At 34.9% G+C, this 538,125-nt stretch overlaps 5 protein-coding genes and 3 long non-coding RNA genes across 12 annotated transcripts; 4 read left to right on the forward strand and 4 right to left on the reverse strand.

The window, feature by feature from the left end:
* Nucleotides 1-34,931: 34,931 nt before the first annotated feature.
* LOC149785120 (uncharacterized) lies at nucleotides 34,932-313,988 on the reverse strand. Of its 2 annotated transcripts, none has more exons than XM_089978887.1 (60): nucleotides 313,843-313,988; nucleotides 267,053-267,214; nucleotides 263,650-263,794; nucleotides 258,708-258,773; nucleotides 257,211-257,285; nucleotides 255,756-255,818; nucleotides 255,011-255,088; nucleotides 252,207-252,275; nucleotides 244,997-245,068; nucleotides 241,881-241,961; nucleotides 234,847-234,918; nucleotides 232,873-232,944; nucleotides 231,282-231,434; nucleotides 229,532-229,609; nucleotides 227,102-227,236; nucleotides 223,703-223,852; nucleotides 222,251-222,400; nucleotides 215,382-215,447; nucleotides 210,131-210,274; nucleotides 192,955-193,098; nucleotides 180,142-180,285; nucleotides 178,169-178,447; nucleotides 174,050-174,259; nucleotides 172,283-172,426; nucleotides 169,181-169,390; nucleotides 163,817-164,007; nucleotides 162,605-162,722; nucleotides 160,515-160,723; nucleotides 155,301-155,565; nucleotides 153,651-153,740; nucleotides 149,891-150,066; nucleotides 141,463-141,557; nucleotides 126,011-126,326; nucleotides 123,216-123,335; nucleotides 120,928-121,121; nucleotides 118,730-118,899; nucleotides 116,424-116,677; nucleotides 110,955-111,071; nucleotides 105,472-105,680; nucleotides 103,261-103,420; nucleotides 101,996-102,165; nucleotides 99,345-99,507; nucleotides 93,444-93,751; nucleotides 79,903-80,160; nucleotides 72,398-72,547; nucleotides 68,782-68,886; nucleotides 68,532-68,639; nucleotides 67,525-67,684; nucleotides 64,958-65,141; nucleotides 61,489-61,574; nucleotides 59,835-59,930; nucleotides 56,118-56,348; nucleotides 54,705-54,895; nucleotides 50,999-51,171; nucleotides 47,547-47,771; nucleotides 46,085-46,287; nucleotides 43,075-43,145; nucleotides 39,868-39,948; nucleotides 38,801-38,995; nucleotides 34,932-37,074 (listed from the first exon to the last, which is right to left on the reverse strand). In XM_089978887.1, exons 2-60 carry the CDS (start codon nucleotides 267,189-267,191, stop codon nucleotides 37,024-37,026), a joined length of 8,832 nt encoding a protein of 2,943 aa, XP_089835013.1. In that variant the 5' UTR covers nucleotides 267,192-267,214; nucleotides 313,843-313,988; the 3' UTR covers nucleotides 34,932-37,023. The 2 variants fall into 2 exon arrangements, with proteins under 2 accessions (XP_089835013.1, XP_089835012.1); XM_089978886.1 differs by having other exon boundaries at nucleotides 141,463-141,560.
* Nucleotides 86,942-87,938, reverse strand: LOC149785121 (uncharacterized). Its single transcript, XR_016425367.1, has 2 exons — nucleotides 87,804-87,938; nucleotides 86,942-87,027 (listed from the first exon to the last, which is right to left on the reverse strand). It is a non-coding gene; the product is annotated as an uncharacterized LOC149785121 (long non-coding RNA).
* LOC149785122 (uncharacterized) lies at nucleotides 88,309-91,678 on the forward strand. 3 transcript variants are annotated; one of them, XM_089978889.1, is made up of 3 exons: nucleotides 88,309-88,573; nucleotides 89,262-89,353; nucleotides 91,480-91,678. In XM_089978889.1, the coding sequence occupies exons 1-2, from the start codon at nucleotides 88,384-88,386 to the stop codon at nucleotides 89,312-89,314; spliced, it is 243 nt and encodes an 80-aa protein (XP_089835015.1). In that variant the 5' UTR covers nucleotides 88,309-88,383; the 3' UTR covers nucleotides 89,315-89,353; nucleotides 91,480-91,678. The 3 variants fall into 3 exon arrangements, with proteins under 3 accessions (XP_089835015.1, XP_089835014.1, XP_089835016.1); XM_089978890.1 differs by lacking the exon at nucleotides 89,262-89,353 and adding an exon at nucleotides 89,042-89,096 and having other exon boundaries at nucleotides 88,453-88,573; XM_089978888.1 differs by lacking the exon at nucleotides 89,262-89,353.
* An 18,876-nt stretch (nucleotides 313,989-332,864) lies between the features above and the next one.
* Nucleotides 332,865-375,020, reverse strand: LOC149785123 (uncharacterized). Of its 2 annotated transcripts, none has more exons than XM_089978892.1 (12): nucleotides 374,932-375,020; nucleotides 371,289-372,456; nucleotides 368,065-368,121; nucleotides 365,138-365,381; nucleotides 362,866-362,984; nucleotides 361,213-361,419; nucleotides 356,025-356,149; nucleotides 353,007-353,101; nucleotides 346,044-346,098; nucleotides 339,908-340,087; nucleotides 336,645-336,726; nucleotides 332,865-334,131 (listed from the first exon to the last, which is right to left on the reverse strand). In XM_089978892.1, exons 2-12 carry the CDS (start codon nucleotides 372,416-372,418, stop codon nucleotides 333,498-333,500), a joined length of 2,928 nt encoding a protein of 975 aa, XP_089835018.1. In that variant the 5' UTR covers nucleotides 372,419-372,456; nucleotides 374,932-375,020; the 3' UTR covers nucleotides 332,865-333,497. The 2 variants fall into 2 exon arrangements, with proteins under 2 accessions (XP_089835018.1, XP_089835017.1); XM_089978891.1 differs by having other exon boundaries at nucleotides 374,873-375,009.
* A 16,596-nt stretch (nucleotides 375,021-391,616) lies between these two features.
* LOC149785124 (peroxisomal membrane protein 4-like) lies at nucleotides 391,617-416,797 on the forward strand. Its single transcript, XM_089978893.1, has 4 exons — nucleotides 391,617-391,731; nucleotides 398,032-398,094; nucleotides 406,639-406,837; nucleotides 408,414-416,797. The coding sequence occupies exons 1-4, from the start codon at nucleotides 391,619-391,621 to the stop codon at nucleotides 408,660-408,662; spliced, it is 624 nt and encodes a 207-aa protein (XP_089835019.1). The 5' UTR covers nucleotides 391,617-391,618; the 3' UTR covers nucleotides 408,663-416,797.
* A 7,609-nt stretch (nucleotides 416,798-424,406) lies between these two features.
* LOC149785125 (uncharacterized) lies at nucleotides 424,407-435,526 on the forward strand. Its single transcript, XR_016413483.1, has 3 exons — nucleotides 424,407-424,593; nucleotides 434,658-434,738; nucleotides 435,281-435,526. It is a non-coding gene; the product is annotated as an uncharacterized LOC149785125 (long non-coding RNA).
* A 37,149-nt stretch (nucleotides 435,527-472,675) lies between these two features.
* Nucleotides 472,676-490,803, forward strand: LOC149785126 (CCR4-NOT transcription complex subunit 1-like). Its single transcript, XM_089931275.1, has 16 exons — nucleotides 472,676-472,750; nucleotides 475,199-475,366; nucleotides 476,441-476,586; nucleotides 477,486-477,693; nucleotides 478,088-478,155; nucleotides 479,081-479,315; nucleotides 479,519-479,755; nucleotides 480,436-480,599; nucleotides 481,567-481,684; nucleotides 482,373-482,474; nucleotides 483,363-483,617; nucleotides 484,636-484,707; nucleotides 485,578-485,761; nucleotides 486,673-486,805; nucleotides 488,489-488,620; nucleotides 490,713-490,803. The coding sequence occupies exons 1-16, from the start codon at nucleotides 472,676-472,678 to the stop codon at nucleotides 490,801-490,803; spliced, it is 2,388 nt and encodes a 795-aa protein (XP_089787401.1).
* Nucleotides 490,804-512,965: 22,162 nt separating this feature from the next.
* LOC149785127 (uncharacterized) lies at nucleotides 512,966-514,666 on the reverse strand. The gene is made up of 3 exons (XR_016413484.1): nucleotides 514,537-514,666; nucleotides 513,666-513,760; nucleotides 512,966-513,051 (listed from the first exon to the last, which is right to left on the reverse strand). It is a non-coding gene; the product is annotated as an uncharacterized LOC149785127 (long non-coding RNA).
* Between the last annotated feature and the right edge of the window lie 23,459 nt (nucleotides 514,667-538,125).

Below are 538,125 nucleotides of genomic sequence, written 5' to 3' on the forward strand. Positions count from 1 at the left end.
TATGTATGTGATCTAATACAATATGACTGTGACAACGTTCCTACAAGACTACTACCACCAACTTTTTATAAAGTCAACCTTTCCAGAATGGAAACCTATATCGCTAATCTAATTTTTTTAAAAGTCATCTGGTTGACAATTTTGCATAAAACTTTTAAGACCATAAACCGTACCCAGTGCCATCTTATAATAAATCAAATAATCCAAATAATGTACATTCCGCCTACACATGCCAATAGTTGTAGGCAATTTTTCATCAATTGGGGCTCTCAAGGAACTTCATTAATTTCTATACTGTATATGTATATAAAGTCTTTTTGTTTAGCACCAAAGCAACACACAACTAAATTTTTAGAAATTTGCATGTATGGCGATTTGGACAAAAGCTGGTAATCCTCTGCATGATTTTTAAAAATGTCTTTCTTCCAACAAGCCCCACTCCATAATCTTTCATGTGATCCTTTCAAATGGGAGAAAAATAACCCCGGAATAAGCAAGGGCTCTCATGCCTACTGTCATTGTTTGAAAATTCCCAGCTTCTTGGACGTTTCCGAGACCAACGGTATATATTATCCTTGCCAATACCCGCGAAAGTGACATTAAAATCATATAATAAAAGTATTTAAATTGCCTCAGCATTAAACAACCTGCTTATTGCTGTGCCAATAAACATCAAACCAAATTGCTGCGCTCACTTAACTTGCTATAGTTGTGTACACTTGCGCAAATTATAGTTTTACATTTGCTCCAGTAATGAAATTTACCGTTTATACATGCGACGTGTAACGGGCATTTACTGAAGTGTTTTTTGTTGTGGTGGTTGTTGTTGTTGTTTTCTAAAATTACTGAAAATCTTATTTTTAAAAACAAGACCGTGTCAGGGGTTTTGGAGTCAAAATCGTGTATTTAGCACGACACGCAATTTTATGGTAGATGAGTACCTTGAAATTTAAAAAAAAAAAATCCGCATTTCATCAGCGCGATCGAAGTGTTCTCATGTAAATTATATTTTTTAGACAAGCACGACAGGCACCTCACTTAGAATACACGAGGGTCCCGATCTGAAACTGGAAGAGCCTCAGGCATCGAGCTATCGGATTTTTCTGTTAGCACTGGTAATAATGTTCGAGCAAAAAAGTTGTCTTATATGCTTACCCATGAAGCCGTGTATTAGAACATAACATTGTCATGGTCTTGACCCATTTTAGTATAAAGCTTGCATGTGGGGTTTATAGTGAAGCGTAAGCAGTTTAGTGGAGACGGATGCAGTGTTGAGTACAATGGCGACAAGAACTAGTAACCCTTGCAAATCACTCGTCCAAGGGCCTAGTGCTTAGGAACGTTTTTCCTGGGCCCTGCAGTATTTAAAAAGATGTAATGTCGCATTACTATTTAAATACCCGAAGATGATACCCAGCATGGCAAACACTAATTTATTTATATACTAGAGCAAACATTGTAATTAGTTACGTATAGACTAAAACCAAATAATAATTTTGGAGGCACTGTTCATAAATGGAACAGTGCCTCCAACATGTTTGTAAATTCTAATGAATTCCGTTTTGATGAAGTAATGAGAAAGTACGTATTCTTAATGATGGCAATAATATGTAATAGTAAGAGCTGTATATTGAAATCTCTTTGGAACTATGACATTAATTTAAATTCTCATATTATTAGTAGATGGAACAAATTACTCTTTAAATACACCACCTAATTTCATTATTAACAATGCATGGCACAGTTAATTGTTGTAGATGTATCTGCAAACATCTGATATACATGTTCTACTATGTTTACAATATTTTTACCTTATATCTAAATTTTAATTTAGATGTATGGACTATGTAGTCTGAAATAAAGAATTCTTATCTTATCTTATTTGTGGATATATAAAGATCATCCCCATGTGCCTGCTTTAAGAGTATATCAGTCATGAAGAATACGGGATCACATTTCCCCACTATTGGGAATACTGTTACATAAACAGATAAAGATGCAATCGCAGACCATACTCTCGATTTGCCAAATTTATCAAACGTCCGTGATCGAGTCACCGATAGCCTAAGTCGCTCACACAAATCTGTCCAAGCGTGGCGTCGTGCGTGCCAGCAGATGGTTGATTCGCCTGGATACACTAAATTAACGAAATGCTCAAAATGTTCAACTCTAGACTTCGAAGATTTTGTTTTAATATCCAACTATAATAGTCGCAATTATCGAGTTGTTAGATATGGGTTCATACATTTTTTTAAAAAAAAAAAAATCTTATTTATCACATAGTCGGTATACTTTACCGTGTGTGCAGTTTATTAAGTTTGATATGACATCATATTAACATATCACTTTATGCGATTATGACTGATCCAAATATGTCTATGAAATTATTCTGCAATATTCTATTTACTTATTGGCTGCGATCGTGGGATTTTATAAAAACCGCCTTCTGGAGCTTCTTGTTTTTTACTATTACTATCAACGGGGCCCCGAGTGGCCGAGTGGTCTAAAGCGCTCTCCGTTACGGATCACTGCCATCTCACCTCTGTTTGCGTGGGTTCGAGTCTAGGATTCGGCTAACGTGTGTATGTGAGAAAGCTTGCCAGTAGCTTCTCGTGGGTCGGTGGTTCTTCTCGGGGTTTTCCCGGATTCTTCCTCCACCATTAATACTGGCCGCCATGCATAGCCTATCGTGTGCTGAAATATGGCGTTAAACCCCACAACAACAACAACATTACTATCAACATTATGGCGACCATTTTTCAAATGGATTGCCCAATGAGCATTGGGAAAAAAGGTCACATCTATCAGAATATGATCAATTTACGTCACAGGAACTCGTTATAAATAAAACTAAGTGTATCACTCAGTGGATAGTGGGCTAGGAGGGTGGGTGGGATACCTTTAACATGGAATCCACCCTATGACAAGCGTGGTTTAAATCTTAATTTATAAAAGTAAGCTCACCGTTGTTTACAAAAGACTGTGCACAAAAACCAGTGTCACCACAAACGGTAAAATAACTCCAATGAGCTAATGTTTCTTATTATGTGATGTAATAAATTTGTCTTTGTCTACTACTGTTCCAAATCAAATAATGCAAATATCCGATCACAAAGACATTACAGTAAATCCGTAGTTTTTGCATCAAGTAATCATCCCTTCATACGAATATCCAACAAATGGAACGCTTAGTTGTGAAACAAACTGATACAGTTTATGTGGAAACATTGTAAACATCCTCATCGGGCCGTCTATGTGACATGAGACAAAAATTTCCATTTGTGATCCAGTGTTGAAAAATTATGCCCGTGTCAAATATTCTATTGATTTGGAAGGACGGATGCTTTTTGAATTATAATTAGCATATAAAAATACTTTTAAATGTTACTGGTTGTAGAAATGCTCATTATTAATTCAACTAGTGTCTGGGACATTTTTTAAAGCTCAACAATTGAAAGGGGCAGTGCCTAAAGCAGAACAAACACGATTCTTTATTTTTCTTTCTCTCTAAACTATTTCCATTAAAATAAAATAAAAGCTATGTGATAAACATGATTTCAAATGGGTAATGATTCAATACCTGTTTTTTTGTTTTTTTTTTAGCTTTAGAGAGGCTTGGATCAACGAAAGTGTAGGAGATGAACGAATATGTATTAAATTGTTCAGCAAAGATGTATCAATATTGACAGGCAAACCTGGAATGCAAAAAATTATGAAGTGGATAGATTAAGAGGCCACTAATTTATTATGTTAGACTTAGCAGGTAACGATAACATGGATATTTTAGAAAACCAGAGCATAGTAGCTTACTAGCAAGTTTATAGGCAGTTTTCCGAATGGTAGGGTCAATATGGGTAAATACGACCACACTCCATACCACAACAGAGTATCTGTTTTGTACAAGTTTTTGTGAGTGTACAGCTTTTGTACTCCGTCGTAAATTTACCTAAATATCTTTCTGTAAACACTTCAAAAGATAAGTTTTTATCTACACTGCAAAACAGAAATAAACGTACTCTGACCTCAATATGGTCATTTTTAATACACGCACTTACGCATAGAAAGGTACTCCGTGATTAGGTTGTTTAAAGAAATGACTAATAATAATGACAAGAATAATAATAATAATAATAACTGGATTTAAAGAGGGTAACACAATTAGCTGAAGAACTAATCTACCTTGAGGCCCTCATACAAAGGAACTTATTTAATTACATATGGACACTTATACATTCACGTGCATCCCTACACATAGTAGCATGTAGATATACTGACAACGACTTTTACTTTCTTTCCTTTCAGAAGATGGACACTCGCCCATACACATGGAACCCAAATAGTCAATGTACATGCAATTAGTGACAAATAGATGAGTAGTATATATAATGATGCCCAGAGGCATTCATGAATATAAATACAGTAGTTTTCATTCTCATTTTAACTACATCTCTGAAGCGACAGGATATCTTTGGTTTGGAAGAATGAATTAGATTGGTCATTTCTAATCTCAACTGGACTACTATTACAGAGGAAGGTTCCAGAGTATTGACAACTTTTTCTGCATAATTCTTTCTTTTTTCTTTTGGTTTGGGAATTTTATACTGTTTGGTAGACATGGATCGCGGGTGGAGAGCCTTAACAGGTGGCCTATACTGGAATAGTGACTGTAAATATTCAGGAGCACTATTATGGGATATCCTCCTCAATGAGATGAATTATCTCATCTGAATTCGGTCGTTAAAATGTAATAATTTTAACTTACCAGCTAATTCTCTCTGCTTTCAGTTTGGATTGCTATTAGCCCAGATGCTCTTTTATGAAGATGTGCTAGCTTTGTTATGTTTTTTTTTCTCATTTCAATTACCCCATACTGTATTACAGCAATCTAAATAGGGTTGTATGTAACTGTCATAAAATAGTTTTCTGTGCCTTTCTGGGAGAAAATGTATTATCCTACTGAGAAGCCATGAACTTGAATTAACGTTTTTACTGATATGTTTGATATGTTCAATCCATGGTAGATTATCTTTTACCAAAACACCAAGTAGTCTATCATGACAGACCATTTGAAAATTTTATATCATTCCATGTCACACATAGTTCATCACTATCAAGATTTTTTTGTTGTTGTCGTGTTGAGATATATAATATTTTAGTTTTATCCGTATCTGCTACCATGCCATTGCATGTGCACCAGTTATCACATTTTTTAGGGCTTCACGTAAGGAAATTTCCAGTTCATGTTTTTTGTTTCTTATGTCTGATAATGTTGTGTCATCATCATAAAGATCTGCAGTTGAAATTAAGTACCACAGTAAAAGTTGCAAATCATTAATAAATATAAATAGTAATGAACCTAGAATTGAGCCTTGTGGTACTCCATATTTAATTGTTCCAGGTTCAGACATACCATTATTTATATAAACATGTTGTGTTCTCTCACTTAAGTATGCAGTAAACCATCCAGTTGTGCTTTCATCACATTGGTAAATTTTCAGTTTCTTCAAAAGGATTTCATCATCCACCATGTCAAAAGCTTTCCTGAAATCTACTAACACAGATCCTATTATTCTACCTTGATCAAGTGACTGAAACCATTTATTAGTTAGGGAGATCAAGGTAGTCTCACAGGAATGTTTCTGTCTAAAGCCTGATTGATTAGGATGTAACAGCAAGTGCTTGGTTAAATATGACATGAACATGTTTTTAAATCAATTTCGACAAGTTTAGTTGTATTGGGATTGGCCGGCAGTTATCAGCATCATCCTTAGAACCCAATTTGTGAATAGGCATTACTTTTGCAGTTTTTCCATATTTCGGGGACAGATGAAGTTGCAATGCTTACATTGATTATGAATGTTATGCTATCTCAAATAGCTGAGGCAGCTGTTTTAATGAGTCGTAGACCAAATCTGATCAAGTGGTTCTGCTTTCTTGGTATTAAGTTCAATGATACATTTTTTTAACAAACCTTTTTGATATTGGATGGATAGAGAAACAGACCTCCCTTATGCATAAATTTTTCAGTTCATTAAAGTTGTTTTCTATCACTGGTTCCTTTAATTTTGTGTTAATGTTGGGGAAAAAAATCATTGAAAAGATTTGCAATATCATTGTTATCAGTGACACTGGTGTTGTTTTCCAGAAATGAGTGAATTTTATTTGTCTGTTCTTTCTGTGTTCCCCCTGCGAGTTTATTGGAAACTTTCCAGATAGAATTTGTGTTGCTCTATTTGTTTTCAAGCATTGTTTGATAATAAGTTACTTTTAGCTTTTTTAGTCATACCTGTTATTTTATTTCTCCATTCTTTATATTGTGCATCGTTTCAAAAAGCCTTCAATTGGTCTCACGTTTTCATGGCATCTTTAATTTCAGTAGAAAGCTAAATAGGTTGGATTTCATACTTTACTCGATGTACTCTCAGTGGTGCATGTTAAGAGACTACATCCATAAATCTGTCCACACCCTCAGAATTTCATCTATGTCATCAGAATTTTAGGATTATATTCCATGGAACTTTATTTAGGGCATCTTGCAATTGTTTGTCATTTAAAAAAATGAACGATTAGTAACTAATAGTTTTGTGTGCATTTTTCCTATTTGTCTTACATTTTACCTTTCAGAAAAGTAGGGTAGTGATCACTAAGACCAACATTCGCAACATTACCATGTGTTACACTGTTTATTTGGTTGGTATAAATGTAGGCAACAAGAGTGCTTGATATTTATGTAACCCTTGTGAAGTCATTTACCAGCTGGACAAGGCCTAATGGTTCAATAAATTCCACCCAGTTGTTCCTTATTTGAGTAATAAGAGAGTCCTTATTTACTTCGCCCAGTATATATGTTTCTTTCTCCTGTGCAAGAATATTTTCTATTTGTTTCAAAAAGTTATCATTCCAAATTGCGATGGAGAAAGGTGTCCTGTAAATGAAACCAACTGCATTAATTTGAGAAATTTCCATCCAAATACTCTCAATTTCTCGTGATTCAAAGTCGGGTTGCCTTTCTGCATTTTCATCTTCCCTGATGTGTACAAAAAGACCTCTCCTTATTGTATTATCTGTCCTTGCGTAATGGTTTATTGCAGCCTTGACAGTGACAGATTATCTTTGTGGTTAGCATTTAATTTAATTTACTATTGGTTAATCTGCCCTGCAAAGTAGAAGTAAATGTAAATTTTATTCTACGATCTTAAACATAGAAAGGAAACACCAAGACTCTTGCAATGTATACCCTGAATACTACTACTACTACTACTACTACTAATAATAATAATAATGATATAGGTCGTTATGTATTTCACTCACATGTGTAATATTTGTTAATCTTCATTTATTATGTAATTTCGGACAGTGATCTTCATATCCTCAATAAATACAATTTTATAACATTAAATAATGAATTATTAATAGCCAAAAGTCGGATATAATATTTGAAACAATTAAAGTTCAACAACCGAGCTAATTTTAAGAAGTTATTTTGTCATGGCTTATTTGGTCTGTGCGTTGTTTGGTCGAGTCTGTTTCGATGGATTACCATTTTCTTTGCTTTGATTGGTGCATTACATGCGTTGCTTTCACGTGCAGTCCTTATTTGTAGCATCGACCTACATAAGATCATTTAATAATGAAAGTCAAACTCAAGTTGTCAGTAAAATATTTTGCGACCTCATCTAAATGAGTTGAATTACAAATCTTTCCAAAGTTTTCTCACTTTATAAAATCATTTACTTGATTACATTTTATTTTCAGTCAAAGCTAAATGCAGTTAAAATCGTTATGGTTCTGGGCAAACACTATTGTCTTATTGTTCTGCCACACTTTAATAAAAGACAATATATTAAGCAGGTTTGTGGCAGTCATTCATTTCATCATCATGCGGCAAGGGGAGGAAACTATGGCTGGATGGGGCTACTTTCTTTGCAGGCGAGACCAAATATTTCCAGAATACTTTCAACCAGGGCCGGCCGAAGGCCGATTGGACCGATTTGGCCAAATCTGGATGGGCGCTCACATGGGCCCCGTGCGTTAGTAATTTTTTGAGAGAAAGTAATTTTAAAGCGATGGAAGAAAATTGTAAATTCATTATCATATAAACTTGTTTGAGAGTTTATTTCCAAATGCCTTACTCACAGGGGGCCCCGCGCGTAAATCCAGGGGGCCTCGCCAAAATGATCCAAATCGGGCCACGCGTTTGCTAGGGCCAGTACCGATTTCTACAAAATCGTTGTCTAATCTTTTTACAGATTATGTTTCTATTCTTATGTTACAAGCAACTTCCAATACAATAATAATGCTTCGTCGAAGGGAGCTTCCTTCGATGTACAAAACTATTAATACAATAATCAACAGCGGTAAACAATATACACTTTGACTGAAAGACCAAATCTTCCTCTACAGATAGAAACTTTGAGGTATTATTAATCGAGTTATACGTGCCGATGAAGTGTAAAACTTGAGCATTTTAAAATTGATTTTAAAATTGGCTAATATCCTTTTATATGACATGATTGGTCCAAAGGTTTGGTAGAATCAAGCAATGACACTTTCTAAGCAGAACATAATATCTCCCGTGACACACAGTAATTAATATATTAACACGAAAAGTTATAAAGCAAATGTATTTAACATATATTTATCTGAATCATCTGTAGACGACACTGTCTCTTCCTGACATCACCGAAATGATGTGGAAGATGACTTTAAAATCTAGACATTTGCAATGCGGGGTGAGTGGGGGGTGGGGTGCTCATGATGAGTTATATCTAGGCAACCTAAGGAATGCGCTCCAACATTATTGCGACATTTATCGGAAGTGTTTAACAGTTCTATCCAAAAATCATAATTGTATAAAGCGTAGAAACAAGCAATGTTATCCCTATTAACAAAAATGGGGAAACAATATTGTTTCTAATCTGTGTAGGTAAAATATTTAAAACTGTATCTACTAACACCTGTTTAACTATTTGACATTCAGTAACCGAATTAATTACTTGAGATCTGGTTTCACCTCCATCGATTCAGTGGTTGTACATTTGCGTGACATTTATTTTGTGAATAGGGATAACATTGCCTGTTTCCACGCTTTATACAATTATGATTTTTGGATCGAATTGTTAAACACTTCCGATAAATGTCGCAATAATGCTTGTGGGGCAACACAGTCTGGAATGAACAAAATGGAAAGATTTCAACAAGACCCCGTAGAAAGAGAATGAAGACATTTGTTAAGGATGCAAATGCTTATACTCCTGGATGCCAGCGGGTTTTTATTCCACGAAGTGTCAAGCATGTAAGTAATAGACAACTTGGTGACAAATTTCACCTCCAAACGCCTTTCGCCATGACTAATTTTTATCAAAAATCATTCATACCAAGTCTCTTATTGACTGCAGTCTTCTCCCTTTTGGAGAACAAGAACAAACCGACACTGTATTCGCTGGAGTTAAACATAAACTAGAATGTAGAGCAAAATTCCAGAATGTCAAGGTTAATGATCTGCACTACGATATGATCACTACGATTACATTCAAGATTTTGAAAAAGTTTTAGTTCATTCAAAAGACAACTTTTTCAGAATAATTAGTTACTAAACAACAGTCGCTCAAGCGGTGACCTAAAAACCGTAAGACATTTTCTTTTAAATTTTACCAAATATATTATTTTCGGGAATCGTACAAAACATGCATTGTCCCAAAACATATACATATCTTCTATAATGCTCGGTAAACCTTTACACTCGCATGAGGGAAACGAGAAGGTGTTTACTTACCCGGCATGACCCCTTGTGTGTATGTTTTATGGGTGAGTGTGGAATGGGGTGGAGGTGGTGTGCATCTTGTATACTAGCATGTAAAACACGATTTTGTTATCAATACTCGTTAATTACTATCATGTACTAATACAATACTGTATGCACACTTTTAATTTAATATTTCGTTAGCTAGTATCAAATTTTAATTCATCATTGTTTTGTATATTTCACCGCAAATTGATAGATGGTCGTAGTGTCGTAATTCAGCATGCAGACAGTGATCTAGAATGACGTTCTGGTTGTTAATGGATGGCTCTCACAGGGAACTTCTGAAGATGGTTGTATTAAATCCATTCATAACCATTCTAGGTGAATATTGTCTCAGACTGTCATTTAAAATCAGCTCACTTCCACACATATTAATCCTGCCATTTTAAAGGTGTTTTTTTTTTTCTAACCTATTTTAAGTCCTCCAGTGTTTCGTAAATTATGTAGACTGGGATCATACTCTGATACAAATAATCTTAAAGACTTCTTAAAATAATTGCAAGTACTCTCTAATTGTTAAACCCAAGATCATAGAAAGGAGATCCTTAAATATTTTCCCCTGTGATGAGATCTGGATGATTTTAAGGTACCCATACTAGTGTTTTTTTTTTTCTTCTTCACATTAAAGACTTAATAAGCAATGAAGAAAAGTGCATTATTACAAGAATAAAGAATCAAAATAAGATAATTCAAGTCACATCCATGCAGTCCATTTCCAGCCGTTTGGATGAAGTGATGATATTCTGTAATCGCGAAAACATGCCTGTAGCAGAAGTCATAATGAACAGAAAATTGGTGCCATTTGTTCAGGGCAAGAGCAATGTGCCAGATGTATAATGTGTTCATCTAGCTTTAAGGATTAATTTCGATGTACACTCGAATGCAAATCATTATTTCTCATTATAAGAAGAAATTATACCAGTATGTTTGCATGCAATTACCCATTACATACTAATTATAAATGTATTGGATAAAATGTTGATTTTGTTTTAGTCAAACGTCTTAGTAACAATGACATATATTATGATTTTCAGTGAACATTACACGAATTCCACCAGTTTAAACAAAATTTCTTCTACTCTACGCCTTTATGACTCAGTAATAATAATAGTAAGAAGAAGAATAAGAACAATACAAAATTAAACGAGAATTACCAAGTCCAAGTTTGTTCATTTCATTGAACCTATAACATTCTGTAGGGACCACACGGGATGAAGCATAGGTCACGTGACTGGTCAATCTTTGGTGATGTTACAAGATTAAACATGAGAGACAGAGAGGGTGTGTGTGCCTGTGATCCTGAGGGGTGTTAGTTAGGCTATTATTATTAACAGACTTCAATTTGATAAGTATCGTTTAAGTTTCCAATTTCATTGAACATTTCGTACCCAAAGTGACCACACAATATTTTTAGAGTATATCGTCTGACAGAAGCATAGTAGGATAAAAAGGCGAATTAATGGGTACATTGGTCGCTTGTGATATGTCACGAAAGATTTAAACATTTTCTTCTATTGTACTCTTCTGTGATTCAACAACAACAACAACAATATATAATAATAATAATAAATAACAGACTAATTGATTCTCTGTGGACTGTGATTCCGAAACCTCGTGTCACATGGGGTCAAAAAGATTTAAAATCAGGGCGGGAATAATGTTATGATGGAAATATATGTATTACATATTAGAATGGAGTGCCGAAAGGGCCTTTAAAATACGAGTGTCCAAGGCTATTGCCTTATTAGCCAATAGGTTTATTCAGCCCTGATTAAACCGTAAAATTTTTATATTAGGTACAACAAACTACATCAACTGCAATAGACAGGTTTTAGTGGAGACTGGAAAAAATAAGATAACAGCAAGTTGGTAGCAAAACAATGAAATATATCTTGTATTTTAGGAATCACAAATAGGACTCAGTTTTCTCCAAATATCCAGTATTCGATTATCACTTAATTTAGGTCTGCAATCAATTCTAATCAATTCCTGAATCATCTATCATTTTCAAACACTAATGTGACGCGAGTTAAAATTAGTAGTTAACAATTTTATCACTATATTTAATCACGATTTTTGTTCTGTCTACAATGTGGGTCGTTTGTTGTGGAGTATTACGGGTATACAGTCCAGTATGGGTGACACGTAACAGCGGGTCATTTAAGTTCAGTCACTGACAGTTTGCATGACGAATACAGGTATAAGGCGTTAATACTTGATGTCTGGTAACTTAGAGTTCTTTTTAAGTATTTCTTGGGGGCACCTCATTGATTGTATAATTACGCACTTGAGGGTCTACAAGTGACATTTTATGATCTGTACATCCTGGTGTGGAGAGAGAGAGAGAGAGAGAGAGAGAGAGAGAGAGCATAGGAAGAAGAAAAATTAAATTTGTCTCATATGGAAATACGCGTCTAAATAACACACATAAGAGCAGATATACTTTCTAAATGGAAAAGGAAAATTGTTCCAAAAGTGATATCGCACTGTGGCGATAGAGTTGTATTTTCATTGTGTTGATATAATTTTTCTCCCACTGATATATTTCCACACCTTACAATGAAATATATAATAAAAGAGAGTTATCCACATTCCAACACACTTCGGAAAATTCTGATTGAAAAATAGCGCAAAATATGACTGTAAAGTACTTTGTTCATAAACAAAGGTTAAATACAAAAATTGATCGTTTAACTGTATCCTGTAATTGATTGTATGCAGCAGTAATAATACAATGTATACACCTGGCAATGAAATGTATAATAAAAGACAGTTATCCACATTCTAACACATGTCGAAAAAATATGTTTTGAAAAATAGCATAAAATATGACTACGTTACAACGTGCTTTGTTTCTAAACAAAGGTCAAATACAAAATAAATTTGATCGTTTAACTGTACCCTATTATTGATTTTCTGCTGCAGTAATAATATAAAAGAAGTGTGTAAAATGTCATGGGAAGGGTCTTTTCATGATCTATACATTCGTTGTATTCAGTGATTCTTATAAATGCTTACTGTGCTTGTTGTGAATGCTTTAGCATACCTTCCTGTTTGATGTTAAGAGTATATGTAAAAGACGCTGCAAAATTGTTTGGTGTCAATTGTTATGCTTTTTTTTTTTGTTTTTTTTTTTTTTGTTTTATTTTGGTTTGGGCTGTGGTATGTTAAATAGACCCCACGCGCTCTACTGTATGTCGTAAAAGGCAGATAATGGAGGAGAGAATCACGAAAGCTCAGCAGTTAGTACCGGAAGAGTTTCAAACCCTGACATCATACTATTACCAGTGGGTGTGTCCATGAGCAAAGCACTTTACTCCACTTGCCTCGGTACTCAGGGGGCAGTTTTTATGCACACATTTAATTTTGCATAACTTGCCTAATATAAAAATTACTAAAAAAAATCAAATGAATGAGTGAGGTCAAAAAGGTCCATAATTTTGGATAGGTATAAACAAAGCAACTCATAAGAATATCATTCACTTGATATCACAAGTCAATGAAAATTCATAGAATAAAAGGTTGATGCACCCCACCCCCAAATTTATACATGCATTTTTCATTACCGAAGGCCATTTTTGAGAACACGGGGTGCTCATAGCGCAAACATAATCCATTTCCCTGGGTGATAATTTTGTAAAGCATTATGTACCTAATAGTTTTATGCTATTCAAAACAGGTGTCATCCAATCAGCTTTTGAGATATTCTACTCACCTTGAACCAACGTGTCTAAGTAGCAATATAGTTGAGGGTACAACTTTCATACATTCCAATACATACGGAGATTTACATCCTAGAAACTTGCAGTATTGTAATATTTTAACTTTTGCAACATCTGATTATCCACTAAAAAATCAACATAGCTACATAACGATGAAAATAAAATAAATTTTCCTCCTTGTTTCCGAGTATGTACTGGTGACAGTTCTTTTCCTAGTCGCTGATGAAATAAAATTGCAAAAGCTAATCTTACCTTAAAATTACTTTCTTTTCACTAAATCAACGAATCGAAGCAATTATTCTTGATCCAGAGCAAATAATAATCACATGGAAGGTATTAACACATATAATCCTTAAAAGTATTGTGCTGAAACAAAATGTCTATGTTCCCATCAAATGAAAACAAAATAAAATTCACCGTAAAATTTGACTTCCTGGTGAAGAAAAAGAAAAATGATCCACTTCGATCAGAAAAAATTTATGAAGGAGGATCTAGTTACTAACCCAGTCTGCATTCAGACAGATTTGAGCTACTTTCGAATGACTAACAGTGGGCAGCAACGTTATCAACACCTGTAATGTTTGGCAACGATTACAGTCTATAGTGTTGATAAGAACTGCAGGCTTTCAAGCAGTAGGCATGATATTGTTTGCAAAATATAGGTCACAAATCACCTTAAATCATAAATCACCAATAATATTTGCTTTTTATATATTAATTCCAACTATAATCCATCACGTTGAGCAAAAGCACGATACTTTAACAAGTGGCAAACCGCGAGTAAAAATATATACGATTTTGTGCCAGAAGACGAAATATATCAAATAATATTGCTCGTCAAGTTAGGCATTGAAAATAAAACACATCATTTAAAATATGTTACATACGTCATCAAAACGACGTTTCTTACGTCAATTTAAAGAGTTACTGATTGCAATTTGCTAACATTATTATGTAGACTTGATATTTATATACTAAGGCTGCTGTATTGTGCCAACATGCCACTATTACAACATAGATACACTAATTTGTCATCATATGTACATAATCATGTCAACACATTGCCATCGGTAACTTGTTCTGTTGACATAACAGACGTTTTCTCACCCATGCGACAGAGAAATCTGCATCTTTTGCTAACTATACCTTTCTTATTTCAGTCTTGTTGTCTCACTCAGGTCGTCCCAGTAATGGTGTCCACGCGATAGGAACTACTTTTAAATAGAAGAAACTGTTGTTGGGATTCTCTCAAACTTTGATAACACACCATACAAAACATTTTGAGAGAGACGGACAAATAGAAGCACACGAAGTCGAGCTATATGGTATTATGCTAGAAACTGAAGTTCGTTCCACAAAGCATGGTGAATTTTATCCTATCTGTAAGTCAGTAAATTTCAGGTCAGCGTCATTAACTGTAACTAAAAGTACCTACTTAGTTTTAAATACTTCTGATGATGTTTATATAAAGCGAGAGGCAATGTGGTTTGAGTCTTCAAGATATGTTGCAAAAGTGCAGGCTATTTAAACTTAATTTGGAAAAATAAAATAGGTGAGAAAATGAATTTATGTCGGTGTTTGTATCAAGATAAATAAATTCCAGTTGCGGGGTCACAATATTTGTCTCTGAAAGCCTCTTGGCGGAGACAAATAATGTAACCCTGCGAGTGGGATTTCTTTGGCTCGGTGCGAACCCCAACAGAGATTCTCTTAGTCTTGATCAGGTATGTTGTAAACTTATGAAGATGACAGCTGTATACTTGCATAGACCATGAAATCCAAACAGATAACGGCGTATTTGACACGGTTGACAAGACCGCAAAGAATTCAGAAGACATACCATTGTTTACTTGTTGACAGTGGAGTGTTCAACATCTATTGCAAAAATAATTGATATGCCTAAATGACAAGGAAGTTTCCGTTTATTGCTCCAGGTAACCAAATGTTAGTTATCTTGCCAACATAATACTTCCTGCACTATGTTTATTTAAAGATCACGTGGCTTGCTGGCAGATTTCGTATTTGTACATGTACTAAAAAGGATATATTCTTTTCAATAGTGAGAAACTAGGAACTAAAAATATGAAAAAATACTTCATGAATACTTTCTACTTATAACTTGCCAGGTTTACAAATAAATGTACATGTGTGACTTGCGAGACAAGGAGAATCCTCTATTAAATATAGTCTACGAAGGCTATGGACAAGATGGAAATCCTGTGTTAAATATCCATGGGTTTAACATTATGGATCCTTTTGGCGGAAAATGAAACATTCTAACATTTATTGGTGATATCATATGCAAAAGAAAAAAGAGAAAATGTCCATATCGGTCTCTATGGGGCATAAGTGGAACTTAACATGAAGATTGCACACTGGAATCATATAGGAATTTTACATTGAGAGGGCGTACTAGTCTCCAACGGGAATTAACATCACGCCGGAGGTTTAACCAACGTGCGGCACTCTGGCCTCTAAGGGGAATTTACATGGGAATGTCTCTCAGGCCTCTAATGTGAAGTTGACTTGAAGATGTCACCTGGGTGACATAAATATAAATTGGTGGTCTACTAGAAATAGCAAATGATGTACCAATTTTGGGATTGGGGGAAGTCAAGGAATATTTTTAAAAAAGTTGAAGGTCTAACGGGAAAAGTAATGTTAAAACTGCACTTATTGACCAATACCTAGTGACCACTGTTCATTACACCCACCCGTTTTATTCAATATTCCTACATTTACTAGCCCACACGCTGTTTTAACTGACCAGCACAAATAGCATCTCATCAAGATAGGGCAGGATTTATAATAAAAGTGTACAAAAGTAGAATTTAAATGCCTTATAATAAAAACATTAACTTCCCGATCCCCCTGCCTCTATATTATCTAGTTATAAACAAAGTTACCCACCCACAGTCCCTTCACTTAGCATTCCTTTGCAGAGTCAAATCCAACACCCTTATACCACCTTCATAATCGCGATAATTTTACCACTGGAGTGACAGAAGAAAAAAGCAAGAAAGCACACGCATACACACAGACATAGCCTTCGTAATACACAAACATATCCCTTATAAATCCCGTAACAACGCGAAATAGTGTTTAGAATTTTCTGCTAACCCAGATTAAAATTATTTCACCAATTGTCGCTTGATAAACATATTGTCCGACATTTCGTTACAGAAATATCGAGTGTCAAGTTGACCTCGGTTTGTTAATGCTATGTTGGTCGCATTGATTTAAGACAATGAGTGAACATGTGGATGTAGTTTTTAAATTTTTGTAATACCAATGATGGATTTAACCAGTTCACTGGCAGTCAGATTGCAAATATTTTAATTATGTCTACTATTCAGCACGCCTGTGAAAGTGACCATCACTCAGTTATCTACTATCCAACTTTCAGTTATCTGCAACATACCGTTTGGAGTGACCGTCATCCAGTAATCTACTATCCAACACCTAGTTATCTACTGCCACCAATCACCTGTTGGTCTACTATGCCACACTGACTTATCTACTATCGAATACATGCTTATAAACTATCCTCCACCCTACTGTCTACTATTCGTCACGCCTTTGGAAGCGACCATCACTCAGTTATCTACTATCCAACGCCCATTTATCTACTGTCAATCATCTGTTGATCTACTATGCCACACACATATCTACTATCAAATACAAAATTATCAATTATCCTCCATCCTATTGTCTACTATTCAGCACGCCTTTGGAAGTGACAATCACTCAGTTATCTACTATCCAACATCCATGTTATTTGCAACATACTATTTGGAGTGACCATCACCCAGTTACCTACTGTCCAATACCCGACATACTGTTCTTCAACGCGCCTTTTCGAATGACCAATACCCACTTATCTAATAACTACACAGAATTGAAATCCCTTATAAACAAAACTAGCTTCTATATCCTCCTATAAGTTTTCTAATAACCTCTTATAATCAATACCAAATATGTTTTTTTTATCTCTTATCGATGCTAAGAAAAGAAAATCAAGACACAGAGACTGTCACGTTTGTTGTGTGTGCTATATTCTCATGAAAGGATTCGCAATGAAATGTCAAGATACTTTGCTTTTTCTTCTTCTTTTACTGTCATTCTCGATGGATTTTCTTCAATGGAACTGGTTCCTTTGCTGTTTCTTCTCTTTGTCATGTTTTAAATTTCTCTGCTGAACTGGGTTCATCTGTTTCTTCTTCTGCCTCTACTCATTATATTTCCTTGTTTTTCTCTTGTTTTATCTTGTGGGACGCTCTGTATACCAACGTCCTTTTCTTTGACAATGATAACATGTATCTTTATGTATGTATCTCTCTTGTCTCCTGTCTTTGACGTTCATTTTCTTTGATGTTGTGGACATTCTGGAGCTCAATGTCCTTTATCCTGACAGACATAACAGGTGTGTCCACCCTTTTATTTTGAGAATAGTATTCAGGATATTTTCCTGAAGTTATATTTAAAGCTGATTATTTAGTGACTTTTCTGTTACCGTACAGGGCTGGATTGGGAGTGGGGGGCGGGCGGGACGGGGTTTCAGTAGCACGTTCCGTAGTGAAATAGCTGATTTTCATTCTTGCAGTGCCACACAGTTTAGCGAAGAAAATCCTGACTTTTCAGATGGTGGTATAAAATGTAGTGAAAAACTGACTTTTCCAATGTAGTAATACAAAATGTAATGAGTGGGTATTGGTCACTCCAAAAAGCGTGTTAAATATTAAATGTGTAGTATTGGATAGTATTTAACTGGGTGATGGTCACACGAGAAGGCGTCTTTGATAACATATAAATGTGTACTGGTAACGCTAAAGAACATATTGATGGTATGGTGAGGTAATAGGTGGCTGCTGATCAATGCTGGATGAACTAAACAGGTTCTTTGGTCAATTTGAACGTAGAGATGATAAAATTGATGATATAGATGAGTTCATTGAGTCACAAAAGGACGTTTCATCTAAGCAAACGACTAAACGTGATATCTTTAATATTCATAACAAGCGTGAGACATGCAGACTTGAAAACAACATTCTGATTATCTAAACGTTTATTTAGGATAAATGTTCTTAAGAATGTGCAAATCGAATAGTTCAGATTATAAGCCGCATTCTCTAGGGTCTATAAGTACATCACAGAAAAATATATTAACACCAAGGCCTATCCCCTCTATCGCAGAAACGTCCCATTTTACAAGTCAGTTCAAACACTAAATTTGAGACAAAATGCAACCAAAGAAGGCGGGTTTGGCAGAAAAGCAAGAGCTTCAGAGCCTTATTGGCAAGACAACGAAGCCTTTTCTCCGTAAACGAAACGTTCTGTCACACCCCATCAGCTTTGCGATTTCCCCGTTTTACTTTTTGAGAAAATGTTTGGCTTTATAGTGCAAGTCATGCGGGTCATGTAAATAGCTGGGCTTCCTCAAACAAAGAGCATGGAAGTGACAGGGCATACAAAATATGTCATCCAGAGCTGGTAACATCAATGACAATAAATATACTTAACTTTTTCATATTGAATTTCTTCACAGTGTTCTTCCACAGCTATATCTTCTAATTAGAATTACATAGGTTCCAAAAAATGATCAACAGCGTGAAAATGTAAGTGTAAGCTACATTTAAAACACAGATCAGAATCCAAACGAGAATTTACTGCATTCCAAAACAAAATGAATTTTAATATGGAGGCGTAGTATTAAATTTTTGTTTGACCCTAAAGAGGCCAACACATATTAAACCCACAGAAAGTTAAGTTTGTGTATGATTGTTAGCACTACTTCCCTTTTCGCTTCGTTCACTCCAAGATTGATAATATATAAGTAGTGCTTATATGCCCAACCATTCTAATGTCCTTGCACTTTCCGTGTAGCATAAAAGGGATTATAAAGGTGTTAGGAAAGGCATTTTTGATCAAAAGGGAATGATAGAAAAGTTAAAAGGGGTGGAATCGAAAGGTGTGTGCCGTATATGAACTTCTCATAAAAAAAATCGAAAGACGTTCGAGCTTCAATCATCAGACACTATTGTAATTCAATTTAAACTTCATACATTTGGATTTGTGATAGAAATTTAATGATTACATGGATGTAATTCACAATACTGTAATTTTATTTAATGACTACATGGATTTAATTCACAATACTGTAACTTATTTTTAAATTTTCACTTTGCATTGCAGGGATAAAAATTACTTGTTGATTTTTACAAAACGTGTTGGTTTTCGCTCTTTTCTTTTACTTAGTTTAAGATCATAGATTCGTAACAATTCATTTATTCATGTATTAAGTTAGAGGATCTTTTTAAGATTTTCATTTAGAAAGAAGAAAAATGGTGTTAACTGTTTTTTAAAAATGTTCTTTATTATTTGTTGTTTTACTTTTGTACTTTTGTTCATTCTCTCTCTCTCTCTCTCTCTCTCTCTCTCTCTCTCGCTTTATTTAGACTAGGTCAGTCTGTGTACAATTTTAATCAAACAGAAAATACAAATTATCGTAACACTAAAACAATAGTCACATTTTCAATCATTGTTCTAAATCTAGAACGATCAATAAAGTATTAAGCGAACCGAAGTTAGCTTGACACTGGCATTTTTTGTATGTAACCTCTGCCAATATTCTTATCAAGCGACAATCTACATGATTTTATTAAAATAATTAATATCTATGCTAACAAAAATTGTAAGCTCTACATGGACTTACGGGATTAATAAGGGATATGGTCGTGTATTAGAAGGCTATGCTTATGCATGTACGTATACTTTCCTGCCTTTTTTTTTGTTTTCCTCCACTGGTGCAATTATAGGGTATATGAGGGTGGTATGGGGTGAATGTTGTGTTTAAAAATGAGTGTTTACTTTGTTTATAATGGGAATAAAAGGAAGTAAAGGGATAGGGAAGTACAGTTTTGTTTATAAGGAATTTAAATTCCACTTTTCATACCCCTTTTATACAAATCCTTACCCTGAGAGTAAATATTAGTGCTGGTCTCTCACAACAGCGTATGGTTTAGTAGACGTAAGAGTATTAGAGTGTGTGTGTGTGTGTGTGAGAGAGAGAGGGGGCGGGATAGTGAATATTATGTTACTGGGTAGTGGTCAGAGTAGTTTTAACATCACATTTCTCAGAACGCGTTATACTTGTATATATTCCATTGTCCCCTCCCCCACATTGCCAAAAGAGGCAATATGGGTTCATAACGCTAATTCACCTTTACTTCACAGATGGTCTTAAAAGCAACACTATTGGGTCATAAAGCTAAATTCCCACAGACCCCAAAGTACCCGAAGTGACGTTAAATTCTCATTTAATTCCAGACTGCTATTCACATGCTAAAATTCCCGTTGGAGGCCAGAGTACTACACGTTTGTTAAACCTACAGCGTAATATTAGTCCATATAGACCTATACTATTATGAGTTTACATTTCCCGAAAAAAGAACAATCATATTAAACCTATGGACATTTTCCCGTTAGAGTCCGAATAACCTGACCATGTTAAATTCCTGACAGAATCCAGAGAACTCTCACCATGTTAAATTCCCTTTGTGCCCCCCTGACAGGCTTATACGTGTTCAATATGTATTCATTTTTAACAAGATTTCTCATTAGAGGACAAACAGACCCATACTATTACATTATTGCTTTTGCAGCCAAACAGATCCGTAATGTTACAATATTACATTTCCAGCTAAACAGATCCATACTGTTACAATGTTTCATTTTTCGCAAAACAGACCCTTTGTGTTAAACTTATGGCCATATTTTCCATCCTGTCCGTATAATCTTTAATAACAAAGATTCCCGTTAGAGGTGAAAAGTGGCCTTACTTTACTGATTACATGTTTTTTCAAAACCATACAAGAATCTTTATTACAGTTGAGTCAGTATATTCGTTATATATACATTTTGAAAAACAGGGACAGTCATAAGTTATTTGGAATGCGGGGCCTTTCTTCAGAACCAAGAGCATATGTCCAATGGTGTTACATGTCCTGGGTCCCCCCTCCTCCATTATTCCGTAAAAATTGGTCCCAAAGAAAGATAAAGTGATCGTTTTGGAGTCAACCAATTTTAAGTTTGACTTTATGTTAGAACTCCATGGAGTTCTAATTGAAGTTAATTTACAGTGTCGATTTGTGCAGAAAATGTGTAAAGATGGAGACGGGTGGGTGCGCGAACACTGACAGGTTTGCATAGACGATAGGGGTGTAAATTAGAATGGACCCATTAATATGAGGAAGTTTTCTATGTATGAAATTAAATATACATTGAAATATTTGCTGCAATAATTGATATTGGACTGCTGCATTCGATAGTATGGAAATATTATTACATTTGATGCTTCTGTTGATACTTCTGCATATTCGAGGATATTGGTACATCAACACACTAGGGACCTCAATTTCATTCTGAGCACTATTATTTTGGACTTGTGATACGATCCAGCTATAAGTTATCTCCTATCCAATACCCACATATGTACCATCAAACACCCACACCATGCTATCAACATTTCTTTGTTATTTACTATATAAGATTTAGTTATCTGTTATCCACTACCGAGTCTCCCTACAACACTTAACTATCGACTTTCTCGTCCGCAAAGACGACGGTAGATGTGCTCATCCTGGGTGATTATCTTTGTAATTGGTTGGAGTTATTCTTTAGGTCTGAGATGGATCATAGACTCAATCTGTCTTTCAACATGGTGGAAGTTTGTCACATTTATATGAAAGGGATCGAAGGGGTACAGTTGACAAGATTTAGAGAAATAAAAGTACACATAAAAGGCTCTGACACTGTAATTCGGCTCCTTGGGTATAACGATGTAAATCCGGACATATCGCCAAAGATAATCATGCATAAGATGGTTGCTTTGCTCCACGGTTGCACTGGAAATACCGTGTTCAATACATTGTTATTTGTCGTTGTCAGCTCATGTGTAGATTCCCAACAACTTTATACCAACAACGCGAATAAATAATTGTTTTCGATAGAAGCAACCGATATAACCAACAAAGAAATGTACTGTCACTAGGAAAGAAAGTGAAGGTCATCTTTAATTCAGAAGTTTTATCAGAATTTTATATTTTGGTACCATAATAATAAATTTAGCTTTGATAAGCCTCATGTCATGGACAAATTTGGTTCAGCCAGCATTCATAAATCACTTCGTCTTATCTACCCTTTTGGTGGTTGAAAACGGTCCAGGTTTTGTGCCTGTTTTATTTTTCAGTTTCATTTGCATCAGAGGGAGATATTAGACCAGGTCTGTTACTTGCGCTTCTTTTTATTCAAAACATCCTGCTGTTGTGGAATTACTGCGTCAGGTCGTTTATCGGATGCTCCTTTTTTTAAACCACCTGCTCCTAGTTATCAGTCCGGTATACATAACATGGAGTCCCTGCAAATGTATTATATTTTTCTACCATTGCATTAAGTTTCTCATATCAGCATGTCCCTATTCTTACTTATTATACACAAGTAGTCTTTTATTCGTTTGGTTGCTGCAGTATGTCTTACTATACTTTATTCTCTGTCCACCATAGGATATGATGGGCAAGGTTTCATGCGTGTCCCTTTTCATCAGTATTGTACTTTAAGTTATCGGCTCAATATGGGACGTAACGGATGTCCCGTGTCTGCCCTCTCTTTGTCATGGTGATGTTACTCAGCATCTGCCTTTTTGCTGTGAAACAATCGGTCAGATATAGCATAGCTGTCCGTTTAATATAAGGTTTACAATGTATGCTTTCCGTATACTTGCATATTAGTTAAGAATAATATTACAAACAAACAAAAACACAAAACAACAATAACAACAAACAAACAACAAGAAGAAAAAACATTGACAAAATACTTTCATCACACACATATTTGACCCATGCATACTTCATTTTGTATTCACTTTTAGACAGAGTTCTAATATAACTGCTAATATATCTTTCAAAGAATATGCACAGGATTAATAAGGGATATGGGTGTGTATTAGAAGGATATGTTTGTGCATCCCAGTATGCTTTCCTACTTTTCTCCTATTTAACTCATTTGTTGAAGTTATAAGGATTATGAGGCTGGTATGCGGGTTTTAGATTTATTTAAAATTTAGTGGTAAGGCAAAGTTTTGTTTCTCGTTGTTTATAAGGGGATAATAGAAAGGTAAGGTTATAGGGAATTTAATTTTTATTCAGGGGCCTGCTTGAATCACAGCTATTCTGCATGGCTATTCTGCAAATACCAACATAACTATTTCAATTATTTGGAAGCTCATCCCTATGTGATGTGCAAGATGCCGGTTAGTCAACTTATAAATTATTTCCTACATAAGCCCCTTAAATAGTTGAGACCGTGCAACAGGCAGTCATTTCGTGGTGGCTACAAATCCACTCAGTTCTATTGACCAGCTTTAATTTCATAACCACGCAATCCCGCAAGGAAATCTGGTCCAGTGTAAATGAAAAGCATCCTACTCCTGTTCAAGCAGAAAGGTTCGAATATTGGTTCAGAGGTTTTAACTTTTCTGAATTACAGCTTTCATTGAGGGATTTACGTTTGGATTCAATATGGAGCACGAGGGTTCTCTATCACCCGTTCAAACTCAAAATCTCAAATCAACCATACAAAAACCTGAGGTAGCTCATAAAGAAATCCACAAAGAACTTTCTGCTCATAGATTTGCAGATCCTTTCAAGAGTCTCTTCGATCGCTGTTTTAAAAATTCTCCTCTGGGCCGAGTCGAAAACAAAAACGCCTTATACTTTCCGAAAGGTCCACCACGGACCATATCTTAGAGGATCTTCTGTAAATTACAGTATACCTAAAGAGATCTAATTCAGCTCAATGTCAAACTGTGGAACATGATAAAACGATTGTTATCGTTAAAACAGACATGTCTAGTGTCTGTAGAATTCTACTGATCTCCTCCGCTCAGTTCCATATGGTTGGCTTTACTTTGGATATCATGTACTATTATCATAAATGTCTGTATGAGCTTAACTTCAGCTATCAATTTTTGATGATGTTATCAATGCAGTACACTCAGAAATTTTTGTATTCTCCATATGGTGCATGTTCCGGATTATTTTATGATTACTTTGTGCCGATACTGGTATTTCCATGCTATGAGGAAATAAAGAAAAGGAAAAAGCAGACCACTCTTCCAGGTTAGGTAATGGCCTTATGAGGTAATGATATGAAATGAAAAAGATGAAGTCCCTAAGACAAACTGCAGAATTGATACAGCCTGCTAATACTCTGCCTTCGAAAGCCTACAACGACACTACACAATCTTCAATCCATAACTGATTGACTGAATTTTGCATGTGCATTTAGTGATCCTGGCAAAACTTTCTTGAGAAGATTGATTGATCTGACAGTGGGCGTGTCAGATCCATATCACTTCATATGCATTACAGAGGAGGTATGGGCTGGTCTTGAATTTTGGTGCACATTCCTGAAAGACTTCAATAGAAGATATTTATTACTCCCAGATCGCTGACAAAACTCATATGCCATTCATTTGCACACTACTGAGTCGTGCACAGTTGCCTTGGAGGTGTGCTGGGAAGGAAATGATTATGTATAGTACATGGAATAAGTAATGGCGAGACCAAGCTGTCATCCTCCTTGAACAATATCCATGGCTTTAGGCAATCAAAGGTTGGGCTCATCAACTTGCAAACAATTAACTTTATTTTCACATAGACAACAAGGCTTTGGTTGATATTCTTTAAAACCAAACCTCAAACAAACTCTGCCATTATGTTTTTGGTTAGAAATCTGGTTCTTGCATACCTCAATATAACATACTATTTCAAGCCTGTCACAACTCGAGAAATAAAACTGTTCTTGCTAACGCTCCTTCTCGCTTCCAGGTACACAAATTTCAGACTTTGCACACCCATATCCACGGAACCAGTGCCTATACCAAAACTCCAAACTTATCCATTAACTGACACACTTGATACTCCCCTTGATACCATACTGACACCAATGTATATGGCGCCCGGAATCTGATGCTTTCAAAACGAATATCATATAGCCTTTCTTTCAATTTCAATTGAAGACCTATGATTCAACAATGATTCAGTAATGTGGTCATTTACATAATCTTTGTTGTGAGAAACAAAATCACAATCATTTTAAGATATTGTGAAGTGTCGAATTTTGAATTACAGAAAATTATAAGGTTGAATGCATTGAGCATTAAAATCTTATCGCATTTAAGCCAGAAAAGTCTTTGTGCAGAGTCACTTCGACATTTCTTCGTTAATTTTCCCCCATTGACACACCTGTTAAATTCAATTGATATAATCTAACTTGAATTGGAATTGCCATTATAAATTTGTTCTGATTAAATTTGTTATTTTGTCAAAAGGGGGCTCGTAATGTTTTATTTCTATACTATCGAGGGAGGTCATCCTCTAGATAACGCCAGCCAAATCCAATTAACCACCCCTCTTACTAAGAGGGCGACGTTTCAATGTGGGGTCTATCGTCCGGGATTATTTTGAATGGTGTGACTGACAGAGGCTGAGTAGGATATTGGATAGAAATTAGAGTACCATAGCGGTGATAAAGATGGTTATTGGATAAGCAAGAAATTACGAGAGTGAATCGAATCAATATGTATGCATTCTGTAGTTAGTGCATGCCATTGTATGATATTTCTTTAATGTATGTTATGACATTGTAAGAAATTAAGATTCCGTACCTGAATTGTTATGATAGCGTGGTCTTTGTCTGAATTAAAGTAATTCAGAAAGAAATATTGCCTTTAGTTACTCTTGCGAGAAGAGATAACTAAGGAAGTCCCAAGGGATCAATTGCACATTGCTGGTGTGAGCAAGCTGAATTTAGAGGGAAATTCAGAATTTGGTACTGCCAAACGCTGTTAAGTTACATTAGAGTAATTTAAGTAAGTCCGTAGGTTAAGACTTTATTGGATTACACTATGAGTAAGTATTATGAAGGAAGCTGTTTCTTGTAAAGCAGTAAGAGTTAGTAGATACTTAAGATAAGTAAATTGGTTGGTGATACAGTTGAGTATACTAGAATGGCAACTGATAGGCAGTTGGTCAGAGAGTTTAAATCTCTTGGTAGAGATGAATTAGGTTATGAAGGGACACAATTAGCGGAATTTGTAGAGAGGAGTCTCAAAGAATACAGAGAACAACAGGCGGCAGAAAAGGAAAGAATCAGACAAGCCGAGGTGAGAGAAAGAATCGAGTTAGCCAGATTGCAGGCCGAAGAAAGAGCCGGGGGAGAGAACATACTTTAGCCATGGAGAGACTAAGGATCAAAGTGGAATCTAGAAGGGGTGAAGAACTGAATGAACATTCAGGACCCACAAGCAAAAGATCGTCCAGATAACAATGCCGATGTTTAACGACAGAGACGAAATTATCAGTAACTTTTTAACTCTGTTTGAGAAGTTAGCTTAATCCATCATATACCCAACGACCAATATTTCTGCATTTTTGCAAGGAGCTGCCAAGGATGCCTATCATAATATGGCATCGACTGAAGTAGATGATTATGACGCTCTCAAGAAAGCACTGTTAAAGCACTACGAGCTGTCGGATGAAAGTTTTCGCAAACTTTTCAGAGATTCGTCTAAGCGAACAACGGACACGCACAATTTCATACTCTCGTACGCGTGCTCTTCGATAAATGGATTAAAATGACAGGCACCGCGCTCACTTATGAAGGTATACGGGAAGAGATCTTGAAAGAACATGTCCTCAGTACGTATCGGAAAGACCTGATCGTATTCTTAGCGGAGCGTGATTTTGCTACCCTGGAAGATATCAGTGTGATGGCGGAGCGATATGAGAGTGCACACTCCCGTCCAACCACCTGGGGTGGCAGGGATCGACCCAGCGCCACTGACCTTAGAAGAGCTAACGGGTTGACACCTCATAAGCGGAATGGACAAAATGATAGGAAGCCAGGGGCTGACAATCCCAGCCGTGATCAGTTCCGTGGCACAGGAAAGACCCAAGGGGTAGATAAGGGTATCCCTACTAAGAAAGCTGGAGTGGTATGCTACGGTTGCAACAAACCTGGCCATATTCTCAAAAACTGCAGGACATATCATCCCAAGATAAATGCAGCGACATCAGGCACAGGTAGAGGGTGTAAATTAATAGAATGGTCTAATACAGCAACAGCTACGGTAAATGGAGAGAAGACTACCGTGTTGTATGACACCGGATGTAGTTATCCAACCTTGGTGGGTAGCAAATTTGTCAAATCTGCAGATTATACAGGTGAGACAGTGGACATCCAATTTGCTAATAGGACTAAAGATTCTCTCCCAGTTGTCTACATCGACCTTGATTCACCGTATGTGAAAGGATGAATTCAAGCAGCGTGCTTGTCCGGATTGTCGCACGACGTAATTCTAGGATGTATGTATGTGTTGCCACAGCCTAATCCTATGACGTGTACACCTGTACACTTGGGGTCCATAGAGACGAGGTTTATGAAGCGAATGTCTGGATCGAAGCCGCTGAACACCTCGACTTCGCCCATAGACAATTTGCTACCTGGTGAATTAAGGAGACTTCAAGAGGAAGATTCTACCCTTAACAAGATACGCGGATATGCAAAGGAGGCATCCGTGCGGAACTTGCCAGACGGTGAGGTAGAGTTCGTGCTGAAACGGGGTATCTTGTATCGATACACCCAGAAGGTATCCGAGAGGTATAAGCAAGTGATTGTACCTCGATCCAAGAGAGAATAAGTGCTTAGGCTAGCACACGAGAGTCTACTTGGTCGTCACATGGGCGTGGCAAAGATGAGAGATAGGTTAGTGAGGGAGTTCTACTGGCCAGGTGTGTATGGGGATGTAAGGAGGTTTTGTCTGTCGTGTGACAAGTGTCGGCGGGTAGCACCTAAGACCTCACATCGCCCAGTGCCACTAGGAACCGCCCCTCTGATTGATGAACCTTTCTCGAGGGTGGCGATGGACTTGATAGGTCCGATAAAGCCTGCGTCGGAAAGTTGTAATCGTTATGTGTTAAAGATTGTCGATTATGCTACCCGATACCCAGAGGCCGCTGCGTTGAAGAACATTGATTCAGTTACAGTGGCTGAGGATTTGTTAGGAGTTTGTTCCAGAGTTGGGGTACCTGAAGAGATACTAACCGACCAAGGGACGCAGTTTGTTAGCCAGGTGATGAAAGAAGTGAACCGGTTACTTTCCATTAGGCACCTGACTACTACCCCGTATCACCCGCAGTGCAATGGTCAATGGGACGTTGAAGCAAGCTCTGAAGAAGTTGTGCGAAGGTCGACCCAAGGACTGGGATCAATACCTTGCCGCGATACTTCTCGCGTACCGCGAAGTACTCCAAGGTAGTCTTGGTTTATCATCTTTCGAACTAGTTTATGGGAGGAGAGTGAGAGGACCCATGGCTGTATTGAAACAGTTGTGGACGGATGAAAAGGCATCCGAGGTAGTAGGAACAACGTGTCAGTACGTTGTTGATCTCCGTAACAAACTGGAGAAAGTTTGCAACTTGGCCCAGACGAATCTCTGTGACGCACGGGGACGTCAAGCCAAGTACTACAACAAGAAGGCGAAGGAACTGAAGTTTGAAGTGGGTGACAAGGTGTTGTTGTTGTTACCATTGCAGCACAACAAACTCCAAGTATCCTGGAGGGGACTGTTCTTTGTAACGGAAAAGAAGGGTGGACAGAACTACCGTGTCCGGGTAGGAGATAAAGAGAAGTTGTACCACGTTAACCTTCTTAAACGCTATCGTGAAAGGGAGACACCCACTAGTTCGTGGTCGCTACAGCTGTGACTGAAGAACCCGACGACAACGGAGGAGTGGCGGAAGTACTTCCTAGATGTCCTTTGACGAGGGTTGAAACCTACAGCAACGTTGTCTTTGACGTAACATTAACGTCAGAACAACGTGAGGATGTGGAGGAGATACTCCAAGACTACTCAAGTGTCTTGACAGAAAGACCAGGCATGACGGATTTGGAAGAGCTCAGTTTGAAGCTGCTGAATGAAACGCCTGTGAAACTGAAACCCTATTCACTACCTCATGCGAAGTTAGAAACTGTACGGGACGAAATTAGAACTATGCTTGACTTAGGGGTCATTGAACCAGCCGAATATGCATATAGTTCACCGGTAGTTTTGGTCCAGAAGAAGGATGGTGATCACCGCTTTTGTGTCGACTCTTGAAAATTAAACAGGATCACAGAATTTCAAGTCGAAATGTTACCGGATCCTGAGTCCATATTTGCCGGAATAACCAACACCAAATATGTCTCTAAAATAGACTTGTCCAAGGGATACTGGCAAATTCCAGTTCGTAACTTGCCTTTGCAACACCAGATGGGACATACCAATGGGATAGTCATGCCGTTCGGGGTCCAAAATGCACCCAGCAATGGTTCATAAGGTGCTTTGGTTAATGACCAAAGAACACAGGAAAGATTCCATCTGGGTATAAGGGAGCGAGAGACAGGTCCCTTAAGCTCCAAAAACTTTATAACATCGGCAATATGCGGATCTGAACCGATGTCTGTGCCGTGCAAGAATTATAGCGTGTTGGAGATTGCAGCTCTATAGCCTTTGACAGAGGAAACTGAACATCTTTTGGTCTCAAAGAGGAACAAAGGTAAATCAGCAATGGACGTTACAGAAGGGCAGATTGGATCAACGTGTTTCTTACTGCACCAATCACAGAAGATTCTCCACCTGGTATTATCAACTTTGGATGTAGAAGCTCTCTTGGCTTGAATGATGCAGCCGGTGACTGTTCGAAAACTTGTTCTGGCAGAGAGATCGTTTGAGATGAGCCAGGAATGAAGGTGGAAAATGTCTGGGATGTTGTGGAGAAGGGATCCCCGGTGTTGTGACCTCCTGTGTGGTAGAGACCTGGGTCAATCTATGAAGAGGTCTGAGATCGATGAACCATGGTTGTTGGGGCCACCGTGGGGCAATGAGAATGATCCGAGCAGTGTAAGTTCTGACTCTCTGCAGAACTTGTGCTAGCAGTTACAAAGGTGAGAAGGCATAAGCGAATAGGCAATCCCACTGGAAGCTGAATGCATCGACTGCACACGCTTCCTGATACGGGACAGGAGACACGTAAAAAGGAAGTTTGTTGTTAAGCTTGTTCGCAAACAGGTCCACTAGAGGTCATCCTCAAAGGGAAAACAGGGACTCTGCTACTGAGTGGTAAAGAGACCATTCTGTGAAGAAATCTCGGTCTGTTCTGGACAGGCTGTCCGCTAATACGTTCATCTTGACTGGAATGTTGCGAACTCAGATTTGACATTCTCTGATGCTGCCCAGAGGAAAAGGTTCCAGACCTTCGTGACGATGTAGGTAGGCTACGACACATGTTTAGTATGAGGAGACCATGACACATCAGCCCCTATTAGGTCGATGCACACTTGCAATGCTAGAAATACTGCTTTCATTTATAGGTTGTTGATGTGGAGGGACAATTCATCCCGAGTACAGGAACAGTGTAGAATTATGCCCTCCGGCACTAAATGGGCTCCCCAGCTTGAATCTGACGCATCTACGAACAGATAGGAATGGAGACCGGGTGCATGTATGTTAACCCCCATCAGGTATCTGTCTCAATTCATCCACCAAAGCAAATGGTGGTGAAAAACTGGTCATAGAGGGATCGGGGTTGATAGAGAATCTCTGTGAGGATTCCACCTTCCCAGAAGAAGGAACTGTAGAGGACACATGCGAAGATGTCCTAAAGGAACCAGTTCGGCAGAGGCATTCAAGGTTCCAAATGGGGACAGAAAAAGGCAAGTAGATACAACGGTTTTCGTTCGTTGCGTCGATTTACTCGATCTAAGGGAACCAGGACCAAGTTTTGATTTGTGAGGAAGTTCATCCCCCACCCCCAACCCCCCGTAAACAATGTCCTGTGATGGAAAGAATTCCGACTTTCTGAGGTTGGGTAGGAGACCCACTTGAGTTATAGTGGACCAAGAGTGGAAAAGATCCTGATGAATGGACTGACCATGAAAATGGTGAATCAGCCAGTAGTTGAAACACTGGAGAATCAATGATCCCTGTATTCGAATGTAGGCCACTACTACTCCCATATCCCGGATGAAAAGACTGGGTCCAGAAGAGATTCCAAACGGCAGAACCCGAAACTGAAAACCTTCCTGTTCAAAGAAAAACAAAGATAATTGCGGTGCGGAGGAAAAATGGAGACGTGTAAATAGGCATCCTGAAAGTTTATAGAGACTGCCCAATCAGACGTACGAAGAGTGTTCTGGATTTAGGAGGTTGTCACCATCTTGAAGGTTTCCTCCAGCAGAAACTGGTTTAGCGGGGAGAGATCAATAAGGATTCAAAATTTGCTGCTTTTCTTGGTGACCAGGGAGAATCAGGAGTAGAAGGCGGGAGAGTGGTTGTTTAAAACCCTCTAGATTGTCCCTTTCTGCAAAAGGGTGTGCACCTCTTCTCTTAATTCCACCAGATTGGAATGGGGAAAGAAAATGGGGGTACTTGATAGTAGGGGTTGTTCCCGAACTGAAGTCGACCACCTCTTCTTCATCATCCACCTGAGATGAGGGACTGGACCTGAGAGAAGGTGTCATTGTCAAAGTCTGTCTCAAATTCGTTGGAGTCCACAAGGATAGAGAGAGCATCATCATCCTCATAGTCAAGGACACTCTGAGATGGAGAGTGGTTGGTGTCCCTTGATGGAGAGGCATAGGAGTACTATGTGGCTCAGCCCATGGTTGATCAGGAGGCACAGAGGGGAGAGGAGAACATCTAACTACCCTCGATGATGTAACACCTGTTGCCTTCCAAAAGGAAACCACTTGGTGAAGTGATGATGGGACACGAGCTGCAGCATCACTTCGATTGGTATGGCAAAGTCCAGTAATCCATTGGATAGAATGGATCAAGGTCCACGAGGTGGTAAGCCCCACATCCCATAAGGGTTCATATGTATAATTTGGTAGGAGGGACCGAAACAGTCCCTATCCCTAGCCTCAATCCTGTGTATGGATTATAAATCCTGCACAGGGTGGGATGGTGGAGGGGGGCAAGGGGGAAGCTCGGTCCTGGCCCTGTCATTGTACCACGAGGTCAATGAGTGATAGATGGAGAAGATCTCATTTTCACTCTGTGCATCATGGGTGCGATGTACTGTTGTTTCCCAAATGGAAGAGGCCAACACGCTGCCAGAGACACAATATGTATTGCGGTGCTCAAACTCTAAGATGGGAAGGAGCAACCCTCTATCGTGGTGCTCAACCTATCTAAATGAGGGTGCTCAACCTCCTTCAAGGAGGATGCAACCTGCTGTCTTGGTTCTCAGCCTCCTTAAAGGGAGGACGCAATCTGCTATTGCAGTGCTCTACTTCCCTAATGAGAGGGCGCAATCTGTGCTCTCCCTCCCCAACAGGAAGGGGCAACCTGCTACCAGAAGCATGAATGCTGGTAGGGACGCAAGAACTTTGTCATCTCCTTACAGGGGGAAGCTGAATGGCTTCTCAAACACTGAGACCCTCCTTCTAGAGGAGTTTCAACAGCCTCCAAAAATGTTTGTCCCAAAATGCGAGATCTGGATGAAAAGCCCCCAAAAATCGAATGAAGAAGAGGGGGATGTTCCTCGTTTTTTCTTTTTTTAAAATTAGGGGTGTGGTCCCTTGTTGCGAAACTCAACTTAGCACATGAATAAACAAAGGATGGAAATTATTGTTGATGTAGTTCCTTATTTATTTAAAGAAATAAGATATTCCAGTTCTGATGATCTGTTTATTGAGTTAACTTGCACAGATTACCAATTAGGCAGAGAAGGCGCCAGCCTAGGGGCCCTGCGACAATGGATCAAAATAATATTGATAAAACATATTAAGATATAATTGCTGGGGGGGGGACATTTTGACTGCCTAAGGGCCTACACAGGGTTTAATCCAACAATGAACATGCAAATACATGGATGTCAATGCGAGTGCTGTATGAAGTTATAACTACTTTATCGAGCTGAAAATAAAAATGGAGGAAACTATGTCCTCAACATTGGAGCGGGGCCTGTTATTGTTCCAAGAACAAAGGGAGTGACCCATACCATTCAGTTCATATTTTAAGTAAAAGTGTCTATCACTATGGGTAGAACACGAGGTAGCTTCCGAATTCCCACAAAGAATGAAGTTCTAAGTGGGAAAAAAAGGCTACAATACGGTTTTAGAAATGAACGGACAGTAGTAACGCTGAGAATAATTAAACACAGTAGAGAAAGACTGCTAACTGCAGTATATTAGTTGTCCACAGGCACAATTTCTCAGTCACTACAGCTTCAGATGTCTATACAGCATGGCATCTGTGAAAATAATGACATATAGGTACATCTACCTTCTGCGCAGCTCCCATGAGGGAGGGATCAGCAGCACTTGGTAGTGGATAAAGCTTTTCCAACATAAGGGAAGCACAGTCTTCTTCTCTGTAAAGTAGACATGTTTATAGATCGAGGGGATGTCATTCATCAGACCCATATACCCCAAATAGAGACTCCCAAACGAGGTCTTTATTGCGCGATAAAAATTGGCTGTTGACTAGTCACCAGTCACTGGATACCATGTACCAGTCTTGGGTCACAGAGTACAACATAATGCATCAAGTACTGATCACTGAGTGTGAGTCACTGCATAATGGTCAGAAACCTCCAACCCTCTCTGCTCTATATTACCACTCCATCCCTATGGAAAACAGATATAGGGAATAGAGATTGGTGGAGGCTGTTGCCATGTCATCAAGAAACATGCTCCTATGTCCATGGTACCCTCTGCCAAGCTTTTTTAAGGGATACCACTTTGGGAACATCAAAGATTTTTCTGGAGCACAACAAAACTTTTGAGGGATGCCCAGCCTAATTCAGAGATGCCATACTCAACATTGATTCTATCGGTCTTTGATACCTCCTATACACCTTAACCACAATTGCAGATTTTTTGTCTCTTTATTTTCCAGGAAAAAGATTGATCAGTATTACCAAGGCTATAGGACAACCCTCCAAGTTCTCTATGGGTTCCACCTATGGGCCAGACCCTCATCTCAGAACTGATCAAATACTTTGAGCTTCAAGGCCTGCTGAAACCATATCTTTTTCTCTCTCAAGGGTATCTCTCATATTTCAGCAGCCACCATCTCAGAGTTAAGACCCCCTTTCCTGCTAAGTGTATATACTCTATATTACAATTCTTGTGTGTGTAATCAGTCCCAATCCTTTTTATTAATTGCACCAATATTCTTCAGACAATGGCATGAGATGAGCATGTGTATTTTTCCACAGCTGTGTCCCTTTTTGGTGAAGCATTTGCCCCTTATGTGATTTTGGTGGTATCCTATTGGATACCATATGTGATAATTCCTATTGGTGCAACTGGACCAACATCTGTTTTATTAATTACCATGAAACATTCCAGATATTGTCAATATGAGGAGAACAAGGTATTTACTATATATGATAATTCTTGTTCAACTAGTCACAAAGCTGTTGATAAATTGATCTTAAACTTGGAATATATTACAGGTATAAAATATCTGTTGTTGTTACATGCAGATGATTTTCAAATTGTTATATCCATTTTAATTTTTTTTTGTCCATAATTGTACATACATATATTTATACATACATTATGCCAGCATTAATGCTCTAATGGTAGCGCTCATTCAAGTAGGTAGGGGTGGGATAAGGTGCAAGTGGCAGGGCATCCATATCTTATGGACACATTTCTAGTTGCCTGTTAATTTATTAGCAAGTTTCTATTCAATAACAGTAAAAAAAATATTATGACAGCAAAAGTTATTTCTATGGAATAAGGACTCGTTTAAAAAGTACAAATATATTTTCATAAAGTTATAGTTACCAAGAGAATATTAAAAAATATATACAATTTTGAACAATGTACTAAATATATCTAACAATAATTATATAAAAAGTTTATTTCTTATTAAAAACATTTTTTCAGCAGCCAATGTCCTTATAAGTGAATGAATCACAGTAGTATTGTATCACAGATGTAATAAATAGCTAAGTAAAACTATGAAGTCTTGCCTTTGAATGTACACTTAAAAACAGTCCTTGTTTGACTTGAAAATGTACAATTGTAACATGTGCCTATAATTGGATAGTTATCTATGTACAGGAACTATTATTGAAAAAATAATTTTAGAAAAGTGCCTATGATTACAGAGAAGCAGAAGTAATCTTCCTTGTCACTCAACATGTACATGACAAAGTAGGTAAAAGACAGGGTTACATTATGATGAAAATAAACTTGAATTATTTCATATGGATTACCAAACCTGCACAGGGTGAATTAAATTTAAGAAGGATTATCTACTGTTTAGCTTGTGAATGTTAAGCAATGTTTAAATCATCTATAGAATCTAAAGTTTGTGTCCTGGTATGTTAGGATTTCCTGTCTTGCTGGGACTACAATGTAACGCCATCCACAAATCTAAAATTCATATCCTGGTATGTTAAGATTTCCTGTCTTGCTGGGACTACAATGTAACGCCATCCACAAATCTAAAATTCATATCCTGGTATGTTAAGATTTCCTGTCTTTATGGTGTTACAAAATAATGCTGTATTCTAAGAATTCTTACACTCTTGATAGTTGCTGAGTTATAAAGATCCTGTTGCTTCATGACTTGTTTGTCAATATCTCTTAAAAAATTGACATCATTGTTTAATACATGTAGTGATAAACATTCAATGGATTATGAATTACATACTGCATTTTATGCTTCTCCACCAATGTGAAATGGACATGTAGTGTTACTCTTGTCCATCTGTCTGTCCATCCAGTTGAGTCTTTAGGTCAGTGTAGAGAGGCACTGGTGTCCCATTGCTACCCAACAAAATCTGAGTTTTATGTTCAATACATACATTGATGTTCCAAGGATAAACTGTCACCTATATATGTTGGCATTCCATACATTGCCACCTAACAAAGTCTGTGTTTAATATTCAATATATATGTTGGCACTCCATGAATACATTGCCTCCTAACAAAGTTTGTATTTTATATTCAGTTCATACCTTGGTATTCCAATGATACATCACTACCTAGCAAAGCCTGTGTTTTATGCTCAGTACATGAACTGGTGTTCCAGGGATACATTGCTGCCTAGAAAGGTCTGTGTTTTATGTTCAGTACATACAAAGGTTGTCCATGAGTACATTGCCACCTTACAAAGTCTGTGTTTAATGTTTAATATATACATTAGCATTCCATGAATACATAGCTGCCTAACAAAGTCTGTGTTTTATCTTCAATATATACATCTGAGGAAGAGACAATTTAATGTAGTAAGAAAACTTCCGTGCATCAAGAGTGTGATACATCTTTTTTTTCTTAAATCATGCTGCTGTTCTTTTGACCCATTATGAAGAATTGGCCAGGCCAGAGTACCTTTTCATGCAGAGTTATTGTAAAAACTAGCTCAAGGAGAGATCATTTGTTGGTTGGATATTTATTCTTGAACTGGTTGTAGCTTTGGTAACTCTGAAAACAATAATAGAAAAACAGAATTAGTCAAGCTGACCCTTACATATTTTAAAACATTTACCATTTATGAAGTTTTGTATATCATTTTTCATTAGAGCACCCACTGTATGCTGCAAGCAATGGAACTTGCTAATGTCTCTTGTTTGTCACTAGATGGTGTGAAATTATGTTCTACAGGATTTTTAGACTGGTTCTCTATTACAGGAGGCTCATAAGCCCAGTTTCTGAAACAGATAACCAAAAGGTTGATAGTATACTTATGCCACCTTGAGCAGTAATGTGTGGGCAAGCTCCAACCTTGATATAGATACTCATTTAAGCACCCGCAACACACTTAACTTGCTTTTATCTCTCTCTTTCTCTCTCTCTCTCTCTCTTTCTCACTGAGTCAAGAAACTGTACACTGGAACTGTGATAGCAGGATCAGACCTGAGTTGATTGAGACTTTTATTTTCATTACTGGAATGAAGATACACACATGACACCTTGATTATTTATTTTCTTTGACAATTCAGTATCTTATCTGACCATCCTTAATGCAGATAGTGAAGTTTCAATGTTAAGAATTTGTGTTATCAATTTCTTCACATGTACTTGTCTAAATTTTATCCATAACCATAACTAATTTAAAAATCTGATAATTCCAAATGATAAACAAAGTAAAAACACCATACTTCTGTTTCACTTTTCACTCTGCGTCATGAATGTATGACATTAAAAAACAAGAGGGTCAAGTGGGTCTAAGATCGCTCACCTATTGACATCTATCTGATAAAAAATTCAAGATTGGACAAGATATCTGGGTCATTAGGATGCTTCCAAGAGAAAGTTCCAATGATTTCAGCTGCATATACTATGATGCCAGGATACTTTCTATCCAATTTGGTTGAAGTTAGTTAAGTGGTTTTTAATATGAAGTCATGTATAAGTTTTCTATTTTTAGTAATAGCAGCCATAGTGTATGCAACATGGTACCATATTAGTATGGAAAGTCCATTAAGCATGAAAGGTACAGAGAATGCCAGTGTTAGGGCCACTCAGGTCACATTCAGGTTCAAAACTACAAATCAATGAATGAATTGAGTAAGTTCTGTGCACATTTTATTACATTTCCGTTATTGAAATTGGTAGGGGGTAAAACAAACAAGGAGGTATAGTCAGACTATAGGTTGAATTATTTTAATCACTTTTTGAGAAGATATTATTTAAAATTTGTGATTTTGTATATTTATTTGATGGCAGATAGCTACCATTTGTTCGTACTTGAAAGCAGTTCATGCAGGGTGCTTTCTGTCAACTTTGATCACATTCTGCTGAGCAGTTTTTGAAAAGTCTTTTAACATTTGATTTTCTTGTTTTAGTAACAGCAGCCATATTTAATGGCAAAGCAGCAAAATCTGTATGAATCTGAAAGCACTTCATGCTTTTTGTTGAGTGGTTTTTGATGAGTGGTTTTGATGAGAAGTTGAAAGGTTGTTAGCTAATTTTGGCAATGATGGTTATATTTGATGGTACATCTATATATTTGTAACAACTTGATAAGAGACTGCTGCTTGTGAAATTTTGCTGAATTCTGTTGAGCAATTTTAGGAAAGATGAAACTATTGGTGGATGACACACAATGCATGCATGCATGATGGACAAAGGACCATAATGTTCACTTACCCTTACAGCCAAAAAAACTAAAAAAAGTTACAAATAAAAATTAAGCGCTAAATTTTACCACAACAAAAGTTGCTCCATTGATTTGTCCACCTATGTTCAGTATCCCAGAATTGGATAGAGTAGTGGCCCCTGCTGATTCTTCCATCTTAAAGTCAACATTTGCATATCCTTTCAGAATAGGTCGTTTCAAGGCAGGCAGCTGAAGATCATCATCAATTTCGCTGTCTGGAACTGGAGCACTGTATATTCTTAGCTAGAATTGAATACAAGAATCAAATTCAGATAAATAGTATTGTTTATACATCCAAACACACCATTGCCATCTTTCTACTTTACAAATAGTCCTGTAGTAAATACCTTTCCCTTTAAAGTCACTAGCAGAAAATGTCCAGCCAAATTTAACTATATAGTGGATAACCTATCAGCAGGTCCGCCAAAATTTGCCATATTAAACAAGGCATACTGAAGAAAAGTCAGTGCACAACTTAATAATACAGTCAAGAGGAAATTATTTCCACTCTTTATGTTTATGTATGTTTTATAGTATTTTCTTGAAATTTAAGGAATTAATTTCAGTGGCATGCATCATAAATGTTCAGTAGTACAAGTTACCTGTCAGACAACTAAAATATAGCTGTTGATTATGATTTGTCTGCCATAAGGAAGAGTTGTTGTTGTTGTGGGCTCCCATAAGGTGGACCATATCATGATATGATGTTGTCCCTCCATCTATGTTTCATTCCCTATTTCATTTCTACACAATAATGTGAGTTCTCAGCCATGACCAAACTATGTAGGTAATCTGCATTTTGGGCAATCAAGAAACTTATTATTTTGGGGTCAAAAGGTCAAAAGTCAAGGTTACATAAATGAAAAAAGGGAAACTGTTTCCACACAATAACTTGTCCTGTACATAAGGTACCCAGAATAAGCTTTATAAATGACTTCCATTTGATATAGGAAAGATACCTACTGATATGAGGTGGGGTGGGATGGGGTGGGGTGAAAAGGCCAAGGCCACAGAGATTCCAAGAAGAAGAAATGGCTTGAGCACGATTATTTTCTCACTATAAGAGAACCATCTGATTCAGTTTGCTGGTTCCAAAGTTGTAAATTTATTCTTACCTCATCCATTGTCCCTCTAAAAAAACTGCTGTTGTCCCTCCCAAGATAAAGTATGGTATCACTGGTTTTGGTTACGGCTGTCTGGAAATATAAAAATGATAGTCACAATGATGCACTTGTGCAAACATGAACCTTCTGAAACTTAAAAAGAATCTTATACACTGACACCTGATATGTTCCATGCAGAAAAGGACATTATTTTTTTTTTAAATCATAAAATTAAATCATACATATTAATAAGGTGATCTCTTATTCAATTGACTGAGCTTGTTAACATTCAGACTGTCACACTGCACATCTGATTTTGATGAAACTTGGAATGTATGCTTATATCATTAGGAGATTCATGCACACTAATCAGGTGATTTTGCATTTAGTTGGCTGAACTTGTTACGTATCAGGAAAACATATTTTGGATCTGATCAAACTTGAAATATGGGTTTATATCATGGATTCGACAATAAGCAAGATCCATGCATACAAATGCCATGATATTGTATCTGACTGACTGACCTGTTACTGCTCTAGTAGCCATATTTTTTTAACCATTTTTGATCAAACTTGGAATATATACTTATATCATCAAGATCTTGGACTCTCAATATTGGGCAAGATCAATGCATATTTATGAGGTCTTGCGTATGACTGGTTGAACTTATTACCTACCACTGTAGAAGTCATAATTCTAATCCAAATTTTTGATCAAAATTGGAAAATGGCTTATATCATCCAGATCTTGGACAATTTCAAAAGTAAGCAGGATCCAATTACAGTGGTCCCCCTTTTGAACTGCCCTTCCTGACCAGCGGCTACCCGCTCCTTACGGCCACAATCCGTTGGCACCAACGAGTTTGTGTTCAAAAGTACCCCTTGCGAAAGGCCACCCGGCTAACGTGACCAGCGGCCAGCACATTAGTGCAATAATATAAAATTTACCCCTCACAAGCGGCTGCATTTTATTTGAATATGTATCCAGAACCAGTATTTTATTCATAACATGTGTTAAGTAATCCGATTTCTGTTTCCCGATGTCAGGTTTTCGTTACTGAAAGAAGTGTTGAGTAAAGTACATGTACCACTAAGGTTAATATTATATCATTTATGCCTCATGAGAAGCCACATTTATTCCATAAAGCCGAGAAAGACTCAAATTTTAATCCATACAAAAGGGTAAGTACATGTAATCCAATTAGCCTTACTGCTGTGTTATCATAAGATGTCCAGTTTAGTCACACTTTGATAATTGTTAAGATTACAATTATTGAACGGTAGTAACAGCTGAGAAGTGGCAGCATCAATGTACAATACACAAGTCTGCAGGAAAATGGTTTGATAGTCTTTATGGCTTCCCTTAGTAAGATGTTGAGCTTGTTCACTTTGATAATCAGTGGCTATTACTACTGACAATAATTGTCAAAATTACAAATCCTAACGGCCGCAAGGTCAAATCTGCGTGACGTTAATGGTACATATTGAAGCCGTTTTGGCTTCTCTCACTTAGTGTCAAGAAATGTATAAAAAAAATAGGGTACCAGACTGTGACTAACGAATCACATGACAAGATCACTTCCTTTAAAAACACACGGCAATTTCTTTAGATGCATACAAAATTGTTTTATCAGTATTGTAGTTGGCAACATGAATAACTTACTGCAAAAAGATCAACATGACATCGAAGAAAAGAAAACTTCTCAGTTTAGAAGAGAAAGTGAAATTAATTCACCTGACTGAAAGGGGGGGGGTCGAGGATCCTTGCAGAAAACTGATGTAGGAAAGACTCAAATGAACAATATCGTGAAAGATAATGAAACAATTCTGCAGAAGTGGGAAGGTGAAATGGACGGAGAAAGGAAGATTGTTTGAGCCAGGAGACGTTTGTTTCCTGATTTGAATGACAAGAAAAAGCAACAGTTTTGTCAGTTGAATTGGGATATGACGACTTTACCGCAAGTAACGGATGGTTGCACAGATTTCAAGTGCGACACAATATTAAGTGTTCTGTCCTTAGTGGAGAATCAGCTGATGTTAATAATGAAGTTGTCGAAGATTGGAACAAAAGACTAAATGATATATACAGGGGATATGACAGCAAGGATATTTTTAATTGTGACGAGACTGGTTTGTGTTTTAGACTGTTACCAACAAAGTGACAGATGTGATCTGTAACATAATTATAAAGACAGTTTTAAAACTATATCAATGGTTATTCATAGCATTTTTTTGAAAATGATGACACAGTTTGTTTTACATTTATTTCACAACATGCATGTGATTTTTTAATGAAAATATTAAATGTTTTAGAATTAAATGTACTTATGACTTTCTTCATATGTAATTACTATTCACATTTGTCATCCCCCTCTAGAAAGGCCACCCTAATTATAAGGCCACTTCCCTGCTGCATTAGGGGTGGCCTTATAAGAGGGGGACTACTGTATATTAATTGGGTAATCTTGCATTTAATTGGCTGATCTTGTTACCCTTTTTGAAGCAATATTTTTGATCTGTTAGTTTATTAATTATTATCAGATCTGGATAACTTCAGTTATGAGCAAGAGACTTTGCATGGTAATTACACCCATATTTGTAGAAAGAATTTATTCTAGATAGAGTAAAACAGGAAAAATTAGTATTGTAGAAAACACAGAAGATAGTTTATACAGGATGTTTTTACAATACAGATAAGCCTACTTAAAGAATTGGTCAATGGTTATATAAAGCAGGTGAGCAATAAGTCCCACTTGGTCCTCTTGTTTAATGGTGGCATCATTTTATCAAACAAGATCATGGGTCAAATAAAACAAAGCCTCTTAAATATAATTTATAAAATGAAAATATAAGTATTAGATCTAAAATAATTTATTACACCATCAAACATTAAATAGACAAGAAAGTATTAATACATGTTGATAGTGGGCAGAAGCAATGTTACTATATGATTAGTGATTTGACAGACTGAAATATATTTAATGGCAGACTATTGAAATATAGAATTTATTTAAGTTTTATGCAAAAATTCAAACATATGATAACAAATTGTACAAAATGTTGAAATGCAAACAGTAAAATCTCTTGAATGGATTTTTGAATTAATAGCAGTAAAAACATGAAAAGAAGATTATGATCATGTTTCAGCTGGTAAAATATTTACATGAAATTCTGTTAACATACCACCTGTATATTGAAGGGTGTGGGGGTTAGACTTACCCAGTCAATGCTGGGGACACTTGAGGTGAATCCAGTTTTTATGCCATCAACAAACAATGTTAAAGTTTGATCTGTGGAAGATAAAATTGTATATGTGTTACTATCACATAAAAGATAATAAAGGCTCCGTAGAAAAGATTTGCTTTTTTAAACATGAAAACATATGTATATCCCACCCACCCACTGACATCCAATGATTAATATAATTCTGTAATATTGGTACTTGACAGAAAAGAATGGAAAAATTTAGCGAAATGATTAAAATAAAATTTTGTTAGAAATGTAACATAGAAAGTTTCTGATTTTTAAGATCTCGAATTTAGATTAAAACAGAGTGGTTAATTTAGATAACATATAGAAAGCTTCAGCTTTGCAAAACTTAAGATAAGTTTTATATTTGTCCAAAAAAGTGGACAGGAGGCTGAAATAAAATAAAAATAGATCTGTGTTTATATAAACACTGCAAACAAAACAAGTCCGTGTCAAATGATTAAAAAATGTAGAAAAACTGCAATAAAAGAATGAAAATCTAACCAAGTCATTTTCATGTGCCTACAATGATGGGTACCAAATTTTATTGGTCTACCTTAAATCAGTTTTGTGTGTGTGTGTGTGTGTGTGATTGTTTTGGTAGCCATTCTACTGTGTATCTTGCTCTTATGATTTGTAATGTTTTAATGTAGACTAACAAAGTTTTGTAAAAAGAAAAACTAAAAAACAAAAAAACAGTCATGGCCTGGAAAAGTAAAGTCACAATTATGTATAAAAAAATAAATAATTGTTGCTCTGACCTGGAAATCTAAAAAGGATACATATGAATATAAACATGTTTACCAAACTTCAGTTGCCATTTCTTATCATGAAATGCAACTGAATATTAAAAGTATCACAAACAAAAACAGTTTAAAACTGCAAAACGTGTCAACTAACAGAACAAGCTGACATTAGTGAAGAAAAGAATTCATTTCTTGAAATTGCACGTTGTTTAAATCAATTTTTCCATCCCCCACCAAATAGTGGTTTTATGATGCCTTATCCACATTTAATCCTATTATCTTCCACCTCAATGAAACGTGTGTGTGTGTGTGTGTGTGTGTGTGCATGTGTGTGTGTGTGTGTGTGTGATTGTTTTGGCTGCGACTGTATTGTGTATTTTATGATTTGTAATGTTTTAAGTATATCCTTATTGTAACTTGTTCTTTCAATTGGCTTATTTGCGTACATGTCATTCTTAAAGTCTCCAGTTCAAACTTTTAATTGTAAATTTTAATTTTTGTTCAGTGTTTCACTTTGCTGGAATCTGTTAAATTTGCAAGGATTGGAACTGAATAATTGACTTGATTTATCATATCTATGATACAAAATATTTGGTTTTCTTCTTTCTGATAAACCTTGTAAGCGTAGCTGAAAGAGAAATCAAAGAAACCAAGGAGGCATATAAATTTTGTGTCACATGTGACCCTCTCCATCCAGGACATTCTGCATTTTGATTGTAAACCTAATGAAATATTATAACATATATTAAACCCTCCCCCAGTCAATATAGAATTAGTTCAGGTTACAAGGTGGAGTCCATATTGCCTAATGAAAACCTCTGTTGTCATATAATCATAAACATGAAACATTATGCCAAATACAATCAATCAAATATCATACCAAAAATATGATCACCCTCTTTAAATTTGTGTAAATGAAGTTCAGGTTACCAGGTGCACTGAGTGAGGGATGGACACACAAAAATACTGACAAATGAATGGGGTGTATTGCAGATGAATGGACATAGCAAACACAAGATATTCATTAACATGCATTGATAATCATTACTGAGCTGTGGAAAATACACAAAGTATTATCAAACATTGGTAAGAATATTACATTTCCCAATTTGTTATTAAGTTTCTTCATTGCTTGGTTCAGTATTTGATATAGATTTCAACTTTAATAAAAAATTTACAAATTATGTCATTAATAGTTACCCTGTTAAAATACATGTACTGAAACAATGGTCACGACTCAGAGAAAATAAGTACAAATATTTCAATCAATCAAACTTTATACACAAGTCATCAGTATATTAGGTTCCTATAAATACATACAGAATACAATTAAAATGTTTAGGTACTATTAATAATGTGTTATGAATTGCTGATGGTTCAAACAAGATATATGGTACCCCATTTGGCACCCCATGCATCATATGATGCAAACTAAATGTTATGAATTGTTGATAGATTGTATTAGGCACATGATAACCCAATTTGATTCCCCTTGCATGGGTGAGACTTACAAAGCAGTACAATTGCACACATGAAGACAATATAAAAAAGAACGTATTTGAAAACCTACATTATCTAGAATTTATTCTTTGTTTTATAGTTGTCATTTAAAATGTCTTTAGCCATAAATAAAAATTCACACATGTAAAATTGTTTTTAAAACTTATAAGTCAAGCAAGTATGTTGACTGAGAGATCTGAGGACCAATCTTGTGTTTACTCTGCACTTTGCTTTTCTTTGAACTGATTCCTGCTGCCATTTTCTTTCAAAAGTTCTAAACACTGCATACCTACCTGTTTTACACTTTGTATTAGTAGTTTTGCTTTATTTATTTAGTGGAAAGAATATTACAATCACACTATAAGAAGTTGGCATCACAAGGACTGGGAAATAAGAATATTTTCATGCTAAATGATTATAAATATGTTTTTGTATCAACATTCCAATTCTATTTAACAGGCCAAAATTCATCACCTTTTCCACCTAGTGAAAACAGTATTCAAATATTTGTTTTCAAAAGGCCAAAAACATGAGTGGTGTGCCTCCCAAAGCATTGAAAATTTATAATACATTTTCAACTTAAATGCTTCAAAATTCCATATTAAATTTCCTCTATTTTCAATTAGAGTTTAACATTATTTTCAATGACATTTACGTATTTTTGGCCATAGACTAACTTGCAAAATTTACCCCAAACAGCAAAAAGTTTTGTTTTTTATATCAGCTGTACTTACATTCCAGACTGTATTTGAGAGTCACAGCATAATATGTATCTGCAGACAAAGCTGAGGTTGTTGTCACATTGGCATCACCATAGCGGCCAACAAATACCTTATTCTCAATGGTAAGACAAATTTTTCCACTGAATGTGCAGAGAATGGGATAAGGACCAGTAGTGAATCCAGAGTCTAGACTGATCCACACCTCAACAGTAAAGCTAAAATTGAAAAAAGGAATGAAATGAATGCTGATTTGGTTATCTTCATGATTCTTTGTTGTCCAATTCAGAAAAAATTAATTCTGTACTTGTAACACTAGTGTAAAATTGTGGGGCTCTAGTCTGTGGAGATCTGCTAAAATATTCTGTGAGATGGAGTCATTTTTTCTGTGAGGTTTATTTTCTTTCATGTCCCATGATATAAATGCAGCACAATTGTCAGTACAATTCACTAATCTTATGCGTGTACACTTGATATCGACCCAATAGATTCTTGTTTAGTTTATCCACATGTTACTTTAAAAGAGAATCTTATGTCATTGATGATACTGATGTAATGATAACGCTGATGATGGTAATGATGTAATGATAATGCAGATGATGATACTGATGTAATGATAATGCAGATGATGATACTGATGTAATGATAATGCAGATGATGGTACTGATGTAATGATAATGCAGATGATGGTACTGATGTAATGATAATGCAGATGATTGTACTGATGTAATGATAATGCAGATGATGGTACTGATGTAATGATAATGCAGATGATGATACTGATGTAATGATAATGCAGATGATGGTACTGATGTAATGATAATGCAGATGATGATACTGATGTAATGATAATGCAGATGATTGTACTGATGTAATGATAATGCAGATGATGGTACTGATGTAATGATAATGCTGATGATGATACTGATGTAATGATAATGTAGATGATGATACTAATGTAATGATAATGCAGATGATGGTACTGATGTAATGATAATGCAGATGATGGTACTGATGTAATGATAATGTAGATGATGATACTGATGTAATAATAATGCAGATGATGGCACTGATGTAATGATAATGCAGATGATGGTACTGATGTAATGATACTGTAGATGATGATACTGATGTAATGATAATGCAGATGATGATACTGATGTAATGATAATGCAGATGATGATACTGATGTAATGATAATGCAGATGATGGTACTGATGTAATGATAATGCAGATGATGATACTGATGTAACAATAATGCAGATGATGGTACTGATGTAATGATAATGCAGAAGATGATACTGATGTAATGATAATGCAGATGACGATACTGATGTAATGATAATGTAGATGATGATGATGATGCCTTACCTAAAAGTTTTAATGACCCCCCCATAAAGGATATGTTGAAAAGGAATAAATGAGGTAAAATTCTTTTAAAACAAACTATGATTGATTTAAAAGTAAAACTATGTACCTTGCATTCATTTTGAGTGTTGTCACATTGGGAAGCAAAACATAGTCATTTTTTCCATCAAAGTATAGTCCTTTGTTTGCATCATCCAAACATCTGACCTTTAGATCTGACCAAATTATGCTCAAAGCTCCATGCTGGATAACACCAAGACGTCCCCCTGTAATGGTAGAGTCAAAGACAGCACCAGAATCTACAAGTTGGGTATCACCCTTATATGTGATCAACCTGTAAATGCAGAGTAAAAAATTAGCCTGGAAATGCTTGTGTCCACCATTGATACACATTATGTATCAAGCAAAATTGTTGATGAAAGAATCATGCACAGTTTAGGAGAATTTTTTAAAAATTTCACTTAGAGTTAAATAGTCTGATATTGAGGTCAGAGGTAAGCAGCTTGATATTGAGGACAGAGGTAAGCAGCCTGATATTGAGGTCAGAGGTAAGCAGCTTGATACTGAGGTCAGAGGTAAGCAGCTTGATATTGAGGTCATTGGTAAGTAGCCTGATACTGAGGACAGAGGTAAGCAGCCTGCTACTGAGGACAGAAGTAAGTAGCCTGATACTGAGGACAGAAGTAAGCAGCCTGATACTGAGGACAGAAGTAAGTAGCCTGATATTGAAGTCAGAGGTAAGTAGCCTGATATTGAGGACAGAGGTAAGCAGCCTGCTACTGAGGACAGAAGTAAGTAGCCTGATACTGAGGACAGAAGTAAGCAGCCTGATACTGAGGACAGAAGTAAGTAGCCTGATATTGAAGTCAGAGGTAAGTAGCCTGATATTGAGGACAGAGGTAAGCAGCCTGCTACTGAGGACAGAAGTAAGTAACCTGATACTGAGGACAGAAGAAAGCAGCCTGATACTGAGGACAGAAGTAAGTAGCCTGATACTGAGTACATAAGTAAGCAGCCTGATACTGATGACAGAAGTAAGTAGCCTGATACTGAGGACAGAAGTAAGCAGCCTGATACTGAGGACAGAAGTAAGTAGCCTGATACTGAGGACAGAAGTAAGCAGCCTGATACTGAGGACAGAAGTAAGTAACCTGATACTGGGACAGAAGTAAGTAGCCTGATACTGAGGACAGAAGTAAGTAGCCTGATGGTGAGGTCAGAGGTAAGCAGCCTGATAGTGATTACAGAGGTAAGGAGCCTGATACTGAGGACAGAGATAAGTAGCCAGATAGTGACCACAAAAGAAAGATTCTGAGACCTTATGATTCCATTATTGATTGGTGTTTAACAGCACATCAAAACATTAAGAATCATATCACCAAGATAAATGGAAACAGGGACATACCTTGGTGGCCAACTTGGCCTGATCTTGATAGGATTCAAAACCTCTACTTTTCTAATAGTGCACCCAGCATGCTAACCCGTGGGCCACCAAAGTTTAACTGGCTAAGATTTACGTTTTGTTGTCTATAATGAACTGTTTTAAAATGATAAATTCTTTTTTGCCAAATAAGAGAAACATGTTGAGAGAATAAAACATGACATTCTACATCAAATCTGTAAAATCGTAATTTTACTTAATTATATATCAGCCATTTCCATTGAACTTTACAAAAGTAGAAACTTAGAATGTGTAATCAACACAGTTAAAGCCTCTGATAAATGAAGTTACCGTATTTCATGTAATTTTTTTGGTACACTAAAAAATATTTATTAATTTCAGTGTACGAAAAATTATGTGTAAAATAAATAATTATGATTTTGTGGTACTGACCAGGTACGAAAAATAAATGGATCATACCCAAACAAGTTCTATGGAATACATGCTACTCAACATCCTAATGGTAAAAACGTACAAAATAAATGTATATTTTCTGTCTCATTCTGCTCTCAGCTGAGGAATCCAATTAGAATAAAAATCTAAGTACTCAAAAAGATTTTTGTCTTGTTTTTAGTGAACGAGAGAGAGAGAGGGCATAATGTCTCAGTGTGCTAGCTCATCTGCTTTAGAGCATACTTCTTTGTAGCTGTTATGTTGTGTAATGTTGTCAAAATGATTCAGATGGCCTGAACATGTATGGGTATTATTTATTGGTAAAATGTATGCATCGATACGAGTCCACATTGTCAAGAAACTAAGTGCAACTTTTATTCTTACAGCAACAACAACCTCATTTTCAAATTACAATAAAAATATAAAGAACTTAAAAACATGTTTTAGTTAATGTACATGAACACACATGTGTGTGTGTGAGAGAGAGAGAGATGAAACAAGTGAACAAGACTTTATTTATTCAGGGCAGTTTTTATTTGTAGCTTTTGCAAAAGAGAAAAAAGACTATTTCCAGTTACCTGACAATAATCCTCAATGTATTAGGACACAACTATACTTCAATATCAATAAACACCTCCAAATCAACAATTCATTCTTGTTTTAATTACGGTATACATTGTTACAATAACCACATGGCTATGCAGTGCTATTTACACGCTAATTAAATATGCTTAAAGCTTTGGTTATTCCAGTTGAAAGCATATATAGGGCAAGATTCAACAGAAATGGTCAAATCAGCAATGCTGATAGTTGGGAAATTATGCTCTCTTTAGGGAAATAAAATCTGTCAATGTGCTATCGAGGCCATTGCCCATACAGCAGATGTTGTAAAGACCAGAGATCACACATATTACTTGTTATTCAAACTTGTCAATAAAGATAACAATAGACGGGTATATCATAGAGTAGATTCGTAACAAAATGCTAATTATATCCAAGTCAAAACAGTACAAGCACTTAAAAGATTGTATACATACAACTCAATTTAATGGAGTCTGTGACTTTCAAATTGATGATACAAAATGACAAGATTTTTATAATTTATTTTTATATGACTAATGAAACAGTAAGACTAGTTCATCATTGGCCTGTGGTCTTCACTTTAGCATGTGCTCAGATATAATTTTTGTTGGATAAGAAAACATCACAGGGCTTCTGAACTAAATTTAAAACATACATGGTGTTTTGTTACGGTGATGGGCTTAATAAAGAGAACTAATTAATGATAATTAAGGATTATGTTCTGTAAAGGCTTTTGTCCAGTTGTTAATAAACCCCAGTAGATATTGTAATGACAACAAGATAGCTTATGCATCAATCATTGTATCTTCTCAGCAACAATTCATTATTAATTTTTGTAAAAACAAATTGGCTATATGGTATCTTTGATCTTTTTTGCAAATGTAAATCTTCTTAGTAGAAATTTTTGGTCCAAAAATTTAATAGATTTTTCGAAAATTACAAAGTGATGTGTACAAAAAAATATGATACATTTAATTAATTATTAGTTGATAACTGGATTGTGTACAACAAATTAAAGGGTATGAAAAAATACATAAAATATGGTAAATGACTTGTCGGGCTGACCACATTTTCATTGACATAGAATAGTTTCTAATAGTGGCCATCCTGATAGTCCATGTCATTGACCTAACTGTACTACCCACCTTATGTATCCTATTGATGGCTGATGGGTGAGGTGCCACCTGTAAGTTGTTTGAGGCTCCCAGCCCTGCATGTCTGGGTCTTGCCACAAATATTTGACCTGGCTGATTGTTTCATAACTGTGCCACAGAGCTTGTGACATGGCAGCTCCAGGGCCTGTATTAGAGTCAACAACCTGTTCGAAATAAAAAAATTATGTTCAATGAAAAGAAATCTCTTCACCATTTATAACTATAATAATTCAGTGACAGTACTTTAAGATGGCAGTGCTATTTTTGTGTTAAAATTTTTTTACAAGTGTCCAGTTCTGGCTTATAACTAGTATTGTGGACTTGTGCCACAGCTTTTGTTGCAATTCACAACCTCTATTGACTTTCATGTAACAATTACACTAGTGATGTGATCTATTATTTATTGTCATAAGCATGGCTGATTACCTGCACCATGGTCTGGTTCCAAATATCATTATTAGACTCGGCAACTTGTATCATGTAATTTTACAAGTAATGATCAAATAGTCCTATTGTATTCAGATGTTATATAGTGCATGTGCAGCACATCACACTTTCTGCAATTTTGGGAGGTAATAGATTATAGGTGCCATATGTACAAAATTGTAAAACTCTTTGTTTCTTACATAATACAGTATGATCATCCATGTTCCTCTTCAAATATAGCGTCACCAAATAATGCAGACTTCAAATATCTGAGGCCCAAACAATAGTTCACCACTCCCTGAATAACAGAATCCCCCCCATCCATGCTGCTGCACTTCACGAAGCCAAAGTCCGTTAACCACAACTTCTGAAATTTAGTTTTTAATGGGATTTGCTCATTTGACAGATGGTTCATCCTTCCATGTATCACTGTTTTGTTTCAACATTTTGCCTTCAGCAATGAATTACACTTCGACACTGTTTCAAACCTTATCATTCCAACAATCCAAATAATCATATTTTGTATTTTATGTATGCATACATCTGATTGTACTGGTGGTAGGCCAAAACTAGTTTTAAGGGCCACCTATTGCACATACCATTTTATAGTTGAAATCTACCACTTTAAAAATTTTAAAGAATTTTTAAAAAAATATAATAAACAAAACCCATGGTATTTTACATGTTCTATCAACCCATCAGAGGAACTAGCCAGAACCAGTCTACTTGAGACTGAAAACACTCAACCAGTACAATGACCAGGGAGATGATGTGTGGCAGAGCATTAGGATTAGAATGTTTAAAGAACAACTGACATGTGTACACAACAAGCAATTCGTTGATTACCTTACTGTTGGAAGCAATAAAGGAATAAAAAGAGGTCATTATGACTTTTGAGCCTTTGATGAAAATCAGCTGACCTTTAGCAGATGGGAGATAGGATGGACAGACTGACCATAAAAATATGATTTTAGCAGGCACGTAAAAGTATTTTATTTTTTTGTCAAGTTTATTTGATACTGAGTTGTTCAAGTTGTTTCAAGAGGACAGCTCTTACATACTTGGTTCAATTTCATGACAAAATGCATGTTTTCTCTCAATGCTAATAAATATGTAGCTTAAAAGTATTACAAATTCAACATTGCATGGATATCAGTTTAAGTGTGTGCAAGTGGGTAGCATGTCCTGACTTTACATGTGTTTCAAAGGTATGCATCATTTGTATTTTATTAACTATTTGATGTTTTTATGCACAAAAATTAAGTTCAATCCCTTGATAAAAATATGTTAACAATATATTACAAGATAATTAATTTTAAAGTTGGTATAAATTATTCATAAAAGCATAAATACATCATGTAATTTTTCACTGTTTATTTCAAGTCTAAATCAATCATTGTTATTTTTTTTGTTTTTGTTTTTTTTACAGTGGTGAAACTTGCCAACAGATTTTTGGAGCTAAGCCATTAAAAGAAACTAGCCATTGAGAATGAGGCTCAGGAATATGTCTTAAGTCCTTGGGATGAGAATAGCTTGGAGGAGTATTGGAGAGCAGTCAGCAACATTACAGACTCAGCAATAGGAAAAATGAAGTTAGAACTTCAAAGGCTGAGCGTAATTGACCTGTCATTACAATGTTCTAATACTGATACAGAAAGGACATTCTCCATTCTTTGCTAAATACACAGCAATCCAGGTGTAAATCTGGACCGGAGAACTATTGAGAGCCTGTTAAGTATGAAGCTTAAAAATCACTGAATGTCATCAATTGTCATCAGACAGTAATCTTGTAAAGGAAACTGAAAATGCTATTTGATGTTATTAAAAGAAAAACTTTACATTAAGATAAAAAACTTTTCCTTTTTCTTTAATTGACAATAGACTGGTTCATATTAATTATTATTCTAACAATGCCATCAGTATAAAGAGAATATATAGTATGGCAAAAAATGCTTTGTTATTTTTCAATCTCCTTGAAAAATGTAGAATTTATACTGATAAAAAATCTACTGGTCTGGAAGCCAATCTACGGATCAAAAAAGTATACCTCCTGGTCTGAAATCCTGGTTCTGTCACATGTATGTGTATGGAGCGAAATCAGACTTAAAAGGAACTTTGCTGTTGATCATGAACTAGCCAGTAAGCTTTAATAAAGATGACTTCAACATTATCATTCAAAGCAATGAAGTGTAATAACTTTTGTTCTTCAATGCCCATCTTTAATTTACTTAACTTCACATGAATTGTTTTGTTCAATTTGTGTACTTTACCTATACAAATTAGCCTAATGGACACTCCCACAACAATACATATGCAAATTAGCCTAATGGACACTCCCACAACAATACCTATTCAAATTAGCCTAATGGTCACTCCCACAACAATACCTATGCAAATTAGCCTAATGGTCACTCCCACAACAATACCTATGCAAATTAGCCTAATGGTCACTCCCACAACAATACCTATGCAAATTAGCCTAATGGGCACTCCCACAACAATATCTATGCAAATTAGCCTAATGGGGACTCCCACAACATTACTAAAAAGACTAAGAAACACAAAATAACCTTAATTATTGTCAGCCAAATCTGTGCAATGGCAACTGTTTATCTCTGACCATCTATACCTTAAAGCAACCTCTGTGACAATTAACAGTATAAACTGCTCAATGGTCATAGTTTCATACATCGAGATCTTCCATAAATTAAATGAAAATCATGTTTTAGTAATCATGGCTGTGTTGGCATGTTTGGGAGTCCAATATCATATTTTCTGTGCAACACGTGATCTGGCAGGTACAATATGTAAGATATGGAAGGGAGGTACCTCCTACTTGGCTATTGTGTGCACATGCAAGTACTGCATGTCAATTTGATTACAGTATATTAATTAATAAACTTGACACTTCCAGGCCTAAAGCCATATATCTGAAAACTGTGAGATTTGTCTGTTTAAGAAAACATAATTTACAATTCTTAAGTCTACCTTACTATCCTGAGCCAATGACTGTGCCACAATCTATGTGTCTACCTGATTACTTGCAAGTTATCAAGAAAAACATGTACTGCAGTCCCACAGTATAGAGTGACATGGGTATGGTCCTGGTACCAATTATACAATTTCTATAGAGTATACTTCAAAATAAGGTGACCTTTCCTAAACCACAGTACACTTTCATGGCTTTATGGAACAGAACAGCAATCTAGTTAGGGACCACCATAATTCTTGCCGTTTACTACTTAGCATTATGCATCTAAGATGGAATTACCTTTATCTGTATTCCTTTGATTCCTGTCATGTATGTTGAGTTTCCAAAGTTGCGGTTTGTCCTTTTCCACATGGCTACATAGAACTTCCTATTGTTGACATAGCCAAACACAAAACCAATATAATCCTCTGCTGCAGCACTGGACACATACCATGTTCCACTGTATTCTACCGCTCCATAGCTCTGATTACCTGTTAAAAAAGGATAAATAGTCATGTCAAATATTCCTATGGGGAATCGATTTCATCATAGCCATTCTTTAAATCCAATTGAGGCAGATGAAGGATAGTAATATAGGTCCCCAAAATTGGACATGCTTAATACAGATAAAGGATGCTCAAACTCTGGTATAGAGTAAAACCTGTCTTGACAGACTGCCACTTCAACTAACAAAAACCAGTCTCTCAAGACAGGTGGTCTCTAATAACAAGTTTTAGCAAAATACCAATTTCAGGAAAATGCCCCCAATCACTTTACTTGCACTGTATTCTTTATTCATAGTTCTTCTTAAAATATTGTATACATTCATCTGACGATTTTTATATAGCAACATATAGATATACTTCTATCATAAAACATTTACATTTATATTTGAAAGTTACTGAGGTACATGTATCTGCATACGAATTGTAAAATTTACTAAATTAATTTATATTTATCCTGTACATAAGTTATATTCACTTCCTTCAATTATGTTAATTCTTTCCTCCAGTGTCTTCCTATCTGTATGACCAATATAATTTATTAAGTAACCTGTAGCAGCCTCCTTTTGATTTTTTTGTTTGTTTGGAACAGTTGATACTTTTGAAGTGGTTGTGGTTACAAAGAATTAAATAAAGATCAGTGGCATTTGTCTGTTTTTGTGATCTAGCCATTCATAGCAGTGTTATTTAGAAAAATCAGCACTTTGCCTGCAGAGCTTTCAAAGTGGTTATGTTTACAGAATATTAAGTCAAGGTCAGTGGTTCTTTTTGTCTGTTTGTGTGATGCAGTCAATAATAGCATTACCAAAATAAATAAATTGCCTAAAAATTATGGTTGCTGGTCACATTCTGAAGGTGGTTGCTCATGACAGTGCATTTATATAATTGATCCATGAATTATGACTGGGGTCTCAATTAAAACGTGTTTGCTCATAGTAGAGGTTAACTGAGGTTGTATTGTATCTGTACTTTCTCATTTAAGAATTTCATAACATTACGAATTCCACAGTGGCTCAGTGGTTACCATGCCAGACACAAAACTGAAAAGTTGCAGGTTCAAATCCTACCATCATGCCAGCTTGGATCAGCTACTGTGGTGTGTCATTGGGCAAAGCAGTATACTCCAGTTGCCTCAGGACTAAATAACCTACCTGTATTGATGGGTTATAATGAATGAAACAAACCAAAATACACAAATTTTAGCATTTACCAATAAGCATGGTGGGCATTTCTGTTGCCTTTGTCTGCTGGACCTCAGTTCCATTGGAAACCACCTTCCAAACAGGAGAGTTGGAGGTGCTCAAGGTTGGGTCAAGGTTAACAGTGAAATACTTGGAGAAAGAGGTTGTTGAGATACTGGGATTATGTGGACAGGTGTCTACAGTATCCTGAACGCCATCATTATCCATGTCTGAGACACAAGCATCTCCAATACCATCATCTGTAATAAAGGAAAAACTAGATGCATACAGGTTAGCATTGCATAAATAATAGCAACTATATGATATGATACATACCATACTTTTATTGTGATAGTACTATACAGTATAATACCATATATCTCCCATGATAACACTATACAGAATAATACCATACATCTCCCATGACAGTACTATACAGTATAATACCATATATTGCCCATGACAGTACTATACAGTATAATACCATACATCTTCCATGACAATACTGTACAGTATAATACCATACATCTCCCATGATAGCATAATACCATACATCTTCCATGACAGTACTATACAGTATAATACCATACATCGCCCATGACAGTATAATACCATACATCTCCCATGACAGTACTATACAGTATAATACCATACTTTTATTGTGATAGTACTATACAGTATAATGCCATATATCTCCCATGACAGTACTATACAGTATAATACCATACATCTTCCATGACAGTACTGTACAGTATAATACCATACATCTCCCATGACAGTACTATACAGTATAATACCATACATCTCCCATGGCAGTACTATACAGTATAATACCATACATCTCCCATGATAGCATAATACCATACATCTTCCATGACAGTACTGTACAGTATAATACCATACATCTCCCATGACAGTACTATACAGTATAATACCATACATCTCCCATGACAGTACTATACAGCATAATACCATACATCTTCCATGACAGTACTATACAGTATAATACCATACATCTCCCATGATAACACTATACAGAATAATACCATACATCTCCCATGACAGTACTATACAGAATAATACCATACATCTCCCATGACAGTACTATACAGTATAATACCATACATCTTCCATGACAGTACTATACAGTATAATACCATACATCTTCCATGACAGTACTGTACAGTATAATACCATACATCTCCCATGACAGTACTATACAGTATAATACCATACATCTCCCATGACAGTACTATACAGTATAATACCATACATCTTCCATGACAGTACTGTACAGTATAATACCATACATCTCCCATGACAGTACTATACAGTATAATACCATACATCTTCCATGAAAATACTATACAGTATAATACCATACATCTTCCATGACAGTACTATACAGTATAATACCATACATCTCCCATGACAGTACTATACAGTATAATACCATACTTTTATTGTGATAGTACTATACAGTATAATACCATATATCTCCCATGATAACACTATACAGAATAATACCATACTTTTATTGTGATAGTACTATACAGTATAATACCATACTTTTATTGTGATAGTACTATACAGTATAATACCATACTTTTATTGTGATAGTACTATACAGTATAATACCATATATCTCCCATGATAACACTATACAGAATAATACCATACTTTTATTGTGATAGTACTATACAGTATAATACCATACTTTTATTGTGATAGTACTATACAGTATAATACCATACATCTCCCATGACAGTACTATACAGAATAATACCATACATTTATTGTGATAGTACTATACAGTATAATACCATACATCTCCCATGACAGTACTATACAGTATAATACCATACATCTTCCATGACAGTACTGTACAGTATAATACCATACATCTCCCATGACAGTACTATACAGTATAATACCATACATCTTCCATGACAGTACTATACAGTATAATACCATACTTTTATTGTGATAGTACTATACAGTATAATACCATATATCTCCCATGATAACACTATACAGAATAATACCATACATCTCCCATGACAGTACTGTACAGTATAATACCATACATCTCCCATGACAGTACTATACAGTATAATACCATACATCTTCCATGAAAATACTATACAGTATAATACCATACACCTCCCATGACAGTACTATACAGTATAATACCATACATCTCCCATGACAGTATAATACCATACATCTCCCATGACAGCAATATACAGTATAATACACAGCAATGCTGGTGAAGATTTCTGTGAGAACCTAGTTGAATTGCACTGTATTTATCATGTTAATTAGTCTTTTGTATCAAATCATCTATAATTAGGAGTACATTAAAAAGACATGCAAATCTCACCTTTGTAATAGCTAAAGGTCATGGTCTTGTGTCATGTCAAATAAATTCAATTGAATATTTAAACAGTATAAATACATGTAAAGTATATAACATTAATTAGTGGTTTATCATAGTCAATAGCAAATGTGATAGATGATAACAGACAAACCATGTGAAAGGTGTACTATATGCTTGAAAAACCTAGTTTCACATAAAAGGGTTGCTTATGGAGAACTGAGTTCCCAAGTTTTGTAGTGAACTTAGAATTCCTGAATTGGCACTAAGAGGTTTGCTCAAGGATTAGCAGAAATTTTGCTATAACATTCAATGAAATAACAAAGTCAGGTTTTTACTGATATAACAAGTTTTTAAAAATTAAGTTTCAATGTTTTGTTTCTTTAAATAAATTCAAATCTTTTGTGAAATGAAAAAAAAATCTTGTTTTATTCTGAATCCAGAGTAACATTTGAATTAATTCACATTCACAAACATAAGGCAGTTATGTGATACACAACATTTTTGTAGGTACAGATGTGATGTATGTTGAAAGCACTTGGGGTAATGTCTTTGAACAATCTTTCAGCGACTGACTAAACTAAAACTAAGTTATAATTTATACAGAAAAACAAAGAACTTATTAGAAAAGCTATTTATTGACAATTATTACCAATGTGATTAATAAATGAATATTCAACCTGGTAACCTGACCCCCCCCCCTTTCACACTATGGATGTCAAGCTCTTACATTTTTCAAAGGTTCCTCAGTATCTTGCACCCTCACTTATGCCACAATCCATGATTTTGGACCCTGCTGTGTGCAAGCTTAGTTGAGGGAGAGCTGTACTGAAAAGATTTTGTGTCACTAGATAAACACAATAATTATCTACCATTCAGGTTTATGGTTTGAATACATCTTACGAACAAAAGTGAACATACACATGCGTGCATACACGCACACACAAAGACACTCACTCTCTCCAATGGTTCACAATCTCACAACTTTGGAAAGGGGTGGGGGCATAGGTCACATTTCTTATGATCTTCATATTCACAACAGAGATGTGTTGCTATATGTGTCACAATAACAAGATCAGTGCAACAAATTTTTTGTGACATCATTGATATTGTGTTGGACACTATGGAAAAGTGTTGCTATGTGGCACAAGAACAAGATGAGTGCAACAAACTTTTTGTGACATCACTGACATTGTGGTGACACTATGGAGATGTGTTGCTATGTGGCACAAAGCATTCTTAGCCTCTGCCAAGGAATTCACACTACATTGCTAATTTAATATGGGTAATTGAAGAGAAAGTTATAAAAATTGTCATTGAACAACATTCTAGACCATTTATATTTAAGCATCTATCTTTGTATACTTACTATTGCTGTCCTTTTGGTCAGCATTACTTCTGTATTGACAGTTGTCATTTGCATTGATCACTCCATCTCCATCCCGGTCATTGTCACATAGGTCACCTGTAAATTACATGAATATGATAAAATTTATGATTTATACAAATATAGTAACTGAAATAAAATAACTTTTTATAAAACTGAACGAATATTTACTGCAAATCAGAATAAAATAAGAGTGTTAAGTCATGAACAATTACATCACTAATACATTCATGAAGCTCTATTCTATAAATGACACACATGGAACCCAAAAAGTTTTTAGTATATACTTATCTAATTTTTAGCAAACAAAATTGACCATGCTGAAAATCCACTGTACTGTTCTTCCCCTCACCAATATGATATTTATTTATACATAATGAGCTGGAAAATACTACTTCTTAGTTTAATATATTACCTCATCATATAATATATTACCTCATCATATAATATATTACCTCATAATATAATATATTACTTCATAACATAATATATGACTTCATAACATAATATATTACTTCATAATATACCTATATGCCCCTAAAATCAATAGATTTCTTTCTCACCCCAGGTGCAAGCTATCCACAAAGTTTTGTCCAGGCATGTGATAATGTTATTATGTAGAAAACATGTCATTTTTCAGTCACAGTGACCTTGACCATTGACCTCTCAACACAAAGTTTTTTTTCCCCTATCCCAAAGTGTAAACCATTCAGAGAATTTGGTAACTGTAGATGGCAGAAAACTCAAGTTATATTTCCAAAACATCTTCCTTCCTTATGTCACAGTGACCTTGATCTTTGACTTTTTGACTACAGTATTAATAGTTTTTGTCCTTATCCAGAGAGCAAGAAATCCACAAAATTTGGAAAGTGTAGTTGGTGCAGAACTTGAGTTATTGTTCAGAAGCATTTTCTTCTTTATGTCATAGGGTCATTGACCTTTGATATTTTACCTTTTGACACCTATGTCAAAAGACTTCTTTCTTCCTGCAAATGCAAGCTATCCACAAAATTCTGTAAAAGTATGGAGGAGAACTCTAGGTGATTGTGTGGACAGTGACCTTTAACTTCATAATTGATAGGATTCTTTTCTATCTAAAGGGCAAGCCAGTCACGAGGTTTGCTAACTAGGACTGGTGAAAAAAATCAAATTATTATGCAGAAATGATTTTTCCTTTTTTCAGTCAGTGACCATGACATTTCACTGTGAAACTGATAGAGCTCTTCTCACCCAAAAGTGCAGGAGATCCACAAAGTTTGGTGATGGTAGATGGTGGATAACTATAGTTATTGTGTAGAAAGCATTTTCTTCTTTCAGTCAGTGACTGTGACCTTAGATCCTGGAATCAATAAGGTTCTTTATTACCCATATGCAAGCCATAGACAAAATCTGGTTAAATGTAGATGGTACACAAATTGAGGTGTTGTGAAGAAATTAAACTGGTTATAGATGGATAGATGAATGGATGGATGGACATATATGCTCCACCTTTTGGCAGGCACATGCAATTCAAATATTTGAAAACAGCTCCAATTACAATCATCCAAGACAAACAAACTGGTACCAGTCTGATTATACACAAATTATGTATCAAAGAACTCATAAAATATTACTGATAATAGGTACTGTTACTCACCCACACCATCGAAGTCAATATCAGACTGGTCTGCATTGGCCACTTCTTGGCAGTTGTCCAGAAAATTCAGGATGCTGTCGCCATCTCTGAAATGGGAGGAAATGATATGCATAGAATGTTTGAAGATTAAAAATTAATCCTTTCCAACAAAAACTGATGAACTATTCTGAAAATTTGTAAATAGTTAACTCCAATGGCCTTGGCTTATTTGCATAATGCCTTTGCCAGGAAAATTATAGAAATAATCAACCTCTGCACATGAGTGGGAATGGTTTAAAACTAAGAGAAATAACTCTTACCAGTAAAGATTATACAATGTAGTTACAGTTATGTCCAGTTAAAACATTATTTCACAACTGCCAAGAGGTTGTTATCAGAAAATATGGTGATGATGTCATGCTTTACATCTGAGTGTTGTACACAAGATGGATAACATGTTGATACAGGTCATGTTGTTGTTGTTGTTGTAGGGTTTAAGGCCATTTTTTAGCACATGATAGGCTATGCATGGCGGCCAGTATTAATGGTGGAGGAAGAACCTGGGAAAACCCCGGAAAGAACCACCGACCCACAAAAAGCTACTGGTTAGCTTTCTTATATGCCCACATTAGTCAAATCTGAGACTCGAACCCACGCAGACAGAGGTGAGATGGCAGTGATCAGTAACAGAGAGTGCTTTAGACCACTCGGCCACTCGGGGCCCTGATAGAGGTCATTAAGAATCAGTTAAATTAACATATGATAAAGATAAGACAGTGGTTTTTATAGTACAGTGTGAAGAAAAGTGGTAGTTCAACCACTTGTTACTATTTTTTTTCTTTTTATTACTTTTAAAATAAAACAAGCAAAGAAAATTAGTATTAATTTCAGCCCGGGAACAAAACAAGTGACAGAGAGGGCAGATAAATTTCAGAATCTTTTTATCCAAACAGTTGGGATAGATAAAAAGAAATTTTACAAATAAATAGGAAATGAAAGTTATACCTTTCTAAACTATTCTACACATTGAAATTAACAACCAATGCATGATATAAATAACTTAACCAAGTGCACTTAACCACTTTTGTGTTCAGATACTCCATTATAAGGAAAGATATTTTTTTTCCTTTAAATTGTGGGTAGTTATATCATGGTATTAACATGGTATTATAATTTAATTAACATAACATATAAATATGGCATTAACATGGTATTAGAATTTAACTGATACAACATATAAATATGGCATTAACATGGTATTAGAATTTAACTGACACAACATATAAATATGGCATTAACATGGTATTAGAATTTAACTGACACAACATATAAATATGGCATTAACATGGTATTAGAATTTAACTGACACAACATATAAATATGGCATTAACATGGTATTAGAATTTAACTGACACAACATATAAATATGGCATTAACATGGTATTAGAATTTAATTAACATAACATATAAACATGGCATTAACATGGTATTAGAATTTAATTAACATAACATATAAACATGGCATTAACATGGTATTAGAATTTAACTGACACAACATATAAATATGGCATTAACATGGTATTAGAATTTAACTGACACAACATATAAATATGGCATTAACATGGTATTAGAATTTAACTGACACAACATATAAATATGGCATTAACATGGTATTAGAATTTAACTGACACAACATATAAATATGGCATTAACATGGTATTATAATTTAATTAACATAACATATAAACATGGCATTAACATGGTATTAGAATTTAACTGACACAACATATAAATATGGCATTAACATGGTATTAGAATTTAACTGACACAACATATAAATATGGCATTAACATGGTATTAGAATTTAATTGACACAACATATAAATATGGCATTAACATGGTATTAGAATTTAACTGACACAACATATAAATATAGTATTAACATGGTATTATAATTTAACTGACACAACATATAAATATGGCATTAACATGGTATTAGAATTTAATTAACACAACATATAAATATGGCATTAACATGGTATTAGAATTTAATTAACACAACATATAAATATGGTATTAACATGGTATTAGAATTTAATTAACACATCATATAAACATTAGGCTAATGAAAAGGTCAACAGAATTGAAATTCCCTTTCCCATTGTGGATGTAGATAAAATTACCTCCCACTTTTCCTTCATTTAAAAAATATTTTATTTTGGCAGCTGTAGTAATAAACTCTGGCTCAACTAATAATTTTGTACAGTTTGTCATTCTTGTCTACTAACATTTTTGTACAGTTTGTCATTCTTGTCTACTAATACTTTTGTACAGTTTGTCATTCTTGTCTACTAATACTTTTGTACAGTTTGTTATTCTTGTCTACTAACACTTTTGTACAGTTTGTCATTCTTGTCTACTAATAGTTTTGTATAGTTTGTCATTCTTGTATACTAACACTTTTGTACAGTTTCTGTCATTGTTCTCTTTTAATAGCAAACATTTGTTTGACTAACTTTATGCACAGCACTCTAATCTGATTTTTTCTTCCGTCACTATATTTTGTATTGCAGTGTTCAGCTATGAAGTTTGACATCACATCATATCTCCTCATAAAAGCCCTAAATTAAACCTAATTGGATTATGGGATATGAGACAGTGACAGAGTATGTTATGTTTTAAATGTTTATTGAATGATATACAACACTCCCTCAATAAAAGTCCATTCATTATAACACAGTTCCTGTTATAAGGTGAGTATGATCATAGATCCCATTTCATTAAGTGGTATTAACATTATATGAATCATGTAGTTCATTTTAAGACAGACTAATTATAAGGCAGTATACACTGGCTCTCAGTGACAGTATTATAATGAGGGAGTAATGTATACTCTGGCTCTCAATGACAGTATTATAATGAGGGAGTACTGTATCATGTACTTCATTAGAAGGTGGTATCAATATAAGGCAGTATACCTGGTTCCCATGGACAGGGTTATAATGAAAGAGTATTTCTTATGTACATCATAATAAAACAGCCATAGTAAAAAGTGGTATACTCCATGGCTCCCCTGGACAGCATTATAATGAGGGAATACAGTATCATGAACTTAAATATATGACATTCTCACAATAAGACAGCATACACCATGGCTCCCATGGATGGTGTTGACTGTAATGATCCACATATCATTTTATGCATGGAATTCATTTCATATCAAACTCTGTATTCCAAATATTTGTAATACAGGTAAATTTTATGCGTATAATTGACAGATTATCCAACTTAAGGATTTTCTTATGGAAACTTGACATGTGAACTGTTTAATACATTTAGATGGGGTTAAATTATAATCAGCAGATGTTAAACTTTAATCACAATATTCTTTATTCAAGTGCCTGAAGAAGCTAATCTGAAAATTTACCTGATCACCTAAAGAAGTTTTTACAGAAGACACTAAAAAAAGTAATTTGTGTCAGTCACTCACTTGTCCTTGTTTAGGCCTCCAACAGTGTCACAAGCATCCCCAACCAGATTCTGGTCTGTGTCTATTTGAAGAACATTGCTTACACTCACACAGTTGTCACAGGCATCTCCAACTGTATCACCATCTCTGTCTGCCTGCCCAGAGTTAGACACCAGGGGGCAGTTGTCACTTCCATCTAATATACCTAAATATGAAAAACATACTTTGTTCATATTATGGCTGTTTGATTACACTGTTTTAAATTTGACCAACATGCTAAGAGATGTGATGGCTATTTGATTACACTGCTTTAAATTTGACCAATACTGCCAAGAGATGTGATGGCTATTTAATTACACTGCTTTAATTATGACCAATACTGCCAAGAGATGTGATGGCCATTTGATTACATAGCTTTTAATTTGACCAACATGCCAAGTGATGCACATTGGTTACAGACGTCTTACCCATTATCTCCATCAGTGTCTTCTGTCCAAAGTTTGTATTGGGGTCTAAATTTTTAACTGGCATCTGCAATATTTGAATATCAAACTCAATGCCCACACAAATATAGTATAATACAGTGGCAAATATCAAACACAATGCCCATACAAATATAGTATGGTACAGGGCCAAATATCAAACTCAATGCCCATACAAATACAGTATGGTACAGGGCCAAATATCAAACTCAATGCCCATACAAATATAGTATGATACAGGGGCAAATATCAAACACAATGCCCATACAAATATAGTATGGTACAGGGCCAAATATCAAACTCAATGCCCATACAAATACAGTATGATACAGGGGTGAATATCAAACTCAATACCACCACAAATATATTACAATAGGGAAAATATTTAAAAGCTGGCCATTACCTAATTAAACATTGAGTGAAAAGGTGATGACTGATCTTGCACTGGGTCATTTTGGTATCCAGCATACCAAATTTAACATGAAATTCATCAAGTCCTATAAAACATATTTTAAAATATAAGAAATTTAGATATACAAGACACACACAGGCAGACAGACAGAAGGATGGATATATATAGGTAAAACTATATGCCCTTTCTACAGAACATAGCAGAGGAACAATAATTTATTTGGTGAGATATGGGTCTTCTTATTTAATAAATCTACATGTTTACTTCATAGAGGTCTTCATTATAGTATATTTAAACTGATATCACATTCAAAATGGCTACAATTACCTTGTGTTCATCCTGTTTCAATTTTTACAATGTATAAACAATGTTGGGATAGTTTTTATGTGCAGTATGTAGTAGTTGGACTCAATAGGACAATTCTCTTACCTAGTAGCATGTAGGAGAGATATCACATATATTAGTAAGCAGGACAGTTTTCATGTGGAGTAATCAGCAGAACAGATATCACATTTAATAGTCAGAAGGACTAATATCAAATGTAGTAGTCGGTGGGATAGTTTTTATGTATAGTAGTCAGAAGAACAGATATCACATGTAGTAGTCAGCAGAATGGATATCACATGCAGTAATCAGCAGGACAGCTTTCATGTGTAGCAGTCAGCAGAACAGATATCACATGTTGCAGTCAGCAGGACAGATATCACATGTGGTAGTCAGCAGGACCATTTTCATGTGTAGTAGTCAGAAAAACAGATATCACATATAGTGGTCAGCAAGACAGATTACAGATGAAGTAGTCAGCAGGACAGTTCTTCCATATGATAGTATTCTACCCAAACATACCATCAACAGCTATGACATATACTGCCGACCAGTCATACCATTGACAGCTATGTAATATGCAGCCTTTACAGTCACACTATCAACAGCTATGTCATATACAGCCTTTCCAGTCATACCATCTAGAAGCTATGTAATATATACAGCCTTTCCAGCCATACCATTGACAGCTGTCATATACAGCCTTTCTAGTCATACCATTAACAGTTATGTCATATACAGCCTTTCCAGTCATAGCATAAACAGCTATGTCATATGCAGCCTTTCCAGCCATACATCAACAGCTATGTCATATACAGCCTTTCCAGTCATACCATTAACAGCTATGTCATATGTAGCCTTTCCAGTCATAGCATCAACAGCTATCTCATAAAATGTCTTTGCAGCAACCCTTTGTGAAAAAGGAGGGATAAAGTGGGGCTCCTATATGAAAAACATTAGGGGAAAGGTTGGGAAAATAGTGATATTTTAAAATGAAGAAATACATGTAGTATGAAATTTATGAAAATGGATCAAAATTATACTTTTGCTTATATATTAGCTGTTTATTTAGTCCAGGTTGTCTTTATTTTCTTAAACACTCAGCTCCATATCACAAGACAATATCTGAGTTCACTTCATTACAGCCATTCTTGCAGTATGTAATCAGTTGTAAAATAAAATCGAAAAAAGTACGTAAAGATAAACCATTTTGGAAAAAGAATAGAATAATAGTCTGAAGGAAAAATTAGGACAAGCTAGGACCACTAGAAGGATTGTAACCCCCCCACATTTTCTATCAGTATTCATTTGATCAGAGTTATGTCACATGGGACAGTTGTCAAACATTATCTGTTGCTCTTTACACTTACCATCACCATCTTTATCTGAGTCACACACATTCCCTATCCCATCTCCATCAGTGTCCAGTTGGTCAGAGTTTGAGACACTGGGGCAGTTGTCACACACATTCCCTATCCCATCACCATCAGAGTCTGTCTGATTGAAGTTGAATACAAAAGGACAATTGTCCTGAAAAAAAGAAAACAACAAAATAATAATAAGAGAATATTAATGGTTTTTAGTTTCATGAGTTAAAGTTGGCATGATTCAAAATGGGACTGTTTTGCTTCAGAAATGTTCTTAAATCAACCTGCATAAACCTAAGAATAAGCACTTTGAATACACAACCTGTGCAATTTTTAAAGTGCAGTGCTCATTAGAGGCAGTCTGCATGTTGCTCATGGATTTTAAATCTGACCGAAGGAGAAAATAAAGCAAACAATAAACCCTTTTCAAAAGTTTTTCTTCAAAGTCTCATTATCCACAATATAAAATAAAGTATAAACAGGTCCATTTCTTTTTTTAAAATGGGGTTGGTCATGTTTTTCATATTTTGTTAATTATAACCGGAGTCTCACATGTTGTAAGTGGCACTGAATGTTTCATCTTGGAATGATAGTACGATTTTATTATCATGTAGTACATAATTCACTTGAATACTTGGAATCAGTCGAATGACTGACTCGGTTCCAGCATAATGACTTATGTTATTTGAAAATTCAGAAACAATAAAAGAAAATATAGGACTTACACACAGAGTTTGTTCTTGTAACACTTTGAGTATTTAAAGACTGACAGTATTTAAGTACTTTGATAGAGTACTCCCACAATTAATACAGTCCACGGGAACCAATGAATAATCTTCCACAGTGTAGGTCCCCCTACCAAAGGAGCACTGTATTAAGTGACTTTTTCTACTATTACATATCGTTGGAATGTTTTTAGACAGTACAATGATTTGTTACAACTTATACAATTTAACAAGATTATAAATCAAAGAAAGAAACTAATAAAGCATGATCTGATGATAACTCACAGAAGTGTCCTTTATTCCATCATTGTCATCATCATCATCACAGCTATCACCCATATTGTCAATATCGTTGTCCTCCTGGCCACTATTTGGAACAGAAACACAGTTGTCCTGTAAACATACAGGAGATTCTTGAAATTAGTTTCATAAAGACAGATTCATTGTCATCAAAATAAAGGAACACAATCAAAGTCTACAGTTATATGAATATGTGTGCAATTTATGTGGGTGCATGTGTGTGATTTATACTGACCCTGGCACATCTTTTATCTGTACAAGTCAGGGCTGAGTCTGGGAAGCCATCTTGATCAGTGTCTAAACCACAAACCTTCCCATCTCCTGCATAGCCATCCATACACTGAAATTTAAGAAAGGACACTTTGCATAAATTCAATGACCACTGAAAATGTAACAGTGAAATGAAATCCTCATATTCTTAAAAAGAACAAACAGTGACTATATATATATATATATATATATAACAAATTCCCACACTCCTGTGACCCAACTACTCCAGTAGATAGCTTTGTTTATTGGAATTTCCAATGGACTGCTAGTAAGTCTTGTTCCAGAAAATGTGTGAACTACACCAGTACCGTAGTTAGCTTTGTTTATTGAAATTTCCAGTGGACTGCTAGTTTCTCTTGTTCCAGAAAATGTGTGAACTACACCAGTAGTCTAAGAATTGTTTATTGGAATTTACAATAAACTGGGGGGCTCCGAGTGGCCAAGTGGTTTAAAGCGCTCTCCGTTACGGATCACTGCCATCTCACCTCTGCCTGCATGGGTTCGAGTCTCGGATTCAGCCAATGTCGGTATGTGAGAAAGCTTGCCAGTAGCTTCTCGTGGGTCGGTGGTTCTTTCTGGGTTTTCCCGGGTTCTTCCTCCACCATTAATACTGGCCGCCATGTATAGCCTATCGTGTGCTGAAAAATGGCGTTAAACACTACAACAACAACAACAACAACAACAATAAACTGGTTAGTCAGTCTTGTTCCTGAACATGTGTGAACTATAAAGGGGCTCATTTCAAAGTTTCACATTTTATACCTCTCTTAAATACAGGTCTTATTCAAAAACTTAAAAGTCAGAGAAAAAAAAAACATTTATAAGTAAGGGGAAAATGTTTTAAATATGTGAGGAATTTAATGATGACATAATGGCACAGCCTGAAAACATTATGCATGATTTTAGTGCATTCAATTTATTATTCAACATGATTATTTAGAAATGAGAATAAATCCATCCTAGTAAAGACCATGTGACTTGTTTGTGTGATATATTTGTGATATACCTATTTCATGTGCCTTTGAAGGACATACTGCAATTACAAGACAGTGTGATTTGTTCCTCAAATATTTGCACATAAATTTTGCGAAGAAAAAAAATTCAAATGAAGTGTGAGACCATCAGATGATTTAAGTGTACATGAATACAATTGTAGCCTTGGAGGTTAGCCTGCAAAGGACTGGCATCCAACAAGGGACATTGTACTGCTTGTACCTTGATGTCAGAATAAACCAGAACAGGCCTAAAGTCTCATTATCTGTCTCTTGGCTTGGAAAATATCCTCAGCTTTATAACAAAATAACTCTCAGATTCAAATTTACAAAAACATCATTAACCAAACTGTATTGCTAATAATAACAATAATAATAATAATAATAATAATAATAATAATAATAATAATAATAATAATAATAATAATAAAAATAATAATAATAATAATAATAACAATAACAATATTAATAAAAATGACTAGGATTATTGCAATAAGAGAATCACAAAGGATGCTGCTAACAATAATGTGCTCAGCAATGCCTTCATATATTAGGAAACTAAGAAGAATCGGTATTTAGGGTCCATAACTGCTCTAAATGATAATGTGGAATGCTGGAATTCTTTCAAGATATCATCAAGGTAAAGATCCTGGTTGAAATCCAACAATCCTTGTTAAAGTGGTGCAACCAAAGTCTGAAGGACAGGCAAGCAGGGCCATAACTCTTCTAAATGATAATGTGGCATGCTGTAAATAACATTAATTTCAAAGTCTCATCAACATAAATCTGCATAATAAATCTGATTCAAATTGAACAATCCTTGGTAAGGTAAAACTGTCGAAAAGCAAGTCCACAACTCTAAATATAATTGGGCAGCACCTAAAATAAAACTTATTCAAGGTCTCATCAACACAAAGCCACACAAGGGCCATAACTCCTGTAAATGAAGTTGGGCAAGAATTAAAATCAAACCCATTCAATGTCTCATCAACATAAAGCCACACAAGGGCCATAACTCCTGTAAATGAAGTTGGGCAAGAATTAAAATCAAACTCATTCAATGTCTCATCAACATAAAACCACACAGGGGCCACAACTCCTGTTAATGAAATTGAGCAAAAATTAAAATCAAACTTATTCAATGTCTCATCAACATAAAACCACACCACAACTCCTGTTAATGAAATTGGGCGGACTTAAAAAAAACAAACTCATTCAATGTCTCATCTACATAAAGCCACACACCAAATTTGGTTGAAGTCCAACAAACCTTGATAAAGGTATGCTGAAGAAAACAAAAGTCAGGAGGTTGGGGAATATGAGTGAATAACTCCTGTAAATGACGTCACAGAAGTCTGGAAATTAAATTCATTTAAGGTCTCATAATTACTGAGCTACAAAAGAAATTTGGATGACATCCCAACACAAATGGTAAGGTGAAGCTGCAGAAATCCAACATGCGATCAGGGGCTATTATAAACTTCTCTAAATGATTAAATTGTTTAAAGTTGATGGTTTCATCTCTATAAAGTTGTATGAAAAATTTGTTTAAAATGTAATAACTCCCAGTAAAGTTATCTTATGGAAATCAAATTGCTAATAGATGGACAGAAGGATAGATGGACAACATAGTTTTACTATAGGGATCAGCTTACTTTGTAGAGTGGATCAATCATAATAATAATAATAATAGTGATAATAATAATAAATAAACAAATAAATAATGATAATAATAAAATGTGTATTGACATTTCCATCTAAAAAATGATATTTTTAATTTCAATGAAGAACTGATATTTTTACATTGTGACTATCTACTATTGGTTTTTCTCAGCCCAAAATGCATATTGTACATGCAGATTTATGCAGACTTTTTCATATTATTATAATACTTCAGGTGTTTATTTTTTTACAATAATTACAATCCATTTATCTGACAGAAGTGAGTAATGTTTAAAACCTAATTTAACATTATAAACAATACATGAAAATACTACGATCTTGATCCCCAAATTATTATTATGCTGTAAACACTGATCAAAATTGCTGAAGAGGTCAAATTGAATGGAATAAGGCAAATTCAGGCAAAAATTAGTTAATTTTTTCTGACGAATACATTGAGTATGGTCATCAGGAAAACATTACCACCCCTCTCAAAAGGTGTGGGGTGTTGTGGGAGCTATAAGAATACCTTCAGTATTTACCTCAATTTCGAAGCAGTGTCATGGCTTTTAATCAAATTCTAACATAACAATTATGACACTATCCATTTAAAGTCTCAATGAGGGATTGACAAGAATATGACCATGAAAAGTAGATGACCATTGAGATCAGGTGACCATATAATACAGGTGACTATTATGGCAGGTTTAAATGTAATAATAATAATAATAATAATAATAAGTTATTTTTGTTGTTCTTCTTCATTATTTTCTTCTTCTTCATATCGATTACTTACTATTATTATTATCAAAAATTGTACTGAATCAAAAGTTGCCCAAATTTGAGTGTACCGGTAATTAATTTTGAAACAGAGACCAATACTTAATGAAAAGTCATAAATTAAATAACACAAATGAATATTCTTACCTCACAAGTAAAAACCCCTGGTGCAACATACACACATTTAGAACCAACTTTGCAGTCGTGTGCCCCAGATACACAGAAGTCTGCCAGGTAACACCCCACAAGTGCATTCCCCATGTAACCTTCTTTGCAGTAACTGCAGTAGTAGCTGCCCTGGAGAGTAAAAAATAATTATGATACACTTTAATTTAACCTGAGACCATATTAAATGTAAATGTAATTCTAACTCTAGTGCTGACACTCTAGTGGCCAAAAAGAATTCCAGATCCCAAGATAAGTCCATTTCTTTGAAGGGGCATACACTCTTCTAGTCTTGCATACCTTCAGTGCAGTGGTTCTTAATGAGTCATGATCCAAAACTGGGTCACCATTCTGTTTTGAGTAGGTCACTAAGATCAACTATTATAAATTGACATTTCCTCCCAAAGTGGTTTTCTAGCATTAGATGGATGGTGAGGCTAACACCACAAACCTAATCTGGGTCACCATGCAAAAGGTCAAGAACCATTGCTTTAGCACTGCATTTATCTCTAGTGCCAACAACAGCCCTCCAAAGGGACTGATGCACTACTGATCAAAACAAATTCAAGTAAGTCCAAGGTAAGTCCATTTCTTCTTTTAAATTTCTGAGTATTGAAACCATCTATGATATTCGTCAGAAACTCCAACATACCAAATTTGGTAACAAAACTAGTTTTTTATGTTAAGCTAGCATGTTCCTTATATGCCTCTAAATGCAATACAAAATTATTTGCCATGATTTTTGACCTTGAATCTGACATTAGGGATAGAAGATCAAAACACTTGTCCTGAACAATATTGATAGGTTACTGCATTTGTATGGGAAAAAATGAGTTTTCGGATGGATACTGCATGAACTTGTGAGTGCAGTATATCCTTCCGACAAAACGAGTTCATATTTTCCCATACAAATGCAGTAACCTTTTTATTATATGCTCATATTTTTATTCTACCTAAGGTTTAATTATATAAACAAAATACACTACAAGAAACAACGTAAATAGATTAATGCCATATTCCAAACTAAATTCACAAGCGCAGATTTGACATTACAAAATGACATCATTATTAATGCAGACATAGCTCCGCCCAGATAAATTTGAACTTAGTTGTGCGGTCGACATAACTTTCGAAAGAAAATGGCGTGTCTAGTTAAAATTAAAATTTGCAGTCATATTGTGAATGAATGTGCACTGCAACGACTTTTCCATTTGATCTGGAGTGAATATATTTTGGTATTTTGTTTCGATTCGACGAAAGTTTGTGATTTTGGACTGGATTTATCTGTGCAAATTATACATGAAATACATCGAATTGAAGTGGCGCAGGAGATGCATGTTTACATCTGCAAATGTGTTTCTGTTTCTGTCATTGAATGTTTGAAATCATAACGTGGGGAAAATATGAAGTCTTTCAATTGCAATTATCAAAAAGATGCTATGGAATTTAATGTGTATTTCATTTTGAGTGCAGTAAGGAGGATGCAATTGCACTTATCGAAATTACAGCACAATTTCGAAATGTGTAATCCAGATTGAAAACCTATGACACGGCTCATGTAATTCAGATTTGCGGAATTAAGAAAAAACATTTTGAGGAAATTCAGGATGTAAAACTGTAAGTATATTTTATTTTGCCATTCTTATCACCAGATAAAGAAGACAGTATATGCCTTGTTATTTGTAAGGACATAATCGTCCATCTTTTATATAATGTAGCTAGCCTAAATCCGTAACATTGTATCAATGCGGAATGTGCCAAAACAGCTGGGGTTTTTTTGCAGTCCACAAAACATGTTTTAGTTCTTTCAGAAACAAATTTAAATAACCATAACATAAAGAGCCTCTTACGTGAGTGTATATGATTTGTTTACAAATCAAAAGCTCTGGTGTCTGCATCATTGTTTGTTTACAATAGAAAGTAGTTCCTTTATTCATGTGAATGCTATATGTGTATTGTCGCGTGCGTTCAGTATCGGGGAATATTGAATGATTCTGAAAATGTAAAGTTAACGGGGGAAAAAATGAGCACATGATACTAAGATATAACCACATGCTAAGCATGGTTAAATCTGTAAGTAATATGAGTACAAATAAACAAGTTATTCAAGTATTATCATTCGATGTCTCCTTCAGGACCACAAACTGGATTAAATAATAAAAATTCACTCAATAACAATAACAAGATTTGGCAGAAATGTTGGAAGTCAGACTGATACCATTTTAATTAAGTACCATGTAGACATCATACGTCTTTGTAGTGAAAATGAAATACATAATTATTTGCAATGACCTATGACCTTAAAACTGATATAGAAGATCAACAAACTTGCCTTAGAAAGAAAGAAAGAAATCACATGCTAAGTATGGATAAATCTATTAGGAATATATTTTTGAAGAAAAAAGAATATAGAAGATCAACAAACTTGCCTTAGAAAGAAAGAAAAAAATCACATGCTAAGTATGGATAAGGAATATATTTTTGAAGAAAAAAGAATATAGAAGATCAACAAACTTGCCTTAGAAAGAAAGAAAAAAATCACATGCTAAGTATGGATAAGGAATATATTTTTGAAGAAAAAAGAATATAGAAGATCAACAAACTTGCCTTAGAAAGAAAGAAAAAAATCACATGCTAAGTATGGATAAATCTATTAGGAATATATTTTTGAAGAAAAAAGAAACAAAGTTAATGAAGTGACATCATTCAAGGTCTTCTGCAGATACAAATACAAAGTGCATTAAATGATAACAATTCAGTCTGTAGCAATAACAAGATTTGGTAAAAATGTTGGAGGTCAGATTGGCACTATTTTCATTTAGTGTGTGTGTGTGATTAGGATTTTTAATTTCAGTCATATTGCTATGATGTCTGCAGTGTGGCAGTTTATAGTGATGTCTAACACTGGGACATGTAGCATGATGTCCCACCCAGTCACATTATCCTGACACCAGGCCAACCAGTCCTAACACAAACCTCTTAATGCTGAGTGCCTTAAGCGAGGCAACTGTTAGTATCACTTTTGTAAGTCTTTGGTATGACTCAGCCGGGCATCAAACCCACGACCTCCCACTTCTGAGGTGGACGCTCTAACCACTATGCCACCGGAGCAGTTCATTTTCATTTAGTAACATCACAAGTCTTTTAGTGCAAAGTCTCCATGTATAAATGACCATCAATTCAAATGGAGTTATGATAACAAGATTTTCATCATGACTGCAGTGGCTGCCATATTGGATGTCTGTGGCTCACCAGCATTCCTCAAAAATCCCACTCGCAATTTGCGAGTGGAAAAATGTCATTTGCAACCTAAGAATATAACAAGTAGGCTATCATGTGGCAATATTTTTCACAAAAAATCTTGATTTTCTATCTACTTTATAAAAAAACACTTATTTACTGGCAATCAATTTGACTAGTGATTTTCTGTTTAGATGCAAGTCCTGAATGCTGAGAACAAAGAATTAGAATAACAATAATGTACTTATATGTCTTGAATGCATGCCATGAGTGGGTGAGAGGCATATTTGCCGCATACATATCCACCCCTTTTGGCGTATTACCAACAGCACATCTGTACCAAAGTAACTATGCAATATTCAGATCAGTTTGGATTCAGGAGAGTCAACTGCATCAGCAGCAAGCACCCTGTCCCACTCAGACATCATTTGGGTATCATGTCCTCTGTGTTAGTTTCAGCATGCTTTGTTTTAAGTTCATTCTTTTCTATTTTGTGTTCACGTTGTCTTTTATTCATCCCACACTTTGCTGGGTATCCTATGTTTGGATTATTAATTATTATTTACAGTGAAATTCAGTATAGCTATTTAAAAAGAATTCTAAATAAATGGTACTTCACGGCTCCAAGCAAACGTCACATGGGCAGACATAAGTACAAGCTTGCAGTGGCTGATTTATAGGTTAGGTAATATGTGTTTATAAAAACTGCAATTATTATGTTAAAAAAAGAAGTAATAAAACCAAAGTATTTATTATTATTAAAACAAAGACAAATGTGTAATGTCAGTTTTTATATATTACTAGAACCTATTATATATTCAATGTTGACAGTTGTCGTCATCCTCCCCCCATCCCCGTCCCCCCATTTTTGTCATTCTTTGGCTAGCAAGTTGTCATCACAAATTGCAAGTTACTTATGGCTACAATTTTTGAGGTTTGCTTTGCTCACCAGTTTAATTCACAACCAATGAGACATCATAAGAAGTCTTTTAGTTAAAACTCTATTTCATTTAGACCATCTATTCAGGAAGAGTAGCAATAACAGGAATTGAAATACAGCTGCCTTGTGATCATAGTGGAAATTAGAATGGCACTATTTTCATTTCAGACCAGCTAGACATCATATGACTTCTTTCAGTGGAAACGCCATGTTGATATGACCATCTGTTTAGGAGCAATAGCAATAACAAGGTATTCAAGGTGATTACTGTGATGGTCATGTTGGATGTCCAAAGCAAGCCCAACAGACATGATTTTCATTTAGGACCAATTAGACATTAAATTTAGTCATTTAGAAAAAGCAAATCATGCTCACAATCCATTCAGAGGAAGAGATCAGATTTTCAAAATGGCTTCCATGGTGGCCATATTATACATCAGATTGGTGCCATTTTCATTAAGAATCAGCTAGACATAATACAAATTCCCTTAGTGAAAAGGTGAAAAGCCCATGTATATATGAAAATCTGTTCAAAATAAGTATGAATAACACATCTTCAGGACAGGCTCTGTGCCAGCCGTACTGGATGTTTTAAGGACACCATTTTCATTTTAAGCCAGCCAGATATCACTACATGTCTTTTATCGAAAAACACCATGTTGATATCACCATCTCTTATGGAGGATTGTCAAGAAAAAGATTTTCAAGTTTTTAGCAAAAATGCCACATCAATATGAAGATCTATTCCGGAGGAGTAGTTCCACAATTTTCCACATGGCCACCATGGTGGATATATTGGATGTCTGAGAGGCACCATTTTCATTTAGGACCAAGAAGGGATCAAAATGAGTCTTTCAGGGAAAACCCCATGTTGATACATTTGTTCAGAAGAAGTACTGATAAGACCGATTTGGAGGCCATATTAGATTTCAGAATGGTAGCATTTTCATTAAGGACTAGCTAGACATCTTAAGAAAGTCTTTAAGTGAAAACCTCATGTCAAAATACCATCCATTAAGAAGAAGAATGAATAACAAGATTTTCAAGCTGCCCACCATGGCAGCCATATTGGATGTCAGATTGGTACCTTTTTCATTTAGAACCACCTAGACATCATAAAGCATCTTTACGTGAAAACCCCATAGTGATGTGCCATTTGTTTAGGATTAGCAGTGATAAACAAGATTTCCAATATGGCCCCAGTGGCATCCATCCATTACCAAGATTTCCAATATGACTGCAATGGTGGCCATATTGGCAATGTTATGATAAAGAAACTAAAGCTTGAAAGGAGAGGCAACTAGGCACCACAGCTCTAACAATGGATGAAAATGACTACCAATTATTAATTTTATGGGAGATCTCTTCTGTCAATTAATCTCATGGGAGATCATGGCTAAATACAAGAGACCCTCTATTTGTCAAGACCATCTTTATTTAGGAAGTTATAACGAACCCAAATGGACCTGATATCATTCAACTGGCTAGCAGTCAACCATTTCACTAAGCAACCTATTGTAGTATTGAAAGAATCCTATAGAAACTGTTTGCAACATTTAATATCATGTCAATTTTACATAGTTTACAATAGTCTGATAAAAAAAATTCTCTCAAGACAAAGGTATAATTAATATGCACAGTCTGCTGCTTATAATCAAATTCATCCAAGATCCTGATATAAACCTAGTAAGTTGTACTGAAATAGCTTGATGAATCAAATCTCATTAATATTTATTTCCTGTTATAGTACCTGTATAAGACATTATCAACATAAGTTCATCAACCAAGTTGGAGCAAAATCTGATAAAAATTCAGTCTCCATAGTAACATAGTCAGCCAATCAGATACAAATGTATCACATAAATATGCTTGGATCTTTCTCATAATCAAACTCATCCAGCATTTTGTTGTAAGTCTATTTTTTAAAGTTTTATCAAAATCTGTTCTGATATTTAGTTGCTAGAGTACTGACAAGTTAAGAAACCAAACTTAAGAAAGATAGACAATTAGTAGCCATAACACAAAATGATGACATAGAATGCTGACAATCAAACAAGGTGAGAACATTTAATCATGAAGTTGCATAAAAGACTTGGTTATCATCTCTGCTAAAGTTGCAGAAATCAAGGAAAATAAAGGATGGCAAAGGACAATAAAAATGAAACTGAGGACTTCATAATATAAGTTGTATATCAAGTTTAGTTTGAATATAATCATCCAAAGCAGAGTAAAATAGCAGGAACCAAAGTTTAAAAATGTTGTACAATCTAATAACCTAATTTAATATTGTATAAATATGCGGCTGTATACTCATTTTAGTTGAAACCCTATAATCTTTATGGCATTGCTATTTATGTTTAATTTCTACTGTGTGCTTGACTTTTGTCCATGATTTTCATTCAAGACCTTTGTCATGTTGGTAATGGTACACAAAATGTCTATTAGAATTTGAGTTCAAGGTCTAACCTTGTTTATGAGTTGGTAGATCTTCCATTTATATATATATATATATATATATATATATATATATATATATATATATATATATATATATATATATATATATATATATATATATATATGGGTTTGATAAACAAGCTATTCATTACTATTTTAAGATCGGTCTGTGGAATCATTTAAAGACATGTTGATATATAATTTGAGAGGAATTATTTATTTAAATTATTAACTGGAATTACTAAGTACTCACTGACTTTATATTAATACATTGATTTGGAATTATTGAGAACTCATTCAAAGACATGTTCGGGGTTGCATCATTGTGGTACATCAGAACATTAAAGGCTATTGGAATTCACTTGTGACATTCTACACTTTTGGACTTGTGATAGAATATTTAGTCTAATTTGGGATTTTAAATCACAATACTGTAAGTGTCTCTTTTCACTTTGTAACTTAGAGAAATAAATTGTTAGTTGATTTTACTAAACTTGTTGGTTTTGCTTCTTTCTGTTACATAGTTTTATACCTAGAGTTATAAGTATGCTGTACAAATCAAAGTCTAACAAAAACTACACAAAAAGATGAAACAGAACGTTAAACAATGGAACTCATCTGGAGTTTTTGTTAATATAAAGCTAAAAACCAAATCAGTTTGAAATCCAATCATTCCTGGCAGGGTTTTCTTGCAGAAACCATATTGCTGACAAATGAAAGAACTGACAGCTGGACAGACACTCAGACAATGCAATAAATATATGATCAGGAAATGACTTTGTTGAAAATTGGACCCAATTTATTAATTGTTCTATAGATTTCTTTCCTGACATAAAAGTATTGTACTTACAATAGTGTTGACACAATTCATGTTGATGTTACATCCTCCATTGTTTGTGGCACATTCATCGATATCGTTACACACCTGTACCTGGATGGGGGCAAGCACATCATTGCCAAGGAGAAACACACGTCGTGTTACATTTTGAGCAAGGGCATCCTCATATGTCCCAGTGTACCCCTCAGGACATGCTAGACACTGGTACCCTGGGACAGTGTTTATACAGGCAGATACATTCCAACATGGAGAAAACCCAGACAGGTTGCACTGAAAAAATAATGATGAATTTTAGTTTTGCATCTTGTATAGAAACTAATCATTATGGTTTAGCTGTCTAAAGGTGGCTGTTTTCACATCATCTGCATATAAATACAGACCTGGGTTTTCCCAATACAACCTGGTAAAAACAAGAGGCCTAAACAGTCTAAAGACTATTATCCTACTTACATAGTAGGGTCAAACAGGCTTAAGACTACTCACGGGCTTACATAGTAGGGCCCTGGCACTTTATCGAGAGTTTTAGACTAAATGCTCAGCTTGAACTATGTATGTTATGATCTGTCCTTGTTGACAATGAATCAAAGATGAGGGAAGAGTGAAAAACAGGATTTCATGTTTTGCTACAAAGGGTGGGTCACCATGAACTTTGACCTGTAAGGTCTTCCTTCTGAATAGTGATCGAGAATGACCTTATTGTATCCCTACTGAACCTGATTGCCTGAAGGTATTGGAGAGAGTTACAACCATGAACAATCCTGGAGTAAGAGCTCAGTGGGGTGTGTGAAAAGGAACACAACTTCTCTTTTTGTGAGAAGAGTTTATATTATAGAGAAAGTTATAGGTCCCTGGGGCAGGGTGTCTCATATACCATCGTGAAAAATGAAGACTTACTCCTATTAAGGTATCAGACAGAGAAAAATGGGCATGGCATCATTTTTTGTGAGGTTGTTGCTGTAAGGAGTAGCTGGGTTGAAACCAGACATTCTCTCATCATGTCCTGCATTGCTGATCTGGTATGAGGTTTTTCCTTTTCATCCTGTTTTCTGGCCTCCTCAGTATATCCATTAAATAAGCAATGGTAAGACAGAGGATGTAATCTAAGGATGACCTTTCAATGACCTTTGAGCAGCACAGATGTGAATAGGAATGCATCTCATTCCAGCAGGAAAGTTGGCACTAAGCAACCTACTTGTGTTGCTGTTCTATTAAGGTGGTGCTCTACAGTTTCGCATTTTGCATAGGGTTAGAATTTTAAAGACAAAGAATTTCCCCGGGTTTCTTCATTGGTTATACTTTCTATTTAAAAAAGACCTTGTATATCCTAGGTATTTTTCAAAGAACCTTTAATTCCCTTTATTTTGGTGTATGATTGATGGGTGTAATTTGGGTTACTGAGTATACAGCTTGGCCTTACTTTAGATGTGCACCTCTCAAAAGGCTGAAAGCTCTGCTTGGTCATTTTTACTTCATGGACTTCAGAAATAAATTGTAAAAAAATATAGCCCACAGCTTTTTTAAAAAATATTTTGCATATTTTGGTAATTCATTCATTGCACTTTCAGAAGCAGGTATTGTCTAGTCAGGCAAAATTCATTTTCCCTATCTTAGTAACTCCTAAAGATAGTGTACTCAAGACTAATTAAGGCTGATTGTTTTTAGCACAAGCGAGCAGTCATTTTAGTTAGCTGTGTGCTTAGATCATGTACAATTTCCACAAGTACAATATCCAAAGAAATTTCAGTCACATTACTAGTACATGAAAGTAACACAGAGGTATACCAACCTTCTCTCCAATGCACACAGTGCAAATGTAACCAACTTTACCTTACTCCCACCACTCTCTCAGAAGTTCATACTATCTGTAGGGTGCCCCCAAAACACTAAACTAAACAAAGAAACCACATACCCCAACCAACCAAAAACAACCTACAAGCTGAATGCAGCTATGTCATTAGAAAGTGAGTGTTATTGTCTTACTGAGTACACAAACCATTATGTGGCTGACTCCAAGGCAATGATGAAGTCTTGGCTATGACATTAGAAAGTGAGTGTTATTGTCTTACTGAGTACACAAACCATTATGTGGCTGACTCCAAGGCACTGCAGTGGTCTTGGCTATGACCAGATCGCTGAAATATTCCATCAAGATCAAGCAGAGCAATATCACAATATTACATACAGGTTATTGCTTCCAATCTATGCACAAAGAGAAAGGTTTTAACATTAAAATCCATAATGTCTCTGTCAACAGCTAGTATGTTATTATAAAAGACAAGAATTTGTGTTGTAAAAATTGGGTTAAGGTCATGTTGATGCTTTGATCTTGACCTTCAAAGCAGTGCAGAAGTCAATGACAATCCAGAGGATTATTTCACTCAAAACGTGGAAGTCTGGATCTTCCCCCGACAATATGAGATTTATAAAGATAGAAGGTGCTAAGTGAATGCGTGTCTTCCAGCTTGCATTAGTGGGGCCAGAAGGAAACCTTCTATGAAGGGAGTGATGACTGGACTGAAATGGCATGGTTTCTGGCATTATTTCAAAAAGCTGAAAAAGCTGGTGTTCTTCAGATGTTCACTTGAATGTTACTAAAAGGTACTGGGTGTCTTGGAATAGGGAATCACCATAACCTGTACTATGCTTGGTGATGGACCTGCTCAGCACCAGTCAGCAATGCTACCATGAGACCATGTGTGTGAGATTTTAATTTTTGATGCAGCTTTTAAAAAAATTCAGTCACATCGCTACAATGTCTGCAGTGACCCACTACAGCTGAGGTGGATACTCTAACCACTAGGCCACTGGAGTGGTCAGTTATGTCAGGTATTCAAGTTAATGAGTGAAATACCATAGTTAATACCAGGATCTACATGAGGTGCTGGAATATCCAGGAATGGTTTCAGTAGACTGTCTTACAAAGTCTTTCCCAACTTGATGTCAAGTGATATGTCTCTTGAAGTGGAACTGGATATACCAGGAAATAGAGCACTGTACCCAGTCCCAAAAGTCAAAGAAATAGGTCAAGACTTTGCTAGATCTGGTGCCAGTTGGTGTCTGCTGTTGAAGTACAATACTAGCTAACCTGGGAAAGATCATGGTAGCCAATATCAAGGATTGTCTGTTTTGATGATATGTCTACCAATGGTCCAGATTCTCCACCATACCATGTTGTTACTGGTAAAGCAGTACTGAGAAGATCATTTCTCTGTGGTGACCAGGGTGGTGGCAGGGCTGGCACTGTTTGAGAAGTTGTGGTCACCTGAATTGCTGAATTCTAAATGGGTGAACTTTTCACCTTGAAAAAATCCTGACAAAAGCTGTCAGTGGAGACGGCATCTGCATCTTTGATAATGTGCTTCTTAGCTCACTAATTTGCCTGAGTTTGGTGTTTGGCAGCGATGGCATACATCATCAGACCAGCATAAGAACACATTGCATGCATGACTTAAATTGCACTCCATGAAATTTACATGGGCAGGATGATTCATCTTCAGCCATCTAGAACTATTTGCACCCCATGCACTTAACCCACTGTGTTGACACCTGTAAATAGAGATAGCAGAACCAATGGCATACATAGATGAAACCAATCAAGCATCACGTTGAACTAACTGTGATGGGGATGGTATAAATAAAGGAAAATGTCTGGAAAAATTACATTTTTCACCATATAACATGTAATAGAAAATAGTTAGTTTACCGAATTCATCAACAAGATTGTGTGCTGAATTGAAATAAAAGTACTGTAAAAAACAGGGCAGTAAATTTAGGTGGGACTGACAAGCTGTCCATATGATGAAGGATGGAAGGGATGGCACTGTCTGAGAAGCTTGCATTGATTGCCAAATTTGTTCTGAATGGAGCAAGCTTTCTGCCTTCAGGGTATCAGACAAAACATGTCAATGGAGATGTCAATGGCAGCAATGCTGATGACGTCTGCATCCCTGATAGCATGCTTATAGGCTGACTCATTAGCCCATGATATGTGCTGGGTAATGATGGCCTGTACAAACAAACATTGCATGCATGGCCTAAATTGCACCCTATGCAATTTATATGGGCAGGATGATTTATTTTCAGCCACCTAAAACTGTTTGCACTCCATGCATATAATCCTTCCCATGTGTTGACACCCATAAATAGAGAAAACAGAACAAAGGCATACAAAGGTGAAACCAGTCAAATGTTGTGTTGAAGTTACTATGAAGGGGACAATATGAATAAAGAAAAATACCCAGGAAAATGACATTCTTGGTCTTGCAACATGAAATAACAGATAATTGTTTGACAGAATTCATAAATAAGATTGCATACTGAATTACTGAAAGTACCAAAAAGAGGCAGGCAATTAAGATGGTGCTAACAAGCTTATCATATAACAACCCGGCCGTACTTTTTCCATTGTATACTCTGGAAAAGGCTGGAATACGATGGAAAAACATGGAAAACCCTGGAAAACGATGGAAAAATGAAATATTCTGCAGAATTTAGCATGGAAACCCTAGACATTGTGCATGGAAAATGCTGGACATGCCTGGAAAATGCTGGACATTTTGAACTTTGAAATTTTTTAGCATGGAAAACCCTGGAAAACGATGGACATTTTGGACTTTGATTTTTTTCAACATGGAAAACCCTGGAAAAGCATGGACAGTTTAGACTTAGAATTTTTTGGATAAATTTCAGCATGGAAAACCCTGGAAAAGAACTTAGTCAATTTTCAAGATTGGTACTAAGAATTATTTTTAATTACCTAAAGAAAGAGCAATCATGACTAAGCTGCGCTGTAACACAGATTTTTGAACTTGAAATTAAACTATTATTTCAAATCTATGATAAATATATACTGAGAAATAGAGGACACAAGTCAAATAAACAAACTAAACCATACACACACACACACTTGACCCCTGCTTTAAAAAGACAAACCACAAGTGTTGAAGTAGTACATCATTTATTTTATGTACCACATATGTAATTAAATGTTCATTATCAAAAGAACATCACTATACAAAAATGTTGGTGTAACACAAACTATATATGTACGAAAAGATATCCTGAAAAATTAGTTAAATCCTGACCAGAAAATATCTGGTGCATATAAAATCATAAATATGTCCAAATCTGTTCACCACTTGAGCTTGACACTACAGTGTATAAGTATGAAATTCTGCTGTGCAATGGTGAGAGCCATTTTAGTCCTATTCATGATGATTGGGGAGAACAGTACCATAAATGGCATTTCCAATTTCAACAACAATAATAGGTTCTCGAAGACACTCGATCCTATTTTTGATGATGAAAGGAAGTCTTCTTTTTTGTCAGAGCCAACTTCATTCCAAAGAGATGTTTGCTCATACTTATTAGTTGCACCTGTACAGCCCCCAGTTTCACATATTTCATCAATTTTTTGCAATCTCACAATAAAAATTGTATTTGAGATACTCCTTACTGAATTCACATTTTTTCCTTCAAATCTTTGACAATTGTCAATCCTGTGTTTGCTGAAGGAAGATGCAAATGAATTAAGTCCAAAAAGTCACATATTTAGCATTTGACAAATTATGTCTTGTTGGCAAAGCCCCAAGGGCAATAACATGTTCAGACTTTGTGATTTCACTACAATATATATCTTGTTATGGGGCTATGACATAAAGTGGGGGATCTGTGACATAGGATGGGTAAGACTGAGTTGCTTCATTCACCTGATGATACTGTTCATCATCTGAACTTGATTAAAACTCTATACTTTCTTCTGAGTCAGATGAAAAACTCATGTCACTGTCACCATACCTAGTTGGTTCATCTGTTGATATTCTCATTATATTTGAAAAGTTAGTATTACTTGCACTCATACAGTCACCAATTTCATAATCTCCAAGACCAACAGAACTGGATTCACCTAGATCAACACTGTAATGAGAAATACAAATTTTAGTGAACATTTATAATTAATATTAAAATCTTAACATTCAAACATTATTGTTTTGTTGTGGGAATTGAATATGTACAGTTAATATTACACTGTTACAGTAGTTTAGTTCGACAAATCCAATGTTAATGCATGCATCATTTAAACATGGGTAATGCAAACATGATACACAATGAATGCATGTAAATGATAAGTAATTGATACACAATAATATACTCAGTCATACAAAGTACATGTGATACAACATACACTTCATAAATTTATGTGATGTTTTCAGAAATACAACTCAAGTTTCATAACATTTTAGGGCGTTATAAGAAAAATGAAAGTAAAAATCATATTTAACATTTTAAATAATTAAAAACTGAAGTATTATTAAATCACAATGCATAACAATAAATTATTATATCTTGTTCTGCAAGAATCAATACTGATCAGATATTTCCTGGAATTTCTGTAATTGGCTGATTTGGTTGTATATGGTGTACATTGTGCATATATTGTGTATGGTGTGTTGGATAACCCATATAGAGTGAATGTTCTGTTCAAACACGTACATTGAATATTCTGTCTGTAAATACTGAATGATTTCACCATGTACTCAGATTTTGTTGAACTCTGAAAATTCCACTTAGTGTTGTTTAGTGAAATTTGTTTATTCCTTAAATTATTGATATGGTAATAAAACTGTGTTTGAGATATGAGCCATGTTAAGCTGTGAATGTACTAGGTAAGAACAAATGTATAAAGAATAATGCTTATCTTCACAAAAATAAACAATGTTGTGAGAGACAGCTGCAGATATTATTTTAAATGTGAAAAAAACTCTATGCTACTCCTGGAATTACCATTGTTTTCTCTTCCTCCAGGGGCCCCGAGTGGCCGAGTGGTCTAAAGCGCTCTTCGTTACGGATCACTGCCATCTCACCTCTGTCTGCGGCGGTTCGAGTCTAAGATTCAGCCAATTGGGCATGTGAGAAAGCTTGCCAGTAGCTTCTCGTGGGTCGGTGGTTCTTTCCGGGGTTTTCCGGGTTCTTCCTCCACCATTAATACTGGCCGCCATGTATAGCCTATCGTGCTGAAAAATGGCGTTAAACCCCACAACAACAACAACAACTTCCTCCAGTACATGGTGCTTTTAGGAATGAACTTTGTGGAATTAACTTCATACTGCTTATGTATTTTTTCCTGAACACCAGTACCTGTAATACACAAACAACATTAAAACATTTACAGACTGTACAGTCAGACTGATTAAAACATTAATATATCGTTCAAAAATCATCTTCATGGTAAAACTTGGGTAAATTTTAATCTTGCTAAGATTAATGTGAAATTTTTCAAAATTTCTTTTTCCAGGACTTAAGTTATAATTTTACTTATATATGAAGCACTCTGAAAATTTAGCAGTAACCTAAAGACCTTTTTGGACTTAGATCTACAAATACTCAAGAAATTCACAACTTTATCATAATACCAGAGCAGTCCCTGTTTGGGCTTACATGTATCACTGGAGTTAACATTTCCAAGACTGACAATTACAAGGTTATGGCTGTTAAAATAAAATTGCACAAATTACGTTGCTTTGAAAGTTATATATATACTGAAAAACAAAAATACCTACTCTAATTTTAAAACTGGTGCAAGAGGAAACTTGTTTTGACCTTGTATATCTTTTCACATTTATTGAAATTAAATCAGTCAATTCTTTTATCAACTATTTTGTATTACAATTATATAAAGAATTTCAACTGTGCAGCTTTGAACACATTTGTCAATTTATACCGATACCAGGACTAAATAATTAGTGCCAAAAGCCGGTGCTAATCAATGACTATGCTTGCATCACGTGGGCTTCTATACTTGCGTACAATTTAATTACCAGTCATACATATATAGTGCTGGGAGGTTAATGATATAGTCAGTTTATACTTGGGCAAACGAGATAAAGTCGAGACTCCATTTATTTCATACTCACCTATAATATTTGGGTGTCCAATTTGTGTTGTCCTTCCATTTGTGTTCCACACCTCGACACGTTATTGCCTCTTGGTCGTAAAATTTGTCTTCTAAAACCACTTTACTGTAAACCGATCCATTCCCCAACATATCCAAATCACGGCACTGGTATCCGATGTATACATATTAACTCTTTAGACAAATCATAAATCAAAAGAGAACAAAATTTATGATTTTTCTGTCAAGTATTCGCCTTCATGTATTGGAGTCACGTTTTGTCACGCAGAAATAGCCGAGGTTGTTCCGTATGATGATGGCTGATGAAGCTGACTATGATGGGATATAAAATTATGAACTTATTTTTTTTTTAACCAATTACTACATTGAAAAAGCCAGCATATTTCGATTTCATGCGTTAGAACAAAATATTCTGCAAAAAGAAGAAGAAGAAAAAAGGAGAAAAAAAAACCGTTTCTGTAAATTTTGATTCTAAATTTGGCACCATAAAAGATTTTGGATAACCAGTCTAGAATTTGGGTGCAATTTTCAATTAGAGTGTCATTGAAATTGTACAATATAAAATATCCCAGGATTTTAAGATGACCACTGAACCCAAAATATCCCTGGTTGTATGGGTGAATGATCGTCACATTCAGGGAGGCATAATCTGTATGGCTGATTTTCACTCGCCACGAAAAGAAATGAAGGAATATCACACGGGAGAGAAAGTGATGGCAGTTTGTCGTGGATTCAAGGGATATCATGAGTGTACTATTGCGAAAATTGCAGGTAAGTCATTTCTCAGTCCAAATGTAGCAAAATTATTTGCACGGCCGCGAAGTACCTTAGCTGCGAAAGACTTCGCATGACGTAAATTTACGGAAAGCTATTATGAAATATATCCAATGGAACAATTTCTTTTTTTAATGCTGTTTGAAGACATAAATTAAACATCAAACCTGTAAGGGTACTGAAAGGTATGTGTTATGTTTTAAGCTTTGTTTACATAATTGGCAATATTTTTTACTTATCCCTAATGCACAATGACCTGTCATCTCATGGCTGTCTTTCTAAAAGTTGGTACATGCCGGCCTTGTGAATATATATTTCCAAATTGTAAATTTCACTTTAAATTTTATTCACCCATGATATTATTAATGATCTGACTGGTATTTGTATCTTTTACCTTTACGTTATTATTTTCCAGACATTGTACTATTTGTACCAATAAGTTATATTTGTTTTAATTAATTTCAGACTGTGACTCGGAAATATACCAGTAGATCTCTTTTCCAATTAATCTTCGATTCAGGTTATGGCTTGTTTTTGTATATCCAATTTATATACAGCTATTTCAGTAATATTTAATAGTAACTTATTGCATAATTAATAAGAATGTACAGCTGTAAACTGTTGCAAATGATTATCAATTTTCCTTACCAAAAATACTTGTTTAGTTTGTGTTCTTTAATTTCAGAAATAAAGTTGCAATGCACAGTTATGCAAACTTTATGGCAACAGCTTCATTGAAATTCTTCGATCTTTTAATCTGAATCAAGCAAGTGAGAGGTAATACTACATTTGTTTCAAATTCAAATGTCTAGAACATTAGCTGTAACCTGGAGTTGTGTATGTAGATAAGTAAATATATCAGAAACTTAGTGCATATGAATCATCATGGTGAAAATTTGGATAAAATTTTTTTTTGCACCCAGCATGAGGCAGAAATATGCAAAATTTAGGATTTTAACCAAGCTGCTAAATAAATATTCAGAATGCTGTACAGTTCTGGTGAATATATTGGCAAGACGCTAACTGGGGCAAGAGCCAATAATAAGTACACACAAGGCCACCTCTCCAAGACCAGTCCAGAATTCAAATAATTTATGGTATATTTTAAATTATTAACCATGCGTTTTAAACTTTGTTAACCTATGACAAAATATATGCCAAATTGTAACAAATTTTTTGTATGAAGTAAGGCTGGATCATTATTGTGAAATCTAAACATATACACAACTACTACTTGAAACATTATAGTGTAGACAGGCAATATTCAAATGGACAATTTAAATATTTTTTTTTTTTTTTTTTTTTTTATTAACCCCGTAATAGGTTGACCAATGGGTCGGGGAACCATCCCAGGGTCACCTTACAATCAAACATTTCTGGTTATCAGATAATCTAGGGATAATAAATATAATCAACAGAGAAAGTAAAAAAGAAAACACACATTATAGTGTAGACAGGCAATATTCAAATGGACAATTTAAATATACTTTCAGTTTAAATTGGTATAATCACAACTGCATGTATATGGTAGCCAGTTTGTGTGTGCATGATTCAGATGTTTAGTAACGTAGCTTTAACAAATATTTAGTCACATCGCTGTAACGATGTCTGCAGTGTGGCAATTTATAGTGATGTCTAGCACTGGGATATCATGCCACAGACATGTAGCATAATGTCTCCTACCCAGTCACATTATCTTGACACCAGGTTGACCAGTCCTAACACTAACCTCTTAACCATTTACCTTATATTACAAAGTGCAGCATGCAATAAATAGAGCACCTGTTACCTATTCGACTCCATACGCACAGGCCTGCCTGTTAACTGTTAAGCAATGTAGTGTATGTTATGTTTAACAGCAATTGTAACCATTTTACATTTTTGGTACACATCTATTAGGTGTGGAAAAATGTAATATTAAAGTCTGATTGTTATAGCTAAGTAATTATTTTTCACTGAATTTTTTTTATGTGCTTCAAAATCTTGAGAGGACTCACTCACCGTCATGTCAGTGAGGCCGTGTGACCAATCGTAGCTGCCATTTCTCGTACTTGAAATTTACAATTTCATCTGCATCTACATCACTAAGTCATCTGAATTTGATAATTTATAAAAACTAATTGCTGCCTACATCAATATCAGAGCCTTTACCTAAGTTAGTGAATCTTTCGTAGTTGTGATTCTAATCGTGAAACCTTCTTAAGTACTGAATGAAATCTGCGACCCCTATTTTGGAGAGTGGAGATTATGACCCAGTTACTTTAAATAGCAGATATCAACCAGGGCATAAACAGTGACCACATGATCTGATGTAATTGTCATTCACCGAAATGAATGTAGTATCTAATAGGGGGTTTTCCCCGAAGATGGCGCTATGAAAACCGGCTTAAAATGGCTGATGTTTACAGCAGGCGTCAAAAGGAGTAGAGGCGTCAAAAGACGCAAGCATGAGGTAAAGGGTTAATGCCGAGAACCAAGCGAGGCAGCTAATAGTACCATTTTTTTTATAAGTCTTTGGCATGACTCTGTTAAGAGTTCAAACCTGTGACCTCTCACACGCAGCAGGCGCTCTAACTACTTAGACTTAGGCCACATGAGCAGTTAGGTAGCCAGTTTAATTTGTGATGGAAACCACAGGTTTTTAAGCCTATTTAGTTAGTCATCAAGCCAAGTGCCTCATTACAATTACCAACCTCGGGGATTGTAAAAGTACTGTAATTGCATGAAATGTTTCAGGCATAACTCTCTCTCTCATTCTCACTCCCCCCCCCTCCTTCTATAAATATATATATATATATATATATACATATATATATATATATATATATATATATATATATATATATATGGGATTGAAATCTGGCTTGATTCTATTTATTAATATACAATGATTTGTATTTCAGAAATCATCAAGAAGTATAACATTGGGGAAGTGATGGTGAGGCAGAAGCTTTGTGATTTGGTTAAACCATCAAGAGTACCATCACTTCAACAGACTCCAGTGGTGACAGCAGAAAAATAAGAAATGTGGTGAATGAACTATGAAACAACACTTGGAAAAAATATTTTAAATTTTTAAATTAAAATTGAGATAGAAATTAATGTGAATTTCTGTTATTTTGTTGTTAAGATTGCTTCCGAATAAATTCAATGTATAACTAGAGTAAGAGAACATATTTTTAGAAACTTGGATGATGTAAGGAGCCAGTAATCTGGATTTTATGACACACCAGTAGAAGTGTAGCGACATTTATGACAACTTAAGCCATGTTATCTACTGAATACTAGTGCACAACCTATTAAGCTACCAGTGACAAGTATAGTTTTTAATTTTTGTTTCCTTGTTCAAAAGTTACTAAACACCTCAGTCCATACAAGGAGTTGGTTGGGGTAATTTGGATCATGTTCTTCTTGAAATTATCATCAATTAAAGTTGCATCAATCTCATTTTCATAAAATATTTCAACAATTTTCAGCTAAATTTTAGTGTTGTCCAGGGTTTTCCAGCCTACCCTGGATAAGGCTGGAATATTATTTCAAATGCTCCAACATTTTCCATGCTAGAATTGTCCAGGGTTTTCCATCATTTTTCATGCTAGAATTGTCCAGGGTTTTCCAGCCTACCCTGGACATAGGCTGGAATATTAGTCCAAATACTCCAGCATTTTCCATGCTAGAATTTTCCAGCATTTTCCATGCTAGAACTTTCCAGTGTTTCCCAGCCTACCCTGGACATGGGCTGGAATATTAGTCCAAATACTCCAGCATTTTCCATGCTAGAATTTTCCAGCATTTTCCATGCTAGAATTGTCCAGGGTTTTCCAGCCTACCCTGGACATGGGCTGGAATATTAGTCCAAATACTCCAGCATTTTCCATGCTAGAATTTTCCAGCATTTTCCATCGTTTTTCATGGAATATGATGGAAAATCTACAGCCGGGAAAGTCAGACAAATGAATTGCACACTATTTGATGAAAATGATGTCAGCTTTGCCAATTTTCAGACCTTAGTTTGAGCCCTGCACTTTGATTCAAAATCTTATCAATTAACTTTTAAAATCCCACTTCAACTATATTTAGTATCCTGCACATTTGATATCAAATTCTGCATCATCAATATCCATAAAGCTTATATCAGCTTCCTGAATGATTTCCAAAAACTGGCACTGTCATTACATTTGTATCATTCTACTCTGTGTTTTATAACAAAATGTCCCATCTGATGGTGCTGACAAGTTTATCATATGATGAGGTTAGCCAAATGAATTGCAAAATATTTGTCTTCAATTAAAATAATGTCAGCTCTGCCAATTTTCAGACCTTAGTTTGAGCCCTGCACTTTGATTCAAAATCTTATCAATTAACTTTCAAAATCCCACTTCAACTATATTTAATATCCTGCACATTTGATATCAAATTCTGCATCATCAATATCCATAAAGCTTATATCAGCTTCCTGAATGATTTCCAAAAACTGGCACTGTCATTACATTTGTATCATTCTACTCTGTGTTTTATAACAAAATGTCCCATCTGATGGTGCTGACAAGTTTATCATATGATGAGGTTAGACAAATGAATTGCAAAATATTTGTCTTCAATTAAAATGTCAGCTCTGCCAAGTTTTAGAGCTTAGTTTGAGCCCTGCACTCTGCTTTAAAATCTTATCAATTAACTTTAAAAATCCCACTTTAACTATATTTAGTATCATTTTCATCAAATTCTGCATAATCAATATCTATACAGCTTATATCATCTTCCAAACATGGCAGCTATCATGTCTGCATCATTCTACTCTGTGTTATATAACAAAATGTCCCATCAATTGTGTCTAGCTCTACTGCATAATACGGCAACAAAATCTTACCTCATCTATATCCACACAATTAACACCATTTCCTATGTATCCACTGGGACAGTCACCACATCCATGCCCACCACTTCCTGTGTTATAACAAACTGTCCCAGGAAAACACTTGTTCCCAGCCATGCATGGACAGTCTAATACACTGACACAGTCGATACAAGCTGTCCCACCAATGGAATAAGTATCATCTGCGCAGGGTTCACAACGATCTTTCTTCTCAGAGGAATAATATCCGGCAGGACAATTCTTACAACTGCTCTGCCCAGTCTCATCCTGGTAGGTGCCCGGTGGACAGGTTAAGCAAAACTCTGTAAGAAATAATTCGTTACTATGATAATATACACATATAGTTAGAAGATAGTTGCTGAGTGCTAAACACCTTTTGAATGTGATTCCTACATAATTTTAGCAATAAATCTCCAATACTTTTATAGTAAAAATGAACAAAAATTTTTTTTACATAACAATATGCACTTTGGACCTTAAAGAGACACTACAATTTTCGAAAATAGGTTTACTGTACTCAGGTGTTAATGGAAGGGCAGAGGTAGGATCAACATATTGTCAAGTATAATACACAGTATATCTTCACATATCATAAGAAGGACCAAACTGAGTCTTGTATTTATAATAACAGACAACGTGTCAGTATATAAAGTCACATCTCTCATATCTTTATAACCATGAAGTGGTATCTTAGTAAATGAATAAATGTGGCAATAATTAAAGCCACCAGGTGAGGGCCTCAAGGCAAATTAGTTCTTCAGCTAACTGTGTTACCCTCTTTAAATAAAGTCATTATTATTATTATTATTATTATTATTATTATTATTATTATTATCATTATTATTATTATTATTATTATTTTTACACATTTCAATCACAAGTGCATCTTCAAATTACAAAATTTTCACAAAATGTAGTGTTTTTTTTGTGGGGGTGGGGAGAAACTAATTTTCATGTTGTAATAGTTACCTGTTGCTACTGCATAACCAAACATTTTCCAGGAGGAAATACCTGATCAAATCATGAAAATATAATTCTCCCATTAGGATGAACCAGACACTTCTAGAACAATGGATCACCCCTGCAGGAAAACCCCACACATAATGGGCATGCATACTGGCACTCTTCATTATTTTGATGGAGTGGCCTAACAGTGGCCATGTTATGCTGAATTTAATAAAATAAATATCATACTTGGTGTTTTTCTTTATGTTCCATTTTGCATTATATAAATAACATGCATTAACGGCTGATAATTATATCAACCTCAATTTGGTGTTGAGTCATTGGTTATATTTTGTCTTCTTATATGATGAAATGCAGGACCAGTAGGTTACGGATATGACCAGTAACATCTCCAGTTTGCAGGAATTTTTGTCAAGTTTCAAACATTGTTTCTTCAGGCAGAAATCTGTTTAGGGAGAAAAGGTCAATAATTAGATGAGACTTCTTGAGAAGCAGGTAAATACAGAGTAGAAGGCTTGAGATTGGGTTTTAACACCCTCTCTACTGCTTCCTTCTGAAAATGAGAATAAACCTCTTCCTTTAAGTAGTCACCAGATTTAACTGGTGGAAGCAAATGGAGGACTGTACTAGAGGAAGGTGATCTTCAAACTGAAGCTGGTATCCATCTCTAAGGACCCAACCATCAACTGTTATGCCTTATTAAATCTGTGAAACAGGTTTAGCCTTGTGCCAATGGGAACCAAAAGAAAAAATATGGTCTGCAGGAGAGGAAGCTAGTCCCTAGGGCTGTCCACCCTTGTCCTTAGGAAAGGGGGATCAGTCTGTGAACTTCTTCCCTGGACCTTTGTGGGATGCTCTTCTAGGGTCCACCTGCTGAGGAGAAGCTATGAACTGGGGGTTTCAGTTTGACTGGAGCTGAGTGGCTTTAAAGAATTTTGCCAATGGGCACTGAGGACAGTCAGGATAATTTTGCTTACTGGCTGGTTTCAAGGAGCCAGAAGTGGATGCAAGGGATTGGTGTTGATGGTCTCTTGGATCCTATGTAACCACATAGGGGAGGCACCCTCCAAAGAGTCTCAGTCTCCAGTCTCCAGGATGAGAAGGGCAGCTCTCATTAGGTTCTTAATGTGGTCTGATAAAATCTTAGAAGTATCCAGAGCAACATCCTTGTGGAGGTAGAAAAATTCCACTGATAAAACCAAGGACAAAAACAATGTATGTATAGAAGTCTGAGCCAACAAAAAGTGGAGAGCCATTGACAACAGTGATTCCTCCTGCAGCTGGGTGAATGAGGTTTCTGAAAAGAGGACATCATGCAAGGCTATGGTTTCTAGAGACCTGACCTTTTGTTATAAGGATTCCAGTTGTTTCATTGGAAAGTGAGACCAGGTCCCTGAAGAACTAGCCACTTGAGGCACTTCAGTATCAAAAGTGTGAGGTTTAGAGAGCAGGCAGGGGTTGGAACCTTGTAGCTAGAAGCAACTACTAAGGGTTGCAGTGTTGGGGTGGGGTACAGACCACACCCTATGTTTAAGCAAAAGCTTGGTCCTTTCAAAACCTCTGAGAGTTCCTTGATCATAACTTAGCAAGGAAGAGATCTGGTTGAGAGTTTGCCCCAGAAAGTTTTTTTCCAAACTGCAAAGAATTTTGGAGTCATAAGAACCTGAAGGTTTGGAACATGTTATGGTAAACATCTTTTACTACATTAACAAATGACGAGGATTCCTCCTCATCTGCCTCATTAACCAAAGGATGAAAAAGGGTGCAGGACACAAATGGAGGGGTGCCACATTGGCATACTCTTTGTCAAACTTGTTGGCTTCAACTAGGACAGAAAGGAAATCTTTGTACTGCACTCTCTCCTGGGAGGCAGAATATGACCCAATGCATCTCTGTTTTGGGGGAGACTTAGGGGGGAAGAGAAACTTGAACTGGTAGCTCCTACTGCACAGTTAATGGACTGTTTATAGGTCCACCCTTTTAGACCCAACCAAATAAGATGATGTACATCCACAGCCAGGAGGCTGCGCAATGGAAAAGGGCCTAATACTTCCTAATATCCCATAGAGATTTAGTGAAATAAAAAGGAAAGGAGGAGATGCTGACCTGATCCCCATCCCTAATCTAGCATCTATAAGCTGGTTTCCATTCCACTGCTCGATGAAATATTAGTCTGGAGAGGTAGAAGACTTGGCCCAATCCCTATTTCTGTACCATAGAGGCTCCAAAGACCCGTTTGGTGCCCATTATCCTGTATCCAGTACCCTCTGTTCAGGACCAGATGCCCAGTCACCAGGCAAGGATTCAACTTCCAGCTATAGGATAAGTTAATCCCCAGATCTGACAGACTTCAATCTATGCATTCCTCTTGTCAGGGGGCTCAATCACATCACTGACAATGGGCTTTTGGGACTGAAAGGGTGCTGCTCCCCCTTTTGAGGGGGTGCAACACATAATCAGCCTTTATCATGCTGTGGGTCAGTAGAGGGTGCTGCTCTCCTACATGAGGGGGGCTGACTTGTTCTCTGCCCTTTCCCACCAGCCCTAAAAGTATCTGGAGATTTGGGCAGTCCTCCTTTGAGACCTGAAGGACTCAGAAAAAGAGAACCCAGAAAACTCTGATGAAGATGAAAATACCTTCTTCCTCACTTGCTAGGTTCTGTCCACTCACCAAAGGATTCCATGTCTTGTCAGACTAAATGCTGCAAAATAGACAAAGATCTGCCTTCTTACTGTGTGTGCAGGACAAACAAGTGGGGGTATCACGGGGGGATTTCCTGGAGCCACACCTGCCCACAGCTTGCTGTCCCAGTCATTGTTCTTGAAATAAAGATGCTGAAAAGACTTGTTATACAGAGAAAAAAATTCTTCATAGGTATGTATAAACCAGATAGAGCATAAACAAAGTCTAAGATAATATAATTTATTAGCAAAAGGCTTCAGTACAGAAAAAGTGATAAAACAAGTAAAGCAAATACCATCACTACCAAATCAGCAAAAGAGACCAGTAGCTTAAAATTGGTAATAATACAGAGTAATTTAAGGAAAGCTATCCAATGCTAAAATGTAACAAGAGCCTGTGTTCAATAGCTGAGCACAATAAATGAAGTGAAGCTGTGGTGCTGCTAAGTATAAAATTGTCACAATTCATGATGCAGGTAAAGAGGGTTAAAACGATTGTCAGGCAGACTGCAGATTGCAAGGATAGGAACCCTTTGCTGTATTGAAATTATTTTTCAAATAAAAATACAACCAAATTGAAAAAACTAATACCCTGAAAAGGGGTAAAAAGGACATTGAAATGCCAATACATAACTGCTTGTAGAGAACAAATATACAAAACACTCTCAAGAGAGCTTAAATAAACAGTGATAAAAGTTGATCAGGGTATAATACTAATGTTTAAGAAGAATATAGTACACAAGACAATTAATAATTTGCTTGATGATTCATGAAGTGGCAGCTTCTTTACATAAGCGATGTTGAAAATTACAACATGGCAGCAACAAAAATAATGAAAACCACCAGCACACAAGCCCAATATGTATGGGGTGCTCCTGCAGTGGTCATCTAGTGTTGTAGAAGCTTCTGGTTCACCCCAATGGGAAGACAACATTTTTGTCAGTTGATCAGTATTTTCCTCCTGGAAAATTGTTAACCATGCAAATAACAGCAGGTACAGATACTGAAACAACATTAAAATAGATGAAAAATTTGTTAGTCTCAATAAAGAATTTTCTATTTTATCTAAACAACCAATGTCTTTAAAGCCTTACATTCTATGTACCATCTAGAAACTAGTATATGGAAGACAACGATTTGCAGCTAATAATGGTATCTGCAAGGAAATGTATTTAAATTTTCCTTTGACACATGAAGGTTAACATGAAGGTAAACTAATTAACTACTGGCTTCCTATATGCACTGCATGATGTGAAAGAGATAAAATGATTCAGGAGCAGAAATTATTCGTTCATTTTTTAAAGTATGTCAGGAAATATTTCATCAGCTAGAATTCCACAGTCATAACTTTAGAATAGCCATTATTAATTCCATCAGTCATTCTTGCCATCTGAGGATTTCTGAAAATTCTTTTGTTTTTCTAGGCCTTGAAAAGCTGAAAGTTAGTTTAAGATTTTTGAGGATTTTCATAACATTCAAATGATTGACATACATAAATCAGTCCATCAAACAATGAATGAAACTGTTTGCTATGAAATCAGCAAATCAACAGATAAAATAAATGAACAAATAGAATAACAAAAGACTCCTTTGTTGAGTATGCCTTTAAGTTAGTAAAAACACTGAGCCTAAGTTAAAAAAATTTAATGTAGGGTGTTGAAGGACATAACAAGGATGCCATAGTGATATCAAGCTTCTGCCAGGGCTCAGGCTCAACATAAAATAAGAGACCATAAAATTCAAATAGTAATTCTCTATTAAAGCGTATTTCATGTAACCTTCCATACCCTAAATGATCCCATGAGATGACACACGGGTCATGTGACTGGAAAGTATGCAAGTCAAAAGTGATAGTAAGTTTTAGCTGCTAACAAAATTTCTGTAATTTTTCCATGAGTTCAGGTTTAAGGTTTTTACTCATGATTTTGTAGACTCTTGTAAAAGACAATCAGGCTCGGATTAGTAGTTTCCTTTATATCATACCAAGTTTACAGTGATTTCTTCCTATATCAAGCTTCTGCTATGGCAGGTTTAACAATAAATCAGAGACCAGAATTACAGATAATAATTCTCTATCATAATGCATTATGGGTAAAGGTTTTCTCCTTGACCAAGAAAATTTGTCCAAGTATACTATATAAATGGTCTGCTTTCAACTGTCAAGCAGTCTGATAGAAATAAGGTGCAATATTTCAGTGTTTTTTTAAATACAGATGAATGATGAGTAAAAAGGTTGCTCCTATATACCTTCATTCCCAGTAGAGTATGTTCCAGTACCACACATGTACCTTTTCCCATCTCTACAGGCATACCCTGACTCACAAGGGAGGCAACTACCAGGGCAGTAGGTGTCATTACATGTTATGTAGTGGTTATCTTCACATATGCTAGCATTGCCATTCTTACATCGCTGAAAAACAATGCAAATCTCCATCATGTTCAAATAAACCAGAACAACGTAAATCACCATTATAATGACATATCAATCTAATCAGCGTAAACTATACTGTATTTATTCAATGATAAACCCTTGGTGGATGATAATTACCCAGCCCCACACCCCAAATTTTGTCAAATATTTACTAAAGTCATCTTTATGTGTTAATAAGTACATTTCTACCTTTTGAAAATTTGATTACGTAGGCCTTCTGTGTTCATCATGGAAGAAATACTGTGGAAATTTTCTTTGTGTGATAGTGTCCCAGTGGTAGCACTCAGTAGACTGAATTGCATCCAAAAGAGTTTGAAGTTAGGTCCCAAGCTGGCCACTGCTGTTGTGCCCTTAATGAAGCAACTCTTAACTCTTTACCTTCTGCTAACGCATATATGCAACCATAAAAATAGCCTTGTAACCCCAGAGATGCATTTACAAGCTGCTAATAATACTCTCTCAGTCCTGGCTGGCTCATACATGTGTTTCCGGCCAAGGGTTGGGAAACCCCAGATACACATATACACATTTTATATTAAAGCTTTGTACTGGATGAAATTACAAACATCCGTTCTCTTTTATAATATTTAGCCAATGAAAATAGTCCATACATAAAATGATGAACGTATTCTATTGGTAGTTTTACAGCATATAAGTGGGAAATTCTATTGAAAACGAGGTCAGTGGTGACAGTAAAACAAAATGTCAACATTCATGTATTCCGATGACGATTCTGATGGAAGTTTTGAAGGATTTGAAAGTGATGATATTGATTTTATTAAGATTCAAGATGAAGGATTGGACATTAGTATAAGTCCTGTGTTGACACCTGACATTTCAGGTTAATCTGAATCCGAGGATGAAACACGAGACAATCAAATCTGGTCAGAACACATGAGACCAGTAAATGTGGATGACTTTACAGCAGTTTCAGGGCCAACATTTATTTTAGAAGAAAATGGAAGGGAGATAGCTTTCTTTTTACATGCTTCAGGCAATATCATAAAAAATTACCAAATCTGCAATAAAATAGTGGACACATTGGTGTGCAAAATAGTGGTGAGAAAAGTAATCTAATATACATTTTAAACACATATATTGAGATATATTTTTTTATTATAAATATGTCAATATAAACATTGATTCATGTGGATTATATGTACTTGTTGGTGGAAATGAGTGTCACAAAACATTGATAAGTGTTTAAAATTTTATTTTTCATTAAATTACATAGTTTGCATGGGACAAAATTGATACAGAAAATGTAGACAGCATGTAAATAACTCAAGAAGTTCTCACTCAGGCAGCTATTATGATGCTCTGGGGTTCAGCCTACAAACAGCCTATTCACTCTGTAAGCACTGTACTCACCCAATCGTCAAGAAAGGTGCAAATAATCAAATCTGTTTGTATGGTCACCTTTATACATCAATCACTTTGTCTCAATGAGCATTTTAATTTTGGCAAGTTTTCTATATAAATGTCATGTATACAATGGTCACCTGCTTTTGGTGGTCAGTAGCCAGGAGTTTTCTTACCAAATATTAGTTTCTCACTGCTTTAGGTGGTCAGTGCAGTGACCACTCAGTGTATGCAAATTAAACTTTTGCTTCATGAGGAAGGCATTGTATAAATAAAGGCATGTCAAGTGAATCATTCTCTATTTATCATAAGTCTATCACATCGGCTGACTGTCTTTTCATCTCTGAGTTAAGCCAGTGGTTAATCCAGATAATGTTTGAAGTATGAACAACTGTTCTGAAGCATAATCACAGAGGTTGGCCAAATAAAAGTTAGTCTCCTGTTGCAGTCATAAGTAAGCTGTCAATAAGTAGTGAACTTTAGCGTTTTGTGATAGTGCACAAAACAAAGGTCTCTGATTTTGTTTTTAGTCAGTGGTGATTTAATTTACAGGATGGATTGAAGAGTGTACAGTAATAGTGTGTGGAACACAAGCTTGATAAAGAACAAGATATACAAGTGTTTTATGACTTTCTTGAATATAAGTGCACAACAACAAAATCTTTTGATCATGACAAAAACAACAACAACAACAACAATAATAATAATAATAAACAAAAACATAAACAGAAAATGGTATCTGGTGCATGGTATTTCTTCAAAAAAGGTGAACTTGCATACATTGGTCACCTATGTACAAAGGCCATTTTGTCCTTTTCCCATTGATGACCACAAGTTACAGGTTTAGCTGCACACTACAACTGCTCTAAAAAAATGTTCTGTTGGATAGCATTCAAATGTGCTGTTGTCTTGAGGATGTATACACTTCATGTGGTTTATTAAACAGACTTTTTTTGACAAGGGAAATATACATGGGGCCAGTATAACCGAATAATCCAGGTATATACTCAGCTGAGCAATTTGCTCATTGCAACACAGGGAGGTTATTCACCACCCTGCATGAAGAGAAAAAGCACTTGGAAGTTTTACTGAGCATTGTACTTACCCATCCCTCTGGACATGGTGAACACTTGGAGGCTGCACCAAATGAGTGTTCTGTGGGACTGCGTCCACAGGTACTGTTCTCCTGGGGAGGGTCACATCGGCCACAGGGTTTCATTGACCCATCCCCCTCACAGTAATATGTTGTGTAACATCTCACACAGCTAGTGTCATCTGTGAATAGCCAGTTATTGTATTTAACAGATTGTCCCTACCTTGATGATTTCATTTGGTCCAGCTTACTAAATTTCTTTAAAGTGACCCCCTTGTTAATTTTAAATCCTTAGGAATACAGTGAACAGTCTTGAAAGACCACCCCTTCTACCCAAAAACTATGGTCTCTCAGGACAGGTGGTCACTCATGACAGGTCATAATGATATATAATCAATAAATATTTACATTTCAAATCTGGTCTCTAAAGAAAGGTGATCTCTCATAGCAGCAGTCTTTTAGGACAGTGAAACTTCTCTAAACTGGACATATATATATACACACGCACAGTATTCCCTGAATCATGCAAGTCATAACTGTGGACCACCTTATTGGTGAGTTGGTGAGTTTGCCTTTATATTAAGGTATATTATACATACTATTAATTTTAAATAATGAAATGGGAACCATGATTATACCTGTTTATAAAAAGAAATACCTTATAATGAGGTAATTTACACATAATAATGCTATTAAATAATTAAATGGAATTCACAACTATATATGCCTTATAAAAGGGATTATCTTATATTGAGGTATTTTACACATAAAATTATTATTAAATAATTAAATAGAATCCATTATCATAACTCCCTTATATTGAGGTATTGTATAAATATTGATACAATTAAATAATGAAGTGGAATCCATAACTATACCTGCAATATAAAAGGGACTGCCTTATACTGAGATACATTATAGTGAGGGAGTACTGTATTTTGGACAGTCTGTAGATGATGCCAAATTACAGAGGAGCAATTAATGAATGTTCAATGTAGCATGAGAAATCTTTATAGCATCATAATGTAATTTTCCCACATGCTCAAAGGACCAATTAATACCTTTTTTTTTTATAGAAAAAAAAATTGGTCTACCACACAAATCATCAAGTGTCATAAATTTTATCAATGAAAATGGTGGATATTTGTTCAAACTACACTATTTACATTGGTAAACCTATTTTCTATTAATTGTACATGTAGTTTAGCATGGTAATCAATGCACAGACAATAAGAAAGACCTAAAGGAAAATCTTAATTAAGAACAAAGGTACTTACAGAACAACTGTTTAGCTTGAGTACATCCAGAGAACTCCAGTCTCAATGAAATGTTGGATCCATACCATGTCCAGGGGTTGATGCGAATGTATTGAGCTAGAACTGGTGGGTCAAGGTCAACTGTTACCACAGAAATGCTGTCAGTGTTAGCCAGAAAGATCTAAAAGTTTATAAGAAAAATGTACATTTCATAACGAAATGTTAGGATTATCAAACTATATTTCTTTTTCTACTTAACAACAAACTTCATTGCATCCCACTTATCTTTCAACAGTTACAATTTATGATTCCAAACACTTAGGGGCCATCCATTTAGTACGTATGCATGGAGGGGGGGTAACCCAAATGCATATGCTTGTGTAGGAGGGCGGCAACTGATAATGTACGTATGAATAGGAAATTATGGTGGGGGGGGGAAATCTCAAATAATTTGTCTACATTGGCCTTCAAATGAGCCACAGTTACACAGCTTATTTCTTTGATGCAGCCAGACATTCAATGTTGGTGGACTATCTGTTTTATTAAACACGCTAATATTATTAATCCTTAATTGTTTCTGCGTGGATTAAATATAGGCTGTTCTATAGAATTCGGGAGGGGGGTGCGTCAAGCGTATGTATGCAGGTGGGGGTGTGTGTAAAAGGGAAGGTATGTGTATGTGGGCAGGGGTAAAGCTTTGCCATATTTTTGCATATGTACTAAATGGATGGTCCCTTACTGTCTAATAAAATGCTAACAGGCTTAAGGTTTTAGACTGGTTAACATTTTTCATTATATATCAGATCAGTAAGCTTCCCTAACCCTTTTGCCTAGAAAACTGTGTACATTGATGACTAACTAGAAATAAACTGCAGTGTAAAAAGATGACCATTTATGTTCCATGAATATTTTAATTTTATTTTGTTTTTAATCTGATCTGAATGTGTTTTTACTTAATCAGGGCAATCAATGAAAGTCAATATTTATGACACTTTTCGAACTGCCTTAAGAAAAATTTGTTTCTTCCTTTCTGGAAATTAAAGAAAATGCCTGTAATAAATTGTCTTTTGAGTAGATGTATAGAAATATTTCACGAGTGAAGTGGATACACTGCATTGTCACAAGTTTACAGCCTGGCTAGGTAACAGACACTGTATCCTATTTTCAACTGTCACTTAATTTCAATTTATAATCAGCACTAATCTATACCTGATTTACCAATCATTTTCAAACCTGACTGTAATGCAATATTTAATCATGAGGGTTTTATTTCTCCAAAAAATGTGTACTGCTTATCATTGAGTATACAGGTATACAAGAAGCTAAGGGTGAAACAGCAATAGGTCATGTAAATTCAGTACCTGACAATTTCCATGATTCTTGTAGAAAACTAATTATAAAAAAGTTAATAGGCGAGGTCTACTGTCTGCTGCCTGGAGTTAAGTTTTAAGCATTTCTTCATGGCACCTCACTGACTACGTAAATGTACACTAGAGGGTCTATAGTCAACACTTTTTAAGATCTTTAGTTGTTGTTGTTGTTGTTGTAGGGTTTAACGTCATTTTTCAGCACACGATAGGCTATACATGGCGGCCAGTATTAATGGTGGAGGAAGAACCCGGGAAAACCACAGAAAGAACCACCAACCCTCGAGAAGCTACTGGCAAGCTTTCTCACATACCCACATTGGCCGAATCCGAGACTTGAACCTACGCAGACAGAGGTGAGATGGCAGTGATCCGTAATGAAGAGCGCTTTAGACCACTCGGCCACTTAAGATCTTTAGTAATAGTCATCCTGATGTTGAGGGAGGGAGATCAGTGAAGGGAGGGAGATCAGTGAAGGGAGGGAGAGAGACAAAAGGAGCATAAAAAGAGGAAATGGGCTTAAATATGGAAATATTGGTCTGAATAAAACACATAAAGGCAGATATACTTCCTAAATATACTAAAAAAAGTCATTCCAAAAGTGATATCATTACTGTGATGATAAAAGTGATATCACCACTGTGGCAGTGAAAGTGATATTGCCATTGTGGTGGTAAAATTTTTCTCCCCTAGATATATTTCAATATCTCACTATGCAATGCATAATAAAAACAAATATTTGTTGATTCTGAGAGGGAGTCAGTTTTCTCACTTATTTAAAATATTAGTGTCTGAATCAGGAAGTCTTTTTATGATCAGGAGAGTATCATATGTATAAAAGTCACTAACTTATGACAATCCATACCGATTCTCCAGTGCCATTGACATAGAGGGCGAAGTTGGTTTCATCGATACTGTAGAATACTCTGAAAGAGGTGACCCATTCATTGGTATCCTCTCTACCTTGGATGTGAACTTTTGTGTATTTATACGGGGCTTCCATATTGACCTGGAAATACTGGTTCTGGTCAACAATTCCTGCCACCCACCCACCTGTTGTTCCACTATAACTATCTGAGAAAAAAAGATGTCAAAGAATGATTATATACATGGTACAGTTATGTGTACCATTGACTGCACCTAAAAAAAGCTCTCTATTACTGCAATACTGTTCATGGAATGCAAATATTTCTAATGAAAATAAGCCAACAAAAGATAACTGAACTGACCCTACAAACACACACACATAGATTCACTCTAAAATTATCTTACTGTTTGGTGCATGTCCATTAAATTGCAGTCTACAAATGTCTAGGGTTAATGAAGGATCTTAAAGATAAATGAAAATATTATTTCTTTCAATATTTTATCGAGCTGGTAAAAAGGAGTCAAGGGTACTGTAACAGACAGTATACAGCCTATTTCAGATTTAAATGTTTTGGGAAGAGTTTGTTATTACTGTGATTGATGTTGTTGTTGTTATAGGATTTAATGCCATTTTTCAGCACAAGATAGGCTATACATGGCAGCCAGTATAAATGGTGGAGGAAAAACCCATGAAAACCCCAGAAAGAACCACCGACCCATCAGAAGCTACCGCCATGCTTTCTCACGTACCCATACTGGCCGAATTTGAGACTCAAACCCACACAGACAGAGGTGAGATGGCAGTGATGCATAATGGTGAGTGCTTTAGACCACTCAGCCACTTGGGTCCCCTGTGATTGATGATGTACTGGAAATATTTAGCAAAGTTTTTGAACAAATTTGGAAAGGCTGAAATGAATTGGCTGAAGATTCAGTTGCCATTTAAAATACATAGTACACTGCATCATTTATGATGGTGTCTAGCATACATATGAGAATTCGAAGGTTGCTGATAGCTGTGTCATTCTTGTAAAGAATATAAGGAATCATTTCATAATAAGCCTAAAGGAAATTAAAATACTGAATATTGTTCACTTTATTTCTTTTCAATCTATAATTTTGCTCTTTTTTTTAAAGATCACTTCTTGGCAGGTTCCACACTATTTTCTACCTCCCTCATTTGTTTTCAAAAACTCACTGATGCAAAGCCTTAAAATTAAATAGAACATTTCAGTTCATTTGAAATACATTTGAAGGTTTATCAGGTACAGTGTTTTGCAAGGCAAGTAAAACTGAAAGTATAGGTTGTGATGTGGATTTGATGTGATTAAACATATATCATATTTGATATCCCCAGCAATAATTTCCTTTCATGGTGAGGGTAAATACTTTGCTGTTCATAAATTAATTCTTTATATACAAATTTAAAAAGTTTAAAAACAAATCGTTAAAATGTTGGTTCAGAATTTTATTTTTTAGTAGAGACCTTACTCAGAATGATTGCCTACAAATTGTTATTATAACTGTTGTAATTATGTCACTGAAGTAACACTTAAACAAAAATGTACTAACACTAATGTACCAAATATGAAATTTCCCCCAATTCAAATTTCAAAGTAATCCGACATTTTTTCGCTAAATTCAATGATCATACAAAATAAAACTGGACTACAAGTAATCAGCACATTTTTTAATAACTGACCCTGTGTGAATCAAGGCAAAATTAATTTAACAAGTACTGGTGCATATTATATCTACATAAAAGTCTACATTAATACAAGCCATTTTACACTTGAGCAACCATTCTTCTGAAACTTTTAATATATTTAGAAGAAAACATTTCTTATTGGTTGAAGCAAAAAACACCCAAACAATCAATTAGTGTTTAATGCAATATTCAGCACATAATAAATTTTACATATATGGCCAGATACATACATGATGAGAACCGCTGACCTACAGTAGGCCACTGACTGAGGCTTACACCTGTTCTGCCATTGGTTATAGGTATCTGTGAAGGTGAGCTAGGGATAGTGCAATAATTTGAAAATACTAGATGAATGCATACATGATACCATTTGTATTCTGCAAAGTAATTTACATTAGGCAAAAATTCACCAATTGCAATTACTTATTCAGCATCAAGTGTCTTAACTGGCACACAATTAAGTGTGTATCAATAAAGTGTTTCAGTGTTGAACTTCGTAAGGAATTGTCTTCTTTATTTTTAGGCCAGATTTTTGATGAATTAATAACAGGAAAACAATCAAGAAAAATTGTGGAAGAAAATTCTAGTGCCAAAAGTGAACAATAAAATTAGAACAATTAGAAATGGAAAAGATAAGCATAAGTGAAAAAAGTTAGAATGTAAGAGAGAAACTGAAAATAAGATGAATAAATGTCCATTTTTTATATCAATAATGTACTGTTTGTAGTTTTTTTTGTGTGCAAAAAATCTCAGTGAAATTTTAAAAACTTTTGGCAAAATCTCTGAAATTTCAGTGAAATATCACTCAGATTTGGTGAAATACCCAAAATCTTGGTAAAATAAGACATTTACTGTATGTATTCGCACAAACTGAACAGGTATAAGTACTAAAAAGTGCATGACCTGCGTATAAGCTGACCCACAACTTCGAGACATCACAAGATGCATGCGGTAAGTTCTAAATGCATTTACTTAGGCAAATTTATAGTAACAAAAAGTACACGTATACTTATATCAGGCTTGGCATGTATAATTATTAAAAAGAAATGGTATAAACTTGTTTGAAAAGTAATTTTTTTAAATTTTTTGTTTTCTTATTGTTTCTGCCTAATTTATATTTGTGTATAATTTGATCAAACAATGACAAGAACTGAGCAATCGTGAGTTGCTGTAACATTACCTCTCCCTTTTGACTCAATTATTGTTTGTTTATGCATTATTGCATAGGACATTTTATATGAGTGCACCAGTAATTACGTTTTTTATTTTGCCTTGAAAATGTAAATACCTAACTCAATTAAAATTTGATCCCAATATGACAACACAATGAACAACAATACGTTTTGACTCAACACTCGCATTTAGGCTACTGAACTTATTTACATAATGGCACCACCACATGTACATTGTAGGTTTGAACATGCGCTGAATGAAGTACATTCCATTGAATGAAGTACATCCATTGGAGTTGAATCATGGGCACCACTGCACTAAACTTTAATGATATCTCCCAATACAATAATGAAGTTTCAGAAATAATCCTTCAAAAATTATGCTAATACCGTAAAAGCTGAGTTGTAGTTTGCTTTGATGTAAGCAACCTTACACCATACCTGTCAACTCTCATGCCAGGAGAAGAAAAAAAAATCCAGAATTATGGGGTCACTCCATGCCTACCTCCTGATTTCATAATATCTCTTGATTTTTGCAGAGAACTCCCAATTATTACATTATGTCTTTGATTTTCATGTCTCCTATAAAAGAAAAGTCCTACATAAATAGATATATTGTATGCACTCCATGGAAGCCATGTTCTGTTGTATCACCTGTGAATATTGTCATGATGAAATAATTACTTTACTAGAAAGAATTCGCTTCTTCACTAAATAGGATGTTAAGTTTAAACATTTTTCATGTAAATTTTTTTTTTTCATCTACAACGATAAAAAAATTAGAAAATCAACCAGAACAAAAAATAAACAACAATAAAATTATCGGCAATTAATTTCAATCCCAAGAATGATCACCGTGAATGCTGTAGCTCCATGTGCTGTGGCTCCATTCCCACCAAAGAAACTTACACGAGTGAGCACCTGGCATTTTTATACTGTATATACGAACATTAATTACCATCATTAAATTAAAAGAAGGAATGAAAATACATACCATGCATTATGTGTCCTCAAAAATCTAATTCAGAATACATATGTTTTATAGTAAACAATACTAAATGCCTTATGAGTTGACAATAAGGAAATAAGGTTGGATATACAATGAGAGGAAATTAGTTGCCACATGTATGGTATCTTAAGGCTGCCTATTTAGGTACCTTTACTTCAACAAAATTGGTAATCCTTTATTTGCCAATCAATTGCTGGTACTTGCATAAAACATGGTTTCTTTGAATAATGACAAAGGGCCAGTCGTTTTCACAAAATAGTTGCATTGATAAGGATTAACTTTTAATTAGTCATGCTGGCATTCTTGCTTGTTTATTTAAGATTAACATTAGCTATTGTGCAGTTTGGCCACAGCTGACCAGTATATGAAAATAGGGCACGTCATGGGGGAAAATAACACGTGTCATAGGGAGAAACCACATGTCCTTTGCGAATTCGCCCATATTAGACCCAAAAGATCGATCAATATTAGTGAAAACAAGGCTTTAAAAATGACATGAAAAACCTACTGATTTTAGGTCCCAATCTCTCTAAAAAAAATTCTTTAGTCTCGCTACTTGGCTTTTGAAAAGTTGACAGATATGCCGTACACCCAGTTTTACAAAACTATGGTAATCATGTTAATTTTATGGAATGAAAGGCAATTACACATCAATGTACTGGTATAGTTCTCAGTCAAAATTCTCTTTTTACACAAGCCAGTTTTGGGGTTTTAATAATTAACTGGCCTGTTTTGCTGTTGGAAAACAAAAGACAAATCCACCAACTAACAACAAAGGAGATGCTGAAATATCAAGCTTTAAATTGTGTGGAAAGTTATGATGTTGTTCAGCCAAAACACAAAACATAGATTGATGATGATCTTAGTTGATCTATAATGAGAATTTTAGCCTTTATTATTACCACTCTTCGTGAACATGTAAGTTATGCTGGTTATGTGCCTTGTACAATTAAACATGTGTACCTTTTCATAAATATTACCTCAGTTTGTAGGATCGCTTATATCATTGAAAATGAGTAACTCATGAGTGCGTGTTTCAATGTAAATGGAACAGCTATTAAGGACTAGCTGAAATGTTATCTGGAAGAATGCAATTTGGTTGAAACAATGAATAAAGCAAAATCTGCATCTAATATATTTGGGAATAAATAAGGATTTAAGTGATGCTATGCACGCTTTACACTGTGTAAGTATTGTACATTATAGTTCAGCCTGGCCTCCGGGTAAACTCAACCGGCCCACGAAATATGAAGTCTGTTTTTACTTTTATTTAATTTTGTGTTGGAGAAATCAGAAATTATGCACATGCAAAATAATAACAAAATCAATCATAGTACTTGATAACAGTTTAATAAGTGTCGGGTCACTGAAAATGATTTTGTTTACATGCATATATCATAGGACACAGAAAAAATTATTTTTTCGTGTCCCAAGATTTACAGCCAATCCCCCTTCTTCCAGGCCATTATTTTTTCCTAAATTATTCGGCTTATATGCAAATATATAAGGTAAGTGAATCTCACTGAAATTTCAGTCACAATTTCACTAGACCATAGTCTCTGCTTCATATCATGATTTTTGTCCATCATTACCTGCAGTGGAATTTAAGCGCCCTCTCTCTGGTCCAGAAACATCTGAGAATGATGATGAAGCACTGAGAAGTTCGTCCCTCACTATTCCACTGGTAAGTCCTATTGAGTCAGAACATTCTGAAAACAAGAAGAAAATACAAAATATTTTCAGGACCAAATCTTGGTGCTCCTTGTTAAACAAGAGTAGTATATATTACAACAACAATAAAATGAACTGGATGATATAATATGCTACTGGAAGTTAAGCAATGATTGATGGTTTTTCAAGGAGTACCACAAAATTTATGCAAAATTAGTCTGAAGTTGTATTTATCATAAGGCATCATTTTGCATTACTTGATAATGTTGCACTGTGACATTTCTATATACACAATAATTATTGTATATAATGACTCTAATAATAATGTTATGTAACAAAATGATGACTAATTTCACTGCAGAGTTGGTCTCCAAGACGGACATATTGAATTCATTCAAACATCTGATTCTTACAAAGTTGTGCAATACATCCTTTCTCTTGTGTCAAACTGAGCTGAACATTTAAAACTTGTAAAGTGTCAAATCTGACTGGGTCTGTAAAAATTATGTCAGCATATTCCGCTGAGCAAAGAAGTATAGTAGCTTAAATCTCTCAAGGAACAAAAAGGATAATTCATCTCTTCAATGTCACTATTAATTATTCCATGAATTATCCCATGAATTGAACAGGAAACTGAAGTAAAACATAACTGGAAGTAATAATAGTAGTTGTAATAATAGTAATACAGTGTGACCTGCTATAGCATGCTCTGTTATAACATGAATTCGGATATAACACAGATGTGGTGTGGCTCCCGAAATTTCATATACATGTATTTTCTCATACATAAAAAAAATCTTTCTTAAAAGTATGAAGAAAGCATAAAAAGTTTATTATCATCTTGGAGAAGAGATTGCATATGAATAAAACATTACCATCGTAGCATGGCTCCTGAAATTTTATATGTATTTTTTTCATACACAAAAATATAGTTGTTTCTGCTTTCTTCCCAAAAAATAATATTTAAAAAGTTTATTTAGGGATCATGCAGGGCTTCACTAATGTCACAAATTACAATTATTTGTCCTTATTGGCAGCAAAATATACCATCTGGCGATGCTATTTTTGTTGGTGACATTGTTGGCTGGTTAAACTTGTATATACAACCATTGGTTTGGAGTGGATAAATTCAGAGGCCTCATGAAAGGAAGCCATAAAGTTGATATGAAATGCACTGAAATTTATCTACTGTTACATAAACAAATTCTTTGTCCATACTGACAAACCATCTAAACAATGCACTGTTATATCATAATACACTTATGCTGACATTTAGCATGAGTACTGTATGCTGTGGGATATCCGTTTTTTTTTGTTGTTGACATTTATGGTGGCAGAGATCAAATGCATGAGGCATTATCTCATAATCTATCTTTCGTTGGATTTTCAGCCACTCAATGGTAATTAATATATTTACATAGACTGACATTTGTCTGTTGATGGTAAGTAAAATTCCTCTTCTTTTCACTCAGAAATAAATCCTACAGAACACTCACATTTGCTGAATCCCTGTCTTTAGACCAGAACACGTGTCTCTATCATCCACTGACCCTTTTTTAAATTTCTGATGCATGCATGGAAGGAAGCATCACTCTACTACCACAAATGTAAAAAAAATTTAAAAACAAAAACAAAAACAAAACCCAAACAAGGTCTTATTTGTTGGTCTATTCAATAGGCAGGAAGGAACAATGACTACAATTGACCAAATGATGGCCAATTCCTTTTTAAAAAATCTAACCAGATAAAATAGTTTGCTGAAATTTCAAAGAAAACAGATTACCTTTAAAGCATACTAAGCAAATGGAAATAAAAATCAGTCTCAATCATGCAATACAATTATTTGATGTTGCCGCCACAATAAGAAACGGGACTTTGTTTGGTTCTCCAAAGCTGTCCTTTAGCGGTGACTTCAAAAATTAACACATGCACCGTTCATCAAAGAAAGCCAACTAAAATCTTCATAAAAACAAAGAACCTTTCTTCAAATGAAGTCAGTAGCAAACTTTAAAAAAAACCAATGGAATCTGATGCATTGTTTCATTTTCCACTGTGACTGGAATACATTTACTGTGCTGTAAAAGTTTCCTTTTGCAGGAAAAAAGTTAATGCTTATGAACGCTACCAACGGCAGCTTAAAATGCAAACAAACTTTTACTGAATTGGGAGGTACTGAAAAGTAAATGTGCTTTGTCATTCATTACGTGATTGTGCTATTTTTCCCCAATGAATTCAGACCTACATGACCTATGACAAAATTATTGAATATTTTAAAAATCTGTGTGTGTGCATATTTTCAATGGAATTACTTGTATTTTGGATTCAATGTAGGTGATCAGATTCGCGGGTGAGTGCACGGTGTTGATACTTTATTGATGCTATACATGAGACATGTATATGTAAACAGTATACACATATATGTACCAATGCATGGTTCTCTGAAAAAAGTAAAATCTGCTATATGCCTTCTCTGTTTTCACTACAGGTGTATTTCTCATTAAATATGCATCGATTTAAGTTGGTAACTGTGCCAATGAAGCACTTATTTTTGTGCCTGCATTTATTACCTAACCCTCTCCCCCCTGCAAATTTTTTGGGGTACATGCATCATTTTCTTCAGCTAGCTGACCTGGTTACTTATAACACAGTTTGGTCTATAACATGGTCAGGTTCTATGGCTCCCAAGTAGTAATAATAATAACTTTATTTAAAGTTGAAGCTCATTGGTCAACTGACCAATCTTCCATTAGGCCTTCTACAATTACATTTAAGTGTGTATATATATATATATATATATATATATATATATATATATATATATATATATATATATATATATATATATATATATATATATATATATATATAATGCACAACTTTTACAAGATAAGGTGTCTTTAGACAGCAAATGCTATTAAAACTAGATAACTGATCTACTGCGACAATAAAATATGTAGAAGGCTTTAAGGGTGAGTTCATATAGGATTCATACAAATAGTAGTACCAAACATGCATAAAACGTTATAGGTGAGTACACAATAACAATGTTGCAAAAAGTAGTAGTACTGAATTAAACAAAATAATACAAATGATTGTTTCTGTAGATGTTGACTAAGTATGCCTGCTCTTTTATCTATGATGTGTATGCATGGACTTTTTAATACATCTCACTTCTTATCTGTTATGTGTTTAGGCTCTTACAAAATGTAACAAGAAAAAAGTGAAGACAACAAGCTTTGTAAAATTTAATGAAAATTTATTCCCCTTGAAAAACAAGGTAAAAATGAGAAAAAGAATTTACAGTTTTATGAATCAAATCCAAAAATAATACAAGAATTAAAAAATAGAAGTCATAGTAATAAAAAGTCCTAATGAAACTGAATTTGAGTCCCGATGAAATCCAAAATGGAAGGTGATGATGTATGCTATGGTCAGCATCATACTGATGTGTCAACAGTTCTTTGTTGAATTACAGAAAATAATATTCCAGTTTTTTTTTAAATTCTGTATAAATTTCCTCATCCAAGAATTAATTTAGAGCACTAGTATTTGCAGGGACAAAATAATCTTGAAATCCAAAATATTTGAAGAAATTTAATAATCAACCCCAAACTGGTCACAACATAAAACACTTGGACACCTCCAGTGGTAAGGCAAGAATTGAATGAAGAGTCTTTCTCAAAACTTCAGTAATAAATCTAACTACACAACAAAACAGATGCCTGGATGTGGGTCAATCCTCTGGAAAATTCAGAGTTTGTAACAATTGATACATTTTATTTGACACGTAGGCCAGATATGACCTTGATTTAAATCAATGGTTCTTACTCTACGAATGAATAAAAAGAAAATTTTAAAAAAAGTTCTTTACTAGAACCAAGGTCAGAAACTAGAAACAGTGTTTCTATTATTAGTTGTTTATAATGGAATTAAATTACTAGAGAATGTCAAATCCAGTAAATAAAATAACATTACAATAACATGTAATGGAAATAAAAATTTGTAAAACTAACAAACAAATAATTAAATTAAATCAAAAATAAATTAAATCAAATATACATAACATTATCATTTTTCTTATGGTTTACAGAATTGATCCTGTAGAAATCTATCTTGCTTTTTTCCATGTTATTTATACTTTTTAACTGTCTTGTTCTCTTAATTTATGAATTTTCAGTCTAACTGCACCTGCCAATCTCCTGTCCAAAGAAAAACAAGAGCAATGTGAATTACACATTATATGCCTGTCTCATGTTTAACTGTCCTCTTTGTAGATAATTTGATTTTTTGTACAGATGCCATTTTCTGCTTTCAGTTAGTGACCTTGACCCTTTGCCTTGTAACCCCAAATTAACAATCTTTTTCCTTATCTTAAGAGCAAACCATCCACAAAGTTTGGGTCAGCTCTGTGATGTAGAACTATTGTTATAGTGCAGAATCCATTTTTCATCTTTCAGTCAGTGACCTGACCTTTGACCTTTTGACTCCAAAATCAATAGCCTTCTTTCTTACAACAAGTGCAAGCCATTCAGAAAGACTGGATGAGGTGTCATGTAGAACTGATGTTATTGTGCAGAAATAATTTTTATTCATTCAGTTAAAGTGATATTAACCTTTGATTATTTGACTTCTAAATTCACATGTTTCTTCCTTACACCAAAAGGCACTCACAATGTTTGGGAACTGTAAATGGTGGAAAACTCAAATCATTATGCAGAAACCATGTTTCTTCTTTCAGCCACAGCAACCTTGGCTTTTGACCCCTAATTGATTGGATTCTTTATTATCCCAAGTGCAAACTTTGCAAAAACTTTGGTAATTGTAAATGGTGGAGAATTCAAATGAATTTGTAGAAACCATTTCCTTCTAACAATCATAGTGACCTTGACCTTTAGCTTTTAATCCATCACCAATATTAAGCTACATATAAAATTTGGTTAAATCTAATACTAATTAATGGAGATATTGTGTGGAAATGAAAGTGGGTGAGTCTGACAATCAGGGAATATAAAACCGGTAAACAATGACAAAGAATGCTGACAATTTAATTCAGTCAAGGACTCATCAATATCATGCTTCAAACCAAGTTCAGTTTAAATAAAATATTATTTAAGAAAATTATCATGCAAAAATGGAAGTGGGTGGGTTTGGCAATCAGGGGATATAACTCTGCTAAACAACGACACAGAAAACTGGCAGTCAAACTTAGCCAAGGTGTCACCATTATCTACCTGCACAGCAAATTTGGTTAAAATCCAAAATATTAAGAAAGTTATTGCACAGAAACAAAAGTGAAATGGCTGCATGAATGGCAGGATGGGTAGAATGATGGGCCAAAGTTAATCCCTTTTCTATATAATGTGGATGATAAAAATCAAAACCATACTCACGGAATAGATACACCCAATACTTAGGAATTCTGATGTACACTCCTCCTGTAGTGTTGTCTGCTATGAAACTGTAATCAATATTACCGAATTCCACATCAACAAGGCAACTGTTGTCAATGGTAACAGAGAAGGAGGCAGATGTTCCCATTGGTGGGTTTCCCTTATCAATAACCACAACTTTAAAGGTCAAGGTTGTGGAGTTTGTGTAGATTTGTTTATTAAGGTCAAGACTCGAGTTGTAGTTCCTTTCTGGGCTGCAAAATAAACAAAAAGCCCAAGTGGATCTGATATTGCTCATATTACTTACATAATTAAACATATGTACATTTCACTAAGCTGGCTTAAGTAGTATTACAAGATAACCTATGTCCAAAACTTTATATAATGTTTATTTTTGCCTTTTTTACTATATGCTGTCAAATTTCTTTCTAAAACTAAAGACAATTAATATGCTTGTGACTGAAATCTTCCAAGATCTTGATGATATAAATCCATTTACCAAGTTTTACAGAAATTACATGAGAAATGTCTCTGGATCTAGACAGGCAACAAGCTCAGCCAATCAGATGCAAGTTATCTCATTAATAAGCACAGTTCTCACTTATTACAGAATGTGTCTATAACAATGATGATATATGTTTAAAAAGGAGTGAAATCCAACTAGATTGTTAGCAAGCTTGGGCTATCATATACTAGATTACCTCATTAATATGTGCAAATCTTGCTCTTAATCAAACTCACTCAACATCTTGAAAATACAAGACTACATGTATTTAACAAGAGTGACCAAAATCTAACCAAAAGTGTGGTTGCTAGACTGCTGATAGGCTCAGCCAATCATATGTACAGTAATATAATTATTATGCATGAATTTCACTTGTAATCATACCAATGCAAGATGTTGATCACACATTTCTACTTAAGAAGATTGATCAAAATCATAAAAAAAATAGTTTTAAGAGGGGTAAACAAAACCTCTCATACAATCAGATGTAAAATCACCCCAGCAGTATGTATGGTCACAGATGACCATCTGTTCAGTAGAATTAGTGACACAATTTTCAATATATTCATTGTGACAGCCATATTGCACACTTGTGGGGCACCATTTTAATTTATATCCAAGCAGATATCATAAGAATTCTTTCAGTGAAAACTCCATGCCAATCCATTCAAGAGTATTAGTGACAAGATTTTCAATATGTTCAATGTAGTCGACATACTGGATGTCTGGGTAGCACCATTTTCATCTAGGAGCAAGTATACACCATCTTCTGGTGAAAATCCCATGTTGATTTGATTTTGCATGATGTAGAAGAAGCAATAAGATTTTAAGATTTTCAAGATGGCTGTTATGATGGTTATATTTGAAGTTAGATATGCAAATCAGCACCATTTTCATTTACATTTTCAAGCTGAATGCCATGATAGCCATAATGAATATCAGTTCATGACCATTTTTATTTAGGACCAACAAGAAACCACGAGTCTTTGAATGAAAACTCCTTGTTGATCTGACCATGCAATCAGGAGGAGCAGCAGTAACAAAATCTTCTGACTGGGATCATTATTGTTTTTATTACAGACCTCCAATTACTAGTTGGAGGAAATAATCATGTCTCTGGCCTGGGGGTTAGCATCAAGAAAAGATATAGCAATGCAACAACAACAACAGGTAAATATTACATAATTATTTTACCACCCAAAACTTAAATTCTAAAATGAATACCTACTTTTTCTCAACAGAATGCAGGGTTATCATCACTGTTATGGACAAACATGTATGAAGCACCATGGTGCCTTTCATACACCATTAGAAAATGGAACCCATTATTGTTATATAATAGCAATTATTTAATTTTCACTCGAGAAGCTAAAGAATGTATGGCTATAATTAGCATCTGACTTTTTAATTAAAACGGGTTAATTGTTTTAATTGGCTGGATTGCAGAGCAATTCCAGGCTATGGATAGACAATGTCTATCCAGATGTCCATCTGGTACCAGCACTAAAGTTAGGGTCTGCATTAGTGATTTTTTCCAACACGATTGCTTAAAGTGTCATATGACTTGGTATGCTGAAGCAAAGGACAGAGATTTTTTGGACCAGAAATTATGCACTGAACATGAATTCTGAAAACTGTGTACTATGATTATTTTTATGCATGTCACCATGACTCATCTCTCACAGATAGATGCAACAAATTGTTGTATTTTTTTTCATCAGTAGACTCTTTTTATGTACTGTGTATGTCTACGGACTGTGGTCTGAAATGGAGTTATTATTATTAGTATTATAATACTTACTTTTCAGTCACATTCGAAACTATGAAATAGTATTCAGCATTGCTACCACTGTCTATGTCACTAACATGTAAGGCTGTCAGTGGGTCAGAGGTCAAAACAGGTATTGGGGTGAAGGTGAAGGATGTTGCATTCAATTCAGGACAGTTATCATTGACATCTATAACTTTTATCTGAAAAATTAAAATATAGATCAACATCAATTTTTTATTTCAAATTTTATATTTGAGGTCAATATTATAAACAGAAAAATTGACAATACATTTCCACCAAAGATATGAAATATATTAAGTACACTTGGATATGTAGTAAGATCTAGTACAAATGGTTATTAAGTAAGATCTAGGTATATCTGGATATTAAGTAAGACCCAGGCATACTTAGAAATCAAGTATGACCTAGGTATATTTGGATATTATGATCTAGTTACACTTGTATATTAAATAATATCAAAGTACATCTGGATATTAGGTAAGATCTAGTAACATTTAAATATGAAGTAAGATCTAGGGACATCTGAATATTAGGTAATATCTAGTTACACTTGGATAGTAAGTTATAGGTATATTTGGATATTAAGTAAGATCCAGATACATTTAGATATGAAGTAAGATCTAGGTACATTTGGATATTAAGATCAAAGTACATCTGAATATTAGGTAATATCTAGGTACACATGGATATTAAGATATAGGTACATTTGGATATTAAGTAAGATATACATATATTTGGATATTATGATCTAGTTGCACTTGGATAACAAGTAAGCTCTATGTACATTGGGATATTATGCAAGATCAAGGTACATTTGGGTATTAGGTAAGATCTGGTCCATTTTGGATATTAAGTAACATATAGGTACATTTGGATATTATGTAAGATCTAGGTACAATTGGATATTAAGTAAGATCTAGGTACACTAGGATATGAAGTAAGATCCAGGTACACTTAGATATTAAGTAAAATCTAGGTACAGTTGGATATTAAGTAAGATCTAGGTACACTTGGGTATGAAGTAAAACCCAGGTACACTTGGATTTTAAGCAAGATCTATTACACTTGGATATTAAGTAAGATCAGAAACAAACAATGATAAAAATGTTTATGTAATAAATACTGTGTGATTAGCAACATCTTAACTCAATTGTGTGCTTATTACAGCCTAAAATAATTATGCTATCTGAGCTGTATTTTATGTTATTAACAATTTGACCACACAATCAATGGCTCTTTTCTTACCCAACATGTTAGTTGTCCACAAACTTTGGTGAAGATACATAGTTAAGAATTGAAATATTTGTGCAGAAACCATTTTCTCCTTTCAGTCACAGTGACCTTGACTATTAATTGGTTGATGCCAAAATAATAAAATAGAGGATATTTGCTTGCAATGCTACAAGTGAAAATACTGATATTCTTCACCCACAAGATGAAATATATGTGTTATTCAGTTGTAGCAAGCAAATTTTATTTTTATTTAATGGTCAAAAGTATTGGCTAGCAATATGCATTTAACCACTTGGAATTTCACGGTTATATTGTTATCAATGCAGCAGTGAAATTATTTATCTAAATTCACCCCAGTGAATTATCACAATTATTTCACTTAGAAAATCCAACAATTCACAGCCAATCATAAGATAAGATTCTTTGTTGTATTTGACATTTTTAACCCCAAATTGAAAAGACTTTTCTTTTTCATCAAGAAGAACTAATCTATAATGTTTAGTGAAGGTTGGTGCTGTCAAATTGAAGATAAAGTGTGGAAAATGACAAGGTAATGAAGATAGAGAGATGGACAGACACAGTTATATCATAATGCACTCCACCAAAAGATAGCCAAACAAAAAAAACCAAATGAAACTATTTAAAATGTAAAGGAAAAAATGTTTGCCCAAATGTATCAGTGCTTGTAGGAGTGCACCAGCTAATGTTATTCATACATTAATATCAGTAGTTTTATATCTTTACATTTGAATATCACAGTTAAAAAAATAACACAAAAGATTATTCATTAAGAGTAATTTAAAACAACTATAAATTTATTAATAAAACATGGATGCCTGAAAACTAAACCATTGTACGGTGATGGATGGACAGATGGAATGACAAAAGGATGGACAATGGTAATGCAATTTATTCTGATAGGACATACACTGGATGCACTAAAAGCTTGAGAGTGAATGATGTCACACACATACCCTGACAGCAATTGTGCCTGTTAAAACTGGAGTTACTCCTGAATCGACCACCACTAACACTAGATAATAAAACTTGGCTGCCTCGTAGTCAAGTTTTGTTGCAAGTGTAAGTAAAGCTGTGGTGGTTGTCATGGTGAAGGACTCCTTGGCAGTATTGTTAGGTTCTGGATTGATCACAGAAGCTGAGCTACAGGCTGAAAGGTCAAATAAAAACAGAATAACTGCTGAATTCTCCCAGCAAAGGCACATAAGGACACTACAGTGGTCTAAACTGTTTGATCACTTTGTAAGCATTGCAATCCAAGTAATTTTATCTACAGTTAAGAAAGTGTGGTTTAATACTATTCAATACACAATTAAACAATAGCAATGACATTCCAAACTATTGTTTAAGTCATAGGGGTGGGTACCAATTATACAGGTTTGAACCCCCCCCATTGACTGCTACCCATAATTTTATTTGTAACAAGCCCCTGTAGGGTAAATTAGCCATATTCTGACACATGTAACCTTTTTATCCCAATACCCATATAGCAACTGATTGTAAAAATGGCCACAAAAATGTTGATGGTAATACTAAAAACAAAGGTTCCAGAATGCAGGGCAAAGAAAATTCCAATGGTCACAGCCAATCAGTAATGAGAGTACTGTGAAAGAATTTCATGACCTTATTAGGACCAAGCAGGTTTATATAAAATGATATGTTAACGTGTTGATATATAAAAAATATTATACTGCACAGACGGTATGTAAGGGTACCAATTTTGTCATAATATTGGTAATGACACAGCTTTTCCTCCAGGCTATATTAGAGTCACTATATTTCATTACTGTATTTCTCTTGTTATAAAATCCATGAGGCCTGCATTGCATGTTTTTAAAAATGGGGTGCACGTTTATCATCATAGATAATTCTGCATCACAAATGATATCTCCATTTGTTTCTCATTAAATTTTCATGTCATCCTCTGGAAATGCAGCTAAAATTTTATCAAATTCAGTTTTTGCACGAATGATTTAAACATACTTCATACTGACATACAGTACAGCACAATTCATTTGATAGATGCTGAAGAAAACTGGTCTGTGTACATGTAATCTGCCATGTTCTTCCTGAGTTCTGGAAGAGTTCATTTTTGATACTGCAAATAAATCAAATGGAGACAACCATAGTTATGGCCAAATAGGAATGCTGATCACTCCTTAATAAACAAACTGATTCCACAGGTCATAGTGGCACAGAAAAATTTGATGTAAACAAACCACCTGTTTTAGCATGTATTTAATGAGATGTGTTATGCTCAATGCTGATTCATATATGGTGTTGAAATATTTCATACATGTAAAAAATATTGCAACATTTAAAGATGCTAACCTGAAGAAAAAAACTGAGCTACAGATCTGGATATCATTCATGATGATGTGCAAAATGAACTATAATATAACAAATTTAGAGTCTTACACACACAATAAAAACCCAAAAAGTTTAGTCAAATTCAACAAATAAATCATTATAAAATTAGGAGGAACTTAAAGTTTTGAAATCCCAAACAATCCTAAAAGTTCTATCACAAATCCAAACACATGGTGTTCCAAATGAACTCCAGTGGTGTTCAGAATTCCAATCTTGAATATACTGATGTACCAAAAGTCATGATGTATTACAATGATATAATCCAGAACATCTTTGAATGAATCCATTATAATCCAAAAAAATTGTTTAAGTTCCAAAATGTCAATAAGCACTTTGCAAATTCAATGAATAATTTAAATAAATAACTCCTCTCAAATTAAATCTGAACACAACTAAAAATTATTCCACCATGGACTGATATTAAGATAAGACTGAGTAATCTTCTTGATCTGAATACATCCCACTTGACCTAAGTTGCAATAAACTTTTCTGAATAAACTCAATCATCTTAATTACCCAAACTGTAAACAAGTTCACTAAAAGCATCCACGGTCATAATCAAGGCTAGGACTTGAACTCAAATCCAAAGAATAAATCTATTTATAACTTACAAACAAGATGAAATGCAGGTACACACCAAAAGTCTATCCTCAATCATGAACAAAGGTCAAGCACACAAAATAAATAAATATCAATAACACTAAAACATCACTTTTGGTGACATGCGGAGTATGGGCTTATCATCAATCATAGTCTTATCATGGAGAATTACAGTATCACAACATACACAAAATCTTAAATAAAGTGAATCAGTCCTCTGTAAAAGTACATATTTTAACTAATCTGAGTGCTGATTAGTAGTACTAGCACCTACCGACATAAGAAATGTTGGTCCCAGGAACAGTCGTATAAGATGGGATCCAAGGGGTGGCTACATCTGCAGCACGATTGGCTGGTGTGTCAGTCTTCAATGTGAAATGTCTAGCCTCGTTTCCTACATACATAGTTAATTTGATCAGAAGAAAGTAAAATAAATAAATTATACATGAAAAATGAATCTTACTCTTTGTTTGATAAGACTCTAATTACCTAACAACTGCTATTAAGTTCTTACAATTAAAGGGTAGTTATTTGACATATAAAATATGTAAAAACTGTGCTCAACAGTAAGTAGTTAAACTGACAGTCATAATACTTCCTAAATTTCACTGAGAGTATTAAGTATACACGTTAATCTAAAGCTCTGAACATTATTAACTAATTAACCCTTAGCTCCTCATTTACGTGTTGGGAGGTAGTACTCTACATCCAAGCTCTGTATTGTCAAGGTCGTTGAAGATACACTAATGTGGATGGTATTGTAGAAAGGTAGAAAGATATAGCTCTACAATGATACCAAATAATCTGAAGTTTCTAGTTGCACTACAAAATACAGAGGGAAAAACATTTTTGGAATCTAATTTTGTGTCTGGATTTTAGACATTTTGGTCTCAGATCTAAGGCACATTGGTCTAAGGCAAACCTTTGCAAAAAGTAAGATAAGATGGGAATTTGGAATAAAAAGTGGTCTTATTTAGAAAATGATGGGTCATTAAGCTAAGACATAAAAAAGAACTCCAACTTTTACCCTTCTGCTCATGTGCAAGCAAAATAGCCAATGAGAAACAATGTTTCTAACACAACTAGGCATTAGGTTAACCAGAAATCTTTTGAAAGTTGATTTATTAGGATGTATTCAGAAATAGTCCCCAAAATGTGTTTCCTACTCACATTTCAGGCAAAAATGACAAAAACCTTCAGGGGTTAATGAGTTAAGTCAATTAATTACTATGCTCTATAAAGATAATTATTCCCTCAATGAGCAAATTATGTGATCACTCAATACAGAGCACATCACAGTAAATGTCAGACCCATTTATAAGGCAGATAAGGTCAGGAGTCATATTATATTATGAAAGTATTAAGGGTGGGTGTGATTTGGATTTTTAACATAGGTTTAAAAAATTATCATTTGGCTGGGATTTGAACTGCGATCTCCTGCATCATAGGCAGACCCTCTAACCACTTAGGTACCAGAGCGGTTGAGAATATTAAGGTTATTGATCATATTAAATTATGAGAGTTTAAGGTCACAGATCATATTACATTATGAGAGTTTAAGGTCACAGATCATATTACATTATGAGAGTTTAAGGTCACAGATCATATTACATTATGAGAGTTTAAGGTCACAGATCATATTACATTATGAGAGTTTAAGGTCACAGATCATATTACATTATGAGAGTTTAAGGTCACAGATCATATTACATTATGAGAGTTTAAAGTCACAGATCATATTACATTATGAGAGTTTAAGGTCACAGATCATATTACATTATGAGAGTTTAAAGTCACAGATCATATTACATTATGAGAGTTTAAGGTCACAGATCATATTACATTATGAGAGTTTAAGGTCACAGATCATATTACATTATGAGAGTTTAAAGTCACAGATCATATTACATTATGAGAGTTTAAGGTCACAGATCATATTACATTATGAGAGTTTACAGTCATGGATCAAATTGCATTATGAGAGTTTAAGGTCACAGATCATATTACATTACGAGAGTTTACAGTCATGGATCAAATTGCATTATTAGAGTTTAAGGTCATGGATCATATTACATTATGAGAGTTTTAGGTCATGGATCATATTACATTATGAGAGTGTTATGTACACTCATTATTATGAAACTTTGAAAACAATAGTTTCTTTCTGTTTTACGTGGTCACTAGAGTGTATTGACATTGACCGTTCAGTCTATGCAATTCAGTTTTTATTCATAAAGAAGACAGTTTGGATAAAGGAATATTGTGTGAATTGTTGTGCAAAATTTCTTATCTCAGTTGTACCCATAGCTCCACAGAATATCAAATTTTAAAGCAAAAGCAGTTTCTGTCATTAGTGTGAAGCAATTTGTTTGCTGGATGGTGGGAAAAGTTGTTGTGTTATTGCAGCAGAAATAGAAGACACTTTATGTGCCAATTTGACATGTATAATTGGATACCTGCATCTATTTGCCTATTAACTGAACTCTCTGAAGAAAAAAGTTCATCTCTGAGAAGAGAGATGAGTTACATCCCTTGTCATTATGATCAGGGTCATTCAGTATTCAAAATGTGTCTGTAAAGGCAGGTGAAGTTTTGGTTCATCAAACACAATGAATAGCCATATATGGCTTCTTTTGATTTCCGTTCATTACAGGCTTCTCGCATAAGTCGATTATCTTTTGATCTTGGTGAGTTGAGCAACTGGCTTATCCAGATATTATTTTTAAAGCATGAACAAACGAAGATCGCTGTATATTTCTAGGTCAGTCATGATTTCATTTATAGGATGGATTAAAGTGAGCAGGATACAGTGATCTTTTGCTGAACATAAATTTGGAGACAATGACATTTAACCAAAATTATGATTTTTGTTATATAGTGCACATAAAACAATCTTGATAATGTAATAATAATAATAATAATAATAATGACACTATTTGGTGCATGGTATTTGTTCAAAAACTAATTTGAAATGGTGAACCTGTTTACAGCAGTCATCTGGGCACTGGCCAGTTTTGAGTTTTCCCATGAGTCAGGCTGCTAGTGACAGGTTTGACTGTATATACTTACCAGATATAATGGTAACTGCAAAGGTTGGCCCAACAGAGAATATGTCTGTCAGAACAATTGTCTCTAGGATTCCATTAACGTTGAGATCTTCCTTCACTGTGATAGAGTAATCAACAGGACTGTCAGAGTAGGTAGATGAAGATGTTGAAGAATTGCCACTGGATGAAGATGTTGAAGAATTGGCACTACCACCTCCACTGGTTGAGTTGGAACCAGTGATCTCCACAAAATCTGCATCCTCAACTTCGAAGAAAAATGTGGATGTGCAGAGTGATGTTTCAGCGTGGAAGATGTCGAAATGATATATAAGGCCGACCTGAAAATATGGTTATTAACAATTAACCTTGTGATGGAATTGTCTAAATCCCTTTATATATTAAATACATGTACTCTGATTTCATTTTTTGTGTACAGCGATACCCAAATGTAATTTATGTATATTGTACAATAGAGTATTTTGAAACAGTGAGTTCGGTTCATCCTATGCCGCATGTGCAAACTGCTTTCTATGGGAAAAACTGAATACTTCCAGTGCACAGATGATGTATGGCTGCATCGTCTGTTTATTAATGCCTCACCATATGACTAAAATCTTCACATTACAGAGCATCTTGTCAGTGAGCAGTCTACTTAAAGACTTGCACATCTTCAGCTGTAGAGGTATGTGAGTTATTTTTTAATTTCTTGTGTTTAAGTCATAACTATTGTACTACCACATTTATTTTTGTATATTTTCTATGTAGCTTTGGCTTACATAGTATAATGCAAATATTTTCTGTTCTTGTTTGTGGTTTAGCAAGGGATTTATATTAGCAATATAAAGTTGCATTTTTAAGAAACGTTTACTACCATAGGATTCTTATTGGGCATGGGTAGGTTCACTTCTGAACCTGTTTATTGTTTTGTAATTATTGTGCCGATAATATAATCTGTATAGCTTACCGTATATAACACCATTACATTTTATCGTATATGCCCATGTCATGCATAGTACACAGTGTCAGATGTATTTTCAGTTGATCAGAGTCACAGCTGTAGAGCTGATTGGAGTCGACGTGGTACCAGCTGTAGAGCTAACCGTAGAAGTTGACCATATCAGCTATAAAGCTGAATCATAGCAGCCATAGAGCTGAGTGAACAGTGTTGCTGGTTGAGTAGCAGGTGATCGGTCATTGCTAACTGAATGGTGGGCGCTGATTGCTTGATTGAGCAAGGAACTGAATGGTGGTCAGTGACTACCTGGAATACTGACTGCTTGATTGACCAGTGTGACTGGTAGCCAAGTGTGCTGGTGATGGAGTGTGTAACTCCATACATGTAATCTTTTTGCCATGGGCTAATTTTGGGGTTTGTAATACCCAGTGTTTTGGGATTGTAAAGATATTTTGTATATCTGTCCATTTGTTTTGAGCATTTTACTATTTGAGTAAAATACCTCATTTTTCACTATCTGAGTGAATTCATTTTTACTATTTGAGTAAAACTCATCATTTTTTTCATCATATGAAATTAATGAATCATTCATCCTTGTCCTTGTACTTTATAAGGTCATTTGTATTTTCTTTTGTTGCATTATTAGGTTCATACAGATTATGTTAATTTGTCCAATATTTGGATCTTATACATGCATGTATTAATCATAATTCTTTTCTCACTCAAGGCATTCATCACTGAACATTGTACTTGTATCACCATCAAAAGTGTTCTGTTGTAAATCCGAAATCCAACCTGGTTATCTTGTTATAAACCTATGATTTATGAGAGTATGACATAAAATGTACAGACTAAGAATCAACTGGTCAAAATATTTAAATCATCACACCAAAATATCAATACACAAAATAATTGTGTGGTATTAGAAAAACCACACAAAAAATCAAGGTCTATTTATTGCAAAAGTTTTACCATAAACTTATTATGTAAATGTATTTTCTTTGTTGACCAGCTTGATGATAACTATTAATGATTCTGTTGATGTTATTTTGATGTTTTGTCATGTCATTAAACATTTGTTGTCTGTAAAAGTTCTGTCGTGCCCATCTGTCAGTAGTTCTATTTCATATCAATTTGATGTTTCATCTTGTCAGCGAACATTTGTCACTCAAAGTTTGTTATGCTTATTTGTCAGTGGTTCTGTGTATATCATTTTGAAGTTTCATGTTCATGAACATTTATTGTTTGTCAAAGTTTTGGGTAATGGGTACGATATTGTCTGTAAAAATTTGTTTTTTTTATAATTTGTTTCAAGTTTAAAAAACAATCCACAAAACAAATTATTCATTATAATTTTCATTCACAATTCAGAACTTTTCTGAGTTTGAAAACCACAAAAGTTCTCTGCACAAAAATACAAATAACCAAAACAATTATAATTTCTATAGATTGTTAATTTCTAAAAATAATATTTGGCATGAAAAGTAACAGACAGTACAAGTTTCCAAGCTAGATTAATCTAGAAAAACTGTTAAAAGGGAAATTTTATGATGAATAAAACAGGAATTAATTTAATGCATGTATCTTCTATCATTTAAAACATTTCATACATTCCTCATGTTAGTTATGTATCTGACAACTTTATGTTACTGAAACATATGGATAAATATATTTGCAGAGAATGAATAAAACAAATAGACTAACTAATAGCAAGACAGTTAGACTCATAAAGAGATAGACTGACTAATATGAGACATCATAAATAGACTGACTAATAGTGAGACAGTTAGACTCAAACAAATAGTGAGACAGACTCATAAACAGACAGACTAATAGTGAGATAGACTCATAAACAGACAGACCAATAGCAAGACAGTTAGACTCATAAGCAGACTAACATTTAGACAGTTAGACTCATAAACAGACAGAATGACTAATAGTGAGACAGACTTATATACAGACTGACTAATAGTGAGACAGACTTATATACAGACTGACTAATAGTGAGACAGACTCATATACAGACTGACCAATAGTGAGACACTTATACTCAAATAGAGACAGACTAATAATGAGACAGTTAGACTCATAAACAGATAGGCTAACAAATAGCAAGACAGACTCAAAACAGATAGATTGACTAACAGTTAGACTCATAAACAGACTGACTAACATGAGACAGTTAGACTCATAAACAGACAGACAGAGAATGCAGTTTCAAATAAAAGGATAAAGATACATGATAGAAAAGAACACATAGACAAACAGGCAATTTAAAATAAATTAACATAAATATTGACAAGACAGATCCAGAGAATGCATATGGATGAATAGATGTAAATAGGTGAAAGATAGACACACATGTAGAAGGACAAACACACATACAGAAGGCCAGGCCTTATTATCCAATAGGCACAGCAGGCACTGTGCCTAGGGTCTATGAAAACACCATGTTACTGAAAAGTGTATACATAAAGAGGCAGAGTCATGTCAATATAAATCATTTATTAAAGAAGTGCCAGGGCCTACAAAGGTATTAATCCAGCCCTGACAGACAGACAGACACACATGCAGAAGGACACAAAAAAATGGCAAGACATATGAAAGTGAAATAGCTGTGAACACAGACACACAGCTGCAGATAGACATCTTGTTGTAACTGGGGGACAAGTACTGGCATACACAGACAAAAAAAGGAAAAGCATTTTTTGTGAATTTCCTTCAGTAATTGTTGCATTGGCAAAAGCTGAAGAGAACTGTGTCAAGACAATCATAATGAGCTTTTATAATCAAATACACACTGAACTGAAAAATCCCTAAACCAAATACTGAACAATTACAGAGTGGCACCCTAATGGAGACATCTGACACAAGTATGAGTGAATCAACCTTGAGTACAATTCAGCTGGACTTGGATGAAATAAAGCAAAGTCTCAGAGGGAGCATTTCAAAAGCAGATTTTACATCTGCTATTGCTGACTTGGTGAAAAAAGATGACCTAACAGAAATTGTTACAACTATTGTGAGGAAATTGTTAGAGAATGTGAAGGAAGATCTGAGAAAGGAGATAGTAGCAGAAAGTGAAAGGGTAGTAAAGGAGAGGACAGGAGAGTTGATGGATAGGGTGGATTCACTGGAATTTGAAAACCACCAATTGCTAGAAAAATTACAGGATGCAAAGAAGGAAAATGATAAAATGAGGATTGATATGAAAGATTATGAGAGGAGATCAGAGCAAGCAAGTGCAGCTTCAAACCAATTCGAACAATATTCTAGGAAGCTGAACATAAAAGTTTTAGGGCTGGAGGAGGAGGAAAATGAAAATCTGAGAGAGAGAATTCCGAAATTGGTGAAGGAAGTTACAAAAATTAATTTAGATAACAGGGACATAGTGGTTGTGCATAGGATATATAATTTCCAGGTCGACAGGGACAACCAAGGCCAGTGGTTGTCAAATTTTGGAGTCTGGATTGTAAACTTCCAATTATTAAGAAGCGGAAGAATTTTCTGCAGTACAAAGGAATTAGACTGGTAGAGGATCTAACCAGGCTGAATACTGAACTTATCAATAAATTATCTAGGCATCAAGAAATTGACAGTGCATGGTACTTTAACGGATCTGTGTATGGTAAAACCAAATCAGGAAAAAGGATAAAATTTGACATCTATGATGAAATTGATGAGAAAATTAGATTATAAGTGTAATATGCAATTCTGTGAACTTATGAAATTGACTGAATAGGTATGTGAACTTTCGTTTTTATACTCCTTTTTCTACTCTAATTTGTTTTAATATTTTGTTTATAAGACATTTCTTTCCCTCACCAATTTTATCCTTAATTAATATGTTTGTTTATTCGCTGGTCCACTGTTATATCTCTCCCTAATAAATTCTCTCACTAGTTTATAAATCATCTTTCACTCTTATACTCTCATATACACATTTACTCAGTTGTTTACTCACTTTTCTCAACATTACTCTTCCACGATAAATCTCTCAGTCTCACATTTTTTGCTCATACATTCAATCACCCACCACTTCCATGTATGCACTCTTTCACCCTTTCTTTTTCTTCCCTTTTTCCCCTTCTTTCATTCATTAAGTTGTAATTTTTATTCTTTTTAATCTGTGCCGTTTGGTTTACAAAACTGTCTTAGCTCCGGAAAGGTCTGTCAGAGGTGCATAAGAGTTATCGCAAATGGAGTTGTTTCACTTGTTGTCCATAGTATACTGTATCAATGTTAAACGCAGCCAAAGCTACAGCATTTACTGTAACACCAAGGATGATTTTATTATGGATGTTTGTATTCTGTGTGAGTGTGAGTGTGAAAGCCATGCATATGATAAACTCAAGGTGATAATTACTTCATACATTCCTGTACAAGAATATGTATGTAAAATTTCTGCTGTTTTCATGGATAATAACATAAATATTATATCTATTAATGTTAGAGGCCTGCAAGGTTCAGTCTTAAAATGAAGGGATATTTTCCACTGGGTAAAACAAAAGAATGTATCTATAATATGCTTGCAAGAAACTCATAGTACAAAGAACGATGAAATATATTGGGCAGCTGAATGGGGATACAAATGTATATTTAGCCACTGCTCTAGTAAGAGTGCTGGGGTTGCAATATTTTTTAGAAATACTTTTGAATTTATAATTCATAGAGAAAGATGTGACAGTCAAGGGAGATTTATTATTTTAGATATTACAATTAATGGCAACAGAATAACCCTCGTGAATTTGTATGGTTATAATGATGATAATCCTAGCTTTTTTAGAAAGTTAAAGGAGGAGACTTTATTTTTTGAGAACTCATCAATTATAATGTGCGGAGATTGGAATACTGTTCAAGACTTAGATTTGGATACTTATAATATTTTACATGACAAACACTAACAGTCTAGGGCAGCGATTCAAGACCTGAAAAACGAATTGGAATTAATTGATCCCTGGCGAAATTCCAACCAAAACTTAAAGATGTATACTTGGAGGCAAAAATCTCCCTTGAAACAAAGTACACTAGATTACTTTCTTGTATCGGATGACATTCATATGAATACAGCTGATGCATGTATCTTACCAGGGTACAAGACTGATCATTCAGCTATTGTTTTGAGTGTGGCGTTTTCAATGTTTCCAAGGGGAAAAGGATATTGGAAATTTAATACCCAACTGTTGAGGAACATTGAGTATACTGATTTGGTCAAAAAGTGTATAACTGACACTGTAAATGAATATTATGTAGGGGGAAATAAAGATGACTCTCACCATGTTTCTCTTTCCTGTAACAACTAAATGTTCTTTGAAATTTTGAAAATGAAAATAAGATCTGAAACTATATGTTATTCTATTAGGAAATCAAAAGAGAAATGGGAAAAATTAAAGAAAATTGAGCAGGAAATAATAGAAATTCGGGGGGACTGTCGAATAACATAAATGGAGAAATTCTGGAAAATTTAGAGAGAAAAAAAGCAGAATTAGAGGAATCTAGGAAAAAATACATAAAAGGTGTTATATTAAGATCTAAAGCTAGATGGTATGAATTTGGGGAAAAAAGCACAAAGTACTTTTTAAATCTTGAAAAAAGAAACTATGTTAATAAGACAATAAAGGAAATTATTTTAGATGATGGGACAAATATATCTGACCAAATAGATATTTTAGAAGCACAAAAACAGTTTTATATGGAAATGTTCAAAAGTAGAATTGCTCAGCTTGATGACGAGGCTCCTCAAGAAACTCGAAATAGATTTTTTAATCACAATATTAAACTTAGTCGAGAGAAAAGAGAATCATGCAAGGGTCTGCTTACAATTAATTAATTCAGTATGTCTCTAAAACGGATGGAAAATGGAAAAAGTCCTGGCTTGGATGGATTCACTGTAGAGTTCTATAAATTCTTTTGGAAGTCTCTGGGGGGATTTATATGTAGATCAATAAATTACGGATATACTGTAGGAAAACTTTCAGATTTTCAGACTCAAGGAGTCATCACATGTCTACCAAAGGAGGAAAAAGACAGAAGATATTTTAAAAACTGTAGACCTATATCACTTTTAAGATTATAAGATTGCTTCGGGAACAATTGCAGCTAGGATTAAAAAGGTTCTTCCATCAATAATCAGCGATACTCAGAAAGGATATATGAAGGGTAGATTCATTGGAGAAAACACCAGACTAATATATGATATCATGGACCAACTTGAGAATGAAAACAGATATGGTTTATTATTGTTAATAGATTTCGAAAAAGCCTTTGACTCAATTAACTGGATCTTTGTGGAAGAAGCTCTACAATCTTTTAATTTTGGTGATTCCGTTTGTAAGTGGTTTAAACTGTTTTGTAATGACTCTAATAGTTGTGTTATAAATATTGGACATATGTCATCTTTTTTTAGACTTGAAAGAGGATGTCGTCAAGGAGATCCCCTTGCACCTTATTTGTTTATCATTGGGGTTGAGATTTTATCTATAACTTTAAAGCAAAACGTGGATGTACGGGGAGTAATCTTTGACGCCAGTGAATATAAATTGGGTCAGTATGCCGATGACGCTTTTATTCTTCTTGATGGATCTAGTTTTTCTCTTGAAGCAACTATGAATATCTTGCAAGGTTTCTCTCTATTATCGGGACTTAAATGTAACATAACAAAAACAAAAGCTATTTGGATTGGAAACAGGAAATTTTCTAATGAAAGAATATGTCCCAAAATGGGCCTAATTTGGTCCTCTTCTAACTTTACACTCCTTGGCATAGAATTTTCTCCAGATTTACAACAGATGGTGGAAATTAATTATATGAAGAAACTAACAAAGGCAAAACGAATACTGGCAAGCTGGAGTCAAAGACATCTGTCAATAGTTGGTAAAGTAATTGTTGTAAAGACTCTTGTTCTGCCCATATTCATACATCTTTTTTCAGTACTTCCTAACCCATCAGCAAAAGTTGAAGCAGAACTAAGTCGCACGTTATTTAAATTTGTATGGGGTGGAAAAGTAGAGAGAATAAATCATGATATACTAGTTTCCCCAGAAAACGAGGGAGGACTAAATATGATACACATATTTTCATTCATTAGGTATATTAAGATAAGATGGGTTAAAAGATTGCTGGAAAAGGAAGATGGAACGTGGCAGAACTTAGTCAATACAACTATACTCAGAAATAAAAAGGATATTTGGAATTTAGGGAGAAGGAAATTAGAAGAATTTAGTAAGTTCATTAAAAACAGTTTTTGGAGAGATGTAATTTTGGCAGTATCTAAATGGAAAGAAGAACCACAAAGTCCTAACGAGTATCTATCCATGAGTATTTTAAATTTTGTCCCCCCTAAAATGATTTATCAATACAAATCCTGGACAGAAGCTGGTTTTGAAATTCTGAACGATCTAGTAGATGATCACGGTAATTTAATACCTTTGAGATAATAAAACAAAAAACTGGAAGCGATGATTTCTTGAAATACTTCTCCTTAATATCCAGAATTCCTAAAGCATGGAAAGATGCCATAAAAAAACACCTAGCACAAACAAATTTTGATAAGCAGGAGGATAAAATAACGAACTTGCGAAAACAAGATTCACTCAAGTTTGTTTACAAAAATCTTTTACAGGAAACTAAAAGGCAACACACTGTGAAGCAAGAAACTTGGATGCAAGTATTTAATAAAAATATAAGTAGTGAGGAGTGGTCTGATATATATAGCCAGGCAAAATGCTGTACCAAGGATACCAAGTTGATCTCTTTTAACTTTAAATTAATCCATAGAATAATCGCTACTAATGATTTTCTTAAAAGAATTAACATATCTGATGACAACAAATGTACTTTCTGTAAGAGTGAAACTGAAAGTATTGAGCATCTCTTTTATGACTGCAGTATTGCTTCACAGTTTTGGTACCGTTTTATTGAAGTTTTTGCACCTTTTTGCCCAAATATTATACATCTGTCCAAAAAAGAAACATTTTTAGGAAGTGAACAACTGGACAGTTTGGGTAATTTTCTGCTTATTTTGGCAAAATATTATATTTATACTTGCAGATTCAATATGAAAAATCCTTCTATTTTTGCTTTTAAGCAAATAGTTGCAATGCATAAGAACATTGAAAAATACACTGCTAAGGTAAATAAAAAAGAGGACAAATTTCTTCAAAAATGGACCTCAACAATGAACATTTAACTTGTCTCTGACTTGATGGTAAACAGGAACAAAATATTGTAATATCATAAAGGCCATGTCACCTAGATTGTGTGTCATATGCATGTGTATATGCGTGTGTGTGTTTTCTTTTTTACTTTCTCTGTAGATTATATTTATTATCCCTAGATTATCTGATAACCAGAAATGTTTGATTGTAAGGTGACCCTGGGATGGTTCCCCGACCCATTGGTCAACCTATTACGGGGTTAATAAAAAAAAAAAAATAAAAAAAAAAAAATACTGAACAATTTAGACAAGGCTGGAGTATTCTGGTGTTTTGTCATGGAATTTAATTCCATGCCATATACGAATGCCAGCTTTGCTTATATTTTAAAGATAATGTATGTTGATTGTGTGTAAAAAAAAATCATCATTAAGTGTTGTTGCTGTAAGTTGTAGATATTTTTGTTTCACTTTAGATAAATATGAAATATTCTAATCTATGCACAAAGGGGTAGCCTATGGAAGCAAATATTCCAAAAGTTTAAAAATAGTAAAAGTGTGATCTGAGTATTACTGTAAAGGGTAACCAAGAAAGTTTGATTTTTGTATTGCCACAAAGGATGACCATGAAACATGTGATCTTTGTATTGCCACAAAGGATGACCATGAAAGTTTGATTTTTGTATTGCCAAAAAGGATGACCATGAAAGTTTGATTTTTGTATTGCCACAAAGGATGACCATAAAAGTTTGATTTTTGTATTGCCACAAAGGATGACCATGAAACGTGATATTTGTATTGCCACAAAGGATGACCATAAAAGTTTGATTTTTGTATTGCCACAAAGGATGACCATGAAACATGTGATATTTGTATTGCCACAAAGGATGACCATAAAACTGACCATAAAACATGTGATCTTGTATTGTCACAAAGGATGACCATGAAACATGTGATCTTTGTATTGCCACAAAGGATGACCAAGAAACATGTGATCTTGTATTGCCACAAAAGATGACCATGAAACATGTGATCTTTGTATTGCCACAAAGGATGAAAATGAAATATGTGGTCTTGTATTGCTACAAATGATGACCACGAAACATGTGATCTTTGTAATGCCACAAAGGATGACCATGAAATATGTGATCTTTGTATTGCTGCATTTGTTCATTCTATATTATTTCTTGATCATCATGCAAGTTACAGCAGCAAATAATAATAACATTTAATGTTATAATTAAATTATTATGTTATCTGAACCTCCACTTGTATAATACATAATAATATGTATTTACTGTCCATGGTAATATATTTTGAATTTGCTGATGTTTGATGAATTAGAGTTTCATAGTGATGAATGATATTGTCATACTAATTACATAATGGTAATATCAGAGTGACTGGAATGATATTGGCACACTAAGTACTTATAATTATCACAGTTTGTGCTGAAGAAACCAACACTAGACCATAATGATTTAAAGAACTACCACCCAGTTTCTAATCTCCCATTCATATAAAAAATCTTAGAAAAAGTTGTTCTATCCCAGCTTGTATCTCATCTAAATTCAAACAGTCTTTTTAGCAATGTACAATCTGCATATCACCCTTGCCACAGTACTGAAACTACTCTTCTTAAAGTAGTTAATGACATTCTCTCTGCATTGGATAGCGGAAAGATTACAGTCCTCACCCTCCTTGATTTGTCTGCAGCATTTGACACAACAGACCATGATATATTACTTCACCGTCTCCAGCATGTATGTGGCATTCATCATACAGCCTTACTGTGGTTCAAGTCCTACTTGGTCAACAGGACACAAATTGTATCTGCAAATGGAATACACTCCAACCCAGTTGATCTATGTTGTGGTGTTCCACAGGGGTGTGTTCTTGGACCTGTTCTCTTCATTCTGTACACTCAGTCGCTCTCAAGTGTCATAGATCATCATCCAGTGTCTCACCAATTGTACGCTGATGACACCCAAATATACAAATCTAGCCACCCAACTGAAGTTGATGCTACCATCCAAGGTGTAGAGAGGTGCATTACTGATGTGAAATCATGGATGACATGTAACAAGCTGCAGATGAATGATGATAAAACTGAGGCCATTCTGATCACAACACAAAGACTTTCTCATTCACATCCTTTACCTCAAACAATAAATATCAGCAACACCAACATTAAATTCACACAATCAGTATGAAACCTAGGTGTTACTCTGGACAGTACTCTCACATTGCAACAACATGTCATGAACATATGCAAGGCTGCATATCTTGAGCTGAGACGCATCAGCTCAATTCGCAAATATCTTTCAGTTGATGCCACTAAAACACTTGTGTGTTCATTTGTACTTTCAAGATTGGACTATTGTAACTCAATTCTGTCTGGTTCATCTCAATATATGCTCCAGAAACTTCAAAAAGTTCAAAACACAGCTGCTCGGATCATACTTAGAGTACCACGATCAGAGCACACCTCCATGCTGCTCTGTACCCTACACTGGCTATCCATTTGATCCAGAATCAAACACAAAATTTGTTCTCTGTGCTACGTTTCACTGTCGGACTCTAGTCCAACATACCTATCCGATCTCACCCATGTGTACACACCAGCAAGATACTTACGCTCCTCTTCTGACAATCGTATACTCATTATTCACATTATGAAAACAAAGTCATATGGACAGCATTCTTTTGCATACCAGGGCCCAGCAACGTGGAATGAATTGCCCACTGAACTTAGACACAAAGACATGGTGATCACATTCAAGAAGGCTCTCAAAACTCACTTATTTCGACTGCACGAACAAACTTAAAGACCTAATAATGTTTCCTACCTGAAATATTCTCAGCATGTTTTTTTTTATTTTTTAATGTTTTTCTAATTTCATGGTGTTTGTTTTTGTAATAATATTATTATATGCTTTTTATCTTATAGGTGTTGTCTAATGTTGTAAAGAACTTCTAAAGATTAGGCGCTATACAAAGTCCTCATTATTATTATTATTATTATTATTATTATCATAGTGACTGGAACAATACTGACATACTAAATACTTAATGTTATTATCACAGTGACTGGACAGATATTGACATACTAATTAATAACATTATCACAGTGAATGGAATGTCACTGACATACTAATTACTTAATATTATTATCACAGTGACTGGAATGATACTAACACACTAATTACTTAATATTATTAGCACAGTGACTGGATTGATATTGACATACTAATTACTAATAGTATCACAATGACTGGAATGATACTGACACACTAATTACTAATATTATTATCACAGTAACTGGAATGATACTGACAAACTAAGTACTGTATTTACTGCATATGTTGGGACACCGCATTTGTTGGGACACCATAAATTAATTTTAAAAGTAATTTTTTTGTGCACTATGTTCTGGGACACATCGTTTTTTTTGAGTCATAAGTTGTGGGACACCTTTTAAATCATTCAAAAATTACAGGTCTGAAATTGCAATCCAACTGAATTAATATTAAACTGTACTTGAGACAAAACTCTTTAATCCACTGCAGCAGCATCTCATCAACACAACCCTTCTCCTGCACACGTACGGTCTATTACTTTGGTACATGAATACTTTTTTAACTTTCTCATACCATGAAAAATTGTTGGAGGCAACACACCACCTGAAGTGGAAACTGTAAGAACAAAAGGAAGATTTGTTTTCAAATCTGCACTAGTCTTGCTAATTCTCACACTTTTGATGCCCATCTTATCGTCAGTCCATCCAGGAATGTGATCAAAGTACACTAGAGTTTCATCCATGCTAATGATCATATTGTCGGCGAAATGATGTTTCTCTTCTGACCATCACGAATTCATCACGTGATTTTATTTTCTCCAAATCTTCTGAATGATGCTGGGTCATCGATGTTCACGCACAAAGCACTATATTGTGCAACTTTAAAAACTGTTCCATTATTTTACTTTATTGTCAAACTTTTTGTGAATATTGTTGAAAAGGAACCAAAGTTAGCTTCCATATCTCAGCCGTCTTTGTATATTCAAAGCTAAAAAAATAAATCGCACACTTAAAAGAATCCAGTAGTCGGCATCTGAGGTCAGCTTGCTTTGCAATAAAATAACCTTTGTATTGATATCCTTTAAAAAAATTTGGCTTCCGAGTCCAAAGTCGGCTTCCAGCGTCTGCTTGCTTTGTAATATAAATAACCTTTGTCTTTGATGTCCTGTCGGCAAGTTCAAAGAAGTTTACTGCTGGCTGCCAGTTGTGTTTATTTACCACCAGGGTTTATATGTGCTTGGCATCTTTAGTAATAATTAATACAAAGGTGCACTGATGTCTGTGGGTAAATATTAATGATACTTATGTAACCCGCGCTGGCGAAAAGATTGTCACTTTCACTTAAGTGAATGTGTTTTAAAATAATGATTTTTATTTACGAGATACTGGCATACAGTATAGTTCTCTTCTGGCCTTAACGAATTCATCACATGATTTTATTTTCTCCAAATGTTCTGGGTGATGTTGGGTCATCGACATCTGTGCATAAAGCACTATATTGTGTCACTTTAAAAGTTGCTCCATTGTTTCAATTTATTTTCAAAATTCCCGTGAATACAGTTGAAAAGGAACCCAAGTATGCTTCCATATCTCGGCCGTCTTTGTATATTCAAAAAATTTTTAAAAATCGGCTCACTTCACAGAATCCATAGTCAACTTCTGATGTTGGCTTGCTTTGCAATAAAATAACCTTTGTATTGATATCCTTTACAAAATAAAGTAACCGGGGTCAGCTTCTGAGATTGCCTGCTTTGTAATAAAAATAACCTTTTGTCTTTGATGTCCTGTCGGTATGTTCAAAGAAGGAGTTAACTGCTTGCTGCCAGTCGTGTTTATTCACCACCAGGGCTTATATGTGCTTGGTGTAGTAAGGATAATTATGTAACCCTAGCTGGTGAAAAGACTGTCGCTTGCACTCAAGTGAATGTGTTTTCAAATGATGATTTTATTTTTTTGGGCGATTTTTTTTGGGCGAGATATTGTCATACAGTAGACCTGGATATAATTCAATCTTGATTATTTTGCACCCAACACCGTGTCTTGCATGAATGGCATCTTCATGATATCAGTTGACTATTTCCCTCTTGTATGTGATTTTGTTGGCTCCAGTTTTTGTCGGATAACATGTTCAAACCTTTGAGCACAACCACACACAATTGTTTCTCAGAGTTCATGTCAATGAACAACATGGTGTGTGGTATCGGACATAATTGATACACGCTACAGTATGGAAGCTTACGCTACTTATACGAATTTCGTGGAAATATTTTATTCTTTAATGCTCATTTTGAAAAAAGAAATAAATGATAACAACACAAGGTTAGTTTCTTTCTTTTTATTATCAATTAAGCATTTTATTTATCTATTTTATTGCGACGTGCAGTGGGGGGGAGCACAAATGCAATACAAATTTATTTCGTTTCTTAAGTCTTGGGACATATGACCAAAGTGAAAAAATGTTTCACCATAAGTTCTGGGACGGGAAAAAAAATTATTATTTTATCGTGTCCCAACATATGTGGTAAATACGGTACTTAATATTATTATCACAATGACTGGAATGATACTGACACACTAATTACTTAATATTATTATTACAGTGACTGGAATGATACTGACATACTAAACACTTATTATTATAATCATAATGACAAATGATATTGACACACTAATTACTTAATATTACACAGAGCAAATTCATCTACTTTTAGGTAATTTCGGGGGGGGGGTGCAATTATTTTCTTATGAGTTGGAATATTTTATTTTGTTACCTCAAGACATGCGATTTTTTTCTTATAAATTGGAGCAAGATATTTTTCAACCTTTGACAGACAGAACTGTTTTATTTAAAAAGTCAGGTCCCTGCCTGAGAATGTTAAATTGTTGGTCCCTAGTATAATCAGGGTCTGCCATGGTATGTCTTGCATATATTCAGAAATACCAAGGTATGCAGTGGTACAAAATTTTGTTAGTATTCAGCTCATCTATTTACATAGAATTATTCAAGTAAATCTTTAAAATATGCAAGTAGCCAGTGTATATATATCTATGACGATGATGTTAATTTTATGTACCAGTTGTTTACATGTATGTCAGTTACAAAGATTTGTGCATGTTATTCCAGTTATACCAAGCAAAGTAGAAAGTCTCGGGTGGTATTAGTTCTTACTAATTGAGTCACCCTCTTTAAATGAAGAATTATCATAATACAATCACAGTTACAGAATGAAAAGCATCAAAGCAGACAGACTGAGAGGCAATAGTAAGTGATATATTGTACAGTTTTACCTCTAGTTTCAGTGACACAGCTGCTGAGCTTAACAGAGAGGTCCCTGTACAAACTCCTCCTGACACAGTGCCCTTTTCAGGAGTTATAGTTCCACCTGCTAAAATATGACACATAATTAAGTACAAAGTTAATGGAGAGGTCTGTAAATAAATTCCTCTAAAGCTGTACCAATGTCACTTTTCGCCGATTATGCCGATACAGTGTATAGCCGATTATTAGAATTGACGATACTGATTATGAGACCAATTATTTCAAGAAACTGCCTGTTCTACAGTTAGTGAAAGAACTAGTATTTGATTGACAAGTAAACCATGCCCTATTTTTGTTGTAACTAACAATGCCTAAATTGGTGCGGATTTATGTTAACAGTTCAAATGTGGTCTCAAGCTACCATACATGTGATAACTATTTCCCACATTTTATATCCCACCTTATTTCTTATTGTTAACTCATATATGCAAATAAAACTTTTTACTAAATACCTATTTATTTTGAATTAGATTTTTGGGGGCACATATGCTCTGTGATATGTTTCTACATTCCTTCTTTTAATTTAATGATGGTAATCAATGCTTATATATACGGTACAGTAATGCCAGGTCAAGTTGACTAGTGTAAGTTTCATTGGTGGGAATGGAGATCATAATTTGCTTGTCAAGAAAAAATCTACAGCATTCAGTGATCATTCCTGGCATTTAGGAAGGAGTTCACTAACAAGCAAAGCATGTAAAGCGCGATGTACTGTGTGAAGCTAGCCATGGGGGGGGATTTAATTCCTGAATGCATGAAATTGACGGTCGCATTATACGTCACTTATCTTACATTGCAAAGTACAATCATAGGGTTTTAGTATTAAAATGCCATTATCTAAATAAAGTTTCTTACAAAAATATTATTTGGAAAATAATATACATAATATAGATTTGCTTAATACCTGATGTTTCTATTAAAAAAAGAGAGAAAGTAGGAAAGTAGATATTTTACATTTGATAATGCATTTATTACAGGTGACAACAGTTAGACCGATGTACTAATGATGATGCACAATGCAAAGACCATGGAAGTAATGCAAAACAGTCATGTAATGATTTATTTTGCAATATTATGGCTGTATTGCTTGTTGTCAATAAAGTAATAACTATCCCATCTTTTTCAATTTTCATTGCCTATTACATTAATAGTCTTGGAAAAATATTCACTACTTATTCCGGTGACATTTTTTGAAAATTGGCAACAAAATATTGAGATTGGTGATTTTTTTGGAGACAACTTTTTAAAGCCAGGACCATCCCTGTAATGTGTATGCTGGAAGTTCAACGGCCACATGAGGCCTCATTTGGCTGGTTGGCTGCTGTGATTGGGATGAGTGCATGCATGGTATTGATAATTTGTTGTGAGCAGACAATCAGCGGTAGTTTACAGCAAGTGTGTTAAAAGTATTTACTTTTAAGAATATACTGTCTTTCAATTAACCTCCAAATAAAATGTTTATTCCTTAATTTCCACTATTTAATTCTGATTTAAAATTCAAGCCATGTCATGATGAATGTTATGATTAAATTTATATTTTTTTGTAAGATCATTTGTTTACATCGACACCGATTATTTCTGCTGATACCGATTATACCGATTGTTCCAATAATCGGCCCTATTATGAGTATGGCCGATCAATCAGTACAGCTTTAAACTTCTCCTGACACAGTACCCTTTTCAGGATTTTATAGTTCCACCTCCTAAAATGTGACACATTATTAAGTACAAGGTTAATGGAGAAGTCCACAAACAAATTCTTAATACAGTGCCCTTGTCAGGAGATATAGCTCCACCTATTCAGTTTGGACACATAATCAGGTATGACTTTAATGGAGAGGTCCCTGTATAAACTCATCTTGAAATATGCCCTTCTCAGGAATTAGAGTTCCACTTCCTAAATGTGGCATGGAATTAAGTATGCTAATATAAATTATTCCAGTAGCAATAAGCTTGAATTGGAATTTTGCAAGAACTTCACACCTCTATGGTCCCAGGATTGAGCTTGTTTTTTGGCATAATCAATGACTGGTTGAAACAATTATATTTAATCAACAGATACAAGTACAGTATACTCATTCTGCAATTAGTACTTAAGTAGCTGAGACCAAGGTGAGTAAAACTCAGACTTGAGTCCAAACTAGTGACTTGGGTATAGTACAATAAATGTAAAAAACACTAAAACTTTTGGCAATTGGAATTAATCAACATATATGCATTTTTGTCATGTTATTATTATATAAGCAAACATGTGCGATTATGTTGTAGAGGAACCCTGCACATTATTGGAAGAAGAATGCACTTCTTTATAAATATCAAAATGGATAATAATAATAATAATAATAAAAAATGAAATAAAACAAGAGCCACTCAGTGGCACTGATTCTCCAGACAAAAACGTTTTTTTCATGAATCCAAAATAAGACCATTTCCTCTTTTCATGTTGCTAAGAGCTGAAAAAACCTGTGTTATTCTTGAGTTATAACAAGATTTTAAAGATGTCCACCAGGGTGGCCATATTGGAGGTCAGATTGGCACCTTTTTCATTTAGAACCATGTCGACATTATTAGAAGTCTTTTGGTGATACCTCTTTATGTGATCATCCATTCAGAAGTAGCATTAACAAAATTGTAAGCTGGCCATCATGGCAGCCATACTGTATGTAAGAGTGGCATTATTTTCATTTTAGAAACAATTAGGTATCATAAGTAGTCTTTTAGTGAAAATCCCATATCAACATGACCATCCATTGAGAAGGAGTAGCAATAATAACATATTCAAAATGGTGACCATGGCAGCCATATGGGATGTCAGACTGGCATCATTTTTTTTTAAAGACCAACCAGACACCATAAAAAGTCTTTTAGTGAAAACAGCATCTTAATATGTCTTTATATTTGGAGTTGTGATAACAATGTTTTAATGATGATGGCCAGACTGGATGTAAGATCATTTTCATTTAGGACCAACTAGAGATCATAAGAAGTCTTGCAAGGAAACCCCATGTTGATAGGACCATCAACTACCATATATACTTGTGTACAAGCCCATTTGCATATAACCTGACCCCTCCCCAAAATTGAACAGGCAAAACATTAAAAAGTGCATGACCCACACATATTTAGCCAATACATAAGTCCATCTATATTGAAAACCTTGCTACTGCTAATCTGAAAGGATGGTCATATTCACATGGAGTTTCAGTATAGGAGGTCCTGGTGCTACGTGTTTAGGCTCTCATAAACAGTAACAAGAAAAAAGTGAAGACAATGAGCATTGTAAAATTTAACAACTAATTTATTTCCCTAGAAAAACAAGGTAAAAATGAGGAAAAGAACTTATGATTTTAAGAAACAAATCCAAAAATAATCCAAGAATAATCCAAGAATTAAAAATTAGAAGTCCTATTAAACAAATGTTCTAATGAATTTGAGTTCAAGTCCCAACGAAATCCAAAATGGAAGGTGATGACATATGCTATAACCAGTATAGTACTGATGTATATTCAGTTCTTTGTTGAACCACAGAAAATAATATTCCAGTGGTTGAATTCTGAATAAAATTTCAACAAATGTCTTTGTCTAAGAATTCTGTATGAGGATTTAATATTCTCAGGGAAAAGAATTAATAATTCCATAAAAAAAGTTTCATCTCAAACTGGTCACAATAGAATTAACACCTTGACATCCAAGTGTTTAAAAGCCTGACTGAGATTATTTCTCAAACCATCACTATTAAATCTGGCTACTGTGCAATTCCGGTAAAACCAGAATTTCAAAATAGAGGCTATTTACATGTCTAAAGTCATGTACACCCAGAACATCCTCGATTTCACCCTATAAATCCCACATTAAGAATTAATATAAAATACAAAAAAAGAAGTTGTTTACTTCAGCTCTTACTAATTCTGTATCAAGGTCAGGAACCAGGTCAGCATTAAGTTACAAAGTTCTAATATTAGGTGTTTATGAAAAAACAGTCAGGTCAAACTAATTTCTGGAAAATGTCAAATTCCAGTAAATAAAATTACATTACAATAGCATGTAATGGAATATAAAAAAATTAAAACTAATAAACAAACAATTAAATTAAATCAAATATAAATTAAATAAAATCAAATATGCATAAAAAAACCCACTGGAAGTTCAGGTTAGATATGAGATTTCATCTTTGGCAATCTACAATAACAATATATAGATGATCTAAAATGGATAATGAATTAATATTGAATTTATGAAATGAGTTGAATAATGTCCAGCTTTTGTGAGCCTAGGCTTGCAAAAGCTGGACATTATTTAATGAGCTTCATAAATTTAATATTAAATCATTACCCATTTGAGATTCTTTTTATCACATAGTTTTATTTCAGTAGAAATTATTTAGATTGAAAGAAGAACAAATAATTTTGTTCATTCTGACAGACACTGTACCCTTCATTTGTTGTGGGTAAAAAATAGTCCCAAAGAAAGTTGAAATAGTAAATGTATATTATACATTTTTGATAACTATAAATCAAAGAATAAGTATCCATCTAAATAAACAGAACATTTTACAAAAGACAAAACATTTGTCAACACAAAATGTCCAATGTGTGTAATGTCACATGTTTGATACAGTGCACAGTACCAGTTTGAGTTGGCCAACACAACACAGTGACAGTATTTACATTGAAATTTCACAACTAAACATTACATTGTTGCCATATTTGTGTAAAACTGAAGATTGCTTGATGCAGAAATACACATACACCTCTCCCTTGATAACTCACGCACAATGGGGTCCACAAATAGACCACACTATAAGCGAGGCGCAAGTTACCGAGGGACCTCCAAAATTTTTAAAAAGTCGCTTTGACATTGAGAAAACCATAGGGGGAGGGGGGCGGCGTTAGGGAAATGGGCTGTTTAATGACTGAATCCTCATTTTACAATCAAGTCGATAATAACTTTTAATAATGAAGTTGTTCATTATTCTGTTTAAATATCCAACATATGAAAGATCGTTCCAACTGGCTTGAACAACCATCACATGTACGCGAAAAATCTGTGTATTACATCACTGCTTTTTGTTTTCTTGATGAGTCTGGTTCACATAGTGGTATTTAATAGTATCTTGCCGAATCAGTAGTCTGCAATTTGGGAACTAGACTAACTGTTGATACACCACCAAACAAGATTCCTTTTCTTTCAAAAACATGCGACATTTATTTTGTGACACGTCTACATCAAAACTCAATTTTTTATTGTTCAATTAGTACAATGTTAATCTCTAAATGCCAGTTCAAGAATTTTATGAAACTCACTTGCCCACAATGGTCTGTATCTGTGAAATCAAGATCTTTATTTTACGAAGTATTCTTTTTGCTTTGCTGCCTTGTTATCTTTGATCGCAGTTATGAAAGAGTCATGTAATTTAAGGTAGTTTCTGTTACATACACAATAATGTTTATTACAGTGTTCAATTGATCAAATGAAGTGAATTCACCTGACATACGACCGAGGCTGCTAGATTTTAAGTTAGTCCGATTTTTGTGCCTTTAACTTTTCTTTTATTCCACCTCCTTTTCTTTTTATTCAAAATACATAATTAACGTGATAATATAAAGGACGCCAGCTTTTAATTCATTGCAACAATACAACAAATACTTATGTAAGTCAGTTATCAAAACACAGTTGGCACTTAATTAGGTTCTCAGAGAAATGCTCGCAGACATAGCTGTTATGGTAGATTTACGCATTTTACGTTTAATTACAAGAGAACACATTGCACTTGTGATGATTACACTTAAAAGGAACTAAAAGATGGAACTAGAACACAAATTTCAATTGATAAAAAAATTATTTAATTTGTATTTATTTATTAAAGTAATGTACTGCTTGGCATAAGTGACATTTTCATTGATCGAAATTTCCTTACATATCGTTAATTGCGGTGTACTAGGAATGTCATTTGGAAACAAAATGTAAAAAATTGTATGAGTTATTTGTAAATTTGATATTTCATAGTGTTGATTAAAATTTCCAGGTCCTATCTACCATTTTCAACGATAAAACGAGCGATACATCAAAGCTTCCATTACCGATTTTGATCACGATTTTCTTGAAGTTCAACAAATAGGGATGAATTTTTTGGGTGTTTTTGGTTTAAAAAATGGGATCCACACGTGTTATTGCAAGTTATCAGGGCACGAGTTATTGAGGGAGTGGTGTATTTACTTAATGTATTTGTGACCGGATATTTGCAGTATTTGATTTGGAACATTAGACTGTGCAGAAGACGTAAACAAATATCGTTTTGAGTTGGACTTACATCACATATTTACCGTGTAAATAAGCTGTGGTTGGATAAAGTTCTGTCAGTTGGGGAGACCGGTTTATGTTTACATTCTTCTGCGAACAAAGGTGAGTTTATTTACTTCAGTAAGTTCACGTTTAAACCAAGCTTGTATATAGGGTGGATTCCATGCTAGAGATGTATCGTCCATCCATTCCCACCCCCACCTTCATTATCATCTCAGCAATACCGGTAGTTTTACTGGTTGTTATTGTTCTTGTTTTGGGTTTTTTGCCATTTGTCATGTTATATGTTATACATGACATAACAAACCCATGTATGGGTAAATTGGCAATATTGAAACAGATGAGACCATTTTGTTCCAATTCCCTTTCATGAGTCAATTAATAAAATGGCAGCCAAAAATGTTCAGTTAAAACAAAAACTTCTAGAAGGAGGGGTTAAAAAAGTTTTCCCATGATCACAGCCAATTGGTAAAGAGAATACTGCACAATAATATCATGGGCTTATTTGGACCAATCAGAATCACATAAAGTGATATATTCACATGTATAAAATAACAAATATTAAACTGCACACACTATAGCAAAGTGTACCGGCTATGTGATAAATACTGGTAGCCAATATGAATACTTAAATTTGAACTTATCCTGCAGATAAACTGACCCCCCTTCTTCCAGGTTTTTCTTTTCCCTAAATTATTCAACTTATACATGAGTATATAGAGTATATATGGTAGCCTGTAAATATTTCTCCAGTTCTTAAGTGAACATTTAAAAACTGAGATAAAAACTAAGATAAAATGTGATCTCCTCTGGCATATACCTAATATTTAGCTTCAAGGAGGTTTTGAAATTATTTTTGTTTTGCCATTGCAGATATGAAAAACTAAATGCCACATATACCCATGTATTACTTAAGGGGAAGAACAAGCTTTGACTGATAATGAGGTAATTAATGGTATAACACATACCCATTAAAATTCATAATGAAATTCAATGGCTTAAAGCTTCCAAGAACAGGAGATTTGGTTTGATAAATGCTTTGAAAATACCTTATTAACAATTTCATGTTTCACTTAAACTTGGAAGACATTATGATGTTATCTTCAAAACAGAAGAAATAATGCAATTTCCTCGACAAAGAAAATCTCATCTAGAACAAATCAGGCATGGGAATGAGGATGAATACCAACAAAATCTATCACATTGTACTTCCTGCAGTAGCAAAGGATGTCTGTGGCCACAGGTACTTGAAGAATGAAAACTGTTGACAACACCCAGTCCTATTCTATAAAGTTTTCTAACTTACAAAAGGTGATAAATTGGGCATTTTAAAATCTGCCCCATTACTAAGCTACATTAATTTCTGGCTGAGCTGGGGTTTTTTAAACCAGGACTAGAACAAGCAATAACCACCAATGAGAATTCAGTGAAACATACCTCACCATGCTACACACTGGTAAAGCAGCTTTCAAATCAACCAAAGTAGACATGATACAATTCAAAGTAGAAGCTTTGCATAAAAGTGGATATTAAATGAGAATAAAGTACTTCATTATACATGAGGAACATATCTGGAATGTATAGTATATACTGAACATGCTGACGGGTTTTGATAATTAGTATGGAAGGGTGGGGGGGGGGCTGATTACAAACCATCTAACATTGTGTTCATTTATAGACAACGGGCAAGTATTCACAATAGTCTTTTTGTTTTTACTAATAAAAATGAGTGTGTTTAATGTTTATTTTTGGATTTAAGTTCTTGCTTCCCTGATGAAAAGCTTATTTAGCTCGAAATGTTGAGAGGCCATTTTATATTTTTGCCATTATCAGTTTGTGTGGGTGAGTGTGTCTCTTTCTCTCTCTCAAATGCTGGCAGATAATATACTCTGTGTCTAATTGGGTTGCCTCAAGTGCACCTACACATATACAAATATTTGCATATAATATACTACAATATACAAATATTTGCATATAATATACTACACAGATACAAATATTTGCATATAATATACTACACACATATGCAAATATTTGCATATAATATACTACACACATATGCAAATATTTGCATATAATATACTTTTGCCATCTCACCAGTGTTTGCAGCAGGTGATAAGTCAATTTTGTAGCAAGGAACTGTAGAGGAGGATGTAGGGATGATCTCAGCTACCAGAATTTTGTTGATGTACAACCAGAGTGCATCTCCCCCTCCCACTGTGACTTTCTCTGTTCCCAGGAACCTGAAGGCACCCCTCATTGCACTGGTAAACCTGTAATAAACATGAAATATGGCCATGACCTTGTTACTTGCTACTCTTCCTTGTAACATGCTGCACCTGCAATATACATGTTACATACATGTTACTCTTCCATGTAACACGTACCTCCAATATTCATGTTAAATGATGTACAACATGACTATTAGATATTACACAATGAGTGGATTCTTTTTCCTCTTTCTAAGCAGTCAAGGATCAAACTTTGAGGTTGAACCCAACAAATTTGGCTGTCACATTTATTTTCTAATCCACATATGTTAAAAACCCTTCCTTTCATATCTAAAACTCTCTCAGTTAGGTGGTTGGTCTGGATACAATGTGTGCTAAAACACTATTGCACTTTTAGGTAATTCTAAGAAGAATTAATTATAAGACTTTGAAAAAAGACATTAAAGACCCAAGGGCATCTTTATGTCCAACATTCACTTCCTTAACTAACAGTGTATGGCACTGGTATTTCTATAAAACACGTATTACCTTGCTATAACACTTAGAGCCAACCGTGTTATGTACCAAACTTCCATATAGTGCAAAATATTGGTAACTGTATAAATGTATAGGTCTGGATGTAAAAGGGGTTGGGGGAGATGAAATTTTAGTAATAAGAAATCTATCTTTGTCACCTCAATTTAGTTTTGCACTAAAATTTGCCATTTTATAGCATTACGAAAACAAACATATCTCACTGACATTTTGTGTAGTTTATCTTGAAACCAAACTCATCATGCAATTGGTAAGTCCACATCTTACATAACTACTCACTCCTGTCAAACAGCTCTAACTAAAATAACAACTGTATGGTTCAGCAAATGAACAAGGGAAACCTAACTGGAATTGTTTACTTGGATTTTAAAAAGGCATTTGATTTTGTCAATCATTCCATATTACTGTCAAAATTTAAATGCTACAAGTTTCTCGACAACCAGCCATTATAGCCTCTTATCTACAACAAAGCCATAGCATGTGTGCACAGAAGTACATCACAAACATAAAGTATCAAAGCCTGTCTTCTGCAAGGATCAGTCCTTTGACCTCTCTTATTTCTTGTTTTCATATATGATCTAGCATTATTGCAAGTGTTTCAGATATTGACCTTTTTTCTGGTTATTCTATGCTTAATTCATCTGGATCTTCTCCACATTATATTCCCCTATTTTTCCAAAGTCTGACTCTAAGGGAAATAATGCTGTTTACTGATCAACATATTTATTTGATTTAGTTTTTTGGGATATGTGATGATAGGTATATATTTTCAATCTTTCTTTGTTTCATTTAAATGTTAACATATAAGATACAGTGTAAAACTGGGTGCTACTCATGTGAGTTTCTTAACAAGTGACACCTTTGTACTTGCCAACAGAAGGATCAAATTTTGAATCAATGTAACAACAATGCCTTACAACAAGCAAAGATCAAACCAAATGTCACCTCACTAAAAGAGGTGTACATGCACTTACTGACATTGGTGGAAAGGTGAACGTCATTTTACTTGCAGAGAAAACAACACAGCATGATTCCCAAATGATCACTTATCGAGTTTAAACAAAATAGAATTTACACGGACATAAATATAGTGAATATTTATATATAAAAGTTTATCTCTGAAAATGAAGTATAGTACATATTTTGTATAACTTCTATTTACTATATTATTATTCTTTTCACTTTGTCAAAAGCTTCAGCTAGACAGGGAAAGTAACGAACATGGAGATAAATGGTATAAACAAGGGGTGAAATCTCTCTCTCATTCAAAACCTCTATATCCCATATGTTTTTATCTTGTCATTCTTGTAATTATTACTTTATTAAAAATACCTAAATGCCTGGTGTGTTTTTATCTTAGTGATTTTAATTTTTAGAAAAGAAATGCCAAAAATCTAATACTATTACCAGATATCAATTCCAACTGTGATCTTCCTTTTTCTGGATAAGTGATTTTCATCAACTGTGTTCCTGAACCAATACAGTTACTTCCCTTGTACATTTAACTAGGTCCCAATAGGGTGTTCTTTCAACAGCAGCAACTGTGCATTCTACTGAATACATTTTGCAATAAAAAATGTTCTATGCTTGTTGAAGGCATTATTAAGATCCAAAGTGATTCTCATATTAGGATATTCTTTCAATGGAGATTATATTTGAATGGTGTTTGATAATTCTCCATTCCTCCCCCTTCTTGTGTTTCGTAAATTGTGATTTTGTCTGCACATTTGGCAGTTTAAAATCGATTGTTGTGCCAATGACTTGACAGATATGATATGCATTTATTCTGCATACAGGTCATAAGTTAACATAACATACAAACAAATCTATATTCACCTCTTCATTATTTATTACTTTCTTATACCAATCCTGAAGATATCTTAGTGGCAAAAGTCAATCTGTGGATACATGAAATCACTTAAACATTTTGCTAGTGTCATTATATATGTTATATTATTACTATGTATCATGTCTGTTATTGTGTCATAACAGATGCTATGTAATTATTATGTGTCATGTCTGTTACAGTGTCATTACATATGTTATATAATTACTCTATCATGTCTGTTACATAAGCCCTGATTTTATGCATGCCATGACAAGTCATGCTTTACATTGTAAAACAGAAGCTAAATTTTTTAAATGAGATGCTAACACTTTTAAATTCTACATAAAATCAATAGGTGTCTTTCCTACTGTAAGTGCAAACCATCCAGAAGCTTTGGTCAAAATAAATTGTCTAGAACAAATATTATTATGCAAAAATCATTATTTTCCTTCAGGCTTCTCTCTTATCCAAACATCAAGTCATCCACTAACTTTGGTGAAGGTACATGGTCAAGAACTCAAAATTTTTGTGGAGACACCATTTGTCTTCTTTCAATCACATGACCATGACCTTTAATCTACTGACCCCAAAACCAACAGGTTTTTTTCTTACTACAAGCGCAAGCCATCCATAAAGTTTGGTACAAGTTTGTGATGTGAAAATATGTTATTATGCCAAAGCCATTTTTCTCTATTCATTCACAAAAACCTTGACCTTGCTCTTTCTACCCCATAATTGACAGACTTCTTTATGCCAATAGCATGTCATCCATACAGTTTTGTAACTGTTGTTGGTAGAGAACTCTAGTTATTGTGTGGAAGCATTTTTCTTTCATTTCAAACAATCATGACCTTTAATCATTTAACCTCAAGTGCAAAACAAAGTTTGGTTACTATGGATGATGGACAACTTGAGTTATTGGGCAGTAACCATTTTTTTGTTTTTCAGTCACATTGACCTTGACCTTTGCACCTCAAAACTAATAGGATTCTAATATAATCCAAGGGCAAGCCATCCAAAAGTTGGTACCTGTTTATGGTGGATAGTACTGTATGAAAACCAAATTGGAGAAAAAACACATGTATGGTTGGACAACATAACATACATTGCATTATCTTATGTTAGGCAAACAAAAACTAAACTTATATCCCTCCTCTGTCATTTCCATTATTAACTTATACTAGCTTGGACCTAGCATAATATAAATAAAATCTGAAGAATTTAAACCCCGACATATCAGTGACCATTGGTTATGCATCTTTACCCAAAGTTATGGAAAGTCCCACTGCAGTCTGCTTGGTACTGAGCTCCATAGCCCTGACCATCCACTGGGAAAAATGCATTGGACCAGTACCTGTGTTGAAACAACAAAAAGAATGCAATTATAGAATGATATGGACTCATAACAAATAAAGCTGGTAATCAGCAAAACTCTTTGTTATCTTTCAGATATATTATAAAAATAACAATACCTTAAAATCAAGCTTATTTTACAACTGATCTTTGTATAAAACAGATAATAACAAATAATGCTGGTAATCAGAAAAACTCCTTTATCTTTCATATCTACGATACATGTACCATAATACCTCAAAACCAGCTCATTTTATAACTGACCTTACAATGAAGTAGATATGACCAAAATATCAATACAATGAAACCCAACTTAGCAGATACTTCCAAACAAAATACAACTGCTTATAAAAAAATTCATAAAGCTCCCTTTTTAAAACTTTGCCCACCATTTATCCCTCTAAACAAATGATACTTTGTCCATACTGGACAAAATTGTGCCATCTCTTGAGTATCCAATATAGACAGGTTACATTATACAGGAGGACCCCATGTAAAGGACACCTGTTCATAATAGACATAATATGTGGTGTCTTCTATAGATTAGCTTTGTTATATTCCATGCCAGTGTACTTGATAATGTGCAGAGATCTAAATTAGTATTTGGTATTTTATTCCCAGTGTTGAAACGGCACTTTTTACATATCTGACTGGGTATTTTGAGCATCACAAAACACAAAATTACTATTCCAAAAATGTGCCTTCATTATCTAAATATTAATGATTCCTTTCTAAATGTGTCAAACAGCTTCATGATCAAGACTAATTCAAGGTGTACTTGATTATACAGCTCTGTCTGAACAAGCGTTCAAACACTATTATTTCAAACAAACACTTAGATCATAAACTTGTACTGATAGCACAGTTTACATTGATTGAATCAGACTTCATAAAAGATGTACTGTGCTTACAGAACAAGCAATATATACAATGACAACTTTTTCTTAAATGCTTCAAATCAGATTATTTTGTTTCATTTTAAATGTATTAAATAATTTATTTATGCAGTTTTAACAAATTTGCCTGCATACAATATGTAAATATACAACTTATCCTGAGCTACATCACTGAAAAAATCTTTTACATTTCATCCTGATAATTTAATCGAATCTTCATAACTCATGTGATTTTGTAATCAAGGTCTACAAAAAACAACAACATGGAAACCATTTATAAGTCATTTGTTTCAACTGATCTTACAGATAAAGTAACAAATATCTGTGTATTTTGTATCTGAACCTGGTTTTAGATAAATTCTTTTTCTTATGTATCTTGTCCCATGGTTAAAGAAATTTTGTCACTACATAGTCACAAAGGGCTTGTGATATATGTATTCTATGTGCTTTATGCAAGAAATAAAGTAAGTTTTTAAAATAACCACAGATTTTATTACAAATAGTGGACTCAATATGAAAAATACCATGATATAACTGCTATAGTTTCAAGTCTTTAACATTTTCAATGAACAAAATAGTATGGCATTTAACATTTAGCAATTAAAATTAATCAGAAACATTTATGATTTATTCTTGATTTATCAATAAAATTTCTATTTAATTACCTCTTAAGAGTACCAGTCTGTGCAGCCAAAACAATGGTGAATTCTTTCACATAGTTTGTCCCGGGTACATTCCTATACCAGTCTGAGAATGTGTCAAAAGTGGGTGACTTTGAAATGGCTAGCCATGCCCCATAGGGGCTGGGAATGTAGGTTGGGGTGGAGAGGGATAACCCTGTACCATCAAAGTCAGGGTGCACATTGCTGAAGTCATAGTAGGTGATCTTGAGTTCCAGATCAGATGTACCAATAGATGCATTTGATATTGCTAAAAAAAAAACACACACAAAATAGTTAGCTAAACTTTATATCACTTTGTTTTCTTCCTTGAAATTATTTAAAGTATTTATTTTGTGAGAAATTATGGTTATGAAAATCATAGAGTAAGCAGGAATCTATAGCTTATTACTAGTGTAAAGACCTTGTGATAAGTCTTATTGATCCCTTTTTCAATAGGATCAAATTTCTGATCCAAACAAGGCTTGTCAGTTACAAGTGGATTAACTACAACCTTATCTCCAGCTAAGTTGTTGCCTAATAATAAATGGATACCCTCAATAGGTAAAGAATACACTGTTCCAGCTGTCACAGGTCCTGAGACTAAGTCTGATGACAAATTTACACAATGGAAAGGAACATTAACAAAGTCACACTCTACTCCCTGAATAACACTCTCATTAGGAAAGGACTTCTCAAAAAAAGACAAAGTACCTGATAAAAAAGACTGAGAAGTTCCTATGTCCCTTGAAATTTTAATAGGGATAGGATTGGCTGGATCACCCAAGAATGATATAGAACCCTTAAACATTGAATGGTTCATAATTCTCCATAATAAAATCAGACTGGGATTTATTAGACCCAACAAATGTATTGCTTTCAATACCTGACCATGACCTTGAACTCTCAGAAATAAGAGCATTTGGAATAGGTCTGTCTTGATTCTGATGCCTATTTTTTAATTTGCTGCAATCAGAAATGACCTGTCCTTTTTTCTTGCAATAGGTACACGTAGGAAGACATAAGGACTTCTGATCAATCTTATCAGAAATTTGATTACTAAAAGTTGTGCCAGATTGAGATTTTAAAAGGCTTGTATTAGGCTGAAATTCTTTTTTACCAGAAGACTGGTGAGTGAAAGACTTACAGACAAAAGAAACTTTATGAGCTAAGGAATACTTATCAGCAGTATGAGCAGCATTTTCCAAAGTTTCAACCTTATGCTCATTAAGATAAGTCTTAACGTCACAATGGACACAGTTCTTGAGCTCCTCAACTCCCTTATTTACCATATATATTGGAACACTGTATTTGTTAGGACACCATAAATTAAGAAAGTAATCTTTTGTGCACTGTATGTTCTGGGACACATCATTTTTTTTCTTTGAGTCATAAGTTGTGGGACACCTTTTAAATCATTTGAAAATTACATGTTGGAAAATGTACTCCAACTGAAATTTTATTTGAAAATATATGAAACTGTGTACTTGAGATAAAACTCTTTAATCCACTGCAGTGTCATCTCATCAATATAACCCTTCTCCTGCACATGTATGATCCATTCTTTTGGTGCATGAATATTGTTTTTTTTAGCAATCTCATGCTGTGAAAAATTATCATTGGAGGCAACTGATCTCCTTAAGTGGAAACTGCAGTGACAGAAGTCAGATTTTTATTTCATCTGCACCAGTCATGTTAATTCTCACACTTTTAACCCCCATATTATCATCAGTCCATCAAGGAATGAGACCAAAGTGCACATGAATTCCATCCATGTTAATGATCATATTGTCAATGAAATCATCTTCTTCTATTCTGGCCTTCATGAATTCATCAAGTGATTTTGTTCTCCATATCTTCTGGTCATTGCTGGGTCATTGATGTCCATTCAGGAAGCACTACGCTATGTCTCTTTAAAAACTGTTCCATTTTTTAAATTTATTTTCAAAATTCCAGTGAATATCAGTAAAATGGAACCAAAGTTAGCTTCCATATTGTGACTGACTTGTATATTCAAGAGAAGAAAATAAATCAGCACACTTAAAAGCATCCAAAGTAGGCTTCAGAGGTCAGCTTGCTTTGTAATAAAATAACCTTTGCATTGATATCCTTTTTAAAAAAAAGATCAGCTTAAAAGTATCCAAAATCATCCTCAGAGGTCAGCTTGCTTTGTAATAAAAAAATAACCTTTGTCTTTGATGTCCCATTAGTAAGTTCAAACACTGAGTTTACTGCTCACTGCCAGTTGTGTTTATTCACCACTCAAGCTTCTATCTGCTTGGCATCTGTAGTTATAATTAATACAAATGGGCATTGATGTTTGCAGGTAAACAGTATACACAGCAATAACTTGCTTCAAAAATACTTTTTGTAACCCATGCTAGTGAAAAGATTGTCATTTGCACTCAAGTAAATGTATTTTCAAATGATGATTTTTATTTACAAGATACTGTCATATAGTTGACCTGAATATAATTCAATCTTGGTGCACCTAACACCATGCCATGCATGAATGACAGATGCCTATGAGCAATGAATTGATTATTTCACACTCATTTGCAATTTTGTTGAATCCAGTTTTCAGTCAAATAATATATTAAAATCTTAGTTTGAGTACAACCAAACATGATTTGTTTCTCTATTTTCCCATCAATGAACAATGTGTTGTGCATTATTGGTCATAAGCGAAACATGCTACAGTATGAATGCATACACTATATATACAGAGTTCATGGATATATTTTATTCTTTAATGCTCATGATAACAAAAAGAGGAGTAAGTTATAACAATACAAGGTTAGTTTCTTTCATTTTATTATCAAATAAGCATTTTGTTTAGCAATTTTATTGCAATGTGCGGTGGGGTGTGCGTGCAAATTCAACACAAATTTATTTGTTTCTTAAGTCTTGGGACATATGACCTAGGTGAAAAAAGTTTCACTATAAGTTCTGTGACAGGAAAAATTCTGCATTTTATCTTGTCCAAATATATACAGTAAATATGGTAATGCAAGTTGTCTGAGATTTTTGTAATCTTGATCTACTTTCTTGGCTAAACACCACCTATCAAATAACTGCTCTTTTTATCTTGAAAATTCAACGAGTTTGTCCAGTTCCATTTTTTATCATTCCTGAACTTTTGTTGATAAGCCTCTGGAACCAACTCATAACCCTTCAAAATGCATTCCTTAGCCAGATTATAGTCAGCACTTTGCTGTACTGAGAAAGAAGTGTAGATGTCTCAGGCTTGCCAAAAAGTGCACTTTGTAGTAATAGAGTCCAATCTTCTCTTGGCAATTTAAAATTTTCAGTAATATTTTTCACAATGAGGAAAATATTTATCTACTTTCTCTAAATGGGGGTAATAACCTAATATTCTTAGTAAAATAAAATTTGAATTAGTGTGTAAGGTGGATTTGTGCTTTTCACTTGCCAGTTCTAATTCATTTAATCTAAATTGATATTCTATTTATTCCTTTTCTTTTTCTCTCTGTATTGCATTTGTTTTTCCTCTTTCTGTAACTGCATCCATCTCTCTCTCCTCTTTCTCTAGTTGCATTTGCATTTGTTTTTTTTTTCCTCTTTCTACATCTGCATTTGTTTTTCTTCTTCTGCAACTGCATTTATCTCTCTCTCTCTCTCTCTCTCTCTCTCTCCTCTTTTTGTAACTGCATTTTCCTCATTCTTTCCTCTTTGTGCATTTGTCTTTCTTGAAGCTCAAGCTTTCTTAACTGGATTTCATTCTTGTATTTTAATTTCAATTCCATAAATTGTAATTAGAGTCAGATGCAGACTTACCAATCAAATCCAAAGCACTTTTATCCAAAACATTCTTTTCCACCAAATACTGGACCAAAATATTTGTTATTTCTTGTTTCATTAAAGAAGCCTTTGCCTCAGAAAGATCATATTTTCTGGCAAGATGAAGTAATTCATCCTTTTTCAAGAAGTCTAACTGTTCCTGGGTAGAATTTAAAATAAAGATGTGAAATAATGCCTGGGACTTAGAAAATTCTAAAACAAGGTGAAATTAAATTTCAAAACAAAAATTTTCTAAAATAGTTTAGAGTAATTCATATCCTGAATGAGCCCACAATTTTCTGTTACAAGTCTATGCTCTTAAAATAAGCAATAAAAAAGAGTGAAAATCAACAAGCTTTTATTTCACAAGAATACAATGTAAAAATTTAATAAAAAGGAACTTATGGTATTATGAATTAAATCCCAAATAATCCTAGAATTACAGACTGAAGTCTTAATAATTTAAAGTCCTGAATAAAATTCAGCAGAAGTCCAAATTAAATCCAAAAATGAAGGTGATGATGTGTCTGTCATAGCTCATAGAGTGTTGGTGTGCCAACAGTCTTTTGCTGAATCACAGTATTATAATTCAAGGTTTGAATTCACTATAAATTCCAGTGAATGTCTCTATCCAAAATTTTTATTAAAGCACTTTTGTATTTTCAGTGAAATAAACACTTTAATTCAATAATTTGAAGAAAATAGATTCCAGCCCAAAATAATAATGGACACAACGTATAATACAACTTGATTGTGCTAGAACTTAATGCACAAATTAATTTTCCCTTAAATGTATTTGTTATTATTAAAAACCAGAACCTGGATTATGTCAAATACACTCAGGAAATTCCAAAACTAGACTTAAGCCCAAATAAACATATTTACTTCTATTAATAACAATTCTGATTTTAAACCCATACACATAGATAATAAGTTAGCTATGTATAAGTTTCTTAAAGACTAAAATTTAATAAAGGTAAATTCAGGTCAAGCAGAGATGAACTCAATTTTGGACAAGGTCAAGTCCAACATACAATGTTACATTACAATAGCATGTAATGAAATATATAAAATAATAAAATAACTAACAAACAATGTAAATTAAATATACATAACACTCTTACATCATTTCTTTAAACCCTAAGGGACCCCACGGGATGACACATAGATCATGTGAAGTACATCATTTCATTAAACCGTTTTTACCTTAAGGGACCCCACAAGATGACACTTATGTCAACTAAACACTATTACATCATTTCAGCAAATTTTTCATACCCTAGGGCACCCCTGAGATGATGCATAGGTCATGTGAACACTAATACATCTTTATCATGTATGGAGATGGATGGAGATTACAGCCTTCCACCCCAAGCAGTGAGAATAAAGTCATGTAATGATACAAAGGTAATCACTCACATGAGTCTGGAGTTGTAACTGTAACTGGAATGCTTTTGGCACTGGTGTATCCATCAACATTCAACTGCACAGAACATTCATAGGTTGTCCCAGCAATGACGCCATCCACGGCATCGAAGCTGAAGTTGAAGGATGACGTGTTTGAGTTATCAGTAACACTTCCAGTCAGAACTGCAGCAGTAGATGAAACGCAGGTTGGTAAATATGTCCTGAAAAATGTAATGAAAATTAAGTCAACCATAAAATGAATGAAGATGTCCCTGTTAAAATGTTCTCACTCATGTGACAGAAATATAACAGCGCTGTAATTCTTGCTTTTCTTATGTTGGTCTGATTGCCTTGATGTAGTTATCTCAGGATGGTCATCTTGGTCCCCAGTCAAGTTTTGTTTTATGACATAAGAACTTCATCTCTGCCTGACAGTACAATACATGCTGTTTGTCCATCGAGTTTGAAGAAGACCATGACATTATTTACTGGTCTGGTTTCTATGAGTACATGTGTGTCTGATCAGGTCAATTGTGTTTATTATATATATATATATATATATATATATATATATATATATATATATATATATATATATATATATATATATATATATATATATATATATACACAGAACTTTCACCATGCATGTGAGCAGGTCAGAAAAATCAAAGTCGAGATGTCATGATTTTTGTCCGAAATGAGGCTTTCTGAGTACGGTTCTTACTGAATTGATTTTCATATTCTGTCTAAACACATGAAGAAGATTCTTTTCCTCACCCACCCACTTGCATTATACTTTAGCAAAAACACTGCAGAACATAAAATGTCTTGTACAATTTGCTTGTTACAATATATGCATTGATGACATTTAAAAAAATGACACCACAAAGTGTGTTCATAAACTGATATTCTGTATATACTTTCTTATAAGACAAGTCCAACTGCAAACTGCACAGACCCAGATCTGCTGTCCCATAATGAATGGCAGATCTGGGTCCGTGCAGTTTGTTAGGAGTAATCAGTATAACAAATAATATAGACCCTTATCTGTAGGTGCATTATGCTATGGCAGATCATGACCTTTGTTGTTTGCAGTTTGACTCAACCTACAAATGAGTACAGATGGTACCCCTATGGTAAGACATTTTTCTAGATATTAGATTATATAAGCTGAATAACATATGCCATGATCTAGATATTAGATTATATAAGCTGAATAACATATGCCATGATCTAGATATTAGATTATATAAGCTGAATAACATATGCCATGATCTAGATATTAGATTATATAAGCTGAATAACATATGCCATAATGTAGATATTAGATTATATAAGCTGAATAACATATGCCATGATCTGCCTGTATCTAGCTCCATACTGTCCTATTCAACGAATTTCATAAACATGAGTTTCAGATTCTGCTCATCATATCATTGTAATGACTTTGCATCACTCAATGATGTTTCTGTGTAAAACTACTCAGTGTTATATTACAGCATGATATAAAATATTTATGCAATGATATGATTTCAACAGATGTTATAGCTACATGACAAGTCAAATCAAAGTACTGAGGATACTGATGGCTTAAGTGGTTAAGGAAATACATTAAACAGGGTCAAATAGATTAAAATAAATTGTGTAAAATACACAAAGCAAGGTCAAAGGGATTAAAACAAAATTTGAAATATTAATAATCATGTTTTTTTATATGATCATAAGCCAACACCAAAATCCCACTAAAAGCATATAATATGAACTTTAAACTTTTTTCTTCTCATCTTGATCTCTTAACTCAGAACTGATTAAAAATCTTGCAATAATTTTTATAGAAAATATTCAAACAATCACCTTTTATTAGCATTTTCAACTGAAATAATTCTACAGATAACCACCCTGAATATAATCATTTCCTCTAAGGATTTAAAACTTTAGTTATGCCTCATTAAATAACTAGACTCGCTTTTTCATGGCCAAAAGCCAACAGAACTAAATAAAAAGGCCTATAACTATTACTTGTAACTTGAAGGAGACTGTATGCCATTGGCTTGAGGGGAATAAATTCCCCCAATCTGTTTAACATGTGTCATACATACCATGGACCCACAAAGACATCACTTGCTGCTGAACCATTAAAGAACAAAGCCTGAGGTTGATCCCATGTTAACCTCAGTTTATGATCTGATACCGCTGTTACTGTCAAATTCTCAGCACCTAGAATTACAACCATGGGAAATAATTCTTGATAAAATATCAAAATATTTAAAGTCTGCTCACACTTTCATGGGAGCAAAAACAAAACTGATTGTTTGAACCATTCAAGACCAGTGTTTCTGATTTATACCAACTTTACCTTTTATCTTGGGAGTCCTGAAAACTGGACTTGAAAACACTACAATTATCATTCTCAATGTTAGGGCTATTTATTTTTAGATTTGTATAACTTAAGACTATTCTATTTAAACAAACATGGTACCCAGGGAAGACAGTTTTCAAATGTATATGCCAAGGGACTGTAATTACTCAGAGTTCATATGAAATAATAAATTTGTTTTTTTTATATAAATTCCATCTATGAGCAGGTGCCCCACATTAAAATGCTTTCATTGGGTCTGAACTATATTTCACTTGAACAGCCCTTATCTGCATAGTATATTGTCTTACTTGTACTATATTTACCTGATTATAGGAAATTCATTAGTTTTCATATAGTAGCCATTTTTGTGGATATTTGTGGTACTTTCATCAGCATGTCTTGTAATGGCAATGTGGTTGGTTGTTATATAGAAACTAGTTTAATGAGGTATCTAATAAAGAAAATTATTATCATTTTTGTTATTTACCCTTGCTACCTGCAAATTCAGAATCAGAAGGAGAGAAAAAGTAGAGAAAATAAAATAAATGATTCGACTGAATATGAATCATCTTAGCTGTGAAATTTTCCACAAATTCCTGGATATTGATTTGTCTTAGGGACGGATACTGTAGTTTATCATGCAACTAAATTTATCACCAGAAATACTGCAGATGAAAACCTGTAGAAGAAGTAGAGCACATAATGTATGATGATGATGATGATGATGACAATGAATGAATGAATGAATGAATGAATGAATGAATGAATGATGAATGAATGAATGAATGAATGAATGATGATAATGACAACCATCACCACCACAAATGCTTGTCTCCCAATACATTTGGTTTTAAAAGAAGCAGAAAAACCTGGTCAAGTACATTTTATTCACATCTATTCATTCTATATGTATCTATAATTTGTTATATCCTGAGAAAGAATGAATACTTACTGCACTGAAGCACTGAACCATTTGTTTGACTCAGATAATGAACTGTGGCACTGGCAGTTGGTGAGTTCCCAAAATAGATCACAGCTGCAGCTGTGGGATATGTACATTCTCCACCAATTATACTTTTAGCCACTGCATCAATTGTATTTAATGTCTCACACTGGCATGCAATTGAATTATGAGACAGGTCTCTGAGATATAAAAAAATGATTGAAATAATAGAAATCATAACATTAGGGGCACATTGTCTTGCATGGTCCCATGATTACAAGAGACCGTGGGGTGATAGTTGAAACACACATATTCCTTGAAAATGACTTTTATGTCTACAAGGTTTAAAGGCACTCTGTCAAAAGCTATGAGAATAGTTGCACACAACAAATTTATCACATATCACTATATTAACAGTATGTTCCTGCTTTATTCAAAGTACATTAGTTACTGTAATATATAAGAGTGCCATGTCTCACATAAAATGAGACAAACACATCCCTCTTGGTGATACTACTGGTCAGTGCATGCTGGCAATTCAGCTGGTCTCAAATTTTGCAATTTCATATCCCAATTGTTAAATTCTTTTGTTTCATTATATGTTTTCCAATATTTACTCAGCTATTGCCTGAAAGATACCAGACATACTATTAAAAATGGAAAAACAAAATACTTTGCCACAATATTTGTAATAGCTTGGAATTGTAACTGCTATTAGTCTCATAATTTGTGACAAAACTTATTGCTGTTTCTGTGGTACAATTACTACTGCTGTATCTCACTGTTTGTGACAGCCTTGCAACTGCCAAATCTCAATACACTGTACATGCATATGCAAGAGCAATGTGACTGCTGTGTCTCATTCTCGGTGATAGATTTGTGACTGCTAAGTTTCACCCTTCATGATATAATTGTAACTGTCATGTTACTAACATTACTTATTGTGATGGCACTGCAATGGTCATGTCTCACCATTTGTGACTGCCAGGTCTCATGGTGTTTAGAGCATTTTGAGTAATAAGTCTCACCATTTTAAAAAGCAAACAACAGCTATGTTTTGAATTTTACTGGTTGCAGGTGAAATAATTCTTGGTAGGATTTCTGTCAAAATTGCAATCTTTTTCACAAGCTTAAAATATTTATGAAGTTAGTGAGGAAACAAACTCAGTAAAATTGCATTATAATGAATACTGAATTGAATTATATGGCTCTCATTGACATAATTTCAATGAGTACTGTACTAAATTATATGGCTCTTATTGACATAATTACAATGAGTACTGTACTGAATTATATGGCTTTCATTGACAGAATTTTAATGAGTACTGTATTGAATTATATGGCTCTCACTGACAGAATTATGATGAGTACTGTACTGAATTATATCGCCCTCACAATTTTTAGACACAGTCCCTCTTCAGGATGAATTAGGCCTCGAAGTTCATAGACACTGTCATATATTTATGAATTAGGCCTCGAAGTTCATAGACACTGTCATATATTTATGAATTAGGCCTCGAAGTTCATATAGACACTGTCACTACTTTGGGAAAATTAGGACTCACAATTCATTCAGACACTTCACTTTTTTTTATGAATTAGGCTTCATGATTCATACAGACACTGTCACTTTTTTGGATGAATCAGACATCACAAGTCATACAGACACAGACACTCTTTTGGACAAATTAGGCTTCACAATTCATACAGAAAAGCTGGTTCTTTGTCTGACAGAATGCATTTGATTTCCTGTTTTGTTTTGTTTTGAATTTATGGTATATGACAGCTGGGCTAAGCTTCCCTCTTAACATCAATTACCAGAATCAACCATCAGAAATGTATAACTTTTTACCCCGATTATTCAGGTCAAATGGTCAACATTGCACCAGGTGTTTGATATGCTCCTTGCTATTATAATTAGACTCCAGAAATCGAGAAAAACAGTCAGCTGGAGCAGATCACTCGTAACTTTAATTAAATAAATGTTATACTGGTAGATAAACAATGTAGAACATGGGCCCCCAACACTCATTCACAGCAGTAATAACTTTGCCTATGGGTGGGGTGGTTATAACAGAGCATATAAATTGTTAAACAGAGGTCTCTGTGATAAAACTGAACAATACAATTATATTAATTTTCAGGAGTTACAATCAGGTGTTTTTGACGCTTGAACCTTTTTTGTATTTCAGGATCCAGCATTCCTGTACAATTAATCATAAATAGTACACTATGGATATGTTGTTTTAAAATGAATATATTTCTCAGTGCCTTGTACATTCCTGGCAGAGATAACATTCATGTAGAAAGGCTCTCCAGAAGGACAAATTAAAAAGGCTTAGAATGGATGCTGGATACAAAATGTGTTTAAATGTCTGCAAGACAAAACAGTACCTTTGATACCGACCTTTTCACATCCAGATTTAATCATCAACTTACAAAATATGTGACCTATCTACCAGACAGGAAAGCTTTTGCAATTGATGCATTCATTTTCTGCTGGTCTGACTTTACGTGTGTCTATCTCTTCCCTCCTATCAGTCAAATGCTGAGTTTTGAAAAATATTTGACGAGAAGACTATCAAGCAGAGTTTTGATTGGATAACACAAACATGGTTTCTTAAGTTGCTTCATCTCATCCAAGGTCACTCAGTAACTTACAATGATGGCGACTTACACCCAGGAAATATTTTAAACTAAACAAGAATTACCTGAAGTTGAAGTTTAATGATAATTCTATATTCTACTAATGGTAAATTATACCTGAAGGATTACATGAAATGATCAATAGATCATGTGTTAGTCTTTTAGTTCACTCAACTCAACAATAATCTCTGATTTTTAAATTGGAAGTGGTCATGGCAACCATCTCTCTTGCCTTTAACAATACTAAGATCAACACATGACATCCAAGAAACATAACTAATAATATTGCTTATCTTGCTTCATTCCAAACACAGCTAAGAATATCAACATTCCTGCTTTTACTTCTGCTCTGAATATTTGAACTTTTTAGGCGGCTGATTGTCCCATAGTCCTTTACTCTGTTTTCATTTCTAGCTGATAATCAGGCATGTGTTGTGCATAAGAAATATGGGTACATTCAAGTGTCAGAGATATTTCTGTAAAGTAGTTTAAGTCTGTTTCCCCTGATCAAAGCCACTAAATTTAAAATGAAAATCTGAATCTGGACCAAGCCAACAAACAAATTTTAACCTAATGATCTTTTTATTGTAGTTGTAATTTTGCTATTATTAAGACTGCAATTTATTGTTCATTATAAAATGTCTTAATGCTCAAATGGTAAGGGCTGGCAGTGTCTGATGACGGCTTATCACTCATCAAGATGCATCCCTTTTGCCAAATTTTATAATTCCAGATATAATGGTATTTATACATTGTGCAAAAAACCTGAGCTAAATGCAAAATCTAACAATCTAACTAAGAATGAACAACTAATGTACATGTTTGTATCAAGAATGAACAACTAACGTATATGTATGTATCAAGAATGAACAACTAATGTACATGTATGGATCAAGAATGAACAACTAATGTACATGTATGTATCAAGAATGAACAACTAATGTACATGTATATAACAAGAATGAACAACTAATGTACATGTATGTACCAAGAATGAACAACTAATGTACATGCATGTATCAAGAATGAACAACTAATGTACATGTATTAAGAATGAACAACTAATGTACATGTATGCATCAAGAATGAACAACTAACATACATATATGTATCAAGAATGAACAACTAATGTACATGTATGTAAAAAGAATGAACAACTAGCATGCCTGTATGTACCAAGAATGAACAACTAATGTACATGTATGTATCAAGAATGAACAACTAATGTTCATGTATGTACCAAGAATGAACAACTAATGTACATGTATGTGTACATGTTTATACCAAGAATGAACAACTAATGTACATGTATGTACCAACAATGAACAACTAATGTACATGTATGTGTACATGTATGTACCCAGAATGAACAAGTAATGTACATGTATGTATCAAGAATGGACAAGTAATGTACATGTATGTATCAAGAATGAACAACTAATTTACATGTATGTACCAAGAATGAACAACTAATGTACATGTATGTATCAAGAATGAACAACTAACGTACATATATGTATCAAGAATGAACAACTAATGTAATTGTATGTATCAAGAATGAACAATTAATGTACATGTATGTATCAAGAATGAACAACTAATGTACATGTATGTGTACATGAATAAACCAAGAATGAACAACTAATGTATATGTATGTATCAAGAATGAACAACTAACATACATGTATGTATCAAGAATGAACAACTAATGTACATGTATGTACCAAGTTTACCTCTTAGCCTTAGAGAAGAGTGGGACTATATGGGTCCAATGAAACACACTCTAAACAAGAATGAACAACTAATGTATATGTATGTATCAAGTTTACCCTTTAGCCCTAGAGAAGAGTGGGACTAGATGGGTCCAATGAAACACACTCTAAACTAGAATGAACAACAAACATACAGGTATGTACCAAGTTAACCTCTTAGCCCTTGAGAGTGGGACTACATGGGTCCAATGAAACACACTCTAAACAAGAATGAACAACTAATGTACATATATGTACCAAGTTAACCTCTTAGCCCTTGAGACGAATGGGACTAGATGGGTCCAATGAAACACACTCTAAACAAGAATGAACAACTAACATACATGTATGTACCAAGTTAACCTCTTAGCCCTTGAGAAGATTGGGACTAGATGGGTCGAATGAAACACACTCTAAACAAGAATGAACAACTAATGTACATGTATGTACCAAGTTTACCTCTTAGCCCTTGAGAAGAGTGGGACTAGATGGGTCCAATGAAACACACTCTAAACAAGAATGAACAACAAACGTACATGTAGGTATCAATTTTACCTCTTAGCCCTAGAGAAGAGTGCAACTTGATGGGTCCAATGAAACACACTCTAAACAAGAACGAACAACAAACGTACATGTATGTACCAAGTTTACCTCTTAGCCCTAGAGAAGAGTGGGACTAGATGGGTCCAATGAAACACACTCTAAACAAGAATGAACAACAAACGTACATGTATGTATCAAGTTTACCTCTTAGCCCTAGAGAAGAGTGCGACTAGATCGGTCCAATGAAACACACTCTCAACAAGAATGTTTGTGATTCAATGAGACTGTACATATATACATGGTTTGATCTGTGCCGATGCTAAGGGTAGTACATTCTCTCTCCACAACTAAATAAAGGTGAGCTAAAATAATCAATATCCTTTTATGTAAATGAGAATTTTTTTAAATGTATATTCAAGAAATAAAAACTTACAGTGTGGCAAGATTTGTTAAGTTACTAAATGCATTAATGCCAAATGTCTCGATCCTGTTGTTGCTCAGGTATATATTCTTCAGTTTTGTCAAATGTCCGAGGACATCAAAATGAGTGAGTCGATTATTATCCAGTGTCAGATACTGTAGACTGACCAGGTTGTAAAATAATCTTGGGGCTAATGTGTCTATCAGATTGCTGTCCAAATATCTGAAATAAAAATGTCTGGCTTCAACAAGAAAGCAAGATGAAAAGCCATATGGAAGATTTTATGTATATATCAATTGTATTTGTTTGTGTTTTATGTATATCAATTGTATTTGTTTGTAACATTCACCTTAACTGTGAAAAGCATAAACCCTGATCTAATGGTGCACAACGTACTAGCAGATCAGGGTATATGCACCAAATGAAACATCCTCTGCCTCTGATGTAAGTAGTGGCCATTTTTGCCCTCAAACCCATACATGTTATTACATCATAACTGAATTGCTGTCATAACAACAAAATGATGTGGCATCTTATCTGAATTGCTGTAACAACAACAAAATGATATGACATCATAACTTAATTGCTGTCACAACAACAAAATGATATGACATCATAACTTAATTGCTGTCACAAAAACAAAATGATATGGCATCATAACTGAATTGCTTTCGCAACAACATAATGACACATCACTAATAGGAACACAAAGCAATTAAACTGCAGGTATTGCTTTGGTGGTTAAAGTGCTGTTGAGCATTATTTTCAACACAAACCTGTTTTCACAAATACACCTAAATTTTTGTTAGGAAAATCTGGGAAGGATCATTACAATGTGGGTCTGCACTATTCTGCAGTCAGATGCAAACAAAACTCATTATGTAAAAAAGGAAATTTGACAGCAAATTCTTTTCACAATCACTTTAACATTAAGAAATAAAGTCTGCTATGTACTTGTGTGTTCATTGGTACTTTGAAGACTGGTTAAACCCTTATCTCTTCTTGACCTTACTGTGAAGGTAGAAGCAGGAAAGTGTGAACTGTACAATACCAGTCCACAATTTCTTGAATCAGCCATTTTAGAGCAATATTATTTTAATTGTTTCAATTTCTTGAGTTGAGATTTTCATGAGGTGTACATGATCCTGAGAGAGTTCACAATATGCTTATCAAATGACCCATTTTTCAACAACAGGCCAAACTAATTTTTGTTGTGACCAACACTCTTTCTCTCCTGTGGTGTGTGAACATGTGAGATATCATGGAGTCATAACCTTTGATATTAATGGAGATAGTTTCTTTTCCTCAAAGAGGCAAAGGACAAAATATGCTATTTCAGGAATGGTTACTAGAAGAGTAGAAAGATCGTTGTTTCAACACCAGCTGCACAAACCAGACACATCTCCAGAAATGGTTGCACTTTGCAGTTGGGAAACATATTGATCCCCTTGATCCACCTATAAATTTGGTCCTGGCTTTCCTGACAGAGCTCTTTGACTCTGGTTTAGGTTACAGCTCCATCGACACTGCCAGATCTGCTATATCTAGTTTAGTTAAATTGAGTAGTAATGTTGACCTAGGTAATAGTGTTTATAGAATGATTTTTGAGAGGAGTTTTTCTATATACTAGGCCAAGTTTGACAAGATATGGCATAACCTGGGATGTGAGAACTGTGCTTCAGCAACTGGAAAAATTATTTCCCTTGGGGACCATTCCTTAAAACAAGCTACTCAGAAACTAGTGAACCTGTTGGCCTTACTTAGTGGCCAGAGATGCCAAACTTTGCATGTTATAAATATTGATGATATTACTATTTTTTCTGATAGAGTTGTTGTCAGAATTAGGATCTTTTGAAGCAAAGTGAACCTAGTCAACATCGATCACAACTGACTTTTTCTGTGTATCATGATAAAAGACCATGCATAGTTGAAACCTTACAAGAATACATCAGTAGAACTTCTTCCCTTTGGGGAAATGAGAAAAAATTATTGATAACCACACAACCTTCTTTTAGAGCTGTTGCTAAAAGCACCATAGCTAGATGGATCAAGACTGTTATGAAGGAGGCAGGGATTGATATATCCATTTTTGGGGCCCTACAGCACTAGAGCTGCATCAAACACTGCTGCAGCTAAAATGAAACTGTCTTTGCATACTATTATTAAGACTGTAGGGTGGAATAATGATTGCACTTTCCACAAATTCTATCATAAACCTGTATCAGATAGCTTAGATTTCAGCAGTGCTGTGCTTGGGAAGTCCCAGCTATGAAAACTTTTGATTCAATCTCAGATACTTATATATTGTTCTTTATAGTTTCGTCTAGTATTACAAATAAATATTTTACATTATTTTTTCTTAATTGTTGTGATTGGATGCATAAACTCTGAAATCTCATGGGATCCCGAGATACTTACAGAGGAAATAAAATTTCACAATTAAACAAGACTTACCAAAGTCACAGTTTTATTGGAATTTTATGAACCTGTATGTGCCTGAGGGATCACATGCCCACCCATATACAAATTAGTTAACTTCCTGCATATCCCACCCTATTGTTGTTCTCTGAGGCATCCAAGCTGATCAGGTTCTAAAGACTCAGACTCATCACATGACCAATTCCATCTCATGTGATGCCTCAGGCATCAAACTGTGACTTTGGTAAGTCTTGTCTAATTGTGAAAATACCTGACAACAGGAAGAACATCTAGTAAATGTTTCCTCAGTTTAATAAAAATGCATTGTTACCTGTGACCTTAATGTCATTTCAGAGACACATGGTACACTTTATTAAAATGTGTTTGCTTCAATCCTCAAGTATATATAAAATTTCTGAAGGTCAACATTGTGCCATAATAAATAAAACATTGTGACCTTTAAAAAATTGGTAACACTTATATGAAATGGACAACATTTCAAGATTTCGTAATGAATTTCACTTAAAGGAGCAATGAAATCTAGTTTGACCAAAATCTCTTGTGGAAAGTGCAATAATTTAATTTGATTGTCTTATAACATGCACTAATTTAAATGACTCCATGTGCTTGTCAGTTTTTTTCTCCAATCTATAAAAAACAAAGTACCAATATATCTAGTTTCATTAATTCCCTTACAGATAAATCAGGGAAGTCAGACTATTAAAAAGCCCAGCCTGGAGTTGAGTAATTCGGTTGTTGGTCAGTCTGAGAATCTGTAAACCAGTCTGTGTACTGAAGGCACCATCCGGTATGACAGCTATCTGGTTATTTTGAATGTATCTGAAGAAAAAAAATTATATATATATATATATATATATATATATATATATATATATATATATATATATATATATATATATATATATATATATATATATATATATATATATATATATATATATATATATATATATATATATATATATATATATATATATATATATATATATTGGTAAGTCATTTCTTTCAAAGCCTGAATATGTAAACTGCCCTCTTATTCACACCTAACTCTTGTCTTCTGACTTTTTCTCATCTAGGTCAGTAACTTAAACATATCAGAAGTCTAATGAACATACCTTAGCTAAATGAGTGCACCTAGGTAATTCTGAAAGATAGACTTGTACATTATTGCTTGCATAGTGGAGAGATAACATTTTTTGTTCTGTAAAAATCTACATGAAAAGCACTGTACAATCAAAATCTACATGAAAAGCACTGTACAATCAAAATCTACATGAAAAGCACTGTACAATCAAATATCTTCTAGTTGGATTAAACTGTAACACTGAATTCACAATAATATCACAGTGAATGAAAATGCATCCTAGACACAGGAAAATATGGAGGAAGTTCAAAAATCTGAAAAACAGTCACTCCAAGAGAAAACTGTATGCATTTATCAAATACATGTATGTGTATGCTAGCCTAACTGCCTGTTGTACAAGTATGCGAATAAAAAATAAAATAAAATTGATAAAACTGGGATGACCAAGTTTAAAAGGAAGTTTGAAAATTAAAATACCAAACAGTATATAAATAAACTGGGAAGCCATTAGTTTCAAACTTGCGACCTCTTGTCTGGAAGTAGGGATACACATAAAGACAAATGTGGGCGTTTCAAAGTTTCTCTTTTATTTGTATGTGCATTCATATTTGATGGCACATGAACATAATTTGTCCAATACTACAAGGCCTTTATGCCAAAATGCTTTCTGTCATAGTTGGTAATTTTATGTTGATCAAAGCTGCCAAATATTTTTTGTTTCTAGTAATGGCAGATATAAGTGCAGCCACATTGGCACCTGGTCTGTGTCAATCTGAAAGGCCTTTAAGATACTAAGCTTTCTGTAAAATTTGGTAAAATTCTATTTACAAGATCTTAAGAAGTCATTCAAAGGTTTTCTTATTTTTAATAATGGTGACTATAATAATGGTGCATCTTCATCATTTATATAAATTTTAGAGATTTCCATGGAAGAAGTCCTTCTGCCAGTTTGGTTAAATTCCTCAGAGCAGATTTTGGAAAGTGTTCTTCTATTGTCAGAAATGGTGGCCATATTTTGATGGCAGATCTGCATTTTGAACCATTATGTTCTGTGAAAAGGTTGATTACAACCTTTCCCATCATTTGTGCTGAGTAATGGAAAAAAAGAAGCTAAAACTGACACATGTACAATGGATGATGAAAATAGATGCAGCACCATGCCATAAGCTCACTTGACTGTATGACCAGGTGAGCCAAAAAACAGATGAAGTGTTCTTGATATGTCTTTTATTGTCTCTGCCCACCTGTTCACCTTTCTCTATCTCTCTCTCTGTCATATATATATATATATATATATATATATATATATATATATATATATATATATATATATATATATATATATATATCATACTTACATTTCTATAGCTGATGGCACATTCAGAGCTAATGGATATGAGGTCAAACTATTACTTGAAAGGTCAATGTAATGCACAGTCATATTGGCAAAAGCATCTACACTGACTGTCCTGAGTCCATTGTTTTGAAGGTATAGATATCTCTGTACAGTGCATCCTGGTCCAAACATCGGCTGAGTTATGGTGGTTAGTTGATTATTATTCAAGTACCTGGATGAAAACAAAAGAGATACAGCATTCTGCTATAATGTTACACCTGTAAAATGTTTGAAGATGGGGATGGTGTTATTTGCTAAAAGTTTCCTAAAACGAGGAATAGACTTAACATTCCATATTGCTTTGTCATTCATTGAGCATGGACTTATCAATTATAATGAGCTTATCATATGGTATGGGCTTGTTATTCAGCATGAGCTTATCATTCAGTATGGGCTTGTTATTCAGCATGAGCTTATCATTCAGTATGGGCTTGTTATTCTGCATGAGCTTATAATTCAGTATGGGCTTGTTATTCAGTATGAGCTTATGATTCAGTATGGACTTGTTATTCTGCATGAGTTTGTCATTCAGTATGGGCTTGTTATTCAGCATGAGCTTATGATTCAGTATGGACTTATTATTCTGCATGAGCTTATGATTCAGTATGGGCTTGTTATTCAGCATGAGCTTATGATTCAGTATGGGCCTGTTATTCTGCATGAGCTGATAATTCAGTATGGGCTTGTTATTAAGCATGAGCTTATAATTCAGTATGGGCTTGTTATTCAGCATGAGCTGATCATTCAGTATGGGCTTGTTATTCAGCGTGAGCTTATGATTCAGTATGGGCATGTTATTCAGCATGAGCTTATGATTCAGTATGGGCCTGTTATTCAGCATGAGCTTATGATTGAGTATTGTCTTGTTATTCTGCATGAGCTTGTCATTCAGTATGGGCTTGTTATTCAGCATGTGCTTATGATTCAGTATGGGCTTGTTATTCAGCATGTGCTTATGATTCAGTATGGGCTTGTTATTCAGCATGTGCTTATGATTCAGTATGGGCCTGTTATTCAGCATGAGCTTATCATACAGTATGGACTTACTAAATTATGATATACATTTTGCATACTGTTATTGTTTGTTTGCTGTTGCAAATTTCCATAATTATAAGAACTCCCGATTGTTACATTATATCTTCGATTTTCATTTCTTCTAAACAAGAAAAGTCCTACATGTTCTGTTGTATCACCTGTGAATTACTGCTGTGAAAAAATAATTACTTTACTAGAAAGAATTCACTTCTTCACTAAATAGAATGTTAAGTTTAAACAGTATTCATGTAAATTAATGATTTTTTTAATTCTACAACAATACAAAAATACAAAATAAACCTGAACAACAAAAAAAATCATCCACAATTAATTTCAATCCTAAGAGTAATCACAAAGAATGCTGTTACTCCATATGCTATAGCGCCATTCCCATGAAAGAAACTTACACGTGTGAACACCTGGCATTTTTGTACCGTATATACCAATGTTAAAACTATGGGAAACCATGCACAGTATAAAGTATGGAGAAAGAAATAAAATAACAAGTATGATTAAAAAGGCTAAAAATCTTATTATCAATCATTGCTTGAAAACAAAAAGAGCAACACCAACTCCACTTGGAAAGTCTTCAATGAACTCATTGGGGGAACACACAAAAATCAGACAAATAAAATTCACTCACTTCTGGTAAATGACACCATAATCACTGATGACACTGACATTGCAGATGTTTTCAATGATTTTTTCACCAACATTACCACAAACTTAAAAGAACCAGTGATAGAAAACAACTTTAATGAACTGAAAAAGTTCTGTAGCAGCAAAATCTCTAAGGAGGTATGTTTCTCTATCCTACCAGTATAAAAAAACTTTGTTAAAAAATGTCCCAGTGAACTTGATACCAAGAAAGCTACAGGACTTGATCAGATTGGTCCACGACTCATTAAATCTTCTGTTTCTGCCATTTTATATAGCATAACATTCATGATCAATTTAAGTATTGCAACCTCATATATCCCCAAAATAAGAAAAACTGCAAAAGGAACTCCTATTCACAAATCTGGTTCTAAGGATGATGCTGATAACTGCTGGCCAATCTCAATACTACCAAATTTGTCAAAATTGATTGAAAAACATGTCCATGACTCATTCATGTCATATTTAACCAAACACTTGCTGTTACCCTAATCAACCACTCTTTAGACAGAAACATTCATGTGAGACTGCCTTGATCTCTTTAACTGATAAATGGCTTCAAGCACTTGACCAAAGTAGAATAAAAGGATCTGTATTTGTAGATTTCAGGAAAGCAGGAAAGCTTTTGACATGGTGGATCATGAAATCCTTTTGAAGAAAGTGAAAATTTACCAATGTGATGAAAGCACAGTTAGATGGTTTACTTCATACTTAAGTGAGAGAACACATGTTTATATAAATAATGTTCTGTCTGAACCTGGAACAATTACACATGGTGTACCACAAGGCTCAATTCTTGGTCCATTACTATTTATTTTATTTATTAATTACCTACCACTTTTACTGAGGGACTCAATATCATCTACAGATGTCTGTGCAGATGACACAACATTGTCAGAAAATTTCTTTGCAGGATGCCCTAAACAAACTTGACAACTGGTGCACATGCAATGGCATGATGGTAAATACTGGTAAAACTAAAATATTACTTATCTCAACACGGCAAAAAAAGGCAAATTTTGATAGTGATGAACTGTGTCTGACATGGAAGGATAAAAATTTGCAAATGTTCTGTTATGATAGACTACTTGGTGTTTTTGTAGATAATAACCTATCATGGACTGAATATATCAAATATATCAGTAAAAAGGTCAATTCAAGTATGGCTTCTCAGTATGATAAGACATTTTCTCCCTGAAAGGCACAAAAAACTATTTTTTATATCAGTTACATACAACCCTATTTTGACTACTGTAATACAGTATGGGGTAATTCAAATGATAAAAACATAGCAAAGCTGGCACATCTTCAAAAAAGAGCATTAGGGCTCATATCAATTCAGAAAGAAAGCAAGGAAAATTTAGCTGGTAAGTTAAAAATATTACCTATTAGAGACCGAATCTGTTTGAGAAAAGCCAAATTAATGTACATGATATCCAGTAATAGTGCTCCTGAATATTTACAATCACTATTCCAGTATAGGCTACCTGGTAATACTCCCCACCTACGATCCATGTCTACCAAACATTATACAATTCCCAAACCAAATAAGGAGTTATTTAAAAAAAGTTTCCAATACTCTGAAACTCTGCTCTGGAATAGTATTCTGGTTGAGATTAGAAATGCATACTCTATTTCCTTCTTCCAAACCCAATATATATAATGTCTTCAGAGATGCAGCCAAAATAAATAAATTCCTTTGTATGAGGGCATCAAGGTGGATTATAGTTCTTAGCAAATTGTGTTACCCTCTTTAAATAAAGTCATTATTATTATTATTATTATTAATCATAATAATCATAAATGTATTCATAATGTTTTCTCATAAGCTACTCAATGCAGTTTGGGGTCATATAGGATGTTATTCTTTCTTGTTCTAACAATATTCTCAGTCAAAAGGCATTAAACTATCAAAACAACAATATTAAAGACAAAATGATTTAAAAGGCCCAGAATTTACTCTCATCCTTGTAAATTTTTACATAAATTTGTTATTTTTGATTTTGCAGGACTTCTGATCTCTTTTTGCCAGTTTACTGTCACAATATGAATTTTTATTTTGGAGCCCAGGTAGCTCAGTTGGCAGAGCATTAGACTTTTAATACAAGGGTTAAAGGCTTAATTCCAAACCACGCAAGCACAGGTTAGCTGCCTTGGTAGACTTTTAATATAAGGGTTAAAGGCTTAATTCCCAACCAGGCAAGCCCAGGTTATCTGGCTTGGTAGGTCCCTGGGAAGGGTACATACTGGTAACTTACATTTCCTCTGCATCATATAGCCAATAATAAGTACCCAATAAAATGAGCAAGAAGAAAACTAAAATATTATTCTTAAAATAATCCCACAATACTGAAGTTAAATGTTACTGAAAGACAAAACCAATACTTACATGCTGCCTACATAAACATTACTAAAGGCTTCTTTTTCTATCACACTCAAAGGTCCATTATTAAGGAATAAGGAATCATAAATTGTCAGGCTATTGAAAGTGTAGCTGGACAATGTAGTGATAACGTGGTTTCCCATGTTGAGATTTTGAAATTTGGAGGAATTGAAGGCATATTTCTCCAGATGACGAATCGGGTTATTTGTCAGCATGATGTCTCTTGCAGTAACAGAGTCAAAAGCCCCAAATCTGATTGTAGCAATATTGTTTTGCTGTAAATTTCTGAAAAAAATGAATTTTTTTATGTAAATAATGTAGATAAGATACAAATTAACAAATTATCCATATGGTAACAAGTTTTGCTGGTTTTGTGGCTGCTGCAGACAACAAATCTTAAATGTCCACTGTAACAAGAAGGCCTAGGACTGCATGTAGACCCCATTATTAAAGCAATGAGTGACTTTAATTTCATCATCAAAAGGCTGAGCAAGCATATTACAGATTGAACTGTCTTAGCTTCATATACTTCACCCAAGTAAGAAGAAAACTGATGAAAGGATTTAGGAAATATAAACCAATAAAATAAACTTTAACCAAAACCCTAATATTCTCTATGTGACCTTGGCCCCAAGGTTAAATTGGCAAGTGTGTATGTCACAGAGTGAATATTCTTAGCTTCACAATCTGCATTCCAAATATGAGCAAAATCCAACAAGAGGTAAATACAAGCAAATAAAAAAACTTCAACCAAAATTTTCATGTAAATTTTCTATTAATATGACATTGATCAAAGGTATATGGGACAAGTTAGAATTTTTGCAGAATTAACAATTTTAGCTTCACAATAATTAAACCCCATTGTTGTTATCTATCAGTTGAGTTAGCAAACAGAAGCAAAAGAAATTTGTTAGATACTTAAGTCTAAGTGTGCATTTTTCTCTTACTGTGCCCTTGATCCCAAGGTCATAGGGGTGAGCACCAATTTCATAGAAAGAATTTTCTTAGATTCAAAATGGTTCATGTCATGCCTGATGAGAATCTATCAAAGCATATAAGAAACATCTGCAAATGAAAACCTGCAATTAAAACCTAAACAAATTACTTGAAAAGTAACTGCTTTGTCTCTCTTGCCACTTATGTCAGCCTGACAAAAATATCCCCCTGTGGTACCCCCCCCCTCGTACAACAATGAATTTCACTACTAATGAAAATAACTGTTGCCAATACCAAACAAGTGATAACTGCAAGAAATCAATGAATGCACAATATCAAGAGAAGTAGTTTTACAATAAAATCAATGTTCCAAAACTATTGCTGTTGACCATGCCTCATTTTCATTTTCTTATGACCTCTTTTCCTGAATTTACATCTTTAATTATGACATTATTAGGCCTAAACTTTGACTTTCCATTCATTAAAGTTCCTGATTTCTCTTGTCATGTATTATATAGTATGTGATGACAGAAAAATAACCCTGACCAAGAGTGGCTGAGTACTATTATAGTGATTTCTACAGTTTTCTATCATGACAAAATATTAATGTCTATTATTTAAACTGTGCTTGAATTTCATTCATAAAAAAAGAAATCTATACTAAATATCATATGTGTATTGTGAATAGATTTATAACCTAAGTTTACAATAAAGTATATTCTGAAGCATAACTTGTCATGGATTATTTGTACCACTGTACATGCTTATAAAAAGCAGTAAAAATGGATGATTAAAATTGTTATGTGTTTATTTATCACTCATAAAGAGATCAAGTGTTGATGGACTAGAATGCATAGAAATGTTTATGTATTGCTATTTTATGGAAAGACAAAGATATGTAAAAATTAGTAGAGTGCAAAAAAAACAAGGATTAATCCAACAAATCTTAAATGTGAATCGCTTGTGTCAAAACTACAGTTTATAACAGAATATTTATAAGGATTAGACTTTCTTTACTGTGAAAACAAGACTGAACGACTTACATATCATTAGTCACACGCAAGTCCCTGAAGACTCCAGTTGGCAACTCCATAAGCCTGTTGTATTGCAAATATAAATAGCTCAAAGACAGCCCATTAAAGTCCCCTCCATTGGGAAGTGTGTACAACTGGTTGTTAGATAAATCACTGAAATGCATAACATATACAGTGGGTCATTTGCCTTGTAAAGCAACAGTACAACAAAATAGTAGTAAACTAATTAAAAGGTAAACAGTATAAGTCACAACAGAGTATCTGAACATGTCTATACTGACTGTTTTATAACATGTCTATACTGACTGTTTCATAACATGTCTATACTGACTGTTTTATAACATTGTCTATACTGACTGTTTCATAACATGTCTATACTGACTGTTTCATAACATGTCTATACTGACTGTTTCATAACATGTCTATACTGACTGTTTCATAACAATTTAACTGAAAAAGTGTAGAACAAAACAGTAGTCATAATTTTTCTTATATACATACAGTATATTATGCTATGATGCTATTTATTATTCTGGAAACATAGTGTAAATGCAATATCTCAGTATGTGCTATCTGTTGTAGGTAACATACCTTGTATCAATTTTTTGTACTGTAATTTTTTCTATACAGTTAATGCATAAAAATCATAATTATTTTTGAAAATAATTTCTTTTTCAGACAGAGAGGTTTCTTTTATATATTTTTCTTTTACAAATGAAGTCTGCAATTAGAAGATCTTTAGGGTCCAAAAATTTAATTATACATGTGAATAGTCTACAAAAACAACAGAAAAATAGAAAAATTCCTGAAAAATATATTCAATACTTCACTTATTTGTTGCCTATCACTTTTATGCATATTTATCTTGAGAATTTCCCTTAAAGCCAAGTGCGTACAAATACCTACTAGCTATATTTGACAGAATGCAAATTAAATTGGAATTGCTGCAAAACTTAGGCCTTTTTATACCCTCTAAATCATCAGCTACTGCTCTTTCCAACCATATTAAAATAATCCATGCCAGAGTCCTTAATTCATAAAGACAAATATTTGGATGAAGTGTTTACCAATATTGAAGTAATGCATTTATTTTATTTAGTAACATCTAATGCAAATCATAATGAAATCGACTCCATTATCTAAAGCAAGTTAAACAGACACTTTTGTCGAAATAACTCATGCTCTGTAAATTAGAAATTCTATGTGATGATCTGTCACACACGAGCTTTGAGTTAAAGAAATACTGCCCATTATAAGTAAAAAGAATGAAAGAAGCAATCAAAACTTAATGAACTAGACAGTTCTGTTCTATTTGACTTGCAATTATTTAGTGGAAATACCTACAGCTTGTGACATATCAATGTGACATTAATTCACATCTGTGAGGTGTCCTAAAAATGTATTAATTTCTCTTAGAAAAAACATAATATCCCATCCTTATTCCTAAATGTATCTTTCTCGCAATTACCACTATTTATTAATCACAATTATATTATTTATTTGTAATATATTTTTGGGACATATGCTATTTGGTATATATTTTCAATCCTTGTTTTTTAAGTTTTAATGAGATACTTTGCATGTCAGGTGCTACTCTTGTAAACTTCATAACACTTCAGTGGCACCTTTGTAGAAGTAACAACTTTGCACAAGTGGAGGTGAGAGATATAATTCATCCAAAATGAAGGATATACAGGAACTGTATATGCACTTATTTGATATTCATCATCATTTTTTGTGGGAATGTAGACATTGTCTCACATGCAGAGACAATAACACTGGACAGTGACTATTCCAGCCAAGTCATAGCAAAGACATACAAAAATGGTAATAACAGCTGCCTTGCTAGGCTCTCAGCATTAAGAGGTTAGTGTTAGGACTGGTCAACCTGGTGTCAGGATAATGTGACTGGGTGGGACATCATGCTACATGTCTGCGGCATGATGCCCCAGTGCTAAACATCACTATAAAATGCCACATTGCAGATATCGTAGCAATATGACTGAAAAATTGTCAAAGCTACGTTAAAAATCCAAATCACACACACACACACACACGCTTTTGTGGGAATGAAGACATTGTCTCACTCACATGCAGAGACATTAACACTGGACAGTGACTAACCCTGCAGCAGATATAACTCTTTCTTGGAATGCATATGGATACAAATGTTGCAAATATTTAAATTCCAAAATATATATCTTTGAAACTAAAGCAGTATGCAATGAACTTTTACAAAATTCCATATACTATTTGATTTGCATTTTCTCACTGACAAAAGAATCAGCTAAATGGGGACATCATTCTGTAAAAGACACTGCTGAAATGTTCAATAATTTCTCCAGATGCATCACCCTTTACTATATTAAGAACCATACTAACATCCAAATTGAGCAAGATGATCTTCTTTCTATTATAAGCACTAAAATTCCTATTGATAAATAATTTTCAATAGCAAATGTTAGTGAAGTATGTTTTTGATATGCTCATTAAGTTGCATATTAATAAATCCTCTGGTTGGGATGGTATTGGTCCACATATTCTTAAAATTGCTGCACCTGTAACACAAAGTTATTAACACAATATTATAAACTTAAGTATAATGAGTGGTGATTTTCCAGATACTTTGAAATGTGCAAAGGTTACACCTATCTTTAGGAAAGGAGAAAGGGAGGATCCTGGGAATTACAGACCAATATCCATTCTACCTGTATTATCAAAATTATTTGAAAAGCAAGTAGCAATGCAGGTGGCTGAATTTTTAAAACTTACTCTCTATTTCATAAGGCACAATCAGATTTAGACTCATGCCAAACAGAACTTACCAAATTAACAAATCTTTGGCTACAAGAAATGGATAATGGTTCTATGACTGAGATTGTTTTCCTTGATTTCAAGAAAGCCTTTGATCTCGCTGATAGGTATTTTTTTTGTTGGGGGGTAAAACTAATTTTAATTATGCAATACCTACCTGCTGCTATTGCACAGCTATCCTATTTTCATGCTGAATACATCCTCCCCAGAGTGGAGAAAAAGTCAGAATGACCTATGCACTCTATTCTTATTTTACACACCACTCTATATGTCATGTGGTTGCATGCATAAGGTCATTTTTTTCACAGACAACAATTACGCAAAACATCAGAGTTGGGTGAGAGGATGGCATTCGGCAATAGCAGCAGGTAAGTATTGCATAATTAAAATTAGTTTTTCCCCCTCCCATAAAACATACATTTTAATAGCAGCAATTACTTATCCTGCCACTATTGCGCAGCTGAATTTGTCAGTTAGGAGGGTAGGCTTAGGCCCTTGTTAAACTGATAAAAAACAGTGAAATGAGTCGCACTCACCATAGAGGAAGTCTCTCCGAACCTCATATTGTGTTGTAACAATGGGCCCCATAGTTGCAGTGCTCCACCTCCCTAATGGGAGAATGTAACCTGCTGTCATGATTTTCTACCTCCCTAAGAGAAGCAACCCATCATTGCCATGCACAATCTACCTAATGAGAAGGTGCAACCTGCTAAAAATCAGAGACAGCTAATACCAATAGATACGGCATGCATCTCCCTTCTTTGTCTTGCAGAAGGAAGTTTCACTCAATGGTTCACATGCATGGTGCTTGGGTAATAATAATAGCCCTTGAGACTGGATAATGAACATCTTTTGGTCTTGAAAAGGAACAAGAGGAAATCAGCAATGAAGTAAAGGGGGGCAGAGAGGATCACAGTGTTCCTACTGCAGCAAATGCAGAAGATTCTCCACCAGGCATCATGGACCTAATGGAAGTAGAAGCTCTCTTGGCCTGATTGATACAACTGGCAACTCAGCCCAAAAATCTTTTCTGGCAGACAGAACACTAAAGATGAGCCAAGCAAGAAGGTGGAGAATGTATGGGATGTTGTGGAGGAGGGATCCCCAGTGTAGCAACAGAGATCCTCCTGTGAGATAGTGACCTGGGTCAGTCAATGAATGGGTCAAGGAGATTGATGGACCATGATTGCTGGGGCCACAAAGTGGTGATGAGAATGCTCTGAGCAGAGAAGTTCGGACTCATTGCAGAACTTGTGGTAGCAGTCAAAAGGGTGGGAAGGCATATGTGAATTGGCGATCCCACTGGAAGCTGTACTGACTGCCCATGCTCTCTGATCTGGGACAGACATGTAAAAGGGAAGTTGTTGAGCTAGGTTGCAAACAGGTTCACTGGAGGTCTTCCCAGAGGGAAAAACAGGGACTCTGTCACTGAGTGGTGAAGAGACCATTTAGTTGAGGAAGGCTCAGTCTTTTCTTGGTGACCAGGAAGATTTGGGAGTAGAAGGCAGGAGACTGATCATTTAAGACCCTCTCAACTGACCTTTTCTGCAGAAGTGTGTGCACCTCTTCCCTCAATTCCACCAGACTGGAATGGGGAAAGAAATTAGGGGGTCCTTGATAGTGGGGTTTGCTCCTGACACTGGAGACAATAACCCTCATCAACAATGGAGAGGACCCACACAGCTTCTCGTAATGTTTGACCAAGCACCAAAGAGGTTTGGGCAAGCACCTATTGGTATGCATGAAGGGGATGCATGGCAGGAGAGGGTTAATTTGCTAGTGCTGCACCCTCCCCCCCTTATACTACCAGAATGAAAGGATGGAGGGTCAGAGAACATTCTCATGGATCTGCAGTGACCTGGGCACTGTTTACCTGATGAAGAAGTGGTCTAGCAGGAATGGACTGGGCTTGTGCCATCTTGAACAATTGCAGATGGCCCCTGAGGGTGATTTGTCTCATCTCATCATCTCATTTCCTGGTCAGCTGTGATGGACCAGGAGTAGAGAGAAAAATCAATGTTGGTGATCCAGCAAGGCTGGAGAACCCAGGGTAGAAATGATGCCCCCATGAAGGTCTCGGCTTCAAGAGGAGCAGCTCTTAGAAGGCCATTACTATGCTTAAGCAAGACTTTCGAGGAGTCCAAAACAACATAACGATGGATGTGTATAAGTCCACCAATAATGTAATGGCAACAGAAAGCATGCCAAGATGCCTGGTCACAGCATCCTGCACACATAGTTATGCAGCTGGATTCAAAGTGGCTTCTTTCAGCATGCTAAAGAAAGTAGCTGAGAACAGGGAGGTATGTAAAACTGTGGATACAAGGAACTGGTTGGCTGCTCCATGGCATCAATTGTTTTGATGGGAAGGCATGCCTAGGCTTCCATAGAAATACCCATTTTGGCTGCATTTGCACACAAAGGAGGTTTCATATGCCACTTTGGGGAAAGGACCTGGTAACTGGAAGAAGAAATAGGGGGTCTCAGTGATTAAGGGAGGAACAGTCTATTCTCTACACTGTTGACCTACATTGGCCTTGTGAATACTCCATGATATTTCCTCAGTCATGGTTGACTGTGGTAGAAGTAAGAGGTTTGGTTGAGCTGCTACCCTGGAGATCTTTCCCAAAATGGAAAGGATTCTTATGGACTGTGTGCCAGGTGGGGTCACAAGACCGGGGGTAACAGATGGTAAACCTCTGTTTACCACATTATAAAAGGACCAGACCTTCTCTTCCTCATCCATCTGAAATGAAGGGGTAGACCTTAGAGAAGGTGTTATTGCCATAGCTTCTATCAAGAACTTGCTGGAGGCAGCAAGGAGTGTATCACTATCATCAGAGTCAAGGATGCTCCAAGTTGGCGAGTGGCTGGGAATCACCATGTCCCTTGATGGAAGGGGCATAGGAGCAATCTGTGCCATGGTCCCTAGTTCATCATGAGTTAAAGAGAGGAGACAGGAACGCCTGTCTACCCTAGATGATATATTACCTTAAGCCTTCCAAAAGGAAGCCACCTGGTGATCAGGTGATGGTGGGACACACCACCTGGTGATCAGGTGATGGTGGGACACAAGCTGCAGCATCACTTCAACTGTGAGGGCAAGGTCCATTATCCCATGGATGCATGATGGACCAAGGGCCCTGAGGTGGAAGGCCCCACATCCAGTTAGGGTTCATTGGAAAAATTGGGAACAAGGTGTACACTGCTGCAGTCCTGTCCCTAGTCTGAGTCCTCTGTATAGATTGAAATCCTGCACAGGATGGGATGTTAAAAGCGGGGGAAAGGGGGAAGCTCAGTCCTTGTACTGTCCCCCTACCAAAGGCAGATGATTGATAGATGGAGAAGACCATGTCTTCAACTGATTTATTACTGTGTGCATGGGTGCAATGTTTTGCCTTCCGACGGGGGGGTGGGGGTGCAACACACTGACAAAAACATGATAAGTATTGTGGTTCTCTATACCTCCCCAATGGAAGGGAGCTGCCAGCTCATGGAGTGCTCAACCTCCCTAAAGGGATGGTGCAACCATATGGTTGTGATGTTCCACCTCATTCAGGGGAGGGTGCAACTGGCAACTACAGAGCTCTACCTCAATAATGGGAGGGTGCAACCCACTATCATGCTCAACCTCCCTAATGTGATGGCACATCCTGCATTCACGGTGCTCTACCACCCTAAAGGAGGGCACAACCTGATGTTGTGGTGCTCAACCTCCCTAAAGGGAGGAAGCAATCCACATCATAAGGCATGCCCACTGCTAGAGACATGAGAAATTTCATTGTTTCCCTACATGGGTAAGTCGATCAACTTTTTGAACGTCTAGACCCTCCCTTGGGAGGGACTTCACCAGCCACCAAAGATGTTTGTCCCAATGTGCGAGACCTGTAAGAGATTCATTTTCAGAAAATTCTGAACAAAACAGGAAGGGTCTTCAAGGTTCCCCTGGTCTTGATACAAGACCAAATTTGTAAGAAGTGTAATAATTTTCTGTGTGCACTTTGATTACTAATGCAATCTGTGCAAGTATCCCATTCAAGGACCCTTTTTTGGTGGCCACACTGCCCCCCAAGACTGTTCTGACATTATCCTGTAATAAAGAAATAATGAAATCACTTCTTGCCTTGAAGCTCACCTGGTTGTATGCAGTGTCATACCACATACACTTTTTGTTTTGTTTTGTTTTGTGTATACGCTATTAACACTGTATGCTTCCATGAAACTCACCTGATTGTATGCAGGGTCGTACCATATACAACCCTGTGTATGTACGAAAAACACTGTATGATGCTGCTGTGAAACTCACCTGGTTATATGCAATGTCATACCACGTGCACACCTGTGTATGCACTAAGAACACTGTATACATGAAGTAAACAATCTAGTTGACCTCGTGAAAAATTACCAGTAGTTTTCCTAATTGAAAAACAAGATTATTCACCTGTGAATTTGTGTATTAAAGCAACATTCAAATACATCTGCGATGTCAACATGTAGCGCAAACAAAAAGAATACAAGTTGAATTTGATTATAGAGGAAAAAATGTCTGCAGTGTTAAGCAAGCTATTATTATTTTCCTTATAACACAAGGACTTACCAGTACCACAGTGTTTTAAATATGTAAGGAAAACATGTCCTCAAAGTGAGGCAGGTCCTTTGTTATTTTTCTTAGAACACAAGGACTCACCCGTACCACAGTGATCTGTATATATGTAAGGAACATGTGTCACCTTTAAAGATGGAACACAAGGTAGCCTGTGATGCCCTAAAAATAACAACTTTCTTAAGCAGAAAAGGCTATGACACAGTTTTTTAGAAAACAGAACAGAGATTATTAACACCGAACTAATTAAAAACTGCTGAAGACTGCTGTTTGCTGTAAGTGCTACAGATATAATTTCTCTATTGCCAGTTTTGGCAGATGTCTACACAGTATGGCATCCATAAAAAGTTGTCTTTATGCATATAACCATGTGATATATAGAGTGGTGTGCAAATAAGAGAGTGGAGTGCAAAAGGTCATTCTGACATTTTCTCCACTCTGGGGAGGATGTATTTACATCAAAGGGATGGTTAGTTTTTGGCACAAAAACAGGATAGCTGCACAATAGCAGCAGGATAAGTAATTGCTGCTATTAACATGAAATATTGCTGCAAAAGCTGAACTGTTATAGGTTTGACAATCATTCTTTAAACTGGTTTTGATCATACCTAAACCAAAGGTCTCAACAAGCATTGGCAATATTAGCTCACAAAATTGCACTATTCGTTAAGGGGTCCCTCAAGGCTCTGTTTTAGGCCCTTTCCTCTTTCTTGTCTATGTAAACAATTTACCATTAAATAATGGCTCCACTATATAGATTTATTTGCAGATGATGCAACCTTATTTACATCAAGTTATGATATTCATGAAGTTATCTGATAAATTAGAATCAGATCTTGTTAGAGTTCCAAATTTGGCACAACAAAATATTAATCACAGTAAAAAAATATACATGATTTTGGGGACATCACAATAGCTACACAAGCTGGGAAACCCAGAACTATCTCTTACAATAAATAGTGATCAGTTAGAAAATGTCAAATATGAAAAGCTTGTAGGTGTGTCTGTAGATAATCATTTACAATGGGATGACCATATTGACAAGCTTTGAAATACACTGTCATCCAAAATTGCCCTACTCAGCAGAATCAAGAAATATTTACCTACGGAAACTCACAATCTATACTACAAGTAAGATATTCTTCCAAAAATGGATTATTGTTGAACCTGGCTGGGGAAACTGTGCCAATCTCAGCTTGACAGGATTTATAAACTTCAGAAACAGGCAGTTTGCATAATTTTAGATGATCATCCCTCAAAAGTATTGTTTACAGGACTAAAATGGTTCACAATATATGAAAAGGTTTTCACAAGGCATTTCTTGTATATAAATGTCTACATGGAGCTGCATCAGAGTATCTTCAGGATTTAACCTTTTTCAACACAGTACCAGCTGAGATCAATGTCCAATGGAACATTCAAGCACCAAAATGATGAAAAGAGCAATTTCAAAAAAGCTTCCAGTACTCTGGTACAGTTTTGTAGAACAAGTTTCTACTGCATGTAAAATCTGCTGAAAATATTACCATATTTAAGAAGAGATATCATTAGCAATGTATGTGTTTCTAATAGATTATAATGGAATTTAGTATTTTAATACTAAACACATTAAACTAAACAGTAATTAATGTTATCTTTCATATAATGCACATTGTTATACAGCTCTCCCCTGTTATAAGGCACTTCACTATAATGCAATTCCAGATTTAATGCAGTCATGCTATGGACCCTAAATAAAAAATTATAAAAATTATTAAAAAAAATTAAAAATTTAATTTTTTTCAATATCTATCAGCTGAAAACCTTTACATCAAAAATTAATTTACTTGACTGGACAGAACTTGTTTTTACAGTCACAATTTAACTCTAATTAGCCAATGTTGTATTCAGACAAAATAAGATATTGTATTCCTAGCAGGCTATTGTACACCCAAAATAATTCATGTCTCTAATTAGCCTTAATTTTCCTTGGTCCATATCAACTATTGTATTTGGCTAAAGTCACATGACTGTCTAATTTCCTTTAGCATTAAAGTAATTCCAGCAGACCTACAATTTGATCTCTGTAAATACAGCTCACTGATTTTAAAGAAGACCATCTTATTGTTGACCATTGTTTATTGACGCATGGAAACATCTGAACAGGATTAGCGGTGGCATGACTTTGAATTTGTGGATGCTTTCTGTAATTTGTTGCAGTGCAGCCCAGAAGAGATAGATGTTCATTTGCATAATGTAGCTACAGTATAAATAAGGTCTATTCAAACAATTTAGTGCAACTTTCCAGTGAAATCAGATTAAAAAATTAGTTTAGTCTTGTCAGTATACACAAGTGAATTAAGACATTTAATCTCACAGTGGAGACATTAAGAAAAATGAAAGCTTAATTTGTGAATAGGATGTGTGTGATTTGGATTTTTAATGTAGCTTTAACAATTTTTCAGTCATATCACAATGATGTCTGCAGTGTGGCAGTTTATAGTGATGTCTAGCACTGGAGCATCATGCCACAGACATCTAGCATGATGTCCCACTCAGTCACTTTATCCTGACACCAGGCTGACCAGTCCTAAACACAAACCTCTTAATGTTGAGCGGCAAGCGAAGCAGCTGTTAGTACCATTTTTTTTAATAAGTCTTAGGTATGACTCAGCTGGGGATTGAAACCTATGATCTCCTGCATCCAAGGCGGATGCACTAACCACTAGGCCATCGGAGCGGCCTGTGAATATGATTGTGATTTTAAGTAATTCATGGAGAAGGATGTTGAAGAGGCCAAAGTTGTTTTATGGGGATATTTTAACTTATCTGATGATGTTCAGAACTTAATCAAAATTGATGAGGACTGCCCATAAGACTGATGCTGACATTTTCCAGTTCTTAGGTGCCAAAAAAGGAAATTTACATCCTGATCAACAGGATCTACTAATGATAGTGACAAGGAAAACCTGCCTGAAACAACCTGTCATGCTGTTTTGAAAAATATATTTGCATTGGAAAAAAGACTAATGTGGTTATGGACATTGAGCCCTTGAAAATTATGTGGCTGAGAAATATCATACACTTTCTATAAAAAAAAAAATAGAGAACAATCCGGTCTCAAATAAACAAAAATTATGAAATACTTCCTATAGGAAATGTACATCATGTGAGTGAATAGTGTCTATTCTATTTGGATTAGTACTTTTTATTGAATGAATATTTTTTTGGACATCACTGGATTTTAAATGGATTACATACATGTATATAAGTTTGTCATTTTGTCTGTTATTCCATATTCTGGAATTGCTATGCTGCACATAATGTGATGTCACTCAGTTGCTAATCATCATATGTAACTTATATTTTGAATTGAACATGAGATATTTTATTGATTTAAAAATTACTTGACATTATTCATTGTACTTGTTACAGATAGATGTTCACTTATTTAACTGCAAAATGGGTTTAGAAGTGGTACATTTTTTTTTTCCCCGCTATACCGCTGTTTAGTACATAATGCAGTCAGCAGTTATGGACCCCAACTAAAATGTTATAATGGGGGAGAGCTGTACTCTTCTTAAGAGGGCCTCAAGGGAGAATAGTCATTAACTAAGTAAGTTACCCTCTATAAATAAAGTATTAGTATTAGTATTATCAAATGTATTTAATGTAATAAACTCACATATCAGTAAATTCAGACAACATATTGTACTAGTATATAATAATTTAGTGCAATTAAAATTGTATCAAATATGGCAAGATATAAATGAAGTATTAATTGGCTCATGCCTGTCACTCTCATGTTTTATGTTTTACATTTCAGTGTTATCTATCTCTCACATACATCCAATACATTTCAGTGTTATGTATCTCTCTATACATGTACATACATCCAGTACATTTCAGTGTTATGTATCTCTATACATACATCCAGTACATTTCAGTGTTATGTATCTCTATACATACATCCAATACGTTTCAGTGTTATGTATCTATATACATGTACATACATCCAGTATTTTTCTGTGTTATGTATCTATATACATACATCCAATACATTTCAGTGTTATGTACCTATATACATGTACATACATCCAGTACATTTCTGTGTTATGTATCTATATACATACATCCAGTACACATCCAGTACATTTCAGTGTTGTGTACCTATATACATGTACATACATCCAGTATATTTCAGTATTTTATATCTATATACATACATCCAGTTACATTTCAGTGTTATGTATCTATATACATAAATCCAGTACAGTTCAGTGTTATGTATCTCTATACATATATCCAGTACATTTCAGTGTTATGTATCTCTATACATACATCCAGTACATTTCTGTGTTATATATATGTATACATATATCCAGTACATTTCTGTGTTATGTATCTATATACATACATCCAGTACAATTCGGTGTTATGCATCTATATACATGCATCCAGTACAATTCAGTGTTATGTATCTCTATACATACATCCAGTACAATTGAGTGTTATGTATCTATATACATACATCCAGTACAATTCAGTATTATGTATCTCTGTACATGCATCCAGTACAATTCAGTGCTATGTATCTATCTATATACATACATCCAGTACATTTCAGTGCTATGTATCTCTATACATATATCCAGTACATTTCAGTGTTATGCATCTCTATACATATATCCAGTACATTTCTGTGTTATATATCTATATACATACATCCAGTACATTTCAGTGTTATGTATCTATATACATCTACATACATCCAGTACATTTCTGTGTTATATATCTATATACATACATCCATTACATTTCAGCATTATGTATCTATATACATGTACATACATCCTGTCCTGTACATTTCAGTGTTAAGTATCTATATACATGTACATACATCCAGTACATTTCTGTGTTATATATCTCTATACATACATCCAGTACATTTCAGTGTTATGTATCTATATACATGTACATACATCCAGTACATTTCTGTGTTATATATCTCTATACATACATCCAGTACATTTCAGTGTTATGTATCTATATACATGTACATACATCCAGTACATTTCAACATTAAGTGTCTAAATACATACATCCAGTATACATTTCAGTGTTATGTATCTATATACATGTACATACATCCAGTACATTTCAGTGTTATGTATCTATATACATGTACATACATCCAGTACATTTCAGTGTTATGTATCTATATACATGTACATACATCCAGTACATTTCAGCATTATGTATCTATATACATACATCCAGTACATTTCAGCATTAAGTATCTATATACATACATCCAGTACATTTCAGCATTAAGTATCTATATACATACATCCAGTACATTTCAGCATTAAGTATCTATATACATACATCCAGTACAATTTAGTGTTATGTATCTATATACATACATTGCGGACATTGAGGTGAGATGATCAAAAGTGCCATCTTCAATCCAGCCAATCTCATTATTCTGCAGCCCCACATAGCCAGTTAATGGACAATTTTTAAAATGGCTTTTAAGGATCTGTGGTATCCGATTATAGGACAGATATCTGAAAAAATGGAAGTAACAGGATTGTATTACTATATACAAAACTCTGCTCTCATCTATAAAGACTGGAGAACCAACACAACAGATAATTTTATATAGCTATTATACCTTACACCACTTTTTCTTTTATGTACAAAAATAAAAAAAATAATTAAATTTTAAAAACTTAAATACAAATTAAAATATATAAAATGGCCAGTCCCAACACAAACACAATATGGCATGATTAGAACAATACAGTATACACATATAACAAACACAGGACAACAGACTGATCCTTGACCAAGATCACTAAAATTTAGGGACCATGATATAGAAACCAGCCACAAGACCTTATATCTGAGGAGGGAAGTATGTCATAAAAAATATACTGGGAAGGAAAACAACAGGACCAGCTCCAGTGACCTTGTGAATATGACCCACCATAAAATAATAAAATGCAAATGGCAAAGAATAACCCTTGAAAAAAATAATAAATACTTTTTTCTTCCAAATTCTTTTTCATTTTGTACAGAAAAACAAACACCTAAAATATGGGTGGTATAGAAACACATAAAATCCCTTAAAATTTTAGGATGGCTGTAGGAGGGACACTTCAAAGGCTGATAGCTTAAGACAATGAAAAAATGGAATGCAAAGGAAATAAAACATGCAATGGAAAAACAGAATGCAATGGAAATAAAATAAGCAATGGAAATTATCTTGGTTTGTTGTTCATTTTTTAATTGAAAAAAGATCAAACTAATTTTTAATTATCAGCTGCATACATATCTGTCTGAATTGTACAAAAGAAAATTTTCCAAAATGATGCTAATAATTGTATGAAACGTGCACATTTGAGAAAGTACATGATGGAAATAATCACTCATGAAACAGTGTTCACTGAGAAATTGGTTTAACAGAAAGATTTCATCATCCAGTGCATATTCTAATCATTATGCATAATATATAACATAATCGAATGAAGGTTCATAAATTGACTTAATTAAATAAAATGCAACTTTCAACATTCAGTTTGACTTTAATTTGTTTTTTTTTTCTTTGAATTTATTGTGTTGTTGCTGTTGCTGTTGATTTGCCAAGGAATTGTGTTTTATTATTTTATTATTTCCAGATTATCTCCTTCTACTTTTTTAAATTTAAATTACAAGTATCTGCACAGGTTATACACATACCCTTTGATATATGATAATATCCGTAATACTGAGCCTAACAATTCTTCTTTAATTACTTTATTACGCATTTATTTAGGGTGTTTAATTGGAAAGTTTGCCCATGGTGAGAAATATAATTTCATTCACTTCATTCTGTGTTGCAACTGGTGAATGTTGACCAGTGGCAATACCCACTGGACATGCTTCTTGTGCAACCTCCATACACTAAAGAGTTTGAAAAGAAAGGGCAGATAATGAGGTTACCATAAAGGGTATAATTTGCTCTAGAGCCAGCAGCAAGATTCACCATGGCAGATTGACCTTTTCTTTTGTCCGATCAATATTCAAGACAAAAGTTTTACTCATCAATGGAGGTGTATTCATTCCCAATTTCAAGAAGTAATATTTATTTGACTTTATTTATGGAAAGTAACACAATTAGCTGAAGAACTAATCTACCTTGAGGCCCTCATACAAAGAAATTTATTTATTTTAACTGCATTTCTGAAGTCACTGGATATATTGGGTTTGAAAGGAGGAAACAGAGTGGGCATTTTTAATCTCAGCTGGAATACTATTCCAGAGCAAAGTTCCAGAGTATTAGAGACTGTTTTTGAATAATTCCTTATTTGGTTTGGGAATTTTATAATGTTTGGTAGACATTGATCACAGGTGGGAAGTATTACCAGGTAGCCCATATTGGAATAGTGATTGTAAATATTCAGGAGCACTATTATTGGATATCCTGTACATTAATCTGGCTTTTCTCAAATTGGATTTGGTCTTTAATAGGTAATATTTTTAACTTACCAGTTAAAATTTCCTTGCTTTCTTTCTGGATTGATATTAGTCCAAATGCTCTTTTTTGAAGATGTGCTAGCTTTGCTGTTTTTATCATTTGAATTACCCCATACTGTATTACAGTAGTCAAAATAGGGTTGTATATATGTAACTGTTATAAAATAGTTTTCTGTGCCTTTCAGGGAGAAAATGTCTTATCCTACTGAGAAGCAATAAACTTGAATAGACTTTTCTACTGGTATGTTTGATATGTTCAGTCCATGATAGGTTATTATCAACCAAATCACCAAATAGTCTATCATGACAGACCATTTGCAATTTTTTTTCATTCCATGTCAGACATAGTTCATCACTATCAAGATTTGTCCATTTTTGCCATGTTGAGATAAGTAATATTTTAGTTTTACCAGTATTTATCATCATGCCATTACATGTGCACCAGTTGTCCAGTTTGTTTAGGGTATCCTGTAAAGAAATTTCCAGTTCATGCTTTGTGTTTTGGATGTCTGACAATGTTGTGTTATCTGCATAGAGATCTGAAGATGAAATTGAGTCCCTCAGTAAAAGTGGTAGATGATTAATACATAATAGTAATGGACCTAGAATTGAGCCTTGAGGTACTCCATATCTAACTGTTCCAGTTTCAGACAGAACATTATTTATACAAACATGTTGTGTTCTCTCACTTAAGTATGAAGTAAACCATCTAACTGTGCTTTCATCACAGTGGTAAATTTTCACTTTCTTCAAAAGGATTTCATGATCCACCATGTCAAAAGCTTTCCTGCTTTCCTGAAATCTACAAATACAGATCTTATTATTCTGCCTTGGTCAAGAGCTTGAAGCCATTTATCAGTTACAGAGATCAAGGCAGTCTCACGTGAATATTTCTGTCTAAAGCCTGATTAATTAGGTGTAACATCAAGTGTTCGGTTAAATATGACATGAACGAGTCATGGACATATTTTTCAATCAATGTTGACAAGTTTGGTAGCATTGACATTGGCAGGTAGTTATCAGCATCAATATCCTTAGAACTAGATTTCTGAATAGGAGTTACTTTTGCAGTTTTCCATATTTTGGGGATAGATGAGGTTGCTTAAATTAATTATGAATGTTATACTATCTGAAATAGCTGAGGCAGAAGTTTTAATGAGTTGTGGACCAATCTGATCAAGTCCTGTAGCTTTCTTGGTATCAAGTTCACTGAGACATTTTTTAACAGTTTTTTATACTGGTGGGATAGAGAAACATACCTCCTTAGAGATTTTGCTGCTGTAGAACTTTTTCAGTTCATTAAAGTTGTTTTCTATCACTGGTTCTTTTAAGTTCATGGTAATGTTGGTGAAAAAATCATTCAAAACATCTGCAATGTCAGTGTCATCAGTGACTATGGTGTCATTTACCAGAAGTGAATGAATTTTATTTGTCTGATCTTTGTGTGTTCCTACAGTAAGTTCATTGAAGACTTTCCAAGTGGAGTTTGTGTTGCCCTTTTTGTTTTCAAGCAATGATTGATAATAAGTTTTTTTAGCTTTTTTAATCATACTTGTTATTTTATTTCTCCATACTTTCTATTATGCATGGTTTCCCATAGCCTTGAATTGGTCTTGTGTTTTCATAGCATCTTGGATTTCAGTAGTAAGCCAATTAGGATGGATTTCATACTTTACTCGATGTACTTTCAGTGGTGCATGCTTAGAGACTACATCCATGAATAAGTCAGTCCACACTCTCAGAGCTTCATCTATGTCATCAAAATTTTGGATCATATTCCATGGAACTTTATATAGGTCATCGAGAAATTAAAATTTATGAACGAGCTGTAAGTGATAGTTCTGTGTGTATTTTTCCTATTTCTCTTGCATTTGTTATGTATATTTTTTTAAATTTATATTTGATTTAATTTAATTATTTTGTTAGTTTTAAACTTTTTAAAATTCCATTACATACTATTGTAATGTAACTTCATTTACTGGATTTGATATTCCAGAACAAAGTTCAGTTCTGACTGATATTTTTTTTAATTTTTGACTTAAACAGTTTTATAGAGACATTGTATCTAATGCTGACCTAGTTTCTGACCTTGATTCAGAACCAGTGTTAGTTTTTGGTAAACAACTTTTTTTAAAAAATTCTTTCTCAGAGTAAGGTTCATTAAGTGGATTTAAGGCCATACTGGGATTGCATGACAAAGAACATGTGTTTATTGTTACAAACTTTTGGTTTTCCCAGAAGGATGAACTCTTGACCTCCATATGGGCATCTGTTTTGCATCTTGGTAGACTTATTATTAATGTTTTGAGAAGAATTGTCATTCGTGCCTTAACACTTGACAAGTCAAGTTGTTTTATGTTGTGACCAGTTTTGGGCTAATTATTTTATTTTCTTCAAAATTATTTGGATTTCAAGTACTTGTTTTCCCTGGAAATACTAGTGCTCTAAATTAATTCTTGGACAAGGACATTTATTGAAATTTATACAGAATTCAAAAACTGGAATAATATTTCTGTGATTCAACAAGAGACTGTTCACACTTCACGGGTTACAAGAGACATCATTATCTTCCATTTTGGATTTCATCGGGATTCGAGTTCAGCTTCATTTAGGACTTTTTAATAATAGGACTTCTATTGTTTAATTCTTGGATTAATTTTGGATTTGATTCATAAAACTATAAGTTCTTTTTCTAATTTTTACCTTGTTTTCTACGGAAATAAATTATTTGTTAAATTTTACAAAGTTTGTTGTCTTCACTTTTTTCTTTTTACTTTCTGTAAGAGCCTAAATATGTAAAACATTTAACCTTACTGCCAAAAAAGTAGGATAGTGGTCACTAAGACCAGCATTCAGTACATTAACATAAGTCACATTGTCTGGTAGGGTGTAAATGTGATCAATAAGAGTGCTTGATATTTCTGTTACCCTTGTGGGCTCATTTACCAGATGGACTAGGCCTAATGATTCAATAAATTCCATTCAGGTGTTCCTTATTTGAGTATTGAGTAGGTCCTTATTTATTTTTGCCAAGTATATATGTTTCTTTCTCCTGTGCAAGAACATTTTCCATTTGTTTCAAAAAGTTATCATTCCAAATTGCTTTGGAGGAAGGTGGTCTATAAATGAAACTAACTGAATGATTTTGCATTATTTTGAGAAATTTACACCCAAAAATCTCAAGTCAGGCTGCCTTACTGCATTTACATCTTTCCTTATGTATACAACAAGACCTCCCCCTGCTGTCTCTCTGTCCCTGCATAATGGTTTATTGTAGCCTTGACAGTGAAATAGATTATCATTGTGGTTAGCATTTAATCTGGTCTCAGTGAATCCTAAAACATGTATATTATTTTCCTTGGAAGGCAACATTAACTTAATCTGGTCTATTTTTCCCACTATACCTTGTACATTTAAGTGATCACTGTTAAAACCTTTTGTATTTAGTTTCATATCAATTATATGTATGCCATCATGCAATGGGGTACTCAGTGAGATTGTCTCTATACTACTTTTATCATTTTGACATCCTATTTCCATATTTAAATGTTAATATATATTAATGGTAATATCTGCAAAGTCAAATATAGACCCTGAAAATCCATTAACTTTTGCATTTACCATAGTGTCCATTGAATAGTTAGAGTCAAGAGTCTCACTAGGTACATTTAGATTTGTTATAAATGAAGCATTGGCATTCTCCTCTTTCCTAGCTTCCTAGTATGTATAATACATTGATTCACAGTTGTTGTTTGTGTCCAAATTTATGGTATCTGAAGCACTTAGTCTGTTTTCTATGATGGCATACCTGTATCACATACCCAGTTTCTCCACAGTAGAGACATTATACTTCGTTATAGTGCTTGATAAAACTGGGGCATACATGTTAATATTTCTCAGTAGTTGAGAGGTTCATTTTCTACTTAAATGAATTTTGTCTCTATGGTAGAGGTTTAGGCTGATGTCCTGGTTCTGAAGAAAGAATAATGTGTATTGTGGAATTGTACTGTAGGCTGAAGTCTTCACATACTAGGTCAATTATCAGATCATTGATTTCTTTCACCCTGGTGTCCACAAAAGGAGGTAGTCCTGGTATCATTATTTTACATGTATCTGGACTGCAATACCTAGCAGCATACAGTAAACTTTCAAAATCTGTTTTGATTTGATTAAGTGACTTTCCATCACTGGCATCATTTCCACCTACTAAAATAATAATTTGGTTGTATTTGGTTAGGTCAGTATTATTCTGTCTGTGATGTTGATTTTTGCACCTCTAAGAGTCTGTACATCTGTTCTAAGAAGTCTCCTTGGTATTATGCTTTGCAATACTGAGAAGCCATTATAAAAGTCCTTGTTTCTTCTATCTTTCTAACATTTAGATTCAATGACTGTAAGTATTATTTTATTTTTATGCAATGTATAAACATCAGGATGTGAAGATTTGGATTCAAAATGGAAAATCCTGGTTGCTGTGTTTTGATTACATTTCATCCCAATGGCATGTTGACTGCATAAGAAGCTGTCAAAATTCTACTAGCCAATTATTACCTTTAGGTAAAATATTCTATTGATGATTGTGTAACAGTTTCAGTTATCATTATGATCATTTCTTTTCACACTCCATTCAGAGAACACAGTCTCACACCATTTATTCTAAACTGCTACAACAAATGCAACTTCTAGCTTTGTGTTTAAAAAGCTTAATCTACATTCTGTTTTTAATATGAGAATATATTCTAAAGAAATAAGACCTTGCTTTTAGTTGTTACCAAGACTCTATCAATCTACTGTGTTTGAGTCAAGATTACCTCACTTGAATAAGGAAGCAGTTTCTTTGGATTCTCTAAAAGTGAAATTTAAACTTCTCCCACAAAACAACTGTCAGATGTTGATGATAATTACAGTTTAAAGTACAAAACAAACTCTGCAAATTTCTGTGTGTGTGTGCGTGTGTTTTGGATTTTTAGCATAACTTTAAGAAATTGTTAGTCATATTGCTACGATGTCCGCATTGTGGTAGTTTAGAGTGATGTCTAGCATTGGGGCATCATGCCACAGACATGTAGCATCATGTCCCACCCAGTCACATTATCCTGACACCAGGCCAACCAGTCCTAACACTAACCCCTTAATGCTGAGCTCCAAGTGAGGCAGCTGCTAGTACCATTTTTTATAAGTCTTTGACATGACTCAGCTGATGTTCGAACCTGCGACCTCCCACATCCAATGCAGATGCTCTAAACAATAGGCCACCAGAGTGGTACTGTAACTGTTTGTAATAAAGAACTTATATCTTAATTGCAGAACAAACAGATGTCAAGATACCTTTAAGGAACTGATATGAAGAATAATAGCTTGAGCTTCAAAATTCTGAATTCACCAGAAAGTCTGCATTCCTAAAAGTTACAATTAATTTTGTATAGTTCCACAAACACCTTACTTACTCAGGGGCCTAACTATAAAGAATGGACTGAAACTAATTTTCATCTCCTATCTGCAGAAATTGACTCTTACAAAGGTTACCATGGAAACAATCAGAACATTTTGCAGGCCAGTAGCACCCCAAACCAGTCTTTGTAACCTTTTGTGGGGCTACTGTTCATTTAGCAGAGGATCATGGACAATTCTCTCCTATTTGGAAGTCAGATATGGAATTAAGTGTTGTCACACCAACTGACTGGGGAAATTCATCAAAGATCTTCCCTTCAGGAACCAGAAGCTGAAGACCACAGTGGTCAGGGAATTTCAGCTGAGATAGCTTGAGAAAGCAATAAAAAATAAATTGCTCCCAAGGCCATCACAAAGTCTAATACTAAGTCAGATCAAGTCTTCGGACTGCAGGGAGCAATGAAAGGCAATAAAAAAGACATGACAACCCTAATGAGGGAAAACAAATTGCTTCAACAATGTGAGTCTTTAAAAACCAAATAGCAGTCTATAAGGAATAAACATGAAAAACTTTAAGAACAGCTATCAGATTTCAAAACAAAATTTATGAGCTTTGAAAAAACAAATAAAGCCATTAGACGTGACCTAAGTAAGTTATCAAGCTGTTACTTTATTCAGGAAGAGGACAACACACAAATGATAAAGTATAACAATTAAAGTAAGACAAAGATTCACTCCTGTCACAAATTCTGTAGCTTAAATATGACTTTGCTGCTTCCAATATTTATAGGAGCAGTGTAGGAAGACATTACAAATATGAAAACAGAAATGGTCAATACTCTGACAGCAGAATCCCAAAAGCACATCAATGAAATAAGCAGGCTTATGAAAAGAAAAGAAAAATGCTCAAAAAGAAAATAATTCCAACTCCCACCTAGAATGAAGGAAACAAAACTTAAGTCCCTCAAGATACTGGAAAACTCTACCAAGCAATGTTACAAATAGCAATCTTCCCACCTAACATGGAACGGCTTTAGATTTCATAATACAGTTGTTTCGACCAGATACAGAGGTTAAAACATCAATTAACATGACAATCCCTGTAAAAACACTCTCATACTTGGAGTCTCCATGTTAATGAAAGAGGTTTGAACATACTAATGTTTCAAGACTCATTTACAAAATCATCAGAAAAAACAGTTGATAGTCATGATTTACTACACTGAATAGAAGAGAATTTAGAGGAATATCATGGTTCATATATTGAAAGTGAAAATATTAATTCCAACATTCCAGGCCATTCATCTCCAATTGCCCAGAATTCTCTCAAAAGTAATGGCCCAAGCAAAAAGTCTCATAATCTCCATTGAACATCCATAATTTTTTTAAACTAGACCAAATTTAATTACTTTTTTCATGAAATAATTCAGAAATTTATATTTTTGAATTAAGTGAAACCTTCTGACATGAACTTTGTCATGATGACAAATTTCACAATTAAACAAGACTTACCAAAGTCGCAGTTTGATTGGGATTTTATGAACCTGTAAGTGCCTGATGGATCACATGCCCACCCATATGCAAATTAATTATCTTCATGCATATCCCACCCTATTGTTGTTCTCTGAGACATCCAAGCTGATCATGTTCTAAAGACTGACTCATCACGTGACCAATTCCATCTCATGTGATCCCTCAGGCACTTGGTTCCTTTTTTTCCCCTGTAATGCCTCGGGATCCCATGAGATTTCAGAGCTTATGCATCCAAGCACAACAATTATGAAAAAATAAAGTAAAATGTATATTTGTGATACTAGATAAAACAATAAAGAACAATATATAAGCATCTGAGATTGAATCAAAATTTTTTATAGCTGGGACTTCCCAAGCACAGCACTGCTGAAATGTAAGCTATCCAATACAGATTTATGATAGAACTTGTGGAAAGTGCAGTCATTACTCCATCCTACATTCTTAATAATAGTATGCAAAAACAGTTTCATTTTAGCTGCAGCAGTGTTTGATGCAGTTCTAGTGCTGTGGGCCCCAAAAATGGATGCATCAATCCCTGCCTCCTTCATAAGTCTTGATCCATCTAGCTATGGCGCTTTTAGCAACAGCTCTAAAAGGAGGTTGTGTGGTTATCAATAACTTTTTCTCATTTCCCCAGAGGAAGAAGTACTACTGATGTATTCTTGTAAACTTTCAACTATGCATGGTCTTTTATCATGATACGCAGAAAAAGTCAGTTGTGATCGATGTTGACTAGCTTTACTTTGCTTCAAAAGGTCCCTAATTCTGACAACAACTCCATCAGAAAAAATAGTAATATCATCAATATTTATGACATGCAAAGTTTGGCATCTTTGGCCACTAAGTAAGGCCAACAGGATCACTAGTTTCTGAGTCACTTGTTTCAAAGAAATGTTTCCCAAGGGAAACAATTTTTCCAGATGCTGAAACACAGTTCTCACCTCTCAGGTTATGCCATATCTTGGCAAACATGGCCTACATAGAAAAACTCATCAAAAATCTTTCTATGAGCACATTGTTACCTAGGTCAACATTACTACTCAATTTAACTAAATTAGATATAGCAGATCTGGCAGTGTTGATGGAGCTGTAACCTAAAGCAGAGTCAAACAGCTCTGTCAGGAAATCCAGGACCAAATTTACAGGTGGATCAAGGGAATCAATATGTTTCCCAACTGAAAATTGCAACCATTTCTGGAGATGTGTCCAATATTGTTTCCTTGTGGATTCTCTCCATGAGTTGAGTATGACACAATGCAGCTTGTCCTGATATGCCTTTACACAACAGGGCTTTCCTGATAAGCAAAACACAGCTAGCCAGATTTTCCACAGTTGATGTTCCTTGAGTGGATCCTGAGGTAAGGTCAACAGGAAGTGAATCTGTGGAAGAATTTATGATTGCTGAACTTTGTCGCAAAAGGCAGGGAAACCAGGGCTGCATTGTCCACAATGATGCTACAAGAACCACTTCTGCAGTCGTCTACTATCTTATGAACAAGTCCCACCAGGCTGAAAGATGGGAACATATATAAAATTAGGTCTGACCACATTGTAGAGAAAGTAACAATGGTCCACACATGTGGGTCTGGTCTTTATGACACCTATTTGTGAATATGAAGATTCAATCTTGAGGCAAACATATCATTATCAAACTGTCCAAATATTGCATGAATTTTTATTAAAGATTGCTTTGTTTAACATCCACTCTACATCATCATTGAAATTCCTGCTTCTACATTATTCTTTTCAGGAAGATGGCAAGCACTCAACCAAATCTGTCTTTCTATACACCAAAACCAAATATCATGGGGCATTTGATATAGCAATCTCTTCCTACCTCCCATTTTGTTAATGTAGGCAACAGCTACAGTATTATCCATGAAGATCCTAATGTGTAAGTTATATCTGTATCTATAAAGAGACTTTAATGTCAGGAAGCAGACCTGCATCTAAAACATTGATGTGGCTCATTTTCTCAGTACTACTCCAGCATCCACCAGTTTTAACATCGTCTGTCTCATTCACCCCTTCCCATCCTATAAGAGAACTGTCACTCTTGATAATAATGTCTGGGTAACCTCTGCAAACAGGCATAAAACTGATTTTAACATTTTGGATCCACCATTTAATTGTATCTTTAGCTGTGCTGGAAAAAGAAATTGATGCATCATAATTGCCCTTATGCATTTTCAGTAATCTTTCTCCCTTTCCAAAAGTTTGTAGTAGAGTGGGGCATATTCTAAGCCTGGCTCATTAGCAACCATTGTGCCTATTAACTGTGCTAATTCATGAATAATCAAATGTTTCCACTTCAACACTATTTCACAAAACTCAATCAATGCCTGTGCCTATCCTGTGAAAGCACAAATATTTGTGAAAAACAATGTCAAATGGAATTAGAGTAATATGCATCTTTCAGGTCCATAGAAGCAAAATAAGAATCTTTGTGAACCATGGTCAGTGCTGTTTTTAATATCTCCATTTTAAAATGGTGATGTACCACATGTGCATTGAAAGCATGCTGTTAGGTATAACCTGGATGCTCTCATCATGCTTTTCTCTAGTGAAAATGTTAGACAATTATTTTACGCAGGCAAAGTTTATTCTCTCCAATACTCACTTTTTCAGCAGTTTATCAATTTCAGTTGTAATTACAGTTCATTCTTTGTCAGAGAATTTTCTCTGCTTTGGAATACAAGTTTGGACTGGGCTGTTATCAAGTTCGAGTCTATAACCTTTCAGATTAGATAAAATCCATGCATCAGAGGTTATCTTCTGCCATTTTTTAGCACACTGACTAACTTTACCAGCAACAAAATTTTCAGGCGTATTATATAAGGCTGGGAAAGAAACTGTGCTCTCATGAATGGGAAAACTGCTACTTACAGTTTTTGTGGAAGATGCAACACTGCCGCTGTTCACAAATCTTGACAGGGGTTGTAAGGTCTCCTCTTTTTGAGGTTCTATTGTCACTGTTGGTATGGTTGCCATTGATAGGACTGGGACTGGGCCCCAATCTTAAAAGAAAAACTTGGATCCTGCTTGAGCACCTTTATCATTTGAGTATCTACCAGTGTTTGAAGCCTTAAACTTTCCAGACACTTTGTTCCCCATCTGCTGAGCATCTGCAATATTTTTAACTTTTGTAGACAGATCATCTCCTAACAGGAGGTCAGTTACCTTATTTTGGGGTGCATAGAGAGATTGATAAATGTAATGGAGATCCAGCTTGATCAGTTCATTCCTCTTATGAGACATGTCACAAAATGCAGAAGAAAGCATCCTCAATACATCACCAGCATCTGCAAGCAGTTTATTTACATTTGTAGGTGTACCGTCTAACTTATTATGTAGTAATTCATCCATGAGCCTGAGAAGGGGAACACTAGCTTTAGCAACAGTTCCTTGGAACTTTTGGAGCTTGGCAGCCATTTGTTTTGTAGCCTTGTTCATTTTTGCCCAATTTTGGAACTTACCTTAGGCACACTTAAATTTTGGCAATTTTGTGGCCATAAATGGTTTTCACTCAAGTCCTTAAATTTATCTTGTGCTATTTGGGCCCTGAATCCTGCATTCACAACTTTGGCCAAGCTCTCCTGAATGGGCATCCCACAACGTTCATGCACTTCATAAAAGTCAGTGAGTTCTTTCAGGATGTCATTTCCTTCATTTTCTGAGGTTGAATTTAGTGGTGATGTTACTAAGTTTTGAAGGCCATGCTCGAAGTCATCGACATCTTCCTCACTTTCCGCACTGGTGTTAGAAAGATCTCTTCCCTCTCTATGCTGAATTGTTTCTGTCTGTACACATTTTCCATGCCGGTCCATCAAATTCTGGCATATCAGCCACAGGTTTTTGCTAAGACTGTCAACTTGTGACTTCAAAGATGTTACCATAGCTGACAAATAGGTCAATAATTCAAACTGATGGTCCCACATCACTTGATTGTGTGTCACTTGTCATTCAATAAGACTGTCATCTGGGCGCAGTGCATATGTCACGTTTTCTGTCACCTACTCTCTCGAGATTTCACAGTCACATGACAAACTCATTGTTGGTAATGGTGTAGTCCCCTTATTTGTAGATGCAGGATTTCTCCTTGATTTTGATGCCACTACAGGGCTATCATTTTGCAAAGTTGTTCCCCCTTGTGAATCATTGCATTTTGTTGCAACGGTGATGGAGAAATCTTTGGCCTTATTAGCTAAACGCTGCTTGGCACTATTTTGCAATATTTCTTGCAATAGTCCATGCCTCATATTGACAGGATACTTTTGGCTTTGTCCCAATTCTGCCATTGTACAAAGCTGTGCAAGAGACGACACTCAAAAATGATGAAACAATGCAGTATGGTACACTTGTTACTGTATAAGGCCTTAAAATGGTAGAGGAAGTTTCTGCCCCATGCTAATTTCAAATTTCATGAAAGTTCAGCTGAAAAACACAAAGTACTGACTCCTTGGTGCTGGACCATTCACTAACTCATCACATGACCAATTCCATATCATGGGATCCTGAGGCACTTACAGGGGAAATAAAACTTAAAATTCTTAACTACAGTTTTCAAAGAAAAGACCAACTTTTCCAAATGGGTGATGCACTTCTTCTTTACATTAAAGACATCATTCCTTTCAAATGATGATATGATCTTGAAGATAATGGTATGGAAACAATTTGGCTAGAAATGAGACATAATGTTCAAAAACCGTTTGTATTAACCTGTGTATATAGACTACTGAATACTGACAATCTTTGGTGATTTTATTTCAAAATAAGCTTAAAACTCTGTGCACAGAAAACAAAGAAATCTGTTCAGTAGGTGACTTCATTACAATTTACTTTATGACACCAAACAAAGCTAGATTAAAACCATGAATTCACTGAATTATCAACAGGTAGTTCATGTACCCACCAGAATGGAAGAGATATCTGAAACACTAATTGATCACATCTATACTAACATTGCTGATGATATTACAGAATTTGTAGTTCCCCAATATTCCATAAGTGATCATTGTCCTGTACATCAAAATTAAGTCATAAAAGTAAAACGTCTATCATCACAAACATATCAAGCATCGAATAATGAAAAGATTAAATTCATCAATGTTCCTTTGGTCAGTAATTGAATGTTCTGATGACCCATCAGATACTCTTGACATCTGGATAGATGTGTTTACTGACACTCTTAACACTCATGCTCCTATTAATTTCGAGCGAGTCCAGCAACAAAATCGACCCAACTGGATTATAGTTGATATACTGAATTCTATTTAGATCAGGGATAGATTTCATAAATTAAAAAATACTGACAATTACAGATTATGGAAAAAAGAGTCAAGTCAATGACTCAAAAGGCAAAGAAAACTTACTATTCCATTGAAATATCAGATAGTATTACGAAAAAGAACCCTTGAAAACTCTCGAAAACCTCCAGTGACTTGAACAGCAAATCTGTCAATAACTTGCCATTTACATGCATTAGTGATGAAAATGGTGATATTCAACAAGAACTTCTTCAAATTGCAAATGCACTCAATGACTACTTCGTGAATATAAATGAAACATTTGTGGATCTCACAGCTCAAAAAATGCTTTTCCAGTGATGAATTAAATTTCTTTAAAACTTAGCAAAGAAGAGATCTTCAAAATATCTAAAATAAATCTTGAATACCAGTAGACTTTAAATGAATTAAATAAACTTGATGTCAGAACAGCTATAGGTCCAGATGATATAATTGCTAAATTCCTAAAATTCTCATCTAAAGTGATTGAACTGTCACTTGTGTATATCTTCAATCTAAGTATTTCCAGAAATATTTTTCCAAACAGCATAAACTGCCAAAGTATTTCCAAGACATAAGAAGAGAGATCTTTCTGATATGAATAACTATAGACCTATATCATGTTTTATCATCATTTTCAAACATATTAGAAAGATATGTTTGCCATTAATTTAGAAACTACCTGGAATCTTTAATTTACAACATTCATGACAATCAGGCTTTCATGAAGGACATTCATGCCAGACTACACAAACTAGAATGGTGGATGATTTGTTAACAGCAATAGATAAAGGTAATCTGGTAGGTATAATGTTTCTTGACCTTACAAAGGCTTCTGACCTTGTAAATCATAAATTCCTCCTGGAAAAAGCAGACAATAAGAATTTTCTATTTTGAATAAACTTTCAGATAAGAAACTGATAAAGTCAGGTGTTCTACAATGATCAGTTCTTGGACCATTACTCTTTCTGCTATACCTCAATGATTTACCATATCACGATGAGCTATCCACCACCAATTGTTTGCAGATGGCATGACATTATTCTTATGTTACATGCTAGGCTCAAACAAACAGTAACACAAGAAAAGTGAAAACAACAAGCTTTGAAAAAATTAACAAATAATTTATTTCCCTGGAAAACTCTGTAAAAAATTAAAATATAAGAACTTACAGTTTTAAGAATCAAATCCAAAAGTAATCCAAGAATAATCCATGAATTAAATTTTACAAGCCCTAATAATTAAATCTTCTAATGAATTCAAGTTAGAGTCCCAACAAAGACTCCAAGACGGAAGGCGATGACGTATATTGTATCCTTTATGGTGTTGGAATGTCTACAGTTCTGTGTTATTCGCAAACAATAATCCAGTGTTTGAATTAATGAAATGTCTTTGTCCAAGAATTCTGCATGAGCACTCATATATTTCTAGGAAAAAGAATTAATCCTTTTGAATCCAAATAATTTGAATAAACCTTAAAATAACTCCAAACTGATACAGACACTTTCCAGTGTAAATTAAAAACCCCGACTGAGAATTATCTCTATAAACAATGATTATACAGTAACTCAAAAAGCAAAACAAATTCCCAGATGAGGGTCAACTTTCCAGAACCTTCGAGAAGTATTTACTTATAAAAGCACATAGTCCCAGTATGACCATTTCATTGGGGAAGGGGGGAGGGGACATAATATTTTCAAGTTTAAAGGGGTTTTACAGGTAGTGCAGCAGTAGTAAATGCCACTGTCCAGTACAGGTGTTCATGCTTTATCAACACAAATCAACTACACAAGCAAGAGTGTGTGCTTATTATTGTATTTTAATCAATCTATTTCATGGCTAAAATCATCTTGAAAAGCAATGGTCAATTAGTAGCAAGTATTTTAACAAGGTTAAGATAATGGAAAATAATATAGAGAACTAATCTGAATGTTCAATTCAGCGTGTCGAATGTGCATCATACAGGTGGTGCTCCTATTCCAATGGATGTCATACACTCCGGAGTAACTTATGTTGATATGCCGTTTGTGGTGTGCGCAAAGAATTAAATTCTTCCCCTCAGTGTCTTGTTTCATAAAGTGAAACTCCATCAACCAGGATTTCTGAAATTGTGATCTATATTCATTTTTCTATAAAGACAAAACATATCTCATGATCAGACTGCATCAGATACAGTTCTGACAAGGCTAACATTATGGTCATCAAGAACAACTTGGATCCAACCAGGATTCACTTAAAGAACAAAGCACAGAAGTTGAACACCATTGCTATCCAGTCTCTAGTGAGCATCATGAACACTAAAGATGCTTGGATTGCCTTCAAACCCTGTATTGAACTAATGTGGGTAGCAAAGACTGCATCCAATTAAGCCTATGTAATTTAAAGACAAATTTGGTGTATGTTTTTATTTAATGTCAGTGTGGTTGTGATTATGTGAGTGTTGGCACATGTGATGGTATTTGCTAATAATAAGTCTACCAATTAATTTTTTTCTTTGTAAGTGTATTAAATGCTTTGAACGAGACAGGCAAGTTATTTTCTTTTATTCAGATTTGAATTTTCAATAATTTTCTACAGGCTAATATGAAAAGTTATTTTATGCTCAATTGAATGATATTTCTTTGTTTGCTCATGTGCACTGACCACCCTACCCCACCACACCCCTTGGGACCTCAAAACACACATATTGAGTTGAAAGAAAACCCCAACAGTGTCTTTGAATACAGCAGGAATGCACTGTATTCACAATTAGTTGATGATATCTCAATATCTGTATTGTACTGGCATAACAAACACAATCAACATATAAATCAGTAGATGTTGTTTTCTTTACAGATTTTTAAAAAATATAATAGCATGTTTCTAGACTTACATGTTCTGTAATGATGTGCAGTTCTCAAAAGCATCTGATGGTAAATACTCTATCTCATTGCTGGACAGTTCCAGGTAGCTGAGTTTGGTCAGATTACTGAAAGGGTGTTTGTGAAGAAAGTGGAAGTCATTCCCAGAAAGGAATCTGTAAATGTGAAAAAAGTAATTGTAATTTTTCCTTCCCTCCCATGCATGGTCAGTATAAACTAAATTATTTTCTCTTTCCAATGAAAAATGCATACTTCATGTCTAAGAGCCTTGGTAGTAATCATATGAAGGTGGCCGTTGGATCAGAATTTTTTTGAACATATAATATAAAAGGCAGAGCAGATCCCAATTGATGTCACTTGCTGATTTGTATTGGAAAATTACTCTAAAATCATTGATGATGTGACTGTATTGCAAACATTATAAGTCTTTTCTATCTCATTTGTATTGGAAAATTACTCTAAAATCATTGATGATGTGACTGTATTCCAAACATTATAAGTTTTTTCTATCTCATTTGTATTGGAAAATTACTCTAAAATCATTGATGATGTGACTGTATTCCAAACATTATTAGTCTTTTCTATCTCATTTGTATTGGAAAATTACTCTAAAATCATTGATGATGTGACTGTACACCAAACATTATCAGTCTTTTCTGTCTCATGCTAGAAGAAACCTTGGATGTATATAGCAGCCATTCTGAATTACCCTCATGCCCATGTTTATTTTTACATCATAAATGTCACTTGAATATATGGCATCAATTATAGCAACATAAACAATGGTTTTGAGGTTACTAAAACCCAATTTTGTCATTAAAACATTGCAGGAATAACATTACATATTAAAAGTGCTGGCATTTCATTGTTTTTTACAGCATTGTCAAGTGTTATTTTCAACACCTGTTTATGTTTACTTTGTACATTTAGCTGCATATTCAGTGGCCAAAAACTTATCAATGAAGAAAGTATTACTACAATTATCTACAAGTCTCTTTTTGCACATTGAAATTATTAATTCACATTGGAAAGAGATGAAGATGATCCAAATGTAATTTCAATTCACATTGGAAAGGGATGAAGATGATCTAAATGTAATTTCAATTCACATTGGAAAGAGATGAAGATTTTCCAAATGAATGAGTACATAATGTGGAACAGTCCAATTCACTGAAGTTGGGTGAATTAAAGATTCATGTTGTATAGTCCAACATGTACAAATTTATGCTGTACTGTATAGTCCAACATATACAAATTAATGCTGTACTGCATAGTCCAACATGTACTTATTAATGCTGTACTGTATAGTCCAACATGTACAAATTAATGCTGTACTGTATAGTCCAACATATACAAATTAATGAAGTACTCTAAAGTTCAACATGTACAAATTAATAATGTACTCTATTGTCCAACATGTACAAATTAATGCTGTACTGTATAGTCCAACATGTACATATTAATGCTGTAGTGTATAGTCCAACATGTACAAATTAATGCTGTACTATATAGTCCAACATGTACATATTAATGCTGTAGTGTATAGTCCAACATTTACAAATTAATGCTGTACTGTATAGTCCACCATGCAAATATATTATTGCTGTACTGTATAGTCCAACATGTACAAATTAATGCTGTACCGTATAGTCCAACATATACAAATTAATGATGTACTCTAAAGTTCAACATGTACAAATTAATACTGTACTCTATTGTCCAACATGTACAAATTAATGCTGTACTGTATAGTCCAACATATACAAACTGATGATGTACTATATAGTCCAACATGTACAAATTAATACTGTACTGTATAGTCCACCATGTAAACATATTAATGCTGTATTGTATAGTCCAACATATACATCTTAATGCTGTACTGTATAGTCCAACATGTACAAATTAATGCTGTACTGTATAGTCCAACATATACAAACTGATGATGTACTGTATAGTCCAACATGTACAAATTAATGCTGTACTGTATAGTCCAACATATACAAACTGATGATGTACTGTATAGTCCAACATGTACAAATTAATGCTGTAGTGTATAGTCCAACATGTACAAATTAATGCTGTACTGTATAGTCCACCATGTAAACATATTATTGCTGTACTGTATAGTCCAACATGTACAAATTAATGCTGTACTGTATAGTCCAACATATACAAACTGATGATGTACTGTATAGTCCAACATGTACAAATTAATGCTGTAGTGTATAGTCCAACATGTACAAATTAATGCTGTACTGTATAGTCCACCATGTAAACATATTATTGCTGTACTGTATAGTCCAACATGTACAAATTAATGCTGTACTGTATAGTCCAACATATACAAATTAATGCTGTACTGTATAGTCCACCATGCAAACATATTATTACTGTACTCTATTGTCCAACATATACAAGTTAATGCTCTACTCTGTAGTCCAATGTTTACAAGTTGTTGTACTCTGTACATGTTATTGTTGTACTCTGTAGTTCAACATCTACAAGTTATTGTTGTACTCTGTAGTCCAACATCTACAAGGTTATTGTTGTACTCTGTAGTCCAGCATCTACAAATTATTGTTGTACTGTGTAGTCTAACATCTACAAGTTAATACTGTACTCTAGAGTCCCACACCTACAAGTTATTACTGTACTATAGTCTAGCAAACATTGCCAGTTAAGAGTAATTCATCGAACTAAATCACCCATGATGGGAAGCACATACTAAATGTATTTTGATTTGTTCGAAAAAGGATTTTAAAACAAACTCTATTTTTTAGCCCCACTTTAACAGGAAGAGGAGCCATTTTCCTCACCCATTATATGTAGCAATTTTTAATAAAACCCCACACATGGTGAGACCAAAGACCTGTGCATACTGGATGTTATGATTGGCACCATTTCCATTTAAAAGCCAACTAGATATCATAAGTCTTTTGGCGAATACCCCATGTTGATATGGACATCTTTTCAGGAGTTCTGGTGACAAGACTTGAAGATGGTTGCCATGGTGGTTATATTGGATGTTAGATCAGTATTATCTTCATTTAGGACAAACTATACATAAGAAATCTTCTGGTAAAAATCTCTAAATGATTTGGAGGAGTAGTTATAACAAGCATGCCAAGATAGCCGATAAGGTGGCCACACTGGATGTCAGATAGGGACCATTTTCAATGAGGATCAACTAAACCTTACAAAGAGTCTTTTCATAAAAACCACATGTTGAAATGACCATTTATTTAGGAGGAGTATTATTAACAAGATTGTCAAGCTGGCCACTGTTGCAGCCATACTGGATGTCCAAATCAATCCATTTTTATTTAGGATCAACTAGACATCATAAGAAGTCTTGAAGTGAAAACCTTATGTCAGTGTGACTTTCCATTCAGAGGGAGCAGCTGTATCAAGAATCAAGATTTTCAAACATGCCTTCAGGTCAACTATGCCTTCAGACATGCCTTCAGGTCATCTATGCCTTCAAACAGGCCTTCAGGTCAACTATACCTTCAGACATGCCTTCAGGTCATCTTTGACTTCAAACATGCCATCAGGTTATCTATGCCTTCAAACAGGTCTTCAGGTCAACTATGCCTTCAGATATACCTTCAGGTCATCTATGCCTTCAAACAGGCCTTCAGGTCAACTATACCTTCAGACATGCCTTCAGGTCATCTTTGCCTTCAGACATGCCATCAGATTATCTATGCTTTCAAACATGTCTTCAGGTCAACTATGCCATCAGACATACCATCAGGTCATCTATGCCTTCAGGCATGTCAGTCAAATTTAATTTGTCTATATCAAATGTTTAACTCATCCAAACAAGGTCATTTTAAAAGATGTACCAGTGCAACAAAAAAAAAACAATAAAAAAGAATGAAATGTCACAGTAATGGCCCCAAAAATATAATCAGATCATCAATATATTAAATTAAATTTGTCTACATTTGCAGGTTCTGTGTAAAATCATGACAATGTTCTTGGGACAGACAGACAAACAGATAAAATGGACCAAATCATATGCACTTTACCTCAAGCAATGGAGATGTGATTAACAGCACTTCAACAAAATTATTTATTTTACAAAAGTTACCACATTGATTCTTATTTATAGGCACCATTTTAGCTTATTTTAAGCTCAGGAACACCTGAATTAAGTAAATTTGAGATTTAATTTTGGGGGATGCACTTTCTGATGTTTCAGCATTCAGTGATCAATGAGTATCATTTTGAGGCACTAAAACTAATGACAACTACATGTACATCCATTACTTTCTTCTAAACAGCATGTTAAATGAATTGTTGATGATGATTCCTTGTGGGTTTTCTTTGTTCATGATATTCAGTGAATTTAAAACAATACCATCCAACTTTTCTGTCACCACACAATCACAACAATACCTATTCCAGTCATTGTTGAATAACTCAGACAAAGGATTATCTTACGATTATCTTATTTCAAGGATAATTAAAACCAAGGATTATCAGGATTATCTTATTTCAATGATAATTAAGAAAAAAGGATTATCAGGATTATCTTATTTCAAGGATGATTAAGACAAAGGATTATCAGGATTATCTTATTTCAAGGATGATTAAGACAAAGGATTATCAGGATTATCTTATTTCAAGAATAATTAAGACAAAGGATTATCAGGATTATCTTATTTCAAGGATGATTAAGACAAAGGATTATCAGGATTAGCTTATTTCAAGAATAATTAAGATCCATTTGTCCTTCATTGCAGTGTCAGAAGGGTTACTATCATTCACTTTGAAGGTATTAAGTTCTTTTTACAAAGCACCCTGAAAGAAAGCAAACATTGCCAGATTATTGGTCAGTCTAAATCACGGTTAGAACAAAGTGGCTATCTACAAGATTCCTGCTACCAAATAAGGTACACAAAAATCACCTTCATAATCATATTTCAATATTCTCAAATATGAGAGATAATAAAATTAACAAGAACCCACTGTGCATTTCATTCTTTATAATCATGTGTCTCCAACCAGCCTGTAACTGACTGCATTTCTTTTAATAGGATTTAAAGTAATTAAAAACTGAGCATTGTCTTACAAACTTGACACAATGTTTTCTCTGTAAGAGAATGTTACTCATATGTTGTTAAACATCCTTTTCCAAAGGTATATTATATAATTGTAAGAATATTTTTGGATTTGCATTATTGGTAAATCAACCAGAAATAAAGCAAGAAATTCAGGAAAGTTAGTCAATTAAACCTTAAGAATACTTACAGTGTTACTAGATGTAGTGGAAAAGCACCATTCTCAATGGCCAAAATTTTGTTGGAGGATAGGTACCTGCGTGTGAAAAAAAGAAAGTTTATTAATGACAAAACTTTAAATACCATGATACCATAATGTGCGATTGATCAGAATGATATCATTCTTGTTAAATTATGTCTGATTGACCTGAATGATCCAAAATGTTGTTGGAGGATAGGTACCTGTGTGTGAAAAAAAGAAAGTTTATTAATGACAAAACTTTAAATACCATGATACCATAATGTGCGATTGATCAGAATGATATCATTCTTGTTAAATTATGTCTGATTGACCTGAATGATCCAAAATGTTGTTGGAGGATAGGTACCTGTGTGTGAAAAAAAGAAAGTTTATTAATGACAAAACTTTAAATACCATGATACCATAATGTGCGATTGATCAGAATGATATCATTCTTGTTAAATTATGTCTGATTGACCTGAATGATCCAAAATGTTGTTGGAGGATAGGTACCTGTGTGTGCAATAGAAGTTTATTAATGACAAAATATTAACTACCATAATAACATGATCTGTGATTGATCAGAATGATATCATTCTTGTTGAATTAATTGACTGATCACAATGATATCATTCCTGTTGAACTGTGTGTGATTTGGTCAGAATACCGGTAACATAATTCTTGTTCAATTATGTGTGACTGATCTGAATGATATAATTCTTGTTGAATTATGTGTGATTGATCTGAATGATATAATTCTTGTTGAATTAATTGACTGATCACAATGATATCATTCCTGTTGAACTGTGTGTGATTTGGTCAGAATACCGGTAACATAATTCTTGTTCAATTATGTGTGACTGATCTGAATGATATAATTCTTGTTGAATTATGTGTGATTGATCTGAATGATATAATTCTTGTTGAATTAATTGACTGATCACAATGATATCATTCCTGTTGAACTGTGTGTGATTTGGTCAGAATACCGGTAACATAATTCTTGTTCAATTATGTGTGACTGATCTGAATGATATAATTCTTGTTGAATTATGTGTGATTGATCTGAATGATATAATTCTTGTTGAATTATGTGTGACTGATCTGAATGATATAATTCTTGTTGAATTATGTGTGATTGATCAGACTGATATCACTCTTGTTGAATTACGTGTGATTGATCTGAATGATATCATTCTTGTTGAAATTTAGCAAACAGTAATGACAATTTGAAATATGTGACAACTATCATCCTAGCAAAAGGGAGTGGGGGTCTAGAGAGCACATTAATTGTCTTAAAAAATACTAATATGATGGATAATACACTAATTTTTGGTTTAAACATCAAATTGAACAATAGATGTGGAGGACTGATCAACAAGCATAAGCTTATTTTGAGCTCACTCTTCATTAACAGTATTTATTGATATAAGATGGCTGATGTGAATAATGAAGGCATAATATGACAAACATTGAAATGCTGTATTTAAGTAACAAACTGTAAATATTATAATATAACAATGTCAGACAGTAGCTAATAAGTGTTTATATTTTTTTCTGTATACTTGAAAATCAACAAAAGAGGAGAAAATAAAGGGAAAAAGAAAAAGGAAAAAATTATAAGCATGTTGGCACTTATGGAGTGGGGGTGGGTAGATAAAGAACGTTTAACTTGAACTCAAGTGGTATAGTGGAAGCTCTTTAATCTGGATACCTTCATTCCCAGTGAAAATGTCTGGATAAATGAGTTTTTCAGGCAACTGAATCATGCACATTTTTATTTTAAGATGTAATCATACCATATACATGTACTGTATATATTTGTGGACAGATTATTTCTGGATTATTGAGGCAAGTTTTATAGCAATTTTACACCTTGGTCCATGATTTTGATTTATGGATCTGGAATGCAGATTTCTGGATTAATGGAGCAATTCACATTTAGGAATTCTGTTCCTGTTGAACTGTTTGGATAGTGAGGTTTCCAGATAAATGGAGTCTGGATTAATAAGGTTCCTCTGAATATATTGCTCCACAACCCAGCATTGGCTTGTATTTTTTCTATTTCATCTATTTCAAACTAGGTGCAGTTATCCTGGATAATATCCTCATGTTCTTAAACAGGTCTTATAAAGGTGAAATAAAGAAGTTCTAATGATTTTCTATCAAGTTAAGATGTCAAACTTTGCAGTATGTCTATCCTTTTCCATGCTTTTATGGTTATTTCATCTATGTGTATATGCCAAGATAGGATTTAAAGTTAGTCCCATTGCTTTTTAAAAACTATAAACTTGAACTGTATCCATATACCATGTATGCCATAAATTTCATTCAGGTAAATGTACAGGTTGAACAGGGGACATATTTCCATACAATTTTGTCAGTAAACAGTAAAATGGGGCCCAAATGGGCTGGAGATCACTCAAATGACTCACACCTGCTGAATAGAAAATGCAAGAGCAGCTAGCCATGAAATCTAGGTCAGTAGGATGCTTTCTGTCAAACTTTCTTCCTATGCTCTTGACTGGATATATAAACACAAATGTTTCATGGTTTCTCTAGTTTTTATATCTACATCCATATTTGATGGCACATCAGAATATTTGTCAAATATTGAAAGACCCCTTTGCCAGGATGATTTGTGTCAAAGTTGGTCAAAGTCTGTTCATCTATTTCTCAAGATACAGTTGCAATGGCAGCCATCATTTGTCCAGTTTGATCAGTCTGTCAAGCATTTTTTAGAAGAAGTTATTAAAAAGCTCTTCTATTTTTAGTAACTTCTTACTCATTTGTTGACAGATTGACATGATTTTTTTCAGTAAAATTTTTTCATGATTTCTGTGAAATTTGATCACATTTTACTGAGTTGTCTTCAGAAGAAGTTGTTTAAATGTCTTTCTTTATTGTAACAGCAATGGTTATATTGAAGGCAAATTAATATTGTTTGTATAAAATTTAAACCCTTCTATGCCAGGAAACCTTCAGTCAAATCTAGTCAAACTGTGTTCAGAAGTTTTTGAAAACGTTTAAAAGTATGTGCATTTTTAGTGATGGTGGCCAGATTTGTTATCAAATAAGCAACATTTGCAAAAAATTTAACAGCTCTCTATGCCAGAATGCATTTTGTCAAATTTGGTCAAATTGTATTGAGTGGTATTTTTTTTAAAGTCATGTAAATGTTTATTGTTAGTACATATCAGCAGTCATCCTTGATGGTTGATCAGCATCCTTTGTACAAATTTGAACAGATATCAGGCCAGGAAGTTTTCTATCCAGTTTTGTCACAAATTCTCCAGTAGTTTTTGATCTATAGTCAATTAGATTTTTATAGTCCTAATAACAGTAGTCAAGTTTGATGGTGGCTTGAAAGGTCATCATGTTAGAAAGCTTTCTCTCAAGTCTAGTCAATTTCTATTAAACAGTGTCAAAGAAAAGGTAATTTTTAGATTTTTGTTTTTAGTAATGGCAGCTTTTTATGAAGGTAGATCTGCCTCATTTGTATAAAATTCAAGTTCATCTAAGCCAGGATGATTTCTATCAAATTTGGTAAATTTCTGTTCAGTGGTTTTTGAGGAGTTATAAGGTTTTTCTATTTTTGCAAGAGTATTTGCTCGCAGATTGTCATTATTTGTAGAAATTGTAAAGGTTTTAATGCTGAGATATTTTCTGTCAAGTGTTGATTTGGAAAGGATATTATTTCAAAGTTTTGCATGTTTTTAGGAATAGCAGTTCTCTATCATGGCAGATTGATGTCACTTATAACAACTTGCAAGGTCTTCAAGCCAGGATGTTTTTTTATTAGGTTTGGTCAAATTCTATTTAGTGCTTTTGGAACAAAAGTCATGTAAAAGTTTTCCATTTTTAGAAACAGAAGCCATATTTGATGGTAGATTTTCATTAACTATACACATTTTAAAGGTCTGTAATACTTTTGGTAAAGTCCGACCAAACAAATTCTGTTTAGCAGTTTTGGGGAAGAAATTATTTATGTTTTTTTAATTTTATTTTAGTCGTGGCAATATTTGAAGGCATACTGACATCCTTTGTACATATCTGTAAGGTCTTCAATGCCAGACTGCATTCTGTCAAATATGATCAAATTCTATTCAGAACTTCTGCTGAAGAAGTCATTTTACAATTTTCTATTGTTAGTGATGGTGGCTATATCTGATAGCCGAGTGACATCACTATTGTACAAGCCTGAAGTGCCTTTATGCCATGTAGCTCTGTACCAAGCTTGGTATTGTACAAGGCTGAATTGCCTTTATGCCATGTAGCTCTGTGCCAAGTTTGGTATTGTATATGGCTGAATTGCCTTTATGCCATGTAGCTCTGTGCCAAGCTTGGTATTGTACAAACCTGAAGTGCCTTTATACCATGTAGCTCTGTGCCAAGTTTGGTATTGTACAAGGCTGAATTGCCTTTATGCCATGTAGCTCTGTGCCAAGCTTGGTATTGTACAAGCCTGAATTGCCTTTATGCCATGTAGCTCTGTGCCAAGTTTGGTATTGTACAAGCCTTAAGTACCTTTATGCCATGTAGCTCTGTGTCAAGTTTGGTATTGTACAAGCCTGAAGTGCCTCTATGCCATGTAGCTCTGTGCCAAGTTTGGTACTGTACAAGCCTGAAGTGCCTTTATGCCATGTAGCTCTGTGTCAAGTTTGGTATTGTACAAGGCTGAAGTGCCTTTATGCCATGTAGCTCTGTGCCAAGTTTGGTACTGTACAAGCCTGAAGTGCCTTTATGCCATGTAGCTCTGTGTCAAGTTTGGTATTGTACAAGCGTGAAGTGCCTCTATGCCATGTAGCTCTGTGCCAAGTTTGGTACTGTACAAGCCTGAAGTGCCTTTATGCCATGTAGCTCTGTGTCAAGTTTGGTATTGTACAAGCGTGAATTGCCTTTATGCCATGTAGCTCTGTGTCAAGCTTGGTTGAAATCGGTCTGGTGGGTTTTGAGAAGCAGTTGATAAAAGTAATTGTTAAATGCCAATGGACAGTTATTTTTATTTTTAGTAATTATAGCAACATTTGAAGGAAAATAAGCATCATCTGTATAAATTTGAATGGATTTCCAGGATTTTTGCTGTCATATATGATCAAAGTCTGTTAAATGGTTTTCTTAGAAGAAGTCTTGTTTTTAGTTATGGTGGCTTTATTTTAATGCAGATTACCGGGTAGCATCAGTTGTAGAAATCTTAAAGGACTTCATGCCTGAAAGCTCTCTGACAAAAACTTGGCCAAAATTGGCTCAGTGGTGTTTTTGAGACGTTTGAAATAACAATTCCTGACAGATGCATGATGCATGACAGATACATGATGCATGACAGATGCATGATGCATGACAGATACAGTGTTACACCATAAGATCATGGAGCAGAAAAAAAATCTGTGACATGGCATGATGGGCTGGTTGGACATGGGGAAGACTCCCAGGTATTTGCCGCTAACAGAGACATTGCAGGGGCCTCAATAGAACAATAAATAAGCATCTTTAAATTTGAGTTATTTGCAGAAAGAAAATAAAAAGGTTCAAGGCCTCTCAAGGGCAAAGGAGTGTAATAGCTAGTACAAATAATGGAGCTAATTATTCTGTAAGAGACTTTTCTCTTCTGGTCATTTACTACTTTTATTTCTTTACCACTCCAGATTAAAGCTACATTTACTCTTTTGACTTCCCAAAGACCTGACATTAATGAATAAACATTTTCTGAGCAAGGTCATGAAAAAAAAAATATACAATATATACACTGTAGATGATCATCCCTAAGGCTTAATGGATTCAGACATTAATTTACTAAAATTATTGAGTGAAGCATATATATATATATATATATATATATATATATATATATATATATATATATATATATATATATATATATATATATATATATATATATACACAGTAAAACCTGTTATGAGAGACCATTCCTTCTCCCAGCAAAAAAGTGGTCTCTCAAGACAGGTGGTTTCTCATAACAGGTTTGTGCAAAAAAAACAGTTTCAAGGTCCAATTTCAGAACATTTTAAAGAAACAGTCAGTAATAGTTCTTGCTAAAATATTGTATGTATTCATCTGAAAACAAAGTTATACAGCAATGAAGATTTACTTCTATCATTAAACATGAAATCACATTTACATTTGAAGATCACTTGTACATTTATCAGCATATGAAATCATTTCTGATTTACTCTTTTTCCTGGTTTATAGACTGTACAATCTGTCAAACAGTTAGCCAGAATCTATTTTTTGGTGTGTTCTTTTTATGTTTGTTTTGATCAGAACAATCGTTACTATTCAAATGGTCATTCTTACTAATGATTACATAAAGGTCAGTCATAGCCGCGTTGAAATGCAAACTTTGCCAAGATATCATGGTCACTGGTCATGTTCAGCTGGTGGTCACTCATGACAGAGTGTTTATGTAATAAAATCAATTGTGGTTGGAAATGACAGGTGGTTGCTCATAGCAGAGGTCATGCATAACAGGTTTTACTGTATGTATACCTGAACTTAATTATAATAACTCCAGAAAGATCTTACTTTTGTATTTGCTGCATGCAGATGGAAAGCTCATAGAACATTTGTCAAAAGCAAGAAAATTCCACAAATTAAAAAATTCCATGAAAACTCCATACAATTGTCATTTGCCATTGCGAATCCATAAACTCTGTAAACAAATTTTCACTCTGCACAAAAATGTGCAAGTGTGGTCACCTTGTTGAGAATCTCATGTCTATGTGAGCTAAAACTTCCATTTACTAAGTAAGTAAATTTGGCCAAATGCTTGAGAATATCATTTCTAGAATTTTACAAAATTTGATAAAAATGAATCTGGCTTAACATTTTTACTGGTAATATCAAAAAGGAATACTCACAAATTATTGAGAGTGGTGAGGCTTGCAAAATCTCCTTCATCAACAAAAGTCATTTGGTTGCCTGACAGAGAAATTGTTACAATAGAAGGTAGACTGGTACTAGTCTTCATTGCTGTTGGCACATATTGGATCCTGTTGTTATCTAGATATCTGTGGAAACAATAAATAACAATTCAAAATTTGGCCAAGGTTGTTTCTGCTTCTATTCCATGTTCACTAAAGCTGAAGGCTTGTCTTTCCTTTTAAAATTAATAAATTTAAAAGAAACCCAGCTAATAACCAGCAATTAATGATACATACATTGAAATTATCATGGCTGCAGTACCTCATGATGAATATTAGTGGCGCATTACTTCAAATAAAGAATACAGATAAAGCACAAACACACATTTTCCAGAATCTGATTAAATTTATATAATTTTCTCTTAACACGCAATTTGTTGAAAATGACAAAGAACATTACAACCCAGCATAAGGAATAATTTGGGTATGGGAAATTCCACCTGAGGGCTAATATTTTTAAGTTTGGGATTAGAGAAAAATAATTATATCAAACAGAAAATATTCCCAACCTAGCAGCCAAAATTTAGGTAAACCCTGTATACCATCCGGACTTCATCTCCGAGATTCAGGGAAGTGGTTTAAATTTTATACTAGTTTGTACATCTAAAAGCATATATACAAATTACATCCTAAATTATTCAGTATCTCTGAAGTAGTGTACAAAAAATTACATACTTAGCATTTTTGTCAAGAGCTAAAATGCATCATTGTTTTTCATTTGATATGAATATTGATGAATTTTGTGTTGTTGCAATCCATGAATTTATTAAGTTGAAATGAAATATGATCCTTCTGTGGAATTTTCAGTTGGAACCCTTCACCAATCCATGAATTTCAGTATCCATGAAAATGTATTTTTAATATAGCCACAAAAATGAATAGCTATGAAAACAAATGAATCCACAAACAAGATGTCATTCACAGTATACATTGGTCCCTCACTACAGTGCTGATCAGGGGATACAAGAAATGTGTGGTGTTAATATATAGGTGAATTTGCATTTACTGGGGTACAGTATATGGAAAGTATGATGCAACCAGTATAATGGGACAGAAGACTATACCTGTGTTATATCAGTGACTGTGTAATAATGAGGTGCTTTATAGTGAGGGATCATAGTAATTAGTACTCGTTATCCAAATTCATCACTACAGTAAACTTCCACTAAGGCATAATCTGACAAAAATGTATTCTTTCTTATCTGTAAACTTGGCAACATTCTCGCCTCCAAAAAGTGTGCAATCATGATCATTGAATGTGCATGTTACATGAATTTTATGAATGATGCTAATATTTCAGTCATAAAAACCTTGGAGTATTCCTAACTTAAATTTTACCCATAAAATAGCAATACAAAAATTATATTTGATTAACAATTTTAAACTTACAGAACTTGTAGTGTTGGGATGCATGCAAAAGCCTCTGGATCAATATTGCTGTCATCAATTGAATTAATTGATAAATATAAGTTTATTATCGATGTAAGGTTGCAATAGTCTGTAGCACGAATATGAGTTATTCTGTTGCTGCTTAAATACCTGCAAAATAAAACATAAAAAATATAACCAAATTATTATATAAATAATGATAGTCTGAAAACAAAAGAAGGATGGCAGTGATAGTTTAGAAGGATGGGACGGTGATCATTGAAAATATTATTATCATAAATGTTGGGACAGTATTGAAAATATTGGGACAGTAATAGATCATATTACTGGGACAGTGTTAGCTCAGAATATTTGCAAGGTGATAGTTCAGAATGTTGAAACAATAATTGTTGAAAATTACTGGACACTCATAACCAAGAATGTTGGTACTCATTAAGTTGAGAATATTAAGACAGTAATAGTTGTACATTTTGGGACAGTCATGATTAAGATTCCTCAGGGACAACAAAAGTTGAGAATGTCTGGATAGGCGAGAATATTGGGACAGTGCCAGTAAAGAATACAGTGGCAATTATTGCTCATTTTGGAGCATTAAAAAGTTCAGGACAGTACAACAGTGATAGCTGACAATGTTGGGACATTGATTATTGAGAATATTGGGACAGTGATTATTGAGAATGTTAGGACATTGATATGCTACAAAGGATAAAGCCCTAACATTAACAGGAGATATAAATCTTTTTTTCCATAATTATCTGACTTATAATAGGCAGATAACAAAACTACCTAACCATGAAGGCAAGGTCATATGAATGAGCAAGTGGTCCCATATTAACAGACTTACACAAAAAACATTACCTGTCAATTGATTTATTAGTTAAAAAGTTCTACAATATTAACCAAACTGCCAAAATATAAAGGAGAAACGATTTGAAGGTGAGAGTCATTTTATATTAACTTTCAGCCAGTAGACTCACACAAAAAGTATAAGATGCCAATTGATTACCACATCTTAATTATTCAATTAATTACAAACTTATCAATTAATTACAAACTTAATTAGTGTTCTCCACTGTTACCCACAAATCCTGCAGGATATGGGTATGGTCTATTTTATGTTCAAATTGTGGATACAGCCTAATTTCATCAGTTAACTCCAAATAACTTTAATGTATTTAGCAGAAAGAAAGGGTGATAGAAGGCTTGAAAAAAAAAGAGTTGTGACTTTGACCTTGAAGATAGGACCTCTAATTGGGTATGTGACACCTTCTTAATCAAATGTCTGTACAAAATCTTTAAAGTGCTTGTCATGGCATGAGTTAAGCCATCAGTGTGTTCCTGTGGCACTTTCAGGTAAGCAAATGTTTACACATCTGGGTTCTTCAGTCTAATATGAATGGTTGTGAAACTAAATTTTATTGGTACATTAGGCCCTGGAACAAGCATTCTGTCACAGTTTTACTATGCATTTAGCAAAGAAGTTTTACAAATGCTGGTTAAAACACATGCTACCTGGAAAACTCAACATAGCTCCCAACAATCATCATCAGATGATTAATTTGGCAAATACTGGTTAAATATAGTGATGATGACAAAAATGTTTAAAGTTTTTTTTTATTAAACTGTTTAGAACCAGAAAATGATGTTGCATATTCCTCCAATGTACATGCAAGCTGTAAAAAGACAGCATGCTGGTCAACCCCATATTCAGTGTTATTTTTAAAGTTTAATGTAGAAACTGAAGAATACCAAGCCTAAAGACCAACTAATACTCTGACGAGGACTTCTTGCATATGAACACCAATCAAATGAATCATTATGCAGATCAGAAATTAAATGTATCAGACATGATTGACAACAGCTGTAAGACAAAATAGAAGCCTGTTACACCTGATGAAATTGAAACTGTGCATAGGTTTGGCAGCTCAATATGTGACATTAAAACATTAAACTTCAGCATAATGAAAAACCTATGAATTGGGACATATTTCCTAATATTTTAAGAAAGTAACACTTAAATAGGTAATGAACTTGACTGGTGACTGAGCAAACTTGCAAACAGACATGAGATGACAGACACATACTAGAGTAAATAAGAAAAACTGCAAACTTTTGTTAACATTTATTGCAGATTTTAGGTAAACTTACCCATGTCATTCCTGGACTGGATGTTTATTACCTGTTACCTATCTATATCTGTAATTAGCACAACTTGGATATCAAGCTGTATGATACAGCCACGTATATGATTAAACCACAAAAGAATACAGTATTTTTTACATATTTGAAATTTTTCATTAAAAAAGAAACAAAATTACTTATGAAATGCAAAAGTAATTTGTAATTTTACCTGTAGTTTCAGCTGCATGTGTAAATATGATAAAGTTACATATGTGACTTGAAGATTATAATAAGTTTCAAACTTCATCAAACAATTGGTTCATACAGAGTTTTGACATCAATTATGTACAGTAACTATAATATAAACAATTTAAAAGTGCAGAGTGCAATTTTCATTTATTTTCTAAAACAATACAGCACTTAAAGGAATCTTGTATGACAAAAGCTACAGAGTTAAAATTATAGAGCAGAAATAAAAGTGTCAAAGATGGATGGAAATGCAGATAAGCAGATGTCTGGTGTTTTTGTTCAAACAGATGGAAGACAATAAAACTCATCATCAGAGATGTTTTTTATCCAGTAAGAAAATTATAAAAAAAAGCTATCTTATTGATATTTTTCTTTCTTTTATGATATTTTTTTTTGGGCAAAAGAGTGGAAAGGCCATGACAATACCAGCCATACTGCTTGCAATGAATCATCCTTGAGAAAGCCATTCTATTCACCTTTATTTTACAAAGAGTCATTGTGCTAACATGACAACAGTAATTCTGTAGTATATCATATATTTATCTACCACAAATTTGTATGTTTAACCAATCAAATCATACATTACATTTGATGTTTAACCCATCAAGTCATACATTACATTTGATGTTTAACCAATCAAGTCATACATTAAATTTGATGTTTAACCAGTCAAGTCATACATTACATCTGATGTTTAACCAGTCAAGTCATACATTACATCTGATGTTTAACCCATCAAGTCATACATTACATCTGATGTTTAACCAATCAAATCATACATTACATTTGATGTTTAACCCATCAAGTCATACATTACATTTGATGTTTAACCAATCAAGTCATACATTACATTTGATGTTTAACCAGTCAAGTCATACATTACATCTGATGTTTAACCAGTCAAGTCATACATTACATTTGCTGTTTAACCAGTCAAGTCATACATTACATTCATTATGTGTACGAACTATATCATGAATAACTAGTATTTACTGAAAGTCATTAAAGTGTAATTCGCCAATTACTTACATGGTCTGCAGAGCGGGATAGGTTGAAAAAGGAGTGAAGGTGGACTTCTTCCTCTCATAGATGGATCTCTGACTTACACGAAAAGCTTCTTCTCCATATTCCACAACATCTGAGACCCAATTATTATCTGTATATCTGAAATCAGATGAATAAAATGTACAGTTGTAATAATACAACTGATGTGCCACCATATGCTGTTTCTTTGGCCTTTAGGAAGATATCAGAAAAATAAGAGTCCTTCTATGTGGTTGCTACAGAAACCACACCATTACTGCAGAGCCACAATTAACACAGTTTTGATAATGCATATTTTAAGAAACATTCCTACCAAATTTGATCAGAACTGGTTTAGCCATTCTAGAAAAGAAGTTGAAAATAGTTTTTCCACTAGATTTTAAGGAAGCCTTATCACTGCAAGAGGAGGCCTAGGAAATTATTGTTATAACATATATCCTAACAAACATCATTTATGAAAATTAGCTCAGCCAATATAAATAAGTCAAAAATAGGTGTTCCAACTGGTTGCTATGGAAGTCACACTGTTGCTAGGTGAGCCATTCCAGATAAAATTTGACAAATCATCTCATAAAAAAACACATTTGCAACAAGTTTGATAAAAATAGGCTGAACCATTCTGGACTGCCAACTTCACCCCAAAATTTCCATATTGCTTCCTATGGAAGCCAGTCATCATCAGGAGTAGAGTATATCATTCCAATGAACATACCTATGAAGCTGAATTGAAATGGCCCAGTGATCTTGAGAAGTTGAAAATAGCAATGTCATGACAAATAACTGGTGGTGTATAATGGATGCAGGATCAAACAATACGTTCACTTAGCCTAATGACCAAGTCAACCAACTAAAAATGTATACCATTCATGCTGTGTATGGTATTTGTCTCTCTAGGTAAGGTATATTGTTAACAAAAATGTACATGTAACAATATTTACTTCATAAATGTCATAGCCATTACAATATTCATTAAAAAATTGGGTTCACTAATCTATTTCAGTGGAGGGACAGGCTGTCATGCCCTTTTTCTGGGTCAAGATATGCCAGGCACTAGTTATTTTATTTTTATTCAACTTTTGTAATTGTCCCAAGCACCATGATACATGTATGTATATTTTCAATCTCTGATGCACCCTTGCTTGAGAGATATACACAGTCCTTTCGTCATAAAGTGCTGGTGAGTCACAATCATCTGGTTGTATAATAAAAAGTACCCTGCAGAGATTTGGGCAATTTTATTTTTGTTACTTATTTTATAAATAAAACCATGTCACAAACTTAAACAACCCTTTTACACACCAATAAATAAAAGGGGTTTGACTGGATAAACACTTTTCTAAGCCAATATGCATGTTTCTGCTGTACAATAATTTTCCTGTCAAGAGAAGAAATTTTGAAGTAAATAAAATTCTTTGAGAATACCCACCTAATAATAATAATAATATCAGGAACTTGGCCATGATCATACAAACCCTGACCCCTCCCCCCAAGCTTGTGTTTGGTAACATAAAGTGTTAACAATTAGGTGGGAATTAAATGAGGGATCTCCCAAAGCATTGTGGGATTGATGCTAAATCCCATTTGTACTTCAGTTACTACAGGACCGGATATGCAGTGCCTGTCAGGCTTTGACTGCAGGGAAGGCTTGTAGGTGCCCTTATCATGATTAGGCAAGTATTATCAATGAAATATATTTCACTTCAGAAATTGGTTTATTCTTCAAATAAGTTACCTGAAGTGAAGCAAGTAACATCCTCTTATACCTGAGAAAAGGTATAACCTCCAACCCCCATATGTAAGTAAAGCAGTTTCAAATCTTGTGAGAGATTCCAGATGCAATTTGTGGGGAATCCCCACTGCAAATCCAGCATAAACTGACTGACTGCATCACTGTAAAGCTAGAATGACACAGCCTGTTGTGCTGTGCTATGGGTCTCACCAGTTTGAACTGAGCCCCATGGGATTAAAACTCTGAAAGTCTCGTCTAACCTTCATATCTCGACTTGCATAATGTCCAGTAAGCAAACAGTTATGTTTAAATGCTATACTTGTATCACTTCCCTTAATTATCAATGCATGAGCCCAAGTGTGCAAGAAACCCACCTGGCCCTGAGTTAATTCTTTATAAGCACATATTCTGATTGATATATCCTGAGTTAACACATCATTCTTTTTTCTTCTAAAGGAAGAGATAAATGAAATCTCCCTCTTTTCACTCTTTCAGGTAACATTTCATGATCATGTACACCTGCACAGAAATCATCTCAGTGTGCATCCAAATGTTGTGTCAGTTACACCAACAGTATGACCTTGCAATATCTGTAATGTAAAAATCAAGACTTATTTACAGTAGTACCCAACTAGTTATGATAATGGTGATAATTAAAGTTTTCATGTACTAATGCTGATACTTACATTGTGTTAAGTTTCGGATAGTATCCCTCAGACATGACTTGGTGTGGAAAGGTTCGTAGATTATTGCTGCTCACAAATCTGAAGGAGAAAAATATTCAAAATGAACTAAAAAAACAATGATAATTTCTACATTCTCAACTATCCATTGATTATGACACACAAAGTCAATTATCATATATACTTGATTATAAGTCAAACTGCAAACTGCACAGACCCAAATGTACCATTGAATAATGCACATGCAGATCAGGGTCTTCTTGGGAGTAATCAGTAGAACAACAGTATAGATCCTGTTCCACTGGAGCATTATGCGATGGCAAATGAGGGACTGAGTTGTATCCAGTTGGATTTGACTTAAAGTTAGTATATGCAGTATATATTAACATGAATGGTATAAATATACCTTATCAGTATTCCATCATTTACCACTTTTTGTTTTATCAGTTTTTGAATGCTGTAACTCTTATAAATATAATATTTCTGAATTTTGTTCAAGAGGATTTTAAAATATTTATATTGACTGATCCAGTATAATTATTAAATGGAGTTAAAATGTATAATATTTTCTATTTTGGAAAGAATATTCTCACTTTATGATGAATATAGAAAGAAATAAAACATTGCATTAATATTTGTATCACATGGCTTGTGATGTTCAAACAATTGCTGAAAAAAAAGAAAAGGATTTGAATCATTTCTGCAGTAGCTAAATGTTTACATTCAGGCAGATTATTTTAAGAAATATTTGAATCTCATTATTTATGTATAGATGGTATCTTAAATAATAGAAAAATTAAATATGTCAGGCTTAAGTAAAGAAAAAAATTTTTCTTCAAACAATAAGCAAATTTATCCTCTCGCTGTGATCTCAGTTAAGCACATTACAAACAATCATTTTATCTCTATCTCAGACCATCTAACCACTCCATTCTTTTGCTACACTAATATGTAACAAATCTGATAACAATACTTGTATAGTAACAGAAGATACAGACCCTTTCTGTACAGCTCAAAATTTATCCGATGAAAGCAAATTATAATTCACTCACTGACTTATCTATTTCATCCATCAGCCTCAAGAATGCGCCATATATGCTGGTGAATCTGGTTTACAGTTTAATGATAATCCACACATGGTGCAAGTCTTTGCACAAAAAAATAATTTAGCCAAGCAGTGACCTTGACTTTGGACATGTTGACCTAAATATTAGTTGCAATATGTTATATCCCTTGTCATCTTTAATGTGTCTGCTGACAATTCATACATGGCAACACTAAATAGTACTGCCAGATCAAAAACTTTAACCAATGACAACCCATATACATTGCGAAGAAGACAAAAACTGGCTTCCAGCCAGCACAAGAAATTTTAATACAATGTATTCATTTGTTTTAGGGGTATCAATTTTTGTGGTTTACAAAAAAAATACATTTTTGTTGGCACTTAAAGTCATGGATTGGAGGGAGTGGGCATATTGTTTCCATAGAAAGATCATTATTTGTCAAGTGCTGAAACTAATAATTTACAGCAATTATAAAATCCACAAAATTTGTAATGCAAAATTAGAAATAACAAATTTTACATTATTTGATACTGTCTGATTTCACAAAATTGCACACCTAAACCATTTTAGACTGACAAAGTAACAAAGAACATTCATTTCAAATTCAAATGAAGCAGCAACAACAAAAATTTCTAGAATCTGTATCAGAATCAGGAAAAAAAACAATGGACTGTTATCCAACCTACAGTAAATATAACTCATCCCCAATGTTGGACCATGCATCAAAAGCTATGGAGGTCATGGGAGTTTTCTGACTGTGAAGTCTAAATTCTGTTAGGTTCTGTAAATTCTGGAAGGAATTGCTGGTCAAAATGGCAAGCTTATTGTTGTTCAGATCTCTGAAAAAAATATACAAAGCATAAAAAACTTTTTATTGTAATGAATTGAAAAATAGAAAAAATATATGGCTTCCTCATAAGAAAACCTAGCAGCTAGTTTTCTGCTGTACTCAGGTAAAGGCCTGAACAGCAAAGTTATAATGTCGTCCCTTTGCTGTCCTGGGTTTAATACCCTGTTCTGGAATGGACAGTGCTAAGAAGTCACAAATCAAAATTCTTCTAGGGTTTTTTTTCTGCCTAAAAGTCCACCTGAAAGACATGTATGTGAAGACTGCCTAAGGGGATTTTAAAAGAACAAACTTTAATAAACAGATAATTCCATGATGTATGGCAGGCATAACTGCTTTCAGAAGAAATGGGTGAATAAACACCAGGTTTCAAATATTAGAAGTGTAATCCAGATACAATTTGAAAAAATAGAAATGTGTCTATAAAACAGGGATGCCCTTATGATTATAATGCAACTGAAGGACAAGTTCGAAAACCAAACTGGTGCCATAATCCATAAATGTTTGCCAGAAAATATTTTGTACATCTACCTAGATGAGCTTCTTAATTTGAAGCCTCATTCCAAACTTTTTTCAATTCAAGAAGTCCTTCAAGAGTTATTGAGCAGAAATTGAAGGTAATATTCTATGACAAACAGGGGCCACAACTCCATATGTTTACTGGGCATACAATGAAAATCAAACCTGGTTTCAATCCATATAATTCTTCACGTGTTAATGATTGGAAATTGAAGGACAACATTCTACAAAACAGGGGCTATAACTCTAAAATTTTACAAGACAACAATGAAGATCAAAGGTTGTGAATGGAAACTGAAGAAAAAGTTCTAAAACAAACTATTATTCCATAATTGATTGCCAAAAATGGTGAACTTGACAAATATTCTCCTAATTTAAACCTTGTTCCAAATCTGGTTTTAGTCCATAAAAGTCTTAAAAAGTTATCAAACTGAACATCTATTTACCTTTCAAACAGGTGTCATATCTTCATGACATTTTGCCTGGAAATGGTGAAAAATGAACTTGCCCAAGGTTTTCTTAATTTTATGCCACATTTCAGATTTGGTTTAAGTCCATGAAATCCTTCAAAAGTTATTGTGCCATACTAAAAGGCTAGATTAGGTCAAACAGGTAACATATCTTCATAAACATTTTCTGTAAAACAACAAAAATCAAACTTGACCGAGATTGTTTTTGATGTTAAGTCTTATAACAAATTTTGTTTTAATCAATCCATGAAGTCCTTTAAAAGTTACTGAGTGAGAATGAAATTTATTATGGATGTGAAGTGATGAGACAGCATGCAACAGAATGGATGGAAATGGGTAACACAATATGCTGCTTCCAAAGATCTAAATAATCTAAGATTAAGATATTAAATATCATCTTTTTGACCTTTCTGCCATTTGAGATACATAACTGATACTTACAGATGAAGCAGACTTGGAATGTTGGAAAATGTGTTGACAGGAATTGCTGACATGGAGTTCTGATGAACTTCCCTACAAAAGAATATAAAACTTCATAAAACAGTTATAGCTATACCATATAAAAATTCAAATAGCCATACCTTGAAATTTCTCAGCCAATTTTCACAAAATGTTGCTGTAAATGTTCAGAATTCAATCAAATTGAATTCACAATGCAGGAATCAGCATAATGAACTCCCTTGCTTTTATATACATCCTATGCTATTGTGTAATTCAAGCTATCTCTGCTCTTTGATTGATCAGTTACATACCTGCCATAACACAACATACACAAAACACATTTTACTCCCTCCTCCCATGGTTGTATTTCAAAAATCATGGTTTTCAGTTATCTTCAAGAAATAAAAACAGAGTGAGAGAAAGCTAATTAAGCTTTTGACCACCATTATATACGTCCTACTGACAGCCCATGTAAAACTATCATGAGGCAGTTTATACAATGGGTCATCACAGAGGCAATTGAAATATAAGGTGCTCATGCATAAGCAGCCACCATTTCACAAATTATTTATTGGCTGAGAATCCTTTGAAGACTGCTGTGGGAGAGCCCATTAGGCCAATTTACATAGCTAAAGTGGAATAACCCAATTCATCTGAAGATATGTAAATCAATGAGATACATGTTGAAAAACAAAAGTTTAACATATCATTACCTTGGATGAGCATCTTTATTGATAATTATTGGAAAGTTCATGATAAGCAGCAATGTTTTCTTTTTTTTAAACTAAGATTTCACTAAACTTATAAAACAAAATAAGATCCTTTTGGTAGTCAGAATAGTATACAAATGTGATTCATTTCTGAAGGCAAAATGTAAAAATGTGATTCTGGAAAGAATGAGTCATCTGCAAAGTGAGCAAAGCCCAGTAAAACTAAATTTGAGAACTCCTGCATTGAATTTGACTTTGTAAAACACAGAAACAAGAGGAAGCATTTTATTATCATACACTGCAAGCACCATATCAACAATTCAGTCATTCTGGATAACATCCATTAACATTGTAATGCTATTCAGCAATGTCTGACACTCCCTCACGGCAATGCAGATATGGAAAGATAATTTTCTGTATGGCAACAAGCTCTTTGGGGACGTTTAAACAACCAAATACATAAAGAGTACAAATTAGATGAATGTATGATTGGAAATTGCATTCAACCTCAGCTACTGAACAACTGAGAGCAGCAAGACTGTATCTAATTAAGAAAACATTTGTCTGTCCAATGGATTTTAAAGACAGAAATTTTGTATATTCATTTTTATTTTATCTAACCTCTGTTTGTGATTATATGTAAGTGTTGGCATGTGTGTGTATGTAAGTGTTGGCATGTGTGTGTAAGTGTTAGCATGTGTGTGTATGTAAGTGTTGGTATGTGTGTGTATGTAGGTGTTCGCATGTGTGTGTATGTAAGTGTTGGCAGGTGTGTGTATGTAAGTGTTGGCAGGTGTGTATATGTAAGTGTTGGAATGTGTGTTTATGTAAGTGTTGGCATGTGTGTCTGTATGTGTTAGCATGTGTGTGTATGTAAGTGTTGGCATGTGTGTGTATGTAAGTGTTAGCATGTGTGTGTATGTAAGTGTTGGCATGTGTGTGTATGTAAGTGTTGGCAGGTGTGTTTATGTGGTAAATGTACTGGGCAATGCTAAATCCAACTATTTATTAAATGATTCAAAGAAAACAGATATGATATTTCCTTTTCTGAAATTAATTTTCAATTTCCAGTAATTTTGAATAAGCTAATATGAAACCAAAAAAATTATTCTGAATTGGACACTGTTGCTTTTTGGAGTCATGCACACAGCCCTCCTCCCCTTTGTGCCACCTTGGGACCTCAAAACACTCTTTGAGTCCGTATACATCCACATCTTTAGATAGGCAATATCACACATTCCTGGAAACAGCAAAGAAAACTTACAAGATCTTCAGTCCTGGTAACTGTGAAAATGTTCCTGGTTCTATGAATGTCAGAAGATTGTTGCTAATGTTCCTGAAAAGTATTTAATTGAACTCTATATTAAGTTTACAAAACCATTCACTTCACTGAACACTAGCTGAAAAGCGTGTCTTTTAGTTTCTAATACTATGTTAAAACATTCTCCTATGCCTATGACAGAAGCATGCAAATTGTCTTACAGATATTATATTTTTTTCACAAAAGGATTTACAACTGATAATTGTTGCCATGAAATGCTATCAAAAATTTTGTGACATACCAGCAAACATTTGCTATTATAAAGGTTACAAGAACTTAAGGTTAGATTAACATGGACTTCTATATGTGCATTTTAACATGCAAATTAAGTAAGAATTCTAAAAGGCTTTTTCATACAAGTAAATTTTTTTCATGACTGGACAAACTTTCTCCAATGTATGATCTTATCTCTGTTTCTGAAATGTCAGCAAATTTTCAATGAGAAATAATAATAAACATACAAAAGGAAGTGGGCCCTCACATATGCAAATTATCAGAAGTTTGCCAACTAGAACATTGCTAATTTTGCCACAAAGCTCATGCAAAAGTCTGGTACTGCCAAAATTGACTGGTACAGTTGTGAATAATATGGCATGGTTAGTCTATATGGACTGGTAGAATTCTATATAATCTGGCAGGGTTAGTCTAAAATTACTGGAAGGGTTAGTTTAAACTAAATCTAGGGAATATTAGTACATGTAAAAGAAAAATAATGTATACAACCTTGATCATTCACATAAAAAATACGATTGATCCTAAATATATAAACTAATTCTGCAATCCAAGCAAAACAATCACCATGCAGTGAAACTTATAAAAACCAGATTATGTCCAATACTGAATTCTCTATAAACTTACCATTTTGGTTTGGAACAGATTTTATGATGTACCGGTAAATTCTTTGTTTAAAAAACCTCTACATATGGGAACCTATGAATTCCAGATACCAGAGACATTTTCTGAACCATTCTAGGAAATTTAATATAAAAGTACCTTAGAAGAGGATGTGTTAGTATGTTGCCACCTATAAAATCACATGCCATGAGTTTAAGTGTCAACCTGTTCATTTAATAATTCACAAGTGATGAACAATGTTTCATGTTAATTTGGATGTAACAGTTACATATTTGTACATGAGTGATGAACAATGTGTGTTAATTTGTATGTAACAGTTACATAATTGTACATGAGTGATGAACAATGTATCATGTTAATTTGGATGTAACAGTTACATATTTGTACTTTAGTGATAGTGTCTTAAATACAAAGTTACTGAAATCGATTGAAAGCAGATACAAAGCCTAGCCAAAATCAACTCAGGATTGTGTTCAGTGTCATAAAATCTGCTGTATCTAATATTCTCAAATGAAAATCTTAATATATCACAAAATATTAGAATAATGGATGTAGTACCAAATTCAGGATTACCACATGGTGGAAATGTTTAAACTAAATGAACCTGTCAATGATTGATTTCAGCAGCATGATCCAAGGCAATTCTGGTTCCAATCATACATGAGAAGGTACCTGAGTTTGCATCCATTTTGGCCATTTCGGACATCAAGGAGCTAACTGGATGGGTGGATAAATCCAGACCTTGTTATTCCATAAAATACATATCATTGTGTGGGGAAAAGTACTAGCACAGACACAAGGATAGTTTAAAGGATTAACATGATCATAATATCAGTATATTAAGTACTGGATTATCCTCTGGAAATTTTTTTCAACTGCAATGACACTGATCTATTAATCTTTAATTGAAAAGGGAAAATCTGCAAATGACATGAAAAGTGCAAAGGGAAGACATATTGTCATATCAAAGACATATTGTCATATCAAAGACATATTGTCATATCAAAGACATATTGTCATAGCAAAGACTTATCATCATAATAACATGCAGTGCTACTGGAGAGAAATGAAAATATTACTTATGGTAAATGTTGCTGTGGCACTTTACAAATGTAAAGCAAACCATCTTCCTGTCTGTAACCTCTGATTATAACATAAAAGTTGGGACAGATTTTAAAATATTCAGTGACTAGAATTTAAGTGTAGTTTGCAAGTTGAAATGCAAAAATTGCAAAATCGTTATCTCAAGGGACAAAAATGTCATTACATTCCAATAAAATTCTTCTGGTAATATTAGATTGTTTCCTTCACACATGACATTGCACCTGCATCTGCTGGATTAAGAAGTGATCCATGCTTTCAAAGCTTCTACAGGAGTGTGTGTGTGTGTGATTTGGATTTTTAATGTAGCTTGAACAATTTTTCAATCATATCGATACAATGTCTGCAATGTGACAGTTCATAGTTAAGTCTAGAATTGGGATATCATGCCACAAACATGTACAGTCAACTCCGCTTATATGCATAGCCTCAAGACCGTACCCAAGCTATGCATATAAACAGAGTATGCATTTAAGCAGAATTCATGTATATTTATAATAAAAAACAGGACCATACTTTCGCTATGCACTAAAGCAATCTATGCAGTTAATCAATATGCATTTAAGTGGAGCTGACTGTACATGATGTCCCACCCAGTCACATTATCCTGACACCAGACCGACCAGTTCTAACACTTACCTCTTAATGCTGAGCGTCTAGTGAGGCAGCTATTAGTACCATTTTTATAAGTCTTTGTTATGACTCAGCCGGGGTTTGAATCCATGACCTCCCACATCTGAGGTAGATGCTCTTACCAGTAGGCCACCAGAGTAGTCCTTGCTAAAGGAAGTTTGTTCACTCCTCATCAAAAGTGATAGTTGTGGAGGTCTATCACAGTGCTGGATGTAGTTCACTGGATTAACCAGTCATGACAGCAATGGACTGATCAGTTGTGGCAGCAAATAAAATCCAAAACACTTCAAAAATGTTTCTGTTTTGGCAGATTTGGTACTGAATGTGATGAGTATGATTATGTACCACATCAAATTTTTATATCAAGACAACTGGATGTTGCATATGATGCATAATTACATTTTCTATTGTTTATTGTTAATTGTTTGGGATCTCACTTAGGAAAGTCAGCCAAAAGAAGATATTTCAAATGAATGGAAAGAATCTTATCGAAGTGTTAATGTTGGAGTGCAAGTTTTGAAAATCCCAGGAGTTCTTTTGGGCAATTTTAAGGCACATCAACACAAGTAGGTTATTTCATACCGTGGCAATTGGAGTAAAGTACCCTCCCCAAAGATAAATCCTGACAGTGAGAATAATGAAAATGTACTTGAAAATCTTACAGGAAATCTTTATATTTTTATCTCAGTAATAAGGGTTGTGTCTCCTACACCAACTAAAGGACTTCAAGTCACAAATATGATTATCTCAAGAGTATACAGAAGTTAGAAACAACAATTACAGAGTACCAATTTCAATAATTAGAATACCATAGTTCAATAATTACAGAGTACCATAGTTCAGCAGCATGGCTAGTAAAACAGATAAACAATACCAGTGACTGCAGATGATGTCATTTAATAATAATAATAATAATAATAATAATAATATATGCTCTGGAATCTGTGAATGTTACTCGACACAATTTTGGATAACACAACTGCAAATGTATTTCTTAAATAAGATATACATATAATACTAATCAATGTGTACCTCCATTAATTAATGTTGTTTGTGTTGTTATATTTATTGTACAATATGGATATTATACTTTCTGAATATGTCATAATACTGATGGACATGTCCTATTTGCTTTACTTCTATGCATCTTGTGACCTTTTTTAATCTTATGATGTACTGACTTTGTAATAATAAATATATAATCTCACAATAATACTAACTCCTTCTAATCTGACTTATTGATAACATGCACTCTCCTCCTTCCGTGCTTCTGAAAACCAAACCCTCTGAAAACCAAACCCTCTGAAAACAAACCCTCTGAAAACCAAACCCTCTGAAAAGCATAACTTATGCTGGTCCCATGAGTGTCCACTTCTTCTGATGTCTCACTGTATATATTATGTATGAACAGTACACTTCTTTCAAAATCCAGTGATATATATATATATATATATATATATATATATATATATATATATAATTCTGATAAGATCTATGTAATGTAACTAAAAATCATTCACCATGTACATCAATTTGTAGAGGATAATTTGTTCCTGAGAATTACTACATATTTTCAAAGACAAAAAGCCCACCAATTTCAAATTTCTGCCAAAACTAAATACAACAGCAGATCAGGGTCTACATTGTTTGTTGTACAGATTTTTTCTAAAACCTGCATGGACCCAGATCTGCCAGTGCATTATGCAATGGCAGAGCTGGGTCTGTGCAGTTTTCAGTTGGACTCAGCTTAAAAATAAGTATATACAGTATATAGGTTTCTAATATTTGTTGGGGTTTTTTTTGTTAATCTCAAGGCATGAGAATACAAACATTAATTCTCACCATAAAAGTTTTAAGGAATAATTTAGGACTCAAATTAAATAGGGTTTAAGGAAGCTTTATATGTAATTGTTATTTTTTCTTTAAAGGTAATATTTTTCTTTTTTCTGGAATAATTTCATAATTTTAACTGATTATTGTCCTCTCTTTTTTAAAATCCTGTTTATTTTCTTGTTTCATAAACTCATTATTTTTATGAATAAATAATAAATTAGTGCATTTTCCAAGAGAAATAATTTTAATTCACTAGTGTGAAACATTCATTTTATTTACCACTCAAGAACTTTTCTTCCTGAAAGACAACAATAAGATTATGATCACTGAATCCACTATTATGTGGATGACTTGATGCATGAGCTGCATGTTGAATTCTCAAGCAAGACAACCATGTCTGAATTTCACTCTGAACTATTCTTTTTTAATTTTCTTTACAAGTATGTGCTTTTCTACCTTGAGTTCAGAAACTATTACATCACTCCTCTAGACAGCTGTGTGAATGAACACACAACTTACCAAAACATAAATGATAGACAGCTGTGTGAATGAACACACAAGTTACCAAAACATAAATGATAGACAGCTGTGTGAATGAAAACACAACCTATCAGAACATAAACAATAGACAACTGTGCGAATGAACACACAACTTACCAAAACATACATGATAGACTGTTGGCATTATCATAACAAATCAGTTACTTCAGTTTGTTATACACTTTAGCAAGCCAACATGTCAGAACATAAAATAAAATTAAAATTTGCTCCTTGAATAACTGATATATTTAATCTTGTGGTCGAAAAACTCAATTATTTTCACCCACTGAATGAAATATATCTGTTATTCACTTGAAGCAAGCAAATATTGTCCATTTGAGAAAGTGTTTTTCTTGTTATGTACTGATGGTTGTAAAATAAATAATCTACAACTGCATATTACATTGTAGAAAAGTTGCTTGCTTTGCAATATGAATTCATTTGCCTCAAGTAAACTAAACCAGAGCTATTGGTGATGGATGTCTTGCAGAGTGACCTACTAACTACTAGCTTATCAGAAAGTTGTGCTGAGAAATAAAGTTAGAAGACTGTCCTGTAAGGGGCCATAACTGCTCTGAATGATGATATGGAATATTGAAAATCTGGCTCATCCAAGATCTCATCAAGATAAAGCTGATGGTGCAATGTGGCTGTTATACAGCTATCCATGCTAAAGCAATGCTGCAGAAACCAAGGTCAGGTGGACAGGCAATCTGATTAATGATTAGGAGTCAAAAATGTGGATAATTAACTAATCATGCTAGTTGAACAAAAATAAACAAAACACATGTAAGTAACCCAAAATATTGATGGAAAAAAATTACTGAAATGAAATGTCCAAAAATGTATAGCCCATTTAAACAATTATTTTTTAAACATAATGAATTTGTTCAAACTTGTATGCTGTCCTAAAATATGCACTACACATTTTTTTCTCTTATTCCACTTGTATCATAATTTTATAAAACAATATTCATGCAGGATCCATTAATAGGATATTGAGCCCTAAAGGACAGGCTGAAACATGGAGTAAATTTCATGATAAGAAATGTCCTGATAACCAAGAATAAAGTTTTTCTAAACTATAAAAAAAGCCGGCAGCAGTTCCTGTGAACAAGCACAACCATTACATTAGGTAACATAAGTTTGCATTATTCCACATACAATAACCTTGACCTTTGATATATCAATTATAGACTCATTAGAAAACATTTACAAATAAAAGACACCTTTGAAAGTGATTACAAACAAGTGCAGTAGAATTGAGAAAGGAAATATAAAATAGCAATTTTAGTTCCATTGACCTTGATTTTTTACCTTTGAGCCTCAAAATGGCAATAAGGAGGTGCCTATCCCAAACTGTAGACCAACTGTGATCTTTGATGATAACTGGACCCAGGAAATGTATCAAGCAGAAACAAAACAGCAACTTTGATATTTTACCTGTTTGAGTCAGAATTAATACTGAGCTTCCCTGGCCCAAGTGCATTCTACCAATGAAGATCATCAAAAATTAGGCAATGGAAACTTGACTATTCATGCACAAAAGAAAATCACATTTTCAGCTCCAGTGGCCTTGACCTTGGACTTAGCAGTCCCTGATTTGATAAGCTAATCTGTCTCTACCCATGGGTAAAGCATACATGGGTTAGAAGAAAAAGACCTCAGCAAACCATTGTCACATTGCAGAAACTAATTATGTCATCTGCTGATGGACTGATAATTGGGGACAGCATGATGGACTGATAATTGGGGACAGTGGGATTGACTGATAATTGGGGACAGAGGCATAGACTGATAATTGAAGACAAAGGGATGAACAGACAGACAGATGATTTGACTGATGTTGCTAGCACTATATCCACCTGCACCTTTGGTGAGAGAGGAATACAAATGTGATACTGACAACTACATGAATCTACTTTTTAGGATTGGTCAATTTAAAGACTCAGTTCAAATATGGTGAAAAAACATTTCACTGCGAAAGTGAGACAACATCAATTAGAAAATCTTACAGGTGCACAAATTTTGAGGCAGACACAAGAGGTTCCAAACTATTCATCGAAAGTTTAGTCATCTTATTTCCATCAAGTCCTCTGAAACAGAAAAAATATTTGGTGTACATATTTAAAAATGAACTTAGTCAGCAACATTGATAAGATACTAATGACAATCATGAATAAAACTGATTTCAAATGACAAGCATATTACTGGATTTAATTATATTTTGATTATAAGCGAATAATATTTTAAAAGATGAAAAAAGAGAATTTAATAATTTTTTCTGTAATATAATATTTTAAAAGATGAAAAAATAGAATTTAATAATTTTTTCTGTAATATTATAAGACTTTATACAAAATTTTAATTTACAATGGGGCTTTAGCTCTTTTGGATTTTTAAGGAAATAAACCCCATGTACAAACTGATAAAGACAAGTTCTTTTAAGTATTAAGGTGTGGTCGGGATTTGACTTCTCTGTCTTTATCACATGACATAATGAGGGGAAAAAAACATGCCAAGTAAAGTATGGATTCCAAATCCATGAGATTTTTCTATCTTTCCATAATTGGTAATAATAACAAAAGACTGTCAAAGAGATTTATACTCCACAGGCAAGCAAGAGTTTCTAGGAATGCATGATAATTCCATGTGTTATCCTTTCATTTTCATTGCTCAGTACTGAAACCATCTCTGATATCATTCTTGTAAAACACCAACACACCAAATCTGGTAACAAAAACATTGGCTTTTACAATCCAGTCAACATATGAACATATGCACAAGATACATGCAAGTGTTGTACAAAATTATATGTCATGACCTTTGACCTTGAACTTGATATAATTGATAGAGGATCAAATATTTTAATTATTTCAGACAAGGTCAAGATACTATGCTGACATACATACATACTATGCTTAATAATATTTATATTTATTAATTATGCAAGTAAAAACAAGTTACTGAACAGGCATCATTTAGGGTATTCTTCTAATATAGCTGTATATTGTGCCAAGTTGATAAAAATCCATTGATACTTGTTTGTGTTATCTTGCTCACAAGCCAGTATTGATAGAAAACTGAGTCAAAACCCTTTGGCTTTAATAGCAATGTCAGATTGCTGTCTATCAAAAGATTATTGGAATGCAACAAGTCTGGTAAAAATTAATTTTTAAATGTAAAAGTCACTGTCTTCATTATCACTGAAGTATACAAAAATGCAAGCAATGACCTTAAACTTCATCCTGAGGTCAGTAGGGTTTGGTTTTTAAACTCCTTCATAAAAGTAGAGATAAAGGATATTTTAGTGGTCAAATCTGCACCATTTTCATTCAGAACCAAATGACAGTGTTTCATTCATGCCGGACTAATGACAAATGATTTTCAAAAATGGCCACTATTGTGCCATGCTACAGGTAAGATGAAGACCATTTACATTCGGAACCCATCACATATTGCTCTAGTATTTTGTGAAAATTCCAGCTGGCATGATCAGGCATTCAGAATAAGTAGCTATATCATGATTTTCTCAATGGCTATCAAGACAGCACATTTTGGAGGTTGATTCAGCAAAATTTTAATAAATGAGTAAATATACATTGCTTTAATATAAAAGAGGATTTTTTAAAAGAAAAAAACCCAAACAGTTTATGTTCAAAATGAAATAGTTGTAATAAGATTTTACACATTTTGTGAAATCAGATTGGCATTATTTTCATTTAGGATTAACTACATTCAGAAATGTTTCAGTGCAAAATCCAAGTTGAGATGACCATACAGTAACATTCAAGAAGAGTTAAGTGTAATGAGTTTTAAGAAGGCTGTCATTGTGGTCTGATCAGCACTGTTGCGATTTCAATCCCATGAGTCTTAGTGAAAACCCCATGCTTGTATAATTATATATTCAGGAGAAGTAGCAATAGCAATGTTTTCAAGATGGCTATCAGGCCCATAAAGTGTCTTTCAGCAAAAACTCTGTATCACTATGTTCATCTACTTTTTAGAAGTGGTTCCAACAAGATTTTCAAAATGGTCACTGTGTCAGTCAAGCTGGATGTTGGAATGGTGCCTATTTTGCTACAGGACCAACTACAGGTCATAAAAAGTCTTCTAGTAAAAAAAACCCATATTGATACAACCATCCATTCAGGATAAGTAGCCACAACAGGATATTCAAGACAGATACTGTGGCAGCCATACTGGATGTCAGGATGCCACCATTTTCATTCAGGACAAACTTGACATCATAAGTAGTCTAAATAGTGAAAATCCCATGTCACTGTTAATTTCTGTTATGGGGAGGTAGTGATACAAAATTTTCAAGATGGACAGTGTGGCAGCCATGTTGAATATGAGATTAGCACCATTTTCAGTTAGAAACAATTAGACATCATAAGAAGTCATTAAGTGAAAACACCATATCACCACAACCATCCAATAAGAATGAATAGTGATAACAAGTTTTAAAAATGGCAATTGTGGTGGTCATATTTGATATCTGAGAACATTATTTTCTTCCAGGACCAACTAGACATTGAGTGTGTATAAAGTTTTGTGGCTATCCTCACAATAGTTTCAGAGCAGCCATAGCAAGCTAATGGACACACAACAGATGGACAGATGACAAACAATTGAAGACAGCTGACCATCGCATAACCTCATCTAGTCTGTAACCAATTGAGATAATAATAATAATAATAATAATTATTATTATGATTATTATTTTCTTCTATAAGGTAACTCAATAATGGACTATGCTAGTTTCAATTGAGGCCTTCACAAACAGCACAAAAAAGAAGCAAAAAGACCCAATTCATTTGATATACTTAACCACAACATTCTTAAACAAAATGCACTTGCATCTTGACTTAGTGAAGCATTTGGTCTTGCAAGGAAGCTTTGTAACCTGTTACATTCTTGTGAAAATGAACAATTTAATTAAAAGATCTATTTTATGAAAAAAAAATGTGCTGAATTTTTTAAAACTGTCTGTATTGAATGTGAAATGTCCACTTACTTAAAAAAATTAGTGTCACTTAAAAAAGTGGCACGGCCATCTGGTAGTACCAACACTGAGGGGGTTTAAGTAATACAATTAATATCGATGAAAACAGAAATCAACTCTTACAAGTAAACCAAGGAAGACACATCTCCAAACACAAGGTGTGACAGCTGAGTCAGTTGGTTGTAAGAAAAGCTCCTGAAAAAATAGGACAACAAAATTTAAGACAATGATAATGAATTTCATAAAACATTTATATTTCCATATCAAAAGTAGAGAAATTCTATTTTTAACATTAGAATTATCCTTTTTGCTCTTCTTTAGAAAATATTTTTTATGAAAAGTCTGATTTAATTTAAGCTCAGTGTTGAAATGGCTTTTCTTCTGTGTACTTGGGAACAACTACTTAAAAATTATGTACACAGAGGATTACATGATAGTTTTCATTACAGGTTGATGCCCTAAATATACACATACACAGGCTTCTTAATATGAAAGAAGCAAGAGGCAAAAATGAAGGGGTCTCTGGGGAGCATGAAGTGTGGAGAAAATTCAAATAGGGTTGGATGGGTTCTATTCAATGTAAAATGATTAAAGAGGGAAAATTTACATGGGCCTCCTCAGCTGCCCCATCCTCACATACAATTAGACTCTAAGCAAACATTTATATGTAAGACTTTTTCATATACCTATCAAATTAATATAAATTAGAAAAATAGGTCTTATTTTTACATTTGACAAGTTAAATTAAATTATTTTCTTTCTTTTTTATTGGGGTGGGGTTTACACATGAAAGGGTTCTCTCTATTTCACTTATTGTACTAGTGTGTTTTAATCTTTATCAGAACACTGATTACTGGCACACTACTTTATCAGAACACTGATAATTGGCACACTGCTTTATCAGAACACTGATTATTGGCACACTGCTTTATCAGAACACTGATAATTGGCACACTACTTTATCAGAACACTGATAATTGGCACACTGCTTTATCAGAACACTGATAATTGGCACACTACTTTATCAGAACACTGATTATTGGCACACTACTTTATCAGAACACTGATAATTGGCACACTACTTTATCAGAACACTGATTATTGGCACACTGCTTATCAGAACACTGATAATTGGCACACTACTTTATCAGAACACTGATAATTGGCACACTGCTTTATCAGAACACTGATAATTGGCACACTACTTTATCAGAACACTGATAATTGGCACACTGCTTTATCAGAACACTGATTATTGGCACACTGCTTTATCAGAACACTGATTATTGGCACACTGCTTTATCAGAACACTGATAATTGGCACACTGCTTTATCAGAACACTGATTATTGGCACACTGCTTTATCAGAACACTGATTATTGGCACACTGCTTTATCAGAACACTGATAATTGGCACACTGCTTTATCAGAACACTGATTATTGGCACACTGCTTTATCACAACACTGATAATTGGCACACTGCTTATCCAGTTTTGTTAAATTGTGCAGATTCCCAAAATTTCATTCACTAAGATTTTAATCCTGAGCTGATTATTCATGAACAATTTGATTTTCAGTATCAAATCTTTGTATGGGTTTAGATAATTATAATTGTACTGTACTAAAATCCACTAAGGGCAAGGTCTAATTATATATACCAAATTAAAAAGGATAACTCCTAACCTTCACAATACAAAAATTCAAAAAAGTAAATAAGTGTCAATTTAAATTCAAGGTATAATTTGTAGCAGATGACAATGGATTCAGAAATTCCCATATAAATCTGTCATATTTGCAAGTCATTGAGAGTAATTCTCTGCAAGGTATGATACTGTATGACTGGTATTAGATTTTTCTTTGCAATTTTTATAGGGCATGAACTATTACAAGTATAATAATGTACCAGTTTAAACCCACAATGTGGTGCAGAAAATTACCCATAATGAGTTACTGTAAATAGTTATACTTATAATACAAACTGATATTCATTTACTTCCTCAAAATAATGTCAAGGTTTGTAGTTCTCATTTTTAATTTGGTGAAGTATTTTTTTCTTCAGAAAACTTGAGGGATACACCTATTCAACCATGATCAACTGGAATTCAAATTTGTAACTTCCAGATATCCCACAACCTATTGTTAATATAGGGATGCTGGATAGAAGACGTATAATGAAAAAAATCATGACAAAAGCTTAAATAATTTAAAATAATGGAAAGTGTAACTTTACATTTGATGAACCATTTATTTCAGAACAAAACATAATACACACAAGTAAATTTGGCAAATATATAAAATGTTGATTGATAAATAAATATGCCTGGTGACAAGTAAATTTTTCTACTGGATTATGTTCATTTGAGAATTAATATTGTAATTTATACACTATTAAAGAAATGTCATTATCATTTTTGGGGGGGTTAGGTTTACAAATAAATGCTCTCTAACATACTGGGTAAAGGGAGGGTGTTGCCATGGTGAATTAGTAATAAGCAGGCCCAGTGATCTGCATATTTTCCTACATAGAATTATTCATTATTCAATTATATTTGTGCAGCAATATTTCAAAACATTTTACATAAGATTGTTTTAAAACAAAAGCTCAAAATATAGTTTAATTAGGAGGGATTTAAAGTAGCATAGTGAAAGGTTAAGCTTTTCAAAAACTGAGATGATCTTGACTTTTATCTCAAACAAGGATGAAATCTTGGATAAAAAAGCAGATAAAAGGAAACAACCCCAAAAAAAGATCTGTGTTTGCAATAATGAGACAATAGTCTCAAAAATTAAACTATGCAGGCAAATTTAAAAAATAGTATAAGAACATGAAAATCTAATCAGGTCATATGCATTTGCATTTAAACAAATTTAATTTCTTAAGTTGAATTGGCTTAATTGAACTAGCAAAGTTTCAAAAATGTGTGAACAGCTGACAAAATGATGTTATGGCCTGAAAGTCTAATCAGTTTATTAACATGTGAATACAGATATATTAACCCAATTTCATTTATCAATATAAAGTGTTTTTCAGCAGCTGAAAAATAAGAGCAAAACCTGTTGCCAAAAGTTAATTAGTCTTAGAACCAAACCAAGGTATTTAAATGTCCAGTTTGGTCTCTTTTGGTGCAATAATATTTTTTAGCCATCTTGCTTATGGGCAGACAGTATCAAACCAATATGTTTTTTGGGGTTGGGGGAGGAACTTCTAAGGCCACCTCTACATAATTAAAATAAGTTATAACAAGAGGTGAAGCTTTACCATTTTCAAGGTTCTATACTACAGAAATATTTTCTTCATGCTGGGATCAGTGTAGCTCTATTCCACTATTATGGGATCAACCTAGAATACACTCTTATGCAGGGATCAGCCTAGCATAGATTTAGTTAAGGTGGGATCAGCCCAGAATACACTAGTTTGGTGGGATCTGCCTAGCATACATTTTACTTAAGCTGGGATCAGCCTAGCAGTCTAAAGAAGCTGGGATCAGTCCAGGATACACCATAATGCTGGGATCAGCCTAGCACCAAATATACTTGAGCTGGGATCAGCCCAGAATAGACTATAAAACTGGGTTCAGCCTATCATAGATTCACTTGAAGATGGGATCAGCCCACTATAATACACTATTATGCTTGGATCAGCTTAGTGCATATCGTTCCTTAAGCTGAGATCAGCTCTGAATACACTTGAATGCTGGGATCAGCCTAGCATAGATTTTACTTGAGCTGGGATCAGCCTAGCACTAATTCTACTTGAGCAGTGATCAGCCCAGAATACACTGTAATACTAGATCAGCCTAGCACTGATTGAGAATCTAGTCTTGTACATTCAGATTCTACCCCATGAGTAGCCCCCAAAGAGAGAGCCAAAATAGTTTTGAATATTTTATTTAAGCATTGATGTTATTTTAGTTATGATTTTGATGTTGTAGAATATTGGTAATAATGAATAGTGGCTTGTTTGTGAGAAAGGGAGAGAGTGAGAGAGAGAATGATGCATATAATCATGTATCCTATATTTTCTTACAATAAATGTATTAAATCTTTCATCGTACAGTTCAGTATTTTTAGTTGTGCATAAAACAAGTGATTAAGCTTTACCATTTTCAATGTTCCATAATACAAAACAAAGCTGATGACCTATGTTTTTATTCCACATCATATTCTGTTCAACCTACTAACCTGAATGTAAAAAAGTTTAATTACCCTGCCAATTTCCATCATGTATCATTAATTGTGTAGATCTATCATCTGCTGGCATGTCTGTTTCATTTATAATATCTATTTAAGTCTCTTTAACTTCCCAAATGCAATTGTAACTAAAATGAAGGCAAAATAAATAGCACAAAGGTTTGCGTTTGCAGAACCAATATCCCCCCAATTCTGACATTGCAGACCCCAACAGTTTAAATCTAAACAAGTAAATCTGTAGAAAAATGTGAAAATTTGCCATAACAGCATGACAATTAAATCAGGTCACCAGTTATGCTTGCAAACATGCACATCAAATTTCACATGATTATTTTTACTAAACTGTACTCAGAGAAACTTTGTTAAAAATAAGAACAAAGAGTTAATTACCCAATGTTTTTAAAAAAGATTGATGTAATAGGCTAAAAATCTAAATAGATCATCTATATATGACTACTGAAAAAATTGTTATGAGCGACCATTGCTATGAGTGACCACCTGCCATTTCCGACCACTATCATAATGCACGAATCAATTTTATTATATAAACTCTTTGTCATAAGCAACCACTTGCTGAATGTGACCTTTGAACAATCGCATCGCAAAAATGAGGATAAACTCCAATGACCTTTATCTAATCCCTGCAACAAAGAATGCTGATACCATTTTTAAAAAAAAAATAGGCTGGCTACTAATGTGATATATTGTAGGTATGCTTATAGTGTTTTATAGTTTCTGTTGTGAACCAGACTAAAATACATGTAGATTATTCCTTAGTCTGGTTCTCTGCTTCGTATGCTCCTTTGCACTGTTTTCCGCTATTCATATTGGGAAGAGCAACACTGGAAGCATCCAAAGCAGGGAACCATACTAATTGTTCCCGCACTTAGCAGGGAACCAGACTAATTGTTCCCACACTTAGCCTGCTTCCCATCCTTATCATAAAATAGATCAAATGTATGAGCTGGACCCATCATCCCATAATGAACAACCATAATGAAAGAACATAGAAACCACTGACCTATATGGAATCAACTGTTACGACAACTGCTTGATTAGTAACGAACCAGGCTAATGTACATGTCACGAATTGCCATAGTAGTGCCAAAATAGACGTAGTGATCAGGACTATATTGTTTGTCTTTAGGGTTAATCTGTATCGCCTGGGGGTGAATAAGGTCATTGTCCATTAAACCAGCAAGAGAGAATCATTTGTGGGATTCCATTGATAGTGTTCAAGACTTGTGATGTTTGTTGTTTCCCCCCCCCCCAATGTTAAGTGATTACATCTCAGTCACAAAGCTGTCATCTATTCAAGTTGGTGCGACCGGGTTACACACTCTGTTTATAAAGTTAATCCCTGTACGTCTTCTTTGAATGAAGCCACTGACTTTTGTCTCTGAGTAACTGGTTCTGTTTATGGATGAGATAATTGTTTCTTTTTATTTCATTAATTGTTAGATATGCAATGAACATTAGATTTTTCATATTTTCCCAAAGCACAGTCAAAACCGTCTTTATGTTCAATATTACAACTGAGCATTAACAATGTTCACACCTAGAACCTTAATTACAATGAACAAACCTCCAACTAAAAAGAGCCAAATTTTAAGTCTGTAGAAAATAATTATTGTAACTGAAAGAAGTGAAAAAGAGAAGACCACTTGCAAAAAAGTGGTTTAAATGTCAGTAAAACAAATTTAGATTGTTATAAAGAAAAAGGAGTAAATCAGAAATGATTTCATATGCTGATATATGTGATCTTCAAATGTAAATGTGATTTCATGTATAGCTTTACTGCTATATAATTTTGTTTTTAGATGAATGCATACAATATTTTAGGAAAAACTATTAATAAAGAATAGAGTATATGCACAGTGATTGTGGTTATTTTTCTTTGAATAGTTCTGAAATTCAACCTTGGAAACTGTTTTTTTTGTACAAACCTGCTATGAGAGACTGCCTGTCTGAGAGACCATTTTTTGTTGGCAGAAGGGGCAGTCTCTCATAACAGGTTTTACTGTAAAAATATACCTATACAATTTCTTTTCTCTACTTTAAGTGGTGATCTTTATACCCGATTATGATGACAAGGCTTTCGCCAACCTTAAGTTGTCTTTGCCTAATTATGATCACAAGGCTATAGCCTACCCTAAGTGGTCTTTGCCTGATTATAATGACAAGGATTTTGTTTACCTTAAGTGGTCTTCGCCTAATTATGATGACAAGGCTTTTGCCTACCTTAAGTGGTCTTTGCCTAATTATGATGACAAGGCTATAGCTTACCTTAAGTGGTCTTTGCCTGATTATAATGACAAGGATTTTGTCTACCTTAAGTGGTCTTTGCCTAATTATGATGACAAGGCTTTTGCCTACATTAAGTGGTCTTTGCCTAATTATGATGACAAGGCTATAGCTTACCTTAAGTGGTCTTTGCCTAATTATGATGACAAGGCTTTTGTCTACCTTAAGTGGTCTTTTGCCTAATTATGATGACAAGGCTTTAGCCTACCTTAAGTGGTCTTTGCCTATTTATGATGACAAAGATTTTGTCTACCTTAAGTGGTCTTTGCCTAATTAAGATCACAAGGCTTTTTTCTACCTTAAGTCGTCTCTGCCCAATATAATGACAAAGATTTTGTCTACCTTAAGTGGTCTTTGCCCAATTATGATCACAAGGCTTTTATAAAAAGTAGACCAAAATAGGAAAGTATAAATGTTTGAAATATTGCATAATGGCCTGAAAATCTAATCAGTATTCTAGTATGTGTAAATACAAACATAACAATCAAATTATCAGTATTCTAGTATGTGTAAATACAAACACAACAATCAAATTTCATTTGTCTAACACAAGTGTTTTTTGCTTAATTGTGCAAACAAACTATTTTTGTAAAGAAAAGCTTAAGAATGTGTAAACATTGAAAAATTGCTGTAAATCTAATCAGATCATCTACTCATGACCATGATTACATTTCTACACATCTGAATCCAATAGTTTTCAGATATAGCACTGAAATGTGTTTGCACATAAATGTGTAATGATTTACAGATAGATGTATGGACAGTAACAAAGCTATATATCACACTATCCCAGTTGGGGTTGGGGGCACATAAATGGTTCCTTAACAACATACTTACACAATTCGAAGATTGGGACCAGATACCCATCCTGATGGAATCCAGTACATCTGATTCCCTGCCATAGCTCTAAGATAAGAAAAACAAAAATACCTGTAATACTCTGTGTATCTGAAAACTATAAATGTGTCCTGAAAACACTGATTCTCCTACCATTTAAAAACTATTGGTTTAAAATGCGAGGGCAATTCAAACTTGGTCTAAAGAGGATATTTCCTTGTACCATGTGAATAAAGGATTCATTTCATTGAGCGCATGAAAATACGAGAGTTTTTCACTCATGAGATGAAAGAAGTCTGCTATTCAAATGGAACAAGAAATTTTTTTTTCCATGCTCAAACATATCGGCTAGCTAAAGTGTATAGAAGACTGAAGTTGCAGATTTCTTACAGAAATGTCAGCTGTTGACTGTTTATGTTTTGCTGTGTTTTGTGCATATTCACATAGACAATATGAATAATAACATAATAATAAACTCTTTCCTTGTTCAAGGTAAAAATAAGTAGATTAAAAATAATAAGAAAAATGTAGGAAAAATGTACATTGTGGGATTCAAAACCAGTATTTCTGTATGACAGGTTGTCATGTTTACCACTCAACCAAGCCATGGACAACATGGCAGATAAAAAAAAATTGCCAAAATTTTATTGATTTCTCTTGATAATAGTGAAAAAATAAAAATGATAATTCAAAATTATTCTCACGGAAAATACACTAATTCATGGGTTAGCATAAAATAAAAAAAAGTAAATAATTCATCTACTTGATATTATTACGGTTCATGCAAATCTGATTTATTCAGATGAAATGAAATTTATCTTGCAGGGCCAAACTTCAGACAAAATTTTATGGAAAAAACTGAAAAATCTAAAATGATCTAAGATGTTTTTGTTATTTAGTCTAATATCAGTTTTGGTTTCCATCCATGAAACAAAATTCATGCAACAAATACATCATTTGGATTACCTCCACTGTTTTCCTATAAAACTAAATTGTACATTAGTACCTCAACAGTTTATATGTTCACTCAACATGAGAACTAATACAAGCAGAGGTACAATATTGATATCAAGGTGGCTGAGGTAAGGATCAGAAGATTTACTGGAGGACGCAGACATAAGCATTGCAGTTGTCTCAAACCACACCAAGGTCTTTGGAGATCTTCATTTTTTGCAAAATAATTAAATAAATATAAAATAAAGAAATAATTAATGGACTTTAGAATACCTTAGACTCTAAAGCATGAATGTAGAGGGAGAGAGAGGCAAAAATAAAATAACTTGGCATGATGTAATTTTACAGAATGATTTAATACTAAATACTTTCTTCTAATTCAATTTTCAATGATTCAGATCTGTGCTGTTCATTAATTTATTCAACTCCCCCAAACTTTCAAGACAAAACTTCTAAATTAAACAGTGGGCATATCTCAGTCAAATTTATTTTATAGTCAAAGTTAAGAATAGTTATATGCCAGTGTCTGTTTAAGATTAGAGTCATCTAAGTAGGCATTAGTATAGGCATTGTTGACTTTAAAGATTATTGACCAAAGGGTCTCAGTGACCTAGATCATTGTCAAGGTAAGAGCTGGAACTAAACTTACTGTGCAAAAAACATTATTTTCTTATTAGACTTGCAATGTCTTTGATCTTTGACTTTAAGACTCCAAAATCTTCATTTTTCTAAGTGTAACCCATCCAACATAGTTTGGTCAATCAACTTATACTTACTTACGCTTCTCGTGGGTCAGTGGTTCTTTCCAGGGTTTTCCCGGGTTCTTCCGCCACCATTAATACTGGCCGCCATGTATAGCCTATCATGTGCTGAAAAATGGCGTTAAACACCACCACAACAATAACAACTTACACTGTAAATAACACCTGTGCAAAACCATATTTCTTCAAGTCACAATGACCTGTGCCATTGAACGTTTGAGTCCCAAATCAATGGCTTCCTCTGTACTTTAAGTGTAAGCCCTATACAAAATTTATTTAAGGAAAGTTATCTTTAACTAAAGTTAACCTTCAAAACTCATTTTCTATCCTCCAGTCAGTGACCATGACCTTTTGCCATCCACAAACGATGACCCTAGTTTATGATATAGAGCTAATTTTTCTGTGATAGGTTTCAGTCTTACACTATCTGGAAGCTATATACAAAGTTTTGTAATGATAGAAGGTTGAAAATTTGAGATATTCAGTGTGAAAATGCAACAGGAAATAGATGGATAGATGGGCATTCAGTCTGGGAGACGTCATAACATGATAGGCTCCACTTTATGGTAGGTGTATAAAACTGAGCTTGACATAATTGTTTTTAAAAAATCTGAAGCTGTATATCAAATTGTGAATCGACCCATCAGGTGCTTTAAAAACAAAAACAAAATTTGTGACAAATGAAACAAACTGATAGAAAAACACGGTATCACTTTATTTTTCCCTCAATAGAACAACACATGGGAATGAGGCATAATAACTACTGCATGTATATATCATTAATAATTCTTTAAATTTCACCATTTTACATGTATGGTGCAAGCTTATCCTTAAGTCAGGCATATTTTCAACTGAAGTTATAAGAACAAAATCAATACAAAAAAGTATGATTTTTATGAACTGCTGTTGTACACATACCTTAAGTAAAATGACTGCCTGATGACCAACTGCACTTGAGAAACTGACCATAAAAAAGTTCATACTGAAGTTGGATGGTCTGATGTATGGATGGACATACAGATGTTCAGACACACACACTGATGTCAATTTATTCATGTGATCAACAAAATTTTAACAAGTATCACTTACAAATGTGTAATTGTGCTTGGCAGTTTCCATCCATCGTAGTTTGATGATGTCATTACAATTTGATTGTAGGCTAGGTTTCTGTCAAAAGAGATTTCAATAAAAATTTATATATGCAATATAATTTCACTTAAAAAAAATAATTACTGTTTTATTAGTAACACAAGGCTCAAATGGGTCTGATCTCACCCATCTGTCTGACATCTGTCTAACAGCCAATGTATATAGGCAGCTGGCCAAGAATTGTTTTTAGCATATATTTTCTGTCAAACGTTTTCACTACATGCATGAGGACAACAAAAACATTTCAAGGTCTGTACATTTTTTTAATCTTCATCCATATATGACAACACATAAGCATCATTTGTCCAATACTAAAAGACCCCTATGCAAGGATGCTTTTGTGTCAAATTATTCACACATTATGCAAGTCTGATAAGAATCAGACTCTCTTTTGTTTTTACCTTAAAGCATGAATCTGTGTCACAATATAAAACTGATTCTTTTAGTTATAATGATGATGAGGTGGAGGAGTAGGATAACAGTGAGGAGGATGATAGTGAAGATAATTAAAATTATGACAGCATAAGTATTTGATTCAGAAAACTATAAGCAAGAATATAGGTAAGTTTAAGCTATTGATATGACATTTCATATGCAAATTGAAATTAGGGAAATAACCTAAAGCGTCTATTCATGTGCAACATAGCAGCAGATCATCTACAAAAGAACAAATATTGTCACTTACAAGAACCTGATAGATGTTCTGGAGACATCAGGTACAGCTGTGATCCCAGTATCATGGATGACCCTGAAAAAATTCAAAGTTTAACAAAGAAAGGACATATTCTTATGTATTTTCTCCTTCATATCAAGCATGAATGAAATGGCTACCAACTTATTTAAAGTTGTATGTATTTTTCCATGAAGATAACCTAATTTCTTTTGCAAATTCTGAAATAGTAAAAAATTAATTGTTCTTCTCATGAAGTATGTGTATTTTGAAAACTTATGGGTCCTGAATATTGGATGAATATTGGGAACTGCCCATTGCTTAATTGACTCTTACTTAAACTGCTTCCAAATGACAGGACCATTGACCAGTGTCACTGACCATTGAGCTTGGAATATGCCAAACTGTGTAGTGTAAAGAAGGTCATAAAACCCTGACAATGATTTTGATACTTTCTGCTATACATACACTGCACATGTTGGGACAGTGTAAAATGGATAGTGTCTCCTACATTTACACTGCACATGATGGGACAGTGTAAAATGGATAGTGTCTCCTACATTTACACTGCACACACGTTGGGACAGCATGTATACTGCACACATGATAGGATAGTTTCAGATGGACTCCTTCTGCTACATTACACTGCACAATTGTTTAGAAGAATTGGTATAATGTACTTCAGATGGCTAACATTCACGTGTTTCACCGAAAAGATTTTTAATTTAATGCATGTGGGGGGGGTTGGAAATCCATCTGACAACATCCACATCCCCTGTTACTTGAATTTGCCAATGAAGTGAAGAAAAACCATATGGAACAAAATATTAAGAAAACAGCTGTGAGAGATTTCATAATGAAGAAATTGCATTTCTGATTGACGAGCCTGGATTCTGTAATGTTTCTGTAATAATTCATTGGATATGATCTGAATCACACATATAAAGTCTCCTGTATTTGTTTTATGTACAGCAAGTTTTGGAAGAAATGTATATTTCATTAAAATTGAATCTGAAAAAGCTAATGAAATATATTTTGTGTATGAAGTGAAATTTAACAGCATATCAGAACATCAAGGTACTCTATAGAGATGTTTCACTTTTAAAAAACTTCAAAATGTTACAATATAAATTACTAACATATTGCACAGCTTTGTGAAAAGATGTTTAATTTTGATAATACTGCTTCAAACAATTATATATTTGTATTCCAGATGTCTTTTGGGAAGGATGCAAGAAATACAAATATTTCTCCAGGTGGCAAGCTAAAAGATTTTTTAGGGCATTAAAGTTAAAATGTAGTTAGCGGCATTACTAATTTACTTAATTTGCCTCAAGTTCCACCTGACTTAGTCTAATTTCCAGTTTACATCTCATATCAGTTAGTCTTTCATTCACAGATTATATTTTGCAAATGTATTGACTCGAAACATTTAAAGCTAAAACGTTATGTGTTAAAGATGATACTTACAGGGTTTGAAGATTGGTGAGATTCTCAAATGTTCTGTCTACTATCAGCTTGAAGCTTGGACAGTTGAGGATTGTACTAAAATTAGAACAGAAGTATGCTCTAATCTTGGCAATGTAAAGTGAAGAAGATTTATTTTTAAAGCAGATGCATCTTCTCTCCCATGTCCTTCACTAATTAACACAAAGTACTGTAACCCAGATAGTCTGGAAAATTAGTAATAATACCAAGTCCTTGAAGCTACAAATGGGTGTGACTCATTCTAGCTATATGGATAAAAATCAAAACCCAAAGAATTAAAAAATTCAGAACAGATTTATCTGTTCATTATTATTTTGCAATATTTTTGTGGGTATCGGTTTTAAAAAAATCAAAAAGAACTTTGAAGAAAAAAAAAAGGATTTTGCAATTTAGATTAAAGCTTGTCTTACTATTTGATAGAGACATACTTATCTGGGTTTCTTTTTTTCTGTCTCTGGTTCAAAAGGTTTCATTTGTTTTGGCTTGTTAACCTTTCTTAAGGATGTCACCTTTTGGCTGGTTACCTCAATATTAATGTTTCTCGAGATCCTGCCAGGGGAACTTTTTTTGTCCAGTGATTGTTACAGGTGAGCATGCTATATTGATTTTGTTGTCTGCTATATATTTGTGCATCTGTTTGCTGGCTAATAAATTCAACTTTCTCCCATTATTTAAGAGAAAAAAGAACCTTAAAGCTTATTACCAAAAGGGAAGATAGGGTAAAGTGAGTTGAGGGTTGCATATTATTGGCTTATGACAAGGACTACCAGCTCCCCTAATGGGGGTGATCTTCCCCTCTATCCCTATCACAGGCCATCCACCTGTTTTCGTCAGATCACTTGAGTAAGGTCTATTTACTTGTGGTGTTTGTTAATTCTATGCTTCTATGGTATACTTGATGGTAAAAAAAAGGCATATCATTCAGGATTGCTTGCAGTTTTTAGTGCTGTGTATCTGTTTCCACACTGAGTTCATGCTTTGTTGCATGCTGCAAACTGGGAATTTAAAGACCCATGCACATTGATCTTCCATCTTTTCATGGTTTACTCTTTTGGCTTTACATAGGCTGTTCCCTATTCTATCAAAGACTTACCTTCTCAAAGTAGGTAATATGATAATAATGCAAAGTAAAAACATAAACTCTGTGTTCCATTGTAACTAATAATAGTTATATTCAAAAGAATTTTATATAAATACACAATTTGATATGAATTAATAAAACGGTTTTGTATAAAACTAGTTTAAACTCGTAAAAGGACTCATTTAGCATTATACTGTATAGAGAAGTAAATCACTTGCTAGAAAAGGTCGAAGAATATATACACTACACAAATAAGGAATAAGACCGCTCACCCATCCATAAATTGAAGAGCTAACAAAAAAGCCAATTATACAAAACCATGAAAGTTGATACCTATGAAAATTAAGTAATTCAGTTTTCTAAAAATGAGATTCAATAAATGAAAAATATGATCTTACATGCTGGTAGTTCCCACAGCAAATGTCTCAGATGAGATGTTAGGAAAGGTCTGCAGAACAATTGTTCTGTAAAATAAAACAATAGAAAAAGATAAAGATAAACAATGTAGGCTTCTTCAATATTTGTATAAGTGGATTTATATGCATTGACTGATGTGACTGGTTGCAAAATGGATTTGTATGTATTGGCTGATGTGACTGGTTGCAAAATGGACTTGTATGTATTGGCTGATGTGACTGGTTATGAAATGGATTTGTATATATTAGCTGATGCAACTGGTTATGAAATGGATTTGTATATATTGGTTAATGTGACTGGTTATGAAATGGATTTATATCTATTAGCTGATGCAACTGGTTATGAAATGGATTGGTATGTATTGGCTGGTGCAACAGGTTATGAAATGGATCTGTATGTATAGGCTGATGTGACTCAGGTTATGAAATGGATTTGTATTCATTGGCTGATGTGACAGGTTATGAAATGGATTTGTATCTATTGGCTGATGCAGCTGGTTATGAAATGGATTTGTATCTATTGGCTGATGCAGTTGGTTATGAAATGGATTTGTAACTGTTCGCTGATGCAACTGGTTATGAAATTGATTTGTATGTATTGGCTGATGTGACTGGTTATGAAATGTATTTGTATATATTGGTTGATGTGACTGGTTATGAAATTGATTGGTATGATGGAACTGGTTATGAAATGGATTTGTATGAATTGGCTGATGTGACTGGTAATGAAATGGATTTGCATGTATTGGCTGATGTGACTTGTTATGAAATGGATTGGTATGTATTGGCTGAGGTGACTGGTTATGAAACAGATTTGTATGTATTTGCTGATCCAAGAGGTTATGAAATGGATTGGCATATTGGCATGTATTGACTGGTGCAACAGGTTATGAGATGGATTTGTATGTATTGGCTGATGTGACAGGTTATGAAATGGATTTGTATCTATTGGCTGATGCAACTGGTTATGAAGTGGATTTGTATCTATTGGCTGATGCAACTGGTTATGAAATGGATTTGTGTCTATTGGCTGATGCAACTGGTTATGAAATGGATTTGTATGTATTGGCTGATGCAACTGGTTATGAAATGGATTTGTATGTATTGGCTGATGCAACTGGTTATGAAATGGATTTGTATGTATTGGTTGATGCAACTGGTTATGAAATGGATTTGTATGTATTGGCTGGTGCAACTGGTTATGAAATGGATTTGTATGTATTGGTTGATGTGACTGATTATGAAATGGATTTGTATCTATTGGCTGATGCAGCTGGTTATGAAGTGGATTTGTATCTATTGGCTGATGCAACTGGTTATGAAATGGATTTGTGTCTATTGGCTGATGCAACTGGTTATGAAATGGATTTGTATGTATTGGCTGATGCAACTGGTTATGAAATGGATTTGTATGTATTGGCTGATGCAACTGGTTATGAAATGGATTTGTATGTATTGGTTGATGCAACTGGTTATGAAATGGATTTGTATGTATTGGCTGGTGCAACTGGTTATGAAATGGATTTGTATGTATTGGTTGATGCAACTGGTTATGAAATGGATTTGTATCTATTGGCTGATACAACTGGTTATATAGTGAAATTGCATGTATTGGCTGATGTGACTGGTTATGAACTGGATTTGTATGTATTGGCTGATGTGCCTGATTACAAAATGGATTTGTATATATTGTCTGATGCGCCTGGTTACAAAATGGATTTGTATGTATTGGCTGATGCAACAGGTTATGAAATGGATTTGTATGTATTGGCTAATGCAACTGGTTACAAAAGCGATATATCATCAAATCAAACTATTTTTATTAGTAATTGATATTTTAATTTTTCTAATGTTCATTCAAACATAAATTTACAAAGAATCCCATTTAACAACAACAATTAAATTGGCTTTAGACATATCAGTTTAGACTGCTAACAGCTAGAGAGTCAAAGGGAAAATAGGAGCCATTATTTTTATGTTCACATCTTATTTATGCATTCCCAACAGTCTGATTATAACACTGCTAACAAATCACCACTGAAACACAATATTTGAAAAGAAAAAAATAATTCTCTGATCGTAATAGAAATCTTGTAACAGTGAATAATTTGCTCAGGTCGTATACCCCTGCTGCTTCTGCATTACACCCCTACCCATGATGGAAATGAGTCGACAGTTAAAGGAAGGGAAATAACTACTAAAATAATGTAAGTCAACATGCATATCTTTTGCTGATTACCAAGATATGCACTGCAATCCACTAAAAACTGCAAGACTACTTGCATCCACAAAATTCATTCCTATTTTCTATCCAGCCAGAAATCAAAAAGGGCAATAATTCTAACAAACCTGTGTCCTATATTCCATCCAGCCATATATCACAAAGGGCAATAACTCTTACAAAATTCATTTCTATATTCCATCCAGCTATAAATCACCAAAGGCAACAGTTCTTGCAAAAATCATGGAAGCACCAATATGTACATATTTAGATGATGACTTTAATGTATTGTAACAAGTTTCACTGGGATTCATAAAAAACTGCAAGGTAATTTCACAACATTCTATCTTACACTACTATCAACTGTGCAACAAATGGGTAATAACTCTAAAATAAATTGCAGAGGGACAGTGATTTCTCAATATGCACATCTTCAGATAATTTCCTTAACATGTACAAAGTTACATATTCATCTATTCAAAGATGTAAGTAAATTTGTATTAAAATTTTGTCCAGGTGTGCTTTCAGTTGCATAACAATAAGGGTGATAAATCTAAAAAATTTAAGCTGTAGAAGGAGTGTAATTTGTTTTTGTTGTTGAGGGTTTAAGTCCACTTTTCAGTACATGATCAGCTAAACATGGCAGCCATTATAACTAGTAAAGGAAGAACCCAAGAAAATCCTGATAAGAACCACCAATCCATAAGAAGCTACTGGCAAACTTACTCACATACCTACATTAGTTGAGTCCGAGACTCAAACTAACATGGACAGAGGCGAGATGGCAGTGATCAGTCAAGTCAAGTGCTTTAGACCACTCTGCCACCTGGAGCCCCCAACTGTAATTTGTTGATCGGTATACTTCAAATGATGACCATAGCATGAAGTAAGATTAAGGACAAAGTGAAACTAACTGCATTTACAATATCCCGACAATACACTGCCTGAGGTTAAAAATCAAAAAGGGCAACAATTACAACAGATTCCAAATCAAAAATGGGTATAACTCTAAAAACAGTCACAGACTGTCAGTACATGCATATAAAATTGTTAATAATATTCATTTTCAGATGATGATTGTAATATTTATGAACTTTCATGGCAATCCATCAACAAGAGGTTCATGCTTGCCTGAAGTTATTCACCTGGCTAACACCTAATAGCCTAGTATTGCAAAAGCAGCTGTCTAAAATCCAGTCTCTTCAAATTTCTCCAATGCTTTCAATTGTTCATGTCATAGAAATTTCTGTTTTAAGGTATCTCTAGTTTTTGTGCATTATCTAAATTTGATTGTACATTTGCATCATTTGTCCAATATTGAAAAACCTCTGTGCCAAAAGTTATAGTACTAAAGTTGCTCTGATTCTGTTCAGCCATTTTGTTTTTCATACAAATAATGCTGGATAAATGTTTTTCCACTTTTAGTGATGGCAGATAGTTTTGTTGGTGCAATGACATCACTGGTATAAATAAAAAGATACTCTTTGTCAAATTTTGTCAAATTCTGTTGAGCAGTTATTTAGAAGAAATTTTAAAGGCTTGTTTATTATTAGTAACATTATATTTAATGGCAGATTGACATCATTTTTTTGCACTAACTTAAATTTTCTTAATACTAGAATGCTTTCTGTCACAATGTATTATGCTGTAGAGTTTTTCAGAAATGGTTGTTTCAATGAGGTCGGAAGAGGGGTATTTTTAGTAATGCTGGCCATAATTGATCATAGATTGGCATCAATTATAACAAATGTAAAAACAAAATCTATATTGGAAAGAGTCTTGCCAGATTTGGTCAGAATCATTTGAGTGTTTTTGGGAAGAAGTCATTTAAAGGTTTTAATATTTTTAATAATGGATGCCATACTTGCCAGCAATTCAACATCACTTGCATCATTTTGAAAACTATCCATGTATTGGTGTTCTCTGTCAAATGTGGTAAAATTGGGTCATTTTAAAAATTTTACATCTATTTTTAACAATGATGGCTTTCTTTGATGGCAGATTGGCATCATTTGTGCAGACATGAAAGGTCTTTTTGCCAGAATGTGCTCTGTCATGTTTGGTCAATTTCTATTCTGTGGCTTTGGAGAAATCATTTAAAGTTTTGATTTATTTTATTATGGTGCCTATATCTGATGGTATATCAGCACAATTTGTATGAATCTGAAAGGTTTTCATGCCATAATATGCACTCTACACTAAATTCTATTAAATAAACTTTTAGGAAAAGTAATTCTAAACTTGTTCTTTTTAGTTTTGGCAACCATATTTGATGGCAAATGCAATCATTTGCATACATCTGAGACCCCTCAATGCCACAATGCTTTCCACCTAATGGTCAAATTCAAGTGAATTTTAAAAGTTTCTTAAAGATTGTTTTTTGCTATAGTGGCCATATATGATGGCAGATTTAACATCATCATTTATACAAACTTGAAAGGCCTTCTTGCCAAAATCCTATCTGCCAAGTATGGTTAAATTCTCTTAAGTGTTTTTGATGAAACCAAATAAAGATTTGTATATTGTTACCAATGTTGGCCATGCTCTAATGTACACTGGCATAATTTGCATAAATCTTAAAGGTCTTCTTGTCAAGATGCTATCTGCCATGTTTGGCTGAATTCTACTTAGTGGTTATAAAAGTAAACATAATGCAAACATAACAATGTAGATAATACTCTGTGTAATACACGGCATTCTTACACAGTTCCTGCACAGTTGGTGACAGTTTGTTTGGATAAGTCACAGGTACATCCTGAACACTGGCGGACAGAGAAAAGTGTGCTTGATGGGAGGTAGTTATTCTTCAGGTTTGCATCATTGGACCACAGGCCATTCTCTCGATCAGCTGCAATCAATCAGAACTTAATGCTTTCAAACCCATGTGACAAGTAAATCTGGCAAATTTGTGATACTTACCTCTCATGCATTTGCTTGCTTCTTTAAGTGTGATTAAAACTGTGTTGCTTTTGGGATTCCACATGACAGTTTCATGTAATTATAAAGTTCAACATGGTTATCATGGTTTCATTTCAATAATGTAATAAAATACGGATATAATAACTATATTTCTTTTTTTATTTCTATCAGAAGAACAAATGAGTGAGAAAGGCAATGTATAAGTTGGTACTTACAATTAGGATGTACAAATCCTATTCTAGCAATTAAATTATTTGTTTTTTGCTAGGTAGACTCTCACAGGGAACAAATATTGTACATGTATTAACCCCTTAACCAGGATACATTGTACTAATTAAATCCCTAACACCATTCCAGTAGCCTAGTGGTTAAAACATCTGCCTTGGATGAGGGAGGTTGCAGGTTTAAACCTCAGGTAAGTCATACCGATGACGTATACAACTGGTACTTTATAGCAGCTGCCTCACTAGGTGCTCAGCATTAAGAGGTTAGTGTTAGGAATGGTCTGCCTGGTGTCAGGTTAATGTGACTGGGTGGGACATGAAGTGACATGTCTGCATACATCCAAAATACACACACACACACACACACACTAAACCCCTAACACAGATTCATTATTCCTTCATGTTTGAGAAAGTTCCATTCTTAGTTTAAAATCCCTTGCATGTAAAAATACTATTCCATCCAAAAGAGTATAAACTGACTTAAAGTTACCACTTCTGAATTAAACTGACATATTTAGCCATTCTTGACAACAAATAACAATGAGTACTATTAACAGCAAACCATTCAAAACCCATGGTTCTTATGAATCCTGACCTTTGGTCAAGGTATACAGTCTTAAAAGTCTTAAACTAAGCTGACTGTGCAGAAACCATTCTTATCTTCTTTGACTTGACATGACCATGATCTCTGACCTTTAGATCTGAGAATGTATGGGATGCTTTATCACATTAAATGTAAAACATCCACAAAGTAAGTCAGGAAATTCCTGGGAATAAAAGTAATTCCACCAAACCAATTTTTATTGCACTACAATGACCTTGACCTTTGATCTCAATTTCAATAGGCTCTTCCATACTTTAAGTGGAAGGCCTGCACAAACCTTGGTCAAGGTACATGGTATAGACCTAACATTATTATTCTGAAACTATTTGTCTTCATTCAAACATACTGACCTTGACCTTTGATATCTAACACCGAAGTGTACAGGCTGACAACTTTATGAAGAAATCAACTGACCAAGTGTGCATAAGGAGGGAAGAAATGGAGTCCTTGTTACCAGGGAAACCTCTCTCCACCTCTGGTACTAGAGGGTGTTTTTCCCACCAATGTAAGTCTCATGAAAGAGAAACTGAGTATCGGAATAATTTACATCAGCTATATGTGTCTGACCCATGGGTCCTAGGCCGATTTGTCACCTTTGTCACCAAAAGTATTCTGGTGTATCTGTTCATATTAGTATAGACATGTCGATTAATCTCCTGGGATCGACAGTAGACTGTTTTTATTTCAGAATTAATTCATAGCAGGCTTACCAGTGTCTAGACCTGCCAATTTGAAAAAGCTTGAGAAGACTGCTCCTTAAAATTTATACAGTTTAACACATTCTATTAATATGATATTCATGGTAAACATGTTATTTGACTATACATGGTAAAATGTTATTTAGCTATTCATGGTAAACATGTTATTTGGCTATTCATGGTAAACATTATTTGGCTATTCATGGTAAATATTTTGTGGCAATTCATTGTAAACATGTTTGACAATTCATTAACATGTTATTTGACTATACATGGTAAAATGCTATTTAGCTATTCATGGTAAACATGTTATGTATTTTGATATTCATGGTAAACATGTTATTTGGCTATTCATGGTAAATATTTTGTGGCAATTTACTGTAAACATGTTTTGATGATTCATTAACATGTTATTTGACTATACATGGTAAAATGCTATTTAGTTATTCATGGTAAACATGTTATGTATTTTGATATACATGGTAAATATGTTATTTGACTATTCATGGTAAATATTTTGTGGCAATTCATGGTAAACATGTTGTGACTATTCATGGTAAACATGTTATTTGGCTATTCATGGTAAACATGTTATTTGGCTATTCATGGTAAACATATTATGGCTGTTCATAGTAAATATATAAAAGAATAGTTTCCGTTACTGTAATATAGTATTAATTTAGCTTTGTAAGTGTTGGTATTTAATTGTGCATAGTATGAATTAAATCTAACTAATGTAAGCCATTTTCTGTATCAGAGAGGATTACAACATCATCAGCAAAGAGTAGACAGTTAACTTGGGTATTTGATAGATAAACTCATTATCACAATTAAGATATTCAAGTAAATCAAATATAAACAGCTTGAATAAATTTGGCTAAATACATCACCTTATTGTGATTAAAATTTCCAATTGTAGACTGCAATTGGGTAGTGTGTTGCAAATGTTAACCAATGACTGGAAAATGTAATAAAACATCATCTTGAAATTTGTATATAAAAAATTATATCAATTTCACAATTTAGGTTATGATTCCTTAAATAGTAAAGTCTTTATTTATGGCACTAAACACATGATATGCACAAATAATTCAAAATTTGACCTTTATAAGGTCAGTTGACTCAACAAATTGTTTCTGCATAACCAGATTTTGATACATTTATAATTACCAAATTTTACCAAGTCCTTATCATAACATTTTGATTGGTTAAACTTGCATCATGTGATGCAAACAAGTTTATAATAGCTAATAATAACTACATGTACATATGTATGCATGTACCCTTCTTGTGTGCTTATACACTATTTCAGGCAATGATTAAAATACGGTTGTTATTCTTTTCTTGGTATTCATTATTATTTTATAACTAAGAATTTAACTTTATATTTTGCACGATTTATAAAGTCAAGAAGATTGAAAATGGATTATCTGGTTTGCATGAATGGCCTTTGTGTCTTTACTGCCATTCATGCAGTAATCAATTTTTGAGCTTCAAGACTACACAAACCTATAAAATACAAGGTTCAATTTTTAAAATGAGTTCTAAATATTTATGCAAATGTTGCTTAACGTTTTGTAGATACATGTAGTTAATTAGCAATAATTTAAATAAACTAGCTGCCAAAGTTATAACAATTAACACTGAATACATTATCATACCTTGTGTATAGGCTATGCCTTTGGAGCCATATTTGCCATTCCAATAACTTTCTGCACTCCACTGTGCATTGCAACATCCCAACCATAAAACAGTCAACAAAACGGCAGTGATTTCCAGGTAAAAGGAATGCTTCATCATATCAATGCTAAGTCACAACCTTTCTGAAATGGAAAATGAACTGAAATGACTTTAGTATTTTTTAAATTTTTGTAAGAGTTCAAATTTGCATTTTGCCATAATTTTCTATCAAACTAGCCAAGACTGGGATTCTGATGTATTTTTCCAAACTATGCAAAACTTCTGAAACCAAATTGGTATTTACACAGTTTGTTTAACAGAGAAAGGGTAACATGTCCAAGAAATGTTAATGGACCAGTTCAGAAAATGAGTGACTTTATAGACTTGACTGTAATTGACATTGCTACAAATCAGTTATGTATAATTTTTCCCATGATTCAAGACAGCTCATTACAACAAACTGGATTGGGAAAATTATCTACATAATTAACCTTCATATATCAAAATTTAAACATGGGTCATGTGGAAAATTGGAGCTTTAAAAATGGTGCAATAAATGATACAATGCTACAGGTCAAACCTGCATATATGAATTATGGAGAGATGAGCAGAAACTGGTTTCTTGGTGCAGGTAAAACCCTACACAAATATATTACCACCCATTTTTTCCAGTGATAACATTTTGATTTGTCACCTAATGTTTGTGTCATTGTTTCTTTCAAGGATGACAACAACAACCGGATAATTCCAGTCTTTCTAGAATGTAAACAAACATCACTTATAATCATATAAACATTTTGACTGTTTGACAATTTCACAGTAAACGAGGTCCATAAACCATGTATAAAGCCAGCATTATAAAGTAACCAAAGTTAACCATACCATAAACCTGTCCACTTTTTATAGTTATGGCTAAATTTTCATCCATTATAACTGTTATAGAATCTTCATTTATTTTTACTATTGTTGTTTTTTAGCACAAAAGGTCAATGAAGACTACAACACATGATTGCATTCTTTGTAATGCATGTAATTATAACTGACTACATATTTTAAAATCCATATATACCATAATATCATTAGGAGGGAAACTGGTTGTACTTCGAGTGATTTTTCTTTATAATCAAAACATTTGTTCTTTTTAACAAACTCCACTCATTACTCATACATGTCAACCTCCACTCATACATATCAACCTCCCACTCTTACATGTCAACCTCCCACTCATACATATCAACTTTCCAATTTCATACATGTCATTCTTTCATTCTTGAGAAAACAAACAAACAAAAAGATAGGAAATTTCCTTGACTGATGCTATGCAATGTGTCCATACAGTTAATGCTGCTTCCAAGTTATTAGTAAAATCGGATCACCCTTATACTTGCATGCTACATATAAAACCTGAGGAAGAAATTTATTCAAAGCACCTTAATGATCTGGCTATTCTGAATAATAGTGGGTGCCAAGAATCCTCCTTGAAAACTTGAGAACTTATCGATTCTGGAATGAATGAAGCAGCAGGGAGGGTGAACAGACCAATTTTGGAGTAAGTCTTCTTTAAAAAATAAAGCTTCATAAGGAAAAAAATGAAAATACAAGGTCTATAACATCAAACCAAAGCCTCTAACTGATCAAGATTTTCTCTAATTGGGTCTGTTCATTTTGTTACTTTATTGTTTCCTGCTTGTGTTTTCAAATTTGTGTGTTTGTTTACCCACCCGGACACTCACTGTTGGTTACACCCTCCATGCTGCTGTGGTGTGTGAGTAATTAAATCATTATTATATCAATAATGGAATATCGCACAGCTAAATTTGCTTGAGAGTGACTAGAGGCAATTAAGAAATATATCCCTGTTCATGATACTGTCAAGCAGCAACTACAAGCACATCATGAGTCTCAGGTGGAATTTGCAGAAGGTACATAACAGTTATTTGAACCAATTGTCGAACCAACCAAGAAAATGTTACAGCAACTGAGGCAGCTCAAAAAGCTCTTGAGACATTGCCTGTTGATATTGTTGGCCGTCTTTAAGCAGCTCAACCACCACTCCAGCAACCTCCTCAACCACAACCTGAAGTCCACCTACAACCTCTGCCAAGAGTCAGAATTAACATCATAGATAAATTCATGCCTGAAGGTGTTGCCGCTATCAAAGACCCAAACCAAGAATTTAATACTGCTGCATTTAGATATCGTGATAGAGATATGTAAAACCCAAATATGTTAAAACTTTAAAAGTTGCTGATTGGGTCAGGGTTATATATCACATCGCTACTGATACTCCACAAATCAGATCTGAGCAAGATATTAATCGTTTTGACCTCTTTAACAACACAGTACATGAGCATATTGAACAAATAAAGCTAGGAAGGAGATTTTAAAGAGAAGAAAAAATGAAGCAGCAACTTGAAAAATAAAAAGCAGAAAGGAAATCAGCCTCAAGAACATGGAAGAAAAAAGCAGATAAAACAACAAGTGAGGAAGAAAAAGCAACTGGAGGTGGTATTACTACTTGAGGAAGTGGCCTTATTACTCCATGTCCCAATAATATCCTTGCCGATGTTGAAAGATTAGAAATTCTGATTGGCAGAAGATGCGCCAGTAATAATTTCCCAGAAATTATTAATGAAGTAGCTGTTATTTGACAACGATTCTTTATAGGTGGTATCATGGACATTAATGTTTATCGGTCCCTCATCAATGAAATTGCTGATGATTACCACAGCGATTGAGGGTATGCAATTAATTACAATGACTAAAATAAGAATATCATACATAATTCTCAATGTGGACCGATCATGGTCAGGGTGATAAATTCAAGATTACCTACGTACAAAGTTACCTACGGTGATGGACTCAGTGATGTTGTTAAGAGTTTATTTAGAAGGGTAGCCCCCAAAGCAATACTGATTGCAAAGCTGCTGCAAATGAAAGCTATTGATGTTTTTCGTGATAAAGGTATTGATGCTGTTGGTGATTTTGCTAGAAAAGCATTCTCAGCAATCAAGGATTAGACCAGCATGATTAATATGATGAAAACCGCAGCCAGTAAAATTACCCAGTACCGAAGTTATACCTTCAAATGTTAGCAAAATAATAAATCAAGCTGCAAAATCAAAAACTAGCAGAGTTGACTGGTGTACCACTATCATAAAAAGAAAAAAAAAAGAGAACTGCTAGTATAATAAGAAGAAGTGGTCTTTGTGTTAGACGATAACAATTATAATAAAATGTTTAAACGTGTATCTGATCCAGCATTTGATGTGGATGCACAAGTTCTCAAAGATGAATCTTTGCGTGATTATCAGTATTATTCTTATGATGCATGAGAGCCAAATCAGCATGGACGAATCGAACTGCAGGATACAAGCAGATATTTCTTACCCGCTGAAGCATTTATTGAAGTAGAAGGTAGACTTGTATAAGCAGATAGTACAGGAATCAGAATTGTTGATCAACCTGGTTTTGTTAACAATGGTATTATGGCATTATTTAAAAGTGCCATAAACATGATTGACAGAAGACCCATTGAATTATGCTTGGAAAACGTCGATACTGTCACGATGATACTTGGCCTTGCAAGATACAGCCATAATTACTCAAGATCAGCTGGTCTGTCAATGGTGTTTGCAAAGGATACAACTGATCATCCGGAAAGCAGACAGTATGATATAAGACGAACAAGAAACGCCGCTGACGGCGCTGATTCTGAAGTGTGGCTGTTGGTTCATGATGCTAATCCAGAATTCAACCTAATATATGCGGTACATAGATTAATGTTAAATGATGAAGAATAATTTTCATGTGTAATTCCACTGTCAAATATATTTGGATTTTGTAGACATGTCAGATAGGTTATTTTCGGAGCCAAGCATACAGATGTACTTGTTAGAAAAGACAACGACAATGATGCAATCTGGCGACTTGACGCAGTTGGTGCATGTAGCGTGCAGCTAACAAAACTTTCATTGTGGATGCCAGTAATGACTTAAACAATATCTGAAGGAGAACGTCTACTCTCTTTTATGAGTCAAGGTGGTACATCAACATTGTCATGGTTCACGATGACAACAGACAGTATTTCAAGTGCAGTTGCTGGTTTATTTACATGGCGGATAGTATCACAGCAGAAGGTTTCTGCACTGTGACATATATTTATCACATGTCAGGAAAATGCACGAGAAAACACATAAATATGAAATCCAATGGTATCTGACATGCTTGGGGTTAGTGAAGTTTCTTTGAGGATAAATGGGCATCAGGAAACATCCAAAGAAGTATTACTGGGTTTTTATCACAATCATATAGCACGTGCTTATCATCAGTTGATGACATTTGTGGGGCGTGATCAGAATGTTGATTCTGGTTTGCAGATGTCTCAGAGTGATTTTACAACGCTGTATCCAATCTATTACTTTTCGTTGGAACATTTAGACTCTTTCAGTCAATCTGTCATTGATATACACTTCCGAGCAAATGTAGCATGATCACCACCAAGAATACCTGGTCCACCAGTTATTCCTGGTGGTTACAGAGCAATTGCTGTTATACTCTCAGACAAAACAATGTCACTTGAAGGTGTTGGTGGACGAATGAGAGTTACTGATGCCCCAGTGAAAAGCATGTGATTAAACCGCTTATGATATTATAATGTCTTATCATCATGTTAGTGTTACTCCGATCCCAGGTCAGATTAAAAAAACTTCAATCGAAATCGGCATAGAACTGTGGAATAAAAATATCACTGAGAAAAATAAAAAACAAATTGAAGGTGGTCAAAATAAACTATCATTGTCAGTATATCAGCTCAAACACTTCAATAAAGCCAAAGAATCAAAAACCGGTGTTAAACTTAATTTTTCCGTGGATGCTATTAAAGACGCAGTCAAGACGGGTGGTATATTTCCACTTCTTGCAGCTATACCAGCGTTAATAGCTGTTGCAGTCCCAGCTGTTGCAAACGCAGCTGCACTTGGTGCTGTTAGAACTGCTGCTGGGATGGCACTAAAGAAAGCAACAGGTCACGGAATAAAAACTTCCAAAAAAAAAAAAAGAAGGAAATGGTCTAAGACTACCAGAAACTCCCCACTCGTGGTACAAAAAGGTCTGAGACTTTCAGGGACATTTCGTAAGACGCAAAGTGTCTCCTTCCTATGTCCAATTTTGATTTACTTGATACTGCTAAAAAATCAAACATCAAGAACTTCAGAGGTGTTTTTATGCATGATGAATCACCAAAACAACCAAACCGCGTTGAAACCGGTATCATTAATCTCGAAGGAAGTTCTGGTCCAGGTACTCGTTGGGTTGCATGCGCGATTGATCCATGCTGAATTATGTATTTCGACTGGTATAGGTTGACGCCACCAAAAGAATTTTTTAAATATGTCAAAGCACTCTCATCTTCAAAACACTCCCATCTGGTATTCAACATTACCAACATAGACAATAACCGATCCACCAATATGTGGCCGTGAAGTAATTGCTGTACTCGACGCTGTGTCAAGTCGTGCACGAGTATACGAGCAGACGGTATAACTTTCCGCCATCGCTTTAAACAGAGCTTAAAGTATAATGGAAGATATTTACGGAACATCTCACCTGAATAAAATTCTGCAAGGCAACTTATTTAAATATGCAACCCTTGATGAGGTCAAGGATGAACTCGCTAATTATTGAGTCTCACAAATGTGGACCAAAACGAAGCAATTGTTTTTCAGGATAAAACAAAGACAAGTAAAGACGCGTAATATCTCATTGACAGATATTATTCTGGGGGTTACAGATGCGATCGAAAATAACTTAGTGGGTTTGACTAAAAACGGTCAAATTAAAAACTCGGAAGAATCAATTCTATCAATCATGGGAGACATTGTTATAAAATATCTATTCAGAAGTCCATATTTAATGGATTTAATATGTGCCTTAGTTGAAATATTATTAAATGTTAAAATAGTTAAATGAAATTAGGTTGGTTTACTGGTTTAAGATTTTCTCAAACAATACAAATTTAAAAACAACAGTAATGTACGTTATACTATTGTGTTACTCATCAATAACTCAATGCACAAAACCTTTTAGTGTAAATATAAGCACGATTTGCATGCGAAATCAATAAAAACCACGTGTAAATTTATACGCATTACTGCCTGATAGCGTTGAAAGTCGGACATAATGACCTGATACATAAAACGTTTCAAAATGTTTTTTCAGATAGGTTATTTAAATTATAATTATATATTTTCATTGTTGTAAACACTAAGAAGTTATTTTGGTTGAAAAAATTAAATGAGATATTTCATATCTATTTTTTCTGATTTCACTTACAACTTTTCTGATACCAATCTTAAGTAAATTTAAGAACTCAGCATCAACCTGTCATTATTTTACAGTGTTTGCGAAAGCAGCAATATATGGTAAAAATTCAGGTGTGTGTGTGTTTGGTGTAAACTGATGGCATTCATGAGACTACACACCAACGTACCGAGTACACACTTCCAACCGGTTCGAAAAATGATAAAATCTCGCTTCTACAAACTATTTTAGCCCAGAATAAAATAACATCATGAGTTGTAGGAAGACCCCCGTTTACACGCTTGGTGCTTGTTCGCGATGTTGGAGCTTACTTTCTTCCAAAGCTGGCAATACACACGCTGGAAACCATGGAGACTGTCTGGTGGAAACCTTGTAGAGGGATCTCCGCTATCGAATTACACGTTGCAAAAATGTATTATCTCCCTTTACATCCAAGCATCAAATACCAAATACTTAGCTAAACTATAAGAAGAAAAGCTGGTGCATAGAACAGTCCCTGGTATTTTTATGATCATATCATGTGTGTGAGACAATAGTGCTGGGAAACTCACGATACATTCATATCATACACGTCCAATACAGGCAAATAAATCTACGAAAGAAGTACATCAAAATGCTATTGGAAATACGCATGAATTCATTGTAGAGTTGTGTCGAAATTGCCTAATTATCCGAGCCATCAGTAAAATTAAAACGTCTAATTTGCGGCGAGGTTCTGCACACGTAAATATATTGAAAAGACGTCCTTGATATGCAAAAGTTATTTTATGGTTATTAAATGAGCTATATCCGCCCTTAATTCATCATTGGCCTACTTAATATTCAAATAGGAGGGAACAGATGTGAATCAAGTGAGAAAAAAAAAAACGTTCAGGTGAGATCGGATTATCACGAACCGAATTTGGAAGTTACACGCACAAAACGTCGGTAAATATATAGAAAGATAAATATATTATATAGAGGTCAAACATTTATCATCAAGATGATCAGTCCCAAAATGAAACATTTAATTACAGCCAATTTTTTTTTTTCATTATCGCGCTCTTTAGACCTGCGAATACACTTGCAAGCAAACATAAATGCATTCAATGTCCTTTTAAATATATATACTTGCTTCAGGTGGTGATTTGATGACTTTGATTAAATCATGAATCATGGATGTATGCATAGTTTTGTTGTAAACGAAATCTTATTAAAACAATACACAAAATATAAACACAAGGCATCAATCTATATTGTTTTCCCAAATTTAAAGAGGTTTTTAACAAAAGCCAAAACGCTCAGGATGTTCTACTGGACCAACTTGTATTTATAATTTAAAAGAACATTTATTTAGAGCTGCATTAGACTGTAATATTCCTACTCAAATAGTCGTTTTCAGTATGTTTTACACAGAAGGCGACGCGGAAAAAAACTGTTTAAAACTTCAAATCAACGTACAAAACGCCTTTACGAGGTACCTTGAATTAGTAAATGTATAAGCTAAGTGATTTTGGAAGGTTAACCGTGAGAGTATTGTACCATTAAAGCATATTCTTGTTCATTATGGCGCCAAAACAATTAAACAGGATGAACTGTTTGTAAAAAAAAAGGTATTAGAAAATTATCCCCATCCACTAACTCTATACATACATATACTCTTATAGAACTCTGTACTTCACTTCTGGAATTCCTGAACTTTATAGCTGTTTAGGAGGTTTTGATTCAGTTAAAATAGATAAGTTGTTGTTGTTGTTGTTATTGCTGTTTGTGGCGTATCATTATTCTTTGTGTTGAGGTTGAGATAAAACACTATACAGATTACAACAGAAATAATGTTGTATGCGTGATCGATTTATTCCGCCAAAGTGACTTGAAATATACAAAGTCTCCGTGAAATATACAATCTGGTTAACACAAATATTCGTTCCTATTTTCAGCATGATATCTGCACATGCCTAAGAGAGAGAGAGAGAGAGAGAGAGAGATTCGTATTATGCAACGAAGACATTACTTTGTTTTGTCAAAGAGTGAATAGTCATTGCCGATAAGGCGAGTTTCCTGTCATAAATGCTCAATCCAGCCAAATGGTATGATCCCCAAAGCGGTGGATTCGTCCGAAGCGTGTCTTGTCGTACTAAAGTCTAATTGCAGGACAATCAGTCAATCAATAAATTGATCAGTCAATAACAACAAAATATATATTCAAATAATAATGTAATTTAATAATGTAATTGCCCTTAAGAACAAATGTAGACGAAACCCATATGGAGGTTACAGTTACGTTGGATTTGAATTTAACGAAACTTTAACAATCTTTCAATCATATCGAAACTATGTCTGCAGTGTGACAATTTATAGTGATGACTTGCAGTGTATTACATTTCGCTCATATCCTATAACAAAGTTAGTCATATAGTTATCATACATGAGACTCCTATCCAAACCTAGACGTATTATATAATACAGGTCGATCAAAACTACTTTTTCAGTTTCGTAAGAGTATTCGTTTTCTGTATCTTTGTCTAACGTAGCAATGGATTACTTTCCCATAATTAAACCGTTACTTCTAATTTAAAAAAAATAACCTTATTACTTACAAAAATTTCCTGATATTCATGCAGAATATTGGCGTTAGTTTGGATTTCAGATCTTGTCAGTTACACTAAAATGGGTACAGTATATTTTGGGATTTCGCTAAAAACAAAAGGTAACATAAAAAAGTTACAATTCGACCAGCTTTATAAAACAATGAGAGCCAAACCATTTAGAAAATGTATTATTATTATTAGACCACTAACTTCAAGAGTTGACATCCTTTTTATATTTATTGCAGGTACACTAATATTGTGAACGCACTATATAGCTGGAATATATTCCACTCATGTTCGTTACACAATTCTAAACGAAGATCCCACCCAGTTTATCTATGTTAGGCATTTTACGACAAAGAAAGCTAAGGTGGTTACTTACTACCGACGGTAAAGCGCTTTGCCCGGGGACACACTAGTGGTAGTGACCATGGAAAGCTAACCAGTGAGCCACTGTGGGTCTTAATTTCGACCAGTATATTTATATGCAATGGCATCTGCAAGATGAAATTACTTCTGACAGTATCCATTTCCCTGTAAAAATGTGCATGTAAAACGATAGCTTTACTTTATCTTTCACAAAACGTTTGTAAGCATTGACAACTAAACACTGTCCGTGCTTGTAGTTCTTACGAAAAGCTTGGTCTTAATTTTCCTGTAGTTATATGCATGTATGTGCAGATAACAGTTTTTATTTTAATGGATGCCCCTTTATTATCGATGGACACAACAGTTTGATAGAAAAGGATTTTAATAGTAATTTAATTTAATTTTAATTTTTATTGATTTTATTTTTAATTTTTATTTTTTCTCATAGTTTTCTGACAGTCTAACGCTTATTAACCAATGCACATTGGCCATGCACACTCTCTCACATGCCAGTTTCTAAATTTTATAAAGAAACCAGACGTTATATCACCGAAACATGATATAAACGGGTGAGATTTGTATATGCAAAATTAATAAGCTTCCCGATATCGGTCTTTGTATACCGAAGAGTACCGGTACATAAAAATCATGCTATTTACACAGAGGTTCTGGAGTTAATTTATATAAGTCACCTGTAACTTGAATCTTCAGTTTGATGTCTTTGAACTGAAACTTACTACACGGGATTAATTTGAGTTTGATTTAACGCCTGCGAGGTTTTGACACTGCAATGAGCTTATTTCCTGACTAACTTGCACATGATCAATAAAACCTAGAACGCATTAACCATTATTAAGTTTTATTTTTAAATGTATAATATAGTTTTCCTGCATATCGCATTGTCAACAAAATAAAATAAAATATAAAAAACCCACAAATAACACTTTGTGTTTTTACAATTATACGATTAAAATTTCTTTTATTTCATTTTTATTCTCTTGAAATACTTTTAATATTAGTATGGAAAGTATAAGCAAAGAACGTATCATTCTTAAAAATGAAAGATGAATATTGGGCTGGAGAATTTGTGTATTTTATATTAATAATTCGCATATTTTTAATTATCCATAAACGAGTAAAACAAAAACTTTGGTTTGAAAATGTAATAGTACGAGTTTTCTCGTTTTACACAAGTGTATGCTTTGTTTTGTTTGTTTGTTGTTTTCATTCTTCTTGTACAATTCTTTCAGCTTTAACATTAGATAAATGGCAGAACGAATTATATAACTTTAATGACCTTAGCACTAATCCAAGCTTTCTCGGTTTGGGCTTTTACCCTGGACACTGGAAAAGTGTTTGTTTGTAACCAGTGTGGAGTAACATTTTAATTTATATTCAGATTATTTGGATTCTAAAAGATTAATTCTTTTTCGTGGAAATATTTGAGTGTTTATATAGAATTCTTGGACAAAGACATTTATTTAAATTTTATTCGGAAATTCAAACACCGGAATATTGTTTGTGGATCAACAAAGAACTGTAGACACATCCGTAATAAAAAGGCTACAGAATACGTCATCGCCTTCCATTTTGGATTTTTCGTTGGGACTCGAACTCCGACTTCTTTAAAACCTAGGACTTTTAAAATTTAATTCGTGGATTACTCTTGGATTATTTTTGGATTTGATTCTTAAAACCGTAAGTTCTTATTTTTTCATTTCTTACATTGTTTTCGAGGGAAATAAATTATTTGTTAAATATTTGAAAGCTTGTTTTCACCATTTCTTTTGTTACTGTTTATTAGAACCAAAACACGTCACAAAAAGAAATTAGGGTCTCGTCCTTGGATATTTTAATTTTGTCTAAAATATTTCAGAACCCTTTGCTTTTTGAAAAATGCATTCCCCTAGTTTTTGAAATCTTTAGTGAAATCTGCAAACTTTTTCTAAAATGTCATCAAAAGTGGAAATCTTTCTTTCAAGTCATACCCAGGACCAATTAGACCTTGTGAAAAAAAAAATGAATTGATTCAACTTGCCAGAAAATATGATCTTTCTGAGGTAACGGCTTCCTTAACGAAGCAAGAAAAAAATATTGTGGTCCAGTATTTGGTAGAAAAGAATGTTTTGGATAAAAGTGCTTTGGTTTTGATCAGTAAGTCTGTATCGGACTCTGACATAAAAGTAAAGGAATTAGAATTAAAATACAAGATGGAATTGGAGTTGAGGAAGCTGGAACCTCAGAAAGATAAAGAAGAAAAACAAATGCAGTTGCAGTTGCAATTGCAATTGGAGAAAGAGAAAGAACAAATGAAATTGGAGAAAGAGTAAAAACAATTTTTATTACAAAAAGAAGAAAAACAAATGCAATTAGATAAGGAAGAAAAAAGAAAGACAAATGCAGTTGCTATTTGAGAAAGAGGAGAAAGCGATAGGAAAGAGAAATAAAAACAAATTACAAAAAGAACAAATGCAAAAGGAAGAAAGAGAGAAAGAGACGGAATATCTTTTTTAAAATAAAAGAAATGGAACTGGCACGTGAAAAGCACATTCTCACTTCAAATACAAATTTAAGTTTCGCTGTTGCAAATAATATTAGGTTAGTGCCCCCTTTTGAGAAAAAGATATCCACAAATATTTTCCTTTTTTTGAAAAAGTTGCTGAAAATTTGAAATGGCCAAGGGAGCATTGGACTCAGTTATTATAATGTGTACTTATTGGTAAAGCTACTGATATTTACCGTTCACTGTCAGTTGACCAAAGTGATGACTATGATGTTGTTAAGGAATGCATCTTAAGGGGTTATAAGTTAGACCCTGAAGCTTATCGGCAAAAATTCAGAAACTTTAAAAAAGAAGCTGGACAAACTCATGTCGAATTTGCTAGAGAAAAAGAGCAGCTATTTTATAGATTGTGCTTAGCCAAGAAAGTTGAACAAGATTATGAAAGTCTCAAACAACTCGTATTATTTGAAGAGTTCAAAAACTGTGTCCATAGGGACATTAAGACTTATCTTGACGAGCAGAAGATCGAAACCTTGGAAAATACTGCTCGTGCTGCTGCTGAGTATTCTTTGACTCATAAAGTTCCTTTTGTAAATAAGACTTCCACTCAGCAGTCTTCTGGCAGAAAAGTATTTCAGCCTAATACAAGCTCTTCTAAATCTCACAACTGTTAAAAATCAAGCTTTAGATAAGCTTGACCAAAGATCATTGTTTCTTCCTACATGTACCTATTGCAAGAAGAAAGGACACGTTATTTCTTATTGCTACAAATTGAACAACATAGGCATCAGAATCAAGACAGACCTGTTCCAGATGCTCTTATTTCTAAGAGGTCAAGGTCACCGTCATGTATTGAAAGCAATACATTTGTAAGTCTAATAAACCTCAGTCTGATTTTATTATGGAGAATTATGAACCATTCATAACAAAGGGTTCTATGCCACTCTTGGGTTGATTTGGCCAACCCTATCCCTATTAAAATTTGAAGGCACATAGGAGCTTCTTAGAGTCTTTTATTGTTAGGTACTTTGTTTTTTTCTGAGAAATCTTCTTCTAATGAGAGTGTTCTTATTCAGGGAGTAGAGTGCGGCTTTGTTAATGTTCCTCTCCATTGTGTAAATTTGTCATCAGACTTAGTCTCAGACCCGTGACAGTCAGCATAGTGTCTGCTTTACCCGTTGAGTGCATTCAATTATTACTAGGCAACGACCTAGATGGAGAAGGCTGTGGTTAATCCATTTGTAACTGACAAGCCTTGTTTGGATCAGAAAGTTGATCCAAAGAATTCCCTGATTTATACCCAGCTTGTGCAGGTACCAGAGCTATGACAAAAAAAAGCTATTGAGAATAACGTTGATAAGGAAAGTATTCTTTAGCTGGCACATTTATTGGTCATGCTTTTGATGAGGTCACTTTCACTCCTTGTTTGAATCAATGAGAAATTATTGATCACAGTGATCCTCTTTTAACTACGACCATCCCATTGTCGAACAGGAAAAAAAGATCCTGAGATCAGTTTGTTTCAAAGGGCCATTAGTGAAACTGAAGCCACTGAAGTTCCTGTCTGTTATTTCATTAAAAATGGAATTCTTATGAGAAAATGGGAACCTCCCGATGTACCTGCTGGTGATGAATGGTCAGTGAACTATCAAATTGTAGTTCCAAAACCTTACTAACAGGAAATACTTAGTCTGGCCCATGAAACTGCTTTGGCTGGTCATTTAGGAATTAATAAGACTTATCACAACATCTTGACTCACTTTTATTGGCAAAAATCAAAAGTGATGTTTGCAAATACCGTAAATCTTGTAATTCTGGTTTTTCCGAAATTGCGCTTTAGTTAGATTTAATAGTGATGTTTAGAGAGATATTTCTCAGTTTGGGCTTTTACCCTAGCCACTGGAAAAGTTATTGTTTGTAACCAGTTTAGAGTTCAATTTTAATTTATATTTAAATTATTTGGATTCTAAAACATTAATTGTTTTTCGTGGAAATATTTGTGTGCTTATATAAAATTCTTGGACAAAGACATTTATTTAAGTTTAATTCGGAAATTCAAACACCGGAATATTGTTTGTGGATCAACAAAGAACTGTAGACACATTCGTAATAAAAAGGCTACAGTATTCGTCATCGCCTTCCATTTTGGATTTTTCGTCGGGATTCGAAGTAAAATTTCATTAGAACATTTCATTACCAGGACTTCTAAAATTTAATTCGTGGATTATGCTTGATTATTTTTGGATGTGATTCTAAAAACCATAAGTTCATTTTTTACATTGTTGTTCCAGGGAAATAAATTCTTTGTTAAATCTTTCAAAGCTTGTTTTTTTCAATCTTTCTTTTGTTACTGTTTATTAGAGCCTAAACACGTAACCAAAGAATGCAAAGTGTTTTTCAATAAAACATTATAATGGAATGTAAACAATTACATAAGATACAGTGGGTGGAGGTGTCTTACACGCGTGTCTATGTTAAATGAAAAGTATGGAACTCACTGAATTATTAAAGACTCTTAAATCATTTAAAATTTTCTCATATTTACCATGGTATTACATGTAAATACCAATATTACTCAGTAAGGACCGTACAAGTAATATAAAGAATTGACTTTAAATTACATTCCCTAATATTGTTAATATGTCATGCCATGATTTGTTATATCATTGGGTACTATTAAACTAATGTACTATGGGAAAATTTGAAATGTATATATATATATATATATATATATATATATATATATATATATATATATATATATATATATATATATATATATATATATATATCGCAATAGCCAAATGGTACATACGAACTTCAAAATGTTATATATCTGCCGATAATAGTGTGCATTTCCTCATTTCATACTTTTGATTGTTATGAGGTAAATTGTTTTCATATATGGGTCTATATATTCGAAGTTTGTGTCATCAACGTAATCCACGAAAACTGGCTCCAGACTAACAATAATCAATTCAGTTAAAAAAAAATGTCCCACCAGTTTTGGGGTAAGCTTTTAGCATTTTCGAAGGCTTTCTTGCTATGCTACAAAGTATTTATGGCCCTGTGGTTTATGAATAAAATATTAGAAGAGAGAGAGAGAGAGAGAGAGAGAGAGAGAGAGAGAGATTGTATGTGGTATGTTATGGTTAGACGTAAGTAATTTGCGGATATTCGTACAAATATTTTCAGATGAACATGAATGATGATCTTACTTAAAAATCCCTCAACTTTAGGTAAAATCATCATCGTGACTGTGCATTGCTGATTTGAAAAGATGCAGGTTGAAACGATACAGTTCGTCCCTTGCCATATATAAACAACATGTGGAAATGACGAAAGGAATTTTTAAAATATTTTTACTGACCTACACAAACTCTTTTACAAGAACAACATACTATTTACAGATTACATAGCCTGCCTCTACAAAGTTTTCCATAGTCTCCAGCGGTCAAAATGATCGGGACCTACAAAATGTGGGCCTTGCAACAGGCATAAAATACACAGCAAACTAATAACCATTCCTTTTTTGGTAAGATAGCATAGGTACCATAATGAGCTAACGAAAACCAAAGTTTTCTTCCTTTCCTCTTCTCGAAATCATTGGTAATAAAATCCAACTTCAGAAAATTTTCATATTGTTCACCCTAGAATCCACTGTGGCTGTTATGCATGCAGCCCATTATTCTAAAAAGGCATGTTCAACGTCCTCAGAGGCGTGAGTCGAAATAAGGGACGTTTCAAGCCACACCATACGATGTTGTTGTTGTACGGTTTAACGCCATATTTCAACACACGATAAACTATATATGGCAGCCAGTATAACTGGTTGAGGAAGAACCCGAGAAAACCCCGAGAAGAAACACGGACCCACTGGAAGTTACTTTCAAACACTCTCACGTAGGCACATTGGCTGAACCCGAGACTCGAACCCAAACAGGCAGAGCTGAGATGGCAGTGTTCTGCAACAGTGAGCGCTTTAAATCATACGGCCACCCCCACCCCCTAATGCAAATACGCTCTTATTGGATAGGTTCGTATTTTGACCCCTCCCCCATATTTTTAAGGTAGAAGGCATGAGCCTAATTATCCCAATCCTAGCATTTATAAATTCACACAGAAGCTAAATCTGCAATGTGGTGTAGATTTACTTTGAGTTAGGCTTGAAAATGGGTTGGCTTGTTAGTGACTGCCTGTCACAGACGAGCATTGGAGATCAAGTGCGTAACTTGAGCTGCAAATGAGTAGCCGACTTGGCTTACGTATTTACGTGTGTCTGCTACAAAGGTAAATATCTAAAAAATCTAGATGGTTGAGGGGTGATGAAAAGTATGCTAATTTGTTATAGTACTAGTGAACTTTATTCACGCATAAGGCATTTACTGATTCTTTTAGTTGCCTTGTCACAGGAAAATATTCAAAATAGCTATTTTCTGTCAAAAATGAAAGTAAAAAAGAGGGGTTGGTGGTAGTGTTGGTTCATTAGCCACCAGTTCCATAAGGAATTAACCTTTATACTTCAGTCAGAATCTTATAAGCATCCTTTTAACAAAAATCATTAGTTTTTATTTGTATCTTTAATGTAATATTATTATCATTTTTCTGCAATAGGTCATCGTCGGATGAAAATATGCCCAAAAAAGTGCCCAGTGAGACCTAAGGTTAGTATGCGGATAAGAACAGGTCGTAATCTGTAGGATGCCTTACCTGTTCTACTCGTCCACATGTTAGTGAGAGTAACCTATAACAGTACAAATATCTAGATGTGAATATAACAGTTGTATAACTGAATGAAAATATGTATGCCAACTATCATCTGCACCGGATGCATGATTATATGAATTGGTCTTGTAGAGATGGAATAAGAATAGTATAATACAGATTGAAAACTGTTTAATTTTCTACTGAGCTTTGAACCAGTGTCCACGAATTACGGCACCCATTGCATTGTCTGGACATACCAACTATATATATATATATATATATATATATATATATATATATATATATATATATATATATATATATATATACCTTGACCAAGCACACATCCTAAAACAAGGATGCCACAAAGTCGCTGATACAGATATTCGTGCGTAGAAGACACACTCATCTATCCACCGAGTAATTAATTATCATCTAAGCACACTGTCACTCCGGAGGCCTTCCAGAGCAGAAAATGCTATCACTGGATAGTACAGGAGGATGCGTGACACTATGAAGTGAAATTTATATACACGGAGAAAGAATATTATAATACAGGTTAGAAGATTTTTCATTTGAACTCTACCTAGATTCGAACCTGGGTCCGCGAATTACGGCACCCGTCGCCTTGTCCGCACGCACCCATTTTTATCCAAGTACACAGTTACTCCGGATTCCATAGCCAAAAATCAAGATATCGGGTTATTATAGTGAGTTACAATTATACACCATATAGAGCGTATATATATATATATATATATATATATATATATATATATATATATATATATATATATATATATATATATATATATATATATATATATATATATATATATATATATATATATATATGTATATATATATATGTATATATATATATGTATATATATATATATATATATATGTATATATATATATATATATATATATATATATATATATATATATATATATATATATATATATATATATATATATATATATATATATATATATATATATAATACAGAAAGGTTGCTCGTCATGATCTAAAAGGAACTAGTTACTTTCGTAAGCAGAGCATACGACTTAGGTAAGAGGTGTTTAGTTGTTAGGTATAGAACTAACAGATATGCATCCAGTTATCAAGCTGCATAATTCTAAAATGAACTGTACAGACAAAACTAATTCTAACCGAAAAATATCAATAAAGTCGCATACGCATGAAATATAGGTCAAATAGATCTATTTTCGCAATAAAAGTGGAGTAATTATTGAGGAGCTTGATTAGTCTTGGTAGCAAAGTTTGCATATAGCATACCAGAACCCAAAGAGATAACTAAAGACAGTATAAGATGAAATATTGGTCACATTGACGTTTCATTTATATTAAGGATGTGGCACTAATGTAGGTGCATTGAAACCAGTCAACTGTGTGCAGAAAATGCAACGTGCAACCTGACAGCTTTTTATTGACACTTTTCTCTTGACCTAGTGCCAACATGCAGTACCAGATTACCAAAGAGGCAGAGTAGGCACCGACCTAGGGGCCCCCGCGGCAACGGATCAAAATAACATCGATAAAATGTAATGGGAGATAATTTGCGAGGGGGTCCCAAGATTTCGACTGTCTAAGGGCATCCACAGGGATTAATCCGGCACTGCCAACATGTAGGAAACACGCACAATATATTTCTAATTCATATCTTTCCACGATTTTCTATTTTTTTTTTAAAAACCAACAACAGCAATAACAAAAAAAAAAAACAAAAAAAAAAAAACAAAAAAAAACAAGGAAAATGAATACATTGATTTTATTAGGTTTCTAATTTCTCTTTTAATATGAGATTTACATTCTGATCTGTGTATTACAACGGCATTATACTTCGTTTAGGATTCCATTTTTGTATTTTCCTATCCAACTCACGTTTATATCTTACCAACCTCTGAAAATTGTCAATATTGAATGTTTTTATTCAGCGACTTAGTCTAGATATTCCTCCTTTTACATAATATTAAAAGTACTAGTATATAACGTATTTGTTAAATTTTTAAAAAGTCAAAACGATTCTAAATTTAGGCCTGCTTGGCAAAGCCGGTAATGGCTGTTTCCATGGCAATGTACTACTAGCTGAGATAGAATACTTATGATGTAGGACCAACATTAAACAGAGGTCAAGTCAGCAGCGTATTCCTAGCGGAGAGAGCACAGGACTCTCGAAGAGAACGTCAAAATGGCGGCGAGATACAAGCAGGCACACTCGAAGAGTGGAATTTCTGGTAGTTCTGACCGACCTCGACCAATTGAGTCGTACCGCGTGGTTTATTGAGAACTGACTCTCCGTAATCGTCACGGCGACGGGAAGGTCGAAGGGGGAACTACACCACCCATAGACCCGGACAGGCCTCACCCACAAAAACGGGCATGCAGGACGGCGAGGACTACATGCTACAACTGCAAGCGTCAGGGGCATTTTGCAAGGGACTATCCAAAGGGCAGGCATACCCAGGTGAATGCCGTCGCTAGGAAGAAGTGCGAGACGGAGGCAAGCTGTAAACCAGCAAACATTGCGTCTGCAACTGTCAAAGAAGAAGGTGCACCCTCTTGTACAACACTGGGTGTAGCGTTCCCGCCCTTGTCGACAAGAACTACGTGAAGCCTGAGGAGGTAATCGAGGTCCGGTACGCGAACAGCGGGCGTGACTCGTTGCCAGTGGCTGTCATTGACCTCGATTCGTCGTACGTGAAGGGGAAAATTGAAACTGCTTGGATGGGCTATCACATTACGTCATACTGGGATGTCGTTATGTGTTTTCGTAACCGAATCTCGAAACATGCACACCGACGCTGGTGATTGCTGTGGAAACCAGGTTCAAGAATCGTCAGACGTAACCGAGCCGATGCAAGTTACGTCAACACCGGTCAGTAACATACTTCCGGCCGAGTTGAAGAAGCTTCAGCAGGAAGACGCAATTCTAACGCAGTTGAATAAATACGCTGGAGAAGGAACTGAGAAAGAAACTTCGAATGGTGCGGTGAAGTTCGCATACAAGAAGGGGATCTTGTATCGCCACGCCATTAAAGGACACGAGCACTTCAAGCAAGTCGTCGTGCTCAAGGAGAAGCTAGGTGAAGTGTTAGAACTTGCGCATGAAAGTCTCATGAAAGGACACATGGGAATTGCCAAGATTCATGATTGTCTTGTCAAGGGATTCTACTGGCGAGTGGTCCAAGGAGATGTTAAGCGGTTCTATTTCTCCTGTGACAAGTGTCAGAGAATGTCACCGAAAACGGATCATCGACCCGTCCCCTTGGAGATTACATCCCTTATCGATTAACAATTTCGACGCGTCGCAGTGGATTGGATCGGACCGATAAAACTCGCGACGGCAGTCGGAAAATGCTTGCTGCCTAGAAGAACTACTCCGTATCGGAGAGGAAATGCCTTGGAATTGTATTCGGGATTTTTACGGTTCGATCGATACTTTTACGAGCGGAAGTCCATATTGGAGACCGACCACCAACCCCTCGCTCATCTCGCGCAGACGAAATTATCGAATGGACGCTTGATGCGATGGCCGCTGTTCTCACAGCAGTACCAGATGCAGATCAGATATGCTAAATGAACCGATAATGTAGGCGCCGATTTCATGAGCATTAGCGTTGAAACGGCATAGACGCTCTGTAGAAAACCGTATGTTATGTGTATATTCGTGTCCGTAAGCAACGTTTAGCGTAGTTATGATTTTGTTTCTTTCATTGCGTGTAGTAACTAACATTTGCATTTGGAGCAATTTTGGGTGAATAAAAACCAGATTTTATTCTCAAGCGTGGGGGTGTCAAATTTGCTAAGCCCCGGCAATAGAGTCATGTATAAGCTACAATCTACTTGTCTTGGGGATATTACTGCGGCCATGTGTTTGATCTCTAAACATTTCCGCGGAGTTAGTGTTGAACTCTTACGCAAGGTTACCGTGACCAGACATAGACCAGAAACTTGAGTTGGCAAAAGCGACAGGTCGCGTCACTTAACAAAGGCTTACCTTTAGCATACCTATATGTTAAAGGTTAGTTCAAGGATCAAAAGGAAAGTCCACGGGGTGAACGTGGCGTGCTCTTATCCATCGCCACGTTGACAGACAGTGAGAGGGACTTTGTCCACTAAGTTTGATTGGATCGGTCCACAGCAATATCCAATCAAAAATTGAGATAGAGGGCGTGATTACAATTCAGACCCAAATAATACCTTCCGAAATCCTAAAGAGTAATTTAGTATTCGCTGAAGGGATTGCAGATCAATAGGGTTTTCTCCGAGAAAGAAGCCATTCGTAATCTGGTGGCAGAACATAGAAGTAGATTTTATAGAAAGACAAAGCCTTGAAAAGGTCAGTAAGTTATTTGCTATATTTTTGAAAAATATTACGGCATCATAATTGTAATTTATTTGGGCTATCTATACTTAATTACTGGGATCGTTTAGTGTGTAGAATTACCTTTGTAGTGTTTCATTTAGATTCGTATTTGAGAAATGGGCTTGAATATTAAGTAGAGAATTATGTAGATTGTTAGCTTGTGGTCAGAATTAATTTTTTTATTCGCTATTAGGTTACTTCGTAGTAAACCAGTGCATTTATTAATGCGCTATGTTAGAATTTACACATGCTTGAATTGTGAATTTGGAAAATGGTTGAAGTATGTAATATTAGTTATTATGGACGTATGCATGTATCCGAACATGGATATTTGAATATTTGCGTACTTTGTATGAGTTGTAAGGTACAGGAACGCGTCTGATTATTGTAATATTGTTTAGCATAATGGGATTAGGAATATGTACTGTGAGGAATTTATTGATGTATGTATAATAAGTAATTGATACCGTGCTGTATTATGGCGTTTGTTTCATCATACAAGAACGTATAGGTATCTCGATGTGGACGAATGCGTGACCAAAGAAATTTAGTAGCCCTTATCTGATGATAGGCCGGGTGTAGGCGAGATGAGAGGGCTAAGGAAGAATTGTACCTTCCTTGTGTTTTCACAGGAAGCTTTTAAGGGGACAAAGAACTTCGGGTTCCATTGAGTCCCAAGTCTTCAAGAGTTGGAGACGGAATTGAGATTGTAGCCGAGATAGTCGAAGTTGACGTATCAATGTCCATGGTCTCAGTGATTTTGTAAATAATGTGCATCCTTAATTTGTGTTGATTGTTAAGACTAGACCATATGTGTAAACATGTCCCCGTTGGTCATAATGTAACAATGTCCACGGTCTTCGTGCTTTTGTCAAGAGTGTGCGTTCTTAGTTTGTGTTGATAGTTCAGAATAGAGGTGTACGTCCTTAGTGTCTATTGATAGTTCATGCTACATGTGTAAATGCGACATCGTTGTTCATGAGGTACCAAAGTTTACGTTATTTGAGATAATGTCAATAGTCTGGGCCCCTAATTTGCATTGATAGTTCAGACTAAATGTGTAAATACGTCTTCATTGTCCATGACGTACCAATATTCACAGTCTCCGTTATTTTATCAGTATTGTGTATCCTTAGTTCGTATTGATAGTTCAGAATAGATGTGTGAGTCTTCGTTGTTCATGACGTACTAATGTCCGCGGTCTCAGTGATATTGTCAATAGCGTGCGTCCTTAGTTTGTATTGATAGTTAGATTAGATGTGTAAATACGTCTTCGTTATTCATGACGCATCAATGTCCACAGTCGCTTTGATTTTGTCAATTGTATGCGTCTTTAATTTGGATTGATTGTTAAAAATAGGCTGAATGTGGAAACATGTACTCGTTGGTCATAATATACCAATGTCCACGGTCTCTGTGATTGTGTCAATAGTGTGCGTCCTTAGCTTGTATTCATAGTTCAGACTAAATGTGTAAATACGTATTCGTTGCCCATGACCAATCAATGTCCACACTCTCCTTGATTTTGTCAGTAGTGTGCGTCAATAATTTGTATTGATAGTTAAGACTGGACTACATGTGTAAACATGTCCTCGTTGGTCATAATATACCAATGTCCACGGTCTCCGTGATTTTGTCAATAGTGTACGTCCTTGGTTTCTATTAACAGTTCAGACTAGATGTGTGAACGCGTCTTTGCTGCTGCTGAGCTACCAATGTCCACGGTTTATTGTCAATAGTGTGTGTCCTTAGTTTGTATTGATAGTTCAGACTAGATGTGTAAGTGAATCTTCGTTATCCATGACGTACCAATGTCTATGGTCTCCGTGATTTTGTCAAAAGTGTGCATCCTTTGTTTGTATTGATAGTTCAGGCTACATGTGTAATGAGTCAATGTTGTTCGTGAGGTACCAATGTCCACGTGATTTTGTCAATAGTGTGCGTAGTTTCTTTCTATTGACAGGTCAGACTAGATGTGTAAATACGTCTTCGTTTTCCATGACCTATCAATGTCCTTGATTTTGACAGTAAGGTGCGTCTTTAATTTTGATTGATTGTTAAGTGTGTTCGTGTGTGATTTGGAATTTTAATGTAACTTTAACAATGTTTCAGTCCTATCGCTAAGACGTCTGCAGTGTGGCAGTTTATAGTGATGTCTACCACTGATTCATAGGTTCAGTGGTGATTTGTCCATCCTAGTCATGCGTCAAATTAATCTTACGCGGCGTCCTGTCTATCCAGGGCCGGATTAAGGTCTTCCAGGGCCCTAAGCACTGAAAATATTATGGTGACCCACCACACCACCACCAAAATGTGAAACTCAAACAAATAAAATAATAAATGTGAGAAAATACCAGTGTTGCCATCATTCCAAAACAAGATACTCGTACATGCAGATCGAAATGGTCATATATAATTCATTTAATTTTATCATCTACAATTATTTTGAATTTATTCTGGTGCCGCTGTTGGGCTGGTGCCCTAAGCACGTGCTTAGTGTGCTTAATGGGTAATCCTGTCCTGGGTCAATCTATAACATGTGCATCAGGTGGTCGAATCGTCATATAACCTCAAAACAAAGGCAATCGTTGTATAACCTCAAAACAAAGACAATCGTTGTATAAGCTATTTATCTAACAAAGGTGTTCAAATTATAAACTTACTGAAAATTGGTACATGTGTTCATACAAGTTATCAGAAAGTGAAAATTACAAAAATAAATATCCTCCACGATTTCTATATTATTCAGTCTATACTGGGTTCTTATGTCACTAAATAACTTCAATATTTATATGGCTTGACTATTGCGGTAGACATTGATGTACTTCAAAATAAAATATATTGAAAAAGAATTATTGCACAGTTGGAAAACAGTACTAAATAATATTTTAACGGGTCTTCCTCTAATAATAATAATAATAATAATATTATGATTATTATTATTATTAATTTTATTATTATTATTATTATTATTATTATAGGAAGATCAGTTAAAATACGACTTATGACGCTGACAAGAATGACCTACAATACTAGAGGATGATATTATCATTTTAAAACAACAGAAGAAGAGGAAAATATATGCACACAGTCAAATCTGAATATTAGTCCGATTATCATTTGCGACGAGCCAAAAGGTAGTCGTTATACAAGGCACTAAATTTACAGCAGGAATTTAAAATTTCTAACTTCAATAATAATATTCTATAATTTTGGATTCCATACAGCGACTGATTTATCCAATGAGGACAATCGAGATAGTGGAATAAAAACAATGCTGTTTGAAGAGGAAAAAAAAAAAGAAAAAAAAAAAAACGACGGTCAGGGTCGTATGCTAGCGAGTTGGGGATAAAAGAAAGATAATCATGTACAAGGCCATTGAATGTTGAATACATCAGGCAACAGCCTTTTTGTAGTGTAGCACGTTAAAAAATGGTAACCAATTTCATGTCGAAAACATTTCAGACAATGGTATAAAAATAAAAGTTTTGAGAATTATTGTGTCAACTGATTTTTTTGCGATTTACCAGTCTTACAGTTTGAGCGGCACTCGGTTGCCTCAAATGGTGTACTAATAATTTAACATTTGCATTGCAGTTGCCTAAATGGTACACCCATAATTTAAGATTTGTACCGAATTTGCCCCCAATGGTACACCCATAATCCAAGATTTGTACTGCAGTTGGCCAAAATGGTACACCCATAATCTAAGATTTGTACTGTGTTTGCCCAAAATGGTACACCCATAATCTAAGATTTGTACTGCAGTTGGCCAAAATGGTACACCCATAATCTAAGATTTGTACTGCAGTTGCCCAAAATGGTACACCCATAATCTAAGATTTGTACTGTAGTTGCCCCAAATTGTACTCTCATAATCTAAGATTTGTACTGTAGTTACCCCAAATGGTACACCCATAACCTAAGATTTGTACTGCAGTGGCTCAAAATGGTACACCCATAATCTAAGATTTGTACTGTATTTGCTCCAAAATGGTACTCTCATAATCTAAAATTTGTACTGTAGTTGCCCTAAATGGTACACCCATAATCTGAAATTTGTACTGTAGTTGCCCCAAAAATGTACTCTCATGCTCTTAGCTTTGTGCTGTAGTTGCCCCAAATGGTACATGCATATTCTAAGATTTGTACTGTAGTTGCCCTAAATGGTACACCCATAATCTAAGATTTGTACTGTAGTTGCCCCAAATGGAACTCTCATATTCTAAGATTTGTACTGTAGTATCCCAAAATGGTACACCCATAATCTAGTATTTGTACTGTAGTTGCAGCAAATAGTACTCTCATAATCTAAGATTTGTACTGTAGTTGCCCCAAATGGTACACCCATAATCTAAGATTTGTACTGTAGTTGTCCCAAATGGTGCTCTCATAATCTAAGATTTGTACTGTAGTTGCCGAAATGGTACACCCATAATCTAAAATTTATACTGTAGTTGCCTCAGATGGTACAACCTTGATCTAAGATTTGTACTGTAGTTGCCCCAAATGGTACTCTCATAATCTAAGATATTTAAAACAAAGATATTATTATGTAACTTAAAAATGTTTTCAGAAACATTTGAATGAATTTTCATGATTTCAATGCTTCAACTGAGCAAAAAACAAGCCAGTAACATACATGGGTGCCCCAATGAAGATTGTTATGAATGAAGATGCATGGCAATTCTTGACAGCATACAGAGGCAAGTTCAAAGTCATTGAACACAATTTTGAGAGCAGGAATTGTGGACAGTTTCAGAGTGGAACCAAACTCCAAACAAGTAGCTTTTGATTTATGTGCGGGGGTGGGGGCTTACGCTATATTGGGAATGACACTATAAAGATGATCTACAACAAACCTAGAGCTGGCTGAATGATGGATAGTTGTGCCAATAGGGAATATATTGTAATTAAAATATTTAAGAATCAGAAATAGATTGTTTATAAAGACTAGATAAAGGAAAGTTCTAAACTGGGACATTGTTGGATGCCACATTTTACCGTATTTAATGATGTTGAGTGGTTTCCAATAATAATGCTTGAGTCCTTTTGTTAGGTAAGACCTGAAATATTAATGTGTAATATTTGAAAATTGACATATTGCTTATTTATTCAAAAGAATATCGTGACCAAAAATATGTAAGGCCTTTTTGAAATCAACAAAGGTTATCCAGTCATTTACCCGTGTTAATTGTCTTTCGTTTATCCGTTGAGTCAGGACTGTAGATTGTGTCCGACTCCCGATTGAGATCGATATAGGAAATAAATTGAATAATTTGGTCGGTTATTCTTCAGTCCACTTTTATGAATGAGAAATTCTTGGGCTTGCTTCAAGGCAACAAGCAATTATTGAAGAGATCTGTGAAATAGAGCTATAATTAGCGCAGTAAACTAGAATATTTTGGTTCTAATCCCATCTGACTTTTCTCTATTAAGGCTGAGAAGAATGTTACAAACTGCACGAACAGAGAATCTCTGTGAAACAAGTTCAACATCAGGAGGTACTCGTTTAGCCACAAAGTCAGAGAAGTAGGAAAAGTCAAATAGTGGAAATAAACTTTTTCACTCAGACGATTACTAATGGATACGAAAACAATTATTTTAAATTGTTTGCAATTTCGTATTCCTTATGTATATTTTCGTTATTTATAGCAATTGCACGAGGGAATGAGAGCTAATTTGATGCGTTAATGCCTTTTAATTATTTCTAGAAGAACTTCTTGTTCTTTTTTCAGTTGAAATTAAACGAGTAATATTTTCTCTAACATTACTTTAAAAGATACGTTGCACTGTTTCGCCAGGTCTAACAACTTTGTCAATGTTTGTTTTGGTGATAGCAGTCATTAAATTTACTATCTTTTTTTCTGTCATCAGTGTATTCAGGTTGTGCGTGTCACTCAACCCTTTTTCATTTTATTGAAGAATATTTATTAAGCACAGATAAAAGCATGTCAGACCAAACAATTAACACATTGTCCAGATCAAGTAATAAACATGACGCGTTCTTCATTCCTGAAGATCGTTCTTATTGTTATTAATAGTTTTGTATGTTTTGATAAATTGATTTCGCGATACGCAGATCGGATAATGGTCACGTAGAGCTAAGCAAAGTATACTCGTTCCGGATATAGACTGTGGGTGCGTAGTGTAAATGTGATCAGTTGAAATAGATGTTGGCTCAGTTACCACTGGTTTATTGGCATGCTGGGTAAGGTTATGAGAAAGAGTCATGACCAGCGACTGTTCATCAGTTTGAAACCAAAGATCTATGTTAAAATAACCTCTTGTGATAAATTCCGTATAAGGTTTAGAGAGTAGCACGTTCCCCTTCACCATTAAAAATGTAATTCCAAGAGCAGACGATCGGTGGACGGGCGGGCAAATTTAAAACACACACACACAAAAGGTTTTTTAATATAGGGAGGGAATTTTATATCCATATAGATTTGAAGGTGTCGTTTTCAAGATCTAATAAACGTATTGTACTCTAAATGATTGGAAATAGGAAATATAAACAACTATCCCACGGTCAATTTCGTGTACTGTCTTTTCTCTCCAAACTGTGAACTTCAGTGGTATTAAAGGAAATATAAAAAGAAGTGTCTAAAATAGACTGAACAAGGATATCGACAATACCAGGCTTAGCGAATGTCGATTTTGTTCATCCATTTTGGGAAAAATATATCTAATATCTAGATTTACAATATGTAAGCTCCTATCGTGAACCTGAAAATAAAATTATAATTGTTGGATATAACTATATCAGCAATACAATTTTAATTAATTATATGGGAATGATTAGTAAATCAGGATGCAGAGAAACGTTTAAGAGATGAGGAAACGTGCTTAATAGTGCTTACTGATATCTGTAGCGGAAGTAACACAATCGGAACATTCTGAAAGCTTGCATTCCGAACAAACAAGTTACCGTATGAGTGGGTCACCTCTATGAAATCCAGACTAAGCTCCTCTTAAAAGCTATATTTTTTCGTTCTAATGCAGCCTGTGTGATTTATCATGATTTACTGACGGGCATCGTCTGTCACTGAAAGTTGTGTGGCTGTGAAAATCTGTCATTAAGCTATGTGGTACACGTTATGTAAGCATATGATGCTGTCATCTATGTCATTCGAATGTGTTGCCGCAAACAAGTCATTACATTTTATTTGCTATGACTCAGCAGATATCTGATCATAAACGTGCCGTATTTTTGTTTCAAATACCGACTGCATTGGATCAATTTGATGTGCTACCATGTCCGCCTGTGTTTTTGCAGTTGATACAACCGTTAGAATAGAGTTTACTGTTTTAGGAAGACGTATAAATTCTTGACACACCCAGAACCCTACTGCGTCATTTTTCTAAATTCCTATACACCTCTCATCGTTCCAAATCATACACAGATTACAGCACATCATTTTCAGGTCTGCTTTAGATTTACTATTGAACTATTACTAAGTCAAGCCTATTAATATAAATTTATTTCATCATTATTTGGATTTACTATGTCCTTACCTTTTGTTTGATTTGGCAGCTGCCATTTATTTAAGTTCTGTTATACAGTGATCACTCTGGTTTTCATGGGTTGCTACCTCCCATCATTTTTCAGCTGTGTTGTCTGCTAATGTGTTCCCCGCTTGAAGATCATCAGTTGTTGGCGTGACACTTGATGGTACATCCGACGTATCTGGCCTGTTGGCTTTTCTTTGTGGATTTGGGCGATGATTTTGTCGTTTGCTTCGAAGACAATGGAATAACTTCATTTCATTGTTCAGAGTGTTACTTGTATGGTGTGCTGCTCGCTTTGTTTTTGCTAGTATTTTCCATATGACTGTTTGTTGCGTACTTGTGCTTTTGAAAATGTTTCATTTCATCATTACTCAAGTTCGCCAAGTATCTTTCATGCATCGTTTCATCTAATTCAGATAGTAATGCTTGTGACAGATCTATATCCATAACGAATAAAACGTCAATATAAGCTTTAATAACATTTAATATTTTAATGAATTCAATGAATATGCTTCCTAAATATCATTAAGTTGAAAAAGGACCAGATAAAAATGTCCCTCATACGCTTCCGTAGTTCTTGTTAAGAAATGCGTTGACTTTCTGGGTGTGTGTTGATTTGTCCTTCCAGCACTTCGGTAGTTTTAGTTATGAACTGTGCATGCTTGCTGAGTGCATGTTGAGATGTCCCTGCTACGCTCCTTCTATCACCCATGGTCGCCTGTGCGGAGATTTCCTCGTTTTATATGAATATGCATAAACCTGATGAACTAATTACTGTCATCTTCGCTAGCCGAGGTTCCGATGTGATAACCCTATCTACACCTTGGCGTATCGTGCAGATATTTCTATCCTTCGGGTCTGTGAATTTTATTGGATGCGGTGGCCCACTGCATCCGATCAAAATTAAGTTGTTCAAATTTGAACACTGTTTCTACTAGTGTTAATATTAGTATCCTTACTCCTACCTCGTGGACAGGGTACTAACATGAGCATATACGTGTCAATGGAGCAAGCCGGGTGTGATTTACACCCAGCGCTCTTTTAGCTCAATAATAACAATTTGAACATATTCCTTGTATATAATCCAACAAATTGAGTAGTCATCTTATTTAATACCGGAAATATCGAAAATCATTGTAGAAATAATTGTAAAATCTCGTTTAGCTTTTTCATCCGATATTTTCGTTTAGATCGTCCGCCATATTAGTTCAAATAATGATTACTTCCGTTCTCAGCCTCTTTTGTTTGTGTGCCATATAAGGATGTTGAGGCCTTATTTGGAAACGTAAACAAATCGTAGTAAAAATTTGGCGTGGTCTGAGTCAGAAATTCTGCGCATTAATAGTAAATACGGTTTATCGACAACTTTCAAATTCCACCAAGAAGCGATTATTTGCCACTTGAATGATAATAACATAGCGTAGATTATCCAAATATGGTCTGGCAAGCCTTACGTAGAAAAGGGGTCACGGCGAGAGTCTCGCGTTATCAGTCATGGCGGACACGGTGAGGTCAGTGTAACCATGCTAATTTATTTTATCGTGTAAGGGCTTAATAAATTCAAAATAAGCCAAAGTTCTTTCACAACATGATTATACTTATGTAGTAGATTTCTACACTGTTTGTTTTTCTGACTTTAGTGATGATTTTTTTTTTGCTCCATTACATGATATGGGATCAGTTCGTAGTCTCAACCACAACAAATCAAGTTGAGGCTACGACATCGTAGCTATGTTCCTACATGATCGAGACAAGGGTAGCACACAACTTGAATGGACTCATAAATAAGCAGTTTTCTACTGCCGGTCCGTGTTTGCAACAAAAAAACTTTCACTCAAGGACACATGTAATGACTTAACTCAGGTACATAGTCATACTGTCGATGTTAAACTTACAAAGTATCTTTTAGCTCAACTGCCTTCACCATTTTCGGCTTATTTACAAAGCATCACGCTATTGGTTAGCAAGCATCACATGCTAAGGGACACATGTTTGATCCGCCAGGGTGTAGATAGGGTTATCATATCGGAACCTTGGCTAGTGAAAATGAATTACTGTGGGTGCGAGTAAATTGTTCCTGCTATTGTGACCCAACATGACCTTTGACTTTGTTTGAATAAGCCAATCAAAGTTGTTCTTCCATGGACAGCCAGTTATCAATCGACGAAGGGGCACTTTCACTGGTTGCAGGAGATTGTTACATTGTTTTGTTGAAGAATTATAATTTTATTTATTTGTGCGTATTCAAGGAAAAACGAAATCTCATCATAGGCAGCCACGGGTGATAAAATATCTTAGCGGATTATCGCCCTGGCGACGATGGCTGAGTGCGTGGTCACACAGTCATGCATGCAGTCAGTGTATTATGTCTATTGTTCTTTGAGCACATTATACAAAACTTACAAAATCGACGAAAGTAAAATATTTAAGAACAGACAAATTGTTTCAAGTTCAGCTTCTTCCCATGTACAAAAGGGACTTGGAACAAACTACCATCAATAATTGCAGAAGCTCCTGACTTGGTATCCCACAAGAAGGAGCTTTCCAAAATCACATTCTAATGAACTAGTCAGCTACAAGTAAGAAATATGGATTCTCAGGGCTATGCCGGTTGAGGTTCCTTATCTCATCGCCGCTACAGTAGCCGGATTGGTCTGAGCATAAAGGGACGAAAACGCACACTGACACTCTTTTACTTATTTCTGCATTTCCTATCATTACTTTTCTGACTGTCTTATCACTTCCGTCTTTACTTTATCTTTGACCACGCACCACCAGTTGCTTAATAGCCAAGTGTGACTGGGCCAACGTATTTATATATAGATAGACTCACCCCTCATACAACGGTGGTCAGGGCCAGATTGGGGGGTGGGTGGAGGTGCAGTCACGTGCTCACACAAACGTACAGTCGCTTGTCACTTGAAATTTGACCATCATTTTATTCTTGGGCACGTTTATTGGGTATTATGCACACTTTGAGTAAATAAACACATAAACGTTTTCTTTGGTACCCTTTCGAGAAAATTCAGGGCCCATTTTAAAGTTTGGATCCCTCCCCACCCCTCAAAAACTTGACCTGATTCGGTCCTGGTGGTGGTCAGTAAAGTTGTACATTACATTGTAGACCGAGTATGGGATCGGTGGACATAAAAGTGACCGGTACAATATCTGATGCAATTTACAAGATCTCACCACTAGCCCTGTGTATAAACTTTGACGCCTTTTTATGACGTTATTAAAAATGAAAACTTCCTGAATGTTGAATTCCTTTAACATCGACATCTTCTAAAGGTTCGAATTTTCCTTGAAAATAATTTCTGTAAGTTTATCGTGTGATCAATGTCTTAATAACTAGAATGTCGTAATAAATAAATAATCATTGTCGTAATAAATAAAATGAAATAAAAACTAAATAGAAACTGTCTGCTCTTTACCTGCCATTTTTTATATAAATGAGGGTGAGATTTGTGTGTGAAATTCGAATTTGTTAACATGTAGCATGATGTCCCACCCAGTCACATTATTGTGATACGAGGCGCATCAGTCCTAACACTAAACTCTTCATGCTGAGCGCCAAGCGAGGCAGCTGTTTGTACTGTTTTAATAAGTCTTTGGTATGACTCGGCCGGGGTTCGAACCTGCGAGCTTCCGCATCCGAAGCGGATGCTCTAATCACTTAGGCCACTGTAGCGGTCCAATAAGACACACACACACATACATATATATAGAGAGAGAGAGAGAGAGAGAGAGAGAGAGAGAGAGATCATGTAAAGGTTTCTGTATCAAGGATCCATAAATCCATAAATTATGTCTTTTGTATCTTGACCTTTGACTCATAATTAATAGCCTTCTTTTGTAATCCAAGTGTAAGTCATCAACAAAAGAGTTTGTTCCATGGCTATGAAATATAATTAATGGTATTGTCCGGAAAGCATTGTTCTTCCTTCAGTAACAATGACCTTGACCTTTGAACCCGAAATTGATAGGGTTGTTCCTTATCCCATGTGCAATGTATCCCAAAACTTTGGTAACTACACATTTTTGGACGACCATTATTGTGCGGAAAGGGAATCGGTAGCAGACGGATAGAAGGACGGACAACATCATTACGATACTTTCCTCCATAAGGCGGACGTACACAATTATAAACAAAGATGCCTGAAGAGTGATTACCGTGTAACTCCTGTCAGATTAATCAACAATACTTTTAATTGTTTTAATGACTGACACTTCTACAAATTAAGATAGTACGATAACCTCCTGTTTATACTGTTTGATTATTAATAGAAGTATTCAGTCGATATTCAGTAAGGGTATTTCAGTTACAAGATGTAAGGATGTCGACTTTATAAACAAAACAATGCAGCGCTGCTCTAAGTTCCATTACTCAAAAGTATATATATATATATATATATATATATATATATATATATATATATATATATATATATATATATATATATATATATATATATATATATATATATATATATAGCTTAAAAATGTGCTGGTATAAAGTCATATCGAAACTGCATGCTCCTACGATCTAAAACAAGTCTTTAAACCCATGTAACTTGATGTAATGGCTTGAACTTTATAAGTCAAGTATGGGTACATCGTATGTGTATACAAATAACACATCCATTTCGTTAAATATACATATCTGTATCAGTTGCCCTTCGTTGAGATCTTCAATATTTTATGTCAAAGGTGTTTTTATTCATTATAAACTCATGGTTGTTAACATTTCTTTCGACAATCCCTAAATAAACTTAACGTATAAAGCCATTGAAAGAATGTGTTCAATATAAACAATTGTAACACGAGCTTTATATTTACCTCCAACAGTAGTTTACTTCATAAAAACAAGCATCAAAACCATCTATAGTATTATTAAAGAAGATTGTATTGAAACAGCTACACCTGAATCACGCTTGAAAAATTGATTTGTAGAAATCAATGACCGGTGATTTATAAAATGCACGTGGGAAACTTGACGTAACCAACATGTGATAGACTGTAATAATAGAGACGACTTTAGGGGTTATGATAAGCAAAATAATAATCTCCTAATAAAAAATAATTAAATGAAAAGATGGAGTCATAGTTACTAGCATAGACAAATTTAAAATAGGCATGTCTCGATATAACTGTACAGGAGAGAAGAATATGGCTTCTTAGTCGGGTGCTCATGGTGAATGGATATGCTATCAAGGCACCACGCCAGTTAGATTCATTCAGGCATCCTTGAAAACAGCGACACAACACAGACAAAAGAAACTAGCCTGGGTATAGCAAAGACACATACTAACAACTGCAATTTTCAAATATACAATGCTGTTATACATTACATAAAACCCTGACCTTTTCTTCTTTTATTCTATTTTATCTTTAGATAAACAACTCATTATATATTGGAGACGTCAGTTCCTTACAATTTATAACTGTCTAATAAGACACTAAGGGCTAAAAATAGACGCAAGAATTACACAGCCAATTGGTAATTAGCTTAAGCTTTCGACCCCAATGAGTCTTTGTTGAATGCATTTATTAAAAAAAAAACAGAAACAAGACAGACAATTAGTAATTAGCTTAAGCCTTCGACCCCAATGAGTCTTTGTTGAATGCATTTATTAAAAAAAAAACAGAAACAAGACAGACAATAAGCACAAAAGTGTTGTACTTGTACAACTTCACATAACTCTATGCCCACTGAGGGTATTTAAAGAATTTAAGGCGTCACACCTAACTGGATTGTACTCAGATGATAAAGTGACACTCTTGTGTGCATGGAGCACAACATGTTTTTGTTTGGGGGGGGGAGGGTTGGGGGTTGGGGAGGGGTTTAAATATAGGGTTGTGTACCTGTCGATTATATCCTAGTTAATTTATAGCTTTTGATGAAAGTAATAACCATTACACTAGTAATAATAATAATAATAATAATAATACTGACAGGAACTACAAGACATTAGTAATTTTAGGTAAGTGATTGAGCAATGGACTAAAAAAGCGAATTCTCTAGTTGAATAATATGGGCTCAAAACATTAATTTTATCTGCGTTTGGGATAACCATCTGGGGTACCTTTTGGGTCTTCTTGGTGTAAACCTACTGGTTTCAGCTTTCTGAGGCGGTGGTTGCAGTAAGATTAATTTTCTTTCTTGGTTTCTAAACTCCAGATACAATAGTGTGTGCGTGTGCGTGTGCGTGAGAGAGAGAGAGAGAGAGAGAGAGAGAGAGATGGCAAATATCTCCATTTAATGTATTAGGTGAATTGCTAGAAGCCCACCTAAGGGATGGATGTAATTGTCCAAACTGAGGAGAGTAGCAGCCCATGTTTAACATATTTTACAAACCAGGAACAGATAGGATGGAAACGGGGATCAAAATTAGTATATTTCTTCCACTTTAAAAATAAGAACTAAATTCCAATATTGTTTTTTTTCAAGTATTCACATAAGCTACAAAGAAAGAGCAGACCACACACAGATAAGATCCTTTTTGTACGATAGTGGTCACGTCTTCGGCGTAATAGTTCTTCAAAGTCAGGGGTTTAGATATGTCCACAAATAAATGAAATAATTAGGACCTAGAAGGATGAAGACTGAACTCTTGTTCGGCCTCATCAATATAATGATATATACCAGATTGGTTAAAATCACGTGACAAAAATACTTTCTTTTTTTATTTCACAAAACTGCAAAATGGTGTAGTGAAATGACTTTAAAATACATTCGGATGCCTTAGTCATTATGCCTTTGTTCTGTATGAAAATATGCCATCCTTTATGATGTCATGAAGTTTTATTTTGATACATGTTACACATAAGGAAATTACACTAGTCATATGCTAAGTACAACTTTGGTCACTAAAGAGTGTATGACATATACTATTTAATTTATCATACATTTAAATCAAACAAAATTCTCTGTAATTTTCCCTATCTCCGTACGCTATCAATCTAAAAAAAGGTTGTGATCAGATTTAAAATATTTAAATTTGTAGTACTTATGAATTAGCTGAAAATTATAAATAAGAATGTATCCATCATAATTTTTGCATACCCTAAAGAATGATTGCAAATCCACAACGCAATATATACTGAGGTTGTAGTTAAATACTGATACTCAAACAATATGTGAGAATTATAAACATTTGGTGTCTGATATACATAGAAGTTGTTATTATGTGCTTTTGTTTTGTTTTATTATGTTTATTTTGTGAAGAAATTTATTTATTTTTAAACTGGTAAATATAATTTAACCAGCTCTAGATCTGTCAGCCGTTAAACGTGCAAGTAAAGTTTAAAATAGCAAAACATACAACATCTTAGCCCGATTACAGAATTATAAATCTACAAGTCAATACTAGTGACAAATAGAAAAATCAGTTTATATGTGACTCGTGTTCTTTTTCTTCCTTTTCCAATCAAACTTTCCGTAATGTTTAGATGATGTTTAACAACAGCAAATACCATTTTCTAAGTACCTCTGGTAATGTCCTTTCCAATCACTCTAATCACGTTTTGACACCCCTTACAGCAAGTAACTTCACAAAGTATATTGCCTCTCAATAGGTTTTGGTGACATATTCAAGGTTGTAAAATATTTGGTCTGAGAGAATCTTTTATATAAAGTCTTTTGCCTTAGTGACGCATTCAAGGTTATAAAATGTATGGTTCGACAGAATCTTCAAATTAAGGTCAATAGCGGCAACCACGCATCTTTAAAACGGTAATTACATTGATAGTTCTCAGTGACCCCCAAATCTTCCCTATAAAACGATAACAATCTACCAAACAATCAAAGTACTGTAAAGTACTCACAACATATACCATATTTAGCAAGATATAACACACACCAAACTCTGAACAACGTCGATCCAGATTGCTGCTAAGGGGCCGTGTGTGGCCGAGTGGTCTGAGTCCTTTAGAGACCATTCACTCATCTGACCTCTGTCCGCGTGAGTTCTAGTCTCGGTTCGACCAACGTGGGCATGTGAGAAAGCTTGCCAGTTGTTTCCCGTGGGTCGTTGGTTCTTAACGGGGTCTTTCTCTACCAAATATAATGGTTGCTATGCATAGGTGTCTATCTACAGTTTCGTATTTTGCATAGTTAGAATTTTAAAGAAAAATATTTTCCCAGAGTTTCCTCCCTAGTTATACTGGCTATTAAAAAAAGAACTTGTATACCGTAGGTATCGTTCAAGGAACCTTTGATTACCTTTATTTTGGTGTATGATTGATGGGTGTAATTTTGGTCATAGAGTATACTGCTTGGCCTTACTTTAGATGTGCAGCTCTCAAAACCTGCTAGCTCCACTTGGTCATTTTCACGTCCTGTACTTCGGAGGTAAATTGTGAAGAAAACAAAATTGTTGAAAACTTTTTTTTTCTCACATTTTATATATTTGGTTATTCATTCATTGCACATTGCACTTTCAGAACCTGATATTTTCTAGTGGTGCAAAGTAATTTTCCCTATTTTAATAACTACAAAAGATAGTGTACTCAGGACTAATTCAGGCTGATTTTTTTAGCATAAGGGAGCAGTCATTTTAATTAGCTGTGTGTTTTGATCATGTACAATTTCCACAAGTACAATATCCAAAGATATTTCAGCCATATTACATGAAAGCAACAGAGGTATACCAACATTTTCTCCATTGTACATGTTGCAAATGCAGGCAACTTCACCTTACACCCACCACTCTATACAGCGCCCCAGTAGCCTATTATGTGCTGAAAAATGGCTTTAAACCACACAAACTAAAGCAAAACACATAATACCATGATTATATATGAGCCGATATGGCACCTGTAACACGTATTCTTACAAATATGAAATATAGCAGTTTCAATTGGCTTAAATTACATCTGTACAAGAAAGTCCACATTTGCTAAAATTTAATACATCAGAAAAAGACAAATCAGAAAGTGTGGCAATACCCAGTTACATGGTTATGGGTTCAAACTGACCTTTTTAGGGGCAAGTGGTACCCTTAGACATGATAGTTACGAACCACTAACAACTACACGAATCTTGTCACGACCCGCATGTTGAGCCTGCCCCTTCCCCAGTATGTGGTTAATATTGTTGTAAAGACAAATATATATCAAGGTATCAATTAACATGACTCTATGACCAAACTGTACTTGAGGAACTGATCGCATAACAAGAGCACCAAGTGGATCGGAGATCGCTCACTCTGCCAAATATCGAAATACAAGATCAAATGGCAAAATAGATCTGCAACAAAGGCATGTTTTCTGTAGAAATTCTTTTAACAAATAAATTGCATAAATGTTTTTTTTTTTTTTAGTTCGAGTAATAACCACCGTATCTGATGGGGGATTGAATCATTTCAATAAACGTGAAAGGTCTTCAAATTATGATACTTTCTGTCCATTTTACTCAAATTCTGTTAAGCAACGGTTTAGATGACGTTATTTAAAATTTCGCTATTGACATTTATCTGCTGAAACATAAAACAACTTTATGCCAAAATGCTATATATCAAGTCTGATCAAATTCTAATAAGTGGTTTCTCAGTAGTCATTCAAAATATTCTCCTATTAGCAACGGTGGCCATATTTAATGGCAATTTGGAATCATTTGCATGTTATCGATTAATATTATCAATATTCAGGTGATCAGTTTTGTGAAAAACTCTTTTCAAGTTTGATATTTCTATTTTATTGCTGGTACAGGAATCCATATTTATTTCAGATCCACAACACTTGCACAAATTTAAAGATTTTTCATGCTTTCTGGTAAATTTGGTCAATTTCTGTTTAGCGGTCTTTTGGATATCGTTGTTAGGTTTCATTAATTTTATTAACAGTAACTGCGTTTGACAGCAGATCGAAATTCATCTATGCCTGGATGAATTCTTTCAAAATCGTTATATTCTGATGAGTAGCTTTTAAGAAGTCATCTTAAGGTTCTTCCTCGTTTTAGCACCGTAGCCCTATTTTAAGGTGAATCAGCGTGATTTTATTAAATTATAATGATATTAAGAACGAGATACTTTCTGACAAATTTAGTCAAATTATCTGAGTGGTTCGTGAGAAGAAGTCATTCAAAACTTTGTTTTATTTTTAGCAACGGTGGACATATTCGATAGCGAATAGGCATCAGTTGAACCAATTCATGCTAAAATTATTTTTTTTTTTTTAGGGGGTGTTTTTGTTGTTGCAAAATTCATCAAATTGTGCTGATCGTTTTGTACATAGAATAAGCTGTACATACTATTTGTGAAAGGAAGAAGGCTGAACGATGCACGAAGAACGAAGGGCCATGCCATAAGCTCGCTTGGCTTTACAGCCATGTGGACCAAACAAAATTAATGCTGGGATGTCAAACGAATGGACATAAGAACATACAGACTACGTACAGGCATGCACACGGATGCACACCATAGTTACACATATTAATTAATTCCAAATGGTGATAGTAGTGACAGTATTTGTTGTTTTGGTGATCGTGATGGACAGCCGCAGGTGGTAAAATGAGATCAATAAAGCTGACTATGGATAATCAATACAGAAATAATCATAGGGCGTGAGCTAATTGTATTTACGTCTCGTTTGTATCTTTCTTAGGTTTGAGTGATTATTTTTATTATTATGGGGAGTCCGTGTTGGGAACATATTTCTCATACCAAGTAATAAGCAAATTTCTAGGAGCAGGAGTCATATGTACAGTGTTCAAGAGACTTTGTGACAGCATGGATTAGAGTCGATAAATGGATCCTCCATGATGTCTTAACATTGAGAATTTTATGGACATGTTTAGGTATATATGTTTAGAAGTCGAGATAATATGAAATTTTTTGTATTGGGTGTTTGTGTCGTGTTTTGTACTGCATTGCGTGAAGTGTAAATAGTCGGCTAAGAAGAGCTTACAAATGTGAATCAAGAAAAGCCATGCAGGTGTGAAATATTTCGTGATGTGTGTTCATTAGGTCATTAGAAGCAGATTACTGTAGTATTTGCGCGTTTAAGAAACTTTCAGTGGACAGACTATATTCTTGAGATCCTTGTAAAAAGTTGTTGTTGTTGTTGTTGGGTTTAACGCCATTTTTCAGCACACGATAGGCTATACATGGCGGCCAGTATTAATGGTGGAGGAAGAACCCGGAAAACCCCGGAAAGAACCACCGACCCACGAGAAGCTACTGGCAAGCTTTCTCACATACCCACATTGGCTGAATCTTAGACTCGAACCGCCGCAGACAGGTGAGATGGCAGTGATCCGTAACGAAGAGCGCTTTAGACCACTCGGCCACTCGGAGCCCCCCTTGGAAAAAGGAGAAAACATTTACTGTTAAAGCCAGACACGCGCAGAAGATATTTGACTCGCCCTTGCGTCTAATAATATTTTCCTGACGCAAACAATGAATATCATAAGAGATCTAGCAATTCACAGATCACAGCAATTCACAGATCACAGCAGAACCTGATAGACCAGTACAGTTTCACTGGAGGTCAAGTGATGGACAGATCACAAAAAAATTCAATAAAACTGTACAGTGTCACTGGAGGATGAACATATCACCGCCAGACCTGACACAAAAGCACACGAAATCACGAAAAGAAATACCCGTAACCTTTGTCTATTGTGTAGTCATGCAGTAGCAATCTGGACCAAGAATTCACGTTTTGGACAGCTTTGTTATCAGTAAATACGGTATCTACCACAGAGATTGAAATGGACAAAAAATGTGCCAATAGAAACTCAACTAAATTAAGTGATTCATCAATATCCAAGTAATATGTTATTTCAAATAGAGCTTTATACGCTACTCTAAGTCAGAAGGTAGTGTTGATATTAAAAACCAGCGGAGTTCAGTCCTTTACTTCCTGATAGCTGCGTTATTACAATTTGAGGATGTACGTGCATTCCTACAAACTTTGCAGGCTACATGTTTATTCTAACATAAAACAGTATTAAAAGATAATCTGAAAAAAACGTGTTTATTTAATAGAAAATTCCATTTTTAGAGGTCCATGTATGTAAGTTTAAAAGAGGTCAATACATATTTGTGCCACCCCAATCATGCAAATCATATCAGGTTCGTGACGCCATGAACTATGTGACTTAAATCGCGACTTCATGATTTAAATTCTACGTAACTCTGCTGAAAAATTAAAAATAATGGAAGCAAAGAATGGAAAAGAAACTGACTTTAAAAATCCTAAATAAAGAAAACACGTTGTAATGTATAGTATAATTCAGAAAAAATAGAAAGGTGATACTTTCATCAAGAAGGTTCATTATGCCTGAGACGGCAGACTTTATGTTGACACGGTAAAAATGAATATCGTTCCAAATTTAACCAAGGCAAAATTAACTTTGACGCATTTAATTTGCTATTGAAATAGCCAATAGCTTGAAAAACTTTTGTATATTAATTATATATTGTATATGAATAATCATTACCTATTCGTGACCTGAATTCTAATATTTCTTCATCCCAGTAGAACAAGGATTTAAATGTAATAAATCTTGTTTCCCCGAGTTTTTAGAATTCAACTTGAAATGTCTATGGATGACGTGAATGCCCAAGCCGTTGGATATAGTTGGTGAAAACTTTGCTAAAAATGTAAGAGTAACTTTTCAAATAAAACAGGGGCAATAATTCGAATATGAACCCCAAAACGTTGAAAACTGAATATGATCAAGATCTTGACTAGATTGATCCCATAATAAATTTAAGTTGAATTCATAAATTTATTCCAAACAATAGTGAAAGTAAGACATTTGTGATATACTATATACACAGGGGCGGATTAAGGCTCACTGGTGCCCTAAGCACTGACAAATCTTGGTGGCCCCCTCCTTTCCACGTACACCTGGGAAGATATTCTTAGGGTGCACCATGATCAAGAAACAGAACATTATGATCAATTTGCACTAGTTTTATCATTTTTTTTTACAAATCTTCATTCGTTTTTTTTTCTTTTCACTCTTTTCTCAACTTTGTGGTGCCCCCTTTGGCCCTGGTGCCCTAAGCACGTGCTTAGTCTGCTTAATGGTTAATACGCCCCTGTATATACATGAACATACTTGGAGTACCAATCAATGAGAACCACGCGTGTTCTCTCTACAGCATATGAGTGCTCCATGGAAAGAAATAAATTACGAGTTTAAATTAAAAATATTTGTAGGATGGTCATTCGGGTAACTTAATGTATTACCACACCTTAATGACTATGCTTTTCTGATGTACACGATCAAGTATAGACATGAAATCTCATGCCTTTTTTAATAGTTTCTAAATTGGTTCTTGCACCATTTACCTAAATGAATACAACAGCCTCGTGACAATACTTTCTGTCCAAGATATCAACACTAAATGTGCCTCAGTCTTGATTTGCAGATAACTGGATGCCATGAGAAATAAAGCCGGACACCGCCTAATATTCGTATACATCCAGGGTGCTTTTTGTAGATTAGAATCAGAACTGCATAATAATCCTACTCGGATGTTAAGTCAAAACACATTATGTTTTTGCTCGAATTCACAACTGAAAGCCATTGGAAAGAAGTCCATAATATACGATATTTTATTGCTCAAAGAACTATATATCCGACCCATTTATATAATTTCCCTACTTAGTATTCAGTAGCCTGGATAATGGTTTCCAATTTATCATCCAAATGACCATGTCCAACTTAACACTTTTAATTAATTGAATCACAACATAAATTAAATTTCCCTCACCGTTAGGGTGAATTTTAACCTCGAAAATATGCTACACTAACTGCCGTCAAACACTCACATTGCAACTCGGGCGACTACCAAATACATTGAATTTTTTCACCGACAGTGACATAGTCTTACGATGTAAGAAGCCTCACCCGATATTAATGTTGTTGGTGCAATGTCTTACTGTCTAAGAAATGTCGTTGTGTAGCGAGTTCCGGATCAATTGACATCGGAACGAGAGACCAAATTTTCAGAAATATTTCCAACTTTTGGCAGCACATATCAACGCTTTTTCACGAATTAAAGTCATGTTGATTTAGATGGACTTTAAATGATGTCTTTTTGTTCTAATACATTAAAATTCTCACACAAGCAAATGGACGTGTTTTCAATTTCCGTTGACTTACATTTCAGTGGGTTAGAATGCAATGGAAGCCTCACTACAGTAATTGGTTTAAAGGATGATAAGTATATTCAAGAAAACGAATCTGTCTAAACACTTTCTTAACTATTAGTATATTTTTTTATTCGTTTCGTTAAAGAAACGTACTTGAACATAATACGATTTCGGCATTCTCTGCTTCCATCCCATTCGAAAAAATATTCCTAGTATCAGACTTTGATTCCATCAGGACAAAGACAGCAAAGTAAGCATATCAATATTAGATCAGTTACAGTACGTCCTCTAGTGTGCCCTAGGTAGTTTCTTCAGACTCAGAACTTTAGAGCACAAATTGGCCGAATTAGTCGCTCGTGTACTCACACAAACCATGTATGTATGTATGGATGGATGGATGGATGGATGGATGGATGTACATGGCGACATTTTTTCAATATAGTAGTTCAAAGTCAAAAGAGATTTTACAACAATTAATTGTTTGAAAGAAGCTACGAACTTTTGCTAAGAACTATCACAGACTGTCTAGTCATTATATCTTCAGGTTTGACTTGCCTAACGGACTATATCCAAGAATTGTTTAGCAAATTAGTTTTCTTTGTGTATAGACATTTATAAAACTATCTACACTTTTGTATTATTATAAAAAGGCAATATTGTCTGTAGGATCGATTTTGTAGCTAAAGTGGCCGAAAAAGACCAAGTTACCACGAAACACATGCGTTGTGAAGATAAACATTCGCCTCAAGCAAGAAAGTAGCAAGAAAATTTGTCCGCACACAGGTAAACTTAATTATTGGCCCTCCTGACGATTAAAATTGTTGTTTGAAAGGAATTCCTTCCCATCCGCCATCCCCGACCAACCCCTGAGACCAATCCCAGTCGCGGGGTTGCCTAGAGTTTGCTACGCCATCGGTCGTTTACACATTAATTAGGATGTAAAATGTGAACTTTAATCCAGTTACTATGCTTTATAGAAGTGGAACCAGTACTTTGTTTACTCCAATGCTTAAAATGCAAAATGACTATCATCAAAAACAGATTTTCTCTATTTGGTTACTTTTAGAACTTATTTCTTGCCTGTATTCCTCGTTATTACATACCCATCTCAGAGGAACACATAAATTCCATATTAATAGTTTATCTGCAACTATATAAAGGGTTTTGTTCCTAAAGAAAGGTAAAATAAAAAGTAAATTTCACTTGCTAACCGTACTTAACTACTGATGTTGAGTGGCAGTAAAAGTACATGTATATAGTACGTAGAACGTAATTCAAAGAAAGGTGTTTGCATCACATGGGAAAATGGATTTTTATGATTATCAATTTTGTATCTAAATCTCTTTCTTCTAACTTTGAACGGGCTTTAGAAGCAACCAAGCTAGTGCGTTGACGTTGGGACAGCGTATGAAATTTTTTAATTGTCGACGTTGAAAGGTTGTAACTTTGATGCAATTTTGATGTTGACAAAACACTAGATGGGTCAACGTAGCTTTGTGCTTGTGATGCCGACATCGGGATACATGTGTTGGCCCAACACTGGGCCAAGTTTGTCCAAGTTTAACATTTTCAACCTATACAATAAACAATATTACGCCCCATGAAATTAAATATGTAGAACCCGTTCGTGAAGCAGTGTACTTGGTTAAGCAGTTCAGTACGTGATCTTTCTTTGTTGTTTCTCTTGAGGATTAAAATCAGCCGAGATTGAATACTTATTTAGAACATTACACACATCGATTCATGTAAACGGTCACGTGACATCACCCATTACGGTCAAACAACATTTTGCTTATTGGTCCTCTGTTGGGCCAACGTGCTGACAAGACGGACCATCATCGTTGGGCCTAAGATGGTTCATCAACGCTCACCGCTGGGCCAACGTTGGTCCAACAGAGAGCCAATCATAAAAGTGACGTTGGGACAACGTCGTGAAGCCACATCCATTGCAGACGACATCGATACAGCATTGGGCAAACTTTGATATGTTATCCGAGAATTTCTGTAAATCCCAACCTTCTATTAGAAATAAGATCTGATATGGAGGTATCCTCTTCGCAGGAAGCATATTATTCAACTATTACAGAAAAGTCATTTGTATTATACTGTGTAATTCGGTACTACTCTTCTTTAAAACACTGTACTTGCATGTACTCACCTGTAATACAGCCTGAAGGTTAACCACTATTCTTTATATAAATAAAGTGTTATGTAGTTATCTGCAATGCTTTGCACTTGTTTTATAGCAGCAGCAGCAGTAGTAGTAATAGTAATAGTAGTAGTAGTAGATCAGTTACATATTTTAATAGCTTTCTTGACTAAAAAAGATCACAACTTGTAAAAACCGTATACAATAAACATGGTAATTTGGGAGGTTGGTTTGTTGACCAGATGGGGTTTTTAAAAAAAATATAAAGTTATTATTATTATAATTTTTTATATTATTATTATTATTATTATTATTATTATTATTAAGGTTTAGCCTGGTATTTAAATTCAATTCCAATCATTTACTCATTAAAATGGATTTTGTTATTAATTGAGAATTGTTGTCATTAATTCCTACTGATTTTTTCTAATGATTTAACATACCTTTTTACTTGATACTAAGAATATATTATACTTATTCTTTAAAAATTGTTGTCTTTCTTTAATTTTCGAAAGATAGTAATAAAATTACATTTGCAGCATATTCACAGGAATATAGCTGAGCGTAAAACTTTCATATCTACCATTACATAGGGAGATTTCTATGTGAGGTACTTACACTTTTAACTTTTTCTGCTGTATTGTCTTTGTCAAACTTGATTACCCACCAGAGAATCTAATCTAATTTCACGGATATGATACATAGCTACATTATAATAGAGGAGTATTAACATCCGGGTGCTTTATTCTTCATTCGCACATCCAGTTGAGGACCTTATTTTACAGTACTCCTCAATTTATATAATTAAATGATGTTGAAAAAGTGTTATGAGGGTCTTTTCTTTTGAACTTTATACACGTTCATGGAGAGTTTGGAGTGTTGTGATTTGAAAGTTGTGTCAAAATTGAGGTCTTCACACTGGTAAAGAGTCATTCACTGCACCAAATGAGGCCCTACTGGTAATACAAACAATTAAAATATCTCTAAACGTCACAAAAGGCCGCAAATAAAATAATAATTTCACATCAATGTTTTAAAAGAAATATAAAAAAGATTCGAGGAGAGAGAGAGAGGGGGGGGGGGGGGCTGTACTAGCGATAAGTATTACAGGAGTATTGAAACCAACACTGATATTCTTTAGCGATAACAACATTTTCTAGATGGCCACCATTTTCATTTATGAGCAATTAGACATCGTAGCAAGATCAACTAGACGTAAAAATCTCTATTGGTCAAAACCACTTGTTGATATGGCTTTCCATTCCGGAGGGTTAGAGGTACCAAGATTATCAAGATGGTCGTCGTTGTGGCCATTTCGGATCTGCATCATTTCTATTTATAGACCAACATAATGGACGTTAGATAAACACAATTTTCCTTTAGGGCCAACCAGATTGAATAATAAGTCTTTGGGTGAAAACTTTACGTTGACATGACCATCCGTCCAGGAGATATAGTGATAACAAGATTTTCAAGATGGCCAATATAACGGTTATACTGGAGGTCAAATCGGCACCAGTTTCGTGAGGATCAACTAGAGATCATAAGAAACCTTCTGGTGAAACTCCCATGTCAATATGACTTTCCATTCAGGAACAGAAGCTATAAATAGATTTAAAAGATGGCTGCCTTTGCGGCCATGTTTGATATTAGATAAACACCATTTCACTTAGGTCCACCAAGATATCATAGGAAGTATTTAATGAAATCGGATGTTGATATAACCATCCATTAAGGAGGAAAAATGATATGATTTTCAAGATGACCACTATAGTGGCCATATTAGACGTCTGCATGAAACCATTTTCATTTAACACCCACTGAACCTTGAGATGAATGTGTGTTTAAGATTCACGACAATCCTCTAAGAAGTTTAGATGGAGAAACGATAGTAGATTTGTGATGATGGATGGACGGACGAAGAACAACAGGTCATCCCATAAGCTCTTCTAGTCTGTGACCAGAAGAGATAAAAAATTAAAAGAACCTACCAGTGGAAGTTCGTTTCCCACCCTCTTTAATCTAAAATCTAAATACAAACAACCTATGATTGTATACATTTTAATTAGGAAAGTAATTAAATTACGTTTACTCAAAAAAGCTGATTACATAAAATTGAAAAACTTAAACTTACCTAAATCTAATTTCCTTTTCACCGAATCACTGAATCGAAGGAATTATTCTTAATCAAGGGTACAAAGATATTCCATTGAAGTTAAATGGCACTGAAAATTCCCAAATGCATTATCTTCTTTTTTGTTATTGAATTAAAAGTACAAATATCATGTTTTGATAAGGAAAAAAAATCATCCACTTTGATCCGAAAATATTAGCACCGGTATACCATCTAGTAGAAGTTCAGAATGCATTCAACGAGTTGAAGCCTATTTCACATGACTGACAGCAACATGAGTCCTTGAAAAGTCGAATACCTGCAATTTATACCTTGAAATACAATGTATAGTGCCGAGAAGAAGTTGGGGCAGACAACCAGTAGTTATCATATTGTTCAAATGTTAAACAGGACATATCAATCAATACCTTATCAAAATGCATCAAGTTCGTCTCAACTATTCAGAGACGTATCATAGACTAGTAGGGATTTAACAGAACTGAAGTTTTGGGTTACCCTAGTATGTTAAAAAATCCAGCTCCCCCTAACAATTAATTATTGACATACAATAAGATATTTAATTGTATTTAACTACATAATGGTTGGAGAGAACATTGTATTCATAGTCACAAACTGGTCAAATTTCTTGCAGCAAGCATAACTCATGTTGGAACATATTTATTTAAAGGTCACGGAAGGATATATATTTCATAAATAAGCGAGAAAAGAACATGAAAAACATTTGACCAAAAATTTCTGTATTTCACCCATGGGTATACAATTAATGGTATATTTTAGACATACAAATAACGTATATAGCATATGTCCGACATTAAATTTGTCCAAAATATATTAATTTCCAGTATTGTGTCCCGCATGCTTTTGTGAAAATATTTTTGTGACTTTAGTGTCCTCATTAAATTAAAAAATCTTCTTATGATTTACAACAACTGACGGTATTGCCAGAGAGGAGAGAGAGAGCTCTCTTTATGTAAATATTTGCCTCCACCACATTTTGCCCGAGCTTTGTGCTCTAGCTATAAAGCTACTGAGCAAACATAGAAAGTAATAACGTTTCACGGCTCTATCTAAAATTGGAGTAAATTAAACAGCACGGAAAATGGATTGATATTGATGACATAAATACATATTAACCCGCATGCATTCCCTGACGAAATGGATTTTTGTAGAACAGATCCAGCGGTAATTTAGTTTAACACTGCTGTAAAAGCTGAACATCACCCTGTGGTCGTCTGCGTTTTGTAAAGGTTTGGTTCAACAGTTAGTGTGTACTTCTGAGAGAGAGACCTCGATAAAGTGAAGCTGTTTGCACTTGCAAAATGCACAGTGGAGAGTATGTTGGTATACCTCTATGCTACTTTGATGTATTGTGACTGAAGCCACTTTGCATGTGATAATTATGGAAACTATACACTAGTCTAAAGCAGACAGCTATTAAAATGGCTGTTCCCATGTACTCTAGAAATGAGCGTGAGCTAGTTCAATGTACACTAACTTTAGCAATTACAGGGAAAAATAATGTTGCCATAGTAGACAATAACAGCAAAAGTTCAATAAATTAATTATAAAATATATAAAAAGTTAAAAGTTATAAAATATATATAATTTTTTTAAAACAAAATATGTTATCGGTTTTTTGATTTTTTTTCTTTCCAATTTATCTCTGTAGTACATGATGTGAAAATGACCAAGTGGAGATAGCAGTCTTTTGAAAGTTACACATCTGAAGTAAGGCCACTTTATTTTACTCTACAATCCAAATGACACCATCAACCATACACCAAATAAAGGGAATTAAAAACTTATTTTTAACATTGACAAGATAAACAGGATAAAGTTTGAAATAACCAGGATATCCAGTGAGGGAAACATGAGAAAATAAAACCTAATATGCAAAATATGAAACTTGAGCGGAAGTATCACCTCTGTCCTCGTGGGTTCGAGTCTCGTGCTCGGCCAATGTGTGTGTGTGAGAAAGCTTACCAAAGCTTCTCGTGGGTGTTACCAGGATGCTTCTGTTATGTAGAACCTATCAAGTGCCGAAAAATGGCGTTAAACCTACAACATTTTGAAAAGTTCAGGCCCATATATGCCAGTGCATAATGTGCTAGCAGATCAGGGTGTATACTGAACATTCGTAATCAAATGTTTAGTACGAACAGGAAAGTCCCTAAACTGCCAACACATTTTACGTTAGTACATCTGGGTCTTCACTGACTCATGTTGGGTGACTGTAACGTATGGCATGTACCATTAGAACCAACTAAACTGTCTTTAATAATTTTCGAGTTATTATTCATGGTGATATGTGAACCGGCTGAGCCCGGCAGGACTGTTTTGTTTTCAACACTCAGACTGTTTACCAAGATTCCAGTAATAAAACTACTACTCTAATATTCTTTTCAAACGGAGAAAAAACAACACATTATTTCACCATAAACGACTTCAGATGAACCAGTCAGAATATTAAAATTAGGCAGGGTATTCCTATGTTTTACCACTCAAACATAAACAGCACTTAATAAATGAACTTTAAACACACAATTTAAACATAGTCAGTATAGCATATAGTATAGAGTGCAGTGACATCTTTCACTATTCATAGGAATACCGTATGGTTTCAGACCTCCACTATACTTATATAGTGACACGCTTATAAGTGTTATGATAAGATGTGTTCATCTAAATATCACAGTTCTTGTCCCTAAGTTCTTAATATGGAAAGTCAGTACCGTCTACCATATCCACATTACATCACCACTTGTGATCTGTATAGTTGCATCTCTTATTGATTTTCTACAAAAAAGTCAAGTATGCCATGCCATATTTTTATATATATCCTAACCGTTACGTAAATATTTGATGTTGCAACGATTGCTAAGCAGGCATTGATTTTCAAGTTTTGCATTCAAGCAGGGTGTTAACAGCTATATTAAACCAATGATAATACATGTAAGTGCTTTGCGGAAAATACCTGATGTTACTAAGAAATTAATTTGCAGGTGATCAAACGGGGTCATTTTTTTATTATCATACATTAACAGTATTTGCACGATGTGAGAAGTGCTGTGAAATAGGATACGTTTATAACAAATGACAGCTAACTAACTGTGGAGTTTAGGCTACTCAAGTTAAGTGAATATATGTACTTGATACGGTATAGAATATCTGATCAAATTACGCAGGTGTAATGAACAGTTTTAGCTGTAGATATAGGAATCAAAATAGACGCAATTTCAACGCTAAAAAACATTATGTGCAAATTAGAATTTAAGATATTGACATGTCTCGGCATGGTAATGAGGTACCGCAGTTTATCGAACTGAAATCTAAGATCTGTGAATTAAAGTGTAATTAATATTTTAGATGACAGGAACTGTAATATCATTGTCATATCACTAATGCAAAGTGGTGCATAAAAAACGTCAATAGAAATGTCTCACTGGGCTATTTTATAACCAAAGTTAGTTTTGTGTTGTTTTGAAGTTTTGTTTTTCTCTTTACATATTTTCAGAACTTACTTGTAATATCCAATATATACCTTGTATTGTGCTGACGTGTCATTAAATCATCTACATTCATACATACTGTTACAGGGCATAACAATGCAATAAAAATTATGATATTCTTGACAAATGAAATATACCAAATGTAGTAAAAATAAACCCATTTTCTTTTTACTTATTTAAGTTCAAGTGTTCACAGCATATTTAAAAAGTTCTTTATTATAACCTGTGACCTGGAAAGTGATATCATGCACTAAAAATCAAAGAACTTGTTGTTGTTGTTGTAGGGTTTAACGCCATTTTTCAGCCCACGAGCGGCCAGTATTAATGGTGGAGGAAGAACTCGGGAAATCCTCAGAAAGAACCACCGACCCTCGAGAAGCTACTGGCAAGCTTTCCCACATACCCACATAGGCTGAATCTGAGACTCGAACACACGCAGACAGAGGTGAGATGGCAGTGATCCGTAACGGAGAGCGCTTTAGACTACTCGGTCACTTGGCCCCAAGAACTTGTCTCTGACAATGTGAAGATATAATTACACGTTAAGCTTAGTTAAATTTTTAATTAATATTAGTTTTGTGTGGTGGTGTTGTTAGGGGAATTGAAGTTACTAAACTACCGTAATTAAGGATTTTTTTCTTCTAATATACACTATAACAACAAACTAGGTTTAATAAAAGTCGGTTGAAACTTGTTTGTAGAAATGAAGAAACAACTTAGTCAAGTCCATTCACTTTAAAATCAAGGTCGGAGTACTGACTATCAACCTGACCTTCAGAATGCACTCAAGTACACGGTCCAGTCAAAATTCGCTAAAGCGTGTACAAGTATTTGTGTTTATAGAATTAATCAAATACAAAAATGAAAGCAATTACATCAGGCTTTAACCCAAGGTCAGTCAAATCTGGCATTTAAAACACTTTCTAAAAGTAAGGATTTGTTCGTGGCCCGATCTATGCAAGTCTCATTGAGAACCAACTAAATATCTCAAGAAGTGTTTTAGTACAATCTCGTGTCACTGCTACCATTCAGGTAAAAATGAGTAGAGATAAGATTTTCGAGATCGTCACTATAGTGAGGTCACATGAGTACCAATTTTGGTTTGGAACCAGCGTGTTTTATTGAAACCCCATGAAATGTAGCCATAAGATTTTTTAGGACAGCCCTTGAGGAAGCCATTTTGGAGTTGAGATCATTGTCATGTCAACATTGGAAAAGCTATATAATGCAAGTATGAAGCAGGCTTTTATGTGGATTTTTTTTAATGTGTCGGTATGACATCCATTCGGATGTATTAGACACTACGAGATTTTTTTTCTTCAAATTTGTGGAGGTCATATTTTTATCATTTTTATTTAGGATCAGCTACATATAGTGAGTGAGTGAGGTTTTGGTGAAAACTCCATCTCAATACGACCATCCATTCATTATGAGCAGTGATAACAAGACTTTCAGATTGGCCGCCATTGATCAGCACCAGTCTTATTAAGGACGAAATAGTGAAAACCCTTTGTCACGAGGACTCTTAATTCAGGATATATAGAGATAACAAAAATACCAATATAGCCACTATTAGAATGTCACCGGCTTTATGTAACCTTTGACGGTTAGCGAGTATCAGAAGCAATGTTTATGCAATGTAATTACCTTGAGGGGTCACTACTTTTTAGGCTCCATATGAAAACATTAAATCACTCATCTAATTTCTATACGCATTTACTTGTACAAACAACACTTAACCTGTTGAGGGTAACCTGTCACAATATAGGATGTACAAGTCATTAATATGTAAAGTTTACCACTGACTAAACATTTCTTCCAACCGCTCTAGTCAGAAAAGGCCTTCTGTGAAAGATAGAATGCATATAGCATGGACAAATTCATATGGTCATAAGCTAAACAATAATATTCAACTTATATTAGTAAAACATACATGCAACAGTGACCTTATTTGGTTGTAATATCACAGTACAACAGATGCGTCCAGTTCTCGTGTTTTACCACTCAAACATGAACAGCACTTAATAAATGAACTTTAAACACACAATTTAAACATAGTCAGTATAGCATATAGTATAGAATGCAGTGACATCTTTCAGCTAATAACGTAATACTTGTCAAGACATATCCCCTCAGCAAGTTTATTACATGCCAAAAATGTAGGTACACATGAGCTGAACGCACAAAAGTTCCACAGATTAAATTTAGTGTCTTCAAATCCTACATAGAGGACTAATAACCATCGCGCATGTGTGTAGGAAAGTGCCGTTGTAATCTTGTTATATGTAGCAGTTGCTTTTGTTTCTGTTTAGTCTGTTGCAAATAATATAATGGTAATTTCATCACAAATGAGGTGGTAAATATTTTGTTCATATTTCAGTGCTGTAAAACGTATATACCTGTGTTATGTACATATATACTGTGTGTTTAACTTTTGTCTATGATTGTAGCTTGTACTTTAAAATAATGGTCATTTGTAAACAGGGCGTTTATATGACTAACTTTTGTACATGATTATAGGTTGTAAATGACGTGTTGACATAACTTTTGTTCAGGACATTCTAGAAACAGACTTGTTTACTCAGCAAGAGTTCAAGATCAGTCTTGGTTACAGTTAGACTAGATTTTTCCGTTTGAAATCTTTACATTATATTACATTATAGGTTAAGTGAGAGTATGTATAAATATGATTTGCTAAACAAATAATGCATTCTTGTTTTATTCAATGTATGAATCCTTTTTTTTTTTATCTGAATCAAGTTTTGTTCAGATATAATTGGAAAGGAATTATTTATTTAAATTAATGATTGGAATTGGAGTTAATGACAACTCATTCAAAGACAATCTTGACTGTATCATCGTGGTACATCAGCACATTCGAGAATATTGAAATTCATTCAGAACATTTTATAATTTTGGACTTATGATGGACAGTTAGGATTATCTGGGATTTTATAATTTTGGACTTATGATGGACAGTTAGGATTATCTGGGATTTTATAATTTTGGACTTATGATGGACAGTTAGGATTATCTGGGATTTTATAATTTTGGACTTATGGTGGACAGTTAGGATTATCTGGGATTTTGTTCACAATACTGTTAGTGTTCCTTCAATTTTCACTTTCTATTGTAGAGAAATGCAATGTTTGTTGATTTAGTAAACTTGTTGGTTTCACTTCTTTCTGATACATGGTTTAAGACCTAGAGTCGTAACACCTGATATACAACTAAAAGTTCGCTTTACTGCCTCAATAATGCGTTATTTAATTAATACAAATCTTCTGAATGAACAGAGTAAAATCCACATCATGGACCAGTGAGTGTTATTAAATGAACGATGAAAAGGTTATATATGTGGTCAAGATTATGGAATTATTCTTTGTTTCGACTCTGACCGAATTAATATTGGAAAATGTTGAAAATATTTTTTATTCTGTGATAATAGAACCAAATGACTAGCAACACAATACCGATGTGGTAGATCCCTATCAACATGCTAATGTTGAATGTACGCATGACACAATGATAGATGAAGCGATCTATTTCATTTAGGCTTCAGTTGTACAGTCTTTTCTTACTGGCATTTGTTTATTTTTATACAGAGAACAATAGAAAAAATGGGAGTTACCTCCCATGTCATTTCATTGAATCAATGTTATAACTATGCCCCTTGGATAACATAAGGTGCAAAAAAATCGTCTGATCAAATGCAGCGAAAAAGAGAAAGCTGATGAAATTATTGTTATTATTATCAACGTAGTGCAACTGTGTAATTTTTTGTTTGGTGCTCAACACTGATGTTTGTGAAAGCTTACAGTTATTTACAAAACAAACCATGTCATTAGATTGAGCATGACTGATCTCAGACCCTTATAATTTACAATATCTTGTTGTTAAGGACACTAACTTATGCTTATAATCACTTCCTTGCCAACGATTTTGGGAGAAAGATTTATAGGTTACTACATTTTTATGGGAATGTCAACGAGTTTTTCTTAACAATGCTATACGATGCACTTATGTTTCTTTTCTGTCAATGATTGTTTTGAATCTTAATGTGGGAAAAATATTATTATATTAAGTGAACTTCTCAAAAATATACAGCATTAAATATTGTTTACACAGGAAATATCACATTCATTTCATTTTGAGTGCAGTAAGTAGAAAGTGATTTCTGTTGGAAATGCAGTCTAAATTGTATTGGATACCATATCATGGTTTTGTGGATAACTTTTTAGAACCCATTTAATTCTGATTAGCAGAAATAAATAGGAAAGTACGGTTTGAAGAAATTCAAGATGCAGAAAGGTAAGTATATTTATCGACGTTGTTATTACAGCTTAAAGAGAGAAAAATCAGCATACAATAAACATCGTTTTGACGGCTCAGTGGTTGGTTCATGATGTGGCCGTTCATTCTTTCGTTATGCCATCAATCTCTTAGACGCTGTTTCACCTAGAACCTTATTTCACATGTGCATTAGAATTAATAAATATATACATCTCAACCATTCCCAAAGTAGATCACTGTGATATAATTTAAATTTTAGATGCTCATGTGACTTTTTCTATTTGCCATCATACAATTCTGTATATTGCCGACAAATTTAGCTGTGCTCCTGCTGGCGAGGAGATTCGTGTTAGTACAGACTTTGTTTGCATTACCAATTCACTGGAAAGAAACCTCAGATTTATCGTCACAGAGAGAGAGAGAGAGAGAGAGAGAGAGAGAGAGAGAGAGAGAGAGAGGGACAGAGAGAGCACGAAGAAGGAGCAGTGTTAGGACATCAAGACTTGGTAGTACAAAGAAATCACGATCAAGTGGCAGGAAAGGAAACAAATAGCAACTTGTGGTAATGATGAGATAATCGCGATAAAATCCTATGTCAGTTTGTGCAGACTATAGTTTAGGTCACAAAATATAGGACACCGCTATCATTTTTAAAGAATATTTTAGAAATGCAATTTTCTTCAACAAAACTATGATTTGATGTAACTTGGGGAAGAGGATGACATATATTTAGAAAATGTAAGAAAACTAGATGATAAATGAAATGGCCAGGTCCTGGAATCAGGAACTTGTGTAATGTCCTTTATCAAATTACAGATACATATTTCATTTTACCCTCTCCTATTTTGATACTGTACACACTGAGATGTCTCATAGTTTTCAAGCATTATAACAGCGATAAACATGCATATTTGTATGTTGAAGCCGGTCAATAAAGAATATTTAAAAGACCACACAATGTTATCCTTTTTGGAGAGCTTAGATGCAACAGACAAATAAATGGGTCTATAAACGTGTCTTTATGAGCAGGTTGTCTGATTATTGATGTATTTCCCAAAGCATGTTTTGCTAAAATAGGAGAAATAAAATCTTACATTTATTACCTTTGTATTGAAATATATACACTTACTCCCACGTTTTGTGAGACAATGCTTATTTAGATCACTTCATAGATTCAGTCTGACACAGGATGTCATTTAAGATCATCAGTTTAACTTTGATTGTTTAGCAAAAAGTTACAATAAATTAAAAGTACACTCAAATGCCATCTCAGTGGTACTGCAGCATTGTACAACTAGTCTTGTACACTGAGCGCAGGGCTGTCAGAATGGTAGATCTTGGCAAGCAAATTTTGAATTCGGATAGCCCTATCGGCTATTACATGTCTCAACAATTTCTATTAAAAAAACCCCAGAAACTATTACAATGGAAGCAGTTCAAATTGGATTAATAATACTACCAATTAATATAACTATTATCATCGAAAAGGAAAGTCTTTAATTGGATGGATTCCATATAAAAGAGACTTCAAATGTGAATTAGAGCTGGGCTATAAAAGTTCTTTCCATATTATCTTGTATTTTACCAGACCATTGTTTATTGTGTGATATGTGAGCTAGAGAAAACCTGACAACTTTAAGACCCTGTTTTGTAAGGTCTGGCAGTTGACGGAAATCTGAAAACTGTCAGACCCTGCATAATGAGATTTAGGAGTTGGAGGAAAATTTAAAGACTGTCAGATTCTGTTTTGTATGGTATCCAAGTTGGAGGGAACCTGAAAACTGTCGGATCGTACATTGTGTGGTCTTGTAGTTGGAGAAAATCTAAAAACTGTCAGATCTTTCTTTGTGAGGTCTGGGAGAATATAAACCTAAAACCTGTTACACCCTACTACACTTTGCGATTTGTGAAAACTGTCGGACCTTACATTAGGTAAGTTTTGAGTTGGAAGAAACATAAAAACTCTCCCACACTTTATTGTGAGGTCTATGTGTTTAACAAAACAAAACAAGAAGAAGAAAGAAACACACCCACACCCACAACAACAACGAACTGTTAGACCTTACACTGTATGGTCTGTGAGTTGGAGGAAACCCCAGAAGTGTCAGACCCTGCATTATGCTTTCTGTAAATTGGAGGAAACCTAAAAGTCCCATATCATTCATTGTGATGCCTGCGAGTTGAATAAACCTAAAAGTCATGAGACGCTTCATTATGAAGTCTGGGAAACGGAAGAAACGTAAAAACTGTTAGACCCTGCATTGTGTGCTCTGCATGTTGGAGAAAACTTAAGCCTCTCAGACCTTTCATTCTGAGCTACAAGAAACTTAAAATCCGTCGGACTCTTCACTGTGAGGTCTGTAATTTGGAAGAAACCTAAAAATGGTCAGACTCATCATTGTGAGGTCTGGTAGTTGAACTGAAAACTGTCGGACCCTTCATTGTGTGGTCTGTGAGTTGAAGCAAACCCCCAAACTGTCTGACTCTGCAATGTGCTGTCTTTCAGTTCATTTGGAGTACGCCTGGGAACGGTTATGCCTTACACTGTGTGATCGAAGAATTGGAGGAAGTCTAAAAAGTGAAAGACCCTTTATTGCGAGCTCTGGGAGTTGAAAGAAACCTAACACCTGTGAGAACGGGAGTTGAAGTAAAGCTGAAAATTGTTGGACATTTTATTGTGTGGTGTCATACATTTCTGTCAATTTGAAGACCGGTTTATGTCCACATTCTTCTGCGAACAGAAACCAGTTTATCTACCTCTGTAAGTTAGCATTTAAACCACGCTTGTGTATAGGGTGGATTGCATGCTATAGGTTAACTACCCCCCTTCACCCCTACCCCTATACGTCCTCTATGAACAGAGCAATACCGTAAATTTTACTTAGTTTTGTTGATACTGTTGATGTCTTGGGGTTTTAGCCATTTTTCGAGTTATGATATATTATACATGACATAACAAACCCTTGTGGTGGCAAATTGGCTATATTCAGACAAACGAGACCATTTTTTTCCCACCAATTCCTTTCGTGACTCGAATCGAAAACTATCCGCCACAATGTTCAACGAAAACAAAATATTCCAGAAGGCGGGGATACAAAAGTTTTCACACGATCGCAACCAATCAGTAAAGAGAATAATATGACTGGGTGGGACATCATGCTACATGTCTGCGGTATGATGCCCCAGTGCTAGAAATCACTATAAATTGCCACACTGCAGACATCGTAGCAATATGACTGAAAAATTGTTAAAACTACATTAAAAATCCTAATCACACACACACAAACTGGCGTTTTGGCGCGTTCTCGGCATTTAACTATGCCTTGGTGACCATCGTGAATTCTTTCTACGATTTCTTTTTGAAGTGATTCTGGTACAACCAGGCGTGAACCTTTCATTAAAAGACCATTTTGAATTGTAAATTAAGCTTTATCTGCCCAGTACGATTGAAATGTTCCGTCATAGACGGATTTCTCTGGCCACCACTTTTCACAGAATTGTACAAGTTTTTGCAAATTGAATCATTTCGCTATTCAAACTTTATTTGTTCAAGTCGAGTATCTGATGCAGTCAAATTACTAACTAAGAAATCAACATAGGCGTTAGTTTCAGCCTGAAACTCTCGGTCACTCTCAGAGTGATAAGTTAAAGGTGCTCTGGATACAGCATCGGCAGTTAATAGATTTTTGCTAGCAACATGAACTATATTAAAGTTGAATCTCATCAAACGCGTTCTAAAGTGTTGAATTCTAGGGGGTAAATCTCCCACGATTTTTGTGCTCATTAGTGGTACTAATGGCTTATGGTCAGTTTCAAGTTTGAATTGTGACCCAGTTAAACAGCCACTGAAGCGTTCACGTGCCAAAGTGATTGCAAGGGCCTCTTTTTCTATTTGAAAATAGCTTTGTTCAGTTTCTGACATAATTTGCGATGCGAACACCACTGGTCTCCAATTGCTACCGTGCTTCTGCCGTAGCACAGCACCTAGTCCAAATCAAGATGCATCTACAGCTACAACTATTTCTATATTTTGATCATAGTGTGCTAAAGTTGGTGAAGATATCATTTCTTTCTTGATATCTCTAAAAGCTTGTTCTTGATCTGGACCCCAAGTCCACGAGTTTTTACCTTTCAAAAGCTCACGTAATGGTTTTGATTTTTCTGCCAAATTTCGAATAAATTTGCCAAGATGATTTGCCATACCGAGAAATCGTCGTATCTCTATTACGCATTTCGGAGTTTCCATTTCAGTTATAGCTTTGACTTTTTCCCGATCAGGTCGGCAACCATTTTTATCAACATGCCCAAGAAACCAAATGGATGGTCTCGAAAATCCAACTTTTCAGCGTTCAAAGTAACGTCGGCCTTTTGAATTGATGTAATGATCATTTCTAGTCTTTCGTCATGCTGTTTCTGCGTTTCCCCAAAAATAAGAAAATCGTCCATGTGAGAGAGTGTTCAGCCATATCGCTCCAGATTTCTGACAGCCTTTTCTGAAAAATTTCAGGCGCGGAACTGATTCCGAATTTAAGGCGATTAAAATTAAACCTACCAAAAGGAGTAATGAAAGTTGTAAGGCAGCGTGAATCTTCTGACAGGTTTATTTGCCAAAAAGCCTGAGTTTGCATCATGTTTGGTGAAAAACTTTGCACCTGCTAGTTTTGCAAAGGAATCTTCAACTGATGGTAGTGGGTTGTTCTCTCTTTTAACTGATTCATTCACGTTAGTTAGATCCACGCAAATTCTTACCGTACCCTTTGGTTTTGGAACAACCATTACCGCGCACCACTCAGTGGGCTCATCTACTTTTGAAATAACACCCATTTTTTCCATTCTGTCGGACTTCTCTTGGTCTGTATTCAATAAAGGGATACGAACCTTTCTTGGGGTAGATAAGCCATAAGGTTCGGCATTTTTGTCCAGAGTTATGTTATAGAACGATTCTGTTTTCCCCAAGACCATTAAATAAATTTGGGAATTTCTCGCGATAATCCCTATCTAAATTTAAGGATTTATCGTGAATTTTGCTTGCATTTTGTGAGTTTTTATCTGAGGCATTTACTGAGGATATATTTACCTGTTCAGTAATCTTGAGAGTCTGAATCGCGGGCCTGCCCAAGAGTGCCTGATTCAGTCCCTTTACAACAAATGTTTTGTACACTGAACGCATTGTTCGATTCCAGTCTACATGTAAATTTTCTCAGCACTTTAAGTACAGAGTTTCCAGGTCCATACAGTTTTCGATCAGCCTTTGATAGTTTCTGATCTCCGATTTTTCGTAAATCCTTCTCAGGAATTACAGTCACAATAGCCCCAGTATCAATCTTGAATAAAAGTGAAGGGTCGTTCAATCTCACACGCGTTATCCACGACTTACCTTTCTTCGTGCTAATAGTCTATATAAATCCAGGTTCAGCTCTCGATTCTATTGTGCGAACTGTTTATTTTGACAGGCAGCATTTTGCATAGTGTCCTCTTTTCTTACACTTGTAGCATTCTGCTTCTCTTGCTGGACATTGGTCTCAAGAATGATTAACTTTATTTCCACATCTCATGCATCCTTTGCTGCCGACACTATTCTGTTGAACCTTTGGGATTTTATGTTTCTGTTTCCCATATTTCAGTGAAGACGATTTTACTACATCTATTGCAGTCATTCGTTCTCCAGTTGCTCACAGAGTTAATTGTTACTTTATCACAGCCTCATTTTGTCAAGCTTGACTAACAGCAGACTCTAGAGAGTTAGATTTGCATCTAACTGCAATTTTTTCTGACAGTTTTGAATCTCGCAGTCCAACAAGTCAATCTCTGATCATTTCATCATGTAGTGGAACGTAATTACAATTATCTACTAACACATTGAGAGCTGTAACAAAACTGGCCACTATTTCTCCCTCTTCCTGTTTTCTTTGAATACATTCGTATGGAACGTTATTTCCAGTGGTTGAATTGAAGAGTCAAGTTTGCCCGACTTTCTGAGATGAAACCTCGTATTTGTGCATATTGTGAGAAGCTGTGAGCAGTTCGTCTGCTGGTCAAAGTCTAGGCCTAAATTTGGACAACATAATCATTTGTTTTGGGTGCACAAATAGGCGACACAGGACTAAGAAGTCCACTGCCAGACTGAGCAAATATAGCAGATGGGACAAATCTCGGGCGGGTAGATCGTTCCGTATAAGGAAGCCTTCTGATTTTCTATGCTCCTTTCTGAGGGAAACGTACTCTGTTTACTTCAGCGTTGAACTCCAAACCTTGATGAACAAAATGTGGAGATGGTGGTCCGGGCATGGGTCATTTCCCGGTCATTCAATTGAGTGAAAACCCCCACTGATGCTGAATCCACCTGGGAGTGCCCTGAAATGGTAAACTGTCTTTGTAGGCCAATTTGCTGGAACTTCCTGGCAGTCGTGTGAATGAGTTTATGAAGATATGCATCTTTCAAGTCAACACTGATTGAATAGTCTCCCTCCTGGACTGCTTTAGAACTGTTTGTGGTGTTTCCGTTGTGAACCATGGGGCACGAATGAATTGACTGAGTTTGCTAAGGTTGATGATATGGTCACAAGTGCTGCGTTTGTTGCTATGGGAACCCTGGACAAGAAAGGAGTTGAACTGAAAGTGATAGACTTCCTTGGAAACTACTTGTCTAGTCCATGGGTCGTCGTGGCATATCTTGTACGATTTGGCAATGAAGAATTTGGAGCCTTCCCCCTACCAGGATCTGTGATAAGAGTGGCATGAAGATATAATATTTTAGATAGGGATGCTCTCATCGAGAGAATTGCTGGCAAAAATGATTGCCCTCTCTCTGTCTCTTGTCCAATTTTGTTTAGGAAAATTGTGGTTTTCGATGGTTGTTGATTTGATAGGTCTACTTCACAGTGGCTTGCATGGAATTTTGTTGCTGACTGCTTTGCAAATCCATCTGCTGTAGATAAGACTGTGAGGGAGGAAAATTGGTCTCATTAGCAGCATGTTTGACATTTTTTGTCAACCTGACAATTAAAGAGGAGATTAGATGATAAAGGTTGCAAGCATAACTTGGCCATATCATGCTGTTACAAAAGGTGTAGGTAAAAAGCACTGCATCTTGTTCTGCCAGTTCATAGCCGCTGTTACAGCATTGTCAAGAATATGATGGGCAGCTCTGTGTAAGATACAGGCCATTCTTTAAGTAGATTTCCATGCATGCTCTGTTAGATGGAGTGGAAGAAGAGATACACTGTGTTCTGCCTTTTGAAAGATCACCATAGGTACTAGATCACTATTAATCCTACTAGAGCCCATGGCCACAATGTTGTGCACCAATCTGTTGTGTTTCATTACCAGACTTCTGATCTATGTATACAAAGGATGACTGCTGGGGTATCAAAATGGAAAACTGGTGTGTGCAACTTATAAAACTGCAGAACAAAATTTGAGGGAAGGCTCTCATTGTTTGAAAATGAGTCGGCTGATGCTTGCGTCTTGCAGTTGACAATATAAGTAGCCCAGAATGTCATTAACTCTGTCCGACCATGGAAATAATTTGAAATTAGATTCTTCCAAATTAGATTCTTCCTATTTAGTCAAAAATCAACATTGTACCAGGTAATTCTTGTTGAGTCTTTACACATCAAGTAATATCTAATATGAGAGTATTTGCAAGCAGGGAGTGCCTGGTAGCATTATATGGGATAGACTGATCCCTGGGAGTGCCTGGTAGCATTATATGAGATAGACTGACCCCAGGGAGTGCCTGGTAGCATTATATGGGATAGACTGATCCCTGGGAGTGCCTGGTAGCATTATATGGGATAGACTGATCCCTGGGAGTGCCTGGTAGCATTATATGGGATAGACTGATCCCTGAGAGTGCCTGGTAGCATTATATGGGATAGACTGATCCCCGAGAGTGCCTGTATAACCTGGGTTTGTGAAACTGGACAAAGCTCATTCTTCTGGTGACTGATACTGTATGATTGATTGTGGCCATCACCCATCATAACCAAGGGTATATGGCAAAGTCAAATTGTGACATGACAATGCCATCTTGGTTTGCATGATGTTGTCCAGTTTTTAATATTGAGATGGGACACGGGATATTGATACACGTAGCTGGTCCATAATTGATATGTGAGATGGTAACTGAGACTGTTTGTTTGCTTTACTCCCCTCCCCATGATATGGCATTGAACCTTAGCATGCAAACTGATGACAGTCCTCATCCCTCAAGGTGCACTTCTGCACTTTCCTCTTTAGTACCCCTAATACTGCCACCCATCAACTTCTGTTCATAATAATGCAAGTCTGACATGTATTCATAGATTGGCAACTGGAGTGAGCTACGCGTATATTGTCAACTTGAGTAAGATACAATGGTTGTCAGTCTGGCTAATTTCTAAATCTGTATGACAAAATAGAACAGACAATATAAATTATACAGGTGTAGCATGGCACACATCCTGCTTTATGAACTTCTGAGTGCATATATGGAGCTACACACTATGACAATTACCTGTAAAAGAAAGTAGCTATTAATACTTGTAAAGTGGACACTAAAATGCAAATTCTAATAAAAGCTGCCTGTAGGAAATGACAAATGACTGCCTATACAAGTAAATCATCAAAGCATCACTTATAGTAACTATGAAGTGACGCTATAACTAAACTATGCAATGAAAGCTCACCTGTATGTACCCAACATTGGTAGAAATTATACAGCAATATAATAGAGTTCTCTATTGTATGCACCATACATACACATAAAAATGCATTAAAGCATCATTAATAGTACTTACAAAGTGGACGCTATAACGACCTGCATCCTACAGCTTGGTTAACATCAATTAGAGTGCAGTTATGCTCAAATGCTATGCTACTCATACTGCCCAAGCTCAAATGCTATGGGGGGCCCCGAGTGGCCGAGTGGTCTAAAGCACTCTCTGTTATGGATCACTGCCATCTCACCTCTGTATGTGTGGGTTCGAGTCCAGGATTCAGCCAATGTGGGTATGTGAAAAAGCTTGTCAGTAGCTTCTCATGGGTTGGTGGTTCTTCCCGGGTTCTTCCTCCACCATTAATACTGGCCGCCATGCATAGCCTATTGTGTGCTGAAAAATGACGTTAAACCCAACAACACCAAATGCTATGTTACTCGCACTGCCCAAGCTCAAATGCTATGTTATTCATACTGCCCAAACCATGTGAACCAATTATGTGCAAGACACTCATTTAGACGTGGGTTATTTCTTTATACATAGAGTAAATAACCCATCATATTTAGAATGACTGACCTTTTATTCTTTCCTTCTTTCAATGGTAAAGATAGACAAGATCTTCTCAACGGCTCAATTTGTTTCAGGTACCACATCAAAGCCCATACGGTATCATGTAGCGAACAATTTGTGTAATCAGCATTTAGATAATAAATGTTCTCCTGTATTATTCTGTGTTTCTTGTTCAACCATTTACTGTCCAAAATTTATCAAGTATCTTCAGCCTGATGGATTTATCATGTGTCTATTGTTATTCGAGTCAATGCAATTGTTTGATATCATGTCTATTGTTATTCGAGTCAATGCAATTGCTTGATATTACATCATATTCAAATGGTGTCACTTTTATGCAAAATTTTGGGCTATAAAACACAGTGTGAATATAACAAATTGATATGTAAAACATCAACAGTCCCACTGTGTTTTTCTGCACAAAAATAACAAGTACACCAGCAGATCTACATTTCATAAACTATGGTGAAAAGAATGTTCACACAATGCGGAGTCATTCACACCTTCTTCAACTGTTAAAGGTAATAACCAAGTTTATAACAGTATAGTATATGCAGTGATTGTGAAGGAGAAATAACTGTAATTTTACATATCCATCAATCAGTTTCTTGTCTTGTCATGTGATAATGATAATCAACATAGGATCTTTATTTAAAATTGATCACATGTTGAAGTATATACAGAAACAATGAACCATCAATTGGTAACTTTACATTCACAATTAAAATGCTCGTACAAAGAAAATCTTCAAACGCATCATTAAGTAGTTTGGGTTACAAAAATTAAGAGCCTTTTCACTGAATACAAGTACTGCAGTCCTGACTCAGTGGAGACTAAATCAGCAAAGTTTTCTTTAAAAACCTTTTAAAAATGGATATAGTTCTGGCTGTACCTCAAGACTTCAATATCAGCATTCATAATGGCACCAATACAGCTGTACTATCCCCATCTTTCATGCACTTAAAACACTAACAAAGGTATTGTTCTCTATCCTCTTTTACAACTTAATGCATTGAAAACTTACAGAAGTTAAGCACATGTAGCTACAAGGCTGTTATTAGTTTGGAAGTTATTTGAGGCCTACATATTTTGAATACAATATAGCAATTCCATGTTATGTATACCTTTGGATTTTTTTATCCTATCATGTGAAAAATTGGCAACATATAAAATCTGATATTTTAATACGTACAATAGATATTAAAAGAGAAGACACAAAATACTGTAAATTCAAATCCGACATTTACATCTCTCTTTCTCTCTCTCAAAGTATCCAGTTTTCAAGTTAAGATATTGTTTATTTGTTTGAAGTGAAAATAAAATTAGTCATGATTAACTGTTCCAACAAGTCATTACAGCAGTTTGGAAAACTGGCTAAATATTCAGGCACAGTTTTCAGAATAACACTGAAATATTTCCTAAAGAAAAGTTATTCTGTGTGTTCTAATTCAAATAATTGGACTTTTGATCCTGTCTGGTAAAAAACAAAGCAGAATAAAATGAGAAAATCTAATTGTATAATATAGATTATAGATTAGAATATAAAAACTTATGCAACAAATTAGACTGTTCATTTTCTACCCTCTCTCTCTGTGATTATTCTTTTAAAATTACAATTTGTTGGAAATCTAAGGCAAAGGTCTCATGTTTAGCTACCCTACCCTATAAGAATTTCTTTTGATATATAGGCAAAACACTATTTCAACATCAGAAACCTGATTATATTTTTCATTGTGATTTTACAAGATGCATCTTAAATTGAAACTTCTTTCATCTCCCTTACATAATCATATTTCTTAGTTCATCTGCTAAATTTAAGATATATACATGTATTGCCTTTATTCAGTGGGTTTTTATAATTTCAATCCAAATCACGTCTTTCTCTTCTCATGTGCTTGATCCTTGAAAAAAAGAGAGTTATGCTTTATATAAAGTAAAACAAGATCATAAATCAGTGATTTCTTTACTTTTAATCAAAATGTCATGATATATGAGAAACCTCCATTGTTCGATAATCTTTATTTTATATAATTTCATAACAATGATCGCATAAATATATAGAATCAATGCTGTTATTATATTGTTTCTTTCTTTATACAACACTATTCATGACACTGATCATCTCTCCTCTCTTCCTAACAACTAGTTGAAGCCATGGTTTACTCCTCATCAAAAGGATGAAGTTTAAATGTAATTCTTTCCCAATGAGACATGGCATTCAGAACTATGAGGATTATCTAGGTGTATTATTCTCCTCAATCATTGATAAATGGGTTACCATGTCACATCAAACTTACATCACGACCATTCTGCATAAATAATTCAACTTGTTGAAGTGGCCAACCATTTAAAATCTCCTACATATTAACTTTGTTGCTGCACTTCTGACTGAACATAATTTGGCCCCAGGTTTTTTTCTCCACATTCTGGCTGAATTACAGTATAACAAATGCAGACAACTGTCCACCTATGCCTGTCCTGCTGTCACTAATAAACACTCATTACACTGCATTACACTGTGTAATATCCAAATATAGAAGAGCATGTGATTTGAGAAGATTGAGTGCAATGCTCATATTGTATCTTATAAATTCTGAATCGGAACTTGAGGTATATTATTACCTCCTTGAAGTCTATACACATGAATCACAGTTTCTCCAGGTTCACCATTTTCTGGCAAAACTGTCACCAGTACAAACTGGTCTTCTCCATTCTGAACGCTGAACATCTCTAGTGGAAGCTGAATGTTTGGACCACTGCCTGGCAGGGAAGATGCGACAATCTGAGGCAGACCTTGTGATGTGGTACCAATACTGTCTGGTGTTTCTTGCTGAGCAATTCCTTGTCCTGAATTTCCAGCTGTCACACCCTCACCTTCAACTGTATTAGTACTGTTCACCAAATATGTTTCCAGATGAGGTGTCTGTGGTTTTGGTTCAAGTGTAATTTGTTCTCCAGTCTCAGGCGAAATTGTCACAAACCTAAATTGATTAGTCCCACTCTGAGAATTAGAATCATAACTAGTATTAGTTAAATTCTGTCCCTGCTGTGAATCGATTAAAAATGTTGTTGATGGAACCTGATTAGGTTCTACAATTACTTTTGGCTGAGGACTGACTCTTGTTTCTTTGTCTGAGGAATGAATGCGTCCTTCCCGCATAGTCATTAAAATCTCAAGCAGCTCACCATCAGCATTGGAAATTTTAGTTGCTTTTTTTCTGGAAGGTGTAAAATTAAGTTAAGAATTTTAATACATATAAGTAATGTACTTATCTCACTATTATTTTTTTATAAGTATCAGCATCAGAAGCAAGTATAAATTTTTTGTAAAACATGAAATTCAAAATGACATACCAAGTGGACTGCTGCTGAAAATGGTTTTAGTGCATGCATTCAGATTCAAAGTAACACAAAAATATGAGCTTTTACGTAAACATGCATAAAGATTATAATTTTTCAAAACAAATGTAGAATAGTTTCAAAAAATGTAAATGTGCATAAAGATTACCATTTAATTCCTCAAAATAAAAGTATCAAATATTTAGCAAAACTGCAACTGAAAAAGTACGAATTGCATTTGTAAGCTCTGCTTATGTTTTTTCCTTTTGATGTGCTTTAAGTAAAGGTTTAAAAGTTTGCTTCTGCTGTAATAAAAGAACTCTGTAAGTCAGGTAACTAGTATCGTCCAGTCTCTTATTTTGATGCAGTGTGATATAAGCCCAGTTCTCTCGAGAATCATCACTCAATTACGTTGTGACCACACCATTTCTTTACAGTGGACAGAAAAATTTGTCCAAAATCCTATCATTACAAAGTTGTAAATTGACATTAACGTACTTACTATGAAGAAAATGTACTCATTCACTTTTCCAAAGTCTTATAAAAATTCTCACAAACACCTCCAATGGAGCAAATAAACTTCTCATCATAATGGGCTTCCAGTCAGTTACTTAACATGACATAGCAATGTGACCCAGAGTGGATAAATGCATCAATAACCATTCAGAATTGTGGACTGCCTGTTTTTTTATATTTATGCATAGTTACAAGAATTTTTATTTTACCGTTATGTTATAGTACAATTAGCTTTTGTGAGATTCTCTTATTTATATCAAAGTCTTAGTCATTTCAATCTGATGGCAAATAAACATTTTTTCAACAAAATATATTTTCCATTCCCTTTAACTGAATATAGATATTTAACTTATTCTGACCTATTTATGAATCTGTAGATAACAGTAAGATTAATAATAAATTGAAAATAAAAGCTTTCTCTTGAACCTTTGTCTCGTTTATTCCTGATTACTTATACATCAAGACAAATGAGTTATGAAGAATGCAAGACAGTTTTGAAGGGTGAATTGAGTTATGAAGAATGCAAGACCATTATGAAAGTTCATTTAAGTTATGAAGAATGCAAGACAGTTTTGAAGGGTGAATTGAGTTATGAAGAATGCAAGACAGTTTTGAAGGGTGAATTGAGTTATGAAGAATGCAAGACAGTTTTGAAGGGTGAATTGAGTTATGAAGAATGCAAGACAGTTTTGAAGGGTGAATTGAGTTATGAAGAATGCAAGACCATTATGAAAGTTCATTTAAGTTATGAAGAATGCAAGACAGTTTTGAAGGGTCAATTGAGTTATGAAGAATGCAAGACAGTTTTGAAGGGTCAATTGAGTTATGAAGAATGCAAGACAGTTTTGAAGGGTGAATTGAGTTATGAAGAATGCAAGACCATTATGAAAGTTCATTTAAGTTATGAAGAATGCAAGACAGTTTTGAAGGGTCAATTGAGTTATGAAGAATGCAAGACAGTTTTGAAGGGTCAATTGAATTATGAAGAATGCAAGACAGTTTTGTAGGGTCAATTGAGTTATAAAGAATGCAAGAGAGTTTTGAAAGGCCAATTGAGTTATGAAGAATGCAGGACAGTTTTGAAAGGCCAATTGAGTTATGAATATCCACATTGTTGATTAATATTTTTAAAAATAGTTCACAAGTGAAATCTAAATATTTTTCCTTATAAGTTAACAATTTTCTTATAATGCCATCATGATTCTCCCCAATTTGATTATCTTAACTCTAGAGACAAAATCTCTCCCAGAAACAATATTATGATAAAAATAACTGCAATGGGAAGGTTAAATTAAGTTTCTTTATGTGATTTTTCCTATGAACTTGCATTTTCTGTGTTACTGATGTAGCTCTGTGATTTAGTTTTGTCACAGATCACATGTACAACAAAGTAAAGCAAGGAGTCATCTGGCCGTAAAAATGCCAAGATGAGTAAAATGGAATATATCAAGGATATTTTATGATCATGATTTACTAAAACAATTAATGTTACAAATAAAATTACAGGGATCACTATCAATAGAGAATATTTAAGAAAAAGTGAAAGTGTTTAAGAGTGTCAAAATCAATTGCATCAGGATATTTTCATACATGGAAACCTGTGATGAATTAAATAAGACATTAATGTCAATAAAAATAAAGGTGATTTAATTATCAAGTCTGTACACCTAACTCCTTAACATTAAAAAAGTCAATTAGTGAAATGAACATTTAACAGCAGACTGATTTTTGAATATCTAAATAAAATGTTACAAAATGAAAAACAGAAAAAGCAAGTCTCAAAATTAATTTTAATCGAAATCAAGCAACACACCAAAATATACAAAAGACACAAAACCACAGACAAGAGAAGAAAAGTTGTACGTTGAGAACTTACTGTGACTTATTCCTTGCAGTTCTGGCTTCCTCAATTTCGGAATCTGAATCTTCAAAGTAGTTGATGTTCTTGGATCGGTTTCCTGTTGAAAGAAAATTACTATCCTCTTAAAAGCCTAATTAAATTATTTCTACAGTTCTGCTTTAAAACCTTTTCAGTTCTTGAGATCTTCAAGGGAAATTTACATCAAATGTTGAAAATATTTATTGCGTAGCTTTGGGGTATCAAAGATGCTTCTTAATCTGGTATCTAGTCTGACCCAAGAGTACAGTTAGGACATTTGCTTGAAACATGTAAATAATTGATATATTTCATAGAGTAGGTAAAAAACTTGCTCCTCATGAAACTACATAAGTTCTTCCTCCACAAGATTCAATATATCCATATTTCACATAGAGGAAGCAAATTTTCATTTTCTTTTATAATCAAAATAAAATGGCTAGCAATATATATAACAGACCGAAGTATTATGACTCTTACTATATCCTGTGTGATACTGTCAGTGGTTAACAATTTTTGATCTGCTGTGTTTTGTGTATATTCATACATAAAATATATGTAGTAACTGTCACAGATTTGTGTGTACTTAATGTCAATGCGTTATACATAAATGAAAATGTGTTTGGGTTTCATTACCATGTACTGTGTTATGAAAGCGTGGTTTGATTTATTTCAAGATACTGATTTCAGTTCACACAATGCTGCATGATCAGAGTGCTTGCAGTACGAAACCCGATTACTTGATGTTCACTTGCTGTGGATTCAACCACAACCAGAGGACTTAGAGTAAATCTTCATTTTATCACAAGACGATGAGCTTTGTCAGGAAGCTGTCCACATTATGGGCACAATCTTTAGCTGTAGAGGTATGTGAAATATACAATTGCATTATTTTATATAATAGTTTTATATATTGGATATTTCAGAATTCTAAATTTTAGAGCTAGTCAAACCTATGTCACATAATGCCATGCTGTTTCAAGTTTGCCATTTTTATAACTAAATATATAAATTCAATTAGAAGTAATGTTAGAGTTCTTATAATTCAGTGAGATCATTCTTGCCCACAGATTCATGTATGAATGTGATAATAATAATAACCTTGTACAGTAGTTCTGATGAAGTGATTTAATGTGTAATGAAGCCAATTTATGTGTGTGCATACATAATGTATATCATTGCATTCATCCTTAATTGTGTCTCACGTACTACGTGGCTCAGTCATTATGTATTTAGCTGTTCTTGGCAGGGAGTCATAGAATTCTGTTGGGTTATGTGTAACCTATATGCTGGTGTCAATGGTGGTGTTGGTTCCTACGATGATATTGGTTTACTGGCAGTGAGGTACCAAAAGCTTTGGGACTGATGAGTCTGTAGGAAATAAAGAGGTTCTTGAGTGATCATTTGGCAGACTTAATGGGGCAGGACATGCATGGTTGCTCATTGAGCAATCAACAAGAGATGTAGAACCAAAAATAACAAGTATAACAATAAAACTGTTGTTTGTTTTTGTTTGTTTGTATGATTGGCAGATATAGTTTGATTCTAGTGAGATAATTAATTATATTTTCATTAAACATTATAAGACTGCACGAATTATATATACAAAAATTTAAGGAAATAATAGTACATAATTAATGCTGTATGCATTCAATGTGCAGAATAAACTGCAAAAGTGAAGTGTTATTTTAATTTTGATTAAAAAATTGGTGAAATCCTTGTCTCAGTGCAAACCCCAACATAAATTTTATTAACACTATGTATTCATGTCTCTAAATCAGCGGACTAAAAACCGCAAATGAATGAGCATTTTGTTGCCACAAAACTCATGCCTGTATTCTTCATTACTAATGCAACCTTCAGGAAAACTGACTTGTTCTCATTTCTCTATATGAGCCTACAAACGGGGAATGCATTCAACCATGAATCAGATTGATTGCAGGAAAAGACCTAGATGAACTGGAGTCTACATAAAAAACAATGGAATTTATAACAGAAAATATGAATCCACTTGAAATGAAAACTGCTCCTAATGGATGCCTTTTAGGTATCCAGTAGGCAAATACAAGTAATACTGCTTAAAGCAGTGAAAGAGCACCTGTGATTTAGATCCATCGCCTAATGCCACCTCTATATTAATATCCATTACTAGCTAAATTAAGACTACTTTTAAAATATTTAGAATCTCATAGAAAATGTTAACATTAAATTATGTACAAGTTTACTTTTTTTTCCTTGATCTGGAGATTAAATGGATGCAGCGTTTCCAATATGAGTTCTACTAATCAAGAAAAGAATCCTGCTGAAACTGAGTTCATGGAACTTCTGTGGTTCTGCTTTGATCTGGTTAGGATAATTACATACTAACCTAATTCAAAGACTTGAGGAATGCAGTGTTTTCTCAGATTTTGCCATTACAGTGGAATCTGAGGATACTACAGTGGAGAACACAGTGGCGCCCTTAATTATTATTTATATTATTATTATTATTATAGCCCTTCATGTGACACATGTCATCTTCTGCCAAAGCAGGATACGTGTGTAGGATTTAGATTTTTTAATGTAGCTTTAACAATTTTTCATTCAAATCACTATGATGTCTGCATTGTGGCAGTTTATAGTGATGTCTAGCACTTGGGAATCATGCAGCAGACATGTAGCATCATGTCCCATCCAGTCATATAATCCTGACACCAGGCCGACCAGTCATAACACTAACCTCTTAATGCTTAGCACAGAGGCAGCTGTTAGTACCATTTTTGTAAGTCCCATAGCAGGATATTATATTCACAGTGTTCCAGCTAGCTATATCTAATGGGGTGAAGCATCCTGCCCTTATTTCCAACCATTTCTTAATATTTTCATCATGTTCCATAATGCATTAAACCCCTAAAATTTTCTGTAACTTCCCCATTTTTTTTTCTATGATTAATGTTAAATTTTACCCCTATCTTTTTGTATTCAAAAAATGTAGTCAACCAGAAATGTGTTCAGATGCTCTGTTTGTTTACTGTCCATAAAATAATTTATTTGTAAAATGTATTGCTGTTCTATCTTTTCTGACAATTTACCATGTACAACATGAAAGGTGCCATGGGTTGATGTTTAACACACCTTTCTGTCCACCTCGACACCCGTCTAATTGTGCAGTTCTAGCTAGAACATTCAGTTACCATCACCTCACTTCCCCAAAGTTACCCACTTACGAGGTGTTCCCTATTTTAAAACTCAAGCACATTCATGTTTTCAGAGCTATTACTCACTTTTAGGCTGTGTTTTTCTTTTTGATTTCTTTTCTTCCTTCTGCTTCTCAGGTTCTTTCTTAGGTTTTCTTTCCTTTGATGTTTCCTTCTTTTCCTTCTTTTGGTTCTTTTGTTTCTCCTCTTCCCTGTCATTAGCATCCAGCTGTTCAAACACAGCCATGTTAAAACGACCACCTTCCTCTGGTAAAATGAACAAATCCAATGACATACGAGTCAAACACAGATAACTATAGCACAAGAAATATATATGATGAATAGGGTTTATGAGAGCACTATCCTGGATGCATATAAAAATATTGAGAAAAAAATTGCAATGAAAATTCAGGAAGTTGATAAACCCATCCACATAAATGCAAATATGTAGTCGGCCTCCTTTGATGAAGGGTACATGCATTATTAAAGTCGTCGCAAAAGAACAGCTTTGGAGAACCAAACAAATGCCCATTTCTTATTGTGGTGGCAGCATCAAATAAATGTATTGTATCATTGAAACTGATTTTTTTTCCATTTGCTGAGTATGTTTTCATAACAATCGGTGCTTCAAAGGTAATCTGTTTCCTTTGAAATTTCAGCAAACTATTTTATCTGGGTACATTGTGAAAAGGGAATTGGCCGTTGTTTGGTCTATTCTAGTTACTGTTCCTCCCTGCCTATTGAATAAATCAATAAGTATGATGTGTATTTTTTCTTTTCTTCTTTATTTTTACATTTGTGGTAGCAGCGTGATGCTGCCTTCCATGCATGCGTCAGAAATTTAACAAAGGGTCAATGGATGATAGAGATGCAGGTGTTCTGGTCTGATGTCAGGGATTATTACAGAAAATGTGAGTGTTCTGAAGGATTTAATTCTGAGTTAAAAGAAATAGAAATTTACTTACCATCCATATACAAATGTCAGTCTATGTAAATATATTAATTACTAGCAAGATAAGCGGATTATGATATAACAATGCACTGTTTAGATGATTTGTCAATATGGACAAAGAATTTGTTTCTGTAACAATAAATAAATTTCAGTGCATTTTATATCCAGTTTGCGGCTTCCTTTTGTGGAGCCTCTGAATTTCTTCACTCCAAAGCAAAGGTTGTATATACAAGTGTAAACATCCAACAATGTCGCCAGTAAGACAAAATCGCCAGATGATACATTTTGCTTCAAATAAGGGAAAAAATCCAAGTTTGTGACATTGGCAGATCCCAGAATAATCTTTTTACATATTATTTTTTGTATTTTTAAGATGAAAAATCTTTTTTGTGTACAAAAAAAATACAGTTAAAATTTCAGGAGTCATGCACTGATCATCTTGTATTATTCATACACGATCTCTTCCCTAAAATGATAAAACAATTTTAAAATTGTTTACATACTTTTAAGAAAGAATTTTTTTCATGCACAATAAAAAATACATGTTTATGAAATTTCAGGAGCCACACCACGACCGTGTTATATCCAAATTCGTGTTATAACAGAGCATGCTAAAGTGGGGTCACACTGTACCTTAGTACTGGGGTTAGTAAAATGAGCTAATTAGTTATGCTGTAAAAAAGAAGTTACCTTACTACTGGAGTTAGCAAAACGGGTAATTCAAGGTTTCTTTGTTTTACCACCATGACCGATATAAAATCCTTTCCACACAGCCTGCAAGGAGTGTGAAGCTCCCCAGGAATGGAAGGCTGTATTGTGCAATTCATGTATTCATCTCTGAATTAGTTTTTCATCTTTTCCTAATCGATCTGTGAAATTATCTGAAAAACATTTTTGCTCTAACACATGCATGGACTAGAATAAATCTGACTTGACTTTTAGCACCAAATACCTACAGACTGGTTTTGTACCAAATATGAATTAGAACAAAGATTCTGCAAGCAAAGTTTAAAAGTTAGAAAACTGGCCTGTTCTCTCCTAACTAAGCCATAAAGCTGCTATAAATAGAAACTGAGATAAAAAATTTGAAAGTAGAAACCAGCATGTTTCTTGAAAATAGGGCAGTACTATAAATGGAACATAATACTGTTAGGAAAGTGCATGCAAGTCTAAGGACAAGTGTAATCTTATGCTGTAGTTATAGAGAAGCCTCCTTTTCTAGAATACAGTCTGTGGGATTAATGGGGTGTTAATAAAAATCAGAAAACAAATTTATAATTTTTTGGGGAGGGGGATATACCAAAAATGTGTAATCCGAATACATTTATGTGTAAAGTGTAATTTAGTGAATAATAGTGTAATGATTATGCCAAAAGCATAATGGTTGGCATGTATGGATATAGTTGGCTTAGTCAGTAGCCAGAATGGTGTCATAGAACATGAAAAAATATTAACATGGATCATCAAGATCCAATATAAAAAAACATGTGCCCAGACTTATGGGCATGAAGGCCATGTTCACACATGTGGATTAAGCTATGCCCACTGGGTTGCCTAGTTACTGTGAACAGCCCCCATAAGCTCCAAATTATCCATGAATGGAAATATATGCATAAAATGTCCAAAATAATGAAATTGCATTTCTATCTCCAATTCTACTGAAGTAATCATCATAGTCAGCACTGTACGTCTAATTTTGGAAGGAGGGACACCCATGTCCACATCTGATGTCAACTTCAGATGATGGCTCTATATGTCATACTAATCCAAATGAGGTTTCACAATTTTCTATTTGCTTTTGATACCTATAAGCAACACTGTGGACTAGATATTTTCTGACCACAGAATGCACAAGATGAAGAACATCACATGAGCCCTCATTAGCATTTTCCTGCATTTACTTTACTACAATGTCATGTTTCACAAATGACATGAACAACATAATAAACGGAATCAACAGCCTGAAACTGTTCACAAAAATCACATTAAAGACACACATTACTTAAATGAGCAGAAATAAATAAATAAATAATCAACAGACATTTATGAATGATACTGTGTTGGAGAGAGAGAGATCAGAATAAGACCACAATATCTAAAAAATTCACATAAATATTGACCAAAAGTAAAAAATAATGTTCACAATATGGAGTAAAAAGTTTACTAGCAGGGTCAAGGGGAGGTAAATGATAAGAGTTTCTTCTCATTGTCTTCATGGTGCATAGTAAGAAAAGACAAATGTTTGCATAGTAAGAAAAGACAAATGTTTGCATAGAAAGAAAAGACAAATGTTTGCATAGAAAGAAAAGACAAATGTTTGCATAGTAAGAAAAGACAAATGTTTCATCTTTCAGGAGGGCTGGTTCTGAGAGGTAGTGGAATTTATTTTCCCAACAACAAATTATCATAATTGGGGAATGTAATCCAAGGAAAACTGACATTTTCAAGGATCTCAGGCTCACTGTAGCAAACTATATCCCTATGTCACATTTCAGTACCACACAAGTTCAGATATTTATGCCGAGACACTTTAATGTGTATTTCCACAAACAAATTAATGCAGAGCAGACTATCAGAATGAGCTTTACAACTGTAATAAACAAATAACTGGCAGGAGCTGAGAATGTTTTCTTTTACACTTGTTGGCTTTCCAGTCTGACCTTGAAGATCTTTTGCTATGACAAATGGTGAGAAATTTATTACTTGCTGGTTCTCATAAGTCCCTTTGTATGATGAGAAATCATGGCCAATTGCTCTGAATAGGAACAGTTTCTTCATCTGAATTACTGGTGGAATTGCTCCTGTTGTACTCCAGGGATGCTACTATAGGTTGTTTGTTTGTTGTGTTTTTCCATAGTGAAAGAACACTTTTTTATCACCCATGTTCCCCACACACCTTGAAAACAAATAACAGGACAGAAATTTACACCAATTTATTGTGTTTCTCATGTCAGGGCTACACATGGTAATAAACACGAGTAAAGTAGAATCCTTACTCAAAGGCCATCTCCTTTGTAAGGTTCCAAAACACAGGGTTTCCTTTTCTGAAATGGTTACCTTAACGTGTCAGGAGACCTATGGAAACCAAAGCTGTTGTTATGTTAAACATAGTCTCTAAAGTTTGGCATGACTAACTGACTGATCAGTTCAGGCCATTCTGCCAATCTAGGTTGATGCTGAGACTGAAGTATTGTGTTGCACTCTTATAAGGCAACATCCCAGCCTCTGTTTGACTGCCAGGATCCTTTCATCCACATGCATGGGATGCAGTGTACACAGGATCCTCTCATCTGCAGACATGGGATGCAAGCAGTGTACACAGCATCCTCTCATCTACAGGCATGGGATGCATACAGTGTAAAAAGGATTCTCTCATCTACAGGCATGGGATGCATGCAATGTACACATGATCCTCTCATCCATAGGCATGGGATGCATGCAGTGTATACAGAAACCTTTCATCTACAGGCATGGGATGGAGTGTACACAGGATCCTCTCATCCACAAACATGGGATGCATGCAATGTATACAGGATCTTCCCATCTACCTAAAGGTATGGGACGCATGCAGTGTACACAGGATCCTCTCATCTACAGGCATGGGATGCATGCAGTGTACAAAAGATCCTGCCATCTACAGTCATGGATTGCAGTATAAAGAGGATCCTATCATGGATTGCAGTACACACAAGATCCTCTCACCCACAGACATGGGATGCAGTGTACACAGGATCCTCTCATCCACAGACATGGGATGCAGTGTACACAGGATCCTCTCATCCACAGACATGGGATGCAGTGTACACAGGATCCTCTCATCCACAGACATGGGATGCAGTGTACACAGGATCCTCTCGTCCACAGACATGGGATGCAGTGTACACAGGATCCTCTCATCCACAGACATGGGATGCAGTGTACACAGGATCCTCTCATCCAGACACCGGATGAAGTGTACACAGGGTCTGCTCATCCACTGACATGGGGATGCAGTGTACACAGGACCGTCTCATCCACAGACATGGGATGCAGTGTACATTGAATCAGCCCATCCACAGTCATGGGATGCAGTTAGAACAAACAGGTTACCTCCATTAGTCACTTCTTAAAACATGCAGGAGGGTAGACTGGGCATATCATACATCCCCAGCCAGCAGTGATAAATTACAAGATAAAGGTACAATTCCTTTTATAAAAGGAGGTTCAAGCTGGAACTTGAGACTTTGTGACGAAAGCTATTATATATTTCAGTAGTCTCAATGTATGTCAGTACAGTGTGTTTACTACATCCCTGCACAGCATTTAACTTCTTGGTCTGGGTTTGGGGTCAGTTCTATTAAACCCAATTGAGTTGACCAGGGAAAGGCCCATAGCTCAAAAATTGTGCAAATTGTTTTATACGGACAGCAACAACATGCCCATGGTTTACATTCATTGATTGTGCATTTGTCATCAATGCACTATACACAGTGAAGATAATCAGGGGCAGTAACTCTGTTTCAAGAATTATTTAGACTGTCAAGAGAGTTTCTCTTAGATGAATGAATTAATGCACTATACACAGTGAAGATAATCAGGGGCAGTAACTCTGTTTCAAGAATTATTTGGACTGTCAAGAGAGTTTCTCTTAGATGAATGAATTAATATATATATATATATATATATATATATATATATATATATATATATATATATATATATATATATATATATATATATATATATCATTCTTGGTATCTAAGCAAAGAAAAACATCTTTACATAGTTCTTTACTCATGGATAAACTGGATTTGCCAATTAATAAATAAACAACCCTATCTTGATGAGGTAAACTTGTGTTAAAGTGGCCTCTCAGTGTAATGAACTTTGCTATTACCATCTCACCTGAAGTTTAATAATTTTCAGAAAGCTTACAATATTTACACCTTTGCAAGACTTAAGTTTCAAAAATTCTTTTCAAATTAATAGTCATTCAATACACGTTTTATTAACGAGCAAATTGTGATTAAATCTGTTGAAAAACTACAAGCTAAATTACCTGAATTTGAGAAAGTTTAATAATGGCAATATTGTGTATTTATGATTTATTTTATTGCTATTTCAGACATGCATAAGAATGAAAGCTTAGTCATACAACATTTCAATGTAACAAACACCTGATAAAAGCGACCTCTCTGTACAGAGAACCTGGTAGTAAACTTCTGATTATCAAAACTTAACTATTTAAGAAGGTCACACTTACTAAGAACTTTTTAAGAAGGTCACACTTACTAAGAACTTTGTCAATTAGTAGCTTGTTGGTTCTCTCTTCTTTCAGAAACTTTTTCTGCAAAAAATAAAAAAATCTCACTCAAGAATAAATATCTTTTCATAATGCCAGTACATATGTCCTTTGAATGGGAGAGGTGTTACAAAGCACTTAAAAATGTATTAAAATTGGGTGGTACAGGTAATTTAGACCATTTTATGTACTTGATGCAGTTAGATTAGAATCTGATGGATGGTTGAGTCTTTGAAATAGTGCCTTATGTACCCCCACCAAGAAAAGTGCAGACAAATGAAAATAAACACTAATTGAGCACATTATTTCATCCCTATCACAACAACAGCATGAAAGGCTCTGATCAATGTCAGCATGCATATGAATCACTGATCTGATTGAACAAACTGGAAAGTTTGTAATCATCATCGTTAGTATGAAGAAATACATGAAAACCTGAGAAAACCAGCTCTAAACAAAGAACCCCCTCCAATAACATCATCCTGAATGTATCTTTCTTTACATTTGTGTATTACAAACATTCATCCATTGCGAATTTCAGTCATTTTAAGGTCCCATTGTCTGCATGGTCTACCTAGAATAACACAAGATGAATTTTTGGTTTATATTTAATAAAGAAACATTGTTTTTACATTTCAATAGTTCCTGTAGAAAATATAGAGGCTTCTGGAAATGTCTGCATGTGCCAAGTGGGTTGATCTGTGGTAAGTTACAAATTGACAAAATAGGATAGTAAGAGCTTCTGACACCAAGCACATTCAGACTTAGGGCTGTTGCAGTAAAATATACATGGGACCCAGGGAATGCTCTTTGAATGCAGAATAGTCACCCATTTAGAATTTTGTCAATTTCATCGGAAATCTTTGGGTAATCTGAATACCCTGGCACATATTTTTAAAAAGTGCCTTCCCTTGGTACCATGTATGTTTAAATGGAATAGCCCTTAATGAATAATCATTAAAAGTAACACTTGTAGATCAGCATCGACTTCATCTTATAACAATAGTCCCTCAAAGGGACTAATGCTCTACAGGTTGAAAAGAATTTGCCAAAATTTGAGATAAGACTATTTTTTTCCCCGTTAACTGCTTAGTGTTGAAACTATAACATACATGCCAACCCCTGGTGAGGAAATAGTGTAATCCAAGTGGACAAAAAGAGTAATCCAAGTGGACAAAGAGTATTCCAAGCAGAAAAAAAGAGTAATCCACATATAGCATGATAAAAATTCAATGAGCATATGTACAAAATGATTTAATTATCCCTCTGGACTTTTAACATCAATTACTATTTAAAGTTTTCAAATATAACACTTTGAGCTTTAAAAAGTAACAGACTCCCATGCTGCATTTCAAAACACTTTGTACCAGCTGAGACTATGAATGTTTTGCACACCAGTAGAGCACTAAGTGCTGAGTTACAAAGCCTGGATCTGAATTCAGTTTAATTTTTTGTTAACAATACTGAACAATCTCTCACAGTCAGCATTAGAATGGTAAAGAACCAATATTCCTTTCATAACCTGACAAAGAAGAGGAAATTTATATCTTCCAGTTATTGGGTCTTTTAGGTTGGAAATAAGATGAAAAAAATCAACTCTGTCTGCATGAAGTACATTGTCAGGTAGAGTGCCAACTTGATACTTCAGGAGTTCTCCTTCTAATTTATCAACAGCTTTTCCTGCAGCATGGTGCATCATATGACAGAGACAACCTGATATGTACAATGGTGGAGACATTTTTCAGAATATAGAATGCAATTCCTTTATGAAATCCAGTCATCAATGATGTAGTATCAGCTGAAAACCCCATACAGTTCTGCCAACTTATATTTATTCAAAGCATTGTCAAGCAAATAAACAAATGTTTTCTCCCGTGGAATCTGCTGTTAATTCTGGTAATGAAAGAAGAGCACTGTGACTTTGCCCTTTTTGTTGTCCAAGTCTCTTACACAGACTGGGTACAACTTTTTGTCATCATAATCACTACTCCTGTCTGTTGCAATACTAAACGGTCCAATTTTCATGGTTTCTGCAATTTTAAGTGAAGTATCTTCTGTTAAACACCTAACAATATTAGATGATCTTGTTCTTGCACATGCATATTTTCTTCAATTTTGGAATCAGGAAACAGCTGTTTGAACAAAGGACCAATGTAGTCTTCTACCACTAGGGGTAGTCTGGTCTTATTAAGAACTCAGTACATAATAACTCTGCATTTATAAAATTCATGTCCACAATTTAGTTCTGCTGTGAAAAAAGAAGTTACCTTAGTATTGGAGTTAGTAAAATGGGCTCATTCAAGGTTTCTTTGTTTTAACACCATGACCAATATTAAAACCCTTTCCACACAGCCTGCAAGGGACATGAAGCCCTCCTAGAAAGGAACGCTGTATTGTGTAATTTGTGTATTCATCTCCGAATCGGTTTTTCGTCTTTTCCTAATCCATCTGTGAATTGTTGTTGTTGTTGTATGGTTTAACGCCATTTTTCAGCACAAGATAGGCTATACATGGCGGCCAGTATAACTGGTGGAGGAAGAACCCTGGAAAAGCCCGGAAAGAACCACCAACTCACGAGAAGCTACTGGCAGGCTTTCTCACGTACCCATGTTAGCCGAGCCTGAGACTCAAACTCACACAGACAGAGGTGAGATGGCAGTGATCCGTAACGGTGAGCGCTTTAGACCACTCGGGGCCCCAATCCATCTGTGAAATACATGCATCGACTAGAATAAATCTGACTTGACTTTTAGTGCCAAACACCTACAGACTGGTTATGTACCAGATATGAATTAGAACAAAGATTCTGCAAGCAAAGATTAAAAGTTAGAAAACCAGCCTGTTCTCTCCTAACTAAGCTATACAGCTGCTATAAATAGAATCCGAGGTCAACAATTTTTAATTAGAAACCAGCATGTTTCTTGGAAATAGAACAGCTGCTATAAATAAAACAAAATATTGTTGGGAGAGTGCATGCAAGTCTAAGGACAAGTGTACTCTTATGTTGCAGTTACACAGAAGCCATCTTTTCTAGAATACGGTCTGTGGGATTAATGGGATGTTAATAAAAATTAAAAAACAAATTATTAATTTTTTGGAAGGGGATATACTGAAAATGTGTAATCCGAATACATTTACCCATCAAGGCGTAGTTTAGTGAAAAAAACATAATGGTTGGCATGTATGCTATGATACAGGGTATTCTTCAGTGATAATGAGATTTTCAAATTAGCTGCTGTGGCAGATATACCAGATGTCAAATTGCCACCATTTTCACTTGGGACCAAGCATACATCATTAAAGTCTTTTGGTCAAAAGCCCATTTCATATGACCATCCATTCATATGGCCCATTTCATATGACCATCCATTCATATGACCATCCATTCATATGACCCATTTCATATGACCATCCATTCAGGAGAAGTAGCTAGAGGAAGGTTTTCAAGACTGACTTCATGGCAGCCATATTGATCTATCAATGGCACCATTTGCATTTAGGGTATCATAAGAAGTATCTTGGTATAAATCCCATATTGATATAAATCCCATATTGGTATAAATCCCATATTGATATAAATCCCATATTGGTATAACTCCCATACTGGTATAACTCCCATATTGATATAAATCCCATATTGGTATAAATCCCATATTGATATAAATCCCATATTGGTATAAATCCCATATTGGTATAAATCCCATATTAATATAAATCCCATATTGGTATAAATCCCATATTGGTATAAATCCCATATTGATATAAATCCCATATTGATATAAATCCCATATTGGTATAAATCCCATATTGATATAAATCCCATATTGATATAAATCCCATATTGGTATAAATCCCATACTGATATAAATCCCATATTGATATAAATCCCATATTGGTATAAATCCCATATTGATAAAAATCCCATATTGATATAGCCATCCATTAGCGAAGAGTAGAGATTACAATATTCTGAAGGCCACCATAGGGGCCATATTTATGGTGTTTGCATCATTTTCACACTGGACCAACTAGACACCACAAGAACACTTCCAATGGAAACCCCATTTTTTAAATGAGTTTCCTTTAAAGAGGGGAAGAAATAACAAGACTCTGAAGATGGCCACCACAGTGGCCATATTTTTTGTTAGATAAGCACCATTTTAATTTAGAGCCATTTAGACATTATGATAAGTCGTCTGCTGAAAACGCTATGCTGATATGACCATCTGTTTTGAAGAAGTAACAATAAAAAGATTTTCAAGATGGCTGTTATTGTGGCCACATTAGATATCATACTGGCACATTTAAGACCAACCAGACATCATATTTAGTCTTTTAGTCAAAGCACAATGTTGATATGACCAGTCATCCAGGAGAAGAAGCAATAATAAGATTTTCATTATAGCCATGTGATGGCTATATTGGAAGTCAGATTGGTACCATTTCTTTTACAACCAAGCAAACATCATAAGAAGTCTTTTGGTAAAATACCATGTCAATATGACCATTCAGGAGAAATAGTAATAAGATTTTCAAGATGGCCACAGTAGTAGCCATATTGGATGTTTGAGCAGTACCATTTTCATTGAGGACTAACTAGTCATCATAAGTCTTTCAGCGAAAACTCCATGCTGATCCTGGAGGATTACCAATAACAAGATTCTCAAGATGCCCATTGTGGCAGCTATAATGAATGTGAGAGGCACCATTTTCATTTAGGATGAAGCTGAGATTACAAGAATTCTAGTTAAAAAAACCTATGTCAATATCACTTTTTGTTCAAGAGTAACAACAACAATATTTTCATGGTGGCTGCCATAATGGCCTAATTGGATGTCAGCTTGGCACCATTTTTATTAGGGCCAACTAGACATCATAAGAAGCCTTTTAATGAGACTCCAATGAGGATCAGACCACACATTCAGGAAGAGCAGCAACAATGAGGACTCTCAGGAGTGATAACAAATTTGTGCTCATTGACTGTCTATGTACATTGCAACAGGTGTGAGATTGCCATAGGGCATTTAAACATGAGACTTAACTTCTGCCATGGAAATAGTTCTTGCCTAGTTTAGGAGCAGATAATTTAATTTCATGAGTAAAATCTAACAAACAATTAACTTGTTTCAAAAATGCAATCATAGAAAAAAATAAGAGGCCCTATACAAATTAAAAGTATGCTGGCAACAGCACCAATGCACACAAGTCTCTTGCAGGTTAAAAAAAATGTCATACTTGTATGAATTACCATGCTCACAAGTCATTACAGATAAGAACTTAAGTGAATACCTTTGATCTTAAAATCAATGTTAGAGTGCTATCAACTACTTTATTGTATTAAAAGCAACTAAATACAGAATCATGCCACAATTCATTTGTATTACTGGATATCCAAAATGCATCAATAAATCACAATATTTTCTCTGATGATAGCACATCACAATATAGTTTCAAACCATTGATACTGGACAATAGTAGAATGAAACATGAACTAAATTACATAAAATATTTGAAAATTAACATTTTCTTGTCATCTTTCATCCAGGCTTGAAAGTATTTTTCAAATAATAATGTATATACATTTTGATTAAATCCTGTAAACAATGTTTTGTCCCTCTATTGTTTGTATTTATAAGCTTCCCTATCTATTTTTCATACATTGCAGTGCTCAAATTAAAGCCTTTTGTGAGTTTAGATGAGTACCATTTTCATTTTAGACAAGCTAAGCATCATAAATATTCAATGAAAACCCTATATTCATACAATTACACAATAAGAAGCAGTAATAACAACATTTTCAAGATAGCCCCCATTGTGGCCCTTTTGTGAGGTCAGATTGGTACAATTTTGGAAAAGGGGCAACAGCATATAGTTAATAGTGCTTTAGTGAAAATCTCATCTTAGTGTGACCATCAATGCAGGAGGAGTAGCCATTATAATATTTTCAAGATGGTCACCATGACAGCAATGTTCGAGATCAGATCAGCAATATTTTTATTTCTGGAACATTTTCATATCATAAAAAGTAATAACTGAACAACCCATGTCAATATAGCTATCAGTTTAAGAGTTGCAATAACAAGATTTTCAAGATGGCTGCCATAATGGTCAAGTTGGAAATCAGATTGGCTGCCATAAAGGGCAATTTGGAAATCTGATCAGTACCATTTTCATTTAAGATCATCTAGATTTCATATGAAGTCTTTCAGTGAAAACCTTATGTTGATATGAACATCTGTTTGAAAGCATTAACGATAACATTAAAGATGCCACCATGTTGGTCATGCTGTACATCAGACTGGACACCATTTCAATTTAGGACCAACAAAATATCGTAAAAAGTTTTCGAGTGAAAGCACGATGTCAATAAGACCACATTTTTGGGAGGAGTTGCAATAACAAGACCTCTAAGACTGGCACCATGGCAGCCATGTTGGACATAAAATTATCAACAATTTCATTGAGGACCTTCATAAGAGGTCTTTCAGTGAAATCCCCATATAGATATGACCATTCATTCATAGGGACATCAGGCCATGGTGGCCATACTGGAGTACTGAGGGGCACCCTAATGACCCTTTTAATCCACATCTGAGTGATCTGATGACATGTCCGCATTTTAGAAAGAAAAAAGAAAAGAAAAAAATGTCAGGTTTTAAGCATAGTTGTACTTTCTTTCAGATAATGTTTTCAAAGACAAACTATGCAAGTACATGAAAGACAAGCTATGTAGGTACATGAAAGACAAACTATGCAGGTACATGTATATTCAAGTTTCAAAGGTCAGGTCAAATTGGGTGGGAGGAGGTGAGATGGGGTTGGTGGTTGGGAAGAGAAGCAGAGACCAAAACTACTCCTGATATAATGAACGTTCAACATTTTCACATTTACTGAATATCTGAGAACTATCCAATAGCTGTATAATTCTTCAAATGCAATGGATGGCTTCATACCTTTAATTCAAAACGTTTTCTGGTTGGAAATAACTTTCCAATCAAGAAGAAATCTATCCCAACCAGACCAAGGGCTTTGTAAAATTTGGCCGTCTCTGAAAGGAAAAAAAAAGACAAATTGCAGAATATCATAATGACTGATGTGTTGGGTGATGTAAGGTGGGTCATATCAGTAAAAGAATGAAAGGAGAAAGTTTTCAAACTGATGGCAGATTTGGATCTCTGCAGTCTGTTAGGAGTAATCAAAAGAACAAACAACAAAAGACCCAAATCTGCTGGTGCATTCCTTGACAGAAAATCAGGATCTATGTTAAAAGTCCAACTGCAAACAACATACACCCTGATTTACCATCACATAATGCACAGGCAGACCAGGGTTTATGTTTTTTTTCTTCTTTTAATTACTCTCAACAAACTGCACATACTCATATCTGCAAATACATTACATGATGGCAAGTCTAGGTGTGCATTCAGATTGTGTACCATATATACTTGCTTATAAGTCGAGTCAAACTGCAAACAACAAAGATCCAAATCTGCCATAGCACAATGTGCATGCAGATCAGTGTTTGTGTTGTTTGCTTTACTCATTACTCATTACAAACTGCACAGGCCCAGATCTGCCAGTGCATAATGCAATGGCAGATCTGGGACTGTGCAGTTTGCAGTTGGACTTGACCTACTGACAAGCACATATGGTACATGGGAAGGCACTTTTAATATAGGGTACTCACCCATGGATACAAGTTAGAGTCTTCTTCTCAGTCTAATATGAACTCTGTGAAATCAAACTACCCAAGCATATATTTTCAAAACACTGCCGTCCCTGGGTATCATGTATGCTTAAATCGAAAAGTCCTTATGCAGTGAAGGCAAATCTTTTGTTCCACTAAAAAGTTTGTAGAGAACACTTGGACTTTAATTACCTCCAGCAGAGTTAAAGAAATAGCAGTTCCAACATCATGGAGCTGAATGGTTTCATGGTTAGATCACTCAACTTGACATAATCTTTGGGGTTAGTTTCAATTTCACATGACAACATCTCTCCAGCTACGTGACATACTCAAATCAGTAGGAAACGATATCCCATAAAAGGCCTTTCCTGTTCCCCCCCCACAGAGTCTGAATATTCCTTTTATAATTCTGTACTGATTGTTTAAATGTTCTGGGATGCTTATGGTTCCTTTTGCCTTCAATGTGTTTTCATTTGTTGGATATCATTTTTAAAATTGCTATAAGCACACAACAGCTAGATCATGCAGGTGTTTTACATGAAAAATATGGGCAGTTTAAACCATCTGAGGTACTCCTGTAAAGTTAGTCTGGTTCCCTGACCAACTCTACTTAATCTAATATGTTGCTGTTGTTGCTGTAGGGTTTAACGCCATTTTTCAGCACACAATAGGCTATACATGGCGGGCAGTATTAATGGTGGAGGAAGAACCAGAGAAAACCCCGGAAAGAACCACCGACCCACGAGAAGCTACTGGCAAGCTTTCTCATATACCCACATTGGCTGAATCAGAGACTTGAACCCACGCAGGCAGAGGTGAGATGGCAGTGATCCATAATGGAGAGCGCTTTAGACCACTTAGCCACTCGGGGCCCCCTAATCTAATATGAAGCCTGGATCCAGATCATACATGAACAAGCCAACATCCAGATTTGACCAGAACAATTGTATTTGCAATTTTTTTCATTATTTCTCAAGTCCAAAATGTATGAGTAATTATTAATAAGAAATATGGTCAAATCGTAAGACTTGGCAGGTTTTCAAAAGTGTTAAAGTGACAGAACTACAAATTTTGTATTTCAATTCAATGGAATAGCAAATGCATGAAATGCAAAAGTCAGCACTGAATTTACAATAAATTAAAATATAACCACTTTTGCAGTAAATGCAAACATACATAAAGTATTTGCCAGCAAATCTGACTTCTTATTTCATTTTGATCAAATAAAGATTGTACATATGCATCAACCAGTGAGAATGTCATCACATGAATGAGGTGGCTTTTTGGCCAAAAAAATGTGCTTCCTATTGCACTGCTTTTAAAATTAGGGTAAGCAGGTTGGGTTATATTGGTTTTTTTAAAAACAACTTTATATATATATTTGATAACGTTTGGTTTATTATTTTTATTATTTTACCATGGGAGAAAAAAGTGCTAGGGTTGGCAATAAGAAACAGGGATTGTCAGCTGATGGGAAATATATTTTTTGCCTCATGCATATCTCATCAAAAACTAATGTTATGACTTGTAAGGGGGAAAATATTGTCCAACACTAACAAATCTGACTATAGATTATCATGTGAAAAGGTTTTTGACCACTTAAATTTAGCAGTGCCTTGAAAATAAATCATTCATGAGATTATATTTACATTCAGCATTTTGCATTTAAGATCTTAGTTTTAAAAAAAGGCATTTATTATTTTGTTTGCATTCCTTCTGTATTTCATTTGTTTCCCTTCTCCATTTCACTTGCATTCATTCTGAGTCCATTCTGCATTCCATCTGCATTCTGCTCATTTCAGTGGTGAAAGCACCAGTTTCAGGGCCTGTTAACATACCTTTTGCAGACCAGTTTCAGGGCCTGTAAAAATACCTTTTGCAGACCAGTTTCAGGGCCTGTTAACATACCTTTTGCAGACCAGTTTCAGGGCCTGTTAACATACCTTTTGCAGACCAGTTTCAGGGCCTGTTAACATACCTTTTGCAGACCAGTTTCAGGGCCTGTAAAGATACCTTTTGCAGACCTATTTCAGGGCCTGTAAAAATACATTTTGCAGACCAGTTTCAGGGCCTGTAAAAATACCTTTTGCAGACCAGTTTCAGGGCCTGTTAACATACCTTTTGCAGACCAGTGTCAGGGCCTGTTAACATACCTTTTGCAGACCAGTATCAGGGCCTGTAAAAATACCTTTTGCGCAGGGCCTGTTAACATACCTTTTGCAGACCAGTTTCAGGGCCTGTAAAAATAACTTTTGCAGACCAGTTTCAGAGCCTGTTAACATACCTTTTGCAGACCAGGATTTAGATCGGTTTTGTTTTCGGTAGCTGTGATATGTGGTGAAGACATCTGTCTCATCAACAACTTCCTGTTCCTCTTGAGGTAATTTATCCTTCTGATCAACTATCAAACTGAAGAAGAGAAAAAACCATGGTAAATTAGCAAATTGTCTAAGGTTTATCACTATTCAAGATGTGTGATTTGGATGTACATGTCATTTTTATCTTTATGTTTTTATTATATTCTTATGTTAATCAAATCTCACTTCTTTCATTCTTTTCCAACGAAATCCAAGATACTACTTTTAAAATGGTTGTCCTTCAGCTATTTAAAATATTTTTTCTTTTAATTATAAGCTCTGATACTGTAGGCAGGATAATCTGTTAGTGGAAATATATATTTAATTTGAATTTCTTTGACCTTGACAAAGAGAAATACATTTTTTGGAGTAAAATATCTTTCTCTGATAATAGTTACTGATCTAAATACATTAGAAGTCAGCCACTACCTTGCTAATCCAGTAGTCCCAAGTGTGTTTTCAGCAACAAAAAGTGGTAAAAGTTGTCTGTCCACCTAGGTAGAAGTCAGACAAGAGTGATTCTCCCTTGGAATGAGAGACTGGTGCCAAATCTTGTCCATACTTTAATTACTATTGATGCAGATACGCATGCTCTATCAGGTTTACAAATGGATTTGCAGGGATGATGGAATGGTGTGCCCATATTATGATTGGAAAAAGATTATTTACAGAAACATATTTTACTCCAAAATTTGGTTTCAACTTAAAAAATGTTACCCAATCGTAACACAGTAGGAATACAGATAAGAGGTGGAGTTAAAACCTCTTACCTAGAAATGGTCCATTTTCTGAACACCTAATGCAAGCGAAGCAGCTTCAAATTTAAAGACAGGCATGAGCTAAAGTTTTGGACCTGGCTAGTAGGAAAGATTTTCCCAAGCAAATCCAACAGAAGTGAAGAGACAGCATCTTTAGTTAAACTGAATGACCAGATAGGCAGCCTTTAGCGCTGCTGCTCTAAACTCCACCATTGAGCCCTTTGGAACAAAAGGTCTGTGAGGTCAAAGCTAAGAAAGTCATCTCCGATGTCCATATCACGGCTTTCATAGTGTCATTTAGGAAACAGTTACACTCTAATGCAACAGTGGCAACTGTTCCAACGGCACGAGTGAATAAGTAACTGATCTGATCTTGGGTTAGTTCTTTACATGCCAATCACCCATCATACCCTGGATGATAGAGCTTGAGTTGTGATACTAAACTATCTTTATTTCAATGGGTAAAAATAAAAAATTCCCTCTTTGCACCTGCTCTGTTGGCTTCAGGTACAACTTCAAAGCCCTAAAAAGGTCCTGTAGAAGCCCTGAGGTGAAGGGTCCAACAAGGAATGAGGTTTCAAACAGGCTGATTTCCTTGAGGGTCCAACAAGGAATGAGGTTTCAAATACTGATTTCCTTGAGGGTCCAACAAGGAATGAGGTTTCAAATACTGATTTCCTTGAGGGTCCAACAAGGAATGAGGTTTCAAATAGACTGATTTCCATGAGGGTCCAACAAGGAATGAGGTTTCAAATAGACAGATTTCCTTGGAGTGGGAGCTTATTTTTAGCAGTGAAAGTAGGAGCCATCAGAAATAAAACCGAATAATTGCAACAGAACTGGATCAACAGAAACGGCATCAATCTCACTGATTCCGCCTGCTGCAGCTAGAATAGTTCAGAGGTGTGTTTTACATGAGCAATGAGTCAGGGAGGTTCTGGACACAGGTTTGTAAGATACTTTAATGAGTGCTTGGATTAACTATGCACATATGTTTGGGTAATGACCCATACAGTTTTATTATATGCATAGGGATAAATTTGTAAAGAAAAAGAATTTAGCTGGTTTTCCTCAATGGTTATCCTGTCCATAAAAAAAACAAACTTATATCTTAGGAATTATTAACAAGCTTTTAATTCACCTTATTTTAATCAAACTTGGCCTTACTTAAGTGTGCACCTATCCCAAAAACGGCTAGCTCCACTTGGTCCTTTTTCCTTCTTGGACTTATGTAAATTGTTAAAAAAAGAGCCAATAATTTTGTTTGCTTTTATATATTTTGTAAATTCATTCAATGCAGTTTCAGAAGCTGTTATTGTCTGGCAAAATTTGTTTGAATAAATGATCAAGAGAGTTAGCTTGAGCACAAGGGAGCAGCTATTTTGGTTAGCTGTGTGCTTAGGTCATGTATCATTTCCACAAGTACAATATCAAATGAAATTTTAGCCATAGTAAATGAAGTAACACAGAGGTATGTCAACATTCTTTCCATCGTGTATGTTTCAAGTGCAAACAACTTCACCTTACACCTATAAATTATAGATTATAAGCATACTAACTTGCAATTGCAATACTGTAATCTAGTTAATCAGTTAGAATTCAATAGAAAGTATAGCTTCTATTTGTTCTCTTTTAATGTCAAATGGCCATAATACACAATATGAATATGGTAATTTTTATACACATTCCAAATGTGTTTATAATATACATACAACTCACAAAACTTTCTACTTAAACATAAAGTATTGCTTAAAACCAGTGTTAAATGCAAATATGCATACAAGAAAGCAGAGGGCATAAATCAAATAAGAGAACAAAAACACACACACATACATACAAGCATGCACAGAGACAAACACACAAAAATATATTGTGATTTTTTGCTTTGCTCCCATTTTCCCTAGTCAGTTCACATTTCTGACCAAAATGAGAAGTCACTTCTCCCTAAAATTCAAGTCTAGCTTGACCCTGTCTCTCAGAAGTTGATATCTGTAGAGCCTCCTCCCAATGTCTCTCATTATGTACATTTAATTTATATTGTTCGTTATTTTTTCTCCATGATTATATGTTCTGTATAATTGTATTTTGGACTTGACCTTGTCCAAAATAAAGTTCATGCTGTACCTGATAGTAACATCTGTTTTGTAAATAAACAATTCAAAGCTAATATTTTCTCAATGAATGTGGATTAAATATAAGTATCATTATCAATAGAGATAAACATGTTTATTTGGGTCTGGGTCTAGGGCATTGGAATTCCCCCATGACATAACCTGGTCTACTTGATGCTTACCACATTCTTTATTATAATTTTAGTAACATACAGTCTTAGAATGTTCTAGAACAGAAAATTCCATTAAGTGACAGAATATTTTCAAAACAGGTAACTGTGATCTAGGTCAGGTAGAGGGGTTTATAATCTTATTTACTTGAGAAATTACTCAGTCTTGTTACAACATCAGAAGCAGAATCATTTGTATTGTTGTGTTCAGATTTTTTAGAGTTGAATTATTTATCCAAATTATTATTCTCTGGAATTACAAGGTGCTCAATAATATTCTTGAACAGAAACATTAATTTGAAATTGTAGTGAATCCAGACAATGACATCTTGGATTATATTATTGTGATTAATTAGAAGACTGTTAACACATCATCACACATCAGGCCACTGGTACATTAGTACATTTAAGACTACAAGAATATCAACACATTCATTGCTGGATCTTATTTTCAACACCAATGGAATTTGTATGTGTGTGTGTGTGTCACTCTGATTTTTAACATAGCTTTAAAAAATTTTCAGTCATATCACTATGATGCCTGCAGCGTAGCAATTTATAGTAATGTCTAGCACTGAGGCATGATGCCACAGGCATGGAGCATGATGTCCCACCCAGTCACATTATCCTGACACCAGGCTGACCAGTCCTAACACTAACATCTTAATACTGAGCACCTAGCGAGGCAGCTGTTAGTACCCTTTTTATAAGTCTTTGGTATGACTCAGCTAGGATTAGATCCCATGACCTCCTGCATCCGAGGTGGACGCCCTAACCAATAGGCCACCGGTCGGTCCACTGGAATTTAATTAGAACTTTATTCATTAGCACTTGTGATGAAATTTTTGGACTATTTGGGGTTTAATTTGCAATGCTGTAAGTTCTTTTAATATTTTCACTTTGCATTCTAGGTAAATAAATAATTTGTTTAATTTTACAAAAGTATTTGGTTTTCACTCTTTTCTTTTACTCAGATCCGATCCCTATGCCACAATTACAGGAAACTGTATAAAAAAATGTACATTTATGTTTGATACTAACCTGGATCTGCAGTGTCCCCTGCCCTTGGGAATGTATGTATAACATTGGTGGCATACTCCTGATGTATTATCATTGGGTAATGTCTTTCAAGAAAAACCTGAACACTATACAAAACTGTTTTTTCTCAATTCCAAATAATACATAAAATATCAATTTTGGAAACAAAATCTGATATTAAAACAAAAGCATAATTCTAGATTTAAATGTAGGTCAAATGCCAACCATGATGAAGATCTTCATTATCTAAATAGGCTAAAGGTTGAAAGGAAATGCCTGTCGGTCAAAGTCATTTCGAAATCTCCAAAATTTTTCTAAATTAAAATAACAGTGCTTCCTCTCTATAATGTCAGTTACATAAGTCATAAAAGTCAAAAGGTCATAAAAGTCACATGGATCATATAAGTCACATAATTCATACAAGTTACTTAAGTCATACAAGTCACATAAGTAATACAAGGCACATGAGTCATAAAAGTCACATAAGTCACATAGGTCACAAAAGTAACATAGGTCATATAAGTCACATAAGTCATACAAGTCACATAAGTGATAACAGTCACATAGATCAAAAAGTTAAATACATCATAAAAGCCACATTATAACTGAGCAAGCCCTGTACTGATGGATGTTCCAACAAAGCTAACAATACAAAAACACACAACAAACTGGGTAACATCATATTAAAAAAGGATCTTTAACGCCATAAACTTTTATCTAGTGAAATATGTTGAGATATAAAAATGAAATACAAATTTAACAATTTGATGGAATCCATGACCAGATCAATGTTAAGAGAAAGGCAGAAGGGATTTATAGTGAGGGAATAACTGGTCAGTATCAGAATTTGACATGCGAAATATCACTATCTGTCCTACGAAGATGACTGCAGGTGTGATTACTGAATCTTGAGACACTTATTCCAAAATCTAATAACATGACTTTGTCTGTGATTGTGTAAAACCCTAACATTTAGTAAATAAAGTTTTAAGAAAAATATCACAAAAAAAGAATAAAAAATTTGGACCATGCCCTTACCTCTGTTCATTGATGATAATAGACCCATCAGGACCAATTGTGACCTGTGGTACTGGCAATGCACTGCTGCTATTGCTATCCTCATCCATTAAAGCCTCTTCAACACCCTCTTCCTCCTCCTCCACTTCTTCCTCCACCGATTTAGCAACTTTATTTTCTTTCTTGTTCTCCTTATCCTTGACTTCTGTTGTTGCTTTTTCTTTTGATCTACAAAAAAATAGCAAATTGAATAAAACCCTGAAAATTAAACCACCTTCAGGACCGATGAAAAATGTGGTCTAAATGAGAAGTCTGATTTCAGAGAATAAATGTGCTCTTTTGTAATGTAGAATGGAATAAGAGAATATGGCTGACATTGGGGTATAGTCACCTGAGGTAGGGCGGTCATAACGAGAAAGTTTTGATTACACTCTAAATTTTAAATATTGAAAATAATATTTGCAAATGCAGTAAATATGGCGTATTTTTGACTGACCAATTTAAGACAAACTTGGCTGTAACCTGCAGAAAACCTTCTGGAGATGGTGTCTGGTGTTTTACAGTACATAAACACAAGTTTCAGGAAAGTAGCAATAACACGATCTTCAAGATGGTTGCCATGGTGGCAATGTTGGATGTCAGATTGAAACCATTTTTAATGAGGACCAATCAGGCATCATACGAAGTCTAACAGTGAAAACCCTATGTTGAAATGACCATCCATGTAGAAGGAGTAGTGATAACAAGATTTTCAAGATGGCTACCATGGTGGCCATACTGGAGGTCAGATTGAAACCATTTTTAATGAGGACCAATCAGACATCATACGAAGTCTAATAGTGAAAACCCCATGCTGAAGTAACCATCCATGTAGAAGGAGTAGTGATAACAAGATTTTCAAGATGGCCATTGTCACAGCCACAATGGATATCCAAGCAGTACCATTTTCATTTAGGACCAACTAGACCAAGCAGTACCATTTTCATTTAGGACCATCTAGACCATAGCATGAATGTGTGTGCAGCTTCAAGGCAATCCTCCATGCAGTTTAGAAGGGATAGTGATAACAAACCTTTGCTAACAGACGGGCTGACAATAGATGACAATCAAAAGAAGTCTTTTAGTGAAAATTTCATGTTGATATGACCATCCATGCAGAAGTGATAGCATGATTTCAAAAGTATTAATAATACTCAGGACTACACTCAGAAACACTGTGAAGCAAGTACTTGAGTGTACTGTCTTTGTTTATTTGTACACATATATCAGCATGACTGACTCATAGCCTGGAAGTCACAGATCAAATCTTGACATGGTAATTGCTGTGTGCCACTATACAAGGCATTTAGGTTAGGTCATAAATCTATCCAACTGTCAACAAATACCAATATTCACTGGTGGATTAGCATATAATGGACAAGTACAAAACCAGGCAGATTGCATACTCTCAGTCCTTACATACTATAAAGTCAAAATAAGTTTCAGCCGTAAGAAGAACGGACGGGCTCAAAAAGACTTTAACAAGTCTTTTACAGAAGTAAACTCTCACTGCCATTTGAAGAAGAAAAAAAACAGGAATTTTCTAACTATAAGAAAAATTTAACAAAGAAATAAAGGCCCTAGAACAGACCATGCTATAAGCTTTGATTTCTGCACACTCTCACAAGAACTTACTTCATGGGATTCGAGGATGGATTCCAATATATCATGTCCTTCATTGTCATCTTAGTCCTGTCAGGGGGTTGATCTGTTGGAGCAACAATGACAGGTTGCTTCTTCTTCTTTGGTGGGGGCTGGATAACATAAAATATTGACAATAAAGCCATACAACTTTATCTTGACTACAAACCAAGCTAAGGTATCTGACTTTCTAAAACTTACACAAAAATCTTAAACACAGAACTTTAATGTTGATGACGACACTGCTGTTAACTAACAGAAAACTGACATCTATGTCCCACCCCTGCTAAATGCCAACATGACAATCACATAAACCAAAGAGTTAGGGAGGTAGTCAGCAAATTAATTAGTGTACTGCATTCTTTAAAAATGTGCAATTTACAGTATCAACCAGTCAAAAGTTCAATATTATCAACATACTGATTATTTAATTTGCCTAATGATTTTTTCAAAGAAAAACTTGACATCTTATTTAATACTTGTCCAGGCAGTATCTGTGCCAGTTGTGTTTTATGCCTTATCATTGCATGTGACAGTTGTGTTTCATGCCATATAACTGCATATTTCACAGAGAACTGTTTTATGCCATATCACTGCATGTTTCACAAAGGAGTGTTTTATGCCATTTCACTGCATATTCCACAAAAGGTGTGTTTTATGCCATTATCACTGCATCTGTGCCAGCTGTGTTTTATGACATTACACTGCATATTTCAAAGGGGTGTTTTATGCCATATCACTGCATCTGTGCCAGTTGTGTTTTGTCATATCAATGAATCTGAGCCAGATGTTTTGTGCCGTATCACTGCATGTGAGCTGTGTTTATGCCATACCACTGCATGTGACAGTAGTGTTTATGCTATACTGCTGCATGTGACAGTTGTGTTTATGCCATATTACTACATGTGCCATTTGTTTTATGCTGTATCACCCCATGTGAGTTATGTTTTATGCCATATCTCTCATATTTTAAAAAGGAGTGTTTTATGCTGTATCACTGCATATTTTAAAAAGTAGTGTTTTATGCCATATCACAGTATACAGTAAAATGTAGTTATTAATTTGGTATAGTCATGTTTTAAAAAAAATTGGTCATATAAATATACTAACTGACAATTAACTGCATCATAATACAACAAATTGTAACATTTTTATTTTTAACCTTATCAACCAGAACTGAATTTTACTGAAAGAACTTAAGTCTGGACTTAAACACTACATACTGTAAGCAGATCAACTGTCATCACAAAAATTAAGTTTTACTTGGTTATATGCATCTCTGTTTATTATGAAAAATTGGAAAGCCTTTTCTGTGTATGATCATTTTCTTGCGCATATCTTTATCCAAATATTGGATAGCATATGTGCACTTATTCTGTGTACATGCTTATTTTCACGTGTTTATTATCCCGATATTAGAAAAGCTATATGCACTAAATTTATGTACATGCTTATTTTCACGTGTTTATTATCCAGATATTAGAAAAGTTATATGCACTAAATTTATGTACATGCTTATTTTCACGTGTTTATTATCCAGATATTAGAAAAGTTATATGCACTAAATTTATGTACATGCTCATTTTCTTATGTTTATTATCCAAATATTGGAAAGCCTGTGTGCACTAATTTTCTAAATATTCTTACTCCCACATGTTTATTATTAAGATTTTACAGTTTATGATTAGCCAAACTCATTTTATCTCATAAGGGATATGGTAAACAAGGTTCCAGTGTACTTTAAATGGTCTACTGGGCAAAATGTTTCTGTATATGGTGACAATGTAGTTTAACAAATACAATAATGAGGAAAAAATAAAGACTTTCAATTTTAACCTCCCTACTTTCCACATCATTCTCCACCCCACCCTCCTAGATGATGTCCCTAAGGTCATAATGCAAAATCTGTCAAATATATTAAGCACATTCCAGCTCTGATTCATTAGTTTAGTCATAAAATGTTTGAAAATGTTGATGCAATTACAATTTTGTACATTTCACCTTTAACCCAACCAAAGGGACCCCAGTGGCAAGAGCCATTACTGATAGCCTTGTTGCGGATCATTATGAGAGGCACAAGGTAACTACATAGTTTCATGACATTCTGCTTCACCGTTTAAGACATGATAAACAGATGGAAAAACAAATGAAAGGACAGACAGACAGTTGGATAAATAGTGAGAGTATCAAAATATCCTGAAGCTTAGCTGAGGCAAAAGCAAAATTTCTTTCAATTAATGCAGTTTCTTATGCAGTGTATATTTACCTCACTGGTGCTGACAGTTCTGATCCTCTTGTCAACTGAATTCTTTAGTGGTGATTGGTTCAGCACAGGGGTCCAGTGTTTGACAGGTGAACGATTTACTGGAGACATAAGCTGGAGTGGGACAGGAGTAGGAATCATTGTTTGGGACATAAGCTGAAGTGGGACAGGGGTTGGAGTCATTGGTTGGGACTGTGATGATGGTACAGGTTCTTTCTCCTTTTCATTAACTGATGATAATTTGGTGCTACAAAAAAAGAAGTTATTATTATTATTATTTAGTATTAATCATGGTTCTCCATTAGAATAAAACTGGTGTAAAAATACACCTTTTTTGACAAATATCACCTACATGTCTTTGTGTTCTCCTAGAATAGTGACCAATTTCTAATTTAATTAACACAAAAAGATAATGAGCAATGTCAAAGATCACTTTCAGACAGTGTGTTGGCACACAATTGTAATGAGGTACATCACACATATGTCTGAAAGTGAAACTATAAACCTGGAAGTTCAGACAAAGCCAGGGATCTCAGGGACCCATAGCTTCTTATCACACCTGTTCTTCATGTAATGCATCCTCATTTGTTTGGGAAACAGACCTGCAGTAAAAACGATGCTAATAAAATACAAAAGTGATAGTGAAGACAACAAAGAGACCTCAAACTAAAAATGTATATTTAATGCTGATTCAGCCTTGGCTACAGTAAAGGATGCTGATAAAAATGGTGGGAGAAAAACATAGAGACCAGAGTAGGAGAATCAGTTCCTATGACTGAAAGGAGCGGTGGAAGACTGCTGGAAAACAAATAAATACTTTCACTTGAAATGGATATACTGCAGTGATATGTATTAGCCTTTAGTTGTCAATAATTTAACCTGACCATTTAAGTGTTGTTGAGTGCTATGCAAAAAAGTCAGACAATTTTGTATGCTGTCAAGAAAATTCTTAAAATTAGTGTAAAAAATTATGACTGCAAAGCAGCATATTCCATACAATAAAACAGTGAAATGATTTATCAGAATAATGATGGCACATACTGTACTTGAGGACTTTGAGAACCAGAATGTCATACATATATTTGTTATATCAAAGAACAGAAACATGTTTTTAAAAAAAGCAAACTTGTTTGAAAATCTAGTTTACAGATGATGGAATATATTATAATATGTTTTTGAACAAATAATGAAAAACAGATGCTCTCTAATGTAATCCAGATGTGTAATAAAATAATAATCATGTACTTTTTCATTTTTCCTTTATATCCAGTTTATGTCAGAGTCTATCAGAAATAGGCTGAAGACTCATGAGTTTCATGAGTCAAAAGTCCAGGACTCCTCATTCTGAAACTCTGAGAGCACTGACAGCATAAAGTACATAGCATATATACTCACTTTTAAATCAAAGCAAACTGCAAATAAAGATCCTGGTCTGCTATAGCATAATACATCTGCAGATCAGGGTCTATATTACTTGTTCTTCTGATTACTCCTAACAAACTGCACACATCTAGATCTGCGGATGCATTATGTGATGGCAGATCTGGGTTTGTGCAGTTTGCAGTTGGACCCAACTTATAATGTCATGTATATTTGATTTAACTGTTTGTTTGTTAGTTTTATTTTTTGTTTAAATTTCATTACATGTTACTGTAATTAAACTTTATTTACTGGATTTGACATTATCAGTTCTGCTTGACCTGACCGTTATTGATAAAAACCCAATGATAGAAATATTGTATCTAGTTTCTGACATTGATTCAGAACCAGTGATAGTTTTGGTAAACATCTTCTGAAATTTTTTTCAAAGTCTTTCTCAGAGTAAGAATTTTTAAGTGAAGTCAAGACCATACCTGTACTACGTGATAATTATCATGTAACAAACTTCCATTTCTTCTGGAATAATATTGTCTGTGATTCAACAAGAAACTTTATCCTATTACCCTCATAATATCATACAAAAATGGAACAATTCTTATTTTAATTACAAATGAAATCCTTTTAATGTGCAGAATAAAGATAAGAATTGAATAAATTGGGTATTGTACTCACTGTTCTGAAACTTAATGAATTTTTTTAATTTTTAAAATATACTTTGTGAACAATGCAAACATAAATGATGATAATAATGATACCCATTAGAATGCATCCAATCTCATGGTGACGATGACTAATTCAGGAGGCATTTCATCGTAGTGCTCAATTTCTTTGATCACAATGATCATGTGCAATCATTTCAAACATGCATGAACATCCAGAACTTGTCCCATCAACCAGTTTATCTGACTAAACACACCATCAAAAAACATGGACTGTGGTTACCACAGGAGCAATACATGGCCAACTTTGGACTAAATGCACCATCCTAAAACATGGACTGTGCTTACCACAGGAGCAATACATGGCCAACTTTGGACTAAATGCACCATCCTAAAACGTGGACTGTGATTATGACAGGAGCAATACATTGCCAACTTTGGACTAAATGCACCATCCTAAAACATGGACTGTGGTTACCACAGGAGCAATACATGGCCAACTTTGGATTAAATGCACCATCCTAAAACATGGACTGTGCTTACCACAGGAGCAACACATGAACAACTTTGGACTAAATGCACCATCCTAAAACATGGACTGTGATTATGACAGGAGCAATACATTGCCAACTTTGGACTAAATGCACCATTATAAAACATGCACTTTGCTTACCACAGGAGCAACACACTGCCAACTTTGAACTAAATGCTTAAAATTAAATTGTTCTGCATAATGTGAATGCGCCAAAAGATTTCTTAACATGTTTATGGTCAATCTGTTTGCATTTCACCTCTGAACAGGACCAGCTTAATTGAAATCATATTAAAAAAATTATTTTATACAGGTTTCTCTCTCTTATAAACTCTTTGAATGAAAACTGAGTGCAGTACCTAGCCTCTAGTACAGATCCTTCCTTTGGTTCTGCAGTCTTGTCAGCAACAAGATTTCTGTAAAAAAAACATCTGAAGTTAATAATCTGATAATACAGAAATATTTCAAAATTCAGTGAATTAATATTTTCAATAAAACAATACAAAAAGATTTTTCTACAATGCTAACAAAACATTTTAAGTACAAAAAAATAAAATATTCTTTTCCATCTGTTCCCTCATTATTGGCAAAAGTAACAAGCTGAGTTCTATAAGACCTGAGGTCCAACAAAAAATGTTACATTTTCAGAGGATCATCTGTTCTCTGGTTAGTGTTTCCCCATGACATACCTCAATGGAATGATCAGACGACTATAAAGCTGAGGCCTCATGAGAATACATGCAGGATGGAGCATCATTTATGTAAGGTCATTTATAATGAATACACATTTCAACAGAACTAGAAAATTTACAAAGCCATGACATTAATTTATATATTACTACTCTTCAAGTCTTAAATAGCACTTCTGAGTTTTAATTATAATATATAACTTCAATTCAACTTTACCATAGCATACTATCAAACTACAGATTACCAAGGGTCCATGCTATGGTGCCCTTTTGCTGGATTAATGCTTAATTTTCATATACCTGCAGATACATATACATATTTTATATACATACACATATGCACACACACACTTAGATAGGGGCCCGGAGTGGCCAAGTGGTCTAAAGTGCTCACCATTACGGATCACCACCATCTCACCTCTGTCTGCATGGGATCGAGTCTAGGATTTGGCCAATGTGGGTGAGAAAGCTAGCTTCTCGTGAGTCGGTGGTTCTTCCCGGGTTCTACCTCCATCATTAATACTGGCCACCATGCATAGCTTATCGTGTGCTGAAAAATGGCGTTAAACCCCACAACAACAACTGACTGATTGATCAATTAAAACACACTATTTTTGGGATGTTACACTAAATGAAGCAAATAAATTGCCAATAAGCTATTCAAATTTGTCCACACTAACATATTTCTTGTTTTGTCTCATTGATTATAACTTGATAGGCAAACAAACAAAAACTAATATTTGGTCCAAGTTAATCCACTCAAATCATAATTACATCTCTCTTCTTTATCATGAACATCAAAGATAATCTGGAAACACTCTAACCTTGAAACCATTATAAAAATTTAAGTGTAACATCAGTCACCTGTTAGCTCTGCCCCGTTTTGTAATCAATTTACATGGATGCAATATTATTGGATGATAAGGTGTAAACAGTAGTCAGTTAATGCCAATATTAGCATGTGGAGCGAATGTGTTATGGACAGTGAATGTTCAGTAAAAATACGCCATAGGTAAATTAAGGGTACCAGTAATTAAGACTAAAGTTCCAGCCTAAATCAATGTACGTACAAAAATGCACACAGAGGTCTCAGAAATGCTTAATTATGCGTATCTGGATGCCAATTTTTGATCGGGGACGCAGAAAATCACTGAGGCGGGAGTCCTCTGTATGCATGTAATAGGTGTGAGGCAACATTCAAAGACTTGCCAGTCCTGCTTCAGCCACCTGCTTTGTGGGAAAATGTGTTGATCAATTAGCTGTGCTGATATTTACAATGACCAAATTCAGTGACTGAAAGACCCCTTAATGTACACACATGCTGCCATTATAAGACTACATAAAAAAGAACATGATGCAATAGCTGGGCAACAAGTTCAAAGGCTTTGACTGGCAGCCGGGTGGGTAAACGTACTGATATTTACAGTGATTGAATTCAGAGGCAGAAAGACCCAGAGATGTGTATGTGGTCATTTATAAAAGTACATTAAATAACAACTTTAGCTTTCGTTATTGTGTTCATTTCCAAATGTATCAGAATAAGTAGTGCACGTGACATCAGAATCAAGACATGTTGAGGCTTAGACAAAATGCCATTTGTAAATTTGGATAAGTATTTTGGGGTTAAACAGCAAACTTACGAAGATTGTAACGAGATTCAGAAGAGTGCTAAAGCTGATAGAATTGATCGTTCGGATGGGACAGTAGCTATTTGTAAGAAAGTGTGATGCCTAGCTTAGTGTTTGGAAAAAGTCCTTACTTGGATTGTCAAAATTCAGTCTCACTCTGATGGATGTACAAGAGCTATTTAAGAGGTACATTGACTGACCATACCTTTTTTTAAATGCCCCTTGCCTTAGCCTGGTTAGTTCTAGTGTTGTAGCGAAATGTATTCATCAAGACATCAGTAGCTAGGCCTAGTTTTGATATCAATTACATTGACAAACAAACTCTTGCCCATTCACAAATAGCTGATTGACCATTAACCCTTTTCTGAGTAAGTAGCAACTATCAATTTCCTGCATGATATCCTCTGATAATAAAACATACAAACATGTGTTGTAAGATCAGAATCGGTGATCTGGATATATATTAACTGCCTCTTGTACACTATTTCATCATAAAATTTGTTTGAAACTGTAAGTGAACCAGTAGGCCTAATGGGAAATAATGGCAGACTCCGCTAAGTCTGGGATGTACCAGTTTATTAGATTGTCTGTTTTCGTAAATCATCGGGCAGATATATTCAGAAAAATATACAAATCATTGAAAGCAATGCCTAGGTATTATTTTATTAAAGATTTAACTTTAAAATGCAAGTTATGTAGGTCAGACACATATGGGACAATGCTATGTTGTGGAATTCGTGAGATGCGTTTTAAGGTCGAAGCTCTTTTCTGACTTAAAACGTATTTGCAAAAATACAGGGAAAAAAACAGCAAATAAGTTACTATTTGACCATTGCCTAAAATTACTACAAGTAAATAGAAAATAAATAAACCATAAATTTCCAATCTTGTAAATGGACTTTTGCAATGAAGCTACATTAAAGTGAGTGATTACATTACGTTAACCACTCCTTCTAAAAATAGATGCACTCAAGTCTGTGTTGATTCTGTAGGAAAGGGACTGCAACTTTTGATGGTGGGACTCCTATTTTTACAAAACGGGAGTCCTGGACTCCTAGTTTTAAAATCCTAGCGAGACCTCTGGCACAAACTGTAATTTCCTTGCATCTGAAGAGTTAGGCTTATCATCAAGCATAGTCCTTCAAATAAGAATTACAGTAATATAAGTTGGTGGAATATGTTGTATAAGTACTGTAAAAATGATAAAGTTTACTTGTGATTTAATGTTTGTTTGTAACTTAACCCTAAACAAAGGATAATACTTACTTGTTTGGTCTCCTTACAGCATCAGCAAGGTTTGGTTTAACTTTTGGCAGCCTTATTCTTGGTCTTGCATTTACCGCATTGACCTTAGGGAATTCCTGCATGGTAACACCTGAAGATATTTCTGACTCAGGTTCCTGTCTAACATCATTGGGTTTTTCTAAAACAATTTCAGACACTGATTTATCAATTATTTTAGTAAGGTTCTCAGTCTTATTCTCTTGAGATAAATCTAGCTGGTAGGACTGAACAGCGACTTCATCACCAATCTTGCTGGAATTTACAGTATCTGTATTCTGAGGCTGGTTTTGAGAAGTAACTTTAACAGATTCTGCGATAAAAGTCTCTGCTATTTCTTTTCGTGTATCACTGGCATCCACTTGATCTACAGTCACATTTAACAGAGGTATACTGCTGGATACCTCAGTCACATTTAACAGAGGTATACTAAGAGGACTGGCTTGAACTGAACTGGAAATAACTGCTTCTGGTGTTACTGAATTTTGATTATTTTTATCAACTGGTACTTTGTCATCAGTCTTCTCAAAAGTCTTGGATTCTTGAACATTTGATTTCAAGTTGGGTATATTCACCTTGCCAAATCGTCTAAATCTGGCACGCACTACAATACCAGTACCATTAGTATCTGTGTTATTATTCTCAATTTTAGAATGTTCATTCTTCTTCGAATTCTCAATTTTTGAATGTTCATTCTTATCCTTAATTTGGTCTGTAGCTGTTTCTTTTTTTGACTCTGATATTAAACAATTAGTTTCTTCAGTGCTAGCAACACTGCAATTAGCAAAAGGTGGTGTGTATTCAACACCTGCTTCATGTGATCTTGTCTTGATGACACATCCCTCTGGAACATCTTGTGCACGTGTTTCCTTAGGCTCATTTATGTCTGAAGATGTTATCTTCTCAGACTCAGTGAAAATCTGCCTAGGACTATCGAGTATTGAAACATCTAGATTATCCTGGGTATTTTGTTTTTCATTACCTAGCCCAATGGGTGTAGAGAAATCATCCTTTATCACTTTCACAAGTGAAGAAATGCTTTGAGTTGCTTGTTTTGTGGGATCCTTTGGACCTAGATTAGGTTTTATCTGTAGTCTTGCTCTCCTAGTTGCCATTATTTATGTCCTGCAAGAGGTTGATGCCTTTCTCTAAACTGAATATGGACAAAAGAAAAAGAAAAAAAGGATAATATAGCAGATTCGCATTATTTTATAATTTTTGGCAAAATGTCCTCCAGCTTGTTAGGTCTGTTAATGTTGTTTATTCAAAATGACAAGCCAATTATTATCATTTTCAATCTGCAATATTATACTGAATATTGCATTTGTTCACAATACTGTAGTGTTCGGTCATTTCTCCATGATTTTCAAACCAAGAGGGAATTTCCCACTGAATTTTCATCAGTTTGGTTGGATTTTAAATTAAAAGGGGTGATTTTTTATATACAAAAATAACATAATTTATGAAAAGACACCTTACGCTAAATCTGTTGTTTTCACGTGACATTAGAAAACGTGTGTACTTCCATATCTGCCATTTTGATTCTCTTACCACACAAACTGGCACCTAACAACATTGTTCATCCCACATAATTATGAAGGCATGTCTCATTTTGTGTGCAAGGATATAATATAATATCACATTCTGTTGTGCATATCAACTGCACAAGACTAAATGTGTGACTTTTCTCCTTTTTTCTTCAAGTAAAACATTGAAATTTCAACCATCTTTGTTATTCTTTTATAAACAAATAGATCCATCAATAAACAGATGCATAAACAAATGGATACACAAATAAGTAGAAACATGTAATGATTTTCAATTTATGTGGGCAGAAATTGATCATTTGATTATAGTTCAAGTTAAAAACCCAACTGTTAATACAACATGTATATATTTTCATCTTTTTAAAAGTATTTCAAGAATAATCGGTTATGACGTTTGGTATAAAGTCATGCTCCGTTAGTCAAATGTTTCATTTTAATACATTTAAGATGAAATTTCTTTGAATGGTTATAGCTTATATCAGTATCATCCTACGTCCATTATCTCCACCATAAATACAATATTTGACCCTATTTATTAAAACTGGTTTGTCAGCTGTCTTTGGCACATGCAAGTGTTTGTGAAAAGCATTTGTACATAAACTTTCTGGCATAATACACATGCCATGAAATTTTATTTCCATAACTGTTATTGTATCCCAAAGATCATCGTCCGTAAATACTCTTTCAAGGTGACAAGCTTCGGGACATCACACATTTTTTTAAAAGACAATATTGTCTGTTTGTATAAAAAATAACTGCATTTATATTTGATAGCAATATGCTTGATTAGGGTTCAATTTCACTCTTCTGTCTTTCAATATAGCCAGGTAACTTAGTTTTATTTTTACTTTCGTATCATAGAGGCACATAATCCCAAGTATAATCTATGCAAAATTTTGATTAAGTAAATATCCTAATCGACAATCAAATCAGATTATTATCTTGAATATACGTGAAGACTCCTGTTCATAAAGGTTTGTTTGGGAGTCAAAATGGTGGCACAAGATACACGCTCGTTGCATTGGGGGTATTTGCATACACAATCGTGACGTCTGTGAAAACAACCCATACTGCTTATAATAACTAGATAATAAATGAGAACTTCACATTGCTTAATTGCAGAAAGTCACTTACAAAATAAAATTGAGCTTTGTTAATATTAATTAATGTTACACAGGTTGTTATGCTCATTACAAACTGACCATGATGCTATTTTCACACACATGCTAAATTTTAGGGCGTGATTCGTAAAGTTTTAAGGGGTGCTTGTGTAATCATGCATCATAGAGAGAACACATTATGGGGACCTGAATGAAATGGACTAAGAAGTGCCTCTCATGTAAGATACAATATTGCTAACAAAATCTATGACAGCAGAAAATCACATCTTGATTGAAATTTTACTCAAAAAACGTTTACTGAACAATTCCTCTAAATTAGTGTACTGTATCTTAAACAATAGATGCATCTCAATTTAAACCCAAGGTGAGTAAACAAGCTCACAGGCGCTCGTAAAAAGCACATTTTGGAGTATATGTCAATGAACTGAAGGCTGGACTGGTTGGTTATAACCTCTAACAGTATGAATATAACACAAGTGTGTTACAGGTTAGACACCCCCCTCAGCCCTCAATTAACTGACACAGGCGCTCATATCGTTGCTTACAACTGACCTGTCATACATGTACTATATAATAACTATTATATTCATTATAGTACACGTATGACAGGTCAATTGTAAGCAACGATACGAGCCCGTGTTCATTGACGGATACTCCCCCAATGTTCTTTGTAATAAGCCCTGTGAACAAGCTAACCTGTTACTCTGGTAAGTAAGTGTTCTATGTTGATTTTGTTACAAATCTGAATTAAAAAAAGAACTTTTTCCGTCTTATAAGACAGTCTAAACAACCACAATTCCATAGAACCAGTGTTACATATGGTATGGCACCTGCCAGTGCCAGCACCACAAGAATCGTTTCTCTTAAACACCATTACTTTAAAAATAAAAACCATGCTTACAATGTAATCTTATAATAAATACTGTTCGGATTGTATAAGCATATTATTAATATGATTACTGTTTAAATCATGATTCAATTAGTTGAAATACTGTCGACGATGTCAACAGTGTCTTGCAGTGCACATCCGTAACAAGAACCGGAAGTCCACAGCGAGAACCACTGCTAATATCCACACTCGGAACCAATTAAAGATTGATTCCTCTTTATCAACAACTGCACACAGTACAATAATAATAATAATAATAATAATAATAATAATAATAATAATCTTAATAATAATAATAATAGTAATAATAATAATAATAAAATGTGTTAACACTGTCTTGATAAGCAAAGTGTAATGTTTCTTTGTGCACAGAGGATTGTGATATAATGGTAGATATCCCCCGCCTCTCTCTCTCTCTCTCTCTCTACACACACACACACACACACACACACACATTAAGATATGTCAACGAAGCGTGACAAATTCGTCGCATACGTTTCTTGCGTATATAGAAGAAGATAAAAAAAACTTTGCAAAATATTGAACCCGAATTTAGAGCTACCGTTGTTCATGTTAAATTTTTCATTAGTAAGTTAAAACGATTTTCTACTCTACTGCTAAATATGACATTAATGATTAATTTTATTTTTAATTTTTAACGGCGCATCAGCACTGTTAGGCTATTTAGCGCCAAACAAAATGTTATTTGTATAATCTTTTTAAAAAATTATAAAAGGTCCTATATCGATAAGCAATATAAAAGAACAAATGGTTGAAATTGAAAACGGTAAGAGGGTAACGGTGCAGAATAAAGCTTCCCGATCAACGGGAGATGGAAATGTTCTATGTTAATGAAAATAGATGAAAAGGTATTAAAATGGGACGGTATATATATTGCATAAAACTGCACAAGGTGATAGCATAAAAGTCAGAGTTTAGAGTAAATATTTCAGGAACTCTATAATACGAGTGATATTTATAGTATCAAAAAGTTCTTTCATGTCATGCACAATGTAATAACGATCGTGCGTAGGTTGCAGGTCAAAGCACTCTATCATAAAGTGCTTGACAGTGAATGGTTCATTGCAAGAAACGCACTCTGGTGGGTCTTCACCTTTTAGTATGTGGGAGTGGGTGATATAAGTATGACCAATTCGGATTCTTGCAATGACTATATCCTCCCTACGCATGGTTCTGTAGGAAGGAGTCCATTCTCCTAGAGTTGGCTTGATTGCATGAAGTTTGTTATTTACATCATCATTCCATGATGCCTGCCACTTCTGACGAAAGAACTTTCTGATACTAGGTTTAAAATCAGTATACGGTATTTTAAAATCAGATGGTTCTAGAGTAAGGGCCATTTTAGCAGCGCAATCAGCTTTTTCATTACCTTTAATACCAATATGGCTAGGTAACCAACAGTATATTATATCGTGGGAGACACTCATCTCGGTATTTTTGACGAGTATGTTTTTCAATAATGGATTCTCCAGTTTTCTATTGTGCAATGACTGAAGTACTGATAGTGAGTCAGAGAAGATAATACTGTTTAAAATACGTTTGCTTGCTATATGTTGCAGGGCAAGGTCTATTGCTCTGATTTCGGCTGAAAAAATTGATGTTCCATTTGGTAAGCGAACGTGCGTTGTGTGATTTCCACAAACGAAGGCTGCAGCAGCCTTTTCCTCATCCTTTGATCCGTCGGTATAAATTCTTGTGTAGTTTTTAAATTCGGTGAGGAGTTCTTGATAACAGTTGTGGAAGACGGAAGGGTTTGTCTCAGATTTTTTTCCATCGTGTAGCGAAAAAAGTACTTTTGGTTGTTTAAGTAGCCAGGGTGGTGTTTCGGAGATGGACGTTTTCTGAATTTTAGAAAGATCTATTTTTGTACTGTCAAGGCTGGATGATATTCTAATGCCAAAGGAAGGTATGGCGTTTGGTTTATTTTCGTATAAGGTTTTGTATTTGGGTTGAAAAACAGCCGAAAAAGCAGGATTCAGAGGATTTGGTTTTAATTTGAGAGCATACTGTGCGGAAAGCATTTCTCTACGATGCGATAACGGTGGTTCAATCGCTTCAGCTAGTAGGCTTTCACAAGGGGATGTTTTAAATGCTCCCAGAGCCAGTCTTATTCCCTGATGATGAATTGGATCAAGCATTTTAAGATATGACTTTCGGGATGAACCATACACAACGCAACCATAGTCTAGTTTGGAGCGAATAAACGTTCTATATAAATTCAGGATGACTTTTCTATCAGCACACCAGTCAGTGTGCGCTACTACTTTAAGTAGGTCAAGTGCTTTTAAGCATTTGGCTTTCAAATTTTTTACGTGTGGAATAAAAGTCAGATTTCTGTCAAAGATAATACCCAAAAATTTTGTTTCCTCAACAACTGGAATAGGTGTTCCGTCCAGCGTGAGTTTAGGTTCATCGTGGTGTCGTCGTAATTGACAGAAATGAATGCATACCGTTTTTGATTTCGAGAATTTGAAGCCGTTCGTACTAGCCCAATTTTGAATCTTGTTGATATTTTGCTGTAGTTGTCTTTCAATTGTATGCATGTGCTTTGATCGATAACATATGAGAAAATCATCAACATATAGTGAGCAATCCACACCAGGAGTCAAACGCTTGGTGATGTTATTAATTTTGATATTGAAAAGTGTCACAGATAAAATACTGCCCTGGGGCACACCCATCTCTTGCTCGTGCAAATCTGAGAGAGTAGAGCCCACTCGTACCTTGAATTCTCTGTCTGAGAGGAAGTTGGATATGAAAGAGGGCAGACGGCCTTTTAGACCTAGATCGTGCAGGTCTTTTAGTATCCCGTACTTCCATGTTGTGTCATAGGCCTTTTCTAAATCAAAGAAAACCGCTACTAAATGTTCTTTCTTGATAAATGCATCGCGAATGAATGTTTCTAGTCTAACCAGATGATCGTTGGTGCTCCGTCCATAACGAAAGCCACTTTGGAAAGGAGATATTAAATTGTTAGTTTCCAGGTACCATACAAGCCGAGAATTGATCATTCGTTCCATTGTTTTGCACATGCAGCTTGTGAGTGCAATAGGTCGATAGTTGGTAGGATCTTCGCTATCTTTACTGGGTTTGGGAACTGGTATTACTGTTGCTTCTTTCCATATTTTAGGTAGATTACCAGTAATCCATAAATCACTGAAGAGTTTCAAAAGAGATGTTAAAGATGATTCTGGGAGATGTTTTAAAAACTGGTAATGTATTTTGTCAGGCCCAGCGGAAGTATCATGGGCCTTGTCTAAAGCCTCCATAAGCTGGTTGTAGCTTTCCGAGTTGTTGGATGTGAATTTTAAACGTGACTTTTCTTTCTGAGTTTTCAATTTATGGAAGGATTCGTAATAATTAGATGATGAGGAATTTTTAGAGAATGTATCAGCAAGAACATTTGCTATGTCACGTTTTGAGCTAAAATTGTTATTGTTCAGTTTCAGATGTCGGAAAGAATTGTGTTTTCTCTTTCCGTTTATTTTGCGGATCGTGCCCCAAACTTTCTTAATTGAGGAACAAGAGTTTAAAGAGGAAACATATTTCATCCATGATGCTCGTTTACTTTCTTTGATTGTGCGGCGAGCTTTGTCCCGGACAATACGATATTTACTTAAATTCTCGGGCGTCGGATGATTGTTAAATTTTTTCAAGGCTTCTCGGCGTTGCCGTATGGCTTCCTTACATTCCTTAGTGAGCCAAGGTTTTAGGGTTCTTTTACAGTTTGTTGAGGACTTGGGGATAGATTCTTCTGCAATGTCGGTTAAAATAGATGTAAAATGCTGAATGGGGTCGTTAAAATTGAAAACTGTATCCTCATTCAGCCTAGTTTTACAGAGTGTTTCGAACTTGGCCCAGTCGGCCTTCTTTAAATTCCATTGTGGAATTACTTCATCAATTGTAGAGTTATGATTTACAAGGGAGATTGGGAAGTGATCGCTGCTGTGAAGGTCATCAGCGACCTTCCATTCATAGTCCAAAAGCAGCGAAGGAGAACAAATTGTCAAATCGATGCATGTGTATGTACCCGTGTCTGGGTGTAAATATGTCGATGTTTTGGAGTTATATAGACACAGATCGTGTCTAGAAATAAAGTCTTCAACTTTGTGACCTCTGTCACTTATATGATTTGATCCCCATAAAATGTTATGGGCATTAAAATCCCCTAGTAAAACAAATGGCGCGGGAAGCTGTTGAACAAGGTTGTCTAATTCGTTTGGTACTAGGTTAGTGTTTGGTGGTAAATAAATAGAGCACAATGTAATCACTCGATGAAGAGTGACGCTTACAGCAATGGCTTGTAAATTTGTGTTTAAATGGATGACTCTATGAGGGGCTCTGTTGTTCACAATAACAGAAACTCCTCCTGATGCCCTATCAACATTTGGAGAGCAGGTGTTAAACAGGGAGTAGTTTTTAAATGTGATATTGTCCGTATCTTTCAAGAATGTTTCTTGAAGGCATAGTACCGCAGGATCATGTTCGTTTAAAAGCAGGAGAATATCATTGTAATTTGCTTTAAGTCCTCGACAATTCCATTGTATGATAGTGTTTTTCATTATAAATTTAAATTAAAGATTGTGGAGCTAGGTTAGACCTTTCGCAGAGGGAATTTGTTTGGTTATTTCTCTGGAGGAAGTACGGGGGTGAATGTTTTGTTTGTAGGTCTGGAGTTCCCTTGGGCGCATGGAGCAGTTTCTCCTGCATCCATGCTCTCGATGTCTCCAAACCTGTTATAAAGTTTGATGGGGTCATCTGACCCCTTTTGTTGCCTGTTTCCATGAGATCTGTTTTTGTTTTTTGGTGATTTCGGTTGTTGGGTATTGCTGAAAGTAGTTTGTGTAGATGCCGTGTTTTTCTGTGATTGGTAATGAGGGGTGTTTGAGCTTGATGTTGAATCAGGTGCTTCTGTTTGTGTTTGAGCGTCCTTCGTTGTTTTAGGATTGTTCTTCACTACAGGGGAGAAGGATGGGCCAGGATGGGCTGTTTTCGCCTGTACAAGTTTTCTGGCTTCTGGATAGGGAATATTATTTGTGTATTATAAATATGACATTAACAGGTACCAATAAACTCTCTCTCTCTCTCTCTCTCTCTCTCTCTCTCTGTTAGATGCATCCACAATAGGAATTAAATAATCGCATGCGCTACTGCACCTTACAGAGTGTATTGTGCTTGCAAAACTTTCAGGTGAATTTAGTGGATACCATTAATCTGTTGATTAATTAAAAATTGACATCCACACACAACTCTATGTAACAATGGACGACATTTGATTTCATATTGCAGGCTTCCTTATTCCCTCCTCACCATGAACCAACACCACTTGTTTCACGATATTAATTTTTTTTTTGTTTTGTTGCTAACTCTTACGTACAAATCTCAGAATAAATGACAAATTGAAAGTATACGCTCTCTACAGCTTGATATAGCTACATACAATTTCAAGTTTGTTTGTTTCTTTATGTATTTTTAAAATCATATGCCGATAATATGTGGAATACGAGCATTTACATCGGCGATCACAATATTATAACTTGGAAGCAAAACAATTAAAGGCATTTAATCTTGCAATAGTCAAAACTTTGCTACGATATTTCAAATTACAAGCCGAAGGCGTCCTCGGAAACCTAAAAGATGGTGTTGTTGAGAATGACGAACGTCTTTCAATGACGCTTAAGGAACGATTTTCACCGCCCAATCCAAAGGAATTGTACGAAGCCAAGGTGATAGAGAGAAGACAAAGAACTGGCAAATCACTTCATGAATTTGGACAAAGTATCAGGAGACGTGTTCCCTTAGCCGGATATTTAACTGAAGTTCTGGCCAAAGAAAATGTTATTGTTGCAGTGTTAATTTCGGATATATGACTGCGCATTCAACAGGTGCGGCCCCAACACAAAGCCGAGAAATTGGAAGCCATTGATAGCGCATAAAAATAGCACAAGTGTGCTCGTAGTCACTATCGCCCGTTAGAAACCGATGAAAAAGAACGGATGAAAATATCAGAATCAGTGGCTATGGTGCATATGCTGGTTCCACGGAAACAAATGATCGGAGAGTCCCATGACGAAACAAGTATGCTGAAAAAGTCGTCTGAGTGCAATAAAGTCCTATGTACAAAGAACTCCACGATCAAACATCTTAACCACACCACAACATTCAATTTCGACCACACATCGTTTGAACTAGTCCAAACCACACTCACACTGGAGCAAAGGTTAGGCCATTATTTCTGCATATAGCGCCCTCCTCCTAGTAGAAAAAACAAGTTGGCTGGATCTCTCTTTTTGGAGCAGTTTCCGAACCTCCTGGAGTATGGAAATTCAATAGTTGGCAACCTGATTATTCTTGGAGATTTCAACTTTCACTTTGACTGTCCCGGAAACCCAAACACATCAAAACTCATAGATTCCATTCATGTTTTCAACCTCAAACAGTCAGTTAACCAACCCACCCATAAACATGGTCACATTTTAGACTGGATTCTTCATAGAGCTGATGATAACATTATACGGTCTTCCCTGGTATACCGTGACCTTGCATCAGATCACCTCTGCATTATATGCCATCTTGACGTATCAGTCCCTAACCCTCCACCTTTATCTGCTACTAAGAGAAACCTCCGTATGATAAATAGAACCAAACTAATGCACGACATCCAAGCAAACCTAACAACTTGCTTACCTCCTACAGCAGAAAAACTCGATAACTGCCTGCGTTCATTGCTCGACAAACATGCCCCAGCTACCAAGTGCAGAGTATCAATTCAAAAGTGTTCTCCAATGTATAGCAGTGTTAGGGACCAGCTTCGCACTACTGAAAGAGACCGCTGTACAACTGAGAGGCTTTGGCTTTCCACCAGACTCACTATTCATAAGCAAATCTATGAAGCCGCTAAGAAGAATGTCACAAATATAGTCCATGCAGCGAAATCAGCCCACTACGCTACTGAGATCACGGAAAGTTCAAGCTGCAAAGAGCTCTTCGAGATTGTTGTTGTTGTTGTTGGGTTTAACGCCATATTTCAGCACACGATAGGCTATGCATGGTGGCCAGTATTAATGGTGGAGGAAGAACTCGGGAAAACGCCGGGAAGAACCACCGACCCACGAGAAGCTACTGGCAAGCTTTCTCACATACCCACATTGGCTGAATCCTAGACTCGAACCTACGCAGACAGAGGTGAGATGGCAGTGATCCGTAACGGAGAGCGCTTTAGACCACTCGGCCACTCGGGGCCCCGCTCTTCGAGATTACTAACAAGCCAATGTCAATGAACAAATCTACACCACTTCCAACTACCTTCTCTCCAGTCGACCTTCCGGACATGTTTGCAAATTGCTTCAGTGACAAAGTACAAACCATTAGTGATAAGCTTGACACCACAATTTTAACTGACTAGTCGTCACCATACATTTGGGATACAGAATTTGAGCGGCAACCATTAGCATCATTTGAACCTGTCTCTATGGATTTCGTGCGTACAATCCTGATGAAGAGTGCACCAAAGTCATGTGAACTTGATCCAATTCCAACATCACTGCTGCTTGAGTGCTTAGATCCAGTAATGCCTTCACTAACTGATGTTATTAATACCTCTCTCTCATCCGGGGAATTCCCATCATTTTTCAAAACTGCCATTGTAAAGCCTCTGCTGAAGAAACCAACACTTGACCATAACGATTTAAAGAACTACCGCCCAGTTTCTAATCTTCCATTCATATAAAAAAATCTTAGAAAAGGTTGTTCTATCCCAGCTTGTATCTCATCTGAATTCAAACAGTCTTTTTAGCAATGTACAATCTGCATATCGCCCTTGCCACAGTACTGAAACTACTCTTCTAAAAGTAGTTAATGACATTCTCTCTGCGTTGGATAGCGGAAATATTACAGTCCCCACCCTCCTTGATTTGTCTGCAGCATTTGACACAATTGACCATGATATATTACTTCACCGTCTCCAGCATGTATTTGGCATTCATGATACAGCCTTACTGTGGTTCAAGTCCTACTTGGTCAACAGGGCACAAATTGTATCTGCAAATGGAATACACTCCAGCCCAGTTGATCTATGTTGTGGTGTTCCACAGAGGTTTGTTCTTGGACCTGTTCTCTTCATTCTATACACTCAGTCGCTCTAAAGTGCTATAGATCATCATCCAGTGTCTCACCAATTGTACACTGATGACACCCAAATATACGAGTCTAGCCACCCAACTGAAGTTGATGCTACTATCCAAGGTGTAGAGAGGTGCATTTCTGATGTGAAATCATGGATGACATGTAACAAGCTGCAGATGAATAATGATAAAACTGAGGCCATTCTGATTACAACACAAGAACTTTCTCATTCACATCATTTACCTCAAACAATAATTATCAGCAACACCAACATTAAATTCACACAATCAGTACAAAACCTAGGTGTTACTCTGGACAGGACTCTCACATTGCACCAACATGTCATGAACATATGCAAGGCTGCATATCTTAAGCTGAGACGCATCAGCTCAATTCGCAAATATCTTTCAGTTGATGCCACTAAAACACTTGTGTGTACATTAGTACTTTCAAGATTGGACTATTGTAATTCATTTCTGTCTGGTTCATCTCAATATCTACTCCAGAAATGTCAAAAAGTTCAAAACACAGCTGCTCGGATCATACTTAGAGTACCAAGACCAGAGCACACCTCTCCGCTGCTCTGTACCATACACTGGCTATCCATTCGATCCAGAATCAAACACATAATTTGTTCTCTGTGCTACGTTTCACTATCGGACTCTAGTCCAACATACCTATCCGATCTCACCCATGTGAACACACCAACAAGATACTTACGCTCCTCTTCTGACAATCGTATACTCATTATTCCCACTATGAAAACAAAGTCATATGGACAGCGTTCTTTTGCATACCAGGGTCCAGCAACATTGAATGAATTGCCCACTGATATTAGGCACAAAGACACAGTGATCCCATTCAAGAGTGCTCTCAAAACTCACTTATTCTGACTGCATGAACAAACTTAAAGACCTAATAATATTTCCTACCTTAAATATTTTCAGAATGTTTTTTATGTTTTCTAATTTCATGGTGTTTGTTTTTGTAATCATATCATTATATGTTTTTTTGATCTTATAGGTGTTGTCTAATGTTGTAAAGCGCTTAGAGCTTCTAAAGATTAGGCGCTATACAAAGTCCTCATTATTATTATTATTATTATTACTAAAATTAGAGCGGATTCTTATAAGAATTCTTACTCTAAACCCCTGAATCTCATCACGTAGTTCAAATGTGGCCAGAGAGGACATAATAAAAAATTGTCCAGAAGCAAAACAACCTGAAAAAGATGGTAGTAAAAATACAAAGGGCCAATCTGCAGTCGACGCAGAGCGAAGATTTCGCATGTGCCAAGAGTGGCGCTGCGACATTCATCCAAAACGATACGGGGGTGGGGGTGGGGGAGGAAACAGCCGGCGGCATATGGTTGAAGTCCAGTCTGTAACTACTGGGGCAGAAATGTTTGTTACAGCTAACATTCCAGGTCTCGAGACCAAGTTTTTGACTGATACTGGAGTGACTATCACACTGTTGTCTGAGATATTCAGTTCGCAGATTCCTATCCAAAACCGGCCTCCACTCTTCAAAGCTAAGCATGATATTGTCTCTGCAGAAGATAATTTGCTGACATTTTTAAGACAAACAAGTTTCTCTTTTGTTTAAGACAGTAATTTTTACCACGGTAAAGCAGTGGTGTCAAAATATGATGTTGCCGGGATCATAAATTTCGACCTCATGAAGAACAACTGTGCATGAAAAGATGTTGCCAATGACATATTTAAGATTGGCGACAAGTCGCTGCCCGTCTAGTTCAAAGGGATGTTGGTGTGTTACAATACAGCTGTTAAAGCAGCTGAGAACTTGCCACCTAGGAATGAGATTTTCACACCCGTAATCTGCTATGTTCATGAAGGATAAACACATCACCAGTTTGAGGGGCTGATGGAGCCATCAAAATCGTTTTGAAGAAAGACCAAACATTGGTGACCAAACATTAGTAAAAGGCGCACATACAGTTTGGCTACGGATGATGAATCCGTTAAATGAATCGCAAATGTTATATCAAGGAACAATAGTAGTCGAATTTTTCCTGGCTGAGCTTGTCATCTGCCGAATAGCAGGAAACAGTCAGTCTGCAGGGTGACAAACTAACAGACTGTCTGACAGCTTTATCTATCAACAACGTTTAAACTATCACCGGAGCAAGCAGAGAACGTATAATAATTGCTTTGTAAACACTCGGGGGTATTTGCATCTTTAAGCCATGTTCTTGGGCGCACGGGCATAGTGAATCATGCCACGAACACAGGAGATCTTAAGTCAACAAAGCAGCCACTGCGTCGCCTACCAGTACATGCAAACGAAGAGGTGGATAGGCAAGTCGATGATATGATCAGCAGGGGTATCATGGTACACTCATGTAGTTCATGGTTGTCAGGAATCTTCGTTTTATCTCCTGATCAGTTAACACACTCCGAATCGTTTTCAACACTAGATCTCTGATCGGGATATAGTAGAGTGAGGTTGTTGAAGCCGATCGGCAGAAAACCGCATTCTCTACTCGAAGAGGCCGGTTTGAGTTTACTTTAATGCCATTTAGCACCAGCGACATTCGAACGGCTTATGGAAACGGTGCAGCCATGATCGTTATGGAATATTTGTCTCATATATTTGGATGATAGCTTGGTAATAGGAAAAAGTTTTGAAGATATGCTTGCCACTTTTAGATGAAGTGTTAGACTGGCTGGTGCAGGACTGAAGCTCAAACCTAAAACATGATGCTTAGTTTCTAAGAAAGTCAAATTTCTTGGTCTGTCGTTTGAGAGAATCGTATCTCAGCTGACTTAAAGAAGGGTAAGCGCTGTAAAAGAATGGGCCAGTCTAAGTGATGTTCGATCTTATTTGAGTTTCTGTGGCTACTACATGCGTTTTATACCAAAATTTGCGGACATGACAAAGTCTTTAAATAAGCTGACAGAGGAAGGGAATAAGTTTGGATGCCAGTGTCCGGATGAGTATAGCACGAGTGACCGTGCGTTGGATTATTCATGGGTAATTAGAGATCTGTGTCACTATCGTATATAACTCTAATTTCTTTGGAGGTGGTGAAACTGTTTGTGACCTAAAGGTGTTGTAATTTATATTGATTGTAAAATTGCCCCCGTGTTTGAAAGAAGCTCCGAACACGGTCCCTAGCGGATAACCATGTTTTGAACTTTCAGGTTCACTGTTTCCTAACAAAAATGATATTTGCTGTTTTGGAAATATGGCACATGTTGCTATTAGTGATGCAAGGAACAGGGCAATCTGCTTGTGGAATAACGTGTGGACGGATAAATGATTGGTAAGTGCATGATTTGTCATGTCGGCTTGGTAAGCGCATGATTTGTCATTTCTGATTGCATGTATATCTTTGATTCAACCGGGACTTAATGGGGATATTTGACATAACATATTTCTGGATATTTCTGGTTGTTACGAAGTTTTCGGTAGTTGTTGAGCGAGTCGGGATTTTTCTGGCGAGCGATCGGTATAGCCCGTGTGTCTGGAACAATCTTTTTCTATTAATTTCTGACATAAATATTTTCTCACGCTCGAGTTTTTAATGCGTTTAGAAGCCAACTCTGACAAGTTTGCTGAAAATAGCCATTTTGTTCATTAGTGGCTTAAGCTTTTTTTTCCTCCCCAACTGGTGCCCATAAAATCTATTTTAAGTTAGTTGTTTCTCTGCTCCAAACACTCTTTCGGTAAATTTCCTAAAGTGTCGGCGCTTTTGTTTGATTGGAAAACAAGCCAAGCAGAAGACAAGAATCGTTGCATCCCTAGATAAAATATTTCCTAGCGGGTGGACACCGTGACCGATATGACCTGACTGAGATAGGAAAAATAAGGTTAACAAAAAAGCAAGATTTCTCTGTCACATGGGTGAGAATAAGAATAATAGAATCTATGTTTGGGATTTGGACCGAGACAAGGAAATCCCAGTCAAGGGGTTTTATTACTTGTCTCCCCAACATGCTATGTCGAGTGGGGAGACACTTTCTTTTTCCAACTAAATTAAAATAATCTTGCACTTCTGCAATTTAGTTAGTATATTCAAAACACGGTATTCGTCAAATACTATTATTATTTATCACTCTAGACTCTAGATAAAGGTCAAAATGTTTTGCACTCTTTTATGAAAATCTGAATAATTATCTAGTAAAATCTAGCTATATATTCCCGTGTGTCTGGAGCTGTCAAATATCTCGACTTGCGTGTGTGTCTGTGTGTGAAAATGTTTTGTGTGATGTGTTATCAAAGTTGAAGATATCTTAAATTGCTTTATGAGTGAATTTATTTTTGTCTCTTGTTATTGTTGTTGTCGTGGGTTTTATAACAACTCTGCCAGGCAAAGCAGAAGACATCAAGGGTTTCTTTTTTTAAAGTAGCTCTGCGCGTCGACACCATGATTGAGACGAAGGGACACAGATAACCAGAATGAAATAGGAAAAATATGGTTAGCAAAAGAGGTAGATTTCTTTGTCGCAAGGATGAGAAAAGTACATACCTACGTACTGATGACATGCCGTTCTGTTGAGCATGATACAAACGGCTTCACTCTAAACATGTTGATGCTTGGACTAGAAGTTTCTACCCCTCTGGACATCACGTATCAAATCTCCACTGATATGAAGCGCACGCCCGAGTGTAGTTGGATATGGGAGTTGAGAGAGCGAAGATTCACACGCTCTAGCAAGAAAAATGGAAAAATATCAAAGGTACCATGCAGTTGAAGAACGATGTCATGACAGCCATTTGCCCTGAGAAATATTGAAAGCAGTAGACAAAGTGTATGTGTTCTTTCCTCAACGAAATATTGGTTTGTCTTTCAAGCTTTTGAGTCACTGATATGAACCGTTCAAGGTTTTAGACAAAGTGACTGAAGTCACGTACAAGGTGAACTATGGGAGAAACGGAAGTACACAGATTATACATGGTGACCGCACGCGGCTTTGCTCTAATCAGCTGCTAGTCCGATAAATCAACCCCACACATCTGCGTTGATACTGATGGACGATGTTGTGGGTATGATGTCAAATATTCATTAAAATATGCAATTTTGCTGCATGCAAATCATTTCGGAACAAACCCGCGTACACTTTAGACATATACCGGTTATTGGTAACAACCATACCAAGCGCGAAATTCAAAATGGCCACAGGGCAGATGGTTGTGCTATTCCGTGTGGATTTACAAGTCACCAAACATATGATTTGCTCAGAAAATATAATCTACATGTCACCAAAAGAACTCCTCAGCCGACGGTAGCTACACAGCCACGAGAAATACCAGTAAGTGTTTGAAATATAAAGCGATGTGTGCAGCCAAATTTGAATGCAGATAATTGCAGCTTTTTAATGAATAGGTGATATCAGCCCCTCACCCGAAAATCAATATCATCACAGGTGAATGACTGATTTATCGGCCTAATCATCTACTAACTTGAGAATCGAATCTGCCACACGTCGCAGAGGATGTCGATGCGCACGAGACTGCACAGAACGTCGGAAATATAGACTTGCCTGAACCATGTGGTGATACGATTACGGACAAAACTGACGGCGATGAAACGGATTGTCAATTTGAAGAGCACGACCTCGCCGAGAACAACATGTTCCATACTGCACGGATGATTATAGTTCCATACTGCACGGATGATTATATCCTCGTCTAAATGCTTGAAGTGTCTTGTAAATAATTTGCTCTATCAACTGTCAAATCAGTGTGAATCAATGCATCGTGTAAAATGTTTCTGAGTGATTAATGATTTGCTGGTTAATGTAATGCCATTATAGTATTACAAGTGGTTTTGCTAGTTTTTAAATGCGGGACGCATTTCTTGCAGACTTCGGGAATTTACCAAGTTTCACCTGCATCTTAAGTCCGCCGTTTTGATTGGTATCCCCGTATTGAGAATGATATGATCCAGTGACGAATATAATCATCGGGTAACATAATAGGTCACGTGGTACCAGTGTGTGTGTGTGTGTGTGTGTGTGTGAAGGGTGCGATGATTTGGGATTCTGAAGCGTACCGTACTCAGAGAAAGAAGACAAGATAGAGAAGCGACAAATCAAGACGTTAACCGTATAGTAATTGTTGTAATAACTAGGTTAGAGGTGAAGTGCCTGAAAAGAGCTTACCCACGACTCTAGCAGTATCAGAGTCAATAAAGATAATCGTTGTTTTTATCTTGTTGAAATAGGCAAGCGCCAGTGTCAGAGAAATAATTACCCGGCGCCAATACCAATCTCTGAGTAAAAACAGTACGGGCAGCAAGGAGGAAGGTTCGCTACCAAAGCTGTAAATATTTGTTTATGCCCCTTATAAGTCACAACGTGTTTTTGAAAAGCACAAAATTGCCCATGATCATTGGAATACTTCCATTGTCACTTTAGTTTTGGCACTCTGCGCCATAACAGCTCAATAAGCAACCCTGCTATCTGGTGGTTTAATGTCCAATTTTAGATACCATCCTTACGCCGACCAGCTCTGAGGTCAAGTCTGTATGTTGAAAGCAACAAATTAGTTCTAAACACGCGGCCCAATTGCTTTGTAAATTTCCATGACTTAATGAAAGCAGTCTAATATATTTCTTGGAAGTGATTTCAAACTAAGCAGAATTCTTTTTTTTTTTTTATTATTATAAAAAGGTGTGTTAATATGTGCTGTTGCAGAGCGTCGAAATCCAGATGCTGAGTGGAGCATTTCCGTTGTGAAGTCTTCATTTTCGGAGGTGCGTAGTTTTGCACTTTGCAAAGCTCTTTATTTTCGGAGGCAAGTAAATCTTGCATATAGTTCGCAATGCCATAGGGGGCGCTCACCAGTTAGTAATGTACTTTTGAGAGAGTGACGTATATAAGGTGAAGTTGTTTGCATTTAAAACATGCACAGTGGAGTGAATGTTGGCATAACTATGCTACATTAATGTAATGTGGATGATATTTCTTTGGATATTGTACTTTTGGAAATTGACCATGGTCTAAGCACACAGCTAACTAAAATGAGTGCTCCCTTGTGCTAAAAAAAATCCGCCTGAATTAGTCTAAAGTACACTTTCCATAGTGTCTATTACAATAGGGAAAATGAACTTTGGCAGATTAGACAATACCAGCTTCTGAAAGTGCAATGAATGAATTACCAAATATATAAAATCTAAACAAAAGTTATCGACTCTTTTTTAAATGCAGTTTACCTCTAAGTTCAGGAAGTGAAAATGACCAAGTGGAGCTAGCACTTTTTTGAAAGATGCACATCTGAAGTAAGGCCAAGATGTATACTCTTTAACCCATATCACACCCATAAATCATACACCAAAATAAAGGGAATTAAAGGTTCTTTGAATTATACCTTAGATATACAAGGTCTTTTTTTTTTAAATAGCCAGTATAACCAGTGAGGAAAGCCAGGGAAATTCTTTTTCTTTAAAATTCTAAGGCAAAATGCGAAACTGTAGAGCGCCACCATAATGTGATACTAGGTTGCTTAAAAGCACCTGATTTTGTGAAATTTGTAGTTTTGGAGGTGTGTTTTTGATCTCTTAACCTACGGAGATAAGTAAATATTGCCTGTATTCTGCACTCTCATAATGCCTAAATAGTATTGGTTTTCTAATACACCGGAACATATGAAGTTGGAGTGATGTAGAATTTATAGTCTTCCATAAGTTCTGCATAATTCCTTACATTTTTCGGTATTGTGAGATATAAGGGCATGTCCCCTCGCCTTTTTGCAGTTTTTGGGAAATATTAGAATTAGATATTACCTTCTATTTAGATGTAGATATTGGATCCATCCTTCACTAAAAATGAACTTTTTCAGCAACCGGAAAATGACACTGAATGATTGTTTGCATTGAAATTTCTAGTTTGGTTTGAAACGCGAAGAAGACGACAAATTTATAGACCGCTTGGTGACAATCGAGTTTGGGATTATAGATCAATGAATGAAATGACTCCGTTTTGTGCATTTATCCTGGATGCTTTTCATTATAAAAATCGCTAGTGGGTAATAACTGTCAGGGATTGGTGAGGGGATAGGTCTACCAGAAAACTATGATGTGCGATGAGCAGAATTTATGAAAAGATATATATTGAAATATCTACACTTTTAAGTTTTATCCCAGCAAATTTGTAAAGACGAATTTGAAGGAATCATGCGGTTTTTATAGCATGAATCCTTGCTGTTAGCGAGTATATGTTATCTAGCTATAGTAATGTCTTCAAGTTGGCCCAGTCACACTCATGAAAGCCCTTAATTCAGGTCGTTAATGACATTTACTGTCCTTCGACCTGACGGCTAAATTAGCAGTGCTCTTTGAGCACATAAACGCCTGGTGGATGTGGCACCAATTCCTTCCCCCAGGAACATTTAGCTTCCCGCTGTGAGGGAATACACCCGTCGCACATGCCGTTTTAGGCTCACGTGACGTAAATCCCAGTAATCAATCAATCAAGTCTTCAAATCGATATAATTTATTGAAAACCTACGGGCTTGAGGGCATATCTCATTTTCCCGGGATACGACAGAACAAACTTTCGGTGATTTCTCTAAATCGATTTTAGTGACTCTGTCGCAGTGACGACAATGAAGGCCGAAAATATTCCGATTGAGGAAGCGATGGGTGTAATGTCACATGACTTAAAGATGGCCGCAGCAGTTGAGAGCATGAATCGCCTGTTGGCTTCTGGACACTATAGACCGCTGCTAGCAGTTATAAAAGGATTTCGAAATGGCGCAGTGTAGGCTTCAGTTGCATATAAAATACACATACAAAATTAAAAAACCCGACGAACCTCAAGTTAAATTAATTCTGATAAATCTTCTAGGCCGGCATTGTATAGTAGCTTCCTATGACATCGTGGGTATCTGGTATCGCGGTATTCAAATTTTTTTTCTGCATTTTTTCTTCTTCTGCATCTATCTTGTACTTACCTTATACATACTTCATGACCATAAACTATTTTTAAAAAACTTTCCATGAATATCACTTTCAAAGTAATGGCCGTACCCCATGTTTACAAATAGAATCTATAGCTTCTGAAATCGCTCTGACTGTAACAAACCAGTTCGTCGGCTGATCAGGTCCAATGTTATGCAAGAGTTATATCACATGATTACCATATTTGTCAAGAAGCAAGAGATCAAATTTATGGTAGCAAATAAGAGTCAAAACGTGAAGCATCAATGGATGTTGTTTTCTGATGGCGTTCGCAATTGACAGGTTTGGACTTTAAACATGTATTTACAGCAGGATTTTTTTTTTTTTAATGGAACACTTGGAGTTGTTTAAACTATCTGAGGTTGACATGTATATTCCTGCTTGTGTTGGTGTTCCATTCTCAGCAACAATCCCAGCACTGCTCCCACCGGCATAGGTGTCTACATATGCATTTCTTTAATTCTCTCTGATTAATTTCTTTTGGGCAGCACATAATGAGTGTCATTAAAGGACCATCTATTTTTCAAGTTGATTTACACTTTTTGCTACATGTACATAAAGTTTCCAGCAATAGAATAATTATATGCCATCTTATAATATATTTTTGGTTGTTGTTGTTGTAGGGTTAACGCCATTTTTCAGCACAAGATAGGCTATTCATGGCGGCCAGAATAACTGGTGGAGGAAGAACCCTGGAAAACCTAGGGAAGAACCACCAACCCACGAGAAGCTACTGGCAGGCTTTCCCACGTACCTACGCTAGCCGAGCTTTGGACTCAAACCCACGCAGACAGAGATGAGACGGCAGTGATCTGGAACAGTGAGCGCTCTAGACCACTCGGTCACTCGGGGGCCCATATAATTTTGGTATCACCACAATATCAGAGTAACTCCACATGCAAAACCTAGAATCTACATGGCATCTTATTGATAGCTTCCTGCAGTCATTTGATTTAAACTGTCTGATTTATATTGAGACTTTATATTTTTATTTCCTATTTTAGAAAAGTGATAATACAGACAGGATTTAAAAAAATTGGACATAAGAGTGAAGAGTTTTATCAGACTTCAAATAATAAAAAAAATGTCTACTTTGCACAGAGATTTAAAAAAAATCAAATTTTATATTGTTACAGGAGCTGTAACTTTGAGCTTTTGAAAATAATAATGGATTAAAACTATCAAAGTATTATTATCTTTATTGTGAAGAATGTGTCCTCAATTTTAAAATGGGTTTATTGATTTTAAGTAAATCCATACATGTATGCTCTTATTGAATTTTATTTTGATTTGGTTTCATCTCCCTCTATGCATTCCAGGTTGTATAGAAGTTTCCTAGAAAGAGGATATGGAAGAACCTGGGACTTCCCTAGGGTTAAAAAAATTTCAAATAAAATTTGAAGTTAATAGCATTCAAGTTTGATGTATACTTGGTTTGCACTAAGGTTTGAACAGAACGAGTAAAAATTTATTAAGATATACTGTTTTGCAAAATGACAATTAGTGTCTTTTATTGCTAATATGGTATATCTTTTTATTCACCTCAAAATAAGATAAGACCTTTTGCATTATCATTGGTATATGTATTATAAGTCATAAATTCTTAGGGATAATACAAAATCTAAAATTTGTTCTGGCAAATGATAAAATCTGAAGCTGGATACCAGGACTAAGTTTTTTTGTGGTTCCAATTACTGGGGAGATAACTGGCTTTGATCCCTTTTTAGTCTAAAGTCAAGGTAACAGTGATTAAACGAAGAACAACTTTCTGCACAATAATATTAGTTCAGCATCACAATCCTGGGCCAAAGTTTGGTGATGGCTTATACTTAAGGCAAGATAGATTTTGGGGTCAAGACATCAAGGTCACTGTGAATGAAGGATCAAAACTGGGTTTTCGCTCTTAACTTTTCACTTATTTACACAGGAAACTATTAAATGGGGTGGGAATAAAATGTGCCATTGTTACAGTTCTCTTGAAATTCTGTTCAAAGTACTTAAAAATGTGCCTAAAAATGTCATATCCACAACTAAAATTCAGACCTGGTGAGTGAAAATAGTTAACTAGTACCGCAAACAACCTTCAAAATCCTAATGCAGCAGCAATAACACTTTTGAATTACAAATGTATACCAGATTTTATGCTAAAAATCATATGGCAGAAGCTATGGAATTCAAAACATAATCTTTTTTTAGTTGTGAGCTAGACTACCAGTTCCTACATTATGACCTTACATGTGCACTAGCCTGCCCTACAACCTATTTAAAGTGACCTATGCATGACCTCTGCAACCAACCTGAGTTAAAATGGTGTTGGGAAAATGGAGATGTAGATGACAGATTTAGTCTGCAGTAAAATGTCTGTCAGTTCATTTATGATAAATGCAGATAAGGCAATGTCTATATTAATATAAACTCAGGGCTGTACAAATATATTTTTCACTCACTTATCAAGGATAAGTGACTTAGGAAAGACGATTTGTCCTAGCCAATTCATACTAGTCCCATTATTATCTGATGTAAATAATACTACTAACATTTCCACCTTTGAGACCATTCCAGGACACAATCTCTGCCTTGTTATTGCAAAGTTTAGGGGGAAAAAATTGGCATAATGAAAGTCAATAAAAACAACATAATGAAAGTTAATAAGGATGGCAAGCAAGTGAGAGATTATGTATTATATAAAATGTTTTCAAATATTTATTAAGAAATGAACTTTAAATTGTGAATACTTCTCATGTAGTTTTATTTGTTTTGTGAGATTTCTACCAAATTTGACATTTTTACTTGTGGCCATGTACATGTCACCCTACATTGATGTTCTTCCAGTTTGACATTTGCTCACGGGCAGGTATATAGTACTGATATTTGTACATAGTGCTTTGGCGTGGTTGATGTTTGACAAATGTAAGTCAAACCTACAGTGTCATAGTTATGACAGGTTATCACAAGTCACTTTGAGAGCATTCAATCTGCTATATTAGACATCATGCACCCAACTTTTGATGTTTCAAACATAAACTTGGTAGACTTTGTGCAGGACACTTTTCTGACCAGGCAACTAAGAAAATCCTAAAAAAAAGAGACAATTTTGAATGATCAAACTCACTGCATGATATTCCATTCTTTGACTGGTTGTCCAGATCATATAGAAAAGCACATTTGCTTAGAAGCAAGCACCAGGTAACCAGTGTGTGTTGATGAACTTACTATTGTAAGTGACAGGGTGTTGCACTGCCTATGACATTTGCATATAAGGATGTACTAATTCCCCCTTTGTCCTTCTCTGGATGAGGGATATGTGGAGTGAAGACTGCATTTATTGCTTTAAAAACAGCACATGTCCAATTTTCATATTTTGAAAAAATTGCACCTGTTTGGGACTTCAGGTAATTCAGTATGTATAGCCCTTAAACTATAATAAGGTGAAGGTGAAGGCAAGGTAATATAGTGAACTGGTTTAGAAAACTCCAAATAATGCATTTAATGGCAGGTCTGAAGTTCTTGAATCAGATGACAGTTCTGTCAGATCTGGGTATGCTATTGAAACAAAAACTCTTTATGCTTTTTTATAAATATTATTTAATAATTTATTATAACTAAAACCTAACCTAACTCCATATACTACTTATTCCCCACTCATTGGATTCATGTTGTCAGTATCTAAGGCAATTAAATTATTAGGGCTTTGCTATCTTAAATTTGCTATTGCATCTGGTATATTCAGGTAGCTTGCCCAATGGCTACCGATCTTTGATTAGGTACTTGTGTTATGTATATCTGTATTATATGAGTTAATATTTATGATTATAGATTGTGAGGGTCATTTTTAAACACATTATATAGCTTCAATATTGTTCATTTGTACTTTGGGATAAGTACATTTCTTATGAGTAAACATTATTCTGGCCTTTGACCTTGATACTCTTAAACTTTGGATTAAGTAGCTGTGTGGAATTACTATGAATTCATTTATAGACATTTTGGAATTTATCATTGTGATATATCAAGACTGTTAGAACAACAAACTATTGTAGACTATTTATACAGTATATTGGACTTCATTTGGTATACCACTGGAACTCATTTGGAATACTCAGTACTTTTGGAATTGTGATAGAATGTTTATGACTGTTCAGGAGCTCTATTTACTTTTTCACTTTGTATTCAAGGGAAATAAATTATGTTGAATTTTACAAAATGTGTTGGGTTTTGCTCTTTTCTGTTACTTAGCTTAAGACTGTTGAGTTATAACACTTGCAAGGGCTGTTACGTGGGTTACTTTACAATTTACAATAGCAAGACCTTAGTTAATAGGAGCTTTCATGATACACCTTGATAACATCACTGCATTACCACAACAGGTGGTTAAATATATATAGCCAGTAGAGATCAGTGATAAATGAATCTCAGAATTTAAAATATGGAACAAAATATCACATATCTTTTGTCAAATTGCTAAATAAGAACATTTTAGCTTTATTTAACCAATTAAAGAATAGAAAAATTTAATTAGTTTTGCTGAAGTTGACAGATTTATTCCCTGTGCACACTAAATCACCATATTGCTGCCACCAAGACTTTGCTCTGAATGTGAATAACTGGTCACATGACCAGTGTATGTAAGAATTATATGCATATAATTCTTACATACAATTGACTCTCCTGAGTCTCATACAAACTATTTCATTGAAAATGTAAGATAAACATGACTGACAGATAACTGGTTATATTTTTAAAGGTCTGCATGAAATCATTCCTTTCTTGACACTGTACATAAACTATAATTCATTTTTCTTGATGCTGTACATACTGTTATGTATATTTAATTTACATTATTTGCTTGACCTTTGTCCGTGATTGAGGGTATAGTTTTGGCCTACCTGACTATTATGATGTTTTGTGTTCTGATTTTTGTTATGATTCTAAATGGAAAACAAGATGTTTATTAAATGTTGTTGTTGTTGATGTAGGGTTTAACGCCATTTTTCAGCACAAGATAGGCTATACATGGCAGCCAGTATAAATGGTGGAGGAAGAACCTGGGAATACCTCGGAAAGAACCACCGACCCATGAGAAGCTACTGGCAAGCATTATCACATACCCACATTGGCCGAATCTGAGACTCACACCCACACAGACAGAGGTGAAATGGCAGTGATCCGTAATGTTGAGCGCTTTAGACCACTCAGCTACTAGGGGCCCCTTATTAAATGTTAAGTTCAACACCTGAAGTTGTTTACAAGTTTGGTGGAATATTCTACTTGAATGACTATTCTGTTGTCTCTTAGGTGATGTGAAGTTAGTATATTTATGTTTTGTCAACAAACATCTTCATTCCTGTTTTGTATCAGTCTTTGGGAATCTGTGATCAGAGATTCTAGTTGTGTTCAGATGTAATTTGAGAGGAATCATAAACAAATTATTTATTGGAATTACAATGTGTGCATTGATTTTTTGGACTAAAGCATTACTTAAGGATTATTCTGAATTCATTCAGAGACAATCTGGGTGTATCATTATGATATTATTGGTGCCTCAACTTATTCAAAACTATTAGTACATCAAGACATTTAAGACTTTTGGTAAATCAGGACATTCAGAATTATTGGAATTCATTCAGAACATTCTATACTTTTGGACTTAAGATAGAACATTGAAGATTATTGGGATTTAATTCCCAATACTGTTGGTGTCTTTTTTGAATTTTCTTTTTGTATTCTAAGAAAATAAATGTTATTTGTTGAATTTTACTAAACTTGTTGATTTGACTTCTTTCTGAGACTTCATTTATGACAATAGAGTCACAGCAGTACACCAAATGTCATTTTTCTTGACACTCTACATTATAATTCATTTTTTTGGTACTGTACATACACTATAATTCAAATCACAAACTATTTATAAACTGTTAGAGTTTTGGTATAATATTACAATAATTTAAGCTAGAGTTGATGTCTTTTTTCATCAGGTTTTTAATGTTGAATAAATTGCATGGTACTGAGTGGTTATTCAACAGAATATGTCAAGTCCCTTGAGAGGATAACACACTGTACTCGTATATTAACATTGTTCATCATTTTTTATCTTTTTCAGATATGGTGCTAAAGTACGATTTCCACATGCGTTGGTGATGGCCTTTCTTTTCAAGAGTGGAAGGTTTGTAGCTAATAAGTTTTGTTTATTTTAAGAAAAAGGTTCCCAAGTATAATGCTATTGAATACTTTGTGTCTGTTCTTCTCATTACCTTCTAAAAATTTGTTAGAAAATTGCTGAAAAATGCTATCTTGCCATTTAAAATAAATTTTAGTGGAAGAAAATTTAATCTTTTAAAGTATTCTTGATAAATTACCATTGAACTACAATATAAAATAATTAAAAAAATTTGATCTAGAAATTCAGTTATTCTATATTGTTTTTCTTAAACTGTTCCTGAAAGGCCATGAATAGGAAATTTTCCATAATGGGAAACAATTATATTGTGCTACATCTGTTGTACTATGTGGGCTGGTTGCATTGGTTAGTGCATGTACTTGTATACAGGGCTCAAGATAAGACCTGTCAGTTGGATATTTTACTCCCTAGGCAGGTTTGTATCTGCGTGTTTAAAGTTTGTTGTATTTTGTGAATACTGCAAAACACAAACTTATGATACCAGTCTGAGTCTTAATCATCAAGATATTAGGCATGCTTTTAGAGTGTGTTACATGGTACAGTGACAGTATTGATATCATTTTTCATGCACAAAAGAATAATGTTTATAAATGTACGAATACAGTGGTCCCCCTCTTATACAGCCACCCCTTCTGCACAGGGAAAATGGCCTTATAAGATGGGTGGCCCTTCCAAAGGGGAATTATATTTTTGTGAGAAGTATATGTAATGTACGTAGTAAGAAAGCTACATACCTCAAAGCATTTATTATCTTTATTTGACATCTTCATTTAAAGTAACATTAATTATTAAAAGGTTCTTCTTTGTCTTTAGAGCAGACTTATTCAACTGAATGTATATTAATAGTTCTTATTCTTGACGTAAGCATGATATGCAAGCATGTATTATTTTCATGCACATTGCAGAACCATTCAAAAATGTTATTTTAATCTTGGTACAGTGGGACCCCGCTATAACACGGTAGTTGGGAGCCATAGAATCCAACCGTGTTATGAACCAAACCGTGTTATATGCAACCAAGTCAGTTAGCTGAAGAAAATGTACCCCTCCCCCCCCAAAAAAAAACTGTGGTTGGGTGGGGATTAAATGCAGGTGGTAAAATATGTGCTTCGTCGGCACAGTTGCTATCTTGAATTAATGCATATTAAATGAGAAATACACCTATAGTGAAAAGAGAGAAGACATAATATAATAGTTTACTTTATTTAGAGAACCATGAATTGATACATATACATGAATACTGTTTATATATAAATTTCTAGTGTATAGCATGATCAGAGTATCAACGCAGTGTACTCAACTGCAACCTCATCATATACATTGAATCCACAATACAAGTGATGACATCGAAAATATGCATACACAGCTTTAAAATATTCATTAATTTTGTAACAGGTCATGTTGGTCTGAATTCAGTGGAAAAACATGGCACAATCACGTAACGAATGACAAACCACATTTACTTTGAAGTACGTTCGAAGTCAGTAAAAGTTAGTTTGGGTTTTAAGCTGCCGTTGGCATAAACTTTTTCCCTACAAAAAGTAAACTTTCACAGCACAGTTAAATTGTTCCAGTCACGTTGGAAAATCCAAAATTCCATCAGATTTCATCATTTTTATTTACATTTGGTACTGACTTCCTTTGAAGAAAACTTCTTTGCTGTTATTGAAAGATTGTAGTCGGCTTTCTTTGATGAAAGGTGCATGCGCTTTTGAAGTCGCCGCTAAAGAACAGCTTTGGAGAACCAAATGAATGCCCATTTCTTATTATGGCAGCAGCATCAAATAATTGTATAGCATGATTGAGACGGGGATTTTTTTTCCATTTGCTGAGTACGTTTTCATAACAGTCGGTGCTTCAAAAGGTAATATGTTTCCTTTGAAATTTCAGCAAACTGTTTTATCTGGATACATTTTTAAAAGGAATTGGCCGTCATTTAGACTATTCTAGTTACTGTCCCTCCATGCCTACTGAATAAACCAATAAGATTTTTTTTTTTTTTTTACATTTGTGGTAGCAGCATGATGCTGCTTTCTACGCATGCGTCTGAAAATTAACAAAGGGTCAACAGACGATAGAGATGCAGGTGTTCTGATGACATGGATTATTACAGAAAACGTGAGTGTTCTGAAGGATTTAATTCTGAGTGAAAAGAAGAGGAATTTTACTTACCATCCACACACAAATGCAAGTGTTTGTAAATATATTAATTACTAGTGAGTGGCCAAAAATCCGATGAAAGACATATTATGAGAGAATGCCTCGTCCAGTTGATCTCCGTTATCAGAAATGTCAACAACAAAAACGCGGATATTTCACAACATGCAGAACTCATGCTAGATGTCAGGATAAGCGGATTATGATATAACAATGCACTGTTTAGATGGTTTGTCAGTATAGACAAAGAATTTGTTTATGTAACAATAGATAAATTTCAGTGCATTTTATATCCAGTTTGCGGCTTCCTTTCATGGGGCCTCTGAATTTCTGCACTCCAAACCAATGGTTGTATATAAAAGTTTAAACAGCCAACAATGTCGCCAACAAATAAAAAAGCCACATGGTATGTTTTGCAGGTAATAAGGAAAAACAATCCAAGTTTGTGACATTGGCGAAGCCCTACGCGATCCCAGAATAAACCTTTTATGCGTTTTTTTCTTTTTACTTTTAAGAAGAAAGAAAAAGTACTTTTTCATACGAGAAAAATACATATAAAATTTCAGGAGCCAAGCCACGATCGTCTTGCATTTTTTATTCATACGCGATCTCTATCCCAAAATAATAAGCAACTTTTTACTCTTTTTTTTCGTACTTTTTAAGAATTTTTTTTGTGCACAAGAAAAATACATGTATATGAAATTTCGGGAGCCACGCCACGACTGCGTTATATCCGAATTCGCGTTATAACGGAGCACGTTATAGCGGGGTCACACTGTACGTACACAATTCTCTTTCCATTTGCTCCATTTTCCCACTGCTGCTCAATAACCTCATTATCAGTTATGATGTTGTTTATTTGAGTCTTTTCAAAATAAAATTGTTCTGCAAGTCACCCCTTCCCACCTCACCCCCATGATGTCGAGTAGAATAATCTACTTTTTTCTAAAGTAATACATCTCTATTTACATATCTTAGTGTTTGGTAATGATTTATTTGGATGCTGCTAACTAGAAGCGGTTTAATTTTGCAGATGACAATTTGGTAGATTGGATGAAATGCCTTCTTCATAAAGGAAGTGATAGATTTATTCATTTTTCTGTCTTTGTCTGGTACCCTGTTTTGTAAAAGGTTAATTTTTCTGTATGTTAATCCACAAAATCTATATTTAACCTATGCTGACCATGTTAGAATCTTGTCAATTACATCTGTTTGTAATCATCAAAGAGAAGAACTTGATGTGTGAAGCCCAAAACTCTATCACAACATTGTTGAGCCCATTTCCTGTAAACGTCTGCTTTTATAGATAATAAAATAATATTAACCTTATTGTTACATATACTTTAGTCAACACTTCTTTCAGTAATATCAACCTGATATCAGGAGACAGATATCGATGGTAGAGATAATCTGATAACTTACCTTACGATATGAATTAATTATTGGTTCTGGACACATTTGAAATAAAAAGTGGCCGCTTATGGGGGGGGGAACATTTTACATTTTTGTACTAATCTGCTGGCTGCAGGTTGCTTTTGAGGGGTTTCCATTCTTGAGGGGTACTTTTGAACACAAACTTGTCGGTGCCAAGGGATTCTGGCCATAAGAAGCGAGTGGCCACTGGGTGGGAGGAAGTGTTCCAAGAGGGGGACCACTGTAATCTATAAAAATTAAATATCATTTAGGTTGTAATTATATACAAAAAGGCCAGACATCGAGGATTATTCTGAACACTGACATGATTGTCTGTATTAAATTAACATGCTTCACACATAATTGAACTAAAAGCAGCATACACTAGCACAGTGGTTCCCAATCCTTTCAAATACAGTGGTGCACCTCTTGAACAGCACCCCTGACCAGTGGCCACCTTCTTGTTATGGCCAGAATCCCATTGCATCGATGAGTTTGTGTTCAGATATGAGGAGACCATTTTTAACTTCCAAAATTTTTGTAAAGCCCCACATGCCAGCAGTTGGGAAAAAAAATACATACCCCTTGGAATAACCCCATGCTCCCCTGGGGGTCTGACCAATAGATTGGGACCCACTGTACTAGTACAGTATGTTGTCAGAATTTGCTGATTCATGTGTATATTTTATTAGATAAGTTAAACAAAATGGATAATTATAACAGTCATTGGTATCACACGCTCACACCTTTATTATGATATCTTATGATTCCAAGATATGATCCATATAAATTATTCCCTGATGACGCTAAAGAAATTTATCCCAGATGTGATTTGTATGAGAGAGAATGAGAGAGATTTTAACACTTTAAATTTCCAGATGTGATTTGTATGAGAGAGAGAGAGATTTTAACACTTTTTCTGGTCATTCTTCTCAGTAAATCATTCTTTTATGTGTCCCCATTAGCTCAAGCTTTTGTCAAAAAGAAATAAAACTTAAATCGTTAAAGGAAAGTTATTAAAAGAACATGTGCTGTAATTCTTTAGTTTTAGAGATATATATTTTGATTTAAATATTCAAAATACTTATATTCATATGTACTATATTAAATTTAAATCCCAAGAAGGATCATATACAGTACAAAGCCTTTACATTTAAGCATGCTGCATTTTTGTTTCTGCAAGTAAAATGGCATCCACATTCCCACCAAAGAAGGATGAACAATTTCTTTTGAGATAATTACATGTACACTTCCTGTATAATGGCTTTGGGACATTCGTCTCTGTTTATGCAAAACTGTAGTTTCTTTGTATTCAGAGATTGACATTTCTGTCTGTGAGTGCACAGGTGTGATGTGATGTGACTTTGATTTTTAACGTAGCTTTAACAATTTTTATGTCATATCGCTACGATGTCTGCAGTGTGGCAGTTTATAGTGATGTCTAGCACTGGGGCATCATGCCGCAGACATGTAGCATGATGTCCCACCCATTCACATTATCCTGACACCAGGCTGACCAGTGCTAACACTAACCTCTTAATGCTGAGCATCTAGCAAGGCAGCTGTTAGTATCATTTTTACAAGTCTTTGGTATGACTCGACCGGTGTTCAGACCTGTGACCTGCATCCAAGGCAGATGTTCTAACCCAGAGTGGTCAATATTTGTTTGGTATTCATCTCTAATTGGGTTGAAAATGTAGAGTTTTGGTGATTTTCACATGCAGATGCAGTGTGTGTGGGTGTGAAGAAAATGGGTGAAATCACCTGAAGAAATGTTTGTCAAGCAAATTTTTTATTTACAGTTTCTTCCTATTCTTGTGAGCATCAAAATATATGCATGATGATGGTTGCATTGCAATGTATCACAGTGGGTGGAATTTTATCATATGTACTGAATACTTTTTTAGTGTTACCTTGGTCTTACATCACATACCTTGACCAAGCTCTGTTGATGGCTTAAACTTAGGGGAGGGAAGATGTCTCTATATTTTGAGATGAAAAGGTCAATGGTCATGATTACTGTGACCAAAACAACAAAAATTGTTTCTGCACACAAATTATAGCTATAAAAGTTTTTGGGTGATATACATGCTTGGTAAATAATGAAACTTTTGATTTTGGGGTCAAAAGTTCAAGTCACTGGCTAAAAGAAAAAAAATAGTTTTGTTCCAGAGCTTCCAGGGCTTCAAGCTTTTAGGCCAAGTACACATGAAACTCTCAAAAGGTGCAGATTTTCTTTATGCAGTGCATCCCTGTTTTGGTGCCTCATTTTCCTCCACGACACACCCCTTTTCATATTTTTGGTCAGCCATGGCCAATATGCAGAAGAGCTAATGGCTAGATTTAAGTAGACAAGCTAGAAGCCAATGACTAATTAGTCATTCTTCTGTAATATGATGGCCTAAGAAATAGTGTTCTACTGTATGTGTATGTAAGTACCTGCAATATTCTTCTGTAATATAATGGCCTAAAAAAACAATGTTCTACTGAATGTAAGCACCTGCAGTATTCTTCTGTAATATAATGGCCTAAAAAAACAATGTTCTACTGAATGTAAGCACCTGCAATATTCTTCTGTAATATAATGGCCTAAAAAGACAATGTTCTACTGAATGTAAGCACCTGCAATATTCTTCTGTAATATAATGGCCTAAAAAAACAATGTTCTACTGAATGTAAGCACCTGCAATATTCTTCTGTAATATAATGGCCTAAAAAAACAATGTTCTACTGAATGTAAGCACCTGCAATATTCTTCTGTAATATAATGGCCTAAAAAAACAATGTTCTACTGAATGTAAGCACCTGCAATATTCTTCTGTAATATAATGGCCTAAAAAGACAATGTTCTACTGAATGTAAGCACCTGCAATATTCTTCTGTAATATGATGGCCTAAAAAATACATAGTGTTCTACCGTATGTGTATGTAAGCACCTGCAATATTTTTTATAAAATAAATGATGACCTTTACTGTTTTAATGGTGTTTAAATTCATGACGATGCTTATATAAACCATGAAAGTAATCAATGCTTTCTGAGAGTTTGAGTTGGACAGTATTGTAAAATCATTACTATGCAGTAATAAGTACATGTGATTTAGAATAGGGGACTAACATTAGACACATTTTAAAATAGTGCAGAGAAGTACTTTAACTTGTGAGAACGAGTGGGCATAATCTGCTTCAATTTTCGAGAACTGGATTGCAATGAAAATGACTCTAATGTTAATTAAAGGCAAAAAACAGATGAAAGTGAGAGCACAAGACAAGAAAGATAACTAAGATATGGAATATATATTTAATGCTGACTCCATCTTGACTATGATGAAGGATGCTGATAAAAATGACAGCAGGACTACAAATATGAGAAATAGAGATTAGGAGAAGAAGTTCTTTTGTTATAAGAAGGGGAATCAGATGGTACATTAATTGCAGTTTAATGAGTGGTATAGGACTGGTGGGAAGCAAAATAGTTTTACTCAAAATGGAAAAGCTAGCTTGCAGTTTCACAAATTTAATTCAGATCATTTAAATGCCATAAAAGGGAGACAATCCCGTATACTATTGAGAAAACTCAGAAAATTAGTATGAGAAATGATGACTACAAAGCAACACAGTTTCATGCAATAAAACAGTGAATTGATTTATCAGATTAATGGTGGAGCATCCTGTACTTGAGGACTTTGAGAACCAGAATGCCATACATATATTTGTGAAGTCAAAGAACATGAACAAGTAAAGAAACTAACTCATTTGAAAACCTAATTAGCAAATGGTAGAGTGCAGTATATCAAATTTTGTGGGCAGTTATTACAGAAAAATATTTTTTTTCTAATGTGATCTTATGAGGCTGAGAATTTAACCCAGATGTGTAATAGAATAATGGTTATATCCTTTTTTATTTTCCTTTATATTGTTTTGAATGTGAGGGACTTGTGAGTTTATGGCAAGAACTTTAAGAAATAGACTGGGGACTCATTAGTTCCATGAGTAAAGAGTCCAGGACTCCTTATTCTGTGACTCTTTTGAGAGCCTTTTTCACATAATTGTAATTTTATATCCCATAACATGACCAAAGTTTGTGGAGGACTTGCACTTAAGGTATGAAAAAGGACTGTTGATCATGGAGTCAGAAGGTCATGGTCAGTGAAAGAAAAATGGGTTTTGCGTACATTAAACTTGGGGTAGGTATACATGTATAATGTGCTGTTCATGATTCTCTTATTTCTTATGTTTTTAAAAGAATTTCTTAGATGAATTCTTTTACAACTGTTATGTATGTGAAATTTACGATGTTCAACGAAACAAAATTAGCATAACTAGTCACAACATAAATGATATACATGTTTACATGTATAATTGAAATGAAGATAATAGATGCTGACCATAAAACTGACCATGTATTGAAATGAACATGAACTCCATTGCTCCATGTTTGTCAGACATAGAGACCCAAGTTTTGTTTTAAATCAAAATATTTACCCCAAATATCTACACCTGTTGTCCAAGATGACCATGTTTACTCTTTAACTTTGCATTTTCTGTACAACTGCCATTTTAAATTTGTTGCCATTTTTATAGAGAGATATTTAGTTTTAAGAGACTTTCACATGATTTGCATAATAATAATGAAGTTAGTACAAATTGAATTGTATATTTTGTGGAAACTGTCTAAGTGTTTAACCATGAGGGCAGCAGGCACCCATTTTGTTAGACAACCTAAGCACAATACCTTGTTATTATCTAAGGGTTCCAACTCTTTCAGGACAAAATCGTTTTGCAGTCCCCTGTAATTTGGGTAAGAAAAATTGATTGACAGCTGCTGATTAATATATTTGTGGAGATTTAGAGAACTCATCAAGTATGACCACTTGATGTCAATAACCATTAAAGTAGAGTCAGATACATGTAAATATTGCTTATATAATTGTAACCTTAAGCATTTTTTCTGCTTTCAGCTTGTATGATAAATTCAAGACAATATTTGAAGCCACATTTACACATTCAAAGAACCTGGCCTTGTTTGTATTCATATACAAGAGTCTGACATCACTGATGGAACAAATTCAATCCAAGAGGGAACAGTATCACTCTTTTGTGGCTGCTTTTCTTGGAGGATACCTCATATTTGGAAAATACAACAAAGTCAATGAACAGGTAAGATTACAAATTTATTTGATAATTAATTTGGATTTGGAAGATTATAAATATATAAAAATGCTACTTTCAATCTAACTGATTATATTTTATCCATGCAGTTTATTCCTAAAACAAATTTGTGTTAAGCCCAAGCATGAAAGTGGGTGGGGACATTGCACTACCTTTGTTCCCATGTCTCTCCAGTTATGCTTTTGTGTTTAAGCCAGTTTTTAGGTGCTGTGTTGAGGCATTTGAACACACTTCTTATTAATCAGCAAATTTCACTAATCATTCATGGCTTGTTATAAATTGGTGCCACTTTAAATACGATCTTGCTGATTTCAGCTTAATTAGACAGTACCTATGATTGTTTTCAGACAGTCTTTAGTTTTGAGTATTTTTATTTAAGATGAATGGTCTAAGGTTGACATTGCCCGGGGTGGGAGTGGGAGACAAGCGCCCCAATCCTCCAAAATGCCACATACGGCCTGCGTCTCTTACTGCCTCTGTCAACTAAAATCCAGCTCCTGGCCTTCGCGAGTCGCTTAGATTTGAAGCCCGGCAGACCATGTTTTCTACTAACAGGAGAAGGGGTGAAGGCGGCCCACTGGCGCCTTAAAACCAGTTGCTTCGGGTAGATGGGACTCGTAAACCTTGGATGGTAGCTCATCTAGGAGAAGGAAAACTCCGATTCCAAACCTCTGCTGCCTTGTGGCTATACCCACTCATGGGAAAGGCTAAGGGAGTAAACCCCGACAGAAAATCCGGAGATGGAGTCCCTAAGGCGGTATGACATTGAAACGTAATTCCGGCAACTCCTGCAACGCCGTTGGTGCCAAGCTGTATCGGCATTCGTCGTTCCCTTGGGCACACCAGCTGCGTGGAGAGGGGGGATCTGCTGCATGGGCAACAGCTGATTCTCCATACCACCCTGCCCAGGCTTCATAGCTCCACTGGAGAGGACACTCCACTCTAGCCCCAGAACACTACAAGCCCTCAGGATTGCAAGGAACAATGCCCAGAAGACTGCCTGCCGCTGTGCCAACACCTACTGGCTGAACCTTTGCAACAGTATACAAACAGCTGCTGACACCTGGGATACAAGAGGAATGTATGAGGGTATCAAAAAGGCGACAGGCCCCCCCCCCAGCTACAAGACCGCCCCCCTCAAGTCCAAGACGGGCGAAGTCATCACAGATCAGGGGAAACAACTGCAGTGATGGGTTGAGCACTATCTCGAGCTATATAGACGGACGGATGCCAAGATTTAAGATGAATAAAATTGTTGTATTTTCGAATTGCACATAAATCAAATTAGTGGCAAGTTATTACTTTTAGAATTTACAAGAATTAAATGATTTAATCATTATATTTTTCTTTACACTTAGAAATGTTTGATTGTTGTTGTTACTGTTGTTTGAGCATTACTGTTTTGGCACTGTTGCTTGCGCAGTGTTTTAATTAAATGAGAAATAAAATGGCTTGGAATTATTCATCTTAATTTGCAATTATTATCATAACATGCAACAAAAATATTTAGTATATATATATAATAAACACTTTCATACATTGATTTTAATTTTTCCTATTTCAGATCAATTTGTATGTGTTCTCTCGGGTCCTGTATGGGTTAGCTAAGATGGCAGTGAACAAGGGTTACATACCAAAACCAAAAGGGGATGCCTTTCCCTGGTTTGCAGCCTTTATTTGGGGCATTGTATTATGGCAGTTTGAGTATGAGAAGCCAACGCTTCAAGATTCTTTGCAGTCTTCCATGACATATCTTTATCATGACAGTGATAAATGGAATTCTCTGAAGAATTTTCTGATATATAATAAGTAATTAGCTCATCAAAATAAAATTACTTGTATGAGAGAAGTTCTGCAAAAGCTACATATCAAATGTATCTCAAAAGTTTTAAATACAGCTTAGTAATGAGAGTCCCTGCTTCTGAGACCTCACTTTCTGGTCCTGGAATCTCAGTTTTTAAACTTTCGTTTTACAAAATCTATATTCTGGACTTTTTCAGATGAATGTGCCAAAATTAAATTCCACTGAGAGCACCACGAACAATTGATGAATTATTGGATAGTTTTAGACTGTAAACTTATGTGATCAAAATACATCATTCTTGTTTATCCAAATTCTAATTTTAGTCCAATTGACTTTATCTGACTTTTCTTACTATCCTGTGTGCCAGATGGAACATTACAGAATAGCTTTCTTTCTTTTCTAAAATACAAGATTTAATCTGTGGTTAGTGTTGTCTCTGATGTCTTTATTTGAAATCATGAAATGTATGTATCATTTATTAATGACTGGCAGTTAACTGCAATTGTCATACTGTTATCTACAGTTGTCATGCTGTTATCTACATTTGTCATACTGTTTTATTTTACAGTTGCCATATTGGTATCTATTTGTCATATTGTTATCTACAGTTGTCATACTGTTATCTACAGTTGTCATACTATTTTTTTACAGTTGCCATATTGGTATCTGTAGTTGGCATACTGTTATCTACAGTTGTCATACTGTTATCTACAATTGTCATACTGTTTTTTTACATTTGCCATATTGGTATCTGTTAATTGTCAGACTGTTATCTACAGTTGTCATACTGTTCTTTTACAGTTGTCATACTTTTTACAGTTGTCATATTGTTATCTGCAGTTGTCATACTGTTATCTACCATATTGTTCAGATGATATTTAATAATTTTTTTTAAAACTAAGGATTACAGGATGTGTACCCAGTGCAATGTTCATGGGTTTTAAAGTTTGTCATATTAATAATGAAACTTAATTAACAGTTTCTTTTAAATGTTTTTGCATGCATATGATCATGAATGTAAAGTAGAAGGTCAGGGTAACTCTATAACAGTCTTCATTTGATAAATATTTGGAATTATAGACTAATTAGGGACTATGAAATTAACGTTATACTGTTGATGATTTTAAATTAATTTGGTTTTCTGCAGTGCTTTAATGATACAGATTTTACCCCATTAATAAAAGTATGATTTATTCTTTTATTTTTGTGTTTATTGTTTTGAATCTTTACAGCGACCATTTCCATTGTAAGAGCTAAATTTTAAGTTTGTATTGAAAATTCCAATCGTTTGTGTTGCAAGGCTCTTTTGTTATGTGACCGGTACAAATTGCACCGATCTTCATTATTTGACTGATAAAAAATGCACCTAACCTTACTTATGTGACTGATACAAAACACACCCAGCCTTCATTATGTGACTGATACAGAATACACCAGGCCTTCATTATGTGACTGATACAGAATACACCAGGCCTTCATTATGTGGCTGATACAGAATACACCAGGCCTTCATTATGTGACTGATATAAAATACACCAAGCCTTCATTATGTGACTGTTATACTATTCACCAAACCTTCATTGAGAGACTGACACAAAAGCCTCCATTATATGACTGGTACAAACTGCACAAGGCTCTCATTATGTGACTAGTAAAGAAAAGGTACTAGAGTCCTTTATTATATGACTGGTACAAACTGCACCAGGCCATCATTATGTGACTGATGCAAAATACATCAGGCCTTCATTATGTGATTGATACAAAATGCATCAGGCCTTAATTATGTGACTATAGAAATTACACCAATCCATCAGTAAACAACTGAAATAAAATATACCCGGTTTTATTGCATGACTTAAACAGAATGCACCAGGCCTTAATTATGTGACCATAGGAATTGCACCAATCCGTCAGTAAACAACTGAAATAAAATATACCCGGTTTTATTGCATGACTTAAACAGAATACACCAGGCCTTAATTATGTGACTATAAAAATTACACCAATCCGTCTATATACAACAGAAATAAAATATCCTAGGGTTTTATTGTGTGACTGATACAAAATACACCAGACCTCATTCACATAAAACTTGTCAACCTGAGACAGTAATCAACTCAGAATTGTCTCCATCGGTAGTTTCTTTAGATCGAATTAAATTCAACATCATTATCTCCAAGTTTAGTTTCAAAATAAAATGCTTTTTCATCACAGTCTAGGTTTCATGTGAGTATTATCTTAGAGTTTTCCAGTAATCAGTATGCAGAATGTGAACTGCATTTTTAAGTAATCAGTTTGCAGAACTGGAAAAAGAGTTTTTCAGCAACCTGTCTGTAGAACTTAGTTTTCTACTAAGCAGTATACCGAACTTGAGAGTTTTCCAGTAACCAGTCTGCATTAAAACATTTAATGTAAATGGAACTTGAGCTTTATCATCATCTGGTGTTTGGCAAAATGTCAAACTTAGCAACAATTTGGGACATGAAAGAGGGAGTAACTTTTTATGTTGTAGTCACTTTCTCAGTTTTTAAGTTTACATGCAGTACAATCTTTGTATAGCACTTTCCTGGTGACTGGCCAAAATTGATTTAAAAATAGGAAACAATTAAATGTTTTGGCAAGTCAATATGTGCATTTTTGCCACCATGTTGCAAGTTCTTCTGAGGACAGGCCTTTCATTAACACTGAATTGTCTAACATGCTAACAGTGCATGATACCATCCTAACTGAATGTAGCCCAGGTTTGACTATAAGTGAATATATTTTTTTGTGTGATGACACTCAGACAGGAACTGCTATATTTACCTCTCTTTAAATTACTATTGGCCATCACAAAGGGTCTTCTTCCAATTAGAATCTTTATAAATAATGAAATGATGTACAGAGTCTTTTCGTCTGTAAGAATGTGTTATAATTTTCTCGGTTTGTAATTAACATAGTACTGACTTAGTATTAGAAGACATTTGCTATTTCTGTATGCAAGTACAGAAGCCATTTGCTATTTCTATATGCAAGTATAGAAGCCATTTGCTATTTCTATATGCAGGTATAGAAGCCATTTGCTATTTCTATATGCAAGTATAGAAGCCATTTGCTATTTCTATATGCAAGTACAGAAGCCATTTGCTATTTCTATATGCAAGTATAGAAGACATTTGCTATTTCTGTATACAAGTATAGAAGACATTAGCTATTTCTGTATGCAAGTATTTGTTGCACCGTAATTACCCAATCAGGGTACATGTCTGAAATTAAAAGCCCATTCAAAATGACATTGAACATTGATAAAAAATATAGCAACCTTTTGGGGGGTTGGGGGGAGAGTGAGTTCTAAGTTATTTTGGATAAAGAGCGCCGTGAGTCCACTTCTTCCCTATGGTAGTCTCTTCATTTCATATACAGGGACCAGTCTTCATGTACAGATGATTAGATATCAGCAGATTGTATAATACAATATTTTAAATAATTGGTAACTCCAGTAGCAATAATTAACAACTTTGAAGAGTTGTACTTTAGTGTTTTAATGTAATTTTTCATGACCAAAACTTTTTTTGGTACATTAAGTTATTTCATATATAAGCAATTTCATCATTATTGATTCTTGATTCAAGAGCATTTTTCAAACCTATCTGGTGAAGTCAAATTGTGCAGACAACTTGCTTTGTTTGCCATGCAAAATGCTTACTGCATTTGCTGTCACTCTTTGGTTGATCAGCTTGTAGTCTAATTTGCTAAACATACCAAACAAATGAGCAACTTTTTCCAACCAATTTCAAACATATTAAACTTATTTCATATCAAACTCTACATCATTTTGTATTGCATGTACATAAAATCAGGCTTCATTATTTGAGTGAGAATGAACACAAACTCCTTTTTGTATCAGAGGTAGAAGACTTGTTTGCCGTACCTTTAATGCAAAGGTTCTAATGACTTTACACTAATTTCATTGTATAAGTTAATTTTGTTGAGTATGCATTCATTTAATTGTCTGCACATCATGTTACTTTACAGCAGCAGTATTGTTGTGCTTTCTGTGATAATTCTATATGTTAGTGATAGCAGAATTTTGGTGTAATTAATTTTATTTTGATGTAAATATTTAATCATTTGCAGTTAGAAATCCAGTATTAATATTTTTAGGTTAAAAAGAGAACAAAAATGTTACAGTTGGCTTCAGTTATCAGCTTCATTAATTCAGTTTCTTATAATCACATATTTATCTTTTATCTCTGGGGGAGTTATTGCCCCTGCCTTTTCAAAGACAAGCAGGTGATACACTGTGCTTCAGTCCATGAATATGGATGTCCATCCATTGCACTTTCCCACCTACTCTTTAACTTTAAAGCCATTTGAGATTAATTTATAAAACTTTAATATACATCCTCACTTATAGGTTGATCTTGTACCAGTTTTGGGGTCCTATCATCAAGGTTAAGGTCACATGTCAATGATTTAGGTTTCAGTCACATTTTCCCTTTTGTGTTCTAGCTTAACAACTGTTTAAGTTAAATGGCTGATACTTGGTATACTTATGTGCATTTGAGGTCCAGGTTAATTTAAGATTTGTTTCAGTTTTATATTGTAAAAGCTGTTTGAATCATGTTTTGCATAATGGTTCTCAGTTTGATGGTATCTCATGTATCAGAGACAAGACTTTACTGCAAAGGTAATGGTCGCTTATCAATGTTTGTTACTCATTCCTGCGGTTTTCTTGTACTGACCATTGATACAGGAAGATGAAACTTGGATATGCATGTCTGCCCAGTATCTTTACAGCTTTGCCAAGTATCTTTACAGCTTTGCCAAGTATCTTGACACCTGAGTCTTAAATATCATGGTCAGATTCAGTGATTATGAACTTGAATAACATCATTACAGTAGGTGAGGGGAAAAAATTCACTGAAATTGCTTGCTTTACTGTTGTTACATATTTTACCCCAATCAAACCACAACCCAGTCCCCCTGTATCTGTGAATTTTATTTCAAAAGACAAATTAAATAATATTGAGATGATAGATTTTTGTATGATAATATTTTAGTTATTTGTCTCTGCATCTTAATGACATGTATGTAGATGGAATATAGAGCTAATTCATTGTCATGGAATAGCCAGTCTGTACTATCAATGGCAATAACCTGATAAAAACTAAATGTGGAAACCAAGAGAGCTTGTACCTCCATTTCAGAATCTCATATTTTGTGATTCTTTGTATATTGGCTTTTTGTATAATAATTTTGTATTTTAATACATTTTTCACTTGGCTGGTAATACAGGTCATATATATCATATTGGGGCACAAAACTGAAACTCATTTCACACATTTTGACTAATATAACTTCATTTCTAACAAAGTTTTTATTATATAATTATTAGAATTTTCTCATCTTAATTTCTCCTCCTTTCATGCCAGATTTCAATAACATGGCTTCACCAAAAAATTTAATTCTTAGTATTGCTATTGCATTGTGGGTAAGATCATGTGCAGGAAGCTGAGGGTATACTGGAAATGTTGGTCAGGGCTAACACATTTTAATTCTGATAGCCCAGTTGGCTACTGCATCATGCCATGACTCATTTTTCTTTTATTCCAAACCTAAAAGAATTGCATCTTAGAATCAAGACTTTTATATCTGTGGAGATACCAAATTTAAGCTTAGCTGCCATTCTGCCATGATCTTTACAAAGTGGCCACAGAGCTGCGATTTGCTTTGTGTATTCTAGTCATAAGCTTGAGTTGTATTATTAACAGGTTTTAAGAACATGGGGCCAAATTTGTCTTGGTGCACTTTTTGTTATTTTTCTTTACTAAAGTGAAAGTGCGTAATGTCAAGGTCATAGTTGTGTACATTAAAAAGAATAAGTAAAGTATTCATCTATAGTGTGTAAATAAAGCCACACAGATTTAATGTTAATCTCCACCCTTTTCGTCTCTAATGTGGGAAAGTGGGTGAAGTTATTGTGGAATCACATAGATCTATGTTAAATGTCAGAGTTCATTGACAATGCATCATAATATATGTGACCCTATCACCTAAACCTATTAGTTTGCTCACCTTGCTGTAAGGTATATTTAACAAAATTAGGTAAGAAAGAAACTTTAATATTTTGTGCATTTATTATTATACGCCTGCTAAAATGCAGGGTGTTTATTTTTATGGTGTCTGTATATCTGTTACCTATTATGTTCAATGATTTTTGTTTTACACCATCTAACTTTATCAGCATGTGTGAATGGCTTGCACTTGAAGTAAGAAAAGAAGTGTTATGGGGGGGGTAAAAAAAGTCAGGGTCACTGACTAAAAAAGGAGAAATGCTTTCATACAATAACATTAGTTCTTTGTTCTACGCCTGGTCTAGAGTTTGTGGATGACTTGCACTATGGAAGAAGCCTGCTGATTGGAGGTCAAAGGTCAGGGTCACTGTGACTGAAAGAAGACAGGGTTTCAGCACAAAACCTTTATTTCTACATCACAGACCTAAACTAAACTTGAGATGGCTTGCATTTGGAGTAAGATGGAAGCTGATAGATTTTTGGGTCAAAAGGTCTAAGTTTGAGGTTACTAAATGAAAACTGGGTCCTGCACAGAACAAATTCAGTGCTCAATCATTTACTTCTACTAAGGTTTTGTGTATAGCTTACACTTTTGGGCATGGAAAAAGCCTGTTGATTTTGGGTCCAAACATCAGATGTCTGAATGTGCCAAAGAAGAAAACCGGTTTTTGAATAATAACTTGAGTTCTAGACCATTTACCTTGACCAAACTTTGTGGAGGACTTGCACTCAAAGTAAGGAAGAGGCTTATGGATTTTGCACTTTTTTGTACCACAGTAAGTTCCTTCAGTACACTAGGTAATTGTTTTGTTTTTAGGGTTTGAGAGAAACTTGTGGATTTGGGGATCAAAAGGCCAAGGTCATGGTCATACTAAAAAGAAAAAAAGTGATTTCTACACAGTAAATTTGTTCAAGACTGCATACCCAGATCAAAGGTCAAAGTCATTGATATCCGTTGGTCAGTAATTTACAGAGTCAGCCATGTCTTAGTAAATCCAGAGAGGACAGTTAAGCATGGAACAGGCATATAGTCTTCTTCAGTGTATTCTTGTTGCTTAACTTTCAGTGAGAACCTTCTTCCATGATTGAGGGGCCCCGAGTGGCCGAGTGGTCTAAAGCGCCCTTCGTTACGGATCACTGCCATCTCACCTCTGTCTGCGGCGGTTCAAGTCTAAGATTCAGCCAATGTGGGCATGTGAGAAAGCTTGCCAGTAGCTTCTCGTGGGTCGGTGGTTCTTTCCGGGGTTTTCCTGGTTCTTCCTCCACCATTAATACTGGCCACCATGTATAGCCTATCGTGTGCTGAAAATTGGCGTTAAACCCCACAACAACAACAACATCTTCCATGATTGTGTTTGGACCTCAAAATCTGGATGTGTTATACCTATAGTGAATCAGTAATCACTTATTTCAATAGTCAGTTAATTCTTCAGTCCTCATGTTTGTTAACCTGATATAAGAACATGACAGAGATTTACATAACATTTTGAAATTGATTTGTTTCTTTAGAAGTAGCATTGTATCCCAATTTATTTCTTAAAATTTTATGTTTATACAGGGAGATATATTTTGGCAACTAATTTAAATGTGTGACTTCATTAATAGGAGCAACAGTATGTCCATTAATTATTGATGTCAGTCGATCTATAATCATTTCATATGAACATCAGCAGAAAGACAGATCTCGAGGAAGATATTTAAGACAAAAGTATGTATTAAATCCGGTCTTTCCTGTTTGAGTTGCAAAAACAAAAGTGGTTGAATATGTCACAGTTCAGTGGTTAAAGTCAGATGAGGGCCATATTACTGTAAAAATAATGGCACAATATTTTGGAAATAGATTTGAGCCTTAATGTATTTATCATGTTCATGAATGTATCTGTGATTTAATTCATCAAGTCTAAACGTAATAAATGAAAATAAAGGCTAGAAATAACTTAAGGAGATATCAGTACACATGGCTATGAGTTTGTCAAATACTAAAGTTAACATGTATGAAATTTGAACCAAACATACATATTACCTGAAAGTAACATACTGTTTCTTTGTTGCACACAATGTATGCACAATAAATTTCATTGAATCGATTGCATTTGTCCTTAGTTATTTGGCACAAAACAAAGATAATATATGGAACATTGTAGCTTGACTATTTAGGGGGGAATTCCAAAGACTCGTAATTCCTTCATATCTTACAATAAAAACTCTGCATTTGACTAAGAGATAAGGATGGATATGCTTTTGCCATTTGACTAAGAGATAAGGATGGATATGCTTTTGTCATTTGACTGAGATAAGGATGGATATGCTTTTGCCATTTGACTAACAGATAAGGATGGATATGCTTTTGTCATTTGCCTAAGAGATAAGGATGGATATGCTTTTGCCATTTGACTAAGAGATAAGGATGGATATGCTTTTGTCATTTGACTAACAGATAAGGATGGATATGCTTTTGTCATTTGACTAAGAGATAAGGATGGATATGCTTGTGTCTGGTGATGTGTGTTGTGGAGATACAAGGATTCAATTATTTTACTTGTGAACAAAATAACAGCAATAAATTAATCACAAGTTAAGCACAACATTGTAAATGCAAAACCAAGCAGCTTCTTCAGTCATGGTGACCAGACTTGTGAATTTTTGTCCCAATTGCAGATTTATTGCTGAGATCATGATTTGTATCAGAAAGGAATATTTTGGGAAGTTGTTTTCATTGTTGGAGTGGCTTGTAACTTCATAGAATTTTCTGTACATTTTCCGCAAGTGAATGGGAAACTTCTGAATCTTGAAACAATTTGCTTAAATTGACCCCTGTGCTGTTGATCATACATGTGATTGGGCGGCATTTCCATTTATATGTTATATAATTGCAGTTCTGTTTTTGTTGTTGTAATAGCACTTTTAACACATTATTGGCTGTATCGTGCCAAAGAAACGGGTCCTAAGTTCCTTTCCCATGGACACTGTGGCATCTGACACTGCAAGCCTGGGCAGATATCAAACCTATGACCACTGGATTAGGAATCCAGCACTACCAACTGGTCTGCCACAGCTCCCATGCACGTCTGGTGTTATAAAATTTAAATTTATGTGCAGTAGTTTATCTTCTTTTTTGCAATAGTTTGTGGATTTTGGGGGTATTTTGTGAATATCTTGTCAGCTTCATATTGTCTGCCTCAGATAAATGAACATGAAAGATGTTTTTGAAGATGACATACCCGATCATGATTTTTGGAAATGGATTTTTTCTTCATATGCCATTATTAATTTTGACACGACACAAGAGAAAAAACCATTTAGAGGTTATGTAAATGGTCTTAAAGATGTCCAATTGAATATAGAAGTTATGACTTATGATAATGAAACTTCTTAAATAAGCAGATTGAAGAGCTAAAGAAAAGAACATAGGCAAGAAAATATAACCAAAGAAAATACGATATACTGAATGAGGAATTGCAAAATGCTGAAATCATGCAGGTTCAATTAGTTTAACATCTTTGACAGCAACTTTAAAGAAAATGTTGAAAATAATAATGTTAGAGAAAAAAATTGTCAGTAGGTGAAAGGCTGAAACAACTGATTCAAGAAAAGGGTGTAACAGTATCTTTTATAAGCTTCAGAAATAGCATTGGCCTTATCATTACATTTTTTGTAAGTTGTGTTGTAACATGCAGTGGAGAATGTCTTAATCCTCAGCCTCCTTCTCCAGTTGAATCATTTTGCTTTTACAATTTAAAAACTTGCTTTAACAATTTAGCTCATTATTTGTTTGGTTTTGTCCAAAAAGCAATCACATTCCCTGGAATTATTGGTAGTGAGATAGGTTGGTTTTGTCCAAAAAGCAGCAGTCGCATTGCCTGAATTATTGGTAGTGAGATAGATTGGTTTTGTCCAAAAAGCAGCTGTTGCATTGCCTGGAATTATTGGTAGTGAGATAGGTTGATTTTGTCCAAAAATGCAGCAGTCACATTGCCTGGAATTATTGGTAGTGAGATAGGTTGGTTTTGTCCAAAAAGCAGCTGTCGCATTGTCTGGAATTATTGGTAGTGAGATAGGTTGGTTTTGTCCAAAAAGCAGCTGTTGCATTGCCTGGAATTATTGGTAGTGACATAGGTTGATTTTGTCCAAAAAGCAGCTGTCACATTGCCTGGAATTATTGGTAGTGAGATAGGTTGGTTTTGTCCAAAGATCAGCTGTTGCATTGCCTGGAATTATTGGTAGTCAGATAGGTTGGTTTTGTCCAAAAAGCAGCTGTTGCATTGCCTGCAATTACTGGTAGTGAGATAGGTTGGTTGCTTAGAAGTGATGGTTAAACTGTTATTTTGATTTGAAGGGGTTTCTGCGTGGCTGAGTAGTCTAAAGTGCTCAGGTGGCGCTCACCAGATAATATGTACTTTTGAGAGAGTGACGTATGTAAGGTGAAGTAGTTCGCATTTAAAACATGCACAGTGGAGAGAATGTTTGCATACCTCTATGCTACATTAATGTAATGTGGATGATATTTCTTTTGGATATTGTACTTTTGGAAATTTTACATGATTTAAGCACACTGCTAACTAAAATGACTGCTCCCTTGTGTTAAAAAATCAGTCTGAATTAGTCTAAAGTACACTATACATAGCAGCTATTAAAACAGGGAAAATGAATTTTGCCAGACTAGACAATACCAGCTTCTGAAAGTGCAATGAATGAATTACCAAATATATAAAATGTAAAAAAGTTATCGGCTCTTTTTTATACAATTTATCTCTGAAGTTCAGGAAGTGAAAATGACCAAGTAGAGGTAGCACTTTTTTGAAAGGTGCACATTTGAAGTAAGGCTAAGCTGTATACTCTATAACCCATAGTACACCCATCAATCATACACCAAAATAAAGGGAATTAAAGGTTCTTTGCATTATACCTAAGATATACAAGGTCTTTTTTAAATAGCCAGTATAACCAGTGAGGAAAGTCGGGGACATTCTTTTTCTTTAAAATCCTAACCCTATGCAAAATGTGAAACTGTATAGCGCCACCTCACCTTTCCCGATCACTGCCATCATACCTCATTTGGCTTGGGTTTGAGTCTTGTGCTCAGCCAATGTGGGTATATGGGTAAACTTGCCAGTAGATTCCCATGAGTCTGTGTTACTTAACCAGGTTTTTCCCAGATTTTATGGAGCATTTAGATGTTCTCAAGGACCCATTCAAACTGCAGCTTAAAAAGGGCTGTCAGTCTAGTCAACTTACTCTCTGTGAGAACCTGAATCTGGCCTTTATGCAGATACATAAGATAGTAAATTGCCTAGCCAGTGAGAAGAGCTCACATATAAGTGATATGCCTTCCAGAGATATTTTGAGAGGGATAGCCACCAAGGTAGCAAGCACAACACATCCATAGTCCCAACACATACCGTGCTAGATACAACCACCATACCGTGAGCAATGTTGATTGCTCATTCATACTTTTTTAAAGGGAACTTCACTGCTCACTCTCAGTCCTGAGATGAGCCTCAATATCACCTATTTTTAGATGGTAGTACTGGTGGCTTTCCAGGTGAATTACAACTGAATGATACTTTGTGTTCCTCGCTGAGGTTCAGTTGGTCAGTTCACCTATAGGGCATGGCTTCAACTACCGGTACTCACATTTGCTCTGTAGCCCCCTTGATCAGCATTGTTTTATCAGAGAAAATGAAGTCAAATGTTCAGTAAATGGTGCTGGTAGGGTCCAGGCGGATGTGGGCTTTAAGCAAATGTATACAACTGACTGCTTGACAAGGTCAGGGTGATACATGCTAATGATCAAATTTGGTTCAGGAAAAACCTGGCTGATCTTAAACCCGATGTCAGTGGCTCTTGCTGGAAGCTCTTCCTTGAGTGCGATCATTTGGATAGCATGGACAGCACGCGAGGCTTTGGTCTTGGCTGTTGAGGCAGTTGTCCTGACCTGTGATGTTCCCATCTTAGGAACCGCATGGACGATGACTCCAAAAATGTCACCAAGCCAATCAGCATAATGCACTTGGTACATCGGTCGTCGACAACCCACCACCCGTACCCGGATCACGCCCCTTAGTGCATTCATGACTATTGTACCTGTACTATCACTTTTAATATATTAATCAAGCGTGGGGTGGTCGCTGATGTGGATGCCTATGGTGAAAGTTTTGCCTTATAGGTACAGCATGTGGCCAGCATTGGTCAGTGAAGTTGGAATGCAGGCTGTTAATGCAGGCTTTTTGGCAGAGCATATAGAACGGAAGCCACGGTGCAACATTAGGAGCTCACCTGACTGTCGTCAATGAGCGAAGCCTTAGAACACGTAGCCTGGACTTTGGTTTTTGAGGCCACATAACATATGATCAAAGTGTCAAAAGTGAGATACGCTGTGATTGTAGACATTATCTGCACGATGCTTAGTGCAGTGTGGTAGCCCAGGCCAAAGACGGCTTCCATGGTAGATTTCGTGCCATCATAGTAGAGTTTGCAGACTGAAGGGCGAGAAGTCTACTTGTTAGACCACTGGGGAGATCTCTGTTGCCACCGAAAGGATTGTATCATCAGTAATGGTCACCTTGGTACCGACACCACCCAGGACTGATTTGTCGCTGTCATCGATCTCTTAAGCATCATACGACAGCTGGATGAGCTTTCAGGTCACTCCGACTTAGAAGCAAACACTACCTGGTTGTTGGCGGGAAGTCCGCCAAATGGCTCAGTGCGTACGATGGGCCAGCTGAAGTATACCAATAGCAATGCAAGCGCAATAACTCATTTCGCGATATCTGGTTGGATCCTTGAGTGGAGTAGGAATGACGAACGTGGGCTGATTTGAGCTTGCTGAGACCATCTGGTGATGCATGGCACGGTTTGCTCCAGGATAACACACAGCTTGGTCAATACTTTATCTAGCGCGGAAGGACGTTTAGCAACAGCTTAATATTTCCGCTGCCAGAGGGACCTATCAGCAGGGTACAACACGGTCGAGCTCTGTAATCAAGGGTGTCATAGAATGGTGGCCTTTTGATACCCAAATCCACGGGTTTCTCTCCAACCCTAAAAAAGAGTGGCTGAGAAATCAAGGAAATCCATACTCATACCCTTTGGCAATTTCCAAAATACTCGAATACTGTCTGCGTTTCCGACAATAAACTGAAATAGTTATCGATGGCCATTTGGTGATCTTGGCCAATGGCAGGTGAGCCATCTTGAGAGTATGCTCCTTGTGTGGCATAAGAAAGGTCGCAAAGGATGAAAAGTGCTGCGATGATATCGTAGCCATCCTCGGAAATGTTCCTAGGGTGCCCTTCGAGTAAGATTCCCTGGAAAAAGCACCTGCTGCGCTACAACTAATGGGGACTGTACGTCGCCAATGACACCAATCTGGGCAAGGTGCTCTTCAACCATGTGAACGACGCCTGTTATCAGCACAACCTTTCATACTTGCGTAGTGACGACATAAGCGACTGGCATGAGGCCGACGTGGACCAAGTCCAGGTCCTACACTGCAAAACAGACTTCCAACATGCCCAGGGTATTGTGGATTGTTTCAACCAAACCCAAGTAGAGTGACTGTTTGGACACAAATATGCCTAAAAGCTGTTGTTTTCTCAGAAGGGGATGGCTACGTGCAGAGTGAATTTGGTTTGGTGATGTGGGTCTTGATGTTTGCCCTAAATGGAGGAGTGACTCTGTTATTGGCTCAAAGCTGGTTGATACCTGTCCTGCCTCTCCTGTCTAGCCTGCAGCATGCAAGTAAAGCATCTCGGGAAGCCCCTCCATTTGCTGCCCTTGGAGAGATATGGATATGGTATTGTCGTGGATATTTATGTTACACTCAACCAATGGGAAGTCTCTGATCAGCGCGTCATATACCACCGCTATGCGTCCTCCGATGGTGTGGGTGATTGGACACCTAGCGGTGGGTTCTTGTGAGAATAGGTGCAGGTTGTACCGGAAGCTTCCCAACTACCTTTCAAAGGTATTCGCATTCAGCAATAAGCTCACTAAGTTAAATTATAGATCTAAAATGGCAGATTCAGTTTTAATAAATCTGTTCTTTAACTCATTCGGGCCCCGATTCCGTCTGTAGGCAGGATTCGGTTTCTGCATTCATTGGCTGATCCCGCCTGTAGTCGTGAATTGTTTACTGCATTCAATGGCCGATCCCATCTCCAGGCGTGATGAATGTATGTTAGATACAATGTCTCTGATTGGTTAGAAATGAGTTTATTCCAAGAACTAAACAACTATTAAACCAATCAGAAATGATTTTACTTTCATTTGTGGAAATTTGAATTGCTCAGAAGCCAAGGGCTACTATTTGAGAGCGGTTTAACTACACGTGTTCTGTTCATGAAAAATCGTAAATGATGGCGGATGGAAGAGTGATTTTTTTATGAGAACAAAAATGAGGAGTTTCTCGGGTTTGAACTTGAAAATATTGAGCAAGCTGAGGAAAGATATGTTCGGCAGTTGGATATTTTGTGAGATTTAGATTCGGACATAGAAGTTTCTGAAGATGAGGATGCTGACAGCGATGATCATTGAGATGTTGCAGATAAACGTTGCACATAATTTTGTAAATACTGTGAAAGACTTGGACAAATAGGGAGAAAAAAAATACATCACTGTGTAGACAAATTCATTTGGAATAAATGGTGAAGATTTCATGGATTTTAATTGGATATAAGAAGAGAAATTAAGGTATGAGTGAATGCATGTGCACAATGTTTTCAAAATTTTTCAAAAGGTAAAAACTCTGGGGCACAAGCAGCTAGACACAGCTTTGTGTTTCTGAGGCATAGCAGCAGAGATACTGATAACAGTGCTGGGACTGAATGAAATAAGGTATTGGAACTTGCAACACCTACAAAGGCCCCTAGCAGTTCTTAATTGGAACTCCATTTTCAGATTAAGTGACTGGGGTCACTAATCCCAAAGGGCCAGCAAATAGAGCAACAAAGTCACAAAATACAATAACTTACAAGTATTGTCGATTTCTTGCAGGGATTGATTCTACAGGAAGCTGTAGCTGTGATAATGTCCCATGCTCACGTTTGATGCTGACAGCTTGGTTAATTCGAGATGCTTCCAGAGCAAGCCAGTTGCATGTGTTAGATGTTTACTGTTCAGTCAAACACACTGACTTAAATCGAGGATCTAATCACGTGCATTCCTGCAGATACTCCTGGTTCTTCAAACAAATATAGTTCAGTATAAATGCCAAGTTGAGTTAATTATTGGCGCATTCCAGATGACAAATGTAAAACAAAGCCTAAAGGGCCGCGGTCACTGTCAACTTGTTAGTTCGTGTTTGTCATTGTAACAGGCATGGGTGTGTAAACTTAAAAAGACTTACATTCTGTGACATACAAACAGACGAATGAACATATTTGCAGAGTGGTGACCGTGTCTGGCGTTGCTTCTCACTTCCTCCTGGGTGATATTTGAGGATGAAAATTATTATAATGTAGGGAAGTGTAGCATGGCACATGTATATGAGGCTACTCCCTACCTAGCTGGTCTGGACCATTTTAAACTAAGCGTTTACATTGGACAGCAAAACTGACCAGTCAGGTTTGGTTCCAAACAACAACAGCAACATTTCATACTTGTTTATTAGTACTGCTGTAAGTTATCAAATGAACATCATGTACAATCATCTACATTATCATTTTTAATGCTTGTACAGTGTCCAGATGTCGATTCTTCCTTGGACCGATCCAGAATGACTTGGATGGCTGTAAAGATAACCTACCACCTGGATTCTCCCTACATCGGATTGGACAACTTGACATTTGTGGTTACTGATAAGAGTTCCACCAAATCTGATATTGTGACTTTACAGATGGCGCTGATGGAACAACCTTGTCTCCACCATGGAGGCTGCAGAAGTAAGTGAGGGAATAAAATTAAGATAAGTCATCTACAATAAAAATCTGTAAGGAACGTTGATTTAACTTAATTACGTTTTAAATTATCACTAATTCAAGCCCAGGCTAAAACTGAAAATAAATAATGGCCTTTTAAGTTAGGCCCTTTTCATAAAAGATTCTTCTTGTTGCAATGATTTTATGAAATGGACTGAAAAAGTGACTGTTTAAGATAAGTTATTGCAAAATCAAGTTGACCTTTAAGAATTGCTTGACAATATTCTTGTTTTTCACAAAGTTCTATTTTACCAAAAAAACTTACCAATGCTTGAGAGGGTTATGTAAGCAGGTGCTGATTTTATTTTCAGTTTAATGTTTAGACAGTTTTTCAGCTTAGACTTGCTTTGATATCTTTGTAATAGTTAGTGGATTTAATATTTAAAATGACAGGTGGTCTCATAAGAGGTCACAACATTATACAACAGAATTGATCTCTGTACTGTACAAATAGTTGTGCCCTTTAAAGATTTGGTCTTTTCAGGTTACATTATGAGGCATGTATTCAGTCAAGTTAAGTATAAATACTGCAGTTCATTGCAGCACAAGCATAGGTCAGGAACTATTCAACATATATCAGTGCAATTTTTGTGTGTAGATTGTGTAACAGACTACATGTATACTTTATGGGTTTGGTCTTGTCTGTCCTATTTTGGATTGAACTATGGCATTTGACAGTTAATATTATATCTTTTAAATAGACTGTTCATGTAATAGGATTAGTTCAAGAACCATTTAGCATATTCTGTTGCAAAATCATATGAACATTTTCTGAAAGACTTGCATGGGGATTTTATAGGTTTAGTCATATCTACTACATTTTAGCCAGAGTTATTGCCCTTGTGGAGCAAATTCAGCATAGGTCAGGAACCACTGGATATATACTGATGGAATTTGATAAGAAAATTGCTTTTTAGATCCAGATGTGCCTTTTATGGATTTAGTCTTACCTACTCTTGATCTGATTATTCATCCAACGTTTGGGCTACATTATGTGACTTCATTAGTTTTACATCAAATTAAAGTTCTGCTCTGTTTTAAAGGATAGGAATCTTTGCGGTATATTTTATATTTATTACCAAGCAGATACTCATCAGCAAAGTTAAATACTGAAAACTGTTAAAAACTTCATTTCCTTTATAATGCAAGAGGGATGAAATGTCATGAAAAACATGATTTGGTTCATTAGATGTAAAGTAGTTGACAGAGTCATTTAGCATTTCATGTTTGACCACATGCCTCTATTAGCATAACCTGGCAAATGAATCTCAGGCTGTGTGTTGAATTTAAATAATTAAGAATGCAGAATATCAGTCATTACCAATATGGTATTGTCAGTCTCGAAAAAGCTACTCAAAACTAAGTTTATGATTAAGGAAGGAAACTATATTCATCACTAAGAAAATGATGGAGCTGTCTGATCTCTTGTCAGCTTTTTGACAGTGCACATATGTTGGATAATCCAAACACTTTGAGTCTATGCTAGGGGGTGATTCAGGTGAAATGTCAACTTAAAGTCTGTCATTTCACCTAACAGATCCAGAAAGTGAAGTTCACTTTGTCTCATATTGATTTCAAGACATTTCCTACAACCCTTTTGTTTCAACACAATGAAAAAATAATCAAAGTAAAACACTGACTATATGAAAACTTTCTTTCAATAATGAAGGTGATTATATCCCCAGAAAATTGTTTTATGTTGTGTATCCAATTTTGATGCTAATTTAATGATGATAGATATTCAAAATTACATTGCTTTCGAAAGAATTCCTGCCAGATTCACACATTATCAACAAGAAACCGTATTGTGTCCATTTTGAAGCAAATTAGTGGATAATAATGTATCCAAAATTTCCTAATACAAAAATATGAAAAGAGGCCTTCTGGTAATAAAACTGCAACAGAATTTCAAATGCAACCTATTTTGGAGGTTACCATTTATGTGTATGTGTGTGTGATTTGGATTTTTAACGTAGCTTTAAAAAAATCAGTCATATCCCTATGATGTCTGCAGTGTGGCAGTTTATAGTGATGTCTAGCACTGGGGCATCATGCTGCAGACATGTAGCATGATGTCCCACCCAGTCACATTATCCTGACACCAGGCCAACCAGTCCTAACACTAGCCTCTTAATGCTGAGCACCTAGCAAAGCAGCTGTTAGTGCCATTTTTGTAAGTCTTTGGTATGACTCAGCCGGGGATCGAACCCATGATCTCCTGCATCCGAGGTGGACACTCTACCCACTAGGCCACCAGAGCGGTTTACCATTTATGTTATACAACAACTGTTGTGAAGTGATATAAAAAAGGGGTAATATTTTTTTTATAAATTTCTAATAGTATTTCATTAGCATTTTATTCATCTGATGTGAAAATATGCAAAAACAGTATTTTCAAGTGACTATTTCAAACTTTGTACAGCTGCTTCTTTCTATTTTGCCAGCTTTGCCCCATTCTGGCTAGAGAGATCTGTATTTACCCAAAATATTGGAGTCAAGCTTGGACCCTGATTTATTATAATTAGATGCAATTTAAAGAAGTTCAAAATGAATGGAATGAAGTAAACATTCTGGCAAGCAAGATTTAATAAACTTCGTTGGGATATTTCAAAATCAGATAAGTCTGGGGTTGTATTGCAGCCAGAATTAATTTAGTATTATCATTCCTGTATTTAAAAATCTAATGACTACTCAGGTAAAATCCAATCCAAATCCCATGATTTGGGTATCCTTAACAATGACTAGGTACATTAGATTACATTGAAAGTAAATGTTAGGGCACCCAATAGGTATAAGTGGATTCTTTTATATAAAAAAATTAGTCCTTTCTGTAGCCACAGGTATATAATTTTGAAAGATTTTTTGTCCAAATTCAAAGCAACCCTTGCCTGAAAGACGTTTTTCATATGAACATATAGGCTGAGTTAAGCATAGAAACAGCTTTTGATTTGAAAAATGCACATGTTCTAAAGCAAAATTGTATTTTGTTCCTTTGAGTCAGGGTCATAAGAGATCCTTTAACAAATACATTTCAAGCAGGATATATATGGGATATATATGGAAAAGACTGGAAATTTTTGTTTTAAAATGTGGGGGAACTATGTGTCTGTTAACTTAATGGCTTTACATGTTGCTTGTGTTCAGCATATTTCGAAAAATATACAAGGATGTTACAAGTGATGACTGGGAAACTATACTGAACTATCTCCACAGCTTTAAAGTTCACAAGACTTGAAATATGGATTCTTCTTGTGTTAAAGAATTTTAAATAAAAATGTTCAAGATGCAAAAGATAACGAACATGTGCACCAAAAATGTATGCTTCAAGAATCACATAAAAATCACAGTTAAATGTATATGATTTTTCCAAGTATTTGTAAATAATCAAGGACAGCAAAATGCAACAGAGGAAACAGAAGAGAACATTGAGGAAAATGAGGAGGATGAAGAGGTGAGTATTGAGGTTGAGGTACATTTCACATGAAAAATTTTTCCATAGCCATCTACTTTATTTTATAATGTATAATGTGCATCCATCTGTGTACGGCAAAGACTTGAATCGGCCATTACACAGTATACCTTAAGATCAGAATCTAGGTTTTGTTTGTTACATGGCTACAATATTTATTCCATGTCGCTCATGCTTGATGAGCCCTCCCCCCCCCCCAACCTTTTGGCAATTTTGGCAAACATTTACTAAGGATATTTTTCTCTGATGACAAGCCCAACGGCTATATTTGGACAGTTGGTCTTGTCATGGAAGAAATACAGCTAATTCAAACTAACAGCATTACCTCTAATCTGTTGGCACATTATATCTCTGCTGTTCAGAATTGGATACACATCTCTATGCAGTACTTTACATTTCCTATCTGCCCCCGTTTACCTTTTAACCCTAATGAAGTGGCACATTGATACCACAATATAAGGTACAGGTTTTTTTCACATATAACACAATTATGGTCATTGATCCCATTTATGGGATGGACTATTTTTTTAAACAGCTCTTATTATAAGACAATCTACCTGAAAAGACAGTGCTACTGAGTGAATACCCAAAACAATGTTATATTGACAGACCACTGTAATGCACTGGTTTTGCATCATTGTTGTCTCAGTTTCAATCACAGAGTCAACTGTTGGTTGCCTAGCCAAATATGTTGATGCCTCTGGATTTTCGGAATACTCCCACTTTACAGGTCATTATTTGTCACTCCCTGGTTTGCCAGAAGTCCTTGATTTCAAATGCTAGAGGTTAGTTTAATAATAAAAGCTATACCAGTATATAGATAACTTAATTTTATTCACCAAGCTTAGTAATATAACAACACAAACTCGGACCACCCTGGTGACAACCAGCAAGATCTTTCAATCATTTGATGCCTGTAATGTTCTCTTGACATCAATATTCTTCTTCCTCATATCATTTATATACCTCATTGTTGACAATGGTAGGATGCATAGCTTTACCCTAGTCTAGCTGTCTATCACAGCTTGGTTAACTTATTATTTAGTTCATTTCAGGCACTATAGCATCCATATTCCAGGCTGTTATTCTGATAAGTTATATGCCAATAGGTGTCTCCAGCTGGTTGGTTTTTTTACTATATCTTTTTACATTTACAACAAATAAGAAATCTACCTGTATCCTTAACTGTATGCATACCTGTGATTCTATGAAACCCTCCTCTATGTATGTCGTTCTCTGTCATGTGTTTATCTAAAAATATGAATACCAACTATAATGATTTTTCTACACTTCAAGGTACAAGTTTTGTGTTTGTTTAAAGGGTATTGTTTAACAGTAAGATAGACTCTTTCTTTGGCAATCCTTCTACCTAATCTGTCCCTTTATGGATGTGTAAGTAGCAAATAGATACTATTATATTCATGCTCAGAGGTCTTGCTAGGATTTTAAAACTAGGCATCCAGGAGTCTCTTTTTGGTAAAAATAGGAGTCCTACCAGCAAAAGCTGAAGTCCCCTCCAGGGGTCAAGCTAGACTTGAATTTTAGGAAGAAGTGACTTCTCTTTTTGGATAGAACAGGGAGAAGTGAGAGCTGAACAAGGAGAACTGGATGCGAAGCAAAAAACGCAATATATATATATATATATATATATATATATATATATATATATATATATATATATATATATATATATATATATATATATATATATATATATATGTTCTCTTGTTTGAATTATGCCCTCTGTTTTCCAGTATTCATATTTACATTTAACTTTGGTTCTGAGTTATTTTGGCCATATGACTCTAAAAAAGAATAACAGAAACCACACTGTAACAAATTTTAGCTGAGTAACCAGATTACATTACTGTAATTTCAAGTTACTAAAAATGCTTAATCAACTACCCTTAATCAATTTTTTAAAATTCTTTTATTTATTTATACTTTCTAAAAGATCACAATAATGGCACTTACAAAGATTTTTGAAACAACCCCTGTACCATGTACATGAGGGAAAATGCACACATGTCTTCAGATCATACTGTTCATCCTCATTTCTTTGTTGCAGATAAAACAGTACCATAGCTATTCATACATATCACACTAAAATGCATACAATTACAGACATGTCTCCTGTATAGTCGGTATATGAACCAAACCCTTGTTTCCTACAGAATCAGCAAAGACATGAGTGCATCTATTTTTAGACGGAGAGGTTTTTGTAATATAATCAATCACTTTTATATTGCTTCATTACAACAGTCCATTGGCATTATTGCAAATTTATGGTTTATTTATTTGTCTACTTATTTGTACTAATTTTAGGCAATGGTAAAATAGTATCTGCTTTGCTGCCTTTTTCTGTATTTTCACAAATACATGTCAAGTCGGGAAACAACTTGGACCATACAACGCATCTCGCGAATTCCACAACATAGCATTGTCTCATAAATTTCAGACCTACACAATTTGCATTTTAAAGTTAAATCTTTAATAAAATAATACCTACCGGTAGGCTTTGCTTTCAGTGAATTGTATATTTTTCTGAATATATTTGTCCAATGATTTACAAAAGCAGACAATCTACATTATTTCCCATTAGGCCTACTGGTTCACTTAAATTTCAAACTAATTTTATAACAAAATAGTGTACAAGAGATGGTTAATGTCGTTTTCGCTTTCCTAACAGAAGAAGGCGAAGTTTACATTTTTAGGTGACTTAGTCGCCCACTTTGCCTGGTAGCCTGACCCCTGGCCCTCCAAAAAAATTATGAAAATTGGAAGAACTATTCATTGCCATTGAGTTTAATTTCCACATTCTTTATAACAGACATAGCTCTTGTTTGTCCATCAGAGTGAGACTGAATTTTGTCAATCCAAGTAAGGACTTATTCCAAAAACTAAGCTAGGCATCACAAACTTTCTTACACTTAACAACTGTCCCATCTGAATTGTCAATTCTAGCAGCTTTAGCACTCTTCTGAATTTTGTTACAATCTACGTAAGTTTGCCGTTTAACCCCAAAATACTTATCCAAATTTGCGAATGGCATTTCGTCTAAGTCTCAACATGTCTTGATTCTGAGGTCACGTGCACTGCTTGTTCCGCTACATTCAGAAATGAACACAATAATTTAAGCTAAAGTTGTTTATTTGATGTACTCTTATAAATGACCACATGTACATCTCTGGGTCTTTATGTCTTTGAATTTAATCACTGTAAAGATTAGTACATTTACCCACCCGGTTGCCAGTCAGAGCCTTTGAACTTGCCGCCCAGCTATTGCATCATGTTTTTTTTATTATGTACTTTTATAATGGCAACATGTCATTGTAAATATCAGCACAGCTAATTATCAATACATTTTCCCACAAAGAAGGTGGCTGAAGCAGGGCTGGCAAGTCATTGAATTTATCCGCACACCTATTACATGCATACATAGGACTCCTGCCTCAGTGATTTTCTGAGTTCCAGATAAAAATTGGCCACGACCCTTCACACCTGAATGATGACTGCATTCTAATACCACAGTAATTGACATGAATTATAGATCTTTTTAGACTGATTTGCTTTAAGTTACTTTTTAAATGTGTGAACAATTACTGTTTTAGACACCTTTTTAATTGTTACATGTGAATTTCCATCCTTATAAATTTGAATTACCTTCTATGTGTTGTGTGAATTTCCATTTGTTTTTATTTATACACCCTTTTTCAAATTTAGTGTGTCAATATCCATGTTTAATATTTTATCATAGAGTTATAAAATGCTGATTACAGAAATACACATATTTACTATCCTTAAAAACTTCATACAAAAACAATAATTTAAAACAGAAATGATCAAATAAAAGTACTTGTGCTTATTTTTGCATTATGTTTTTTGTCATTTTTAGGGGAAATCTTTTGTCATTCTTTTTAATATCTATGTGTTTGTGCACATTTTTGCAGTGATTAGAATGCTGCAACAGGAATATTATAATCAAATTTTAAGCATTGGAGAATGTACATGTTGGACCTTTTAATGCTGCATGTACAATTCATTCAGTTGTCTTAAATCAAAGACATATTTGCAAAGCATGTATTCTTCAGGTTATTCTGCTCATAATGAGAAGAATGTAACTTGGTGGTGTTTGCTGTGAAACTTGTTTCTCACCCATCTAACATTAATCTACCTGATGTGCTAACCTTAGTTTTGTTATCTCAGTCTGGTTTTATATATACACACATACAACAAAAGGAACTTTACCTGTAAAGCAACTTATAGTCTTTCCAACTTTGACAACATGCCATGCAAAACATTGTGGGCGACACGCACACATGAAGTTGAGTTTATTGGTATAGCTTTAGACACAAGCAATACACACTGGCTACAAAAATCCAACTCTCAAAAGCTACTGCAAAGCTGGCAACAACCAGAAATGTGTTATGTGAAACAGGTTTCTTAAAACTTTGTCATACACCCCCAATCAGCCTCAGTTGAATCAAACAAAATAATGCTACTGCAAATGAAAACTCCTGCATTTTCCAATCAGAGTGGATCATTCAACAGTCCACAAGCAGGAAGATTTCAATGTAGCATGTTATTGAAGTATAGTAATAGCAACACTGGAGTATATTTTTTCCAGGACAGAAAATACAAATTTCCAATAAAGCCAGAAATTAGAAATCTGTCTACTGTCTACACACTTCATTAGAATTTTACCCAGTATTGTACTGCATGGTATCATACCATTGCCTACCATAGAACGCTTTCCAGATTAGAACTGTTGGAAGTTAAAAGTTAACAGTATAAAAGATGTTAAATACTTAATGTCAATTTCACATGATATCCATCAATTAAATGATAATACAGTAATGATATCGAATGTTTTTATGTTTCTATTTTCTAATGCATAGAACTTGTATACTTAGGTTTGACAGGTCACTGTACAACCCTCATTAAAATATTCATGTTAATGCACAGTATTTACAAAACAATAGCATATTGCTCCAGACACTCACTGTGTACTACTTCGAACATGTAACAATTATAACTTTTTTCTGGATTTTGTGTTCATTTCTAAGAGTGGCATTTGTAGCTAGATTCTACTTAGATAATTATTCATATTTTGACCTGTTGACCTTACATAAAGTGAGAGTCAATAATAGTAGCTGATTACCAGTAATGCTATGTGTTTAATCTGTTAACAATATTGCAAAAATGCAGGGTTATTTTAATTAAATTGGAAAAAACAATTGGGCGACTGGGATTTTCTTTTCTAACCCATGAGACAGAGAAATCTAGATGTTCTGTTAATGTTACTATTCTTATTTCAGTCTTGTCTCAATCAGGTCAACTCAGTCATGGTGTCCACGCATGGAACTACGTTTATAAAGAAGAAACCCTTGTTGTCTTTTGCTATGCCTGATGAAGTTGTTCTAAAATCAAATAATAGCAACAGCAACAACAGATATATAACATATAAAAGCCATATAGCAACTTAAGGTCTCTCCAACTTTGAGAACGTACCACATAAAACATTTTGAGAGAGACAGACACACACATATACAAAATCAAATGATTTGGTACTATGATAGAAACTGTAGTTCATTCTACACAGCATAGTAAATTTTATCCTGTCTGTAGGCCTAATTCAGTACTATTTCAGGTCAGAGCCATTAAATGTGGCTAATTAGTTTTAAATACTACATGTTAAATGAATGAGATACACTATGCTTCAGGCTGACCTGGAAATTTACTGAGTAACAGATAGGATAAAATTCATGATGCTAGATTTTTAAATATGTACCTCTGTAGCAGACAGACGTAAATGGAATCAGGTCACAATTAGTACTTCCAGTTCAGTACCCACAAATGTAGTTCTAGTCTATTTTTAGAACATTTTTTCCTCTCTCATTTTGGTGGTAATAGAAGAGTTTTATTTATGCATTTTTGGTAGGGATTTAAAGGTAATTGTTTATTCTTGATAATATGAGCTCAGGGTGTTGTTGTCTGTGTGTATTTTGGCAACAGTGCACAGTGAGTAATAAGGCCTTGGTGATGATCAGGAAGTGAAATCTATGTTCTTTTTACATGCTGCTCTGTTGACAGTCCAGCATCTCAAAAAAGAGCAGGTCAACCTTTGACAAGAACTTCACTGTGAAGTAATTTTTGAAGGTATTTTAGATTAACATATGATGCGCATTGATTGTCACACAGTGGGGAGGGCAGTACTGAGAAACAAATGTAGAGAACATATAGTAAAATTAATTGTGTTCTATGTCCAAATATGTAAGCCAAGTTGGCTGCTCATTTGAAGTCCAAGTTATGCATTTGATCTCCAATGCTCGTCTAACTGTGACAGGCAGTCACCAACAAGCCAACCCATTTCCAAGCCTAATTCAAAGTAAATGTAAACCACATTACATATTGCGCTTATGTTTGAACTTATAAATGCCAGGATTGTGATAATTATGCAAATTTATTCTACCTTACAAATTCATGTGTGTGTGTGTGTGTCAAAATACGAAGCTATCCAGTGAGACCTATGCTTGGCAGTTTTTTATTTTATTTCCAGGAGATCTTATCGGCAAATTGGTAGATCAAAAGATGGGGTTAAAAATCAAAGGACTCCCGGACAATACGGGAGACTTGGCATGTAAGGATTTAATTGGTTATGTATATTTAATTAATTTTTTGTCTGTTAGTTTTAATTTTTATTTTATTCCATTACATGTTATTGTACTATAGCATTATTTGCTGGATTTGACCTTGTCCAAAACTGAGTTCAATTCTGTTTGACCTGATTGACTTATTTTTTAAAATTATTTGTTTAAATGTAATTTATGTAAATAACTAATAATATCTTCATTTTTCTCTATGGGTATGAGCTCATTGACCAAATTGTTATTCTGGTAATTATGTTGATTTGGGTCGGGGTTATGTTTTAGGGTATTATGTTTTAAGTAAACAAGGTTCATTAAATCATGCTAGAAAGTTATTTTCCATTAGGTAATGGTTATTTTTAGAAAATGCTAATTTGTTACCTGAGGTCAAAGAGAGAACTATATTATTTTGTGACTGTCAGAATTTTACCAGTCATGCTTTAACATCTGGCGCTTTAAGTTCTATTATGTTGTGTCCAGTTTGGGCTGAATCTTATTTTCTTCAAATTATTGAATTCAAGTGATTATTTTCTAGGAAATACAAAAGTGCTCTGACAAAATTCTGGGATAAAGACATTCATTGGAATTTATACTGAATTCATACCTGGAATAATATTATTGTGATTCAACAAGAGACAGTTGACACATCAGCACTTTGATGACTATAACAGACATATCATTGCCTTCAATTTTGGATCTCATCGGGACTTGAACTCAGCTTCATTTAAGACCTTTTATTACAAGACTTGTGTTTTTAATTCTCGGATCATTTTTGGATTTAATTCGCAATACTGTAAGTTCTTTTTTCTCATTTTTCACTTTGTGTTTGAGGAAAATAAATTATTTGTTAAATTTTACAAAGCTTGTTGTCTTCACTCTTTTCTGTTACTTATTTTAAGAGCATAGACTCTTAACAGATTAAAACATTTATTAAAGTCTTAGTCTGATGATTCTTGGTGCGCTGCTGTATTTATTGCCAGTTGAGAGTTTATAGCAAGACTACTGTATAAAGAAACTCTGGAATGGTCCATTCTACCTGAAATGGAATCAATGCACAATTTTTTTAAGTCTCTTCTGCAGTAGCCAGCCACATGGTATAGCCCAGGGCTGGATTGGCGGGGGGTTTACTGCCCCGCTCCCCCCAAAAAACGTTTTACACGCACATAGTCACTTGTCACTTGAAATTTGACCATTTTATTCTTGCACAGTCACGTATATTGACTTTGAGTCAACAGATGCATGGAATTTTGCTTTGGTGCCCTTTTGAGGATAGTCATGGCCCATTTGAAATTTATGATACACAGCCCCCCCCCCCCCCAGCACTTGACCTGATCCGGCCCTGTAGCTATCAGACACTAACATTCTGAAGAGTGCCACCTTGTTTCCACCAGCCATATGGTGTACACTCATTAACTATGCAGGGTACCTCACATACCAGCAATATACGTGATGGATGTAATAATAAGTTTTGTAACTTGGTAGACTCATCACATCCAAGCATATGGACCTGTATAAACTGGTTTCAGAGAGAAAATGCCAGTTACCACAGTAATGTAGCAAGATGCAATAATAACCCTAGTTATAAAAAGTGTACAACGTGGACTGGTTCTACTACAGAAAAAGACAAAGGAATTTGTGTACTGATTGCATTTCACGGTGTGTAAATGCTATTAGTTTCAGCTGCAGCTATGCAGCTAACGTCGTAATTTGTCTTCCTTAGTAAAGGCAATTACTGAAGTACGTGAATCTGGAATCTTACCATAAATCCAAAATGTTTGCGTTTCATCGTCAAGAGTTTTATTTGGCTCCACAGGAATAGTTAAATTCAGTTTACAGCCAAAACGTTTCAAAGTCAAAATGAACCTAACATACCCAAGTCAAAATATATCTATGAATGCCGAAATGTACCCAAGTCTAAACATATTCAAAAAGTAATGACGTTACCATAACAAAATTTAACTGATTTCTGTGATTTATTGCAAAATGAATTATAGTATATTTTTGTCAGCTCACCCAACAAATTAAAAATGAATTATCACAGACATAAACCATGATAATTTGGGACAATAAGGCTTTGGCAAAATGCTGGTCAGCTCGAATCATCAGTGATAATTTTCTTCTACGTTTCTTTCAGTTAAAAACTGGTGATTGTAAGGAGTAATATAAAATACATAAATGCATTACTAAAAAATTAAACTTTGACATTTATCAGATTAGTGCCTAACGACAAAATCAACAGGAAAAAATATGACTAGACTTCTACAATAATCCACCTAAATCCAAATTAACTTTCGGCAACCTTTTAAAACAGCAGGATGGCTTTGACGTCAATGAAACAAGCTGATATACATTTTACTAAATCTGCCTGGATGCATCCCGACTTGGAAAACTTCCTCTCTCATGCTGTTGCATTCTTTTTCTAATTTCATGGCTGTTTCATCAAAGTCATGATTTTGTGACTGGACTAAACTTGGATTTTGATATTGCATGTCTGTGGATAAATGGCCTCTGCACCCAATGCTGAACCTAAGTGTGCACTTCCATGTAATGCATGTCTAGTACCTTCAGAACAGAATATAGAACCAACCTTGTTGCTTGTGAAGATTTCCATTTGGAATGATTTCTTTGTCAAAAACCTTGACAAAAAATATTTTTTTTTAAAATCAAACTTGGTGCTTTTCTTCATAAGCTAATATTTGAAACATGTAAAGTCATTAACTCCCGATAAAGGCTTAGCTTTATTCATGTACTTGTTTAAAATTTAATGAGAGATTGAAAGCATCTTTTCACTTATATATTCAAAACCACCTTTTGCAATCAAACAAAAGCCTTAAATAAGCATCGGAACCCAATGTTCTTCAGTTGGTAAACAGTTTCACATTTGCTGTGAAGCAATCAATTTACTATAATTATTAGGACAGTTTATTTTTAGTAAAAGTAATAAGATTGAAATTTTCTCTAATTTTTAATTAAAATATATTGAAAGTAATTTTCTGTTAAAATATATTGAGATTAAATTCATTTATTTCGGTAGTAGTATAATTATATACTATTTAATAAAGATTGCGCCCTTATGAACAAAGGCAAAACTCCCTTGCACTATGCATTTCTCTTGTATCGTAAAGTCAGCAAAAATTACATTCAGTAAGTTGTGGAGGTTGCGGAACTAACAATTTCTAAAATTCCCTCAGCGAGTAAGTAAGCTGATGTGGCAAAATGGTGTGTCTAATGACGTACATAGACCCAGACGGTAGTCTGTACGAAACGATGAAGCCTCACTTTGAGATTCTGGTGGAACTCAAGAACTAAGACGTATGACCATATTTGGCGGCGTCCTAAGAAACTGTGTATATAAAGTGAGGAGATTTGCTTGCCAAATTAGTCCGTTTCGTTGGAACTCAAAGCGCCTTGTATCATTACAGGTAAGATACCGTCTGTGTACAATTTGATTTATATAGTATAGGGATATTTGGTGTTGAGATGTTAAGGTAACAGTTCGATCTAACATCAGTACATTTGCAACATCGTATGTCCAGCATTGCTACTACAAATAATAAGCTTAAAATTCTGACATTTTTATCCTGTGACTTTCTGTCTGTTACCATTATCGTTACGTAGCCTGCATGATTATTCTAAAGAAGGTAAGTCAAATTATACATACCAATACATGCCTATAGGGCCAGTATATATCCTTTCACAATGTGTACGCCCTATATAATACTTCTATTTTTCAATGATGGGAAAAGAATTACATGACTAGCTTATATATTCTATGAAAGAATATTATTTATTGCTGAGAAAACAGAAAATATATCACATTTTTACCGATATAATCTTGTAATCAAGCAGAAGGACAAGAATATTGCCTAATAATTTTAAAGATAATATTTAATTTGTTAATTATTGTTTTGTATATTTAATCTGCATTGTTTGATAGTTTTTTCTTTCATTATTTGCTGTTTATAACTTAACACTGCATCTAGTTGCAGACCTTGTCCAAAATCAGTGAAAATTTATTTTGTAAACATTTGTTTGTCTTCTCTGGATGAGGACCATTATCTTAAGATGGGTCAAGGACATTGTATTATTTATAGTCAGACTAAGTGATGATTGTCATATATTTTATTGCAATTTTGAATTATCTAATTATGAGTAAGATCCCTCTGCAACAGTGTTCTTTTGATGCTTATCTGGGGTATCATTTTATGTCTTAGTTTAAAAATCTAAATCTTGTTTATTCAGAAAGTAGTTATTCATTCTTTAATATCTTAGCAGAATCAATTGTATTATCGTTGTGTCCATAACTTCATTTTGGCTGGACTTTTATTTATCCCAATTTGCTAACTCAGGTGATTCTTTTCTGGAAATACAAAGCGATCTTCAAAATGAACATTCTTGACTTGAATTTATAGTATAATTTCAAATGAGGATTTCATTCATGGATTGTATTCTTGTAATCCAACAAAAGACTATTAGCACATCAGCACTATACGGGCCAACACCTTCAGTGTTTGATTTAATGTTAATTTCCAATCAATTTAGTTCAGAGCATTAATTATTAGGATTCGTGTATGTTATTCTATGATTATTTGAGATTTAATTCACAATACTTTAAGTTCTGTTTTTACATTTTCACTTTGTATTCTAAGGGATATTACAAAGCTGCGTTGCTTCTCACTCTTTTCTATTGCTTATTTTAAGACCACAGAGACGTAATATTATAGAGTGTGACAAACTTACTAACAGTATGACATATATGACCTTAATAAACACAGATGTTCATACTCAACTTTATCGTAGAGTTTAATGATATCACGATTGATAAAATAAAAAATTCATAAATACAGCCTATACAACCCGTAACTGAACAGATGTGGATCATAATCAAGCTCATCTAAGAACCTGATGTTAAAATCTGACACTTAGTAAATGTAATCAAATTATGATCAAGAATTAACCCTCTAAAGGTGTGGAAAACCTCTGTCATTGAGATGCCATATAGCCTTAATTAAATGATCAGTTGCCGGTCACACACGAGCTCATCCGAGATGTTGAGAAGCAAACTGGCCAGAAGTTGATCGAAAAGATATATAAAGAGAGAATAATGAGGGAATACATTATAGAATTTTCTCTATTCTACAAGCTAAAAATATTTTTTTCAATTAAAAATGAATGGCAAATATATGTTCTGGCAAAATGGAATGGATATGACGAACCGAGTAATAGTTGGAAGAAAATGCTGTCCCACTGAAACAGTCCTCGTTAAGTCGGCTTGCCGTTACGTCCTAAAGTAGACCATGATCAATAGTCCCAAAACTCTTCTTAGTCTGTATATGTTAAAACGTTATATTAAATAAATGGAATCAAATGTATAGTACTTGTATACATTGTATCAGATGAAAGTTGTTGATGAAATAGAACGTCCATAAAATTACTGTACATAAAGTAAAGACTGCCGGTACAATGAAATCGAAAATTGGACGAAAATTCGGAGAATACTCCCCAACCCCCCAACCCCCCAACCCCCCAGTAGCATGTGAAAATATGTAATAGCAAATTTTATGGAAAATCATAGGCCAATCTAAACAGATTCAACATGTTTCACCAAATTATTTAAGCGGCAAAGAATTTGCTTTATGCAGAAATATCAAATCTAAGCTACGGAGATTACAGATTTCTTTAATTACCGGTACACTTCAAACTAGAATTTTGTATAAAAAACAAGTGTGAAAAAAAGTTTACCAGTCTTTCATTAAACGTGCAAATAAATATAGATTTAAAGATCGAAAAGAAACTAACAAGTTTTTTTTCTGTCTTTGTTTTGCTTAAGGTGAACCAAAGTTATAGAAAACAATACGATGAAAATTAGAGATGCTCGCACCGCAAAAGGTCATCTAGCTGTATCTATTCAGCTATAGCGTACTAACGGGGTGGGGTAGTGCCAGAGGTCTTGGGGCGCCAAAAAAAACCTTTGAGCAATGTACATTTATAACACAGAACACCATCTGAAAACACAGTGAACAAAAAATGAAATAGAGAGCAAATCTGAAGAACTGTTTCCTATACCAGATGTAATATTTGATATGAAAACAAGCTTAGATGCATATTAGTTTTTTTTTTTTTAATACGACAAATTGTCTACCTTTATATGTTAATACGTTTACACCAATGAGAGAAAATTCATGCATAGATTTACCACACTGGATAAAAGACTTAAATCTTGCCTTAACACGCAAACTACTGAACAAAATGGGTTGTTTTTTGGGGGGTGGGGTGGGGTGGGGGCTGTATTCGGTAGAATATATTTTAGACACATTTAGGGATCATCCATATCGGTCAAAAAATATAACATTGATTAATATAAACATTGGTTTAGTAAATGTCCAGAAATATTCAAGATATAAAATATCTGAAAATGAAAGTACTGTTAGTGTAGATAATTCCGAGACAAGCTTATAAGACCGGTGAGAATGAGCGACAAATAAAGAGACAGGCATTGTTACGTATATTTGATTTAATTATATCTGATTTAATATATATTTATTTCAATTTAATTGTTTGTCAGTTTTAAATGTTTTATTTTTCATTACATGATATTGTAATGTAAATTTATTCACTAGAGATGATATTTTTTCTATGGAAAATAGTTTGACCTTGACTGTTAATTTATAAACACCAGGTGTTGATCTAAATCCTGACCTTGTTTCAGAATTTGTAGCAACCTTTGTAAACAAGTTCTTTTTTGTTTTAAAATGATTGGTTGTTTCCAAGGTCATGATGGGACCTTGTCTTTAAGATATAAACAATTTTTTTTTATTTTTTATTTCTTAGAGTAAAAATGATTGGTTTTCTTCAGGGTCACGCTGGGTAAACGTGAGCTGTAACAAGTACTTGCTTCTGTAAACTTCCAGAAGATGATAACGTGACCCTTGTTTACGTTCTAGAAAGCCCATATAACCCATGCTTTGGAGAATTAATCTCAGTAGAAGTTGGGCCGATAAACTGTTTGTCTTATTTTGTGCTGTTTGGAGTTATTTCAAATTACATGGTTTGGAGTTATTTCAAATCAAATTTCTTGGATTCAAAAAGAATTAATTGTGTTATTTTTCTGAAAAATTTGTGTGCTCATGTAATATTGTGGAACAAGGACAGGTTTACTTTTATAAAAATTTATTCAGCTATCAGAAACCGGAGTGAAAATTCTTATTTCTACAAGGAACTGTAGACTTCAACACTACATATTGTAGCATACGTCATCGTCTTTCGTCTTGGATTCTTCGTCGGGATTCGAACTTGAAATCAGTAGAACATTTTGTTATTAGGACTACTAATATCTTATTTTTTTTTATTTGATTCTATAAAACCGTAAGTTCATTTTCCCCCTTCATTTTTACAGAATTTTTCCAAGGAAATAAATTATTGTGTTTTTAAAAGCTTGTTGTTTTCACTCTTTCTTGTATTACTGTTTATTCGAGCCTAAGCAAGTGACATAAGAGCATGAAGATATTGTAAGCCTATTTAAAGAAGACAAAATATACAGTGCTGAACTTCAAGCCATCTCGTATCCTCATCTCTGCATCTTAGACCAAAGACTATGGTTATATAATATGATGCACATCGTTGTGATAGTCATTTACAATCGGCGTGCTTGCACTGACTACATTGTCAGTCTATAAAGGCGGACAGTTCCATCGATATCTTCATCGTTTAAACATTATCTTTCTTTGCTTTCTGTGCTTGCTTAACCCTGTGCATAACTGGAGCAGTGACTGGCTGATAAACCCTATCCGCCATAAGTACATTTAGTGTATAAGCATATTCTGTTATGCCTAATTAATTTATATTGCGTTCTGAACCTTTATCCGTGAATGAGGTTAGAGTTCTGTCCTTCCGGAGCGTTGTCATTTTTTAAAAGTTGTTTACTTGGATTCTAAACTTTTGGACTTATGATAGGACATGTAGGATTATTTGAAATTAAATTCACAGTATTATAATTCCAATTTTTATAAATGAAACGGATTTTCTGCAATACGATTGGCTGTAAATGGTCACGTGATACTGATATGGAAATTTGTACACATCGATAAATTTGGGACTAGTTTAGGTGTTTGTACTGTTTGCAATATAAATAAACATTGCAGACACGTCATTGTGAAACGATTGTTTCGTCTTTTAAATTTTTTATTCAGCAAATAAATATAAATTATACCCTTTTTATACTTTTTCAAATATTCTTTGATTGAAATGCATAGTTTACAATTTGGCGTTCGTTTGCTACATCGTCGCGCAAAATGGCCGATTACGGTGATTTTTCACTGCAATTTTCTGCGGAGTTTTTTGAACAATTAGATGACTAGCAGCGACTAAAGCAGATGAAGATGAATTTGACTATAATATGACGGATGTTACAAAGGCTGAAAATTAAACAGAACAACATATTGGTAAATTCCCTCACACAGCACCCCATGACCTCAATCATCCTAGCCATACACAACAACAACAATAATAGCGTGGGAACTGGGACAGTCAATTTTGAGGCCGCTGAGGGATATAAGCGAATATTCGAGAAATTATCTGAAGAGTTCTTAAAAGCTATTGAAATAAATCAATACTCAGAGGCTACTAAACGAAACACAAAATGGAGCATTGGCGTGTTGTATGGTAATTGTCTTTTAATTTTAATTTTGTTTGCTTATTTAAAAAGACGCGAAACGTGTGTGGATGTTGGTGGTTTGGTCAATATGACCACTTACGCAAAAATAAAAACAAATATTTATGAGACCATTATTCAAAGACTGAATAAAGTTTTTATGTGGTAAAACTACCATCTCCACCAATGTGACATAACACCATTGAAAAATGTATATAATAGTCCATAAAGGTGATTGTTTTGCTAATTTAAATTATTTTGGATGTAAAGTCATTAATTCCTTCCAGCACTCCAGCACTCAACTATGCAACCAAATAAAACATGTGGCCAGTTTTGCGAGCAAATCTACATTTAACAAATGCACATCTAATTTCAGATTAGATAACTGAAAGGGTCTTGTTAAATACTAACGCTTATTAAAAAGATATAAAATGTTATTCCTGTATAGGACATACTAAAATAAAAAAATGATTGTTATTTTTTTTATACGAAAAGAAATGTGCTGACGCGATGGGTAGCCATTGCCTAAGATATAAAGTATGAAGTTGCCAAATAAACGTAACTGTGACAGTAGTTACATTTCGTTTGACATTAGATCACTGAACGGGTCTTCACAAGTATTAACGCTGTTGAGAATGATATAAAATGTTATTTCTGTATACAATTTATTTAATTGTTACCTATATGTTAGTAAAGGATTATAAATGTTATTCATTGATAAAATCCATTATGATTTAAGGTTTGATTGGAAATTTAATCTAGCACACTAGTTCATTCCGTATCAGCTGCTATAGGACACACGGTACTAATTATATGGAAGAACTGTGAACCAGTCTAGAAATGGGTGAAGAAATAATAGAGTATTTACAGGTTTGGTGGTCCATAATTGGTTAATAATGAAAATTAAAATTTTAGGAAAAATATCTTTTGAGAGCTTATCCTATATGTAATGTAAAAAAAATATTGACAAATTTCTACTGATGCAATTTTAGCATTTTTACAGGCTTGACTCAGGAGTACTCAATGCTGAAAGTAGCACCTGATTCATTTGGTGCAGAATCAATAACACGTGTTTCATGCACATGTATGTAAACAAATTGCCGCGGTCATCTGACGTAGCAGCTGAGACTGACTAAAATTGAACAAGAATGTTGTAACCGAAATAAATGTGTTGAAACCGTCGGTAGCCATTGCCTAAGATAAAGTGTGAAGTTTCTGAATAAACGTAACTGTGACAGTAGTCGATATGTTCGTGTGATTCTGTACATGTTATATATTATGGGGCGATGTGAAGCGGAAAATGAAAGGAAAGTACGCGCTACTTAAATTGGAATGCATTTTTGATGGAATAAGTTGATTTGACGAAGAAAGGACGAACTTTGAATAATAAGGATTCATGGATGGGTATTTATCGATGTATAAAGTGCTTCGGGCTTTATTTGCTTTGTGAGTGATTAGGTAAAATTTACACATCGATTAAATACCCAACTATGGTCAGTATGTTCCTGTTAAATTTTCACTTTGTAACTTAGATAAATAAATTATTTGTTAATTTTACTAAGATCGTTAATTTCGATTCTTTATGTTTCATTTATTTCATGCTGCAAATGTTGTACTATGCTTGCAATATCATAATCATTTTTAAACGAACAAAATGGTCAAGGGTACCTTTGTTCACTCACCACAGCAACAGTTTAATAATATGCTCAGATGTCACTCATAGTCAAGTCATAATGGATCTTTATGTAATTCTGATCCAAACCTGACCAGAATAAGGTCAGTCCGATGATAAGGAACCTTATTAACATGCTATGGCCACACATTATATTAAGCTGAATAAAAAGCTGAAATTCAGTCTCTGGAGTGGTGACAAGCGGATGTTAGAACGTATCAATAATATACGCATTTACTGGTCATAATAAATCTCATCCAAGATCATGGCGATTATTATAATAAGCCTACATACTAAGTTCAGCAAAATTCTGATCAGAATTAATGTTTCATTACGATGCCCAGATGTCCACAATCACAACTATAAATGCTGACAAACTTTGATAAAAAATCTGATCCGAAATACATTAGTGTGGCAGGCAGATTCCTGATCCACTCATTAAAGGACTCACGGTACTAGTTCAGTTCCCATAGTAAACCTATGCAAACACCATATTAAAAATTCAATAACTTAAATTTTTTGAGTGCTTATGATCAAATCTCTATTTATCAGTATTGATGAAACCTGGATGTTAGCTTCTGTGTGGAGGAAAAGATATGAGCCGCGGCATTTTCTGGACCTGCATGTGTTTAAAACATGTGCTTTCAATTCCGCACCAAAGAGTCAGGTGCTAATTTTAGTAATGAGTGTTCCAAACTCAAGACTGTTAAAGGACTTAAATTCCAACAGTAAAACAGTGTCTCTATTTTTTGTTTTCACTTACAACTAGGATAAGCTCTCAAACGATTATTTTTCCTACAACATAACTTACATATCATTAAACAATCCTGGTCAGCCTAACCCATATATACTCTATTTATGTTCACCCAATTCCAGTCTGGTTCCCATTTTTCCATACCATTAGTACCGTGTGTCCCATAGATGCCTCTTGTAATTAAACGCAAGATAATATATAATAATAATCTGATCAGGAAAACAGTCCATATTGTGACATACTGTAACGAACCAAATGTAAGAACGATTCATTTTAATATGGATACGTTATTAACAATTAACCTCTTTCTAGAAAAACTTCATAAGCTTATACACGATGCCTGTTTAAAATCTGATGAGAAATACATCATCAAATACATACCGGCCCAACCAGGTATATCTCATAATGCTTCATTAATATTTACAGAGATCACTTATAACTGGATTCATTTGAGATCTTTACGATATTCTTATATAGTAAGTCTGAAATAATCTGATCAGAAATCTGATTTAAAGAATTGCACAATCTCAGTCAACATGAGCGAAAACACCTCACTAACATGCGCAGACGTAATTGATGATTAATTTTCTTAGACATTTTGATGAAGAGCAAATTTTTGTATGCATTTTTTTGACCCACATGAAGTACAGAGCTCGAGATAATTAGATGAAATACATATTCAGCGGGGCCGAAGTTGAAAAGACATCATAATAATCTCAACACAAATCGTCGATTCGAAGACAAAAGCAGTGTGCAGCATGATGAACGCCCGATATGTTCGAACAGAGTATGTATGTATGTATGTATGCATGTATGTATGCATGTATGTATATATATATATATATATATATATATATATATATATATATATATATATATATATATATATATATATATATATATATATATATATATATATATATATAATGGTATAACTTCCATTGGCAGCAGTAAAAGCACAATACTGTTATCTTTATATCTAAGCCCACACTATAGTAACTGTTTATATACAGGACCGTTGAGAGCGATCACGGGCCCTGGGGTAAGAAACACCCGGACCTCTACTAGTTCTTGTTCAAACAATTTTTAATTAAAAGAAACACATTAAAATGTGTTGTTCGGCACTAGCCCCCTTACGGGCCCTGGCCCGGGGATATATCTCCGGTTGCCCCCCCCCCCCATGTCGGTCCTGTATAGATATGTTGATCTATTCCAGATTAAATCAAAATATACCATATGTCAGAATTCATCATTGTAAATATAATTTTCGCAAACATGAACTGATATTAATGAAATGGTTATATCTATCTATCTATCCGTCCGCCCGTCTGTCTGTCTTTCTGTCTGTCTGTATATCCAATCTATCTGAAACTTTCAAAGCATTAAGATTACATTCTTCTAAACAATACAATGATATCCGAAAAGTTAGTTTTATATCTCTCTAAAACGGAAACAACTGCTGCATACTATCGTTTAGATTTTTAGCCTCCTTAAAGGAACAGCGACGTATTATGTACCCTATCTTTAAACATCAACTGTCTGATAAATATAAATTAATACTTCCTCTGTTGTATAGGCAAACGATAAACTTCACAGGAATTGTTTTGATTGCTTTAAGCTGTTATTAATGTGAGGTCACAAAAAGCAAAACAGAAGTTCTTTCTTAACGACAAAGGGGGATAGACGAAAACATTATTTTCTTTACATATTGAAACTAAGTAAAATATAGTAATTACCTTTTCCTTCCTAAATCACGAAGGAGGTCTAATCAAGGCACGAAGTAGTTCCATTTGTAACTTGTTTTCCAAAACTATATTGATGTAATAAAAAATCACATGTCAGATCAAACTGCTTACTGTAGCCAGCAAGTTCTTATTCAACGTTATTTCTTTATTTTCACAAATACAGTTTATTACATTTAAAGGTATATCTTGGTAAGTAGGAATAGTTTTACACTGTGACAAGAGTTGGGTATATCGGCAACTCGAGTCAGAAATCAGGCCGGCCATGAATATTAACATTAATTATCATTTTGTTCTTATGTACGTTATTATTTTTTACCTATGGGTTTAAACTACGTACTGAATCTTTCTTACAATTTTCTTAACTGTTGAAAAATGCTACATATGCTGACTGAACAAATGGAGGCTGGTGGACACTAGACCAATAAAAAACTATGCATAAAATTCCGAAACCCAAAGCAAATTCTGGAGTGAACTGTAATACAAAAAGGAGAGCCAGGGTCACAGTCTCAGGGAACAATTGAATTTTAAAATATTTTCTATCCTCAGGTGAAATATAATCAGATTAAAAACTGTCACTGGACACAATGCCACAACAAGTGAAACGTTCAGGTAGTAACATCGATGGAATCGCGGGGAAGCCGACCATGATTTTCTAAAATTCCAGTGTACATTCTCTGCGAAGAACAATATATATAGAACTTCTTTTTCAATTATTTGAAAGGTTATTAACACTAGAGGAGATTTTACTTAATGGCGCATACACTCAGTCATGTTGAAGGGGTTTGTACCATGGCAAGGAAATCCCAGTCATTGGGTTGCATTATTTATCTCCCCAAGAGGATATGCTAGGGTGAAGACAAACAATGTAACCCCGCGACTGGGATTTCCTTGTCTTGGTACAAACACCGACATAGATTATTTTTCTCACCTGCACATTTGCTATATACAAACATTGATGGTGACACGTTTAGTACATAAAGAAAAAGCAGCCTACCGAATTTACAAACATTCAATAAGTACCAAAGATATATACTTAAGTGTATACCCACATTGTCAAGCACTCTCATACATGCATGTATACACATTTATATTGTATATGTTATATGCATATACCGATACAAATGCTTATAGAGACCTACATACGTATCTGCACATACGTACATGTACACTGAGATACTGTGATAGGCACACACACGCACATAAACATACATACCTGTATTCATTTACAAAAGGTATATGATACGAAGTTAGAATACAACTCTATAATTTGTGACCTGTAAAATACTCTGGACTAGGCCTGTTGAACAAAACTTAGAATGTCCTGGAAGCGATAGTTTGTCCCACAGCCGGGTCATTTTAGCTTGTCTTAGGGTTTGATATAAGTTTGTGGTAAACAAATATAATCATTCCCATTTTAATTTAAGTATGTGGAATCACCTTTTCTTGTGTTCAGATATAATCTGAAAGAGATCATTTATATAAATTATTTATTGGAATTACAAGTGTTCATTGACTTTTTGGATTAAAACACTATTTTGTGATTATTGTGAATTCATTCAAAGACATTCTGTATTATATCATGGTCATACATCAATACTGTTGATACATCAGCAGTATATAGTATTAGTTTTAAATCTTGCTTCAATCGCTCTTAATAACTTACAATGCGACAACTGCGTACAGTCGTTTAGATATTTAGCCTCCTTAAATGAATAGCGACGTGTCATGTATATCGCTACGATGTCTGCAGTGTGGCAGTTTATAGTGATGTCTAGCACTGGGGCATCATGCCGCAGACACGTAGCATGATGTCCCACTGAGTCACATTATCCTGACACCAGGCCAACCAGTCCTAACACTAACCTCTTAACGCTGAGCGCCAAGCGAAGCAGCTGTTAGTAACATTTTTGTAAGTTTTGGTATGACTCGGCCGGGGTTCGCACCCACGAACTCCTGCTTCCGAGGCGGACGCTCTAACCACTAGGCTACCGGAGCGGTGAATAGCGACGTATTTTGTACGTTATATTTTTTCATCGTCAACAGTCTGGTGAACAAAAATATCTACTTTACAAACTTCACAAGAATTGTTTTAATTGCTTTAAGCTGATGTTAATCCGAGGTCACAAAAAGCAACACAGCATTTGTATCTTATTGACAAATGGGGTAGATGGACACATTATTTCCATGACATATTGAAACTAAGTATTTAGTAGTATTTGCATTTTCCTTCCTAAATCACAAAGGGGGCCAAATCAAGAAAAGAAATGTTTACCTTTTAACTTGTTTTCAAACACTTTATTGCGCTGTATAAACCACATGTCAGAACAGAGAGCTTAAAACAAACAAATTCAAATAAAACTTTTGTTAATTTTCCGAAATACAATTTATCACAATTGGAGGTATATGTGTAAAACTGCAAGGAGCACTAGCACACTTTGACACGAGTTGGGTATGCGGCGACTCGAGTCACGACTTGAATATTAACATCAATTATATTGTGCTCCTATGTATGTTATTTTTTACAAATTATTTTAAACTATTTACGTTTCCTTTCTTCTCATTTTCTTAAACTGTTAATTTTCCTGATTGCGTTTCTATTTTTATGCAAAGTAGTCAAAAACAAACGGGAGGCTTGGGAACACTAGATCAATACAAGAGTAATGCAAACAATTCCGACACAGAAAGCATATTTTGGAGTGATATGTAATACAACAAGATGTATCCCGAAAATGTCGTCCATCCTACGTTTATAATATAATCAGATTCAAAAAACAGTCACTGGATGCATTGTAACAGCATGTGCGATGTTCAGTCAGTAACATCTAATAGCATATCAAGGAAACATACCACGATCTTCTTGAACTTCGAAGTAATTTCTCTTTGCAGTAGATTAGTTATGGAACTTCTTGTTCATTTATTTGAAAGGTTGTTATACCTAGCGCAATTCTTACTTAATGGTACAAGCGTTTCCGGAAATGATTGGCTAATTTATAATCTGTATCACAACTTTATAACATTTATATATCTAATCCGATGTGCTGTTCTCATAATATTTATTTGAAGCCTACGAGCAAAGGTTTTCCAAGAATATTATAATTTGTGTTATGTGAGATGCTCCCAGAAAGCATGGAAGATATTTTAATAGTTTGGAAACTATACGAAACATGACTACTTTCGCTTCTTCCCAGTGAAATTATTAAATCTTGAAGGATACTGCATCAATCAAAATTTATAGTTTATCACTTTATCGAATGGAAAGAAAATTTTAACAAAATATAAATAGTAACATAATGGCACGTAATTACAAAAAAATAACACTGATGACGTGAATATACAAATTGCAATCATCAAGACGTGCACAAAACACGAAAGCACTTTGCAGACAATACAGACCACATTTAGAGTTATCGATTACAAAGAAGCAGAGTGGTTCTTAATGGTTTTCTACTTGTGGATTTGATGACGCACACTGTCATGTTACTGTCGCATATTGAATTTTACCGGTGCCTCGCGAGTGCAGCCGGTAAGACATATATTTGCCACTAGATATTTACCGGTGCCTCGCGAGTGCAGCCGGTAAGACATATATTTGCCACTAGATATTTACCAGTGCCTCGCGAGTGCAGCCGGTAAGACATATATTTGCCACTAGATAATCATCATTATTGTCAGCACATCCTCAAACATAAAACTGGTTTTTCCAATTTTTGGTAACTTTGGAGAATCTATATAAAATGTTGCTGATATTTTGTTAGCGTTATTATGTCTAGAGAATTTTTTGTTTATTTTTGGGGGCGGGGGGCACCAGACAGATGCCCCCCTCCCCTACTTAGCCAATGAGTAAATGTTTTCATATGTTACTGATTCCCCCCGATATGTTGCAATGTGTTTTCTATACAAAAGAATTTGGTTCAAAAAATTAATAAATTTTTGCCGGGGTATTTTAAATCCCTCGTGTCTCCTATAGGTTTGTTCTTCCGAGTAGGTTTTTATCACCTAACTCGGAGTCCCGCTCCTATTTTATTTTGTGACCTTGGCTAGAGGTCCCTATATCCCGTGTCTGCTATTGGTGTTTTTGCTATTTGTTTGTTTGTGCTATAATTGTTTTTCATGTAGGGATAGCTATATGTCGTATCATTCCCAGTTGTCTTATGATCCTCATTGACGGATCTTTTTTTTTTTATAAATTTATTCAGAGATTAATTTATTACATTTTGGAATTTAGGTGAAGTAGCGGTGTGTTACATTTTATTCAAAAAAAAATACTGTTATTGTTTTAATGTGTGTTATATATGGGTCGCTCTTCACAGTTTTTGTATAAATTTATCCAAATTCGAGTGAGCTCTGTATTTTCTTTAATATTTTATACTTCACTCCCTGGAATTGGTTACTTATAATAAATTCATTACTTCCGAAATTAAAAGTCTTTCATAATATGGTTTTTATAAAATAAAATATAGAAGGAAAAAAAAATTCTAGAGGAGGGAGGGGGACGGCCGGTGCGAGTGCAAGTCCTTTTAAGGTAACTATCCCATGGATAGTTTTCATTGCACTCGTCCGTCCGCCTTAAGCTCAATAACTATAACCTGACCACAGGCATTCATTGTTTTCATAATGTAACTACTAATTTCATATATAGTCTTTTTCTTTTTTAAATTACCATCTAAATATAAAATATTTTGGGGGCCCCAAGTGGCCGAGTGGTCTAAAGCGCTCTTCGTTACGGATCACTGCCATCTCACCTCTGTCTGCGGCGGTTCGAGTCTAAGATTCAGCCAATGTGGGCATGTGAGAAAGCTTGCCAGTAGCTTCTCGTGGGTCGGTGGTTCTTTCAGGGGTTTTCCGGGTTCTTCCTCCACCATTAATACTGGCCGCCATGTATAGCCTATCGTGCTGAAAAATGGCGTTAAACCCCACAACAACAATAAAATATTTTGCTTCTCATACATATTAGTTTTCTGAAACTCATTTATAATTTTTGTACGATCTTCTAATGTTTTTTTTACATTGTAACATCACATGAGTTTTACAAAATGTTGCTGATATTTTTTAGCGTTATTATGTCAAGAGAAGAGTCATAATGTCACAATGGCGTCAACAGTTTGAGCTGTATATTGTGGATAGTACTTCTAGCTTTTTACGTGCAACTAATCGGTGGTCGTGAAATCATAATTACGAAGAGGCATGACTAGTAAATGGTTGATATTCATTAAAATCATCCACATCACTAAAATGCATTACTTACAATAGCTTGATAGGGACAATAAATAGATTATTAAACATCTAAACATTCAGAGTACGATTCTTTCATTTTGTCAAAGTTTACCTTTTATCAAAGCAACTAAAGGAACAAAGACATTCTTATGTACAAAAGCCAGCTGTACGATACAACAATCTATTATGATTCAGTCTTAAAAGTTTTTCAGAAATAGTTCGTCGTGGAGAACAGACGTGTTTTGTGTGTACTCTGACCTACATTAGCTATCCTGGCATGTATCGAAATGATGCGAGCAAAGCAAACTGTCTAGTGAAAAGGCAAGTGTTTTTTTTTTGTTGTTTGTATTATTATATATTTTTTTTCTGTAAATTCATTAACTGTGGTTTTGTTGTGGACGTTTCCATTTGGGAAACTTTGCACTATTGTATTGTTAGTTTTGCCATTTGTGTTTATTTTGTTCATATTAACTTTGTTGGACGGTCAGCCAAAGGTAGATTTGAGAAGTACTCAACTCAACCCAAGGGGATTAGTGTAACTCTATTTCAAGAGACTTACTGTAACACGACCGCCCTAGTATTGACATTACAATAACTTTATATACATTGAATCTTTATACAGTGGTGTGGTACCTGTTTTTTCAAGGAATTGTGTTATATGAACTTTAATCAAGAGATTTAGCCTTTGACTTACTACAATGGAAACCATGGAGGGAAGAAATGTAATGACACGATCTAAACTGAACCAGTATTTCAGAACTAGTGTAGAAGATAGACGACTACTTGTGCACCATCCACCAGGATGTCAGACTTTGGATTTTGAAGGAGCCGCACAAGCACCAAGACAAACGGAAATACTGATGGCGTTGCATGTCATGGGAGTGGATATCGGGAAGATAGATGCGCTTCAAAATGGAGGACTGAACAAATATGTGATATACACAAAAGATCGAACTCAGTTATCAGAAATGACGGAAATAGAAATAAAAGAGATGAGAGCAGTGGTAAAGGAGACAGAACCCTTTACAAGGAATATCGAACCAAAGTTAACAGAGATTCATATAGTGGGACTTCCATTCGAAGTGGATACAGATCAACTTGTTCTAAAAGTTGAAAAGAAATTCGGAGCGAAGGTCGTAACCCACAAGATGGCAACAATTTGGGGTTTTGCGCCGATCAAATCCGGAAACAGAATTATCTATGTGCAAAAAGAAGATGCAAAGAAAATACCCCTTTTTTCTATGTCATGGGGTTCAAACTCAGAAGTTGGTATAGAGGAGCAGAGCAAGATCGGAGATGCCCCAGATGTTTTCAAACGGGACACGAACCACGTGATTGCCCAGGCGTAGAACAAACAGCGCAAGGCACAACCAACAGGGATACGTACGCAAGTAGGGTGGCAGCTGCACCACTAAATCGTAACATGCAAGAACCCGATCCGATACTAAAACTCATAAAAGAAGTCAGAACTGAAAAAGAGCAAAATAAGGAAGTAACGGCAAGCTCATTCGCGGATATGGACTTAACAGAAATAAGGGGAGAAGAACAATCGACAACGGAGTGGCAAAAAGTACTTAGCCCAAACAAATCGGGACCTTCAAAAACCCCAAACAACAAAGAGGGACTAACGTTGAGAAATAGGTACGGATGCCTATCAGAGGAAGAGGAACAGGATAACCATACTGGGAAAGACTTAATAGGAATTCAACCCCTAACATCCACGCCCATACCAAAGTTGAGAATAAAAAGAAAAGCAGCTACAGGACCGGAATAACAGGAGGGCGAAACAGGAAGAAATGAAGATTATACAATAGAAGAAAGGAAAAATGTGTCAGAGAGGAAGGAAACCATAACCAAAAAGAAAAGGGAGGAAACAATCGAAGAAGAAACATTGGAAACAATGGTAACAATGGAAACAGAAACAGAAAATGAAACTACATTTGAACAGGAAAATGACAAAGAAACTGGAAATGATGATGATTATGAAACAGGACGTGAATACGAGAGTGAGACGGATGAAACGCAAAGAAAAGAAATGGAAGACAATACGACAGAGAACAAGACTGAACAAGCAAGCAAAGAAAATACAAATTCAACAGAAGAAACCCCACCCACCCTTTTGACCGGGGGGGGGGGTGGACTCTGAAGCCAGTGCCCCCGTTGAATAAAAATCTAAAAAATTAATATGAATAAAAATCAAAATAAAATCAAGTGGCAACCATAAATGCGGCAACCTGGAGGCAACCAGAAATGGAAGGAACGAACTCCCAAGAATACTCAATAAATGTAAATGGAATAAATAAAGAAAAACTTGCCAAATTCAATAAAGACCTAAATTATGATATTCTTTTTTTTTTACAAGAAACCCATAATGGTTTTAAAAATGATGTGATATCTTTTTGTGAAAGTCACTTATGGAATTCTGTTGAAAAATGACTTTGAGGGGAATGATGTCAAAGGGGGTGTGGCAACAATAATTAAAAATAAACCAGGAATCCAGTGGGAGAGAATAGAAGAGGGTAAAGATTTTAAAGGGAGACTACTACCTGTCAAAATTGGGAAAATACATTTTATTAACCTCTATATGCCTTCCAACAAATATCCAAGACAGGAATTTAGATGCCTTCCAACAAATATCCAAGACAGGAATTTATTAGAAATCTATCAAAATATCTAGAAAGATATACAATGGAAGACGTAATATTAGGAGGGGACTATAACTGGGTAGGGGATAATATAGATAGGGAGGTGGAACTAACAACCAATGATATAAGATTTAAGATAGAAATGGAAAACTTCGTAAATAGGCATACATTTAAAGATGTATATCGACAGTTAAATATACTTAGGAAACAATATACATATAAATATAAAATAAACAAAGGGAGTAGAATAGATAAATTCTTCTGTACAAACTTTAACGAAGAAACACACAAAGAGGCTGGAATTATTGATTTTAAGATCTCCGATCACAAACTTATATACATGACAGTAAATTTTAAAGCTAAAAATAACTGGGGAAAAGGGGGCTGGAAATTTAACAGTAAGTTATTGGAAGATCCCAATATTTTATAAACGAAATTAAAAATGAATTAGAAAGGTTTATTGAAAGAGGAAACATGGATATTATTAGAGAATGGGATAAATTTAAATTAAAAATAAAAAGTATAGCTATTGAAACTTCAAATATTAGAAGTAAAAAACTTAAAATGGAGAAAGAGGAAATTGAACGGCAGTTAAAGAAGGAAAACACAGCAGATATGGAAAAAAAACTAAACGATAGACTAAACAAAAGAATAGAAGAAAACATCAGGGGTAAAGAAATGAGAGCGGAAAAATTCACACATATATACAGAAGAGCAGAAGGGCTGTATAAGCGAGAAGAGACTGGGTGGGGGGGGGAGAAACAAATTATGGAGACCTTGAAAAGTAATGGGGAAAAAACTACTGATAAAAATAAAATACTCAAATACATTGAGGAATATTACACCCAAATATATACATCTCAAAAAATTGAAGACTACAAAATTGATGATTATCTAAAAAAAATATTCAGTGCGAGAGGATATCATCAGCACATAAAGACTTATGTGATGAGTTCATCTAGCAAAAAGAAATAGTGGAAAGTATTCGAAGCCTGACCAAAGGAAAATCCCCAGGTGGAGATGGACTCACCACGGACTTCTATGCGAAATTCTGTGGTGAGTTGTCGCTCATCTTAGAATGGTTGCATAATAACATTTTACTTAGAAATGATGTTATGACAGAGTATGAGGGAAAGGATAATAACACTACTGTATAAAGGGAAGGGGGATAGGGAAGATCTTAAAAATTGGAGTCCGATCTCCCTCCTAAATACGGACTATAAAATACTAAGGAAAATTTTAGCGAATAGGATAAAAAAGGAAATGGGGAAAATAATAAATATAAATCAAACATGTGGTCCCAAAGGCAGAGACATACAAAATAATATATTAAGTATAAAAACAATTATTGAACATATAAATGATAGTGGACAAAAAGCTGCTATGGTACTTTTTGACCAAGAAAAAGCCTTTGATAGATTAGAAAACAACTATACACAAAATGTCTTAGAGAAATTTGGCTTTGGAAACAGATTTCAAATATGGACCAAAATCCTGTACAAAAAAAATAACTTCAAGAGTGCAGGTGAATGGAGCAAAGACGGGTAAATTTGATATTTAAATATCGTTGAGGCAAGGCTGCCCACTATCTATGCTATTATATGTAATAGCGATTGAAATACTAAGCATGAGCATTAAACTAAATAAAGATATTGAAGGTATTAAAATACCGAATATAAAAGAAGTGAAAATGTTACAACACGCCGACGATTGTACAAACTTTATAAAGGATCATAACTCCTTTAAACACCTGATTCAAGAATTTGACAAATTTAGCAAAGCATCAGGATCAGAGATTAATCACGACAAAACGGAAATACTCAAAATAGGAAACCGGAGAGGTAACCACCCAGGTCTAACCCCACCTTTAATCAAGAAAAGGGTCAAAGTTTTGGGAGTCTATTTTGGAGAAAATGAAGAGAAGGAAAACTGCAGACAAATAAGAGAAGCAATCGAACAGAATGTGAAAATCTGGGCACTAACGCCACTATGCCTAATGGAGAGAGCACAAGTAGCGAAAACATACATGTATGCCGATATTAATTATATCTTAAAATCTATAGATGTTAGTAACAAAGCATTAAGCACAATAGATAATAATATAATAGACTACATTTGGGATTTTAAACTTTATTATATTAATAAAGAAACACTATATAAAGCTAAAGAAAGGGGAGAGGTAGGACTCCCCAGCCCTATACTACTTAAAGCCGGCAATATTTTAAATAGATTTAAGAGGCTAAGAGTAGAACCAAAAAGTCTGTGGGAAGGTATTTACATATACCGTTATGGATTCTCCATAAGAAATAAGGACGATATTTACAAAAATAATAAATTAATAAAACAATTAGAAATTCCAAGAAAATTCAAAAACATAAAAGATTTACTAATAAAATATAGAGATAAAAAAGAACTATGGAATAAAGAAGAAACCTTAACATATAACTGGATAAGGGAGGACGTAACAAAAAATATTAAAAGCACGGCAGAAAAAGAACATTTATACGTTAATTGGGACAGAGCATGGGGGCAATGGATGAAACTTGGCTCCCTTAAAATTCAAAGCCTCTGCTTTAAATACATGCACAATGCATGGTTGACAGGAGAGGCTGCAGTGAGACGGCGCATGGTCAGAGTACCGCCAAAATGTCCACTGTGTAAAAGAGGCCCGTTTTCTAAATTCCACGTGATAATACAATGTGAAAAAACAAAAATTAATAGGGAAAAGTTAATAGCTGAAATAAACAAAGCAGATAAATATAAACAATAAAGCATTTTATATCTTGATGGGAATTTTGCTAAAAATACGCTGTATAAAATTACTGACTATGTCGTTACAACAATGATGGCCTGTGGCCAAATAATAGTCATAGGAAAATAAGCTATAGTGAGAGGCATATGTAATGATAACTACCAACGGTAGTTACCCCAATGGGACATTACTCCTGCCTACTCTTGATAAATAATAGTAGAACGTATACCTCTCCATTTATACTTAAACAAATGTATATTGAATACTAATACCTTTCTTTTATCTTTGAGAATTATAGGAACGAAACACGGACAGAGACCTACACTCACATGGAGTTAGGAAGGAAGGAACAGACATGCGACATGGCCCGGAAAAGTAGACATACAACATAATAGAAACCAATCTATACTAACACCTATACTGTCACTCAACTGTATAGGAAATAAAAATTTTGGCAACCCTTTTCGGAAACATAATAAATAAATAAAGGTAGCCAAGTTCGAGAGAGTGAAGTAAAAAAATAAAGTAAATATGGAGCTCTCTCGAACACAGCTGACCTCAGCAGAATATAGATTTGCGAAGAACGACACACACATAGCACACACTAAAACAATAGTTGTTTCTTTTTCCCTAAAAATATTATTACACCGTTACTTCGCCCAAAATTCAAAATTCTTATTCTAAAAGCTTGGAAATATAAATATGTACAAAATCTAGAAGATCCATGTTATAAGGATTGCTTGACAACTGGGGAAGAATTCGATATAGACGGCTGTCCCAACACGAACACAACTATAGCACGAACAAACATATAGCACATTCACACATAGCAAACACGGGACGTAGGAGACCTTTAGCCAAGGTAACAAAGATACTAGGAGAGAGACTCCGAGTCAGGTGATCGAAACCGACTTGGAAGAACAATCCTATAGAATACACTAGGAAATAAATACCCCGTCAAAAATTCATTTAAAATTTTTGATCGAAATTGTGTTTAAATTAAAAAACAAAGCAACATATCTGGGGGACTCAGTGAAACATAAAAACACTTTTATTCTTTGGCTAGTTAGGAGGGGCATCTGTCTGGTGTCCCAAAAAATTAAAAAATAAAGGTTAACGGATAACTTTACATGAATTGTTTTGACTGTCAGAAGTAAAAGTCAATTCGCAGTCACAAAAACCAACAAATCATTCAGTTCTTATGGACGAGTAGGCTTTGGAAGAAAAGTGTTTATCTTTCATTTTCTAACAAAGCTTCTTGCAGGAGCAAGGACACATTTTTTTTTTTTACATTATCCTTAACAGTCACCTTTCTGATTAGCGATAATATATAGACGTACTTCACGATAATTGCTTCTCTCTCTCTCTCTCTCTCTCTCTCTCTCTCTCTCTCTGTATTTTAAACAGAGGGCTATCTTTGACCGAAAAAGCAATAATGAATTCGATTTCTTTCAACCAATGGAGGGTAAATGACGCATGAATCGCATTACATATTTGAGAGAAGTAAATTATTGTACTTACGTATTCCATCCTAAATAAAAAGGATGCTAGAATTAAGATTCAGCGTTTTATTTTCTTGTTTCAAAACATACATATATGGAAGTAATGAAGACTGACTCTCGGATAAAACTGCTCTCTGTAGACAAGTTCTTGCGATTCAATGGCGTTGATATTTCTCACAATTTGCACCATAAGTGTTTTACTGAGCAAAGGACTTGCACAATTTTCAAGAGTATGATAAATAAGACACTATAGCCAAAGATCAAAAATCGAATACAAAAAGAAAGGCAGGTATAGGGTCTGTACTACTGAATATTAAGGGATTTTTGTTCGATCTTTAAACTGAAAAGTTAAATATTATTTTGCATATTTAGACATAGAAAATGCAAATGAAATCATCTATTTATATAAGGTTGGCACTTGTTCCACGTTGGGACAAAGACATCAAGAGTAAATATGTCCATCTAGATGAAATTTTTATTGAAATAAAAATATTGAAAATTTTGTTCTTTGTTTTGTTCCTTTATTGTCAACAAAACGCATGTAAGGCAGAAAAAACTTACAGCGGGTTTTATGTTAAAAAATACATAAACCGATAACATTTATAGCAGTGCTGTCCAACATTTTTGACGTCATGGGCCACCGAAAAATGTTTTTCTTGAAGCCAAGGGTTGCAGCAGGAAACTGAAAAGCAACGACTCTATAGCTGCTCTAGCTCTGGTGGCCATTTAAAATCGGGTTGGCAGTACTGATTTATAGGATTAATTTTCAGCTGTAGAGGTAAGTGAAATTAATGTTGCTGTCTTTTCCGCTGTCTGTATTATTTGATAGAATTGTTTGATATATTTGACGTTCTAATAATTGTTCTAAATTTTATATATAGTCAGATAACGCCATGTTATTAGGTAGGCTATAGTCTGTTTCAATTTAACCATTTTTTAACTGAACAGACAAATCGAATTATATATTAAAGGATGAGAAAATGTTTGAGTTCTTATCATTCTGTGAGATTATTTTTGTCGGACACAAATTCATGTCCGAACCTGGTTATTATGATAGTAATCTCGTAGAGTAGTTCTGATGAAAAGATTTAATCTCTAAAAAGTAACTTCACGTGCGCGCATGCGTAACGTATATCATTGCATTTGTGTTTGATCGTGTTTCGTGTGCTACACGGATCGTCATTTTATTTTAAACTTTTTTTGTGTGTGGATGTCTAGCCGATATCTAGGACGCGAAATTCATGGACTCAAAAGGACATTCGTATGTGTGCTGTTATCGGCGGTTGCATTGGCTCGGAGGGACCAAAGCTTCGGGACCAACAGGTCTGCAGCTCATAGGGGGCTCTTGAGGGATCCTTCGGCATATTGCGATGGGTGGATCATGAATGGTGGCTTTAGGACCATCCGACGAGAACAGTGGAACCGAAAATACTTTGTGATTATGAACTGGACGATAAAAGTTGTATGTTCCGCTGTTAAATCATTCAGTATCACTATTTGACCGAACATGAAATCAAATCAATGTATTCAGTATCGCTATGTGAGTGGAATTCACACACACACACACACACACACAATTTCCATAGAATATGAAGTGAAAGCTTAAGAAGAACTTACAGTAATGCGAACTAAATCCCAAATAGTCCTAAATGCTTGATCACAAATCTAAATGTATAAAGTTCTACCTGAATTCCAGTGGAAATCTAATTGAATTCCAATATTGAATGTGCTGATGTCTATAGTCTTGAAAGTGGTAATGTGCCAATAGCCTGAATTGTGATGATGTGCCAACAGTCTTTTGATATATCACAATAATATAATCCAAAAATGTTCTTTTGTGAAATCCCTACAATTTCAAATTATTGTTCCTTTTCAAGAACATTATAGATGAGCACTTTGTGTTTCCATTGAATAATAATTTGAATAAATAATTTCACCCAAATGAAATAATGAACACAACAATAAAACTGATTCTGTGTCAGGTGTCAAATGCATGAATGGATAATTTCTCAAGTAAACAAAATTACATAAAATGTGTCAAGCATGTTATTAAAGGATCCTAAATATAATTATATTTGTAAAATTCACCAGTAATTTGTGACAGGTACAACCATTTAATGAAAAAAGAGATAATCTTTTGAACCATTTTGTCATGAAAACACTGTTAATATCATTAAAGTTATGACAGGATTCCTCATGGAGTTCTGTACATTCCATACTGACAGAAACTACAGACGTACCGGCACAGTCTGAATATACAATGGTACATACTACCCCAAAAAATACAAATTCCATGACAAATTCCCCATAAGTACAGACCCCCACTAACTGGGGTAAGACATGGGCCCTAGGACAAGGGCCCCTTGATCTTTCCTATTTACAGTATTAAGCATTTTCATTGTTCATTTCTATTGAACTGTTTATGTGTATGATTGAGATTTTATTTACCTATTGTAACTATATTTACTATGTACAATTGTCTTCTTTGCATTATTTAGTTTTTATCATGTGTAATGTAATATGTAATGACTACGAAACATTTTAATAAAAGTATTTTATATATTTTTTGTTGGTGACACAATAGTCATATTTTGGCAAATATCACACAAATAAATCAAATTTATTGAACCCATCTGTGTACTGCACACTATGCTACAAATTATTACTACACAGAATAATCCAAAATGCATGCTATATTTAAGCACATTTGTAAAATTATTTTTATACCTAATTAAACCCACAAAATCCTACAAACTAATGGCCTTCAAGTTGATGTGATTAAAACTAAACCAATTGGTTTCAATAAATGTAGGTGTATATTGATAAAAGAATCAAAGTGGATTACATAATAATAGTCTGCTATTGACAGGTGTTATTGGAGCAAAAGTAATCCCACATAATACCTTTTGTGACTCTCAGCATTTAATTAGAACTTAATATTGTTCAGTGTGCAATTCTGCTACATTGCACCTTTTCTCACACAAAATCAGTTAAGCACTTTACCTTGGATAACTACACTTGTAGACAGTTAACTGTTTAAACATGAATAAATTAGCAAATACTAAATAGTGGTGTGAGACCCCAGTCTCTAAATTGGATCTTAAGCCTTGAATAGAGTTCAGAGAAACAATGGATCAGGTAGAATTAGTAACAATTAGTAACAAACCAACCGGTACTAAACTCAGTACTTACTACAAAACAAAAGTAGAGGAAGGTAGGTTATTTGCATATCACCCCAAGGGCTGTCAGACAATAGATTTTGGAGAAACAGCGAATGCACCGAGACAGCGAGATGTACTGATGGTCCTACATGTACAAAGAATTGACTTGGGGAAAATCGATGGCCTCCAGAATGGTGGATATAACAAGTACGTTTTATATCCCAAAGACTATGACCCCCCCCCCCCCAAATCACATCTGAGATAATAGAAGTGAAGGGGATAACTGTACAAGTTAGAGAAACACCACCCTTTATACGGGAAATAGAAGGAAAAACAAGTGAACTATTTGCGTCTGGGCTACCACTTGAAATAGATACAAACAAATTGGTGCATAAAGTAGAAACCAAATTTCAAACGCAAGATACCAAAAAAAAGTAACAGCACATTTCTATGTAATGGGCTTTATGCTCAAAACATGGTACAAGAGATGTGAGTTGGAGAGAAAATATCCGAAATGTGGGAAAACCGGGAATGACTCCCAACAATGCACAAATAAACCATCAGCTCCTACATACGCAAGTAAGGTGGCGACAGCCCTAGACCCACAAATAATAGACGATGAGGTACGTGCAGAAATTTAAATTGCACAAATACACCAAAATACAATCCCAAAACAGACCAGTGAAACGGTGCAATTAGAGATAGCGGTGCCAATACCGGAAAAAAAAAAAACAAAGTTTGGAGCATCTCAAATTACGCCAGAATTGGCAACAATTCTCAGCCCAAATAAAACTGGAATTTGCAACACCGCACATCCCGAATCAGTTAAAATTAAATTAAAATCAGTAACAAATCTGCACCATTACAAGAAGAATAAACATCACTACAAGAAAAGGAAGAGGAGGAAATGGAAGGGGATCAAACAGACCGTTTTGGTCTGGTACCCCTTACATCGACTCCACTACCCAATAAGAACATAAAAATAGCCTTCTCATAGTCAAGCTCCTCGCAGGAGGGAGCAATAGAAGAAGAAAGATTCGACACTCCTGAAACTGCACATAAAAAAGGATTTTGAAACACTACAAAACATGACAAAGAAAAAAAAAGGGACCGGAAACTACGGACAGAACAAATGAACAGACGGACATAACGGACAAGAAAGAAATAGACGATGAAGACGAAGAAGAAGAGGAAGACAAAAATGACGAGGGAAGCGAAAGCGACGAGAATTTTGAGACAGGGACAGAATACGAAAGTGACACTGACGATACACGTATGACCGGAAATACAATGGAAACAGAAATAGGCACGGAAAATACAAATGACAAGACCAATGCTACTGATGAAAACACAACAGAAACTCCAGTTAACGACTTAATTTACGATGTTTTATTTTTACAAGAAACTCACAATGGCTTCACCAAAGAGCTTATATATTTATGTGAGGAAAAACTTAATGGAATAGTAATACTAAATAATTACACGGGAAGAGACTTAAGAGGGGGCGTTGCAACAATAATTAATATAAAAAAAAGGTGTTAAATGGGAAAGAAAGGATGAAGGGGATTTTTTAAAGGGAGATTACTACACATAATAATGGAGAACATACATTTCGTTAATATATACCTACCAGCTAATAAATACCAAAAGCAACAATTTTTAGACAGACTCACAAAATATCTCAAAAAATATACAATGGAAAATTTAATATTAGGAGGCGACTTTAATTGGGTGGGGGACAATATAGACAGAACAGATAAACTGACAACTAATGATCTAAGATTTAAACCAGAAATGGAAAATTTCTCACAAGACATAAACTAACAGATGTATATAGAAGATTGAATATTTTAAAAAGAGATTTTACATATGAATATAAAACAGATAAGGGTAGCAGATTGGACAAATTTCTATGTACAAATTATGATACAAAATATACAAAGAGGCAGGCATCATGAACTTTAAATTATCTGACCATAAATTAATATACGTAGATATATAAGTCAAATCCAGAAATTAATGGGGGAAAGGGAGTTGGAAATTTAATAATAAAATACTGGAAGAAGTAGATTTTATTAAAGAGATAAGAGTAGAAATTAAACATTTTATAGAAAGGGGAAATTATGATATTTTAAATGAATGGGACCAACTTAAAAAATATTTAAAAAGAAAGCAATACAGTTTGGAAAAATAAGGAGAGAGAAAATTAAAATGGAAAAAGAAGAAATAAATAGACAACTAGGAAAAAGAAAAACAGCAGATTTGCCACTAAAACTACAAAAAAGACTAAATGAGATACTGGAAGAAGAAGGAAAATGTAGAGAGATAAGAGCAGGAAAATTTACAAGTGTATACAAAAAAGCAGAGGGACTCTATAGAAGAGAAAAATTAAAGGGGGGGGGTGTGTACTGAAAGTTTCAGAATAAATGATAACGAGATAGCAACAGACAAAGGTAAAATCTTGAACCACATTAAAAACTACTACACTAGTTTATACAAAACAGAAGAAATAGAAGATAAATAAATTGATGATTATTTGCAAGAAATTGAATGCGAGGTGATATCGTCAGAACACAAAGACTTGTGACGAACTCACCTCGACGGAAGAAATTTTAAATACAATCAAGACGCTAACCAAAAGGAAATCCCCAGGTGGAGATGGACTCACCGCAGAATTCTATCAAAAATTCAGCGGTGAGTTGTCGCCTATTCTTGAATGGTTGTTCAACAACATTTTACTAAGAAATGAAACCATGACAAAAAGTATGAGGGAAGGAATAATCAATTAATATATAAAGGGAAGGGAGATAGAGAAGACCTAAAAAAACTGGAGACCCTTCTCTCTCCTAAACACTGACTATAAAATACTAAGTAAACAACTAGCAGAAAGACTTAAAAAGGGGATGAACAAAATAATTTAAAAAAATCAGTCTTGTGGACCCAAAGGTAGAGATATTCAAAACAATATCTTAAGTATAAGAGCAACTATAGATTATTTAAATGAATGTGGTCAAAAAGGTGCCATGGTACTTTTTGACCAGGAAAAAGCTTTCGACAGGTTAGAGCATAACTACATACAAAAAGCGCTAGAAAAATTTGGTTTTGGAAACAATTACCAAAAATGGACTAAAATCCTGTACAACAAAATGCCTTCAAACGTGCAGTCAACGGAGCTAGTACTAAGCAATTTGAAATCCAAAGATCAGTGCGGCAAGGATGCCCACTATCTATGCTATTATATGGAATAGCAATAGAAATACTAAGTATAAAAATAAGACTAAATACAAGGATTGAAGGCATAAAAGTTCCAAACATAAAAGAGGAAATAAAGATGTTACAACACGCCGATAATTGTACAAACTTCACAACGCCGATAATTGTACAAACTTCACAAAAGACCATAATTCCTATAAATACTTGATACAGGAATTTGAAAAATTTGGAAAAGCCTTGGGGTCAAAAATCAACCATGAAAAAACGGAAATACTTAAAATAGGAAACTGGAGGGGAAATCACTCTGGATTACCCCACCCCATCAGATCAAGGAGAAAATTAAAGCACTAGGTATGTATTTCGGAAAAGGAGAAGAGCAAGCAAACTGTAAGGAAATGAGAGAAAAAATAGACAAACATGTGAACATCTGGGCACTTACGCCACTCTGCCTCATGGAACGGATCCAAGTGGGCAAAACATACATATATACAAATATTAATTATATACTAAAGTGAAACGACATTAATAATACAACATTGCAAAAAATTGATAAACCCATCATTAGCTATATTTTGGATTTTAAAACACATTATGTAAAAAAAAAACTTTATATAAAACAAAGGAAAAAGGAGGACTAGCAATACCGAATCCAATGTTAATTAAGCATACTAATATTCTAAATAGATTTTAAAAAATACAAACAGAGCCAGAATACCCGTGGGAAGGGATATATGTATTTTGGTTTGGATTTTCTTTATGAGAAACAGAAGAGACATCTATCAAAATAATAAACTTGTAAAAAAAACTAGAAGTACCTAGAAGATTTAGATATATTAAAGAACTACTACAGATGTATAGAGATAATAAAGAGCTATGGGAACTAGATGATAAACTTACATACAAATGAACAAGGGAAATAACTACAAAAAAGTATAAAAATAAAGTAGAAGAAGATAAGCTATATATTAATTGGGAAAGAGCATGTGGGCACTGGGTTAAACTAGGCTCCCTTAAAATACAAAGCCTCTGCTTCAAATACATGCATGATGCATGGTTGACGGGAGAGGTTGCAGCGTGACGGCATATGGTCCGAGTACCGCCAAATTGTCCACTGTGTAAAAAAACGTTTTAGCAAACATCATGTTATCACTCATGTGCGAGAAAAGAAAAGTAGAAAGACTAAGAGTTATAGAGAAAATTAGTAAGAACGACAGATATAGAAAAGAAAACTTACTATACTTAGATGGGCGATTTGACGAAGAAACACTATATAAAATAACTGACTATATTGTAGACACAATGAAAACCTGTGGCCAGATTATAGTGATAGGGAAATAATAAAAAATAATAAAAATAAAAATAAAAATAATAAAAATTTTTAAAAAGTAATTAAATTTTTTAATTTCAATCGCAATTAAAATGTCAAACATTTAACAAGTAAATATAAAAATCTCCCAGTCATATAACTTCTTAAAACTGAATATTTGTAGAAATATCCCACACATAAATTGTTATTATGGCTCTCAAATCTTCCAGTCATGTAACTTCCTAAACCTAAAGAAACCTTTTTTCTTCTTTTTCTTCTTCATCATTCTCTCATTCTTAATGGATATAAGACATGAGAAAAACGGAGGGACAGGGATCCCTATTGGGGGAAGTACGAGATAATGAAGTCACAGGACTACGTCACGTGGCGCTACGCGAAGTGAACAGGCCCGTGAAAGAGTTTTGGAAATATCCCCAGGTGGGAAACTCAGGCGTACAACACAAATAAATAACTACTCGTATATACTCTCAACCTAATTCACTCTGTCTCTGTTACACAGCTCCCGTACTGTGTATCCATCCCCATTTAGCGGGAAATAAATATAAATATTACCTTTTGGTGTTTTTTTTTAAAACATAATCTTAAAAAAATAAAGGCGGACTAACTCGAGCAGGGAGAAATACAGTAAATAAAGTGTGGACCCCTGCTCGAGCCCAACCGTGCTAATCATATTAATTTAAGCGAAGAACGACACAGACCAACACACACATAAAACAATAGCTTCTTTTTTCTTTCAAAACCAATAGTCCACCGTTTCTTCGCCAAATTCCAAATTTGAAATAAATATAACTATTAATAAAATATAAGATTGTAAGACAACTGGGTTAAAATTTGAAATAACTGGCTATCCCTACAAAGAAAACTATATATAGCACACATACATATAGCAATATACACATAGCACACACGGAATATAGGTGACCTCTAGCCAAGGTTAACTAGAAAATCAGGAATGGGACTTCGAGTAAGGTGATAGAAACCAACTCAGAAGAACTACCCTGTAGAAAACACTAGGAAATCCAACAAATACCCCGTCAAAAATTATTTTAAAATACATTTTTGATCAGAATTCTTTTCTTAAAAAAACAAACATACAACACACCTGGGGGAAAACACATACATATAAACACTCCTTTTTTTGGACAAGTGGTGGTGGGGTGGCATCTGTCTGGTGCCCCCCCCCCAAAAAAAATAAGTATAGAATTCTGTACTTAAAATTATGAAGCATAAAATAAAAGATTCTATTTTAATAGTTATATTACTTAAGAAATATTATAAATAATTTTTTTTTTATTTTAATCGAGCTCTCACTGTGACTTCATGTTAAAATGTCTGTGATTCATAGCAATAATTTAAACATTGAAAACAATAACTCAATTATTTATTTTCAAAAATGTAAATTTGGGAAGGGGGGCTTTTGTCCTTTTCCAGAGTGGCATTTTTCCTAAGGAGATTTTGTCATACCCATATCAGGGGACTTTTGTCTCTACCCCAAAAATACCAAGCTATAGTGGTAATACAGTGAAGTTCTAGTCCCATGTATGTTTTCCTTGAACAGCCCTTATTATTTCATGCCAGCAAAGCAAAGCTTCAAATATTTAATAGATTTTGTATCATCAAGGAATCATAGCAAGACAAGGTCCTCAATTTGTCAATGGCAGATCTATATATGGGCTAATTCCAAAAGTCATATGCATTTGAAGGAGCTCTCCAATAAACCATCCATCTTCATTATTATTGGACTGTAATAGTTCCTGTTTTAATGAGCTTATTGAACTGAAGACAAATAAAGAAGCTCTGGTGACCCAGTGGTTAGAGCATCTGCCTTGGATGCAGGAGGTCGCAGGTTCAAACCCCAGCCGAGTCATACCAAAGACTTATAAAAATGGTACTAGCAGCTGCCTCGCTTCATACTCAGCGTTTTGAGGTTAATGTTAGGACTGGTTGTCCTGGTGTGAGGATAATGTGACTTGGTGGGACATCATGCTACATGTCTGCAGCATGGTGCCCCAGTTCTAGACATCACTATAAACTGCCACAATGCAGACATCGTAGTGACATGACTGAAATTTTTTTAAAGCTGTGCTAAATCACACAAATCACCTTGTCTTGATCCATTGCTAAATTTCATTACAGTTACATGTATATGTTTTGCATATTCTGATAATAACATGTATGTACTTGTACAAGGGCAATGATTAGTGTATTTGCATATTTATAATCAGTTTTGTTTGCACTGCAGAAAGAAATATTTGGGCATTTATTGTTGTTGAACATAAAATTGGTACATGCACACCCCTAGTTTCCATTTGGATACACTGAAATCCATAACAGTGGTTCAGCTATAGAATACAAATGCCCATATGGATATTTCTGTAAAAGTACGTATGGATTCCATATCTAATCCATGTGGAAAATTTTGTATGGATTGCCACAATGCAGACATCTTAAAGCTAGATTAAAAATCTAAATTGCACAATTCACACAATAAATCATTTTGTCTTGGTCCAATGCTAAATTTCATGACAGTTACATGTATATGTTTTGCACATTCTGATAATAACATGTATGTACTTGTACAAGGGCAACCACCAGTGTATTTGCATATTTATAAACATTTCTTTAAACTCAGCATTTAGTTCAGGCTTTAATTGTCTGTTGCTCTTGTCATAAGCACATTCTTAGTTTTCAGGTTACACATTTAACTAATATAAACTTTGCCACAAATAGATGTTCTTGATGTTTATCATGTCCAAAATGATAGTACTTTATTAGTGTGTGAATACTCACTCAGATATAATTTGATACACTTTCCAAAAGTCTTGATCTACATTAAGCTATTTTATTTTATTCAAAAAGTCATCATAAATCTCTCCCTAATTAAGACTCAGTCTGCAATGGTAAGTTTGTGTTTTGAGATGTTTACAAACTTAACCCCATCTGATTTTTAAAACCCCCCCAGATAATTTTAATCTTTGGAGCAAAAAAAACCCCAATTTAGTAAATTCTTATATAGAGAACTGTAAATGTAAATACATGTATGTATTAGGGTTTACTGCATGCTCATTAAAGCGATGGTATTTTTACACCTTAGAGAAAAACAGTTTAGGCATCCTAATTAAATATATGTAAAAAAATTATTTTATGCCCATGATACTTAGCTAACATCTTGTACAAGTATCTTGATTAAAATCACTAAATTTGGAAAAATACCTTTTGTGTCAGAGTGTTTGATCTTGTGTCTGTTTAGCAAGTCACCTTCCTGCAATTAAAAAACACAATACCTGTCTAATTCTTAGCTTGGGGTACTCAAGAAGAGTTTCTCAGTGACATCCTGTATATTTGCCCCAAGGTGTTTAGATCTCAAAGCAGATGTAATTAATTTCATATGGCACCCCTAATACTCAATGCCAAACTTGGCATACTTGTTTTGTTTAATAATTAGACCAGGGATATAAAAAGAGTATTCGTCTTTTCTGTATCCATCAGTTGGATTATTACTGGTTTCAAGTAAAGAGCTGGAGTCAGCATTTTAAAAGAAATTTTCATCATCAACTTCATACTGAAAGGTAGGTGTTTTGACTTTACTTTTTGCTTCTTTGTGCTAAGATTATAAATGTTATAGTGAGAAAACCATTTCATTATACAAGATTTTGCTGATTAGGATCAGAACCATATTACAAACTAAACCAAATTTGTCACATTTGTTTCATGACCCATATTTTATTTTGCTTCAAGTCCCATATATTATCTTAAGTCCCATATATTATCTTGTTTCAAGTCCCATATATTATCTTAAGTCCCATATATTATCTTGTTTCAAGTCCCATATATTATCTTAAGTCCCATATATTATTTTGTACACTTTTTTCAAACAACAAACTTGTACCTTGATCTGAAAATTAAAGTTTAAAAATAAAACATTAAATGATTGGATAAGCTTTGTCAAAGTAGAGTCAGACAGGTTCATACAAAGTCGGCCAATTTTTTGCTTAATTTGTATATGTTTGTATACATTGTACTATATTAAACTTTTTAAATTTTCAATATTATAATTAAAGTAGGTGTCTTTTAATGTTGTTGATCATAAAATTGGTAGTCATTCACACGCCTAGTTCCCACCTTTTATTTCACAACGTGACAACAATATATATGCTTAAAATTGTTAATAAATATTCATTCACTAGTTATTTAACGAAAATAATTATATTACTAAGATACATACAGTAGTAGTATGACAATTTTATAATACATAAGTATAAATGGAACAAAGGCAGATATAATAAAAATACTAATAATACGAATAATAATATGAAAATTGTCTATTACACAAGTTTAATATAAGTATATATAAAATAACAGTTACGTATACAGTAACAAAGCTAGATACAAAGATCACATGACACACTGCAGATTTTATACAACAAACTCGTATGAATATATTAGAAGAACGGCAATATTATAGTCCTAATTATATTGCCTCTTTGATATAGATTGACTAACATTCCCTGAAATAGATGCACTGCCCTCCTGATTTTGAACTAATGTATCCCAATAATGGGATACCATTGGTATTGCCAAAAGAAATAAAAGATAAGATTTTATTTTATCATTTCTTTCAAAGTTTTGCTAAATGTTTTCTACTTTGGAAAAAGTTTCTTAACCTTATTACATTTGTCAAGCTTCATTTGTAATTGAGAACATTTGTTTCACTGAAACATGTAAGTAGTTTCTTTTAATTATAAATATAATGTAATCAATGCATACCAAAGTCAGTGTATGTATATGTGGCCAGCTTTGGGTTCTTATGGACAGTGTATTTTCCATCCGAAGATGTTAATCCTGAAACACTTGTAGTGCTTGCAGAGTTTACAAGTGAAGTGTTGCTGTTTCCAAGGTCCAATGTTTTGTAATTTGAAATATCACAAAGTCAGACAAAGTTAGGCTAAATTAGACAGTCATACAAAGTCTGTTTATTTTTGTTTTATTTGTACATATTAACTTTACTTTGACAATATTACAATTAAAATTTTGAAAAATCAACTTGTTTTCATGTTACGTGTATAGCTAAACTATTATTTGACAGCTCTTGTTGAAGTTATCGCATTTCTCAAGAGTTAACTTGCAATATGTATGTAATTGAATTTGCTTCTTGTTTCTGCTGAATGAATATCACTGAGAAATAGCCTTATTTAAAACATTTATGGGAACATTTGGCATCTTGGAACTTAAATGATCATGGTTTCTTATTTATTAAGGTTTGTGACGTGACCACTCGACAGATTGCAGTGTACAATGGATTTATTTGAAGCATTCCAGGATTTGTCCAGTAACATTTTCCACTTTACCACCTGGAATGAGAGTCCTCAGGTAAGTGACCCATTTGACAGGCACATGAATCAATCCTGATCCTTATTCAGCTTCTGCTTGCAGCTGGCCATCATGATATTGATATGATAGTGTCCATACCTTCCAAGAAGCTTGTTAGTTCTGGATGGATGGACAACCTCTCCACCCCATAAATGAAATATAGGAAAAATCCCCCAACCCCCTTCCTAGTGTAAGTATTTAAAAATTTTAAACTGTCTCAAATATACTGGCCTGTTTTGAAACTGGATATGGGAAAAAGGTTGAAAATACTCAATATTTAATTTAATTATGAAATTTCATGTTAATAAAGTAATTTTATGGCTTAGATTTGAAGTACTTACACACAAGGAAAAAAAGATGTGTGACAAAGCATTAATATACTTCACATTTAATTTAATTGTTAATTGTGGAATTTCATGTTTATACAGTAAAATTATTGTCAAGATTTGAAGTACCTACATGTTAAAAAAGATTGTTCAGATTCACGTGTTTTCACATACCCTGTAATGCAGCCTAATTATTATATGATCATTTATGATTATTAACATGGGAGATTGTAATCCTCCAAAAAGCAAAATCTTGTTAAATACATCAAGGAAGGATTTATTGCAATGGATTAAAAGTATGTATAGGTATGCTTTGAAAGTGAGGTAACAAAGCATATGTACATGTTCAGATCGAAAGGATCATTAGGAAACTTAATCTCCTTTCCTGCTAAGGTGTATTATCTAACCGGCACACTTGATCATTTATCTAATCAAGGGGAGCCAACACAAAGTTTAAAAGGGCCCAAACTGACATAAAAAGACATACAAAGATCTCTACTAATATTGGTTTGAAAAGTTAAAAATGGGCTACACTTCGGATGGAATGGGGATTGTATCCTGTTTTATTTTTCATTTTTTGTTGTTGTTTCTGGAGACTTACTGACAGTTGAAAAATGTCACTGCATTCAACAGAAAACCTTATGAAAGCCTCAGCAGAGAATGACATACATTGAAACCTGTCTTGAAAGACCACCCCTTCTGCCTAATAGTCTCTCATGGCAGGTGGTCTCTCATAACAGGTCATAACACTATAATCAATAAATCTGTACATGGAGAACCTGGTCTCTCCAGATGGTCTCTCATAGCAGTGGTCTCTCAACTGTAGCGAGTTTTGCATCTTTACTTTTTGTATGTGATGACAAAGCAGACAGTTGGAAACATTTTGAGCACCAGACCAGTTGGGTATTAAACTTTCTACACAAGCAACTTCTGGCCTAAAAATTATGGCAAATTCTTTCATTTGGTGATTGTGCAGATATTGGCCAGGTAATTGATGTCAGACACACTCTGGTCTCTTGTTCCTTTCTGCATTAACATGTGTTTCCCAAATTTAATGATGATTGACTGCTGTAAAGACTTATTATTGCCCTACATGTTGCATGAATATTTTTTTAAATTGTTGTACCAGTTAAATTGTCTGGGCTCAAAAATGTTTACACAGGCCCTATCAATCAATCTATATCATGTCTACAATCATTTTGAAATGACAATTAACTAATTGGAATGTTCGTTGTTGAATATGTTACATACAGATTGTCTATGACTCCCATTTTGACAGACATGGTAAACACAGAAATGAATTGTTGTGTTGTTTGCCACCTGTGCAAAGAATTAAATATTAAATCCCCAGCTGTCTTTTTACTGGTATTCTTTATTTTAGAATTATTTGCTTCCTAAATTGCCTTCAAGAATGAATCACACATGAAAACATGAACAATAAACATGTTTTCCATTTTATATATATGGGGTAAAATCCAACTTCAAAGAAATATTGCCACTGTTAATATATTGGGTTGTTCCACTTGATCTTTTTTACCTGTGCAAATTAGCACAACAGGATCACCTACTGCATTCTTTAAATGCACTACACAAGTAATCGTCAGCCAATTAAGTAAACTGAATTTACTAACCTCTTTGCCATGTAATTGTTTTTGTTTAACCTGCCCAAAGCATAGCTCCAATTATGGCTGATTACTGTTTATACTTGCTTCATGTAACAGGCATATACTGAAGTGTTTACATTTTTGTTCTATTTTCATCAATTACTGAAAATTATATTTTTAAAACAGATTAATGCATTTTTTTGACAAGCCCAGTGAGTTCCTCACTTAGAATACAGGATGGGATGGATCTGAAATTAGAGAGTCCCGGGGCATCAGGCTATCAAAGTTTCTGAGCAATGCCAGAATCTTGTGTCATTATTGTGTCTTGTGTAGAGTAGTGACAACACAAGATGCTTGATAACGTTCTGATTAAGGGTTCAATATGCAGTTGCAAATGTTACCTAGTTTGTGAAAACCCTTTATTTTTTTATCATCCATTATGAGACCATATCTTGCAACATTAAATAAATATGGCGTTCTTTTTTTCCTTCTACTTATAAGATCATATTTTGTTTCAGCCAATGACGCTAATTTTTGACCGGATTGTAGAGGAGATCAAGCAGAGCATGCTGCAGATACGGAATATCCCTGGAACAGACCAGATGTCCTGTCAGCTTAACTCTCTTCTTAATGGTGTCATACTGGTCAGGAAGTCTCCATTCCATGTTTATATTTTACTTGAAAAGGTATGTAGAACATTGGGAAATATTTTTTTATTGTGTTTCTAATATGTAGTGATCCACCGAGCCATTATTTTTGTTTGATTTTGTAATTTAGATAATGACCACTAGTTAGTGTAGGAAATTTGGGAGTATGTATTGGTCAGTAAGAAATTTATCTCCCATTTGTATTCATTTTTATCAACATTAGTTTGATTTTTTCTGAATCAAGAAAAACATTGTATAAAAAATCATTAGTGCATACAATTTAAAATATGAGTGGTGGCTCATTTTGATATGTTGCTATCAAAAATATATAATCTTTGGACAGATTTTCTGAGTGTCTTGGTAAGATGTAAATTGAATGGATTATTGTCTTTACTTTTTTGTTGTTTTTATTTTGCCTGCAAGAAATGCACTGACAAGAGTTTACATAATTTATCCCTGTTAGTCTCTGCCATCCTCTGCATTAGTTTTCTCACCAGTTCTGGAATTTTGATTCCAACAATAATAAATTTTCACTTTCATTCAAACAAGATTGTTTTGTTGACATGCAGTTGTCATCACTCTCAAGGGTCATTGGTTGCATGAATAGTGCAGTGTTGCAACTCACCTGAGACAAGTAAGTTATCACAGTCCTTATGATTTGTCACATGGCTAAGAGAAAGTATTTAGCATGTTAATTTATACATCTGATGTCAATGCATTGTTCCATTTCTTTCTGTCCATGGTCAATTTTTGTGGTGAAATGTTTGTTTACATTTTGAGCAGATTGTTTCCTGGATTTGATGGTACTATTTACTGCTGTCATTAAATGTCACCAAACAGTAATAATCTTGTCATGGGCATGCAATAATTTATTGCCATGAATGTTGAAAGGTCAAGGTCATACTGGGCTTTTTTTTATGTATTAGACTTAAAAAAACCAAATTGACCATTATACAGTGAAAGGATGTAGATCCTACATTATACCTTAATCAACATTACCCCTAATTAATTTCCACCTAATTACAGTGCTTGAAAATTAATTATCTCAAGCTTTTGTATTTTTGGATGTATGCATTAAGGATGAAGGGAGATATATTACTGTTTGTATTTCAGGCAATGAAGGGGTTTCTTGACAGCTACACTGTGATGGCAGATGTTGCATTGTTGATGCACTACAGAGAATGTCACTTGCTGGTGCTAAAGGGGCTGCGAAACATGCAAATGTATGGACCTCGTTGGACAACAAGTCAGGTCACAAGGTTTGTTTTCATAGTCACACCTGCATTCCACATTGTAGGCACTGTCCATAAATGTAACTGTGAAGAAGAGATTAGAATGCATAATACTTTTAGAAGAAAGAGCAACTAGACTGTCAATAACCCACACAGTATGGTTTATGTGCCTTACAACTTATAATACATTGATTTCTGAAAAAGCCCTAATTTAAAAAAAATGACTCATTGATTTAACAGTCCATTCATGTGTAAAAAATTGTTCTCTCAAAAGCATGATATAACAGGACTGCAGACTGAATCTTATTCTACTATGCCTTTGCCAAATGCCGCCTTGGCAGTTTTCACCTGCTTTATTTTAAACACTAGGACCTTGAAAAATATAATAAAATGTATAAACTTCATTCCTTATAATCTGTAACCCATTGTCACTTGGGAGGGGTTACCTAACACTGTGTTGAATGTAAACAAGCCAGCACAAGTTAATTTCCCATTCTTAGAAAAGCATAGTGGAGCAGTGGGATCTTTGGACTGCACATACTTATGTATACATATGGTTAAACACAAGAATTTTTAATTTTTAATAATAATATTTTGCCACAAATAGGGTCAAAATTATGACAATTATTTTGATAGCACGCACAGTAATTCATGCACAGTAATTCATTTAAAGAATTGCAGCTCTGATGTACAAATTCATCAAAACAGACTCACCCACACAAATATAGATGCCATGATAGTATAGAAAGTCCCATTAAGACTATGAAATATGACTATTATGGTCAAAATAGAAACTAATCAATGAAATCATGATGTGGTGTAATTTAAAATCTCCACAAGGCCGTTTACCGGTATTTAAAAAAAATGGAAGAGGGGTGCAAACTACAAGGTGACTACTAATATAGTTTTTATATCTTTTTGTACAGATGTTTGATAGAGCATGACGATGATGCAAAGTACAAGATTGAATTAATAGATGTGCTGGTCTGCTGTGAGCTGATTAACATGGAAGAGTATGCCATGGAGCTTGCACAGCTGATGGAAGGTGGCAAGAATCTTAAGGCGGTCATGTTTGCCATGCAGCTTGTACAGTGCTACTGCATCGACAGGGAGATCAAAAGTTTTTTCACTGTGGTAAGCTAATAGAGTAGAAGGAATACATATATATATATATATATATATATTTTAATTCTTTAGTAACTGAATGTAGAGTCTTCAGATGTATTCCAAATTTGTTTTTCCCTAACTAGCGTTAAAAATTGTGAATAAGCTCCTAAGTAGATATACAATACATGAAATAGAATGAAAAACATTTATACTTTTGTGAGCAGGTTTATCTAGAGGTTTAAATTGTTTGCTTTCTTATTAGAACAGCCGAAAAGTCATAATTATGACACCCTTAAGATACAAAATGGTAAATTATGTAAGCACCTTGTACATGTATGTACTTCACTGAATTTACTTCCAACAACAAGTTTTGAATCAAAAAGTAAATACTTGCTCATATATCTGCTTGTCTTATCTTCAGATTGATTTAAGTTCCACAATTGAAACCCTGACACGGATTTCTGCAAACCCAAGTGAGGCACCAGAAGGGTAAGTGTACTTTCTGAATTTTCTACTATACCATCATTATTAGCCCAACTTTTTTAAACATTCAATGAGCTTATGGTATTATTCTGTGACTTTATTATTGACACAACTTGTAAAACAACAATATGGAGAACATCTTTTTAAATTTCTTCGTAACAGCTGTGCTGATTCTGATAAAACTTAATTGGCTCATCTCTTACCCCATACTTCTGAACAGCTTCAATAAGACTAGATTCCTTGGAAACCATATATCACTGTTTCAAAATGACTGAGCCAGTCAGAATTGGCATAAAATTTTAACAAGACATGAACTATCAAATATTTTGTTCTGTGGTGGCTAAGGGTGAAATGATTCATCAATATATTGATCGATGCATCAATACTTTTTCTGAAACAATACACATATCAATACAAGAGACATAAAATTGATTCAGAATGATACCATATGCATGTTGTTTTGTCTTCATGAATAATTATTAGTTGCCTTGTTATTCTGTAAAAAAAATCCATCTGAAACAGCATTTCAGTCACATGGTTTGTAATCTGGTTCCTACTCCCCATTCCATGCTAATTATCTTAACCCAGAAATATGCTCAGCGTACATTCCAAATGTGTTCCTGATATATAATGAAGTACCACTTTCACACAAAGTTTCTACTTTGAATTGTATCTCGACTCCTTTGGTCAATTTGAAAGCTATACATAAAAAAACTTGGAGGTATAATTTGCTAAAGAACTCCCTTACTTTACGATGGAAAATAACTTTTCATTTACTCTATTAACTCAAGAGAGCATCTATGACATCAAGCATCACCCAGCTGCAGTAATTTTTGAATAATTTGATTTTGTAAGAATCATTCAGTTACAATTTCTGAACAGGAAGCATTCCCATTTCTCACTAATAAGACAATATCTGTACTCCTTGCAGCCTTACCACACTGATAGAAAACCTGTACCAAAGTAATTGGAGTTTGGGCATACCGGATGAACTGCACAGAGACCCCAATGCCTTGATGCAGTCCAGTCTTTTACAGGCTCGCAGGATGAATGACCCCCCAGGGCTGCATGGAAAGACACAATTCCTGCTATTGGAATGGATCAACATGCTACACTGGCTACCTGATAGAGAAAATCGCCTGGCTTTTGCAACGTTCTTGCGAAAGGTACAGTATATTAAGTCTATATTTTGAAAATTAGCAATTCATTTTGAAATTGGAAGCTATATAATTTGCAAACAATGAATTGTTTTGTGAAATTTAGTGATTTTGATTCTTATATTTTTCCTGCTTGTGGAATTTTAAAACTCACTTTATATTCAAATTCATTTTAGTTTATTAACAATGCTTTTTACTTGTACAATTTACAGGCAGATCAGCTTGGAATATTACAAACAGATGACCTTATCTCCCGCTTTTTCCGTCTGTGTATAGAGATTTGTGTGGGCTTCTGTAACAGCGAACTATGTCAACGGTACCGTAGCTCAAGTAGCATCAGGACTAAATGTTGCTTCATATGGGATGCTTGTGCCCGTTTGTTAGCTATGCTGATCAAGCACTCGGGAGGCATTGCAAACACTGTTACCAAGATCAATATGCTGAATAAGGTAAAGCTTTAGGTATTTATAATTAAACATACTTGGGACCCAGGGATGATACAACACTCATCTGTGTAATTTTTGATAATTTTCATCCATATTTTAAAGAAAAGAAACTGCCTTGACATAGTAACTGCATCTGCTCATGGTAGTTGAGTTTTCCAGATAAAGTTAAAGGGTTGAGCAATAAGCAGTTGATCAATTGAATCTTGATGCAAAAACTTGTATACAATTACCCCAGCCTTAAAAAAATTAAGTTTAGCCATAAATATCTGTCTATTTCTGCAGTGCAAATGGCAGCTGTAAAGTTATGTGAGTGGTATGATTTTGCATAACGAAGGATGCTGTTGTTTTAAAACTGTGAAGGGTATGTTTTCTGATAGTATTTTCAATAACCTGATCTTTCAAACAGTACTGAAGCAGTTATTGGTTTTATTTAGGCATGTTGGTTCCATAATGTCAAAATATTTTTCTACATGACTTACAATTTAAGTCTGCCAAGAGGGAACACTTTTTATTAAAGTTGCTTAAAAAACTGTTCTTTACTCAACATAGCCATTCAGGTTCAGTTACTGCTGTGCTGATGCATGTGTTGAAAGTTTATATTGACATAACTTGTACAGAACCAAGTATCTGCTTCATCCCAAAGCAAACTTAAGGTCTTTATGGTTTTAAACTTTTGTTTCCAGGTGCTAGGTATTGTGGCTGGAGTGTTACTACGAGATCTTGAGGCCATCCAGACATCATTTTGGCAGGTGCCATACCACAAAATCTTGATTGGGCTTTTGATAGAACTCAATGCTGCAGATCCTATCCTTGAAAGCATCAACTTGCAAGTGCTTACTACCTTCTGGTACGTGTTTCCTTTTTTATTCTAGGAAAATTGTTGATTTCATTTTCACCAAATATGACTGCATAGATTTGATGTCTTTTTGTACTCTCACCACTTTGTATTTATTGCCACATTTGATTAATTTGAGGAAGATAATTTAATTCTCTATTACCAAGTTGTCTAACAATTTTTTCCATCAATGCAAACACCATCAATGCTTATGACCATTTGAAGAGATTAACATCAGTACAAACCATCATTTCAGATGGCTTCTTGAAGTGATTTACATCAATGCAAATATTATCATTTGAGATGGCTTTTTGCAGTGATTAACATCAATTCAAAAACCATTTCAGTGGGCCTTTTGAAGTGATTGTCATTGACATCAATGCAAAGACCATGTCAGTGGGTCTTTTTAAGTGATTGACACTGTCAATGCAAAGACCATGTCAGTGGGTCTTTTTAAGTGATTGACACTGTCAAGTGGGTCTATGGATGTGAATGTCATCAATGTAATGCTGAACATATCCTTCAGCTTTTGTTATCATGTTTATGGGGGTGGGGGTGGGGGGGTGGGGGCAGGTTCTCCAAATATGTTGATGGATCTCAAAGTTCTATAATTTGCATGGATATCTTATTTGTTCTCACTGGACCATAAGTCTGTTAATGACTGTTACAGCTGTGTGTATGCATATATAAATACAGTTAAGAGGTGCATAGGCCATTCTGGATGATGTCATGCTAGAATTCTGAATAAGATTACTTATGGGTGGACATTTCTTAAAATTAAGATCATTTAGGTCATGGTTGAGGCAGTAAATATTGATGAAACCTTGAGTATTTGCAAGATGGTATTTTGGTGAGCTTATATGCAAGATGATACTTTGGTAAACTCGTATGCAAGACAGTTCATTTAATTTTTTTTAAAGAAATATCACCCTATATATTTGTAGGATCTGTAGATCTTGTTTCATTTTTTACTTTCCAGCAACTTGTTACATGTTTTGAAGCCTACTAATGCCCCAGGATTTGCCACAGCCTGGATGGATATTATGTCACACAGGGTCTTCATGGACAGAATGTTTGTTTACACTTCAGAACAGAAGGTATGGTCCCATTTTACCCAGATTTTTCCAAAAGTGTTTGTTCAGCGTGTATTTTACCATTCATGTAATGTAAAGGGAACTATGCTTAAAATCTTAATAATTTTGTTGATTTCCATATCTGGGATAAAAAATGTCTTTTCCTATCAAATCACCAGGCAGTGACTTACATCTACAAACAATCCATTCCTTAACATCTCTGCCAACTCCAAATGAAAATTAAACATTGGATTGGCTACATGGTTGGACTGTATGAGAGTATGTCACATCCTTTTTTTCAGAGACTGGATGGGTCCAAAGATTTATGAAAAAAGTTATTTTGTGGTCCTTTTGAAAATTACTTTTGTTCTCAGAAAAATTTGCAAATCACAGACCAGTAAGTTTGTATGAAAGTGGGTAAGGGATTCTATTTTAATTTATGGTAAATTACTCTAAATCCAGAGGAAATATGTGTGAACTTGCATGAGAATGATATTGTATGGATTGTTAAAGCTGAAATACTTAAAAATACATAAATGATATGGCATCTATATTATCACAGATATTGATACGGATAAAAAAACTTTGCTTGTCTTTCCTTTGTTTCAGTGAAATGTTTTCAGTCATTATAGATCTGAGAAGTGATATGAAAAGCATGGTTCAATATTATGTAGTGGTTTCATTTAGGATGTGATCTGATTTACATTTTCAGATTTGGAGTATCTATGCCCAGTTATTCATTGATCTCTTCAAGTTCATGTCTTCATTGCTCAGGACCACCTGGCGTGTAAACCCATCAGTTAGGCTGCACAAGGTAAGCATTGCTAACTATGGATTTGTTGCAATTCTTTATTTGAAAAATTAGTATAGTTACATAGATCATATTATTTGAGGTCTTTAAACCTTGATCTCAGAGATCTATTGCAATTCTTTCTTTGTATAGTTATATAGATCATATTATTTGAGGTCTTTAAATCTTGATCTCAGATCTGTTGCAATTCTTTCTTTGTATAGTTACATAGATCATATTATTTGAGGTCTTTAAACCTCGATCTCAGATCTGTTACAATTCTTTCTTTGTATAGTTATATAGATCATATTATTTGAGGTCTTTAAACCTTGATCTCAGATCTGTTGCAATTCTTTCTTTGTATAGTTATATAGATCATATTATTTGAGGTCTTTAAACCTTGATCTCAGATCTGTTGCAATTCTTTCTTTGTATAGTTACATAGATCATATTATTTGAGGTCTTTAAACCTTGATCTCAGATCTGTTGCAATTCTTTCTTTGTATAGTTATATAGATCATATTATTTGAGGTCTTTAAACCTTGATCTCAGATCTGTTGCAATTCTTTCTTTGTATAGTTATATAGATCATATTATTTGAGGTCTTTAAACCTTGATCTCAGATCTGTTGCAATTCTTTCTTTGTATAGTTATATAGATCATATTATTTGAGGTCTTTAAACCTTGATCTCAGATCTGTTGCAATTCTTTCTTTGTATAGTTATATAGACCATATTATTTGAGGTTTCAGACATAAGCTTTATAATCCCTTTCAAAGCATTTTTAACTGGATGCCAGATTTAAAGAATCGATGGACAGATTGATTGCCTTCATATTTTTCAAGCAATTAATTGAATTCGATCTCAATAGACCATGTTTGATATACAATAACTAAATATCATCTTTTTGCAGACTATGGTAACAATGTTGCTAGGCCTTCATGACTTCCCAAAGTTTCTATGTGATCATCATAACAAATTCTGTGATGCCATATCGCCATACTGCAATGAGATGCGTGACTTAATCTTGAGTACCGCTTCACGTAACGTACCTGTGCCAGATCCATATACACCTGACCTGAATGTTGACATGCTACCAGAAATAGCACGCCCTCCACGCATTAGCACTAGCTATACAAGCATGATCCAGTCAGCACCTTTCAAAAAGGTAAGGAATCTTCATTCACAGTTCTCTCTGGTTTATAGATATTCATGAAAAATTGCATATGCGACAGCTAATGAGGCTAGACTTTCTCTTTAATAAATATGTTATATATTTCTTGAAAAACAAATTGTATGCACCAGTTTTTCAGCAACTTTTTTCACAATGTATGAATTTTTTTCCTGTGTGTTCTTGAGAATTATCTGTACTGTTGTAACAAAAAAACCTCTTGATTAAATTGGTTAATAACAAGAAGGATTATAGTTTTTGTATGCATCACAATTTGTTTGTACTTCTACTGATTTCAGTAATGGAAATCTTTAATGTTAATGTAATAAAAATGTGCACAGAACATTAATTTATAATTTATAACCTGACTAACCAGAGTGCCCCTAACACTCATGGTCTAAATACATATTTCAGTCTTAACTGAATTTCCATGCTAACAGAACACCCGATATTGCATATACTATGGGCGAGTCTATTTTCCTCAGACAACAGAGTGACATAGTTCATCCAATTCATTTAACTGCTTGATTATTTCATCAATTACCTTGAAGTTGAGAGTTATATCCCTTTGTATACATGTACACAAAAATTACATCACTTGTTAAATCCACATGAAAGGTAAATTTGTTTTTTGTTACTCTTTTCCTTTGTTTGATTTGACATTGTAAATATATTTGTCATGACCCCTACTGGTATTAGGGTTCCCCTGTTCATAATCAGATTTGAAATTATAAATCAATGAATGAAATGACTAAATTTTGTGCATCTTTTATCTCATGTATGCTTTTCTTGTTTAAATTGTTGGGGAGGGGGAGACAAATAAATGGGGAGGTATATTCAGATTCTAATTTTTATTTGTTTCTAGCTTCTATCAATTGTCCTTACAGATATAACAGCTGTGTGATTGTTTACTTAACACAGCAATCTAAATTCCATTAAATATTGTGAAACATTGTGTAGAAAAGCAGTGGCATAAATGAACTGAATAAAAAATACATGCTGTTCTTGTTCACAGGATTTGGATTTATATCTGAGAAGAGAATCTCCTGGAGTAACCTTCCCTTCTAACCTCATAAGGAATCTTAAGGTGAGCATTAATATAACTGACTCCATTATTTGGAATCCACCAATTACAAAATGTGTTTGTATGATTATGTGTTTTATCATTGCATTCCATACAGAAACCCATTGGGGGGCCCCGAGTGGTCTAAAGTGCTCTCCGTCACAGATCACTGCCATCTCACCTCTGTCTGCGTAGGTTCGAGTCTCGGGCTCAGCCAATGTGGATAAGTGAGAAAGCTTGCCGGTAGCTTCTCGTGGGTCTGTGTTTTTTTCCAAGGTTTTCCCATGTTGTTCCTTTGCCATTAATACTGGCCGCCATGTATAGCCTATCTTGTTCTGAAAAATGGCGTTAAACCGTACAACAATAACAATAACAACAGAAACCCATTGTAAGATAATTGCCTCTCTGGGATCATAATTTTATTTTCTATAGCAAAGTAAGACAGAAAGGTAGGTCTTTTGTTATGTGCTTATTTATTAACATGCATCAACAGTTTAGGTTTCATGTGAACATTTTTTATTGATTATAAGTCATACAGAATATATTACAGGAATTTTTTTTACAGTATGATTTTTCCCGTGACTTGGTGATAATGTCTGGCAATGGTTAGCACCACTGCCATGTCCAGCCATTTTAGAGTTACACACAATCTGTAGATTCAGATGTTGTTTCTCGTGTCATGGGTCAGCCATGTATGAATATGTTATTGTCTTCATCCTTTTAAACTTTGGTTGTGTTGTCCTGCAGGTGGCATAGCGCCCTCACCTTTGGCTCTGGCACCTGTATTCAACCACAACATGGTATAGCATAATAATGCCCTCAGGAGAAAGCAATAAAAAAAATAATTTTCATACAGATATAGTTTCCTTTCACAATGCTATGTTTTTGTTTCAGTCAAATGAAGTCTCCGGCTACAGCTGTTACAATGTCCCATTGATCAATGCACTTGTGCTTTATGTGGGAACTCAGGCCAGTGAGTGCATCAACAGCAAAGGTCTGGCACCCAGCATGAGCACCATCGCAGACTCCAAATACACAGAATTCTTTGATGATCTTGTATCTCAATTAGATACAATGGGTATGTATTTTCATCATTGTCTTTGTTAATATATAGGTGTAACATATTTTCACAAGTTGTACTTAGCAAACAAGATTAGCAAGATTCCCACTGTCCCTGTCTATTGTCTAGCAAGAGCTTTGTCACCAAGAGAATGTGAAACTACTTTATGCATAGGATTCCAGTTGTTGGTGAACAGTTTGCTTATATTTGAAAGTGTGCATACCATTGCCTTTTTTTCTTCCTGTAAACGTGCAATCATAATAAATTTTGATCCACATCCCAAGGATTCCATGAGGGAAAATTGCTCACACACAGTATTTGATGACTCAACAACTCTCCTTCACTATCCATTACTTTATGTTCAGAATATTGTTGCAAGCTACAGTCATCTCAGGTGTAACTTTTCAATAAATGTTTTGCCTTCCTCTGCCAGCTGTATTTAAGAGACTGCAGTACATATTCTACTATAGTGATTGGTTCCTTTCCATAAAGAATTTCATATTGGTTCCTAGTTCATGTTTTGATAGTAAAAGTATTTGCAAAACAAATTGCGAAAAAGCATCCTACTGACCTTGACTTCTTGACCTATTGCTCTAAAGCAGATGTCACATGAGTAATCTCAGTCCCGCATGGATCATGGCAGTATGTCTGTTAGTATTTGACTTAGCATGCATACGAATTTCCTGGTTTCTCCTTAATGATTTAGAACAGTTCCTGGTTAGACAAAAATGATTAAAATTGAAGAATTTCCTGATGATTTCATGTATGAAGGAGATTCATGGACACCTAAGACAAAGGGACAAAATTTCACATGTATGTTTTTCTCAGTTACTATTGTTAAAGTAAAAAAATATGTGGCCACTTATTACTTTTTCTGCATTCTTTTGCTTTCAGTTATAGTTTACTTACAATTTGAACTTTTCCCCCAGGTTGTTATTTGTTCCTTGCTGCCATCTGTAACCAGCTCATATACCCAAACAGCCACACACACTACTTCAGCTTCCTGCTGCAGCACTTGTTTAATACCACCACGAAAGAGGAAATCCATAAAGAAATTACCAGGCAAGTACTCCAAAAACTACTGTCAATTTTTCTTGTATCATTGAATCTAAATGCAATCTTTATTAGAAATTGTCAGAAAGATGATGAAATAATTTAGACAGGATTATTGGAGGGTCAACAAGTCAAACATGCATTTTATAGTATTCATTGAGGATGGAAATGTACAGAAAGAAGCATAGGGAAATGTACAGAAAGAAGCATAGGGAAATGTACAGAAAGAAGCATAGGGAAATATTTATGACACAGATGTTAAGTTCACCTGGCCAGAAGCTCAAGGAATGACCTTAAATTTAGTGTATGTAATGTGTGCATCATCAACAATTTATTGCTGGAGTCTGTTTCTTATTCAATTGAAATGAATTGTGGAATATAGGTTTATACCATCAAAATCTCACATGTGTTCATTAATGACCATAATCCATGAATATTATTGTGATCTTACATCTGATTGGCTAACCTTGTTCATTCAAAACACCACATTTTTGATCTAATTGTGGTCAAATATTCCAAAATCCACCCATATTAGGTGATGTATCAAATTGGTAGAATTCATCACTAAGGTCATATTTGTGATGGCATTTTTATGTAATATGGAATACATGAATGATATCAGGTGGGTTCAGTAATGAGCAGAATCTAATGAAACTAATCTTGCATCTGACTGGCTGAGCTTGTTACCCTACTGGAAAAAAAATCTGATATAAATTTGATTAAACGTGCAGTGTGGTTTTATATCACCAAGATCAGCAATGGGCAAATCTGCATACAGTTGGCTGGGCTTATTGCCTCACTAGGTACTTTTTACCACTATGAGGCTGAATTTTAGGTATGATTTTCATCAGACTTGGAATATATCCCAGTCTTATCAAGTCTCAGACAAGTTTGATAATGAATGAAATCCACACACAAATGAGGTGATCTTGTCCAGTTTGAAATATAAGATTATATCATTGAGATCTTGGATAATTTCAATAACGAGTGAAGTCCATTGATATATGAATGAGATAATGTTGTATATTACTGGATGACCTTATTACCACCATGGAGGATGGATTTATAATTCGATTTGATACAAACTTGGAGGGTATGCTTATATTATCAAGATCTTTTGCATGTTTGTAATGATTGACATTCATGAATATTAATGAGTTAATCTTGCATCTGATTGGCTGAGCTTATTACCATTATGGAAACCATATTTTTGATCCGAATTTGATCAAACTTGACATTGGCTTATTCCATCTTGGATGAGTTTGATAATATGTAAGGTCTTTTAATGATCTAATCTTACAACTGATAGACTGAGCCACTCTAAAAAAATATTTGTACTTGATTTTTATCAAACTGAATGTATGCTTCAGTGCATATTAATGGGAGTCTTGGCCATGAACAAGAAAATATTACGCCTTCAACTTTAGAAAGAATCTAGATCAGGATGTCCTAAAAGTTTACATAATATGAATTCTTATACAGTTTTGAAACAGTGGAGTTATGTAAGCCAAGTAAATAATATGCCCACTTGGGTGTCTTGTTTATATATATTACATATGTGCCAGGTAGATACAGTACAGTTATCCACTGACTTATGTGATTTTAACTTCATTGATTTCCATGAGTTCATATTTGAATCAGGTTGTCTGCCTTTGCATGATGTTAAATAATATCTCCATTCTTTTCTAACAGAGTAGTACTGGAGAGGATGGCAGTTAAGCGCCAGTATTCATGGGGCCTGCTTATCACGGCCATTGAGCTCATGAAGAACCCCATCTTCAAGTCCTTGGGTCATGACTATATCTCATCTCCAGAAATAGAAACGTGAGTACATAACAATAGATTGGTTACATGTGTGTGATATCGTGAGATTTTTAAGTAATGGCCTAGGCAGTATTATAAAATTGTCAGTTGACTAATAATGTGTCATAAAGGTCATTTGTCAGTGAGAAAGGCTATGAAGTAATATTTGTCTACACTACAGTGACATGATACTCGATGATGTAATCTTTGTCTGTGATACAGTTCCATGATACTCCATGATGTAATCTTTGTCTGTGATACAGTTCCATCATACTCCATGTTGTTGTGGGGTTTTAACGCCATTTTTCAGCACGATAGGCTATACACGGCGGCCAGTATTAATGGTGGAGGAAGAACCCGGGAAAACCCGGAAAGAACCACCAACCCACGAGAAGCTACTGGCAAGCTTTCTCACATGCCCACATTGGCTGAATCTTAGACTCGAACCGCCGCAGGCAGAGGTGAGATGGCAGTGATCCGTAACGAAGAGCGCTTTAGACCACTCGGCCACTCGGGGCCCCCCATACTCCATGTAGTAATCTTTGTCTACACAACAGTTCCATCATACTCCATGATGTAATCTGTCTCTGATACAGTTACATGATACTCCATGATGTAATCTGTCTCTGATACAGTTACATCATACTCCATGAAGTAATCTTTCTGTGATACAGTTACAGCATACTCCATGAAGTAATCTGTGTCTATACTACAGTTACGTTATTCTCCATGAAGTAATCTGTGTCTATACTACAGTTACAGCATACTCCATGAAGTAATCTTTGTCTATAATACAGTTACATCATTCTCCATGAAGTAATCTGTGTCTGTACTACAGTTACATCATACTCCATGAATTAATCTTTGTCTGCACAAGTTACATCATATGGCATGATGTAATCTTTGTCTACATTACAATTGCAAACTAGTTCTACTTTTGATTAGTTGACTTCTGTTTGCATTTGAAATGCTCAGTACCTAGAAGGATTTTAGTTTCATAATAGCTGCTACCTTGAAATTTTGATCACTTACTACCTTAAAATCTACTTTTTTTGCATTCCTTTGTTGCTTCATATTGACAAAGGTCTATATACTTGTAATAAATTTATGAACATATTTAGCATCATTGGTCAAAAATGAGAAGAACTTACTCTGTGGCATGTTGTCCCATTTCTGTCCATCAGCTGGCACATTTGTTGTCTCTACTCCTAATAAACCATATGTGTGTGATTTGGAATTTTTAACATAGCTTTAACAATGTTGGCAGTGTGGCAGTTTATAGTGATGTCTAGTACTGGGGCATCATGCTGCATGCTGATGTCCCACCCAGTCACTTTATCCTGACACCAGGCTGACCAGTCCTAACACTAACCTGTTTCTGCTGAGCGCCTTGCGAGGTAGCTGTTATTACCATTTTTATAAGTCTTTGGTATGACTCGGCTGGGGATTGAACCCATGGCCTCCCACATCCATGGCAGATGCTGTAACCACTAGGCCACCAGAGCAGTAATAAACCAAAGGGATTGCCATGAAACTTTACACACACATTTCCCCAGGTTAAAATTTTCCTTATAATAAATTGGCACACTTCAGACATTCAGTATCACTGCCAAAGTGGCCATCTTGAAATTTTTCTTATCACTACTTTTCCTGACTGGATGGTCTTATAACTAACTATAAGGTTTTCACCCCCAAAAAAGTGAAAGTGATGTCGATGTGATAGCGTGCAAGAATTAAACACATGGTGCATTTTAGATCCTACGATCATATCAACTCAGGTTATCTGTTGCTGTGCTAATAAACAAAACTAAACATAGCCAGTTTGACCCTGAACATCTGGAAAATGCCAGGTTTCCCCTTTTTTTTAAATTATGGACTTGATCAAACTTATGGTGTGGGCAGTATCTTAAATAGATTCACAAATCTTCTATCCATCAAATTCCATGGCAATTATTTTTGTACTGAACTTTATATGAATGTGTTAAATGAAAATATATTTTTTTTTTTTAACTAGGCTGGTTCACATTTGGCTTTGAAGTTGCATCACTTGCCATATGTACAAAGTGTATGGCATATTATGTTTAATGTTTGATATTTCCTATTTTTTTTGCAGATTGTACGATTATGTGGCCCAATTAGAGCAGCGAGAATCAAATCCTACCATACATGTACCAGAGTCTGCTGAGATACATGAAGAAAGATAGTGCTAGAAGTTTTAGTGGCATTGTTTGATGAGAACTAGTTGTGCACATTGTAAGAAATAATTGTATGGGCTTAAAGCCAAAATTTATAAATGTAAACAAATGTATTTTCATTAGGCATATATGTCATGATAATTGATTTAATGCTATGTGTTTCTGAGGGGTCCAGATTTATAATAAATTCATGGATGGATATTTCAGCATTTATACACACAACTGTTATTTTTCACCTGAAAAGATGTCCTGTACTTTCTAAAAATATTTTAGATCTGTTAAACACATGCATGTTTTTCATTTCATTCAAATTTAAGAATTGCGAAGCATGAATGGAGATCTGAGTCGAAAATGTCTTGAACGTCTTTTTGGGTCAGTTCCTTTCATGAAAATTTCATTCATTATTAAATCTAATATTTTGTACTTTTTGTCCATCTTCCTACAGAGTACTTCATAATTTAATTTTGGTTTATACCATTAAGTATCATACCATATTTAATCCCAGCATCATGAGAGGATATATATATTAAAGTCATGAAATCTTAGCATTCATTGGAACATGAGAGTTATTGTTTACAGGGCTACAAGTGCCGGTGTCAAATGAATGTGGTTTGATTATCCTTGTAAGTTTTCCATTATTACCAATATTTCTTTGTGCTACATTGAATAATATTATTTACCAATGACTGATTTTGGTAATGACAAAATAATATTGGCAATGTAGGAGTTGTGTGTAAGGCTTTGAAAGAATAAATTTGGCTTGTGAAAAATTCAGATATATTGGATTTTTTGAAACTTTTTTCTGTATCAGATCAGTTTTGTGCTTTCTTCATTTGTACAGAAAAACTGATAAATATTTTGCAGTTTCAGGTCGGTCTTATTAGGTTATTAGTGTATGTTTAAACATTTTCATAAAACAAAGTATGCCATATTGAACAAGTTTAATTTCATGTTTAAAAATCTGTAAAATGAAACAAAATGGCCACAAATCCTTTCACAGAGATTGACAAATTGTGCTCAGAGACAGAATCCTGTGTCTTATCAGTGGTATTTTTGTTAGGGAGAGCAATAGTCATATCTTTTAGCGTTTGCAATGGATTACTAAATTTGAGCTAGGTAACTAGGCATTGTCATGGTTGGTGCAAGACACAATGTGATTTTGAAATTTGTCAGATTTTGGTTAGTATTTATTTTATTTGAAAAGTCCCTGCCACATTATCTCTCATATTGGTGACATCATGACTCTTACATATAACTGTTGTTTGCATATTGTTGATAAACACTATAGATTTATATCAAAATATTTTTCATTGTGGTTTTTAATGTTTTTCTTCCTTGCTGAAAATGCTCAGAAGCCACTGAATAACCTAGCTATTTGTCAACATTGTATTATAGTTAGTGTAATTTATAAGATTTTATAGCAGTTTTTGAATTTATCAGCTGCACTGGATATGCATGTTTTACTGATTAGAAATATTTTCTCTGTATATATCAATGTTTCCATTACTAGAAAAGAATGATTTTGACAAACGTAAAATTTTGTAATGGCTTACCTACGGTCCACTCAGTCTGAAGGCCTCAGCAGGGCCTTAGTAATGTTATGTTGTTTTAATGTCGTAGTGCAAAACAAAGGTTGATGATATATCCCATATGGATGCTTTATTTATAACTGGTATCTATGAAGTCCACCATTTTTACATATTTTGTAATAAAATAAGATTATTGCTATCCATGTCTTTGTAGTTTATTTCAAGGCGATTCACACGTTTTATTTCTTTGCCATGAAAAAGGTTTTCATCCATTCTGATAAATAGATGGAATGTTTGTAACAAAAAATAGTATGACACGTCTGGTGGCTTAGTTATCGATTGGTTGTACCAGCAATCTTTTATGACAGTTCCTGATGTTTTACTACCAAATTAACTTGTGTGGTCAGTGTTTACAGGTAATTTTCGGGTATAGCTGTACTAACTTCTGGAAGTAATAATTTCATAAAGTGAGTGTATCATCAAGTTGGCACATAATTTCTTATAATCGTGTAATATTTTAATGCATTGTCTGCAGTGAATTTCATCAATTACAAATGATAATTGATCAATGCTAAATTTTATATTCACGTTTGCAGTTGTCGTCAAAGATTGTTTTTAACAAAATATTTTCCACAGTTTAGCAAGCGCCCTCATATGGGTTTGGCTTGGTGTTTTACGACACAATGTGTCATGATATGTCATTGTCTTTAGTGAAAGATAATTGCTTTACACAGGGATACTGTGGTAGCTGATCTGATGGTATACTTTTCACCCATGTCCTCCTGATTGTATATCCTGCATGCAAACCAATGAGCCATCACAGCTGTCTGCAGTCACAGAACTTGATATGCATGCATATGCTGGACAGCAAAATTAGGTCATGGTAGACTGCTGTTTGTGGCTCATAGTTTTAATTATCCCTGCCATGAAAAAGATTTACATCGATTCTGGAATGTTTTTAACAGAAAATAGTATGACACAACTGGTGGTTTAGTTATCAATTGGTTGTACTAGTAATCTTTTATGACAGTTCCTGATGTTTTACTACCAAATTAACTTGTGTGGTCAGGGTTTACAGGTAATTTTGGGGTATAGCTGTACTAGCTTCTGGAAGTAATTTCAGAAAGTGAGTGTATCTTCAAGCTGGCACATAATTTCTTATAATTGTGGAATATTTTAATGCATTGCCTGCAGTGAATTTCATCAATTGCAAATGATAGTTGATCAATGGTAAATTTTATATTCAAATTTACAGTTGTCGTTAAAAAAAAATTGGTTTTAACAAGAAAAAATCCACAGTTTAGCAAGCTCTCTTATATTATTTTGGGTAGACTGTTGTTGTGGCTCATAGTTTAGATTACCCTTCCAGTGAAGTTTGCAGGGAATGTAGAAATGGGTTACATTCAGCTGTCACTTAAGTCCATAACTTGAAAATTGTTCGTGATATTGCAGTGAAAAACATGATACATTTGTTAGTCAAGTGATTGAGAAGTCTGTTTCTATTCATAATTCAGTTTCTATATTTTCGGTTTTTCATCCATCCTGTGAGTTGGTGGCATGGTTGAGCAGTGGTGAACATTCTGGACTTGTGACTGACTGTGTGCATGTTCAAATCCTTAATAGCCTGGGTCGGTCATGTTGACTCAAGTCACCTTGGCACTAAATAACCTATTGTGCTGTGCCACAAAATACAAACAAGAACCATTCTTTGAGTTGTTTGATTTAGATTCATTTAAGAGATCTTGTATTTTTTGATAGACAAACTTTTTAAAATTTTGACCCTTTATTTTTAAGCAGTTTTGCCATTAGCATTTACTGTACACTTTAAATTATTTAACTACTTTATCTTGTAGTACATATTTTTTTATATATTTGGGATGGTAGATATGACAACATATTTTTTTATATATTTGGGATGGTAGATATGACAACATATTTTGGCAATTTGTATTATTTACATTTTTAGAATCTAGCTTTTAAATGGCTATTCTGTTGATGTGCAGTTAAATCCAAAACATCATCTATCCATCATTCACTTTTCTTTCTGCAGTAAACTCAAAAACTGTTTCAAGATATGTCACTGAACCTTGGTACATGTTAGTTTTGTGGTATAGATGTTAACTTTTGTTGTCAATTCTTCTGTTTCAAATGCTTTTAGCATTATTTTTTTATATACCTACTATCCTTAATATGTCCCACAGAATAAATCCCAGACGATTGAAATCATGTCTGGAACTTGCTACAATTATCATTGTCCAGATGTGCTACTCCCAAACTTATTGTTGGAAGTCGTGGAACTTGGCACACAGTTATATTGTGAGGTTGAGTGTTGATCCTAAATGAAACTGGTGCCCATCAGGCTATGCGTGTTCCAAGGAGGCATGTCTTTTAAAATATTTTTAACATAGCTTTAATAATTTGAGTCATGTTGCTACTATGTCTGCAGTGTGGCTGTTTATGGTGATGTTTAGCACTGGGGCATCATGCCACAGACATGAAGCATCATGTCCCACCCAGTCACATTGTTGTGCTACCAACTGACCAATCCTAACACAACCTCTTAATGCTGAGCTGCCAAGTGAGGTAGCTGTTAGTATCATTTTTGTAAGTTTTGGTAGGACTCACCCATGGTAAAATCTCTACCTCCCGCAACCACTTAGTCCACCAGGTTGGTTCCTGGGAGAAGGGGTCAGCATATATATATATATATATATATATATATATATATATATATATATATATATATATATATATATATATATATATATATATATATATATATAGCTTCAAGTTTCTCATCCCTATGATTGCCCCCAGAAAAAATCTTGTGGATGCCCATGCCTCAGGTATTATGAATGTTACCACAATGGCATTCTTGAAAATCTTGTTACCGCTGCAGCTCCTGAACAGATGGTTAATTAAACCCTTGTTTCATTATTTAGTTGGTTCAGAAAATAGAAGACATTTTAAAACAAACTTTGCCATTCTTATATTCTTTATGTCCACCATAAGACAGCCTATCATGTTATACCAGCCCTAAATGATTATGATACTAAAAGCCATATAAAATGCCAAATGGCTTGGCAGAAATATTCATCTGTCTGGCTGGAGCAAGGCGAGGTTGTGTTTCCTTATTCCTAAACGATTTAACAAAACACATTTCTGACTAGAATTTGCAAATTTATTTGCATTATTTTATGCAGAAGACATGGTTGCCTTCACCGAAACTGCTACTCAACTTGAAATTTGAAATAAATTGAAAAATTACTGCAACATCTAGATATTAAAGATAAACCTGCTAAAAAAACTCAAATTGTAATCTTTTGAAAATGGGGATGTTTGAGAAATGAATTAGGTTGACTTTGCTGACAAAGGCCCAGGAAGAAGGCGACTTACAGATAGGCGGCCAGAGGTCCGCTATATACTCTTGATTGGACCTCCACATCTGAACCATCATCACCACCACTTGCATAGCACTTTCCTCATCCTTTTTCAACATTCTTTTGTTCTATTCATGGGTCTATTAAGATTGTTTTATTGCAACTAACATTCCTGACTTTCAATTGACAAAAATGCAAGCATGGGAGTGAACAAAATTGACACAAGTCTAGTATCTACTAGTAAAACTTGTACATTTGATGTGCAATCAAATATGTGATGATAGTGATCATTGTCATCATCGGTTTTCCTTCACATTTGAAAGCATGAAAGTTTGGGAGAGCTTTTTGCTGATTCCAAACATCTTTGTTCATTTCAGCTCATCTGGTTGCAAGGCCATTTGAGCATTTTTATGGTAAGGTCCTCTTCATTTAGCATCATCCATTTACAGTTGCTTAGTACACAAAGATCAAAATCCGTTTAACAGATGTGCACATTATTTTACAGGGATCATTCAGGTATCCATGCCCGAATTTGTTAGATGATAATGATTTATCTCGATTCGGTTGCTAAAACCAGAGAATTAGCAAGTTTGGCAGAAATAGCCCTAACAAAGGAGTTCAGATTTTGTACAGATCATGATCTTCTGCCATATAATCTGGTCAACCATTGCTACAAACAAAAACTCTTTGAATTATTTTTTGTTGTTGATCAAAGTGCACTCTGCACTATTGTACCAAATATGACATGAAGCCTACTGGAAAAGCAGGCTTGAAATTGTTTATAAAATCATGCTGATCCACCATCTAATATGACTTCTGTTATATATGAAAACTTCAAGATTTGTGTCCATCTTAATCATTACACCATGTATTGGTCAAGAGACTTTCCAACAGCACATCAGAAACTATTCACTGTAATTCTTAATGATAGGTGACATTGTTATAATTATAAAAAATAAAAAGTTACAAATAGGTGTAAATAGTTAATCAACTGTCTCTAAAACAAGATATTTGTTTTTTTAGGGGCAGTAAGGGTTGTTTGGACTCCTCTTCCAAGACCTGTAGTTTTAAGGTTAGTTTTACATCCACAACATCAGTGATACTGTGTTCCAAATAGAAGAACAAAAATTGTTGCATCAAGATACCTGTGCATATCCTTTGTACATTTATAAGGGTTGTGTCAATTTTTTATTATACTTTAGGTTTTCATGTCAGATATCTGATTGCATAATTTTACATTTTTTAATAATTGATCTATTTGTATTGGTTGCGATTAATTACATAATTTTGCCTGTATGTAATTACACAATGCTATAATTAGGTACTCATAACAGTTTAGATTAATTACACATTTTTTTAAACAATTTGTTGTTATTGTTGTTGTGGGGTTTAACGCTGTTTTTGAGCACATGCTAGGCTATGCATGGAGGCCTGTATTAATGGTGGAGGAAGAACCCAGGAAACCTCCGGGAAAAACACCGACCCACGAGAAGCTGCTGGCAAGCTTTCTCACATACCCACATTGGCCAAATCCTAGACTTGATCCCACACAGACAGAGGTGAGATGGCAGTGATCTGTTACGGAGAGCGCTTTAGACCACTCGGCCACTTGGGGCTCCTAAACAATTTGTAATTACAATACTAAAGGTAAGGTACTCCTATCAGGTGAGATTGATTAAAATGTATAGTTTCAGTTATACTCACTGGAAGCCATGTGGTCAAAATATAGTGTAGCATGGATTTGACATTCTCAATAAACACTTGTGAGTATTAATCCTGGATTTTCAGTACAACTTTTTAGAAAATATAGTTCCTGAATAGAAAGGGTTCTTGTTCAAACAACAACATAGCAAGCATAGTATGCATGTGTGCAAAAGGTGTGAATGGAATTTTAACAAAAGCTAGTTTGTGGATATATTTGCAGAATGCCTTAGGTTGTCTTTTGTTTGTTTTTATTTTCTTGAAACTTTTTATTTGGGATAAAATCAAAGAAATATATCTTGACATTTTGTGACAAGTAAACTGACACCAAGGATATATTTGTTTTATACTGCACATGTCTTGTGAAGTTGTCAATGCTAACATGTAAGAAAATATTTGCTACCAAATTTTGGAATGGTGGAGTTTCTTGAGAATATCTAAAATAATTTCAATACATTGTACTATAAAGAAAGCAAGATGAAAGGTGGGAAGAATGAATTCCTACATATTTTTTACATTCATTAGAGCATCAATCCCATTGAGTGACTTTTGTTGACTGATGGTGTTTTATGTAATCCATCAGACTGTACTCTTTTCAACAGGTTGACTATGCCAACAATGATGGTGGTGACTGTGGAAACTCTCGTGGAGGTGACCTTTCTAACTCTTGTGGAGGCCCACACAATCGAATTCAGCGGGGTCCAAACAGCAGTAATTTATCAGACCACCAAAACCTGCCACTGAGATAATTGAAATATAGCTGTACCAGGCACCATACTCATGAATGATCTAAAGAGATCCATGCAGAAATTGGCAGATCTGCACTCCGTTTCTTATATGTTATTTTTATTTTTTGCTGGGGCCTTTAATCACAAATGGCATATCAAGTGCATGTAAATGTAAATTGAGACAGTAAATAAACTAAAATTACAGACCTGCCAACCATTAGTATTTTGCTTCAAGTCTTGAGAGAATGACCCTGAAAATATGGATTTGTTGAATAAAGCAACAACTGCAGAAATATAATTTTTGTGGTAAAATCTGGATAACGGGCTCATGCTTGTTTGATTTGGATCTGGGTTTCATGTTAGATTTAGTAGAGTTAGGGAACCAGACTAAATGTACACTTTTCATGTAAATCATCTGCATCATCAAACTCTATTATAGAATATTTTTCAAAATGGTGCCCAGCCTGAGATGCATGTTGAAGTTAAAATGGAAAATAAGTCGCTTAATAATTATTACAGCAATGATAAAGGAGTATTATAATTATTGTACAATTTTTATGTTTATTGGACATGCGTGTCAGTTTATGCATGTCTCATGGCAGGAGATATGATTGCAATCGTGTGAAATGGAAAAAAATTCAAAGGATTATGTTTAAGAGATTACAACCAGACATTGAGCTACATAGGGTTTTGAACTGAAATTTGTGCAATTGTACTAGAGGTAAATAAGAGCTATGTGTACCTTGCAAACTTGTCAGTTAAATAAAAGGTTTATTACTGCTGCATGTTTCAAATGCTGAACTTCTTAAATACATGTTTCCCAACTCCACAATAGCAGTATATATTTTGTTGCACCTTACTGAAAACTGGTCAAACTTGCAGAAAAAAAAATAACTGCCTTACTAAGACATTAGGGTAGGCAGGTTTAAAATTGCAAGCTTGATACACAACTTCCTCGATAATTCGCACCCTGATAACTCAGGCATGGATCCTAATTTTTAAACCAGAAAATACCCCAAAATTGATCCCTATTTGTTGAACTTGAAGAGAATTGCGATCAAAATTGGTAATGGAACCTTTGATATATCCTTCATTTTATTGTCGAAAACGGTACATAGGACCTGGAAATTTTAATCAACAGTATGAAATATCAGATTTAAAAATAGGTCATACAATTTTTTACATTTTCTTTCCAAACGACATTGTTAGTACACAGCAATTAATGATATATAAGGAAATTTCGATCAATGAAAATGTCACGCCGGGTGGAGATAGTACTTTAATAAATAAATACAAATTAAATAATTTTTGTTATCAATTGAAATTTGTGTTTTAGTTCTATCTTTTAGTTCCTTTTAAGTGTAATCATCATAAATGCAATGTGTTCTCTTGCAATTAAACATAAAATGCATCAATCTACCGTAACAGCTATGTCCTCGAGCATTTCTCTGAGAACCTAATTAAGTGACGACCTTGTTTCGATAACCGACTTGAGGAAGTATTTGTTGTATTGTTGCACTGAATTAAAAGCTGGCCTCCTTTGTATTATCACATTAATTATGTCTTTTGAATAAAATGAAGAAGATGGAATTAAAGAAAAATTAAAAGGCACGAAATTCCTACAAACTTAAAATCTAGCGGCCCCAGTCATATGTTGGGTGAACTCATTTCATTTGATCAATCGAACACTTTTATAAATCACTGTTATAAATTTTATTGTGTATGTAACATAAACTACCTTAAATTAACTGACTCTTTCATAACTGTGATCAAAGATAGCAAGTTAGCCAAACGAAATGAATACTTCGTAAATTAAAGAGCTTGATTTCACATATATGAACCAGTGTGGGCAAGCGAGTTTCAGAGAATTCTTGAACTGGTACTTAGAGATATCCTCAAGGATGATAAGAAGTTTCATTATTACTTCCAATGAAATCACGACATCAGCATTGTACTAACTGAACAATACAAAAATTGAGTTCGAGATAGACGATTGGCTCATGAAATAACTCCAGTGTTTTCGAAAAAAAGGAATCTAGTTTGGTGGTGTATCAACAGTTTGTCTAGTTCCCTGCTCTGGTGACTCCCGTCATTTAGCAGGATACTATTAAGCACCACTACGGGAACCAGACTCATCAAGAAAACAAAAAGTAGTGATGTAATACACAGATTTTTTGCATACACATGCTGGTTGTTGAAACCAGTTGGAATGAGCTTTCACATATTGGACATTTTGAGAATAAATGTTATTAAAACAGAATGAGAAACTTCATTAGAAAAAGTGCGTTATTAAAAATTATTATTGATGTGATTGTAAAATGAGGGTTCAGTCATTAAACAGACCTTTTCCCTAATGCTTCCCCCCTCATGGTTTTCTCAAAGTCAAAGCAAATTTTGCAATTTTAGGAGGTCCCTTGGTAACAGACATCCTTGCTTATAGTGCAGTCTATGTTTGTGGACCCTGTTGTGCGCGAGTTATTGAGGGAGAGGTGTATATATAATAAACAGGATATTGTCAAAGCAGTGTTCTGCTTTGAGTGTTCAGGGTTATAGTGCCAAATGAAGTTATCTTGAAGTGATATGATACAAAAATCCTTGTTTATGACCTTTATGTTGTCATGCTTGAATAATAATGGAGCAATTCAACATATTTCATTCGATCCAGAATCAAACACAAAATTTGTTCTCTGTGCTACGTTTCACTGTCAGACTCTAGTCCAACATACCTATCTGACCTCACCCATGTGTACACACCAGCAAGATACTTACGCTCCTCTTCTGACAATCATATACTCATTATTCCCACTATGAAAACAAAGTCATATGGACAACGTTCTTTTGCATACCAGGGCCAAGCAACATGGAATGAATTGCCTACTGAACTCAGACACAAAGACACAGTGATCACATTCAAGAGGGCTCTCAAAACTCACTTATTCTGACTGCAAGAACAAACTTAAAGACCTAATAATGTTTCCTACCTGAAATATTCTCAGCATGTTTTTTATTTTTTAATGTTTTCCTAATTTCATGGTGTTTGTTTTTGTAATAATATTATTATATGTTTTTTATCTTATAGGTGTTGTCTAATGTTGTAAAGCGCGTAGAGCTTCTAATGATTAGGTGCTATACAAAGTCCTCATTATTATTATTATTATTATTATTATTTACTGTATTTTGGATTAGTTGGAAATGTAGGAAAAAAGACTAATTTGTAAGGAATCCATGCTTATAATGAAGTTTTGGTAGAGTAATTGAAGTTAGCTGTAATGAATTATAATTGGTCTCAACAGTTATAAGGCTAAAATTGTAATCGGTTGCTTTATTGCACAGATACCCTCCTGGAATGTGTGTTTAAAGAAAGGGAAGGAAAAAAAATGAAAACCCATGAAATAATCACAACTTCTGCAATGTACCATAAATTTCAGAATATATTTCATCTTCCCCTTAGAGGAAAGATTTTTTTTTTTATTAATAAAAAGGAGATCTGTATAGCTTGTCTTCCAGTAACTTTATACTGGCAAGCAAGATTTTGAGCTTCCTGTCCAGTTATTTATACCAGAAAAAAAGTGAGAATAATGTACATTTCTATGCCACTTTAATATCAGTGAAAATGTAATGCAGTCATTCAGAACTCATGGCCAGAAGAGTGGAGTGTAAATAGAACAATTTCACTTTTTTTCTCAGAATCCTGATTGTTTGTGAATTTGTTGGTGCTATTATTAGAAGATAAGGTCAGACAACCCAGAAGCTAACCTCAGACACCAGGGGCAGGTAAGTTTGCAACTTTGAAGTTAAAAAACTGACAATTTCTGTTCATCACTTGTTCCTTTTTGAAAAGATACCAAGGTGAGCAAAGAATTAATATGCTAAGCAGCTGGTCAATGTGTTTTTTACTGTTAAAATTTCTTCAGCTGCAGTATTTTTGTTTTCTAAAATTCAGTTGGTCTATCCATCCATTCATTATCCATACCTTTGTGGAGATAAACAGCATGACCATTTAATGTCTATTTTCAATGTGGGTCACATTTTAGACTACTGGTGTGCAAGTGCCTTGTCAGTGTCAGTATTTTTCAATATTCCAGTCACCCATCATTCAAGAAAGATAGAAGGATAGAAGATTTGATTATTCAGCATTTATTATCAGAATTGGGTATCAGGAGTTGAGTTCCTATATTTGGTATAATATGAAATATTTTCAAAGAAAACAATCTAAATGATTTCATTTATTATTAATGGGTACTACAGTGACATAAAATAAGACATAAAATAAGATGAAATCAGATTGGGAGAGCATGACAGTCAATATTACAGATTGCAGGAGATAGCAACATTGGGAAATAACTTGTATTGAACCAGTCTGGATAAAACTATTATTGCACATAGGAGACCAGTTCTGGTATCAATGTGCATGGACCTCCAAACTCTGCTGTAGTAGATTGAAAAAAATTGACACTGTCTGCAGTTCTCTATAAATAAGAAATGCTCTTCAAGTGACGTTGATATCATTTACTTGCAAAGCCCCACTAGAAATAGAAATGCAAAGTCCAAGTAGGAATAGAAATGCAAAGTCCCAGTAGAAATAGGAATGCAGAGTCCCAGTAGAAATAGAAATGCAGAGCCCCACTAGAAATAGAAATGCAAAGTCCCTGTAGAAATTCTTGTTATGAAGTCTTCAGTTCAAATTTTGACAGCTTAATCCTAATCTTGCTAGAATCCCTAGAGGTAAAGAAGAAGTCCATTCAGAGGTCGAGGTTACAGACTAAAAAATATGGGTTCAGCACAATAACTTTGGTTTTTTTCAATATATACCCAGTCCAAACTGGGTTATCTGCATTTTCAAGATCAATCTTTGAAAGACCATTAATAACATTGCTCCAGAGAGGTTTCAAGACACACAACACATATACCATTAAAAACATTGTGGGTAATGTTATTGTTTTTGTTTGTCTTTTTGAGTGCATTCAGTAATATTGCCAATTCAGAATAGAACTAGATTCTTTTTCTTTGTGCTTTCCAAAAAGACAGTTACTTCAATAAACATGGACAATCTTATATCCACACAGTTTGCCCATGTATTAAAACTGGTTAATATGTACTTTCCATTTTTCCCTCCATTTATTAGGCTTTGTAACCTGCACTCAATCTACAATGATTGAACACAGAGAAGCTGTGTGATCTGTCAGGAAATGCATTGATAGACAGCAAGTGTTTTAAATATTGAATAAACCACCATCTTGTCTGATGGAGTTGGATTTGAGGTAATGAAAATTAAGTGTGGATAGCTGATATTTTAAATTTCTAGCTTTGGAACTGGTGCAAATAGCTTCATCATTGTTCCCCCACCCCAAACACCTTTCAAAGAAAATGTGTGAATTTTGGTACCATGTCCATTTGAACTTGTACCTTCTGGCCTGTCCATTTTCATTCATTTTGTTATGACATTAAATAAGTACTTCACCCTTTAAGGTAGAACCTTTGTACAAAACAATATGATTAGAGATATGTTGTGAATGTGTATGATGGATATAAAATCTATTGTTCTTCCAAGGGGAGTAAGTTTGGTTGTGCATTTTATGACAGAGAAACACATTTAAGTTCAGTGGCAATATGAAAGATCAAATGGTAGTATTAAAACCTGCACTTTGTCACAAGTCCATCATACTTTCCAGTGAGCCACTTTGGATCCCCCATAAAAAAGTATGATCAATTGTGAAACTTTGCATTGTTTGTGCAGATTTCAAGTTTGTGTTTCACATGTCACAGAAAGGACCAAAAAATCTTGGAATCTCTTTAGATATATTTAGAAAAATGAAAACATTAAGTCCCATTATGCCCCGGTACACTAATTAAATCTCTGTATATCTTCATTTTGTCATATGTTACTTAACTGTTTGCAATCATCAGTGCCTATGCTCCAACCATGGCCAATCCAGATGAAATAAAGGACAAATTTTTGTAAAGAACTCCAGTCTATCATAAATTCTGTTCCCAAATCTGAAAAGCTCATCTTCCTTGGTGACCTCAATACAAGAGATGGCTCTGACAACATCTCCTGGGAAGGGGTCATTTGAAAGTATGGTATTGGCTGCTGTAACAGCAATGGTGTTCTATTGCTTCCGACGTGTGCAGAGCATGAACTACTCATCACCAACACAGTCTTCCACCTCCCTATCCATAACAGGATGACATGGATGCATCCCCAATCTAAGCACTGGCATCTCATTGACTATGCTATAGTCAGGAAGAGGAATAGGCAGGATGTATGGGTGACCATTTTCATGTGCAGTGCAACATGTTAGACTGACCTCCGGTTTGTATTCTCCAAGCTAAACTCCATATCCAACCTAAACAACGCATGCAAAGCAAGAAGATTCCAAAATGACTGAACATTGCCAAGCTGAAGAACTCGAACTCCAAATTGACCATTGTCATCACTTTATAAAAGCATCTTCAATCCACCTTTCTGGACAGCCAGAATGTGGAGGCAGCCTGGGTGACCCTAAGATAGCTGGTCTACAACACTGCCACAGAGATCTTAGGGTCTTCCCCAAGAAAACACAAGGACTGGTTTAATGAGAATTGTGAAAACATCAGGCAGCAATTGGATGAAAACAGCACCTCCACAAAGCATACCTAAATGATCCAAAGTCCACTTCAAAGAAAGATGCCTTCAATAACATCTGCAGGACTGTTCAACATAAACTCTGGCAGATGCAGGACTCCTGGCTGAGTAACAAAGCTGATGAAATCCAAAGCCATGCTGTCAAGCATCATATGAAGAGGTTTCATACTACGATGAATGAAGTCTATGGACCATCATCATCAGGATCATCCTCTCTCCTCAGTGCGGATGGGAACAAACTGATCACAGACAAAGAGAATCTCCTTGAAAGGTGGGCTGAGCACTTCATCTGTGTCCTGAACCACCCAACATCCATCAATGATGAAGCCATTGATCAGCTACACCAAGTATCAGTTAATGAATCACTTGATGATCCACTAACCATGTTAGAGACCCAGAAAGCAATACATCCGTTCTCTAGTGGCAAGGCTCCTGGCTCAGACTCAATTCCAGCAGAGATATGCAAAGAAGATGGTGCAGCTCTGACTGGAAAGCTCCATAAGTTGTTTCATATCATGTGGTAAAAAGAGATGATCCCACAGGAATTCAAGGATGCTACTATTATACACCTATATAAGCACACAGGAAATCTTCAGGCTCAAGACAACTACCAAGGTATCTCTTTGTTCTCCATTGCAGATAAGATACTTGCCTGGATTCTCTTCAACCATCTCACATCACACCTTGACCATGGACTCCTACCAGAAAGCCAGTGTGGATTCTGAAAGGAGAATGGAACCATCAACATGTCTTACTATGCAGCTGCAAGAGAAAAGCCAAGAGCAGAATACTGACTCTTTCTCTACCTATGTTGACCTGACCAAGGCCTTCAACACTGTATGCAGAGAGGGCCTGTGGAAGATCATGGCCAGGTATGGCTGCCCAAGGAAATTGATCACCATGGTGCAGTGATTCCACAATGTTATGGAAGCTAGAGTCTGGAACAATGGTGAGACATCAGATCCCTTTTCTGTCTCATATGGAGTGAAGCAGGGCTGTGTACTGGTACCAGCATTTTTCAGTCTCATGTTCTCAGCCATGCTCACTGATGCCTTCTGAGATGATGACATGGGAATCAGCATCAGATACTGAATTGATGGTAAATTGTTCCACCTCATGAGGTTCCAAGCAAAAGTTAATGTCACAGCAGACATCATCAGATACTTCCTATTTGCTGATGACTGCACCCTCAACACTGGCTCTGAAGCTGAAATGCAAAGCAGCATTAACAGGTTCTCTGATGCTTGCACAAATTTTGGTCTTATGATCAACACAAAGAAGACTGAAATAATGTATCAGCCAGCCCCATGAAAACCGTATGCTGAGCCAAAAGTCACACTCAACGACTACAAACTGAGTGCATTGAACAGGTTCACCTATTTTGGCAGCACTCTGACCCAGAATGTTGTAATAAATGATGAAGTAAATGCCAGGATTGCAAAGGCCAGCACAGCATTTGGCAGACTACTTGCCAAGGTCTGGAACAGAAGAAGCATTATTCTTCAGACAAAGTTCAAGGTGTACAGATCGATAGTACTACCTCTTTTCTTATACGCCTGTGAAACCCGTACAAGCACCATGCAAAGAAGTTCAAACACTTTCACACTACCTGCCTCAGAAGACTCCTAAACATCAAGTGGCAAGACAAGATCCCGGATACTGAGGTCCTTGCCCAAGCAAGCCTTCCTAGTATCTAAACCATTTTGATGCAATCACAGTTGCATTGGGCAGGCCATGTAACTTGCATGCCAGATCACCGGCTTCCAAAAAAACTCTTTTATGATGGGCTTGAACAAGGAAAGCACAAGAAAGGAGGCCAGAGAAAATGTTACAAGAACACCCTGAAGTTGTTATTGAAGAAATTTGACATTAACTATGACATGTTGGAGCAGACTAACCAGGACAAGGTCATGTGGCACTCTTCCATCACTGCAGGTGCTACAGCTTGTGAGACCAACAGGACAGCCACGGCAGATCAACGGAGGTAGGCCAGGAAATCCCAAGCCAGTAACTCCACGTTCAGTGTTGCTACCATCCCTTGTCCACAATGCCACAGAATATTCAGGGTGCACATTGGTTTCATCAGCCACCTCTGCACCCACAGACCATTTGTTCTCGATAAAACACTGGATGACTAAAGTGGTCCTCAACAACTTGATGGATGAACTATATACTGTTTACTTCAGTGACCGATGATGTATGTCTGATTCTTTGAATTTAAATTATTACAGAGTTGATATCCATCACAGGGACAACTTGGCATTTCATAAACTTTAAGTGTTTTTAATTTTATTAAATTGTGTTCTCCATCACCCCATGGAGCATGCAAAATTCCTGCCACTCCAATGGCAGCCAGTTTCACAAAGACAGGAGAACAAAATGAGTGGTCCAACCATCAGGCCAGTTGGATTTTTCTAAGAGTAGACATTGTAATGTACAGTTGTTAAAAGAATTTATCCCAGCATGAATTAGGTTCTTAAAATGGACCCTCCCTAATTTCTTAACATATGGTTTTCTCTGGTTGTTTTAGCTATACATGTTTAGTAATTGGACATGGGACTAGTTCTTTGTATTGTGTGTTTGAGTCTTTTTTTGTGTTGTATGGTGTGAATTACTAATAGTCGACTTCAAAAAGCTTTCATTTGAAGTCATACAAACGTGAAACAAACAAAAAATCCCTGCAATCGTTTGGTGGTGTGTGGTCATCAGGTGATTAGAGAAAAAATTAGTTGTGGTATTCATCCCTTTAAGAAGCCTTAGGTTGACGATGACTTTTGTCTAGAGCTCATTGGAAGTAGTGAAAAACAATGAGCTTCAAGCCAGTCTCACTCACGGTGTTTGATTCTCTCGGTAGTGAGACCCCCTTGCGTGTAACAGTACGTTGCGTGATTCTATGATCGTACAGGACTCATCGGCGAATTGGACAAAAAAAAAGAAAGAACCTTGATGATTTCTTTGGATGCTCTATTATATAGTAGCGATATTTTATACATTTAGCAAAGAGAGCTTTCAGGATCGCACGTGCACTGCACAGAAACGATAAAGGAAACAGCGAAAATATGGATCGATGTTGGAAAGACATAGTTCAATCCAAGTAATTAGCCATTTTCTAAGAGTAGACATTGTAATGTACAGTTATTTCGAGACCTTGTAGATTAGCTTTCGCATGATGGACCCTCCCATATTTCCTAAGATATGGAATTCTCTGGATGAGTTAGGTATACGTATTTAGTCATTTGACAAAGAAATTATTCTTTGTATTGTATTTTGGTCGTGTCTTGTTTTGCATGGCGTGAATTACTAATATTCGACTTTGAAAGACATACATATGTCTTATACAAATGTGAAGCAAGAAAAACCATGCAAGTGTTTGATGGTGTGTAGTCATTAGGTGATTAGAGAAAATTTGTGTGATATTCATTCGTTTAATAACCCTTAAGTTGACAAAAAAAAAAATGACGTTGATTCAGAATCTAACACTTAGTGTTGAGAAACTTTCGGGTATGTTCTTTGATGTACCAATAAAATGGAATTGATGTACCGATAAAATGGAATTGTTTGTTCTTGAAACTCTTCAATATCCCAGTGTGTTTGAGATATATTTTAATGTCAGCTACAGGGTGAATGCATCAATGCATTGACACAGTTGAGCCAACAAGAGACGCGCTTGAGCTGCCAACTTTTACAGAACTCTTTTCAAATGAATTTGCCTTTCTACACTTGTTTCATTTATTACAACGACGGCCTTTGAATGCATTTGAATGCTATTATTGTATTTTTCTCATTTCTGCATTAACGTTGATGGAATAATTGTATGCTGGGCTGGAGGTGGTGTACCATTTATTTATTTAATTTAAATATACATCTGTGTAAATAATTTAAAAGTTATCAATAAGGTTTGTGATGAGATTTGCGGAAACGGAAGTCATGATAAGATTACCAGCATGTAGGTGAATATGTTCCGATTTATTGATAGACTAATGGTACTTGATCTGGATGTACAGGTGGCTTGTGCATAACGGAGACCATGACAGCAGGTTTGACGTCACTGAAGTCTCATTTAGATAGTGTTCCATCCTAACGAATATATGAACTGTCATTGATATAAAACAATCAATATTAAAAGTATAAATACATTTGAGAAAAGATTCACCCACCCTCACCCCTCTGAGACAGAAGAAATTTAAAGATCGTGAGCTTTGAAACATATCGAAGAGAAAGATCTAGTACTAAAACAAGGATTACAGGAAACGGATGAAGTGATTTACGAACAGGGCAAAGACACAAAAACGAAATATGTCGAATGTCGAAATATATTTGTACATGGATTTAAGCAACGGATAGAAGATACATAAATACATCAAATGTCATCGTATAGAGTGACACTCAAGGAAACCTCAATCAACGTTTATTTGGAGGAAATAACTCGTAGATAAAAATTAAAAAATCTTATTGCTTCCACAAGCAATACGGAATGTGCCTTCATTTATAATAAATCAGGATTTGGAGCTCTTTCCAAATAGTAAATAATCCACTCCTTGCTGGAAAAAATGGAGCGCCTTGTCCAGCCAAATCCTTTACCAGCATCTGTTGAAATTATCTTCTGCTTGACTGGTCTCTCTAATAAAATAATTTTTAACAAATAACATACAAATATCATACAATAGAAATCAGAAAGATCTTATAGTAATTTATTATAACCATGAAATTTTCAAATGGAATGAATGATGTTAGAACCAGTGAGTTTTTCACCACATTATTTTAGGTCTAATTCTTTCTTTCGATTTTAATTTTGTTTTAAAGTTTGCAAAATGCTTGTGAATGTAAAGTCATGCAATTATCACCTATATAAATTATAAAGTTTGAATGGTGACTGTCAAATACTCTACAATCAGCCTAAATTATAAAAGTTTTAAAATCTGTGTTATCATCATGTGATATACTTAAATGAGGCGTATCATCGTTTTACTTACTTTAATAAAATAATACATTTCAGTTGCGAGAAGAGACAAAAGAACAACGAAACAGAAAAGAGACAATATCGTTTGTCTATGACTTTTGAAAAATAAGTTTTGCTTATTAAAAAAGGCGAGAACAATTGATTTTTTGCTGAGAAGGGATGAATTTATAGAATAATGACGTACGTGACAAATCCACCAAAAAAAGAGAGAAAAATGCAAGAAAATCTCTGATAATTTTGATACTCAACGAAATCTTTACACACCAAATGAGACAATAATTACAATTACATCATATAAACCCAGTTCACCCCACCCCAACACAGCTTTCTATAGTTTGTCTACCCTAAAGTAAATATCCGTAAGTTCTTTCAGTACTTTAATTGTCATTTCTTTTGAAAAATTTACCTTATTGTAAAAGTTTCTCTTACCACAAGTAAATTTTCCTCTCTCCTTTGGTTCAAGGATTTGTCCCCAGTAGGTCACATAGATTTTCTTTGGCAGAACAACCCTCCCTGAAAGACTAATTTATCACGTTTACGATGCACATTATGTTATTGTATTACATTGCATTGTACAAAATAGTGGTGGAAATACTTGTATTTGCGTACATGTTTCTTATTATGGAAATTGTTTTATTATAAAGACAGGAAACAAAACTTACTGATAAAATATAATGAGAGACAAATTGTACCAATTCATCCATCTGGGCATCCATACATTTATACGTCTAGGCATCCATACATTCATACGTCTAGGCATCCGTACATTCATACAGTTAGGCATCCATACATTCATACGTCTAGGCATCCGTACGTTCATCCATCTGGGCATCCATACATTCATACGTCTAGGCATCCGTACATTCATACGGTTAGGCATCCATACATTCATACGTCTAGGCATCCATACATTCATACGTCTAGGCATCCATACATTCATACGTCTAGGCATCCATACATTCATACGTCTAGGCATCCATACATTCATACGTCTAGGCATCCATACATTCATACGTCTAGGCATCCATACATTCATACGTCTAGGCATCCGTACATTCATACGTCTAGGCGTCCATACATTCGTACGGTTAGGCATCCATACATTCATACGTCTAGGCATCCATACATTCATATGTCTAGGCATCCATACATTCATACATCTAGGCATCCGTACATTCATACGGTTAGGCATCCATACATTCATACGTCTAGGCATCCATACATTCATACGGTTAGGCATCCATACATTCATACGTCTAGGCCTCCATACATTCATACGTCTAGGCATCCATACATTCATATGTCTAGGCATCCGTACATTCATACGTCTAGGCATCCGTACATTCATACGGTTAGGCATCCATACATTCATACGTCTAGGCATCCGTACATTCATATGTCTAGGCATCCGTACATTCATAGGTCTAGGCATCCATACATTCATACGGTTAGGCATCCATACATTCATACGTCTAGGCATACGTACATTCATATGTCTAGGCATCCGTACATTCATACGTCTAGGCATCCATACATTCATACGGTTAGGCATCCATACATTCATACGTCTAGGCATCCATACATTCATACGTCTAGGCATCCATACATTCATACGGTTAGGCATCCATACATTCATACGTCTAGGCATCCGTATATTCATCCATCTGGGCATCCATACATTTATACGTCTAGGCATCCATACATTCGTACGTCTAGGCATCCATACATTCATACGACTAGGCATCCGTACATTCATACGTCTAGGCATCCATACATTCATACGTCTAGGCATCCATACATTCGTACGTCTAGGCATCCATACATTCATACGTACTTTCTACCATCGTAAGTACTTGTACACCTATCGACCGAATGATCTAAATTTATCATCATGATAATCATCATCATCTTCATTAATATTACTGTTATTTTTTCACCCTTCTCCTCATTATTACTATTGTTGTTGTAGTTGCGATCATTCTTCTTTTTCTTCTTTTTACTACTGCGGTGGCACAAGTGGTTGGTGCGTCCGCCACGGATGCTAGACGTCGCGGGTTCGAACCCCTACCGAGTCATACCAAAGACTTATAAAAATTCTACTTGTAGTTGCCTCGCTTGGCGCTCAACATTTAGAAGTTAGTGTTTAGTACTATTCGGCCTGGTGTCAGGATAATGTGACTGGATGGGACATGAAACTAAATGTCTGCAGCATGATGCCCCAATGCTAGACATCACATTAAACTGCCAAACGGCAGACATCGTAGTGATATGACTGGAAAATTGTTAAAGTTAAGTTAAAAGTCCAAATCACACACACACACATCTTTTGTAATAATAGCAGTAGAATAGAAAGAAAAGAAATCAATAGTCAGTCTTCCTTACTAGGTCTTGGTACTTTCTTGGCTTCATCGGTCAACTTTACAAATTTACTTGAGTCGACTTGTGTTCTTATGACCTTCGGAAGAAATCCGCAGTTGGCGTTGATATCCTGGAAATATTGTTACGTAAATAAATTTCTTCACAAGTTTCTGGGATCGATACATGGTATATTGTGACTGGGTGGGGTTGTTTATAAAATAACACATGAATATTGTTTCATCTTCATGCATTCTACCCGAATGACATTTTGTTCGTGTGCTTTATAGCAGTGTATCCATTCACGACGATCTTTGTGAAATGAGTAATCACTCGATGTTATTATGCAATACTCACTGTCAGCCCATTTATTTGACAAAGACATTTTGGGTTACTTTTTCTGTGGCATGGTGAACTTTTTTACAATTCATAATTTATCTGCAATATATTTGGGTCGCAGTTTTCTTTGCCAGTCATATAATTGGACTCGGAAGATTAACAAAAGCTATTGACAGGAAATGTTTGGAGAAAAGGTAAACAGCCTTGAAACAATCATTATTTCCTGATTGACACTGCAAACAGAGCTTTCAAAATAATAATAACGACAAAAACAAGAACTACACCAGCTTTTCAATTGGAAGAGACACGTATGTCCGAAGAAAAACATGAAACGAATTTAATAAAATATATTTGCCAACATGATTGGGTACCAGGCTGAAAGCCGTATAAATTCACTGTACGTGGTGGACGTACCATAACTAACATAAAATGCCCTGCATATAAAGTGCTAAGAATGAAAGAATGAATGAATGAATGAACGAACGAATGAATAATAATAATAATAATAATAATAATAATGGTTGAAAGTAATAACCATGTGGTCATAATTCTCACCTGTATGTTTGAATCGACGTATGAATATTTTTTGGATGTCACAGCATACGTCCTTGCACATATTTCCGCAATGTCGATTTCAGGACTGAAAATGAGAATGATTACACCGTATATACTGCCTTCGACTTAATGAAACCGAGATAGTGAATCAGTATAACTCTGTACTGTTCAGTTCTAGAATGTATTATCTCCTGGAAAGTACTATTTTTGCAGCCATTAGACAATATTTGTAACTAGAAAATATTAGACTATTCACAAAGAAAGACGATGAAATGTTCTTTGTTTATATTTTGTGTGTAAACGCTATTTCGTTCAGTTCGTTCAGGGCTCATTTCACTCTCAGTTGAACCTGATAAATATTTACAGGCGGAAAGCAAAGAAAGAACGAGCCTGAGGTTTTAGAAATTTCAATAATAATATGTGATGAAAAACTTATTAGCTGGACTACGCTTTTACATATAAATGGTCGACCGACTAAGACAAATAGGACAAAATAATAATCTTGTCTTAATATTTACGGCAGTTACTTTTCTTGTTAATCAGATAATTGCAACAGGTTCAGTTTAAAGAAACCAGCGCACATTAGAGCCTTTAATTAGACAAAGTTGTTAGAATTTTTGACACCTTTCCCGAAAATGTTCTTTCACCAACTACACTTTTTAATTGATTTTTTTTGGACAAAAATGAAGGAAATCTCACCATTTGTACCCCGCAACCAGTCTTAAATTGGAAATACCCTCTGCTATTTTATTTTGAAGCACAGCCTCGATCTCGGCTCTTAGGCTGCAAGATTCCTGAAAATATGACCATAAACTTATACATTCATCAAGGCAATGAAAGCTTTCATCCTATTAGAAGGTGTCCAAACAGTCGAAAATAGTTTGAACAAAAATGTATTTGCTATGAAAAATTGACGAATTTCGAAATTCCACCTAACACCAGAAGTCAGTAAGTCGGCGTTTATTTGAAATTTTAACGAGCTTTCGGAAATGTTATCCCAGGAAATGTGAGATATGTTACGTTATTGAGCCATTCGAGAAAGGATTATCTGACACAGAATAAGTCAACTGCCATACAGGTTAGACACATTGACAGTTGGCATTCCATAACATTTATAAATTAAATGGTAAATAACGTTACAAACATTCATCCAGATCACGTGAAAATTTGGGTCTAAATCGAAATAATATCTCGAGAAAAAAATTAAATATTTTATAAGAAAAATTGGATTATAGTGATGAAAAAAAAGCGTTGGTAATGGAAGTCTTCGTTATATCGTTTCTGGCGATTTGTCCTAATTTGGTCCATACGGTGAAGGTCCTCGCTGTAGTTATTGTCCTTGCAAGGATATTTTGTATTGGAAAAATTGTCACCATGTACAATTACTGCACCTTGTGCCCCGTCAATGACTGATTTGAATGCGAGAAGGCTGCATTATTCATTATGATTGAGGACATTTAAAAAATATAATGAATTTACTTATTCAAAAAAATAGTTCCAGATAATTTGCCAATGCTATTTTTCACGTACATAATATAAAAATCCATGTTTTCTAGCACTTAGCACGTACCGACTAAATCTTGGACCTCAATATTTGTTCCTGTGATACTGTCTGCTTGTACATCAAGAGCTTCTTTTCCCTTCTGTTCATCCTTGGACTAGCTTCACTGGGAATTTTCTCAATCGCTTCCCAAAGGGTCTCGTTCGTATCATACCTTGTGGAGAAATACTAAAAAGAAACCAGTCGATAATATGTATGGCTGTCTGTTTTTCCGACAGTCTTTGAAAAATAGGAACACGCATGCATAGCCATGTTCTGAACCGTAATAAAAGAGTAGCAAAGAAAATTAGTCAATTCGTATGTACCTCAGCGAATCACTGATTCAGCCAAACCCATTTTGATTTAAATCAGGGCTGTATGGAGGCTGTGGCAAAATTTGGATGTTTTGCTCCATCAGTAAGTTTGTCATTTGCGTTGTATGCCGTTATTGATCTCTGCGGTGTGTAATTCTGAGAGACGGACCGGTATGATGTGAAGTTGTTTACATTCGCAACATGCACAAAGGAGAGAATGTTGGCATATGTTACTTTCATGTATTGGGACTGAAATTTGTTTGCATGTGGTGACCATAGAATGGTGACCATTGAAACCATGTACTGTCTAAAACAGATAGGTCCCAAAATGGGCGTTACGATATGCTCTATGAATGAGCCTAAAAAGTCCAACGTACACTACATTTAGCAGTTATTAAAATGGGGAAAATGAATTTAGCCACCTCAGGCATACCAGCTTTTGAAAGGGCAATGAATGAATCATACATTACATAAAAAGTACGATAAGGAGTTATCCACTTTTCCTTTGAAGTCAGGGAACTGAAAACGAGCAAGCGGAGCTAGCAGTCATTTGATGATGCACATCTGAAATAAGGCCAAGCTGCATGCTCTCTAACCCAAATTAAATTCGTGAACATACACCAAAATAAAGGGAATTAAAAGGTCCTTTAACACTACCCAAGATCTGTAGTTTCATTTGAAAGCCAGGACAATCATTGGGAAAATCCAGGGAATTTCGTTTCCTTTAACAAATTAGCCATATGCAATCTACGCAATTATAGAGGGTAATCGTGTTAGCAGTTGAAGAATTCTAACATACCTACTACATTTATTTTTATCCTAAACTAATCGAAATTGCGTAGCTGGATATTCGCAGCATGTACGTAGCTAGATAAAAATAAAATAAAAACATATAAACAAAATTACAAATAAAACACAAGGTAAATTAAGTTTTCAGAGAATGATGATATAAAATATTAGGTATCAAACATGTACGTGCAATATTTCGAGTTTTAATTCCTCTTTTTAGAAGGTCAGTACTTTTAAAAGTATTACCTTCTGCAGTTTAAGTATTTTCTTTATAACGGCCTTGTGCTCTTTGATGTAACTTTTCAGTTCGACCTTTCTGTAATACCAGTTTTCGAGCTGATCTTTTGGAAACGTGAAAAAATAAAGTATATGCGATGCCGCGAAACCTGCTTTTCGAAATATGTTAAACTAGAAGCGATCCGACTCCTTTTCATTTTGCAGATATGATCTATTTTACTTTCAGAACAATAACAACAGCGTCATCATCATCATCATCATCATCAACAACAACAACAATAAAGGTTAGCATCAGGTTCGGACGATTATCAGTCAAGACAACTTGAAAAACGAAGCTTTTGATCATGATCATTGTGTATATATCTCGTGATGGAAGACTGTATTTTAATATGTGAAATATTACTATCTCCTACTTATTGGTGCTGCTACTATTCCTTTTAATATTATAATAATTTTTATAATTATTGTTGTTGTTAATGTTGTTATCGTAGTTATTATTGTTGTTGTTTTATATGATATTCCTTAATTACTTTTTCTTGTCGTTAGTCATATTAAAGCAGTTACTAAGGTTTCCCGTATTACCACCAATCTCGTTACTGTCATAAATTATAACTGCTGCAAAATACGATCATAAATATTATATGCTATTCAATACGCCTACGTTATTCAATTGTTTGCCTTTTATCACACGTATTCTCTCTCTCTCTCTCTCTCTCTCTCTCTCTCTCTCTCAACACTTACAGCTGCTCAGGTGCCTGGGTTGCAGTTTCTAACTCAGCCTTATCAATTCTATAAGCCAATGCCGCTTCCTGCATTATATCAAGCAGTTGCTGGACCTCAGGAACTACAATTAATTCAAATCACAAATGGATTTAGGTCTTTGTAATGTTTTACCATTATTTACAGAGGAATTAAAAAAGATTACTCAACGAGTTAAATGACTATAAAATATATATTCTTGTTCTGCTTAAGTTAGTTGCTGTGTGTAATTTCACAGAAATGTAAAAATATGGAATACTAGATTTTATTCACTGCTTTCCACCCATATTTCATAATCAATAAATCATATGCAGTTTGTTTTTCAAAAGACAAGAAGTCAATTAAGACTTAAAGTTCCTTTTTACAGCGATTATTTTGGTTACAAAATATTAAATAATGCACCCTACTGTTACCAAAACAATGATGAAAGATATATGTGCTATATATTTGATTGCATGATCTTATCGCTTTTGTAATCTTTGAACTGTATTCTTTACCGCGAGAGACATTTCGATCTGGATTCTGCAAAGCGTGGAGAGTCAAGGAAAGTTTACCTAAAATCTGATTTCAAAACACCCTTGTATTACGGAAGTGGTAATTTTATCAATGGAACAAGAAATGAATATGGAATCGGTTCACAATTAATACTTCCAGTTCAGTACCCACGAATGTAGTTCTAGTCTATTTTTAGAACATTTTTTCCTCTCTCATTTTGGTGGTGATAGAAGAGTTTTATTTATGCATTTTTGGTAGGGATTTAAAGGTAACTGTTTATTCTTGATAATATGAGCTCAGGGTGTTGTTGTATGTGTGTATTTCGGCGACAGTGCACAGTGAGTAATAAGGCCTTGGTGATGATCCGGAAGTGAAATCTGTGTTCTGTTTACATGCTGCTATGTTGACAGTTCAGCATCTGAAAAAAGAGCAGGTCAACCTTTGACGAGAACTTCACCGTGAAGTCATCTTTGAAGGTATTTTAGGTTAACATATGATTTGTATTGATTGTCACACAGTGGAAAGGTCAGTACGGAGAAATAAATGTAGAGAACATATAGTAAAATTAATTGTGTCCTATGTCCATATGCGTGGCCTTTTCATCTTGAAGTAGACAACCTAACTGCAAAATCCAAGTTTGAATAAATTTATTGTTTCAGCTATGTTAGAATTAATATTTTATTTCTAGATCGTATACCACATTTATTGGATCAGTTAAATACAACTTAAAGTGTCCCAGAACCAGTCATCTTGGATTAGTTCCAAAGGATAACTCTATTACCGTATATATTAACCCAGAACCGCCTTCTAGATTTCTGCAGTATTAACTACACAGACCCTAATCTGCTGGCGCATTGTACGACCTCAATGCAAAATCTAGATTGCTTGCTGTTGGACTTGATTTATAAGCGAGTATACATGTTTCATATTAAAATTTGACATCGGTCTTGTTTCCATGAATGTGAAAGGGTTGTTTTGTTTTACCCTTATTGGTGTGTCTGTCCGTCATAAGTTACGGCTTGCGTTTAAATCAGGGAATACGAACGTTGCAAAGAAAATTTAGGATGGCATTTGTGTTCGACGAATATATTTAAGATAGAATTGTAACTGTAATAAAACATCATTTTCTTTAATATTTTAAGTGCAAGCAATGCAATCGTAGGAATAAACTTTATTTTGATCAATTACTAGATATAACTTAATATATCGTTGTGGGAATCGTGGTTGTTGTTGTTCTAGGGTTTAACGCCATTTTTCAGCACAAGATAGGCCATATATGGCGGCCAGTGTAACTGGTGGAGGAAGAACCCTGGAAAACCCAGGAAAGAACCACCGACCCACGAGAAGCTACTGGCAGGCTTTCCCACGTACCCACGCTAGCCGAGCCTTGGACTCGAACATACGCAGACAGAGGTGAGATGGCAGTGATCCGGAACGGTGAGCGCTTTAGACCGCTCGGCCACTCGGGGCCCCGGGAATCGTGGATTCACAGAGAGAAGTACAAGTATTTACAGTATGCTTTTTAATATACACTTTAACAAATAAGTAGTCCATTCTTTGTGAGTAGATTTTGACTAAGTGATGAAAAATCTGCAGAGAGAAATGCTTTCCTGATTTCCTCTCAGTTTTGAAATTGACTCTAAACCAAAGAATCAAGGAATTCAAAAAGGAAAGAAAAAGAATTGTTGTTTATAGTAAAGAGAAAATATTACCGCTTTTAGTAACCATTAAAAAGAGTTGGCTGATAAATATTTATTTCCTTACCCACACAAGGCTTGAGTTTCATCAGTTGATAGAGGACTTTCTGGCGTGTGTAAGTAAATGTTGGCCCTTCAAATGCTGGTCTAAAGTAGACGAGCATAGACGCCAATTTGAGAAACATATGGAACCTTCGAAAGCTGTAAGTAAATAAAATTGCTACATATCTTGCAAACGCTTAAAACATTCAAAAACCAGCATTCATTTAAAGGCAAAATCCCTGGAAAAATACCACAACATCATTGAAATAGTGCATTTGCTGTAGCTTAGTTGGTACAATTTCCGCATTACTTAAAATCAAATACAGCAAGTAAGAATGAATGAAACCACTTTATGATATTGCTCGTGAACGTGGTAAAAAATATCGTGCACGGCATTACAAGGATTATAAGAAGCCATGACTACAAAAACACAAAATGCACTAAACGGGATCGTTCTTTCCAGATTCAATGTTGTGTCACGTTTAACGCATACGTGATTAAACTGAATTTCTAGCTAGACGTATCCGTAAACCACGGAGTCAAATCTCAATCGGGCAGTGACAATTATCAAGCAAGTGTATGAATGAGAGGTCAAATTCTCATGGAAAGAAAAAATAAAGAAAGACTTACATCTCCGATTCTCCATTGGTTTCCCCGATACGTGGAATGTAGACAAAATCTACATCAAGATCACTCATCTCAGAAAGACACACAGCACGTGAAAGCTTTACAATGGAATTGGTACTGTTGTCAAGTAATGACGTCAAATACACGTGACGTACGATCTCATAATTGAAAACGTCATTGACTGTTATTTGTACCTACATTTAGTTAAGGAAGAGTTTGCCGCTCCGTATTTCAGAGGAGTCCTCCTCCGTCCCCCTCGAAATGGGTAAAAAGCGTAATGTATCTTATCAATCATTGAAAATAATTCTTGAAAGTATTAAGTGGTTTGCACAACAAATTTACAAATGTTGATGTTCGTAATATATTAATTTAAGCATGAACTGAAATAAGGTGATATATTTTAATCATCCGTGGCAGACAATAATAATAATAATAATAATAATAATAATAATATGGACTTAGCACATAGTACAGCGCCTAATATTTACAAGCTCTAAGAGCTTTACAATGGTAGAAAACACATACAAACATTTACAACGACAAAAAATATTACAAAAACAAACAACATGAATTACAAAGCAAAACCATGCTGACAGTAATTTAAGGAAGTAAACATTATTAAACATTTTAGTCTGTTCTTGTAATTGATTGAGGGGAGTTTTAAGAGTCACGGATACATAATGGCTCGGGGAAAAAATTGTTTATTACAAATTGCAAAGGTCATTGTGGAATGCATTCTCATTTGAACCGCGATAATTCTACTTAAAATATATAGATTTAATTATTTATGAAGCCTTAAAAATTAGAAACACCAATCAATCAATCAGTCAGTCAGTACTTGTTCTGTATACCATTAAATCAAATATACAGCTTTTGGCGGATGCTCGGCACTTATTATCTAAAATGTTTCTATCCATCCGACAGGAAAATCAAATAATTGCATATATAAGCAATTTAGAGCAGAGAAACAATATACACGAATTACCAAAACTGGAGGAGAAAAATAAAAATGATGCATATAAAACTCTATTTTCTGAAATTGATATTATCGGACTCAACTTTACATGATTGCTACTTTAGGCATTTCTTTCTATACCTCTCGTTATACGACAGTAAATTCGACTTTCTATACCTCTCGTTATTTGACAGTAAATTCGACTTTCGTCGTTCTGTTCCTCTCATTATTCGACAGTAAATTCGACTTTCTATACCTCTCGTTCATCGACAGTAAATTCGACTCTCTATACCTCTCATTATTCGACAGTAAATTGGACTTATGTCGTTCTGTTCCTCTCATTATTCGACAGTAAATTCGACTTTCTATACCTCTCGTTATACGACAGTAAATTCGACTTTCTATACCTCTTGTTCATCGACAGTAAATTCGACTTTCTATACCTCTCGTTATTCGACAGTAAATTTAACTTTCTTTCTTTACCTCTCGTTATTCGACAGTAAATCCAACTTTCTTTCTTTACCTCTCGTTATTCGATAGAAAATTCGACTTTCTTTCTATACCTCTCATTATTCGACAGTAAATTCGACTTTCTATACCTCTCGCTATTCGACAGTAAATTCGTCTTTCTTTCTATACCTCTCGTTATTCGACAGTAAATTCGAGTTTCTTTCTATACCTCTCGTTATTCGACAGTCAATTCGAGTTTCTTTTATCAGTGCATGCCGATGTATTTAACGTAAATTTAGAAATTGCTCTTTGGATGTGAAAATTTGATTATTCACATCTTATTCCTGCATACAATTCTGTGCACCTCTTTTGAGAAACTTTAGTGAATGTTAGCAAATAAAATGAGTTATTTGTTATGTTTGAAAACTATAAGATATTTAGCTTTGAAGAAATAATTAGAAAGTATTGTTTTCAGTCATAACAAGAATATTTAATAGAAATAACTGCATCTTGAATTTCTGTAGAATTATGGTATTCGTTTTAAGCCTCAGATTATAGATAGATGGAAAAACCGGCTCTTAAAATGCTTTATATAATTTTGTATAAATATACTAATATTTTCATTTTGATGTATGGATCACACAGTCCAAAATAAATAAACAATTTCTTATGTTATTTCTGATAGAAGCATTTTGAGGAAACGTTCATAAGTTATTACAAATTTAAAATCAGATAAGGGTTTATCTCAAAATTATCTATACATATTGATGTTTAACTTTAAACCTTTTTTATTTCACTTCTCTGACATATTCAGTGTATTTAAACAATACATTATCAAATTTCCGCGATGTTTCTCATTTAATTTCCTTACCGAAAACTATCATCACTTTTGAAACAGAACGGTTAGACCTACATCCTGGATCAACTTCCATAGTTTCAATGAGTATGAATGCATTTTCCGAAACAAAAACAGAGATCTATCTGGCTTGTCTTACCGGAATTCTTTTTTCTAACTATACCGATGGATCCGTATATTATGAGAGGCCTGATGGCCAAGGAATCTAAGGCCCTCGTATTTACAGATCACTCACGTCTCATCTCTATCAGCGCCGGATGGAGTCTAGACCTAATCAAACTGGGTATGTGTGATAACTTGTCTGTAGATTTCTGTTGGCTGGTGGTTCTTCCCGTGTTCTTCCTATATCAAATGTACCGGCTGCCCTATGTAGTCTATCATGTGCTAGAAACTTGTGTCAAACCACACAAAATCAAACGAACCCTATATTATATTCCATCCACCTACTAATTATGGTATGTGCATAAATTTAAGACATTTTCTCTTGCTCTTGGGTTATTTACATTATGCTAATTGACAATATCTAGATCTGGAGCCGTGATAGGTTTGAAGTCTCCTCAATTATCGATCTTTTTATCTCCATGTAGCTTTCTTTTACTTTGTAGAGGCGAGTTAAAAATGAATTTAAACAGAAACCTCAATATTTTATCTTTCAAATTACAAATATCAAATATTTAAAATCAAACCAAACAAAACAAAACATAAAAACAATAGATACATCAATAAACGGATGAATGGTGAATTGTACGTAGAGGTGAAAGTGAAAGGAACCAGCTCAATTTGCTATTAAATAACGACACTTTCATCGGAGACGACTGAAACAGAATAAATACATAGGTTTAAACAACATGAAAAATTTGAAAGATCAATTTAGAAGAAATATTGTATAACAGCATGAAGGAAATCAAATAACCACTACATGCAAATTAATGTTTACTGCAACCAGAAGGCAAAGAAAGTACACCCTAAAACGTCACAGGTAAAGAACAAAATGGTACACAAATAAAAAAACGTGAAGAGGCGACAGTGTGATAGATGAAGAAATGAAAAGAGATAACATTAAAAATGATGAAACTGAATTTTAGGTTCATTTTACAAAAGCCCAAAATAGATACGGTGTAAAAGAGAGTAAGTTAGGGTATCATATTTTTAAATGATAAAGTGCAAGGAAAATCACATAAATGTGGATGGAATCACGAGGAGATTTAAACTTCATTCATTTAAACCTTTCTTGTTGGGTCGATGTCAATATTTGAAAGGACGAGCAAGACATCAGATCACGACATCATCTAAATTTATTGAAATTTTTAAATTCGTTTGCGAGGGAATGCAACTTTAAACCCCGAAACACTGTCTCACTATTGTAACACTTAGGGTTATCCGTGAAAATGACGTGTTTCGGTCGCATCCTATAGTGTATATTGTATATGTATAATATTTTCTAGAAGATTATGAAGAAGAAAGATACAAAAGAAACAAAAGAAACATTTTTATTCATAACGAGAAAGGGATTTCATTTGTTTTGAAAGGAGCCTAATGTTTGATGTTGTTGTTGTTATAGGGTGTAAAGCCATTATCAGCACAATATAGGTTATACAGTGCGGTCAGGATAAATGGTGGAGGTAGAACAAGGGAAAACGTCGGATAAAATCACCGACCTAGGAGAAGCTACTGTCAAGCTTTCTCACATATCCAATTTGGCCGAGCCCGAGATTCGAACCCACGCAGACAGAGGTGAAATGGCAGTGATCCGTAACGGTGAGCGTTTTTTCTTTCGGTGAGCGCTTTAGACCACTCAGCCACTCAGGGTCCACGCATACTGTTTGAAGCCTTTGATACATTTCAATAGTCAAATGCATATGAAGTTGATTTCCAACGGATATCAGTACGGGTGTTTGTGGGTATTGTCTGTTATTACTGCATCCTTTTCGGACATAGTAAGGGGTACAGGTGATTATGGATCCAAATGTTTAGTGAAATTGCATAAAGCTGAAATCTGAAGGACTTGAACTTGATCTGGAACACTGAGATAAGCATAGCAAAAATATGACGGCATGAAGCAACCCCCACCACATCCACGCCCAGCACTTGCTTAACCCCGTTAATCTAGTGAGTAGTGAAGGGGGACACCCTAGCGACAATGGAAATCCCAGTCAAAAAGGTCGTGTGACAATGGCTGCAAGGGGAATGTAACATGGGGAACTTTAACATGGATGTGGCTATAGAGCGACAAAAAACAAATGCGACTGTCTAGCGACAAGGGTATGTAACGCTCTAGCAACAAGGAATATTTAACATGGGAATAGTAGGATTGTTTACGAACAAGGGGACTTACCACAATAGAGGGACACAGACAGAGATGACACAGACAACAGACATTATACAAACAACTAGACAGCTAACTATAAAAAATTGAGGCAAGAAAGCAAATCTTTTCGAGGCATATGAGTGGCCCCGAAAAGGGCATTTGGATTCTTCTTCTATTTTCTCCATTTGCTCCACTAGCTCCTCACTTCCCCAATTATTCCTTTCTTCTTGTTCTACTTTTTCTTCTTCTTCTTCTTTTCATCCTCTGCTATACAGTCAGGATGGCCCATGTCTCTAAATTTTTCCTGCACCATCATCCAATTCTTATTCAGTTTGTCAAATTCCTCTTTCTTCTCTTTGTTTTCTTTTTCCTTTCTCTCTTTTTCCCAGGTATCTTTAATTTTCTTTACTTCTTCTTCCATTACCTTTTTCATAATTTCTTCGGCTTTCTTTAGTCTGTCCAGTCCCCTTTTGACAAATGGCCACTCTGTCAAATTGAAGATATCATCTAAAAATCCTCTCACTTTGATAACAATATCAAGGGTCTGCTTTAACGTTCCGACTCTTACATATTTAGAATTGATGAAACCTTTCAACTTCTCTTCTATCATCCCTTGTATATGGTACCTGGCTACTTTCAGGATGTTCGCAAAGTCCGGGCTGCCTGGGAACCTCCATTCTCCATCACCTCTTTCTACTACATACTCCGCATCTAACCATCCAATACCAACTATCCTTCAAATTGTTGAACAAACTGTATTGCCATCTTGGTTTATTCACGGTTGAATGGCGCGAATTATCTATCTATTAGTGAATGAACGAGGTGTGCGCACATTAGGTGCATGTACCTCGGGTTTATGACCGTACTGCGGCCTGTTAATTGTTCCTGGGGGAAGGAAGCAGTGGCTCGTCTCTCAGGCATGTATGTGCTCAAGGAGCACTGTTAATTTAGCCTCAGACCGTGGGTCCATATAGGCCCCTAACTGCCTGAATGGAGAGCTGACATGATGGGAATGGACCCAACATACTCTCATGTTTTAGAAATAATAATCTATTTCACTTGATGGGATGAGTGGGAATTGTGCTCACTCGTGTTTATTTGGAAACATTTATGCGCGCATTGCGTGCTGATAATTGGTGTCTCTCCGTGGCAAGGGAGGAGAAGTGCGGGAAGACAAGCTGCTGTCCGTTGTTTCCAGGTTCCGCTATGCAGGAATTTTGAAATTTATGTTCTAAATTTTTTTATATTGAATTTGGAAAAATATTCTGTGCTGTTTAAGGTTAGTAGAACATGCAAGTAGAGGTAGAATTTTTTATTTGTTTAAAATTCAAATTTAAGTGTAAATTTGAATTTAATTGTTTTATATAAATTTTTTAAATATAAATTAAAATAATTAAATACATAGATAAATAAAGATTAAGTTTTTTTTCATTTTATTGTTCCTGATGTGGGTTTTTTGATTTATTTTGTCATAGTTTTATTCATGGATCTATTTTTATTCCACGGTAAGTTTTATTTTATTAAGATAGATGTCTTTGCCGAAAGATCGGGTCTCTTTGACATGTCAGAGACATTTGATCTTATTTAGTCCCTAGTTTTTAAGTTTATTAGCCTGTTTACTAATATGATAGTAGATTTTGTTTTGCTTCATTTATTTGTTGTTATTTTATTTCAGGCTAACTCTATTTTAATAAGACAGATATCTTTGGCGAATTAATCGGATCGCTGGGACGAGTCAAAGATATCTGAACTTATTTATTTTTTGGTTTCCCGCTAAGTTAAGTTTTGTTAGCCACAATGCTAGTTATGGTTGTTTATTTAGGTTTTTAATTAGAGTAATCGGTTTTTGTATTGAAATAAATTTTGTGGAAGAGGTTATTTGATGTTTGTTAATTGGAAACGGGTTTCTTTGCTGAAATATCGTCTGGTTAGACGTGTCAGAGTAGCTCGTCTCTTGTTAAATGCCTGACAAGGTTGTTTGGGGCTGGTTATATCCTATTTTTAAGTTCTGTTTTATTTCTAGGAATTTTAATATATTATGGGATGTTAATTGTATGTAGTGGTTTTCAAGTCTATGATTTCTGGAAGTATATGGCGCGAACGACGATTGCTTTGAGTTTATTTGTCAAGCACGGACGTGAAGGAAAACATCCTTTACATTCACTTTACATATTATCTACCATCCACACAGAGGTGAGGAGCAAAAACACAAACCACAAATATACTATCCACACACGGGAAGGAGCAAAAATCAAACCACAAATATATTATCTACACACGCGAAGAAGATAAACAAACCCTTATTATGCTATCCGCAAATCAAAATATACTATCCACACACACACGGGAAGGAGAAAAAATAAAACCAAAATATACTATCCACACACGGGAAGGAGAAAAATAAACCTTACTAGACTATTCTCATAACCGTATTATACTATCCACACACGGAAAGGAGAAAAAACAAACTCTTAATATACTATCCACAAATCCAAATATACTATCCGCACACGAGAAGGAGAAAAACAACCCCAAAATATACTATCAAAAACCCCAGTATCTACTATCCACAAACGGGAAGAAGAAAAAACAAAAACAAAATATACTATCCACACACGAGAAGGAGAAAAAACAAACCCTTACTATAATATCCACCCAAACCTAAGCGAACTCTTACAAACCCCTAAAAATCTACTATCCACATAAGCTTATGCTCACTTATGCAAACACACACTCTACTATCAACACAAACGTACATGAGCTCAAATAAACATTCACACACACACACACACACACACACTTACATCATTAAAAGAGTGAGTGTTTATAATCACACTACTCCACATTCACACAAATTGGCAACTTGAATAGTATCTCTTTTCTAGAGCTTTGGGTAGCTTTGAAAAGAGCTGTTTTTTCTTTTAAACTTCAGATTCACCTGGTTAATGATGACATTGCCCAGGTCTGGAACCACAGATACAACGGCGACTCCAGTCGTTCGCCCAGTTCACCGTTGTTGTTGGGAGCGCACGGGGGGGTTGATTCGCTGCACTTTCCCTGTCTTCACTCTCACGGATAGTGAAGACTTCCCTCTCTCTTCTATTTTGTAGTCGAGGATGTTGTGGTCTCGTTATATTTTCCACACGTACCTGTACTGCTACCGGCTTTCTTATTTTTTTCCTCATCCTCTTCTATCCTATCCTTTTCCTTGCATGCCTCCATGGTCAGCTCATCAAGGAGTCGCCCGGCATGCTCCAGGTGCATTTGAAGTTCAATAGTTAAATTAATTTACCGAATCTGCAACTAATTCTCCAGTTGATGAATCAACAAGGGTAGCCCGACTGACGTGCGTTCCCTTTATATTTGTCAAGCACGGACGTGAAGGAAAACATCCCCTGTTATAATAATAATAATAATAATACTAACAAAGTAGTTCAGTTCTGAATATCTGTCAAGTTAGTCCAACAGCGTATTTTACATCTACATTATTGAACTGACTTACCATAGATAACATTTGTGAACCATATAAGAAAAATAAAATGCCACGTATAATGTTCTGAAAGGAATTACTATCATGGAGATGGAATGTGCTAAAGGGGAAAAAACAATACTGAGGCCAGCATATGCTATGACGTTAAGTACCATTTATTTTGCAAACTACATAATACATAACTAATATTATCCTATGATTGTGGATCAATTAGTCAGATAAAGATTAAGTAAACATATTTTTTCTCTGGGTCTATGACATTGGAATTCCCGTCATAAAACCTGGTCGACCTGATGTTTCCCACGTTCTTTATTATAATTTAGTAATAGACGTTATCTTGTTGAGAACTTAAAAATCTTCTAGAAATGAACTTTTGACCCTCATCCTGGTCCTATTATGTCTCAGTTTTTAAAAAAATATAAACATGTTTACTTGAGAAATTACTTATTCTTGCATTTAACATCTGATGCGTACTAAGTATTATTGTTATGTTCAGTATTTCATTTGGACAGAATTATTCATTCAAATTATTATTCCCCAGAGTTACAAAGTGCTCATCAATAATATTCTTGGACTGGAACATTAATTTCTAAATTTGGGGAATTCAGACAAGAAGGCTTTTGGATTAAATTAGTGTGATACATCAAAACACTGTTAGCACATCGTCACACCACATACCACTTGTATATTAGCGTATTTTAGATTACACGCGCATGAAGATATTCAGTATTAGAAATTATTTGGAATTATTTGGAATACCACTGGAATTCAGTTGGAACATCATACATTTGAACTTGCCATAAAGCTATTAGGACTATTTGGGATTTAATTCGCATTATTCTGTAAGTTCTTGCAATAAGACTGTAGTGACTTTGGTGTGCGTAACCAGTCTTCGGAATTCCGATATTTGAAATAATCTGGGCCAGATACTTTTGCATCTACATACACAAGAAAGGTATGGGTTAAAACAGCTGATTTGTAAATATGTGCGCTTATTTCCAGATGTTCCAACACGAATTAATAAATACTTTACCTATGTGCACTGACTACAGAACATTGAACAGTGTCACCAAAACAGATTCATTTGCAATACCAACAAACAATGACCGCATTGGCAAAATTGGAAATGAAAAGTATGTCACTAATTTCTACGTGTAGAGAAAATATGGGCAAATTCCACTTACGGAAGAGAAATGAAATCGGTATTTGCATTTCCGGGTAGACTTCACCAATATAAAGTGATACATTTCGGTATGAAAAATTCTCTCCCAACATTCGAGCGTTTAATGAACATGGTACTTATCATGTAGATGGCTTTGATGCATACATCGAAGACATCATTATACACAGTGACGCCTTGAAAGACCACCTGGAAACTATCCGGAAATTCTTTCTTATATTGCATGAGAGTTTGACAATTAATTAGACTAAAAGTGAGTTTTCACCTAGCTTGTGTTAAATTTGTAGGAAATAATGTAAAACATGGTCAAGGTTTACCTATTAAAGTTAAGGCCTGATCTTGCAGTAATATAACTTTGGAATTAGGCACATCAAAGGAAATGGGAATCTGATTACAAATGCACTTTCAGCTAGCTTTGTACTATAGTACTTTGTTTTATATATTTTTGTCATTCATGAAGCATCTTTCTTTTCCATTTTGAGGGTAGGTATTATGTGTATATATACGTTCTTTTTACTTTTGGTGCATGGCTGTATCTACTTTTTGGTTTAAATTCTGTCACGTAGATTGCGTAGGATCTGTAAATAGGTGTTGTCAAGTTTCTATTAATCAACATATTTACAATTTTTGAGCTATTTAAGGTTGGCTAGTTAAAGTTAAGTGGTTGTGTACATGAGTAAGCATTGTGATGTATTAAATGGAATAGTAAGGTCAATCAAGTAGGGTATATTGCGAAATATAGTCGCCATAGTTCTTGGAGATGTAAATAAGGACAGAACTGAAACATTAATTTATTCCTTATTAAGATTCATTCAAGAAAACAAATTACAATACGTCAACGTATACACGTACATTATGAAAATTTATTTTCACATTAAAATGGTTTCTTCCAGACAAAACTGTGGGCATTGAAATAATTTACGGCAATACGATTTTTCCGACTTAAGAGAAGTTTAAACTGAAGAATGTATGAATGGGTAAGCTCAAAATCACAGCTGACCAAATATGTTTGAAATATTATCTATGCAAGAATACCTCTTTTATATCAGTTTTCATATGCACAACTATAGAGATATTTATTCTCATAAATACATTTTTTTTATTTCTTAAATATGGTTGTCTTCAAAATAATATTGATTACATAATCGAAACTGATGGTGAAACTGTTTTGACTTATTTAATGGTATTATACACATTATCTACATTAGGAGGACAACCCCATGTTTACACACCAACATTAGGAGGTCCTCTGACATTAGAAGGACATCCTCCTAATGATTCCTCCTAATGTATATGGAGTAACACGTGAAAATATATAGATGTTAGAATTTATATAAGCTTTTCATCTTTCAAGTAAATCAAAATTTTGACCAAACAGGATTCTATTTTGTCACTTGCTAATGAAACTTTTTCAGCAAAGGCACTCCATATGCAATATGCAGCGTTAGCACAAGTAATGATAGAGACCAGGCTCAAACAGCCGGTAAGATCAATCTTTATTTCAGTGAGTTGAATGAAACTGTTTCAAGTTTTACAAATGATGCTAACCTGCCATCGAATAAGGCTGCCATTACTAAAAGTAGTGAAACTTTAAATCTAATAAAGGATCATTCTGATATAATTTGCTCTGCGAATTACCACTGCATTGGGGTTTTTGATGTAGTTTTTCAGTCAGAAAAGACCTCTCAGGCCCACCTAGGACTATTGTTAAAAAAATCTGAATATGCCGCTTATGTGAAATTTCAATTTTAAGGAAATTTAAAAAAATAAAAATGCATTATTTTCATTTACTTTGGATACAGTCAATAAGTACATCATCTGATCTTTTTAAAACCATATCTGTAATTAAATGTGAACAAAATTTAACTACACAATCAGAGAACTGAAGACTTTAGTTAGTTCTAACAAAAGAGTCCAATGGGTTTCATGAACTCAAGTGAAGCTGTCAACATGAAAGTTAAAACCGATACATTTCACTGTTCATTGTATTTCTAAAATCAGTTTTACTACCACTATGTATACAACCGTAACATATGTAACTATACGTGAATTTATAAGTATAACTTTGCAGGTTAGAATCCTGCCATTATATCAGCACGGAATGGCTGCCATAATGTGTCCTCGGTTAACTCCAGTTGCCTCAGTACAAAATAGTGTATTTGTGTTGCTGTGATGTAAACCATCAAACCAAACCATGCACGTTTGGAGCAAGTCTAACAAGGAGGAGTTTATTAAGGGATCCAAACCCATGTCAATAATAATAATAATAATAATAATAATAATAATAATAATAATAACAAAGTAGTTCAGTTCTGAATATCAGTTAAGTTATCCAACAGAGTATTTTTCATCTTCATTATTAAACTAACTTACCACAGATAACATTTGTAAACAATATATAAAATATGCCTTGTATAACGTTCTGACAGGAATTACTATCATGGAGATGGAATATGCTAAAGGGAAGAAAACAATACTGAGGCCAGCATATGATATGACGTTAAACAACACTCATTTTGTAAACAACATAATGCATAACTAATATTTTCCTATGAATGTGAAACCAAAATTGTAAAAATGTGTAATTATACATTGCTGTAATTGTCTGAAAATGGAAAATATCATCTATTTATGACTTACAGGTAATAAAGTTGCAGATTTCATGGTTTGCAACAAAACAATATGCTCTCCCTATGCTATTTAAGAAGGGGCATGATAACAAGATATATTAGTCTACATCAAGGAACTCAAGAATATTTGTTTTCTTGGTGTTGTGAAAATGCTATTTATTCAAGAAATGCAGGTAATATAAAACACAAGTTTTACAAAACCTTTTATATAATATGGAGGTCATTTCTGATGTGATGAAGAATACTTTAATATATACAGAGGCTTCCAAATTCAATACCTTAAAATAATACACTCAATATTAAAATTGGGTAAAATGTGATCCGCACAATTTCTATTATAAAACTTATATATAATGAAAAATTGCAGTGTGAAATAGGTTGTCAGCAAATACATGAGATATTTCCGCAATATGATTTAGGTTCTTTTTACTTAATAAACCGACGTATGCCAGGTAAATATTTGCTTGGCCTTCATTGGCTGCACTGAAAATGGTAATGTGTTTAATTTACAAGTAGTCTAAACATTGTTTCTACTGTATAAAATAAATAAGTTTGTTTCCATACTGGTTTTGAATACTGTACAACCCTTCTTAAACAACTACCTCTTGCAAGTTAAACAAGTAGCCTCTGGAAACAATTGTTCGCCTTAAAGAGGTTAATTTCTTCTACTTGTTTGATGCAAAACTCTTATACATGTAACTGTTGAAGAAAGGTACTTGCATAATGGTAGTGACCTTTAAGGTAGATTCTAGTAATGTTAGGTCTCATTTACAGCACGTGTACAATTTCTCACCACGAATGTAGTTACATATGTATGTACGAACTCGATGTACCTTAAGGTAGCTCGTTCATTTATCCTTTTGATACAAAATAAATGCCCGTAACCTTGCCAAAGAAATGAAAATGTTTTTATAACGACAATGTTTCAGCACTAGCCTTAAAATGTTTTTTTTTATACGTCTACTTAAAGTGACGTGTCGGCCACTGAGGACTGGTGCTACTTTAACATTTAAATGAATTGTAGTCGCGTGTCACTATTATCAGAATCATACGTACTTGCTTCTGTTAATACTACTGTCATCGAAACTATCATAAAGCCTAAGTACACAAAGAATGTGCTTGTTGCTTACATTTAAAAGCCAAATTCATGACATGATTAGATGCTGTTTGGTCATGTATTGGCTCAAAATATGAACGTATATACAAAGGATGACCTACAATATCATTATTATTGGCATGAAATAATATATTTTATCCATGGTTCTAATAAAACAGATTGGAAGTTTGCAATGAAATACATTCTTCTACGTAATCAGGTTAGCTCTGGATATCCGCTAAGACATGCCTGAGTATTATTCTACAAAGTAATGTAATTGCAATAAAACCGAGTAACAAGGCAGTTATGGTGCATTTAATTGTCCTTAAACAGTCTATCAGTTTGCATCGGTATGCGTAGCGGTTTTGGTCAGCGTATTGAAGAAGGTTTTTTTTTTTTTGAAATTCTGTTATTTTGTCGATAATTGTACTGCCACTTTCACTCTCGAAAAAAGTATCCATGCTGTCTGTTAAAAAATAACAGACACTTACAATGGTTATTTTGCACTTGGTAAGCAAATTGTATTCATCATCAAAACGCTGACATTAGCAGGCTGGTAGGCCTATTATCACGAACTCTAATCATATTTAAGATTACTTCAGTCCATCTTGCGCAGGTCCATAAGCTTCCGAAACATTTATAAAGACTTTCGAAACATTTTAAATACCATCTGCATAATTAAATATATGAGCCTGCGAACTGAAACTTGCAACTTGTAACTTCACACTTTAATAAAGGTAGATGACACCCACACATATTACATAACAGCAGGTTGGTATGTATGTATGTATGTATGTAGGGTTTAACAGCACGTCAGCACACTACTGGCTATATGTGTCAGATATAACGTGCTGAACTGACTACCCATCAACGTTGAGAGATCGTATCATTGGTATTAACATCAACACGAGATATTTCAATAGTTAATTTGTTTACACACAAACATTGCGAGGACTTATCATGCGACATGTTTACACACCAACGTTGAGAGGACTGCACAAATCAGGTGTGTATTCTCTCATTTATAAAGCAATTAGTATGAATCTTAGAAAATTAATAAATACATATTGTTTGCTAATAGGGATATCTTTACCAAGTCTTTTAAGTGACAATTGGTACACATTTCAATCAGGTCTTCCCAAGGTATGTCAGATAACATAGGGAAATATTGTTTTACACACTTTCTTTATCTATTATCATATCCATCCAAGATTTCGGCCCAACCAATATGACCAAAATGTATTACGGTTTAACTTCAAAAATCACAAAAATTCCAATATTTAAATTTGTTCACATGTTACTCCACATACATTAGAAGGAAGCATAAGGAGGATATCCTCCTAATGTCGGAGGTCCTCCTAATGTTGGTGTGTAAACATGGGGTTTTCCTCCTAATGCAGGTAATGTGTACACACACACACACACACACAAAACACACACACGCACGCACGCACGCACACACACACAAACACACACACACACACACACATATATGGCTGTAGAGAGCGATCACGGGCCCTGAGGTAAGAAACACACGGACCACTCCTACTTCTTGTTCGAAAAAAAATATATAAAATTTGAAAGTGTTGTTCTGTCCGTGCCCCGGTGATATATCCCCAGTTGCCTTCCTACCCTCTCGTCGGCCCTGTGTATATATATATATAAATGATGCATTCTTTTTTTTAAAAATCCAATGTCCATACTTTGATCACACTTTGTGATGGAATCGTAACGTACTCATACCCTTGGTAGTATCTCCATAATAATTTTGCGTGGGAAATGTGCTGTGTTATCTTTACTCTAGTCTCTATAACATATGTTTTACAAAGCAACAAAAGATGTCTCATGAAAAAGTGGCGCGTAGGGTGCGAACGAAATGAGGCAGTAACTGGGGTTTGTCCCTGTCACCCTAGGAGATGTGAAACACTGTAGATCGACTGCCTGGATGTGGCCCATGCGCAAGCGCGGGTAGCAGAGGAAATGGGACAAGAAATTATCCCTTTCTGTGTCATTGAGCCAGAGGAGACGGATGTATCGTTTACTCTTGACTGGATAGCGTATCAACCTGCGCACACTCTGATAAACTTAGGCTGTGACTGTTATTGCATATTTCGCGAGGTTAAATGTGAATAAGAGGTCTAGTACGTGTAGTAAATTCTGTGTCAAAGAATCTAATGCTCGAAGATAATAACCTTTGCTGAAGGCTACATTTGGTGCGGAGCTAACATCTGATTCTGGACATCCAGATATGCCAGCTGTGAATTAAGAACATTGCATGTGCATCAAGTTCAGTTCTCAACTCCGGGACGAGGATGATTTGGGCGGAACTGATAACTTAGACCATGTGTGGGCATAACATGTAGCGGACGAGAACTGTTCACCATCAAGGACTTCCTCGTCCTAGAAAAATCTATCAACCGTGTGGTCATCCTATGTAACATCGCCTGCGTGGGCATTTGCAACAGAGGGAACGACAAAGAAGGCTGAGCGGTGGAGCTTATTTCAATAACGGGCATGCATTGGCATAGACACGTTATCCTCAGTGTGTTTGAGGGCAGGCGTTTCTCTTCCAAGCCAACAGATCGTGTTGCATTAATTTGTGGGCAGGGACATCAAAACTGAGGCAGGTGGATTTTGTGCAGCACGGGTAGCTAACTCTTTTACAGGGATTACTTCTTCAGCGTTTCCCTCTCAACATCTTGCGAGACTTTGGAAGATTCTGTCAGCTTTTTGATCGCTACCACCTGTTTTCAGTAATCTCGCTAGCTGTGGTATGTTGTCAATTTTTTCCTTTGGTTCAGCTATTTGTCATAAACTATCAGCTACAGCTCAGTTTGATAGCGTTATACAATGCATGTACTGGCTTGTTTATAAATATTTATGTCACGTAACATCATATGATAATGTGCTTGTTTGTAGTCGAGAAAAATAGACATGGTAATATTCATGTCAGTTCTCTTGAGCGCAAGTGAAAATGTAGGTTGCATACAACACCGATGCAGACAATCTAACAGTATATATAGCGGAGTAATCGTTGTGCAAATTGTGTGAAGGTGAATGGGGTATTAGTTAGACAGTCTTATCAAATAGGCATCATTAAGTGACGGATAAAACGTTGTCCATGACAAGAGTTGTTAACATCAGATTAGAACTTTGATTAAAGATCTAACTGAGTATCTGCTTATGGTAAAAAGTTGGAGATTCATTGAGGTTTCGTCAATTCAGATTAAGTGCTTTGCCCAAGGGCAAAACAGCAAAGTCTATATGAAGGCTCGAAGAAAACAAACAATAACTTGTTAGTCTATACAGCTAGGAAGGGGTGAACCTTAAACCTAAAAAACAGAAATTGTGTTAATGTGATTTATCCCTGTCTTATCCAAGCATCCAATATAACTGATGCAAGTGAAATATTATCCGTCCCTCAATACTTGACTATACGATTGATATGTTCACACATTTGACATACTAGTCTTACGCTCATTAGAAACTTTCATTTATCTGGTCAGCAACCCCTCAAGAGCAGTCAACATTGGCGTTTAGATCAACAGTAGAATTGCCAAAGCCAGCTCAGCCTTCGGGCGATTAGATGGGAATGTTTAGGACCTCAGAAGAATTAGTCTTACCACCAGGCTCAACGTGTACCGTGCTGCACTGCTAACCACTTTCCTTTATGCCGCCGAGACGTGTACCATCAATCTCATACATTCCCGACAAATCACTGAATTCCACATGAGCTCTCTTAGAAAGATTATGCGGATAAAGTGGCAAGACAAAATCCATGATACCGAGCTTCTCACGAGGGCCGGCATCACATAAGTAACGTATTCCAAATCAGCTGCGCTATGACAAACTCTGTGATGGAAAGCGCTCTGTTGGAAGACAAAATAAGCGCTTCAAGGACTCACTGAATATCAACAGTGATTCATGAGAGATCTTTGCCCATGATCGTCCCTCCTGGCATAGCAAAATCACATCTGGCGCTCGTGCAGCAGGACAGCAGGAATTTGGAGGCGCAGAGACAACGTGCCACTCATAAGGCCAGAGCTGACTTATATAACAACCCTTGAGTGATCCACACGCGGGAAGGACTTCCGTGTCCAACTTGGCCTCACTAATCATCTTCATACACACCGCTTGAAAACAGATACACGAAGCTGTGATCATGATCGACACCGATGAACGAACATTAGAAACTTAATCAAATTAATTTAAAAAATTTAAAACTCGCTAATAGCTTTACAAGTTATCGTACGCCCAATTATGTAGTAACAGAATAAACAAATATGGATAAAGGTCCCATACACAAATTGGTCAAAGCTATTAGATAGAAAACCTCTTTTCCAGTAGCAGTCAACCATCTAACATCAGAATAATTCAAACTGTCATCTCAATAATTTTAAGTTGAATTTTGATCCTACTCATGTATTCCGTCTTAAAATATTCGGCTTTATTTCTTTCACACAACACTGGTGTTAGGAAGTAAATTAACCTTTCTTTCTACGAAATTATCTCTGCAGGTGTATTAAAAAGGGAAAGTTTAGAGAATTTTTTTTTACGGAGGATTCGTTTCTTTCTTAGGTTTGCTTTTGTTGTTGTTTTTTATACTTCTTTTTAATTTCTTACCCAGCACAGTCACGTTTCCGAAGTAGAGTGAATAGCTTGGAGCTTGTTATCTTATTCATAGCATTTTGCAAGACAATTAGTAATAGATTAACGTACGGGTACCACATTTTTCATCTGTAAATAAACGAAGTCATCAACGCCAAATATGAACTAAAATAAAGCATTGCACAACCCAAACAAAATGACTGGTCTACATGTTCAGTAAGTGTTGTCTTCAAAATTAGTCAAAAAGCGGTATTTGAGCTTGCAAGAATGTTTCTCTTTTATATACAATCCTCATGAGACAAAAGGAAGACTGCAATTTCCCTGTAAGTGAAATCTATGATTTGCACATGTCATTAGGACATAAATAATATATAACAGCCCAGTTCTAATACGTCATAGTGAAATTGTCGCCGTCAGATTGTTTTACCTTGTTCTACTCAGATATCTGGCCCAATTATTTCAGAACTCAACGTACTGAAATCTGCTAACGTTTCTTTGGATGGCATTGAATAACTGACCAATCGTAAGGAAAGAATATTCAGTTGAGTTTGAATGTGAGTGTGACATCTATGCAATATCTAAAATATCGTGGCTTGGAGGATTCCAATTCACGCATATTCAATCATACAAGAAGATAAAAATAAGTATGTCATTGTCAGATCGTCTGTTATTTCAAACGGTTCTATTTGGAATGGTACTTACTAATTTTCACATCAAAAATCAAGCTTAATTTTGGATGCATCTATATTAAGTCAAACGTATCTAACATTCAGTTTTAAGCCTTTTTATATTTCAATACCTGAGTGTATCATATGAAGTCATATTGATTCTTGTACATGTTTGTAAAACCTGTACGATCTCCATACCTCTGCATATGGGGCCCCGAGTGGCCGAGTGGTCTAATGCGCTGTACGTTACGGATCACTGCCATCTCACCTCTGTCTGCGTAGGTTCGAGTCTCGGATTCGGCCAATGTGGATATGTGAGAAAGCTTGCCAGTAGCTTCTCGAGGGTCGGTGGTTCTTTCTGGGGTTTTCCCGGGTTCTTCCTCCACCATTAATACTGGCCGCCATGTATAGCCTATCG

This window comes from Sinohyriopsis cumingii, chromosome 13 (genome assembly GCF_028554795.1).
Source record: "Sinohyriopsis cumingii isolate HCF-2022 chromosome 13, ASM2855479v2, whole genome shotgun sequence".
NCBI lineage: Eukaryota > Metazoa > Mollusca > Bivalvia > Unionida > Unionidae > Sinohyriopsis > Sinohyriopsis cumingii.

What these genes read in the sequence shown, in the direction of transcription:
- LOC149785122 (XM_089978888.1), top strand. Translation starts at nt 88,384, where the DNA reads ATGACCACTGAACCCAAAATATCCCTGGTTGTATGGGTGAATGATCGT. An exon ending in TACTATTGCGAAAATTGCAG is followed by an intron (nt 88,574 to 91,479) that starts GTAAGTCATTTC and finishes TTTGTATTTCAG; the next exon opens with AAATCATCAAGAAGTATAAC.
- LOC149785120 (XM_089978886.1), bottom strand. Translation starts at nt 267,191, where the DNA reads ATGATGAAGCATTCCTTTTACCTGGAAATCACTGCCGTTTTGTTGACT. An exon ending in TTGCGTGTGACTAATGATAT is followed by an intron (nt 178,448 to 180,141) that starts GTAAGTCGTTCA and finishes CATTTTTTTCAG; the next exon opens with AAATTTACAGCAAAACAATA. An exon ending in GATGTCTTTGTGGGTCCATG is followed by an intron (nt 160,724 to 162,604) that starts GTATGTATGACA and finishes TACATTTTTCAG; the next exon opens with GACATATTTACCAACCTGCG.
- LOC149785123 (XM_089978892.1), bottom strand. Translation starts at nt 372,418, where the DNA reads ATGGCAACTAGGAGAGCAAGACTACAGATAAAACCTAATCTAGGTCCA. An exon ending in GGATCTGTACTAGAGGCTAG is followed by an intron (nt 365,382 to 368,064) that starts GTACTGCACTCA and finishes CTTTTTTTGTAG; the next exon opens with CACCAAATTATCATCAGTTA. An exon ending in TAAATCCTGGTCTGCAAAAG is followed by an intron (nt 353,102 to 356,024) that starts GTATGTTAACAG and finishes TTTTCCTTTCAG; the next exon opens with AGACGGCCAAATTTTACAAA.
- LOC149785124 (XM_089978893.1), top strand. Translation starts at nt 391,619, where the DNA reads ATGTCACATGACTTAAAGATGGCCGCAGCAGTTGAGAGCATGAATCGC. An exon ending in GGATTTCGAAATGGCGCAGT is followed by an intron (nt 391,732 to 398,031) that starts GTAGGCTTCAGT and finishes TATCTTTTTCAG; the next exon opens with ATATGGTGCTAAAGTACGAT. An exon ending in TTTCTTTTCAAGAGTGGAAG is followed by an intron (nt 398,095 to 406,638) that starts GTTTGTAGCTAA and finishes TTCTGCTTTCAG; the next exon opens with CTTGTATGATAAATTCAAGA.
- LOC149785126 (XM_089931275.1), top strand. Translation starts at nt 472,676, where the DNA reads ATGGATTTATTTGAAGCATTCCAGGATTTGTCCAGTAACATTTTCCAC. An exon ending in TTTATATTTTACTTGAAAAG is followed by an intron (nt 475,367 to 476,440) that starts GTATGTAGAACA and finishes TTTGTATTTCAG; the next exon opens with GCAATGAAGGGGTTTCTTGA. An exon ending in ATCTCAATTAGATACAATGG is followed by an intron (nt 485,762 to 486,672) that starts GTATGTATTTTC and finishes CTTTTCCCCCAG; the next exon opens with GTTGTTATTTGTTCCTTGCT.